This window comes from Anthonomus grandis, chromosome 11 (assembly GCF_022605725.1).
Source record: "Anthonomus grandis grandis chromosome 11, icAntGran1.3, whole genome shotgun sequence".
Taxonomy (NCBI): domain Eukaryota; kingdom Metazoa; phylum Arthropoda; class Insecta; order Coleoptera; family Curculionidae; genus Anthonomus; species Anthonomus grandis.
Window position 1 is genome coordinate 14,975,100 of NC_065556.1, and position 576,716 is coordinate 15,551,815.

The 576,716-nt window shown below is 32.4% G+C and overlaps 2 protein-coding genes, 4 long non-coding RNA genes and 1 other non-coding gene across 11 annotated transcripts; 2 read left to right on the forward strand and 5 right to left on the reverse strand.

Annotated features, from left to right (window-relative positions):
• The first annotated feature begins 264 nt into the window (after positions 1–264).
• Positions 265–232,251, forward strand: LOC126742470 (MICAL-like protein 1). 4 transcript variants are annotated; one of them, XM_050449113.1, is made up of 11 exons: positions 265–413; positions 114,626–114,791; positions 160,807–160,994; positions 184,275–184,366; positions 200,269–202,056; positions 208,196–208,551; positions 222,706–222,901; positions 222,958–223,447; positions 228,753–228,855; positions 231,276–231,401; positions 231,462–232,251. In XM_050449113.1, exons 1-11 carry the CDS (start codon positions 410–412, stop codon positions 231,772–231,774), a joined length of 3,822 nt encoding a protein of 1,273 aa, XP_050305070.1. In that variant the 5' UTR covers positions 265–409; the 3' UTR covers positions 231,775–232,251. The 4 variants fall into 4 exon arrangements, with proteins under 4 accessions (XP_050305070.1, XP_050305071.1, XP_050305072.1 ...); XM_050449114.1 differs by having other exon boundaries at positions 228,756–228,855; XM_050449115.1 differs by lacking the exon at positions 265–413 and adding an exon at positions 67,320–67,600.
• On the reverse strand, positions 71,897–76,428 carry LOC126742471 (uncharacterized). 2 transcript variants are annotated; one of them, XR_007662577.1, is made up of 4 exons: positions 75,458–76,428; positions 74,441–74,996; positions 72,652–74,382; positions 71,897–72,595 (listed from the first exon to the last, which is right to left on the reverse strand). It is a non-coding gene; the product is annotated as an uncharacterized LOC126742471 (long non-coding RNA). The 2 variants fall into 2 exon arrangements; XR_007662576.1 differs by having other exon boundaries at positions 74,441–76,427.
• On the reverse strand, positions 83,432–83,502 carry Trnag-gcc (transfer RNA glycine (anticodon GCC)). The gene has a single exon. It is a non-coding gene; the product is annotated as a tRNA-Gly (tRNA).
• On the forward strand, positions 136,913–138,859 carry LOC126742473 (uncharacterized). Its single transcript, XR_007662578.1, has 2 exons — positions 136,913–137,063; positions 137,717–138,859. It is a non-coding gene; the product is annotated as an uncharacterized LOC126742473 (long non-coding RNA).
• Positions 177,952–179,236, reverse strand: LOC126742474 (uncharacterized). The gene is made up of 2 exons (XR_007662579.1): positions 178,404–179,236; positions 177,952–178,305 (listed from the first exon to the last, which is right to left on the reverse strand). It is a non-coding gene; the product is annotated as an uncharacterized LOC126742474 (long non-coding RNA).
• Positions 232,252–235,794: 3,543 nt separating the features above from the next.
• On the reverse strand, positions 235,795–246,510 carry LOC126742359 (PHD finger-like domain-containing protein 5A). Its single transcript, XM_050449003.1, has 2 exons — positions 246,342–246,510; positions 235,795–236,215 (listed from the first exon to the last, which is right to left on the reverse strand). Exon 2 carries the CDS (start codon positions 236,204–236,206, stop codon positions 235,874–235,876), a length of 333 nt encoding a protein of 110 aa, XP_050304960.1. The 5' UTR covers positions 236,207–236,215; positions 246,342–246,510; the 3' UTR covers positions 235,795–235,873.
• Positions 246,511–438,538: 192,028 nt separating this feature from the next.
• On the reverse strand, positions 438,539–439,072 carry LOC126742169 (uncharacterized). The gene is made up of 3 exons (XR_007662502.1): positions 438,969–439,072; positions 438,827–438,915; positions 438,539–438,770 (listed from the first exon to the last, which is right to left on the reverse strand). It is a non-coding gene; the product is annotated as an uncharacterized LOC126742169 (long non-coding RNA).
• Positions 439,073–576,716: the final 137,644 nt, after the last annotated feature.

Consider the following 576,716-nt stretch of genomic DNA (forward strand, 5'->3'; position numbering starts at 1 on the left):
ATTGCCTTGAACTGCAAGGGAACTGTCCATAACCCTACAGCACCCAAGTTATTTGAAAGCCAGCTTTCAGGAGTGAATATAACAGTCTTGAACTTACCGTGGGAACAAGTTGATAGCGATATTTTTAACAAGATTGGGAAAATTGATGTGATATTGGCTGCCGATGTGGTATATGATAGTGACTTGTTTGAGCATCTAATTGGTGCTTTAAAGCTTATAACAATTAACTGTGAAGTGCAGAGTATTATTTTTGCTTGTACAGAAAGAAATCCTGATACACTGGAAACATTTTTGGATCAAGTTCGTGTTTTTTTCAATATTTGTGAGGAAAAGTGTCCCAGTGGAAGATACTTTTTTTGGTGCCCTGATCCACCTGTAAGAATATTCCAGTTTAAATTGAAGTAGCTTAATGGGTAAGTACATTTGTACATGCTTCCTTTTGTAGTGTGAGTATTGGTGACTTTTATTATATCATATTTGAACCACACAATTCGCACGATAAAATCATATTGATTCTACTACTAGATCAGGAAATTAATAATTTAAAGTATATTCTACAGTATAGTCTATTCTATATAATAAATAACACCGCTAGTCATATTAGAATATTATCAAATTCTTAGCACTTTAGGCATAGTAAAAACAAGTGATAAAGATAAAGTGAATATGAAAATTTAATTTTCGGCTGGCAAATTAGTTTTCTGATAGGCACTAGATTATTCATCTAAGGGATCAAATTTAACGTTCCAGAAATTGGCTTCAGAAAACTGAAGGGAAATAAGATAAATTCCTCCAAATGTCATATTTTTGAGGAAAAGTTCTTATATAATAAATTTCAAATTTAATGATTTTCATTAAAATATTTGTATTTGAATTTATTAAACACTAGTAATTGTCTGCTTATGTAAAATAGGTATATAAAGAATTAACAGTACTTTTTATTCTAAGGAAATAATACATTCTGAGACTATAATTTTGACAATTTGTTTTAAATTAAGAACATAGTTGAGAATATCATAGAGAATCGAAATCTAATATTTATTTATCAATGATAAACCATTTTACAAAAAATAATAAATGAAACTACAAAAACTTATTAACTAGGTAAGTATTTACTAAAGAAGTACCACGGATAGGCTGAAGCTCAAATAAGAATTTAATTTATATTATTATAAAGTTTATTCTATATCATAAATAACACCGCTAGTCATATAAGAACATTATCAAACTATTAGCACTTTAGGCATAGCAGAAATAGGGGATAAAGATAAAATGATATAAACTTAGGGACTAATGGATTCGAAGTTTATACTGGTCGAATAGAAATATTTCCTGAATTAGACTGTACATTCTATCCCAAGCAACACACGACAGTTAAACGTTTATTTTTGATTTTCACCAGGTGTACATTTTTGGTTGAACTTCAACTATAAATGTCGGATAAAATGTCCGCGGGATATACGTTGAGAAATTTAATATTATGTTTATGTTATTGACGTTTCACAAGAAGGCTTATTATATGTTAATAATATAAAATTATTATTTTATAAAAATTAAACATTTAAGTATGGTAAATTGTATACTATTTAAAGGCATTTATAAAATAGGTTTAATAAACAAATTATATTTACCATCCACAAAACGTTGAATATTTAGTTATAGAGAACCAGTATAAAACGTTTAACCTAAACCTTATAAACGAAAAATGGGGTTTTTTCGCATTTTACTCCAAAACTTTCAGGTTAGCTGAAAAAAGTGTAGATACAAAAGTACTTTTATTGCCAATAAGCAAATAAACGGTTTTTCATTAAAACTAAACCCTTACCCCGCTCCCATCCATCCTACACAGCTTACAAGTAAGAAATTCTTCTGCAAAGTCACTGTTTTTCAGAACTTTGACATAAACTTTGAATAAACTTTGAAATATAATTATATTTATAAATATAATATAATTATATTTATAAAAATAAATAATTACGAATTAAAAAAAAATATATTTATTAATAAAAATTAATTATTTATTCAGACAATTGATAAAATGACTTTACTGCCTAATTTACTTCTTAGAATGCATCAAGAACTACTGCATTAAACAAATAACAATTTCTTATACACTTCCCAGAAAATTGAAGTACAATTATATACATATATCATAAATGGGATTAAATAGGGTGGTGTGTAATTAATGTTTTTTTCTGTGATAAATTGGTGAAGGCACCCGAAGGTGCAACGTTTAGTCCTCCCTCTGACCCACTTAAATTATTATAAGAAAATTACCATTTATAGTTATATTTGTATACTTATTTTTCGACGTACAGGAAAAAATTAATTTTCACCAGTGGCGTCCACAAGGGATTTATCGTAAATGTTTCTTTTAATAAAAAAGGTACGCTACTGCATTTTTCTAAACTAAATTTTATTTTGTAAATCCTTATTTAGTTTTGAGCAAATTTGTATTCGTGAGTTATTTTTATTTGTGTATCTTATTTGGTGTAATTATTTTGTTTCATACACGTTAATGCATTTCCTTTTTTTTTTCTAGATTTCCCTGCGTATGGTATTCCATCATTACGCTAGATATTTATACCTGTATGCTACACGGTGATATCGGGGTCATTTCATTAAATATTTCAGGTACAGTAATATTTAATGTAACGCTAGTTATATCTGTGATAGGATCCATCGCATATAACAATATTAAATTCTTATTTGGGATCTTCATTTAACCCAATTCAGCACCGTCTCTAGCGCCGCGGCAGCCGGCGCGCGGCCTGCTTCTTAGGGGCGGAAAAATGCTTGACAAGAATTTCGAGATGTTTGCAGTTGCTGAATAATAAATGAAAAAAAATCTCGAAAAAAAAGTTCTCAATAAATCAAAATTCCCTTTTCCCTATTATTTCTGTAGTAATTATAATTTGATATTTTTTCTTTGCGGCCGAATTGACACGTAGTAATGCCTCCTGATATTGCCGCTCCATGACCGTGCGCTTCGCATCCCGGCCGGCCATAGAGAAATGAATATTAAATGGCAATTTTCTTCAGTGTATTGAGATGATTTCCAAATATGACAACGTTATGGCAGAGCACCTTAGACGCATCTATAGCAATAAAAACTTGAAACGGTTTCCCCACTATTTGGGCCCAATTATTCAAAATGAGATAATCTCGCTAATTTCGGTAGAAATCAATAAAATTATTTTATCTGACATACGGAAAAATACGTATTTTTCAATCATACTGGATGGTACCTCTGATGTTGCGCATAATGAACAATTATCAATCATAATTAGATTTGTGGATGTAATGAATGACTTAAAGAAGATAAGAATAAGAGAAAATTTTTTAGGATTCTGCCAGATTACTGACGTAACAGGCGAAGGGATATCAAATTTTGTGACCGAAAAATTAAAGGAATTAAATTTGGATATTTATAAATTGCGAGGACAAAGCTATGACAACGCAGCCAATATAAAAGGCAAAAATAAAGGAGTGCAGCGCCAAATTTTAAATATAAATCCTTGAGCTTTTTATGTGCCCTGCACTGCACATTCTTTAAACCTTTTGGTAAACGATGCTGCTCGATCGACTTTTGAAACAACAAACTTTTTGATTTAGTCCAAGAACTATATGTATTTTTCTCTTCTTCTACCAACCGTTGGGATATTTTTAAAAAACATTGTAAAGGACTGACACTAAAAGCTTTATCAGATACTAGGTGGTCAAGTAGAATAGATGCCTTGAAACCACTCAGGCACTGTTTTGAAGATGTGTGTAACGTTTTGGTAAGATTTGAGAGATGATGCAAGTAAGGATATGTCTGCGAGGAACCAAGCAAAAAATAATTTAGAAAAAATAATAAGTTACAAATTTATATGCTCGCTGGTAATGTGGTATAAAATACTTGAAAGGGTCAACGTTGTCAGTAAGATTTTGCAAGATCCAGAACAAAATTTGCCCAGAGTTAAAGAATATTTGACAAATCTTTTGGAATTTTTACAAAGTAAAAGATGTGATGAAAAGTTCAACGATCTATTAGATGAAGCAAAGAAAATTGCCCAAGATGTTAAAGCGGAAACAGAATTTCCTGTAACCCGAATTCGAAGAAAACGTCAACCATTTAGTTATGAAGTTGCAGACCAAAATGTCGTCGATCCAACAGACAATTTCAAAATTAATTTATATTTTTATATGCTAGACGTTTCCATTAATTCAATCAAAGACAGATTCGATTTGATGAACAAAGTTAATGAACCATTTTCATTTTTAAACTCTCTATTTGACTTAGAGCTTTATCCGGATCAATTGTTGATGAAATGCTGCCAAGATCTACACCTACTTCTCACGGATGAGGCAAGAGATGAAAAAGACATAAATGGTGACGACTTATTCAGTGAAATCAAAGTGATACGCACTTTCATAAAATCGGAGGCAGGTGTGGATATTCAGTCGTTAATTAAGACTTTTTCCGAAACGAAAGCCAGAAAATATATTTAGTTGCAATAATTTTACAGTTCCCCTTGTTATATAAAGTAACATAATTTATTAATATTTAATATAACTTGTTACTTGCTACTTTTGTGTTTTTCTTTTTACTGGCCATAGACTTATTTTGCGTATATTTCTAATGACGTTGTTAAGTAACTTTTTATAAAATGTTTTTTTAAGCAGGGATGGGGAGGAGGTAGTAAAGCGAGGGGGGGGGGGCTTGGGTTGGGTTGGTCTCCTTGGAGGCTCCAACCCAAATCCACCCTTGTCAGGGGCGGTGTGGACACTACTTGCCCCGGGGCGCCTCATACCCTATAGACGGCACTGACCCAATTCAACTATAAAATATAAAAATTATTGGCTTCATAAAACTTTCGTCGTAATTTTGGAACCTATAAAAATAAACAGTCATGTCAAATTTAAGTTTGGTGGTAAACATCCTATACCTACTAACATTTCAGAATTATCTTTATTAACTACTCAAATGACGTAATTACTTCCTTACAAGAATCACACGTTAAATAATTCTCTTTCTTTGACAGCATTCAAAAATGTTCATCAGGAAAGGCAAAAAACACAGTCGTAACTCATGTGTAAGTTATCGCCCTCTGGCAGGTAATCTCTAACTATTAATGAGTGATTTATCTCCCAATATAAAATAGAATTTACCTCTTATTAAAATGTGATATCTGTCTCTTCAATAACGTAAGACAAACTGCCGCCAATAAATTATTGCTACGATAGTATCGCGCCGTAAGTATATGCAATTTACTTTATTTGAGATGCATAATCAATACATTCGCGGTTATTAATGTTGACAGAGGAATGGGATATGACTGTGGTAATTTCTTCTTTGATGGCCTCATCTCATAAAATCACTAAAATACCTATGGTTGTATTTATTTATGTTTTGATGGATAGACGACCATTATTTATAAACTTCTAGTTAGCTCAAAGTTTTGTGTAAATAACATCTAATATAATAATAATGATAATTGTTTTCGGATTCTGCAGTGTAGAGTTCTATAGTTTAGCTAATTATAATACTAAAAACCTATATTCTGGGGAGAACTGCTGTATGGCTTCTTTCACAAAAAGAGGGAGACACAATTGTTTAATTGTGCCACTGAAGATTACTAGTGGACTGTATTCATTTACTTTTTAATCTGCATGGGAAGGACCACAGTTTGCTTATATGGAGCTGAACCAATTAACTTAATAAATGAAACAAACTTGTACAATAACTTTATCGAAAAGCAAATTTGCTGTACAATTTACAAAGAATTCTTAAATTTACAATAAACATATAACAAGCAATTACAAAGTGTACTTAGAGGTACAGTAGAAATAAAATAAAATTAACCTAGACATATATGCACGGAAATTACAAGTCATTAAGGTTCTGCAACATAGGTATAGATAGGTCAAGAAATTCTGTGAAAGAATAATTAGCAGATCTCAATAAAACTTTTTTAATGACAATATCAAATTTTCGTCTTTTCAAGTTGCGAATCCTTAAAGGCAATAAATTATACATGAGTTTTCCATAGTGGAAAATAGTATTTCTACTTAAAGTGCTCTGAGACTGAGGTACCTGAAGGTTTTGTCTAGAACTTGTTTGGTAATTATGTATATCTTATTTGTTGGAAGGTATTAGAATGGCAGTGACGAAATGTTTCCAACAAAATAAGATCATATAGAGTTAGTATAAAAACAGAGGCTTACAGTGGTCCCTATAGTCTGCACATGATAAGACCCTAACAGCTTTCTTCTGCAGAAGAAACAGAAAATGTAACTTAGTAGCAGTACACTAACCAAAGAACAGGATGCCATACCTTAGGTGAGATTCAAAAAGGGCATGATATACTTCTTTTGTGGTGCCTGGGTTATGAATCTCCATAGCTACTGTTCTTATTGCGTAAATAGCTGATGATAGACTTTTTAATAGCTTGATAATGTGAACATCCACTTTAAGTTTTGGTCAATCATTAGTCCCAGGAACTTATACTCACCCACTCTCTGAACCAAACTATGGTGAATTTGTAGGGATATTCTAGGAGAGAGTGTGTTTGGAAAAACTATAAATTTAGTTTTAGAAGTATTTAAAGCTAACCTGTTTTCATCAAACCAGCATTTTATTATATAACATTTTATATATTGTGCAAGTCCTCGTTAATAACGCTCTTCAGAAGAGATGGATCCTGCCCTGACCAAGATAGAGAAGTGTCGTCTGCAAAAAGGATTAGCTTCCCTTTAAGGTTGAGAGGAGCTAGATCATTAATATATAGGAGGGGACCCAATACAGAACCTTGAGGAACCCCATTCCTAATGATCTTAAATTCAGAGGACATCTCAGTTCCGCAAGGGCCTCTAACGCACACACACATTGCTGCCTGTTCTCGAGATATGATGCAAACCAATCCCTGCAGCCATATATGTTAAGTTTTTCCAAAAGTATTTGATGATTACCACAAACAAATGCTTTGGCAAGGTCGCAATACACTGCTACAGTCAATTGTTGGTCATTAACACTCTCATAAACATGCTCAAGTAATTGGTATATGGCATCTTTAGTGCTTGTGTTGACTCTGAATCCAAATTGTGAAAGTGTTATTATTTTATTCCTATCTGAAAATTCAGTAAGGCGAGTCTTGGCCAAGGTCTTCAGTATTGTAGAAAAAAATTACTATTTATTTATTAGATTCAAGGTTAGGAGAATGGATCAGTTCTTCAGTGGGGCAGGTGTAAGCTGGGGATTTTCTTTGCTGTTTTTACGTATACTTAATGTAAGCTTATTTACACTCACTTTTGCTTCTTAGCAGCTCCGTTAATTTCACTCATGTCTTCCTAACTAGGAACCAAGGTAATTATGCTCTAATCACAATGGATTCAGTACTTTAACCTATTGCGTCAACACACGACAACCGAACTCGTAATTAGAGATACTTATACTCATAAGGGTGGGTTTTTATCTGGGTTCAGTTATAGGGGTAGTTACGGACCTTCACTAGATCACTTTAAGAGTGTAAATATAGAGACGTGCTTTTAAGATTATGGACCTAAACTTGGTCACTAAAATAGAGAGAGAGAGAGAGAGAAAGAGAAAAACCCTTCTTTGGGTATTAGGGGTAATAGGGAAGACTCCGTGAGGAACTTCTCACTGCGAGAGCGATGACACGCGACTGACTCATACACTTTCTCCGATAACTACTTAACTCGACTGTCTCTTGCAACTCTTAGGGCCAGTAATTGGTCATCAAGAGTCTGGAGAGAGCCCTTTATTAAAGTTTAAAAGAGTAAAGGGAATAGGGATAACTCTTGAGCAACTTCTCACCGCGACTACGACTCACGGCCGACTCTCACACTACATCTCGGTGGCAGTGACCCAACCTGACTACAACTGAAATCGTAACAACTAAACTTTGACCGTGTGACTTTTTACCAGCTTGTTTTACTTAATAGGTGTAAAAGTGCTCAATTAGTGCATATCGAAGGGATGTGAAAAAGACCTTAGAGCCTGACAGTTTGATGGGAATTTATGAGTTATACTTATGATCTTAGCGTTTAAAAGTTACCACTTGAAATTAATTGTTTCATTGATTAATAGGTGATTAAATGAAACAATCAATTTCAAGCGGTAACTTTGAATCACATTTAATCTTAGAGATCGGTGATGTTCCTTAAAATTGTGAACATAAACCAAATAAGAATAAATACATCTTGATGACATAAAACGGTATTGTTGGGTTATTTACTAATAACCTATCTAAATAAAAAAATTATCCATATACACTTCTATCCTAAATTTGGCCTCACAAGAGTGCAATAGAATTGAGAGATCAAATTAAATTACAATTCATGGGATGCTACCGTTGAGAATTATTTATTTCAAGATCAGTTATTGTTTCCACTGGAAAAAGTGGATTTCCGTCTATATTATAGTTATAGATCTTTTAATGAAAAGATCATTAGCTTCTATTTTGATCTATTTAGATCCAATTCATATACCTTACACTTACACGAATTTCAGATCATCAGATGATTAGTGGTTGAGTGGGAACCTTTGGCCATACCTGATAAATCCTTAAATTTTGGGTGTTAAGTTTCTCAGGTTGAGTCTCATCAATAACTAATAATTAAGTCATCAATTTTTTATAATTATTTAATTTAATGGATAGACTGGAATGGATCGTCACAGAAAAAGAAAAAAGTCTTAGGATTGGTTAAGATTTTTTCGCAACCTTGAACGATATTTACTTCTAATCAACAAAATATACTTAAATTACAATGACTGAGCTTGAACTGATCTTGTAATCAGTTGGTCATTCTTTTCTTTTCTTTAATAAAGCTTTAATTATGCTAAATATAAAAAACTTCATTGATCATATCTTTTATTTTTGCAAAGCTGAAATTGCTATAAAAAAACTTTCTAATATAAATATTGGAAGATGCAAATTTGCACAGTAACTTTGTGTTTTTAAAAATGAATAAGCCTATTTATTCATACAAGCCTAATGTCAGGATGTTTGGCCTAGGAATTAAGGCACGGTAGGAATCATGATTTAGCCTCTGAGTTAAGGATTTTTTCCCGTAAAATTAACTGTCAGGATAACTGATTTCTAAGATGTCACCAATCGGCAATCCAACCAAGACTTTGCCTTCTCTAGAACTTCTGTCAAGCTTAGGTGTAGTGACTGGATATCCAGGTCATGCCAGAGAATAGTAATATTGTCAGCAAAAAGTGTGAACCTTGTCTTAAAAAACTACTATGTACTTACCGTGCATAAGTAAGTACATTATTAAATTTAAAACATTATACAATGCAGTCTTCACAAATACCTCAATTATCTAGAAAAAAGAGAGATCCGCCTAAAGTTAGATATGTTTAAAGAATATCTATCCTTATAAATTAGTACAATTTCCTTTGACAATTTTAAGGATGCAAATGTACTCCTATTTCTAGAAATATTTATAGTTACACCCAAAACTACTAAGGTATTATAAGAATATTCATAAAGATAAAGGCTCATTATCTCCGGCTGCCATAATATTTTAAATACTTAGTTATTTGGTAGGTCGTCGTTTTCCATGAAATTTATTCTTCGGGCAGCACTGGTTAATATGTAGATTAATCTGTCCATTGTAATCTAGAATATTATCCAAAGAGCCACAAGGGCGCTATTAAAAAAAGAGTTGAGACAGTTGCAAGGTATGGACATCTTGGATAGATTTTTAGAATCTTTGATAGTCGACGACGTCCCGATAGTTTATTGTGCTGTTCGGAATAAAATAATCGTTTTACAGTATCATCATGTTTAACTCTTGTGACCACTTTTATTAGATTTTAGCTTTTAACAAAAATTTACTGATGTTAAAAGTCCTTAATAGAGTAGCGCATGATATGCTAACCGCAGCTTATCAGTCTTGAGAACATTAATTGGTGGTGGGTTGGCATGAATTATTGTAGACGTGCTTACCTTTTAAATTGTGAGCGCCATCCAATTTGGTCACTTTATTTAAAATGCAGTTGTAAGAACCTTTAACTGGCAGATCGGCTTTTACATAAACAAAAAAGGATGTAAAGAATTATAACACATAGTAAAACACAAAATAAGCTTCAATTATTAACAACACTATATTATAAAAAAAGCAAATACTGGTCAATGTTCGTTGTTTAAACTTAAATACACTCACTTAAATAAATCATTGTTGTTAAAATTATAAGATAGTTTCTTGTTAAAAGTACAACCCCTGAAATCAAAACTGTATGCACCAAAGTTATAAAATACCTTTCAGGATAGTGAAATTAAAGGGATTAAGTAAGATATTATTTCAGTATTGATACAATTTACGTTACAGTGCAAATTGCTAAAATGATATAAATTAGCCAATATGACTAGTCCCAAAATCCAAATAACAAATCAGCAATCATGACATTGCTTACACATTCCTTTTATTTGGTTTGACCTGGTAATCCACTGTGCAGATTCAAGGACAACAGCTGACTAATGTCTAATCAATAACGTCATGAAGAAGTAATAAATCCTGATAAAGCTCTAATTTATGATGGGAAATGAAAGCAGCACCTGGGATGGTCTTGGGATGGCCCTGAAGACTTAATACTTCGCTGAAGACCTGGCTTAAGATCTTACTTAAGTTCATGCATAAGATCTGATTTAGGACCCTGCATAAGACCCTGAAATCAACAGGTGAAATTTCAAAAATGGCGTCCTTAAAAACTATGAGAAAACGTTTTACAAAGAATAGGAATCAAGCTTACCTCGAGATGTTAAAGGGTCTTCTATAAAGTGTGATAAAGTAGTCTTTCACATTACATGGCAAGAGTTGCCATGAGGAATCTCAACCTCGAGAAATTGTTAACCTGAAGACCACACCATTTGGAAAGAAAGTCAAAACGGAATTTCTGGGTACTTCTTTGATGGATAATCTCACGTAGGGCAAGTTTTACAAGAATTGACAATACAACGTTGCCTTGCATAGCTTTAAGTTGCAGCAAGTATGGAAATCAATCTAATCCCAACACGAACGTATAAATATACCTGGACTGCTAATGCATATGGCCACGATACCCAAAAATGACCACTGCATGGTGGCCGCCATTTTTATAGTGGTTGTGTCCTTTTGACGTTGGTCACTCTGAAAATTTTTAGTGTTGCCAACAAAAAATATATTAAATAACGGTAATGAAGTTGACGACGCTGACGTTTGACGTGTGAGTATAGCGGCCTAGTTTTTGGCGATTTGTAAATACGTGTATAATGTATCACCATCTTTATTTAAAGGTATCTGGTTGAGTTTCTCAAAACCGAATTATTGTGAATTGTCCGTCTGTGTTGTTTATAACTATATATTTGTGTTCTGTGGTTTATAATAGAATAATATATTGAGTTGTTGACAGAATAATATATTTTTACTATATAAACCCTGTATAATTACGAACCCTCATAAAATCATCTATATTTTAATTCTTATAGATGGTTGTACCTATTAATGTGGAAACACTGTACATGGAAGAAGAGTAAAACTCGTAATTGTAAAAATAGAAAGAAAATAAGTGTTTTTAACTGAATTTGTTATAGGTTAATATAAGTTAATACAAGCAAAAATTTAAATGAATATCATGATTTTCATGGTATTAGGATTTATAAGATTCAAGATTATCAGAATGATAAAACAAATATTTTAAAGTGTCTATCATGTCCATCTATTCTAAGTTGATTGAAACTCATTTTAGGTGAGGATTACTTTTTTTCATAAAGTTTAACGAAATTCTTAAAGAAGTACTAGAAAAATCGCAGATCTAACGCAACTATCTTAAATTCTTACCTATATGTAACTTTCTTTCTAATTTTGCATTTTTGTAAACATAACCTCTTAAAAACTTTAATTGTTTTGTTTCCTTACAGTTGGCACAACTAAAATTTGTCAGTGACCAACATCGAAAGGACACAATCACGCAAAATGGCGGCCCCCTAGTAGTGGTCTTCTACTTTTCATTGAATTGGCAGTCCAGGTATATTTATAAGTTCGTGAATCCCAAAAGGCAACGTATTCAAATTACAGGAAAAATAATGGCAACAACACCCCGTTATCGAAAATGACAATACGTAAAAAGTTGATCCTTGAGCATGCGTACGTGACCAATGACAGAGAGAGGCAGATAGAAAAATCATGTTAGTCAGAGAGAGAGAGAGAAAAACAGCCTGATTCCAATAAATTGCTTAAAATTAAAAGCGAAGAACAGCTAACGCCATCTAGAGTATTTATTTTTTTAAAGGTCATTAACCAACTTTACACTAGATGTCGTGATCAGTACATTTTCATACAATATCAAATTATTACACGAGAGAAGAAACCAAAAAAATAAATAAAAACGCTGCACTCTATTCGCTTATATAAGATAGTACCGCAATTGAAGTGTCTACTTGATAGAAATACATTTAAGGTAAAATGAAAATCCTACAGTCCCCCTCCACTTATTTATTAAAAATCATTCAGTTTTTATAATTCCCGACATATTTCGGACACAACGCTGTCCATCATCAGGGGATAAAAAGTTTAAAATTGATATCAGTTATACCCACCAGCGTTTGAGTCCATGTAAAAAACCTTTATTTATTATTATTATTTTTAATTTTATTTATTTAAATTTTCTTGTTGACAATAGAATGTGTTTAATAATAGAATGTAAATAAATAAAATTAAAAATAATAATAAATAAGTTTTTTTGACTTGGACTAAAATACTGGTGTGTATAACTGATACCAATTATAAACTTTTTATCCCCTGATGATGGACACCGCTGATGTGTCCGATACATGTCGGGAATTATAAAAACTGAACGATGTTTAATAAGTAAATGGAGGGGGACTGGAGGATTTTCATTTCATTGTAATCTACGACTCCACTGCAAGTATGGACTATTTCTTCATTCTTAAGAAATACATTTGTTTTGATTGACTTGACTATTCAAGATAAAAATAAGATGATTGATGAATTATTTATAGTCACTAGTTCGTATTCTGCAATGTAAAAACATCCATGTTCTTTGTAATAAAGATAATGATCATCGTTAAGATTCTCACATAAATTATATACTTTTAACTTATACGCCAACCATAATCTGGATTTAATAAATATAAGAGCACCATAATATGACTTCGAAAGCGTTAAATCGACACCTCTCGATTACACTCATTACCGCAAGAAATGAAGATAAAGCTCATTAGAGAGAACTATAACGCACTATAAAAGAAGTTATTTTATTTTCTTTAGTACGCCCATACTTGTCCAACGAGATAGGCAATTAGTTGCTGTTCCGATAGCCATCAAGTTTCACTTAATCGGCAAAATGTGTCACTGACACGCACGTCCGGTACAATTTCTTTTTTGCCCATAATAACTCGAAAATAGACGACGTTACGGTTTTTACATACTAAACAGTGAAAATCCTTCCCAACAATATACTTTATCCTAAAAGATATCGCTAATGTGCAAACTACAGTTAGCTCGAATTCTCGACATTTTTGCGTGAAAAAGTATGTTGATTATGGGCCTCCAAGAACGGGCGAAATATTTACAAAATCTTTATACTGTAATTATCATGAATATTACCTCTCTAGATGTCATCGAACTCGTTAAAAGTTAATTCGAATATGGCGCTTCGTTTTTCCCACCGCTTTTCAAATTAAAGAAGAGCGCCGCGCGTCACCCGAACCACTTTTGGCTCGCTTGTTTTTTTTTGGAAGGCTTCGGTACATTGTAAATGGAAATCGAAACTTACAGGGTGTTCAAACTAAAATATCGGATAAAAATATTATATAATCTCAGAAACCAGTTGAAAAAAAAACAAATATTCGTAGTCTCAAGTCTAATTAAAACAACAACTAGTCTATTTAAACAAAATAAAAATCAATCTTTTCTTCTGGCGACTATTTTAAGTAGGGATCTTGTTGATGTGGTGCAATAAGTTAACCAATTTTGGCAGTGATAGGAATAGGCACCGCTGGAGAATCCCATTTTGCATTACGAGAAAATTATTTCGTCCATTCTATCCGCCCGAGATGCTGCATCTAGAACACCATCCTGATTTATCTGCATTCATAGGCACTAAGACTTCAAAACCTTCCACAAAAACATTCAAGGTCAGCACGAATGTGTCATGAGCAAAGAGTGTGAGTTGTAAGTCCAGTGGCAGATCATTAATGAATATTTTATTGAAGAAGTCCAGTCTGGAAGTGGAGTGAATGGTTAATAAGGAACATGTTACTTTAAAAGGAAGTATTTTTTTCCACAAAATAAATGCCAATCTTATTTTAAGACTTCTGATCGGAGTCCGATGATAATGAGTTTTCTCATCGAAATGCATGACTCTTAAAGCAGAATTGGTATTTATTTTGTGAAAAAAAAAATTTCTAAGAAAACGTCTTTCTTGTTAATCAATATTTGAAAGAGAAACACAATGTACATTAGTACCATCTTTTGAATAATGCTGTTTATAATATAAGCCTTGGAGACACTTTAGTATTAAATGCTTAAAATGGTGAGTGCCAAATTCACATATAGTTGAAATATGTTAGATGATAAGTGATAATACAAGTGATTTATTATTCAATACTCAAATTCATTAACCAAAATGTGTACGAGTAAAGTCAAAAAAGTTTGTTGTTTTAACAAGCTAAAATAACTACTACACACCTATAATAGTACAACCTAAACACAAGTTGTTATAAAATAAACAAGCTTAACAAGTTTTAAAAACATCAATCATATCAGAGAATAGCAATAATAATATTAGTGATGACAGCTCTAAATTATCTTAATAGATATTCAGTGGCAAGCCCTTAGAATATTAAAAGACTAGAATCAGTAAACAACTTAACTCGAAAAATTCATCCATTATCCCAAAGATGCTGGTCATCCACTTTTATAAAAGGTAAAAACCCAAAATCTACAGCATCACAGCAAGGATCTACAGCATCAGTATCTGTGATGCTATAGATTTTGTGTTTTTACCTTTTATAAAAGTAAACAACTTAGTTTGAGTTCAACATGTGCTCAGGGGCAAGAGGGTGTCTTGCTTACAAACATTGTCACCGATGCTCTGTTGTCAAGTTTACACACATTTTCAAAAGAGAAAATTCTTAGCTATATATTAACACATACAGGATATGAATAAATAGATGCGAAAAAAATCAGGGGCTGATTCTTAGGTAAATTTAAAAAAAAAACTTTAAATTAACATATGTCCTAAAAGGTGTAACTTTTGAGATACCGGGTGATGGTAAAGATTGAAGAAAAATATATGTTTTTTTTATAATACCTGTAAAACCCCTGTAGCTATTTTAATAAAATTTGGTATGCATTTTCTTGTATCAAAAGGCATTTTCTGAGGCTCACTAATTTTTTTATTTGTACCATTGACGTTCGTTTCGTAAGGTTTAAACTAAATATTTTTGATGAAAAATATGGTAAGCCGATATATTCGATTAAAAATAAAATCCATCTACCTAAATGTATTACGTTTATTATTAATGTTTAGATGTGATTCTAATTTTTGTTTTAAACCAAATGAGAGAAAAAAAAATTAAATAATAATAAAAAATTTTAAAAATATCATATAGTTTAATAATATAATATAGTCTATACGTCGCCGCATTTGTCGACGAATCCGAAAAAAAATTCCGAGAGAATTTTTAATTACGGCACATGAATTAATGATTCGATTTCTCAAGTCATCAATATCCAGAACCGGAATCCTGCACACCAAAGTTTTTAAATGACCCCATGTGGTAAAATCTAGTGGATTCGTATCTGGTAACCGAGGTGGCCAAAACTGAAGACCGCCTTGGCCTATCCAACGATTTGAATATGTTTCGTCTAAATAACGACGTGCTAATAAACTAAAATGGACAGGAGCCCCATCGTGCATAAACCGCCTTAGCCGCTTTAGGGGTACCGCCTTAAGAAGTCCTGGAAGTATGTCTTGGAGAAAATGAGTGTATGATTCCCCATTCACTCTCTGTGATAGAAAATGTGGGCCAATAAGGTGGTCTCCAATGATTCCAACACATACATTTAAAGAAAATTGTTGTTGGTGATGAGCTTCAACTATGGCATAGGGATTTTCATCTGCCCAAATGTGGTTATTATGGTAGTTAATGAATTGCCTCTCTGGAAAAATTAGCTTCGTCGGTAAACAGAATCTGCCAAAAACTGAGGGTTTTGCTCATTGACTTCAAATCAAGTGAAATCTCGTGGTAATAGAGCCTGGACTCGTTGTACGTGATATGGATATAATAAGTTATCCTTTAAAATAGTCGATACCGTCATATGATTGACATGTAGCTGTAGACCAATTTTTCTAGTACGGTACTGGTGTCAGGTTGTTCATCAACTAAATTAGGTACTGCTTCTTCTAATTCCGGTATTCTAATATCACGTTGGTGACCACAATCATGCTTTATTGGTTGAAAAGTTCCAGTTTCTCGTACTCTTTGATGAAGGCGTGCATTTAATGGATGATGAGGTGCCGTTCGTTGAGGGTACATTTCAGCATACATTCTAGATGCTTGCAATGAATTTCCGTTAGCAAGACCACAATGCATATCGATCATTTCTGCATTTCAATAATTTGCCATTTTAATGAAATGGATCAAAATTGCACAAAAAAGTTTTTACTTTAAAGGAGGCAAGAACTGACAATCAACCAACAGTCATCAGCAGACATTTAACAGGTTAATACAGATTAATAGGTTAATACAATATTTGAAAGGTTAAGTGAAAAACAAAAAAGGTTAAGTAAACAGGGATGTACCATATTTTTCATCAAAAATATTTACTTTAATCCTTGCACGAACGTCACTGATACCAATTAAAAAAAAATTAGTGAGCTTCAGAAAATGCCTTTTGTTGCATAGAAAATCCATACCAAATATTACTAAAATATCTACAGGCGTTTCACAAATTGGCAGTTTTCACAAAAAACGGTTTTGTAAAAAAGTTGAAATAGATATAACCTGTTATAAGGGCAAAAATAATGTTTAAACAAAAAAAAATAATAATTTTTTATTCCTAAAACAACTTCTAAAAAATCTGTAATGGCAACACCCCAAGCAAAAGTTCAGTGATGCGCGAAATGTTAGCTCGTCAAAAGGATTTGTGTTTACACTCGGCATTTGTGTGTTTTTTCTTTCGTTTTTGTTTAAAAAAGGAAAAAGATCTCATTTGACTGTTTTTGTGAACTGTTATGTAGTAAAAACTTATGTCGTTTGTGCTTCACCATGGAAAAAGCCGATTCAAACCGATCTTTTCACAAGTAAATACCGATACTGTCATAACATCATATTAACTGAGAACCGTCATCATAAGCGTAGAATAGGGAATCATAGAAATAAACCTAAATAAAAACTTGAATGTGAAGTGTGTGTGAAATACAAGAATCTTTAACTTTTTAAATTCAAATATTTTTTTGAAAATACTTATCTAGGCTATAAAGAATAAAAAATAGAAATGTTAAAAATGTGTATCATAAAACATGAATTATTAAAACATCTATAATTATTATAAAGTATTTAATTTTAAAATTGTAAAAGCTGCAAGGACAATTTTCGTGAATAGGAAGGGACCTCCAGAAGTGCTCGAATAAATCATCAAAAAAATTCAATTGACTAAATTTTGTTCGAAAGATAGATGAAGAAATATTTGAATATATCACGAAGACCATAAAATGTCAACTTCAGCAGTAATATTCCGTGGTGGACATAATCAAATACCTTTGTAAAATCACAGATTATTGCTGCGCCCCCACTTCCAGCAGAAATACTAAAATACAGCTCCTCAAAAAAAAAATGAACAGTGCGTCAATAGTGAAGCCGGCCGTGTGAAATAATATTATTTTCCTCCAGAAATGCCATCATTCGCTCTTTCACCAACCCCTTAATCACCTTCAAAATATCACTACCCTTAAAGAGAGCTACCACTTTCGTCAGCTTGAGAGTGTCAGGAAATATCAAATCAAAAATGTCCGATTTTGCCTCTGTACAAACAGCTGATTCTTCATCAGGAGAAAGCAGCAAAATTTTAACTGATTTTAACCTTCTTCTTGATTTTTGGTAATTTATTTCCTCATTTTATTAGAGTTTGTAGGGATGAGGTAAAATGAGGCTGCAATTGGGCTTCCCATATAGTTCAGAAATCATTAAAGTAAGATGAACTTGACAAGATAGAGATTTGTGAATTAGAAGCAATGGAAAAGTAAAATATGTTCAAAGAATTCACACTTAGGATAATTGTTGGATAAGATATATCTTATCAACCGGTCAAATCTCTGAAATATTAAAAGAATTAATAAAGCCACCACACTTACCTGATTTCTCTTAGATAGAGCTGTATTCACAGTTAAGTCTCATATGCTAGAGTTAGGAAAGTTTGTAACTATATAGTAAATACATGAGATAGATGTTATTTTTGTTGGATGCTTTACATGCATAATTATGCAAATTTAAAATATGGTCTCAAGGCGCTGAGTACTTAACTGATCTTTTTCGAAAAATTGATATTAAAATCTCCTGCTAGCAAAATATAAGAATGTAAAGGAATATCCAACAACTGTTGAGATTGAGACAGTTTCACTATTACAATCCAGCGTTCTTTATAAGCAGACCACATACGTATTCAATTTTTGGGAAAATATAACAAATAATTCAAATTCCCTCAACACTATCACTTAAACTATCGCAATTTTAAAAGCAAAAATTAGCACAAAAATTCTTATGCAAAAGGATCGTTGAACAACGATGAATAAAGTTTGGCAGGATAACACATTAATTTTCTTTGAGACTGTTAAAAATGGCACGCGGACTATTAATAGTATATAGGAAAGTGAAAATTCGTTAATTTTGTGTATGTCATACCTTTCTTTGGAGAGCTTGTCTATCATGACCTCTGAGGTGGCAAATAGGACAGATAACTTAATCGACAGAAGGTTGCATTGGTAGAAGTCTTTTAGAATTTTGAACGTAATTTAGTCTCCCTGCAGTCTTTTTTATTCAAGTCTTTTTTATTTAAATTCTTCCTATCCTGACTAGATTCTGGAAAAAGTCGAAACTTTAAGTAGGTATAGTCGTATTTCACAGTGGTGAGGCGCGTAGCGTAGCTTTTGGAAAGAAACGTTGTAAAAAGTTTCTCCGAAACTAGATAAAAAAAGAAATTGGTTAGTTTATTAAGTTTTCTAATAAACTATTGAAGAATTTTCTGTAGCATCATCAATAGTTGACTAAGACTCAATAAGTTTGCCTCACCAATGTTCTAGCAACGTCAATTAAGACTTTCTTTCTTCTTTTTCTTCTTCTTCTTGCATCTTTAGAAGGACTGTATTGCAAAAATCTAAACTCTAAATACCATGCTGGGTTAAATCAACATTATTTGTTTAAGGTTAGAACTGGATTAATTGGATAAATCTCAAGTTTAAGTTGGTTTGGTTCGAGGAAATTTAAATATCTTCATTCATTGGCGGTATTTTTTTGTGGAATCATGGTCTACTCAAACTTCACTGCTAGTGTGCAAACCATGAGTTTTATTACGAGTAAGTTTGTCTTGCCCTTTTTTCTCATATCTCGTCACTTTCTTTGTGGACATTTAATAACCAGCCAGTCATGTCGACAAAAAAAGCGGTTTGGCGCCATTTTGTTCTTAGCTACTGAACTTAAATCAGATCTAATTTGCTTGATTATATTTAGTTATTTTCTGCATTTTTATGTTTTAACTCCGTGGTTACATAATCACTTCAGAAAATTTCTGCCGCACTTTTTGCACGGATAAATCCATCCATATAATATTCTATACAATTTTTCTCAAATTATATGATCATTGGAGAACTCGTTTAATCGGTTCCAATCAATGTACAATTGATAGATAATTAAAGTTGTCTATAATTGCTGTTGTATTTAATCTGAGTTAATTGAAAAGGATTGCTATTTATTAGGTTAGTTCGAGTTTTCTGACTCACAGCTAATCTTGTCATCGGTTGGTTGAAAATAAATGTAAGTTATAATTATATAAATCCTTTTTACTTTCACTTGATTAATCTCCGTCATTATACGTAGTCATAGTAGGTCATTTGAATTCATATAGTTAAAAAATTATTTTTTAATGAGGTTTAAAATTTGAATTACTTTATTTTAATAGCGCCTTTCTCCTCATCAGCAAAACCTTTGATCATAAAATGAAATATATTATATATGCTTTTTTACTCAGCAACTGGAAAATTTTATAGAATAAGAATTCTTATGATATTTCTGAAGGAAATCTGAAGACTTTATGAAACTTTTTTAGGTCCTGCTAATCACTACATATGGTAGACAAAGCAACCTAAACGTTAGCTTGCTATTAAGTAAATTCTTTATTCACATGATGTCACCAGATACCTCAACAGTCACAGACATATTATTTATTATATGCGGGTGATAAGTAGATCCTTGCGTTTTAACAGTATTTACTAGTTGTAATTCAATCTCTACAGCCTAAGAGCTGCATACGCTGATCATGTACTTACGCGGAAGACTATTATGATAATATACAAAGTTAACAAGGAGCAAGTAGATGATCAAAAAAAAAAATCAAATCAAAATAGCTTTATTGTTATGAACAAAAATTTCTTAAAATTAAGAAAAAAAATACAGAATAAAGACAGTAAAAAATAAAAATGTATACATAAAAAGGAGGAAAATCAAAATCTATATATACATACACTGTAGACTCCAGAAAACATTAAGCATCAAACTCTTCAAGGAGGCCTTTTCTGTCAGATACTCTTTAAGCTCATGTCTAAAGCATTTGAGCGTTGCAAGGTCTCTAATGTTGCATGGCAGGTGATTCAATACCTTTAATCTTCGTAAAAAATTGATTTCTGAATAAGAGCGGACGTTGGAATGGGTAGTTGCAGATTGCCCCTTTATCGTGTCACATACCTAGGGTCCTCTGCCATATATTCATGCCGATTCTTGAACATCATGCTAGCAACTTTCAGTATATACACACAGGTGACTGTTAGAATGTTTTCTCGAGCAAATAGAAGGCGGCAGGAATCTCGAGTTGAGATTCCTGCCTTGAGAAACTTGATTACCGCCAATGGACAAATCCTCAAGCTTACCCCTAAATAATAGGATTTGGATCTTATTGAAGTTCAATGACAACCTATTTGAGTCAAACCAGTCCCCTATCCTCTGGAGGTCCATCATCAGGGTCAGATACAAGGACTCACTATTTGATCCATGCCAAAGAATTGTGGTGTCATCGGCAAATAAGGTAATTTTCCCCTTAATGTCCAGATTTGTAAGATCACAAAAGAAAAAGAATTGGACCCAAGATCGATCCCTGTAGTACCCCACAGGCTATTTCGTGATTTTCTGAGATCTCAGAGACCACAAAAACTTGTTATTTGTCTTCTTTAGCAATATTGTGTGAACTACTGTATCCACTACTACTTTTAAATTAATCGCAACAAAAGTTGTATTTGGCTTTGGGAAAACCATTTTTCTGGTATCTCAAAAGTTAGGAGTTTTAGGACATACGTTCATATAAAGTTTTTTACTTAAAATTTACCCAATAATCAGCCCCTGAATTTGTTCGCATCTATTTATTTACACCCTGTAGTGTAAGAAAGTAACATAAGGAGTCTAGGTCTTTTTGGTTTTTGATCTGGCTCGCACTGTAGGACCCACCACATGGAGGAACCCTTACACTTTTCAGGTCCAAGAGAAAAAAGGCCTGCAAAGAACAACTCGCGGCGCCCAAAAACTGATTCGGATCGAAATATCAAGACGAACGGGCCTGACAAGAAAATAACACGTGAAGGACCACAGCGTGGAACGCCGCGGGGTCGTCTGCTTTGCTGTTCCGATCCGATAGAATGAAATATACGTCTGGCCGCGGCGAAGCTCTGATGATGTCGTGAATCGAATGGGTAAATTATTATGGTGGGCCTTTGTGTAAATTATGACGCCCGTTTCGGGGTTTTCTTAAACTGGCGATTTTAGCAAACAATGAGTGGATGAGATAATATGCGGACATTTCTGGATAAAGACTCGGCTTTGTCAACGTATAAACTTATGAGAAGGGTTGAATATTGGACTGAAGTATTGTCTGAAGTTAAAGTTTGGTTGCAAAGCTTAAACTTTCATATTACAAAACTCGTGCCTGTTTTTATTAATGCCTGTTTTTATTAATATAATAATTTTATTTTATAATAATCTTATCTTATTTTCCTGAATATTCCACCTCTACTTCTTGTATCTTTTCTATTTCAGATCTTGGCTGTTATCCCTGCTATTTTGGTTTTGGAAACTACTGCCTTGATCAGATCAGATGTGAAACCATTTTCCCATGTTTCTAATCAAAGATGTGAGATAGTACGCAGTTAAAGAATTGTATTCCTAAATATCTTGAGCCATTTCTGGATTTTACCTGTCTAAAGTCAGGTAAAAGATTATTATTGTTTATTGTGGGGTAGGTGTGAACATCTTCATGAGAGTTGTTTAGATTTTGTTTAATGTGCAACAAGCACTGCATAATATACACACAGTGTAAGGTTAAGATGTTAAGATTTATAAAGAAATTTCGACAGCAAAAAACGGAGATCATACGGATTCATTTTCTTTGTTGGCAAATGTTTTATCAATATGACTTGCATGATCCCATACAAGACTAGCATAAGTTTAAAATAGAATGGAAGTTGCTGTAATATTGCGTTAGAAGTGTATCTCTTGAAGTCACCTGGACCATACAGAAACAGTTGAGGAGTGATCAATCAAAACCACATAAATCCACGATATGAAATTCAGAAATATCTACAAAAAACGTGCCAATAGGGCATCTGTGAATGTATCTCCTGGGACCCACCTCAGTCTTATTTTCCTGTTCCAGTGTTCTGCAAGTCGTTCCAATGCGTCTCTACACTCCTGGAGTAGCGCTGAGCTGGCCCTGGGTTTCTGGATCTCCTCAAAGGCAGCTTGACTATCAGAGTAGATGCAAATCCCCCTTACCTTCAAATATAGCAAACACCTCCGCTTGGAAAATTGTGGTGTGTTTCCGTAGCTGCTTTCTTCTCCTGTACACTTCGGCTCCGGCCGAATTGATGCTTTTCATCAAAGACCCATCTGTGTACCAGGCCTGGAAACCATTTGGCTCTTTAACTTGGTGCGTCGACCATTCTTCTGTTGTTGGAATTTCGGCTTGAAAGCCCTTTTTTAATCTTAGTTTGCCACTCGCTGTAGTGCATCTGGATGTCAGAATTGGTATGTTCTTATACATCTTGGGCAATCGTCATATGGCCTTGTTCTAAGTAAACATTGCGCCACTCTCTGCTATCCTCCATCCAAGACAACAAAGGCAACTACTTTGTGGGCTGCCGCCCTTCACCCTGGGCATCCCGAAACGATAGTCTCCTAGTGTAGCACTGATCTTCTGATCTTCCAACGCCGTTTTGACCTATTTTACCAGGTGAGCCGAAGTATTTTTTTTAAAGAGTATGAAATGTACGACGCAATCAAATGCCTTTGTGAGGTGTACACAAAGACAGTTGTAGGTTGAGTTTCTCAAAATCTTCTAAGATATTACTAGTGAAGTAGTTAGTGGTTGTGGACTTATACATAGTTGTGGATTAATACAGTAAGAGGTTGAATGATGTCCTCAGTCCGAGTGTTAAATTTTACTAGTTTTTTAAGATTAAAAGATCTTGAAAATTTACAAATTTTTAAAGTTTTTATCTCTTTTATTTAAATGATCATTAAATTTCCTGTTACGAAAAGAGCTCTATGTAACTTTTGTTATTACATTAAAGAATCTGTCTAAATCAGCGTCTGGTGTAGGATATACGTACAGTGATGGGTTGCACATTAGATTTCTTTAACCAAATTCCTGCAACTTCACAGTGTTTCTCAACAGAGGGACTCAAAATTGAAAACGTCATAAAGTAAGTTTTTCTGATATAAATACCTACTCCTCGGTATTGATCTCCTTCCAATATAACTGTTATCCACAATTGTTCCTTGAGTTATGAGTTGCATAATCCTATATTTAGGACTTCTCATAATGTGGCCGAGTTATTGGAGTTTTCTCTCTTTCAAATCGCATGAAATTTCTACTTCCTTCTCCATTCTTCTCTTAACCTTGGCATTGTTGTGACTGTAAAAAAAAAACTCAACATTCTAGATTTACAAGAAGATTTTTAGCTGTACTCTACATAGTTTCGCAATCGAGTTGTACGTCTACTCTTGGATCTCGACTACTAAGCAGCTTCTTGATTTTCTCAAAGGGTGCCATTCCTGACTGAAGTAGTAATACAACTTTTTCTAGAAGTTTTGCGTTTCTATCCAGTTCCACTATTGTTTCTTCATACTGATTAAGACCTGTCTGCAATCTGAAATTATGGACGAAAGTCTGCCAACCCCTAGGACACATCCTAGGGGAATGGCAAAAATAAGCTTTAAAATATAGCCGGAAATTTGACGTTACTTCCAAAGCGAAGTCATTCAGATGATAGAACAATAATCCATTTGAAACATAATTCTTTATAAAAACCTTAGAACGAGTCGCACACACACTTCGTAGATGTATTTAGCAAAGACAGATAAATGGAATTTATTTGGGATAAAACGGAATTTTTATAAAAACATTAATAATCTGGGGTGGAGAGCTGCAATGACGAGGATTCCAAGTTGAACATCCAAAATGATGATTGTTTTTGTTCATATTAACTCTTCTCTCAATGATAGCAAAAGGAGATCAAAAGAAATACCTATTAATACAGAGGTGGTAAGTATACAACAGCGATTAAATACTAAGGAGTACCACTTGATTGAGAAGATGCCTTCGACAAGGTAAAAACATTGAGAATCTGATGGACTACTTTCAAGAGATTTGAATAGTATTCTTCATTATTAATTGCTTCTAACATTTTATCAGCATCTTTTTGCAATTATTATTATTTACCATCCATGATTTACTCTTTGGCCTGTATTTGATTGTTTTATCCAGGTTTTAATTCATTAATACTTAATAGTTTTTTCTGTTTCAGATGTATTTGCAGCCTCCAGAATTAGAATTCTAACTTTAGACGTATTCCCATCGACGAAGTAATGTAAATCATCCTGAAATCCACCTTATGCAAAATCGCATTCAATTGTACTATAATATCAATTTTTTGAAGAATATAGATGACTTTTGACACATACATATATTTTGTTTTTCTGAATAGACCACCATGAAAGCCCTTGTGTGCTCGCTGGCTTGTACACCAATTTTACATTATTATCACGTGATGACAAAATCTGATTCTCTTTGTAGATTTTGGAAATGGTTCAGTTGGGTAAATTAACTATTCTATATAGAAAGTGAAAGTGCAATCAGATTTTCAATTAGGACTCTAAGCATTAGAGAATAGGCTGAGATAAAGCACTACAGAGGATTAATTACGTTAAGTCCTGTTAGAAAAATCCTGATAAGTGAAGACTATTAATGTCATAAAAAGTAAAACTTCTAAACTAAATAGGTTGCTCACCTTATATGGTGTTATTCTGGTTATAAATATAATAAGGAGATGACGTCTTTGTCGCCAATGCTTATATTTTTTCTATTTATTTGTGAAGTATAATTATTTTTGAACATTTTATAACCACACCTTCCATCTTAGAAACTTAAATGGCGAACGTGTTAAATTTAAAATAATTATAAGCAAGAAACTTCAATCTTGAAAGTATTTATTATGCAATAGTAAACTTGGACGAAGAAATTTTTTTTCATACGATTTAAGTCAACAAATCGCCACCTAGTCGAGTCAAACCATAATAAAACTCTCTTGAAATCTTGCAATATTTTATGAAGAGATGATCCTAGTCAAGATACCCATTATTATCACATGAAGGTAATCAATCTAGAGGTTACAAAAGGAATTGGGTCAATACAGAGCCATTACTGACAATTGATTCAACGGGTTCATGAGAATAAATGCTTTATGAAGACATTCTGATAACAACCCCTCACAAAATAAGAAAACGAAAATAGATCCTCTTAAATTATAACGATTGGGCTTCCAAAGGCAAATCCTATGATTGTGATCTAAAATGTCTTTGATATTATAGGATACATAGTATTAGCTTAGCTCTAGGGTTGGATGGATTGAAGGATTTCAAAACTTCTATCTATATGTATCTTTGGGGTAAATTAAGAATATTTTCAGAAAATTCTCGATATCCATCCATAGTTGAAAAAGTTGGAAAAAGGCTAAGAGTCTTATGCAACATATTATGTAAAATGTCGAGAATTGTTTGACAGCAGTAATTTATATATTTCTAATTTTCTCTGAAAAATTACTCTTCACCGGCAGAATGCTAGGTTTAAAACTATCGAAGTGGTATAGAGTGGTTGCTCTTAGGACTGACGAATTATTCGCATTTTTCAAATATCATTAATAATGGTCTAGGTCCCTATTTAAATTATAGTCAAAAGGTGTTTAACACAGTAAAACCATTATAATATAGTAGATTATATTATTCTTTTTTCGATTTTAATTTTTTGCTATAGTTTGCATTACAAATGGTCATTTAGGACGGTTTCTTACTCGCACTACGTAGTCTCTGACAAATGGCGGAGCACCTGCTGTAGACTTCAATTACATTTTAATGTAATTAATCCTATAGTGAATATTGGATTAGCGTTATATTTTACTTAATTTTCTTATCTAAAAACATGTTACGTACAACGTTATCATTAACCTCTTTCTCGAAATTCATATTGTATGCACCTAATGCACAAATGCAGTACCTATTAATTATGATATTTTCTATTCAGGTATAGTGCTGTGATACCAAGCCTGCATCCGGCGGAAATATAAAACGTGGAACAAAATATTATTACGTGTTCCAACGTAAGGCTATGCGTGTTTACTTACGCATTTGACCATTAACATGCGTCTTTTTTCATTTTATGAACACATTGCTTGTTTATTAATTTATTTTAATATTTCTTAGGATTCAACTATTCTGAACTTTTAATGTAAGCCTACTTTATATTAAAACATGTATGCTAGACTATTTCGCTTTTTTATAAAAAATCCATTATTGGGACCTAGAATATACTAGCACGAAAAAAATTTTATAATACATAAAATTTTTCTTTGGCATTAACATGTATACATGTACTAGATGAAAGATTGCACTAATATCCAAATATGTTACAGTGCAGAGATGTCTTAGCTGCTATCTTTCCTATTCTTCTTCCTCTTTTTCTCCTTTAAATCTCGGTCGTTTTTACTTCTAAGACTTAATCATTGTTTGTTTGTTTTCTTTATAACCACTCATCAAATGGCTTTTCCATACATCAATAAAATGGTTAACAGGTACAATTGACGGTTGTTATCGACAAACATTGCGCAGCGTTTTGTCAACTATACATTACTGATCATCTTTCTCTAGAATCTCTATGGAGGATTTAGGGAAAGTAAACACGGAAGAGATCTTGGGGTTTCTCTGGAGAGTAACAGTACGTCCATGAGTACCTCTAGGTTCAATCTTGGTCCTCTTTATAATTATCTAGACTAATGTAAGGTGGCGTCATTAAGGGATGACCCTACATACTGTTCTTTAAAGGGACTTCAAACTGATTATGAAGGAGAAATGCGTCAGATTTGTATTCAGAAGTAAGACTAAGGAAGGACTGTTTTTATTGAGAAACACATAGTGATAGTGTTACTAAAACCAATGCAATAGTTTGGGTCTGCAATAGTTTGAGTCTACTACTTTGGATTAACAATTTAATGCACATGCTCCCATGTGATCTGTCAGTTCGACAAAATTTAGAAATTAGATGAAACCACTGATTGTGAGTTACACTTAACTCCGTCTCGGAGAGCCAATGCTCTTAAAACAAAATACATCAATATCAAGTTCAAGTACTTTCGAACGTAAGGACTGCATACTAAGGTGCAGTATAGTATTAAAATTAATGTCATCAGTACGTCCTACTTCTTTTTGTTAAAAAATTGGCATTTCCGATTTAAAAACTTCCTGACAACGGCAGACGGCCAAACTTAGGGGAATTGTGCCTGAGATGGCATACCTGATGAGACGGCATAGAAGCAATTTTACGGATAATACACATCGTCTGACAACAATGTTCATAATTTTCGGTGCACGTGGTCTTACATGCGCTTCTGAGAAAATTTAGTTCGTTTGTTAGTGTAGAACGAGAAGGTAGGCTTAATTTTCCGTTACGGTAAGTAATGACTTTTCTACTTAGAATCGCATATATGTTTGTAACTCTAAGAATTTTTAATTTTGGTGAGTAAATACGTTCGAAAATAAGTGCGACAAAGTTGGAGTGAAGAAAATATGACCCAAGCACTAGAGGCAGTTAGAAATAGACGAATGGGATGGCTTTTAGCTTCTAAGACGTTCAGTGTGCCCCACACTACGCTTAGAAGAAGAGCTAAGAATGATCGAGGAGCCATTAAAGGATACTTAGGAGGACATGTCCCAACTTTCAATGCTGAGTTAGAAAATGAGTTGGTTAGTTATATAAAGGAGTTAGAAGTACGTTTCTTTGGTCTTACAACTGAGGATATTCGCAAGCTTGCGTATGAAATTGCCGAGGCAAAGAAAATTCCCCATAGGTTTTCAAAAGAAAAAAAAGCTGCCGGTTGGGATTGGGATTTCGTGTACGAAATCCTACCATTTCACTGCGTACACCAGAGGCAACATCTGCTGCACGAGCTCGTTCGTTTAATAAAGCACAAATTAAAAAATACTTTGATTATCTTGAGAAAGTATTGGAGGACTATAATATGGATGAATCTGGGTTGTCGACAGTTCCTTCAAGAAATATTAAAATTCTTGCTACAAATGGCAGAAAGCAGGTGGGCATACTGACAAGCGCAGAACGAGGTCAGCATCTCACAATTGCATGCTGCTTTAATGCTGTTGGGACTTACATTCCACCTGTGTTACTCTTTCCTAGAAAAAACATGAAGAATCAGGTGAAGGACCACGGTCCACAGGGAGCTTTAGGTTTAGCACAGGAATGACTGGAGAAAGTTTCCTAAAATATTTAAAACACTTTGTCAAATATGTCAGACCATCTCCTACAAATAAAATTCTTCTCCTGTTAGATGGACAGACACACAGCAGCCACAAAAATTATGCGGCTCTAACATATGCCAAAGAAAACGGCATCATCGTATTTTGCTTTCCAACTTACTGCATCCACCGGGTACAGCCGTTTTTTTTTGGATCACTTACAATATATTATAACCAAGAATTATCCCGTTGGCTTAAATCTCATCCGGGAAGAACGGTTACCCATTTTCAAATCGGTGGTATACTAAGAGAAGCCTACAACAAGGCCGCCACTATAGCAAATGCTGTTAATGCATTCAGTAAGACTGGCATATATCCGTTCAATAAAGACATTTTTCCATACTGGATGTTTCAACCAGCAGACGTTACAAATATTCCAGACAATGAACAAGGAAATACAGAAGATAATACACAAGGGACTGAAAATCCTCAAAAGGAGCTGACATTACACACGCTGCAGGAACCTCAACACAGAAACTCGCAAAAATGTCAATAAAAGATATTTCTCCACTTCCTGTTGCTCCTTCGATATTAAAAAGTAGAAAGCCGAGAAAGGGAGGAAAATATGGCGTGCTTAATACAACACCTGAAATTGAACTTGCCAAAGCAGCGATTGTCGAAAAAGAAGCAGCAATCTTGAGAAAATCGGCTAGAGCAGCAAAAAGAAAATTACCTGTCATTGATAAAAGTGATGAAGAACCTGAAAATTTTCAAGTCGCTGATGACGTCGAAGATGACGTTGCGTGCCTTTATTGCAATGAATTATATTCGCTGTCACGCTCCAACGAAGACTGGATTCGCTGCCAACAATGTGCAAGGTGGTGCCATTCTGAATGCGCTGGAGTTAGCAGAAGGGTAAAAATATTTATATGCGATCTATGCAAATAAAATATGAAGATACCGTTTATATCATGAAAGTATTTTGTGTTTTGTAGTTAAGTTTTCGCTTTGAAAAAATTTGCATTTGGTCTTTTTTTGCCTGTATTTTACACGATATAGGTTTATTTTTACATTACACGGGTATAAATAATATTACCAATAAAGAATTAGGTTTTATAATTTTTAAGGATTTTCATTTATATTGGCTAGGGTGAGATGACATAGTAGTATGCCATCTTACCCTAAGCTGTTGGTGTGAGATGGCATAGCAGCACATTTTTTTAAATATCTAGAAAAAAATATCTATTTGAATTAAAGACATTTTAGCTGGCTATAAGCAAAGAATCTAATATGAAATAAAAGCTAACTTGTTTTTTTTTCAACAATATATTTTAATTTTCCAAAATTATCTCCGTCAACCAAAAAGTATGCCATCTCAGGCACAATTCCCCTACGAATTTAGAGTCCAACCCAACCTTAAATGGCTTACGCGGATCCCGGGATGTAGCCAATTCTTCACATACACAGCCAATAAATCTATGGTAGGCAAGGTGAGCCAGGACATCCTTCACAGAATTATCTTTAGATAAACCAGAGAGGCAGGTCCAGGCGTGATTATTCTTTTTGCTGTGATTTGGTTTCAAATTCGTCAGTTTGGGAGGAGGCACCTTCAGTGCGTTAAGAACATCAGATTGGAATGTATTTAAGTAGTTTCTATGATCCCGAGATTGTCCAGTTAGATTTTATGAAAATTACCATTAATCACTTTTATAGATTTCAGGGATGCAAGCTGAAGAGATGGCGTTGGACATGGCACTGACACATTGGTTTTTTGATGGTAGGTTAGCAAGCAAACCGAACATTTTAACATTCGTATCCTTAAGTATGTCTATGTGACTGGTCAATTCTTGAGTTTGAAGAGTTAGCTTTTGCATAATGAAGTCTTTGAGAGGAGCAAGACACTAGTAGACAGTCGGCAATATCTGCAGTTAATATGGCCAGTTCCAAGGAGGTTCCGGTGATTACAGAGATACTGGCGAGAGGTGCACAGATAATTTGCAAAGACCTTCCAATGTGCTCCTCACTCTTTGGTTCAGAAAGGCAAGTTCCACATCATATCCACCAGTGAGAGTCGAATTATTGTTCTGAGACTTCTCATTGAAGATGTTTGCTTGATTAGACAGTTGCTTTAGAGTATTCATTTCCTGATGGAGGCTATAGTAATGGAAAACGCACATTTGATTACCTGGCTTTTGGTTTCCATAAAAGTATTTTTCAGATTTTTCATTTCTACTCTTAAGTTTGGTATTTGGTAAGTATCCGCAATTGGATCCCTATCCCGCGGATACACAATTAGAACAGAAGAAGCACATACCTCTGGAACGGCTGGGTACTCAGCGAACCTCCAGTTTTAACAAAATCTTGAGATAAAATTTATGACGAAGAAATTAATGCACAGGAATAGCCTATATAATGACTAAACAAAAAATTCGATCAAAGCCATATACGATCGGGAACGCCGTTACATTTTATTAAAGGAAGAAAAAAATGATAAAAGTTATAAAATAGTTTTTTTGCAGTGTCCGATATGCAGAGATTTCTTTTTTTTTTTTTTTTTACTATTCCTTTAATATATTATGAAGCAGGTATTCGAGGAGTGGGAAGCTGGGGTAAAAATCGGGAAGAAGAATGCCGAACTTAAGATTTGCCGATGGAGAAAGAAGTCTGGGAACGCGTCTCATAGGAAATGAAAAGACAAAGAACAACCATGTGTTGACTGGGTACTGGGTTTCTTTAGTTGTTTTAGAATGAGTGCCTGGCACCATCAAGAAGTTAAAAACAATTTTTGAATTTGATACTCGTTTGAAACATGAAAGATTATTTTTTAAACTATGAATTAAAACAAAATATTAAGAAAACAAGTGAATATTCGTAAAAAAAGTTGAGAAATGAAAGTAGGAAAAAATCATACAAATTTTTACAAATAAAAAAATATAATTTGAGTTAACCTAAAATATTTTAATCCTTATTTAAATCTTTTAAAAAATACCATTATAAACCCACACCTTAAGGGTTTTAAGTTTTAATATTACCACAATATACAACTAAAGCATAGCGGTAACAAAAATACCGTTTCTAAAGAGGTCCAACCAAATACTAAAGAAGTCGTATGTGGGTTAATATACGTCCATCTACCAAGCCCATAACTTATAAGTATAACCACGAAAGTGTTATAATGTGACAATGTACACTCGAGTTTAAATCTTTGCAATAAATCTAGAAATTGGTGCGTTTTATGGTTTACAAAAAAAACTAAATTGCTTAGATGTTTTTTTTTTATCTAGAAAAGAAACCTCAAGGCACATTCCGATTATTCACACTTATTTCTTTGCCTCATTGCGGTTTTCAATGATAAATGAAATATTGATTGTGCGGTGGAAATGAAAGTTACCTAGGGTCAGTTTTAAAGTGAAATATACACCTTAAACTTTTCCTTTCTTTATTTTTTTGCTAATCCGTTGATTTAAAATAAAGAACGGATCTAAGCATTTATTCTATAATTATTTTGAAGGGAACATCGAGCTTATCGAGAATGATCAAGTGACTTACGTGCGTCACGGTCATACGCGAATGTAAATTAGCAATTTTGCCATGCAAATTATATTGTTAAAAAATCGTTTATCAAATGTTTATTGTTAAATTGCCGAAATTTGCAAAATGCAAATTTAAGTGTTTTCATCCGAGAGGATAACGATAGCCACGAAAACTAGCCTGGTTGTTTAAATGAATTAAACATTTGACGTTCTATATAAATGTGCTCCTCTTCACATTAACAAAGGAAAACTCTAAAGATGGAAAGCTACAACTATGAGGTAAAGAGACGCGCAATAAACAGGATGTAGACTTTTTAACGAAGATTCATTTGCCATATTTATTCCAGTCGCGTCGCGATTAAGTATCAAAATAAATGTTACAGCCAGGATTTACATAGGTATTAAGAAAATAGCATTAAGACGATCTAAATCTATACAATAAGAAATTCAAATCATAAAAATCATATTGAATAAGCATAATAACAAAGTTAAAGAAGCTGTTGAAAAATGTTTGTTAGTATATTTAACATGTGCGTCGTATTAAATAATTAAAAATAGAATATTATTCGTTACCCTTAACAATATAATTTGTACCCACATAGTAATAATTTATACCTACATACATAGACTTTCAGGGGTGACTTTCAAGAAGTTCCCCCAAATTCTGTTGACGCCTTAGAATTTAAAAATCGTATGCAAAAAAAATAAACAGGAACATATACTTAAAAAAGGAATGGGATAGAAAGAGAAGAGGAGAAGGTTACACTATAATATCAATTTTAAATTCCATTTTTGTATATAATATTACAAAAAACTTTTCGTAATTTTATTATAAAATATTAATTTGCACATTAATATTCATAGTTATTTTTAATTTGTTTAAAAAGAGAAAATTTATGCGTTGAACAAATGACGCCTAAATTTTGCTTTAAATGCGTTTACGAAAAATCTAATATAATATATTTATTTACAAGGTGCACTATTACATACGAAAATGACTTTTTTTAAATTTCTTTGTTGTGAGAGGGAACAGCTAATAAATTTTTTCTTCTTATATTTAAATTGTGTACATCTGTTCCATAGATCACCTTCCTACTAGATATGGTGGAGTTTCCCATTTAAGCACCTTATAAAATAAACAAACAGAATGCAGCAATCGTCGATTTTCCATATTTAGCCATGCTGCGTCCTTCAGCTTATGAGATATGTGCTCTCTGTATATATGTGCTCTGAGATATGTGCTCTATGTATTCTTGTTATGGCAAATATAAGCCTAAGGCAAGAATTTTGGACTTTCTGTATTCTATATGAGTCATGATAATGAAGACAGCCATAGATGGTATCGCAGAAGTTTGTTGGTGATAATACAAGGGAATCGCAAAGCATTTTTTTAATGTTGGCACTTAAAAAGTGTCTGGGAAAAAATAGATCTTAAAGCAGAATATTCAGTTTTCAATTTGAGCGTAATATGCTCTTTAAATGTTATATTTAAATAGTGTTATAAAGCAGTTATTCCCAGAATAACATTTCTTAATTGCTTTATTAGTTTCGCTTGGGAATTACCTGGAAAGCCAGTTTTTTTTTTCTTGAAATACCCAAAAGGCAAATCTTTTAGTACTCGAGTATCACGAGTAACGGCAGAGCTGCAAAAGTGTCTGTAGATATTTTTCTTAAAGTTCTGGAAGCTATAATAATCGGGTAAGAGGTGCTTTGGAAGTGGATTCCAGACTTCTCCATAAAAAGGAATTCCGATATAGCGACGTTCTAGGCATCTGCAGATGCATTTGATATTCATGAGTCGCATTTGTCTGTCGAGAAGATCTTGCGTGTTACAGCTATATACAGAGAGGTGGAATGATATGGGCCAATGCGGAAAAGTATTTACTGAGATGGCATCGATAAAAGAGTCAGGTCTGCCATCTTACTTCTATGTGCCACACTTTTCAATTAGCTATCTCTATATATCTTATAAGACGTATGGCTCTTTTGGATGGAATCAAGCAGCTTCAAAGTGTGTTGGGGTACAGAGCTCCATATGTGAGAGCAATACTCAAGAGATGGGCGAGTTTTGTAAAGCGTTAAAAGCTGTATGCAGCCTTTTCGTTTTAAAGAGAGCCCAAGTTTTTGAGAAGCCACTTTACCTACTTCCGCTACATGATTATGCCTTGGCATATTGCTTCCAACCTCCATACCTAACAAGCGCACTGACGAATACAGCGGTAAATTAAACCCAGACAAACTAAGCTTAAGGCGGTAGAGGCAGCTTTTTTTGTAAATACGGCAGTCTGAGTCTTAGCTGCGTTAAACTCAGATTGGACTCACTCCACTCCAAAATGTTGTTAAGGTCGGCATTAATAGTTGTTAACTGGCAATGCCTATGGCACTGGGAGTCGGCTGAAGTCATCTGATTTAGTCATCTGATGAGGGCGACTCGAAGTAAGACATCAATGTACTGTTATCACCAAAGCTTTCAATTGGATTGGAAGTATTGTCGAGAATGTCGTTGGGGTATAACAGGAAGAGGGCAGGGAACAAGATGCATCCCCCACAACTGCAACCTGGATGGATCTGTTCTTGCGGAAGCTTCCAAGCCAAGCAACGAGAGTTGATGGCAAACAATAAGAATACAGTTTGTTTACGAGGTTTTTATGCCAGATTCTATCGAAGGCCTCTGAAATATCCATAGCTATTGCACGGGATTCACCATATTTTTCGATAGCCAAGACCAAACATGAGTAACATGGGCCATCAGATCGCCAGTAGACCTGTGTTTTCGAAAACGATACTGACGGTCGCTGATGATATTGGTCGACTCCAGGTAATTCTAAATTTGCTGATCTCAATTACTTGGCGATTGCCGGGACTAAAATCGGACGGTAATTGATTGAATCGGCGCAAGTTTCCGATTTCCAGGGAAGAGACCTCTTTTGCGTGAAACAAAAAACAGTTTGCACAATGGTGGTGTCAGCACGATCGTTGACTTTTTTAATACTATTGGCGGGCACAGTGTTCAAGGCTTTGATAACTTTTTCAAGATTTCTGGCATCGAAGAAGCCTTTCTTGGCAAAGTCGTTGGTGTTTTGCCTTGTGGGTGTGCGGTAAAGTTTGACGCGAACATGTGTCCCAGCAAGTCTCCTTTTTCCATTCTAGTCATTACAATGGAACCATCTTTCCTAGTCCATGCTGGAATTTTTGATCTACAAAATCTTGACCAACTGCTTTTACTATACAGACCAAAACGATCTTGATCCATTTTGGCAATTAAGAAGTTTGTTCTTTACTCTTTATGCCTTTTTTTCTGTGCAGGTATGGATCATCTGCTTGCACTTTCTCAAGGCAACAAAGGTGACACGATTTGCAGGATATTTTGGTTTTGGCCCCATTTGTAATAAGCAGCATTTTTGTTATTGACTGCCTTGGTGCAACTTTTATCGAACCACGGTTTGCTGTCTGAAGAGCTTTCAAGGTGTTTGGAATATAAGCCTCCATACCTGCCAAAATCACCTCTGAAATCTCGCTTGGACTCGCTGAAAGATCATTGGTCATGCAGACATCAAGAAGAGAGGAACTGTTTTAAATGTCTCCAGTTGGCTGATCTTTAATGCCAAACTATACGTGGTATTGGTGGATCCTGAGGTTTCTTTTTTAGTCACTTATTGCAGTTATTAATTTGTGATCTGATGATCGTAGTGGTGCATGTACGGTAAGGATCCATCGTAGAAAGAGTTCCAGGAGGCTACCAAAGTCTCCATGTCTATCAGGGATCCTGATTGGCTACCGTATAAACTGCGGTAGGCCGTAATTAATCGCAAAGTTCTCTGCTTGGCGCCCCTTACCGTTCTGTAGACATAACTCATCGAATGCGGCAACCAGTTGACATTGTGGACCCTAAAGTCTCCCGCAATAATAATATTTTCTATGAGCTAAACCTTCTAGATTACAAGTTTCCGAATTACAACTATCTATTACGGGACGGAAAGATAGACTATGAATTTCAGAATACACTGCATCGAAGACTATTCAGTCTACAGAGAAAGAGTACCACAGCTATTCATTCCTAAATAAAAATAATATTACAAAACACCAACGAATACTTCCTTAGTATAGAGATAGTACTTAGTATCCCTTAGTATCCCAAAGACTAAAGATTTGGTATTTGCATTCCGAGACTATGTACTATGGACCAGAAGCTAAGGTAATACCCAAACAAGATATTTTAGACACCAAATGCAGACTACACAAAAAAGAAAAAGACGGTGATGTTTATTGTACCTGGATGTAGTACTTAGTATCCCTTAGTATCCCAAAGACTAAAGATTTGGTATTTGCATTCCGAGACTATGTACTATGGACCAGAAGCTAAGGTAATACCCAAACAAGATATTTCAGACACCAAATGCAGACTACACAAAAAAGAAAAAGACGGTGATGTTTATTGTACCTGGATGCTTAAATATTGCTTTGAGAGTCTCTTTTTAAGGTTGGAAAGTAGTATAATAGACAAATACCTACAAATAGCAAAGAAGTACATGATGACCATCATAATAAAACTACTATACTAAAAACCTGAACAAGGCAATTAACAGTTTTATGACCGTGACATAGTCTTCATAAGATATACCGATGTGAACCTTAATTTTAACCCACCATTGCCTTTAATTACCACTATCGCTGATTGTAAGCCTGAATGACTAATGGTACCAAATGGTACATAATACCTGTGAGCTATATACCAAATATTTAATATTTAGATCACAGGGGAGAGAACGAACTTCAGGACTATCTGCACCACCTCAATAACTGAAAACCGACAAATAAGTTAACGATGAAAACGGAGAAGGATTCGGCACTACCTTTCTTAGATATTAGAATTAGGATCATAAATGGTATCTTTAGAATCTCTCTCTACAGGGTGTTTCAGAACTATGGGATCAAACTTCTAGGGGTTGTTCAGTGCAACAGTAGAATCCATTTGAGTATAGGAATCCACGTTCGGAAATGTGTCACTACGCCACTACGACCCTAAGACGCGTTTAAATTTAGAAAAAATATTAATTACCTAAATAGAATCTGATGCATTTATTTTTACCTTTTGTATATGATCAATTGTTCAAAATGTTTTCCTCCAACCTCAATACACCGATTTAAACGCCGCACACGATTTCACAAGAAAAAATCAAGCGACGTTAAATCGGGTGACCTAGGAGGCCAAAAAACTGCTCCACTTCTGGCAATCCAACGGTGCCCAAACCACTGAGCCAAATACTCGCGTACAGTTCGTAAATAGCTCTTGTACAGCAAAGTGAGCCGGCGCTCCATCGTGCTGAAACCACATTTGCTGTCTAACGTTTAGTGGAACATTTTCAAGGAGTTCTGGGAGAACTTCCTCCAAGAAACACAGATAAATAGGTCCTGTTAGCCGTTCCGGTAGAAGGTATGGCCCAAATTAAATAATCATCAACAATGCCTGCCCATACGTTGACAGACCAACGATTCTGATATTTTCTTGGAAAAATTGCATAAGGATTTTCTTCGTCCCAAACATGGCTATTCCTACTATTAAAAATACCGTCTCTTGTGAAAGAGGCTTCATCGGTCCACAAAACATATCGTAAAAAATTTGGTTGTGCAATGATGTGATCCAGAAGCCATCGACAAAATTGAACTCTAGGATGATAATTGGCTCTAGTCATACCTTGAACTTTCTGGAAGTGGTAAGGATGGAGTTGTTGCTCGTGTAGTACCCGCCAGACAGAAGCGTTACTCCTATTCATATTCTTAGCGATGTCAAGTGTGCTATTTGATGGTTCATCGGCAACTCGCTGAAGCACCTCTTCTTCAAATTCGACCGTTCTTACGGTTCGAGCAACACCAGTATCATGCATCTTGGTCATAAACATGCCTGTCTCAGCGAGTCGCCGATGAACCGCAATAAACTTTTTGTATCCAGGATGCTGTCGTTCGGGATAACGTTCATGATACAACCGCGATGCTGCTCATGCATTGCAGTTTGTTGCTCCGTATGCCGAATGCATATCCTCCAATTCTTGATTGGTAAAGTTTTCCATTAGCAATAAATGTTTAAAAATTGTAAGCTATAAAATGTTTAAACATGACATTGAGAATTGACATTAATAATTAATTTTAAACAATTGTTGTTATGGTATCATGTACAAAAGGTATAAGAATAAGAAAGTATAAGTATATTGTATAAGAAACCAACGTACAATTTACAGTATCATCATCTTCAGTTCAACCATTCTTCTACGAACGAAGAAAGGAATTATCCAAATGTTACACAACGGAACAATAGCCATTTGCAATAACGACTTAAACTTGAAGATATAAAAAGGGAATTTATCCAGATATTTTCAATTAAAATGGTTACCTAAGAAGATTCTTGAATTAATAAATTCATGAAAAGGAAAACAACAATAATTAACAAAGAAGATTGTTGATTAAAAACTGCAACAAATTCCCTCAGTAAAAGTCAATGAATATAGAAAAAAGACGATCATGGAAGTTATCCGGAGATATAGTCATTAGGAGGATTAGTTGAACATGACTGTGCCAACAGCCACAATATCCCATGGTTTCAAAAAGCAATCCTAAAAGTAGCTTCCTAGAACCAGTGTACCAGTGGAACCATCTGTACTTCACTTGCCAGAAATAATTTTTTCTAATATTAAATTTTAGTCATTTATTGTTCAGTTTTAGCCCATGACCTGAAATTTTATCATATGTGTTAGTTTTAAAATAATTTCAAATTTGGCTCTACTTAACGATATGAAATTATTTTGGTATCTGTGTTTTCTATTATTTTATCTATTTCTAAAAAAAATCAAAAGACTTAATACCTCTTTCAGGCATATAAGAACGACTATATTGTATATTAGCAAATTCGTCATTTTCTCCTTAACTTCAACTTTTCAATGATGCAACCACTGCTTTAATTCTTGTTACTGACTTACATAATTCTTATTATTGGTCCATGTTTCCTCAATATTTGTTCAATCTTTCACTAATAGGATTTTTGCTGCATCCTCTGCTTAAAGTCGTTCTTGGATTGAATCATCGACTGCAGTGGGTTCAAATTGAAAATATTTATCTCAATAACGATAAATGAATACTAAATACTTACAACTTTTAAAGTTAATGAAGGTTTTCCGGCTTTTAAAAATTGAGGGATGGTTCCCAGCCATCTGGCATCTTTTACTGGTTTAGTGAAGCTAGGTGAAGAAGAATCCTTCATTTATTGCTCTTTAAATAGACCTTATTAATTATAATGTCGACGCTAAGCAGAACCAACGCAACTTAAGACTAAAATGATAAATAAGAATATTGTAAACTTTTTATACAAAACATTGATTTGCTTTAGAGTTGCATATTAAATTTGCCCGCGTCGTAAATGCCACAGATAAATCTCGTTGCTTATTCAATTAGTTGTGGTTAAAAAAGGCGTTACATAAACGCCGATATTATATAATCGATCGTTTTGATTATATTTTCATAAATTTTACATTATCTGCATTAATGTTTTATTCATAGGACATTGAACTTACGTATGTATCGCAGTGGTTTTTACTTACAAACTTATCTAAGCTGTTTTTAGACAAGTTTATGTAACGTACTGCATAGTGATAATTTAAATTTTATGTACATACGTTCAAAATGCAAAACCGGTCGTAAAGATAATTTATGAGTGGTCCAAAATGGTGTGTGGGAGTTAACAAGTAAATTTGAGCTATTTCCAGTCACTTATTATTCGATATTGGTTTATTAAAATGCGGAAACTGTAAAGCTTGTCAGATCCTGAATATATGTGAAGAAGAAACAGTCAATCTAGATGTCTCGATAATATTAGGCATGTAATGAAGCAGTAAATTATTTTAGCAACATCCTACTTAATTGTACATTAGCATACAAGAGTTTTTGTCTTGCTGTGCAAAACTCAAAAGTTTGACAACTATGCTAATGCCGATAGCACTATAGTGGGTATATATAACATCTAATGACCATAAAGATAGCTGCTGAATTGCTTTCATTTAAGCCTTGTGGCTATAATGAAGGATTTTACTTTACGCGAATATAAGCGACGCAAGACCTAATATACATCGTAGTAAATAGAGCAATTGCCGAGGGAATTTGGTATCCCACCTTTCGTAATTTTAATGCAACAGCGTGTAGTAAGCCATATATCAAGATGGAACAGGGTTTTGATATAGCCTACTTGTTTGCAAGATTTATTTTTTTCAGTGTGTACCTAGTCCAAATAATCATCCTAATGTCATTCCAAATTTTTACGTGAACGATAAATTAGGTATGCATGACAGTCTTAATGTAATAGACACAAGTGCCCTTGCAGTAGGAAAGGCATTCAACTCTCTAGATCTAAACAAGGGAAAAGGCCGTGATGGAATCCCTAACAGAGTTTCAAAGTTCTGCTCCCATACTCTCTATTACTCTTTATATCTCATATTTAACAAGTCCTTATAATCTGGCTATTTTCTTGATATCTGGAAACTCTCATACATCGGACCCATTCATAATAATAGAGAGAGAAACAATGTAAGAATTATAAGCTCATAAGTATTGAATCCGCAATTCCAAAGGTTTTTGAGCAGTGCGTCATATTGATTTTATCAGCCTGTAAGCAATATGGTTTTACGCTTTGACGTTCTGTTGATACGAACTTGTATCTTTTTACTAACTCCATCTTTGAAAACTTTGAAGAAGAGTCATAAAATGCATTCAATATACACCGACTTTAGCAAGGCTTTTGACAAGGTCAGTCATACCTTGTTGCTGAGAAAACTTTCTTATTATGGTCTGTGTTCTGTCTGGTATCCTACTGAGCTGGATAACGTCCTATCTCTCTAACAGATTGAAAAAAGTTGCAAACACTGGCAATCATTTGTCCAATCCTTTGAATGTAATATCTGGGATTCCCCAGGGGTTCCATTTGGGTCGTCTTCAGTTTATAATATTCATAAATGACCTAGACACTTTGCTTACCTGTGGATTCTTAATGAAATGAAAAAAAATATGAAATAAAACTATTTTTTTTCTTCCGAATGATATATCAAAACTGCAAATATTGACATTATTTTTTTCTGTTGCCAGGCTAATGATATGTTTTTGAATTCAGAAAAATGTAAATTTATGAGACTGCGTCTAATAAGTAAGCTGCCAGTACAATATCTAATTAATAATGTAATTCTTGAAGAGATTGGTGTAATGAAGGATTTGGGAGTTTATCTGATCACCTCATTGACCTTCCATTCTCACTTTGAAGAAATGATTAATATAGGGCTAACCATATGCCGGCATTCATTAAGCATGGCTTAGGATATATAAGGATTTTAACAATGTGTTTGCACTTAAAACGTTATATGTCGCCTTTGTTAGGTCTGTATTGCAGTTTGGAAGTGTTATTTGGTGTCCTTACAACCAAATACATATTGAGAAAATTAATAAGTTGAGAATTTTTTGACTGTCTTATCTTGAATTAAATTTTTTAACTGACAGAAGGGAATATTATGATGTGTGTTTGGCATACAAGACTTGGAATAACTATCTAAAGAATCCTGAGTGCCTGGCCACTTTTAAAAAATTCATGTACCAGCTCGCCACACTCGAAATCGTCCAATAGCATCGTAGCAAGTATGATGGAGAGCTTGATTTTCTTAATTTTGTGTCACTGAATAAATTTACATTAGCAGCTAAAAAAAATTGTACTTTTCTTGATTTAAATTTATTATTATTGTAACCCAGATCTAAGCTTAACTCTGTTAAATGTATCTTACGTTAATAAATAAATAAATAAATATACAATAGAGCCACATATGAATTCAGAGTGAGGAATTGGTAGCCTCAGCAGAAAATTTTGTCGGAAATTTTGTTGTACTGATTACCTAATTCTAGTTCATGTTTACATTATTTAAAAACATACTGTTTCTAGAATAAAAAAAGACAACATAGAATTAAAATATTATGAGTCAGTCGACAAGAGTCGCCCTCTATTGAAAAATATGAGCGTGAATTCCAGAAGCAGATTCCTTATTAAAGATGGGACTCAACAATCGCAAATTATGCACATCGGACAATGGAAAAGTTTAGATTAGTGGCAATAACTCGAAGGGCATATCAGACAGAAGAAACCTTTTTGTATAAATTTGCTATTGTATTGCCAGAAACTTATTAAAGAGTGGCACGGTGATGGGTTCAATGTGCAGATAAATACCATTCATCTAAAATTTAAAATTAAGACTATTAGTCTTAGAAACATTGAATGTCAAACAATTTGCGTCACACTAGTCTTTTATTTTCAATAAATTGCTTCTTTTATTAACCTCCATTTGAGCAACATCTGAGTCATTCCAAAAGATAGTAGTATAATCTGCAAATAATGCAAATTCACAACTCTAATTTCGCCAGCAGCACACAGGCAAATACCTTTGATAAGTCACAGAACACTGCTTCCGCAACCTCACCAGTCTACGTGTATAAAGCTGTTCAAGAAAACTAAAGGTAACATCTTCCGTGCTCATAGATTCGTAAAAGCCAGGCTGTTAAAAACTTAACTTGATGAAATTGCATGGCATCAAATACCTCTGTTAATTGAATCAGTGTATTTCTGCAATAAATGTTTTGGTTACCCTCATATAGTTTTAATGAATGGGTGCAGAACTGCTTTTCCAGTTTGATGTTACTTTGCTAAGGATCATGCTGCTAGTAGGGTTTTACTGATCTCAAGTGACATTTCTCCGCTTTCAGACCACAACACAATTATGATGCTGATTTTTCAGGTTCTGCTTTAAATTCCACAATGTCCAGTTGGAGTATTTTTGCATCTGCTTCCTTTTTCTGCTTTTGTTATATTTTTCTAAATCGGGATTATCCCTGTCATCCTGTATGTCACGAGAAACAAGATACTATTTCACTACAAGATATTTACAAGAGCCTAATAAATATGATAGAAGTTCATTCCTATTGGCCAGTTATATAGTGGTATAATCATTTTTTAATAATTATTTATTGTAGTACGACGAGACTCTTTCAATAGGATACCAGTTTAGTTAATCACACTTCGTCGAGTCCGTAGGCCCTTTTTGGCGGTACGTGTATATTTATTCTCACATCATTTAAAATCGAAATTCAAGTTGAGTGCATCACGATGAGGCGACGGCGGCAGAGCGGCCCCCGTACCTTCCAATTTTCATCTACAGGCATCGGCCCGATGGACTGTCCATCAGAGAGACCATCAGGTCGGCTCTTAAAGTGGTACCTAATAACAGACTCGCTTTTACATAAATACTGACTAACAATGCAGGGTCGTGAATGACTCCCGGAGTTTCAGAGGAGCCGCTTTTTGATTGGGTTTTTGGTTGGCTGGTACCAGCGGCGGAACAAAGTTGCCTTCAGCACCAAAAAAAAATCGTTTTTGGAAGTTTTCGGAAAAGAAATTATATAGTTCAAATTTAAATTCATTTATTGCTCTTTTGATTTCATGAAGTAATATAAGGTCGTCGATTTAAGAATAGTACTAAAATTAAGATTAAGTTAAAAAGTTAAGATTAAGTGAAATTAAAATATTTAGAGCTAAGTAAAATAAAAATAAAAAGTAAAAGACACACCACTTAACACTAACTACATAAAGAGACACAGACTTATCAAACTAGGTATATATTAAAAAAAAAAACCCGCTAGCAATTCGGACAGTTAAAACCAAACAGATTAAGTTTATCTGAGTGAGTTATGTATTTCTCTATAGTTATGTATCTCTTGTCTTATTACTTTTAATATTTACATCACAATTCTTTTGAAAGAGATGTTCATGTTTTTTTTTTGCGGAAAGTCCTATGTCACTCTTGGAGTGGTGGTTGCGCGAAGATATTTGTGGGCATTTATCTTGAATCGTTGTAGGTTGTATGCGTCGGGAAATATGTGAGGTGGAAGCCCGTTCCACAAAGAAGATGTCTCCTGTGCTCCAGACTGTCCAGACTCTTTGTCAGTTCTGGTATGTCGATAAGACGAATAGCTCTCCTCTGTATAGAATCCAGCAGATTTAAGCGAGCAATACTCGAGGGAAGGGCGTATTTGAGCCTTATAAAGAGTCAGCAGCTGTTCTGGTGTATACAGTTTTTTCGTTTTGAAAAGCACTCCGAGTTTTTTGGAAGCCGCCCTGGCGACCTCGGCAACGTGGTCATGCCAGGACACACTGTTGATGACCTCGACTCCTAGAAGATGTAAAGATGATTTCATTGGCAATGTTTTCCCTGCCATAACCAGCTCCGGGCCACCAAGGTTAGTCTTCATCGTAAATACTACAGTCTGCGTTTTTTTAGCGTTAAAATTGGCCAAATTGTTATCGCCCCACTCCAAGATTGTTCTAATATCGTTGTTGGTTGAAGCTACTTGTTGCTGCCTAAGATTCTGAGAACTTGCGGCTGTCGTTGGTTTGGCGGACTTAAATGTGGAAATAAGTGTGCTATCGTCCGCAAAGCTGTAGATTGGATTGACAGTGGTTCCTAGCAAATCGTTGATATATATGGAGAAAAGGGTGGGGGATAGAATGCATCCTTGAGGGACTCCAGCGTTAATATTAAATTTGTCGGAGAGGTATCCATCGACGGCTACTTGGATTGTTCGTTGTTCAAGAAAACTTTTGATCCAATTCAATAATGAGTTTTGTATGCCGATTGAGGAGAGCTTGGTTAGTAGTCCCTCATGCCACACTCTGTCAAATGCCTTGGAAATGTCAAGAGCGACTGAGCGGGACTCGCCGTGCTTCTCCATGGCCTCCGTCCACAAGTGTGTGACGTAGGCCAGAAGATCGCCGGTGGATCTAAGCTTTCGGAAGCCGTATTGATGATCGCTGATTAGTCCAGATGATTCCAGATATCTTAACAGTTGTTGGTTGACTGCTTTCTCCATAATCTTCGATATTACTGGAACTAGTACAATCGGGCGGTAATTGGGGGGCATCGTCTTCTTACCCTTTTTGGGTACAGCTTGCACTCGAGCAGTTTTCCAGCTTGTTGGAAATTGGCCCTGCTTATACGATGCCGTGAACAGTCTACATAAGGGATGAGTCAATTCGTCCGCACAACGTTTTAGTATTAGGGCTAGAATTCCATCGGGTCTAGAAGCTTTCTTGGTATCTACGCTTTTAAGAATTTTATTTATCATTCGTTGGGGAAACGAAATTTCTCCCATCGATGAATTCACCCTTGGCAAATATGGCGGTGTTTTGCCTTGCGAGTGCAGAGTAGAATTGGACGCGAAGAGTTTACCCAGTAAGTTGGCTTTTTCCCTTGCTGTTACCGCGATAGAACCATCATCTGCTGTTAGCGGTGGCAAGGCCGACTTAGCAAATCCTTGACTAACGGCTTTCGATCTTGTTCCATTTGGGCAGTTTAGCTGTTTGTTTTTGATCCTGTTGTTGTGACTCTCTTTGCATTCATCAATAATTCGCTTGCAGCTATTTCTGAAGGCTAAAAAGTTCCTCCGATTTTCGATGGAAGGATGTTGACGCCATTTGCGATATGCTGCGTTTTTAGTGTTTACTGCCTTTTTGCAATTCAGGTTGAACCATTTCTTGTTGTTTGATCCGCATTTAGTAGAAAAAAGGGATATAAGCTTCCATTCCTGCCAAGATCGTCTCTGTAATTTGGTTTGCACATTCTGAGATGTTATTGGTTCTAAAGCAGACTTCTTTCCAAGGGAATGAGCGATAAAATTCCCGAAGATGGTTCCACTCTGCTGATTTATAGTGCCATACCTTCCGCGACATCGGAGGATCCTTCGTTTTAACCTCCAACTGGCAAGAGACTGTTATCAATTTGTGGTCCGATGTTCCTAGGGGGGCATGTACTGATACAGTGTACGAGTCAGGGTCTGAAGCCAAGACCAGATCTAGGAGACTCGCGAACTCGCCGTCTCGATCGGGGATTCTGGTAGGTTCCTCCACAAGCTGCGTAAGCCCGCATATGGTGGCAAATAGCTCAGCTTCTCGTCCTTCATCGTCGTTCTTGTTGCAGAAGCGCAGCCAGTTGATATTGTGAACGTTAAAATCACCCATGACGATGATTTCTGCGCTTGGGTAGTCAATTTGCCATTTAATCCAATTAATTTATTTGCCCTTTATTTCCACGGAAATCAGAATTTTGATAAGACGGTCATGATCCATCATATTGAAGGCGTTGCTTGAGGAAAAATATATTCCCAAGGTTATCATACCTGCGTCCAAGGCCTCAGTCAGTGCATCTATATGACTAAACAGTGCAGTTTCAGTCGACCTATTATTTAGGAAAGTATGTTGCGTTGGACTAAAAAATTAGAGTTTATTTAGATATTTAAGAAGTCTATCATGGAATGCTCTTTCAAAGATTTTGGAACAGCTACTGGTCTATAATTACTCATGTTATTTCTATCTCTATATTTTTATATATTGGCACAACCCTAGTTTTTCTTAGTATAGATGGAAATTATCCTTCTTGAAAAGACTGATTAATTAATATACAGATTGGTAGATAAATTAGTAGATTTCTTGGAACTAGTCTTACTAATTATATTGTAAACTTCATACACATCTACTGGTTCTATGACAACATTTTGTTTGTTTTTAGTGAAACTGATTTGTACAGGGTTTTGAATTTTTTCTGGTGTAGAAAGATTACAAACTGATATATAAAATGATAGAATCAATATAGGTTTTTCGAGGCAAAAGTGAAACAGTCAACGGTCTCAAGCCAAAAGTCTCAAGCCTCATGTCTTAGAGGTAAAGTCAACAACACATGCCATAAGATTTGACATTACCTTTGCAGTAGAATATCTCGAGTCCGATCTAATCATATGTAAGCTACTTTTAAGTTTCATATCTCCTCTCATCCGATTACTTACTTACATTCCTTTGTTATTATCTGGTCATCTCATGAATAGTATAAATTTCACGTCAATAGTTGGTCGATACCAGGTGTAAGTAAATGACCTCTTTGACGTATCGAGTCTCAAATGTAATTTTAAATATCATTAAATTAATCCTGTGTTACCGTGAAGTCCGAATTTATAGGCCATTAGTATTGACCAATAGAGGTTGGATGGATTATGGATCCACTAACTATCATAAATTAAAAATTCCTAGTGAATTTTTAATTTATGAAAGTGAGGTAATGTTTTCCCACTCAAGGCAAGAGTAAGAAATTTTATCTTACCAATATTTAATGATAATAAACTATTATCTAACCAGCATTTTATTTTTGAAATTGCAATCTCTGCCCTTTTAATAGTTGTCTCCCATGTTTCCCCTTTAACCAAGACTACAGTATCGTCAGTAAAACAGTATACCTCACCTTCATCCAAAATCGAAAGTATACCATCAATATAAACAATAATAAGAAAGGGACCAAGCACAGTTCCCTGTCGCACACCATATAGTCAACAAAGACTGAATTACGTAAATAATTTTTATCTTTAACCTTTTGTGTAAGTATGACTTTATGAGGTTCTTTGCAATTCCCCTAATTCCCATGTTGTCCAGCCTCTCTAGTAGAATATGATGCGCCATAGTGTCAAAGGCCTTAACGAAATCCAAAAATCAATTTCTCTGTTCTTAATTTACCATTTTCGAGACATTTTTTAAAATGTTTTGCTAAATCGCTTGTTTCAAATTCACTATATAATTTGTATAATTTACTTTTTGGTTAAATTTAGATGTATGTATGGTTGTGTAGAATAGCATTGGTTTGCTAGACTTCGCCATCCATGCACTATTAGTGCAATTAGTGTAAGTAATGGTTATTATGAACGTATTTTGATTCATCTAATACAAGGCCTTATATATTTTATTGTTATATCCAATAGTTAGGCGATAGTTGCAGTGTAAAAACATATTTGGTAAGAAGGTTGATATGTAATTATTCATTGAGGAGGTAGAGAAGGGTTAAATGTTTGAAAAAGAGCAAAAGAGAGTTGGAGACGTCAAATGTCAAACTATGGAAATAGAAATTTAAAGCGTAAGGCTTGCAAAGAAATTTTGAGAAAGTTTAGGAAAATTAAAATTGGATGCACCATATAGCGTCTATCCCTCTTTTCTTTAAATCTTTCTAGGTTTTTTTGATCGACGATAATCAAGTGACAGAGCAACTGCTTCGTGCAACTTTATTTTGAATACTGCCCTGAGATTTACAGACGGGCGGACACAAGAAATGCCTCATTTGGATGCTCCAAGATAAATACGCGACCTGGCGTTCTACTTGAACCGCTTCTTAGGGGTTACTAACACTTGTACTCCTTACTAATAACATACTGAGTTACTATTACCTGCACATACAGTTCTAGAGAAAATTCTCACTAACTGGGAGCTCATTGGAATATTTATCAAAATCATCCATAATTTCAATTCGAATTTCTTGTATTTGGGTTTCAACGCTGTCATCGTCGGCTTAAATTAAAGAATAAATAATTGAGAAATGACTTCCCAGATGGCAAATTTGGTAATCTTTCATGTGTATTTGTATGTAAATATTCAATTGATCAATGTATGTAGGTCACATCGCCAGTATAATTACGTACCGAACTAAAGATTTCCTCCATCATCATCATCATCATCATAAACACGAAATCAAAAATGGTGCCACTCCCTACTGCGCCACTGGCAGGCCCTAACAAGATAAAGGCTTCATAGACGGCACCAACAGGTAATTGGTGGTTTGTGTTGGTTTTTGCGTGTTGTTGGTCTTTTGTTAAGGCTGATTTCCGTATTATGGCATTATTAGCGTTGGCCGGCGATCATAACACATTTATTGTTTACTAGATAGAAATCCATTTTGCGGGCCATGGTCATATAAGTGATGAGGTTCTGTTTATTGGGTGGTCCTAAAGAAATAGAGGAATATGTTAAAATTTTAAGAACCGCGTTGCTGGGGAAAATAGATTTTAATGATAGTAAAAATAGAGGCAACTAAATGGATATACGCTCGATTTCTGACATCAGCTTGCCATCGATCATATTATACCCGATATGATAGATACATTCATGTTTCAGTTACGTTTTTTGACAATGATTTTTAATTATGAATTAACCACTGTTATAAAAATAGGATCAATAGAAAAAACAATATGCTACGTTGCCAACGAGCAAATAGATATATATACTTCTTGCGCTCTCTCATTCTTAAAATTTGTTTTTGAACAATACAAACCAATTTTTAGTAACAAATTTTTATGGTCATTTTTGAATAAAAGATGTTCTCTATTATCTTTAATGTCTGTATTAACTTTAATGCTAAAGTTTACACTGTTATTAAAAACCACGAGAGATACTCATTATTTTATACATTCCAATGCATGTTTAACTGCTTTAACTTCTTGAAAACAATATTTTGTTATTTTAAGGAAGATTTTAAAAACTTGTCTTTTTTATATGTTTCGTTAGTAGTTATTGGCATTACGTCAATCTTTCTTTTCTTTTTGATCTGGTTTTGTATCAGAGGACATGACGAAATCTTAAGTACTATTATCAAATTCATTCATTGAGCCTACAACTTAAGGAAGAAGCTAGATTGTTACTATCGAATGAATTTAAACATCTTTGGAAGTGGAGATTCTAACAAGGAGAGAGTGGCATAGTTTCCACTTATTGCATGGAGATTCGATATTGTACCCAGATGTACAAACGAACCAATGAAGATATAGATGTTGGAATATACCGAGGAAAACTGAACTGAAAAACATTTCTACCATCGGAATATAAAACTAATATCTTCAAAATCTTAAAAGGTCCAAGAAAATATATTCAAAAGGATGTAGTATAAGTACGTGAGATCCTAAAGACAACGTCTGGAAGGAGAAAATACAGATGTTTCTGCTAGCGATTAGATCTACAATCACTATTTTGCAACAAATTTATTAACTAAATACAGTAATATAATAATAATGATAATATATATATTTTTATGTACAGATGAACAAAATTATTTAAAAAATAGAAATGGGTGTCGCCGTTCGACTAAGTCGCTCTTCTACGTAACTACCCCTAGAAAACCAGAACCTATAATAGGTAATTGATTTATTTTCCGCGCACAACCTATTGTGGCTTAGTAAATATTACAATAGGATTCCAACAAAAATATATAATAATAATCATAATAATAGTATGAATACACTATAACAAAAACTTGGAGAATTCGATACAATTTAGTAATTTCTAAGAAGTTGGCGTTTGATCCGTTTTCTAAATCACTACTTAATGAACATTGAATTGATGGGAAAATATTGTAAACCTTCACTGAGTTGAAGGTAAACGATTTCCGAAATAGAGCTGCCTTATGTTAAGATAAGCGACAGACAAATCTAGAGCAAGTGGGGTTGCCATGTAGATCCGCTCATCTAAAAAATTTGCTATACAGATAGAGTGGCTGTTTTTTGTAGCTGAAAGTGAGAGTTATCAAGTTAATCTTAAATCTGTCCTCCAGTCGCAACCATCGACATTCATTATATTTGTCGCTTGACCTGATCATATTTTCTAAGCCAGTATGCAAAGCCAATGCACGCATTCTGAATCATTTGCAAAGTTTCCTTGTCTTTGTTTAGAATTGCGGGCCAATAGACAACATCACAGTAAGAAAGGGAGGAGGCGAGTTTCACAAACTTATTTAGGGTATTCTTGGTAATATATAGATTCTTATAGATTGGACTAGCTTAGTTACATGCGAAGAAAACCTAAGGTTAAAGTCAATCGAGAGACCTACATCTTTTACACATTCCCTAAATTTAAGGGTGGAATTATTTAAGTTAATACGAAAATCATTAGTAGTCTTTAGCTGGTCCAAAAATCAATATTTGTGTTTTATCGTTATTTAACCAAATACACAATATAGGGCAATGCACATGTTTGAAATAACATTAAGGTTTTGATTAATTTGAAGGGCTATATTTATATAGTTATTTTTATGAAGTGCAAAATAAATTTTTGTGTCATCAGCGTATTGATATATAGAGCAATATTTTAAAAAATAGTAAAAAGCAAATGTATATAAGGAAGAAAACAAGGGACTCAAGATACTACCTTGTGAAACGCCCTGTGTAATTATGATATAATTTGATGTAATGCCAATGAGAGTTACACGCTGTGAACGGTTTAAGAAATAGCTTTTGAAAACATGTGTAGATTCATCACCTAAGCCAATAAATTTTAATTTGTTGCATAGTAGGTCCTGCTAAAGGGTGTCAAAACCGTTGCTAAAAGCAAGCAACATCAAGCAGGTGTTAAGACCTTTGTCAGTAGCCCTGAAAATATCATTAGTGACCTTAGCAAGTGCAGGTTTTCGAAAAATCACAGTACGTCTACAACAAATTTTCGAAAACCCGACTGTATAGGGAGTGGTAGAGAATATTTATTTAAATATTCATTTACTTCGAGTTTAACAAATTTTTCTAGAATTTTTGATGCTGTTGATAGAATACTTATAGATCGGTAGTGTGACATTTTGGATTAGAATTATGTTTGCAAGCTTCCACTGCTTATAAAATTAAAATATCAAGGAGTTGAGGAATAACAAGGGTCAGCATTTTTAAACTTATATTATCGGACCCAGTACACCCTGATTTCATACTATAAACGGTTTTCAAGAGCAGCACTAGTGACAGCGCTAGTGACACTACTAGGGTCTAAATAATTCGCATATTTATTGTCAATAATATTGCGAGAGGCATTGATATGGTTATAGGTAGGAATAGAGTTAGTAAAGTAGTTCCTAAAATCAGTGGGTTTGATGTTGTTAAAATCATTTAGTTTTGTTTGAGTTAATATTTAAGTACTTAAAGTCCTTATAGTTGAGATCAGATTTTTCTTCTATTTCGGACAGCCGTTTTTACAAGATTTATAAGATCCTTGTATTCATTAGAACGTAATTCTGATTTAGATATATTTTAGAATCCCTTAATCGCATCAGATTTAAAATGAGCCAAGGCGCAAAGGCTTTTGTTATCCTGATAATAGTAATAGGAGCATGTATTTCAAGTAACCGTAAAATATTAGTATTCACAAAGCTCTACCATATCATCAACTGTATGTAATGTATATATTATCTTTTTCCAATCGAAAGAATTTAAATCCCTGGAAAACAGCTGAAAATCAAAAGTTTCCAAATGTACGAAATTTAGAAGCGGATTTTTCTTTAGTTATTTTTAAGACATCCCTGTAGGTGGAGATGTCGTCCATAGGTATGGTAGCAGTCATCCACCAGGGAACTATTTAACTATGACATCCAATATAGACGCGACGTTATTATGTATTCTGGTATATATTTGGCATTCAAAAGATCTTTAAAATATTTACTTAATACTCTCAAACATCAGCAAAGAATACATCTGGTAAATATATTAACATAAATAAACTTCATGACTTTCTCTCCAAATAGTTTCTCACCAGTAATAGTGGTAATATTTAAAGGCAATATTCGAGACACTTTTATATCTCTGTACACAGAACCCTTTTCAAAAAAGATATTTGCATAAATAGTGTCTCCTCTAGTAGACAGACCTACCCACCATGTGTAGTGAACAAAACTAAGTGTTTTTTTCAAATGATCGACAACTGACACCAGGATCTAATGACATTACTCTATTCAGTCTCTCTAGTCAGCAAAGAATGATGATGTCCAAAATAAAATTCCATAATGTATGATGAATTGCACATATGCATATTATAATACATTTTCAAAGAGGTGATGGATCTTCAGTCACGAAGTCGGCTAATACGGGTAGGCTAGGAAGCACTGTTCAGTCAATAACTATGATCTCTCCAGCTCATCAGAGGGTCTACTTCTAGAATTTAAAATTATTTGCTGGAAGAATTTATCTAGATTTGTGCTTTACATAAAAGGATTTCCGAGGCCTAACTTTATTAAAGTCGATAAAACCTTTTCTTGAATTACTTAATGTGGGATAATTTTTGTTTTTCCATTCCTTAATTAAGTCAATTGCCTTGAAATATCATGCAGATAAGACGTCTCTCAGTTAAAATAAATGGGGTGTCGTCAGCATATTGATAAACAATTCCCCATGAAAATGTTTCTGATAAGTTCTTAACGTATAGCATATACAGAAGGCACTCCAATTTGAAGCCCTAAAGTAATGTTTCTCGCTGGGAGTAATTCGACTTTCCATCATTAGTGACACACACACTATCTGTTTTTTGTTCATCAGCTCCAAAGTAAGGTGTTAGAAACAGATCCCATGAACATCTATGGCATTAATCTTTGCAATCAGAATGGTGTCAATCGCTCTTGGCAAATCAAAATACAGCGACGCCATTACAAGGTTTCTTCTAATAGTGCCTTAAAAAACATGCAAAGACTAAGTAACAAAACACCCAATATTGGTATTATTAATAGTGAACTTAGTTGAACTTTTTGGAATAAAGCCATATTGATGCGCACTAATAAATTATTTCATTTTATAAACTCAAAGATTCGGCTGTAGAGTTATTTCTCGAAAACACTCGGCACTGGATAATAAAGACAAAGATTTATAATTCTTCAACCTAAAGAAGTTGATATATTTAAAGATGATATAGAACATATTATAACGCCGTGAATACCAGCTGTTCTTTCCGGAATGACACAAACACCGCCCGACATCTCTGGAGACGCGTGGTAGGTTTCCAAATATTCCGGAACTAAGCCGCGTGTCTGTTGGGAGGCCAGTCAAGGTTAGTTCGGAATATTCGGATGATTTTGAAAATAGATGGCCGCCGTTGAACAAATTAACGCGGAGCTCCCAAACAAAAGTGTAAAAAGTGTAACATTATGCCTGTAAAATGTATAAATTGTGGAATAGTTATGCATCCTGGTTGTATAAAATACTATAGTGAAATAAAAAAGTGAGTGATTATCTGTTGTGAGAACAAAGATGTTGTTGAAAAAAGTAATCGTGTTTAGTGTATATGTATAAAATAAATCAGTTGGCGGTTTTTGTGCATCGTGTATTTTAACTCATATCTAACGATACATAATAAATTAGATTTTCAAAGTTCTCGAAGAGGTTAAAATAAATGTAGTGAAGATCGGTGTTTTATATTAATCATCCAAGGTCATCCAATAAATATTATTTTCTTGTTTCCTTTATTCATTATAATAATTTTCCGAATGAGCTTTAAGGGCATGAACAATTAATATTTCTTTTTTATGTCGGATCTCTATAGACTCTGATTCTTATCATGTTTGCCACCCTTTCCAATATAATTCAAGTATCTTGAGAGTCCACAATGCAAAAAGGCGGGTATGTTTAGGCGAAACAACATGCTGGACGACTTTTTAACAGCTCTGATATGCTCTGATCTGGCACCATAATAAAAACCTTGAGAACGATAAATTCTGTGTCTCTCTCTATGAGGCAGTGAGAGAACTTATGATATACTTAAATGACCTCTATCAGCAGATCTGGTTGAGACATTATTGGCTTTTTGTACTTTCATTTTTTCATGATTGTAAATAAATGATATTCATTAAAGAGCGAATCTGATAGATATCTTCTATCTTTATGAGTAAATTTAATACTAAGAAAATGGCTCTGGCACTTACACTACCCCACACCGTACAACCATACATTGAAATCGATTCCACTAGTGATTGATAAGTTCTATAGCGTATTTTTGTATGGTGTGTTATTAGCGTATTGTGTCCAAATACGGCTCTCCCCCAGTCACAACCTTCGTACATTGACATTCACTGTGCCCAGATGCCCTTCAGTATTCATGTACTTTGGTATTTAGTTTTGTAATATTACAGTATTTTTATTGGTCACTAAATATGTAAGTTATACAGTTAGAAGATAGAAGATTTTAATCCATGTAAACTTACCAAAAAAACGGCTGCGAACAGGGTCAATCTTCTGCGTATTATCGAACTCCTGGAAAAAAACTATAAGAGCTTGATAGAATGTCATTATCGTGTAGAAACTTATCTAACCTGAATTTTATGCTTTTTCAAGAAGCCTTTGGACGCAACGGGTTCCAGCAATTGATTTCTGTTTTTCTTTATTTACTTTATTATATGTTTTAGAGACCAAAAATTATGATTTTTTTATCAAGGATAAAAGTCAAAACATTATACTCAATATGTAATGCAAATCCCTTCTCGGTATTCCTTCTTACTCACCATTATAAAAAATTCTTTATTAAGTTCTAATTAGATTAAAACCACGTGAGAAACAACTGGAACATCCGAAACCTGTTGAATCTCGTCTCTCACGATCTTCCCTTTGAGACGAGGACCGTTCACATGCCCATTTTCTTTGTTTATTTTGAATGGAGTCCAAAGACTACCTGCTATAAAAGCCCTTTCATGATGTATGTGGTGGACCGGGACCGGCTTAACTCTTGATTTTGTTTGGGGTTCGGGCTGATCTGCACCAAAGGCCAATACAGTCTAAATTATTTTCTAAATAAATGTGAGAATATGGATTGCGTCAGGTCTACCCTTATGAGACTATCCGACTTTTATTTTAACTTTTTGTTAATATTCTGGTCACAAAAATTTAATTCGTATAAAAAATACTATATATATATATACTCGCTTTTATTTTGAATTACCAATAAAGAAAAGCGCTTTATTTCCTATGAAAAATGGGTTAAATTATAGGTAACATACTTAATTAAAATTTTTATTTAAATAATTGTATAAGAAAACTCTTGCTCAACGAGAATAAGAATAATAATCGTATACCGTGATCCTTTACCAAGATCCCATTGATTTGTTCATGAACTTTTATCCAATTCAATTTATTTAATGCAGGCATAAGATGTTTTCCATCTCAACGTTTTTATTGCTTTGTTTTAAATAGTTCAGAGAAACTTAAGTCAAAATAATTAAATATTACCTCTAGATCCTAAAACAAATTCAACGAGCCTAATGAATAATTATTATTCCCCCATTATTGTTATTCCACATGATTACTATGTTAATTGAACTTTATAAGGGAGAACTATGGGCTGAGATAAACAAACAGGTTGCTGAGGTATCGCTATCAATACTATAGAAACTGTATTTCGGCTTAAGTCGGTTTGGTTTCTAGTTCATTTTGAGAAGAATAGAGTTTTAGGCCAATTTAGATATTTAACAATTTAAGCCTAAAGATATCATAGTCAAAGCTGCAGAGGACAATGTACAACTCGCTATAGAAGGCAAGCAGAAGGAGGATGAGCGTCGATACATACCTATAGACATCTCAGTTAGAGGCAGTATATTTTGCCAAAGAAATCCCGCTAGAGTTATAAACATTCATTGTGCATAAAAGATTGAGAATAAACCCATTACAAATATACAGACTGGAGAGCCTGTCAAGCAAAGAAAGGAGTAAACAACCTTCTAAGATATTTCTTCTTAAAGAAACTTGCTTATTATGTTCTATATCGATGTAATGCAATGTTTTGCTATTACTTAGGTTTTATGATAAAGTCATCATTATGTTCATCTTGATTGAAATGGTTTCAGCAAAGGTATTTCAAGTTATAATTTTGACCACTATAGTCACATGGAGATGGTATGTACAAATAGCTCAATATCTCCATAAAAGGAGAAAAATAGTGGCTTGAGGAACGCTGGCTTTATCAAGCTGTCAGTCCTCTAACAGTTTCATCAATTCTTTACTGAAATTCAGGCATTCAGGCACGAATTTCTAAACATGGTAGGGTGGTACAAAAAAATTGTAAAGTTCAAAATAATGCTAATGAATGAAGAAAACAACATAAATATGTTTTTTGCCACAGAAAAGTTTCTAATTAAACTGATGAGATATTTTATTACTTTTAATGCAAGCGATCATGACCTTAGTCATTGTTATTGGCTTATACGCTTAAAATCATATCCTGCCTCTATTAAAATTAAATAAAAAATCCTATGCAATTGAAGTGACGTATTATAAAATTAAATAGCTTATTTTATAATAATATTGTATACATTTTTAAATCCGCTTGCAACAATTTAAAAATGAATGTAATTCCAGATAATTTATTTATTTATTTATTTATTTATACTCTTACAAACACATTTGAAATGTAATTATATGTGAGAGTACTTACTGGCTTGCAAAAAGAAAAAGGAAAACCAATAATAATGATGAAACTAAACCTACACTAAAATTAATAACATTTAATAAAATACATCTACTTACAATTAAAAATCAAAAACAAAAAGAACAGATTCACAAGTAAATGATTAATCAGATAAGGATACAAAATCAGTCTTAATTTGGCGAATACTAATATTAAAGAGATCTATATCATATTTTTGTATATAATTATTACATTCTTGCATCATTCTATTAAATGGCGAACAACTTGAGGGTGAACACTGGAAAAGATTGTTATTTCTTATTCTCAAATTGATTTTAGGATTAAAGAACAGTTCTTATATTTTTAAGTTGTTAGTTATGTAGTAAATAAATAAGACATCATTCATATAACACTCAATCGTACCATTTTAAATTCAATTCGCATACTATTATAGGAGATCATATAAGGATATGCATTATGTGTTCTTAAGTATGTACAGGTATCTTAAAAATCTTTTTTGGACCCTTTCAATCATATTAATATGCACCATTGCTTTAGGTGCCCAGATAACTGAGGCATACTCCAAGATTGGTCTGACCAGTGAGTTGCACAGAATTATTATTGATTTTATTTCTTTAAAATGTTTTGTATTTCTTATTACAAAACCAAGAAGCTTATATGCTTTGTTTACAATAGTTTCATAGTGTTGCTTAAATTTGAGATTTGTTTGAAAACAGACTCCAAGATCCCTAAATTTACTTTTCCTAGTTAACGATAAATTATCAATTTTATAATCAAAATTTATACATTGCATTTTTCTTGTGAAGGTTAGAATTTGACATTTATCTATGTTAATTGACATTTTATTTTCTCTGAACCACTGGGCCACCAAGTTCAAATCAATTTGCAGCTTAAGACAATCAATAAGAGATGTTATGTGCATAAATAATTTAAAATCATCAGCAAACACGAGACATCTAGCATGCTTTATACAGTTTGGCAAATCGTTCAGAAAAATTAGAAATAAGAGAGGCCCAAGGTTACTGCCCTGAGGCACCCCAGATGTTACTATATATATTTTTGACAATTTTTTACCAACTTTAACTTGCTTAGGCCTTCCGGTAAGATAAGATACCATAAACCTACATGATTTCAGCGAGAAACCAAATTTACCCAACATATTCATCAACGTGGTCAACCCGATCAAAGCACAAGCCTTTGCACAATCTGTCCAGACAACATCTAGCTGCTCTTGGCTATCTACTGCATTGGCAGCTGCCTCAGTCAAAGTGCTGAGGTTGGTGACAGTTGAGGCATCTGGTAGAAATCCATGTTGTTGCTGAGAGAATTTATTCATGAAAGAGCTCAAAATATCTTGGTATAAAATGTTTTAAAAAAATTTTGCGAGTGAATTAAGAACGCTAATTGTCTGTAGTTGTCAACCAAAGAATTATCTCCTGATTTGAGGATTGGAGTAACCAAAGCATATTTAAGCACTTCTGGAAATGTGTTTGTTTTTAGACACGAATTAAAAATAGTTTTTAATGGAGTGCACAAGATATCAGAACAACCTTTATAAATGTATGAGGGGATACTATCATTGCCAGTGGCCTTTTTTGATTTTAATCTCTTAATGGCTGCTTGAATTTGCATTTCAGAGATCTTGGAGAATGAAAAGTTGCCACTAGATTTATCAAAGTTAGGTTTTTCAGACTGTTGAAATACTGAGCTAAAATATAATGCAAATGTGTCAGCTATTTCCTGAGCACCGCTAACAGTACACTCCCAATAGCATACCTCAGCCGGAACACCAGGTCTTGAACGCCCAGATAATAATAATTTAAAAAATAATAATAATTTCTTACTGATTTAAAAAGAAAACTTTTTGTTTCATTTGCAATTTCCTTTTATTTTTATGAAGCGTTACTTTCAGTTCGGCAAAATGCTTTCTGTATTCTAAGTTGTCCGTATAGTAGAAACAATTTTTTTCCGTTACAAATAAAACTCAAAGCAGTCATAAAACTTGCATGCTTGTTTTTTTTAATAATATTTCATTAAAGATTATTGAGTAATAATATTTCAAATGAACATAAAATTATTATACTTTGGGACTTTCGTCTCAAATCAAAAATATTATATAATAATACAGTATTAAGTTAGTTTCATACAAAGAACTACACTTTGCCATTATTTAAAATATGAAGATGCAATGTAAAATATCGTACATGATAAACATGTACGTATTTAAAAATCATTTAACTTTAAATGATTGAAAATGGTAGTCGAAATATGAAAGTTCTATTTTGTTACCTTACAACTGAACCATTACGTATTCAAGAAAACCATAATACAAACACACAATAATTTTTCATTGACCGACATCCAGTCAGATCAATGACAGAAATTGACCGCTAAATAATAAGTCCAGTCATGGAAATAATGTTCAAATTTTATTGAAATAACCAGAGGGGCAATGCCTCTTAATTGTCCCTCCTCCTCTATATTTTGAATGCGTTTATATAAAAATTTGAAATCTGGCACACATCATTAGCAACCTAAATTTTGCTCATTTTGCAAAAATAAAATTAAATATAAGGGGGGATCATGCGACATATCGTTGGAAAGGTCCCACTGAATACTTTACGGCCCTAGAATATAAATCATTGCTTCTACCTATAGCAAAATAGCAGCCTTTCAAAATATTTTTTCGCATTTTTATTTTTTTTATTACACTTGTTCAGGTGTAATTTGCTTGTAGATGTGTTGTTGTTTGTAGAGTTTGTATTTTTTGTCAATGTCAAAAAAAACGAAAAAAATTTAAAAAAACCGCACAAACAACAACACACCTACAAACAAATTACACCTGAACAGTTGTAGTAAAGAAAATAAAAATGTGAAAAATAAGATTTTGAAAGGCTGCTATTTTCCTATGGGTAGAAGTAATGACTTAATATTCTAGCAGCTTAAAGCATTCGGTGGGAGCTTTCAAACGATGTATCGCATTACCCCCGTTTCTATTTAATTTTTTTTCTTTTTAACGGTTATTGGAGATGGACGCGGCATCATTTTCATCAATTACTTCAAGCACAGATATAACTAGCTAACGCAATAAAGCTAACTTGCGTTAGCTAGTTATATCTGTGCTTCAAGAAAGAAAATACAATAACAGGGGCGTATACTGCATCATTATTACACCGGTTGATCGACGAAATTACAAAAAAACGTCCACATTTGAAGAGAAAAAAATTCAAATCACACATTCACCACATTTGAAGAGACTTGCTATAATTGTTACAGTGACTTTTTTCTGTTTCTGAATTTGAAAGAAAATGTCTTGGCGGATGACGATTCACTTTAAATGCGGAGGTTATTGAGTAAATATGCTCATTTTGTAGGACTTTCGAATTAAAAAAAAATAAATAAAAAATTAAAAAAAAAGTATTTTTGAACGAGCCTTGCGTAAAACATAATATAAGTATAAATAATAGACTCTTATAAAAACTAAACTGAGGGATAGGCAAACTAAAAAAATAGAACATGTTCCTATTATATTTGTATATAGTTTTGTTGTCTCAAAAGTCATAAAGATGCGCCTTTTCCGAAACAAGATTTAACAAGGTGAGGATTCAATTTTCAATAAAAAGTGTTAAGCATAGTGATCTAATATCTATTTTTCTAAGATAAAAGAGGATTGAATATTATTTTAGGTACACCGACTACAAAATGGAATGCAGTACCTTACGTTTAATTCGATTAGTTAGCAAATCCCCTGAAGGCGTATTTTTGAAACCATTCGAATTTAATTCACATACGAAATTACGGGAATTTATCATGAAAAGTAGGTATCCGTATTTTCGAACGCTTCGTATGCGAACTTTTTCGCATCGGCCAACTCGAGGAGGTTTTTACCATTCGAATGTCAAAGTTCGTATGCGATTTCAAGTTTGATTTTGCGCACTTGTTTTGATTCTAAAGCTTGCTTTGTTTTTTTTAATTTGTGTCAGTTCGTTGAGTGTTTTCGCAGTGTTCTTTGTTATGTTTATTAAAAAAAATTACTATAAAATACATATATATAGAATCATCAAATGGCAAGGTTAAACTAGCTTATGCAAAGGAACGTCGTCGATGCACTCGAAGAGCCTAGAATGCCGGCAGATAGAAGGAATATGATGTAGTGTTCATTTCTTTACCCATTTGAAATGTATTCAGATGCTCAATTTATTAAATTTTATAGTTTATTCAAGCCTTTTACCATGAAATTAATAGACTTACCAGAGTATCACCTCAAGGCTTTATCTAGGTCATCAGCATTTTGTATGTAATTTTTATATAGTGCATAAATTTGTATCTGTCAATGCTGTGTATTTAAAAATATTATTTGTTAATAAAAAAAATTAAAAGTGTTAGGATACATTTAATTCGTCTTGAATATAATATCACTATATTTACAATCTAACTGGGTTATTACCAAACCACTAAACAAAATAATAAATAACAATTTAAATTCCAGAAGAAAAACTATAAGTAGGAATAGAATACTCTCACTAAATTATTTTAAACTATTGGTAAACACCTTGTGTGTTACATTAACAGAAAATCATTCTAATTACACAAAAAATTAATTTATGACCAAAAAATATACACAGAAATAGATTAGTCTCAACACTCAAAAATGTATATAGGAACTTACAATCTCTTTATTTCTTGAAAGAATAAATTTAATAATCATGGTTCTTGCTCAATGTAATTTGCTACAATATAATACAATGTAATATACTAAATATCACAAAACAGTATATTACCATAGTTAATGAGAGAGTAAATGAAATTTTTTTTTAATGATTATTTGTAATAATGGATTTTTAAACTTTGATGTAAAAACAAGTTTACTAGAGCTTTCAGATTCTCGAAAGATAAGACAACATTGATTAAAAATTAAAAAACTTTCTAAAGTGAAAAGAAAAATACATTAAACAAGAATATATATTTATGAGAATTTATCTTTAACTATAAGGTTTTCTACTTAAGCCATTAAACTTTGCGCTATTGATTCTTTAGCTTCCGCATCTCTTTTCAATAGGTTGTTTTGTTTCTTTATTAGTTCGATTAGTTTATGCTTTTCCTGTAAGGTTCTATTTAATTCTTGGCTCCGTGAAGTCACTTTTCTATTAAAGCATAAAGAGAGATCTTGGTAGTTAAATAATCAACTGAGATGAATGTACAATCTGCAGTTAAACATTCAACAGCATTAACAGGATGATTAGCTTGAGGGGATGATAAAGATGAAAAGGCTCATCATTAACAGTTTTTTGATTTAAACTGGCGACAGTAAAGTGGCAAGATAATTCCTGTATATTGGACTCACTATCTATCAAAACCGGTCCAATTGATTGTAAAATCTTTTCATCATCACTTTTAAGGTCTGCCATAGCTGGTCCACCTTTAGTGCCCATTTAATGATCTCTAATTTCGTTTTTTTTTTCTTTGATTTTCACTTTATATCTTGCCAAGTCTAAAATTACTTTAAAATCATATTTAGAAAAGACTTAATCAATATTATTTAAATAAAATATAATAACTGTAATAATAACAACTGAAAAACAAGAACAAACAAATCTTCTGTAGGGTACAAATGCCTTATCGCCACTGTTTTTAGCCTTAAGTGCTCCACGGAGACCCTGCAATCAGATATTTTTATTCACAAGGCTTGTGCAATTTTAACTGAAGAATCTTGGGTGAGTTTGTCCAACTTTAATTTCAGGTACTCTTCCATAAATAAATTGATTTCTTTCTTTTGCCCACTCTACACAAAACCCCAATACTATTTATTTTTTGGGTCCAGCTTACAAAAAGCTGAAAATCCCAAAAAACTAAGAATTAAATACGTTGAAAAACCTCAAAACTTCCTAATGTTTTTAAAGTAAATATCAGGTTAGGTTAACAAATCTTTACCGTCTTCATCGCATTTAAAATGGCCTTAAATAACACTCGACTTTGCTACGTTGTCAGTACATTTTATTTACGTATACGAATGAAATTTCAAACGCCATTAAAAAATACGTTTTTTTAATTCGTGTGCGAAATGTTTTAAAAATACGAGCCCTGCTGCTTGAAGCAAAAAAAAATAAATGAGGGGCAAATTTTAATTTGTGCTGAATATTCCAAGCAACATATTTGAAAGTTTCAACAGCGTTTAAAATTTCAGCTCAATGGGAATATTTTTCAGTTGATGTTCCTGAATTTCAAAAATGAGTTTTTGATTGGTTAAGGAAAATTTGAGCAATATGGCAAATCTTGATCATTTTCAGGTCCATAATCATCTGCAAACGTTCCGGTATTTCCAGAAAAATCAAGATTTAACAAGCCATTGATATGAATAAGGAAGAGTATTGGTCTAATAGAGATCCTTGATGTATGCCATTAGAAATAATTTGTTTATCTTTATAGAGTCCTCTTAGTAATCCATTCAAGTTCGGCCCCATGGAAGCATAGAACATTGAAAGACTAGAATTAGTAAGCAACAACTTTGTTTGAGTTTATTTACAACCATATTCAGCGATTCTCTCTTGTCTTAGTTAAGTTTATACATATTTTCGAAAGAGGAAATTTTCACCTATACAGGGTATCCGGCAAAAGGAGGCCAATCCGCCGGCCACATATAGGGTGGACCAAAATAATTTGACTTTCGTTATGCCATTTTTTAATTGGGCGCTCGGTATTTAATATACAGGGCGTCAAAATGAGAAATATAAAATCGTTTTTTTGATGTAAGTCGAGTTTTTCATGAGGTATTAAATTAAAATTTGGTGTAATTAAATTAAAATTTGCGGTTTTTTGGAACGAGAAATTGAATTTTGTTCACGGATTCGCTGTACCTTGCAGAGGGCGCCACCTGGGGTATATTGCATGTGTTAAAAATACCAAAAGTTTTTTGTACCCATGTATAGTTCTAGTAAATGAACTTGTATGTATGAATCATGTATAATAAAGTTCTAGTAAAAAATTCTATAATAATCTTTTCTTGTAAAAAAAAAATATTCTTAGTAAATGTCGGCCTGAGAATCCGATTACATACCTTAACTTTAAAATCTAGATACATTTTAGGAACTTAACAAAATAAACGTAAATAATTTTTTCTAAATTAATGCTAAATTACTTATTATAATAAAAATCATAGAATAATGATTATTTGTTCTACTAACACTCGACTTACTTCAAAAAAACGATTTTATACTTCTCATTTTGACGCCCCGTATATTGAATACCAAGCGTCCAATTAAAAAATGGTATAACGAAAATTGCATCTTTTTGGTCCACCCTATATGTGGCCGGTGGATTGGCCTCCTTTTTCCGGATACCCTTTATATAAACACATACCGGGTGGTGCGTCGCCGAGCGGAACATAGGAAAACCCATGTAAGTTTTAAGGGGGTCAATTATTAGCTTCCCTGTAGATTTTACAGAAAAAATTTAAGATAACTTTTTGAAGAGACCAATCTGGCAAACCCTCGTGCAAAGTTTCATAAAAATTTAATAAGCAAATCTTGAATTATTCAATTAAATGTAATTGCAAAATTACCAAATTTTCGGTTCAGGTAAAACCAGACACCAGCCACCAGCAAATAATTTGTTATAAGGCTTTGTCAAATCTGACGTACAACCGAATACAAGAAATGTTTTTCTTTTCGTTTTATCAATCTCACAACCATACATTCAAAGTAAGACACGTTAACATTACTTTTTTATCTAAACTTTTATTTAATATAACGATGAAGGTAAACCAATAACAATTATTATTATCGATTATTAAAAAAATAATTTTATCATACTTAGAATTTAATTAAACCAATAGTAGTATCAATATTTTTAATTTATTTTCCCATCAAGCCTATCTGGTCCATTTCCAGCATTAAACCTCTTGTTAGTAAATTCGAGTCCAAGGACATTGCAATAAATAATTGTAAATGTTTAACTCAAAAGATTGAAAATAGATCCGAAAAAAGAGAGAACAGAACTCTAATAAAACTCTTAATATTTTACTAAGTGTGGAAAAATTAAATAAAATAAAATACAATAACTTTTTTTAAAATAATAGAGAATTAGGTACATAAAAACATTAATTAATCAAATGTTCAAACAACCCCCCATTAACAGCTAAGCAATATCCTAACCGATCATAAAATTCATTTCTAACGTTACTAAGTTGATATTCGGAAATTTTATTACATTCTAACGAAATAGCGTTTTTTAACTAGTTGAGATTCTCAAATTTTACACTTTTATAAATGACCCCACAAAAAAAAGTCATTCGGTGAAAGATTAGGTGACCTGGCTGGCCAAAGTATCCGGTACCGCGGACCAATAATATTGCCGTTAAAGGCATTTTCCAAGCACTCTCTAACCATACGGGCATTATGGGCCGGGCAACCATCCATTTGGTACCAGATCATTTGATCTTCCTGAACCACTTCTTCCAAGGCGGGTCCAATTTGATTTTGAAATAGGTCCAAATAGGTTTCAGCTGTTAGGTTATAGTCCATAAAAAAGGGTCCAATGATATGGTGTCCGATAATTCCCACGAATACATTTGTTTTTTGGGGATATTGTGTCCGAGTATGAACAAAGCGATGTTCATTTTCTTGGCTCCAATACCGGCAATTCTGAACATTTGGTTCATTGTTGAGGATAAATGTACATTCATCGGTAAAACAAATATTTAAAAAAAAATTCCTATCATTATTAGTTCTTTCCATCATTTCAAAACAAAATGCCATTCTTCGCTCTTCATCTCCTTCCTGCAGCTCTTGGTGTTTTTCGAATTTATACGAATAATATTTGTTTTTTTTTAAAGTGCGCAATACCGTTGTATGATGTTTATTTACCTCTTGCTCAAGAACCCTCGTATTAACCATCTTGTTTTCCTCCACACTCAGTAGAATATTAAGATCTCTGTTCTCTCTTTCTTCGGCTCTATTTTCGATATCCTGAGTTGAACATTTACAATTATTTATTACGGCACCTTTGGACTCGAACTTATTGACAATACGTTTAATAGTTGAAATTGACGGAATGGGCTTGGTGTGAAAATAAACTGGAACCATTTCAGATAGTGCTCTAAAACTGTTTCCCGCATAATGCCACTTAATTATGGCTATTTTTTCGTCGATTGAATAATTCATACATTTTTTCAAAAATCGACTGTGATTTATTGACCCTTTTCCTCCTTCCTTTTGTCCAATTAGTGATATGTCGTACACTATTGTTAGTACACGGTCGTAGATTATTGCAGTACAAATTAACTCATTTAGATATGTAAAATAAAGCTGAAAAGTTTTATTTTTATTCAGATCGTTAGTTTCAGAAGGTTAGTAATGAACTCTATGAAGTCATTCTTTTCACTTATAGACATGATAGAAAATGAGGAAATTGTCCAATAGTTGCATTGGTCAAACAATGACTTGTTAAATGTTGCCTAGATCTCTTGTTTAGATCAGTTTAATCCGAAGTCAAGAGTTCGTCAAAAGTGACAAATATTAATATTTTTTCCAGAAGTGCCAATCCCACTACTACTTCTAGTACTGCTTCTACTACTACTACTGCTACTTGTTTATAGTATATACTATTGCATTGGTGCAACTCTTGTCGACTAGGTGGCGATCGCACACCGTTGTCTGACATTGCGCTTAACCATCGTTTTATACACAACACGAGTCGACTGTATTCTGTAGGTCCCATACGATTGTCGATCGGTGTTCCAACTCAGTTTGTTTTCATCCTATAGAGAGAACGCGCGTTATTGCCGTCATCGCAAAGTCCAACACACGTGTCCGTATTCCGTAACGCGAGCCATGCGATTTATGTGATAAATTGAATTTGACTTGACAGTAGTTGCTTGTTGATTTGCCTTTTTTTGTTTTTTTTTTGGTTTGGATTAGGTAAGTGTCGATTAAGATAAATGAGGTTTAGTTGTTTAATGAAAATTGATAGTTTATGTGGTGATATGGGCATCAGCTGAGAGTGCATCTTATCTTCCTGGAATTTTTGCTTTGGTGTTTGATCGGTTTGAATTTTATTTATATATGCGTCATAAAAATATGGATTTTTAAAAAATATATAATATTATTCATTGACATTTTCATGACGTTTTCAAACCAGAATTTTTAAGATCCTATTTAGGAATTATCTTTAAGATTCAGTTTGTCAGATTTGAAACTTAAATTTAGTACTACCTATTATAAATTCGGAATTTATGAAATGACTTAAAAAGTCAAAATTTGCGGCAAAATAACACCTATGAAATTATATAAGGAATATTACAAGAATATACTTAAAATATTTACAAAACCACAGGAATATCCTATAGAACTTTGAAACAATCCTACTCATATAGGATCCCATAAAATATCTGCTTCATAATATTCCCAGAATATGTTGAAGTGATATATCGGATTTTTATGGATTGTTCTATTGTTCATATATATTAGGTACCATATCATGAATTTAAATATAAAATTCTGAGTTTTTTGAAGATTTAAGCTTTAAATTTTAATTAAGCTATTTAAACTTTTGCTTCCTAATTAAAATAAAAAAGTTAGTCTGGTCAGAATTGGAAAATGTAATCTTTTGAGTCAAAAGTGCTAAAAAGTCATACTAAAAAACTGTTTTAAATTCTTTTTACTTTCTTTTCTAATTAAAAATTGTAATCAAAAAATTAGAGTACCTATTTTAAATCTTAAAAAAATTTAATATTCATATTTTTTCTTTGCTTTACAAATCTGGTTATCATAAGTAGTTAAAAATTAGGTACAAGATTATTTTCATTTATAAAAGTTTGCTAAAATCTTTAAGAATATTCAAATTTATTTAAAAAATATAAACTTTTCTACAAAATTTTGACTTTTTTTCGTAAAAATTAAAATACATATTGCAGTAGAAATACAAATATGCAGTACAAAATATAAATACAGATTTTTGAAAAAATTGGCTTTTTTATTTTTTTTTGAATTGGCTTCTAATTAAACAATTTTCAAAAAAAAATTATTTATATTAATTTTTTATTTATTTTGCAAATCTTCCTAACTAAAATTAAAGAAAAAAAATACTTAAGTAAAGTTACCAGTTAAATACCTCAAAATTTATAGTAGGTAGGTACTTTATTTAAGAACATTATATGAGTATTCTGTAAAAATAATCCAGGTGTATTTGTATCATAATATTCCCAGAATATCCACCTGTATCTTTCCATATCTTTGCCCAATAGAGTATCAATTTTACAAAAGTATTATTAACAGTTAATATCTATTTTTTTATGAACTAACATAATTTTCAATTATTTTTTTTTAATTAAATGAAACTTATCAATCAATTCTAATGTAATATAAATTATCAATCAAAATCTATTTTTTTTATTGCAAAAGGCCATTATATTCTATAACTTTTTTTATGATCCTTTCTAAAATTTTGTTGCCAAAAAATCATAAATTTAACGAAAAATATAGTGGAAACCGTTAAAGATACAGAAAAATTTTAATATTCAAATATTCTATTTATCTTTTTTTTTGAATTTGGAATATCAACGGAAATACAGGACAAAAAAAAGAGTGTGTTTCATAATATCTAGTTTCTTATAAAAGATACAATAACTAAATTTTCGGGTTGAACTGTACCCCATTTGACTCATACTATATATTTAATGGTTTCCAATATCCTCATGTACATCATTTTAAACTGGTCACCCTCAAAAATCTATAAATGCTATAACAGGATATAATTTTTTAAGTGACGCCTAATTTAAAAGAAAAATCTTAATATCCTTAGTTATGACTGAAATCTCAAGATTTGAATGTTTTCAATAACCTACGCTACTACTTAACTAAAATAATATTTTTTTTAATTATATAAAAATTATTAAAATTTTATAATGTATGTTTCAGTATGGCAAAATTTTCTTTTTTTTTCAATATAATAGTGTAAACTTTTTTAAATCTTCTTTAATTTTTTATATAAATATAAAAGTTCATGCAGCAGTCGTAAATTTTTATCTAGAAAAGTATAAAACTAATAAGTCATTAAATCCGGTTTATCGCGCATTATTTTTATTTTGTAAAGGTATTATTTGAAATATTTCAAATCTTTATTTTTAAAAAAAAATTCCTAAAACTCATTAAACTCGTTTTTTTTATATACAAGGTGTCCCATAACTTGTGGACATAGGGCAACAGCATATGCTTTGGTTGAAAGGATTTGACCAAATTTGTCTAGTCCGAAAATTTATAATAATTTAGATAGAGGAGGATGTAAATGTTTTAATTTTATTTTCATTATTTCCTAATAATTCATATAAAAAGAAACATCAGCACAAAATTTAGTATTAGACGGTTTTTAGTGTTAAGAAATTCGAATTCCTTGTTAATCGTTTTGCGATAATTGAGTTTTGAATTTTCAATGCTTCAATTTTTTATTTTGTTCATTCAATGAATACAATGGAAATAAGTTTTCCAGCAGAGTCATGTGTTTCGTAAAGACATGATTGCTTAATTTACTTAAAATTACAGATAATATTTGCTATAATATGATTACTTAGAAGAATATAGAACAAGAACAAAACTGTAATATCAACCGCAATGGATTTTTTTTCTTAAAACAAATGCTCAAAGTGGTCTCTGTTAATTTCAACACACTTAGCTACCCGTTTATTGAAAGACTGCCTGATATTGTACAATAAGTATGTATTTTGTTGTCATCTAATTCTAACGCATTTTGGATGTTTCCCATAGCTCTTCCCGAGTATTGATTGTGTCTCGATAAACAATTGATGTCACGTATCCCCATATATGGCAAAGTCGAGAGGGTTAAAATCAGAGCTTCGAGGCGGCCATGACCGATCTAGCAGTTGGGATTATTATTATACCATCCTGCATGAAAATCATGCTTGTCCGTAATTGCAATGGGAGATCTTTCAAAAGCTCGATCAACTTATTTCGTATAGAACTAAACATAGTTCGTCGTTTAAATTTGGTAGTAGCTCTCAATATATATGTCTTCAACATCCCAAGCATGTTTATTCTTGAAATTGGAAACTCCTCTTCTAGTCAAAGTCGCTTCGTCACTGAAGAAAATCTGATTTAAGAAAAATAAGTCGGCAGTTTTCTGGTTATGATAGAAACGGGTGAATTCAAATTTTGAACAGGAGTGAAATAGTTAGGATGTAGTTTTTTTTAATGGAATATTTAAGAAATTGTTGATTTACTATGGTGAGCCATACTTCTCGTAGTACCGGATTTTCGACTCATATACACTGAGGTACAAAAAAAGTTGTACACGTTTTTATCACCTCGGTATGTCGCTGACAGCTCCCTCGCAGCCCTCGACTCTAAGATGTACACAAAAATTACCACTGAATTCAAATTTCTTGTCCCCAAAAACCCCCTACTACCAAATCTTGTGCTTATAGGCTACTTTTTGAAGGACTTATTAAACAATAATAAAAATTAAATTCAAACTTCAATGCCCTGTATCAGTTATTATCGGTTTTTGGACTAGAAGAATTTGGACGAATCGTAACATTTTTTAACAATTTTTCAGGACAGTCATTTTAGTTTCAGTTAAAATATCTTACAAAGTTAAAATTCATATTCAACTTTTTTAAATTTAACTTTTAATTGTTTTTTTTTTGGTTAATTTCCTTCTAATTAGAAATATAAATTCCAATTAAATATTATAATAAAAACAATTAGAGAATTGTTTAGACTGACGAATTAATATTTAGTTAATACTTAATATAAATAAAAGTGATGTAAAAGTAATTGTACATTTATATTGCTTGTTTTTTCCATAGTAAACAAATTATTACGTAACTGAAATGTACTTTCATATCCAACGTTGCGCCTTTGAACATCAACTTATTTCTTCTTATCGATCATATTGGCATTTAATTTTTCCATTAGTGAATTAATTTAAATTATTTAAAAAAAAATAAATAAAACTAACAACTTAAAGGCGAAACATTATGTATTTAAAAAAAAGTAAGAAATGCCAGGAAAAATATTAATAATTTTTTTTTCTGGATACCTCTAGAATTTATTAGAATTTTAAAACGTTTACGAGCAAGGGCATATGGGTGTATCTCATTATTATTATGAGATTACCGAGATTCCAGTGGCGGCCCTTGAATTTATAGCAGCGGTTTTAAATGCTTATGACCCAAAACGACCATCATATTCATGTAATTACTTAAGAGCATCCATCAGCACGTGACCAACTCGGATTTCAAAATATAGGCGATTTTTTGGCTCACCCAACATATGGCAACACTCAGCGGAAGGATGAAGGGAAGGGGTCATTTCAAAGCGGCGACCAAACCGATAGGTTCTCGCGTGTCATATAAATCTGGTGAGGATGGCATAGCATGGCGCGGGGAATTATGAAACTTGAATAATGAGACATTACGATTGTCGATTATTGGCAAAATTTTTCTTTGAAATGGGGTGCTCGATCCTATTTCATATAATTTTTTTTTTGCTACAATTATTATTAAACTTTTTGCGAGACTTTTTGTTAATGATGTACGGGGGAGTTTTTAAAAGGCATTTTTAAAAAAATATACATTTTTTATACAAAATCTATGTATAATTGTTTTTTTTATACATCTTTTTTGAACTGTTATACATTTTACCCTAATCTTATTGAAAAAACAATTATATACATACTTATATTTTAAATTTTATTTTAAAAAGTACAGTTTTATATTTGCAAAAATCTATTAATATACCTATTTTAAAATTGAAATGTTGTTATTTTCTCGATGGATTTCTTATTTCCAGTCCTCTACTATATCGCGGGTCGATAATTTCCGGTAATAAACAATTGTAATAGAAACTTTTTAATTTTCCTATCATTTTGTCATTCCAGAATGAGTCCTGCCGCCAAATCTGAAATAATAAATTCGTTATACCAAATATCTTACTACTTAAAACAAAAAGCTTACCTGTTCTACCAGCATCCCCATAGGTGTCCATAAAATAAAATAACAAAAATCTCTTTTTGTGATATGAAGCTGGCCTTGGATTTTATAAAAATAATCATGGTTCTGTTTTAAATGCATCTGTCCATTTTCATCAAGGGTGGCAAACTTGATTATTTTTTTATTGATAGCTTCTGTAGGGCTGATTGCTGAAGCTGTTGATGGGCACTTTACTTCTACTAATCCTCTTGAGCCAACTAGCCCATCAGGGCTAGCAGCCAAAGCACAACATTCGGAATCAATAAAAAGACCACACATTTCAACTTTTAAATTGTAGGTTTCCTCAAATTGTTGAATAGCAAATGGTTCTTTTTCGGTGCCATACTTAGTGTGTTTATTGCCCCGAAACTTGGAATAAAGAATTGCTTTTACTTTATTTTTGCAATTTGTTTTTTCTAGCATTTTGCAAATATTTCCAAAATTTGACGCTGTAAGCCTTAAACTCCTTTCTTGATACCACTTTGGATTTCCTCCTTGTCCTCTGGTACTAATCTCTAAATCCTTAATCTCATTTTCATTTCTTCTAAATTTTCGAGTTCTTCTAAAAATTCCTTTTTTTTTTCTTCAAATAAATTTTCTTCCATGTCTGGCTGTATGCTATTATCTGCCTCCTGATCCCCATAATCTTTATCAGGAAGCGCAATTGATTTATTTCGTTTTTTAAATAGGGTTTTTGGTCTTATTTTAAGAGTATTAATACGTCTTTGTTTAACTCTATTAATAAATTTTTTTGTATGACCAGAAGGACTTTTTTCAGCAATTGATTTAAAAATTTGTTTGTGGTATTCTCCGCTTCCAAGATTATAAGATAGGGCTGCAGCTTCACACCGTATTTGATAAGACCTTCTTTTTGAAAAATTGATGCGCTTTCCGCCAATAAACTTGCATACCACAGAGTTATAATGTTCAGCTACATTATTGTCCATATTTCTTAACAAACTGGAAGCATGCAATATGAGTCTATTTAGACAAACTTCAATGTCTTGCAAAACCCCACATGCCTTCATTTCTTCAATATAATTTTTTTCTCCAAACTTTTTACACATCTAAAATATCCTATGGCTGTACAGTTTAGATGCTCTCCAAATACGTGGGATGGTATATTTTTTAAATCTTTAGTAAGATTTTCTATTTTAATACTAAAGCTTTTATCTTCTTTATTTCTTTGAGTAACAGCCATTGCCACAGCAGTTCTCATCCTTCGTATATTGTTCAAAATATGTTTGCGCAGGTATGGTGAAACCGGATTATTTGTACTGTTGCTTCTTTTTTTACCTAAAATAAATAAAGAACAATTAATAGCTTTTTCAAAAATTAATGCTAATGATAAATAAACTTATTAGATATTTCACGCAATTTGGAGCAAAAATTTCTTAATAAATGATTCCTGCACTCAATTTTCTCCACATGTAAACTTCCATATGGGCGAGCCTCGATCAGTTTTTTATAGACGCTACTGTCACCATCCCCAACAAGTCTTTTATAAATAATATTATACATGTCAATACTTTTTCGAAATCCTTCCACAATTATGTCGGATTCCATACTTGTGGATGTATTTGACCAGTTCTTATAACATGTATGATCTGGAATGACTTCCATGTTTTTGGCACTGGCGTATGCACAAAAGCTGCAGTATTTATTTCGGATGCCAAGAAATAAAAGTTTTCCGGTCCTCTGTCCAATTATACAAGCCTAAAATACAAAAAAATCAAACAAAATTAAGTATTTAACTAAATCATAGTAAACTTACAACTCCTGAAGCAGCATCATAATTAACATTATAAGACCTTTTGCTCCAAGCACCATCAGCCACAACAGTGATACAGGGGCGATTATTTTGGTCTACTTCTCCTAATTCTTTGGCCAATAAACTCTCTTCTTGTGCGGCTTCCTCCATTGCTTTTCAAGCCGTTTCCCTTATCTTTTCTCCCACAAACTCATGGTGCTGCTGATATGTATTTGGAGACATAAAAGGGACATCCAGTATGGCCATAAATTCTTCTGCGGCAGTAAATCCAATACCCGTTGAAATGGTTGCTAAGGCTGCTGCGGCATTTATGTCCATGGATGTTTCAGACTCATCTTGAGTAAACAGATTGAGGTATTTTTCTAAATTGCACATTTTGCACTTTAGTAAAATTGAACTTTTTAAGCCTTTTCTATTTTCCGTCAAAATGTTCATATCTGCAATTGTGCAATTAAATGGAGGGTGTCTGGATAAATTCTGGATTTCTTTAAAAAGCTTCTGAATATCTACGATTCTCCTTCCTTCTATAACGTAGTCAGTTATGGTATCAGGAGATGTTCTAAAAGTAATATTTTGATATAAAAACTAATAAAAAATAAATAATTAAAAAACTCAACTAATTAAAAAATAATAAAAAAAAATATGGCCAAAATGAAAGTTTAGTTTTTATCACGAGTTTAGGTATTAAGCCTTTCATCGAATTTTTTAAAAATAATTTGTTACAAACCATTCCATATTCACTTTTTAAACAAATCATTAAAAAATAAGAAATATGGGCCAATTGGGTACATATTATGTACCGGGTGGGCAAATAAGAATGTTCACCGGCTATATCTCAGGCCCTAATAATCGTATTGCCTTGAAAAAAAAATGTTATAAAAGTGGCCCAAAAGTGGTATTTTTATGTTTACAATGAGACAAAATAATAAAATAATTTTTGGAAATATTTATCTACTGTTTATCTAATTGTTTTTAATAAATCTACTTTTTCAAAAAAAAATTGTTAAAATCCATACTTACTTTTTAGTATTAGTTAGATAATAACTCTTTTGTGTTTCCTTGATTTCCGGCGCGAATAGTAAACCTTGGATTTACCGTCTTTACGTTTTCCCATTTTTTCAAAAAATAACTGCTCTTGCACAATAAAAACAAAAACACTATAACAGTAAAGTTCACAGTTTTCACAAAAATAGCACATGACAGACTTCCATATACAACGGCACATCACAAACTAAAAAGTGTTAGGGTACGTAAAAAGTTACAGTTATTCAGGTACCCAGTCTAAAATTTTCGTTTTTCTCATTATTCTACCTGAATATAATATAACATTATTGTTTAACAATGGGGTAAGGCGGCACCGAGGCGACGCGATGGCGCGGCGACAGTCGCTTGCAGACAGGCTTAAAAATTCAAACAAAAAAAAACAAAATTTACTAAATATCCTACTAATCTAACCTAAGTACCTAATATTATTAATTGTTATTAGTTGCCTACTAATAACAATTATTAATAATATTGCAGCGTACGGCAAATTTGTAAACACATCAACGCTACATCACAAACCAAAAAGGATTGTGGACAAAAGTTCGAAAAATAACTAAAATCAGGTAGTCCAAACTTTTCGTATTTGTTAATATTCAACCTACATAATTTATTACATTACTATATATTAATATTTTTTAACATTGGGGTGACACGGGAACGACGCTCGCCAGTAGATCTTGGATCGATAAAGCATAAAGCAATGCTGCCAAGTATGCCGAGACGTAGTAAATATTCTAAAATTTGATGAAAATTGCCATATTTTGCTATTACACGTTTGCTAGGTTTATTATTAAAAATTTCATAAAATGTTATTAGGGTTAATTTTTTAAAAACGCATTTACTAGAGGCGAACTTATTTATTTTTTTATATTTTTTTTTTATAAAAAAGAAAAATATCAATATTTAAAAAAAAATAATAAACAAATAACTTCGCTTCTTCTGCTAAATATTTAAAAAATACTAGTGAAAATCTCATTAAAATATCTTTTAAAGCAAAAGAGTTATCCATGTAATAGAAATTAGGGGGTGATGAACGCTCTTAACTGGAGACAGCTCTTGTTATGAGACCGTAAAGGTTATATTTTTTTTGTGTATTTCCAGAAACTCCATCAGTTAATCTTACTTGGTACTTAATGAGCTTTAATTACCATAAGTTAACCCCAGTTAAAGCTATTAAGAGGCATTATGCTTAAGTGGGTAATATTTTTGTAAAAAATGTTTTGTAGGCCCTTATTAAAAGCAATAAACGTTTAGACAAATCTCATCTTAGTACTTAAAATAAAATTAATTTCGAAATTCTTGGTGGCCTTTAGAGGCCAAATAGTTACCTTTACAGGCAATTAAAGCACATTAACTGATTACATTTTTAAATCACCTCTATAAGAATTAAATAGGACTGAAGTATTTTATGTAATTAGTTTATACATATAGGAGAAATTGATACCTGAAATTGAAGCTTTTATTTTTTCTTGGCTTTTATTTTAAAACCCGTTTAATAATAAATTGCAAACATTTCAGTTAATTTGCCCATTATTGATATTTTCCGATTCACAGCATTGCGTTTTGCCTTTTTGCTACCATCATCAGTATTTTCCGTATAAATTAATCCGTATATCCGTATATTGTCAAATGTGTAATTTGAATGAATTAAGTATAAAGTAAAGAGTTAGATTAAAGTAAAAAATAAGAGTAGTAAAAGAAAAAAATAAAGCACTGACATCGTTAAGAAGAAATTAAGTCGTAGATAATGGAGAAACAATTTCATTCAATGATTTTCTATTTCCCTGCTATCTGACGATGTTCTTAGATATCATTAAATGTTTCGTTGCTTTTCCACTATCATCATTATTCTTTTTATATATTTCGGTCTTGATAGTTTTAAATTTCTTAAATCTGCACTTTATCTGCAAAATACTCTCTCCGGTCAGATTTTATTAGGCTTGTTTCGATTTTCTGGAAGTATCATAACCTTTTCTATATAGAAACGATCATTAAACCAAGAAATTCAATTTGTATCTTTAATTAAAAATAATTAATATAGTAACGGAAATATTTCTCTTTTCTTCTTATATCACAACTTTGAAAAAGGATGCAATGACGTAAGAACATGACATCTAATTAGTCTCTACTAAATATCTCTTACCTTATTAGAAAAAGCAAATAAAAGACTGAAAAAAAAACCTCTCCTCGATAGTCACGCAGATCATGGTATATTAATTCGCGTGATGGCGAAATAAGCCCCGTACCCATATAAATATAAAGATGATGCAAGGCGTAGAAATACACTGATTTATTCTTAGGTAATAGAGATGTGCGGTTTTAACGTTAGTTAATACTGAATCGGTATTTTACACGCAATAATTGGATTTCATGAATCAAATTACTATCACTCTAGCTTGAAAATGATTTTGGCTTTCCGAAATATGCATAAATACAATAGGGTAATCAGGGGTATTAAAAGTATAACAGAATTAATAGTTATAATTGATACATCACCATTGATGAATTTTTTCAATAAGAACATTTAGTCCTGGCGAAGACTGTAGACACTTCGAGCAAGGATTTTATCACACTTGTTTCTTAACCCTTTATTCTACATTATTACCATGTGCTTAAAATTTATTTAATTAAAACAACATACATTCAGAAATCGAAAAACACTAAATAAAAAAATATATAAATCACTCTATAAACAAGTAAAATAAATAGCCATAAAATACACGCTATTAATCATATCAAACTTCTTTGCTTGGTAATTTAAGAATCATTATCATATGTATGAGATCTCTTCAGATGGATAAAATCATAGCCTTATTTGGTGTAATGTTAATAATATAAGGTAGGAATATTAGCTGCTTTATAACCAAAATACTTTTGAAACGGCGTTTAGTTTTGTTCCACGTTCTATGTAGTTGTAACGAAAGCGTTAGAATAGATTTCAGAAACTTGAAGCATATTTCAGAATTGTTGGACCTGACAGCACATAAAATAAGATATATTTGAATTCTAGAATACTGCACTGAAAATAGTGATGTAAAATTCTCGAGCACGTATTTTAGAAGAAGGTTCTCCGAGCATGAATGATCATAAACGAAAAAAAACGAAAAAATAACGAGAATTTTCATGTTTTTTCTGAAACTACTTAATATTCTCCTAATGCGTAGCAACAAAAAAGAGAAAGAATTATTGTTTTAAAGTAAAAAAAACCTTTACTACATAACATCAAGTCCAGATAGTACAAGAATATTGATAAATAACCAAATATTGACATCTAAAGGGAATTTGAAACCTTATGTAAGAAGTAAACAGTAAATAAACAAATTGCAATCTGCAATAAACCAGATATGTATTTTTAACCTAACCTAGGTACTCTAATCCAGGAGCTATATCAAGGTCAAGCAAAGCCCATCGAAACATTCTGTCCCAACGCTGCTATTTAAACCATGGATACTGTAGGACCAGCTTTCTTCATAATCAGATTAATCAGTTCCTGAATTGTCAAATTCTAATGTTAATAGTGGATCATGGACCTGGTCACCCAGAGAAAGAGCTAGGGAAGTCTGTGTAGACGTGAAAGAGTCCAACCATTGAAGTTTGTTTACTTCGCTTTGTTTTTGGCCCTCTTTGGCTATATATAGGATTAAGGTTACAGGCAATATAGGTTATCATGCCTGCTCTTTTCACAGTCAGGCAATTTCGACACTTAGGGTGGACTAATGCATACCTACCGAATCTTCGCTCAGTGGCTGCTGACGAAGGCGGAAATGTGAAAATGCTCACTGCTAAATTTGTAATAAATGTTTTCCAGCCATATGACTGCAACCACATTATAGGATCTATTTTGCCAACAATACTTAATAAATACGACTTCGCAAATGTTTCGATATTGAAAGAACGATCTATCATGCGTGCACTAACAATTTGTACTGCGCGAACGTTCGCGAGTATTCGCCACAGCACACGAAGAGAACGTTCCCCTCTTTATATCACTACCTCAAAACCGTCGATGTAACGGGAAAATAGATAGATAAACCTATGTTTTCTTCCAAAATTTGAAACCCTCAAATGTTGCTTCCTTAGTGTAAATACTATATTTTTCCTACAAAACCGGAAACACTGGACAAATTGGTTGTTCGTTCCTATTCGTGAACGCTTAAATATTTTTCCTATTTTCTTATTCCCAAATGATGTTTGTTTTGTGATATATTACCATTGATTTAATTTTTGTATTATTCACAACGTTACTCAACACAAGTCAATACATTTTGATCTGTGATTGTCTAGATACAAGCAAAACTGCATAGTATTTCTATAAGGTCTCTAATTAGTCAAGATTAAATCTAGATCTCTCAGTATAAGGTTCAATTGATTTATTCGCACTTACTTGCCATTTGAGATAATTGTTTTTTGTTAGTGAGTTAATCGGAAAATGTCAAGTTTGCCTTTTTTGCACTCCGAAATTTTGAAACAGCTTGGTTCATACCCTTTATATATCATTTTCCCCTTGAATATAAAGTACTTTAATTATTTCAGTTTTCAAAAAATTTGATGAAATGATTATGTATTCACCATGTTTTAATTCTAATGAATTTTATTTTTTGAATGATCTTTGAAATAATTTTATCATGACCATTAGATTCTAAGACCAATTTTTAGGGTTTTTGTATCGACAAATTTTGCTGTATTTATCTATTTCTAATCTAGGCATTTTATTTACACTATTTGTCAATATATTGTATAAAAGTTTTACTTTGATGACTAAGGTTCTCGTGGTGAACCACTTTACTTATCTTTATTGAGATTTTACTGCCTTTATTTTATGCTTGCTACCTTTAATTATAGTCAAAATATTTTTTTTTATCAGCCATTCCACTGTTATCTTCTGTAAGGTCTATATTATCTATATGTAAGGTATAGACTATAGTTACCTACCTTTTTTCCTTGTCTGTTTTCTTTTCTTGGTCCTACAAAAAATCTTTGAACATTGAAAGGCTTAAAGGGGTGCCTGCTTTCAGTTACAATGTAAGACAATAACATTTTTGATAGGAAGAGTAAATATAACATTTTTGACTCCTGAGGACCTGGTAACTTGATCAGCTTCAAAAAAGTTTTAATGCCATTTGTGTTTTCGTGAAATAAGTCTTAAAGCGTACGACTGAAAATTATGTCATCAAGATCATATGTCGATCATGAATTATTTCCATCTCCATTGGTGGATGAAGCAATAGCAACAATATTTAGAATCAAATTTTACTGCCTTTGTTGTATGGCAACATCGCATATAAGAGCCCATCTTCCATGATTGATCCACCTGCTGTTCGTAGATGCGCTTTAAGTGTACACGCCTCTAGCAATGCTGCCACGTTTTGCAAGATTTCCCAATTCTGAATACTTTTTTGAAGTAAAAATTGACATGGTATGGAACAGAAAAGAATTGATAATTAAAATTTTTGTTTATTTTTAGTTGTTTGGTAAATTATCTTATTTACAAAATAAATTGCCTATTTATCCAACTATAATTCTAATAAAATCCAAGTTGGTGTATATGTGTATAGTTACGTTAAAGGCGAAATCTCTCTATTGGAATACACACACCTGTTGATTGGATTAGCGTTTTCATTATTATACCGCATTATTTTGTGCAAGTATATAATCGCTGATTTTAACATCAACATATTTTTTATGATAATGTCGCAATGTTCCTTGCAGCTGCGCTGCTGCAACACATCTCCGTACAAAGGCAATTTCAATTTTTTTTCTACTTCTCTCTATAGGCATGTTATTTTCTGCTAATTTGTCACGTTTTGTTGTTACGGCGATTGTTAAAATGCAAATGGGTATTATTAATTTTATTGGGCCATTAATTTTTCTTTAATTGTTTCGCAACTGGCTTATTTATGGTAATATTTGTTATGGGAAATTTTATTGATTTAACAAAAAAAAATGTCATGAGTTTCATGGTTTTGGAGACATATTTTTTTTCTATAGAAAATTATTTTTATAGACATATGTAAGGTCACCATTGAATTTTTATGTAGAAGTGAAATTAACATTCAGTTATCATTTATGTCTGGTATCCATTGATACCTCAAAAGGCGTCTAGATGACCATCGAATTTTATTTCATTTAAAGAACAAACCTATACAAATATGAGTAGTTTTCAACGTCTGATAATTATGTTTCATATTCCGTTTTCACCAGCCAATACATTCTTAAAAAACAGTATTTGCACTGGTGGTCAAAAAGCAAACTGTGTGACATTTACTTGTACAATTTTCTCTGTAGATTCTGGTTTTAATATTTAAGAACATTAAAAGAATTAATGATCAAAGAGTTAAGGCTTCGATATTCTCTCGACTAAATTTGAAATCCATTTGAAAATAATCAAACGAAGCAACTTAATTTGAATCAAATCGATGGCAATCAAATGTTAGACACGTTTGGAAAAGTTTGGGCATATGTCTGATTGACCAGAGAAGTTTTGACTTTATATCCAAGATATATCAGATGACAATCATGCATTCCCAAATATTTCTCATCTTGAAGTGAGAAGTCGTTACTTCTTTATCCAACTATAATATTTTGCCTAAGGAACAATATGAGTCCAGATAGAAAATAAGTTTAGAGCAACTAACCAAGCTCTTGCAAAACTTTTAAGCTCCTCAAATGAAGAAAAAATCAGCTTCAGCTTCGTTGTTAGATCTGAGAAAAGCTTTTGATTAAGGAAACTATTTGAAACTACCACTAGATTAATGTATAGCAAAAGTTGATGAATATTTAATATATGAGTCACTATATAAAACCGGATGAACTTTTTAGACCTTAATCTGGTAAACTTTAATTTCTGAAGTATAGAAATTAAGTATAATATATATAAAGGTATGTAAAAACCCATTTTAACTGAATCAACTCTCTAGTCTGAAAAACTCAGTGAAATCTCTGGATTATTTCAAGCAAAAAACTTGTATTAAGATAATTAGTAAAGTTTGATAAATCAGGAATTTCTTTTTTTAGCATCTTCATAGCATGAACTGAAATGTAATTAAATTTAATGATATAATTCATTGCCATTTTCCATAAAATAATAATAAGGGTATGACATCCATTTAAGTTATGCATAATAACTAACTTGGATTTTATCAATTTTGACTTATGCAGAAATTATTTACTTCTAATACCCATGAAATAAGAAATAAAAAAAATTTAAATTAAAACGTAAGTAATATTTAATAATGTCTTTTAATATATTAGTTTTGTTTTGTTGTATTTTGTAAAACAAGTTAATTACTGGATAAATGAAATAAAATATGCCGCCAATATCCCTAGAAGAATATTCTTTGTATATTAAGACTGTATATTAAGATTTGCAGTATATTGTAGATATAGTTTTTTTTCTACAAAGCTTTTTAAATTATTTCTAGGGTAAACATCAAAATAATGGTTTTTTGTTGATTGTAAAATGGAAAGAGATTTGCCTTCCAACAATTAAATTATAAGCAATATTCTGCCAATTTTTCTATATTCCAAATATTTTTTTTTAAATATTGGTATAAATATTGATCAAAATGTGCAGGATATTATTGAATTAGAATGGTTTACCGGGAATGAGAATTTACTCTATGCAGGTCAATGGTCAATACTGTTATTTGTGAAAAATGTCAAATATGGTAAAATAAACTAAATAATTGAATCATTTTTCTAATAATAAAGATTTGTGCAAATAATGTCGCTTTTCTTCCTTTGTGCCTGCACAAGTGTGTAAAAAGCTGAAGACAAAATGTCAGTCTATCACCTATTTTTATTAGGCAAATTGAATTTTTGACCCCAAGACAATAAAACCTTCTCTCATATGCAAGAATTAACCAATCAGTGTTGTCAATAGACAATTAAATTATGTTACGGAAAATAGTAAAGTAAGTAATAAAACCACAATAGTAAATATAAAAAATATGCATCGGCCGGGAATCGAACCCGGGCCGCCCGCGTGGCAGGCGAGCATTCTACCACTGAACCACCGATGCTCATGATAAGACTTGTCCGTTGTAGAAAACTAAACGGGCTTACAAAATGCCACTTGAGATATTATAGGCAAAATACAGTTAATTTCACATAATGCATATTAAAATAAATAAAAGAGTCGTAAACTAAAATATTGGGCATAATAACAATACAAATAAAAAACGAAGAAAAGTAATAATTATTAAATAAAATAATTGTGCTCGCGTGGAATTAAAGGGTTCTCATAATTTAATAGCTGAGATTTTTGAACTATCTCTATAAATATCATTAAGCATATTTAACTCATTGAGAAACAAGTCTATAAGATATTTAAAATGAAAATTTAATAAATAAATAGTAGGACCATAAGAACTCCCCACCGCTGAAGTATTTACGAAAACTTTGAATTTTGACACCAAAAATTTACTCGATACCGACTATAAAAATATTCTTTTGGATATAAAAACTTAAATATCTATCTACTAAGAAAATCCGTAGTATATTATTAATATAGTTAAAAAAAATTATCTATGAGCACCAATGAGCTGTCAGTGTTTATACAGATGTATATCCAAGTTGCGCATGCGACGTATAGGACCATGAAGTCAAAAGATCCTTTGCAATAAATCAACGCAGTTCTATTTTTACAACCGAGACTTATGCTATTATTGATAACCTATATAACTCAGCATCCAGTATCCAGATAGTATTTTATATTTACAGACTCAATGTATAACAACAGAATCAAAAATATATGTAGAAATACAAATATTTCTAAAGTAGTACAAAAAATGTGAACTACAATAAAAAATTACATCCGAATATCATTCTGCTGGGTAGAAGGACATTCTGGAATTCAAGGAAATGAAATTGCTGACCATCTAGCTAAAGAAGTTATTAATAAAGACGTATCTATATGACATACTTGCTTGCCTTAAAGAAATCAGTTAACGAAAATGGAGACATTAATTTGTTAAATATAGAACCAATAACTATCATTTTTATACAAAAACCAATAAGCAACTTTCCTTGGAGCCATCAAATAAAAAACTTAAGGAGTTATTATACTACGTTTATTAGACTTATCTGTGGTCAGGGTAATGTAAGATACCTCTTACAAAGATGCAGTCAGTCGAAAATTTGTATTGTTTAATATGCAATAATACCACTACTGCTGAGGATCTAAACCATTAGCTCTTTGGATGTCAGTCAAACTAACGGGCATCCACTTTTTTGAACTAAGAACTGGCTAAATTTAATCTGCTACCACCGAATGCTTAGTTAATATATTGAAGAAAGACAGTAGAATTAATCTTTTATTAATTAATTTTGAACAAATGGCGGAACGAAAGCTTTAACTGAGTTCTCCTATATGTTTTACCTCATGGGGCAATCCTTACTTGCCCGATCGTTCCAGTATTAAATTCTGTGTATATAAATGTTTTTGACGAACAATCCCCTGGCTTGAAAAGTGTGTCCATGTCTAAATTCCCTCAAATAGTGTAATAAGCAGTAGATAACCTACAACATACATATATATAGATTAGGTTAAGGTAGTGGCTGAATGCATTATGTGAATATAAAAAATATACTGTATATTCATCCAAAGTTACCATCCACTATTTTTGTATCCTTTAAAATCCTCAAATTTCTAGTACTATACACAAAATTTATTTAATTAGCCATCCTTATTTAAATCCGCATAATGAATATCGAAATAAACAAAAAAATACTGGTAAAATAGAATATTGGGCATAATAATAAAACAAATGTAGGTAGATCCAAACAGAAATAAATAAAAGTAAATTTATATATAACAAAAAAAATAATATGTAAACATATTCGACGGTCTCTGTGCGTCTAATTTGTTATGTTCTTAAAAATAAAAAAATATTTAGGGTACCATAACCATTTAAGTTATGCCACGTTAACACTGCTTACATATAAAATGACAATTTTCCTTTTTTTACATAAGAGTATTTCCCATTTTTTTAAATTTAAATTAGCAGCAGTATGCAGTTGCGACACTACTAGAAATTAGAAGAGAAACTCACCTGATAAAATCACACCCGTCAAACCCTGTGTTGAGTCCGATAATTTTGGCATATTATTAAAATTAGTAATTATTCATAAAGGTGTGTTATAAAGATAAATTCTGGGCCCACTTTTGTGTATCATAAATAATAATGAATTATCAACTATTACAACTGAATATAGAATCCTATACGCAGATGACACTACTCTTGATTTTTTCCAACATAGGGGAGACTGGAACAGAGAGAAATACGCTTAGTTCTATTACTATTATATTAAGATTTCTAATACCGTCAATTTAGCTCAAGAATATTTTACATGGAACGATTTATATTTTACCTCACTAAAAATATAAATATACCGCTTTTGAACAGTGATAATGCGGTTTGTTGTACATCGTACTCTGAACAAACCTATGGAAACATTTATCAACAAATTATATATTTAACATTCTGGTTCCATCTACCAAAACCTTTGGTTTGTCAACTGCAGCAAAAATATTACCGTCAGTCCGATTAGTTAATTGAAATGACTATACAATGATGCGCAAACTGTTTCTAGGTTAGCCTTAACAATTGTGCTTGTTGATCGAAAAGTGAAATACAGAAAGAGAACGGAAATTATACTTTGTCTATTTTATGAAATCAAAAGATTTAAAAATAAAGATCGAAGATTTTACGACTTTATTATTCTCTCGAATAATCCGAACGAGAATCTGCATATGAGATACAATTGCAAAAAGTTTGTTTCAGTGGAAGTTCGATTGGTAGTAATTTTTCGTCTTTTACCCATTTAATAATTTTGACTGACTGTTGTTCATTGAAAGAGCGCGATCAACGAATTCCTTTGTGTGTGCCGATACTGGTGGAAGCTCTGTCAAATATTTGCCAACGTTTACCAATCATTCCAATATATAAATGTTAGGCCTGTATGCATGCGTATGATTGACCAGACGATTTTTACATTCGGCAACATTTGTAAACATTTAGTGCCTTTGGTAACAACATAATAAACATTTGATTTTTATTGCTACATGTTTATTCATTAAACTCCAGAAGAGAAGTTGCTAAAATTGAACAGTAACAGTAAAGGAGAAGTAAATTTCTTGCTTGATAATTATGCTTTTCACCCAACGCCAGAAATCTCTATATCAAAATTTGTTATTTTTAGGTTTTTATTATTTTTTTGGTCCTAGTAATGTCGTATGCTCCCACCAACAAGTATTTGCAAATACTTGCTAACGTTTATTTATCATATTATATGAAAGTTGCTTTGTCAACTTTGTAAAGGGTGTTTTTTTTAGAGGCGGAGAACTTTCATTTGGCAACACTGTTTTTTATGACAACCGACCTGACAGTTCTGGGTTATTTTTAGATTAGTTTGGTTTGGCAATTTATCATGAACAGACTCACGCGGGAGCAACGTTTCCAAATTGTTCAAATTTATTTTGATTTCTATTCGATAAACACATCGGGCATTACGTGAGTTTTATGGTGCTCATAATCGTCCTTCAGAGAGATTAATTCGAGAAACTAATGATTGTTTTCGTTTTCAATACTTTTACTCTACTCGACAATACGCATCCCGTAAGACGCCGTACAGTGCGCACGAAACAAGCGATAGCTGCTGTGCAGCATAGTGTTGATAATGATCCAAATGTGTCAATTCGTCGTCGTTCTCAATAATTAGTGTGAACGACGTGAACTTATGTCCATACACTTTATGGAAAATTTTGCGCAAAGATCTCGGATTGCGAGCATATAAAATTGAACTTGTCCAGGAGTTGAAACCCCAGGATCATCTTTTGCGCCGTACTTTAGCTGAATGGACGGAAGGAAAGATGTTGATCCAACAAGCAGAATTGCCGAATTTGGGGAGATGAGAATCCACGAGCTATTGGCGAAAAACCGTTACATCCAGAAAAACTAACCGTTTGGTGCGCTTTATGGGCCGGTGGAATCATTGGTCCTTATGTCTTTAGAAATGCTGATGGTCAGAACGTTACAGTAAACGGTGAGCGATACAGAAACATGATAACCAACTTTTTTGTGCCTCAATTGAAAGCCGTTGCAGGTGTTGCAGAAATGTGGTTTCAGCAGGACGGTGCCACGTGCCATACAGCGCGCAAACAATTAATTTACTGCAAGAGACATTCGAGAAACGAATAATTTCAAGGAATGGATCTGTAAACTGGCCAGCTCGTTCGTGCGACTTACCGCCATTAGATTATTTTCTTTGGGGCTATGTTAAGTCGCATGTCTACGCTGATAAACCTGAAACACTTGAGCACTTGGAAGCCAACATACGACGCGTGATTGCCGAAATACAGCCTGCAGTACTGGAAAGAGTGTGTGAAAATTGGACCTCTAGATTACGCCACGTACGCGCCAACTGTGGGGGTCACATGCCCGAAATCATTTTTAAATATTAATGCCAAAAAAAGTTCTTTAATAGAAAAGCAAATTCGTTCATATCAATAAAATATTTTGTGTTTAATTTCAATTTAAAGTTTTCCGCCTCTAAAAAAAACACCCTTTATTTGTTAGGTAATGCCATACCGTCTTGATAATCTTATTTTAGTTTTTTAGCAGCACACAAAAAACGTTTGTAAACCTTTTCGCATGCTCTCAGTATCAAATATTTGCGAATGCTTGAACATTTAGTTAAGTGTGTACATTTGCAAAAATTGTTTGGATTTGGCGGATTCAAATGTTATTGATTTAGATTCAACAAAGAGAATCCTCTGGATCAAAGTTCACTTCGTAGAAGTATGCTTGTGTGCGAGGAGAAATATTACTTAGAAGGCGATATAGAGGAACCAATACATATTGTAAATATTATTTATTTATTCTATTCTATTGTATATAGTATAATTAATTGATTTTGGCTGTTCATACTACTGGGAGGTTTACATGAGCATGTCTTCACATCAATATGAATTGAGTATATAGAACTGATCTGAGCGAAAAACTACCGCAGATAATGAGTCGAGTATTTCACTTGAAAGCTATTACAATATTGTTCTAGTACCTCTTTATCTAATACCCTCCATTGGTTATTTTTAGCTTGAAAATCACTTTTTAATTATCTTTTTGACCCTATGTACCTGACAGACAAAAAAACGCTTGTAAAACATTTCGCATGCTCTAGTCGTGGCGTATAACTTCTCTTGTTGGCTTGACTGATGACCGGCAAGAATAGCAACTTTAATTTGTATAAGATAGTGCGAGGCTAGTTTCGTGACTAGGATATATTTACGTCTGTCCCACGCTATACGATGCACCGTTACGAAAGGGTACTTTAGTTTTATTTAATGAGATAGCGTACCCAGGCAGAATGTCTGCCAAAATGGTCATACGGGAAGCGAGCATATAATTTTAAACATGATACCTGAGCTGGAGCGCCATCGTAAAAAATTGGAAAATGTGTAGGTAGGAAGATTGTGGAAAATATGCAAGACGGTGTCAACTTTTAATTGAGTTCTGTTTTTTTTTTCAAATGTGCGCTTTTAGAATGGCAGAGGCGTAGTGACTTTTTTAGTGCTTGTGAAAGGAAAACAATTCGAGCATCATCTCCAATGATGCATCATCCTTTTGAGTGTCATAAAAACGTTGAAGTATTGCACAATGTCTCTTCTGTTTTAATTCATCGATCATCTGCATGACTAAATAATTGGATCAGAAACTTATATTGCACTCTTGCTTTGAAGTGCACTTTAAAAAGTTCACAAAATATCTAAAAACTTCAATTAAATGCGTGAAACATGATCGAATTTGGCGAATGAATATAATTTCCCTTGCTTTAATTGTGACAAATTCATCAATTATATAATCGAAATGCAACTTGAGTTGCATCATAAATCATTTCGACAGTATGTAATGCAGTTTGCGAAAGAGCCAAATCTGCAGCAGATTTTTTTAGATCTTTGGGTTTAATTAAATTGGGACGATTGGAAGTGTTTCGAAGTTTGCCTTATTATGGATTCTTTCATTCTCACAGAGAAATACCTTTTGATTAATGAAAACACCCTCCAAGTCCTTCATCCTTGAAGTACACCATAGTTCTTTGATGAAATTAATCAATGCATCGGTGAATTTACAGGCTTCCTCTAATGACAAACCTTTGCTCTGTCAGGGTTTATACTCAAAATCCTATCGCATGGCCATGTACGAAATTATTATGATGGCAGTATTAAAGAAATTGCTACAATTCTAGACGTAAGTTTTTATTATGATTGGATTGTTAGAGATAATTCTATAGACACGTTCTTTCACCGAGGCTTCCAGGAATCTAATATCCTCATTTCCTTGAGGATGTATTGAGCATGGTCCTACTATATTTTATTTCAATTTTGTTGCTCACTAATATTTCAGTGATTCAAAATCGTTGAAGGTCAAAGAAGAGCACAGCTGAGCCGGAAATGTTAGAGTTATTGTTACGATAGTTGGATTTCACATATAAGGTTACTTCGTCCCTATTAAAAACAGTAAAACTTCAACAATTAGGCACACCGCTAGAATATTTGAACGTATTATCGAAACAATGTGCCGTAAAATAGTATGGTTGGGGCGCAGTTGAGAGTGTGAACACTTTATATTATCATAAAAATTTGTCACTTATTTTGACAGGCGTAAAGCACTATTATTCCTCTTCAATAAAATATGAAGCATTTTTTTCATAAAATATGATAAGATACTCTATAAAGCAGTCAACATTCAAAGTTTAATGAATGTAGATAACGTATATTTAAGAAAAAGACAACCACATTGCAACGGCGCTCGATCCCATTGTTGATTCCACCGACACAAGTAATCTTTACCAGTGACGTCGTCAAAAAATATTTACAAGATAAATATTTATTATTAATAGATTATGCTTTAAATTATAAACAATATTAGGTACCGTTTATGGACTCTATGCTTTTAACGTACTTCATCACATATCTACTAAAAATCCTTTTTATGGAAATTAAATACTTTATATTTATTGTAGATTCCTTAATAAGGTTTTATTATTCTACGTTTATGACGACGGTTGTCCCTTCATATGATGGTATGACAATATCGTGGACAATTTACTTGTGAAAAGATCGGCTTAAATCGCCTTTTTCCTATGGTGTGGCACAAACGGCACAACTTTTTACTATCGTAACAATTTACAAAAACACGGAAACTGACTCCACCTTTTTCCTTTTCAACCAAAAACTAAAGAAAAAAGACAAAACTTCACAAATACCGAACGTAAACACAAAGCTGTTTGTCAAGATGACAGTTCAAAAGATGACATCTCTTGCCTGCGGTGTTGCCATTTCCAATTTTTTAATCTATTTCTACTTTTTACTTTTAATCTAAAATCTAACATTCAAATTTAAGTTAAATTAATATTAGGATATGTGTTGATATATAGCTGAAAATTTCCTCTTTTGAAAATGCGTGTAAATTTGACAACAGAGAATCGACAAAACATCCCCCTTGCCCCTGTGCACATGTTGAACTCAAACAAAGTTGTTGTTTACTAATTCTAGCCTTTCAATGTTCTAAGGTTCTACAGAACATAGAGGTATACTAAGATCGAACTCGTCAATCAAATATCAATCTTGTTAAACGAAATTTTACATCATTTATCTCTGATATAAATAATTTGCAGATACATGTTTAAAAAATAGAAAATACTCTTTTTTGCAATTCTGAAGCTAAAATCGAATTGAAGTATTTAAGACACAATTATATCTTTTATTGCTGTTGGTATTAAACCATATTAGGCTTAAAGGAAGCCGTAAAGAAACGGTTATTCCTATAACTGGTCATATACAATGCAGCAATATTAAGGCAATTACTGTTACTGAAAATAAAGCAATCGGCGATGCTCAAATACTGAAGCTATTGCAATCCAGTGAAGTATGACGAGGCACGATGGCAATCGTAACGCGTTTTTGGCTTGCGTATAAGATATTTTAAGACCAACTCATGGATGACTACTGACCCAGTTGTTTGCAATGAGCTTTAAGCAAAAGAGCCAGTTATTATTAATTTTATATTTATCGTAAGAGGTTGTAATGTTATTGTTGCGATGAAAAGATTAATTAATATGGTGTTAATCGGTGTCGTGACAGGCCAATTTAAAATAACTGTTCAGATTGTACTGCAAGATGAACGAAATAGGACAATACATTTCATAACACGTTCACTTGAAAGTAAACTATTATTCTTAACTGATCGTGGATCGATTTAGGTTTAGCCCAAGCAATATTAACGATTTATATAACTTGATTTTTATTACAGGCATCTTGGGAACTCTAGCTCATGTGAACAATCTTAATGAATAAATAATTACAGTTTTAAAGGCTCTATTTAAAAATCAATTTTCTTCTTCGATCCTTCCTGCTACTCAAATGGACAATCTGATCTTCTAGGGCTATTCGACTGTCTATTCCTAGTTTGGTATGTACCAATTGGAGCGTTCTGCTTTCTTTTTGAACTCTACTGCCTCTGTGTGTACGTAATTGGAGGAGGATTTGAACTAATTTTAGTCTTTAAAAATTGAGAAGCTGCCAAAGAAAACGCCCAATGGTGAATGACAAGGAGCTTCATAAATTTACTTCCAACTAAAATGACGTAAACAATAACTAATGTTAAAACTGGTCGTTGCATCTCACTCATGGGTATATTAGTATGCAATGTCTAAAAAACGGCGTTTATAAGAAGAGATATCCGAATTTTCAGTAACAACTCCATCTTTATAGATACTGGTACTAATGTTTGGTTTACGATTAATAGTTATTTGCGAAGAGAAGTTATATATCATTATTTTTTTAAATTTTAGTGTAACGCAATAATATATTTTAGTTAGAGATGTCGTGAAAAATGTAACAATTCAGAGTTTGATTAGAATAGTTTTTCACTGAAAATAGTAGATGCTGTTGATGCCGATAAGCATTTGTGGAAAATGGAAATATATAGGAAAATACCACCTTTCTATCAGGTATAAACAGAAGCAGTGCTTTTAATTAATCGCAATGTTAAATAGGACTGGACTTTACGATGCTTCATGATTTCATGGGGAATTCGAAGCAACTCGTGAGAAAACATTATACACAGATCTTTTCATCTTTTGCAAAGTTGTTCATAATCAGAGTCTAAGCAACTATACTACTACTTGCTACTATGCAAGCATTACTTGCAGAAGCAGTATTTGGATTTCGAAATTGTGTATTCGTTGTTGTTCCTGTCTCAGTTCTTGAATATCTGATTCAAAATTTTCCTTACCAGCTTAAATGTTATTTCAACTTCTGCTTGTTGGTTTGTTTCTTTAAAATTGCCGAATATTTGGCCAATATGTGAGAAATATCTAAAAAATGTGTTAAACACCAAATTCACAGTAAAAAATCCTTAATTTATTCAAAATTATTTCATTTTGTATAAATACTGAAGTTGGGATTATCAGACTGGCACTACGTGTCCTTTTGGCTCAATAATTGGTAGCTTGGTTAATTCCTAATTTATTTTTTATGCACTTGACTCCAAGCTTCATTTGACAATATTCTTATTTCTTCCTGAACAAACTTGCTTTTCCAAAATATACACTTAAAACGCGAACTGAGTCTTCATGAATCAAAGTATTCAATATCCGGATGCTACCTTAACATTGTATAATGCTCCAATCTCAATTTATTGTCTATGTGTATCCAAGAAATTTATGCTTTGTGCTAAGCTAAGTCCATGAGTTGCTCTTTAAAATGTTGAACTTTGAAGGTTTTATTACTAACACAGCTATAAGTTAAGTTTAGAGTTGTAAATAACTGGACATTCATCCTTAAATTTCTTGGCTATGGAGATCACGTATTAATTATTGAACTCTAAAATGAAATTACAGCAGACCAGGTTCTACCCTTTCAGCTACATTTCAAGTTTGACGTTCTTCTTTACCCTTTTAGAGCTACGTGAAGCGCTACTATTCTGAAGCTACTCTACCAAAAATTATATGTTCTAAATCATTTTGAAGAAACTGATACTGATGGCGCATTAAATCATTATAGTTCTTTCTTTTCAAAAAAATACTTTTTGATTATCATTTTTTATTATATATGATTGTATTTGTTTTTTTTTTTATACAAATACATAATATACATACATAATATTCAGTGTTTTAAGATTCATATTTTAGTCAATATCGATACTGTTTTAGATTTTTATTTATACCTTTATGTTACCAAATGTGGTTTTTTAGTGTATGTTATTATATGCTTTTCCTGTAAACTGATGTTTAACCATTATTACATAGTCTTAATATTTATTGTAGGTGTGATGATGTAAGGCGAAATGCGTAACCCAACAAATAGACGTTGCATTTATTAGACTTTGAGTTTAATTTTTTCCTTGTTTCATTTGTTGTTGTACAGATGATTGTCTGGCATCCATTAATATGTTCTTCATATTTTAAAAGAAACATTTTAAACATGCTGGCATGTACTTCTATACCTCGGACAACATTCCAAATGTCTCTGAAAATCCTATTATGTAGAGATTGGGACATTGATAACTTGTATCGGGGAATTTATGTTTCTTATCGCACTGCTCTTACTGACTTCTTTTAAAATTTCCTGACATTACAAAACTGCATTTTTTGCCTATTTTATTTTTTTTGTTGTCCTATGCTAAAAATAAAATACTCAGTCTGTATACATTATTAGTTCAAATCAGTAAATATATTTAAAAGCTGTCTGTTAATGGCTGAGAATAAATTAAAAGGAAAGTTCACGGTTGCTTAGATATTTATAATTTAGCAACTTTCTTTGACACATATTAAATCGACATATTCGATGTTTACATTAATACGTGAAACGTAATGTGCGAGGTAATAGATTGTTCGTGATTGTTATTAGATTTGTTGAGGATAACAACGTAATTGTTATTTTGTTGAAAATTTATGATAAAACGTGTCATAACTCACAACTGGTAAAAAAATTGATATTTATGAATACATTTCAATGGTGTCACTGGAGAATAAAATTTTGTCTTATTCCAATTTGGATTTAGTACATTGATTCGAAATTTGAATTTTTTTTCGTTCTCTAATAATTTTGTGACAAAATTGGCACAGTATTTGGGATATAGGGTTGTATGAAGCTAATGTCACCTCTGTTCAGAGTTTTGATGTCACTCCTAAATATTTAGTTTTATCACTACGACTTCATGGTAACGCAGCCGAAAATTCGAATTTCTCCTGTAAAACAACCCCAAAACCCCTAATTTAGTACCACTCTGTCGCTTCATTAAGAAATAACGACATTGACAAATATATGAATGAAAACAAATTAGACATTTAACACCTTGTATCCTGGTATTATTGATGCATACCAGCCGTACCTTGAACGTGTCGTGTCAACTGAACTCATGATTCTGTTTTCGAAAATAATTTTGAAAAATTCATGAATGAATTTGATGGATATTGATCATGGAGATATGAGATCAAGAAGATTCGTTATAATTCCGATCTTGCTTTGCTGCTATATAATGCGAACAGTAGTCTATAATAATATAATTCATTGCTGAAATCATTATCATTTAATTTCTAACCATAACTTTAATCTAGTGGGACTAGAACTTTTTTTACATGTTAACATCTTCAGGGGAAAATTAAAATTGAAATCACTTTAAATTCAAAAGCAATCTTGAAGAGGTAAGTTGTATCATCAATTCAATGAGCAGCATGCATCATTTTCAGTTTTAGATTAGTTTTTCTATTAAATTTTTTCGAAAATTCAAACAAATTAGATAGGGATAACATTTTAGGATAACGATTAAAATGATACAAAAACAAGTTTCAAGGAACATTATTCCAAAAAACGCAAAATTGAAAAAGTTATGAAAAATGATTATGCAAGTAGTAACCTTATGTTGTTATTCGAAAAATTCCTATTACAATATCATTCCAAGAATATACTGTTTGCCAAAAATAACCCGAAAATAAAAAGAGACCAATAGGATCTTCGACTTACAATATGTTTCTAATAATTTTTATGTCAGAAACGCTGGAATATCGTAGAGGAAGTTAAAGTTTTTTAATATAATAATTCCTTTTATGAATAACTGGAAAAAATGCAACAAATAGTTTGTTTTCCAGCTAATGACTTTATAAAACCCCTATCCAATCACACATACACAGGTAAAGCTAATCAGCAACGTGAATTTCTGAGGAATGTTTTTTATCCGTACCTTACTAAAAAGGCTCAGTTTCCTATAATTGAGTTGACAACAAAACTCACTTGACCTGCAAGATATACAGGTTAGTTTACTTTTTGTGTTAAGTGTGAACCAGATGTTATTGAAGTTAAGACAATATAAACCTTTAAATATCCATACAAAAATTCTAAATAAGATGTGTTATGTTGATGTTTATTTAATCAAGTTGTACAATGCATCCGTAAAGTAGCGAATAAATTCAATAAAAATTAAATGGACCATTTCTGAAAAAAATGCCCGAACCCGTCGATTTTAATATTGGGTTTAGGGTTTTCCTATACGGAAATTAAATATACAGGGTGAATAAAAAAAAAGATATGACACCATCAACATGCTTTTTAAATGGAAACCACCATTTTTAACGTAGTGGTTCCATAACCAATTTTGAACGAAAAATGATAACAAAATGTAAAATTAAAGAAATACCTATCTAAATTAAATGTTCGAATTGAGCACCGTTAACAACCTGATAATAACCAAGGCGATTTAAAAATTCTTTTTGAACTTTGTCAATGACATCTGGAGTAATATTTTCAATTTCCTGGCGCATTTATTCTTTTAATATTCTAAACTCGCTGGCTTAGTGACATACACTTTACTTTTTAAGTATCCCCATAAAAAGTAATCGAGGGGAGTTAAATCTGGCAATCTGGGTGGCCATTCAATGAACCCTCGTCTACCTATCCGACGATTTGGAAAACTTCATCTAGATAATCGCGAACGGGCAAAGCGTAGTAAGGCGGGGCTCCATCCTGCTGAAAAAAAGATCACGTTGGTGCATGTCGGGTTCTTCCAAATCCGGATACAAAATTATCAGAGCGGGGATAAGATCATTTTGAAGAAAGTCCAAATACCTCTCACCACTAAGAGTGTCATCAAAAAAGTAAGGTCCTAAAACTTTTCCTTCCACAACACCGCACCACACATTGACTTTTTGAGGGTGTTGTGTATGACATTCTGTGAACCAATGAGAGTTTTCGGTCACCCAGCATCGACAATTCTCTGTCTGTGCACATGGTCGTTTAGAGTAAACGTTGCTTCGTCAGAAAATATTATCCGTTTTACAAAATTATTATTATCATTACATAATTGCTGCATTTGCTCACAAAATTTATTTCGGCGATCAAAATCATCATCCGATAGTTCTTGAAGTCAGAATATTTTATAAGGGTGGAACTTTGCTTTTTTCAATACTTGAAGCACAGTAGATAGCGATAAATTAACATTAGAAGCCGTGCCTGTGATTGTGGCTTTGGGATTATATTGGACCGTTAAGCTCATCTCTTTAGTTATTGAACCCCGACCAGCTTTTTGAGTATCCCGAACGTGCCCGAATTTACGAAACTTTGCTTTAACTCTGCTTACCATGCCTAGGCGACAGATCAGGGTGAGTTGCATTGAACAACTGAACCACCTCCTTTTGAATACGCGACATATCTTCGAAACCAATCATGTCCATTTCATTTTTATTGAATTTATCCACTACTTTACCGATGTACTGTATATAGTTATGACGAGTATGAAATTTGATAGCAACTTATACGAATCAGATATAATCACTTTGGACATGTAATATAGACACACATTTTGATTCGTTGGATTTTGAATGATGTACTTGAAAATGGTGGATAACCTGGGGATGAAAATAACATTCGCCCTACATATAATTGGGACGAGAGTTAAATGCTGATAGTTGGATCCAACTATGAAAGAAGAAAACTGACTTTGTTGGCGTTTTATTTTTCTCAGCTGATTTGTATTTAACTGTACAAGAACTTTGTATCTTTGCTACCCTTAAGAGATACCGAAAACCAAAATGTTTAGAGTGTAATTACATTTAAGGATTGTGTTGCTCTAGATGATGATCATATCTGAAATAAACTAAAAATAATCAAATTTTCAAAACAGAAAATTTCACTTTACCGCCATGTTAAACTTTTTAATTAATACAGATGAAGTGAGTAGGCGAAATTTAGAACTAAAGAAAGACAATACTTGGTGTTAAGTGAAAAATAATGTTACTGGCGTTCCATTAGATGCGTTGGTGTCGATGAGAGATTATGATTTGCTACATCTTTACAAAACTTAATTCATCTCTAAATTCGGAAGAAACCAAAAACAATTTCTGATAAAAATGACCACAAAATTGAATTTTGTTCAAATTATTAACAGATAAAGAAAGACATGAAAATTGAAGAAGGGGGCTGATATAAACAATGTAAGGAATTGAATAATTTAAATTCTATAGGAAAATAAATAGTAACAGGAAGTAAGTGAAAAGCAAAAATATACAAAACCAATATTAATGACAACAATGACTTTACTTCGGCACCTTGCTAATATAGTAATACTGCCAGTTTGAGATAGTGGACGTCCTGCATATTAATTTAAAAACTATTTTCAATTCAGATTCTAGCCGACCTTATTTCCTATCCGGGTATTTATGTTTATTATTGATAATCACATATACGATCGTTACTTTATCATCAAGCATAAACTGTTATTATTTGTCAACAGGTTATAATATATTATGACCAGTTAACCCGATACGGGCTAAACCGTTTACTCATTGCTTTCCAGTTGTCCGGCCACGCCTGCTATAAAATAATTACGTGCCGAATGTTACGTATTTGACACGTATTGCATTGTTCTTTTCAAATCTGAATGTATTGTTTGTGATGTTAAACAAACACGATTTATTTACCTGACTTAATGAAGACCTCTTTAGGTTAATCATCCGTAAAGCCGGAGTCAAATGTCATTCGCAAAGTATAAAGTGACATCTTGTAGATATGGTGGCATGAGAATTCATATCTGGTTTTAAATTGCGAAGCCATCCATCTCGGCCACTTGACTTTGCGAACGGAGGTTACATTCTCACGCAATTCAGTTTTATTTGCGAAATGAAGTCGGACAAGTATGGGTCGAGTTTACCAGATGGATTCTTTTATTATAGAGTATTACTAAGACTTGATAATATAATCCTAATAATATACTTGATGATGTTTTTTAATTGAAGAGCATTTCAACGCAAGTTGCTCCAATCGGGCTGCAGATATAGTTGATTTCATGCAAGTAGTGTTTAAGGTTTATAAGTTTCTTGATAAAATTGTTTTAAATAAATTGGAAGTTATTGATTAGTATCAAGTTACCCTTGTTGGAAATATCTTTATCGTACAAGTGAACCACATGTCAGCAGACTAAATAAGTAATGTTAGCATTTTAATCAGGCTCTTAACTAACTTTAGTTGGACATTTTTCTTACTTCTTAAGTTCTAAATTTGTCCTCTGAGAATATTCACAATATCTCTTCAAGATCAGAGAATATGTTGCTCTAGGATAATTTCTTGTGATGGTATATTAAACGCAAATTAAGTTTTTCAGAAAATTAAGCGTTTGATTTGTGTATAGTTCTCCATCCAAAGAGAAAAATATTTCAGATTTTTTGTTGTATTTTATGGAGTAAATTGACACTTGAGACAATAATTGTATTAATATTTGCCCAACTTGTTAAATTTCGAGTTATTCTTCGAGACTGTTCTAAGAAAGAACTCTAGAAGCCATATTCCATTAGGACGGTTATTTGCTGATAAACGATCTGAAATTTGATGCCTTTGGAAGATAACCTGGGCCTTTTGATTAGGTTTAAAAAACAAAAATTCGAAAAATCCTATAACGTATTTTTACGAACGAAGATTGGCTTCAAGTTATATATATGCGTGAGTTAATTGATCTGGAGTGAAGGGATTGGTAGGCACTGATGGAGAAGAATAAGTCTATTTTCTTCTTTTCTACAATGATTGAGCTTGTGAGATTTATTTTATTTATTTAAATAGTGACGTTATACCTAACAAAATAGTTAAATGAGTATAAATTCGTCACAACAATATATATTTTATTTTAATCAATCTACAGAGTCCTGCAACAATGCCTCAGTCTTCTATAAAGCCTAAAAAGAGGATTAACATTTTCTAAACTCTTAAATTCTTTTTGGGACGTGATACCGCATGTCTGGAAAATAGTTTAATACATTAAATATTATAGAAACTATTGATGAAATTTACCTTCAATTCTTATATGACAATATTACTTGCGAATGTTCCATTAATTACTAGAAACTGAATGTTGTTTCAACAGGACGGAGCTCCTGCACTTTTTTCTCAAAATGTTACTCAACAATTGAATATGACCGTTATAGGAAAATGGATTGGAAGGAATGGCCCTATTATTTGGCCAGCAAGATTGCCTGACTTAGCAAAATTAGATTTTTTCTTATGGGTTTTATAAAAGAAGTTGTTTATAGAAATCCACCTATAACAGCAGTAGCTATGGAGCAGAGAATACGACATCCGTTTGCTCAAATAACTCTACAAATGTTTAATTATTATTGTGAATATTTTTAATATTAATAATATTGACTAAAGATAGCTAAAAATGTGAAATAAAAAATGTTCATTTATTAATTTTTCATTAAATGCATAAAAAATATATAGGGTGTTCCGTTTGAAAAAAGCGAGAAATGAAGCTTTGAAATTCGTAAAATTTGAATAATAACTGCGAAGACCCTGTATAAGAAAGAAACTATTTAAGTCAAAGTAATCCTCCATTCTTCTAGAATACGAATTTCACCTAATATTGACATAAAATTAACATTAAATGACGTTTTATAATTAAATGACCTTTTAATTATTTTTGTAAAAAAAAATATTGCAGTCAAACTGCGCATGAGAAACTAGCCATATTTAGCGCATATACTAAGTAGCCTAAAATGGTCTCAGAAATGAAATAAAGAGGATGGCACACTCTTTAAAAAAAGCCGCACTTTTTTAAAACACCCTGTATTTTTCTAAATATTTTCCAGACATGCGCTATTACGTCCTAAAAAAAATATAAGAGCTTAGAAAATGCTAACCGACGACTGTTGTTGCACTGAAGCAAAACATTTAAGATTTAGTGTGTTTATTGGCTGTTTCCCTCTAACTATTGGACCACAGCTGATGGCCACTAGAGATCGGTAAATACCCTTGAGATCTGAAAGTCAGTTACAGTATGTTGTTAATGGTGCAAACTATTTTATGAAGTAAATTGACACTCAAGAACTCGATTTTGACTGTCTAATTGATCTAATGATAGCAGCTCTCTTATTCCCTCTCTACTAACTAGATTTCAACTCTAATTGAATGTAGGGAATCTCCATCTTCAGTAAGAGAGGACTGACTAAGAGGATAATTATCACAAAAATACATTTCTCCTCTCGTGGTAATCAATTAGGAATTCGAGAATTGGTGAAGCACTATCGTTATCTCTTTAACTTATGACTTTGCCTGTGATTTTATGTTGCATGTTAATGCATAGGTATTTCCACACTCAAGAAAGAAATTGACCAGTTGTGTATAAACGTTGCAAAGAAAGGGGTTCTTAGTGCCTTTAGGATCGTTGCTATAAAAAGGTTAATTAGACAACTTTAGGTTCGAAAATATTTATGACATATAAAGGAGTTAGATCATATGAACTGCAACTTTCATCGTATACACCTTTTGGTATATACTTGGTGTGAGAAAAGAGTTAATTGCTATCATGAATTCCTATATATCTATATGAATTTAGATCACCACAATTTTTTCATCTATCCATCAGCTTTCTTCATTAATAATTTATGTGCACATTATTAGCATAGAATGGAGTATCAAAGGACAAAAGGGGAAATTTGAATTTACTACTACGTTTTGGTATGGGATGTTATTAATATTGGAAGCGACAAATCTTTAATTTCCTACAAGTACAGAAGGAAACAAGACTAACTAATTAACTAAAAAAGAGAAACAACTAATAACCGACACTTTATGAAATTTAAAGGAAAGACTCCCTATACCTAATCATCGACTTGCGTTATGAGATTAGATGAATTTGATACAGCTTTCTACAAGAGGCAGTTTTGGATTACTCGATCCAAAAAGGAGCATCTAGGAATGCTTAATAATACAAGAATAATTTTTTTATAGCTTCTAGTTTGAGGTAAAAAAAAGCTAGAAGTAAAAATGTATACAAAAACCTTAGAACAATGAAAGGCTAGAATTAGTAAACAGTAACTTTGTTTGAGTTCAACATGTGTACAGGGGCAAGGGGATGTTTTGTTTACAAACATTTCGATCTCTGTTGTTAAGTCTACACGCATTTTCAAAAGAGGTAATTTTCAGCTATCTTTCAACATATATAATAATGTTAATTTAACTTATTGATGTTAGATTTTCGATTAAACATAAAAAGTAGAAATAGATATATGTTGTTCTAAGCGTAAAAATACCATCTTCAAAGCAAAAAAAAAATAAAATTCTTATTCCTAAAACCGCTTCTAAAAAATTTGAAATGGCAACACTGCAGGCAAAAGTTGATGTCATCTCGCGAAATGTCATCTTGACAAACGGCTTTGTGTTTAGATTTGGCATTTGTGAAGTTCTGTGTTTTTACTTTGGTTTTTGGTTGAAAAAGGTTGATGAGTCATTTCAATTGTGAATTGTTAAATATTGTTAAAAACTTGTGCCATTTGTGCCGCACCATGGGAAAAAGGCGATTTAAGCCAATCTTTTCATCAGTAAATACCGATATTGTCATAATATCATATCAAAGGATAACCGTCGTCATAAACGTAGAATAATAAAAACTTATTAAGAAATCTATAATAATCATTAAATATTTAATTTTCATAAAAATGCTTTTTATTAGATAAGTACCTTTACTCTAATGAAGTACTTTAAAAAATGCACAGAGTTCATAAACGGTAATATTGTTTATAATTTAAAACATAATCTATTAATAATAAATATTTATCATGCAAATATTTTTTGACTACGTCACTGGTAAAGATTACTTATGTCGGTGGAGTCAACAATGCGATCGAGCGGCGTTGCGATGTTGTCGCTTTTTTCTCTAATTTACGTTATATAGATTCATTTTACTTTGAATGATGACTTCTTTATAGAGTATCTTATCATATTTTATGAAAAAAATGCTTCATATATATTCAAGAGGAATTGTATTGTTTTGCGCCTGCCAAAATAAGTTAACCTGTAAAACCTGTATAACCTGTTTGTACATAAGCATTTGGCATCATTTCATCAGCGATGTTTCAACCAAACCAACTGCCCATACTTGCACGGCAATGCTAATTCTAGCCTTTCCAGAGGCTTCTTTAACCTAACGATGTTTAAAAAAAATGGTAATAAGATGCTGTTTACTGGATATTCCAGTGATATGTGTTCTAAAAATTTTAAACTGACATAAAATATATTAGTAGTTTTATATGCTCCTGTGATGAGGGAATTCCCAATTTTTTTCACTATTTCCAATGAGTAATTATTTATCTGGAATACTGAGTTGATGAATGTACTCGTGTTACTAATACAGTAGACTTGAGTTAATATAATAATTAGGACAACTATCAAATTGTGTGGAGTAATAATTATTGGGTAATAAATAAATGTAATTAGAACAGTTTGTTAAAAAACTTTTAATATAAAGGATGCTGGTAAAGGTATCATGAAAGGCAATTTAAACACTTAAATTTAAAAAAATATCTATATTCATAATAATAATGAATGATTTCTCCAAAAAACTAACATTAATTTTGGGTTTAAACCTTATCATGTCTACTATAATATGTATGTATACTGCTATGACGATATATTCAAGTTCATAAATACAGTTTATTAATTGTAATTTATTTTATCGTATAATTATTTGATAATAAAGAAAATGACTTTGCGATGCTTATGGCAGACCATCTAGGAAATCATCCAGAAATGTTGGAACCTTTTGTAATCCTATTAAATATCTTATAATATTTGATCTGTGATCATGACACCTAATACTGTTTTATATGGTAAACTGTATATAAATATCGTTTGCCGAATCGTTATTATCTGCAAATATTTGAATAAATTTCGTGTGTATAAAAATAGACCCATTATTAAGCACAGTTTTATTATTCGCTTAACAGTCACCAGAACTTTTTTATTACTAAATATGTAAATTATTTTGAGACATGATCATGCATAGTGATTAGATTTTATCTAGAGACTGCCACATTTAATAAAACGTCTAATTTATAGTTGAGTGTATTTTTAATATTTAATATAAATTGTCTATAATATACTTTTTTTCTGTATTTGGAAGTTTCTTATCAATAAAGGTAGTCAAAAATTAAAGGTGGCATTACAAGAGTTACATTATTCATTTATCAACCAGTTAGGTCTCAAAACGGATAATTTTCGTTAAATTAAATATTTAGTTGCTCAACAAAAGCACCAGAGTGGTGTTTTTTTGGTTGGAATTAAATTCTTCTTAAATGTGTATTTAAGAAAAGTTTTCATATCTTTAATTAACTATTAAATTTTAATACTTTTATTAATTCTCTCATCTAAAATCTGTCAATCTTCACAGATCCATAGATATCAACAGGTGTGGCTCAAAAATTACGCTCAACCGTGCAGGTTTTCTTCCTTTTTTCCCCCTTTCTTCATGCTCCTTTCTTTTTCTTTTCATTCCTCTTCCTCTTCGTGAAATATCTAAATTAAAATAGATTAGGAAAATTAAAAAGTAGTCAATTTTAGAAATATTTCAGCATTTTACTTAAAATTAAAGAAGAAACCATATATATATAGATTAAATTTGGTGATTTAATACGTATAAAAATAAACTCATCATTTATCTAATCTTAATGTATTCAGTATATTATTAAATTAAAAAAAAATATTTTATTTACTTCAAAATTATAGAAATGGCAAAATTTGAAGACTTAAACTTAATTCAATCGTGTTTGATATAGTAATTTCTCAGTTAAAACTTTTTTTTTGCCAATATACATTTGAAAAAATCTCATCGAAGGGAAGTTTTTTTCAGTTTTAAATATGGCTCTGCCTTAATTTAAATCCTAAACACCAAGTGGTATGGTTTATTATGTGCGTATGTGGAGTACGCGCAACCTTCTATCATCCAACACTTTCTTACGACAGGACCGTAGTGGGATTTATTAAGATTTTTTTTAAATTCTCAACTTTTAAATCCGTCCAGAAACTTTTAAAAAATTGGTTAATTATTTGAAAGATTTAATTTGGATACTTCATACACCACTTTGTTTTACCAAAAAATAAGTTATATGCAGCTGTTAAAGACTTCTTAAATACTGAGTTGTTAAAATTAAACTTTAAACTATTAAAATTCGTTTTTATTTAAAAAAACTAAACAAACTTGGTTCGTCAGAACCTTAAATAAGTTATAAATTTTTCAAATCATTTCTAACATCTGTAATTATGGAGATCTCACTAGCAAGGTATGACTGTGAACAAGATTTTCCAAATCAACCGTACAACGTAGTAAATACAACAAACCACATATACTATCACAGTAAACCAGTATTATACCAATGAATAAAAATAGACACCAAACAAGTTCCTTTTCCCTTTACGGTTCTGCAATTTCGTCCTTGACAGAATGACACATTAGAAAATGGGTTGGTCGTTTATTCTACACGCTGATTGCGAGAATGGCAAAGCGGTTATTGTACGACGAAGTGGCAAGTCATCAGTTAAAGCAGTAAAGTTCAGGAGGATGATGCTGCAAAGTCTATATTTGGCATACTTATATTTTGGATTTAATATTATTGATGTTAAGGTTCTGATTTAGTTAGAATGAAATTATGTATTTGGATCTAGGAATAAGCATTATATTTATTGAAGGTGTAAAGAGCGTTTTTAGCAGATAAATAATGAATATGAATTGCACATAACTACAAAAACAACTGTTGGCTTTTCTTCTTTTAGGTTTAAAATATTAATCATCTCTTAGTCAGAAGACTGTGTCTTGTTTAGTGTGTCGTTTGTCATGTGGAGAACAATTATGATAGTGGTCAGTCTTGGTTCGGTGGTGACATTATTTAATCCTTTTTAGTTTTTTTTAAGTATAGCCAACTTTAATCATCATTTTATTTTTGAATGTTAATGAATTTTCATCTTCATGCAGCATAAGTAGTTTCTAGAAACTGAAATCCTTAGATTCGAGGCTTTTATGGTTCTTTAAAAGGACTGCCATAGGTCTCTATTTTGAACCTTACAGTAGTAATTACATAATTTCTTAATGTTGTTTATTGTTTAAGGATCTTTCTGTTGAGGGGCTTCTAGGGCTGAAAGAGGACTTGCCTACTTGATCAATACATATATTTCTATAGCACCACTACTACTGAAAATACTTACTTTTATTATAAATACTACGCGCAAAAAAATAATAACAAATGTTCAATTTGGGTCGGAGTGAGGGTTTATTTATGTAGATATTGTCTTCGTAGGAAGCTCACCTACAACAAGCTAAGACCCAAATTGCTCTTCTACTCCCTCCTCCTCCTACTCTCTTCTCAAAAATTAACTCTCCAAAAGAATCAAGATTCGTATCTACCAGACCGACATCCGCCCATCTTTCCTATCACCTCTTTACCCTAAAACTCGAAAACAGAGGTTTTCGCATTATCTTAGGCGTACCATTCTACGTATCTTGTAGGATCTCCAAACGATACATATAAATTGGTGGATATTGTAATTTTATTTTTTGTATTCCGCCTTAGATATTGACCTATAATTTGTATTATTGGTATTATATTTTTTTATATATTATGTATTCTATTCCATTATAAATACAGGGTGTAAATAAATAGATGCGAAAAAATTCAGGGGCTGAATCTTGGGTAAATTTTAAGAAAAAAACTTTATATTAATATATGACCTAAAAGGCGTAACTTTTGAGATACCGGGTGGTAAAGATTGAAGAAAAATATATGTTTTTTTATAATACCTGTTAAACCCTTGTAGATATTTTAATAAAATTTGGTATGCATTTTCTATGCATCAAAAGGCATTTTCTGATGCTCACTGATTTTTTTTATTTGTACCAGTGACGTTCGTGTAAGGTTTAAACTAAATATTTTTGATGAATAATATGGTACACCACTTTTTTAAAAAAAAAATTTTGTTTTTCTAATTCTCATTTATTTCTGAGGTTTTTTAATTCTCAATTTGATCTCTTGACTTTCTTTTGTCCGAGGTTCCGTATTCGATTAAAAAAATAAAATCCAACTACCTAAATGTATTACGTGTTTATTGTGTGTACCATACTGTGTGTCTTAAAAACAACATTAAAATCATTTATAAGAAAATTCGAGCTAGAGGTGGTAATACTCAATGCTGATAACTTTGTTACTTCATTTTTTAAATGATTTTCTTTTGTTGTATTTTTTAGGACTAAAATGTGGATTATAAATTAAACTTAATTAATTAATTGGCTGTATATTAGGATAATTAATGGACGCTTTTAGGTTACTCCTCGTCTTTCCGTGCATGCACTTTTAGGGAATAATAAGAAGTCATTCTTAGTTTTTAAGTAAAGTTTTAGAGTAAGTTTTAAATTTTATCTTAAGGAGAGCGTCTTTATAGTTAATAACTTACGCGTAAGTGGATAGCGAAATGTAAATTTTGGCAGATTTGGAGTGGATACTCCGATTAAGGAGAGAGCTAATTTCTCAAATTCCAGGACCCAGTTCGCTACTGAACTTGTAAATAAAATAAATAAACCTTTTTTATGTATGGCTGATTTTAAAACTTTTTCTTGCGCCCTGGATAATAACTCATAGCAACAAAACATAATAGAATCATTATTGTGATAGAAACTGGCTAATTTTCATCCATTCGTGAATTCGCTTCGCTATAAACAAAAGGATTAATCGATACAAAAATGCATAAAATTACTCTTGCATCAAGCCGTAATTCTTTTGATAGAAAGAAATACCTGCAATTTACCGATACATAAATGTATTAATAGAAGCGGTGATCGCGGGCAATTATTTATAATCGTGCCAAAATGACGACCCAGAATAGAAAGTTGCAGATATTATAGATTACCCGGTTATAATTTAATGCATTTTTCTATGTAATCTTGTAACTTTCTATATAATATATCGGGAATTTCACTTTGATTTTTAATATAGATTGGATTTATAGAACTGGTTGGGTAACTTATTGCCTTGAAAGCCAAATCAATTTTATTCACTTAATTGAATCGTAATACACGATCTAATACGTAAAGAACAGAATCTACTAATACACATTTTAACAGAATACCATACATACATATATAGCAGATATTTATTAACATTTAACATATTATCTGAGAATTTTACTTATTCATATTTACCTACTCAGTCGGATACTAAATTTGTCATTGTCTATTAATTAATTGAGCTATATTTTAACAATGGCGTTTATAAAGTTGTTTGTTGAAATATTCTATTACAGGCATTAATTCTTAAGGTTGCTACTTGAGGGTATTTAACGGTCTTTTAGGTTTAACATAAGAAAAATACTCTCATTGTTAGTCATATCATACATTGATAGTCATAATGATATAGATTTTTTGTTTATTAAAATAATATTACAGAGAACTTGAGGCATGTTTAGGCTACTAAGAATGATTTTAGAGTGCAGTCTTATATGTTAAATACTTATTTGAATTTTCTATCTAGAGTATATTAATTGTATATTAAAAAGTGGTTCAAAAAAAGAAATCATTACATTAAGCAATAACTAATAAAGCATTTAAAAATTTATCATTAAATTTATGCATTTAAATAGAGAATAACGCTTAAGACAGAATAGGAAAAGAAGGAACTTATCTAAACCTTCTTACGGAAGATATTATAATAATGCTTATAATCCAAGATCAGGTAATTGCTATAATCTATTTTACATGTCAGTTTCAAATGATAAATGTAAAAAATCATCTTTGTCCAGAAACATTCTTATGATCTTATTGTATCTGGATGTAAGGCGTTGCAGTGGACACAATTCAATAGAAAAATTTTGCATAAAATATGGGCAAAAAAATATGAAATAAATGAAAAGCAAATATCATAATTATTGACTAGAGAAGTATTGGAAAAACCAGAATGTTATATTATATATATATATATATATATATATATATATATTTAATCTTATATAACGCACCAGATTTAACATGAACATTACGATTTCATTGACATAAATCTACTCTTCTTATTCTAATAATTAAAAACAATATTTTGAAAAATATTAAAATCTTACTTTAAAAATGGTAAAAATATGGAATACTATAATATTGCCATTAATATTTTAGCTCCAAGAATTGCAACACATTTGTTTTTACTACAAAAACCTAAAAAAAAAAACCTAAATCTAAATAAAATAATTAAATCTAAAACACGAAAAGATTTCATGTATACTCTCATGACAATTCTGAATTAATCTAATTATATTCATGCTAAATTATTATTTAAGCGTCTTTTGGGATTGGAGAATCTACAATAATGCTTTCTATTTCTACTTACTCCGAAACTTTTGGAAAGGATATCAACTCAATCCTAGAAATTGTAAATCTACTAAGTTATTAAATATGAACTCATGAAGTTACTTATTCATATTATATGGAAAACTTCCTGTTAAATGAAAAACATATGAAATCGATGAATTTAAAAAAAGCGTTTTCATAAAATATTATTTTTCTGGAAAAATTACAGTTTGATAAAGGCTGAGACAATATAATTATGGTAGTGGTGACTAATTAGTAATATTAGAACTGATCAAAAGTAAATACATTTAGTTTTTTAGATTAGAGCTTAATGAAATAGGGAAATTTAACTTACATATTTTCCGAAAATTTGGAGAACGAGAGCAACATTTTAGATAGTAGAGCTACCATCATAATATTAATATATAGTGGAAAAAATATCGCAGAAAAGTGACAGAATTTTTCTTATGCGTCATGAAGGCTTTATGTGAAATATATAAAATATGAAAAGCATTAAATTTATAATTCGTTTTAATACAAAAGAAGTTACGTTATCATTAAAATTTTAATGTTCAGGAAGTTGTTTAAAGAAAGTATTATAATCCTTTGACGGGTTTAATTTTGTTTCATTGAAAATTAAACGTTCATATCATAAGATCAAAATTAACATTGTACTCTCAATCTAATTTATTTTTTACTGACACATCAAATACATTTTTTATGATGTATTATATAAATACTAGATAGACCTACCAAGTACTTAAATATAATATTATGCTATTACATAAGCCTGGTATTTATTTATCGAAGGCTATTGAAATTAACTTAATAATTAATTGACTTAAGTTTTCATTCGTTTGTGAAGAGACAAAACTCAGCAGTCAAATATTTTAAATTAAGTTGTATTTTTGAAATATTATTTTTTACATTTTAATTTTTAAATAATGTTATTTTCCTCAAAAGAGGTGATTGATATAAGATATATGTATAGAATATTACAACAAGAGACAAGTATAAATTTCCTGCAGATCGAACTTAACCCAACCTCTAGCAAGTAAATCGAAGCCAACTGAAAGCGGACGACACCGACGTGACCTGGACTGAAGTATCTAATGTACATATTAAAGGATGTCGCAACTAAACACCCTAAATTAAATTAGATTAGATAAAGAAAATGAAACAATGGATGACACACAGTAATTCTGGAGCTAATGGACAAACACCTTGAATGCAAAAACAAAAACCCAACGGAATATAGACGGGACTGGATGAGGGAAAAGTGTGAGGAACTGAAAAACTTACAGCGAAAACTATGGTTTCAATCTGCACAAAAAAATAAAGGAAATATGTAGAGCAAATAAGCGACAAGCACTATATATACTGTTTGATAATAACTACTAACAAGCAAAAAATATCTCCAAGGAAATAGTGTAAATAGTTACAAGAAGTGCCATCTACTAGTAATAATAACGAAGGTTCTATTAACCGACTCAAGGACAATAAGAGCCCATGACCAGACAATATTTATGCAGAAGTTTTTAAGTTAATTGATAAAGGAAACTTGGATCTCCTACACCCATTATATCACTCTGGTAAAAGTCCAAGAGAATGTCTAGAGTCTACATTCATTCCCATTTCCAAAAAGCCAAATCCTCGTCAATGCATTGACTTAAGGTTGATTGGTTTATTGAGCAATGCCCTAAGGATCCTTCTCAGAATTGTCCACACTAGAATCCGGGAGAGATGTGAACAGATGATCTGGATGGCACAATTTAGATTCAGGAGAGGCATACGCACTCGTGAAGCACTGTTTAGCCTATACAACTTCTGGGTCAGAAATGCATGGATCAGCAAAAGAGCATTTACATATGGTTTGTTGACTTCGAAAAGGGATTCGACAGAATTCCACATACAGACCTCCCTTGTCAACGTGGGAATCGATGGAAGGGCTATCCAATTAATAAGGAACCTTTATTGGCATCCAATAACAAAAATTAGAACAAAGAATACTACATTGCATATTGTCACTGGTCCTTTTTATTTTTTCTCTGAGGAGCTGTTTATATCCGCACTAAAAAATATTTCAGATGGAATTAATGTAAATGGAGAAACCGTCAGCAGCTTAAGATATGCTGATGATACGGTACTAATGACCGTCCCAGATATTGGGGTTCAGAATATTATTGATACCGTTCAAAGAGCAGGCTCACGCTATATAATGAAGATTCCACTGCAAATCGAGGGCGAATTTCTAGAAACGGTAAATTGTTTTAAATATTTGGGTTCCTGGATTGAAAGCCCCCATAACAAAATAAGGACTAGAATTTGAGCAAGCACGCCAAGGATTTATGTGATATTAGAGACTCCTCTCTGATTCTGATTCTCTCTGACTTGGCTTAGTCTGAGCGGTGTAACGTCTGGTCAATCCTGTTGTACGGCATTGAATCATGAACGTTAAAAGAGTGCATGATGAACAGACTGAAGGCGTTTAGACTTTGGTCGTAGACGAATGCTAAGGATTCCTTCGACAGAGAGAATTACGATCGACGAAATTCAGAAAATAGGTGGTGAGCGAGAGCTACTACATATTAAAATAAGCATATTTATACATGAAAAGTACGAGTTACCCCAACTATTAATTGAGGAAATGTTGGAAGGAAAGAAATCTTGGCTTGGGAAGAAAGCGACTGTTCGTGATGCGAAATATCAGAAACTGGACTGGCGTAAACTTTGAGCAGGTCCTTATAGAACGGCACAAGATAGACACGCATTTGCCGATGTGACCGCCAACCTTCATTGAAGAGATGGCACGAAACGAAGTAGAACCTATAGATAAGCTGCATTTCTTTAGAAATTTTTGGTCTAAAATAATTGAAGCCAAATGAACGTGTATATGATGATTGAAAAACCAATGAATTAATTTTTTTACTACTAAAAAAATTACAAGAGGTATTTATAGGTATGTTGTTGAGTTATCATGGTGTATGGATACATTTTTGGAAATTAAATTTCAGATAAAAAGATTAAGGATGTTTAAAATTACATATTTTATAAAATGTCCTTTTGCTCCAATGAGTCCTTTTCCTCCGATTTTTATTATGTGCAAATTTAACGAACAAATGCTAAAAAAATTACAAAAAAGACATAGATTGTTTACAAAAAAAGAGCTGTAAAAGGAAAATATAAATCCAAGCCATTAGTAGTCCGGACTTACCTTTTTGTCACAGGGCCAAGCTGCCTTATTTTTGAAAAATAATTTTATAAATGTCTCTTAGATTTCTAAGATTGGAGGATTATAGAAACAGGATTTGTAAATATTTTGCGTAATGCTTGGCTTTTTTAAATGGTCCAACTTACACATTATACATCTAACATTAAACTAAACACACCAATAAGAGTTTGTTGTAGAAAAACCGGGTATCATTTCCAAGGTGATTGTTTGCGTTTTGAGTCCGAATCCGAGATCCAAATTTGCTCATAAGGTCAGAATGTCAATTATGGCACTTTTATCTTCAAATGATTTGATCTCTTCTGCTTTTTGCTGATTGTATCATTAATTACCTCTCTTCCTCTTTAAAATAATGGATTAAGATAACACCTACTTTTTTTATTATGTTACTGGCATTTTACGTTATCGGAACATATTCACGAAGACACCAAAAATTATAATATTATAAGTTTTTAAAAAAATTACATGTTTCTGTAAATATGCGAAAACAATTTAAATTTTAATTTTTCGGTTATAGTTTTCTTTGCTTTACCTATAAGAGTTATTTGTTTATTTGTAAATTGTAATGTCAATCACCATATTCTTTACAACTTGAAATAATCTGCATCTATTTAAATAAAAAATGGTTTATGGTTTACATTTTAGAATCTGCTTCATTGAAGTGCTGAAGAATACTTATTCTCACTTTGCTAGAGATGATAAGAATTGAAATAAAAATAGAAGATATTATATTGCTTCCATTTTGATCTGTGATTAAGTTTGTTTATCCCCTCAATCATATAAACGAAAAGACTAGTTATTATTAGAAACTTAATTTTTAGCACCTATTTTGCTATTTAAAATCTGCTTTTCTTTGAGAAAGCAAGGAGTAAGAAGAGCCCATAATAAATATTTAAAGGTATATTTAATACCTTTTTTGGAAGCCTGTTAAATATTGAGGTTAAGGAATATAAACGATGATCTCAAAAAAATAGTCTAATCGGCTCAAATCAGGCGATCTAGCTGGACAGTTTATCTAATAATATACCTGGAAGCTTATTATCTAACCGTTGCGGACAACAGAAATACTATATGTAGTGAAGATCTATCAGTCGTAAAAAATCTCTACCTCCGAGTTAATTTGTAACAGCTGCAGTACTTATAGAATTTTCCAACATACCTAGATCAACTTCGACATTTTAATTTTGATTAATTTACAATTTGCTAATCATTTAGTGGTCCCAAAATGCCTAGAAGAGACTTTTTGTAACACCCTATCTCTTCAGTTATACTTATTTACATCTCTTTAAATAAGAGGGACATTTATTACTAAATCAAACAATCCAAATTCATTCTATTTATCATTTGTTCACAAAACATAACTCTCACCATCTGTCTAGTAGTCTTTTTGTCCTATTGGACTTTTACACATAAGTTAATTTTCCTTTCTAGCAGCCACTTAAAGGTATTATGCCATAACAAGCCATTCTCTTTAAAAACTTAACCATATTCCGGATATTTACCATCTTTTACCACAATCAATTTGTTGAAGAGACGCTTTTTTGTTTGCACCGAAGAAACATGGGATTTAGAAATATTTACATAAACCAGCACCAGCTTTGTTTGTCTATCGCGTTATGCAATGGGCAAATGAGCCTGCAAACATTGACATTATTGAGTAAATATTTAAAAATATAGAAGTTCTAAGTGCATAATGGATTATACACTTAAGATAATTTAATAGACTTAAGAAAATCCCAGTGGCACAATCCATCAATTATTGTCATTTAATATTCGTCAAAATCAATTAATCATGCGTCAAAACTGCAATAAAACCTTAATTTTACTCATTTAAATTCATTGTGTTAATTAATGAACTGGAAGAAGTAGGGTAATAATACCAGGGGAACTAACTGAATTCAAATAAATACTACGATTTAAAGAAATTCTTTCAAGTCTGCTTAAGACGCATCTTCACAGTTCTTTATGGTAATGGTTTTGTTGATGCGGCCAACCCACGTGGTATATTAGTACCACTTAGAAAGTAAACAGCTGACGAGTACTTGAGGTCGTTCAAGAATGCTTGTTGCTTTAGGATTTTGTTTCGATGTCCTCTTGTATAAATTCGCTACAGTGTAATTGAAAGGTATCTACGACCTTGCGCGAATAATGAATTATTTTTGTTATTAGTTTGCCGATTTGAGAAAGGTTTATTGATGTATCCTGATATAGAATTTAGATAAAATAGAATTATGTAATTTTATAAGCAATTTTTGTAATTAGCTTTTTTTGTTTCAGATTCAAATTCAGAAATAACAATGAGTCGAGGCACTAAAGCTTTGGAACTGTGGTGTCGTAAGAAGACAGAAGGATACCCAGGTGTTAAAGTGGAGAACATGACGACCTCTTGGAGGGACGGACTTGCGTTTTGTGCCATAATTCATCACTTTAGGCCAGATTTGATGTAAGTATCTATAAGCAAATATCATTTACTGTTTTTGTTTTATTATTATTAAATGTACACTACTATTGTAGAGTTTTAATGAGATTCCTATACTTTTTTAGTAGCGTTAGTTAAATTCTCCCAAATTCGAGGCTCTCGGAAACGGTAAAAGATTCAAAAAAATTAATTTATTAACCTTGTTTTTTAACCCATTTTTCTTTTTTTTTTCATGAGAGAGGTCTTATGAAAGAACCCGAAATATATGTTGGTAACTGTTTAGTAAAGACAGTCTTCAACTCTCAATTAATAAAATATTTTGCAATTTTTTTTATTTTATTGAAAACTATTCAATAACCCCAAAATAGCTGTATTTAAAACAAAACTTTTTTGGTAAAGAACCAAGATCAATAAGATGGCTACAGGAGTTTTTAACGTATTTAGATTTTTGTAAATCCTTTGACACTATTAACATTTTTCAATCAATTGAAAATATTTCCCATTTAACCCCCTTGTTAAACTTTTGCACAAATAAACCTGCCAAATGTCAACAAATGAATCCTCTGATTCGTCTCTACAATTCATATTTTACCCAACATATCTGTTATATTGACCATATATCAATTATATTGCCAAATAACTCATATTATCAATTTATTCTCCAACTTCCGCATAACGCTGATTTACATTTTTAAGAGGCGAACATAATCGTCTACCCGATCATTTTCTTTAGCAAAAGTGATTGATCGTGAGCTAGTTTCCTTTTGAACTGTTCCGCTAGGGATCGAAATATAATCGATGAGATCATACGCCTGTTAGTGACCGATCAAGCTAAATTACGTAGGCTTGATCTAAATTCATATAATTTGGTCTCCGTAGCATCATAGTATTAAAAGTAAGTAAGTCCAGTTCAGAGATCTATTAGAATCTTTGATGTGCCGCGAATAGTCCATGTGTTGCTTGTATTGTCACATGGCATGCATTTTTAAATCGCAAAATTTTATGTGGAAAGAGTCATAAAGTAATATTCTAAGCTATATTTAATCATTCCATTAAATAAATAAATGTTTTAAATATATTTTTTTAATTTATATATTTGATTCGGAAAATTTGACTACATACGCCCACGTACTATTTTGTTAGACGTCTGACCTCAGCCACTCAAGCGTGAAAAGCTGCACAGGTCCGGCCTTAACATTTAATTGTATTTAAAATTTTATTATTTGGGATTTTTGGGCTTAGTTTCATAAGTTTAAAAAGTCAGGATAGTTGATAGCAAGATAATATTTAATTTAAAGATTAATTAATGGGTTTAATTAAAAATTTTAATTTAATAAGTTTAGTTTTTAGCGCCATCAGTGAGGTATTTATAATAAGTGATGAGAGAATAGGTGGTACAAATTACTTAGGCCCAATTATTCTGTGGATTAAGGAATTAAAGATTTACTTTTGGACACAAAAGAGTAACATGTTTTGGTTTGTCTTTAAATTTTATATATTTACTTTTTTTGGGTAGTGAGATTTATTTTTATTTGGTGGTTATTATTAACGGGGATTTTGTTTCGGCCCTTTATTATTGTTTTTTTTTAAATTTATACATATTATGATCCATTAAGCTGTAAAAGACATAAGTTTTACTTATAAAAAAAACATACTTTGCATCCTGAATGTAATATTTATTAATTTGTTTGCCTCATATTTAGTTGTTGTGCATAATAGGAGAGATTAGATGAAAATTAACAAAAATAAATGCTTATACTAAAAACTAAAAATCTTATACAAAACACTATATTTTAAGTATACTGGTTCCTAAAATTACAGTGAGGATACTAAATACTTTTATAAATTTAACCACTCTTTTAAATCTGACCCAAAGAGTTAATACAAACTCTGTTTTTTTGCCTTTTTTCTTTAGCAGTTTCTTCCATTAAGGAAGGAAACAGTTTCTCTGTTGCCGCTATGGATTCCAACTTCATCTCGCTCTGAAGCATATGGATACTAAAAAAGATTTAAAAAGTATACACGAGTAGCAGAAATAATTTTTAAATTTAATTAATAATAATAAATTTACGAGGTTTTTTTTTAAATAATTACAACTAAGATGTAAAATAGCCTTTTTTGATCCAGTGAATTTTGAAAAAAGACAAAAATGGACATCTTCGAAAGAAAAAAAAATAGGGTAAAACATGGGGTTTTACGTATATTTAAAATGATTTCATACATAAATTATATAAAATTTTGCTATTTAAACATGTATATCATGTGCCAATAAATACTACATAGGCGCACGGACTATTTAGTGCCGCATCTGCGACACATCAAAGATTCTAATAGGTCTCTGAACTGGACTTTACTTCTTAGTTTATAATGTTAATTTTTAGATGTTGCCAATTCTTTATAATTTTAAATTATTTAGCCTCCAGGAAGTCGATCCCTTTATATTTCTACAAACCTTAAGTAGCTTTTGAGAACACCTAGGTGTTAATTAATGAACTGGAAGAAGAAGTAGGGTGATCCAAGTAGAATTAACTAAGCTCAAACTTAATATGATTGAAATAAATTTTTTAAGTCTGCTTAAGATGCATCTTCACAGACCTTGGTAATGGCTTTGTTGATACAGCCAACCCACGTGGTATATTAGTACCACTTAGAACAAACACAGCTGACGAGTAGTTGAGGTCGTTCAAAAATGCTTGTTATTATATCCAAGAGTTTTTGGACTTTTAACAGGAATTAAAGGTTATTGTTTTACTGTTATGTTTCTTAAGCCAATATCTTAAAGATAATATAATATGTTCTTAATGTCCTGCTCTTTATAAATTTAAATACAGGCTGAGTAGATTTTGAAAAATTTACGATTTGGTTTACGAGGCAGTTTAAAAAATAAAGCTTCGCCTTGGACTTTATGGAGATTGACATTTCCAAAATTTCAAATGATAATACATTTGACCTTTTTACATAAACTAAACAGTTTTCTTAATGTCTTGTTGTTTTTTCTATAAATATACAGGGTGTCCCGTGAGGTAAGAAACAAAATTGCATACGTATTGTTTAGGTAATTCGAGAAGAAAATGTCGTATGAACATGGGTTCGCAAATACTTTCTTAACATGATATGATTTTTAAAAGTTAAGAGTGCCGAAAAATAATTTTATTTAACAAAAAAGAAATACCACTTTTAAAATAACTGTTTTTAATAATTGTTTAAATTGTCCACCTTATCGACTTTATACCACCACGTATTTTGTCCATCTTAACATTGTAAGCATATAGTCTAGCCCATTTAGTACTTTAAGCTTTGCCAATATTACTGTGATTATTACTTAGGTCGTTAGCGATATTATTAATTTTACGAAGCATTTCAGTCTTGATATGTGATTTCTCTGCATACACTAAATTTATATGTCCCCACAAGTAATAGCCAAAGGATTTAAATCTAGTAAGCGGGAAGGCCAGGAAACTGCCCCTCTGCGTTCAATCCGACGTTCAGGAAAGATATTATTGAAATATTAAGTAACATTAATCATTCGCTCATAACTACTACTGTGGGTCGGAGTACCGTCATGTCTTGACCATTTCTTATCTTCTTTGAATCGGGATATCCTCTAACCTAACAGGCAGTTCTTCACAAAAAAAACCGAAAGTAAATTGCAGATGTGAAACAACCGTCAAACACATAACACATAAGTTGAAAATTCCGTTTGATTGTTGTGTGGGGTTCCTTAAATTATTGACGCAATCTTGGGTGAATGTAGCCTCATGGATGAGCCAAATGTTATTAACTAAATTACGCAATGAGTTGCAATATTGCAATGAGCCAATTGCGTATGCAGTTCTATACAAGGGCCCAGACCAGTGAGCTGAAGAACTTGAATTGGTTGCAGATAAAATGTGTACAATCAAAAGTTATGCATTCTTCTTCTGCGAACATTAGTTGAGGGTGACCATTCACACTATCCAGTATTACATCTTCTGCAGCTGCTGATGGACGTATGAGATAAGCATTTGGAGATGATAATGTTGCTATCAGTTAATTAAAAACTCTCCCAAATTCTTGTCTATCAGATATTGTTCGATTCGGAAACCGGCAGCGGCTTTCAACCATTAATTATTAAAACTATTCAATTGTTTAATTAAAAAAAAGAGTCATATATTGGTAAGGAAGCATTTGCGGACCTTGGCATCTTCATAGGACATTTTTGACTCCAATTTCCCAAAGAACATGTAGTGAAATTTTGTTCCTGACCTTGCAGGATACCTGAACCGAGGCGATCGTTTTTTTAAAAAGTCTCTGTATTTTTTCAATCTCTTTTTAGCTATTTTGGAGAAATTTAATTTTTTGTAAAGGAATATAATACAAGAATACGTTCTTTACTGAGCTAGAGCTAAGAGATTGATGTCTTTAAACATTTTATTTCAATCATCTTGCATAGTCCAAAAAATATAGTCCATAGTCCAACCTAAAATATAGAACATTTTTTAAATATTCTAAACTAAACTGTTAATGACAAAATTCCATTTATATGGAGGCATTCATTAGTGGAATAGAGACCGATTTCTCTAAAAAATTTATTAAAATCGTTTTGGATTTTTAACATTAATTAGGAAAAGAAATGTTGTTCTAATGTTTTTTTGGTTACTTAGTTAATCTGCGCCCACTTATTCCGAGATGTTCAGGCCACTTCCACGTTCGATAATATGACTTTAAGCGGACATTATTTATTCGTAGACTGCCGGCTAAATAACCTAAAGCATTTAAAGATAAATGTACTGACATCAATTAAACTAGAATATCTCCTATAATTCTTGAATGACGCTTAATTCTCGGTTTAGTGTTAAGTTAATACAATTCTTGTATAATATCTGGAATAATGTTTTAATTTTTTCTCACAATTTTTGAATTTACCATTATTTTAATTAAATTGTATGATGTAAATTTCTCCTTAATTTTAATTAATAATTCTAGCACAATTTTCGATCATTTTTGACTGTCTGTCACTAACTTTTTGTTGAACTCTACTTTTTGTAGCTCAAAGAATTAAACTTTTATTTAGAACAAAATAGAGATATCCAAACATTTAAATTGATTTATTTTAAATTGTTTCACCTCTTCCCTGGCGTAGGGACTATTAAATCTCTAAAAGTTTTATTTTAATCATTTTGGGTACGAATTAGAATAGAAATAATTTCTTAGTATCTTGGACATGGATCTAAGCTCAGGTTAGTTTTTATGGAGCCATTTGCTTATATATCTAAATCCTTAACCATATGTCTATTTGGAAATCGATATTTTCAAAAGGGATATTTGAATTTGAATCATTTTGGATCAGTGGCTCATGAAATATGAACGGTCTGCAAGGCAGCAGACAATTTTTGCTAACCCTGAGTTATCTACACCAAAAAGTACACAAAGAAAACAAAATTAATGACTTGTCCTATTTCATATATACGTGGAAAAGTGTATCCAATACGTTTTGTGAGTACACTTCGCGATTAATTGTCTTTTGTACTATTTTCTTTTTTATTACGACTTTTACCTTCTTTTTCAATAATCAGATCTGCCAATGAATGTCCCTCTTATTGTAAATTAATTTTTTTTTCGTAGTGTAGAACGAGTTTGAAAACATACAGGATGTTAATAAAGAATGTAGACAAGCTTTAACCTTGATTAATTTGAAGACTAAATATTTATATGAACATGGGTCCGCAATGGCTTTGTTTTTAAGCTAGAGTACATCCGCGCATGCAGTATCAGAAAATTGAAGCATCTTTTTAAAAACCTATTAGTTGACTCATATTTTCAATTCCATATTAAAATATATTTAATTTGTGTAATAGTTTAGCTCAGACAAATGTGTTTATTGACCAATCTTGAAGGTGCTAGTGTGTCCTCAAGAACAACTCAAAGACGTCGGGTTGAAGCTGGTTTGAAAGCAAAACGACCTGCAAGGAAACCTTTGCTTTAAAAAAAAATAGGGACAGTAGGTCTAGTACAGTAACTGGACGGCCAAAGGCTGGAGAAAAGTGTTCTTTTCCAACAAATGTGGTGAGAGTGTGAGATGCGTCGACCAAAAAGCAAAAAACGAAAGATCCTCGAAAATGTTATGCTGCCCTATGCAGAATGAGAAATGTCGTTAAAATTCGTGTTCCAACATGACCACGATCCTAAACATACCGCCAAAATTCTAAAGCAATGGTTTACGGAAAACAACATTAATGTTTTGAAGTGGCCACCTCATTCTCCGGACCTTAATCCGATAGAAAATTTGTGGGAAATCGTACACAATCAATTTTCACCAAAAAATATCCGAAATGCGGCACAATTACATGAAGAAGTGGAAAAGGCATGGAAAGAAATTGATGATAATGTTATCAATAATTTAATTGATTCCATGCCTAGACGTTGTGCAGCCGGAATTAAAAACAGTGGTTACTGGAGTAAATATTAATATTTTATATTTTATAGTTTTTATACTAAGAATTTTTACTTTATTGTTGTAAATATACAAAAGTTGCTCTAATTTTGCCGCGGTCATAAGTTTTTTAAAGTATGTTTAGATATTTACATAAGAACTATAACTAATAAACCTGAAATATTGTTAGTGACGAAATAGTCCATACTTGCAGTGGAGTCGTAGGTTAAGTGAAATGAAAATCCTCCAGTCTCCCTCCACTTATTTATTAAACATTTAGTTAGCTTAAAATTCCCTACATGTTTCGGACACAGTGGTGTCCATCATCAGGGGGTACCTACTAAAAGGAAATAGTTACGAACAAAAGACAAATAGACACAGAAAAAAATTAGTATAAGGTACACTTACAAAGGTTTAAATTGGTAACAGGCACATGCCTTAGGGTTTGATTACATATCAAAAACCTTCTATTTATTACTATTGTTTTCAATTTTAATTTTTTTATTATTTATTTTTATTTGTTTACATTCTGTTGTTGACAAGCACTGTAGGTGACATCTATGGGAGAAGTTCTTATAGTGCCATGGTACCTGATGGTGTGTTACTACAATTTTTTTTTCCACAATCTCCCTACAATGTTCATTGAAGAAGAGCAAGAACCGAAATATATGCCGTACAACCATCAAATCTAATTTTGCAAGACATGTTTATACTAGCAACCACAGTTTTAATCCAGCTACTGACTTAAAGCTTTTACATTTCTGCCGGAAAAGCAACAAACTTGATCTGTTGGAAATACTCGAAATAAATAAAGCTACACAAAACAACGACCATTACTGTGTTAATGATTAAGTACATCATTCTTGTATACTCGCTTTTTCAACTCACTGTGTCTTAACTCTTCATAGTCTCTTAATACATCGTTCTTACTTTTTACAATTTCTTTTATATAGTACTTATCCGTTGCTTTCCTTCTCCACAGCGTACGAATCATTATATTAACCGCGCCCTCTAATATATTCTCTATGAACCTTCTGCTTTCCTCTTGCTTTTACCAAAAAAAAAATTAGTAACACACCATCAGGTACCATGGCACTTTTAGAACTTCTCTCATAGATGTCACCTACAGTGCTTATCAACAACAGAATGTAAACAAATAAAAATAAATAATAAAAAAATTAAAATTGAAAACAATAGTAATAAATAGAGGGTTTTTGATATGTAATCAAACCCTGGGGCGTGTGCCTGTTATTAATTTTAAACCTTTGTAAGTGTACCTTATATTATTTTTTTTTCTGTGTCTGTTTGTCTTTTGTTTGTAACTATTTCCCTTTAGTACCCCCTGATGATGGACACCACTGTTTCCGAAACATGGAGGGAATTTTAAGCTAACTAAATGTTTAATAAATAAGTGGAGGATTTTCATTTTACCTGAAATATTGTGTTTGTATTTCTTGTTCAAGGTATTTTCTCCGGAAATAGTTGTGGCTTCAATTTATTAAAGTTTGCCTTTTCTCAGCAAAATAATCAAGAGTTGCTTCAATTTTGTCCGACACTTTATATATTGTTGTTGTTACTTTCATAGGTTATACCAACTGTTCAATCAGTACGTTTCATTATTCTGGACGTACTTAGAACGTTTCTTGCCGTTCTTTAATGATAGTGCTTGTGCTCGAAAACAGAACCCTTAGGGACCCATGTTCATATAAACATTTTGTATTCAAATTTATATTTTTTAAGGATTCGATGGTTAAAGCTTTTCTACATATTTGTTTAACACCGTATATATTAGATTATTGATTATATTCATCTTAAATTAAACAGCAATAATAACAGTTTCCATAAAGGTAAATGGTCCGTGGAGATGATTAAACGCCGTTCCACTGACAAATGAATTATTTGGATATTTTTTTACGTGTATAAGTCATTACATTTTGTCTGCGTTGTTTTTTCCTTCGGAAAAAAAATCACGTTTCTATGTAGCAGGCTATTCTACCTTTAAAACAACAGTCTAAAGACAGTGGTTCGAGGGTGTCGCGATATGCTTTAGTGCAATAATAGTAAATATGCAGCCCCGTTTTGTGACGCCCAGTTAAGTTTTTATGGTAAGCCGATCGCAGATGAGTTGTTTACTACGCTGACCAAAAAAAGCTGTCAACAAAAGCAAAGAAATTTTCAGCCAAGAATATCTCAGTCCTAGAATAGTCTTAAGATTACTGTACTTATTACCGTATGTATGATTCTCAGTACAAAATAATATCAGTTTAGATATTTAAAAAATATAAAGCGAATATGTATAACAATTTTGATATTATTAGCATCTTTTATTTTTATTTGAGAGACCTAATTTATTAAAAAAGATCAATATATTCATAATTTACATAAAATATTATTAAAATTAATATTTTTTCATTACATCTTGACTTTTTAAAGTTTAATCGCCTGTTTTTATTTTCTATTTTTATCTCGCAAAAGTCTTTCCAATTTAAATTTTAAATATAGCCATCGTGAATGTTTTATAGTGTAATTTTTTTGATTCAGAACATGTATATTTTTTAATCTTTGCCAAAAGTACGATGTTTAATAAAAAATTTAAAAATTCATAGAAAAAAAGGCAATAAACCAAAAACCAGCATTTACTGAAACATTGAGAACTACCTGTTGAACAGAAATGTGTCCTACACATTTAGCTACATTTATAGAATATTAGTGCGAAATTTCACTATTGTTTATCGAGTTAGGAAAATGAACTTACATAAAAAATAAATCAAGTTCTCATTTTTTTTGATAGACTTTTTATAAGTATGTATTAAAATCGAGCATTTTTTGAATGCGTGCGGAACAATACCAGTGATCCGCTGTATTTTGACTGCACAAAATCATATGCTAAATAGACTCTCACTGAGCTATATATTGGTATTCCCATACTCGAGTTGCAATTATTGTGATTTACCTTATAATTCTCTTAAAAACATAAGTAATACTGCGACAAGAATTTCTGGACTTATTCAGTGGCGGCTTGCTAATAGGCGCGCAAGGGCGCGCGCCCCCCAGTAATTTCATTAAAAATTACTTATTTTAAATTTCAAACTTATTAATAATATTAAATTATCTAATATAATTAATAATTACTGCACACGAGTTTGAAATTTAAAATAAGTAATTTCGCGCTGTTAGCAAGCCGCCACTGGACTTATTAGTCATCATTATTTCTCTATCATGACTGGCATAAAATAATCCCAAAAATAAATACGGCATTGTCACAAGATTCAACATTGAAAATATAAACAAATTATGGTCAAGGTGGTTATCATTACGGACTATTATATTAAAGATATTGCAAATAAATTCCATTTAGTTGCAACCAATAATAATGTTTAAACATAAGGTGCCTTTAAGTATTATAATTAAAGTGCTTTTCACGGCTAACAACTCGTTAAACGCAGTTGTTATCTTCACAATTCATTAAAAACGCTTGATTTATTACTTTTCTTTTGAGGATTGAAGATTTATTGCTACCGCTATCGTTAAAACTGCAATATTAACTTAACATTATTTGATAATATATATGCATTTTTTTCGGGTATATGTTCCTATGAATTTATCATAATTAACATTTATCTACAACTTTTTAAATAATAAAATATGTAAACACACAGATCAGAAAAACATATTGTCATAAAGGCTTTAATTTATACAATTTAAGTCATGAATATCTTCTGTTCTTGTATACATCCTTGACAATAATTCTTAGAACAATTTCGGCATATAGTCAAAGCAGGCATATTTCACAACATACGTACAAAAAAATTTAATGGTTAATATTTGGTTAATTAAGTTCCTTAATCTTGCAGATAAGTATCAAAGGCGTATCCGTAATCATCCTGTATTCAGGACATTAATTAACATTAAGAAAAGTAATAAATATCGTGCATGTTCGCCCTTGAAGTATCCGAGCTCCGGTAATAAAAGTAAAATGCCAGTTTTAAAAATTGCTAGTAAACGATTAAAATAAAATTGAATTCATTGTACCTGTTTAAGGTAAAACAAGGTGATTTTTTATAGGAAAGAACCTTCGTTAAAATATTATTTTACCATATAAGCAACAAGGTTTCTTGTTGTACTTAAGGAAGAAAAATTAAGATCATACCTGATTTGGATCTACCATGAGCAATATGTTCATTTATATTTATTACCGTTATATTTTCATTGAAAACTGATAGAGTGACAGGTTTTATTTATTTCTTTTATTTAATAAATTCAGCTTTATAGAGTCCAAGCGTCCTAGGAGCATGTAAGGTAATCAAGCTGTTCTGTAAGGTAATCAATCTGTTATGTAAGGTAATCAATCTGTTAAAAACTTTATTAATTAACATGTTGGTATCGTCAAGAAAAAATTTAAACTTAAAAACTTGTCAGCATCCTTAAGTACATAAAATATGTGCAATAAAGAGGAAATTTTTTTAATTAAATAAAAGATTTAATAGTAATAGAGCATAAATAATTCTTAAGTTGTACAACGAACTGTATGGAATGCTTTTTTGACTCTTATAATATATGTAAGACCTTTATTACTTTATAATTATAATTTTCTATTAATACTGGTAGGTTTTAATCCTGTAATTTCAAATTTTAATCTATTTTTATTCCTGATGATAAGGTTTTCTATAGCCAGTTCGTTGTTAGTTGCTATTTTCAAGATATTTAAATTATCACCTTTTTTTATTAATTTCTATCAAAGCTGAAAATGCCAAAATTTACAGGGAAACATAACATACATAAACATAAACAATCGCTATGGTTTCATAATTCTGATAAAAGTAAATAGTATTGCTCAGTTTTAAAGATAGGAAAAGCAAAAGTGGCTTTACATGGAAGTAGCACTTCGCAGACTCAGCATTGACTCAGTCCGTTTTCAACTTCATCACTAAAGTTTGTTATCCGTTACGCTACCCGATGTCACAATTGTGACTTGTTTATTTACTAGTGTTATACGGATCAAAAAATGTTTAATCTAGGTAGAGTGCGACATGATTGTGAATAGTGCATTTTATAGGTGTGCACGCGCAAATCGTTTATTTTGCCGGGAGTGCATTCTTGTCATAACCTGAAAAGTTTCAGATTATTTTCAACAATGGCTCGTACAGGTAAGTTATTATTTATTTATAGAATTTAGGGGAAAAAAGAAGTGCTTAATATTAAATAGTTATATAATAAACTTCAATTAAGTGTATTGTTTTTAGAGATTAAAAATATCTTTAAAATTGTTGATTCCAAGAATGGTTTTGTTATGTATATCACAATTGTGAGCCATGGCAGTTAACGTGGTTTGGTTTTAATTAAGTTGGATACAGTTAATTCTTTGTTACAGGAAGAAGTAAGGAAATTATTGATTTGGACCATCTAAGGGATGACGAGGAGGCATTGTTCCAACTTCTAGACGAAGTTGGGTCGGATTGTAGCACCAAATGAAGCTGATAGCTCTTCAGGTTCAGAAGATGATTTACCCGTCATACATTTCCAGACTCTCCAGTGGAAGCATGGAAACTTTAGAAGCAAGGATTTTCCTGTAAAAGAGGACTATACTCCATCCATCGTAAAAACTCCAAACGATCTTAACGTATCAGAAGCGGAACAAAAAAAGAATAGATTGTGGAGAATACAGCCAGTAATTGATTCGGTTCACAATAGATGTAAAGCCATTGAATGAAAAGAAAAGACAGTTTTTTCTATTGACGAACAAATTATTCCTTTTTTTGGGAAGATGTCCAGTTCGACAATTTGTTAAAAATAAACCAAGACCAGTGGGACTGAAGAATTTCGTTCTTAGGACATTCGACGGACTGGTATTGGATTTTGAAATCTACCAGGGTAGTACCACCCCACTAAAAGATAGAGATTTAGGCTTGGGACCCTCAATAATCTTGCGTCTAGCAGAAACATTACCTCAAAATAGTTACCTGTATTTTGACAGATACTTTTCAACTATTGCTTTGATGAACAAATTGACGAGTTTGAATATAGATGCAACTGCTACAATTATGTCCAACAGAGTGAAAGGGTTTGATTTAAAAAAATACCGTTTAATGAATAGGGGAGAGTCAGAAGAAGTTGTTAGAACCGATAATAAACTTTGCATTACAAAGTGGAAAGATAACAAATCTGTTTTAATGATATCTACAGCTTTTGGAAGATAGCCGGAAACTGAGGTGCAAAGATGGAATAAAACAGAAAAAAAACGTTCAGGCATAGCATGCCCAGCTGTTCTTAAATCATATAACGAAAACATGGGTGGTGTAGATGTTTGCGACCAAATGATGGAATACTATCGATCTTTCTTTCGAACCCGGAAATGGACTCTTAAAGCCATCCTACATTTGTTCGACTTAGCAATAGTAAACAGCTGGATGGAGTATCGAAGGGATTGTTATAGTCAAAACCTTCGAAGCAAAGATATTATGGATCTTTTGGAATTTAGACTTAATCTTGGGAAATATCTGATTGCCGGTACTAAGAAACGGTTATTGGAGGAAACAGAATGCCAAGAAAATATAGAGGAAGAGACTAGCGTTGAAGGAAATTAAATAAAAAAGAGAAGAATGCCTTCCAGTTTGCCCTGTGCAGACAAACGCTTTGATGGTTTTGAACACTGGCCAAAGAATGAAGAAATGAAGAACCCAGTTAAATGCAGGTTAGAAGGGTGCAAAAGTCGGTCCAGAATGCGTTGCCTAAAATGTAATGTTTTTCTTTGTTTAACCAAAGATAAAAACTGTTTCATTTCATTCCATACAAAGTAATAAATTTTGCTTCACAATTGTGCTTTTCCAATGTTGGCTCCCCAGACACACAATTGTGTACTCCCTAAATCCCTCCCTTAACCCTTTCGAATATTTTTTTAAATAATTTTCCGTACCTTTTGATCCAACTTTATCGGCGTAAAATAAATATAAACCCCAAACTCAATTTTTTTTATCTCGGTACTGTAAGGATTATGCGATTTCACATGGTTTATAATGTATGCACGATTTATAATGTATAATTTGTATAAAGATAAATAATAACAGGGTCGGATAAGTCACAGAAATTTTGAGTCTAGAACATAAGGTCTAAGATGAATCTCTAAATATGCACCATTTTCAAAGACTGCTCCTTTGCAATCATGCTAGGTTAAATAGTGAATACTGTGCCATATTACTCGCGATCATCATTGATGATGAAAATCATTTGGAGAATACAAGTTGATATGCTGTAACTGTTGCCAGACTGGGATCCGCGAATGTGCCGATGGGGCCGGAACCCATAGTTGGTATCGCCAAATGCGTTGCGGTCGCATCAATGAAGGGTCTGCTGGACAAGTGGACCCACCGAAGATGAACTGAGTCCCATGGTATGAGACAGGCCAAAGCGCACATAGGTGGGCCCTCTGCCTGTCTCACCAAAAATCTACTACGCCTAAAAAGACGCGAAATTCGGCTAGTGACAGGTCTTTTAACCGGTCACTGGCACTTAAGAAGCCATCTCTATACTATCGGTATTGCGGACAACCCGGAATGCCGATGGTGCTGTGAGGAGGATGAAACCGTTGACCATGTAGTCGGGGAGTGCCCAGCACTCACGCGCGCCAGGTTCAAATACTTGGGTAACACTTTCAGTGTACCGAGCGACTTTAAGTCCTTCAGACCAGAGAACCTTATAGGTTTCTCTAAGGCCGTTGGGCTCTGGTAACCCCCGGTGGGGCATGACGAGTCCATCAGGAGACCTATATGCACAACTGCCTTGGCAGCCCACTGTTTCGTCAATTCCAATTCCAATGCTGTAACTGTTATAGAACTGACTATAGATTTTTTTAATTCTCACTTGGCCTGACTGAGTTTATCACTTGACTGTATTATGCTGTGGCAGTATTTCAATGCTTATTGGATATACACAAACTCACTTGTTTACCGCAAACCATTTCAAATTTTCATCATTATAGCACTAAAAATGCAAATAACTTATCTCTACCGGAGTATACAGAGTGTCCGGAAATTACGCGTCAGGATTTCAGTGGGCGATTCGACATGAACAATTAATGCAACAAACTTCTATATAATTTTTTTTAAACTCAAAATTAAGGAAGATACAAGGTGGTAAAAAATTTTTTTTTTCTTATTTTTCTTTTCTTAACTTTTTTTCTAGTATTTCATTACTTATTACTCATTTTCGCCAAATTTTGCATGCATGTTACTAGTGTTTCTTTCTATTTAGCCTATTAATTTGATGCTAGTCGTCAATGACAAAAGGCTTAAGCTGTGCTTCACTTTAGAAAAATGACTTAGAACTCTTTTGTTTTAATCTTTTTTATAAATTTCGATGTCAAATTAGTAAAGAGCGTCCAAATATTTTTTGAAAAGGTGCTCTTGTTGCATCATTGTAGAATTAACGGTTTCCGAGAAAAACGAATTTAAACATTAACCGTACTTTTAATAATTAAACATTCGTATTTTCAAAATTAACACAGCAAGCCTTGAAAACATACATTGTTAAAGGGTTATTTGCTAAATAAAATAACTATTTTTAATAACACACCTAATTTTAATGTAATACTTTTATAAAACATTTTCGAAATTTTGCCCTTCTATTTCAATACAAATTAATTCTTCTTTGGAAGTTCCAACGAATTCTAGAGAATATGCCTTCCTTCTATTTAATTAGTTCACAATTGTGAATAATCCGTTGTCTCAGCTCTTCACGGTTGTTTACAGGAACCTTGTAAACGAGAGATTTTAGGTAACCCCATAAAAGAAAAAATCCGTGGCGTTTAGATCTGGCTATCTGGGAGGCCATTGCACAAACCCACCGCGTCCAATCTATCTTTCAGGGAAATTTTAATATAAATGCTCTCTCACTACTCCATTGAAATAGGGTGGAGCGCCTTCTTGTAGCAGCCACATTTCACGCCTTATTCAAAGAAGAACATCATCTAGTAGATTGGGCAACTCATTTCTTAAAAAGTTTAAGTAGACCTCACCATTTTGCCTTTGCGAGAAAAAATGTGGCCCTATTAAATGATCGTAGACAATATCGGCCCACACACTGAGGGAAAATTTATTCTGAAAACGTTGTTCTATAACTACATGAGGGTTTTTGCCGCACCAATAATGTTCTTTATGAAGGTTTATTAAACCATCATGTCCAAAGCCAGCTTCATCGGTCAAGAGAATAAAACGTGTGAAATTTTGATTACGATCCTGAAATTATGATTTACGACCATTAGACACCTTCATAAGGTGTCTAATGGTCCTACAAAAATTAAGTCGAGCCACTGGGTCTTTAGGGTTTAAAGCTTGAACTTTTTGATAATGAAAGGGATGTAGGAGTTGCTCTTGTAAAATTTTATAAATTGCACTTTTCGGAATATTTTCCTGAATTGCAATTGATCTTAAAAACGGAGTTTCGTTCTTTGAGTTTGAGTTCTTCGTGGACGGACATCACGTCGACTAATTTTAAATGCTCCACATTCTCCTAGTCTCTGATGGATAGTGCTAAACATTTGCGGTCGTGGTGTTCTTCTATTCGGAAATGCTTCTCTGTACAAACGTTGTGCTCTTACCACATTTCCCTCAGCTGTAGTTCTGCTTTGAAAACACAAATTATTATGATTATTATTATTTTTATTTTCAATCTTAATGATTTTAGAATTATCAAAACTGCAGATAATATTATCTGTCAAAATTTATAATACAATGTCATAATTAATTTCCATAGAAACTAAAGCGTTTCGTTTCCAGACTTGTTTTGTTAATTTTGATAATCAAAATTTGTAGTTAAACGTATGTAAATGTTTAAAGTCGTTTTTCTCGAAAACCGTTAATTCTACGATGATTCAACAGGAGCACCTTTTTAAAAGATATTTTGATGCTCCTTACTAATTTGACATCCCAATTGATAAAAAGATTAAAACAAAAAAATTATTTTTCTAAGGTGAAGGACAGCTTAAGCTTTTTGTCATTGACGACTAGCGTCAAATTCAAAATGTGAATAGGTGAATAATAAGTTTATTCCATTAATTTTTCTTGTAGGTCCCACTGAAATCCTGACGCGTAATTCCGGACACCCTGTATACTGGCAAAATTAAAAAACAGCTATCTACAATAGGGGTTGAATGTTACAAATAAGGAAAAAAAAAACAATAAGAAATACGAATATACATAACGTTATTTGTATTCAGTTTTTACAGTATTGAATAATATTTTAAAATTTTATTACTGACATCTGATATATTTTGTACTCATCTGTGGTCTGGATTAATATATTATGTATTTTTGTTTGATGTGTATTATATTCTTTTTAAAAATGACTCAATCTTGTATTTGATATCTTCAATTTTCATGTTATGAATTATTTCATACTTTGATGAATTTCAACAAATAAGCCGCAGGCGGATGTCGGACGGATAGGGATGATCACGTCAGTTAGCTAATCTGGTGATACCTAAAAATCCCACACAATCAACGCACGTTCCACTGACTCGTTCAAAAGACCGGACGGCAAGTTGCCAAATATACCCATAAGATTTGTTAAGTTTTATAGTTGCCTTTATTTCAATAACACCTGTTTAAAACATAAATTAACCAGACCATAATATAATTTTCGTAACTAATGATGGAACATTCTTGATTAACATTTAAGCCTAATTTTGGTATTTTCACGTTAAATGTAAATATAAAAAATATATTAAACGCGTATTGACCCAATCTAAACCGGAGCATTTCAACTCAGTAATCTGATTTGACAACGTTCAATTGGGTCTCCCTGAACTCCCTTAGGAATGTTTTCCGTTCTATATACTCTTTTCTTTAGTATACATATCTAACTGTATAGTAATGCAAGGTTCGTTTTCTTAATTTCTGTCACACTATGTAGCGGAGTGAAGGTTCTTCTGATTATCAGCTAAGGGTGGTCTCTCCAGATGTTATTAATGAGCACTATTGTAAAACGGCTAGTAACTTTCAAGTAATAATTTCTTTGTAATAATTAATCAGATGAATGAAGTACGAAGAACTTTGCTCACAATAAAAACCTAAGGCAATTCAGAAGGGGAACTTTCTGCAGAACTATTTTTCAATTGACCTGACTGCACATGATCAACTCTACCAGAGACACTTAACGAGACATAGGTGCGGTATTGCTAACATGTCTAACAACGTTTAAAGAGTTCTTTCTTTTCTGTATCTGTCACATTTCTCTCTATCTAAAATCGTAGAAAAAGTTAAAAGGGCCCTGGATATGAGTACCATTCCTTATTGAAGCTAGATTTATAGCCAAATTTAAATTATGGTGGAGTTTTCGCAGTTTTTTGTGAGAGGCTGTTGATAATGTCAACCAAAAGATTCTGTTTTGGTAGCTTTAGGGTTAAGTCTGCCGGGGAGTTTTGTTGGATTGATTTTTCGTGACGGTGTTGGATCGGTGTCAACGATTTTGCTTGGGGTGTAAGTACTCTTGTCAAGTCTAGTATCTTTGCTGACCTATTTTTTTTGTGTAGCGAGAATGCGAGATCAAAGAGATGTCGCTAATTTCCAATTTAAGGTAAGCTTAGCATTTTTGCCGCTTTAATGTGGTAGAACCACTTGCCCTTCGGCAAATAATCTTAGAGGATCTGCATGCTGTAAAAATATATTAACTTTACTAAATAAACTCTATTGTCATAACACGTTTTAGTAATCTTCCAGTTAAGATAGTCAATTTTTGGATATTGTTATAGAAAAGGAGCTGAATCATATCAACCATCTTATCGGGACTGTCATTGTTTGCCAATTAAAGAATTACTGTCATTCTTTAAATTAATTTCATCACACACCATTATCATTTAGATGTTGTGTTGTAAAAATTTATAAATCATCATAACCCGAAAAATGTTTATTTTGAAGATTTTGAGAGTTTCTGTGATTTCAGGAACATCAAATAGTGCCAAGCACAAGGAGTCAGAGACACTCCTATTTATTAAATAGTACACACATCAAAATGGTCTAGGGAACACATACAAATATGTTAATATTTTTAAGAAGATTGGAAAAAAGTTAATTATTGCAATTTTTTTACATTATTCGAATAAAATAACAAAATAATTATTAACTTTTTTTTGTAGATTATAATTTACTCATAATTTAGGGCCCCAATAAAAATAAAGAACAAAATCCCATTTATTACCGTTTATTAAAAAAATTTATAAAAATAAAAATTTACCAAATACAAATTAAACTAGTAGCCAGATGGTCCACCTCTATTATTAATAACACTTTGGCATCGCCTAGGCATACTTAAAACTAAATTATTAATTACTTCTTGGGGCAACTTCTCCCAAACATGTGTCACAGCAAGACGAAGCTCCAGAGCGCTTTGAAAAAAGTCAAATCATCGAAGAAGTTGCCTTTTTAACCAATCCCAAACATGCTTAATTGGATTAAGGTCCGGTGAGGTAGAGGGCCAGGGTACAAGATTGATTTGATTTTCCTCAATAGCGATTCGTACAAGCCGTGCTCGATGTGGTGGGGCATTATCTTGTTGCAACAACGAATTTGGGACCATTTCGCGTTACAATTACAGGCAGTAGTATATTATCCCTATAACTTATTCCAGTTATTGTATTTTCCACAAAAATGAGGTTCGTTTTTCCGTCAAGTCTAATGCCACCCCAAAACATTAGTGATCCACCACGTTGCCTTACTACTTCCCGGGCATGACGCAAACGACTTTCATTTCCTTCCTCTCTCCAGACACGAATTCTACCAAAATCAGGATAAAATGAAAATCGAGACTCATCCGTAAAAAGAACTGTGGCCCATCTTTCTCGATTCCAATTAACATGTTCTTGGCACCACGTTAATCTTGCACCTCAATTTCCTAAAGTTAACCGAGGAACCCTTAGGGGCCTTCTGGCATGAAGTCCTCTCTCATGCAAACGGTTTCTAATAGTTTGACTTGAAACCTCGACGTTATGCACTCGTGAGAGCTGCTGAACCAAAACAGAGGCTGTTACCGTGGGATTTCTTTGAGCTTGCAAAGTTATAAAACGGTCTTGGGCAGGTGTGGTAACTCGCGACGGGCCTTGATGCCGTTCTCTAATATCATTTGTCTCTCTATATCTTGTCCACAAACGGTTAATTATACTGGGAGATGTATCCAAAGCTCTTGCAACGTCTCTTTGACTTGTTCCTGCCTCAAGCATTCCGACTGCTCTTAGCATTTCCTCTCGAGTTAAATGTCGTCTTTCCATTTTTATTGAATAAAAACTAAATCACAATTGTTCGGTTGGAACCACATAAAATGCGATATTGCGTTAGAATTTAAAAAATATAATCTGCGTTATTTCGACAAAATGTGCAAGTAGCAAAAAACGCTGTTCTGGCATGATTTTTTGTACCCAAAGATTTATTTTACTTCGTTGGTATTTTAATATTAAAGGTAGTATCTATTCCGTATAAAAATATAAATATATAAAAATTTATAAGGCGAAAAAAACTATTTTTCTGAGTGTTCCTTAGACCATTTTGATGTGTATATAAAGGATAATTTATATTATTCTTTCGATAATTGTGATATTTACTTTAAATTTTATTATCAGAGTTTCGATCATCACAGTTAAGTGTGACAAAAGCTTCATTTCGTAAAAGAATTAAAAAAAAAATGTTTAAAATAAAAATGAAACCCCTGAAATGGAACGATGTCTTATTTGGAAGAAAACAGCCGCTATTGCCGAAGATATTGACGTCAATGAATAGAAACCATTAGATATCGTGCGCATTCAAACTACATAACAATAATATACACACAACTATTATAATTAAATTAATTTAAGGTAATAAATAGCATACACTCGACATAAATGTCAAATCAGCGTCTGTTGTGTTTACCTTAAACAGACCATAATGCCACTTGTATAATTATGATCCGATAAATCTAACACTCCATAAATCCTAAAATGGAAACATGAGTACCGGGCGCGCTTTTACATAAAACCATAGATTTTCTTTTGTTTGGTTTGTTAATAATTATGGACTAGTGAGATCCATTAAGTTTGGCGTTATTATTATCCAGTTTCGTATTATGGTAATAAAAGGGGCACAACCAACCGACTTATGGCTTATTATTTAAAACCAAGGTCGTACTTAAGTGCCGCTTATGTTTATGGTGTATGAGTTTAAGTCATAACAAAGAGATCTTTTGTTACGGTTTTGAACCTTTCAGTTGATTATCATTATTTGTCAGCGGCGAGGGAAAGTCGTGTTTTCATGTAAGAACATAAACGCTCCTGTATGTTAGAGAATTAAAGATTTTTATTAAGTACTAATTTGGTGCTCTTTCTTTAAAGCGGACTTCACATGGTCAATATTATTGTCAATATTTCGTATTGACAATATATTGTCAATATTTTAATAAAGTCCTCATACGATCAATATTTCTTCCAAAGTTTAGTTTCTCAACAAATTTTCGCCAGAAAACATCATGATGAATCCTCTTGGAAAAGTTTGTGTTGCTATTACGCTGGCCCGCATTGCGAAAATAATGAAGAAAACAAGAAATAAAAAAAGACGTTGGGTAAAAGGTTGGATATTAATGCGGGTAAAATTTACTCATGTACATCTCCTGCATCACATAAAGACAGTAGAACCGAATGAATTCAAAAACTACTTTAGAATGAACTCCGAGACATATCAAGTACTGCTGGATTTGCTTACTCCAAGTATTAAAAAAAAGATACGAATATGCGAAAAGCAAGATCTTTCGAAGATTTGAAATTTTCAACATTGATTTCCCCAACAACAATCAGTGAAATAATTAGGGAAACCTCTGAAGCGATTATCTGTGAAAACATCTTGTCGGACTTGCATTGTCTTATTTATTTATTGTAACACGACGTTTCGGTTGGTAAGTATCTCCAACCGTTATCAAGTGTAAACTGAAAGCAAACTACTATTCTATAGGCTTATATACTAGATGTGTGCAGCGATATGGAAGGGGAGGGAAGGAAGGGAAAGTCATCCGTGAAAAAGAGTTGGAGGGGGGAAGGACACGCGTCTCTCTAGATCCTACACTGTCCTGAGAGTAGAGGCTTCCAGATGTTGGGTATATCGACGCTTGGCTGGCTGAAGATCCTCTGATTCTGTGAAATGAAAGCTGCCTCTACGAACTTCCTCTTCCGCCAGTGCTGTTCCTTGTGCAGAATCTTGGCTTCTGACCAATGGATATTGTGTCCATTATGCCACGCGTGCTCCGCTATCCCGGATTTGAAAACCTCTCCTCTTTGGGTCTACCGGATCCCATGTGAGTGCGGTGACTCATACATAGGTGAAACGAAGCGCCCCCTAGAAATCAGAGCGAAGGAACATCGCAGCTGGACCCAAAGAGGAGAGGTTTCCAAATCCGGGATAGCGGAGCACGCGTGGCATAATGGACACAATATCCATTGGTCAGAAGCCAAGATTCTGCACAAGGAACAGCACTAGCGGAAGAGGAAGTTCGTAGAGGCAGCTTTCATTTCACAGAATCAGAGGATCTTCAGCCAGCCAAGCGTCGATATACCCAACATCTGGAAGCCTCTACTCTCAGGACAGTGTAGGATCTAGAGAGACGCGTGTCCTTCCCCCCTCCAACTCTTTTTCACGGATGACTTTCCCTTCCTTCCCTCCCCTTCCATATCGCTGCACACATCTAGTATATAAGCCTATAGAATAGTAGTTTGCTTTCAGTTTACACTTGATAACGGTTGGAGATACTTACCAACCGAAACGTCGTGTTACAATAAATAAATAAGACAATGCAAGTCCGACAAGATGTTTTCACTGTACCATTGTCTACCACCTTCAGAAACAACGATTATCTGTGTTTTAAAATAATTTATTAAGGTAAGAAAAATATAGTTTACAAAAAAATCTTATTTTCTACTATCTATGAATTAACACATTGAAAAAATAATGTTAGTTTTAAATTTGAAAGGTATTATAAAACTTTTGTAGTGATGAATTCTGAGGGTATCCAGGAGTTTGTTGGGGTGGTTGTTGGTGTGGCGGCTGTGTTTCTAAACATTCTAAAACATACTGATCTTGGGGTTTGGGGTGATTGTAGAGGTGTCGAAGTAGTTGAATACGAATAATGCATGGTAACCTATGGTGGTTGGAGGTAGGTGCCCAACTTTGAGCCGATGTTGAACGTGGTGAAGGGTTATGATTTGAATAATTAATTTTTACAGAGTCTCTGTGTAGAGTTCCCAATTTTGCTTCAAACAATATATCATTTATCGCTTTTTCAGCAAATACTTTTTGATTAGGTTTCAATGCCTTTAACTTTTTTGCCCTAGGTAATATTCTTTATCATGCTCGGAACTCTTATCATCCTGTGACAGATAGTTGCAGGTAAGAGATGATAATTTGGTTTCTTCCGATTCTTTTTTCGTTGGTTTTGCCTTTTTGGGTTTTGGTGTTTCTGCAGGTAGGGGGTTCTGATCTTCTGATTCGATCTGAAAGTTAAATTGGTTTTTATTTAATTTATTTCTTTGCAGATTCCACTAAAAGAAGAGGAGTGGGAACAAGTTGCCTCAGAGTTTAACGAAAAATGGAATTTTTGGAATTGCCTAGGTGCTATAGATGGCAAACATATTAATATTATTAAACCACAGAATGCAGGGTCCAGATATTTTAACTATAAAGGATATCACAGTGTGGTGTTGATGGCCATTTAGATGCCAATTACAATTACTTGATGGTTGACGGACGACAAAACGATAGAATTTCAGATGGTGGCGTGGTCTACAATACAAAATTTTGGGAGTTGCTACAAAATAATATGTTAAATATTCCCGAACCTTCAAAATTTCCAGCTACAGATGTCTACTGTCCTTATGTATTTGTTGAGGATGGTGCCTTTGCTTTGAGTACCAATTTAATGAAACCATATAATCGAGAACACGCGGCAAGATCTCAACGTATTTTTAACTACCGTTTATCCAGAGCCCGAAGAGTAGTGGAAAATGCCTTTGGAATCCTTGTTACGAGATTTGGAATTTTTCAGAAGCCCATAAATTTGTCCCCGGAAAAAGTTGCTACAGTTACATTGGCATATTGCTATCTACATAATTTTTTAATGCGAAAAAAGAAGGAATATTGCACAAATAATGTTTTAATAACAGAAAATTTGAGAACAGGACAATGTGAAGTTGGAACTGAAATGTCAGAAAACGAATTGATTCCACTTCAAAAAGGCACATTTAGAAACTTTTCCAAAAGTGCGAAAGAAGTCAGAGATCATTATCAAAATTACTTCAATAAGGAGGGGCAGATACCTTGGCAGGACAATATAGTTTAGAAACTATAAAAATAGGATTAAGAGCATATGTACAACAAAAAATAAGAATAAAATGATAATACGCTTGTCTCTGATATTGTAGATCTTCTGGTACAGTAAAGCCTCGATAGTCCGGACTAATAAAAACGACGGTGATCCGGATTAACGAAAAATTCGGATTACTGAAACATGATGTCTTTTTACATACATATATGTTTTTTATTAGGGAATATTATATGTGTATAACTAAAAAATTGCCTACAAATATGTGATAAACGAGAAAAACATACAAATTAAAAGGAGAAACTAAATTACATGTTTGCTTTGTAGTAGGTACATAATAAAGCTAATTAAAAAAGTCTGTAATTTTTGCTTGCTTTACTTTTTCTTGGTTTTTCATAAAAGCCATTTCTTTAAGTCTTTAAAGAACAAGAATAACATGCAATGGCACTCGATTTTCTTCAGCCCACTTTAAGCATAAATTGAAGCCCTTCACTGCTTCATAATTTTTGACTCCTTTCTCTCTCCCATGATTGTCGTCATCATCTTCACATTCTTCGCTGCTGCTATAATGCATTTCGTTGCTTTCTATCTCATCTAATACCAAGTTGTCATCATTTTCAATCCAGTTATTCACTTCATTAGGATTTATCTCGTTTTCACTTAGTGTTTGGAGCATAGCCGAAACATCCGTTAAAGCTCGTAGCGAAATCAGATCATCGGCTTCGTATTCTAAATCATTACCAAAAACCGTTCCTTTTGGAATGACTTTTTCCCAACATTTTTGTAAAACCTCTACAGTAAGTTTTGACCATGCATTGCTCAGTAAGTATGTTGCAGTTTTGAGATTTAAGGTCTTTAATACCTGGATAACATTTTCTTCATTTTGTGATAAAATGTGCGCCAAAAGGCTCTTACGGTAAAGCAATTTAGTCAACCTTATGGCATTTTGATCCATGAGTTGCAGCAATGCTGTGCAATTTGGCGGAAGAAAGATTGTTTAGAAATGGCCATCCTCACTTCTCAGTTCTTCTGGCGATCCATGGCTTGAGGCATTGTCAATGATTAAAAGAGCACGTTCAGTTAGATTTTGGCTTCTTAAATACTCTTTTACTTGCCTAATAAACGAATTATAAAACCACTCTTTAAATATTGCAGATGTCATCCAAGCATTGCAGGATTTTTTGTACTCTACGGGTATGGGTACATTTTTAAATGCTCTGGGATTTTTTGCTTTTGCAATGACGAGAATTCTCAATTTGTGAGAACCATCTCCATTTACACATGCCAGGAAAGTAACCCGCTCCTTACTTATTTTTCGTCCCGGTGCTGTCTTTTCTTGAGAACGAACAATTGTTTTTTCCGGTAACATTTTCCAGTACAACGCTGATTCATCAGCATTGTAAACCTGCGTAGGAATTAAATTCAGGTCTTTCATTTTTTGTGCCAACATATTTTTAAAAGGCTCAACAGCAGTTTCGTCATTGGATAATTTCTCACCACACATTTTTAAAGCTCTCAAACCATGTCTTTTTCTGAAATTTGCGATCCAACCTCGACTGGCTGCAAAATTCTCATTTCCATAAACATCGTTGTAGATTTGCTTTGCTTTGGCTGCTAAAATTTCATATAATATGGGAATGTGTCTGGAACGTTGCCTGCAAAACCATTCGAACAATCGCTTTTCCATTCTGGGAAATTCAGGTTTTCTTAGTGTTTTCCTAGCTTGTGGTACGCTATCACAACCGCTAATAAAACTAAAAGTAAAATACAAAACATTAGTAAAAATAAAACGTCTTTATAAACCTTGGCACATACCTTTTAATGCTCAATTTGTTCTTTTTAATATTCGAAATTGTGGATGTGCCTACATCGTATTCACTAGCTAAGGCTTTTCCACTCACGCCACGTTCTAATCTGTTCTGTATATCAAGCTTTTGTTTTAAAGATAATGTTTTAGGCTTTCGTCTTGGAGCCATATTCCCCAGAATTGGTGTAGGAAGGCCAGGAAGCAATAAGTGTCGACTGTAATACCTATGTAACGTTAAAAACTAAACTTTCGCAAACTACCAATCAATTTAAACTTGTCAAAGCCTGCAAAATGGCTGAAAACAGCGCGATCCGGATTATCGCGTACAAGCGAATCCGGACTATAACGTACATAATAGCGGCAAAATTCGTGTTCGGACTACTGAAGCATCCAGAGTAACGCATGTCCGGATTATCAAGGCTCTACTATATCTGATATTGGCTCATAAATGTCGTCAGTGGAACTACCTGTTCTTTGAGCATCTTTGATTTTTTTAAGTTCCGTTCTATAGTTGGTTCTTAATGAGTTAATTTTCTTTTTCACATCCTCAATTTTTGCATCTTTTTTAATTTTTTTATATATTTGCACCAAACGTTTGTAGCACTTATTTTTCTGATCTCTGTCAGTATACTCCTTTAATGAAACATTCCAAAGTATTCGATTTTCTCTATATGTACTTATAAACGTTTTTAAAACTTAGCGTTCATCAATTTCTCTTGGTTTAATTAAATCGATTATTGATTCTGCCGGTGAAACCGGAGACGACGGCGACGGCAAATACGTTGTTTCTTCGTCCATCACCACAGAGCAACTGACGCAAACATTGTCAATATGGCCCTCAGACGATCAAAATATTGACAATAAATTTGGTTAACGCCCACAATATTTTCTAAATTTTGAAAATCCTTCAATATATTGACAATATTCAAATGAACCTCCTCGAATGGTCAATAATATTGATCGTGTGAGATCCGCTTTACGTATTTTTTTTAAAAGATCTGAGCAAGCGTAAATGTAAATATGTGATGCATTATATGATAAGTTTTCTGTTCGTACCAAGATAGGTAACACATTTCATCTTCTTATGAAGAAAACTATAATAAATTAATATCTACACCGCTCCATCATATACATTTAACCTAAACATAAACTGACTTTACAACGCTGGAAAGTTGGATCAAGGATCACTTCAAGGCCAAATCGTTTAGTTGAAAGACTACCCTGATAGGGTACATCAGGAGTGTAATATTAATTGCGTCTAACTCTCACTTTAAGATTTAACGCAGTAAGATCAATATACACAAAAATTGTGTGTTTGGTTTGCGACCAGAGTAGATGGGAATCTTTTAAAGTGGTCTTCTTTTTAGCTGCAGAACTAAAATATTAAAAAACTATCTTCCCATCTTCCAAAATATTGGAATATTACTTTAAAAAGAGGTTGGATGAGCGAAAGAAAAAGAGAATCATTAAATAAGAGCTCTAAATTTGACAAAAATGCCATGCATCAAAAGGCAAAAATAAAATATCTCAAATACTTATTGGAAGATGTTAAATATTTAAGTTTATATATTGATGAAAAAACCTGTAAAGATCTTGAATATTTAGAGAAACCTGATTTTTCCATACATTGGGAAATCTAGAATGATTGTTTCAGGTGGAACTGTGCAATCGTCTAATGCAGAAGAAAATACAATAGCAGACAGATTTAGCCACCCATCACGCCGGTCGTCATTGCCATTTTGCCATTGAATTCGGCACTCAGGCAAATCCCAAAAATTGAATTACTTTATTCGATCAATTAAACCATTAATAAATTATGTTTTAAACAACCTTACAGAATTTGATAAAAGGGCATTCTGATACGGATCTGGACACTGCTTACCATTACGCCATTACATTCAGTACTCTTCTAACAGGACAGAATATTTTGATTAGACCTATGAAAGTTACTGGCTGACTAATTCTATTAGAATACTGGTGGAGAGGATTATATAATACTGTGGAATAAAAATGAGGGATAAGAAATCAACGTAGCATGTTTCGAAGAGGTAAAACGAAACAAGAATCTCATATTTTCTGAAATAAATAATGTTGTAATGGCATTTTTTGAATCACGAAAATAATATGTAATGCCTGGTTGCCAAGGCTTCGAAAGGGTATCTCATTGTTATCATAAGGTCATTTAATTCATTCTACTGTCTTAAAATCTACAACACTTTGACATATAAAGGATCTTCTGCTCTCAGTTTGCAAGCAAACATTTGCTAACATAGAGTTTCAAAAAACGCCAAGGGCCTAATTCTAAGCCTCCTGGTGGTACTTTACCGTAACTCAATAAAAGTTATGTCAGAATCTCATAATACAGACATTTAATAGTTTTGTAGAGATCCCACGCTTCTGCCGACACCTCCCTAGGATTTATTGACCCATCCACTCAGTGCAAGCTTAATTCTGGTAATATTCTGCACTGCTAATTTGATTCAATAGATAAAATAAGTACATGTGCTAATTCAAGTCATCACTTTTATTGGAGGGAAGTTTTTTAAATTTATTAGGCTTAAAAAAGGAAAAGATTAAATATATATTTTTCTTGAGTCCATTCAATTTTTTCTAAATGCATCCTAAGATTTAAAATAATGAATTTAAAATTCGATGATATGATCCAGGTTCTTGTACACTAATATGATTCAGAATTAAATAATTAATAACATTCTTGTCTAAGAAGCCTAAAACTAATTTGATTTCCTAAAATTCAAATCAAAGAATCAATCAAAATTAACTGACAATAATTAATGAATAACAGCCTTTGAAATAGACAATTTTAATAAAAGGAGAAAGGATAATAAGAAAACAATCATTTGTTCCCTAACAAAGTGACTAAACAAGGACAAACCAGTATGCTCAACATAAAACAATTCAATCAGATAAAGAACGGCGTTAAATAATACCTTAGATTAATCCCACTGTGCTTGCGAAACTATTAACATTTCAGTTAATAACCATACAGTAGCTATATAATTTAATTTGAAGGGTATGGTCTATATCAGATGACATGTTAGAAAGTCAAAGTATTTGTCGAGTGAATGACTTGTGTTTCATAATGTCGATCTTACTAAATATTAGTTAAATACTTTAGCTTCGAATTGGTTTTTTAATAAAGAATACTTAAATATAACACCATACACCAGGAAAGGAAATGTGTTCCATATTATACGAGATAAAAACGTGTAAAACAAATGTTTGTTTTCCGGCATTAACGTTTGTTGCAATTAAAGTTAAGAACCAGTTGCATACATTAATTACAGTAAGCAGCTTCTTTTTGGTAGTTCGGCATCGGGTATTAAGAGATCAATGTCTTAATAATTATTATGTTGGATCTCTCGAGACACTGCTCTATTTACATAATAATCTAATCGAACTGAAAATGGGAATTAAATTAACAGCTTGGCGTCGATCGGGTCGAGATTAGATATATAGATTCGAATGAGGTCCAGTTAGCTTTATAAATTTCCTTATGATGATTAACTGTAATCAGTTTCGACTTTTTTTTATTTATCGGGATTATTAATTTGCAGGAATGTTTCATTCTAAAATAACAGGTTGGGTATTTTATAATTAAACTGTTAATATTATTACTGTTATTTATTCATTGAACATTTATCAAAAATGTTAATTGTTGAATATAGTAATTTTTTTAATGTGAAATTTCAGTTATTTTTATGTAGTTATTATTTTACATTTACTAGTGTTACCTGATGTGATCTAGATTTTAGTGGTTTGGGCTCAATTTATTCTAGATCGAAATATTGAATTTTCTAATATTTGGATATTTTACCTTTTTTTTTAAATATTTATGTATCTTATCAAATTTATAATATTTTTGCTTAAATTGTTTGTGTTGGGTTTTAATTTAAATTCACTACTTTTAAAAAAATTTCCATTTTTTTTATGTTTGTTAGTTTGCAGAAAACAAATTCACATCTTCGGCAGTACTGCCGTCCTAAGCCAAAAAGACGCATCTCAAGATTTTAAGTTTTTGAGTTATTGCGATTTATCGGTTTTTTATTACAGCACTCGTATTTATTTAATTTTTTATTTTTTTTTAGTTATTTGTAGTAATGTGTTTGTATAACTTTGAAGTTTTATTTGTTTAGAAAGAGATTTTTAGTTAAAAATGAGATGCGTCTATTGCGCTTAGGATTTTAGTACAAATTTTAGTCAAGAAGGATATTGCATTTTGCTAATATTATTATTAAATATTTACTAATATTACAAAAGAAATGGACAGCTTTATTACATACTTTTTAAACAAATGTTTATTGAAAGTGAATAAGTTTAACATATCAGCTTACAAAAAACTACTAACATTTTAGTTTGTGTCATCGTCTTGGGAAACTGAAAGGTCTTTCCAAAACTGAAGCCTGTTCTTCATTATTGCACCGAGGTTTTTTATTATTAACTCTTTCGTTTTAGATGAAATTCCAAGGACTTTTTGTTGTTTTTTTAGTGGTGGCAGTATTTTATTTTTTGTAATTTTGATAGTAAGAAAATCAAGTGCAACTTTGGAACATCGAAGTCATCTTGGTATGTCATAATATGGAAACCCCTTTGGACAGATACTTGGACTATTTCATTTAGATAAGGCCGGGGGTTAATTCTACTAAGTTTATATTGCGAGGTGTAATTCTCCCAAAGAAAAAAATGCTGTAACTCCATTGGCAGAACTTCAGTTTGCCCTGCGGATTGTTTTACGGCTTGAACAAAATCGTATAGTTTGTTGCCCATCTTTTTCATTGACTGTTCAACTTTGTGATGAAACGAATCCACGGCCATAAATCTATGGCCGGGCTCGAAATATTTTATAACAATTTTATTAGCATTAATTTCATGAGAATTACCAATGTAGAGTAAAAATGAAAATAATGACCAATTTTTATTTTGCGCGGAGCAATTATCAAGCCATAATGTTATTTTCACAGTGTCTCTCTTCAGAAGGAAAAACTGGCAAAATGTGCTTATTAATTCATCTTTACTGCGTTTAAACAAGGCGTCATGCCAAACGGCGGCAAACGTTTTGTCATTCTTTTTTTTTGCCAATTGGTACAAAGCTCTCATTGTAAGCTATTAGTCTCTTTGTGAATATTGCAGTTTTAAATGTTTCCAGTCTTGGCAGCATAATAACTTTTTCAAGGTCTGCGCCGTATATAATCTTACCTGGTTCTTCTGGTTGACTACCAGCATCTCTGTAATTTTCACGCGACTTTGTTGCTCTGTCTATATGTTTTTTCCAACTGTTACAGTTATCACAGGTTTCGTCAAGATTATCTTTTGTGTGACTTTTATCATGTAGAGAAAATTCTTCACAACTTTCACATTCTTCGTGTCCAAGATTTGCTAGCGAAATATTCATTTTCTTAGCTACTACACGGTACTTTTCATAAGAATTTTGTATATTGGGATATTTAATTAGGAAATCCTGATGCATTGCCGCCCAAGTAAGGTCACTAGGAAGGTAAAGACGTTGGGATGGCTCTCTCCGATAGTGTGAGATAGTTGGGTTGTAAGAATTAATATGATTACGAATCACTTTATCGTCTATTTTATTGTGACGTTGCTTCGTGCATCTTAAGTCAGCCACAGGTACTACAGAATTATTAGCATTACGCAATGCTGTACGGATAACTTTATCACTTTGTTTATTAAAGCCGAGAGTTGTCAAAAAAAAGACCTTGCATACATTTTCAGATGTTCCTTTTTCATTTTTAAGCTTATAGTCATAAGTATTATTTCTTTGATAACTGAGATCACGTTTTGAAGTAGTTCTCTGTTTCCCAAGTTTTGATGAAACATGATGTAAAATAAAAGATTTTATGTCTTTATCATTTGAAATTTTCCAAAATTCATTGTTCAAAAATTTTCTTCTTTCTTCTGATATCTTCAACAGACGTTTTTTTAAACAACAATCTTTTCCACAACCTTCTTTAACGCTGTGCTTTTTCGCAAGTGATTTATGCTTAGCTTTTTTTCTGGAACTTACTGATAATTCGAACTTCTTTCTTTTTCGAACTGTTCCCTTTTTAGTATATTGAATGACAGATGCGGTATTATTTACTTCAGTTGCGTCGGTATCTACAAAACCCTCAGAATCCATAACATGTTCGTCTTGAATAGGCTCATGCATCAATTGTGGCTCGGCTGCTTCCGTGATTTGATCACATAATTCAGTCACTGTTTCCAACTCAACATTTTCTACTTCTGACGTAAGGGGGGATAAGTCTGCTTCTTCGAGAGCCTCAAAGTGAACTGGCACAAAAGACCTAGAAATATCGAGAAGAACTGGGCTTTCCGATTGTACGTGTATGACAGGGGCGATTTCTGTTACACAATTTCCAGAGTTTATGTCGTTAATAATATTATGTTCTTCACTGCACTTACTTGCCGTGTCGCTACTATCATTTTCCGAATCAGGGCCAGTCGGATAATTATCTAAATCTTCCGAAGCCTTACGGTTTTAATTTTTTTCCTTGGGTTGGAATGCTTGTTTAGTTTCCTTATTCAGCGCCAACATGACCATTTTTTTTCCTCGAAATCCTTGTGTTCTGTCCATTGAATCTAAAAAGGCAGGGCAGAGTTAGTTTTAAGTATTTTTAATAATAAAAACTATTTCTGGATTTTTTAAAGATGTACACCTTATTAAACGTAAATAGTAAAAAGACGAATAAACACAGACAAAAGTGCTGCTCAGATAAAGACCGAAAATCCGATCTAATTGAATAAACAAAATTAAAAATAATTACTTACCGGTCGAAAGGGTCTTGTAGCCGATATGTCTTCTGTTATAACTTTATAATAGACCCTATATTTAGTTAGTCTCAAAGTTTATTCCTCAATAAAACAAATTTGTTGAAACGATTACTACAATTCACATAAAAGTTAGGTTATAAACAGCCGATAATAGGTTGCTCGTGTGTCTTTAGCACCACTAACTCTTTACAACACAGAAACTGCCATGTAAAAACATAACTAATATGGACGCATCTAAATGCACACTGTACATTACGCGCTTAAAATTACCAAAAATCCTAAGCGAAAAAGGCGCATCTTTGAGAACCGTCATATTCGCTTGGGAAATTGAGAAACGTCGAATCGGAGTAGGATTTTGTATTCTTTTTTAAAATGCGTCTAATTTTGTTACCAATTTTTAGGCACTATGGAGTTAAAATGCGCCTTTTTCGCTTAGGAAATAGGTTAAACATTGTATTTGGGGTCCTTAAGAACCATAATATAAAAATTGAAAAATTTGGCTTAGGACGGCAGAGTAGCATCTACGAGAAAAATTAAAACTGAAGATTAAATCTCATTTTGCCAAAAAAGTAGAAGTTTTTGCTAAACAAAAATGGCTATATTTAGAGATCAAATATTTATAGAGTTAACATAGCATTTCAGAGCTAAAAGCATTCACCCTTTTTATGAGTTTTTCTAAAACGAGTGAATTTAGAAAAACTCAGTTTTAGACTAACTAATTTAGAGTAGCAAGCATGGAGTGATTTTCAAAGAAACATATTTGAGGTTATTAACCATAAATATACTAGCAAGTTTTCTTCACTAAATGAGAAACTAGAAAATGAGAAAGAACTTGACGTTCCTAATAAGAGTCTTAACTTTGCACCAGCTTGAAACTGCAAAAATAAGCTGGAGAAGACTATTCTGTTGAATCATTAATTTAATACTTGCCAGAGTCTTGGAAATATAGAGAGATGAGAGAGATGCTAGAGAAAAGATTCGCAAAACATGATCATTAAATAATTGCTAAAACCTTGTTTCCTCTGTAGATAAATTCAAAAGATAACTGTCGAACCAAACAACTCTAAAATTATATTGTTTACAAAAAATCCATAAACCTGGCCATAAATTAGTTCAAAGTTTTTGGTGGAGCAATTTCAGACATTAAAATAATAATAATTGATTTCAAAAGTCAATACGTTAATTTTAGGTAAAAATTAAATTATTTTCCTTTCCATGTATCTCCTTTGTGTCCAAGCATCCCTATACCAGAAACTTCAAGAGTCTCACACCAAAAGTTTCAACCATAGGACTGACTATATTTACTATTATTATAAGTTTTATTTTTTTTATATTTCTTTCCTAAATTTTAGTTATAAAAATTATGAATCTTTTGTTGACAATGTTGTTAATGAGGTAATAAGGATGCTGCCAGGAGAATTATTACGTTTTATTTTCCAGAAATTGAATAAAGAGAATTGAGATTTATATAATTAGAAGGCCAGGTAGCACTTATGTACAGAAATGTTAATTGTTGAATGTAGCAATTAAAAAAAAATCTGCTCTGAGTGTTTTTTCTTAGTTAAAATGGCGTATAACAACTAAATCTTTCACAAAAACTACATTGTTTTATTATTTTTTAAATTTGAAGTAAATGTAGAAATTAGGTGTAATTTTTCAAATTATAATATTTTTTTCTTGAATTTTTCTGTATGGGTTTTCCTATTCACAATGGTTAGTAAGCAGCAAGTTAATTAAATTATCCTTAATAAAGATTTTTTTGCCAATTTTGATATTTTGAGGCTAATTTGCAAAAATATTACCAATTTTATTCAGTCAGGCTAAGAATGTCTTCATTTTAGCTACATAAATTATAAATCCTTTTTTTTTTAAATGTTGTGAATTAGATAACCAGTGTGGTTATTAAATTTTATCTCTTTTTTGCTGCAGAATTTTATTGCTCGATCGACAAAGAAAAGTATCACATTTTATTTTTGAGAAATTGGATAGAGAAAATTCAGATTTAAACACCATATAGCCTTTATGCACCATTGCGTATTGGAATTACGAAAATATAAAAATGATAATTTATTTTTATTATTGCAGTGGTTAAAATGGTTTTTAAACAACATTTTATTCTAATTTTAGGACAGTGACCCAATCATGGACGTTTCAAATTTATTTATATTGACATAAAAATCTTTGTTTGTTTTTAGAAACTATTGTCACAAGATACAGGGTGAAAAACTTAACAATATCTACATTCAAAAAAATCTATTATAGGAAGGGGAAAACAAAATAATGTACTGGCTGACAGATAAATCATATTTCCCGTGAAAATAGTAATTTAATAATAAGTAATGTTTCGCTTCTTAAAGTAAAAAACGAGAAATACAAAAATATTAAAGTAAAAAACTTATTACTTTAGCCTACACTTTCTTCTTTATGGAAACAATTATTTTGTGAATTTTTTCAGATAATAAACAAAAATAGTACTGGCAAATAATGTTTACGAGTTTCAAGATTATTGCTACGATAGTAATAAGAATGTTTTATTTAATAAACGATAAAGTACTATCCCGAAGGTAGTAGCTTTTTTGTCGTTAAAGATTTGTAGGGTACGATTGAAAAGCATTTTTTAAAAGCTTTCAGATATTGTAACAAGGTACAAGCAGGAGATTCCATTAAGGACTATTCAATTGCGGTGGCCGGAAGGTGTGTCTCAGTCTTTAAGTCGAAATAAGTTAGCTATAACATTATTTTGTTTCCCCGTCTCCGTTAAAGAAATTTTTTTAACTTCATCTAAAACTTCTTCTAAGAGTATATCAGTAAAAGGTAAATATTTTGATTAATTTTCGTACACAAGAGACTATATATTATTTGCCTATACACGTCTGGCAAAATGCTTTAGTAAGTAAAGTGAAACGCTATCGTTCTCGTTATAACTTATGGATTATACTTGATTTTGCCAGCCGTGTAAATATTTTATTATTAATACTATTATGATTATTATTATTAATAAAAATTGTTTTTGCTTACTTGTGAAGAGTTGGTAAGCTTTTTACAATATATGAAGAAATTCATATTTTATTTTTCTGCGTAATTTATCACTAGTTTTCATATTAAATTTAATTTTTGATGTTGGTCATTGCCGCTCATTGAATTTAGTTTGAATTCTCTTCTGTGGCTGAAAGTTTGGACCTTAACTAACTATATCTAAAAAAATCTTCATATTTTTTGTGGTATAAGTTTTCAATAATTTCATTGTATTAGCAGTCAATTGAACATTAGGAATATCTGGTTTAAATTTGTTTGTGGAATTTTTGCTAAAGGTTTTCATCATTAACATCATTTCGACAAAATTTGAAGTTTTAATTTTTAAAAGAAAAAATATACAATTATCGGTTCTTCTCAGTTTAGGATTTTCTCACATAATTTTTTTTTGGGTATTGTTGTCCGTACTGATACACACAAATTTTAAGTTTACTTTGTTACGTAGCTTTCAGTCCCTCAGTGACTTTGTACCACTTTGTGAAAAAAATACTACTTTGTAAGTGTTTTATAAAAAAAATATACCCTAAGTAAGAAAGAAAGAAAGAAAACGTGCTATATTAATAATCTTGTGTACAAGCATCCTACAAGCTAAAAAAACAAAACAAAAATACAATTTCGAAAATTGACAAAACAATGAACAAAATTAAACACAAGAAACAAAACTTTTTGAACATACTTGAATTAAAGATAACTAAATAAAACAATCAATTACTAAATAAAGGTAAACTTGTTGACAAAACTAGAGCAACAAAACATATCCAAGGTTAAAACCTATCGTTAAAAAAGTCATCCAGGTTATAATATGCCTTAGCCAATAGAAGCGTCTTCAATTCTCTTTTAAATTTCTTAACATCCGATATATGTCTAACACATAGAGGATCATGATTGTAAATTTTTTTATTTATGTAAATTAATGAGTTTTTGGTAAGGGAAGACGTAGGAATAGGTAAGGGAACATCATTTACACGACGAGTCAAATGGCCAGTGTCAGAGGGTAGTTTGGGAATTTTGTGAATAAGAGCAGCTGTTTCTAAGATAAAGAGTGAAAAAAGAGTTAGGATTTTTTCAGAAATGAAGAGGGGTTTGCAAGTATCTCTTAACTTAGCAGAACATAGGTATCTAACTGCTTTTTTTTAATAACAAAGACAATGTTAAGTAGCACCTTATTGGTTAAACCCCAAAAAGGCAAGCCATACCGAATATGAGATTCAATAAGTGAAAAGTACACTGAACGTGCAACCACCCCTCCCAGCTCTTGTTTTGCCATTCTTACTGCAAAACATCCAGAAGATAATTTCCCAGCTAAATGTAAAATATGATCTTCAAACCGAAGGCGACCATCAATGATAATTCCTAGGAACTTGCAGCACTCTTTATTTTGCAAGAGGGAATTTTCGTCAAACATCAGACCCTGAACATCGCACTTAAACCCTATAATAGACGTCTTTCTTACATTAAACACGAGTCTGTTGGAAGCACACCACCCTGATAAAATCTGAAGGTCTTCAAGGATACAAGTCTTAATATAATCAGAATTTTTATGGCTCCATAGTATGGTGGTATCACCAGCAAACTGAACCACCTTGCCCTGCAGTTTCAATGAACTCAAGTCATCCACATACAGTAAGAATAACAGTGGTCCCAACACTGAACCCTGGGAAACGCCGCATTTTAGGGATCTAGAAGCAGACAAACGCCCAGGCACTGTAACCTTCTGAGTACGATTTGATTGATAGGACTCAAGCCATCGCAACGCTACGCCCCTAAAACCATATTTATCGAGCTTAGATAACAGTATTCCATGATCCACACAGTCAAATGCTTTGGAGAGATCACAAAACACTGCCGCCGATGACTCTCCAGAATTCAAGGAGATTCACTCTTCCAGAATTCACATAGACGCTCTCCAAAAAGCTAAAAACAGCATCATGAGTCCCTTTACCGGCTTGAAATCCAAACTGATTTGCAGACAAAATGCCATTATGATGTAAAAAGGACAAAATTCTGCTTTTTGCAAGTTTTTCAACTATCTTAGAGAGGGTAGACAAAATAGAAATGGAACGGAAATTACAAGGCTGATCCAAATCTCCACCCTTATGAAGAGGGATAACCACTGCCTCTTTTAACCATAAAGGAAAAATGCCAATATGTAAAGAATTGTTTATGGCAGAAACTAAAGCATATAAGGCTGAATCAGGCAAAAAGAGTAACAACCTCGAAGATATCCCATCAGCTCTAGATGATTTATGGTTTTTTAGGCGTTTGATTTCATTTTTTACTTCGGTAGGATCGACAGGATGAAAGGAAAATGAATGCTCAACCGACACTTGTTGAAGATAGTGTAAGGGATCAATGTTACTACGAATGCCCTTGAGCAAGATATTAGGTATATCACAATAATAGTCGTTTAAAATGTCAGGTCTTAACTCCGGGTCAAATACTTTTCTATGGCTATGTCTAAAATCATTAATAATCGACCAACTTTGCCTATTTGATGACATATTTAAGCGATCCCTATAATAATTAGATTTTGCTGCTTTAATTGTCTTTTTGTACAGACTACGGTATTTCTGATAATATACAAGGATATTTTCATTTGTGGTATATTTGCACAATTTAGTCAAAAAACGGAGGTTTTTAGCTGAAATTCTAAGGCCTCTTGTAGCCCATGGTTTTCGTTTCTTAGTTTTAAGCCTCATTTTAGGAAAGCACTGATTGATCTTATCACACAGAACTTGAAAAAATAAGGTAAGTGGGTCAGAAGCCGTTTCAAGTGCATTCCAATTTACCGAAGCTGTAGCAGCAGAAAAAGCATTGACATTTCTCCTGCTGAAAGTTCTTCCCATATAATGAGATGAAGATAATACAGTATTATATGGCATTTTAGCAAGAATAGCTTCATGGTCGGAAATACCAGATGGGAGTACTGTGCATAAAACGTCATCAAAATTTGTACAGAAATAGTCAATTGTAGTTGCAGATGAAGAAGTTATTCGTGTGGGAGAAAGAACGTGCATTTTCAAGTCGTAAGAATTTAAAATACTTAAAAGTGAAGTACGTGGCAAGGTTTCATCAGTGTAGTTGATATTAAAGTCACCAGCCAATATAACCTTAAAGTGTAGGGACAACTGGGATAAAAGAGAATCAAGTTTGTCCAGAAACATAGCAATATCTCCTGTAGGTGGCCTATAAACACAAAGAAGATATAAATTTAAACGCTTACAAAAAGAAAGAGAGAATTCAAAAACATTCTCTAACAGAAGATTATCATACTTATCAATATTACAAAAAATCGTTTCAATTGTTTGCCTAGCCAAGATCATGGTTCCTCCATGTATAGATTGTTGACGATAAAAATTTGATATAGGAACATAATCAGATATTAAAAAACATTCACTAGGCCTCAACCAGTGCTCAGTCAGAAGTACAATATCAGGAAAATTACATGTGTCCAGCAAAAGATGAAGCTCATCCATCTTGTTTCTTAGGGATTGTATATTAAGAATAAAGATTCTTGAGCTTTTCGAAGACCATATAGTAAGTAACAACACTCTATTTAAACAGATATAGAAAATAGTAATTTCCTAGAAGCATCGGCTTTCATACATAGTCTTTGGATTTTACTGCATTTATCCTTATTAATCCTATTCTATTTTCTCTCGTTCTTTTTAAGTACGATCTGGTTCTTGGTGTTGATTTTATTGTTCTTCTTCTTTGTCATCTCACACTTCTTATTCTTCTCACTACTTCTCTTCTCATTATTCTTTGTTCTTCTCCTGTTTTTTTATCGACTTTATGGGATCTTCATTTTTCTTCTTTCAATCATCTCTCGAGGTTTTTGTTTTATTTTTCTTATTTTCCTTTTGTTCCTCAACCTCTAGCAACTGCATGGCTATCTGTAGAACAGAAGTACATTCATTTCTAATTAGTTTATTTTCGTTATTTAAGTTGTCAAGTCATTTTCAGTTCAGTCATATGGTCTTTTGCTTTTGTTCTCATTTCTGTTAATATTTTTTCAATTTAATTTTCTTATTTACGCTTTGGTTCTCGCTATTCCTCCTAAACTATTTTTGAATAGCAGTTCCACATTTCTCTTTCTTGAAATTGGTTTTGTAAATATATTCTACCTTTTACTACAAATGTAGCAGAACTTGATCCAACTTTACTCTACTGTCAGAAAAATTTCTTTTAATATAAACAACTGGCTTGTAGCTTATCATATGCCATAAAATATATTGAATGGATCTTTTTTTATACTTTGTAAATCTTACTTTTGTGTTCTAAAGCAGCCAGAGCGTAACTATAACGGGCTTAAACTAGGCCAAGCTCCATCTGATAATGCATTGATAAATTCGGGTAATTATAGCCAAAATGTGGCGATATTTCGTTTCACACATTTGTTATAAAGTGATGCAAGCCAATGAGGCACCATAATAAAGAATCATGAATAAAACATTGGTTGAATAAATTGAAGCGGTTTTAGAAATGATCGGAAGCCTTTGTCAGTTTGGGCCGAAATACGCATAATAAGGGAATGATGGCAGTTCGACCATGTTGATGATGTTATTGATGATGCTATTACTGTCCTTAAAAAACAACTTTCAGTTAAATGTTTTCTTCATGGGATCCGTTAAATGTTTTTTCAGTTTAATAAACAATATATATTTATTCTATCAAGTGAAATTCGGTGGGCCTAGGACTATTTAGGTTATTTTACAAATGTATCAATTATATCAACTAGAGCAAAAAGACATAGCTCTAAAATTTCTTTGATTCTATCCAAACATATGGTCGAGTAGTGAGGGATTTGGGTAAGTCAACATCCAGTTGAGATTTTCTTAATTAATTTTTTTAAGCAGACTATGTGCGATCAAATAGCTTTTATCTTCACATTGAGTGAGCATGAGCGATAGAAAAAAACTAAAAATATTGTTTAGACGTAACAACAGATCATGTTACTTCATTGAGTTTGTTAGTTATTAATGAGACTTAGTTGGCTTTATTTAACACATCAGGTATTCTTAATAGGTCTGTTCAACTACGATGCTGTAATTGTTTGATTTTGATTCACTACAAAATTCTAGTTTGAACTTTGCTTAAGAGCATTTCCTACTGGAGATCCTTAAAATATTCTTGAGAAAGAAGAAGAAAAATGAAGTGCATCATAAATTCTGCTATTCATTAAATTTTAGATGAAGCAACTAGTAAAACTAAACAAAGCACAAGTTCTTCTGGGCATGGCTCTAGGAATACATACTGGATTCGCCATAGAATCTGCACTGGTCAGTACTGCAGAAATACAGTTTTTGGATAGCTGTATGAAAACCTCCCAATTGCAGCATTTTGAGGATTTAAAAGGCAAAAAATACGAGTTTCCCAAAATTACTTTTATCACACTCAAGACAAAGTGATGATTGATTTTAAACCTCTTATCACAAAAGGATGTATATCGTTTGTAATGCCTTAAACTGGGTAAGAGCAATACAACTTTTAGATGCTTTATGTAATAATAAAGAAATTGAATACGATACAGACAAGGAAAAATGGAAACACTTTTTCATTTTCACATAAAGTAATCTATTTGAGATTAAAGACTATAAAAGTTCATAATAAGCAGATTCTAGTATTTAATGTGTCTAACTAGGTAAGAACAATTTATATATACAAAGTCATTTTGAATCGCTCATCGGTTTCTTTAAGCTTCCAAGACATAATTCTATTAATAATTCAGTAGTGAAATAAAAATATCAAGAATGTATGCAAGCAAAAAACTAAAAGAATTTAAAGAGGACTCTCATCCCATAATTTTCTGCACTTAGAGCTGACACAAAAAATAAGCACATCGAGTTGCACAAAATTCTTAGAAAAAGCGAGTACTTACGTTTGAAAATATTTAATTTAACCCCTCATTAGGAACATTAAAGCCCTATTCTTATTGAACATACGTGATTACTGACAGGATCCTCACAAGATACAGCTGTGTGCAAAACTCCTCTTTACGTTGTCCACTTAAGGATGCTTTGATCTTAGAAGCGTTTAATTTGCGCCTAAATATTTCAAAGTGACGGCTTAGGGCAGATTGTGGCTTAACAGCAACATATAGTAAGATACACCCTATATTCAATTCTTTCGTTGTCAGAGAAGTTATTGTAAAACAAGCTAATTTTGATAACAATAGATAATCGCTTATCACTATCCATATTTCACAACAAAAAAAGAACAATGAAGTTATAAAGCTAACAAATAAATCAGGAAACAAATAATAGATAGAGAAAAAGTATATAATGTAGAAAGAAAGAGATTCAATTATTAGCGGACTTAAATTTTTGAGAAGCTAGTGTTGGCCATTATTTTGACGATTTAAAAGAAAAAAAGTTAGGCCTTCATTTTGCATTTAACAAATCATCAGAAACTGAAAAGTCGTATTTTTTATAGAAGTGTATTGGTGATATTGTATGCAAATGTTTAAAAAAACTGGTTTGTATGAATAGGAAAAGCCATTATTTCTCGTCTACGAATACTGATATTAATGATATCCGTTTTAAATGAGACTATACCGGTATGGAAATGAAAGCGCTATAACTTATCAATACATCGTTTTTTTCACTTTATTTTCAACAGCGGGCTGTGCATAACTACATTTTCTAACTAGATGGACAGGGTTAGCTGTGTTGCTTTTTAAGGTTTTATAAAAGAAGGTTTGCTATATTTCAATCAATGATTTTTTATTAAAAACAGGCAATCAAGGCCAGTTTTAGTTCTAATTGTCAGATGCACAGAGTAGTATTTTTATCTTTAGGGTCGTGCAACGGCGTAGGAAAAAATAATCAATCAATATATTACAAAACGATGTTTACAATTTACATATTTGTACTAAAGTATAGTTCTACCTAGATACCATATCGGTGTGTGTATAAAAGAAATATTGTATGAAAATAACTTATCTTGAAATAAAATTATGTTATTTAACTAAAATTACAAAAATAAAATTCCAAATGATACTGCTAGCATATAAGAATTTTTAACAAAAAAAAGATGTAAAAAAATATAATAATAAATAAATAAACAAATAAAGACATGATCAATAGAACACTATTTTTATATGGATTATTCAGCAAGTTTTGGAAATTCAGTGTAATAACTAAAATAAACCAAATTTTGCAATAAATGGTTACCTATAGTACTTAATATACTGGTAAACACTTCAGAGGTCTATCTTAAATAATATTGAAATTTGTTTGCTAAACAGATTTGTGTAGTATTTACAATATTCGATGTTGTTTTAAATGTTTTTCTCACATTTACAGGTCATATCTAATTGAAAGACTCAGCTAGTGTAAAATAGCATTTTAGAACATCATTTGGCAAACTATTTCTAATTCGATAAAATGTATAGATAAGTTTACGAAGTTTCACATTTGTACTCTCGATATGTTTATCCCAGTTGATATTCTGATCAAACAAAACGCCCAAATATTTGATATGTTTCACTTTATTAAGGAAATTGGCGCATCCACATATTGCCTGGCTCGATAGATGTGAGTGTATTTTAATTTCATCAATTTGGTATTGTTGAGAGTCGGGAATATTAAAACATATAAAATGATTTCTTCCTTTAGGGATATATCACGGAGAATCTTAGCTCAGCTAAGCATACATGCAAAAGCATACTATACATACTATGTAACCTCCTATGGCCGGGGGTTTCGTTTCTATGCCGGTAGAGGTCGTATTAAACTTTACTTTACTATTATATATCTATAGTAGTACTTACAACACTGCAATTCTTTTTCCATTTAAAATTTTTCCTACCACCGCGCGTAAAGTACTCACTTTACATACTTCCCAGGGTTTGTAAAGTTTCACTTTTTACATACTAGTGCCTAAAAAAGTAATTTGACGTTTATTTGCCATTTAATTGAAAATTTGTTTTTATTACGCACTCATGCTTTAAGTGATTTGGTATATACCAAATTTCCCATTCATAAAAAAGGATAATTTTACACACTTGTACATAAATATCTATTTTTTATCTACTCTAGTTTTCGATATCCCTAAATATGTACTAAAAATTAAAAAAACACGTTTGGATATGTTGCATCCCAGAATACATGTATATTAAATTGTAGCTGAATATAGCAGTCGACGAGCTAATGATGTGCTCTTGCCTATGCCTACAAGTTCACTTATCAAAAGAACTTTTATATTTGATGGTAAAAACTCTTTAATCATCTTCTTGCAGATTTGAAAGGTATAGGTAGCTGGAAACTTTTTAGAAAACGTGTTAAAAAACTCTTAGTTGCGAAGGGCTATTATCAAATAACTGAATTTTTGTCGGATAGATTTTAGTAATTTTTACCTTTTTCTTGCAGGACTTTAGGTATATTCCTTATATTTTTTACACCATATCATTTCGCCTAATTTTTTTTACATTTAATAAAATTGTATATTTCGGGAGTGAATACTATCTGTTTGTGTTATATATATTGATACTCTTGACATTGCATTAGCTTTATATGTTTTGGTTCAGAATCTTGGAGGAGTATTTTTGAAGAATGAGGATGTTGGTTTTACCTGTATAGGTAAACCATATTCATGGAAGCAGAATGCCTTTAGGACGATGGACCATAGCATGGACCTAAATAACCTTTTTACATGTGTATATGTTTTTCTTTTTTACAGCTTTGTCAACAACTTTACTTTTATGACAATAAAGCATATATTGATTGATTGATTGATTGGTAAAAAATTTGGCCAAACTACAGGATCGTCTCGATTTATTACCTTCTTTCAATGCGGTGACGAACCCAGCCTTGTTACAGACTCCATAACATGAATAATATTTATTAATGGAGCTTCTTGGTTTTGAGATTTGCTTTAATTAACATAAGGTCCTTAACGTAGCCGCTTAAAGATAGCAGTAACTATCCCTCTTTAGAAGAGGGGTCAACACAACTATCCTACTAATTTTAAACCCATAGCATTACTGCCTACTTTGGCCAAGATTGTGGAACGGCATGTTAAGGTGAGAATGCTTTGATTTTAAATATACTAATATGCTATCTTTAGTTTTCTAGAACACCTTTACAACAGTCTGAACACTAGTGAGGTTGCGGCAGCTGTGACTTGTCAAAGACATTTGACTGCATGAGAACTGCTCTTAAATGGTTTCATTCTTATCTTTCAGATCGCGGGCAAGCAGTTAAGTTTAATAGTGATACCGCTGAGGAACTTAATATAAATATAAATGTGCCACAGGGATCAGTACTTGGTTCTCGCTTTTCCTCATTTACATGTACGATCTTCCACAATTACAGATATCTGGTAAATGTATATTGTTTACAGATGATACCACTATCCTTTGGAATTGCTTAGATGTGGCTCAAATGGAGGCTAATATAAGATCAGATTTGTTGAAAATAAAAGACTCGTGTGACGCAAATTGTTTGACATTCAATGTTTCTAAAACTAATATTCTTAATTTTAAATATAAAACCAATGGTGTTTACCTGAACAATGAATCCATCACCATGCCACCCTTCAGTTCGTTTTGGGATCTTTCAACAATTCAAATCTATTAAATTGGAATATTGCAAATATATGCGAAAAGGTTTCTTCTGGCTGTTATGCCCTTCGAGTTATTGCCACCAATCTAAACTTTTCAATAATTGTATATTCAGTCTGATCCTCAATATGGAATCAGCTTCTAGGATTCATGCTCAAATTACCTCTTTAATTCAATATTTGTTTTGCAGACAAGGGCCATTAGGTATCTATGTGAAGCTAAGCCTTGTGGCTCTTGTCGCCCTCTGTCCCTAACGGATAATATTGTAACTCTGTACTGTCTATTTATTCTGGAAATAGGTTGTTTAGTTTTAAAAAAATATAAATTAGAATAGGTACAACACTCGACAAAATTACCTGCTGAGACTACCGATTCCTCACTCTCCGTTTATACGTGACTATTGAATATGGAGGTAACAAGTTATTTAATAATCTTCCACTAGAAATGAGAATGAAAAAAACCTACGTACAAAAACAAGGAAATTTCTAGCCAGTAATGGTTACTATAGTTTAAGGGAATTTTTTAATGATGCACTAAAGTATTCTCTATTATTTACATTCTAATCTAGTTTTGTTGTAACCTAATGTAATCTCTTTGCGACTTAGGTATATTATGTTTTGACTTTTTTACAACTTCTATGTTTATATTGACAAGAAAGCATTTTTTCAGTGTGAGTTTGAGTAGTACTTTCTGGATTCAATAAATGTTTATTGTGATGATAGTGGAAAGACAATTGCGTCTTTAAGATTGTTATTGATTGAAAGTTATTAAGTCAGGCTTATTGTTTTTAAATCTTTTTTGTAATTCACTTACTAACTCTAAATTTCTTTACGGCCTGATAAAAATGTTGGCATATATTACAAATTAATTATTTATACATTTGCTGAACTCACAAATTTGGTTAAAAAAAATTATTTACTAACTAGTTTTTATTAAGAATCTTTCGTTAATAGGTAGAATGGCTAACAGATGTCATTTTAGTGACTAGTATTATTTCATTAGAAACAACTATTGCAATAAATATTTCAGCTTTTTGCTAAGTGTAAACCTCTTTAATTCAGTGACAAGTGCAATACATTTTTTTTCTTACTTTCAGTGAATTTGACAAGCTTAACAAGGACGAGATCTACAACAACAACGAACTAGCCTTCAGAGTGGCCGAGGATTACTTAGGCATTCCGGCTTTATTGGAACCTGCTGATATGGTGCAATATGAAGTACCCGATCGTCTATCGATCCTCACATATTTGTCGCAGTTTTATCAGACCTTCGAAAACCAAAGAGGTAAATCAATTTGTCTTGTGAATAATACCGCGATTTTCAGATCACGTTCCCCGAAGTAAATATCGATATCGAAATTCCAATGAATTATAATTTTATTTTTTAAATTCCTCGCAATCATACTCTTGCGATTCGATACCGCGTAATGAAATACTTTGCTCCAGATAAAATCGTTTCACGATCGGACCCCGTTGCATTGTTGCTATTTGCACGTTCCCCTAATGATGTTTAAAAAAGAATTTGATCGTGAGCTCGCCGGGTATTGCAGAAATCATTTTTAAAAGTGGTAATCAGGTGCATTACGTCCCCTATGACAAAATGTGGTTTTATCAGGAAGACGAGGCCACCGTTACGTTCGTTAACAAGAAAAAGCCATTTATTACGAAGATTATCGGACGTTAAACTGTCTTTGGACCACACCTTATCAGAGACACTGCCACTTTCTTTCCTAGAATATCATCAGTTAGTTTTTTACCTTTCGATGTACTGGGTGTAACATCTTTAAAAACTGATGTGATTTACTGATTTTAATTTTTACTTTAAACTTTATAATGGATGGTTTTAAATCAGGAGTATACCTTTATACAGGGTGTTACAAAATATGTAGACAACCTTTAACCATCAAATCATTGGTCATATAAACATGAAAAATTTCTGGCTCAATATGAAAGTAAATTAAAATAGTAATATCCTGTATTTTTTGAAAGAAACGACAACAGTAGAAAACATAGAATAATTGTTTACAATTAATGTTTAAAGTGGACGCCTTTAACTTCAATACATTGACTGACGAAGTCTCCTAAAAATACCCGGCGTATTTCGTATGGTCAGACATGACTCGACAATTCTCTTAAGAGTCTTAACTCCTCCACGCTTTGAAAAGGACTCTTATTATATTGGATATAAATGATTTTAAACGTCCCCAAAAAAAAATTAAATGGATTAATGTTGGGCAATCTAGGCGGTCATGGCTGTGGTTCTCCTCCTCCAATCCTATCCAATCTAGGAATTCTTGCGCAACGACACTAAAGTGTAGTAGAAGCACCGTAATGCATGACGTCGTGTTCTAATGTCTAAGGATTTTTTTTCATTATGTTCAAATTCCAAAAATCGTCGGTATTTTTCGCTGCCAAGTCGAGAGTACCGACGATTAGGGAGGAGAAATTGGGAGCCAATCAAGTGGTCACTAATAATTCCAATTCAAATATTTATTGAAAAGTTGTATTCAGTTATATTTTTAATTAAGGCATGGGAATTTTCTTCAAACCATAACATACATGTTTATTATGGATTTGTAATTTTGTTGTTCGCAAATAACATGCATTATCCCTGAGGAGTATTCGATTAAAAAAATTTAATTCAATTTGACTGTTTTACGTAACCATTGCAAAAAGCAACTTTTAGAGGGAACTCTCGAGGCAAAAGTGCTTGTAAACTTTGTATGTGATAAAGATAAAGTTGCTGATCTTTCAAAATTTGCCATACGGTTAAATAATTTAAGATTTGTTGTGCCCAAATTTTCGGGTACTTCTCCTCTTCAATTGCATTAAGCACAACTTTTTCATTTCAGATGGTTTTTACACCTGCAGGTCTTCCTACAATATGCGTGAATCTCTTACGATCATAATTGAGCGTAAATTCTGATCAAAGTTTGTACGTTAGGCTGCATGCGTTGTGGAAATCGATCATTCGTCATACAATCGATCATACAACCGTCGTGCTCGTCGAGCGTTACCCATTCCGTAAACGAAATGCATATCTGCTGTTTCTTGATTACTGAACTGGGCGATTATGACAATTTGTAATCACCAACACTTAATAAAAGAAAATGCATATCAAATAAAATACGTTCCATTCTTTTACAATTCTTTAAAACAATATCATTATTTGTTTTAGTGCTGATAATATGCTCTAGCTTGAAAACAAAGCCGTTGCGGACCCATGTTCATATGAACATTTTGACTTCAAACTGATAAATTCTTAAAGCTTGTCTCCATACTTTATTTACACCCTGTATACCGAGCTGATACTTTCTTTCCATTACTACTCGTCTCCACATTTATTTCATATTTGATAATGTTTTATTAGTCACCTCGCCTATGTATGCTCGTTCTAAAATAGAATCAGTAAATGGGCGACTGCATCTAAATGTCTTAAAAAGTCTAGTAAACTCTTTTTAGGAGTTAGTAAAGGCAATTTAGAATTACTTTTTATTGATGATTTAACCTATTATCCAACTTGTTTTCACTTTTTATTCGTTTCTTAGGATATCAGTACGATTATGGATTAAAGATTTTATGCTAACCTTGTTGGCCCGTGGTTTGTTTAAGAGGTGCTACTTTACTGTAAAAAAATAGAGCTAAAGAAGACATTCTGGATAAAATAAAATCAATAGGAGCTGGTCAGCAACGAGTCATATTAGATTCACTACAGTAGAAACACTACAATCAAGTTTAGAATCTTTGTAATTGGTTAATATTTTTCAAGAATATGACATCCATCATGATCATAAAGCAGGATAAATTTTCGAGGAATTGCATGATCCATAATATACAGAGAGACAGTTTATCCAGCTATTTTAGGCAAAGAACATTTTGACTAAGATCTGCGTTAATTCTAGAGTTATTGTTATTTCACTTCGAACTGTTTCAAAACACTATATAACAATTTGTTTGATGTGTTATTATATGCAAGAAAAGTTTTAAGCAACTGAGGCAAACTAAAGCATTCCTAATACAATCGAACTAATATTCATAATTAGTTTTGTTCCTCTTGTTACTCTGGATAAAAATAGTTGATAAGATTTTAACTTGAAATTTCTTCTATGGAAACATTCGCAATAATTTATTTAAGAATCATATATAAATATATAAGTATATATACTACACAGATATGATACACTGTTGAGATGGTCCCTCCTAACATACCCGATCTGAAACAGAAGGAAAACCATTATTGGATGAGAAAAGTAAATAATATGGATGTATTCGGAGTGTTGTTCTTCAGATTGGAGAATCCAGGGTTGTTAAAATCTTTACCTTTTTATCTTTACCAGAGTCTCTACACAACTTGGATGTTATTTTCACTCGCCAGAGCTCCAACTTCTTATTTTTAGCACCAAGGCTATTAATGCCACCAGTAAGCGTTAATTAGGACGGACCTCGTAGCAACCATCTTCACTCGGACATGAAAATTGTATGTATCTTACTAATACTTAAACGTACTTCTTGTAGTTCTTGCAATCACACGATATTCAACCGAACTTTCTTTTAATCTTTCGTAGTTATCTTTAATAAACAAAAAAGTCTTTTAGGCTTTCCATGTAACCTCCAAGATTTGTAACCTTATGAAGTTTCGCATACAGCTCTGGCCAACTCAGGTCTTTGGAACATAAATCACCAGTTAAAAACGGAACGTTAATGTTTCTCCTATTTGCGATTATACCAACTATAGTTCGACCAAGAGCCTAGGAAAGGCCCAGAACCGAGAGAATACTGGTCCAAATATACGATTGGAGCGTCCTATTGATCCTGAGTTCTGTCCCGTGCAGTGTTCATTACCCAAGGTTCATTTTCCCTCTCAGCGGCCAACGCAAGTCGAAAATCGGTAAAGCATGCCGTTGTAATCTAACTTAAGACTTTGTCTATATATTATGCCTGGATATTTCGGTACGAGAAAGAATTTAGCCAGTGGTGTATGCAAAGAATTAATATATAGGATAGAATAGGACTCGTTCTGATTGCCTGCAAGTATGCAATTCATGGTTAAGAGATGTTATATACAGGTTATGTATTCAACGATGAAGCACTATAGCGACATAGAGCTTCAGTTTCATTCTCATCACTGCTTTGTCGAGGTATTTCTGGCATAATTGTCCAATGCAGATTTTACCTACATGAGTTTAAGACCGATATAGGAACGTACTGTCAAAATGCTAGGCTGACTTACCAAGTATTAGGTTTGTTGTGAGTGGGGCACCTTGTGTTCCACCACTGCGATTCTAGGTCTATTGTGGCTTATTATCCAGTGTTGCATATCCTTCTGCAAAGAAAATAAATTTCTTCTGACAGTTAAATGTTTCTTCAAAAATAAGCGGCAGTTTTACAACAGTTTCGCTACTGATACTGAACAACGTTTCTCATTAATCCCAATCTAATAACCATGTTCAGTTTTCAATATTTTCAATGCTTTTTCCATGGAACTCTCATAAAACTGAATACACCTGAATATACAGCTCAATGCTATTTATGCCTCTAAAAATCCAATCATCCATTCTCTTTGCTAATCGAGGGTTCTTACATGATGACTGGCTTATCTGATGATGGCTTTTAGTTACAGGACACCTTAATATGTTCTGCTCCCTTCTCGATGATTCCTGCTAAGAACCTGCTAACAACTAATTTGCCTTTTATCTGGTTCATGAGGACCATTGGGTAAAGATTGGGTTAACCCCCCTGAATTTGGCACTATGGCTTCGAACCAGTGTAGTTGGGCCGAAATGACTTTATATAAATCAATACTACAAAGTTCATTATACAGTGCTTTGACGTGCAGGGTTGATACATTTTTGAATATCTTTACGGATTGATGACAGAATACTAAGTTACATAAAGTCATAAGTTGGTTAAATACACACTGTTATCATTGTGTACTTAGCAGTAACACTGTTACCACAACAGTAATCTGCTTCACTGTTACTGTTGTGATAACAGTAACTTATTTGAAATGAAAATTTATTTTTGCCAGTATTCTACTCCTAGATTCTAGATTGATTTTATTTTCTACATGCTCTAATTTGTCATTCAGTTTATTTATATAAAGCGGAATAATAAATCATGTATGATAAACAATGAAAAATGTCAAAGCTACAGATAAGCCAGACCAAATAATACAAATCTAAAAAAAACCTACTGAAAATAATGTGTCTTGTTTCATTTAACTGCAGATTTCATCAGATTCACTCTGTACGATTCTCGGCTAAAAAGGCGCGGCGATTCCCAATCTGTCAACTCGATAATTTAACAGTTTGCAGACGGCTTGGCAGCCGTCGAGCCGCTTTCACTCTTCCCGAGTCCTTCTTTTAACCATTATTATAATAATATAAATATTGCGACGAGGACGGTCGATGACGCCATACACCGAAAGGGAAAGTAGTTCACTAGGTGGGTTGATTTGTTAGGAAGGAGGAGATTTTCGATTATTTATTAATCATTTTAATTAACGGTCTTGAGGGCAAATGTCATAAATCAAGAAAGTCACTGTTTTGCAGTCATCATCAGCTCAAGACTTTGTGTAAAGTATTGTTTGTTTATAATTTAACCAGATATGGAAGGGGGCTTCGCACTGTTTATCTGTTCGTCAATATTTGAAACAAAACGAACAAGTAGTTAATTACATATTTGTTACATGTCTATTAATAAGTAATTACAGAAATTACTTGACACTCTCAAATTATGACTGTTTTATCAGTAGTAAAGTAAATAGCTGAATATTTAAAACTTGAATATACGCCTTAGAACGTCTACAACGGATCTCACTAAGTTATTGGCTTCTCATGAGTTTTAATCGTGCCAAGCATTCAGCTTCCATTCTTTACACAAAGAAAGGGCTGTTGAAGCCTTGAATTGACAAGATTCTATAAATAACGTTATATAAATTGGCACTGGTGATCAAATATTGGGACAAGAAAAGGCTATAGAAAACTTAATAATATTTTACGGAAATTAGCACTATCAAATTTTAAACAATAGATACTATCAATATAAATTAATACATAGTAAGGACTAAAAAAAAATTATAAAGAAAATAATAATCATAAATCTAAACTACTTTTCAGGGACCAGAGAGAAGGTTTTGTTACATATAGTTTTTAAAACACCATCCAGATCCAGTAAAATCATGTATTTTAAATTTGTTTATGGTTGATGCGATCAAATATGAAAAGGACTTCTTAAAAAGTTGTTTTTTATGATTTGGCACTGTTAAAATGTATTGTCGTCGAATATTTAGATTATGAACATCCGTCCGAAATCTAATCTTATTATACAAATAGGGCGGACTTTTAAATTTTATTATTTAATAAAATAAACACACAGAGTGCAAAAGGCGACTTTTAACCATGCTCAGCCACCCCAATTCTTTTAGCTTATAAGAGACAGGTTTTCTTCGTCGTTATCCATATATAAGACGTAAGCAAGATTTTTGCATTTTTTCAATACGGTTTATATCAATGACATCCAAAAAAAAAACCATAGACCAAATCCGCAAAATTAAAATTTGATAGTATAAGAGATTCACATGAGGCTTTAGTCTTAGAAGTCAGTGAATGACGGTGTTCATAAATTAACCCTAGTTTTGAAAATGCTTTTTTTAAGCAGATACTCACATGTTCCTTAAATTTAAGTCGGTTATCTAAGATGAGCCCTAGGTTCCTCGCAGAATCCTTAAAAGATATATAATCGTCCCCTAATTTAATGCTTAGTCTATCCATGAGAATCGTGCGATAATTTGCAGGAAAGAAATAAAACCACGCTTTTGCTGGGATTTATTTTAAGTAAATGAGCATTTGAAACAGTTAATAATTTGTTTAAAGCATAATTGATATCAGCATTTGCATTTATAGAGTTATTAAAAGACTTGTATATTTGCGTGTCATCAGCGTATAGATGATACTGATAAAGATACTATAAAACAAAGGTCCCAATATTGAACCCTGAGGAACGCCTATCGTTAGCCGCTCTAAATCAGAAGATATATCCTCTACAACTACCCTTTGAAATTTATCAGTTAAATATGAAGAAACAAGATTATAAGCTGTTTCCTCAAAACCAACATATTTTAAAATCGCGAGTAGCAACTTGTGATTTGTCATATCGGACGCTTTAGTATAATCTAATAGAACCAACGCAGTTGCTTGGTTTTGATCATGAGCACTGACTATATCATATATTATGTCACAAAGAGCAGTATTGCAGCTAAATCCCGATCTAAAATCAGATTGTTTTTCTGGAAGAATTCTAAAAATATGTTGATTTGAAATTCTATTATTTTTTCGAATACTTTTGAGAGCACAGGCAAAACTGAAATAGATCAAAAATGGCTAAATTCAGTTAGATTAGCTACCTTGGGTAAAGAAAGCACATTTGCAAGCTTCCAAGTCTTGGGAAAATAGGATTTGCTCAAACAGTAGTTCATGATATGGGTCAAGAATGGAATAATAAAAGGACAGCAAAGTAAAATTAATGTTATATTCAAATCAACCATTCCAAAAGCTTTTGATTTTATTTTTAGTATTATATTAGAAACCTGCTCTTTTGTAACATTGTTAAACGAAAATTGATCATACGTTAATTTATTATTAAGTTAAAACTGAATTGTTTCTTGTTTTGGTATAGAAGCATTCTTAGAAAGTTGAGTAAAGTAATCATTAAGTTCGTTCGGTTTTTTAAAGTTATCAGGTATTTGATTAGTTTTGGAACCTAATATATTAAAATTTTTTTAACTCACTCCATTGTTCTTTAGCATTATTATTTTGAAACTTTCTATTTAAATAATTTTTTTTTAATGAGTCTTAGAATTTTAATTTGTTTTTGACGAAATCTATATGTCCTTACAAGTCTGCTGACCGTTGAATAAAAGATATTCTTTTTCAGATTTGATCATATTTGGAAAAACATATATATTCACTGACATAAGAAGTGTGACACCCGGAAGAAATAAGTTTTTTAACGTGATTTTCCAGCAACATAATGACTATATTTAAAGCACGCTATGGCAACGACAACGTTTCATCTTCAACTTTGGTTTACTATTCTTAAAATTTTATCTCTTAGTTTTTGTGAGAATTTGAAAGAATTATGAAGAGAGCTGATCAATACATGTATTTTTAGTTATTGCTCGTCCGTTTACTTGTGTTAAGCATAACAAAATGCCTATCCAGATGTTGGTTTGTCTTATCGTGAAAGTGGCCGCCATGTTAATTGTACTGCAATGAATAATGTGAGTATTCGTACCTTCCAAATATCCGATTCTGGTGTAATATCCTTCGGATATTACACCAGACACTCTGTAATATGTATTTATAATAATCAAGTTAAAAATTAAATATTTGAAAGGTGAATCATCTTGATTGAAACCAACTGAATTTGATTTTATTACAGATTAAAAATTGACAATACAAAGAAATAATAGTATTAAATAAAATAACATTTTCTTACCGGACACCTGGAGTTCAATTAAAACATTACTCCCGATATTGAAAAAGAACTTTTAAGAAAAAAGTTATTGAATAAAATAGCATCCTTAAAACAATCCCAACTCACACGGCACGCTTCCACTATACATTGAAAGGAAAAACAAACTCAAATGATATGACAAATGATGTGATCAGTCAATGTCAACAACATCATTTCTGTCAGCTCCTGTCAATTTTTTCAAGCAAGATGGCCGACATACGATTCCGATTTTCACGATACGTGCTTTATACCTGTGCTCTGACTGCGGATCACTATCGTCAACGTTTGAACTGGAGCAGAGAATGGCAACACTGGGCAGAATGTCTAGATATACACGATGGCCGTAGAAGGATAAGATGCCACCGTGGAAAATGGCGTGACATTGGATTTGCTGTTGAGAAACATATACACAGGACTCTTGGAGTAATGGTTTGGGGGAGCTATTTCCTATGGTAGCTGATCACGCCTTCTCTTTGTTCAAGGCAATATGACTGCTGCACATAATGTTGATGTCCTACAAACCACTTCTCAGCAAGACGACGCACGTCCTAATATTGCTCGACATACTACAGACTTTCTTCAAGAAGCAGGGGAAGCACCCTGGATCACCAGATTTACATCCCATAGAATATGTGAGGGATATAATAGGGAGGAGACTAACCACTTTGCGCCATCCGATAGACTCTGGCACAGCTAATGAATGAAGTTCGAGTTGATTGAAATGAGGAGCCACAACCAGACATCGGTAATCTTATTTTGTCGATGCCTAGACTTAGGCATTATTAATTTTTTTCTTATTACTTGTCTATAAAAATTCTTACAAATGTTACTGTTTCATTCTTGATGCAAGACTACCTCGTTGCCAAAAATGAGTGAAAGAATGATTCCTCCTGGGTGTAACACTTCTTATGTCAGTGAGTAATTAACATTTTCTCTGCATTTCTGGCCTAGATTTTCCTTGATAAGACTTGATAGGCTTCTGTGACTTTCACAATTTTATTTAAAGCCTGTCTATTTGCAGTTGCAGGTTGTCGCAAGGTATTTTTCCTCATATCGTTGGAACAACGATATTCTTCTTCAGTGGATTTCGTGCAATGTAATTATCATCATAAACGTTGAGGGTAAAGAGGGGAGAAACGACGTGATAAGGTTAGAGTCTGCAAGCATCTTTATAATCAAGCCTTGATTCCAGTAAAAATAAAATCTAAAATAAAAATAAATAATTATTGAGCCTGAAGCAAAACTAAAAGAGGCTTGAAGATTGTATCACTTCATATCAGAGCCCTGATTTGAGGCTAGGCTATCGGAATGGTTTGCTATTAATAACCTGTCTCTTATTACAAACTAAATAAAGAAACTATGAGGCTTGGGTATCTAAAATGATAACCAGGATATGAGTTGATAAGTTTTACTTGATCTGGGCAGATTAGGTAAGGATGTTAACTATATGGAAAGTAAGGTACTAAAAATATATATTTTTGACAGCTTTTTGTGCATCAGTCAGTTAATTAGTCTCGTTGCTTAGCTTGAAAGCTTCCTCGTGAACCGATCCATCCAGGTTGTCGCTGATTGGCACATTTCGCAGAGGTTTTTTTTTTCGTCCCTCAGGATCTTGTCCTGATCACGCATCATGCCCCTACCTTCTTCCTGGTATATAACTACGACCTTCTTGACAAGACTTCTAATCCATTTAACAGATTTTCTGATGACAGTACATTGATGTCTTCCTTCAAGTAGCCCAACCAGATGACTTAGGCGTCGCCAGGTTAGGAACTATTAATCCCGACCTTAATATCATGGAGTGGAGTGAGTGCAATCTGATTGAGTTTTTCTCGGCTAATAAGCCTTATTATGTCCGGGTTTACTTTGTCGCTGTTTTCGTCAGTTCGTTTGTTACGAGTGGAAGTTGGAAGCAATACCTAAAGAATCTTGTCTAAAACTTAAGGCTCGCTTTAAAACGAAAAGGCTATATACGCCGCAACAGCTTTTAACGTTTTACACGGCTTAGATTGGTCCATCCTTAAGAGTTGATCTCATATATGGAGCTCTGCACAAAAAACGCTTTGAAGCTGTTTAATTCCATCCAGAAGAGGGCCATTTGTCTTATAGGAGATCCAGAGATAACTAGAATCTTGGATACTTTGGCGAATTCATAATACAAGGAAGGTGCGGACCTTACCTTGTTTGTCGATACCATCTCGGTAAATGCTGTTTCGAACTGCATCATATCATTCTACCTAGAACTATACATGCAAGATCTACTCGACATCTGCAGAAGCCCAGAATGTCGCTATATCGGGGAACCCCCATTGCACTTCTTTCCCGAACATTACAACTTGCAGAACTCTAAGAAAAATATCCAGACACCTTCGCAGCACTGGCAGAACTAAACATTGTTGAATTACCATTAAAAACACTTGTCAACTTTCGTATGAAACTAAGGTAATAAAACGGTTACATGAGCTCTCAAAATATTATTGTAATGCCTTTGACACTATCAAGATAATTTTAATTCTCTAAAAACTAATAAATATATATAACTATAAAAACTATAAAAATCTCTCGAAAAACTACTGAATAACTCCAAAACGGTTGTTCTAACAACAAAACATGTAATGTTCTTATTGGTGAAGAAACTTATCAGCGTTCATATGAAACTAAAATCAATAAAATTTTTATATGAATTTTCATAGCATTATGATTTTTGTAAAGGCTGTAATAATATCGAATAAATATTGTGTATGGTGTCGATGAATGATAATTTTTACACAACATGGCGCTCATAAGACATAGAAGTTGATGATAAATAAAACGCATCATCACTTTTAAGTCACTATCATATAGGAGGATCAAAGTTCAGGGTTCTTTAATTTGCTCTAACAATTAACCTAACGTCGAAAAAAAAATTTGATTTTTCGGAAAATATTAATTTTTGTAATATATAATTCATTATATTTGAATCAACCTATTTTATATCTTTTTTTGTACAATTTTTCAGTTTTAGTATGTGCCATGTAGCTTCTAGTTACGTATCCAAAGGTACGTATTAATTACGTGCAATCTTTAACAATGAACGTACAGACATAAAAAAATTGATATATAAGATGTGTGATGCTCACACACCCTATACATCCGGCATCCATCAGACTGTGAAAGTCTTTAAACACTAATTAGCAATTCTATTTGTCTTAATAGTAGTGCCATTTTCGTTTTGGCATTAAATCAATCGCATTGATTTTACGGCGACAGGAGAAAGTCGCTATCGCCTTTTTATTTCGAACCTATTATTGGTTCTTGTATGTTTTTACGACCGTTTACAAGTGTTTTTAAAGTTTCACTTCATTTTTAAATGCATTTATTCCGACCACGACTTGCATTTTATATGGTGCGTTTTTAGTTGCAATCTTGTTCTGGAATTTATTGCGATTTAATCTGTTCTAAGCAGATTAAAACTCGTAAATAATTGAATTGATAATAATAATTATGTAAGGCGGAAACCGACCCGGGACTACATCCAAATGATTTAAACACAGGAAGTCGAAGAAGAGAGGAAATGCACAAAAACGAAATTAAATTTTACGGCCAGTAAAACGATGTGAAAGTCTTTTTTTGGTTTTTATTAACGTAAATTTCCAAAGAATAATTGTTTTTTGTATTAAATTCCTTTATCGGTTCAATAAGTCATTTAGTAAAACTTGAATAACATATGTTAAGCACACCTTCCATAAAAACGTAGAAATTGAAACAATAGTTTTAACAACTACGTTGCTTAAGGCAAGAAACCGATTTTTTTCCTTTGCTTAGAAAATATACAATTTTACCTATGACCAAACATATAAAGAAACTACCAATAAAATAAGTAGGAAATTCAATTACATATATGAAAACGTAAATGAGAAGTCAATAAATCACATAAAATACGGGATCTTAGGATTGTCAACATATATCTTGTGAGAAAGTGACATTTTTACGCTCATGTGATTTCTGCTTTCGATGGATGCTTCAAGAAAAAAAAATCGCACTTACGTGATACTCGTTACTTGTGTAATGTAAAATTTAAAAAGTGAAGTTTAAAGAATTAAAAATAATGTTTTTAACATATGCAGCAACACAATCATTTATTTTATTTGCAACATGTAAAGAAAAATAGCAGTCAATAAAAGAATTAAAATGAAGACAAACAGTTAAATTTGTTTATCAAGTATTTCAGGCCCATTATGGTCAAACCTTCAAATTTAAACTAAATAAAAAAAAACATCAATCAGTTAGAAAAAAATGAAATTTTACTAATGAAAATATCAACGCTTTTATTTAAAAAAATAAAAAAAGAGATCTCCTAAACTCAAATGGAGGTAAATAACGAATATGATACTTTTTACTGATTTTTTTTATTATTAGTTTAGCCCTTACCCTACCCGATGTCACAATAATTGTGACTTCCTTTTTTACTAGTGTTATAACGATAAAAAAATCTGGGTGGAGAACCGTGCGACATGATTGTGAATAGTGCATTTTATAGGTGTGCACGCGCAAATCGTTTATTTTGCCGGGAATGCATTCTTGTCATAACCTGAAAAGTTTCAGATTATTTTCAACAATGGCTCGTGCAGGTAAGTTATTTATTTATTTATAGAATTTAGGGAAAAAAAAGAAGTGCTTAATATTAAATAGGTATAATAAACTTCAATTAAGTGTATTGTTTTTAGAGATTGATAATATCTTTAAAATTGTTGATTCCAAGAATGGTTTTGTTATGTATATCACAATTGTAGCCCACGGGAGTTAACGTGGTTTGGTTTTGGTCAACTTCTAGACAAAGTTGGGTCGGATTTAGAGTCCGAGGATGAAAAAGATGAGTTTGAAATTCACGAAAAGATCCCAATTGTAGCACCAAATGAAGCTGATAGCTCTTCAGATTCAGAAGATGATTTACCCCTCATACATTTCCAGACTCTCCAGTGGAAGCATGGAAACTTTAGAAGCAAGGATTTTCCTGTAAAAGAGGACTATACTCCATCCATCGTAAAAACTCCAAACGAATATTTTGCTAAATATTTGGATAGTGATTTTTTTGAGTCAGCCGCAAATTTCACTTCCTAGTATTTCTTGCAACAAAATGCAAAAGAAAACAACTTTACCTCTCAAGAAATTAAGAAATTTTTCAGAATGAATACTTTGATGGGATGTATTCATCTTCCAAGCATACATATGTATTGGAATGGAAAATATAAGTTCCCATTAATTGATGGGGTCATGACCCGACAAAGGTTTTACATTATACGTGTAAATTTACATGTCGTTGAAACTCTTAGCGTATCAAAAGAGGAACAAAAACAGAATTGATTTGGTTCGCAATAGATGTAAAGCCAAGGGATTGTTATAGTCAAAACCTTCGAAGCAAAGATATTATGGATCTTTTGGAATTTGGACTTAATTTTGGGGACTATATGATTGCCGGTACTAAGAAGCGTGTATTGGAGGAAACAGAATGCCAAGAAAATATAGAGGAAGAGACTAGCGTTGAAGGAAATGAAATAAAAAAGACAAGAATGCCTTCCAGTTTGCCCTGTGCAGACAAACGCTTTGATGGTTTTGAACACTGGCCAAAGAATGAAAAAATGAAGAACCCAGTTAAATGCAGGTTAGAAGGGTGCAAAAGTCGTTCCAGAATGCGTTGCATAAAATGTAATAAATTTTGTTTCACAATTGTGCTTTTCTAATGTTGGCTCCCTAGACACACAATTGTGCACTCCCTAAATCCCTCCCTTAACTCTTTCGAATATTTTTTAAAATAATTTTCCGTACCTTTTAACCCAACTTTATCGGCGTAAAATAAATATAAACTCCAAACTCAATTTTTTTTTATCTCGGTACTGTAAGGGTTATTCTGAACTTTTTCTTTGGTCAAACTTGCAATAAGAGAGACCGGGTAATCCCAGAAATTCATTACTTTAGTTATATAAAAGCGAATAAAGAAATGAAAAATTGTAAATAAGGATAACTCACTATAAAACATCTATAAATAAAAGCAAAATAATGTGCTAAAATTGTAGCAAAAACTGGATGAATATTAAATACATAGTGCGAGTCTCTTAGTTGGACTAAATTAACTAAATCAAACGAGTTTTTTCGGAAATATGCTCGGACACGTTTAGTTTTAAAAATTGCCCATATTATAATGTAAAAAAAAAATTATACAAGGTATCTCAAGTGTGAGATATGACTTGATTGACTATTTTTTTAAATGGCAGCCCTATTTTTTTAATGACTGTTATTAAAGGGTTTACACACGAGTTACACATGCGTGCGAAATTTAAATTGTTTACTACTTGTCTTTTAAAAGATATTTAACAAACATCTAATTTGAAAAATGAATTCAATTCAATAGTTCTTTTTTAATAAGTGTTCAAAATGTTAGTTCTATGGTTGGAACCTTTGATGTGACACTCAAATTACGAGACAGTTTTACCACCAACCAACACTATATTTTTTTACTCTCGACACGTGCTTTGCCAACGATGTTAGCATCTTCGGGAGAAGATTAAAAGTCAGTTTTAGATTAAAACTCAGTTACTAAGTACAGCATTTTACAAACGGAGAGCAATAAAGTGTAAAACAACTTTGGCTTGAAAACAGTTTAGTCGCACAAATTTGAACCGAATGCGATACTACACTCCTTACTTGTTATTATAACTTATTTATAATTACAATGTCAATGTCAGGTGTTCTTATACTTGACATTTCAAGCATTTATTAATGAACGACTATTGCATTGAATTATTTTTTGAAAAATGGAAAAAATAAAATTTGGCACGCATGTGTAAGTTATTAAACCCTTTAATAATAGTCCTTAAAAAAATAGGGTTGCCGCTTAAAAAAATAATCGACGACAACATATCTCACATTTAAGACATCCTGTTTAAATTTTTATTACATTAAGATAAAGGAAATTTAAAATACTCATCGACGTGTCCGAGCATATTTCCGAAAAAAAGAACACAATTAATTTAATGAATTTATTTTAAATTCGAGACTCGCACTGTATATAGCTAGATATATAATATAATATAGGTATGTTTGTTGTTTATAGAACTAGCCAGCTTCTTTCTTTGTAATAAAAAACACAAAAAAAATTAGAGTTCAAATTTAAAACCAATAATATTTTAAGTCTACCGAGGTAATAGAATTTAGGTATATAATGTAACAAATATACCAATAATATTAGGTCTCTAAAACCAGTTACTTTTAAAGAGATTTAACATCGTTCGTCTATTCTTACACTTGATTCTTCCAGACCCTGTCATCAGGTAAATAACATAGCAATCGTCGTATTTCCTATGTATATCATCAAATGTTGCTAATTCTAAAGACTAGCAAATCTACCAAACAAATATTCCAGTGGTCTCCATGAGATCCCCATCTCAGTAGTTCTAAGCTTCCTAAGTCTGGTAACTGTCCACCAAGTTTAAAACGTGCCAAAGTGGTTCCAATATACAGAAAAGTAAATAATCAAGATTCAAAAAATTTCCAGATCTTCCTTGACGTCGGCTTCAATTTATTTTTAAGATTTTTGAAAGTGTTATCTATACTCGACTAATACAATTTCTGCATGCGTAAACACACATCTGTACCAATAATCAATAATTGGTTTTAGGCATATATACACAACCAAGCTGCCTGTTTTTCAACTCATGTCCTTAATAGAAATAACCTTGATAAAAATGAAGAATTAGCAGACTCTTCTTTGATCTATTCAAGGTTTATCATACAGTCAATCATGGCTTATTACTTTTAATCAGTTAGCAATTTGCTATTATTGAATTTATTGAATTCAGGATTCTTCACTGAACAAGTTATTACAAGAATCCATTTGGCAGTAGTACTATTTCTCTTATATGCGACTGGCCTTGTTTGTACGGATCTCTTAAAATAGATGTTTCCCTGTGATTGCACTTTAGATCAAATCAAAACTAAAACATCAAATTGAACTTAATCTCTATGCAATATAGATTCATTAAACCATACCTAAATAAGAAGGCACTAAGTTCCTTGATACCTGTATTGATGATATTCAATATATTGATATATTGATTCAGACCAGATATTCTCTTTTAAGATAGACGTTCTGTTAAAGAAGCTTTTGTATAATAGCTTAACTAAACCGAATTGGTAAGGGTAAAGACCTTACTTACAGTAAACATCTTGGAACTAATATATTTTTTCATCAGTTTAATGCAACATATTAACCATAATGTTGGGGATCTTCTAAGAAAAACAATTTCTGATAAACTAAAATAAATATACTGAATTTGACCAGTAATTTCCAAATAATGACTATAATTATAAACTATAATTACAAAATGACCTGATTGGACATTTGAAATGCAGAAGTCAAAAACTGATGATGATTGATGACTCATCTCTTCTTAACATAACATAAATAGATCTGTTCATCTAAATTTAATTGCCCTTCTATTTTTAATTTATGAGTGTCTAATAATAGAAATAATAAACAATTTATACACAACTAAGAGTGCGAGTGAATTTTTCTCTTTAAAGTGGCAAATACATCCTTTGAATAGTAACAAGTCTGGTATATGGTTGTTTTTTCACTTAATACTTAGTATATAAAAATAAATCGTAAAATTATCTCTGTCAAGGATGGCTGTACTAAATTTTAAGTCAATGATTTGATTTTGTAGGAAAATTATAAATATACAAGAACATTGACGATAATATAAATGTAAAGTTTTTAATAAGATAAATAACATATATAGGGTTGATGATTTTTATGATCTTTATCAGGTTTTCTTGTTTTCTATTTTGCTCTTCGTATTCTTTCTTAAAATCGCCTTTGATGGTTTTGGATATTATTTCCTATTTCGTATTTCACTTTTTTTGTTTTTGGTCTCGTTCCTCGTATCCTCTTATCTCGTTCTTTTTGTCCATTGACTGGCCGGTCTCCATCTGTTGGTCTCCATTTGCAAGTATTTCAAGTTCACAGAATCCCAAATACATATTTAAGTTATGAAGATTTACAATAAAATAACCTAAATTACGGCTTAAATTGGGACTTTAGGCTAAAAAAAATTTGAGTTTACATCTAATACTATCAAGTGAAACGTAAGTAGGATTCACTTGAGTAAACAAGACTCAAATTAAAATTTCTATTAATTACCTTTACGTCCTAAATACCCATCCTAATCATTTTCCTACGGTATATTTCCGAAATCTCAGAGTGTTGTTAACTATTAATAGTGCTAATCTCCCGAAAGTATGTCAGGTTCAACGCATTAACAGTTTAACTAAGCCAACGGGTCGATTTGCCTAAACCCAAGTGCCGCTCTGAGGTCAGGTTTCGAGATGCTATTTATATACCCAATATTCATTCCAATGCATATTTTTTCAGATTATTATTATTATCGGAACCGTTAGATTAGACATTATCATGATCGGGTGGTCTTTGATCTATTTGACGCATGACTAAACTTGCAGTGATGGCTTTTTCGCAAGATATTTATTATTTCCTGGATTACATTGGGTTTGAATAGCAAAAATAAAATAATGAAATATTTTATTTGCTATTAACTGTTGATTTCTTAACATTACTATATCTACGATTTTTGCAAGTTGGTACCATTTTTTCGCATCTTTAATAGTATGGGCAATACCAAGACGGAAAAACCAAAATTAAGCACAGTGCACCGACCCGTAAATTTAAAATTAAGCCTCATTACTGGGGAACCTGGGATCATTCTTTACTTATTAATAACAATATCAACGCTCAGGAACTAATAATACGTATACAAACTCAAAAAGTCCTTAGAAGTTACAAAGCGACTTGAAGCCATTTCTTCACACACATGCTATTTGTTGGTTACCAATCGACCAACAACTCTAACAATTAAACTGAATGCATTACTTCCAATTACTCTCATGAATAATTTTCAATTATGATTGTTGCTTCACACCTTCAATAGGTTTACTCGACATACAAGGAGTCATAAAACGCCGCCCAAGAAAACACCATTTTCCGTTATGTAAATTCAAATAGGTGACCTTTGCGAGACCCTCAATTTGTTCTCTCGCACTTTTACCTTAAGATCATTAAACTGTAATTATTTCATCATCAATCGTAGCGGTGCAATGGTTTTTTTTCTTTCTCTCTCTCTCTCATCTCAGTTAATTTATGTGCGAATAAACACGTTACGCAACGGATTAGCTTTGCTTCATCTTCTTTTTCTGCTTCTTTCCATATTATGACACTGCTTGCGATTTAAAAGGTGACCTAATTTGGTAAGGGTCCGGAAAAGACCTGAATGATTAAGTTGTAAAATCATGAAATTGTCCCACGGTTATTACGAGCATACCACCGTGACATTGTTAGTTTGAAGAAGGTTCAACAAATTTTGCTTTAGTATTACATAAAATGAAAACTACTGAAGTAAGTTTATTTTTCTCCTCGAGGTTAGTTCATTTCCTTGATTACAATTTATACTAACAAATTCACTTTCTGCTGAATAAGTACTTACCCATTAAAATTTTTCAACTACTTAATATCTCTTACAACACAGTGCTTAGGTATACCCTTTTAACTTCCTTCATCAGATGTTATCTTAGGATTGTGATTGCCCTTTGGAAGCTTTATGCTTGCTTATTCATATAATCTCTTACACCATTTTCACTGCGCATTCGCAATACTGAAATCTCAGTGCCAAGTTACACAGTAACTGACATATATCTTACCATTATTCCACTCTATAAAATACCTAGCTAACAGGCCATTAAACACCATAAATCATCGAGGAGAAAGAAAACATAGATGTAAAATTATAATTATTTTACGTTTCCAAATATCAAAAATAAGTTTTAAGCAACTGAAGCCTATAACGATGCTGCAGGGTTATTCTGAGCTAATATTGGCAAGCTTCTAAAAGTAAGGTGAACAAAATTTCTAAAAGAAAGAAAATAGAATACTGGAATAATCTGATAATGCTGGTGTTGCTAAAAGAAACATGAATGGCTTGTTTATGTATATGCCATATATCTCAGTAGTTAAACTAAGGCTTAAAAATAAATATCTTGAAATGAAAAATAGGGAGTTTTAATTATCGCAGCAAAAAGTACCTGCTAGAAGTAAAGCACATATATATGCCAAAAAATAAATATATTGAAATGAAAAATAAGGAGTGCCAGTTATCACACTAAGTACCTTCGAGAAGTAAATCATGTACATATGTCAAAAGGCAGAAACAAAAAGGTGACATGTTCTAGCCCTTGTTCTATTTGGAAACCTCTAAGAGATCTGTCTGAATCAAATGTTGAAAAATAACGAAAAACTGGAAGTCTCGATCTCAAATATTTTGCCTCAACTTAAAAACTTTACTATATTAAGGTTTCATAAACTGACTGGACAAAAGCCTACCACAATTGTCTTTAAATAATGTATCCTGTGATACTTTGCATGCAGAAATATAAATTTACTTCAGTAATTGGAAATGGAAGCTACGATTTTCTATGGTTGCCAACAGCTCCAATGTTCAAACCTTTGAGATACCTTATTGATATTCTTAAAGAAGTTTTAGCATTTAGCGTCCTTAATTAACAGAACTAAAAGAAACTTACTAAGTTAAACCATTAGGACCTCCTTTTAAAGAATCTGTCGTTATCTGTATTCTAAATAATTTGCTGCATAAATATTGCGCTGTTCAAATAACTATTTTACCTAATAATTTTTAATCTATACAGTTCGATATGTTTCATGCAGATTTATTCAGTTCTTTTAAAAAAATATCCTTTCCCATTAATTTTTTTTACAATTATCCCCTTACGGAACAAAATGTATAGGAACAATAACGAAGACTCAAAAACTAATGTTAAGAAATTGCAGTTATTAAAGATTGCATCTCGATCACACTTGATGCGGATTCTTAGTGTAATCCGTATCAAGCGTGCCTCTGAAATCCATGCTCCTTTTTATCCATATTGTCCTCCAATTCCATGTTCTCCACTTAACTCTTTTCGAGTTTTTCTAGAATGGCATTAATCCTTCATCTCATATAATTCTAGACTGGACAGCGGAACTACCTAGGCGAAATAGACACACTGCGTCTGGATATCTGAAATGAGTTAATTGGAGCTGCGTTTCTTCATTATATTTAAAAAAATGGACAACGAAAAGGAGTTAACAAACCTACATGATCTAAATCCAACCAACAGAGTAATGGTTCCAAAAGAAATATTAAAGAATTGTGACAGCTGCAATTAAAAGAACTTATTATAGGTGCTAAAGAAAGATCTGCTAAAACTGTTTGTCTATTAAAATCACTTATAACTTCTTTGTTTCAGAAATGCATCCTTCCTTTCCCAATAAATCTACATAAGATCTGAGGTACCTTATGATTAAGCAAATAATAATATGTTCTAGATTCTTAGAGATAATAAGAGTCTGTGCTAACCAGAGGATAGCCATGAATTTTCTTGAAATACCCATATTAAAAGAAAACAAGGTTTAATAACTATTTTTGCGATCGTTCATTCGGTTTAACATTTTGTAACACATTTAGTAGGTGAAACTCTGGCCAAGTTATCATCTAATTGATTACGTAGAAGGTCTACGTAATTCTAAGAGTCCGAATTGTATGAAGATGTTTGTACTGGTATCAAAAATGAAAAGAATATAAGAAAGAAGGGAAGATATAAAAAATTATGAAAGATCATGAAGAAGCAGAAATGCTATCACAACTAATAAAGTTATTGTTAAAATGCTAGATGAAAAACGGCAAAAAAGATCTTGGCTCAAGATTTATATCAAGTCAAAATTAATAATTTCAAACAGAAATTAATTTCAATCAATAAATTGAAATAAAAAATGTTTGCAAAAATGATTTAAAAAATATTGACCGATAAGCAAATGCAATGAGTGCTTAACTTTTTATCAGGCCTTTTTCTCATTTGAAATTTTTGGAATAATTTTTGAAATTAAATTTGTTGCCTTTAGGACTAGCATTTAACATGTTTTTTTGTGTGTTTTTTTTATCATTTAAACATTGCTTCCTTACATCATCAAAGAGTTAGTGGGGTATTCGATTGCAAGGATGCTGTAAATAGGAAAGGTGCATTTCAATCAAAGGTTCATAAAATGTAGGAAAATAAAAAAGTTAAAGATACCAGATCTGTCATTGTAAGAAAAGATTTTTAAAGGAAAAAATTGTTTTGGGAATTTTCGATAATTAACAAAAACAGCAAGGACTTGAGATTCCATTTAAATGATTACTGGATAAAAATTATAAAAATTTTATAAGAAACTTTATGCTTCTTGTACAACTCATAAAAAAATGTCAGAGCTTTCAAATAAAAATATGCAGACGTTCTTCGATTCACAGGAACCATGACTGCTTGGAATTTATTCTAAGAGCTAACTGTGAATCAAAAATATTACTTAAACGCACTCACAAGATTCTCTTCAAGAATTACAACCTTTGATAGAAAAATTATTTCTTCACTATCTAGCATAATTATGCGCTAACCATTTGGTTTTGGTTTAAAAAAATCACAAAAAGTCGCCATCCTCCTTATTGGGTACTTTCTGGTTTTGGACAAAAATTAAAAATGCAATAAAATGGGACGGAATTTTTAAATTCTTTTCGTTTTTTTTTGAAAATCTATGCCCGAAATACTAAGGAGCGTTCAGACAGAGTTCTGAAGATATTTTAAAATAAATACTGTTTTCTAGGGTTTATCCTATTATTCATTATTGTAAGTTTCATGACATCTGTTATATCTTTTATGTATAGAAATCAATAATAAGTAGCGTGTAGTTGAATTAGTAATAAAAATTCTGACAAAATTCTTTTTTTAATAATGAATAGGAATTTTGGCAATTCTCATCATTTTGCCACGTACACGCGAGTGACAAATTCTTGTCTACAACCAAAAAAATCTAAAAAAAAAATATTGAATTACTTTATGCGCTTGTGCCTAAAAAATATTAAAAAATACAGGAAGGCCTTGATCTACATTAAACCAGTAAAAAAAATTATAAAATTCAAATATTAGAGTGTAAATTCTACAAAATATTAATATTATAAAAAGAAATTTCACTCAACTACCATTGTAAAAAGAAATAAAAATGTATATTAAATTGAACGAATTTGAACCTGGGGCCTTTTGAAATGAAATCGAATACAATAACATACAAGTATATAAGCTCGTGATGTACGGTATGACCGATACCTTGTGCAATTTTTTCATTCACAATTGAATTAAGGTGAATTACTTATCCCTGATGATTTCGACAATTAATTATAAATTAATTGTCAGATTGAATTAAGTTTTTAAATAGTTATTAACACACTATTAAAAAGGTAAACTTTTTAAACCCTGGAGAGTATACGTCAAGCGTAGGTATACTTTACGCGTGGTGGTACAAAAGTTAGTTTTTCAAATAGATTCTTTAGAAATTAATTATTACATAAAATGAAGTTAAAAAGTTAATTAAGACAATTATTAGATACATCAATCGGTGTCACTCTTCTTCCCATTAGATCACACTACTACCATTTCACTCCATGAACATTATTTGATAGACTAAAGGCCTGATTATCACTTTTATTATTATTTACCAATCGAAATATGATTAATATCAAATGTAAAAATATGTGTGATTAAATAAACTGCGGTCAGTTAACATGTTTTGTATATAAAAATAGTGCAAATCGCACCCAAAAACAGGAAAACCTAATTTCCCTAAAACCAATCCTATCTCAGCCAATTATCTATAGTATTCGATCCATACTATTGTTAAACATTGGTCAACCTTAACAATAATAATCAAAATGGCTTCTCCTACCATGACGTAACGTTCAATGTTTAACTAATTCTAATTATTATTGATTCGCTGCTATTTAAAACCTTTATGCAGTGTGCGTTTGTCTTTATCACGTGCGGACTCTTCGATTTATTGAACTATGTTTAAGTTTTTAAAGTGGTTTCGAGGTACGATCAATAAAAGATTTGGAACTTTGATTGATTTCAATATTTATTGCAGGCAAAACTGGTGCTAGAACAGCCCCAAAGAGACCCCAGTCGACCGCCGATCATGGAATAGTCTCACCTGCATCCACCAGCCCTCCAACAAAGGTAAATATTTTATTTAAATATGCTTTGATGAAACGTTAAGAGAGTTATGGTTTTTTTTCCTTAACCTTTCATCAGTTAAAGCTTTGTTTTCTTTAGTGGTGGTTTATTTTTGTGCAATGTGTTCGTGCTGTTTTCTGTTCAATATCACGTGTCATCGTTTAAGTCTGATATACATTTTATGTTTGGTTTGCCATGTGGATTTTTTTTTATTTTATTTTAAGTTTTTGGTTTATTTTATTTTAAGTTTGCTTCTTATGTGGGGCACCTTGCTTGAAATATTTTTATGTTAAAAATTAATTGTTGGCCCGTTTATGCATGGATGTTAAAATATATCTATCAAACATATTTTTATTTCTTTTGCCCGATCTAATATATGATTAATCTAATTGATAATTTAATTTGTATGAAACCTTATAACGTTTATTATAGATATAATAAAGTTGGTCTTGAATCTATTGCTTAGTTTTGAAAGTTTAATTGCTTAAGATGTATAGTGTTTTTTAGGGTTTAAAAACATGCTAAAGGTAACGGTATTATAGTATGAACTTTTTAGTATACAACTAATAAATATAGTTTTAGATGTAGTTTTAGTTTATTTCATACTCAAGCAATTGACTACTTTAGACGGTTGTGTAATAATATAAATTAGAATTGTGTTAATGAATCTTCAGAACCACAGGATGTCTTTCACAGAGTTTTACTTAGTAAAAAATTAAAAATAATTAAATTTAATCGATGTAGTTTAAAGCAGTGGCTCCATATAAGTTACATGTATCATCTTATAGCTTTCATTTTTTGAGTTATTTGACGACTTTTTTTAGGATGGATTACGATATTGTAATTTACATAAAAAGTTAATTAAATAGGCGAAAAGATCATATTTCGAAAATAATAAGAGAGAATTAGATACGCAGAAAGGGAGCTGGAACGTTTATTAAAAGATCTTAGTAATAAAGTATCTTATGTCAGTGAAGTATATGTTTATATCAATATATTCAATAAATTTAATAGTGAAATTGCCAATACTCTAATGCAGGATAATCCCTTTGATAAAATGATAGCCATGAAGAGCCACTGAGCTACTTACTTACGCAAAAAATGTTTCTCTTCCACTCTATTTCGCTGTTGAGGCATAGGTGCTACTTCTTGCCATTAACGTATGTAATAAAGAATAAAAATTATTATGGAGATAATGAGAAATCGACAAAAATTTTGATGAAACTACCCAATAGCGCTCTTGTTGTGTTGTGCTAAATGAGTTTTTATAGAGGCTCCTTTGGATCTTTCAAATCACCATGTATTGCTTTTCACAAAGGAGGTGAAGCAAATATTACGTCAAATTTTCAGCCAGTACCCTTTTTGACAAAGATTATCAAACAAGTGGTCAAAAAACGAATATGGGATTATCTGACAAGATTCATTAACTTAAACAAGTTGACTTTCACGCAGCAAAGGGAACACATGACGCAATCTTTGACTACCTTAACAGTGTCTATTTTAGACTTAACAGTGATGATGCGATTGTGACAATGTTTTGTGATTTATCCAAGGCGTTTGATTATGTGGATTACGGTATGGTTTTTTGGTATTGCCATTACATCCTTTTTGTTTTAATATTAATAAAGCAAAAGTAAGCTGCAAAATATGAATCATGGTAGTGATCACCCGTTAAGCCAAGTAGAGAATACATTTTTGGAAATCCATATTGATGATAAATAAAGGTTTGAATAACATAATTAAATTCAGTAAAAAATTGTCTCCTTGTCCAGAAAAACTTTCAGCCAAACTAGATACGAAATTTCCAAGCAATTTGCTAATAACCTGCCGTAGAATACGACGAAAGCATCTATACTTAAAGGAAAAATTGATGTTAAAAAAGAATAGAAGAAATAAGAAGAAAAAAGTTCAAGGGAAGTTTGCTAGCTCCTCTCGTTCTTGGTCAAAATGCTTGCCAATCGCCGTTCTTTAGAATGACGTTTTTTTAAGTGATGAGTATAAAATAAAATACCAAATTTTTACGCTTGGGCATGTTTTTTTTGATCTAAAATAGGGTCAATCATTTAAGTGCAGGATAAAGCGAATCAATTTCAATATTAAGATATTATAGAAAATACAATGCATTTGAAGAAGAAGATATGCCATTGCGATGGACATTTCAATAGGACATTGATCTTGCTACTAATAAATCTCCAAGCTAGTAAAAGATGTGCTGAGAGACACGTAAACTACACTTGAATGATTTCCCTAATCTTGCATTCCAATTTAATAAACTTGTTAGCTGGCCATATTTGAATTACCCCGATAACTAACTCATATCAGAAAAATGTTTTTTTTTCCAAAAAATCGAGATTAAAATCATATTTTTCTTTTTTTGGTTATACAGACTCCTAACTCTCCGCCTCCTATCTTTTGAATGCGTAAAAATTTAAAATTTGGCACACACCATAAGGAACCTAAATACTAATTTTTTGATCTCTAGCTAATTTTGAAAACTTCAAAATCGCGGCAGGACGCCATTTTTATAAATAAAATTACATTGAATGACCCCCCTCATACAATACATCGTTTAAAAGCTCCCACTGAATGCTTTATGGCCTAGAATATTAAGTAGAAGTAATTCTATCCATAGCAAAATGGCAGCTTTTCAAAATCCTATTGTTCGCATTTTTATTTTCTTTACTAATTTGTTTGTAGGTGTGTTGTTGTTTGTAGAATTTGAATCGAAATTTGACAGGCGACCTTTACTTACACATGCTCCAAAATGTAGTAGAACCACTGATTCTTGGGATTACTATTGAAGACAATCCTCATGAATCTGAGTTGGAATTAGTTGTTCAACAAGATGGGGTACCGCCTCACTTTAGCAGAAGAGTTAGAGAATATTTGATTAATATTTGCCCTAATCAGTGGATTGGTGGTCGAGGACCTACCGAATGGTCAGCCAGTTCGCCCGATTTTACACCTTTGGACTTTTTTTATGGGGTTAGTTGTAACAGAAGTCTACGTCACCCAGCCAGAATCTATCTTCGATCTACGTCAAAGAATAATTAATGCATGTCGCAATATTGATGTTGCCACATTCCAAAATGTTCGTGAAGAGTTCTCCAGTAGATTATTTTACTGTCTTAGTTAATGGTACACATTTTCAACATCTTTTGTAGTGAAATGTTACCTTAAGTTTAATTATTTTAAATGGAAATAAAAATGTGAAAAATAAGATTTTGAAAGCCTGCCATTTTGCATTTGTTGCATTGTTATTTTCTTTACTACACCTGTTCAGGTGTAATTTGCTTGTAGGTGTATTGTTGTTTGTAGAGTTTGAATTGAAATTTGACAGGCGACTTTTACTTAAACATGTTGGAAAATACAGTAGAACTACTGATCCTTGAGATTATTGAAGACAATCCTCATGAATCTGAGTTGGAAACAGTTTGTCAACAAAATGGGCCACCGCCTCACTTTAGCAGAAGTGTTGACTAATACTTACTCTATTTATCATCTAGAGAATATTCGTTATTATCTTCTTTCTTTATTATCTAGAGAATATTCGACTTATACTTACTCTAATCGGTGGATTGATCGTCGAGGGCCTACCGAATGGCCAGCTAGTTCGCCCGTTTTTACACCTTTGGACTTTTTTTATGGGGTTACTTGTAACAGAAGTCTACGTCACCCCAGCCAGAATCTATCTTCGATCTACGTCAAAGAATAATGCATGTCGCAATGTTGATGTTGCCACTTTCCAAAATGTTCGTGAAGAGTTCTCCAGTAGAATATCTTGAAGTTAATGGTACACATTTTCAACATCTTTTGTAGTGAAATGTTACCTAAAGTTTAAAATTTTTAAATGGAAATAAAAATGTGAAAAATAAGATTTTGAAAGCCTGCCATTTTGCTATGGGCAAAAGTTATTATCCAAATTATCAAGGAATAAAAGGTTTACTATAGGTTTATTATTAATTATTAATTAATTGCAAGAGTTCTTAAATTCCCTTTGATAAACACATAGACCTAAAATTTAACAGGACTATTCTCACTCAAATCTATCTGAAAAATAAATGAACGTGCAAAGCGCAATAATATTAATCACAGCTCCTGAAAACATTTCAGAAAACATATCCGGCTTTACCAATTTCGAGAGAACGCCTTCTTTTTACAAAAACAGAATCCAAAATACGTGTAAATGTCCAGATCAGCAGCCACACTAGGCTAAGAAATTAAGATCTTAAGGACTACCATATAAAAAATCTCGAAGAATATTAGGACACTCTAAGGTATTAATGCAAGCAAAAAGTAAGACTAGTCTAATAAAATGCTGTCAGCTTTAAAAAACAGGAAAAAGCAGTTCGAACGGTAGTTTTTTATGACTCTTAATAATAATCGACTTTAAATATACAGTGTGTCCAAAAAGTCTGAAAAAATACCTTTTGCAGGTAAACCAATTACCTGATTGAAAAACGCTCGGATACGTCAATTTTATTTTGTTTTCTTGCATGTTTTCAGGTTTCTGAAAAATATACCGAGTGCATCAAGAAGGCTGGGCAGCTGTCAACTTTATTATTTTAAATACAACACCCTATTTATTAATGCATTTTTGGAGTCTATGGTAAATTGTAAAAACATTTTATGTATAGCACCCTATACCAATCTTGAACTGTTTTCGACAACAATTGAAAATCAACATTTTTAAAAACTTTACCAGGCCGTTCAATCTAAATGATTTAACTTTGAGAAATACGGGTTGTACTTTCCTATCTTAGTTTTTCATAAGCTATCGTTTAACAATAACTGTAAATTAAACTGGAGCTTAAATTAAAAAAAAAACAATGTCAAGCAAATAACGCTTTTTTACTAAAGATATTGGAAGGACTTAAGTCCTCTATATATCCAGGTTTAGTGACAAATACTCTATTTTTCAATGGTCTCAAAAAAAGGGGAGTCTAAAGAGGAGAGGTCTGGTGACCTAGCTGGCCATATATTCTATGGTATCTCCCTGCCTATCCATCTGTTTGGAAAAGAAAAAATTTAAATAATCACGTTATTTGCTTGACACTTTTAAACTAGAATTTTGTTTTTTTTATTAAGCTTCAGTGAAATCTAAAGTTATTGTTAAACGATGGCTTATGAAAAACTAAGATAGGAAAGTGCAACCTATATTTCTCCAAGTTAAGTCATTTCGATTTTACAGCCTGGTAAAGTTTTTAAAAATGTTGATTTTCAATTGTTAATATTTCGAAAACCGTTCCAGATTGGTACGGGGTGCTATACATGAAATTTGTTTAGAATTTATCATAGAATTAAAAAATGCATTAATAAATGGGGTGTTCTATATAAAATTGTAAAGTTGACAGCTGCTCAGTCTTCTTGACGCACCCTGTATATTTTTCAGAAATCTGAAACAGTGCAAAAAAATAAAGGTGGCTTAACGTGTCCGACCGTTTTCCAACCAGGTAATTCTTTTAGCTGTAAAAGGTATTTTTCCTTTTCGGACACACTGCATCCATTACGATTTAATAAAGGAGGCTTCTTCTCGTTGGAATCATTGCAAATATTCTTGCACTTGTTTTGGAAGAAATATATGCGGCGCTATGCTTTAAAATACGAATTAAGAACCGAAAAAATAACCCAATCAAGCAAAGGATGAATTAGAAAAAAAAGAGATAGTCTAGAATATGTATAAGAGAATTTCAAATTCTACACGAGATGTTGGCTGCCCGAGCTGTTAGACAATAGTAACGGCTTTCTAGATCAGTTATCAGTTTTATGTTTATTGTTATAGAATATACCATTCAGGTTATATTCGGGATAGAATTGCTGCCTGGTTCCTTTCTCAAATAGAGGGGAATACTCTATTTGAGGAAAAGTGTGTTCGCTCTCTCTTAGCGGGAGAGGTGTGGTCGAGATCGTCGAGGTCACAGCTTATATGGCGCTGAACCAATTACAATATTAAATGAAACGAATTTGTACTGCTCTAAATATACTCATTTAATAGCTCCAAAGCGAGGAAAATGGAATAGTTTTTGTCTTTGCTGTCTTTGCCTATGCTTTTTCTAAACTTATTTACACGTACTTGTAAGGGTAGGTTTTTCAGTAGGTCCCAAATTATGGGACATCTATGAATGTTCACTAGCTCACACACAGAATTGTTAAAAGAGCAACCGGTCTTGAGATATTAGGGGTTAAGGACTTGCAATTGGTGACCAAAAGTATAGTGATTCATCTTGAGGTATTAGTAGTAAAGATAATTCGAGTTTAATTTCTTACTTAGTGGACAACAACTCGACTGCGTAGTGCAACTCTTGGATCTTCAATTGGTTGACAAGACTCGCGACTTGACTGACTACATTTTTGCCTTCCGATCTGCAATTGGTCACCAAGAGTCTGGAGAGAAAGTGAGACCTATTTTAGTGTATAAAGGGCAATAGAGTTCGTGCGCAACTCACGACTCACAACCCAATTTACACTCATCATCTCGGTGACAATGACAGAACTTGACTTTAATAGTAACTAAATTCAGCTTCATCAAAAAAGGATCTCTAGCTCCTAGGCTCTGACAGTTTAATGGGAAATTTATGGTTATACTTATGGCGTCATTTTCTAAGAGTTACCAAATGATTGCTTCAATATGTATTCTTCGGTTATTTTCCAATGGATTTAGTGCAGTGCATGAAATGATAGATGGTAAATTTGTGGTAAGAAAGAAGAAGTAAGAGTCTCATATAAAGAGAAACCCACATTCAATCCACCACACTCCAACAAATTTAAGTGAGGAAGCAATAGATTCAGAATGGCACAAACAGCAATAGATATACGAGCATAAAGCTTTGTTGTAGGAAGTGAAAAGGTGGAAGAAGCTACTTCGGCGAGGTATTATGCTACAGTGATAGCGCCTAGGATAGGCCGGTGCTTTTATTTTATTAAGTTTATTTAGAGCTTTAACGCTTTTTCTTCCCCTTTGAAATTATTTAGAGGGTTTATGAATTTTTGTCATCTTTCCCACTAGCCGACTACTTTTGCCTTCGTAGGCGTTAGTCGTGAGGATTGGGTTCTCTTTTGCAAGACATATTGTTCTGCCACTACTGTTATCCATTTATCAGTGTATATTTTTTACGTTAATTTTTCTTGAAGAACTCTACAACCATGAGAAGACTACCGTGTTCTTTTGCTTTAATCTTTGCTTTTTCATCGGCATTGCCAATATAAAAATTCGTTCAAGAATTGATCCAGTGGAGTTCATCATGGAGATTATTCATTGTTCTTGGATTTCTTGATGAAGAGATTTAATACTTATTTGATCATAAATCTATTAATATACTGCTTATATCACTAATAAATCCTAGTCAAATAAAGGGCTCAAAATTTAAAACTAAAAAACCAAAATAGCTGCTGCAAAAGTCATTAAGAAACATATTCATATTTCGTGCCCAAAGAAAAGGTAAACGACACTGTGGATAAGTTGAAGCATTATTAACGTATTGTAAAGCCTTAGAGGTATCAAAACTTATTCCTTTTTTGAACGAACTTGGAACGATTATTTTCCAAATTGCAAATATTTTCATAAATATCAAGCAAACACTTATAACTGCATCTATATAGATCAATTCACTAGCAATATTAAAATAAAGCATTTTCTGAATAACCCTCATGGATATTCGTGTAAATCCTTCCTTTTATAGGCCTCGCAAAGCAGTTGAATGCAATGATCTACATTAACTTCCTACCAATTATGTTTGTCCTCAATATAACTTTTTTTCTGTTATTTGTACAAATTGCTTCATAAAGCTGCAAGAACTAAACCACGGTTTTTATTATATCTTATACCTTTAAATTTATAACGTCCATTAACTTTTATTGCGTTGAGTTCACTAAATATGCAATTTAAAAATAAACAAATATCGTCAAATTAACTTCCATGTATTTCAACAACAGAACATAAACCGACCATACAATAAAATACTTTTCCACGAGTTTTTTCACCTGAAAAAACGAGTCCGCGTTCTCAAATTAATGCCGTGAGTCATTCCGAAAAAACAATGAACAGTGTGGGTATTATTTAAATTATAGAATTTTGTACTACTATTATAGAAGTTCTATGTTCAAAATAGTATTGCTCTTGTGTATTTTTATCGCATTGTTTAAAACTAATTATTGAACTGGTTATTTTTAACTGTTGTAGCTAGAGTAGAATTCATTTTGTCTAGTAGATAAGTTAATATGCATTATATTTTGACTTGTGTTTAGTAAGTGTTTTTTTTTTAAATGTTATGTAATTTGATACTTATTTAGGTAGGTACCGAACTGTTAATTACCTTATTACAAAAAATGGGGTATCAAGAAAAGGAAGAAAATTATTGAATAATGTTTGCCCGCCCATATACATTGCACAAAAATGAACCTGAGCTTTTTCATTTAGCTTTAAGCTGTTTTTGTTAACCCACACTGTTTATTTTCATAGGAAGAGAGCTTGGACATAATGGGACAGTACAAGCCTGAAATATTTTGCTGAAGGTAAAACGTCATCATTTTTTATCCCGTTTCACCCCATTTGTTCATTCACCCTTGCACGTTGCTTTTGCTAATCATTAGTATTGCATTAGAATAAGATATTTTTTCGACATTTTAACTCATAACTAGTAGTTATGGTACTAGAGGGTAAGAAATGGTTGTGAAGGTTGGTAAAGTTTTTTCATTCCAGATATAATTTTTGAGCATTAATACATAACCGAGACAAACTAAATTTTGTTTAAGTTTAATCAATAACTGTTTAACTTTTATATCAAATTAGATAAATGTTTTTGTCAAGTTGTAGGTCTTTTTTTTTCTCATATCTAATTTTTTAAACGAATTAATTGTTGAAAAGTGTTTTTACCAGGCAACATAAGGTCTGTAGAGTAAATAATTCGCGAAAAGCAAAAAATGCTTTTAATCTCTTTATTTGGCCTGTAACAGAAGTTTTTTGAAGTTTGCACCAATTTTTTGTTTGTGATCTATTCAGGGTGTCCCAAAAACTTGTCAATGTTATGACTTTTTTCAATTTTTTGCTGATAACTCCTAAATGGTGCATTTCTGTGAAAATTTTACTCTTTCATAAATAAGTATATAAGATTCTGCATTGAATGGATACCATATACTTAAAGTTTCGTCAAATCATTAGAAAAATATGCCATGACAAAGAACGATGATATTTTCAATTTAAAAAATGATGAATACGTTTTTTTTACTCGTTTTCAGAACATAAAATGTAATATATAAAATAATAATAAAATATTTGGAAATCCTATATTATCATATCGTGTAGCAGATCGTATTTGTAAATTCTGATCAACATTTTTTGTATATTGCATATCATAAAATTTTTAAAACCAAAATATAAAACAAAATGCCGTTAATGTAAGTTTTGATAATAAAAATGTACATAGTTTAACAAAAAATATATATACAGTGAGAGCCAAAAGTCCGGAAGAAATTCATTTAAAATTCAGGGGTATGTTCAAAAAAAAAACGCTCGGACACGTCGATTTTTATTTTTAACTGCGGGTTTTCTTACTATAATTTTATGTATACAGGGTGGTCCAAAAATAAGTTACGACCATCAACTTCAATTTTTGAAATGGAAATAACTATTTTTTATTCTGTATTCTTAAAGAACAGAAAATTCTAGACATATTTCATGTACAATGTCCTATACCTATCTTCATTTGTTTTTGAGTTATTGACAGTTGAAGATCGGCATATTTGCACTTTTAATCGAAGCTTTTTTAAAACCATCTGTTGACACTAGCTAGTAAGTATTAAGAGAGTTGAACTGGCTTAGAATGGATGAGAGGCGTATTTATCACTCAATAGTTTTAGTTTATAAAATAATAGCAAGGAAATGTCCAGAATATTTATACAAAAAAATTAAGTTTCGCACTGAAATACATAACTTAGATCTTCGCGACAAAGGCTCTATAACCATACCACGTCACTCCACGTTTATCTTTGACAGATCTTTTATTTATAATATAGCGAAGCTTTACAACAGGATTCCAAATAATTTGAAACATTTGCCGGAAGTGTCTTTTAAAAGAAAAATTAGGTCTTAAATTAAATATTTGATGTAGTATATTATGATGTTTTATAGTGGCTAATCTAATTGCAATAATGTTTAGGGTGTAGTACTTATTGATATGAAATACTAAACTAACGAATTTACATATAATTTGCTTTTTTTTATATAAATTATGGTACCTATGTAAATTGGTATGTAGTTAGTTTTAGCTTAAGGTATAGGGTTCAGTAGAGTAGCTTTAAGCTAGACTGCGCCGTAATAGACCTTAGCAATAAGTTTATATCTTTGTATTATATGGGAAAATAAAAGTCATTATTATTATTATTATTATTATTATTATTATTATTATTAAGTGTCAACAGGTACTGAGAAATTTACAGTTGAATTTCTAAAAAAAACATTCAAAATATTAATGTATTTAATCAAAAGAATTGTATAAACGTTGAACAAAAAGAAACTATTCTAATCTAGACTGAATTAAATGTTCAAATTGAGCCCCATTAACTTCTTGACAGTAAGCGAGTCTTGATTTGAGTTCTCTTAGAACGTTGCGTATCATTTCTTGAGGTATTCGTTGAATCTCATTTCTTATATTATTTCTCAATTCTTCTAAATTGTTGGGTTTATTTACATACACTCTATGCTTTAAATAACCCCACAAAAAGAAGTCCAAAGGAGTCAAGTCGGGAGACCTAGAAGGCCGCTCCAATTGACCCCTTCGCCCAATCCATCGACCCTGAAATACCTCACTTAAATCTTGGCGCACGGCTCTGCTGAAGTGTGGCGGCGCGTCATCTTGGCGCCATCTGGAACCAAATTGAAGCTTCTGGAATATTGGGATTATTTGCATTTGGAAACATCAAACATAAAGCGGGAATCAGTTCGTTCCTTAAGAATTCCAAATAACGTTAACCTGTTAAGGTACCTTCGAAGAAAAATGGACCTATGACTCTGTCATTGATAATGCCGGCCCAAACATTCACAGATTGAGGATAATGGGTATGAGCTTCAATCACACAATTTGGATTGGAGGAAGACCAGTAACGGCAGTTCTGTCTATTCACTGTTGAGGCAGAAGGTCGACTCGTCAGAAAAAATTATTCTACGAGTAAAAAGACGGTCGTTATGGCAGACATTCATTATAGTTTCGCAAAACTCTAATCGACGATCTGTATCATCTTCGTTAAGTTCGTGGATTAATTTTAATTTATAGGCATGATATTTTGCCTTTTTTCAAAATCCTTCTTAAAGATGTTTTTCCAACATCGTTATCTAGTGCTGCCTGTCTAGTCGGTATAGTCGGTTAGTATGAGGATTTTCTTCAATGGCCAAATAACATTTAACTTCTTTTCCTCGGAAATTGAGGGACGACCCGATCTGGGTCGATCTCTGACGTGACCTAATTCCCTAAATTTTCTTTCTAGTTTGCTAACGGTAGACTGAGATATTGTTTTATCAGGATACTTGGTATTAAACATTTCACAAACCTAGTGTTGGGTCCTAATGCGATCACCACATCCTATCATAATTAGTATTTCTATTCTCTCAGTTTCACTTAACTTATTCATCTTTTCAGGCAATATTAAATTTTGCAATAAACAAGGATAAGACTGCTTGATTCCTGTCACTTCAAAAAATGATGACAACATCATTGCAACAATGGATGAAAAAACACAAAAAACAAGGTTACCTTAGTAAGGGGGTTACATAGTTGCATGAATTATTGTATGTTCAGAAATTTAACCGTAAATTTCTCAGTACCTGTTGACACTAACTAGCTAGTGTCAAAGATGGTTTTAAAAAAGCTTCGATAAAAAGTGCAAACCGCATTTGTCTATGTCTAACCGTTTGGATTTTATAACATGTCAAAAGTGCAAATATGCCGATCTTCAACTGTCAATAACTCAAAAACAAATGAAGATAGGTATAGGACATTGTACATGAAATATGTCTAGAATTTTCTGTTCTTTAAGAATACAGAATAAAAAATAGGTATTTCCATTTCAAAAATTGAAGTTGATGGTTAAAATCGCAGTTAAAAATAAAAATCGACGTGTCCGAGCGTTTTTTTTTGAACATACCCCTTAATTTTAAATGAATTTATGCCGGAATTTTGGCTCTCACTGTATATATATATATATATATATATATATATATATATATATATATATATATATACATACATATACATATAGCGTTAATTGAAATTGCTGTGTTGCGTTTGGAAGTAGAGGCTGAATGAAGCAATTGGTCCGATTTATGGTCCTCATCATCCAAAAGTTCTTTTAATTCCTCGTCAACATCAGGTGTATTGGTGCAGGACGCTCTTCTGCAATTATAGCAGATTGGGAAACATTTCATTCCTTTCTTTCTGTAACCACAAGCATTTTGGCACCCCTTCAAACATTTGAACGCAGTGCTATTAAGCAGTTCTTGTGTGACTTGTTCTGCTGTTGATGGTACTGGGAGCATGCTAAGCTTAGTAAGCTTCCAAACCCATTGAAATGGGTCCTTCAGGTGACGACTCCATGAATGAATAATTGGTAGGTAAGGTCTCATTACATACAATCTAGCAGTTTCTTTAGCTGGAAGTACAGTTGCCAAGTTACTAAAGATGTAGCGAATAGTTTAAACTGTGTTTCATTCGGAGAACAAGATCGAAGAAGTGATCAGGCATACAAAGTCCCAATTACCTTTTCTCCAGCAGCACCAATTTCATTTGGAGTCGCGTCAAGATTTTTGAATATCTCGACAATGTTTTGTATTTCTGCATCTTTGTTAAAATGGTTGATGTTGAATCACATGCGCTAAACGCATGAAGAAATAACATTTTCTTTGACTGTTAGTGACATTTTGAAATGTGTTGGGGAATAGAAGATGGTCTATGTTTTTCCTTTTCTAGCTTCATCAAAAGCAACCTGTCGCTAATTGGAGTAAATGCACTAAGAATTACTAAAAGATTTATGTCTTCTTCTACCACATTCACACATTCGGAATGTGTATAGCATTTTCTATAGCCCTTTTGACAATAGTTGTGTCGGCATCCTCTGCAGCTTGTTCGATAGCGATGTTTTTGTCTCAAAATGTTGAATTAGCATTGAGATTAATCGTTTTATATTTCTCTCATTGAAAGGAAATTTCTTTTTTGATATTGTCAATCACATTGTTTCGTCAAATTCAACGTTCGCTGCAACAAAACTGCAGATTTTGTGCTCTACTCTGTAGGGTCTTCTGGATAGTCATCAAATACTCTGATAGATCGCGTGCTAAAGTTTTTGTTTCTTAAAACATTTTAGATAATCTACATAGATCCTAGTATTTGCTGAGGATCGAGAATTTTTCTCTCGACTCCCACTGTATTCGGTGAAGTAGGAATTCACCGTCAATTACATACAGAGCACTTGCGATAATTGACGGCGTATTGACTTGATCAAACAAGTCATAGAAAACTGATTTACGTGCCCTCTTTTTTTTCTGGAGAATTTCACTTGGCCAAAATTGCTTCCAAAAATGCTTTTGAGCCTGGAATTACCTATGAGCGTGACAGTAAAACAGCATTTCTCTCAAACTCCTCAGATGTGTTTGAAAATTTATTAAGAATATATGAAGAAGATTTCTTTTTAACATCCATGCCATCTATACCACTTGATTTACTTGAAAGTGGATTATGTTTATTGCACGTGGACTTCATGTATTTTCGTTGACAAGTATAAGTAAAAAACTGAAAAAAATTAAATTAAGACACCCTGTATACAGCACAAGCAGAACATTGGTGCAAAGTTCAACAAACTTTTTTTACATGCAAATAAAGGGATTAAAAGCATTTGCAGCTTTCGAAGAATTATTTAGCCTCTTTTTTTGGTTTGTTTTGTGGCCTACTAAGTTTTCTGTGCAATTTAGAACATAAATCAAGTTTTAAAATGTGATTTTTTTAAAAATGTGAAATTTCCTTTGATATTCTCTTTAACAGTGAAATTAATACTATAATCAAATAAAGTAAAATCGTTGGACCTTGGGAAATGTTATTAACAATATTTGAGAATATCTAAGTTCAAATTATTAAGTTGCACTAACACATACGCTACGAAATCAGTCTTTGTTTAGTATTTGGCTAATGAAGCTAAAAATCAGGTTTTGAATACTTTAGAATTTTATCTAAAACTCAAAATATAATTTAAGCTTCAACAGAATACACAGTTAGAGATATAAAAAATTGCAAATCAAATAATTTTAGTTTTAACATTTTAAATAATGTTGTTAAAAGACACAATTCACAATATAAACTCTTATCATCTGCAATACCAAAAATTACAGATAAAATTAGGTTTGTTGTTTGTTCATAATTCTTGATCAAGATCAATAGCTTGTAAATGTTTTTTTGTCCCTTTTTCTTTCGTTTCCAGAGTAAATGATTTCGAGTTATTTCTCACCACTTGTAAAGAGATACAAACATAATTAAATTGTGATTTTTACCAATGTAAGGAGTCATTATTGCAACCGTTCAAGTAAAAGTTATAGCAATAAACAGCTGCTGTCTTATACCAAAATCTTTTTGGTCGATTTGTAGTGTAGTTACCCAACAGACGAGGGTTAATAACTTTTGAATTTCAAACATCTTTGGAATCTCTGCTATCCTTGTGTTTTTTCTATACCTAGTGGCATAGTTGGATCTGATAGTAAACTCTGAGCTCTTAAACGTATCTAGTATAAATGATTGACTAAAGGCACATTTTTAGTGAAACCAAAAAACGTTTGAGTTTTATGATCAGATAAGAATTTCGTTAGTTACTTTGAATATTTACAACAACATCAGGGTTTTTTTCTTAAGGAAGGAAATGATAAAGGAACTTCAGTTTCTGTTGAGTGCACATTATATTTGTGTTATTCTTCGCAAGGTATAAAGAGAAAACAGTTTGCCTAGAACTAATAGAATTACCAAAGGGTGGATATTCTTACGAACTATAGTCACGGATTTATTATTAATTCTAAGTAGATGACACTACGCATGAAAGCTAGTAGCTGTGACATCTTCTGAAATGGTATAGTTCTCGAGATGTAAGGAACGACTTTCAGCGACAACTACAGCATGTCTTTCTACTTTCCATAAAATCTGGGGTTGTTTTTTCTTGGGGTTGGTTGTTCTTAGGAAAATTTTAGATTGTCTTCATCCCAGGACCTCCCTGATATTTCTCTCCATTTTCTTTAGCTCAATTGCACATCTATTTTTATGTAGCTCGCAGGAAAGTCCTGTTTCTACGAACTGAATCTCTCCCTTTAACTTAATACTGCTGTTTCCTATCGCACTGAGTTTCCCTAATCAATGTTCTATCATCTGATCTTGATGGCATGTAAATTAAGTGCTGATATGGTTGCTTGACTATCTGTGTACCAGTTAATGGAATTTGCTTTTAATGGGATAGGTTTTCCATTTACTTAATCAATGCTAATGTCAAATTTACGAGGAGATTCCTTAAACTTGTTTTTCAATATATAATGCCTCAACTTAACAACGAGATCTAAAATGAACGAGCCACTTGCGTCGTTTAGGAAAACTATTAGTAGAAAACCCAATAAATTAAACATAAAAGTACTGGTCTCAAGACTCATTTTAATATGAATTCATTTCTGCCCTCAACTTATGTCCTTGGAATGAAAAATGTCTCAACGTTTGAAGCACACAGACTCACAATGAAAACTTTTCCTTTTTAAAAACATTGTCACTTATCACCATTTCCTCACCTACTTGTACCATTAGTTAACCTCTAACAGTATTTTAAGGATATATATATACGTTTCAATATTTAGAAATACCATTCTTCACCTATTATACCAATCCTATTCTCTTTTCTAGGTCCATATACCAATAGGTAGACCGAGAAGGGAGCCTTGCGCCAAATGCAACCTCCCAGTGTTCATTGCCGAACGCCTTAATGTAGGAAAACTTCTATATCATCGTACCTGTTTCAAATGTGCCCGATGTAATTCACAACTAACTTTAGCCAACTATTACGAAACGGAGAACGGAGAATTTGTCTGTGAATTATGCCCCGACGAAGAAAAACCTATTACCAATACCAAGAAACTCACCCCAGAAACTGTACTGACAAGATCGCTGAGCGACGAAGAAAAAACGGCCAGTTTACGCACCTATGAAACCTCCGCCAGTAATAGATTTGAAACTGCTCTGGAGGCAGGGTTTACTTACGCGGACAGTTCCGAGTTCTCCATGGCAAGATCTCAATTCTTCCAAAGCCAAATGGAAGATTACCCCACCAAACCGCCACAAACCAGTAGTGATAATAGTAGTTTTCCTAGTGTAAAAAGTGACACTGATAAGTTTAGTGATAGTAGTGAGCAGACTCGAAATCGCATTGTTACCAAAGATGATACTTCTCCTATCCCGAGGCCGGGTAGCGTCAGGGCTAGGATGAAGTTATTTGAAAATAATGAAGATAATAAGTCTGATGTAAATAGTAGTGCAAAAAAAGCCAAAGTCGTCGCCATAGATGACTTGGAAGATTTTGACAACATTAGCAGGCAATCTGTTGATGTAAGTAGCAGAAAAGACATTTTTATAGAAACATCGTTTGTAGGCGATAGTAGTATTAAAGTGCACAGTGAAAATAGCGTTATAGAAATAAGTGACGGTAGTGTTGAAGCCATAAATCATTCCGTTAAGCAAAGTAACCTTGATGATAGTTGCATTATTATAGAAGATTCTTTAGAATCCTCTAATAATAAAGATTCCTTAAATAAAGCCGATGACAGTTTATTTTCGGTTCCGGATAGCGTTTCATCTGAAGATCCTGTTACGGCTAACAGAGATTATTGCACAACATATGAGGTCTTATCACAAGAAGATAAGCAAGAATTCAGATCCACTGAAAGTCTTTCATCCGCTCCTATTAACACAGAAATTAGTGAAGCATTGGTACCAGAACGAGATATCCAAGAAGAAAGTGTTTCTTCTCAAGATTCAGGTCCTGTTACTAGAGGATATTATACGGCATTTGAGGTATTATCACCTCAAGAAGATTCCCAGGAATTTAAATCTCCAGAAACCATTTCATCTAAAGATCTTCTTATTGTTGATAATATATTGCCTAAAGAAATTCAAGCAGAGCAATCCCCGGAAAGCATTTCTTTCGAAAGTCCTACCCCTATTGAAAAGGATTCTTTTGCTGTTAGTGTAAGTTCGCTTGAGAAAGAAAATGATGAAAATGTCGATGAATCTCAAAAATTATCTTCACCTATTACTTGTCAATCGAATGAGCCCCAAGAAGAAATTGAGGAAAAATTAGAAATTAACGAAAATGTAGCTGACGAAGATATTATTGAAATACAAAAGATAGAAACAAAAGAGGCTGAAGCCATTTCCGATAAACAGCCAAAGCCGCCAGAGCTAATCAAAAATCAAACGACTTCTTCCTTGTCTGAAGAGGTCTTACCGGACGTGAGGCCAATACCAGCAGCGAGGCCTAAAAAGAAAATGTCTTCTGGAATTAATGAGCCAGTAATTCAAAAAACCCCGGAGAAGTTAACTTTGAATCCGTTCGACGATGACGATGATGATGATGATGACAATGCAGAGGACTCGAAGAATCCATTTGCGGAAGATGCAAATAATGAAATCCAAGAGGTAAGATAACTTTATCTGATTGAAAAATAATTTATTGTTGACAAATCTATCTGTGTGTTACTAAATACAGTACATTGTATCCCATTTTGGCTATAATCAGGGTCTGGCTAAAATCTCCGTATTTATAAATCTCCTGTGTCATTTGTTCCATCAAACTTTTAATGCTGCAAATAAAAGTCAGTTACCTTTCTTTGTTTCTGCGATAAAGGATGAAAATGAAAAGTCAGTTTTAAGAAAAATCTTATTTTAGGCTTTGTATTAGTTACAAAAAAGTAGAACCAACTAAAATGGCTAGGATATATATAATATGAAATCCATATTTGTTGTTAAAAAAGATTATACTCGACAACTTGTCAAATCTCTTTTGTCCTTTTAGGAAAGTAATTTTTGTCGCCCTTTTAGGCATACTTGTGCTTAGTTATAGTAGAACATTTACTTAGAACATTGAAAGACTAGAATTAGCATTGCCATGCCATGGATCTATGTGCAGTTTGTTTGCTTGCATCTCTGATGCAATGATGCCAAATGCTTACGTAGAACTGTCAGTCAAATTGAAGTCAAGATTGAAAGTTAAATAAACGTAGATAACGTATATTAGAGAAAAAGGCAACAACATCGCAACACCGCTCAATAGCATTGTTGATTCCAGCGACACAAGTACCGTAAACCGGGGTTACTTTGTCACTTTTTGAACACACTTTTACTTGTAACTCCGGTATCCTTCGGAATTTGGGTGGCCAAAAATTATGAGTATACCGACGAAATCATCCTCTACAACTTCAACTATGCTAATTTTTTTTTATAAAAAGCGATTTAGCTAAAAAAAATATATTGATGGTGACAAAGTAACCCCGTGGTTGGGGCTATTTTGTCACAAAGTTTTATTAACGTTTAAAACACCTTAAACGACGTTATACTGACAAAGAAACCCCAGATATGGGGCTAAAATATATTGGCGTGTGTCATATAGGTAGGTACCTAATTTTTTTTTAACATCCAAATGGTGAAAAACACGAAAAATAAACAACTTGCTTATAGAAAAGTTGAAAAATATTTATTTCTAGTAAACAAACCAGAAAACAAAACAAGAAAATAGAAAACAAACTCATACATACATTTTGGTATCGGTAGGTAGTAGGCAATTAATGCCTAAATAAACAGGAACTTTGACACAACCTTAATGCTGTAGTAAACATACAAAAAAATTCAACTTAAACTCAACAAAACAAAAAGTGAAAACTTCACTGTGGTTAATCAATACGGCACTAAACGTTAAGGCACTAGACTTTAGTTAGGCACATATTCGTCTTCTTCGTCTGTATGATAGGGATCTTCATCCGAACTATCTTCACATCTATCACAAATGAAATAGGGATCCCTACTATCAATATTACAGATGCCACAAATCCATTTTTGGCATTTGCAGCATTTTATCCATTCAACTCGATATTTGTAGTTTTCCCACAAACACTTACAGATGCCACATTTGTTTGAATCATCTATTCTTCGTATCGATTTTCTTAATGGGAGATTTTTTTCTTTACCGTTAACACCCAACTTTGATTTATTTGTTGCGCTCTTCGAATTTCCTTTAGAGGTGGATGGTTCTGCATCATCATCGACAATATTCATGGCGCTCTCGCCTACTTCTGAGGAGGTGATGGACGAAACGTTTTGCCCTGGTTCTATTTTTTTTTCTCGTTTTCTTTTCTTCTCGGGATTTTGAACTCCCCTATGTTCTTTTAACACCTCAACTAAACTTTCGTCTAATGTTCTCCCAATTTCTTTTTCCTGAACAGCAGTATCGGGAAGTTTTCGTAGAACCTCTTGCGCATTACATGGATATAAGCCGGTGGTGCGAAATCCTGATATTAAATTTTGCGACATCGTCGCTAATGGCCACCCAAAGTCTGTTCAGTAAAATGGGAAATTGTTCTTTTGGAATTGACCCAGGATATCGACTTTCTCTTCGCCAGCTTTCGAGAATATCACGCCATCTCTTCTTCATTGGTCCGAATACCGCCACATCTAATGGTTGCATTAGATGTGTGGCATTGGGAGGAAACGAGCTCATACATATATATCATGTTATTGTGCTGCCTGTACGACACTTGGAGCAAAATATCTGGCCAAGTTGTCTCCTACGAGGTTCACTCTTTTCCCAGGTTCTCTTGTTCTTAGGACATGTCGAAGTAAAATTTCCTTAAACCATATCTCGAATAAGTTAGTCAAACCAGCCACTTGGACTATTTTTGTAAACTGTTCCTGGTGGGCCGCCTTTACACCAGTTTTCATAAATATTATTGGCTTAATATACCACCATGGGCGGCAACAAGACTTCACTGGCGCTACTGCAGACCCTTATACTAATGGCTGTCCTGGAATGATTTTGGACATGTTCGACCCTTTTCGAGTTTCGTGCAACAATGACTTTTCTAGCACCGGGGTCATCAGTGACGTTTGTTTCGTCATAGTTATATATATGATCCCCACTAGAGTCTAACAATGCAGGTTTAATATTTGCAAAAAACTTCAAAACATCCTCTTGGTCCACTGAGGATCGGGATCTTTTGATATTCGAGGCTATTCGAACAGATAAATTGTTTTGTTTGATGAAAGCACTAACCATATCATCCCCAGGGGTGTTTTCTTTTAATACAGGTATAACAATATCCTTTTTGTCAAGGTATTTTTTAATAAGAGCCTTTATATCTGCCTTTGTTAGTGGAAATCCCCATTCTGCCACGACTCAAGGATCTTGATATTAACCCTTCTTCTTCCTTACTGAGGACTGTTGGATGTCCAACAGACTTTGGGTGCCTTCCAAGGCATATTTTATAGACTAGAGTCATGCGTGGGATCCTATAGGTTTGGGCCGCTAGTTTTTTGCTCATACCACTTCGAACGGCCTCCACTGCTTTTTCTAAATTTTCTTCGCCATAGTTGGCATATGGTCGCCTGCCAGGGGTTTTTTCGTAGGTCCTCATGGTTTAGTTAATTACTTGGATCTGTAACAAAAGAACTATCATCATGTTTTAAATTGCAGCCGCACATTTTTCCCTTCATAAAAAAAAACAATGGCGCGCTTCGGACGTGACAAAGTTACCCCTGGGTGACAAAGTAACCCCGGTTTACGGTAATCTTTACCAGTGACGTCGTCAAAAAATATTTATGTGATAAATATTTATTATTAATAGATTATGCTTTAAATTATAAACAATATTACCGTTTATGAACTCTTTATGAGTGTTTTTAACGTACTTTATTAAAGTGAAGGTACTTATCCAATAAAAAACATTTTTATCGAAATAAAATATTTTTATAATTATTATAGATTTCTTAAGTTAAGTTTTTATTATTCTATGTTATATTATTCGATGTTATGACAATATCGGTATTTACTTGTGAAAAACTCGACCTTAATTGCCTTTTTTCTATGGTGCGGCACAAGTTTCGTAATAGTTTACAAAAACACCCAAATGCGTCTTTTTACAATCAATAACTAAAGAAAAAACACAGAACTTCACAAATACCGAATGTAAACACAAAGCCGGTTGTCAAGATGACAATTCGCAAAATGACATCAGCTTTTGCCTGCAGTGTTGCCATTTCAAATTTGTTAGAATCGGTTTTGCGCTTAGAATAACATATATCTATTTCTACTTTTTATTTTTAATCCAAAATCTAACATCAATAAGCTAAATTAACAGTATTATATGTTGATATATAGCTGAAAATTTCCTCTTTTGAAAATGCGTGTAAACTTGACAACAGAGAATCGATGAATATATTTGTAAACAAAACACCCTTCTTGCCCCTGTGAACATGTTGAACTCAAACAAAGTTGTTATTTACTAATTCTAGCCTTTCAATGTTCTATGAATAAGGCACACAAAACAATGGGTTTCATTGTCAGATCTACTAAGAATTTTAATGTGGAGTGTTGTCTGAAATTATTTGACAGTCTGGTATTACCGAAGTTGGAATATGCTTGTATAATTTGCTCCCCTCAATATGAGGTTTGGATTAAAACCATTGAGTACATACAGAGAAAATTTCTTAAGTATATATATTTTTTTTAAATGTGGATGATATTGCCCAAAGCAGGGCTATGACTATTATTTACTTTTACATAAATTTCATAGATTAACTTTGGAAAATCGGTGCATCAGAACTGGTATTACATATCTGTTTAAAATTTCAATCAACAAAATTGGTTGTCATTCAATGCTGCCGTTTGTAAATGTTGCCGTTGTAAATGTTAAATATTCCAGAAAAATAAAGATGTTTCATTTAAGCCACCCTAGAACGAATACTTATAAAAACTCACCCATTTACAAAATGTGCAATCATTTATTTTATTCTTAGCATAAGAAGATAACTTGGTGTTATTCTTCTTTCTGTAGTGTTAGGTTTAATTGTTTTTTAGTGCATTTGAATATACATATTTTTCTTTATATACACTGGTGGCCAAAAGTAGATTAACAAATTCCATTTTTATGGATATATTTTATCTGAAGCAAAGGAAAAACCGGTTGAGCTTATTAGTGTTCAAGAATATAAACAACATAGTTTAAAGAAACAAATTCCATAGATTTTTATTGCTTGCACTTTTTCTCAATATTTTTTTTATCAGATTCCAATAATTTTGTTTGATTGCTAGGTGGCCAAAATTGGATTGACAAACAACATATTTATTTAGTCTCTGAGTTTTATGCGTCGGTTTCTGTTGATTTGACTTTCCTTACTATTAGTTTTCAAAAATATTCACAATACCACGTGGTATAACTTTGTCGATCGATATTAAGATGCGAATAATCGACGATTACCGGAAAGGGATTAAACAGGCGGATATTGCTCGAAAATTTTCTCTTTTGAGGGTAACAGTAAGTCAAATAATAAAAAAAATTAATCTCCGTGGAAGTGTTGTTCCTCTAAAAAAAACTGGCCGACCAAAGAAGACCACTAGTCGTGTTGACAAATTAATTTTGAAAAAAACAAAACTTGACCTTGTGTGGGTTCAGTTAGTTGTCGTACCATTAGAATGAGACTTCAATATAGTGATTTAAAAACAAGACGCCCTGCAAAGAACCCACTGCTAAGTTTAAAAAACATACGGGTGCGATTGAGCTTTGCTCGAGAACATAGTCACTGGACAGTCTCAGAAAAAGGTTATTTTTCGTGATGAATCAAAGTTTAATTTGATTAATTCGGATGGCAGAAGATATGTTAGGCGTCCTGTGAACCAAAGGTATGATCCCAAATATACGGTGTCCACAGTCAAGCATGGAGGTGGTTCCGTGATGGTGTGGGGGTGTTTTTCGGGCTATGGGATGGGTCCACTACACTTGATAGAAGGCACGATGGATCGTTTCATGTATAAAGACATACTGCAGGATGTTATGGTACCTTACGCTGATGAAGTTATGCCACTCAACCACTACTTTCAACATGATAACGATCCGAAACACGCATCCAAGGTCGTTAAGCAATGGTTGACCCAAGAAAAAATTAATGTTATTAAATGGCCATCACAGTCACCGGACCTAAATCCGATCGAGAACATTTGGGATTACATTGATCGTCACATCCGATGTAAAAATTTCAAAAATAAACAAGAACTTTTTGAAGCTTTGAAGGCATGCTGGATATCTATTGACACATCCTGCATTGACAATTTAGTTAGGTCAATGCCCAAAAGGTTGGTGGAAGTGAGAAGAAATAGAGGCTATGCATCGCATTATTGAATAAAACCTTTTAAATTTTCTATACTTATTTTTATTTTAGTAAGCTTTGAATTTGCCAATTTAATTTTGGCCACTTGATAATTGTTTAGTTTTTTAATTTTTTTTATAAAATTCGGTATTACGAATAAATAGTTTAAATATAATTAAACATTACAAATAGACTCCGTTGTTTTTTAATCAGGTACTGTCCCACCTAATTTATCATTTCCTAAACCGTGATATAAACAAATTTAAAAAATAAGTAGTTGTCAATCTACTTTTGGCCACCAGTGTATGTATATTTGTAATTAAGCCTCAGGCTGTTGATTGTATGTATTCTCTCAAATTGAAAATTTCTCAAATTATTATTTAAAATCCATTTATTGAAATCTAAACCTTGATTTTAACAATAGAAGAGAATCACCTCCAGCCAACCAGATAACCAAAAGACCCCGCCAAGACCCAAAAAACGAATCCCCGCTTTAATAAGCACATCCGAACTATGTTGGGCGACCCCAGACCATCTCCAAGGAGTACAACACGAGCGTCACAGCATAAATCCATTTGATGATGATGATGATAGTGAACCAGAAGTTACTTTTGATGAGCCTAAAGAAGAGATTCGAGAAAGGAAAAAAATCGGATTGAGAGAAGAAGACAAACAAAAATTGGCCAGGGAAAGTTTTAATCCATTCGACGATGATGAAGATGAGGAGGAAATTGAGGCTTCTGTACGACCGGTGCCAGTTCCCACTCCTAGAACTACCAAGTAAGTGCTTTATCAATTTTAATGTATTAGCCTTGTTTCCACAACATACACCTTAATTGCTATACACTTGATCTAGTTTAGGTTGCGTGAAAGAACTTGAAAAAAAAGTGATAATTATTATTACCAATTATGTTTTAATACATGTAACGACCCTGCTTTCCCACGCCGCCGATCTTGCAAAACATTATTACTTCTTTGGCGACAGTAGTGAAAAAGAGTGCGAAGCCCACGCTAAAATTTTAGTACGCAAGCATATGAAGGGATAAGAAGGAAAAACTGGTCGTATAGTAGATTAATTTTATAATTAAACCAACTAATTTGTCGAGCTTCCTGATTTTGTGTTCGTTAGTCTGTCTAGGAATTTTAATGTCTATAAAGGTAGTAATGAATTTGAATTATACACAGAGAAAGTCTTATAAGGCGTGAATCAAAGATCAATTATTATTGATTAAATGACATAAATTGTTTTAATCTACATGAAATTAGCAAACAAATTTGTTTTTTGTTTACCTTGTTTGTTTTAGGTTGCTCAAATTGGCTTTGTCTACTAATCTAAAAATCTTAATTTGATCAAGCTTGTCTTTATTCATTAGTAAAGACTGAAATGAGTTCATTGAAAGAGGGCTAGATCAGACCACCTGATTGGTCCTGGTAATCCTTGGTGGGGTATGAATACTTCTTTTCCTTAGGTTTACCACGTCTTGCTTTTGCGCTTAACGTTCTCTTAATAATAAGAACTGACTTAAAAATTGTTTAGATTGTTATTCTTGTATTACCATCAGTTTCATACATATATTCCCTATTCTGTTGACCTCCTCTTTATGCTATGTGTTCTTGTTTTGAAAACTTTATTTTCAAAACCTACTTTTCCTATTTTTTTTATCGCCTTTCCATGTATTTTGGATGATTGACTCAGTGAAGCTATAGTAGTTAATTTCAACCAGAGAGTCGCAAACTTAAACAAACTTTATTTGATACAAGAATAGTGTGAACAAGTTTCGAATAAGTAAAATTTTATACGAATACCAATAAGTAACGTCTCTAAGGGTAGAATCTTAAGAAGGGTTGAATCCCATATGTTTTATTTTCAATCATATTTGTTTACCTATTCGGCTTTAGATATCTCAATTTATGTATGCATTAAGAATGACTATTACAAGATAAGCTACTGGATGGAGATTAATGGAAAAAACTCATAATTCATCCAAGAACTTTATTACAACTTATGTGCGTGTAAATAGTAATAAATTAAACTCCAAGTCACAGGTTTTAAATATATTGAATATAAATATATTGAAACAAGTGTAATCAAACGATTACACGTGTTTAACCTGTACAGAACAACAACACTATATATTAAACGTCCAGGGGCAGGGTAAAAATTAAAAGGTAATACTATAGGGCGGAACCTAGTTATCAAATATTCAAAATAGAAACAAAACAAAATGAGGTTAGGTTTGAAAGCAAAAATATAATATAAAGAATATGTGAAAAATTAAAAATTTCAAATTTAGGAAAGTTTGTCAAATTTAGGAATCGAACCATGTACCTCTGTGTTATAAGTAGGTAGCATGAAGCCTTGCCTTAGATTGGATTAGTGTAGTGCACTTATAGTACACAGTCAAATAATTAAAAATCAAGTGGGATTCAAAATATCGTTCACATAATTGGGCATTAGACTTTTCTTATTTCCAATTTTTCTAGAAGATCCAACTTTTTACTATTTAATACTTTCACTATGGTAGTAGAATATCGTACAGGTAGTAGATGGTTAACAAAAGTTGATATCGTTTCCGTGACGTCAGAGTTTCTATGTTTGTTATACAGGCTTAAGTGTTCCAATACCCCCAATAATATATAGTCTGTAATTTTGGTGTAAATTAGGTTTAATTAATAAGTGTTCATAAAGCTTATTATTTCTGTTTCTTTCTTACAGAATATCTGATGCTGCTTAGTATAGGTGAAACACATGTAATCCTTTGACCTTATATTCAATATATTTGAGAAATTACATATTGATCATTTATTACTATTCAATTTAAGCCAGTCTCTTAAGAAAAAACGTTATATTTCTTCGGGTTGTCTGCGTAGACAGTAGTAAACATTGAAAAAGTTTTAAATACTCACCTTAAGGAATAATTGTAAATTATATTCCCTCCATACAAGAAATAGCTCAATTATACTACCAGGAAGAGAAAACAAATAAATGAGACAAGAATTGAAAATCAACTTAGAAGTACTAGAAATGTAGCACAAAATAAGATGTTGCAAATTATACTCAATAAATGATTAAGTAACTTAATAACTGTTACTGAAGCTAATACATATATACTTTATAATTATTGTACGTAAGTATTCACTAACTGTTCAATCATGCTTAACTCTATTAATGAAGCCTCAAAGTTCTTTACAAAAAACTGGAAATATGAGTAGGTGTTATTTTTCATGGAAATTGTTGAGGTGAACAGCCAAAATGCAGCTATTTATTGCAACAGCATACACTTTAAATTAGAAATCACTTATTAACAGTAGATAAATGTTCTATTTTACTTTTATTATGTCTCTTGCACTAGCCTTTTTTTCATTAAATCATTTCTTTCATTATGAGAGGTTTCTGCTCTGCCCACCTTGAGTAGTTAGGAGTAATATCACTACTCATTAAAACAAGTTCTGGATTCATTGTTTACTGTTTATTCGTTTATAATCATTAGACTGAAATCTTAAGTGGCGATACTACATTATCCTTAATCTATGAAACCCTAAGAGAGAACAACCAGTTATATTTAAATACAAGAATAATTTTAAGTAGTCACTATCTCGCTTTCTTCGTGAGTTTTATTAGTCAAAGCACGTTAAGCTTCTAAAGTTCTTTAAGTTTCTTTAAATAATGGTCACAATGCAACGTCCGCCTTTCAAGATACTTTACTTTGTGTCCTTGTAAATTACATTTTACTACTAGTAAGAAAAAAAATGTAAACTTTCTCAAGATAATGGCCCATTTTCTGACCTTACACTAAGTGCTAAATATTGTAGGAAGTTTAGGGATTCCACGCGATGTCAAAGTTTTATTTATGTAGAAGCTTTGGACGTTTCAACCTTTTCTTTTACTTACTAGTAAGTAAGAGTTCATTAAAAAAGAATCAGTGTCTAAGTACATATGTCAGTTAATAGGGATGCATAAATGTATGATTTGGTTAAATATTCTTGATGGTACTCTTTATTATTTTGAACAAATTTGACAAAACAACCTAATTTATAAATTATTTTAAATTAATTTATACCCAATACATTTTTTTAAATTGTTGGTCATATCATAATAATGATCCTATAAGTGACCAATTTATTAATTATAATAAATAAATTAGACATGCAATCAATACGTATGACTTTCATATAGTATGCCACCGGACTAATTAAATCGTAAACGACACTGAAAATGGTACGGATTAGTCATTTACCCGGCAAACTGGAAATTTAGTCGTCACGAAACTACTTCTTCATTTACATGAAATGGTACTATGGTACCAAAGAACATTGTTTGCGCACGTCGGAAGCCCTTATGGTACCGTTTATTATTTTAATTGTTGCGTGTCACTGAACTCATTTTTATGCCTGAGCGGTACCGCGACGGTGCATATCCTATTCTTGTGTTTTCGTACTTAAAAAAAATTATGTACTTTGTGCGGTAGGTAGTACTTGGAAGTGACGTGCGTTTGCCTTTAACGCGTGAGTGAATTAAATTATTCATGTTTGGTGCGATCAAATTACCGGGTCTATCGCATAGTCATCTGTCTACCTACAAATTAATTAGTTCATATTATAATCAATATTATGCTGAAATATCGGGTTACAAGATCTTCTTCGGCTTCGGCGGTTTATCCCAGGCCTGAGTCATTGTTGGTAAATGATACCGAGTCTGTGGCCAGCAGCAAGGATTCTGCATATTGCTCAGAAATGTAGGTTTCAGTTTTTGTTTTATTTCACAGTCCTATCATATTTCAGGTTTTATTGTTTTAAAATTTTCTTTCAAAAATTCTTTTAAGTTCAAATAGTTTATTTTAGAATAGCAATTTCATTGTTATTTTAAATAGAAGAACTTATACATTTCCACTACATCTAATAATTTTCATTTTTTTTTAATTCTTTTCAATCCCATAGAAACAATGATACACAAAAATATAAGTTTATATCGTATTATATTATGTCAACAATTTTTTTTGTGCATTTTAGTATAAAAATAAATTTTCTAGGACTTTTGTATTTATCATCTTTTTAAAACCGGTTTTAAAACAGAACTACGAGCCTTTTAGGTATAATTGCCGAGTAATCAGATATGTACTGACATCTATAATTCTTAAAAATTCAACGTTAATTCTAATTTAATGGTTGCGATAAATAGCCACAAGACTTTTTTAATGTCACGGCCAAAAACACCTCTTTTTATAAAAAAATATATTTTACCAGGATTTAGAAATACTTCTCTCTAACGTACTTGCATTTAGCACAAGATGTTTTAAAATAGCTTAAGCAGAATCTGATGGTACATACATATGCATGTACTTACAAAATTTCATAAATTCAGATAAGGTTTACTTATAATGACTTTTTCCAATTTTAGCCAATTAGCAGTTCTGTAACAATTTTTAAAGGTATTCAATTTTGGAAGAAATACGTAGTCTTTTCTCACCCAAGTTTAAAAAAATTTTTTTTGGCCTTAAGAACACCAGCGTAAGCAGCTTCTATTTTTTATTCTAGATTTAAGGGTGGGCTAAGTACAGCTACAATGCTTGCTAAAGTAGTCGATGATATTTTTAAAAGCACAGATCAAGGCAACATTACAGTTCGTGCATTGTTTCATTACTCAAAGGCATTTGATAGGTACGATTAATCATGTGATTTTAGTATCCCAGCTTAAATATTTTGGATTTTCGGAAGTCATCTTCTTTGATTGAGGCATATTTATTATAGAAATATTAAAAAATTTGCTAAAAAGATTATGGCCATTGCTTTTTATAATTTACACTTCCGTCTTTATTAAATTTACAGTAATGTCGTTTAAAAAAAATATCATGTCATGGCTTATGCTGATTACGCTCAACTCTATATTGCTTTGCTCCCCTAAAGTTCTTAAAGCAGAAAAAAAACTTATTGGAGATGGACCACACAGGTCATAGGGCACTTGAAAAGAACCATTTTTTACAGTTATCGCATACCATTGTTATTGACAATCGTCCCAAGTTGCTCCTGGTTTCTGGATCCAATAACAGTGGTTTTCAAAAGCATCCTTGTATACAGTTTGGTGATATCCAAGACGTTCAATGCTTTCTGAAATCACTTGCTGGTTGCTGCATATGCATATCACAGGTACTTATATTAAGCTTCACTCTGCTGTGAATTCTATAAACAACAGCTCTATTGACAAGTGCCTTTTTTTACAGTAAATTTTGCCTTTGATCTGTTCTTCATTTTCCTGCTAAATATTCAGTCTATCAGAAAAAAACTGATGATTTATATATTCTCTTAGAAGAATTAAAATTTCCTCATTTAGTTTGCATTACAGAACATTGGCTAAAGCTTGATGAATCAGTTTATTTATCCAAAGGCACTGTTCTTTCTAAATTAAGCACATCTAGTTTTATTCATGGAGGTACACTTTTGTTAGTGAGCAGGGAGGCGGAGGATAGATTTAATTTTATTAGTGTAAATAAATTTGACAAGTTGATTGTTAAACGAGTTTCAGAACTTTCTATAGCTTATTGCATGTTCTAGAACCGACCAGATTAACTAGTATACAGTATTGTGCATAAAAAAAAAATATATATTATATTTGTTTAATTTATTCATACATCAATACATAATAATATAAATTACATGAATGTAGGAATGTAGGAACATACTCATAGGCACCTAGGTAACTTAAAACCTGAATGAGCCTGTTAACAAGATTTTTTATATTACAAAATATCAATAAATCCATCTGATGCTAATTTATATTCACTTAAGACCTAAACTACATATTCGGTTACTTAAACCTAACCTATATAAATTCCAATTTATAATTTTAACTGCTGTTAAATAGTTCTTTAACTTTTTTATTATTTGTATAAATATAATGTCTGCAAGATTTCTTAAATTTTTTTTTATTCGCTATTTTTCTTATATCTTTTGTAACTAAATTAAATATTTTTGGTGCAAAATAATTTATAAAACGCTTATTTAAATTTGTATTACTTTTGGGAGTTTTTAAGTGTTCATTCATCTTATTGCGAGTATTAAAGGTATGTGTTACAGCAATATTCAGTTCAGGATTTTTATGAACAAAGCAACAAACTTCCAAAACATAAAGTGATCGGACATCAAATATATCACATGAGTACAATAAATTGGTTGAATATAGTTTATTTTTCCCAAACATGATTTTTAAAATATAATTTTGTACCACATTTAAGGGTTTCAAAGAAGTTTGGTACAGTCCACCCCATGCAACAATACCGTATCTAATCAATGACTCAACCAATGCCCTATAAACTGCAACCAACAATTTCCGGCTTAAGATTTGTTTTAGAATGTAAAATTTGTGTAAGAGTTTTCGAATATTTTTGGTTAGATTTAAAATGTGGTGATTCCATTTTAGATGCTTATCAATAGTAACACCCAAATATTTAGTGAAGTAAACTTCTTTAATAATATTATCCTGTTGTGTATTGTTTTCTATATCAAGAGAATTAAATGATGGGCGGTTTGCTTCAGTTAATGAAAATGCAATATAGTGAGTTTTTGATATGTTAAGTGATAATTTAAAAGTGTCTAGCCAGTTTTTTATCTTACGTATTCCGATTATTGCACTGTCTTTCACATTTTCCCATGTTGTTCCAGAGAAAATTATTGCCGTATCATCTGCGTATGATATAACAGCACCATCTTTAATTTTTAATTCTGTTAGTGAGTTAATATATGTAATGAACAGTAAAGGTCCTAACACGGTTCCCTGAGGTATTCCTATTTTTATTTCTAATGGTTCACTTAATGTATCCTCAATTTTTAAATATTGCTGCCTTCCAGTTAAATAACTTTGAAAAACCTCCAATACTGGGCCCCTAACTCCATTTGAAGATAAAACATCCAAGAGAAGATCATAGGGCACAGTATCAAAGGCCTTTGCCAAATCCAGAAATACTGTAATACATTTCTTGTTCTTTTCCAGTTTATCTGTTATTTGTTTAGTAAGTTGATATAGGGCATCTGTTGTACTTGACCCACTAAGAAAACCGTATTGTCGTTTCGATATTAAGTTTTTACTTTGCAAAAATGTCATTAACCTATCTTTCAGGCACTTCTCAAAAACTTTAGCAAAATTATTTATTACACTGATTGGTCGATAATTATTTATATTACTTTTTTCTCCGGATTTAAAAATAGGTGACACAATTGATATTTTAAATTGTTCAGGGACTTTTCCCGTAGTGAATATTAAATTAATAATATGGGCGAGGGGGCGAACTAAAAATAAATGTGTCTTTTTTATTAAAGAAGAGGTAAAGTTATCTATCCCTGGAGAGCTATTGTTCTTAAGATTGTTAATCTGTTTAATTATATCATTATTATCAACTGGACTTAAATAAAATGAATTCAACAAGGCTGTATTTACATCTATTTCATTCTGGCTAGTTTTAATTTTGTTATACATTTCCAGTCCAATGTTAGTAAAGTAATTGTTACAATAATCGGCCAAACTCTTGATATTCGTAAAGGGGATGTTAGTTTTATTATTTACAATGGGAAGTATGTTTTTTTTAATTTTTGACTGACCATTAGTCGCTTCTGTTATTAATTTGTAAACTCTTTTAAGATTACTGCCAGCATTTTCAATTTCCGTTTTATAATATGTGTGTTTAGTTTTATTTATTAGTTTATTTAGGTTATTTCTATAATTTTTGTAAATCAGATTATCATTTTCATTAAAAGTTTGCAAAAGTAGTTTTTTCATTTTGTCTCTTTTCTTTATACTGGTTATTATACCATTGGTTATCCAAGGTTTACGTTTTTCATATTCTTTTATGTGAATCGTCTTTGTGTAACTGGCCTGGTCGCGATAGGTTACTAAAATTTTATAAAAACTATCTGTTGCTCTGGCTGAATCCGTTTCAGATAGGACAGTGTTCCAGCTTTCTTCTTGTAAAAGATTATAGAAAATTTGTTCATTTAGTCTATTTATTTTTTTAATTATATGTTTATTTTTATTGCAATTAAATTTTTTTTTAGATATGTTTAACATAACGGGATAGTGATCTGTCACATCAGCATGTAGTAAATATGAGTTGACCTGCATCGTATTATTATTTTTTTTGTTAAAGAAAATGTGATCAAGACATGTACTTGTTTCTGGGGTAATTCTTGTCGGAGAGTTTACACATGATAAAAAGCCGAAGTGATTTAAAAGGGAAAGATATGAGTTTACGCAGTCATCATCCTTGTTTAAAATATTTATGTTAATATCACCCAAAAAAATATTAAATTCACTTTTTTTACATTCTTGTAAATAAATTCCAAGGTCATTCAAAAAAAGGCGTTTATCTGTATTAGGGGTTCTGTAAGTGCAAATCACGCTGATAGTAGTGGCATCTTTTAAATATAGCAACATTCTTGTTTCGCATTTATTTTATCAGTTAAATATCGATTTACCTGCTGTTATTTTTGAATCTCAGAATTAACTTAAAATGGGTCGCTCAAAAACCGTCTCTGGTGATGTAAGAAAAATTATTGTGGAGCATTACGAAAATGGTGTTAGGCAGAGTGACATTGCAAGAAGCTTACGGCTTTACAGGTCAATCGTATCCAGAGTTTGCAAAAAATTTCGCCTTACTAGAACAGCTGCACCGGCGCCCATTCCTGGTAGACCCAGAAAAACAAATTTGAGGATGGATAGGCAGCTGCTACGAATTTCCAAAGAAATCCTTTTTTGTCTTCTTTCCAAATTTTGGCAAAATTAAAAGAGGGTGGAGGAGTAAACCTCAGTTCCAGTACCGTAAGGAGAAGATTACTTGATGCCAACTTACCTGCTCGTCGCCCCGCCAAAAAACCGTTACTCTCAAAGAAGAACGTCAAGGCTCGTTTTCACTTTGCCCAATCTCATGTCCACTGGTCTGTAGCTGATTGGAAAAAAGTCGTATGTAGTGATGAATCTAAATATAATTTATTCAGGACTGATGGAGTGATGTACGTCAGTCGCCCCAGAACTAAGATTAAACAAAAAGTACATTTGCCCCACAGTTAAACATGGAGGGGGAAATATTCTTGTATGGGGATGTTTCTCGGCTCATGGCATGGGAACCAAAGTAAGAATAGTGGGCAAAATGGATCGTTTCATGTACAAAGACATTCTGCAAACACATTTAGTGCCATATATGGATGAAGTCATGCCAGTAACAGCCATATTTCAGCATGACAACGATCCAAAACATGCTTCTCAATTTGTTAAGAGGTGGCTATCCAATGAAAAAATAAATGTAATGGTCTGGCCATCTCAATCGCCAGACCTAAACCCTATAGAGAATTTATGGCATTACATTGACACCAAAATTAGGCACCTAACATGCTCTAATACAAATATTCTCTTTGAAATAGTGGAAAAGGCTTGGAAAGAAGTGAACAATGACTATAATATGAAATTAATTGAGTCCATGCCAAGACGATGTGCAGATGTTATAAAGAAGAAGAGGTACTACACGAAATATTGAATTGATTTTAATTTAGTTGGGTTATATATTTTTTAAAATCAAAACTATTTTTGTTGCTATATTTTTGAATAATAAATTTGCATAAAACAATTTGGTGTTATTTATTATGATACAAAAAATATGATAATATGAAAATATAAACAGGCTCTAACTATTCTTGTAAATAATATATAAACCTTACTTATAAAATAGATACTAAAAGGTATATAACAGGAAAGTTCAATGTTGCTATCTTTTTGCACAATACTGTATATTATACCTGTTCATCGATTTACCGCATACCACATCCTTAGATTATGTGTGTTCTAATACTGAAAGTGTTCATTGTAAGGTAATAAGTGCATCAATTTCTGATAATGATAACCTCGTTTTCTCAACCATCTACCAGATATCGGTATCGATTCTTTTGCAAAAAAAAAACTTTATTAAATTTAAAAATCTGGGTAAGGAAGCTGCTTGGTTCGCTCCGGGTTGTGGGAATCTACTAGAATCCTTCTACTGTCTGTGAACTTTAATTTGGCTTTTCTGATTGTAAACATAAAGAAAAAACACGAAAAAGGCTGGTTGACAAGGAAGATAAGAACTTCTAGGAACTAGGAATATGCAATGTCTACATGATCTAAAAAAAAAGTATTTTGGTGGAAATCTTTTCTTTTTAGCACTATAGGATTTCGAAATATCTTTAAAAAAAGTCATTAAACACGCCAAGAAGATTTACTTTAATAACAAAGTTGCTAATTCTATTAATAGTTTTAATAGAATTAGCATCTCATCATGTTCCATTATCAATGTGATGAGAGGAAAAGACTTATTATCCGCAAGTTTCTTTAAGTTCTCTTCGAATAATTTAAGTGAGTTTTATTGCGGAACTGTTATCTTCTCAGCTCGATCATGGACCAAATCCCCTAGATTATCTGATAGGTAAGAAGGTCCCTAATTCATTCTTCTTGGAGCCAGCTATTCTTGAAATTAAAGAAACCTCTAAAATATCTCTTTATAAAGGGGGTGACTTCTTATACTCCAGCAAACTTTCGTTCAATTTCTCTTCTTCCTTCCGTAGCTAAACCAATATAGCAGCTTGCCAAGAAGAGAGTTCTTACATTCACCACTGGAACTGAAATCCTTTTGAGTTCTTAATTATATAATAATAATAATAATAATAATAATAGGCTTTCAAAGTGGAAAAAACCACATCTGATGCTATTTTCTCTCTTCTAGAAGATGTTTATTTAAGTGTAAATAAAAACCTCCTAAAGCAATAATTTTCTGTGACTTGTCGAAACCGTTTGACTAGGTGTCGAACATGATATGTTGCCTTAAAAGCACGAGGTTTATCTTAAATCCATAACACCTAGCTTTCAATTATTTTAAGTCTTAGTTATGTGATCTTAGGTAGTCAGTATCCTATGGAGAAAAATCTCAGTGTCATTGCAGAACAGTTGTGGAGTGCCTCAGGGCTTCAGCCTTGGCTTCCACCTGATTGTGATCTATATTAAAGATCTTGCCTCTATTCAGATCGATGTAGATATTAGGCTTTTTGCTGATGTTACTTCAACCGTTTGACGTGGAAGTAGTGTTGGGGTACTAGAACGAGTAATTTCTACTGACTTACTTATGACTTGATGTAATAGTAATAAACTGTTAAACTTCAAATGTTCTTTAGCTAACACCATTTTAAACTATAATCAAATATTTTCTGGTGTAATTACTACAGTTCTGGGTCTTACAATTCATATTAATTTTAAAGTTGAGGAACACATCAAGGTTATTTCAGTAAGGCTGTCTTCTAGTTATTATGCCTTGAAAGTGCTGTCTGATCACTTAGAACCCCTTGTACTTAGATCTGTATACTTCTCCGTAGTTGAGTCTCACATTGCTTATGGAATAGCATTTTGGGGTTGTTGTAGTACCACCAGTTTTTCTTCAATATTTATCTTACAGAAACGGGCTCTAAGGTTCATGTTTAAAATGGTTTTTAGCAGTGTTGTAAACCAATTTTTATCTCGTAAGTATTCCAAAGTTTCGTCTCACAAAGTATCTTAACTCTACCATGCTTGTATTGGCTTGAAAGTGTTTGACTAGTCTATAGGAATCATACCAATTCACTTGGCCATACTTGACCATATGCTAAAAGGCAAGTGAATAATATTTGATTAATAATTCCTAGGAGGACTTTGGTGAAAAAGTTTTTGGTTTACTTTGCTACGAAAGCCTTTAATCATCTTCTCGCATTAGGTCTTCGAATACGTGCAAAGGGTTAATATTTGGAGTAAAAGTTTTGCTTTTAAGGAAAGCTTATTATGGCATTGCTGAATTCTTTAATGCTGTGAGGCACACTATAGCATTCTAATGAATATTGTATATTTATTTTCTATTTCTCTTGATTTTGTGTGATTTACATTGTTTTATTACATTCATGTACATTTTGTTTTTTTGTAACTTTGTAAATGAGATTTTTTTGTATTTTTCTAATAAAGCATTTTTTAATTGATAACTTTGATTCACTACCTGAGGCCTCTGACTCTTTAAATGACGAGCTTAGTCTAAGTTAGTTATCTTATTAGTAATTATACTTTTGAATTAATAAAAGTTAAAAATAATTTTTAAAAAACTTGGTCAAAACTAAGCACTTGGAATAATCACTCCAAAACATCTTTTGACAGTCCATATAATCTAAAAAACGTAAATGAAACAACAGACTATTTTGCCAATAAGTCAGGGGGCCATTGCAGTAGATTGAGAGCTTATATAAGACTGGCATAGTAAAGCCACTTCTCAAAGCTCCTCAAATCACCTCATTGGATGACGAATATGCATTTGGGAAATTGCTTGAGCTACTGCTTTCTGATATGGCAAATGAGTTCATTGCTTCCAAGCAGATCCTACCAACCATTTAGTCAGGTTTCACTTCGTTGATTTTTCCACTGAAGCTTGTAACTGGTTTTCTTCATATCTAATTCTCAGGAGGCAAATGTGGAATTAGACGGAGATATTCCTCTTTCACTTCACTAGCTTTCCTCTAACATTTCAACAGGGAGTTTTCCAGGATTGCATACATCTGCTATATGTCTTCCATCCCAAATGCATGATTGCTCTGCATATCTATCATCTGCTAATAAAACTCAGCTTGTGTATTCTTTTAGTCCTAAGGAATCATCCAGGAATTGAACATTTTTCTTAATTGTGTGATTGGGTTGGCCGTAATAAAGCGTCGACCTAATAATTAGATAAGACTGTGTAAGGTCCAAATTTCACCTTTTTAATTTTACTTTCCTTCATATCTGTCTGTTGAACAGGCTCGGACACTTTTATTTGATATTTCTTTAAACTTTCAATCACATGTACCGAAAAAGCTTACTTCTGCTTACATAAAACTGAAATCTTTATATGGATTTAAACATATTCTCCCACAATATACAACGATGGTGCTAGTTAAATCACCTATTTATCCTCAATTAGCACAAAATATGTGCATGCATTGTATAAGTGGGCCAAACAAAAAAAAGCAAGTTTGTGCCATAAACCACTATCCGAAAATGCTTAGGTTTTCTATCTATATATATATTATATTATTCAAATATATATATATATATATATATATATATATATATATATTTAAATTCTTTCTTTACATACCAATAATTTAAGCCATATCAGTTCAACTTTTCATATTCCTGCACAGTCAAGTTTGAACAGTGCTTTGCATATAGAGGTATTAAAATTTTCAATGAATTTTACCAACTTATAGCTAATTCTAGTCAATACTCCTTTAAAACAAATTCACAATCCACAACAAGTTATTAAGCTAGCATTAGGTCAAATTTGTATAGATGTGTTTCGATGTAAAAGTTTTACTTAAATGTTATTATGTAAATTTTCACCTTTTGTAAATGATTCTATATATTTATATTTTTTAGATGTATTTTATTTGACCTGGTGTTATGGAAGGTCGCTACAGGCAAATAACACCCTTTGTATTTTGTATAATTAACTATGTTCTTTGCACCATAAATAATTCAATAACTATGATATAAGACAAGTCGCGCAGAATGCTTGTGCTAATTTGATTTTTGAATTTTAAAAAAATTATCATATCTCTCTATATTGAATGCGCTCCATAGCTTTGTATAAAAAGTACATGGAAATATTATTGAGACAATTCCACCTATAAATTTTTAGCTAATCCTGATCGTAACTTTAAGACCTTGTGCAATATCTTTAAAGCACACTATTCTATACACTCTGTGAACATAAGACCAAGATTTCCATGCCTCGTTTTTGGACAATTTATACTAGGTCCTTTGCCTTTAATGCAATAAGATTTTCCAACTTACTACTAATTTACTAAATTTATATTTATAAACTGTATTCATAACATTTCATAAACTGCTATTTTAACAAAATTCTTCTTTATCAGAGCTAATCGCCCAGAGCCAAAACCACGAGATACCCTTTCAGTTACAAGTAGGGGTAGTCATGGAGGTAGCAGCTCATCATTATCCAGCAACAGCGCCTTTGGTAGTGCTAGAAAGAAAAAACCAGCGCCTCGACCACCAGTGCCATTTATCTACGAGCCGCCTGGTAGCTCCATTGGCAGCGCCAGTTCTAGTGTGGTAAGATTGTGCTTCTTTTTAAAAATTATTTAAAATTAATGACACTTTTTACTCAGGCACACTCACCCAATTTATCCGGAACCATTCGCAGTCATCGTAAATCGAAACGGGCACCTCTTCCACCAAATATGACAGCCTTTTCCACGCCATCTCACCAAGTCATCACGGAACTAAAGGAACGACTTGATGTACTGCCGACACCTCTCGGGATTTCGCCTATCAATGCGGAAAGTACCGAAGAATCTCGTAAAGAGAAGAACGTGAAAGATGAGGAAAATAGAAACCGCCAAAGTCTCTTTGGTACAGACCAAGACTGTAAATTGAACGATAAAAGTACGATAGGAAGATGGAAGCGGCGAAAGGGACAAGCGCCGCCACGGCCAATTCCGGAGAGGAGAATCGTTAAGAGTCTTCCCGTGTCGGAAATCAAAAGGGAGCTGGATTTAATTGAAATTCAGCAGCAGGGATTGGAAAAACAGGGAGTGAGGTTGGAGGAGATTATTAGGGAGAAGTGCGAGGGAACGGATCGGGAAGGAGTAAAAAATGGTGAGTGAATAAGTGAAAAATATACTCATTCCTACTTTAATAAGTCATATTTATGCGCTGTAGTATTAAGCCTTTAAGTTAAGTTAAAATAATGATTATATAAAAAGTAACTTATCCTTGGATGTACAGGGTGGCTAGAATTCGATGCGCATCATTGGGTTTTCGGAAACCGTAAGAGATACAGGGTCGGTGTGGCTGTGATGAGTGAAATGGAGGCAAAGTTGCGCAATTTGATGCTCAATAAAATGACGTTTTGCGTTTTACAAAATTCAGAATACTTCCGAAAAAAACAGAATTTCCAATTTTAGTTTTTATGTTTTCCTGGCTTTATTTGTTAAGATAACTCAAAATGAAAAACACATTATCATAGCCACTTTTTCTTCTCTATAACTCAGTATGATTAAATATTGAATCTGACGTTTCGGCTGCTGGCGACCATCAACTTAATTTTTTTAAATACGTAACTGATTTTTCTTTCGATTTAATTAAATCCTTTCTTACTCACTTAATCACTCTTAAAACACTATATATATGGCCACTTTCATATTTGCTGAGGGTTCGTACAGAAAATTCCATCACCAGAATATTTCATATTTATTTAACCATAATACGGCCTTGAACTACATTTATAGGTGAGAGCATATTAAAAATAAACATAACTTAATCTTTATTTTAAGTGTTCAAAAAGATAACCTTTTGCCTCGTTGCATTTTCTTGCTTTGCTTTGTATTTTTAATACAGCTCGATGAATTGTTTCTCGCAGGAATAGCAGCGACTTCCATTATCAAATTTTGTCGTAATACTTGAAAGTCGAGCGGTGCATTTTTAAATAAATGGTTCTTAAGATATCTTGAAAGAAAATAATCTAGGGGACTAAGATCTGGACTCCTAGCGGGCCATCTCACAAAACCATATCCTAAAATATGGTTATGAAATTGAGTTACCTGTCTTCTACTGTGAGCAGGAGCTCCGTCTTGCTTCCACCATATTTCTTGCAATACTGCGAAGAGTTGATTGTCTAGAGCGTCTAAGACACCATTCCTAATCAAATTTAAATATCGTTTGGAACTTTAGGTCCCATCTTTCACCCAAATAAAAGGTCCAATAATTATATTCCTCCACATACCAACCCATACATTGAATGAAGTTTTCCCTTGAATTCGTACCTGCTGGTTTATTCTTGGATTATCAAAATACTAATAATGTTCATTGTTTCTCATCCGCTAGTTGAGAAGCTGCATTCGTCCGTCCATATTATATTATTAAGAAAATCTACATTTTCATCTATTTTTTCAACTAACCAGTTACAAAACTCCAGGCGCCTTTCATTATCTCCTGAGTGCTTGACTAACGTGTATTTTGAACGCTTTGTAGCCACGAGAATGTAAAGTATTTTGTATACGTTTTCTGGGTTTGTTGAGTTCATGAGCAAACTGTCTAGTTGATTTCCTGGGATTGTTCTCAACCTTAAATAGAAATATATTGTAGAAAAAGATAGAAAAATAAAAGATAAACTAACTTCATTAATGATCTGTTGCTCTTCGTCAGCAGTTATTCGGGATCTATTTCCTTCCTGCTTTATAGAAACTACCATATAGAGACAAATTATTGCCTAAAATAGCGAAACGGCTATAATGAGGCTGCGGTCTTTCCTGATAGAATTCATATACTGTTGAATTGCTATTCGAGAATTTCGATTGCAACTACAATAGATTTTTATCATATCGTGCATTTCGAAAGAAGAAAATACCAATTTGGTATTAAGAAGAGCCAAGAATATTATTGATCCTGTCAAAACTTTGGCAATAAAACCAATATGACGGCACGTTGTCACAGCCACCTTATAAAATACAAAGCAAAGCAGGAAAATAAATCAAAGCAGAAGGTTATCTTTTTGAACACTTATAATAAAGATTAAATTATGTTTTTTTTTTAATACGGGTATCAAAATAGTAGTATGAAAATTGTTTATGTAAGCTGATTTGTTGTCTACTTTTTTGTATCTTATGTCTAATATTCGTGAAAGTTTCTCGTATTACAATAATTTCCGCTGTTAGATATCTATGAGTTGCATCAAACATCACGAAAAAGCAATGAGTTTATTCTTTTTTTTTACCTTTTCACCTAAAAATATTGTTCAGAGCCGTATTATGGTTAAATAAATATGAAATGTTCTTTCTGGTGATGGAATTTTCTGTACGAAACCTCGGCAACTATTAAAGTGAGTATATATAGTGTTTTAAGAGTGATGAAAGGATTTAATTAAATTGAACAAAAAAATCGGGTCCGTATTAAAAAAAATTATGTTGATGAAGGTCGCCAGAAGCCGAAACGTCAGATTCAATATCTAATCACTCCCGAGTTTCACAGCGGAAAAAGCTGGCTATAAAAATGTGTTTTTCATTTTGAGTTATCTTGACAAACAAAGCCAGGAAAGAATAAAAACAAAAATTGAAAATGCCACTTTTTGTCGAATATCTGCGAATTCGCATTCAAGCCACCCTGTACAAGAAATAATTTCATAAAATGAGGTAAAGCGAAGCAAGGCAAAATCTTTACAAGGTTATTAGGTATTTATAAAAAAATTAATGATATATCATTGCCATATGTACAGTTACGATGCTCATTGACCCGTAAAAACAAACATATTCTCTCTCTTCTCTTCTCAGTCTTTTTACTCTCTGAAGGGTGCATACAATTTTAGGTATGTGTTTGGCTTTGTTATTTCCATACGTTTCTAACTTGTGCTAGATGTATTGCCTCATGCATTGAATGCCCCGTCATTTCTTTCAGTCTGTCGGTTAACCTCATTGGAGACCGTCTTCTAGGTCCTTCAACTATTCCCTCGACCACGGGTTTTTCTAGCTATATGATTTGATCTCTCCATATTCTTAAGAGCTTAATTGTTGCTGATCTGGCTATTGCCAGTTTTCTCTTTATTTCATCTGAATATCCTCTATCTTTAGTTATCAACGATCGGAGTTATACATACATACATAATACAAACTTGTCCAGCACATATCTCGCTGCGTTTTTTTTTAATATTGGATGTGTCATTGGCATGATCAATGATCATTACTTTATTTATTATAGTTCCCTTTTATAGTAACTTGTTTTTTGTCTGCTGCAATTATCAAGGTGTTAATTAAAAATAAATGGACATTTACTTCAATGCATTTTTGCGTCGGTAAATAACTTCCAATTTCACATTTTCAATCACTTGCGGATTGAGTAGTCTAATTTCTTATCGAATTCTTTGCTTTAAATCATCAACATTATTTGGTCTATTCACATAAGCTATGGACTTCAAATAGCCCCATAAGAGAAAATCTAATCCGGTGACCTTGATGGCCACTCTTCGTCCAATTCATCTGTTAGGAAAAGCTGCATGAAGAAATTGTCGAACGACGATGGCAAAGTGAGGAGCTGCCTCGTCTTGTTAAAACCATATCTCGTTACTAGGTATGTAAGCCTCTTGTGGATCAGGGAATAAAACAACTAAACCAGGGATAAGTTCAAACTGTACAAAGTTCCAGTAGCGCTCTCCGATAAATATTTCTTAAAATAAAAAAGGATTCAAGGATTCGATTTTTCACAATACCTGCCCACACATTAAGGCGCTATGTGTGGTATTCTTGGGTCCAATGTGGATGTTCAGTTCCCCACTATCTGCAATTTTGCTTATTAACATCTCCATTTAACAGAAAAAATAATATTTCGAATGAAATTTCCATTGTCATTGTCTCTTGTCTTATTGAGTCTCTTTGAGTCAACCCAACCCAACCCAACCCAACTCATTGAGTCTCTTCTCACAAAACTGCACCCGTCGGTCAAAATCGTTTTCCAACATTCATGTATCAGTTGTACTTTATTAACACAAAGTATTTTTACCACTGAGCCTAAATTGTACTAATTTTATGGGAAACATTCAGCGTAGCTTCTAATAGCAGATACTTTTGGAGATTTTTCTTTAACTAAATTTCTTACATGGCCGTGTTCCCTAAATTTTTATTCAATTTTGACAAAATGGACCCAGTAATTGCAGGACGATCAGCATGACTCGCCTTAAATAGATTACATGCTTCTGATTGTGCACGCCCCCGGTCTCCAAAACCAATCATCATGAGTATTTCAATTCGTTTTTTCTCAGATAAATGTGTTTTATTAAATGTTGATGCGTAAAATGACAACTAATATGACAATTATATTCACAAATGCATGACAAACTGTTATCAAGTAGGTTCCAACATTGGAAACTGAAAATAATAAGGACTATTTACTTTCTAAAAAATGACAAAAAATTAAAGTTGGCGTCGTAGTTTCTACTTGATCCGTAACCAAAATTTTAATTGCAAAGGACGCATTTAATCAAATGGACAACAAATTAAACATTAGTTGCATTAAATCTAAAATAATTTTTTATATTTTAATTTCATGTGTTTCGTTACTATGTTACGTCATATTTGGCAAACCATTGACTTATTTTGATAAACTTATTTTTTTATATTTATAAACTTATTTTACTATTATTTTGAAACCATAGACATATTTTGCTATACAAAAAGTATTCAGAATATATCATAGAATTATACAACGTCAATGGTATTAATTTGGCTTTTGAACCAATTATTATTTCGTTCCTACCTTTGTTTTTTGGAGCCATATTCAATCTATTTATCGACTACTGAATAAAATTAACGGTTTTTAAAATGAATAAATGATGTCGTTTTTCATATCAACGACTTGGTGTTTATGCAAATATATTTTTTTAAATTAGAATTGAATGGTTCAATTATCATATTTAACAACCCAACTTACCCAACAACCCAATCGAATAATTTTTTTTTTCTGTACGAATATAACATGCGCCCTTTAAACTAGCTAGAAATACCTTAATTCGATGATGATCTCTTGCAGCATAATAGCTGACTTATACAAATGCGGCCCAATTATTGTTAACCACCCATACTTATTTAGATAAATAATTATGATTACATTGTACCAGTTTAGTACACTGTATCTAAAATGCTATAATAACGATTACCATAACATTTGAACTTAAAATAATTGACGCGATACTCGGAAACAATGATACAGGATTGATTTATTGATATAAACGTATACTTCACCATGGGACTTGCCTTTCCTTGTTAATATGAATATCAAATATGAAGATTATTAATTATTAGGTAATTGATGGGTCGAATTAGTCATTAGATTGTTACTAATTTATGCGGCCTTAACCGCTAACTAATTTTCTTGGGATATGATTTAGAGTCGATTCTTAGTATATTTTTATTTTTAGAAGATGAAGTACCCATCGAAGTAGAGGACCTAATTTTACAACTTTTCGAATTAGTCAACGAAAAAAATGAGCTGTTTAGAAGACAGGCGGAACTCATGTATTTGTAAGTATGATTACTGTGTTTTTAAAATATTTATTTATATATATTCAATTAAGATAAAACCTAAATATCATTAAGTGAAATATTACATGACTGGATAACTTTAAAAAAATTAAGGCCAGGAAATTTCTATTAAGAATGTAAGAACCTAGAAATATAACATAAAAGTATAAAGCCTACAAAAGTTAAGAAGTTATACAAAAAACATAGTAATGCATAGTCCTAAACTATCTACAACAAAAGCCTTGCTCTCCTTCGCCGATAAATGTATAACCAACATATTGCCTTAAATTCAACATTCACTGTGACCTAAGTTAGGGTCACAATAATTTTAAAACTTTTTTAGATATGTCGTCTGCTACTGTATATCATCGCGCGCGCGCAACACTTTTCAAGTTTTTCAATTTAACTAAAATCGCTATAATTGTACCTATATGATGGTATTACTTATAATCATTCATATCATTCTATTAGTACCAGTTATAATTAACTAAAGAATTGGAAACAGCTCTGTATCAGCTTTATATGTATAGACTTCAGGATTTTTTGGAAAATCCATGGATGCTGGTGATCCATGTAGATGTTTGTTAAATAATTAATGCTCACCATTTCATTCGTTTGATCATACGTTACTACTATGACCATAAAAAGGACGTGTTGTTCTGCTAAATCTATTACGAGAAAGCATTCGATCCCTTGCAACACCATAAATTAATACAGCTCCTCAAGAAGCCTGATATAGATCAGAATGAAAGACATGTAATATATTGAAACTTAAAATTAGACAAGGTCAAACACCATACAAATTAAGAGAGGAGATCAGCAGGGGTGTCTACTATCTCCACCCTTATTTAATTTATATTCAGAAGCAATTTTTGCAGCCGTCAAGGGTCCTAACTCACAAAATGTGAAAGTCCTTAGATGCGGCAACAAGGAACGCGAAGTGTTTGAAATCATTAAGAAGAAGAAAATGGCACATCATGCCGAGTGAAAGATACCGATTCTTGTAGTTAATGATCGAGGGCATGATTGAGGGAAGAAGAGGAATCGGAGGAATGAAAATGTCAAAGCTGTGTAACAGCAGACTGGACAGGAATACATGAAATGCAGTGGCTGATATCCACCCCGAGGAACAGAGGTGCGATGAAAAATGTTATCGCAAACATCCATTAATGGAGAATTGGCATTGGAAGAATTGGATATTTTATTATTAAATAAGCTAGAATCTTATGGACTCAATATATTGAAGAGCATTTTAAGCAGGACAATTCCTGTAGGATAATCCAGTTCTACTTATGTCAATGATTTTCCTTAAATTTAACTGTAAGTGTTAAATTCTAAGACTCTAACTCTAAAACTCACACTGGACGAACTTTAAATCAGATTAAGGAGGAAGAGAAAGAGCTCTTAAATGATGTTTCCTGGATCGTTTTGAAAGAGGCCAATATTTAGTTTACAGCTAATTGGTCAGTTTTAAATTAGTTAAAATTTCAGCTATGAGAATTTAGGATGGCATCATTAAATAAATGTCGACAGCTGTCTTGATTCTTTAACCTTTTCCATTATTAAAAATTCATTTTATGATTTACTGGAGAACGACATAAGTCATAATTTGTATCGCTAAACTCTTCAAGCAATCATGTTGATGGTTAATAAATATATCTGGATCTTATTTTAATATAAATGTGTGGATTTTACGTTCATAATTTAGATCTTTTAAGGATAGTTTTTTTTGGATTATTTTAAGAACGCTCCGAAGAACCCCGCAAATTAGTTTTATAAATACGACGCCATACAGAATGGCTTCTTCATTAGTGTACATCTTTCTTTTCAAGATTTTCAGAAAATACTGGTATGTTAGAAATCTTGGGTCAGTGACTTGCATGTTCAATATTCAATCTACTACTTACCATTTGTTAATTGATTGACACAGTGTATTGCGCCAAAGTTTACAGAATATATTCTGTAAACTTTGAGTGCTCTTGCTTTTTGGTTTTTGACAGTACTTTCGTTTAATCTATTAATTGTCATTTTTTGCTTTTATCTCTGCGATGTAAGTTAATTCAATTATTTAATTTTGTAGTGTGTTCTTCATTTTACTTTTCAGACATTCCATAACCGTATTTCCACATATTCTTATTAACATTTTTACACCGATTTGAAATTCATTCAGAAAATTTTAGATAAGATTTAGTATTTTAGGCTTAAAAATAATACAGGGTATATTTCTCGTAGGATAATATGCGAGTCCTAAATGAATATCAAATAACTCCAATTTTTAACATCTTTTGAGCATTTAGCCAGTAAACAAATATTTACTTTCCTGTACAAAAAAAACTTGATAAATTTTATTATAAAATGACATAAGCCTAATTTTTTTAAAAAGCCGTTTTCATTTATTGTACGATTTAATTTATTTACAGACGTCGGCAACAAAGACTGGAAGAAGAATACGCTGACGTCGAATACCAAATCCGATGCCTTTTACTTCAACCAGAATCCAACAAAAGCGATTCCGATAAAGTTCGAGAAGAAATGCTTATTAACAGGTGCATTATTTAAACCTTATTGTATCCAATTTAAAATAATATACGATTTATTTTATATAGACTTGTGGATATCGTGGAACGTCGAAACGAAATAATCGAATGTCTAGAAATGGACAGGAAACGCGAAGCGGAAGAAGACAGCAGCATCAGCAGTCAATTGAACCTCTACTGCGCCAAGAGGGAGAGCGATAAAGACTCGCCAAAAGAAGAGAAAAAAGAGAAGAAAAAAAAGCACAAAAAGCTTAATAAAATCATCCACACATTAAAGCCGAAGAAGGAAAAGGACCATAAGGTTGATGTGGATAAGGACGTGGATGAAAGCGAAGTGCCTGTAGAGAAGGAGAAAAAGAAGAAGTTCCATTTGTTTAAATAGGCCTTGCTAAAATGCACAATAGCTAATGTTAATTAATTGCCTTACTAAGCTGTTCTTACCACATATCAATAAGCGACAATATTTTTAGTAGTTTTGTAAGAGGGCGTTCGTTAAAGGTTCTTTTTAAATTATTGTTTATGTTATGTTCACTTAACGTGTTCGTTGTTTTGTAACCATAAGTTAAATATTGCAAGCAAACAACGAATATAGATCATATCACTGTGCGCTAAACATTTGTTTTAACTTATTTACTAATCAAGACGATAATCCGATTCCACCAAGCAAATTTTAAAGTCTTTAAAAATTTGCCTGGTCGAGTCACTCATAAGAGATTTTTGCACATTCGTATTTAATTTGGGTTACTTTAACGATTTTGCAAATGTTCACAAAAGTGTTATTATTGCATATATTATATTTTTTTACTATTTAGTTATTTTGTGATTTAGTTCTGTTACTGATTAAAATCATTTTTATATACACATGCACTTTTAATTGGAGTTTTTAAATATTACCATGAAAAAATTTTGTTTTTCGAAAGCGCTCTAAAAAAGGTAATAAAAGTCTAATTTGCAATGCGTTTTTATGAATAAAAAGATTATTTAAACGAAGAAATATACTTAAATAGTTATTTATGTAATAAGCGTGTAAAATGATCGTTTTTTTTTATTAATGGGAAATTTGTCAATTCGACAATTGCTATTGAAGAAAACATCAAAAAAATCAAAAAATTTTTTGACAAATTTTAAATTAAATGCCAAATTACTTTCTACCCACTAGTGCGTAAAAAGCATTTTATGCAAGCAAAGTGCTGATGCATATGTGACTGAGTCGACATCTGAGGATGCTAGAGAGAGAGAGTGGAGTTTGATATGAACAAAGTTAGAGCTTGCTTCAGAACGTGGTGGAGGCCAGACCAGAGGATCAAATTAGTAAAGTTTTTCGTGTTGGGAAGATGGGTACAGGAGTGAGACCTACCAAGGCTGTTCTTGCTAATGAACAAGTGGCATTGAAGATTTTGAGGAACAAAGTGTATAGTGACACTGGTGTTAAATTAGATCCTGATCAGACTTTTCTCCAGAGAAAGCAGTTTAAGGAACTAAAGCTTACTCTTTCGAATCGCCTTAATAATGGAGAACATAATCTTGGAATCAACTACATCATCTTTTCCTAAATGGTTTAGTCCTTTACTTAAAGACTTAATTTGTAAAAAGAAGGCTGCACACAGGAAATATACGTCTACTCCCTCGCCTGACTCTTATGCTCGTTTTTTGACCCTTAGATCTCGATGTAAAGTAGAACACGATCGTTGCTTTAGTGAATATATTGGTAAAGTGGAGAAGTCAGTGGTGGATGATAGTCACTACTTTTGGAGGTTTGTCAATGACAAAAGAAAGAGCAATGCATTTCCAAATTCGATGTTTTTGGGCCAGGAAATGGCAGAGTCTAGGGAAGCAATTACTACTGATTTGTTTGCAAAGTTTTTTTGCTACAGTTTACAACTCTACTTATCCCATTCCTGATTCTCTTAAATTTGGTTCCCAGAATATTATTGTTGGACGCTTCACTCTTTCGGAAGTATTTTCTAAGATCCAGAAATTACCTAACAAGTTTATCTGTGGGCCAGGTAATATACCGAATGTCTTTTTAAAGAACTGTATTTATAAAATTAGTAGGCCTCTCCAGATGAACTTTAATATGCCTTTACAGGACTCTACCTTCCCAGAAGCTTGGAAGCACAGTTTCATCATGCCGATATTTAAGGCTGGCAATAGGAGGGATATTGCCAATTATCGTGGAGTATGTATTCAAAACTCATTGGCCAAATTGTTTGATAGTTTGGTATGCGGTCAGCTAACATGGCAATGCATAGGAATCATTAGTGAAAAACAGTCAGGATTCTCTTCTGGGAAATCCACAACCAGCAGTTTGGTTCAATACGAGTGTGATCTGTTGGGGGCTTTGGAGAGGGGGGTTCAGACTGATGCGGTCTATACCGACTTCTCCAAGGCCTTCGACAGGGTGAACTTTGGTCTCTTGCTGGCCAAGTTGGAAAGTGCTGGTTTTCATGACTCCCGCTTAAAATGGCTAAAGAGTTTTCTGATAGGAAGAACTCAGAGTGTGAAGGAGCATGGCTGTACTTCTGCACCTACTAATGTAGTCTCAGGGATCTCATTATGCCCCTCTGCTCTTCAATCTATTTGTGAATGATATTGTTAATGTGATCAATCATAGTTCTGTAAGTATGTTTGCTGATGACCTGAAGCTCTCATGCAGATTAAGCAGGTGAATGATATAGCCAAACTTCAGGAACACCTTGATGCTTTGTGTGAATGGTCAGTGATTAACGGATTGAGGCTCAATATTTCCAAGTGTGGCTACATATCATTTCATAGAGGTTCGAAGAGATTCAATTCTACATATAGTATCCTTGGTAAGTCCTTGCAGTATGTGAATATAGTCAAGGATTTGGGCGTGTGGTTCGATGTACATCTGAGATTTGTTCATCACATCTCTAAATTAACTTTAAAGGGACTAAGAGTGTTAGGTGCTGTAAACAGGTATAGTTCACATCTCTCTCTGCAAGCCTATAGACTCCTTTATGTCTCACTGGACTCCTAGACTCCTCTATGTAGTGTGGTCTCCTCTATATGAGAATTCAAAAGATATGATTGAGAGAGTGCATGATGGATTTTTACGGTGTGCTACATTTAGAATTGGCATTTGCTTTGACGAGTACCGTCGTGAGGACATGAGAGTAAGACTTAACCTGGATACATTGGCTAAAAGGCGTGTGAACGCTGATCTTTGTTTTGTCTTTAAGCTGGTTAATAGCATGATTAATGCTCCTGACCTTCTTTCTAAAGTGGGTCTTAATGTTCCAAATAGAACTCTACGCAATTTTGACCTTTATCATGTTCCTATGCATAGAACTGAATATGGCCGTCATTCTCCTATCGATAGATCTCTGAGTGTCTTAAACGCTCATAACATTGATTTATGTAGCAGTTCACTGTCCGTTTTTAAGAATAGCCTGAGCAGACTATGGCTGTAATGGTGTCAACTCAGTTCTTAGATATAAAATATATATATAATAATATATATATATTTATTTACATTGTATCAACTCACTAGGTTAAGTTATCTATTATGTAATAATCTATTTTGACATTTATTTTGTAAAATGGGAATTCCCGTAAATTTCATTGAAAAAAATATATTTTTCTAATCCATATTATACCCCTACAAAATATACGGTGCAATTGTTTTTTACAATTTAGTCGATACTTTTTGCCAAAAAAAAACAGGTAAGATTTTAAATAGAGCTAATGATTATACTTATCACATGTGAATATTAGACAATCATTTTATCTTTCACTGACTTGCATGTAAGAAGTAAAAGAAAAATATATGCCATATTTGCTTGTGTGAAACTTGACACCTTTTATTTAGAAAAATGTTGTAGTTATGTATCGACATTCAAGCGTCATGTTATACATAAAATCTAAAATAACTCAAAAACGGTTAGATTTGAAACTCAATCAAATTAGACTCAAATGTCATCAGTCAATTTTTATGTAATAACTAAATATTTATAATTAAGTAATATGTTAAAAGTCACCCAATGCATCAAATGGTTTATAAGGATTAATATTTTTCGGGTTTATACCGATTCATTTGCATTAATTTAGTATTCTTTATCGTCATTCACAAGTGTTATTGCATATATTTAATTTTTTTACTTTTAAATTATTTGTTAATTCAGTTCTGACAGATTAAATTAAATTCTTTTTCTTTAGTTGTCTAGAATATTTTCTTTAATAAAAGTAATGAAGAATAACGCGAAAGGTTATTCGTGTGAAGTTAGGAGCTCATATTCTTTTCATAAAGTGATTCTAAGAAAATTAAAACAAATTTTTACTTCCTATCCATAGTCTAAAGTATATTCAAAAAAAACTTTGAATAAATCAGGGTTATGAAGGTAACAAAATGATAGTAAGTGTTGAACTAACAGTCTTGAAATATTTTAAAAGGGCGTTTTAATATTATATTATGAAACACTTACAATAGGACTTAGTTAACCTAAATAAATACAAAAACTCTATCGTCTCTTAAACCCATACTTCTTACGTTCATAGAACAGATCGGTCTTAGAACTACCCAGATTCACAATCTTCGGACATCCGTCACGATCTTTTTCTTGTACAGTACATTCTTTACAGTAATATGCATCTGAAACCCCAGGACCACCACAGATGACACATCTTCCTTGATACGATCCATAATTACATTCGTCACAGATTCTTACTAGCGTGCATGGCCGCACATAAGAATCGCAAATAACACATTTTCCGTCACATTTTTCGCAGAGGCGACCGATAGCTACGCCTGGTTGCTTGCGGCAGAAGATGAGATCTGGATGATGTTTCGCCATTTTGTTTTCCTACAAAAAAAATTGTAATAAATAAGTAAATACAAGTGCCTTTGTTTCATACACAAAGAAATGTTGGTAAATAAGCCAGCAAAAATACAAGATCTACTATAACCTAATTGTGTTCAAAATGAAGCCTCAAATAATATTAATTGTTATTTCCTTATATAGACCGCACAGCTTGAAATATGAATTCAATACGTGGAGGCTGCTCCTTTGAAAATTAAGTGCTTTGATCTTCTATAACAAAATTCTATAACCAACACACTCAAAGATCTTTCTTTGATCACAGAAAACTGCATCATAAGCCGGCTTAGCAGGAGTATAAATTATGTAAGATACTTTTGAAGAAGCCAGAATTTGTATTTTTGTTGATACAAGAAATGCACTAAACAGGTCATGACTCTCAAAGACCCGCGGTATCTGTCCACCTTTGATCTTTTTTTGGACTTATTTTGAATGATAAGGGTGTGAGTGCTCATCTTTATTTAAGGAGTTGAAACACTCCAATATACAGGGTGATTCAAAAGTAAGAATAAAAATAAGAGCTTGCCGTGACGTGTTTGGTAATAATTTTGATCAATTTGATGGTAACAATCTATAAATTGTTAAATAAAATGTGAGTAAAAAGTGTCTTTTTTGTCGATCGTAATGCGAATTAATTTTCATCAATAAACTTACGCAATCAGAAAATTTTCAAAGTCGCTTTTCTCGTAAATGGTACGCTCTATTGAATTGAACTAAGAGTACCTTTTTTACGTATAAGACTCTAAAATTTTATAATTTTCAAACAAAATCACAATAACCTAAAGAGTAAAAGAAAAAGGGATGTTTTACCCTTACCAACCCCCACATGTGACGCACCTGAATAAAATTTAAAAAATTTGAATTTAGAATCTTATTCACAACGAAATGTTTATGCAGTACACCAATTTTCAAAATTTAATTCTAAAGGGTTTTAAAGTTATAGAGAAAAAATTGTCTTCAAGGGGTCCTATTCAAAGGGGCGTAGCTCCCTTAGGAAGCAATTTCGAACCCATAATAATATGAACTTTTTGCCTTATTTTCATACAAGGATTACGCCCCTGAAAGGATGCCGCTTACTTTTGAATCACCCTGTATAGTATTATTTTTTTTTAATGACTTGACTATAGTCATTTCAATGAGAGTGAACCTCTAATATAATATCATTTTAACTTTATTGCTAATCTTTTTTTCCAAAAAAATACAATGTTCTTGAAATTCACTAAAATATTCTATGATCTTCACATATTTGTTTGGACAAAAATATAGCAATCAAATAAAGATAGATTTCTTGTTTAATAACTTCTGAACACCATTGCAGCATTGAGTATTAATTTTGTCTAATTTTAAGTTCTCAGAACAGCTCATTAAGGTTGAGGGCTTTAGGCCTTAAATGCTTACAAAACCACTGTCACTGTTCACTGTCAACAAAAACTAATATGGATTCTATATTTTTGGGGGTCAATATATATTGAGTCTACAAGTAACTGGGAAAAGCATATAAGACATTTTCAGGCAAAAATAATAATGCGCTCCTATTAGGAGACTTTTGATATATTAGCTGTAAATCCAGAGGCATATGGAATCGGAAAGGGCATCCATAAATGATATATAATAATAATAATAATAATAATTGACAGTTTATATTTCCTCATAAGATATTACATATGCTTACTCATAGATATAGATATAGATAAGTTTACAATATAAATACAAATACAAAGAAAAAAATCCATCAGTATGTATTAATACTCTCAGAAGGCGCTGTTAGGACCTATTATACCTAGGGTGTTCAACTTATAATTTAGAACAAAAAATAGCAAACCGTACTGCATAAATAGGTTTGTTATACCTTACAACCATAGCTAACCGAAAAGTAAAAAAAAATTAAATTCCCCTAGTTTAGTCAATAGGAGGCAGGAGAGGAGGAACGAGGAGGACAGGTATATTGAATATATTTCTGTTGTACTCTTATAGTAAAAAAAATACATATATAAATAATTATATTTCCAAACGCACGTCAGATAAACACAGAATGCTGACAAAAAAGAGAGCATATAGATTTAGAAAAATCCTAAATTTTGTATTTATTAATTTTGGACAAAATATTGTAAGAAAATTACTTTTTAAAAATTTCCTTCTTATGTAAAGGTAGAATATATATAATATAATTATAATAATATTATATTATAGACGAAAGATCATGTCTGCGAATATTTATATTGTGAACGTAAGTACGATATCGAAGCTTATTATATAGAGATAAGGTGGTGCTTTAAATTTCATTATTTTGTAAAAAAAACATATGGAGTGCAACTCTCGGCGATTTAACATATTATTAAACCACTTAAGGTCAACTAATTTATGTGATACCCTTTGCCGACGTCTAATTCCACAATTAAACCTTATGCATCAGTTCTGTAATTTTTGAATTCTTGCAGAGTTAGCACAGTCTAAAAATGGTCCATACACTATATCTGCATAATCAAAATAGGATAGAATTAATGAGTTGCATAAAATTTTTTGGTTTCTTTTGACAAATAAGATCTATGTTGGTAAAGTTTTTTTAGCATTGAAAATTCTTACTTAAGACAACTTGTAATGTAATCTGTGAACTTTAGCTCGACGTTTATCATATCCTAGATTTTTAGTTGAGTCATGAAAAGAGATAAGTTCTCCATTAAGAAATAGGTGGACATGATCCAAAACCGCCCTTCCGCTATTATCACTGCAAAATAGCATTGTCATGCTCTTGCTTGGATTTAATTTAAAAGAATGATCTGTTGAGACTCTATTCACTATAGCAAAGTTGGCCTTCATATAAAAATGACCTCTTTCAACATTACTAGCATTAAATGATCGATATAATTGTGTCGTCCGCATAGAGGTGGTTTTTACAGAATTGCAATTTATCCATGAAAGCCGACATAAAAATGCTATATGATACTAAGGACACAGAATGCTACCTAAGTGTCCCTTTACCTTACCCAGACCTTACTATTGCCACCCTAGACTTATCTTCTCCAATTAATCCTCTTTGTTTTCTTTCACTTAAAAAAGATAAAATTAATTTAGTAGCTGTGGCATTAAAACCAAAATAATATAAAAGAGTAGAAGTTTGTGATTTAACATATCAAATGCTTTAGAGTAATCAAGTTGTATTAAAATCATTGCATCACCCTTATCCAAACTGGCGACAACCTCTTCAGTTACTATTATGTAAAACATTTAGGTGTAAGAAGAGGGTTTAACCTTATCTCCCAAATTCTTACTTACTCACGCAAACAGTATCAGGTTGGCTGCTATTAATGGCTCACATAGATTTTCCTTTGCAAGCTTTGTCAAAACATGTGATTACAACTCAGCTCCAACATAAGTTAGCATCATTATTATCAGAAACCCTAAAACATCCTGAGGCAATCTGGAGTAAGAGCCAAAGTTGTTGTCACTGCTCCTTGTCTCACTAAGGAGCACTGAGGAGCATGGTACCCATTTAAGTTGGAATAAAAATTATTGATGTATGATGCTCTGATGGTAAGCACTATTATATTCAGTGTAGGTAACAGAAGACCTTAATGAATTTGGGGAAGGGTTTATTATGCTCTGTGAAAAAATATCTTTAAGGGGCCACATGGAATTGGTACTGCATGATATGAGTCCTTTAACTACCGACAGATACATTAGAGATAATTTGTAAAATCAAAGTCATGTTGTGCTGTCCTATGTATTAGAAACATTTTTTTTTAATACATGCTTCCACTTAGCTAGAATAGTTAGTAAATATAGAGAGTTTAGTAATATTATAGTAATTATAAGAGTTTTAGGTCGGCCAGCATGTGCTCTGAATTTAAATCTGATATAGCACATTTGGAGCCCGCTCAAGGGTGAGATCAGAAAATATACACCCAACTAATATTGAGTAGCTGCTATGGTTATTAACTGCAGAATGGGAAAATCTGCAAAATCAACATTACTTAGGGACATCAATTAGAAGTATGCTACAATGTGATAAGTGCCAAGAGAGACAACTAATATTGTTTATCTAATCTAATATTGTTATTCTCAATTTATATCTAAATTTATAAAGTTTATTAAATAGAACCAGTGTTAATGTTGTATTTTTTACTCATCAAACCAATAAAAATGTATTTAACTACCTGCAAACATAAAGATCAATAAATATATATATTTTTCCTATAGAGTTCAAAAATCATATTGATCTGATATTTATTCATCATCATTGAAGTATAGGTCAGTTGTTTGTTCCCCATCTTACAACCATTACACTGAGCAGCTCAAAAAAGTCAAGAATAAATGTTTGAGAATTGCTGCATTCAAAAGTGGATATCACAAAGACAAATATAACAATCAAGGGGTGATGGGTAATCTATATTTGCCTACACTAGCCAAGAAGAATTCTACTAGATTTATGTTTTCTACATAAAGTAGTAAATGCTACTATAGACTGTCCTTAGTTGTCACTTTTTAAACACAGGATCCCTTCTCAAAATATGAGACATTCTAAAACTTTGGTAATATCATTTCACCACTCTAACTATGGCATAAATGAAACAAATACAAAACTGGTTTACGATAGTGGCCTGCTAGGACAAATAAATCTCTTTGACTCTAAATTTAGTACTTTTAAGCAAAAACTAAAGCAAATTGTGTAAATTGTTTTTTCTACAATCATAGTCTTGTTAGTAATTTGTGGCTGTTAAGTGATTTGCATATCATGCAACATCATAGTAGTTGCATGATATGATATGTGAAGTTTTTATATACAGTGATACTTTTCACTAAAGTGGTATTTTTAAAAAGTTGCTATAGTTAGCCATTACTAGATTCCTGCTGTTTTTGCTTGTAAATTATCTTATTAACTTTATTGATAGTCACTTTAGAAAAACACAATGTAGTTAAGACCAACTCTTTTTAAAAATTGATTCTGTCTTATTTTGAGTAATTAACCCATTTTTTACCAATGATGCGAAAACGCAACAGTCATATTAATTTTTTTTTATAATATAAACAAAAGAAAAAATGAAATATCTAACGTTACTATAGTATTTACTAAGGTTGAATTAAAAAGATTTTTAAAACACTCAATAAATAAACCAGTGTTTTGATTTTTAAATTTTTATTCCAGTTCTAGCAAAATTTAAATGTCTAAACATACTTTCGAATATTATTGTTTATTATTGGTAAGCATAATACAGGCGATATTTGTTTAGCTGAATCATATTGCTAACACATGTGTGTATTTACCTTTTTTTACTGACAACAAAAAAATGTTACAAATTCCAAAATACTTGACTCCAAACTGTAAATGTTGCGAAAACACATCACTGGGAAAATACGTTATCTGTATTTTGGTTGAAATAGCGCTTGAGCTGCCAACAGTATCAGCTAAAGATATTGCGGTTTAGGCTTGTGTGAGTGTGTTTGCGTGTAAGAAAGTTTTTAGTAATATTGAATTTTAATCGGTGCTAAGTGTATGTGTATTTTCAAAAAACATGCCTAAATTTCTTTCGCAAAAAGAGCTGGAGAGTGCTTTATATGAAGTAGTAGATGAATTGGAAGCAGAACATTCCATAGGGGTGGGGAAGTTGTTGTTGATTTATTGTCTATAGTGAATGACCCAATGAAGCATCAGGTATTTTTTGATAATTATTTTTCTTCATTTGAATTATTTTCATATCTAACCGATAAAGGTTATTTTGCAGGCGGAACTATAAGGGAAAACAGAACTCTCTGTCCTTTAGAAGGGACCAAAAGTGTTTCTAAACAAAAACGCGGCTACTACATTTTGGCACATGACACTGTCAGTGGGGTCTCATTAGTTAGATGGAACGATAGTTCAGTGGTCACAGTAATAAGTAACCATTACAATGACAAACCATTATACAGAGCTAAAAGATATGACCGTAAAGCAAAAAAAGACAATCCTATTCAGCAACCTAATGTTATCAAGATGTACAACAAATCATGGGGGGAGTAGATCTCCACGATAACAGGATAGCCAATTATAGAATAGGGATATCTGGAAAAAAGTGGTGGTGGCCTTTGTTCGTTAACACTATAGATAGCACTTTAGTCAATTGTTGGAAGGTTTATAACATTATCAGTGACAAAAATATTAGTCAACTAGAAAGAAAGAAAGAATGAAAATGTGCTATATTACGTAAGAATAATCTTGTGTACAAGCATCCTACAAGCTAAAAAAACAAAACACAAATACAATTTCAAAAATTGACAAAACAATGAACAAAATTAAACACAAGAAGAAAAAAGGAAAAAAAAAGAAAACTTTCCAACATGTCCAAGGTTAAAACCTATCATTAAAAAAGTCATCCAGGTTATAATATGCCTTAGCCAATAAAAGCGACTTTAACTCTCTTTTAAATTTTTTAACATCCGATATATGTCTAACACACAGAGGAACATGATTGTAAATTTTTTTACTTATGTAAATTAATGAGTTTTTGGTAAGGGAAGACATAGGAATAGGTAGGGGAACATCATTTACACGACGAGTCAAATGGCCAGTGTCAGAGGGTAGTTTGGGAATTTTGTGAATAAGAGCAGCTGTTTCTAAGATAAAGAGTGAAAAAAGAGTTAGGATTTTTTCAGAAATGAAGAGGGGTTTGCAAGAATCTCTTAACTTAGCAGAACACAGGTATCTAACTGCTTTTTTTTGAATAACAAAGATAATGTTAAGTAGCCCCTTATTGGTTAAACCCCAAAAAGGCAAGCCATACCGAATATGAGATTCAATAAGTGAAAAGTACACTGAACGTGCAACCACCCCTCCCAGCTCTTGTTTTGCCATTCTTACTGCGAAACATCCAGAAGATTATTTCCCAGCTAAATGTAAAATATGATCTTCAAACCGAAGGCGACCATCAATGGTAATTCCTAGGAACTTGCAGCACTCTTTATTCTGCAAGAGGGAATTTTCGTCAAACATCAGACCCTGAACATCGCACTTAAACCCCATAATAGACGTCTTTCTTACATTAAACACGAGCCTGTTGGAAGCACACCACCCTGATAAAATCTGAAGGTCTTCAAGGATACAAGTCTTAATATAGTCAGAATTTTTATGGCTCCATAGTATGGTGGTATCATCAGCAAACTGAACCACCTTGCCCTGCAGTTTCAATGAACTCAAGTCATCCACATACAGTAAAAATAACAGTGGTCCCAACACTGAACCCTGGGGAACGCCGCATTTTAGGGATCTAGAAGCAGACAAACGCCCAGACACTGAAACCTTCTGAGTACGATTTGATAGATAGGACTCAAGCCATCGCAACGCTACGCCTCTAAAACCATATTTATCGAGCTTAGATAACAGTATTCCATGATCCACACAGTCAAATGCTTTGGATAGATCACAAAACACTGCCGCCAATGACTCTCCAGAATTCAAGGACACATAGACGCTCTCCAAAAAGCTAAAAACAGCATCATGAGTCCCTTTACCGGCTTGAAATCCAAACTGATTTGCAGACAAAATGCCATTATGATGTAAAAAGGACAAAATTCTGCTTTTTGCAAGTTTTTCAATTATCTTAGAGAGGGTAGACAAAATAGAAATGGGACGGAAATTACAAGGCTGATCCAAATCTCCACCTTTATGAAGAGGGATAACCACTGCCTCTTTTAAACATGAAGGAAAAATGCCATTATGTAAAGAATTGTTTATGGCAGAAACTAAAGCATTTAAGGCTGAATCAGGCAAAAAGAGTAACAACCTCGAAGATATCCCATCAGCTCCAGATGATTTATGGTTTTTTAGGCGTTTGATTTCATTTTTTACTTCGGTAAGTTCGACAGGATGAAAGAAAAATGAATGCTCAACCGACACTTGTTGAAGATAGTGTAGGGGATCAATGTTACTACGAATGCCCTTGAGCAAGATATTAGGTATATCACAATAATAGTCGTTTAAAATGTCAGGTCTTAACTCCGGTTCCGATACTTTTCTATGGCAATGTCTAAAATCATTAATAATCAACCAACACTCTCTTTGCCTATTTGATGACATATTTAAGCGATCCCTATAATAATTAGATTTTGCTGCTTTAATTGTCTTTCTGTACAGACTACGGTATTTCTGATGATATACAAGGATATTTTCATTTGTGGTATATTTGCACAATTTAGTCAAAAAATGGAGGTTTTTAGCAGAAATTCTAAGGCCTCTTGTAACCCATGGTTTTCGTTTCTTAGTTTTAAGCCTCATTTTAGGAAAGCACTGATTGATCTTATCACACAGAACTTGAAAAAATAAAGTAAGTGGATCAGAAGCCGTTTCAAGTGCATTCCAATTTACCGAAGCTGTAGCAGCAGAAAAAGCATTGAAATTTCTCCTGCTGAAAATTCTTCCCATATAATGAGATGAAGATGATACAGTATTATATGGCATTTTAGCAACAATAGCTTCATGGTCGGAAATACCAGATGGGAGTACTGTGCATAAAACGTCATCAAAATTTGTACAGAAATAGTCAATTGTAGTTGCAGATGAAGAAGTTATTCGTGTGGGAGAAAGAACGTGCATTTTCAAGTCGTAAGAATTTAAAATACTTCAAAGAGAAGTACATGGCAAGGTTTCATCAGTGTAGTTGATATTAAAGTCACCAGCCAATATAACCTTAGAGTGTAGGGACAACTGGGATAAAATAGAATCAAGTTTGTCCAGAAACATAGACATATCTCCTGTAGGTGGCCTATAAACACAAAGAATATATAAATTAAAACGCTTACAAAAAGAAAGAGAGAATTCAAAAACATTCTCTAACAGAAGATGATCATACTTATCAATATTACAAAAAATCGTTTCAATTGTTTGCCTAGCCAAGATCATGGTTCCTCCATGTATAGATTGTTGACGACAAAAATTTGATATAGGAAGATAATCAGATATTAAAAAACATTCACTAGGCCTCAACCAGTGCTCAGTCAGAAGTACAATATCAGGAAAATTACATGTGTCCAGCAAAAGATGAAGCTCATCCATCTTGTTTCTTAGGGATTGTATATTAAGAATAAAGATTCTTAAGTTTTTCGAAGAGCTAATTTCAATTTTACTAGTAGAATATGAACATGAATGAGATTCAACTTTCGTGGACACGTCTATAAAAAAGAAGAATCCAATTCACGATCAGTTACTAGTTCAGACTCATTAATTTGATGATTCAAAGACAATTTATTCGATGAAATATTAATTTTAAAATATTTGAACATATGTGCATGTAATAATGATGCCAAGTCTGAACCAAAGTTACTGGCGTGATTAGACTCCAAAATCCCACACAAATTAATATTATTCTCATGAAAAGAACGATAAAGGGCCTTATTACTATTATAGATAACATTATGGTTTAAATAAGTATAAGGGCTTGTCATCACTAAAGTGTTTGTATCAACATGATTTTGAATTAAATTTTTTAAAACATCAGATGAAGAACAAATTCCATTTAACATTACTATTAAAAAATCTTCTTTCATAAGACTTTAAATCGTACACTGCTCTTCACCTGATAAAAACTGAATCTTCTGAATCTGCCATTCGTACATCTATTACTACCCCTAGGGCAGTTCTTGAGCAAAAATATGATAATATCGGTCATATTATCACTAAATCTCTCCACTCCAGACGTAGATGCAAAATATGTAGTAGTCAAACGGTATTTTTATGTAAAAAATGCAAAGTGCCCCTCCATACCAATTGTTTTGAGTGTTACCATAAAAAGTAAAATTATGTTTTTTTGTTCATATATTTAGCCAATAATGCGAAAACGCAACATGCCCTTTTTTGAAAGTTTTTGAATGTTACTTTTTTTTCCTGTCATAATCTTCTTTTCTAACCTATTTTAATACATAATAAATATTGCTATTCGAAAAATTGTTGTTTTTTCATGCCCTGGTAAAATATGGGTTAACTTGCTTGAAAAGAAATTATTAAATGGATTTTAAGGCTCTACATTTTTTTAAAAAGAAAGAATTATATTTTTTTTAGTTAAATAGGACTCGACAAAGATTCTAATACCTGTTTACCAACAAATCACTACATATTTGTTGCTACATGAATATTCTAAATGCTTACCTATTAATTATAACTGGAGAACAATAGGGTAGAAATTATGTGGATTACTTTTCAGCTTTTTGAAGTAAGGAAAACTATCAAGCCACAACAAAATCAACACAAAACAATAAAAAATAAGTCTAAAATCAAACCTCAAAAGCCGTCTATTGCCCGACATAAAAAGGTGAGGTTAAATGTCACAACTGTCAATCAATATGTCAATCTAGTAGGTAAATAAAGGTGATCTTATACGAAAGTCGATTTAAAACGGCAACAGCGACTATCGCAAACATATGAAGCCGTCCAAGAAAAGTTTTAAGCAACCTAATACATACGTAATACGTTAATCTAACAATATTCTTTTTATCCTAAACTAAAGCAAATAATTTTCTAGGAAAATAAAATTTGTCTTAAAAAGTCAAATTGTAAGTGTTAGATACTGTACTTAAATATGAACTCTGCCTAGTCAAACGTTGCAAGGAGACAAACTTAGTGTAAGCTAATAGGGCTCAAAACGATTGCCTAAATGGTCCCAAGCCTATATAGTGAGGAAGGAACACACGCAAGAGCTCGGGTCGCACCACTGCTCCGCATAATCTATGAGGAAACAAGGCCGAGCTCTGGATGGAGCCATCCGGAGAGGTAGCAATGTAACAACCAAGATTTTAGACCCTTCCTTGGACTGCCGGTTAGTATAGGAGACCACGCTTGCCTAGCCAGTGTAAGGGGCTGCGCTTTCAACTGGCGACAAATCTCGATGGATTTAGTAGTGTCAGGTAACACCTGTGGTAGGACTTTGCTGCATCCATTTGAGAGATATAGTTGCGGCAGGCGCATACTCTTACAAAGTAAAGTCTTGACTACGTCAACTTGTGAGGGAGCAGACCGGTGGTGCTCCTCTTCAATTCTTCAGATACATCACCCCCATTGCACCAGGTGCAAAACTTGACAACACACATCAATTTGTAGGAAATAAACATCAGTGAGAAAGAGCCCACAAACAAGACAGGGAATCCTAAATTCCCCGAAACCAGGATAGGTTTTTTATCTATTTAGGAGGAGGAACTACTACAACTACTGACCAGACGGGAATTAATGCTACTGAAGCAACGGCTTAAAGAAAAAAAATTAGCAGGCACCACACCACAACTAGTTAGCGAAAAGCTAACTAGGACGAACAGTTTTGCCAGAATCAACTTTCGCTCCTACAAATCCTTTTGTAGCTCCTACAAATCCTTTTGTAACTCCAAGGGCAACATCAAAGACTTGACCAGCGGGCAATACCTGAGGGCTACTAAGGGGACTAAAGGCACGTGCACCAAGAACTCCCTCTCTAAGGAGAGACACCCAATCAGGGAACCTACGAGGGATAAATGACCAACCCTGTTCCGGCTACTATAGCGGAGCAGTCAACAGGACAAGCCAGATCGTTTTTAGGTTGGACAAAAGAGGAGGAAGGGTGAACAACGAGGAGGCTTAAGGCTTCATCTCATCGCTGAGATGAGAAGGATCAAGGCTGAGCTTGGTTTAAAGGTTGGAGGAAGGATCGAGGCTAGGTTTAAAAACTCCAGGGTATCACAGGACATAATAATATAACATAATAATATAACGATGTCCGATTGTACATTGATCCGATTCGAAATCGGTTCGGATAAGGAGGAAGCGCTCCTCAAGAGAAACCTGACGGTTACCGACCGGACCAAATTTAAAGAGGGTCTTGTCCTGTCCATGGTTACTCTCCTCCAAAGAGGAAATAGATAGTACAAAACAGTAAAATTTTTAATTTTTACAAGGCAGCATGTGCTTCCGGGAGAGTTAGCAGCAAGAGATTCCCCTGGAATGATCATCTGGTCCGTCTTAAAAAAGTCGTAAGAAGCTGGCACCACCGCGCTCTTAAGGGAGGTACTCAAGAAAACTGGGATGTATAATTAACAGCTAGAAGGAAATTGGAAAACAAAGTCCGTCGCTGTAAAAGAGACTGCTGGCGCAAGTTCTGTGAAGAGATGGAAGCTCTCTCAGACACAACTCGTCATCTGAAGCTACTGGGCTCTGTCAGGAAAACAGAGATAGGATGCCCAAAGAAAGGTGAACTATGGACCTCAAACAAAGAAGAGACTATTGAGCTTCTCCTAAAAACTCACTTTCCAGGAGAAGAAAATGCGCCTTATGGTGAGGAACCATACCCGGAGCCGAACTCGAGCCTCGCCAAAAATATAGTAACAACCGAAGCTATAGCTTGTGCAGTGAATGAGTTTAGTCCACATAAGGCTGCGGAACCTGATGAAATTATACCCATGATGTTGCAGGTATGCCTCGAAATTACACTCCCTGACGATCGACTGGTGATGGTCACGGGTAAATTCGTGAACGCTGTCTATGAGTGCATGTAAGCCGCGTGCGGAATGTGGAACATTGGTGTCAGGAGATAGAGCTATCGGTCAACCCAGAAAAGATCGAGCTCATTCTCTTTACTAAGAGGCGGAATTTAACAGGCTTTAAACCTCCTACTACGTATCAGACCCGTCTAACTTTGGGGCAGCAGATGAAATACTTAGGAGTTACTTTAGATATTTAGACAGCAAGCACACGTTTATTAAAACTCACGTACAGCAGGTAGTAAATAAAGCAAAGTATAAGATGAGGTCTAAAACCCCATGTTCTCCAGTGGCTTTATACTGCAGTCATACGACTGAGGATCTCATACGTATCCGTGGTATGGTGGCCAGCGGCTTTGAAGATCATGAACGCCCAAAAACTGATTAAACTGCAAAGGCTGGTCTTTTTGGGAATTATTGAAGCCATGAGAACAATACCTACGGCACCTGTAAATGTTTTTCTTGGGCTACCGGAGCTCCCAGGATTGAGAGGGAGACCATAACGATAGCGATGAGTGGAGCAATTGTCATTGCGGGGGGAGATGACGCTTGCGGAAGCGTTAAATAAGCTTATATCGAGAACACAAATAAAGTAAATATTGTAGCGTTTTTACTCTTCGTTTAGGTGGAAATTAAGCCATTTAACGTGCAAAAATACTCAAGTGATTTATTACCCACTATTAGAAGCATTTATTTACATTTGACCTAGCCTCCTAGCGGCGAGGACTCCTGATATATTAGGTATATCACTGTTCCAGAACATTCGCTAATTTTCCACGTCCGCCCAAGATGTCGTGAATTGTGCCCGCTGCTCGCTCCACCGAGATGATTTCCAAATGTAGGAAAACAGCAGGTATATTCTCGGCGATTAAGATCATTGCCTCCTTTCTAAGCTCATTTTGTCCTGAAATGAATCCAAAGATAGTGGATGTTCATCTCGGTAGAAGCTTTTTCTCTTACAACAGGACCTCTTTTAGAAGTAAAAATCCACACTCTTCTCCATAGAACGACTTAGAGGAATATAACAGCACATCAGAACTTGCACGCCTGTAAACTTGACGACCACTTCCAACATGCTGCGAATCATTCTCGAGTTATCGAGTTCGCATTCCAGCTTCAGAATTGTAGGTTTCTCAGGTCTTTAGTAACCAACCTTTTCTTTAGAGAACACAAAGCTCTTAAACATCCTTATAGCCTGGCTTCTAAAGTGACGCCTCTTTGATAACAAAATAAAAAACCTTTCTACCAGTATTTTTATCAGTTATCTTTAGTGCTTGCCTGACTCTGGGGTTAGATCAAGGCAGCTCTTAAATTTTTCTGAACTTTCTCAAGAAAAACTCGGCTATCTCTCTAGAAATTTGCAAATTGCCAGAGCATAGACACCTGGAGCAGCGAACAGGTCTTACTGCTCTTCACAGGTCAGGTCGTATGGACTCTTTCAACCATTAGAATGATGGGTCATGAATTTATCAAATTTTAAATCCGGCTATGATTTCACTCAGCTCAGCGTTATCGTTTCCATAATAAGGAGCTAGTTTGCAAGTTGTAAAGGACATCGTTGATAACTTCCAGAACTTTGCATGACCATCCCAGGATGTTTGAAATTTCGATGACAGACCTTTTCATGCCTTAAATTAAGGTCATAAAGCCAAGTCACCGTAGTTGTACCTTTGGTCTCTGACATTGGCATCATATGCGTCGATTGGTGGCATCTTGGATTGAAATGCAAACTTGACTATACAAGCATTGCATCCGTAGAAGAATGGATGTCATTCATAAATGACATACATTCTTCTACACAGCTCACTGACGTAATCCTGCCCGGCCACATTGTTTCTGGCAAATCAAACTTCAAATGGCATGGCGGACGGAACTATCTTCCGATTACTATTTCAACCGGAGACTCTTCTGTAATTTCATGGATGGCGGATCGATAAGCTAGCTGGAACAAATGAAGAAAGCTATCCCAGTGTCTTTGATGGTACTTTGGCCAAATACGCAAATAGCAGTCCTCGTTTTCATGATTCCAAGCATCTAATTCATCATTGTTCGGTAAAAAATAATTCAAATGTTTGCCCTTGGTCTGAATATAGCTTTAAGGTTACATTAAATCGGTGGATCAATTCCTTTACTAAAGCGTCGGCAAAAGCAGAGGCTTCCTGGTTAGGTAAAGGATATGCCTCAACGCATTTGCTGAAGTAGCATATCGCTACCACAATGTACTTATTCCCTGCTTTTGATTCTAGAAACAGGGCGGCAACAATCGTCTCGGTCTTTCTAAGGGACTTTCCACGTTATACTGGGCGTATATATAACACATTTCCTGCACCAGTTTTATATGTAGCACAATGAATACAAGGGGCTGTTTCTGGTCCAAAGACGCACCCTTAGCGATTGTTTATTGTAAAATTATATATAATAACGAAAAAAAAGCAATTAATTAAACAGTTAAAGAAAAAATGTAAAGTACAAAAGAAGAAATTACTCGACCTACCCTTAGTACTATACTAGTGACGGGTCAAAGAATGTGAAGCAAAGGAAACTCCCTAATTAGTCCTGTTGTATCAGGGGATAAACGTCGGGCGTCGTATTTAGGCGTATTAATTTTACACAATTAATTAGTGCTAGATTGATTTTGCGCTTGTTCGATTGGTACTGGGTCTTTGATACTCAAAGATGTAATGCTGACACACCGGCAAGGAAATTAGGGAGTTCATTGCGCCCAATATGGCTTGACTTTGGGAGAATCTTTGGTAACTTCTTTTAAAGTTTACTTCTTTTCTTCCTTTATTCAGTTTAGGACTCTCTGAACATTGGAATCTTCTTCTTGGTCTTTTATAAGGTCCCTATTTTGCCAAGTATCATCGACTAACGTGGTTTTTTAAAAATATGCATCTTTCTGCTCTACCCGCTGATAATACTTGTAATCCTCTAGGCAGCATTTTTTTATCCGACTTGCTTTGCCACATTTCCAGCATTTTAACTTTTGGTCCTTCCTAATGGTTCGCTCTTTCGATTCTTCAAAGTCGTCTTCTCCGGGAATCTCATGCCACATTCACTAGCCCAGCCTTTGTTTGTGTTGTTGGCACCTTCCAGTTCCAGGGCCCGTGTTAGTGCATCTACTAGCTTAGGTCGATGTTTTAGTAGTAAGCCCTGCATCATTTCACTATAGCGGAGTGCATCCAGGAATGCTTGAACTGCCAAACGTTCTATGATTATTTCCTAGACATCTGAATATACCTATTACTTTAAATGCGCAATAAGAAAAAAATATTTCTTGCAAGGACTTCCCTGGCACCGATTTTTTAATTGTTTGTGACTGGCTATAACATATCTCCAAATACCTCACCAGGTGGTCGTAGACTTCTGCTCTTTGGGGGACATTACACACTGTAAGGGCAGTCGCCTTCTCCCTGGGTGCCCAACCATTTGCTTTTGTAGCCACTTCAAACTGATGCTAATAAATATTCCATGCTATAGTACCATAAAATTGAGGCGATTTGGGCGCCCGCACAGATTGGCACAAACTTCGTTCTCCATGTCCCCCGTGGAAATGCTTCATGGCAGCTCATCGAAAGTGTTACCATCCAATGTCACGATTCTGTTTTGAACTGCCTGGAGCCTGTCATTAAGGAAAGAATCCGCTTTTCCAGTAAAGAAGATTATTCCATAATTTTTTTCTTTTAATTCTTTTAACAAGTTAGCTTTATTAAAAAAAAATTTCTCTCACCTTGCAGAATTTTTTCTTAGCATTTCTCCAAGATCACTTTATAGTAGTGAGTGTGGCAGAGTTTTCTTTTAGTTTTGCAGAATTGTTTAGGAATTTAGCTTCTACGTTGGTGAAATTTTCAAGAAATTCGTTTTTTAAACCTTCTTCTACCATTGTAGAATTTTCCAGCAACTAAGCTTTCAGACCTTGCAACTTTTGACCGATACTGCTTTCAACAGCAAAAATAAAGTTCTCCGGGTCATCGCCTTCCTCAAGTAATGAATGACGTCCACACATTTTAAATGAACGTAGCGTTTTTACTCTTCGTTTTGGTGTGAATTTTTACACTGGATACACTTTACACTGGAGCTATACCATTGTTTCGAAATATTCGTTAACTTTCCACGTGCGCCTCCAGAGTTGTGCCCGCGGCTCGCTCCATCGAGATGATTCCTGAATGCCGGAGAACAGGTATATTCGGAGATCATTACATTATTTCCAATACAGGCAATTATTTCTGAAGGTTGGTTAGATTCTGTATAAATGTCTTAGAAACTATTACTTTCTTCTATAAACTGCCTTAAAAAAGGTAGGTACAAAAACGAGTACTAGGATGAAGCAAATAGAGAGTATTTAAGTGGATTAAACCTGAAAAAACTTACACTACTTCAACTACACACTTTCTTAAGGTACGGAAAAAAGAGCTAAACGAAAAAAAGAAGTAAATCCTGAAAATCTTCCGCAGTTGGAATCTGTTAAAATATGGGAAGGTATTTCTAAGATTCCAGATATCTTAGTTTCCTTAATACTAAATACGGTGTTTCATCTATTATTACACCCATAAGTTGCCGCATAAAGTTTTTGCCCTTATCTCAAATTACGATAGATTACCATCTTAAATACAGAAACTAAAACTTAAAGACATTGCATTGGTATACAAATATTGCTCCAACTTGTAGCAATTTGATTTATATTAAATAGAAACCATAATAATTTGTAATTGTCTAATTTCGAACGCTTATGCTAGAGAAACACGTTAACATCCGTAACGTTCCCACCGCAATTCGACCACATGCCCGTCTGTTAATACAGTTTTCGGATTCCGACAAAGAGGCTTCGTGGGCCGAACGTACGGAAATTGCTTTTAATGCTCTCGATAGCGCGAGTAAATAAATGCTTTAATGTATGAGAGTTAATTTGGCTGATGCTCTATAAAACAGCATTAAGGAGAATTAATTAGTTAAAGAAAAGGGACGAAATATCGAATTATGTGTGCTACTGCATTTTTAACGATCCCTAGCGGTAGCGCTTCATCTTTTGATAAGTAATTATTGTCCCTATGTCCTAATCGACATGACTAGAGCATATAGAAAAGCAAACCAATATAGCTGTTAGGGGAAGTTACCTATGAGGAAGCCAACAAGTTGTCAGATTGGTTGCGGTTGCCTCGTACATCAAATACCTTATTAGAATTATGAAATTTATCTATTGATAAGATTAATTAGGATCTACAGAATAAATCAGACTTGGTAGCTAGGAACTCTCTACCCATAAAATCCAAACAAGACCCAATCGATTCCTGCTTTAAAGACTAATATTCCTATTTGTCAAATATTACTTAAGAATACTTATTGTATCTCTATCTTATTTGTATCTGATGTAACGTGCAGAGGGTAATGCGACCACCGCCGTAGTTCAGGCCTTAGTAAGCTCTTTGTGTGCCTCTGTTGAGGAAGGAGATGAGCTGAGAATAAGCTTGTCATCTAGTTTTTAGCGAATCAACGAGAATAACGACGTGGCCAAGGAGAGATCCTTTGATCTGTCCAAGGAATGGCTGGACGAGAGAACGGGATTAATATAGATTATACATTGTCTCGTGTAGCAGTAGGTATGATGGTTCATTTGAACACTTCACCAGTTTCAAAAGGGAGTTCCCTTCTAGTCAGAGAAAATCTTGATTTATCTGCGGGTAGCTGAGAAGCTCCTTAGATGAATTTATTTGTTTATTTATCAATGAAAAACTCCAGTTACATATTAACAACTTCATTTATCAACAGTCATTTATCTTATAAGATGGCTTAAAAAGTATCACAAAAAAAGTGTAATAGAAAAGTCAAAAGTTTAACCTAGATAGCAAACGAAATATGCATTTCGATAATCAGTGGTAAACAAAATATTAAATATGATAAACTAGAGCAATTCCTTATGTTTTTTGCTTAACCTATTGAATGGACATAAAAGCAAAAAAAATACACACAAAAGTGCATTTTTTGCACTACAGAATTTGGATGGTTGCATCCATAATTGGTCCGATGAAAGGGCACTGGAATTTATACTATGCTGACTTGGAACATGAAAATTAAGAAGGCTCAAAGGTTTATTAGAATTAATCTGCTCATTAGCAGGATTAAGAAAAACATCTGATTGCAATGTCGTTTAGATTTTAGCATTTGAAGACCAAACATTTTACATTATTCAAGATAATTTATATGGGAAATATCATCAATTAACCTAAAGGCTAGCAGCCCGATAAACTCATGCTAATCAGGCACTGGTAACCAGGTGATCACACGATGCTGGTATATTTTATACATGGTCCAACGTAAGAATATTATAAAAACTTAAAAACCACAGGCGAAAACTCTTTTGTATGACGCGAAATTAGATTAAATTACTGGTAAGGCCCGATTGATAAAAAGTGATCATTGAAAGATTGCTGACAATCTAAAATTACATCCAGATCCCTTACTTTTTCCACCCTATTGATATGATTCCCATCATAGGCAAAATCAACAAAGTTCGTAATACAGGAAATTAAAAATTCAAATGCAGACCATTATCTGAAGACCTCTTAGACAAATAATCCAAATTCAACAGTAGGGCTAGTCTTGCTTAGAAAAAATGTTTTAAAAAGTTTAATATCTATAATTGAAAGATGAATAGAATAATTTATATAGCTGATATCATTAGTAAAGAGAAAAAACAACAAGGGGCCATTGTGGGAGTCCTTCGGTAGCCTAGAAGTGATCACAATCTCAGACTCATCCATCGACTCTCACATATTGAGTATTATTTATTTAAGCGAGCCAACTCTGTAAATATATGTCTTCCTAGAGTTAGGGAAATCCAAAATTATTGAGTTTAGTGTAAACTAAATTATAAAACCGTTACAAGAATATTATTTCAATTTTGAGGTGCAAAAAAGTCACTCAACCCTTCATAGTTGGCATTTTTAAAGTCATAATACTGAATAACAAATTTTAAAGGAAATTCTACATTAACTTTACTGCTATACGAAATATGAGGATGACTATTTTCAATAAGGCTATAGCTTTCCTTACAATAAGTTCAGGTACATTCGAGAACACTAAGTCTAAAAATCTGTTTTTTCACAACAAATCAAGTGTGCTGAATAATTGTGTGGAAAATCAATTAGACCTCTTTGATGTGACTAAGCTGCTTCTGGCGTATTATAATAATCTGCCAAAATAAATCTGTGACAGGAATTCATTTTGGCAGATGATTATAATCACATATCTAGGAGAAATATAACAAATATCAAAATTTAAAAAAAAATTGTATCGTTTATCTCAGCACTAACAAATAATTAATCAATAATTTCATAATCAATTTCCACCAAATCGGACTTAAACTCCTTTCTAATCCCATTATGACACCCCCACTTCTCAGTTTTTGACTGCGTTTCTATCCTGCCTATAAATACTAAAATCCTCTATGCCAAATTCACAATCTTTAATCACAATTTAACCAAGCCTCAACTAAAAGGAATACTTTATACCATGGTTGCACAGACTTATTAAGACTAGAGGCCACTCGAGCAAATCATGAACTGATGGCGGGCCGGCCGCCAGAAGTACAGGTAAATAAAGACAACTAAGAATTGATAATAATTTATTCAAATTGAAAAATAATTTCTTAATTTGAAGCGTGGCACTGCATAGTGCTTACACACTTTTTTACATTTGGCTTGTAGCAACTTGTAGCAACACGTAAAACTGCTTTCAAATTTTCATTTCCAAGGCGGTTTCGATTTTTTGTTTTATTATTATTTAGTATTAAAAAAGTTTGTTCACATATATAGGTAGAACCAAATAAGCTGGCACATTTCAGAGCGTTTATGCACAACTCTTTGTACATATTTTTATCAATGCAGCAGTAAAAGTTCAGCAAGTCTCCTTCGTTGAATTTGTTGCGTAAATCTTGGTCGTTTTGAATGTAGATAATTTCTAAGTCTATTGCCTCTGGCGCATTTTCAACTGAAATTGTGAAAGGATTGAATGTCCAACAGAGGTTTCACTTTACTAAACTCCAAAAATCTGTTTTGAAAAGATTGAATCAAAATATCTAGCTTTTCTACATAACTGAAATTAATCGCAGTTTTGTTGAATTTTCAGCCATTTTCTTATAATTCGGAAAATAGTTGTAACTTCCAGAATTCAATTGTGATCTAAAAAGTGTCAGTTTGCATTGTTTGAAAGGGTGATACATGAACATAGAGCTGAGATATCAGTTGATTTTTGCCTTGAAGCCGTGTGTTCAAGACATTCAAATGATTTGTAATGTCAACTAAAAAAGCCAAATCACACAACCAATCAGGATTTTTAAGTTTCGGAATATCCTTTTGCTTTTTCGCCAATTTCTTCTATTAAATTTAGAAATCGTTCCAATGTCAATCCACGACTTAGCCACCTTACTTCTATATAATACAGTAAATCTCCGTATTCGCTTTCGGTGTCATCAAGGATATTGTTTGAATTGTCTGTGATTGAGTCCTCGTGATTTTATGAAATTTACAGTCGACGAGTCTACCACTTTCATGACATTTTGAAATTAAATTTTTTTAGAACAGAGGGCTTCTTGGTGTATAATACAGCGAAATTGCATGTGATCTTCAGCGTTTATGTTTTTTTCTTGCAGATGATTTTTCAGCAAAGTAACTAGCCCGGAATTGACACCAATCATCCAAGGAGCACCGTCAATCGCAACTCCCGATAATTTTGATAAGTCCAAATCAGTTTTTGAACACTCATCCAAAAGCACATTGAGTATATCAACTCCTTTGGTTTGACCTTCAATGGACACATTCCTAATAACTCTTCTAAGACTTCAAAATTTTGAGTAACACCTCGTATGAATATGAGAAGTTGAGCTGCGGAACTAATATCAATGGATTCGTCGAGTGGTAATGAAAAAAATTCAATGAACTTAGTTTTTTCTATTAATTGTTCCGCATTATTACCTGACAAAGACATAATTCGTCTTTATATGGTCATACGATTCAGTTGAATTTTCACAAACTTTTTTTCTGCTTCTGGACACATTTTCTTAGCGGCAATTTCTAAGCATCCTTTTATAAAATCGCCATCACTGAAGAGGCGACTTCGCTTTGCTATGATTTGAGAAATTTCATAACTAACTTCTGTAGCTGTTTCTGAATCTTGAATGGGTTTTGTAAACATAGTTTGCTCATATAAGCTTCCGTTTTAAAGACCACATTTTTTGCTTTCTTAATTCGCCTGTAAACTTGGTAAAAGAAGGATGCTGCGTTTCATAGTGCCTTTTTACATTATATTCCTTTGCAATCGCAACAGAATTCTTGCAAATTAAACAAGCGACTTTGTTATTCGACCATACAAAAAACTATTTCTCCGTCCAAATTTCTTGAAACTGTACTTTTTTTAAGTCCCGGCTTCTCCATGTTGAGTTCTAATTTGTTCTTTTTTAATTTATCAAAAATAATTGATTAAAAAGCATTCCTCAGGAATTTTAATACAGATTTTATATCTGAAATAATGACGTAGCTATTACAGTTAGAGAAATGCTGAAAAAAAATAGTAATTTATTTGTTTTATTTTAATATTTGGCCAACATTAAAGCTAAATTTGATTAAAATCGATTAAATAGGTAGAGAAACACTTATTAATAACAGAGTTTTACTTACGATTTCACAATTCAATTATACACGGCACTTGACGGGTTAACACTGCAAGAGGAAATCTACGTTGATTGTGGATCAAAAATATATGACACCACCGACGAGTTGAGTTAAAATCTAAAATAGAACTATTATCTCCCCAAGACACCATTAAACTGTACTTATTTTCAATCACTTATTAACTTTGCTTTGTATTTTTGCGCTTATTTCTTTCTGTTGAGACTTTACTCAAATTAAAACCGAACTGTCGGAAGCTGCGGTTAGCGTGGGTTTTATACCGCGCATACGACTCTGGAAGCTTCGCGTATCTACCTACGCGAGCAATCGGGAATTCGGAATAGAACTATTGCTATCTCGCTTGCTCACATCGCGCTAGAAAATTCTTGATTTTTTTACTATTTTGAACTTTATATAAAGGCTTAGCATTTTTGGGCGCTAGATTCAAAAAGCGCGCGAGCGAGATTCAGATTACTCTTTAAACAAATTTTTTTTTGGTTTTATCTGTGATAGAATTCAATATTTTTCGAATGTACGAGAGTATTATTTTTGCTGTCGGCGGGCCACCAGTATTCGACCGGCGGTTATACCCCCTACATTATGAAAATAGCAATTTATCAGTTTTTTGACCGACCAGGGCCCTGTAACACAACCACTACAAGTTATACAATTGTAAACATATTTTCTACACTTTAATAATCACGTAATTTTTCCGTAACAGAACAATCTTGTAATTACCTGTGCGGCTCTAGTAATTACGGAAGATTTTTTACATATGTGGACGTATTCTGTAACACAACTTCAGCACTTGTATATTTGTGTTAAATTATTTCCCACAATTGTAAATAATGTTCTACCCATTTATATGAGTGGGTAAATTCGGTAAACGCAGTATTTTAATATCAACCTTCCCAGTGTCAACATTAGTTTTCGTTCTCGGTATGTGGTCAAGTGACTCGGAAAGTGACAATGAAGGTGCCCCCCACAGGGAATACCGATTCAACATAAGAACAGACTTTAATTTTCCTAGCGATGGCGAGTTCAAGGAAAGGTTCCATCTTAGCAGACAGCAATGTCAAAGTCTTGTTCGGGATATTGGAGCCGCGCTAAATAATAACACAATTCGGTGGTATGGATTGAGATATTAATTGCTCTACATTGGCTAGGAAATGGAGGTCAGTATCATGGCGTTTCCGATATGCATGGAGTTTCAAAAATGACTGTGTGCAGATGCGTACATGACACTGTTAATGCGGTAAATGATATAAAATTTGACGAAATCGTGTCATGGCCACATAATACATTGGATATTATTCAAGATTTCATGGCATCGCCGGTTTTCCCGAAGTATGTGGTGCTGTCGATGGAACACTGATAAATATAGATGCTCCGACTATAGACGAGCCAGCCTTTGTAGATCGCCATGGTAAACATTCAATTAATTGCATGGCTGTTTGTGGTCCTGACTTAAAATTTTATTATGTTAGTGCTAACTGGCCCAGTAGCGTTCATGACGCAAGAGTACTTCGTAACAGTAATTTATTTCGAAGAATGGAAAATGGTTGGAGACCCCATCCTAATTCGGTGATTCTGGGAGACTTAGCTTATCCGCTAAAACAATGATTCCACCAACATATGAAAATCCACTAAATCAAGCCCAACAGGATTTCAACAGAGCTCACAAACGAACAAGAAGAGTAATAGAAAATGCGTTTGGGATTTTAAAATAAAAATTTCCTTGTTTGAACTACCTACGCGTGAGCCCTGTTTTTGCTGCAACTGCTTTCAAATGCTGTGCCACTTTATGCAACATTTCAAAAGGTGATAGGGACGCGGATGATTTCATAGTAGACGATGGTGAAGAGTTATCAGACAATGAAGAAAATTATGAACATCTCGATGACAATCCCCCTGTTGGAGCGCAAGCTAGATTAGGCGAACTGATTAATTATTTTAACAGAAACAACAGACTCTAGTAGTAAAATATGTATATAGGGTGCTCTAAAATTTATTAAAAACGTGTTTCATTTCTATACTAAAGTTCAAAAATATACATATCTACAACATAAAGACGAACATATTTATTTCATTTTTTAACAACTTTTATTAACGAAGGATTTAAACTATATCTAAACTGTAGGTACTAGATAAATTATTATAAAGATAAATAGGTCTTGCCGTTTTCTTATTGGAAGTTATTTTGGAACTGCGAGCTAAATTCGGAAAACGGTAACCAGAGGTCCTTTTCTAATTTTAATATTTCCAGCTTCGTTTTATAGTTTTGTAATTTTATATGTTTAATTTGTAGTTTAGGCTTTTTATTTTTATCGTCACTTTCACCCGTGCTTTCGACAACTTTTCTCTTTCCTACAATTGAAAAGTGGAAATTAGAAATGGTTAGATGGATGGATTGGAAATGGATTTGTTATAAAATTTTGCATTTTGCTGTACTTTTTATTTCAAAAGACACATAAAATCCATATACTAGTCTATACGAGTTGATAATAACGAATGACTTACTGGCTTTCCTTGAAGTAGATGGTCCACATTCATGTCCGCTTGGGTGGACAGTCTCATTTGGTACAGGCGTTTCTGTTGACTGAGTCTGGGCTACCTCGAACGACTCAGAGACTCCAAGTCCACAAATAATTGGAGATTCCTTTCCAACATAATCCAAAATCATCTTATCTATTTCCGTTAACATGCCTTTCCCACCATTCCCTGTTTTTTTTTCGCGTTGTTATTTTAAGCTAAAATGCGAAATAGTATATTATGTCATTGTGTATATTTTATCTATAATGGGCTTAGTACCTAATGTCAAAATTACTTATAAATTAATTATGTTGATTGCTCAATAACGAAAGACTCACCATTGCAGATTTCTTCAAATTCTGCCATACAGTATCTCTTACGTAGGTCTAATCCTTCTCTACTGAAACTAAGCATATACTTTGGGCTACTTTACTACTTTTTAAGTGTATTTGAGAAAGTACCAAATAGAATTTCCTTGTTTTCTTTAATTTTTGTCAAAAACTGCATTTTTCTTTCGAAAATAATTTGTTTAGACGACATTTTTACTAACCGAAATCAGCCTTATCACCGTATCGCTTATACGAACGAACAAACTAACAAACAACCCATAACTTTTAATTCTAAACAGCTTAAACTCGTTTTAACAAGTCTGTTATACATATGTACGCGTAGTCCTACAATTGTAAAAAAATTACAATTGTAATTGTTTCTGATGTGTTACTGAATTCATCACGACTTGTAGGTACGGTAAATTAATTATAACTTATAAACTTGTAACAATTGTAGTGTTTGTGTTATATGGCCCAGGAGCATTAATTGTGCCTCTGCGCTGTTATTAAGAGATTTAAGCTTTTTGTATTTTTTTCTGTAATAAAGATTTCCAATGTACTTGATTTTCGATGCAAAATTAAGGTATCTTATTTCATGATAAGTTATGTCAAACGTTTTAGTTTAATCATACGTTATTCATATATGTTCCTTGAACCCAATAGCCTGTTTTCTACCAAAACGCTTCTATAATTTTTATAACAAAACCAAGGGGTTGCATGTGTGAAACAAATTTAAGCAAAGCTTTACAATTTTATACATAATACACAACATAGTTATTATAAAAGCTATGGTAACATAAACAAGTTAAACAGCTGTTGGCAATATAGTAAACTTTATAGTTTTTCGCGTGAACCTGAACAAATAAGAGAGGAATTTAGGTAAAGGATTAGACCCCTTCGAACGTCTAAATAATGTAGAACATCATGAATACCAGTCAGAGACGAAGTTGGAATTGTTGCAGTGTCGGAGTAGAGACCTCTTTATGGGAACGTTGCCTGGCAAAGACCAATGCGCCCTCTTATTACTTGCTTGAATTGAAGGCAAAACGCAATTCGAGTTTCTCCTTTATCGGTGTTTCTTTTTTATATTACTTGTCAGTTGGAAAATTGCACCCGAAAACGGGGGTAATGTTTAAACTGCTTTTTTTATTGCATTGTGGGTTTTTTCTTTATATTACTAGAACATTTTATTGTGGGTAAGCATTGGTTTAATATGACACTTTTAAAATCACAATTTATAATATTCTGAAGTTCAAACCAGAAAAAAAACATATAAGGTTTAACGGAATAAATAAAATTGACAATGATGGCCAAATTATGAAACGTCTGATTATAAATTTAAAAAACCATCAAGTAGCATCAAATAATTTTTATTTCCGTCTAATTTTCTTTCTAGAACTTTTAATCTTTTTTAATGGCTATCATCATCTCACCGTAGAAGAAGAGTATTAAGCTGATGCCAAAGATTACATAGATAGTCGCTAGAGATAAGAGACTTTGACAAGGTACATTTTCGGGCAGTGGTATTAAAAAAGAATGTCTCAATTGAAAGTAGCCACTTGCTTTAGGCAGCGTTTCTGAGGGTAGGGTTAGGCAGAACTGTCGCTCCTGCCATCCTCCGCTCCTTAATTTTTCTTATTAAGGTACCTATTGTTAAGCGAAAAACATAAGTATTAAATAATTCAGCCATTATCTTTTTCGACAGTGACATTTGCTCCATTGCCAATTCCTTTTTCAATGTTTTCCTTCCTGTTTTTAAGTTGCCAATATTAGAGTAAGGGCGACAAATATGGAATACTTTTTTTAAAACTGCAAAATTATAAGAACTGTTTTTATTTTTTTAACACAAAAATATTAAAAGTAATTAAAAAACATGTTATATTAAGCTATTATAACTTGTATTTGTAAAAAATAAAAACGTTTCAAAAATCGTAATAAAAAAGCTGAAATATTAATATTTCCCTTTTTTAAAAATAGGGTCACAAATATGAAATACTTAGAAAACTAAACTAAATACTAAATCTATTGGCAGAAATCGCAAATATAAATGCCAGATACATATGAGGTACATTGCAAATGACACCATGAGTTGCAGGATTTGCACTGTATCCATTGTTTCTTGGATTTTTTGCTTTCCAAAAACTTTCCACCACAAAACAAGCACTCTGGATTATCAGAAATATCCGGAATTTTTTCACCATTTTCGCCAGTACATAATGAATCATCTGAGTCATCATCTGCCACAAAGTCTTCTTCAGAAGAGCTACTTGATTTTTCTGAACTGTATCCGAAATTTTTTGTCTTCGTTTAGCTTGAATTCTTGATGAGATGGCTATTGATGTGCTGGGAGTATCGGAATCAGTCAAGCTTGTTTTACTCTGCCCAATTTGTTTTTTAACTTGAAGTTTTGATGTAGTTGAAACAAATGCTTTTGCAGATGATTCCAATTCTGTTGAAGGTGGCGCAGTTATTACGGTAGTTTTCCCTGCTTTTCGTCCTTGGTTGCTGGTTTTTTTAAAAATGATTGGCACAGGCGAGACCATCTTACAGTTACAATATTTGTTGGTGGCGTCGGATTTTCAGTATCTTGAGGTACTGGAAGAGGGACAACAGCATCAACTTCATCTTTTTCGATAGTTTCGGAGGCAAGAAAGTCAGATTCACGAAAGACACTTGGATTAAGGGGAAAAATTCCGGTGGCTTTAAAACCATTAACAGCAATCTCACCACGCTGAACACTTAAATAAGCCTTGCCGAAAATTTCCATCACATCAAATGCAGTTGTTACTGGTCTGGCATTTTGACGTACCCACGTTCTTATCTCCTCACTATAATGAGCTTTGAATGGTCCCATAAAAGATTTGTCAAGGGGCTGAAGTTTATGTGTTGAATGTGGCGGTAAGCACACAATCGTAACATTATTTTCTCTGGCCATATTAATGACATCAATATTGCGAGTATGCGAGTTATGACCGTCTAATACGAACATAACTAGAGATTCAGGTGTAGGCTTTACTGTCGCTACAAAGTGTTCAAACCATTCTGTAAAAAATTTATTTTGTATCCACCCTGATGGATGACATTCGAACTTTGTCCCAGGTGGAGCGCCCTTTGTAAGCTGCGGGCTTAAGTTTTTTCTGGGGAATGTAACTAAGGGTGGAACAAAATTGCCCCCTGCACTCATACAAAATACTACTGTTATTTATTAGTGAGCCTCGTTCTGCGGAAGTCATGCTACCAATTTGTCGTTTACCTTTACGTGCAATTACTTCTGGTATCTTTGAAGGCACTATAGAGAGACCACTCTCGTTAACGTTGAAAACGCGGTCTGCTGAATAGTTATGTTTTTGATATCATATTCATTCGTTACGATAGTAAAAAATAACTGAACGTTTTCTTTGAAAAAGCCCTTGGCTCTAGCAAAAAATGTGCCTGTAGGTCTTCTAAAGACAATGTATCTGAGTGTCGTCTCATAAACAGCCCAAGCCAGCCTTTTCCAGCTGTTTCTTTGCCAAAAGGATTTGGCAGATTATTTTTAACAGCAAGCTGATATGCCATATTCCTTATGTCGTTTCTGGTTAAACCAAAATACTTACTTTCCATATGAAGTAAGTACCTTATAAGTTTATTTTCTACTCCTTTTGTAAGCACTGTTGGTCGAGCTAGTTTTGTTTCAGCAGAGGTATCTGGATCTTCGTTTTTCTGACAGTGTCTAAAAAGGGTTGTTCTGGGAACATTGTAAGTTTTGGCTGCCTACAGGTACCCCATTTTCTGTTCCTTAACAGCACAAATTGCTTGTATCATATCATTTCTTTCGTAACATTTTCTTTTTCGACTACCCTACGCCATACTGAAATAAAAAAAAATCACATAGTTCTATTTCATTATATGAAAATTGAGGTTTCTAACGCAGTGTACAAGCACAAGATTTAATAGGTTTACAATGGCCTCTCTTCTGTTTATTACTTTTTTTGCTTTTTTAGTTACAATAATTGTTATTGATATATTATTTAGTATAAAAGCAAATTTAGAAATGCTTTTATAGAAACAAAATATCACTATTTTAGTATTCTTAATGGGATACTATATGGAATACTAATCCATATTTGTGGCTCAAAAAATTCTATATTAGTGACCCTCATAACATAATCTTATAATATTCTAAAAAAATATTTCTATATTAAAAAACAAACTTACCTAAAAACTATTGTAAACTATGATGTTTGAACTGTCACAAATGCACAACACACGGAAACAGCAAGATCTGCAAAATTTTATGATGCCGCAAAAAAAACGACTGCCCATGGTGAGCCAACAAAACAAACTAGAGACCGACCGATCGAAAAAAAACCTTAGATGAATGCACTTCGACACTTTCAACGTGCAATTAATAGAGGGCGTTGCTACTTTTTCTGGTTTACAACTATTCCATATTACTGACCTATTACATATTTGTCGCCCTTACTCTATACCGGTATATAAAGAATGCGATTCAACTGATCCGTCAAGCTAATGACCCATATCATTACTTTTAACTTAAGTAACCCCCTCACGAGAGTTAAAATTAGTTTGGCCTTTAACATTACAAAAGCCCACATTGAATTTTACTTATGACAAATATACCTAACTCCCTAAATAAAATTAATGAATACAGTTTTTTATAAATTATCAAAAGCATTCGATTGTATCAGAGAGTACTGCTGTTGAAGGTTTATAAGATTTATTGTTGGTTCCTTGGTGTTAAGTTTGATCGGATTAAATTATATCTTTCTGAGAGAACTTTAGAAACACGAATTATTTTTATTGGATCTCTTAGGCACGACTCTTCCTCCTTTACACTAATGACTTCTCAAATCCTGGATTGGACACCACAACAATAGTCACACGATAATCCTACAAATTTGCAAAACATCGCTGTAGATATAAAGAAGACTTCTTATGATGCTAATCTCAACATTGTCTTTACTTACCGAAAAATAACATTCAGTGAATACTATAAAATTCATATACTATAAAATTCTAGTTATACTTCGTACTATTTTTTATTTAACTTTAATTTAGAATTAAAGCTAATAATTACTGGACTTTAAAGAGATGGTCACTTTTAAATGAGACATTCATGTCTTTGATAGCTCTACCCAAAAATACCATTACAAGGTTATTAAAACGGAAGTCATCCAAGAATTGGATGACATTTCTGATCATTTATCTTTAATAAAAAGTAAACAAATTGCTTAATATTCACACATGCACCTAAGCTAGTATATCCACTACTACAAGCCCTTAAATTCGAAGCTGCTAAAAATATGAACAAGGGTCAAGCTCGTTTCCGGTAAGTAATTTCAGGAGAGGACGATTTTGAGGAAGCGGTTCCAGTACTGGGATTCTAAAATTACGATTTGATACGATTACTCGATATGACTGATTCTAAATAAAATTTTCAATCGTGAGTCTCTTGCGGATTGCCTAGTTCTTAACGATTTGTCGACGACACGCTTGGGTATATCGTATGCATCAGACGATTCGATACCTTTTTTAAACGTATTTGTTTCATTGATTGTTTACCAATAGTCATACCAGGTTTTCATTAGTATATCAAGAAGCTTTCTTAAACACAACAACTAATAGATCTAATTCGACCCTTTTTTCCACCACCTAATGGCTAATAATAGATTGCTAATAATAGAGGCAGAGGGAAGTAGAGTTACCATTAAATGGGCAGTTTTAGTATATCGAGATTTTATGCCACAGATCGTTACCAAAGAAGCATTGGACAAGATTTTAAATTTGGAATTAGCGAAACTACTGCATTAATTTTCCAAATATAAGAGATGAGATACAAATCAATAAATTAACATTTATGGAGAGATCCAATTTCCCTGGTGTTATAGGTTCTATTTATTGCACCCATGTTGCCATATTAAAACCAAAAGTGAAGGAAGACTACAAGTTTTTGTGATTTTCCATGAATTCAATTATTATTTGCCAATGGATAGTGGAGGTTTTAAACGACATTGTTTTATTTTAAAGAAATAATATAGGCATATATTTAAATAAAAAAGCATGGAGGCAAAAATTAACAAAATAAATGAAAATTCTTAGTGTTTATCAATAGGAAAGACAATTGACGTTTCCATCTCTCAAATATTAGGGAAAATAACAAATATATACCAAGAAACCTAAATCTAATTGAATAAAACGAGTTTAGCCGACGATTGAAATTTAGAATCACCCTTCTCGTCACGACTGAGTCGCGATCGAATTTAAAGTCGTGATCGTATCGAGATCGAGTCGTGATTTTAGAATCCCAGCCCAGGATCGGAAGTTAGAGCGCTGAAAATGTGGCAAAGCAAGTTACATAAGAAAATACTGTCCAGAAGGCGCTAGTTCCACACCCGTAAATGTGAAAAACTACAAAGCCCGATGTGAAGCGATTGTCGATCTGTATTTAGCAAGTCCCAGTAAATCTCCTCACTGCAGCATTGTAGCAATAGTGTTTTCGTGGACGCGTATGTAGATGTAGATTTCGCATATGAACAGACACGGGAGATCGGGCAAATGTCAATGGTGACATATAATGTCATAGCAAAAGTCACATTTGAGCATCCTGTGATATTGGCTTAGATTGAGGATAAGGTGATCATAAGTGGACACCAAGGTCCTTTAAACAGGGACTCCTAAGGAAAACGAAGAAGTTGTTTTACTTTCGGAGGAAGCTTTAATACCAGAATGAAGCGAGATCGGTCTGGAGGGCTGCATTGATAGCAAGACCACGGGTGTTGAAATAATCATATTCGAACCATGACGAGGCTGTTGGTTGAGGGATAGCAGTCGGAAAGACCCTTGAATATACCGGAAACAGTATTCCTGTGAGGGTGATGAAATTAGTAATGGTAATGAACTAGTAGGGTGATGAAACCACAAAGACGTTGAGCTGCAGCAACTTCAACCAGAGTCGGATTGACATTTGATGAATTCATGGCTTATCATTCTAATGACCGAAAGAGACCGACTCTTTTGACCATTAGAATGACGATTTGACCTATGCTCTGGCACATTCCGTTGGTAAGGGATTACAAATGTCTGGAGGAATAGCTGAGGCTTTTCGTAAAGAGTTCGGGAAAATTCAACAGCTACGTCGATGTCGGCTTAACCCCAAAGTCGGGCGCGTACTCAAGATAACCGATGAACAGAAAGATTCTGTATCTGGTTACCAAAGAAGCGACACATCAGAAGTCAACCTAAGCCCATGGGACGTTTGAGACCCTTTGTGTTTTCTAAAGGAAGAATTGCTTGCCCAGGATCTAAGAAGATTAAAGGATGGTTCGCAGACTGTTAGGACTGGTCCTCAGGTCAACAGATGAGCAAGTTCTGGTGTGCTGTTAATCTCCTCAACGTCTTTCTCTGTAGAAAACCATTGATTGGTATTTTTACAAGAGGTCCAGATAAAAAAAAAACAAGACAGTTTTACCACTAACCAAAACTCTTTATTTTTACTCTCGACACGTGTTTCGCTAATAATGTTAGCATCTTCGGGAGAGGATTAAAACTGAGTTTTAAAATCGCTCTAGTATCAACAATAATCCTCATTTATTTCGACAAATACATATGCAGCGATATCAAAAACTTAATGTATGGGCTGGTATCTTGGAAGATTATATTGTTCGACCTTTTTTTATTTATACAAATCTTAATGCTAAAAATTACTTGCAAATTCTTCAAGACGCCATCAATCCCAGAATAACTGAATTACTTGAACAAGATAATGAAACCTTCTAGAAAATAAACTGATGTTTCAACAACGTGAGGCACCATGCTGCTGCCATTCGTCATTTCTTGAACTACGTATTTTCTGGACGATCTGACGTAGAATGGCCTGTTAGATCTCCCGACTTTACCCCTTTGGATTTTTTTATGGGGTTATTTAAAAACCAAAAACCAATTTGTCTTTGCGACAAAGCTTCGCTCCCTTGAAGGTCTTAGAAATAGAATTGCTAATGAATTATATTTTTGTTATCCACGGGTATTCATATTTCTTGATTTAACGAATTGATAAAATAAAAAAATTGAGCGATGTAGAGAATAAAATTAACTTTAATTCAAGGTACCAGTCAATCCTATTTCCATTTGAAAAATCACATGGGGGCTCTGGGGGTTAAGGAGAGAACGTCAGAGAAATTCTATTTCTGTCAATAAATGTTCCTCTCAACAATGTTGGGTGTTGGGTCGTTTTTGGTTAAATAATTTATTTTTCAAGATTTTTAGGGTGAACTGTTTTGTCTCGGATACCCTATATATGCCAGCAGATTAGTCTGATTTTCGTAAGAATCATAGCATTATACAGCTTTATTTCAGATATCTGATAAGATTTTTAAGGCTTGAGGTGCAAAATTATGCATATGCCTTATTCTCCTGGACTTTAGTGAAGAGTTGAATATGCTTAATCGCCTCGGAAATGCTGCTTTTCGATTTTTCCAAAATTATCTTAACTGCGGTATATAATGGCTTAAGCTCAGAGGTTAAAATATAAATACATTTAAGTTCCCTTTAATTTTTGGATTACACACATGTCTTTTACCCTTTTAATCCTAACAATATTTCTTTGGCATGTGTTGCTTTCATCAAAAAAAAACAATTTTCTGCGATTAAAAAATTAAGTGTTCCATTTAAAGAAAAAGCAGAATTTTGGTCATATCTTCAGAAAAATGACTTTTTAACAAGGTTTTCCAATTAAACTACTGAACTGAACGTAAAAATGTCACAATTTTAGTACGAATACTTCATTACAGCATGGCATTATAAGATTCCTTTATTTAATATTAAGGAGGATACTATATAAATATAATTAAAATGAGGCACATTGCACACTATAAATTCTATTGATAAATAAATAAATCTAATTTAACAAGACTTTCCCCACAAACAAAAAGTGTGTAAATAACCTGGCCGGTGCAATCCATCAGAAAGCCAACCCGATAAATAAAACCTCAGCAACAAGAGAGATAACTCTTTTTTCTCCAGTTTCATCTCCTTCCTCCTCCTGAGAACCGCTCGAATTCAGTTTTCTACTCGTCTTTGGAGTCAGCCTCTCTCGTAATTTTTGGAGGGATTCTTGTAGTAAGGATGCGTGGAATGGTATCGATCCAGATGGCGCTTGCGCTCCCTTATTCCCGATTGCCGCGGTCGCAGGATCAGGAATATACGAACGAACTTTAGCAGATCATTGACGGCGTCGCGGCACCGACATCTCGCGCCTTGCAGGACTGTTTTTTTATATAATTTACGGTATTATATCCGATGATATTATGATAGGTTTGCGGTAGTAGTGCGGGTCATTTTTACAATTTTTATATTAAATAGTGTTGGTGGTTTTTGGGTTGTTTTTGAGTTCAGGCAAAGGTGCTGCGGCTAATACTGGAGCTGTCACGTTTAACGTAAGTTGTTTCTTTTATTACCCTGTAAAGACTTATTGCATTTAAGATTTTTTTAAGAACTTTTTTGATCGTATATTTTTCAGTCTATTTTGAAAAATATTTAGTAATGTTAAGTACTAAAGATGTTCTTTTAGGAAGTTACAATGTTTACGGAAATTTGTACTAAGGCATATTAGTGATCCACATTTATTTTTTTTAAATCATATCTGAAAATTTAAAGATGTTTAAAATTAAGACATTCAAAAAGTTTTAAGTTATATTCAAAAAAGTGTGCTTTAAATATTCCCGCCATTTTTTACATGATGCTCGACAGTCATTTGGGCGACATTCATTCATAGCAAGATTTTTTATTAAAAATTCAGATTGGAGGGATACAAAGTACATTGACTTTCTGTTCGTCCAATCTCTGAACTTTTATTATTAAGAGGTCTCTTTGAGAAAAATGGACTACTTTTTTGAACATTTTTCATTTTCTCTCTACAAGCCTTTTTTTAAATAATGAAAAACAATTATTAAGAAAAGGAGCTCTCTAAAAGTTCTTCTTTCAATGATTGTATCAATATTTTACTTGTGTTCATATACATTGAATCAATGATAAAAGGAATAAATTCATTAAAAATTCAGCTATTTTTTCTTCTATTATTTTTTGGACACATAAATTAGTATTGTCACTTGCGCGTTTTTTGAAATAAAAAAATTTTTATACAGGGTGCCTTGAGTAGAAACATTGTTTTTTTTTAAATTTGAACATTCTGTTAATTATGGTGTTTTACAATTCAATGATATATTCTAATAAAACTTGTTGTATAGCAGTATAAGTCAATAGTTTGTCAAATATGACGTAATAGACTAACAAATAAAAAACTTAAGAAATAATATAGGCAATATGCATACACCATCAGAGAGTGTCTATATTAAGAATTATACTTCTTATAAAAAGCAAAAATTATTACGTCAGCTATGTCCACGTCTTGCGCTTCAAATGTTAGTTTATATAAGGAATAATATGTTGCGACAAATAAGGAAAATTCTAATGTTAAATGTTAGGAAAACCAAATTGTTATATTGGGTGATCAATCTGTTTATATTAATAATAATAATAAAAACGTTTATAAAGAAAATATCACTACAACTGTCAGCAAAAATAAACGCCTGGATTAAAAGGAAAATTTCAGCTTCGAAATAAAAAGTTAAGAGCTGTTGCAGCCGCGTTTCTAAAATACTAACCTGCAAAAAACACAAGCCACAACCTTAAGGTCATAGGTGTAACACAAATTTGTAAATCTAGGATGCAATACAAGTCCAGACATAGATAATAAAATTTGTATAATAGTAGCAACTAAACCTAAATCTTGCTACTTAATTCACTATAAGCACCATACAAAAATATATAGTTGTATGAACTTAACACAATATAAAGACAAAGCAGTTATAAGCCTTTTCCTTGTATTATTTCGAAAAGCATTTATAGATGGCGGGAGGTCCCGTATATGCTTATTCACACATGTTGCGATATTATAGGAAAAGCTATGTTTAAAAATTTCTTTGCGATGCCGTGGGATGTTCAGAGGATTTCGATGTCTTATATTGACTCCGTTAGTAACAGCCCTACACTTAACTCTGTCTATTAGGTAGGGAGAACATTTTTTTTTAGATTCTTTTGTAAAACACAGTGTAATTTAACTCTCTTCTTTGAGACATATTTAGCCAGTGCAAGTACTTTAATTTGTGTGACGTGAACCTTATGTGGTCGTCGTATTCCAAATATGTTTTTCACTTATGCATTTTGAAGTTTTTGCACACGTTTCTTATCCCTGTGATCAAGACAATGTGAAAGAATCAGGGAATCGCAAAGCATTTTTCTTGTTTCTATATTCAACACATATCTTTGGAAATAAAGGGATTTAAACATTGAATAACCTTTTTGTAACTTTTTTCTTACATGGTCAGAAATTTTCATGTCAATATCCATGTATACACCAAGATTCCTACTGATGTTTTGAAATGAAATTGGTTCATTATTGATGTGCAAACGAATGCGCTTAAGAAGGTTTTGTCTTGTAGTCTTTTAAGGTTTATCTTGAGTGTATTTACTAAATAAGAAAGCGACAGACTTCTTCGCATTTAGCTACAAACGGTACCTACTCCTAAGGATTGGTCATACAGCAATTTTAGGTCTTCATTTAAACAATGGCTGGCATATTCAGGATTAGAAGGATCAAAGGAAAAATTGTCTGGGTGTTGTCAGTGTAAATCTGATGTTTTGAATCTTTTAAACATGTAACAGATTTACACGTATAAATGGAATAAAGAAGGAAACCCAAAATACTTCTCTGTGTACGCCGGATGAAGAATTCCCATCATCTGAATATTTGCCATCCAAACAAACCCTCGGTTTCCTATCAGTGACAAAGCTTTTCATGAGATCCACTGCCTTAGTAGAAAATCCTACAAAACCAAGAATTGACAACAAGATCTCATGATTAAGCGTGTCGAAAGCCTTACAGTAATCCAACATGATCAGCACTGCCAACATGCTTTCGTCCAAAGATCTGAAGATGTTCGGTTATATCATAAAGTGCAGTCACACAGCTATAATTAGAGCGAAAACCAGATTGTTTTATAGAAATTACAGAAGGATTTGACAAGAATAAATTGATCTGCCACTCCAGACACTTTTCAAGAACGTTAGACCAGACTTGCAAAATTGATATTGAGCGAAGGTCACTATAATCCTTAGGATTTTTTACTTTTGCTAATGGGAGAATGTTAGCTTGTTCCCAGAGGGTGGGAAATTCCCCATTAGTATACAAGTATTAATTATACAGGGTGTTTCAGAAATATGGGATCAAACTTCTAGGGGTTATTCATTGTAACAGTAGAAAACATTTGAGTACATGGACACATGTCTGGAAAAGTGTCACTACGGTACTAAGGCCCTAAGACACGTTAAAATTTAGAAAGACGATGAATTGCCTAAATAGGATTTAATGCACTTAATTTTTACCTTTTTTATATAATATCATCACAACAATTGCTCAAAATGTCAATGTCAGTGTTTAAAAAATTTATATCCGCTGATTTTCAACATCAGCAACGTTGGTCTGTCAACGTATGGGCAATCATTGCTGATTATTTTCTGTACAAGTACGTGAGGATTTTGCTCAGCGGTTTGGGCACGGTTGCCAGAGTTGGAGCAGTTTCTAGGCCATCTAGGTCACCCGATTTAACGTCGCTAGATTTTTTCCTGTGGGTACGTTTAGTCTACGAAACTCCAATAGAAGCAGAATAAGGCTTTAATGAACGAATTATAGCAGCATTTGAAATCATTCAACGAGTATAAAATTTTGAGTCAAGTCCGCCGAAATCATGTGCGACCTTTAAAGCGGGGCTGATGATGCAGGTTGGAGGAAGACATTTTGAACAATTATATGAATTGAATGAATGACATTTTGAATAACTATATGATATAATGTAAAAAAGGCAAAAATTAAACTCATTAAATCTTATTTAGGCAATTAATCGTCTTTCTAAATTTTAACGCGTCTTAGGGCCGTAGTACCGTAGTGACACTTTTCCGGACATGGGTCCATATACTCAAATGTTTACTACTGTTACACTGAATAATCCCTATAAGTTTGATCCCATAGTTCTGAACTGAAAATTGGTAATATGCGGTATAATAAATGGCCGGCAAAATATTATAAGTCCCACATTTAAATTATACAACCAGTTGCATTAGACCTGAGCTTACTCAAAATATTCATAATATTAATCTGTGATACCGGAGCAAAATTAAATGAATCCTCTGTTAACCTATTACATCAATTATAATTTAGAAGTTCAAGATCAGTATATTAAAGAATATTCCGTTTTGTGTAAAGTGAGAATTTATATGGTTGACATTTCTAAGGTTTCCAGGAATGAAAGAATTTTTTGATTTACAAAATCCGATTTTGCTCATGATATTCCATTTCTCTTTGATATTACTGTTTCTTAGTTTAAAGTTTAAATAAGCCTTTTTCTCAGTTCTTATAGCTGTGTGGTGTAGTTTCGTAGTTGTTTGTAATATATCCAGTGAACAGATTTTTAGTTTATCGAAATGTTTTTAGGGCTTTATTGCAAAGTTTAATGAAAATACGGATATTATCTTACTTATTGGTGCGTGACGAAGAAATGAACTTTATCGTTTACATCGTAGGTTTAAAAACAATATTATTAAATATCTATCCAACAATAACAGATGGATCAATGTGTCTAATAAATAATTTTTGATTTTTATTTAAAAAGCATCTCTTCATGTCGGCTTCATCTTTGTAACAATGTTACCAGTATGAAGTTAATGTTATGTTTATATGTAATTAAAATGCAACGTCGGCTGATCCAGGAAATTTAATATTAGTTAGCTTAGTTAAATTTAATAGCTAGTTATTAGGTCATGGACAGATTTCCTGAATAGCATGCAGTACAGGTAGATCATTAATTCTATCTATAGTCTAAACCGAAAAAGGTCGTATTAGGTGACACAAGATTGTATTCAGGCTAACTTTGGTCTAAATTTGGTTTAACTATCGGTTCTAAAGTACATTGTAGATTAGATTGTAGATTGAGAAGGGAGTCGTTTCGGCTGATCCGCCGCTCAACACTGCTACCTGTGAGATATTTTGTGCATAACTCTACTTGTCTTAGTTTGTCTCAAAAAGTCTTAGACTTCTGCCGTACAAAGCTATATTTTTGGGAGGTAGTTGTCTCACTTCTTGAGGTGTTGGTTGTACCCCTTCCAGGTACTTGAGCCTCTTGCAGAGTTGGGTCGGGCATTCACAGAGCAGGTGTTCTGGGCTGTTTCTGTGGCATTGCTGCAGAATCTACATTGGTCGTCCTCTATTATACCTATTGCCTTTAGGTGATATTTCACTGGGCAATGACCGGTTAGGAGTCCGACTGCTGTTCTGATGTCTGATCTGTTCATGTCTAAGAGCTGTTCAGCTCTTTTTCTAGAAGCGGTTATAAACTTTTTTGCCTGTCTTAGTCCTGGTGCTCTTCTCCAGTGCGACAGCAATTGTTCTTTTTCCCACCTGTTTAGGTCTTCGGTGATGTGGGTCTTCATTAAACCACAGTATGGCTCTGGACCATAGTATGGTGTTTGAGCCCCTTTTTTTGCAAGGCGATCGGCTTCTTCGTTCCCCTCTATACCCCGGTGGCCAGGTAGCCATATTAGTGTTACTTGATTCTTTGTTGTAAGGCGCTTTAGGGTTTGTTTGCACTCCCAGACTAGCTTTGAATCACATTTAAAAGCTTTCAGGGCCTTTAGAGCAGCTTGGCTGTCTGATAGTATAAATATGTGTTTTCTTTGGAGGCCTTGGTTGATGCACTCTTCTGCACATATGTCTATGGCAAGCACTTCAGCTTGAAAGATGTTAGGGTATTTGCCCAGTGACTTTGAGATCTTAATGTTAGGGCCTGACACGCCCAGTCCTGCTCCTTCTGTTAGTTTGGAACCGTCTGTGTACCATAGCGATGCATTGTCGGCTTTTGATACTTCTTTTTTCTCCCATGATTGGCGATCATCTATGATCACTTCGAATGGAATTTCTAGATCCATCTGGCCGTTATGTGGTCACGTGGTTTGCATTTTCAAGTTTAATTTCTTCGAGGATGCGCAGGTGACCACTTAAATCCCCGGGCTTGAATTTGCCGGTTTGGAAAAGCCTGTGAGCACTGTTAATTGCCTCTTTTTTCACGCTTATGTGAAGTGGAGGCATGTTTAGCAGTGTCTCTAAGGCTGTGGTAGGACATTGCCCCGGTTATTCCTAGACATATCAGCCTTTGGACTTTGTTTAATTTGGTCTGTGCGGTTGTTTGTTTGGTCTTCGGCCACCATACCAGCGAAGCGTATGTGATGATGGGCTTAATGACTGTTTGGTAGATCCAGTATACCATTTTCGGTTTTAGCCCCCATGTCTTGCCAACGAGTTTGCGGCATGTCCAGATTGCCACTATGGCTTTGGAAATGGTCTTGTCTAGATGATTGTTCCAAGTTAGTTTGTGGTCCAAGGTAACCCCCAGGTATTTCACCTCGTTAGAAAATGTTAGCTGAGTTCTATTTAATATAGGTGCTCTGAGTTCTAGCTTCCTTCTTCTGGTAAACGGCACTAAAATTGTTTTTCTAGGATTTAAAGATAGTCCTTCAGATTCGCCCCAGTTTTGTATAGTATTTAGGGCACTTTGCATTCGATTCGATATTACGTACGATATCTCGTGCTTGCCCCTAACTATTACTACCAGGTCATCTGCGTAGCCTAGAACTGTGAATCCGGATCTACTTAATATGTTAAGAATTTTGTTTACTACTAATGTCCACAGTAGAGGTGACAGAACCCCTCCTTGGGGACATCCTTTTACTGTGGTTACTGTTGCTGACGCTCCATTTATTTCTGCTGTGATGGAGCGGTGCTTGAGCATTGATCCTGTCGACTTTACGATGGGGGCCTCCACCCCCCAGTCTTGCAAGGCTTTTGTTATGGACAGGTGTGAGGTATTGTCGAATGCTCCCTCTATGTCAATGAATGCAGTAAGAGCAATTTCTTTGCTTTCGTTTGACTTTTCTATGTCTCTTACGAGGCAGTGCAGTGCACTTATTGTAGATTTGCCTGCTTGGTAGGCAAATTGTCTAGGGTGGAGCGGTGTTCTAGAAAGAGTTACGCTTCTTATGTATTGGTCGATTGCTTTCTCCATTGTTTTTAGAAGAAAGGAGGTTAGACTAATCGGGCGATATGATTTTGCTTCGTTTTCAGGAAGACGCCCCGTTTTTGGTATGAATATTACATTAGCCTCTCTCCAAGCTAGTAGTACGTGTCCTAAAATAAGGCTGGCTTTAAAGATTTTTTGTAGGTGTACTTTTAGTATCTCATAGCTCTTATAGCCTCTTTGTAGCAGAGCTGGGAAAATTCCATCTTTGCCTGGAGATTTGTAGGGCTTAAAGCTTTCGATTGCCCATTTGATTCTGTTAGTTGTGAGGATTTTGCTTGCCAGCAAAATCGGTTCTAAAATAAATTATAGATATCAGAGAAATAAGAGAAAAAAAAACAATGAAATATTGCTTGGACTTAAGTATATAAAAAAATATACTTTATTTAGAATCTATTGTAATCTGGTATATTACGTCAAAATTAAGTGCCATAGAAAGCATTATAATAAAAACACTAAAATGGTGCTATTTTATTTTTTTATACAAACACTATTTCTTGTTTACGTCAAATTTAACTTTGTCGCTTGTTTTATAGCTTCTCTGGAAAAAATTAAAAAAAAAAATATTATTTTGAGAGGGTAAATCAGACAGTTTCTTAAAATGGAATTTTCTTGCTCCAAAGCAGGTCTTACTATATCAGATTCTCTCAATCTTGCACACAAATATTTAAAAATATATTCATATATACTGGTAGTTAAATATATTTGACATTTTAAGCAATCTCATATTTCTAACTTCGCAGCTTAAAATCTAATGTTCAATATGCTAAATGAGCCAAAAGTGACACCACATTTACTCTGTCGTAACGCATCTATAAAAGCTTACGATTCACACGAGTTACATGCCAAAGGTAGTAAAACTTTTGATAACGACTAATTCAATAAAAGTCAGCTAAAAACGTAGCTGCAACCACATTAACTGGCCACTTTGACTTCAGAAGTCTCTAGCTTCATCAAGGGCTAGTAGTTGCGATGCAACCTCGAATGGTTGTTAGGATACCACGTAGTCAGTTAAGATACGAACTTCCATAGTGGCATTGAAATTAATTATAGTCATAAAGTAAACTTAAATAGCCAAACATATACTATAAACTAAAGTAAAGGGCAATTACGATTGCTAGCAACAATTGAGGATTTTAAAATTGATTTGAAAACATATTAGGCAGAAAATCCAGGAAATATTTTGATGACATTGGATAATATTGTATATAATACAACTCGATCTAGAAGGAATAAAGACTCAATTATAGATCTTGTATTAGCCAACTATAAGAATAGTATCAAAGTAAACATCCTAGTTACACAAAAAATTACAGGTAGGTATATTAGAAGTAATGCATGAGAGTTTAAAAAAAGTGGCTTTCCATTTGCAAAAAAAAAGTTTGGGTTAATTTGGACCTCCCCTGTAGGTGAAAAAATACAGAAACTATCTTGAAATGTGAAAAAAAATACACAAAAATCGACGGGTCTCAGGAATTTTACGAGATAAAATTTGATTAGTTTTAACTGAATTTATTCCAGTTAAAGTCACCACACTGTATATAAATGCATTATGTTAAGGATTGCACCGATCATCTTTTGTCCAAGATGACGCTTTTTATTTTTCAACGTCAGACACACTTCAAATAACATTAAATAAAATTATGTGAATAATTGGTGTAGATTAAATGATTTGAAAGTGAATCTTGCGAAAACTAAGAATATGATTATAGCAAGGAGCTTATTTCGAAGACAGCTGTTAATAGACCTTAATATAAAGGTAGATGAAAATGCTATAGAAAGAGTATACAAGATAAAGTATTTGGGTATTTCGCTAGATCAGGATTTGAATTTTACCATCTTCTAAAAGTAATTAAAAACATTGCATTTAAAACATATTATTTATTCATCTTACCTGAGTTCTTTCACCACAAAAACTATATATAATGTTCTAATGTTACCACATTTTACTTATTATTCATTCAAGCATTTTATTTCTTTTAAAACAAAATTAATTTTCTAGCAAATAATGCTAGGAAAACCAAGATTATTATTAAGTAGCACCTATGAAAATATTTGCATGCTACAAAATTTTTAATGGCTGCCAGTCAAATAGGATCTATTACTTAATACGCTCACTTTTATATACCAAATAAGATTGGCCAAGCATTACAGTGCCTGTTGGGCAAAGTCTCATAGAATGCCAAATTACGACATGGTTTTACCCACAGAATAAACGATCGTTTATTCTGTGGTTTTACCCCTAACCAAAACTCTTTATTTTACTCTCGACACGTGTTTTTGCTGAAGATGCTAATATCGTTAGTGAAACATGTCTCGAGAGTACAATAAAGAGTACAACTTTCTCGTAATTTGAGTGTCACACCAACCATTTCCAACCATAGGACTATCATACAATGCCGATATTCACAATTATGATACACCTATTATTATACTCGTGTAATTGACTTTTATGCCACAAGTTACCCAAGAACGTGCTCAAAATTCTTTATTTTTTAATGGGTTAAGGAAATATCATATGTTGCCAACACAAATTAAAGAAGAAAATCAAAATGCTAAATCATTTAAAGTGCCTCTAAAGAACCATTGTTGACAACCCTTGACCTTTACATGTTTTTGTGTGTATAATGTAAGGATTGTAAGGAAATATATATTAGTTTTGTTTTTCGTTTTCGGATGTAATTTTAGTGAAAATGTTTGTTTTTTTTTGCTATACATACATATTATTTTTGACTATCTTGTGTATATTTGATGTAGTAGTTGGGAAATTGTATTAGTTTTTTGACTAAATAAATAACAGATATACGGAGAAAAATTATTTTCAATGATACCTAAAATGTTACATTTAATTTTACTGAATATCGGTTTGCCGTTAGAATCCAACGTCAGCTAGTAGAATTTCAGATTCAGTTTGTTTGATTTGTTGGATATATATTGAGAAAAAATACAGTTGGAGTAAATAACCAAAGGTACAAGTCTTATAAGGAAATATGAGTTGGTGCTTAGGTGCAGAATTTTGTATAAATCTAGTCGTTGAATTATTACTTTTCTATATAAAATTTACATTTGGCAACATTCTAATTAGGAGTTAGTTTTAAATTATTCACGAAGTAGCATACACTTTTTTCCTAAGTATTCTAGAATAAAAAGTTCTTTTTCACACAAAATTAAAAATTAATTCATGGCAAATAAAAAAGTTTCTTTAAAATTAATACGCCATACTAAAATGCTAGAGAGGATCCCTGGCTCTGTATTTCAGCTTGACCAGCTAGAGAAGTCCAAAAAATATCTATTTATTTAATTTTTTATACAACAAAGTCCATAGTAGTGTCAGCAGTTATACTGAAAAATATTGCATTGATTACTCTTTACCATTTGAAATATATTGAAAAAGGATGGATACATATAGATTATAAAAATTTATTCTTTTTTTTATAGATAAACATGCAGGGACGAAAAGTTCTAATAAGCACAACTGTAAACATCCTGTATAGATTTTATTATTTAATTATTTACTTCACACCCTTTTTTTAATTTGCTTATTGTGCGGTTCCAACATAGACACTGATAAGATTAGCAGAAAATCAACAAATCGAATGAGATGGTTCTATCTTCCGTCTATATCGTTCATTTATATTTCATGAGGTGCATTTTCGGTGCTTTTTGATATGTCTATAAAAAATTATCTATAAATATCATCTACGTGAGCATTCTATAGGCGTCAATAAAATATAAAGTGTACACTTTACTAAATTCACAACATTATTCACACTAACCTTATAGATTTCCAATTTACTCTTTGGTTTAATTAGAGCAAGGCCTATAAACTATTAGAAATTATTTGTTTCTCTTGTTAAAAATTTATCTGAAATAAATTATTTATTTTAAAAATTTCACCTGCTTTAACAAATAAGCTTATTTTCGTGTAAGGGGTAGGTATTCTTCGTAAAAGAAAAAAACTTTGTAATCAACTATGAGCAACAGGATCATTTCTAAATGCTACGTCCATAAGCAGCTGCCAAAGATGTCTTCCTGAATCGTGTCGAACGGTCACCATTAACTACTGTTTGCAGAATATCATGTCGCACTGTTTTTTCATCCAAGCTCTGCAGCTCAGTGACCTGGGTTCTCGTATGAAAATCTGCAATTGGCTCGTTGCACGTTGTAATTTAATTAATAACATTTTATGCACTGATAAGGCTACATTCACCCGAGACGATATGAATAATTTAAGAAATTCCCATTCTTGGTAGCTTGAAAATCCCCGTGCAACAATCAAACGGAATTTCCAACACCGTTTTCCGGTTAATGTTTGGTGGGGTTTGTTGGGATAGGTTATCAGTTAGTTTCCTGGCCTCTCCATTCACCGGATTTAAATCCTTTGGATTTGTGGCGACATACGGAAAGTTTAGTTTTTACAGAGAAACTACTTACCAGGGCTGAACTGCTTCGTAAAATTTATATTAAGTTATAATAAGTTAATATATTAAATAGTATTAATTTTTTTTTATTAAATAAAATTATTGTAGTGTAGGGTACAATAGCACTATTAAATTTAAAATAATCATGTTCATAGGACATTTTCGACTCGAATTTACTTAAAGAACACGTAGTGAAATTTTGTCCCTTAGCTCGCGGACTCCCTGTATATCACAGCTGATATCTCTGCACCTTTGAATCAAGACTTGTATAAAAAAAGTGTCTTTCGTGTAACCACAGTACCACGATAGCCCAATTCTGTACGTGTTATTTGTTCTTTGATTTTTTTTTATATAGTGTGTCCAAAAAATCTGGAAAAATACCTTTTCCAGGTAAACAAATTACCTGGATAAAAAACGCTTGGAGACGTCAAATTTCTTTTATTTTTTGCATGTTTTCAGAATCCTGAAAAATATACAGGGTCCTGGATATAGATCCTGGTTTTGGATAAAGCTGGTGGGATTACTCTAAGTATGAGTTAGAGAACCCTGTTTGAGAAAATGTTGTCGCATTTTCTAGTTACAAAAGTAGATACTGGAAATGATTTGGAAAAGAGATTGACAATGTTGTATTCTACATATGTCAAATGAATATTGGTATAAATTAATGTGGATTAGTATTCTGGCCCGAATAAATTATATTGTCTTTGATTCGGTATAACGATAGTTTTATTGTCGGCAGGTTTCTGATGAGTTAAGATACAGGATGATTGGTCAACTTGGAGAAAAGGTTGTTTCGGGACGAAACAAATGCAGGATGGCCGACTGTCAGGCAAAGTAAAATATGGCCCGACACCGACCCACGGTCTTCAAGTGGTAACCCGATATTTATTGAAAGCTAGGTTGGTTATTAATTTCGGTACTTAAGATGGGTTTGATGGAATCATATTGATGTGCTGATGAAAGACTTTTAGTGTTATGATTTTGTTTGGAAACAGGCTGGGCAAATATATTGAGTTTTTAATTTTAATAGACGAGTCCTAAAAAGCACTTCCGTGTATTTTTGAGTCATCCTGATAAAACGTAATAAAATTCCCATTTTATTCGATTAACTTAAAGTCAAAACTCTGCTAGTTGGCGTGCATCTGCGAAAATAAATGTATAAATCATTGCCATTGTTTGTCCTTCAGCTGTCCCGGATCGCATTGTTGTAAAAGTGATTCGGCACAAAACGTTTTATACGTTTACCGCCCTGCCTTCGCTGCAAAACTTGACATTCAATTTTGTTTGCCCGGAAAGGCAGCACAGAGAAATCACGACGGTCGATACGATGTTTGCTTTTCCAAGTGTAAATATTTTGATTCCTCCAGTTACGGTTTATTATTATATAATAAGCCCGCCTCTTGCCTGAGTAAATTTTCTGAAAAAGCCAACGTACACGTCTTGTTTGACTAGCAATCATGCGGTGTCAAGACTTAACTAAATTGACAAAGGCTAAACAAATCAGATGTTTGATTAAGTGAATATTTACATACAATATAGTGCATTATATTAGTTTAGATTTAGATTTACTTTTTAGCAAGTTCAAAAAATTGTGTTAAATCTGTTATTACTATTTTGCTCTACCAGCTCTAATGCGTCTCTGTACTCCTAAACATACACTGAAGAATGTAATATGAGAGTGGGTTGACCAAGAACTGAATGAGTTTTCTTTTTGGATAATTTATACAAAGACAGAAAAAGTTCACCCATCATTTCATCATTTCATTGACTTCAAACAAATTAAGCTTCACTGGACTCAAGAAATCAGGAAAGCAAAATGTGATAAAGTAAACTCAATTAAGTCACACTAACGTTGTGAAAAAATTATATCTCAACTTCCGTTATATAAACTAAATTTCGTTAAGGGTGTTTATTTTTCTTGCGTGTTACTGTATGACAACCGCATCAAGAACTTTTAATAAGGAAAACATTTTTCTTCATTTCCGCCGCACAAATAAAGCTGTTGCGGTTCTTTGTGGCTGCTCGAGTTATATCGATTTGACCATTTATATTTGCGGAAGTTTTTACAGCAATTTTTCATCGTTCCACAAACTATCAGTCTAGCGTATAGTGAAAGGTTCGTTACTCCTTTAGCGGAAAATAAATGAAACAACGAGTCCTTTGCTTCGATATCCTTTTATCTGGCGAGTGGAAAACAGGGTGCAGGCTCCTTGGTTTTTAAATCGTGAAAAATTGAACCGGGCTCGATATAAGATCGACAATAAAATTTGCATTGAAAGCTTACGGCATCATTTTTCTTATCGCTTCTGGCGAATATTTTTCCTGTATTTGCATATTAGATGTTTTTTTTTGGTTTTAAGGGGTGAGCAAAAAAATTATAAATTATTTGTACGTAAATGATTATGGAAGGCTTAAAAGGACGAGTTGGGTTGGGTCCAATTTCCGACCATCTACAGTTTTATCGCCCATCTAAATGTAAATTTTCTGCAAAGTTGCCTCGCTTTAATTTAATCATCTTTTACCTTTGTACACTGTAAGGGCGCGAAATTGCTTGTGGTAAAGATCTAAAAGGTCTAATAAGAATCTTTTTGTTTTCTCTCCAACATCCTTAAATAAGAGAATTAGAAGCACATTTGTAAAGGTTGGATTTAGATAAGCCTCATGGATGGCGAGTATTCTCATGTGAGAAAAGCGGCTGTATACAAACCGCATGGATGTTGAGTATTTTTATTTAAATTAAATAAGCATTACCTACGTTAATATAATTCGTGTAATGGTTTAAAACAATTTAATTTATCGTTCACTTGAACACAATCAATCTAATCTAAGTAGCGAATAAAATAGTGAAGATGGAGAAATGTTAATTATCGTACTTCACATGATATTGCATGCTTAAATATGGGATGTTCTGGTAGCTCATTGTAGTGGGGATGCGCGGGAAAATTGAAACACAAACCGGACAAAACGGTACATGTGGACGTTATACCACAAAGTTATACCATTAAAATTCGTATAACTTTTATAAAACAAGCTTCAGGGATTTGCCAATATATAAGAGGTTCAAATTTCTTTTCGATAATATTAAACCAAATTATGAGGGTGGCAAATCTTTCGTTCAACTTTGTCTAAGATCTACTTCGTCTTAAGAACATCAACCCCAATGGCACATTTATCAGCTTGAATGAGAAAAACCTGTATATCAACGTGACTATTGGACCAACGTAAGTAGATTTGGTTAGATCTACAGAACTCCTCTTTTTACGGCATGTAGATTCCACAGTGAAAGGTCGAAACGGCTGTGTATTAATTGCATCTATATATAATTATTATAATGATAGGTTGCCTTTGGAAGATTTAAGATTTTTACAATATAACATTTTTACGGCTAAATTTCATCATTCTAACTAGATAAAGTACCTCCGACTATGAAAGCAGCAATGCAACATTCGTATCGAGCATATTTTTTACTTAAAATTTGGCTTGGGAACAAGCTCAATACAACACAGTGGTGCTCGAAAGAAGTTGTCAAAAATAATTCCAAAATTCTGATGCCTCACTTCACGTTCATGTAACCTATACCTGATGAGTTGTTAAAAATAATTCGCTGAACTCGCAAAACTAATTGTTCAGGTTATAGGCGCGGATGACGCAAACACGGGCTGAATTGTACTGAATTGTGTAGAAACTGCCAGGATACTGAAGACTGAAGTAATACTTCAGTTGCCTAGTGAAAACGAAGAAAACAAATGGGTCACAGAAGCAAGTTACGATGAACATAAACAACTTGAATCTGATGAGGAAGACATGCTAGATACCGACGATGAGATAGAATATTTAAGAAGAAGTAAAGCGTGTAGTAAGAAGAGGTGATTTAAGGTACATAATCCCTAATTTGTTAGCACAATACTCTGAGATTTTTCTTAATCTGCCTTACATATCATTGTTGACGTCCCTCTAGGGTAGGGAATAGATCAGCCAAAGACTATATTCCTTATAAAAAAATGCTAAGGCAAAATTCCATTGCTGACTTGGGCGAAAGCTTTGGATAAGTCATATAACTGCACAGGAAGCTCAACCAGGATTAACCTGGATATATAATCTATGTAGAAAATTGGAAACAGCATCACTGGAGAGCAATTTTTTTAGAAGGTATACTGAATGTTATTACCGAATCCGGTGGTGGAGATGTAGATTAAAGAATGTCATCAGACAGTGTAGACTAAAGTCAGATCTTGGAGGCTATTTAATATTGCTAGTCCTATATACTAATAAGGCGGATGGGAAAAATATTTGTTAAAATTCTTGAGTTTATAGATCCCAGGTCTATATTAGAGAGGAATTGAACGGCAGGAAGAACTTAGTTTTGTAGCAACTTAAGGTATTTTTCAGCGTTAAAAGTATCATCAATGAAAAATGGCCCAATAATATGGTCGTCTAAAACACCAGCTCAACCATCAACTTTTGAGGGTACTAAGTTCGAAACTGAAAATTTCTGTGTGCGTTTTCCTGAGACCAGTAACGAACAATAAAAAGAAAAGAGGACTCGATGATAACTATTTAAAAAAAAATTCAAATAGCACTTTAAGACCCAACAGTGCAGTATGAAATCACACAGCTAAATGAGCTCTGGTGATTGTGCCATGCCGAAAATATCAAGTCAGGCGATTGTAATCCGCCGCGCCGCTGATCAGCCAAAAAGTAAGCGGGAAGCGGTGTTGCCATTTATAATGCCTATGTGTAGTCTTCTATTCGCCAACCTGTATAGTTTATGTAAAAAAATATGATTACCATTACTGAAGCTTAACTTCGCTATATAATAAGAGTATACTGGATCTTATTACCGAATCCGATGTTGGAGATGTAAAATCCAAGAATGGAAATACAGAGCAGAGTAAGGGCTCGTTACAGTACTTACTACTAATTTACGGCTTTTAGTATACAGCTAAAATACCTAAATCTTCTGGGTTTTCAAAAGAGCCTTTATAGCAAAAATTCGTTAATAAGGTTAACAAAAAGGTTTTTGTTAACCTTATTAACAAAAAAGGTTTTACCACAAACTCAATATTTTAACTGGTGAATCACAACTGGAAAATTTCTTTCTTGGATGCCAAAACATCCATGCATTAACATGTAGCACAAATTCATACGGCCAAGTTAAAGAAGCAACGGCAATTCCTCGATTCTCCAATTCCCCACTAAGAGGGGCAATGCAATACGCTGAATATCGGGCATGTCTATATTCAATTTGGGTTGACTTAAGTCAGTAGTGGAGAATAGAAGAAACGCTATCATTCTGTTTTTAGATTGTCATCTAGAATTGTTATTGCAAGTCAATACTATGACTTTCGCACTTAAGACCTTAGCTGGGCAAGCCAGTATATTGGAGCCATTATTTTTTACAATTTACACTGATATTCTAATGTACTTTCTAAAATGTAATGCCATGGATTACGCTCATAAGACTCAAATATATATCTTGCTTTTTATTGCAATTTAATACAGTGACTTTCGCATACGCACAAGTGCTTTGTTGACCGAGCCAGTATACAGGGTGTCCAAGATAAGGATCCTAAGCATGGGGATCTCGGTACCTGTTGGAGATACAGCTTCGGTTAAATTAGGAAAAAGTTGTGCACTTTGAAGCGTATTTACATGCTGTTGAGAAACTTCAAAAATTTCCATGGCCTGCTGAGATATTTGGAAAAAACGGAAATTTGCCAATATCGATTTTATTTTTTCCTGGCTTTATTTTAAAAGATATCAAAAAACTATTGACACTTTCTCATTGACACTTTTGATGTAGTACGTGATGGCGCTTTTAAATTTTATATCCGACGTTTCGTTTTTGAGAAACCATCATCAACTTTATTTTTTTATATGGCGCGAAAAGAAAGTACACCCTGTATCTGATTCCATTTTTTATTACAAATTCATTTTTTTGTTAGTTAAAAGGAAGAATACAATTTTTCTTTTTTTTTAACATATTATTAAGTAGGCTTTGGAAACAAATGCTTTGTTTTCTTTTTTATCCATCATCAAAACACTAAACTGTAATTTGTCGATCTTGCTCGCAATTCGTGTTAATACTCAACTACGATTCAGTGAACACGTAAGGATATTTACGCAAAGGGCATTTTCTAGGTTGAAAATCACAGAACATATACGTTTCTCTTCACACTAATTTATTAACGTGAATATATCGAAAGCTTTCCATACAGTAATTTATGACTTCTTACTCAAAAAAATAAACATTCATAGATTTAGAGAAATTGCAAAAAGTGTGGTCCGATTATATTAGAGAAAAACAAACCACCTGGTGGTTTGTTTTTCTCTGATTATATGTCCCTGTTAAAATTGCAAAAATAGGAAGTTAATAAAGGACAGAAAACTTTTAATAAATTTGCATAAGTCTATTTATTTATTTAGTCCTCAGTTTACTTTGTCATTTAAACGAATAAACAAACAAACAGATAACCTTCATGTCAACATGATATTTTGCTCAATATTACATGCCTTAGTCCAGGTTATATAATTTGGGTTGTAAAGAATTACGTACACACATTGCCAAATTCGTGTTTGTATCACATTTTCAAGTATAAAAACAAAAATTAATTATAATAATAGACTACTGAAACAAAAGAACAACATTGCTGGTAAATTAATTTGTTAATTAGATTTGGTTATACGTACCTGATATATAAATAGACATATTTATTATATTTTTAGTAGTGGTATAATTACTTTATCAATTACAAAACTCTTCAAATATATCATTTACAGAAGTACATTATAGATTTGTGATAAGATTTGTGATATTTATTTAACTAATTAGAGTAGATAGTGGAGATATTAACTTGATGATGTCATCGATTTTGTAGCTATTATAAAACTTCTGCACTATTCATTTTCACATTCGTTTTAGCATACTATATCCCAAGAATATAAATTAAGTGTTCACGCAGAACTTGATCAACATTTTGTGGATGTGCCAAAAATTTAAATATCTCCACAACATTTATATGGATGATTAATTAGACAATAGACAATAGCATTTTATTGCTTCTAAAGTAGTACAATATATGTTTATAGCAATAGCGTACAGGCGTTGCAAAAAAAAATATAACGTTTACAAAAAAATACAGTTGTAAAATAGGTAATGACGCAGAATTATTTAATATAAAAAACTAAAACAGTGAGGTAAAAAAATTGGCTATAGTTATAAGTTATAGAAACTAATCGCTAACCTATGTATATAATTACATAAACCAAAACTATATTATGTGTATCATAAGAAATTATTGGTTTTAAATCTTTTAGTTTGGAGAAAAATATTTCAACTTGAGCACTAACCCCAATAAATCAATCTCTAATACAAAAAGAAAATTAAATAACTCATTAGTGAAGCTTCTAAGTCGCAGAATATTTAAAAAGTAATGTACAACAGCTTTAACTTTTTGAGGTATTATGTTGTTTAAGAAGCATCAAAAGTTATGCACACTAAATACAACCTCATCAGAAGAAATTAGACCTTGACGAAGAGGAGCACACTCAAAAAATATGTGCTAAAAGGTCTGAGTGCACATATCATCAAAATCTATAGAGTAAGAAAATCCATAAAAAGTAGCCTTAGAAAAGGACAACTGGCAGTCCGTACTTGGAAAAGAAACTTTAAATACTTAAACGAATTTCCCTTGAATTCTAAATAGTTTTTTGGCTTTTGAACATTTCAAAAATCGTTATAAAATAGAGAAAATGCTGAAGCAGATGCCAATTCAAGGTGTTTTTGAATACAGACCTGTTTAAATTTATCCAACAACAAAACCTTATTATTTTTTAGATAGGTGCTCGATATAAATGGCAATCCAAAATCAATTTTTGAAAAAATTAATTCTTTACTTGCTGAATTCAATTAAACGAAGGGTCAGGGTTTTCAAGTTCCAGTTATCTCTTATAGCAGATTTGTGCGTATTTGGAGGCTTTCATAGGTAAAAGTTTGACTAACGACTTAATAGGTAATTTAAAAATAGTTAAAAAAAGATGTGTTACTCCAAATTCTAGATGCACAATGCTGTCAGATGTATTAGCAGGCAAAAAAAAAACAACTTTTTGATAAAACTGACCTGTATACTTCCCAAAACCTCAGTGTAGCGCAAACTCCAAATTGCAACATTATCAAATAAGACACTCACGATAAGTGAATTATATTGTCATCTTTGCCGACCAACTAGTATCGGTAGGCTTGGCCTTAATACCGCGAATTAAATGTTATCGTGACATATTTCTACCACTGTTATCTCTCTTATATTAGGATTTTATATCCCTAGAAATGTTCTTTATTTTAGCGTTTCAAATCTTGTATGTAGAAAAGTCCACTTAGATTAATCTGAAGATCCCTAAGCATACTCTGTAAATGTGAAAGTTCTTAAAGATCATCTTGTAGAAACGTTTCTTGGAGTTACGAAATCTACTTTTAGCAACTAAGGTCCAAGAATCACCGTATTCAAAGTTTTGAAACCTCAATATTTTAATACTCGTATTGGAGTGGTATCAATATTTTAATTCATTCGCTCACTGTTGGACATATTTTAGGCAACATATTAAAATCGTTTGCCTATTTAAAAGGATTTCTGAGGGTGGTGATATATGAAAAAAATTACGTGATCGTGAGAAATCCTGCATCAAATGGCAAACATATTAACGAAACACGTCTATGACTCTTAATAAAACGAATCATTCCTTAAATGTTCCTGGATAGATATTTTAGAGCGTTCCTTATGTTCTACGTGATATTTGGTAATCATTCGTGGTATGTGTTATTCTATGAAGGATATTCCAGTGTGAATCTAGTTCCTAGAATCTAATTCCAGCGTGAGACTAACGCATTGAAAGTAGCGGCATGTTAAATAATTATATCAAATAAGTCGAAGCAAAAATTGTAATTCGACATCTTAGAGACCGCACTTTAGTTATCTAATTTATTACCATCGGCCTCTCTTAAATTTTAATGGTGTTAATATAAACACAGACGATGGATATTTTTTTTGGCTTTCTTGTCTTAAATAGTTAGTGCCTTTAGAACCGTTTTCAATAGAAGATAAAACAATCTGCGTGTTTTATTTCGTACCCATCCTATTATATATTAATATGGCAAAACAAAAAAACATAACCAAAACAAAAAATTGAAGGAAAGAAAAATTAAAAATTTTAAGGATCAAATCAGAAGGGCTAAGAAGAAAAATACAAATCTCAAGAATTTTCAAAAACGTTTCTATTTTTTATTAAAGATGTAAAACAAAAGTATATTTATTAACAAACACGTTAACTTATAATTTCCTACTTATAACACTTATGTCTATATTGCTTTTCATTTTATAAGAGTTTTTAATTTTTAGGAAGAACATATGAAGGCATGAAAACTGTCTTTCATATAATTAATAATTAAATATTTTATTATTACGTGTTCTTTACATAAACAGCCCTCCGTAAATCCTTATTACACTTCAGAAACTGTCACAAAGACGCCTTTATCTACAAGGTAGAAGGATACGAGCGAAGTTAATTAATACAAAAGATTAAAAAAAATATTAAGTTTTTTCAACAATGCAGTTATGTGAGTCAAATGCTTTAGTGAATTCCCTATATACTACATGTTCCTAACTTTTTGTGCGCAGAAAATAGATAAATTCTGAGAGGTTATATGATCTTTTGAGAAAAATATAAATCGACCATGGAAATTAAATTGAATACAGTACATTACAAATAATTTCTTTTGTATTGAGATCAATATGAAAAAGCAAATTTTAACAACAAAAATACTTGCAGTCTAAAAATTGTAAAATCAGAAAGTATAGTAAGAAAGTAATAGAAGATTCTTTTCAGTAGACTAACTTCTAAAGGGGAAAAACGACTCATAATTCATTAATTTCAATTTATTTAGACTGTTTCTAATAACTCATTAGTTTATAAATATTTAGCTAAATATACATTTGAGTTAAACGTGTATAAATAAAAAAATTGTTTTTCAGTAACGCAGGTGTTTAATTTTTAACATGTCTTTCAAAACCTTTAATATTTTTAAAAGTATCCAAAAAAATTCCGCTATTCATGATAAAATTGAATAATATAAACATCAGAAAGGAACATTCACACCAAAAAAAAAACACATACATCTTTGTTTTTTGTATCTTAAATAAATAATACATTGAAAAGAAGAATAACCTATCAGCAGATACCCACTTCAACTTTAAAGTTTCAGTAAGGACGCTTATTGTATACAGGGTGTTTCAGAACTATGGGATCAAACTTCTGGGGGTTGTTCAGTGCAACAGAAGAATCTATTTGAGTATAGGAACCCATGTCCGGAAATGCGTCACTACGCCACTACGGCCCTAAGACGCGTTAAAATTTATAAAAAACATTAATTAGGTACCTAAATAGGATCTGCTGCATTTATTTTTACCTTTTGTACCGGGTGGCCAACTAAGAATGGACGTCGGCGATATCTCACGCCCTAATAGTCGTAGCGCCTTGAAAAAAAAAAAATTGTAATAAAAGTGGCCAAAAAAAAATGCTGGAAATTATTTTGAAGTTCATTGGTCAACCGCAAGAGGACGCCACAGCTTCTTTAAATCTTAAAATTGCATTTTTGCCAAAAAACCTCCAATAATGGACACCTCAAAATATCATATTATTATTCTAGGAAGATTTTCTCACAAAAAAGTTTCTACAAAAATTTCTGTCAGTTGTCAAATAAAGTGGTGGGGGGCGTTTTTAGCTTCAATAAAGAAAACAGCTGAAAATCAGCTATGACTGGACCGATTTTTTTTAAACATATTTTTGTTTTAAGTCTTTTGTTGCCTTATTTTTTCAACCAAAAGAAAAATCAATTTACTTCTCCTAAAATCCGCTAGAGGGCGATGACTTGTGACTAACCCTTTCTGACGGATTATTTCAAAAAACTCAAATGCAACTATATATATTTTTTTACGTCATTAAAAGCGGGGAAGAAAACCAAAGAAAGTGGTGAAAACTACACTTCGATATCACTTGTTAAACTAAACTTATTAAGAAAATAGTGTCCATTCGAAAATAAAAGTGATAAAAATGGCCATAAATCACTATTTGCTTAGACAAGCTGAATAAACTCGTATTAACTAAGTATTTAAAAAAAAAACAAACTCAGTAGTGTTTTAGAAAATCTGAGATATAGAATTGATCGTTATACGTTTATTTATACAGGGTGTTAACTAAATAAAGTTGGCCAAATTGGCCTATTTTGGGAAAACTGTGCATACAGTTTATAGTTGTTCTACAGGAAAGTTTTGAAAATTTGGCACCATACCATACCATAGAAAAGTTAATTAAAGATACAACAATAAAATAATTTGACACTTGTAACAATTTTGATGATACCGGATGTAGATGAAAACTTGCTTATTTTAAATAGAACACTCTATAATATGTTATTTGATATTTAAATTCTACATACAATTTTAAGAAATCTTAGGTGGTATAATAAATAATATGTTATACACATAATTTATTTAGTGCCTCCCCAAATGTTCAAAATGCATTCCATCATTTTCTATGCACTGAATCATCTTTTGTTCGGTAGACAGAACTGCAGTCTCTACCTCAGCAAATGAGAGAGTCTGCATGCAATCCCTAATCCGGCCAATCATATTTTGTAGCGTCGTAGGTCTTGTTGCAAAAACAATTTCTTTAACTCGACCCCATAAATAAAAATCCAGGCACGTTAGGTCTGGTGATCTAGCCGGCCATGGAAAGGTACCGCCCCGTCCTATCCATCTACCAGGGTAGGTAGCATCTAAAAACTCCCGAACATTTCGGGCGAAATGTGCTGGACAGCCATCGTGCTGGAACATCATTCGTTGGCGAATTTCAAGTGGCACATCCTCTAATAAAATTGGCAATTCCTCCCTTAAAAACTGCAAATAATTTGCACCATTTAGTGCGTTGTTAAAAAAAAATGGGCCGATAGTTCGACCTCCTAATATTCCTGCCCAACAATTTAAAGACCAACGGCCTTGATGCTGGACTTCTCGCATCCAGTGCGGATTCGTTGGTGACCAGTAATGAATATTGTGGAGATTCACGCCTCCATTGCTGTGAAATGTAGCTCATCTGTCCACAATATGTTTGAAAGCACCTGAGGATCCTCTGCAATCATACCCAAAAGCCAGTGACAATGGTCTAGCCTTCGGTCAAAATCTTGTGCACTTAATTCTTGATGCAGGACTAAATGATATGGATGAAACCTGGAACAAGATGATGACTGCTGATTCAACAGAATAGACCAATCTGGTGCTTTTCGTGTAAAATTTAATTAATTTTACATTTAAAGCATCAAAAAATGAACTCTCATTGGGAAAATTAAGTCTCATCGCGTATAGTGAAGATTAATATCCAAAAGATCGCTTACCTGTACTCCTTAAGAATATTCTGAACAGTAGTTCGACTTACTCCCAGGTCGTGCGCTATTGTTCTAGTACTTAAGTGAGGATTAAACTCGACGTAGGCTAAAACATTTATTATGTTGTCTTCGGTGCGTCCCCTGCGTTGTCTCCGAAATACGGGCAGCCGAACGTTTCCAGTCGTTCGCAAACGATGTGTGATTCGAAGAAAACATTTTGCAGTAGGATGGCGTCTATCAGGATACTGATGCGCATACACCCTTGCAGCAACTGTGGCATTTCTCATACATTCAAAATAAGTACCTATTATGTCAAACGCCTCTTCGTTTGTGTAAAGCATTGTTAAACAAAGCAATACGAAAAACAGAGATAAAAAGTTAAGGAACAAAAAACTTGAACAAAACACAAAAAACCGAAACAAAACAGGAAAAACTGGAACAATACGAACAACTGGCACAACACGAAAAAGTGAAACAACACGGAAAACTGGAAAAACAAAGTTCACAATACGGCGAACTAACAAGAAAACTATTGGATGTTATTAGCGAGACTTAAAAACGCTTTAACAATCCCAAGAAGAGACGCTAAAATGACATTTAACTGAAATATTTACATATTTTGCTTCCATGGTTACCTGCCACTTTTGTTTCCATAGCCTACTAACTCAACTTTCCTATGCACAGTTTTCCCAAAATAGGCCCATTATGTCAACTTGGTTTAGTTAACACCCTGTATAAATAAACGTATAACGATCAATCCTGTATGTCGGATTTTCTAAAAGAGTACTATGAGTTTGTTTGTTTAAAAAAATACTTATATAAAAGGAGTTTATTCAGTTTGTCTAAGCAAATAGGAGTGTATCGCCATTTTCGTCATTTTTATTTTCGAAGGGACACTTTTTTTATAACTTTTGTTTAAGAAATGATATCGAAGTGCCGTTTTCACCAGTTTCTTTAGTTTTCTTCCCCGCTTTTAATGACGTAAAAAAATACATATAGTTGCATTTGAGGTTTTTGAAATAATCTGTCAGAAAGGGTTAATCACAAGTCAACGTCCTCTAGCAGATTTTAGGAAAAGTAATTTGAATTTTTTTTTTGGTTGAAAAAATAAGGCAACAATAGACTTAAAAAAAAATATGCTTAAAAAAAATCGGTCCAGTCATAGCTGACTTTCAGCTGTTTTCTTTATTCAAGCTAAAAACGCCCCCACCACTTTATTTGACAACTGACAGAAATTTTTGTAAAAACTTTTTTGTGAGAAAATCTTCCCAGAATATTAATATAATATTTTGAGGTGTACGTTATTAAAAGTTTTTTGGCAAAAATGCAATTTTAAAATTTAAAGAAGCTGTGGCGCACTCTAGCGGTTGACCAATAAACTTCAAAATAATTTCCAGCATTTTTTTTTGGCCACTTTTATTACAAAATTTTTTTTTTCAAGGCGCTACGACTATTAGGGCCTGAGATATCGCCGACGTCCATTCTTAGTTGGCCACCCGGTACATGATACTATAACAACAATTGTTTAAAATCAACGCTTATCAATGTCAATTCTCAATGTCATATTTAAAAAATTTATAGCTTACAATTCTTAAACATTTATTGCTAATGGAAAACTTTACCAATCAAGAATTGGCAGATATGCATTTGGCATACGGAGCAACAAACTGCAATGCACAAGCAGCTTCGCGGTTGTATCATGAACGTTATTCCGAATGACAGCATCCTGGATACAAAAAGTTTATTGCGGTTTATCGGCGGCTCGCTGAGACAGGTATGTTTAAGACCAAGATGCATGATACTGGTGTTGCTCGAATTTAAAGAAGAGGTGCTTCAGCGAGTTGCCGATGAACCATCAAATAGCACACGTGACGTCGCTAAGAATATGAATACGAATAACGCTTCTGTCTGGCGGGTACTACACGAGCAACAACTCCATCCTTACCACTTAACCACTTACAGAAAGTTCAAGGTATGACTGCAGCCGATTATCATCCTAGAGTTCAATTTTGTCGATGGGTTTTGGATCACATCATTGCACAACCAAATTTTTTACGATATGTTTTGTGGACTGATGAAGTCCCTTTCACAAGAGACGGTATTTTTAATAGTAGGAATAGCCATGTTTAGGACGAAGAAAATCCTTATGCAAATTTTCCAAGAAAACATCAGCGGTTTGGGCACCGTTGGATTGCCAGAGGTGGAGCAGTTTCTTGCCCTCCTAGGTCACCCGATTTATCGTCGCTCAATTTTTTCTTGTCGGGACATGTAAAGTCTTTAGTCTACGAAAGTCCAGTAGAATCAGAGCTAGACTTAATTGGACAAATAATAGCAGCATTTGAAATCATTCAAAACGAGGATCAAATTTTTAGTGTAGTCCGCCGAAATCATGTGCGGCGTTTAAATCGGTGTATTGAGGTTGGAGGAAGACATTTTGAACAATTGTTGTGATGGTATCATATACAAAAGGTAAAAATAAATCCATCAGATCCTATTTAGGTAATTAATATTTTTTCTAAATTTAAACGCGTCTTAGGGCCGTAGTGGTGTAGTGTAAAACAATTTCCGGAGTAGTAACACATTTCCGGACATGGGTTCCTAATACTCAAATGGATTCTACTGTTGCACTGAACAACCCCTAGAAGTTTGATCCCATAGTTCTGAAACACCCTGTAGATATGCAATGAATAACAGCTGTATATAATTTAAATCACTAATACAGTGCGTCCCAAAAGTTATGTCTAAATTTATTTAAAATTAAGCGATGCGTTTTTTGCCAAAATTGCACGGACCCGTCGATTTTTGTTCATGTTGCGCTTCTTTGCAAGTAAAATTTGTATAGGGATCCCCAAAAATAAATTTCAACCATCACCTTTATTTTTTAAATGAAAAGACTTTTTTCTATTTAATTTTTAAACTTCGCGCCGAATTCTACGCAAGTTTCATGCATTATGCCCAATACCTAAACTCAACAGTTATCGAAAAAACACGGCCGAACATTATTATTGATAGTCGCACCTTGTCTCTGAGAATTTTTATAAACAGAGCAAATTTCCATTCATTCATAATGTTGGCTGGTGACCGTGTATTTTCATAGAAACTGTATAACACTTGTACGTCAAATAGATACTGTCAAGTGTGCGAGCTAATTTGCGGTTTTCACAATCGTGAAATTAACGAGACAAAATAAGAATTACAATAGAAATAAATATAACTATTTCTATTGTATATACTGGAATATCTCTATTATTTAATTTCTATTTTATATAAGTACATGGTTGGGTTTGGTAATAAAATACGTACTTAAAAAGTTGATGCTCAATTATTCGATGTTAATACTAATCGTCCCCCGATATGTCAAAATGTAGTGAGTAGAATAGAGGCTAAACTTAGAGAATTCGGTCATGTTAGAGAGTTACGTAAGTCTGGTCGAGCAGCTCGAGATGAAAATGAACAACTTAACGTTTTGCATTCTTTGAAAGAAAATCCATGCAATCCTCTGCTGAAATCTGAAGTTCACCCAATAGTTAAAAATCACAAATATCACCCATATAAAGTTATTTTAGTGCAAGAGTTATTTGAGGACGATTACGATAAGCCAAATGAGTTTTGTGTAAACGCTTGCAAAACATGTGCAATCCAAATAATAATTTAGTAGCAAATATTATTTTTTCCGATGAAGCCACTCCTTGCATTTCCATGACAAAATTGTCGATATTGAGAAACAGAAAATCCGCATTGAATGATGGAGGTAAACGCCAGTATTCTCAAAAACTAAATTTGTGGTGTGGAATAGTGGGCGGAAAAGTAATAGATCCATTTTTCTTTGAACAGATTTTAACGGGATAAGTTTACCTCGATTTTCTACAGTTTGAATTAGTTCTAGAATTACTAGCCTTATTTCCAAATCCATTGGAGCCAGACTATCCTGATAAGGAACTAATTTCCTAGGAAGACAGTGCTCCTCCGTACTATGTTGCCACTGTGCGTACATTTTTGGAAAAATTCTTTCCCAATTAGTAGATAGCAAGTAGAGGACCCATCGAATGGCCTGCTAGGTCGCCTGATCTAACACCAATGGACTTTTTTTGTGGGAATACCTCAAATTAAAGGTATTTCTTAATAGGCCAAATAATCTAGACGACTTAAAAGAAAGAATTTACAGAGAAGTGGATGCCGTAAGTCGGGAAAATGAATGAAAATATGTAACGAGAGTTTATTGATTGCCTTGGATATTATTAAGCCGTGAATAGCAACAATTTTGAACATTTTAATTAATTTTTGTCCTTTTTTTCATTTGTTACATAAACCGTATTTTTTTCGATAACTGTTGACTCAGGTACAGGACATGATGCCTGAATCATTCGTAGAATTTCGCGCGAAATTTAAAAACGAAATAAGGAAAATGTGCTGTCATTTGAAAAACAGAAATTAACAGTCGAAATTTATTTTTGAGCAACCCTGTATATACAAACTTCACGTACCAAAAAACGCAACTTGAAATAAAAATCTACGGGTCGCACTGTATGTAGCACTAGTATACAGGTTGGGGAGTTAAAGAGTATGCATTGTCTCGCTGATGAGCCGCTGCCTACGGTCGTCTGATAGGTATTTGCTGTTTTTCTTGTTTACAGAATCATAATTATGATATCGGTATACCTCATTTTGCTGTGCGACTGCACTTTGCACTATTGATCTTTAAAGAATTATTCTTTTTTTCTTAAATTATTTAGACTACTCATCAACTACTTCTTTCGAAAGAATTTAAATTATTAAATCTTTTTATGGAGGCCATTCGTCAATATACTTGCAAGTAGATATATTCCTAAAAAAACAATTTTAAATGGTAAGATTGGCCTATTTTTAACAATACGGTCCTGCTCATAATACGGTTATGGTAAAAAAAAACTGTAATAAATACATTTCCTAACCATTTTATTAATGCGACTTGTCGATAATAAATACCCTCCTAGGTTTCCAAATTTGTCCCCAAATGACTTTTTTTTTGGTGTTATATTAAGCAGACGCTTTACAAACACGAATTTAGTAGGTTAACAAATTTAGAGGAGTTGCTAGAGAAAAATGTTATATAAAATTGTTATTAATAATATAATTATTAACTTTTCTATGCAATACTCTATATGTTACTCAGTTTTTGAATTCTTTAGAATATTCTTCATATTTGATATACAATGTCCTATACCAATTTTCAACTATTTTGGAGATGTTTGATGTGATGATAAAATGGTTTCAGATTTATTGCAAAAATCAACATTAAAAGCAAAGAAAATTATTTGGTTACATGAATTCGTCGAACACCCTAAAAACTAATAAGTAATACTGTTTATCTTTTAATTAAACAGCAAAAAAACATTACTATCAATATAGGAGATTTTTGATATGCTCCCCAAGAGTGTCCTGACAACATCCTAATCTTAAATAGAAATTTCTTCTAACGTTACTTAATAATTATATCAGGCTTGACCAAACTAATCGCAACTATTATTCGGCTTTTTAAGGCAGCTTAAATTTTAAAAAATCTAATGATGTCAGATCAGGAATTCGTGCGGGCTATTCCATCGATGCGCGTCTCTCTATCCAATGATTTGAAAATTTTCATTTGAGGTACTGCCGGACATTAATTTTGTAATGGGGTAGTGCTCCATCTTTCTGAGACCCTAGCTGGAACTTGTAGATTGGCTGGATCAGGATATATGTTTGTCAAAGTTGGCCCGAAATTATTTTGGAGCAGTGTTCAATAATTATCACCATTCAAATTGCCATTGATGAACAAGGGACCTATGATATGATACAACAATTCATGCCCAAACATTGACCTTTTCAGGATGTTGTGTATGTTGTTCTCTCATCCAGTAAGGATTTTCTTTCAACCAATAGCGGCAATTTTTTCAATTAGTATGACGATGAAATGTAAAGACTCATTCATCATGTTCTGACTGGATCTCCTTGTGAAGAATCCAAAAGTTGATATTGGCCACTGCTACGTGACATAACCTGTATATTAAAAAAAAAATAGGCAAGTAAAAATATCTATCAACGCTTCTGAGCTGTTTTTTGAGAATACCCCTATTTATTTATTATGGAATTTATTTCATTTGGCTGATAGACACTGAGCTAGACACAAAGCCTGTATCAGAAAAACATTTTAAAAAGGCCTGAACTTTCTCGTAATATTTTGTAACATTTTATTGCAAGTAATACAATTACAATTACCCTATCCAAGTTAGACGCTTACTACTGTACTGAAAAACGACGTAGCAGACAAGTATCAAACTGCACGAAATACATGCGTGCGCAATGCCATATTTTGCCTTTAAGCACATCTCTCTGCGTATCGATTCCCCAACCTGTATACAACTCAAAGAGCAATAGACAAAAATGACTCATAAAGTTTAGTGCTCCATGCTCATATGCTACCATGCTCATACATCCTTGGAGCCATAACGCTTTAGATAATTCTTTGCATTCTAAAGATCATTTCTAAAGATAAAACGATGTTCATTGACCTTACATTCTCGAGTTCCCTGAGCTTCCATTTGTTTTAAGTATCTTGTGCATGCTTAATTATTAAATCTAAAGAGATTTTTCGTATATAAGATGCAAGAGTTAAGATAATCATTATTGTCCGGCAGTTGTAAACAAGTAAAACGGAGCGAGATTTCATTAAAAACGAGGGAAGCTTCTTGAATTTTTAATTTAATAACTTTTTTAATTAAGTTGGTCTTTTGCGTTGCATCAAACTGCCGTTGCAAGCACTTTATTCATATATTTCTTTTAAAATAAAATGAGAAACATAGCGTTTTCTACATGTTCTCATGCTCAATCCCCTATAGAATAATTTCTGGGTTTAACTGTCTTTTTTTTAATATGCCCGGTTTGCTTATTAAAAGTTTTTAATTGGCCTGGTAATCTTGTGTTTTAACTCAAACCATTTATTAAATCACGTACAATGCCATACAAAAATCCTTTTACATAGAGCCATAAAACAATATTTTTCAAATAAGTAAATTGCTAAAAAGTTACTATACCAGGAGCTTTTAAAAGCTATCAACTTGTTGTTTCTTTAAACAAAAACTACTTTAAGCATCTTTTAACTGGTGGATAATTTACCGGAAATTTATCTAAAGGAGAAACTAATTTAAATTGCGGGAAATTTTAAAGAAAAAAAGTATGAAGGGCGTGCGTTCACGGTATAAAATAACAGAGTGAACGCCACGAGATAATGAGTTTGAGTCAACGCCTCTTGCTTGGGGTTAACAGACGTTTTCGCGCCTCTTGACGCTACTCTCGTGAAACTTCTCGCAGTACAAAGGATTTTTTTGTGTTCCTAGTAAGGGCTTTGTCTTTTGTTCAATAGGTAACGAACCATACTTTGATAACGCTATAGTTTCAATAACGACGACGACTTTTATTGACTTTAATTGAGGACAGTCAGAAGCCAAGCAACAATGTGAAATCGTTTATATAGCATCTTTTTTGAATGTCTTTTAGAAATCTTATTAGTTTAGAAAATCATTAATTTTATTGAATTTTAAAATACAGTGAATATTTTGCTGGATTCCCTAGATAAAGTGATCTAGGGAGTCTAAAGGTATTTTATGCGAAGTAAGCATGACTAATGGGGAAAAGTTATGCGTGGGCGAAAGATCTGGCGATGGAAGAATATTGAAATCTTGAACGAATTGTAGTATAACGAATGCAATATGGGATCGAGCAATATAATAATAATAATAATAATAATAATAATAATAATAATAATAATAATAATAATAATAATAATAATAATAATAATAATAATAATAATAATAATAATAATAATAATAATAATAATAATAAATATTTTTTATTTGCACAGAAGAAACAAAAAAAATATTTAAGTTTACAAAATCTAGCAATAAATTTACGCAAATAAAAGGCCTACAAATTCAGAATTCTGCCATGGCAGATTCTGGTCTTTAACATTGTGGCCCCACACTTCATTAAAAAAAATGCTAATTTTAGTAACGCTCATTAACAGTAACGCTTAACTAATAACTGATTAAATACAGCTTTTTCTTTAATCATATCTAATAAACCTACATATAAGAGTTCTAAATTCTAAATTTGACAGTTTAACATCAAGCAAAACGATACACATTGCAAATACCCAAAAAACAGATTAATCTTTTTGTTAAATAACAAAAAATAGAAAAATTATTGCAGACAATAAATAAATAAATAAAATGATCCCAATACCAAAAATTGTAATAAATTACTCAAGAAAACAACCATTCAAAAAGTTAAAAAAGAAGAACTTAATTTATATACCCTGCTGATTCATTAGATGTACAATCATCCTATTACGAAAAGTATTACAAGAAATTGATAATTGGTCCGGATCCAAATTTAAAGAATTTATTTGATAAGCAAAATTGTAAGAAAATGATCGTTTAAATAACTGTGTTTTATATCTCGGAATGAGAATAGTATTTCTTCTTAAATTTAAATGGTGTACATCATTTCTAAAAGTTTTTTTTTGATAGAGATAGGGCGGACTACGATATATTAAAATTTTATAAAAAAATGTTAAAGAATGAGCAATTCTTCGATTATGCATATTAAGCCATCCAAGTTCGAGAAGTTTATGGGAAATGCGGTTTCTCCTGCGAATGCCAAATATTAGTCGAATGCAAGAGTTTTGGAGCTTTTGTAGTCTACCCCTATCCTCATAATCAAGACACCAGCCATACACTACATCACAGTAATTACATTGTGAAAGGACCAATGAATCACATAAAAGCTTTTTAATATCTTTACTTAAATAGTATCTATGCAAATAAATTAATTTCAAAGCAAGATATGCATTTTTAAGAATATTAGATACGTGATGTTTAAAACGAATATTATTATCTACTATAAGGCCCAAACTCTTACATTTGTCAACAACTGGAATTCTTTCGTCCCCCAATTTAATGTTTATACCATTTAAAATATTATTTACATTAGTTCGATTACCTATGAATATTATAGATGACTTCGAAGGATTTAATTTTAATAAATGCTTTGAAAAAACATCATAAATAGCTTGTAAATCTTGATTAATTTTAAACTCAGCCATTTTAAAATCTCCTGGTAAAAATGAATAATATAACTGCGTGTCGTCTGCGTAAAAATGATGGGCACAATGCTTTAATTGAAGATAAAATCTAGACGTGTAAATTATAAAAAACAAGGGTCCTAAAATACTACCCTGAGGCACACCACTTTCAACTTCCAAAGGATCAGATATTTCGTTATCTATTTTAACACGTTGAATCCGATTATTTAAATAAGAGGCAATTAAATTAATAGCAGCATCAGAAAAACCAATATAATGAAACAAAGACTTTAAAATTGAGTGGCTAACGAAATCAAAAGCTTTAGTATAATCCAACAATACCAGAGCAGAAATCTTACCATCATCCCTAGCCCGAATTACGTTATCAATAACGTTCGCCATAGCCGAAGTACAACTATAATTTGTTGTAAATCCAGATTGCTTAGGTGATAAAATATCATCATTATTATTAAGAAAACTACGAATTTGAGAGTCTAGAATGCGTTCGAGAATTTTTGAAAACGTTGGTAAAATACTGATAGACCTAAATTGACTAAAATCTGTTGGATTATGCACTTTCGGCAATGGCAACACAAAGGCTTTTTTCCAGCATTTAGGAAAGTAGTTTTTATTAATACACTCGTTAACAATATGTAAAATAAAGGGTATAATAAAAGGACAGCATAGTTGAATTAACGTAATATTAAGATTATCCACCCCGAATGCTTTAGACTTAATACGTAATATAATTGCAGAAATAGTATTATAATCAGTGGGATGAAAAGAAAACTTATTTAAGGTTGGTAATGCATTCTGATTATAAAAATTAATTAACTCATCACAATTATCAATATTTGTCACTCTTCTACTATCTATAAAATATGAATTAAAATTGTTGGTATTTACAAAAGATTTAGGAATTTGCTTCTGCTTTAAAGGTAATATTTTTCCTAGTTCACGCCACTTGTCCTTGTATGTACAATTCTCAAATTTATCACTATAAAAAGCCCTTTTTTCCGCTCTAATCGCTGTTGTTGTATAGTTTCTAAGCTGTTTGTAATAATTCCATTTAGCTGGCAGTTTAGTTGTTTTAAAATCCTTTAATGCCTTATTTCTTAATTTTTGCAATAGTTTAATATTATCTGTCAGCCACGGAGAATCTTTTTTTTTTCGAACAACTATAGTTTTAATAGAAGCATGCTTGTCGAACAATTCGAGTAAGTTATTGTTTAAAAAATGTGTCTTATCATCTATGGATTCGAATTCATATATTAAATGAAATGGAACAGCCTCCAAATCCTCTTGAAAGTTGTTTAGGTTTATATCTTTTAAGGATCTATAGGATACAATGTGCGGTTGTACAATAGACTCCGTCACATTAAATCCACAAAAAACGCCAAAATGGTCAGAAAATGTAGAGCTTATTATGCCAGATTTCAAAATGCCAACATGATTTGTAAAAATAAGATCTATAATTAAACTAGTGTTGTTGGTCATACGAGTATGCTCGGTTATAAGTTGCTTCAAATCGAAAGTTTCACACAAAGAAATAAGCTGAGTTGCATGACTGTAATTTAATTTAGATATATCAATGTTAAAATCACCTAGACACGTTATATTATTAAAATTTGAAAAAATGTCAATTAGTGTTTCCTCTAAAGTTAAAAAAAAAACTCTGAATATTTCAACTTGGAGGCCTATAGACTATGCCGAAAATGTATGGCTCCTTACTAATAAAAATTTTTACCCATAAACTTTCAAAAAAATCATGACTTTCAGATAAAATAATTTCATATGATAAACCATTCCGGACATAGGCAACAATACCACCACCCCTAAGGTTTTGACGATCATTTCTTATTAATTGATAATTACTGATCTGCATTGCACTACTATCAATATTAAGACTAAGCCAACTTTCGGTGACTGCAATCAGGCTAAAGTCCTTTTTACAATAATCATTCTTAAAATCCTCAAAATGAGCCAGCAGGGATCTAATCTAGTTAATATGTGCTATTTTTAACGACATAAAATATTGCGATTAGTTATAAGTTTTTAGGAACAATATATACTTAGTTGTTGCAGATTTAGGTACTTACTAGTTATGTAAAAAGTTAGTTTAATAATAATAATAAAGAATAAATATAAGGATTATACCTACACCTACACCAAAACCAAAAGAAAAAAAAAACTAGTTTGTCGTAAAGTTAAACAAAAAGAGTTTAGTAAGCCAATCATATATAAAAAAGTACCTGATGTTTCGGACTTGTTCTTAAGTTATTCAGTCCCAACATTGCTTTTAAGGTTGATTAAATCACTTTCCGAGACTACACGATGCACCGAACCATCACTTGTTTTGACATAAACATTGCCACTAGACACCCACGCAAATTTGTTTGTAAAAAGGTTTATTGCTCGGTCTAATAAAGTAAGCCGTAATTTAGTGAGATCCTCCTTAATGTAAACACCGGTGTTTTTTAACATTTTTCTGCTTTTGAGTACCGACAAACGGACATCAGCAGTAGAAAACCGTACAAGCACTGCCGGCGGTTTACGGCCCGGAATTTTTGGCGAAATTCTGTGACATTTTTTTATTTCGCTACCGTTAACCTGCAATTTTAGTTTATTATTTAATATAGACAGTACGGTTTCTCTGACATTTTCATTTCGGTCATGTTTGATGCCGAATATATGGACATTGTTGCTGCGCATTGTTTGTTCTTGATTGTCTAGTAGAGTTCTAAGTTGACAGTTCTCTTCCTCCATCCGACTTAACCCTACTTTAAGGGCTGCGATTTCTTAGTTTTGAGCTTCTAGCTGTTCATCAAATTTTTCTCTTACTAATGCAGCTACTTTCGCAGCTATTTCAGAGAGAAATTTATCGTTAAACACACTAGAAATTATGGATTTTATTTCTCTCACATCTGTGAATATATTGTTGGAATCTAACATTATCCAGCCCAAATTAATATATGGTATAACAAACAATTTTCAGGATTTTGTGTGTCTTGAAATGTTTGAATTGGCCATGGCTTCTTTAACTTTTTCTGTCTTTGGAATTTTTGACATTGCTTGCTAATTAAAGAGTGTTCATTTAATTTACAGTGGATTCAAATTGAATTCATATTCATTGTCGGTTATACTTACTGAGCAATTTTTACATCGTTTCTTTCCGCGGCATCATTTATTTGTATGTCCAAAATTAAGACAGCTAAAACATATCGTAGCTGGACTATACCACGTTTCGACTTCATATCTTAGTTTCTAAATATATTTATATTGAGGTACTTGAAGACTGTCAAAAGTTACAAGAATTTGTTGTTTAGGAACCCTAACCGTTTTATCCTCATCTTTTATAATAGTTTTGTATCTTCTTTGCAGTGATTTTATAGGGATTGAAGACCTAATTGCACTAAATAATTAAATAAAAAAAAATAAATATTAAACATTAACGTCGCGGTACCATAGCGAATAAGTCGTGTTTATGTTTGATGCAAATTATTTGACAAAATTATAGTTTTTTGGCTAATTAATTAGAAGCTCATTGTTGAAGGTGCTTTGTACTTATAAATGTATTTACGGTGATATTATTATACAATCGTGGTAACAGTTTTTTTGGTTCCACTCATTTTGCCTGCTGCTGTGATTGATCTAGTAAAACTAACGAGTCATCTGTCCGCATTGCCAATTGTAGTTATTTATCACATGTTTTGTATATTTTACACTAAATTCCTATGGTCAGGTATAAATATATGGTCAACGACATGTATGGACTTTTAATGTGTTTGTCTAATGCTGGTTTGTGCATTGAGTCAACGAAGTAGCAAAGTAAGGACTTATTAATTTATTTTCGTTGTGATTTTGAGTTTCTTGTCATGGAACTGTGTAGCAGTTGCGACAAAGTAATTAAATTAGGAGCAATTTCCGTTGAATGCAGCTTGTGTCGTTCCTGGTTTCACAAAGGCTGCTCTAATCTTTCCAAAACCGAGTTTGACAAAATCTATGCGACTTTTACAAAGAAAAAAAGAAGAAGAGTCATGAGTAGAAGTGTAGTTCTTGTAGTACGGTTACCAACAGACGGTTGTCAAGTGTTGGTATTCATAATGATAATGAAATCTCTAGTTCTATAAAGACTGTTCAGGAAAATGTAGGAATGGGCGATATTTATTTATTTATTTATTTATTTACACCACTCCACAGAATAAATTCCAATTAATGAGTGGGAAAATTACAACAATAAATTACAAAACATAGGTATCTTAAGAAAATTAAAAAGAATACAATATTATCAATAATTACAAGCAAATGGTATTAAAAGAAATATAGACAAAGTAAATTAAAAGTAAAATAATATCACATCCGCGATATAATATCATAACCTGAGATTTTGTCTAAGAAAAATGCTTCCATTGGTGTTCTGATGAACGGCATTATTGAATTGCATAAACTTATTGTTTCTCAGCAATCAACAATTAATAAACTCGTGGAGGAATTACAGAAACTTCAAACATAAGAACGACCCTGCTCAACCAACAAATGATAAGATTAAGGATAGTAATTCCATTATAATTTCTGAGATAAATGATAGGAATGAGCGCAAAAATAATATTATGATGTTTAAGGTTCAGGAAAGTCATTCTGATGATATGAATAATAGAATTAGTCATGATAAGGAGTTCGTACTTGATGTTCTGTCCAATAAGTTGGGAATAGATCATATTGAGCCCTTTAAGGTCTATAGAATTGGACGTCGTGGAGCCAATAATAGGCCTATAAAAGTGTGCTTTAATAATACCGAGATTGTACAAAAATGTTTGAGAGAGAAAAAGAAATTAGGTGGTAGCGTAATTAGAATATGGTAATTAGAATGGATTTCACCAAATTACAGCGTGATGAAATCCGAGAAGTTTATGGAGAATCGGCAAAAAGAAAGGAAAAAGGTGAAGATTGATAGTGAAGTTTACCAATGGGGTTCCATCAATCTCTAAGAGAATTGTATGAGGTCCAAAAAACGATTAAGTAATTTCTTGGTAATGTATTGTTTTAACTCTGGGGGTATAAGGCCTAAGCTGAAGTATTTGAAGCAAACAATATCCGCATGCAGTTATGAGGTAAATTCGTTGGCTGAAACATGGATGTTTTCGGATATTTTGTCATCTGAATTGGAGTTTACGGCATATAAAGTATTTAGATGTGATAGAAGTGCCATAACAAGTGCTAAGAAAGATGGTGGGGGTGTTTTACTCGCTGTGAGAAAGGAGTTAAAACCGCGATTAATTAAACACTCTTGTTTATCGTTAGAGCAAGTTTTTGTTTCTGTACAACTTAATCTTAAGAATATTGTTTTTGGTGTAGTTTACCTGCCGCCAAAATCTGATATGGGTCAATACAGTGCTTTCTGTGATACAGTACTGGAGATCATTGAGGCCCATCCGAATTGCTTATTTAGTATTGCAGGAGACTTTAACCTACCTGGCTGCACTTGGTTTAATGAAAATCAAAATCTTAAAGTTACCTTTTCGGATGGGTGTTCGAATGTCGCACCAGCTTCACTGTTTGGACAGCTATTTAATTACTTAGATGGTAAATAAATGTTTCAGCTACCAAATCGGGAAGGCACATTTCTTGATCTTTGTATTTCTAATATTAATGGGTCTTCTGGATTGGCGGATAATTTTTTATTGCAGGTGACTGGCTCTCGCCACACTCCGTATGTATATGTCTTTTCAGTACCATATATGTCAAGGTCTCTGAAATATACAGTAAAGTTTTTTGACTTCAAAAATGCTGATTATGTATCGTTAAATAATTTCCTTGCATCTATCGACTGGTCCTTTATAAACAACACTTCCAATAAGAAGTCAAAAGAAGTTGAAAGGATCTCAATTGCAAAGTAATTACTTGGATTTTTCCGGTAACGGCTTCGGCAGTCATGCAATGTGTTGAGCGGTCAGTGTTACCGCGATTATATTTTTCGTACCTAGAATAATCTATTGTTAAATCCTAGATTATTCTGGAAACATGTAAGCAATGTTAAAAAGTCAAATATTATTCCTAAATATATGTTTTTGAATGATGAAACTAGTGATGAGGGTGGTGATACTGTTAATTTATTTGCCAAATATTTGTCAAACCTTTATTCTGATAAAGCATTTCAAATACTTGAATATTACATGACAGGGCTTGTGGATCAATTCGATGTCAAACTTGTAGAGTTATCTTTAGTAGAGGTTTTTGACGAGATTCTTAGCTTACAGAGCAAGACTTCTGCGGGACCGGATGACAGACCCAGCTTGCTACTCGTGAATGTGTATGTACTCTATCGAAGCCTATTTGCACTTTATTCAATCTGTCTTTAAAGTCGGGAGTATTTCCTTCTTTTTGGAAGAATTCGTATATTACGCCGATATTTAAGTCTGGTAATACTAGTGATGTCAGTAATTATTGAGGAGTTTGTATAGAGTCAACCTTGCCTAAACTTTTGGATGCACTTGTAACCAAGCAATTGTCATGGCAATGTAAAAGGCTTATTATTAACAATCAACGTGGTTTTCAAAAAGGTCGTTCCACTGTTACTAACTTTTCGAAATTTCGGATTTTTCGAAGGCGTTCGACAGAGTTAATCATGAGCGTCTACTAGAAAAGCTTTAAGCTTTGGGTTTTGGATTAAATGTTATTTGTTGACTAAGGGACTATCTACTGGGTAGATCGCAATGTATACGGCTTAATAACTTCTTATCTAGCAGGCTTTCTGTGCCATCTGGCGTTCCTCAGGGGTCACATGTGGGTCCGTTGCTTTTTACAATTTTTGTTAATGATATAGGATTATTTGTAAGAAATTATGAATTTCTATTATTCGCTGGTGATTTAAAATTGTTTTTGTCTATTGATTCAAATGTTCAATGTCAATTATTACAGGATGACATAATATAATCTCTCATAATCTCTATGAATGGCGCAACCTTAATGGTTTAGATTTAAATGTTCCAAAGTGTTATTCAATAACTTTTGGAAGAATTCGCAATCTTACATTGTTTGATTATAGTATAGGTTCCACTATTTTAAAAAGGGTAGTGGAAGTTAGGGATCTCGGAGTAATTTTCGATTCTTTCGATAAGTTGACGTTTGTGTCTCATGCTGAAAAGTTAGTTCAGAAAGCGTATAGAAATCTAGGATTTATAACTAGATGCACTCAAGACTTATCACGCTCTCTCTATAAAGTTCTGTACTGTTCGTTAGTCCTTTTTAGTTTGGAGTATGCTAGTTCCGTATGGTCTCCATTTTATGAATCGCATATTGAAAATATTGAGAAAGTCCAAAATAAATTCTTAAGAAATTGTTCTTTAAAGCGTAATAATTCAGACTTGTGTTTTATTTTAAAATAATATCTGGTATGACTCATTGTGATTATCTTTTAAATAGGCTGAATTTTCGGGCGAAAAAATTGACTAGACTAAAAAAACTCTTCTATGTAAATGTTGATAGTAGTTCTTATGGACAACACAATCCTATAACTAGAATGCAACGTTCTTTCAATAGGTATAGTCTTGACTTGCACGTTTCTTTTAGCAGTTTTAGTTCTCTCAAATTAATTAGTGACTCATGACTTTAACAGGTTTCTTTAAATTAATTTGTAACATTGATTTATGTCTTACTATTATCTAGCTTAAGTTGTATTAATATTAGTATCTTTTCTATTATTTTATTTTTGTAAAATTGGTGGATACCGTTAATAAATAAATAAATAGACTTTCTTTCGCATATGAAGTATCTACTTCCCTAATAAGATCTTTTTTTATATTAAAAATAAAGGAATATAAGCAACTAAGTCATTTACTTTAAATATTAGATTAACTACAACTTTGTTTGCACCACCTAAAGCAGATTTACAAGCAATCTGTAACCTGTTACGACCTTCTGGATTAATATTATCATTATATTTCTTGTCCCAAGCAGCATAAATGTGATTGAAATTATTATAGAGCACGCTATATAAGATAATAATAAAACTTTATTATCGTCAAACTTGCTTTTATAAGAATTTATAAATACTTTATAACCTCAAGCTTTTTTTTCATTAAACTCGTTTAATAGTTTTATACAAGATTATAAAATCGATTCCAGTCTATAATAAAGCATTTATAAAATTATTTTATTATTAATTTTAGGTTTTAACTTAGAACATTAAAAAGCGTTTCAATATTTCATTGCTTTAAGGGTAAATTCACATATTACTATAACACAATGCCTTAGTAGAATTTCTTTAGTTTCTAGTTTTCTTTATCAGTGCAGGTAAAATACACATTGGTACAATACAATAATTAAAAAAAAGTATACAAGAAACATAATAATACTATGACAATTTCTTTAAGTGGCAACACTGTGCTAATTCCCTCATTTAGCGGTTTCTCGTGCCTATTGTCACTTGTCAAAAATCATATGTTCCCTGTCTAAACTGTCAGCCGGTTTGTTTATGGTTACCAGGAAATTAAAAACAAACCACAATTTTTTTTAGGGGTGGTAAAAACAATTTTGGACACACACAAAAATAATTATTATATCATGTTATGTTATGCTATGTTATATTACTAACTTATAAGACTATATAAATATAATTATAAAATATAAATATTTCAATCAACACAATTTGTATTGGAGTTGATTGATCACTGAGATTATTTTATCTTACTCATAGAGATTAGTAAAATTAACAAAGTTTACAGGTTCCATAGCTTTTATGAAAGGAAAAGATAAATGGCGAAATTGAAAACAATACCAGGCCTATCATGGCATCGCATCTCAATTTTGATGCCCCTTCGGAATAATAAAGAATTTGGATAAGTAAATTTTGCCTTACATTTATATTATGTACATAAATAAATTAAAAATGTCACAAACTAAATCGTAATACAAGTATGTTTTTCTCTTAAAATTGCATATACATTTAATTTAATTCGCAAAAGCCAACATGACGGAAATAAACCTAAATAAATGTCATTAAAAATGGCGTCATTAGATAAATCTATTTAATTTTATAAGAAACACTAAGTCACTGAAAATAATTTGTCTTATAATTATATGTGTCTATCAGCGCAACAGTGGCCTAAGCCCAAAAGAATGCTTTGAGATAATTGTTTTAAAATTTTAGCGTTAAATTATATTTTTTTTTCGTAGAAGTTATGTAAATTAGAAAAACTTTTTACAATTTTTAATCTATGTTTAATATTTTTTATTTAATGAGCCTATAAGTAATTGATTTTAGTTTTTTCCTTTGAAAAAAATGTGGGTTAGGCCACTGTTGCAATATTAAAATTACGATAATGTGTTAATTAGCCTGATTTATTGCTAGTATATTATTACTAAAAAACAAAAAATAATTAGAATATTTTATTAGAAAGACATAAAATTATAGTAAACATTAAACTAAAAATACAAACAAGCAAAATGTTCAAATATTGCTAGACTTAGACATCTTCTGTTTCTTCTTCCTCCTCTCCTTCGGAAAAAAACCTCTTCTGAAGTATTTTGTGATGTTTTTAAGTTTTTGTAAAAATCGTGATGAACCGGCGGTATGAAAGGAATTAACTTCAGAAGGTCTTTCTTCTTTTTAACGTCTATGTTGCGCCCTTTGGGATACAAGTACCTAAGTTCAATACTCTCCAAAGTTTGTATTAATCTTCTTTTTTCAACACTAAATGATTCGAATACTACATCTTCATTATTGGAGTAGGGTAAACTGTCCAACAGTGAACCATTTTTATTTTTTACTCATTTTTTAAAGAGAATAGAGAAGGTAAAAATTGTGTACCACCTTGTGGGTACAATGAACCATCTACACTGTTCACAGTGAACCAAAAATAAAAAAAAACGAATGAAGTATGATTATGTATTTTTCAATAATTTCAACCAGTTTTAAAGTTTTAAATTCTAAAAATAAGTTAACAAAAATAAGAACTTCTTTTAAAAAACTAAGAACAAAAAACAAAACAAAAAAAACTAACTTTTACAAAAAAATAGGAATTTTAACGAACATCTAATAAACCTAAATTAACATTAAATTTAAAATAGGAATTTTGCCTTGAGGTATTTCCATTAATATGAGGCTTTGGTAAAATAGTTTTTATGTCCGCTAGATCTATATCTGCTATATCTGTAACAAGAGGCATGTAAAACATATTGCCTATAACTTTTCTACGCAAGAACGTTACAGAAAAACTATTTTTATTTTCTTTTAAAATTTTCCCCACATAATAAATAATATTTTTCTTTAATTGAAATTCTACAAGCACAAAGTCATCAGGAAGTGGGGCTCTCTCAAGAGCAAACTTAATACCTGGCAACGCTTCATCTTCTGATGTCTCATTATCACTGTCTAAAACCAACGATGAGCTTGACGATGAACTTTCCATTAGGACTCTCTTTGTCTTCTTCGGAACTATTCGTCTTTTACCTTGTTGCTCCATTTCCAAGAGGTCCTTTTCAGGAGTGTCAGTTGCAATTAGACTCCTTCCCGCTTTGCGTCTTTTCCTTGTATTTTTTCTGGCGGCTGCCACCACAATTTCAACCACCACGGCGGAGTGGTGGTTGAAATTCTTTGGGAGATATAAAAATATTTTCGTTGTTTTGTTGATACGAAGTGGATGGAATAGGAGACTCGATATTTAGGTTTTTCTCGATACCATCTGGTTGATTGGATATAGTAGCTTTTTCTTTTGACATGTCACGTTGTGAAGAGTTTGTGTTTTCTTCAATATCATCTCTGTCATCTGGGTTTCCATTTTCCACCTCTTGGTCCAAAATATATAGGTTTCGATCCCCAGGGTCAGGTCTATCGGTGACGGAGCTAGGCATAAAGTCAACTTCTGAAAAAATGTTACGATCAAACGGGAATATGCCTGTTTTCCGAAATGCATTTGTAATTGTAGGTGGTGTCATAGCTTTCTGATAAGCTATTCCAATAAAAGATGCTAATTCATAAATAGTAACGGGAATCCCAGGATTTCTCAGCATCCAAGAATCAATAGAGGCATTATAATATTCTTTAAACGGCTTCATTATACCAACATCTAATGGTTGGGTTTTCTGCGTTGCATGGGGTGGAAGGGTTAAAATATTAACACCGTTTTCCTTTGCAATATTAATAGCTCTGATTGTCAGGTGCGATTCGTGGTTGTCCATAATCAATATGGATGGATTCTCTTTTGAAGATGAGCTATGCTTGATAAAATGAAGCATCACCTCGCTAAAGAGATCTGAATTCATCCAGCCACTGGACGTTGCCAAGCCCAAAGAGCCTGGTGGAGCTCCATTAAGCATATGCGGTTTAAAATGCACTCTGGGAAATATTAAAGCTGGCGGTAGACTTTGCCCACTTGCACTTACGATACAACATGTAGTAACTAATGTTCCCTTTTCTCCACTGGTTACTTTGGACAAGCATCTTATACCCTTGGGTGCCAAGACTCTTTGAGGTTTTTGCACGGTAGTAGTGGAAGTTTCGTCCAAATTAAAGATTCGCGTCCCATCGGCAAACCGTGGATCTCTTTGCAAAATATTTTAAAGATTATCAAAAAATTTTCCCACATTTGATCGGTTAAAAGAGGTTGCTCTGACTAGACTACAACGCTCTGGGCATCTTAGCGTCAAGGTTGGATGTCTTTGGCGAAGAGAACGCAGCCATTCTATTCTAGCTAACGCCTGTTTTGACCATGAAGCAGGCATTTTTATATTATTTTTTTTGCCATTTGGTAAGCAATCCTACCACAATCTTTATTTGTTACGCCGTAAAAAGCATAAGCACATTCATACATGTATTCCACTAACGACTTTTCTTGCTCCACTGTAAATACTTTGTTAACCTCATAGTTTGGAGTAAGTCGAACATCGTCTCCTAACTGTTGCTGTTTCATGAAGTATCTCCGAAGTGTTGGATAGGGAATAGATTTCCTTCTAGAGGCTTCTCGTAGGCTAATTCCCATATTCTTGAGAGCAAGAGCGTCAGCCATTTGTGCCTCAGTGTGCTTTCCGATTTTACGGTCTCGTTTTTTGCGAGCCATGATGCTAAAGTCAATTTTTTTTTTATAAATATCATTTTATAGATAATACGGTACACAGTGAACCGATTTACTGTGTACACAGTAAACCGATTCACTGTGTACCGGTTCACTGTGTAAATTTGCTACTATCCAATAAAAAAATTAATAACAAAATAGCAATAATGAAAAACAAAAGAATTATTATTTATAAGTTGGCTAAAAAGAATCAACAATAGATGACACTATCAAACATTTCAAAATATTTGAGCAAACACCCCAAAAACATTGGGTAAATGAACAAATGATATTTAGTTTGCTTACCTGAAAACACACAATTGCACGTGGCGCGTTTAAAATAATACTGATCGACGAGAATCGACTAGCATACGTTAGAGATGCTTTAAGCGGTCCCCACCACACACACTAACGACCGTTGGTAAATGTAGTTGCGCCAAATTTGAAAATGGTTCTCTGTGTACTGTGGTTCACTGTTGGACAGTTTACCCTACTTGTAAAATATAGAAAATGGCTCTGATTTTTTATAAAGTAGCCACTGAATTTTAAGCCACTCTACTTTCGATTTAGTTGCTGATATTTTTCGATTAGTTAGATTTTGTTCCAACTTTGCTGTAGAGTAGAACTCACTGCCAGACATTTCTATTACTTTAAAGGGTAATCTTTTTCTGGATGATTCAACGACTTTCCTCCAATCATTTGGAATAAAAATGTCTCAAAAGAATTTTTTTTTGTTTTTCCACCAACCCGAAATCCTGGTCACAAGGTAGAAAGGAGTGCCCACTTACTAAAAATTTATGATTAATTTCATTAACTGTGTTTAGTTCTGAGGGCACAATGTAGCTGCATAAAGCTGCCATCTTAAAATTTCTGTTTTGCCCACCACATTGATCTGAATACATGATTAGTTTTTCAGTGCTGACATAGTTTTTAACAAAATGGAAAATGCATGAACCCAATTCTTGGGGACCTCTGGAAGCAACAGATTCGTCCTATGTGTACATAAACACTTCATTCGTGCCTAAATTATGGATACCGAGGCAGTACGTCCAAAGTTGTCTCTTATAATAACAAATCGCAGTAGATATGACGGGTATTGGTAAAATTTTCATGATGTCGAAAGCTATGGCAGTTACTTCTTCTGGATTTGTTTTTGCAAAATCCCCATCTCTCTTCATACCATCTCTAGCAGAAGTTGCTTTCCGATGATGCAACTCTCGTTCCATTTGAATTTGTTGTTTTTCTGCATCATCCATTGAAAACTTTATTTTGTTTTCAAATAAATCACACTTCTTGCAAGAATCTTTTATCGGGGCGTGGAAACAAAGGTTATTTTTTTTTTAAATTTCTCTAAATATGAACATTGAGACAGGAGTCTGTTTTTCTTGTTTATAAAGTTCATACATCTTTCCAAGACTTAAATCTGAGGCTAAATACTTTCTGTGTGGGTTTTTGCGTCGAGTGTAATGAGACTCATACGCAGGGAATTTTTCAATAAATTGTATTACGCTCTGAACCATTACATCTGGAGTTTTGTTTATAGATGTTCCCTTACACCTTACCCGACTGATTCTGCCATCAGAAACTTGAAGGACTTTTTTAAAAAACAATTTGCAGACTTTTATTTTTTCCCCAGCATCATTACATAAAAAGTAAATACGAGTTTTCGCACGCCTTGAAGCTCCGGGTCTTTCAGTATAAGTTCTTAATTTATTTACAACTTCAACAAGTGCAACAATATAGGCAGATTGTAGATCAAATATTTTAATGCTATAAAATAACATAAAAATAGCTCTTTGGGGCTGTGAATTAATTTTTTCCCAACAGTGACTTTCACAACAGTCTTGTACTTCTAGAAAAAAATTAGCTGGGACTACTCTTTTGGACCTATTAACGTATTCTTGACTGGCATTTCGTTTTTTCTTTGCAATATTACGTTTCCATTTACTTTCATTTCTTATGCGTTTTTTACCTCTACTTTGTTTTTCGGCTTCACTGTCGGACCCCGTAGATTCATTTCGTTGTTCAAATATTTCATTGCCCGTTTTACATAAAAACAAAAAATAAATAATATTTATTTTTTGTTTTCAAATTTTCAGAAACTACGGAGAATAATATTAAAAAACGACTCTTTTGCAAGAACTTAATTGGGCAATCCAAACCACGTGACTTTTTCAGCTATTCAATATGACGGTGATGGTCAAACATTGAAATCGATCCGCATTTTCTGACGAAAGTCAACACATTTTCTTATATCGCAGGTATTTTTAAATAATTTAACAATTTGAACCCTTTGTATGATAAAAATCCGCCAAAATAATCAGTAAAAATTGCAATTCCCAATATTTAAAAATAATTGCAATTAAACATGTAAACAACACACTGTTTGACCATCGCATTGAATTTTGACTTTGACAGATTGTTGGATTGCCTAATTTGAAAATTGTTAAAACCTAACCTCAAAAATATATCCGGTTAAATCGTAACAAATAATATAACGTAAAATGTATACAAAATACTTACTGACAATAACAGATGAAGAACAAGCCATAATCACATCAAGTTACTTCTTTTTAACTTTATACTATAAAGAAAACAGTCTATTTTCACTTTTACGCTGACGCACGAGATTTTTTGTTTACAACAGAATAATAATGCGACAGTGGCCTAACCCACAGACTACAGGGTTAGGCCAGTATTGCACTCAGTTATACGACTAATCAGAAAATGCAACAAGTAACTATAGTTCTGCCATCTATTATCAAAGAGAGAAAGGTGGCTTGGGCCACTGTTGCGTTTAAGATCGCGCTATATGGAACATAAATTAGCATAACACGCAAAATATCAATTTTGTGGGTTAGGCCACTGCTGCGCTGATAGACTCAAATCTTCGTTCACTTAATATAACTTACTACAAAACCTTTATCAAATGATTTTTTATCTGTTTTATAAATATGCTTTAAAACAATTATAAAGCAACTAAATAGTAAATTTTGCTTAGCACAATATAGTTATATAAGATTCTTTTATAAATGATTTATACCCGATTACTTATTGCATTATAACACTATTTTATTAAACTGTTACAGAGTTATCTATAAAACTTTGTTATAAAATAAGGTTGTTTATAAGACAAAATTATTTTAATTAAAGCCGTTAAGTAATATTTTATTGTTCAATACGTTCTTAATATAACTAATATAAAATAATTTTGTTTCGTAGTAGTATGTGTGCTGCTTGGGGACTCGCTCATTTTAAGTGGTTGTAACTTTCCAAAATTTAAGTATTTATGTTCAACATATATGATAAATGGGCCTTCACTATATCTTAGATCAAAATCAATGTTAATAATTTTTTCTGATAATATTTTATCTTGGGAATATCGCCTAATATTATATTTCCTGCACCTGAATTATATGAATTTTGAAAACTTAAATCCTTTAAATAGATACATTTTTATTTTTTTCGGCATATGTGATATCCACTACCTAAATGTTTTGCTTATCGGGGGGTTTTCGCCACCCTCCCTTTAACACTGCCACCCCCAATCATATTAAGATCATGAAGGGGTAAGCAGCGTGATAATTGTTTTTATTTATATTGAAATAGATACTATTGACAGAATTGCTGCTAAATTTAATCCTATTTAAAGAGCCATTATTCTTTATAAATACCGAAGTAATTTTAAACACGATACACTACTAATTCTCTCGAAACAGTTAACTTATCGTCCGGCACCTATCGCAGATAAATCGATACTGAAAAGGAAATTCTAAAAATTGCCTTTTACCTCTTTGATTTCAAACTCTTCTTTCACCTTTGCTCACAAGCAAAAATCGAAATTCGTCTGAAAGCATGATTCTGTCCCATTCTTCCTCTCGGCGTGCTTGAGCATTACACCATTCCATTTTACGGATATTCGATTTCCATTGCCACTGTCCTGCTGTCTTAAGTTACCAACGCCTTTCATGTTATTCCATACGCGTCGATTTAGGCGCTTTAACTCGAAGTTTAGTTCATCCGACAACGCCAGTTCGGCTTACCAAAAATAACCCACTTGGCTCTCTGATACTAGAGTCTCGCGGCGTCATAAATTCGAGGAAGCTAGAGATCTCACCCATTTAAAGTTTGGGAATAGGTTGAGGTCGTTTCGACCTCAATGCTTAATCATTGGCCTTATCGAATCAGACTCGTATACAACGAGCGCTAGCTATCCTAAGGGAAACTTCGGAGGGAACCAGTTACTAGATAGTTCGATTAGTCTTTAGCCCCTATACCCAATTCCGATGATCGATTTGCATGTCAGAATCGCTACGGACCTCCATCAGGGTTTCCCCTGACTTGAAGATTGATTAGTTGGAACAAATCTCGGCCAAATTTTTTTTTATCGATATTGAAATATTTATCTGTTTTCAGATGAAAATACTTTAAAGCAGCTTTCTTCTGGCTCTTCTCTATTTGAGGTCTTAGAGTTCCTTCTCCAAAATTATCTCCCTTTCTCTCATCATCTTCTTCACTAACGAATAATCCTGGACAATTTTTAAGCTTTCTGTTAAGATATTCTGTGACCTATTTTAAATTGAGTTAAATAACCCGTCTTCGAACTGGTATTTTTGTAAGTTGTGAGTAATGAGGTTTTAAGTGCAGAAATAAATGTATTAACTTGCATTAGGTATGTAAGTAACCAGGTGAAAAAAACCATAAAAGAAAAACGATGGTGGTTCTTCTACTAACTAGAATTTAACCCAAATTGGACCTAAAAAACTTGTGTTGCTTGTTATTGCATAAGTATTTCTGCAAGAAAGAGTCAGTATGTGATTATGGAATGATTTGCGATACACTTATATTTTTTTCATAAGAATTGCTCTAGAAATCTAGTGTGTCTTTCAGTATGGAATATCTCCTATGCTTTTCTAGGTTCTTTTACTTCAAAATAAAAATTCGTGTATTATAAAGCAGGCGATTAGATACGGTAGGCTTTGTATAGAAAATAATTTCAAATATTTGAACTTAACTCAAGACGGTGCTAATTTTTTGAAAGAAAAAATATTATTATTTGAAACATTACATAATGAACGTACTATAATTCATTCATTTAGAACATTCAAATAAATTATATAACAATTATTTTGTTAAAAACCGAATTTATGTATTAATTTAGCTTGGGAATAACACATTTTCTTAAATCATAAATTACTCCATATTTTAATCGCCCTACTTAAATATTGTAAGATCTTTAAAATATTTCTTGCATGATTGAGATTATCGCATTATTGAAAAGTGGCTAAAATATGAAATGTTTTATGTAAAATAATTAAACTATCGTATTACTTTTAAAATTTGTATTTTCCAGGCCTTTTATTATTAGAATTATAAATCAATTTTGCCATACTATGCTAATATACGAAAGTTTTGATGCCATATTTAATTTAAGCTAATGACGGCTTTATAATTTTTTTTGAAAAATCTATTTTAATGTGGACTGCTTCTGCCTTTGCCCTACTGCTACTGTAGATGCCACTTTTCTTAAAAACAGTAATCATATGGATCAATATTGGATTTAAATGTCTTATTAGGAAAGATGATCATATTTTGAGTCTTTTTGTCTCAGTTTTTGAAAGCTCTTTTCCATTTAATTTATATTAGTCAGATCCATATTCAAGGATTCTTCAACGAACAAAAACTACAGGCTTAAAGGGAGACTTTAATGGCACCCTAACATACAATTTATTTTTAGGTTACCACCTAAAATAATCTAGAACTATATTCCTGCTTGTTCTATTATTAGTTGAATGCTTTTTTTTGTTGCCAAATTTGCTAGACAGCCTTGATTTTCTTTATTCATATCTTTGATCAAAGAGTGGTGTAGATATAAATAGGTTATAATTTGGTTACACAAACAAACTTTTACACATGCTTATGTTATTCATTGATTTTTAAATTTTTATTTTTTTAAAATTGTTTTCTTCATCGATTAATGTCAACAAGCAAGGCATTCTTATACAAGTTAATAAATATAAAATACAAATACATACATCTAAGTAATACAATAAAACATATGCCTAAAAATTAGTCTAAAATTACTAAAAACTAATAATGCAACTAAAAATAACACACAACACAATGAACAAGGCATAAAACAATTAGATCACAGGAGGTTAGCAAAGTTAAACCAGAGGTACTCCTCAAATGAATAAGAGGAAATTTTAATTAGGTATTCCTTAATCTTGAACTTAAGTCCAGGAAGGAGCATATTCTTAATAGAGACAGGTAACGTATTGAAAACTGTACTCCATAGCCATTACAGAATCTGCGGTATCAAGGAGCTATTATGCCTAATATATTGTGAGTGAATATCAGTATGGGTCATAAATTTTTCAGGATTTTCCCTAACAAATAGAAGATATAAAAGAATATTCGCTTTTTTTTTAATGTAAACGGCAGCGCTATAGTCCATATTAGCATTCACTCTTATACATCTATATTGTAAGAAAAATATTTTAAATATATGATTAGAGCAACTATAATTAAAGAAACAGTACATAATTACAGAGCGTACAAGCCGAAACCGAGGTAGGCAAATTTCGTATTAGGAATATACATCTTGATAACTTGCGATAGTCAGGCCAATCCCGAATCCAGAGTGACACAAAGGAAAGTTACAACTTCATCCAGAGTCTGTTAACAAAGACTACAAACTTAAGACGATAGCTGCAAAGATCATTAACATACATCAGAAAGAGAATAGGCCCAAGTACAGAGTCCTGCGGCATGCCATGTGTCATCAGTAAACTCTGGGGTCTACCACTCTGCAAATAAACATATTTACTTCTGCCTCTTAAATAGAACTGGCGCAAGTTAATACTTAAATTGTTAAATCTATATTAAACGAGTTACCACATTACCAGTCAAATAGGTTAAAGGGTTTTTGGAATCTCCACCTTCCAAAATTTCGTTTCAAGGTAGCATTCGTTCAAGGTAGTCGGAGTATTAACTAATATCTCATTAACTAACCAAGCATTTATTTGACTTACTTTCCCTTTGGTAACATCTCTTTCACATTGTTATTAAAAGCATTATTGAATTTTCATATAGTTAGTTGGGACGGAATGATAGCTTCATTTATAAATATATTATATCCTGCGATACTTAGTGCCATAGATTTGTAAAAATAAAGTAAATTCAAGTATGTTATAGGACGATTGCTGATACGTGCTGCATCACCAATGACGAATGCGCCGTCCTTGAATTAAAAGAAAATTTCCAGGTGATCTGACAGGGAGATACCATAAATACTGACTATATGTGAAGGATATGAAGATTTGAATTCAAATTCAAAACTGAAGAAAAGATCAATAAATCAATTAGACTGTTTTGGTCTAGGTTAAACCTTAGATAAAAATTACCAATGAAAATGTGTTTATCAGTAAACGTTAAGCTGAAAATCAATAGAAAATCTAATAACCTAATTGTCAGAGTTACCAGATGAAAATCGATATATGCTTTATCTTCTGGCCATATCTAATCCTTAAAGCCTTAGAGTCCAACAAGTCCAAGGAACTGTGTGTAACAACTCCCGGAAGTGAAACACCAATAGTTTCATACTTTGTGCATTCATGTGCAAATATACACATCCCTCTATGTTTCCTATATGCCCTACAAAATTTAGAAATCAGATTAAACTCTTATTGTGTCACACATATCTCTATTTTGGATAGTCAGTGCTCATTAAGATAGAGGATTCTCATCCCAGGGTCAATTTTAAGGAACACTTCCCATTCACGTATCTTTACGAACGTAGTTCTAGTATTAAATATTAATTTGAAATATAACATTATAAAACTTAATGTTGGTAGCTGTAACTTATTTTTGTTACAAAATCGGTGCTGTTATTTATAAATCCTCTAAGCATTATCAAAGACTCCAATTTAAAAGGGTTTAATCTAGTCCTTGGATATAGTAAGCTCGACACACTCACAATTTGAAAAAGTCCGAGTGCTAAGGTAGTTACGTCAAAACATTCTTATTGAGTTGGTCTTGGCTAATAAAGGTAGAAAAACCCAGAAGTGATTGAGAGCTTCGCGGTTAGTCCTACTTAATTGTGGATTCTTTAATGAGAGCAGTTTAAATTTAGCAGTTCTACACCAATGCCAACTGGAAATGCCAATTTTTTTTCTTCTTATCGGGTTTGGGTATCTTCTCATTGCATCTTCGATAGTATAATAATAATTCCAACATTTGTACCTTTAAGTATATTAATTGACCGGTTAAGTTTATTGGTTTGAACAGACAGTTTTATTTAATAAAATTCAATTTCCATCTTCACTGCAAGTTACGTTGTCTGCGACATAGACTCACTACTATAATTCTCATTATTTATGTCGTTTAAAAGGCTGCTCACCCTCAGGTACTTCAATAGCAGGTATGGCTTTTTGCTTTAATTTTTTCGTCTGCAGTACTTACTAAGTTTCAGAACTTTCAAAGTATAAGAACAATAAATTCTTTTCATGTCCTGACATTTCAATTTTTTTTTTAATTCTTTAAAAAATAAAGTCTCATAAAAAAATATTTTACTTGTAAGATTGTCAAATCCCTAAATGTTAAAGAACATCTTATGAAATATAAGGTACATTTTTTCTTAATTATACTTATCGATTTAAATAATATTGGCTTTTCATTAAAAATTTTTGCGATGAAAGGATAAGTTAGGGTAGTCCATGACTAAAATGCATACTAATATAGAGCTGCCTTAAGCATCATATCGCATCCTATTAACCAATTTAACAGTAATTTTAAGAGAAAATACTACAACATCCTAGTGTAGATGAACGAAAGGACGACGCTAGGTAATTTAACATTATTGTAGAGTAAACGGTTCCGAAACATGCTTCCTTGCGTATTCAGTTAGCCTTGAATAACTGCGTAAATAATTCTTCTACCTATACTGATATCATTCTAATCATGATTGTCTCAATAAAACCTGTTTCTCGTTCAACAACAAATTTCAAAAAATACATGCCTTATCTTCGGCAAACTAGAACAGAGGAGTCAAATGTTTTAAAACAAATTTCATATTTGCCGTAGACCCAGGATACCAGTGAAATAAAACCTATGACGCTTTACAAATATTTAAAAAAATCAACTTGTAATACATTACTGTTGAATATAGCGCCACCTATATTCAATGGTAAATAAGTAGTAACTGTCTTTTGTATGAAGTGACCATCTTTAAAATTTTCATTCTTTGTGTTGTCTATAAAAATAATGATGATGTCATGTGTAACATCTTTTCAATGAATAAAGAAAAAAAAATTAGAGTTTGTTTGCATAAAAGTGATACAATCTTTTTCAAATTAAAATAATCACTATATTAAAACCTCTGAGTTTTATTTCGACAGTCTACGGAAATCAAATAACAATAGGTTATGGGCCCAGGTCGCGAGTGAAAAGTGATTTAGAGGTCAGTGAACTTCGGGTAAGAGAGTGCTTAAAAACCTAGTTAAAAATCATTAAAACCGAAAAATGTCTGAAAATAATACTACCTTAAAACTAAATGGGGATAGCTGGCCAGTCTGGAAGTTTCAGAAAACTATAATTTTGAAGGGGCGAGGTCTGTATGAGATTGTCATTGGGGCCAAAATAAAACCAACTGCAGAAGGAGATGAGCTGACTAAATGGCTAAAGGAAGACGCGAAAGCATAAAAACTAATAGTAACAAGGATGGAGGAGGGTCCTCTAACTGACTTGTTGTCATGTGAGTCATCCAAAGAGATGTGGGCAAAACTAAAAAACTGTGTATGACAAGGAATCTGTTGTAAGTGTCCATTTACTACAGTAACGGTTTTTCATGTTAGAATTTGATTCCTCCGTAAGTACATTTATTTAAAAAATTGAGGAAATAAAAACAAAGCTAAAGGCCACAGGTGAGACCATATCCGATAAAATGATTATCACAAAAATTTTAATGACTTTGCCCGAGCAATTTAAACATTTTAGGTCTGCATGGGAATCTGTTCCTCTAGAAAATCAAACGTTAGGGGAATTAGCTCTAGATTATTGCTTGAGGAGGAAAGGTGTAAGTCTGTGGAAGCAACTATAGCCCTTGCAGTTAGAATGGGGCATCATAAGAGGCAAAATGGAAGTCAAACTAAGTTGAGGTGCCACATCTGTTCAAAGGTTGGTCATATTGCCAAAAACTGCTATTTTCGACACAAAAAATCCAATACTGGTCAATTGGATAATAAGGAGAAACCCCCAGGTGTAAAGTTTTGTGTTTACTGTCGAAAGCCAGGGAATGCAGTCCAAATATGCTGGATAAAAAAGAACAAGGATATGCATGGACATACAAGTAAGAATATAGGTGAAGAAGAAGGCGACACTAATGCATTTATGGTAAATTCAGGAGATGTCAAGTCGAGTGACTGGTTCAAGAAAATTTTTAAAATGCAAACCTTTAGAATGGTGCAAGTTGGAAATGGTCAGAAATTAGAGGTAAGAGGATATGGAAGAGTAGATTTGTGGACGTATAATGGCAAAAAGTTAATAAAAACCTCTTTATCTAATGTTTTGTATGTACCAAACCTGAAATTTAATTTATTTTCTGCTGGGTGTGATCTTGATAAGGGATATTTTATGTCCTCAGATAATTTAACATGTCAGTTTTTAGACAACCAAGGCAACATAAGAGCCCAGGCAATAAGAAAAAACAAATTATACACTATGTTTTTTACCCAAGATAAAGAAGATGATTCATGTGCCAAAATATGCTCATATAAAGAAAATAACTTAGCAAATGTGAGTAAAGCAAAGAGCATGCAAGTAAAAAAAGAGCTTAAAAGTTTGGCATTGCAAATTAGATCATCAAAATCTCACATATGTTAAAGAGTTTCTAAGTAAAATGAATATAGAATATATAGATGTTGAAAAAGGGTTTATATGTGAAGAATGTCTATTTGGTAAACAACATAGGTCAACTTTTGGCAAAAGTGAGTCACGAGCTGCTGAAACATTGGAGTTGGTTCACTCTGATGTATGCGGACCAATGGAAACTGTTTCTTTGGGAGGGGCTCGTGACTTTATTTTGTTCAAGGATGATTATTCTTCTTATAGAACAATATATTTTTTAAAACAAAAGTCTGAGATACCAGAAGTAATTAAAAACTTTATATCTATGGCTGAAAGGAAAACAGGGTCTAAAATAAAAGTATTAAGGACAGATAATGGCCTTGAGTTTGTAAATAAAGAGGTTACAGATCTTTTAAAATTAAAAGGTATATGCCACCAACGCACAGTATTATATACACCTCAGCAAAATGGTAGGGCTGAGCGTGAAAATCGCACTCTAGTAGAAGCTGCCAGAACCTTAATAAATAGTAATAAAAATTTAAGTAAGATTTTTTGGGCAGAGGCTATTAACTATGTTTCATATACTTTAAATAGAACTGGTTCTAGTCCTCAAAAATATAAAACTGTGGCATAAAAATGAATATAAAATGGAAAATTTTAACATTTTTGGAACTAGAGTTTCAGTATATGTGCCTAAAGAAAAAAGGCTTAAATGGGATCCTAAAAATAAACAAGGATATTTTCTTGGATATGGGGAAAATGTTAAAGGATTTAGGGTCTATATTCCTGAAATTAACAAAGTTCAAACTCAGGTAGATGTGATTTTCTCGCCAGAAAAGGTACCAGAAGAAAGACAAGAGACCAAAGTGTTGAATCTTGAAGAGGCATATGAATCAGAACCAGAGGAGCTGCAACATGAAGAAGAAAATGAATCATTGGTTGAAAATGATGTGTTTAGTGATGCAAACTCCCTGCCTGAAGACCCCGATCCTGACTTAGATGAAAACATAGTGAATGTAAGATATAATTTAAGAAGAAATGTGCAACCTAATCCCAGATATGATGACTACGAATTGGACTTAGACCAAGTGTTGATGGCAGCAACTCATGATGGTGATTACCTGTGTGCTATGAAGAGGCTATGGGCAGTAATGAGGCAAACAAGTGGCAACAGGCTATGGAAGAAGAGATATCTGCTTTGGAGGAAAACAAGACATGGATGATAGTAAGTGAAAGTGAAGTTAAAAAGTCAGTCATTCAGCAAGTGGGTATATAAAAAGAAAAGAAATGAATTGGGTAAAATAACTACATTTAAGGCTAGGTTAGTAGCTAAAGGTTTTCAGCAACTTAATGTGTATAATGCTGATAGTAATAGTCCTGTAGCAAAATTACCATCTGTTAGAATTTTCTTGGCTATTTGCAATTATTTTAATTTTAGAGTACATCAACTAGATGTGTGTAGCGCCTTTTTAAATGTAGATATAGATGATGATGTCTATATTCTGTTACCAAAAGGCTTTAAAGAAAATGAAGGAAAATTTGCAAAGCTAAGAAAATCTCTATATGGCTTAAAAACTTCACCAAAAAGTTGGTTCAACAAATTTAATGACTTAGTGATATCTTTGAAGTTTGAAAGGTCACTAAATGAGTACTGTATTTACATAAAAGTTAGTGATAAGTCAAAAATTTTGATTTTAATTTTTGTTGATGATTTATTGATTTCTGGATCAAATGAAAATGAAATCAAGGAAATTAAAAGTATTTTGAGTCAAAATTTTAAAATGAAAGATTTGAGAGGTATAAAACATTTTCTAGGCATGCTTATTACTCAAGATTTACAAGAAAATAAAATAACCATTAATCAATCCTTGTATCTTAAAAAGGTGTTAAAATCTGTTCGAATGGAAAATTCTAAAGCATTAAATTTTTTGATTTAAACCGTGAAAAGTCAGAAAGTCAAGAACTTGAAAATAGGTGCCGACGAGCCATAGGTTCTTTGATGTATGCTATGTTATGCTCTAGACCAGATCTGTGTATTACAATAAGTATTTTAAGTAGATATCAATCCACTGCAAGTTTACAGCTTTGGCAAGCCATAAAAAGGGTTCTTAGATATGTGCAGAAAACACAAGGTCTTAGTCTAGTTTTTAAGAAAAATAATTTTCAAAATGTGATAGAAGGCTATGCTGATGCAGACTGGGCAGGAGATAGGACTGACAGAAAATCCACTTCAGGATATTTATTTAAAATTTTTGGTAGTACAGTTAGTTGGTGCTCTAAAAAACAAGCATATGTCGCCCTCTCTTCTACCGAGGCAGAATATGTAGCATTAAGTTTAGCTATAAGTGAAGCATGTTGGCTTCGAAATTTGATTTTTCATTTTAAAATTCTGGACAATAATTCTTTAAAAGTAATTATCTTTGAAGATAATCAGTCAGCAATCAAAGTATGTAAAAATCCATAATTTCACAAAAGGCTAAAACACATTGATATTCGTTACCACTTTATTAGGGACAAAGTCAATTTCAAATCACAACAATCAAAGGTTGTATTGTTAAAGTATATACCCACAAAATTGCAGATCGCAGATCTTTTAACAAAACCCTTATCACTGGCTTCGTTTAATGATTTTCTTGTTAAGTGTAATTAAGTGTAATATGTTTTACATGACATTTGTGTAGATGTATAAAAAGTCTTAAAAGTTTGGGAAATTTACCATTGAGGGGGGGGGGTTGAATGTAGCGCCACCTATATTCAATGGTAAATAAGTAGTAACTGTCTTTTGTATGAAGTGACCATCTTTAAAATTTTCATTCTTTGTGTTGTCTATAAAAATAATGATGATGTCATGTGTAACATCTTTCCAATGAATAAAGACAGAAAAGTAAAAGTTTGTTTGTATAAAAGTGATACAATCTTTTTCAAATTAAAATAATCACTATAATAAAACCTCTGAGTTTTATTTCGACGGTCTACAGAAATCAAATAATAATAATTACAATTATATATTTTTTTATTTAAAAATTATAACTATTTTTCAGGAACTCCCTTTCTCGATCGCTCTATAAAATTTTGTTTGATTCTACATTTTGAATTAGTATCACAAAAAAATGTCGAAGTTGGCCTGAAACCTTGGACATAGGGCATCCATCTTGTTAAAATCATGAATTAGTAATATCGGTAGGTTCCAATTTAATCCATAAATAAATTAAGAGTCTACTAGTTTTCCCAGCCTTTGTAAATACAACTTTGTTTTGGTAGTTTTGTAAATGATTCTTATCCATTTGCTTCTTCTTTGTGCATGCAATCGGCAAATGTCTAACGCATCAGCAAATAGTTAGCAGGATATGTACACAATTCTTTAAAATTTAAGGTAATGTGATTGCAAACTAACGACTATAAATTGGCCTGTTCCAAAATAAGCTTTAATAAGTTTAACGTTGTCGAATTACCCCAAATATAATAATTATTGATGTATAAAATGTAATTGCAGGCCAATAAATATCGGATGTTAGTCATCTGGGTTCTATACTATGTAGTCCAGAGGGAAATATTAGACAGAGTTCAGAGTTATTCTTAACTCTCTCGAATATTTCATAATAGAGAGAATTTCATAATATTAGTATTTTATATAAGGTCTCTTTTATACAAACATCATTTCCCAACCGATTTCAACTTAAATTTTATTAGACTTCTGAAAAACTGTTATCAGAAGTTCTCCGACCATGATATATTTTACTTCTGACTTACAATCTGACTAAAATTTGTTGTCTTTAGTGAAATATATCATTAAGAATTTGTAATTTTCTACCATCTTATCTAAATAAATTAACAACTATTAACTATAACAAGGGTGGTATACAAAATTCTACACTCGTAGAGCCGTCGCTTAACGACTCGGGCCACAAACCCTTTAAACTAAGATCAAAAAGCTCTAAACCGATTATATAAACCTTTTAACCTGTTTGTGTTTTTTTAATTAAAAAAAATGCTTTTAGGCTCATTCAATGAACATCAACGTACAGTCAAAAGTCACGTTGTTTCGCTCGTAATTTAAATTTAAATTATGAAAGTATCGTATAAATTTTAATGGGAGGTTTATCATATAATCTGAAGCACCCCGTTTTGTATTATTTAGAAGCGGCGACCAGCGGACCAGAACGTTTATGTAAATGAAGTAAATTAACAGGAAAAGATAAAACCGAAGAGGTCGAATACATGAATAATTACGGTGCGGCTTTGACGAGGTGAAAAATGTTAAAATAATGAAGTTTCGGAACAACAAGGGGATGAAACAAGTCGACTCTGAATACAACGTCCATATCCAGTTTTAATATGTGCGAAATATAATTCTCTTCAAGTTTTTTTTTTATTTCAAAATATTCTAACACGCTGGTTTTCCCACTACGGTGTAATATATTTTAATTAAGTAAAATTCAGTCTTCGACGCCTCGAACAAAGCCGTTTTATAAAGGGATTAGAATCTGGAAGTAAAGCAGACCGCAATACTAATCCTGTTTTATTTGATGGTCATGTTTCTGATGTAATTAAATCCTTTTGAAAAATTTTAACTAAATTTATTTGAAAAATAAAAAGATTTTTTAATCCTATTAAATTAAAGTAAATTAATATCTTGTTAAACACCGTAATTTGTATAAAGGTTGAAACACTACTCAGTAACGTCGAAATATTTTTTATGTACAAGGAAATTTATAAAAAAACTTTTTGAAAAAGATATTCCGTGTGCCTATGAAATTAAAATAATTAAGTTTGTTATATGAGTTTTCAAAATATTAGGATTTTTATAAAACCGTTAATATTATCCATATTTTTTCGACCTATTAAAAAACTGTCTCTTAAATTAAAGTCAGTTAGAAAAACTAAATTTGATACAAATGTTTTATAGCACTACCCTATTTGTAATATTTTAAATTAAAAGACTTTTTATTAGTATTGTTTGCAATATATTATTTTTTAATTCAATAGATGTAGGATAAAAAAAACTAAACACTATTTAACAAGCTATTTTAAAACTTATTTCTTACATTTTAAAATACCGTTCTTACAATAGATGAACATTCTATTATAACTCATTACCAAAATTATTAAGGGAATAGGATTGTGTTTTAAATACAACAGTTTTTTAGTGACCCCAGAGAAACGAAATCGAAGGATGTTAGATCTGGTACTTAATATTGGATCTCTTCTTCTAATCCACTAATCTGCATGTTTCATTTGAATATTGACTCACAGGAAGAACATTGGTGGCGCTCCATCTTGGTGAAAATTTATATAAACATTGGTCCAGTGTTGTTTCATTGAGATACGTTGTGAAGAAGTAATTAGCCTTTATAAGAACTTAAACGCAAAGAAATCCTTTGAACAAAAATTCAAAATATTAAATATTCCATGTTGTGCAAATTGTATTTTAATCCAATAATTATTTTGAGTGCTTTCTATAAGACCTCAACGTAAAATAGAGAGATTGGTAGATTTTTTTTACGCATAACAGAATTTTACTCTTAAAAAGTTTTTTTATTTGTGTGATACGCGAAATTCCTGATAATTGAGGCTCAAAGACGAAATCAACAATCACCGTATCAATTGCAAGTCATCCTCAGATACCTGTAAGGAAATGAAATATTTATAAAATATATATCACATATTATAATTAATATATTAGAATTAATTATTCTATATTTGGAAATAAGGGTAGAAAGAAGTAATTGAGTTTGTTTCCCGAATTCTCCTCAATTAATATAGAATTTTGATCTTTTTTTTAACAAAATGCATAATTTTAAAAAACTTTTCCCTTTAATTTAAGAGACTTTGTATCAAATTAAATTATATTAAAAATTTCAATTTATAAATAATATTAATAATATCCTGCATAATATTAATTATTGATAATTTTCCTTTATGAGCAATTTTTGGTTAAAAGCTTTATCTTGATATTCTTTAATTTGATGGGCCTAAAAGAAAATACAGAATGTCCAAGAGCGGTACTGATGGTTAAGATAGAGCTTAAATTAAATTGGAAAAAAGTTTCATTACTTGAAGCGCATTTATAGGCCTTTAAAAAAGTTAAAGGATTTTTATGGCCTGCTAAGATATTTTGAAAAAGCAAGAATTTCACATCGACTTTATTTTTTTTCACTTTATTTAATAAGGCATCAAAAAACTGTTAACACTTTTTTATTGGCACCTTTAGAGTTTTGCATAATGATTTTTAAAGCTTTTATACTCCACGTTTCGTTTTCAAGAAATCATCAACTTAATTTTTTTATTTGACTTGAAATAAAAAACGCACGCTGTATCTAATTCCATTTTTCATTCCATAATGTAGTCTGAGCATTTAAGCGACGTAGGAATAAAGGCACAATCTCCCAATAGCAATTATATTTTCAAATATCCCAAACAATAACTTTTGAATAGAAGTCTTATCGCTTCGAATCTTGCGAATATATCTATTCTCTTTTTGTTATCTCGCCCTGCGCAATATATTAAAGAATGTGTTGATTGCCTAAGTCATTTCAAAAACATCCGATCAGGTGAATCATGCTCGTTGAAGTTTCAGTGGTGGGTTAGGAAGAGTAGTACGTCACGGCCATCCTGATCTTCTTTCGTCTTCGAAAGATAAAGAGTACCTGGAATTAAAACATTTTTCTTCCTTTTTTTTATAATCTAATTTGCCTAAGAGGGCTACTATTTTGTCAAAGATTGTTAACGATCTTCACTAAGTGCCACTGTTTGGAGAGAGAGTAGTAGTATCTTTGCCTACCTGAGACATTATTTTTCCTAAAGAGTAAAAGGCTTTATTTCCTCTAGTCCAACCACAGCAGTGTAAGGTCTGGATCGTTCTGAGTAAATATCCTCCTTTACTCGATAGCGGTCATTAGGGAAAACCTCGATGACTTTAAAAGGGCTTCTATACTTGGGAAGTAACTTTTTACTTTCATTGTTTGCCGGAAAGCTTGTTACTTTTGTGAGTACGACATCTCCCACTAAATAAAATTTTAGTGGTGTTCGATGTTCATTAAAGGATAAGTTTTGCCTGACTCTGTTTTCTTCGAGATTTTTGACCGCTTGCTTCCGGATCTTTGTGACGTCTATAATCTCTTCGTCCAATACATTGTAAATGTCAGTGTCGGTTCTAAGTGGATAACCGAGTAGTAGCTCGGCGGGTGAGTGTTGAGTTATGCGGTGTTTCGTGCTATTTATTCCTTCTTGAATTTGTAGTATTTTGCTGTCCCAGTCGTCTTTCGTTGTAATAGCAGTTAATGTAGCCAGAGCCTCCATTATGGTCTTGTTCATGCGTTCTACTTAACCATTACCTCGAGGAAGTCCAACAGCTGTTGTGACCAGCTTAATGCCTTTTCTATCGAAATATTCTTTAAATTCTCTTGAAGTGAAGGCAGTACCCGCATCAGTAATAATCCGTATGGGATGTCCAATAACTGAAAAAATTTCTTCCAATTTTCTAAATACATGTTTCGAAGACGTATCAGGGACTGTTTGGCAATATGTGTATTTTGAAAATCCATCCACTGCCACCAATAAGTATTTATTTTTATTTTTACTCTCAACAAGTGGGCCTCGATGGTCTAGATGAATTGTGTTATGAGGTTTCGCATACTTGGGACTTGAGTGAAAATATCCAGGTTTTCTCCACTTGAGACCTTATGATATAAACATTGTAAACATGCACTTATATATTTTTTTACAAATCTATTCATCTTTGGGAACCAATAGAATTTTTTTATTCTTTTTATTTACAAGCAGAGCCAGACTAGAATAAGGAGATTTACGTTCTTGAATAATTTTTGTATCTAAGAGTTCTTTTATAATATTTCTATAAATTTCCTTATCTTTTTTTGCACATCGATATGCGCTATGGATCATTGGTTTTTCAGAAGTTAATTCTATTGAAAGTGTAACCGAATGAGCCTTACCTAAGCTTAAATAACTTACTTAATTAACATTAAATGTTTGGAACATACGCAAGTTGAATTTCTGTAAAAGTTTTTGTAACAATCTTTATTCTTTAGAAGAATATTAGACAACCATGTAGGAATATCCCCTTTATATTTAAAAAAAGTTATTTATTCTATAATACATAATATTTATATTCTCAGTAAAATTTGTACCAATTAAGATATCGAATTTAAATTTCGAGATTTCAATAATATAGTATTTTGTTTCCAGTCCTACGTCATTGATTTTCGTTTGAGCTGCAATTTAATATTTAACAGTGGTGCCAACTCCTAAAAATCCTGACAACACAATAGGGGTTTCTACTGAAAATATTTCTATTTTGAGTTTTTCAACCAAAGATAATTTAATTAGTGAGCAATCACTACCAAAGTCTATAAATGCTTTGCAATTAAATCCGTTAAGACAAATTATTTAAAAAAATAAGCCTAAAGCATTAACATCTGTCATATTAGAAGCTTCGACTGCTGCGCTTATATTATTGTCATTAATGGCTCCGGTAATCAAAGATATTTTATCTGTTTCCGAAAAATTTAATTTTAGTTTGTTGATCTTGGAAAGATGTTTAAAATAAAAATCATATAATGATTGGTTTTCTTTTGGTTTATGATTAACTAAGTCCATTAACAACTTGTAGCAATTTCGATGTGATTTAAAAGTTAATAAAAAGCAATAAAATATTTTTCTCTTTTTTCCCATGAAAACTGAAACCACCCCAATTCACTTTCAATGAAACTATCATACCACATTTTGCCAGTCCCTTGTAATTTGGTTAAAGCTTGAAATGTAGTGGCCGTATCAGACCAATAATCCATCATCATTGATCATTTATATCCCTAAATTTGGGTCAAAATCTGGTATAACGGTAGAAACGGTAATGGTCTCAGCGGGATACGACTTAATAGGAGGAGGTGTGTAACTTACAGTTGATCTGCTTCTTGATTTTTTTGTTTTTGTTTACCAATTTTACTATGGCTCCTGCACTCTTTACTTGATGTTGATGTCGATGAGGGCGATCGATGTCGCCTATCCCTTTTACTATTACGTCCCATTTTTTTAATTTTGCACGAAACACCCTAAATTAGCCTTTTTTTAACACCTCCGGTTCTTTCCAACCACTTCTGATGTAGTCTGAGCGTTTAAGCGATGTAGGAATAAAGCCCCAATCTCCCAATAACAATTATATTTACAAATATCCCAAACAATAACTTTTAAATAGAAGTCTTATCGCTTCGAGTCTTGCGAATATATTTATTCTCTTTTTGTTATCTCGCCCTGCGAAATATATTAAAGAATATGTCGATTACCTGAGTCATTCCAAAAACATCCGATCGGGTGAGTCATGCCGTTGAATACTTAAGTTTCAGTGGTGGGTTAGGAAGGGTAGTACGTCAATGAGTAGGCATTGCAAACAAATAGTAGTACCCATATTCATAAACCAATTCATAATACAATTTAGTATAGTATATATAGTATATTCATAATACAATTTATTTTGCGTAAACAAAGATATCACCTCTATAAATTGATTAGTAAAGGAGTGCGTGAGTTATACACCCTTCACCCTATATATATTGATAACCATGCACTTTATTTTAGCTTTGTAATCACTTTTGCTTTGCCTTATACTTTAATTATTGTTCTCATTTGAGCAGTCAGAGTTAGCAAGAGTTAAGATAAACTTTGCTTAAGCTTTTGTATTTTTTTTATACATAAACTTATATGTTGGCTGTATGCCTAATAAATTGTTTTTTAAAAACAGAAAATCGAATACCCGGTTTTTAATTCGAGTGAAGATTTTAATTTCCTCTTTAAAATAATATGCCCCGGGGAAAATATAATCACTAATATGATATCTTTAATCGCCCAAAATACTCATTACTGGACTCAACGAAATCCGCGAGTTAAAAAAAATATCCAGACATCAAGCTCGTTTTGGGTTGATTATATAATGTGGAGCATTAGTGTGAAATACAAAGCCACAGAATAGTATTTTAATTTATTGCAAAATTGTTTAAAAGGCTGTTATGAAGAAGTACCTCTGATACTGGCCAGTGGTAGTTGATTTCTAGAATACGGTGCTCCTCCATATAATTCTAGACATGTTGGAGAGTATCTTTTGCAGCGATTTCCTGGAACGTTTATGGGATCCTTTAGTAGAATGTTTTGATCAGCGCGATCTCCAGATTTAACTCCTCTGGACTTTTTCATATGGGGTTTTATTAAAAACCGAGTATACCAACATTTTTTTGAATTTAGGCAGCAGCTACGAGATTTTTTAACAAACGCATCTAGCAGTATTATACCAGAGATATTATGTCATACTTTAGGTCTTGCCATTAAAACAGCTTATCGTTGATTGAAAAATAGTTTTAAATACCTATATAACATAACCTTACATAACATAAAGAATGTATTTCATCTAAAACAGGTTATTTTGCAGAACAGATTAGAACAAACAACTTCAGCTCGTCAACTATTGATTTAATTTATTATAACCAGGATAATATTAAAATTAATAGAATATCCCAAAAATTACATTAAGAAATACTAAAATATTTTCTAAATAACAGGGTAACAGCAAATTTGTTTTTGCTTAAAACTGTACACGATATGGATTGTGTAAAGATAGTTCAAAATCTTTGACCAAATGCAATCGGCTTAGACAAGTTAATCAAAACAAGTTATTGTTGATCATTTTTAATACCATATATTGCACATTTAGTTAATCACATAAAGTTAAAAAACATTTACCTAAAAAAGTATTCGGGCTTTAGATAGGGGCATGGCTGTGAGACTTTATTGGCTAAAGTAACAGACACAATTGTTCAATCTTTGAATAGAAATGGAGCATTGGTTCTCATAATGTTAGATTATTCTAAAGCCTTCGACACATTAGATTATTAGATGCTACTTGCTATTTTAATATATATTGGGTTGTCTGATTTGGATCTAATAAGGTCGTATTTAACTAATTGGCTAAAAGGGTTAATATTGCAAACTATGTTTCAGATAAAGAAAAATTAAAGGTTTGTGTTCTGCAAGGAATTGTGGGTCCCCTTTTATATTCCATCTATATCTCTAACATGTACAAGTGTTGTCAGTATTGTAATTATTATATGTATGCGGATGCTACCCAAATAATTTTGATTTTTGATATTCCCAAAATACAGGAAACGAACGTAAATATCAACAGTAATCTTAGGAAGCTGTCAGGAGTATCTAGTAACCTACCACTAAGTTTTTCAACGTCATGTAAATACGCTTTAAAGAACGTAAGTTTTTCCTAATTTAATCCAAGCTGTATCTTTAACAAATCCTATGATAGATAGATAAGAAGATATCTATGCTTACGATCCTTATCTTGGACGCCTTATTTATATGTGACTTTAAATCAAATCTTTGTTTGACCCCTCAAAAAAAATTAAGTATTAAAAAAAGAGAATACATAACAAAGCTTTTTACATTTTCAATTAAAAAACCAATAATTACATTGTCTCGTATTACTTTACCCGCTATATCAATTTCTGAACCTTGGGCAGAATTTAATTAACAAATATCGCAAAAAAATATATTTTTTGGTGCCAAGGGTGGTTAGCTTTATTAGATTTGTGTTTAATTTTCTTCTTAATTTCGTTTCTTTAAAGGTTATTTTGATAACAAAGGTATTTCAAATTGTAATTTTCATTAAAATTACTTTCTATATTGGATCTATAAGTGAAGGCATTATTCTGAAAGGAATTAAAATTAGCATTAATAAAACAAGTAAATTTATAAAACTATACAGCTTTACCATTTTTTGAGCTTAACCATATATAAATCTTCCCTATAATGTAGTTAAATTGCTTATTAACATAACGCATATAAAGTAAAATAAATCCAAATACTTTCAAAGATATCTAATAAAAAATATTTTTTTTTACTACCGTGCGTAAAGTACTCACTTTACACACTTCCCAGGGCCTGTAAAGTTTAATTTCTTACGCATTAGTGCATAATCCTGGGTCTGAAACATCACGTACCTTTAGAAGCTTTTCTCTCTGTATGGAACGTATTAACGTTTCATGCAATAAATTATTCAGAGTAAATTGGATAAGCCTAAAGCCGTGTGTCTCAAACATCATATTTCGACGAGAGCTAACCACCTTTTTCATAAATCACGTTATAAAATTTAACAATCGTGTCAAAAATTGAACAATAAGGGATAATACCTGTGTAAAATATGTAAATGAATGTAGGTTAATAATATTAGTAATTTGTGTAGTGCAGCTCCACGATCTTTTATTCCGACAGAACAAATAATCGGTCTCCCTGCCAATCCACCGTCTTGACAAAGAAGTCTCTGATTTATGACTGTAAAAAACTGTTGTTGCATATATGTAATGAAGATGTTTGCTACTAATCGGCATACCACATCGTTGCTATTACATGAATATTTACTATTCTTTTGATTTGCTTAAACAAGTATAATAAATATCTCATCTCTCTTGTATACGACTGAATGTGCTTATTGTACTTCAGATGAGAGTCTATTTCTATTCCTATGTAATTTGTTTAATTAACAGTTTTAATTCCGACTGGTTTAGTTCTAAATTCAAAATTATTAGTAATTTGGGTATTTGTTGGGAGGCCGGGAACATAGCTAGAACATAGACATAATATACTGTTTTGTCTGTGTTAATAGATAATAGATTTATGTCCAATCAATTTATAATAACGTAATTTTTTATGTTTTGTTCCGCGTCCCGAACAGTGTCATCTGCAAATAACTTAATTTTGCTATTTAGATCAAGTTTAAGCAGGGCACTTATATATAAGTCATATTATTCATGACATTATAAGTCATGAATAATATTGAACAGAATTTAGTACCTTGTGGGATGGTGAAGTTTTTTTTTTTTGCTAAATTCATTTCTTATTTGTATAACTTGTGTTCTTTGGTCTTAGATTTGTATTAATTAACGTGCAGTTTCCTAGATTCTGCTTTCGCAAAGGCTTCCTATGATGCACAGTGTAGAAAGCCTTTGCTTATTTTATTATTACTGCAGCACTGTTTTTATGTGTCAGTTTATTATACCGTTTGTAGATGTGTCTTTGCGAAATCGAAAATGGTTGGGTGACAAGATTGTATTTAAAGATTTTTTGAATACTTTCATCAAGTTTGATATGAAACGTATTGATCGATAATTTTTAACTATATACACGGTGTTCATTTGAAAACTTCCCACCACGGATTTATCGAAAACCACTGTTTAAAAAAAAACGCTGAAATACGTCAAAAGGTTTGTCAAAGAGGACAACTTTCTAACGTAAAATTACTTCGAAGTCTTTTATTTTGAAGTTTGATTTTTTTAAATCGGTCGATTCGTTTTCGAGAAAATTAGAAAAATCTTTGTTTATCTTAATTTGTTCAGATAGGAAACAAAAACATGAAAATATCAGTTTTTATTTCAATAAGTGTTCAAAATGTTGCCCGTTTTTGGCCAAACAATTATATAGCCGATGTTCAATTCCCTGACGCACATTTTCAAAAACATGTTGTATCATGGCAGCTGTCGATGATGCGTTGACGAAGTTCATCCAAACTTTCAGGTTGGGGAGTAAACACAATAGATTTCAAATGACCCCATAGAAAAAAGTCTAACGGCGTTATATCAGGAGATCTAGCAGGCCATTCTATAGGCCCCCTTCGCCCTATCCATTTATCTGAAAACTCGTCGTCTAGCCATTGCCGAACGGGAAGAACATAGTGAGGAGGAGCGCTGTCTTACTGGAAATATATTTCAGCCTCATCAAGTATAGGATTTCCATCATCATCGCATTGGTTTTCAATGGATTCAGTGATAAGCGGATTGATGGTATTTTCCAACATATCCAAATAAATGTTTCCATTTAAATTTCCGTTAATAAAAAATGGCCCAATCACTTTATTTCTTAAAATGCCTGCCCATACGTTAATTTTTTGAGGGTACTGGGTATGCCCCTCTACAAATGCATGAGGATTTTCATTGCTCCAATATCTACAGTTATGTTTATTAACAAATCCATTTAGATAAAATGTGTAATCATCGCTGAAGCAAATATTTTGTACATGAATAGTATTATCATTAATCGCTTCAGTAATTTTTTCACAAAACTCAACTCGCCTATCGAAATCGTCTTCGGTTAACTCTTGCAATATTTTCATTTTGAATGGATGAAATTTATGAAGTTTGAAAATGAAGTATGAAAATAAACTTTCTCAATGCATTTCTGATTATAAGGATACATTAATTTCCGCACCCATGCGGGCCAATCATGGCGCTTTGTCTGTGATTCTTACTTACGTAAAGAAAATGTTTATTTTCAGCAAATGACGGAAAATACTTTTGTTGCATGATCTTATTAATTCTGCTTTTACTAAAATAGAATTTATCTCATTTCAGGCACTTAATGGATAGTTTTGAATTAATTCTCAGGCTCTCTCCGCTCAATTAAAATTTAGTATAAAAAATTGATAATTTTATTAAATAGTCTAAAAAGACACATTTTGTTATTATTTTAATATTGTAACGAAATTCGGGAACACACTTTTATTGTCAACGTCAAAAACACTAACCTAACTCGCTTTGACTGTCGTTTAATTGTTTCCAAGGTAAAAACTGACTAAACAATTAAAACTGAATGATTTGTCACGAAGCGCGTCCTTTTTAAAACCCGATGGAACAGCTTCGAAATATTTAGAATTATCTTCATTGTTTTTGCCCAAAGAGACCAATAATTTTAGGAGAATACTGACAGTCAAAGCAAGCAAGTATACAAATTCTAGAAAATTAAAACTACAGGGATTTACAATAATATAACCTAAATAACCTAAATTGGGGCCAAAATGGGGCTCTCAAACAAGATGAACTACCTAAAAACTAAACACTATAGATGAAAATAATAAACCAAACGTAAGTAGAACCCTAAAGAAACCCTACGAATCAACTTTAACTACACAATACTAATAAAATTGTACAAAAACTAGCAGAATAATGAACGTATTTACATTTTCATAATAATATGATATACCTATTACAATTTTTTTGTCTCGTGTGATCCATCCATCAGATGCAATTGCATACTATGAAAATGAGCCATAATAATGGAAAACATTTTATGTATTTTCTTTCAACGATGAAAAAAGATATTTATCAGGATCTGATATTATTAAATATGAATAAAACAACCAGATTATATTCATAACACTGATGCAGAATATTCAAAATTTATTATATCAACCTTATCTATTAAGCAATCTACTAATTCATAAGATAGTTGCTCAAAGGGTTCTACTTACAAAAGTTGCAAGCAAATACAAATAAATATGAAAGAAAAGTTTATGTTATTTATTTATAACAAAGGCAAAATTAAAATTAAAAAAATATATTTTATAAGTATCCTTCACCATAAGCCAACGAATTACATGAATACAAAATATAGTCAACACCAGTTAGATATAATACCAGAACACTCACAAAAGCAATAATAATAAAATAGTTATATATATTATACAACTATTTTATTATTGCATATATATTATATAACATTTTGTTATAAATCACTTTATTTAGGTTTTTTGTTGGAATAATACTGCTGCTTTTCTATTTTTATTTTTTTACTCATCACCATTTCTTTTTGCTTTACTGTCTGCATAAAATTTCTAAAATCACCCTTAAACTTTTCTAAATCATATTCACCCAATTCACCTCCATAATTACGTTATGAATAATTACGATTTTGTTAGCCTTTTGCTTCTAAATTTATCAGTGTGTCCTATGTCGGTTAAAAAAATCTTACTCTAATCATTCCTGAAAAAATGTCATATAAATCTTTTATTTTAATAATTATTAAGCAAATAAATCTCTACCATCTACCAAAATTTTAACTATTATTCTTGATAGACAAAATCCTTGAATGCGAATGCTTCCTTTAGACTTTAAATTCCATTGCAAACATGTACTGACATATCCTAAAACATGATTAATTATTATAAAATTACCAATTAAAATAATTATAAAACTAACTAGGTACATGTACATCACTTGTATTACAATTATAGTAAATACATTCTTCTCCATTAGTAGATTTATTTATTCGGTGAACAGCATAATCTACCTCTCTGTTTTTTTGAGACCTCAAACTCTGCCAAATTCCTAAAATTTAAAACAGATTTAATATGTATATAATGAATACTATGAAAGTGTCTTATTAAAGAATCATAGGATGTAAACTTCTCTTGGTCCAGCCAAAGGGGGCAAATAATGTGTTTGCTCTCTTTTTCACTCTGTTTTTTATTATGTATATCCCTCATATGCCGATACATTGTTGAAGTAGAAGAAAATTACTTTCCACAATCTTCACATGTTAATTTATTATACCTAAAAAAATATATACTGTTAAATAAAATTTCACAAAGGTACTTAATTTTAAAAGCACTTACCTGTTTATATCCATGTTCACCAAATAAAGGTGTAGTAAATTAATGTAAATATAAAGTGGTGTTTTGAATTTAAAAGGCAACAAGATACTATAAGTAATAATAATTACTCTTGGTCACACAAATTGTAAATAAACAACAAAACGGTTCAAAAACTCTGAGCTGAAAATAATTTTCAGCTACAATTATTGAAAGTGAGGTTAGCAAACCACATCAACAGGGTCCACCGATTATTTGGACGATGCCGACCGACAAAATCCGAAGGCGATCCGTGATTTTATTGGCCCGCATGGGTGCGGAAATTAATGTATTCTCTAATTATATTCGGAGTTATAATCAGAAATATATCCGTAATAATTGTTAACAAATTTTCTACTTTTATGAATGGGCCTGTGTTAATAAACCTGTTCTTTTAAGTAACCCCATAAGAAAAAATCTAATGGGATTAAATCTGGCGACCTAGCAGGCCAAAAAATATCGGAATATCTATGAATTAACCTTCTATTAAAAATATTTTCAAAGTATTGCCTTACTTCCTACCTGGTTTTTATGGATGAAACTTCTCTTTAAGAATTATTGATATTGTCGCAGAGGAACTTTAGGGTTTTCCACTGTGGATATCATTACATTCAACTTCATCTTTTCACTTGTAGTTATTTTTTGACGCTTGTTGCTCAATTTATTATTAACATTACTATATGATTTAAATTTTTTTATAACTCTCATTACTGCTATATGGTGTATATTTTTCCCTGGATGTCTGTTCAATACTTCAGCTGTTTCAATTTAATTTTCACGATGAACTTTTTAATTATTACCAACGATTACCACAATTTCAATTTTTTCTTCCACACTAAACTTCACCGACATGTCAACAAATTTTGATTGACGTTAGCTGTCAAATAATTCTTGCTATTAAGAAATCATTTGTTTGTCAGTGTCCTAGAGTTCACGTAACTACCATTACATTTGCACTATTATTGTAGTTAAAAAAAAAAACAATTTTTTCCATTCGCTTCAATGTAATTGCATGTTTGAACGTAGTTTTTAGTTCTTATCAACTTTTCTTTATAAGAATTTTCGATATTGTCAAAAATAAAGGAACTTTATTCTTGAGCAAAATTCATATTTTCTGATATACCTCGTATACGAATGGAAAAAATTAATATCTGATGATTGCATTTTAGGTTTTGGTCCAAACAAAACTTTTTATAAATATATTTTTTTTAAATACTAAAAAAAAATCCTATTGTGCTTAAGTAGACTCACTGTATACATGAACATTAATATTCTTATTTATTACTTTTAAGTAGACACGGAATAGTGGAAATATCTCTTCTTGTTTATTTTTTTTAGTTTTGTCAACAACCTTTAATGTTATGATAATAAAGAATATTTGATTTTTAAAAAAATCCCCGTCATCCTTCACCCAGTCAACACGTGGTACTTTTCTATCTCTTGGATTGCTTTCCTAGATCTTTGCCTACTCGATGCCGATGATATGGCATCATGGGAGAAACGTCACTATGTATTTAATTACTAATTAAATCAAAAGTTGTGAAAGTTATCGATTAGGGGCACAGGTCACATATTTGACGGTTTCCTGAATGTCCAAATAGTGTTAGCAATTGTCTCGCAGCAGAATCATCAAATTATCAAGCAAGCAGCAAGCAAAAACTAGTTACATACTATCAATGAAATCATCCAAAAGCCAATTATTTTTTATGTTTTAAAGTTTCTTTTTATTCGGTGTGCAATCTTATTCTGTTTTTAGTTTTAGTTAGATATGGGATTAAGTAAAACTCCGAGCCTTTTGAATTTTTCTGTCGGCCAACGTTTTCACCTATATTAGGTCTTCTTCAGGGCGACAGAAATAAGTTAAGACCCTTCGTTGTAAATTATGAAACGGAAAATTAGTACAACTTATAAGATGTCAAATAACGGTATATTTTTATCTAGTTATCTAATTTTTTAGGTTGTAAACATAAAAACCCATAAACAATTATTTGGGTCACTAAAATAACATATTACAACGTTGCCTTTGTTTTGTTTCCTAATCTTGCTAAAAGTTGAAATGTTGGCTTCTTTTTTAAGGTCTTTTTGTCACCATGTCACCTTGTTTTTTATTCCATTTGTTAACCCTATTATGGGTTTATCTGGGTATTCTATTGGCCAGAAAGCAAAAAAACATGAATCGTACTTGCCGACACGTATCTCTCCTTAATATTGACTTCTTCAGGGCTAGGCAACCAGAAAACCATTTTTAATTAATTAACGTTTTTAAATCAATCTTTGAATGAGCCCCGATTCACACTTTTAGGCAGTGTTCGCTTTAAGTAACTTTACTATCCAATTAGCTCTCTCGAAAATGATGAGACATGCGACTTCAGTTAAGTAAGAGCTGCGCATTTTTATGCTCAATAAGCTATTTTTGCAGAAATGTGAGATTTTTCTTGTTTTTATATACAGGGCATAAAGTAGAAAATACCTAAGATTTATTTTATTAAAAACTAGATAACTATTAAAAAGAAAATGGCAGAAATAGAACTAAAATATCTAGACTCGCTTTTCTTAATATTAAAATAAAAATGTTTTTTAAAATGAACAAAAAAAAATCAGGTCCGTACTGAAAAAAAACCTGATGCTATTTTTTGTACGAAACTTTAGTAAAAATACTTGACTTGCATATTATTTTTATAAGAATTTAATAATATTATTTTAAAAGAAATAAAGATTTCCCATCAAATAGAAAAATTAGGTACGTATATAAAAAATTAAATTGGTGACAATATTTAAACTAAAATTTGAAATTATATAAATAAAAAACATATAAATAAAGCAGAAAAAATAATGAGTGGAAAAACTCTTATGCTATGATTAATAATTTTTAATAAAACAAATTCAATGCATTTTTATATTTTTCTCTGTATATCAGAAACAAGCAACTCTCTCTTAGCAACTCTGCAAAAACTGCTTGTTTTGGTTAATTTCTTTTATTATTAGTTTAATATATAAGTTGATTTATATCTTTATCTCATATTGTTAATGTTTTCTTTTTAAATTCTCTTAAAAGGTCTTTTAATATTTTCCTTGCTAATGATTACATTTGATTTTTATTTCTATTTTTACTTCTGTTTTTTAAACATTTCAAAGAAAATCTATCTAAATATGTTCAATATATTTGCCTGAAATCTGATATTTGTATACAAACTTTTTAATACGTATCTGATAGATACACATATAGAAAATATTTATTTAAAATATACAGTGCGTCTCTTATTTGAGTTAAAAACAGTTTTTTTTCGACAAGATGGGGCACCGCCTCACTTTAGCAGAAATGTTAGAGAATATTTGACTATTACTTATTCTAATCGGTGGATTGGTCGTCGAGGGCCTACCAAATGGCCAGCCAGGTCGCCCGATCTTACACCTCTAGACTTTTTTTATGGGGCTACTTGAACCAAAAAGTGTAGGTCACCCAGCCAGAATCTATCTTCGATCTACGTCAAAGAATAATGCGCATATATTGCCATTTTCCAAAATGTTGCTATTGCTGTTTTCCAGATGTTGCCATTTTCCAAAATGTTCGTGAAGAGTTTTCCAATAGATTATTTTACTATCCTGAAGTTAACGGTGCACAATTTCAACATCTTTTGTAGTGAAATAGTTAAATTTCTGTGTTACCTAAAGTTTAATTATGTTAAATGGAAATAAAATTGCGAAAAATAAGATTTTAAAAGGCTGCCATTTTGCTATGGGCTGAAGTAATGACTTAATATTTTAGGACCATAAATCATTCAGTGAGAGCTTTCAAACGATGTCTCGTATGACTCCTCTTTTTATTTAATTTTATTTTTCAAAATGGCGTCCCGCCGCCATTTTTATATAACGCATTCAAAAGATAAGAGGGAGGGGAAGAATTAAGAGCCGCACTGTATGAACTCTGTTGTAATATTTTTGCATTTTTTTAATGAATACGGTAACAGTTTATTAAGATATTTTTAGTTTACTTACCTATATGATTTATAATAAAAGAATGATAAATTGGAAATAAATTTTTATAGCATTCTTAATATTGATTCAAGTTTCCCTATTATTAACTTTAACCTTGTGACCCCAAAGCAACAAATCTAACAATCTGAGAACTGGTTCCATTAACCAATTTAAGGTGGAATACACATAGATCCGAAACCGAAAATAATCTAAAATCGATTAAGGCAAAGGAAAATCGCGTTGCCTGCTTTGCTTTCGTCCAAATAAAATAGAAGTTGTAATGGAAACTTAGAGCATTGATGGAAAAGGTCAAGGTAAGTTTCGATTTAAAGCCGAGACTCATGAAAATCCAGTAAAACTCCTCTCCAACAGTTTAAAGTTAGAAGGTTGAAAATGTTATTAAATTATCTTCGATTACGTGTTTGAACAGTTTAGTAAATTTGTAATCAGGTAAAAAATATTTATTTCAAATTGGTCTTATGTAATGTACTCTTAAAAAATATTTATTGCCATACAATAAATAATATTATATAAAAAAAAAGTAATGTGGCAAAGGCAGACAACGAATTGTGAAAGGCTTATGAAAAGACAAAAAAATTATGGAATTATATGAAAAAATGTATATTAATATTTCAGGATAACATAGGAACCTAATTTCTTCTGATATAACTTCTTTTCTTGAAAAGTCTTTTCATAATGTGATATATCTCACTCTACTGAAATAAACTTGGTGGATCTTGCCTAATAGATTGGACCATATTTATTAATAATATATATTAATAGCTTGGTATAGAAGGTTGGCTTTGGTCTGGATATCGAATATACTATGATTAATGAAACGGACTACATATCACAATGCCTGCTATATTTTCCTGATTTAACTAAAGTCTATTGATACCATGACGTTTTTTACTTTATTAGACAATCCTTGTAAAATTAACCTAAGAAGTAAAGTCTACGACCTCTTGAAATTCTTGTAATAAAATTAAAAGTTAGAATTGCTAATGAAGTTAGTGGATCTTATGCAGTGGAGTATGTTGTTAGACTACAATCACCATTTACATTAAAAGCTTGTTAGAATCGAATAAAAGTTCAATAATATGATGCAATAATAATACGTTCAATAATATGATTCAATAATAAATGCAAATATTGTTTCCGGTAAATTCAATTTTTCTGTTAAATAATTTCAACATTATCCTGGTAAAATGTATGTTTAATGCTTTTCTTATTATTTCGAGATGCATTTCTAATTAACATGCCCAAATAAGAAGTGTAAAGGGTTCTGCAGTAAATATACCTGCAAGTTTTATTCTTTCTTTCCTTATTTGCAATGAAACCAATGTCAGTAAACTCAGAAAAATCTAAATTAAAGACATGTTTGTGATTTAAGTCACTATTAAAATATGATTTATTTAACATTGTTTCCGTTCTTTTTTCGCATCTTCCTCAATTCTCATAAATAATATTTCTGGGTTTTTAAAAAATGCACAACCATTAACTCACAAAACTAATTATATAATACTGTAAAAATACTCTTTTTTTCTACGTCGTTGCATTCTCCATCATGTTCACACTGAAATTAGGTACCAGAGCATCCCATATTTCAGCATGCGTACGATAGACCATGCGCTTATATTTATTATTTAGTTTTATTTTCATACTTAATTTTAGTTGATCACTCGACATATATTATTATAGATAGTTTTTATCTAATTTAAATAAAATTGTACTTAAGATTCATGCGGCTTGGCTGCATTCGATTTCAGACCAGCAATAGAGTATTTCTCATTAACATATAGACGATGTAACGGTTTCAAATTGATCATTATAATACACATATTCCCCGCAAACAATAAAAGAAAATAAGTATTATAAACTATATGGGACCTAACCAAACACATCTTAAAATTTTATTTATTTAATTAAACGCAACAACTTACAATTTGTTTTAAGGTTAGTGGATCGTGCTTAATGGAGTATGCTGTTGGAATACAATAACATTTATTAACATCGTAATAGAAACGGTTGGCTGGTCTATTACGTCAATGTCACTGTAATAATGCTGAAAGAAAAATCTTGGATGCAACTTATGAAAATATTGTAGATACTGTAGTGTTTTAAACCTTCGTTAAGGTGTCAATTAAAACAGTCTATGTACAAAAATAAACAACTTTTTTATTTTACACGGCCACCCAAAACACTTAAAGCTTACTAACGTTTTTTAAAAACCGCACCAATATTCCGACTTGAACTTATCTCCTAGACCATGCTGCAGATGTCGTGCAACGTCTCTAACTCTCAACGTCTCAACGTCTTTAATCTTGTGTAAGACCTAGAGAAAAGTACACGCTATTAAAAAGTTTTCCAGTATCTTTTTTAAGAAAAACGATCAATTTGTTAAATTTTAATTTAAATATTAAAAATAGCACTATATTAAAAAAAATCGTATGAGTAGTAAAGTTTTTTACAAGCATTTTAGTTGTTTTCTTAATTTAAATTAAAAAATTTTAAAACATGTATGATGATAAATTATGACTTAAAACTTTTAAATCTATGTGTATTAACTCAGAAATTATTATTTAAAAAAGTATCATAGATATACAGGGTGATTCTCAACCTATGCGCACAAACTTGGGAAATGATAGCTGATGGGTAATAATAAGTAACAATGAAAAAAAATGTAGTAAAATATTTTTAGTTTTGGAGATATCCATATTTTTTTAAATAAAAAACGTGTATTTTTTAATGTGTTTAATTTAAACTAATTTAAAGAAACTGTTCGAAGTTGTTTTCATTATTTTCGATACAAACTTGAGCTCGTCGAATCCATGAAGACATACATGCACGGGCCAAACCAGGCTGTAGGCGAATTGCGTCACTGGCAGCGTTTATGCGATGTCGTAGCTCTTGCTCAGTATCAACTTCGTTTACATACACCATTGTTTTCATATGACCCCACAAATAAAAGTCTAATGAATTAAGGTCAGACAAGCGAGGGGGCCACCCAACTAGACCATCACGGCCTATCCATCGTCCGGGAAACACACGATCTAAATGTTGTCGCACTGGTCGTGAAAAATGTGGTGGAGCACCATCATGAAGAAACCACATGTTCTGCCTAACGTTGAGATTCACATTTTCAAGGAGCACTGGTAAATTGTTGCGCAAAAATGTTAAATAATGAGCACCAGTCAAACGATTTTCCGGAATAAAAGGTCCGATGAGCATCCCGTTCAGAATTCCAGCCCATATATTTACAGAAAAACATTGTTGAAAGTATGTTCTCCGTGTAATATGCGGATTTTCCAAAGCCCAGTAATGAGTGTTATGAAAGTTGAAAATTCCATTGCGCGTAAAATTTGCCTTATCCGTAACTAAAATGTTCATGGTAAAGTTTGGGCTTAACTGCTGGTGATGTACCACTCACAAAAGTGTACTCGAAGCGGCAAATCTCTTGGAAGTAGGGCTTGTACCTTCTGCACATGGAACGGGTACAGCAACTCGTGCCTTAAAATTTGCCAACTTGTAGATTGCGATATTCCAAATCGTGCTGCAAATGTCCTAGTGCTAATTCCAGGTTGTTCTTCGATAACTTCTAAAATATCCTCCTCCAGATATGTGCCTAGGTCTAATAGCTCCTCCATCTTGTCCAGGCCGCGGCCGCAAATTGCCAGTCTCTCTACCCCGCTGATTAACACCTAAGAAAGCCCCACGTCTCGGGTGATATCTTCGGGGAAATCTTTGGGCATACAGATCAGCTGCTGCCACTGCATTCTGATGCGTTTCTCCGTAAACCAAAACCATGTCGACAAGTTCTTCGTTTGTAAAAATGTGTGTCATTACATTTGACGCTTTTATTTTGTTCGTGTGAAAATAAGGATCGAAAACGATCACAGCCACCAACAAACTAAGTACTGCTAAAGATTCCAAACAACAAATTCCAAACATTATGACTTGTTTCCTATCAGTTATTAATAAACAAAATAAGTTCGTGTGATACACGTTTTGTTGACATTTGTTTAACTTTATTTCGGAAACCAAAAATATGTTACTACATTTTTTCTCATTATTACTCATTATTGATCTGCATCTACCATTTCTATGTAGATTTCTGTATGGTCATTCTATGTAGTTTCTTATATGCGCATAGGTTGAAAATCACCCTGTATATAAATCACTCGTTGAATAGATTTTCTCCTATTGTAAAGTATTTTAGGGCTCAGCCTAAAATCACTAAAATGGTTACATGATATTCCAAAATATTTAGATTTTTGTAAAGCTGGGACGGTATCAAAATTGTTTCAACCCTTTGAAAAAGAATTTAATACCTCGACAAAATGACTAAAAAAGAACTTGAGAAGAAAGGTCTCATTTGGGTGTTTTCGTGAAATGCTACGATGGTAAAAACTTGTGCCGCAGCATGAAATTTTTTCTATTTTATTAAAGGGTATTAAAGCCGATCTTTTTACAAGTAAATATCGATACCTTCATCACACATAACATCACACTATGGGGAAAGTGTCTCCATAAAGGTAGAATAGGGGATCATAGAAATAAAACTAAATAAAACTGATTAAGAAATCTTTGATAATTATAAAATATTTAATTTCCAAAAACATGTTTTTTATTAGATAAGTACCTTTACTCTAAAAAAGTACATATGGTAAACGCATAAAGAGTTCATAAACTTTAATATTGTTTATATTTTAAAGCATGACATATTCTTAATAAATATTCACCATATAAATATTTTTTGATTTTTAATACGGATTTCTTGTGTCGCTGAAATCAATGATGCGCTCGAGCGGCGTTGCGATGTTGCTGCCTTTTTCTCAAATATAAGTAATCTGCATTCATTTTACTTTGAAAACTGACTTCTTTATAGAGTATCTTATCATATTTTAATAGTGGTACTGTTTTGTGCCTATCAAAATAAGTGACGGTTCCACGGCAATGCTAATTTTAGCTTTTCAATGTTATAAGCTTTTATATAACACTAAAATCTATAAAACCGTTAAATGAGTTTTAAAAATATTGAGATTTTTGTAAAGCCTTTGACAGCAACAAATTTTTTTTTAAAAAACCGTTTAATAACACTAAAATGGACGGGTTTATAAGAAAACTTGTGGGGGCATTTTTAGTAAAGAAATCCACCAGCATTCATATGGAACAATAAAAATATTATATGAGTTAAAAAAAATATTTTTATATAAGTCAACTCTTACATAAAAATAACCATAACTTTTTTCAGTCTTATTCAGCTCGTTCTCGGAGATATTCTAGAACCTCAATTTACTATCCAGAAATTTAGCCAGGTGCAGTGCTCACTCAGAATTCCTTAAACTAATCGCTTTAATCTAACTGCCCCGGATCAACCCAGAAAATATAGGATTATTTTTAACCTTCCGGTACTAACGAGGACTTATGTGACATAAATACTAACGTCGGACTCACACTCCGCATATCTTTTTTTCAGTGAAAAATTATCAAAAATCGTGTATTACTATATTAGTCTTGGTGGAAATATATAAACACATCAAATATAAATATATTTACACATTTTGAAAGTAAATTATTGAAATCCAAAAGCCCAGATAATCTTTAATAAAAAATAACAATTTTTAAATTGTAAGAGTCACAGAATCGAAACATATCATTATCAAAAACAAAAACAGAACTTTTAACAAACTTTCAACATAAACAAAAGATGATTACATTTCAAAAAACAAAAATAAAACTTTTAACCTAAACTCTGACTAAAATAATATCGTCAATCTTCGTCACTTTCACCAGCCATACAGTCACTACACATGTAGTTGGCGTGTTCCAAACAAATAGGTTTGTTACAGTATGCACAGCTAAATCTCGTTGGTCTATTTTTCTTTCTATCACAATAAAAGCAGCGTCGTTTTATGTTTGCGGTTTCTGGTTTGGGTAACTCTTCCTGCAGTGGTAAATGTAAAATTTGTCTAAGGCGAAATCTAATGGTACGTGGTATCCGATTATTAGTAGCTCTTCGTCGTATGTGTCCGTCTAGTAACTGCATGCCAAGATTCTCCAGAAATATTCTTCGAGGTGTATCATCCATATATTTTAAATTGCTGTTGAAAATAACGAAGGAGTTTATTCTATCTATATTAAGTTGCATAAAAAATATAACCATTGGCCAGCGACGAGTAGCTCTGGCACAATCATAGGCCGCACACATCTTGTCCACTGTATCAACCCCAACTTTAGTTTGATTGTAATCAACTATTATTTGTAGTTTTCCAGTTTCTTGGTCTATTTTGTCTTCATTATGGTGGATAGTTGACAACATAAGCACATTTTTATTTTTATTGGGAATATACGATACTATGGTTGCTTTGTCTTGAAATGCAAACATGCTTGTCTGGTTGGGTCGTTTAGCAGGTTGGAAAAATTCAAGTGGAAGTTCTCTTTTATTCTTTCTAATAGTACCAAGAATCGTGAGTTTATGATTTGTTGAAAGGGCGTTAGCAACAGCAAAGAAATTGTCCATGGTAATGTTTCTGCTGCTTCCTGAGGTGGGGTGACAAAGACGGAAAAGGAGGGGAACATTATCACTTTGAACTTTATAAGGTCCAATCGGTTGTTGCCCAACATAAATTTCCATCTTCGCAGTGTAAAACAATTTTGCGTCCACTAAAGAATATATTTTGATACCATATCGGTTAGGTTTATTGGGCATATATACTCGAAACCTGCATCTCCCTCGGAATGCCACTAACATTTCATCCACTGTTGTGAGCTCGGAAACACAAAAATATTTAGACAAATTAGAACTGAATGAATCAAAGATCTCCCAAATAGGTGCTAATTTGTCATATTTTTGTCTCTCTATTCTAGTATTTTTATTATCAAAACGAATATACTGCAACAAAAATCTGAATCTTTCCCGGGACATTGTCAAACGAAATATTTCCATGGATGTTCCATTTGTTCTAAATAAGTCGGAGGCATTTACCCGACTATTTTTTGACATCGAACATAATATATTCAGCAATCCTATAAGCGCTTGCAACTCAATAATGTCTGTGGGCCTTGCTGATCGGTTGTTTGGATCTAGGGCGCTTGTCCGTACCTGAGAATTTCCTGGATGCTTTCTCCACTTGGTTTGGCCATCTTTTCCAATGTAATATGCAGCTTTTTCGTGCGCCACTTCTTCCATTATTTCATCTGGAAGATCCAAGATGTTGTTTGGGTTATCAATATCTTGCTCATCATCTGTGTTATGATCTTGAGTCTCTTCATCATCATCCTGCAAACTCGAGTCGTCATCAAATGGCTCCTCATCAGTCGCAACCTCATCGAAGAGTTGGTCAAGATATTGTTGTTCCCTTTCGTAATTCATATTAATCACTGTAAATATTTAGGATTATTAATTTCCAAAAAGCAGAAATTAATTAAAAATTGTTACCTTAAAAAATTAGAATAAACACTAACGTGCGGAGTGAGAGTCCGCATAAGAGCCTAACTCCAACACGAAGCACCCTCTGTTTACCACTTAACACTAAATTGGAGCCCCCAATCGCAACAGGTACTGAGCGGTACAGCCGCCTAGGCGCCTACTCAGAATTCTTCGGAAAATACCGGCCAATTTTCGGCCATGCGGACTCGCAGTCCGCACGTTAGTACCGGAAGGTTAAAACACATTTGTACTTTCATGTCCAACTTATTCTTTAAATCAAAAGTCAACTAAGAAACCTTAAAAATGTCGTGAAATGTTAAATAAACTCGTTAGTCCATTAGCTGGTGAAATCCACATCCTACTATTTTCAAGAGCTGGAAATACCAGAAAAGATTTTAAAAAATACTCATATATAAACTAATACAGTTCCTTAGTTAACTAATTGAAAAATAAATAAATTAAAAGTGAAAAAATAGTCCATGCTTGTAGTGGAGTCGTAGGTTAAGGTAAAATGAAAATCCTGCAGTCTCCATGCACTTATTTATTAAACATTTAGTTATTTAAAATTCCCGACATGTTTCGGACACAGTTGTGTCCATCATATTACCAATTTTAAACCTTTTATCCCCTGATGATGGACACCGCTGTATCCGAAACATGTCGGGAATTTTAAATAACTAAATGTTTAATAAATAAGTGGAGAGAGACTGCGGGATTTTCACTTTACCTTAAATAAATTAAAGATAAGGTAAGTAGGGAAATTAAATTACAATTAAGCGGTTAGTTTAAAGTAAATTAACTTGTCTTCTCTATTGCTACTAGACAAATTACTTAATGTAATGTTAAAATGTCCAACACCACATTTTCTAAAAGTCAAAGAATTCTTTGTTATACTTTCTGAAAGATATACAATGCAAATACGCTTCAGTTTAGAACTTGTAATAATAAAGTAAAAGAAAATACCCGGGTTCTAGGATTACAAATAAAGTAGCTGACAGAATTTAATTTATGTAGATATATAAAAAGTGTTCTGAAATTTTACTATATTTAATAAAATAAGACAAACACTTACAGTAATGTCAAAAAGCTGCAATTTCATTTACAGAGAGGCATTGAACAAATAGAAGACTATTTTTTGTTAATATTTTAAAAACATTTGGATATAACTATTTATATATCGTTATTATTATCAACTTATTGTATAATACCTTGGGCTTAAATGTGTACAAGGTTGGATAAATTAGTTGATGGCAGAAAAAAAACTGTCGAAACTTTTTTTTTGTTACTATTTTTTTCCAAAAGAACTAAGATTTTTACATAAAAAAGTGCTTCTCTCCCACTCTAATATGCGAAGAAATTGTATGTAAATATTTGTTATAGTTATTTAAGGTTTTGAATTTAGGATGATAAAAGTGTAAGACGTGTGTTCAATTTATTCAAAAAAAATTAGTTTACTTAAGTTGAGATTTTACTAGCTTCTAGTTTACCCTGAATTTTGTTGCAATATTAAAAAAAACACTATGTGTATATACTACATCATATATAAAATCTTCAAGGATTAAAAGTGAGATGAGCGAAATCTTCAGGTCATATCTCGGACATTTACCGTCTATGTCGTCCGGAATAAAACCATCAAAACCGCAGCCATTATGACGGAAATTTATAGCCGTAGCTGTAACGTAAAAAGAAATCCGTCCTTGTAAAATAGCTCAAGCGATGCGTCCACTAACTCAAATTACTGTCATTTATTTTATATGCCCTACTTGGCTTCGTATTAGATAGCTCCTTAAGGGATAAACCGTATTTTATACCTTCTTACATTGTTTTATATCTAAATATTTTTTTAGGTGTAATGTGAGACAATAAAATGAATAGAGTGGCAATTACTATTTTAATAGAATAAGTAAATCCGCTTTTTAGAGAAATGGTTAAGCTCTAAATAAAAACCATAAAAGCCAATAGAAATCAGCATAAAGGAGAACGAAGGCTTCATATTACCTTTTAATTTGTTTCGTATTGCTTCATTAGGAATTTTACAAGGTTCTGTTTTGGGATATACGACTTTGACTATTTTTAGTCTATATTATTAATGATCTTCCTTTATAAGATTTTATCAGTATGCCATTAAAAGAAACTTGATAATTAATTATATACCATACGTTGCTTTTCATTAAACAGTTTTAACCATTGGATCTTTAATATTTGCCAAATGATAAATAAAAATAGGATTTTTCTTAAAATGTACAACTTCTTGCTTTTATTAGACTCGGCCACTGCTTTTGGGAATTCAGCTGACACTGCCATAAATTAAGTATTTCTACGACTTCAAGGCATTCTGAAGTAATTTTTGACACCTTTCTTAGATTTTGAAGTATTTTCTTGTATAGTTCAGACTTTTCAACTAATTTTAAATGTTGCTCCAGGTATTTAAAGTGGCTTTAAATTTCTTCGCATTTTTGTTCCAGGCTTTTAAGAACTTCTTTGAATTATTTCCACTTGATGTAATTTTTACGGTCATAAAAGTAAATTTTATTCCAGGCTATTTGTATTTTTCAGGCACTTTAAGTTGATTTTTACATTTTAACTTAGGAGACTTTTTACTCACTCAGACTCTAAAAAAAAAATTATGTTAAGGAATTTTTTTTTGTTTCAGATTTTTGAGAGTAACTTTTTAGGCTTTGACATCATTTTTATGTGTCATGGTTTTTAAGTAATTTTTTCATAATTTCATGCCTTCGAAAATTGTTTGAATGATTTTTATCCATTTCAAGTAATTTTAAGTTATATAAAAATATTTTAGTAGCATGTTAAAAAATAGTTTATAGCTCGTCGAATATATTTTATATGGTTTTAATTTTTTTTTTGATACATAAAATTGCATTTCCTTGTTACATACTATTTTTTTTTTTATTTTGCTTATACGTCCATTGTCATTTTGCCACTTTTTTTGAGTTGAACGAATATACAGGGCGGTTCAGTTTCAAAAGCGGAAACTTAACTGGCAGATAGAAAACTTTAAAATATTACTAGTGTAATGCTAATTACTAGTTGTAATGCAAACTATATTCAAAAAATGCTTCGGTACAAACATACGGGTGTCAAAGTGCTAACTAAAATATTAAAATTTTAATATACAGGATGCTCCCTTTCAAATAGTCAAAAATCCAACAGTATATACTAGAGCCATAAAAAAGTAGTTTGAGATAGGACAATGGTTGTCGGAATTGCCTCGTTTCCAAAATACAGGGGGACATTTTTCAAAGAAATGTTTTTTTCCCTCTGTATTAAAAACGCTTTAAGCGATTTAAATAAATTTTTTAGGTTTTAAATGATTGGTGGTGAGGCAACTTTTTGAGGAATTTCAAGTAATTTGACTTGTCCAGGAACGGACTTGCAGCACGTTAATTTTTTTATAAAAACGGATTTTTTTTAAATATTTTTTTTCGAAATGTTTTGTTTATTTTCGACAAAACACAGTCCTTGCATTTTTGCGGTTCGACACACCGTTTTGATGCAAAAAAATAAAATCCATACCAGAGTTCTTTATTTTATTAGTTTTTTTTTATTTACAAAAATTTTAGGCAGTTTTTCATGGTAATCTCCATAAAATAAATAATAATAATAACAAAGTATCTACATGTTTTTGTTATGTTTAGTGTCGGTGGATACCTACTATCGTATTTGACGGTATGAAAGTCAATTTTTGCAGAAGATCGAGATATCATACCCAATTGCAAATAATGTTGTCAGACAGAATATTAGAGATCAGAGAGAACTCCAGCACGATCGCTATCCACCGCATTTTGCTTGTACTGTAAGGGCTTTCTTAGATCAGAACTACAACAACAGGTGGATTGGTAGAGGTGGTCAAATCCCTTGGCCAGCAAGGTCACCTGATCTGGCACTTCTAGACTTTTTTGTCTGGGGCACAATGAAACAGCTTATCTACACAACACTTGTAATTAACAGAGAAGATCTAGTTGCTCAACAGGTCCAGAAAATGTGTATAAATGCATGGAGGACACTTTCAGCATTTGGTTTAAATTGTTTATTGCGTAAAACGTTCTTTTTAAGTTGTTTATTTTTAGTTAAATTATTTATTTTTTATTGTGATGATATTAAAATTTTCGTTGTGACAAAAAAGTTTTAAAGGATCCTTGGATGGATTTAATTTTTTTGCACGAAAACAGTGGCGTATCTGTTTTTTTATAAAAAAATTAACATACATGTGCTGCAACTCCGTTCCTGGACAGGTCAAATTCCCTGCAATTCCTCAAAAAGCTGCCTCACCACCTATCATTTAAAACCTAAAAGTTTAATTTAAATCGCTATAAGTATTTTTAATACAAAGGAAAAAAAAAATACTTTTTTTAAAAAATCCAACACACTGTATTTTGGAAATGGCGATCTTTCGACCATCGGTGTCCTATCTCATATTTCATCTTTATGGCTCCTGTATATACTCTAGAATTCTTGACCATTTGAAAGGGGACACCCTGTATTTTCAAAACTACTTTAGATATTTAAGAATTAAAAATACATCTTTTTATGTAAAACAATTTTTTTTTACTTAAGCCAGTAGCGAGCGTACGGACACATCTTCGCACAATTTTAATGAAAAAATGAGGCGTCACTGGTCTTCAAAAAAAAACAAAAACTAAAATAAATATTTTCTAAAGTTAGTCACTTTTAACAACAATAAATAAATTAAAGAAAATTAAACGTAAGATTACAAAAATTGCTCAAAATGTAGTCCATCCACTTCAATAAACTTTTGCCAGCTTCTAAATAACGCATGTATTGCAGCTGACACTTTATGAGGATTTTGCCGCAACTCATTGCAAGCTTGCTGAATCCTTAGAATTAAATATTCCTTTGTAAATACAGGATTTGCTTAAACTTTATTTTTAATAGTACCCCATACGTAATAGTCTAGCGGATTAAGATTCGGTGATCTGCGTGGTCATGCCACTGGTCCAATACCATTAACAAATTCACTATTTAAGTCATTTCTCCCAGCCGGCCAATCCATCGTTGTGGCTAATTTGTATTAGTCATTCTCTTACATCTAATACAAAATGCGGAGGAGCTCCATCCAGTTGAATCCAACTCTTATGCCATAAATTAATAGATAAATGATCTGGTTAATCCTGCAGATCTTTATTTTTTATCTTAAGTAATTCTATTAATTAACCTACACTAACCAATTCTAAAAATATAAAATCATAAAATCAAGAAGAACTAGTAGTTTATTCATGTTATATGTTTGTTCATGTTTCATGTTATAAATATCGTCCTCTTTGTTTATTAACACGGGATCAACATACACATTTTTGCTTTATTACCGTCCATCAGGTAGAGGTTGATATTGTTTTGCTTAGTACTTAAGAAACCATAGGCAAAAATATTGCATACCGATTTTTTGAATATTGTTGTTTCTTTGACAAGTAAGTTGATCTTAGGATTGTTTGATTTCTATATTTGTGTCATGTCTTATATTTTTTCGTCCCAATTTGTGACTTTTTTTGTTTCTTGTGACTTATTACGATTTATATTTCAACGATGTTTGTCCAATTCTAAAATACTCCTTCCTGTTCTAATTTAATGTATCTTGTTATAGTGTCTTAAGCTCTGATGGCTTACGGCCGAATACAAGTAGTGTATTTTATTTATTAAGCAAACGCAGCGTACAACTGATACACTTCTTATTATTAATGACCGAGCGATTCCTGATTCTAATGCTACTTGCTATATATGTTATATGTTAAAATACAAAACCACACACGTGTGTTATTTCGCAACGAACCATAGTCAGCAGTTCTAGGAATTGGCAACAATACCATTTCCGTCGATTAGCAAACCGGTGGCCTGATTTCTTTACCATGGGAACCGCTGACGCAGCTCTACATTTGCTACGCCCGATGCTCCTACCATGGGAACCACTGACACCGCTGTACTATTTTGTATAAATACAGCACACATAATAATTTTAAGTTAGTTCTGTAAGATTACTTTTAAGTTGTATATTTAATCTATGTCAATTTGAATTTTGAAGATTTAATAACTATTTTAATTAAATAATAATTATATTATTAAATAAACCGTTTTTAAAAAGCGAAATCGACTTTTAAAGTGATAACATATATATATTTTTGGGTATACCGCAAAATATCCCAAATTTGCAATTTCAATACTTTCATTGTTGTTAACTGATTTAGTGAGTGAGTAATTTAAGTGAGTAATTTAATTATTAATTAGTAATTTAATTATCCCGTGAAAAATACTTTAAAATATTTTAATAATAATTAAACTCTTGAACTAGTACATATTTGATTAAATCTTAAATCCCTTGTTTTTATCTTTAAAATTATTTAAATGAATTTGCAACAACTAAACAAACAACAAATAACGGCTGCAATCTTCCATAATTCTAGAAAATAATTTCGAAACAGGACATTATTTTTTAAAGTGATAAAAAAGAAATGTTTCCATTAACTTTTGTCTAATGTCCGACTATTGTGTTTTGTTCGAATTTTTATTTTTCAATTAGTTCATATTTTTAACTAGTTTTTAATTTTAAGTAGTTACTATTATTGTTATTAAGGTATAATTTTTTAACTTAGTTTTGTTTAAAATTATACATACATTTTTTTAAATTTTTTAATTAAATATTCTTATTGGTTATACGACAAATGACAAAAAACCCTCCGCAATAACGAAAATTAATTTAAGAAAATAAAACCTATTTTAATAGGTAATTTTTAACAATAATATCAACTATATACCCTAATAGATAATCAACTCATAATCTAAAATATAATTTAAAAAATCCGAGCAGTTAAAAAGTTCAAAGAAATTATTCACACTGAATGTAATTGCAATATTTAGTATAAAGCATATTTTTTAATGTAATGTGCATAATGTATATTTTTTTTAATTAAAGGATTTTGTCATTAAACTCATTGTATCTGAAACCTAAAATCGACTTTCGAAATTTCTTGAAAATGCAAAAGAATAATTCCAATTCTTTGAAAATCATATTAAAATAACGTTAAATTCCTAAAATAAAGTAGACAAATTAATGCAGATACCTAAATTATACAAAAAACTATTTTCAATTTCTGGAAGAAAGTTTCTGGAAAAGTCTGGAAAACGCGAGAAGGTTTATTCAATCCCTCGAAGACATAAACATAATTTAGCTCAAAATGACTTCAAATACGTAAAATAAAATTGAAAATTAGTTAAAAAATCTGGAACATTTGAGTTATTAAATAACTTTAAGTTTTTGAGAGGTTTCAAATTTTCGGAAGATATGACCCTTCTACAACTCCCTACCTCACTTAATTGCGCCGCTTATGCCATATTCTAATTGAATTTAAAAAATGCCTAATTAACCAAATTAAAATATTTTCATTTATTGCCGACAACTACTTTTACTATGAAGTATCGTAGGTATACAGTGCGAACGTAAAGGTTGGAATAAATTCATTTAAAATTCAGGGGTATGTTCAAAAAAAAAACGCTCGGACATGTCGATTTTTATTTTTAACTGCGAGTTTTCTTACTATAATTTTATGTATACAGGGTGGCCCAAAAATAAGTTACGGTCATCAACGTATTTTTTTTAAATGTAAACACCTCTTTTTTATTTTAGATTTAGGTTCTACATCAAATTCTAAGTACATTTCATGTACCATGTCCTATATCTAAACTTGACCGTTGACGATTGAACACAATAAAAGGCTATTTTTGGAAGAGTTATTTATATCAAGCAAGAATACATAAAAATATTTTAATTAATTTATTAAGTGTTGAAAATGGCTGCCACGAACCTCTTGGTAATATCCCAGTCGATACTGAAATTCTTGTAAAACGTTATCGATAACAGATGGTTCTATCAATCTTATTTCTTCCGTTATTCTAATTTTTAAGTCTTCAATGTTGTTTGGCCGATTAACATAAACTTTGGACTTAAGACACCCCCACAAAAAAAAATCTAAAGAAGTCAGATCCGGCGATCTGGCCGGCCATTCAATTGCACCCCTCCGACCAATCCAACGTCCAGGGAAAACGGTATCCAGGTACTGGCGCACGGGACGAGTGTAATGGGCTGGAGCTCCATCTTGCTGATACCATAAGGAATTATCTAATATATCCGGGTCTTCTGGATCAGGGTATAAAGTGGCAAGGCATGGAACCAAGTCATTTTCTAAAAACTCTAAACACCTCTCACCATTCAAGTATCCTTTAAAGAAAAAGGGCCCTATAACCCTGTTTTCAATCACCCCCGCCCAAACATTTACTTTTTGAGGGACTTGGCTGTGGCACTCCATCATCCAGTGCGGATTTTCAGTAGCCCAATATCGGCAGTTTTGCCGGTTTACACTACCATGAAGACAAAACGTTACCTCATCAGAAAATACAATTTTTTTTGAAAATTGTGGATTAGCATGGCACAAGTCCATAAGTCTCTCACAAAATAAACGCCTATCTGGGTCATCTTCATTTAGTTCATGAACCAATTGAACTTTGTAAGGGTGCCATTTATTTATACCTAAATACTTAACGACGGATGTCTGGGATATCTGATTTTCTAACGCAATATTGCGAGTCGTTTTATGGCAATCTTCTTCAACTGCCAGCAAAACATTTAGTTGCTTCTCTTCTGATATACTTGACCGACCTTTCGTATAATTATCCCTGACATGACCCAAATCCCGATATTTCTGTTCTATTTTATTGACAGTACTTTGAGATATACGTGGCCTATCAGGATACTTGGCATGATAAATTTCACAGACTTCCATCTGAGTGCGCATCCTGTTTCCATAACCAATCATCATCAAAATCTCTATTCGCTCTCGCTCACTAAGACGTACCATTTTTTGAAATTTTAATTTTATCTTTTGATAAACTTAACACAAGCAAAACTTTGCTTAGGCATCTAAATCAAACTAAATTCACTCAAAATTATTTGATGTCAACAAATTGTGACAAGTTAACAATCAAAAACACCAACCACAAATGTAAATAACCAAACAATAACTGAAAGGTTGCTTGATATAAATAACTCTTCCAAAAATAGCCTTTTATTGTGTTCAATCGTCAACGGTCGAGTTTAGGTATAGGACATGGTACATGAAATGTACTTAGAATTTGATGTAGAACCTAAATCTAAAATAAAAAATAGGTGTTTACATTTTAAAAAATTACGTTGATGACCGTAACTTATTTTTGGGCCACCCTGTATACATAAAATTATAGTAAGAAAACCCGCAGTTAAAAATAAAAATCGACGTGTCCGAGCGTTTTTTTTTTTAACATACCCCTGAATTTTAAATGAATTTATTCCAGCCTTTACGTTCGCACTGTATAATGATTATCAAACCCCGTGTTGTTTGTATAATTACTCCATTAAATGCAACGAGCTCCCCCTGTGCTACCTTGACCTTATACTCTAGACGTAAATTTAAGCACGTGCCACGTTTTATCTATTTTATCTCTATTTATGAAATACCGTGCCGCAAAAATTTCTTTCATGAAAATAATTAACAGGTACGCGTGTATTTCAATGCGGATCCTTTCAACTTACTTGATGGAAGTAGCGTGTGTTTTCGAAATATACGGTTTAGTATTATTAATGATAAGGTAGAAATTTCTAATAAGTGATAATTACTATACAAATCAATCATGTCTTTAATTTTATTATATACAAGGCCATTTTAATTTAATGAGAAATATTTTACACGGTAGTTTTTGAACGAAACTAATGGCATACATTTTGTTTGGATTGAATTTTTAAAGTTAAAGATTATTCTCTAAAAATACAGAAAATAACTTAGTCCGAGAAAAAACAAAAAAGTGGACCATGTGAAACTGTCCAACAGTCGGAAAATTTTTCGCCTTTATAAATAACTTTCCGACATTTATCATAGCTAATAGATTGACATATAATTTAACTATTTTTAATTTTAATTAACGCCGCTCCATCGCATTATTGATTCACCGACACAACTAATCTTTACCAGTGACGTCGTCAAAAAATATTTACATAATAAATATTTATTGTTAATAGATTATACTTTAAATTATAAAAAATATTTTCGTTTAGTATAGTCGTTGGTGCGGCACAAGTTTTTACTATCGTAACAATTCACAAAAACACTGAAATGACTCAAGCTTTTTCCTTTTTCAACCAAAAAGTAAAGAAAAAACACAGAATTTCACCAATGCCGAATGTAAACATAAAGCTGTTTGTCAAGATGACCATTCGCAAAATGGCATCAGCTTTTGCCTGCAGTGTTGCCATCTCAATTTTTTTTAAGAATAAGAATAATAATAATTTTTTTTTTGCTTTGAAGATATTATTTTTATACTTAGAATAATATATCTATATCTACTTTTTATTTTTAATCCAAAATCTAATATTAATAAGTAAAATTACCATTATGATATGTGTTCATATATAGCTGAAAATTTCCTCTTTTGAAAATGCGTGGGAACTTGAAATCAGAGAATCGATGAATATGTTTGTCAACAAAACACCCCCCTTGCCTCTGTGCACATGTTCAAGAGTCCCAACAATTTAATGTTTTTGTGCCATAAGAAATGACAGCGTCGTAGGCTTAGAATTTTATGAAGATACTTTGAAAGGAAAATAACGATAGTTTTATATTCTTAGTTTTAATTTTAAATCTTGCACAATTTTGAAATTGACTACTTAGAAAATTTACCGCTGGCTGATTACAAAAATGTATTCTACTAACACGATAAGAATGGAATGCTCATTAGTCAATAATCAGCTGCAAAATATTTTTACGGTTAATGGATAGCCAACAACGAACTACATCTTTGGCTACCTCGCTCCTCAGATCTGACAGTACTCGATTTTTTACCTGTGGCTAACAGTCAAACATAATGTTTATAATACCACAGCAACCAGCAAGGAAAATTGCATACAGAGCATTGTATCCACACCTGCATTTGAAGAAGTTAAGTCTTCAAATGCAGTTAAGCTTCATAAGTACGAGAAATGTTTACCAGCTTTTGATTTACTAATATAATGTATGTAACTCCTCTTATATTATATTTGAATATTTATTTGATAATAACGTTGATTGAGAAGGGAACCTCGCCTCTTTAATCAACGATAATAACTAGTTTTTCTGGTTGGTAATTTTTCTGCACATTGACTATTGCGGTTCCAAAATTCTTCGGAGTATCTTCTTCCTATCTGCGAAAATAAGCGTTATCGAAAGAAATATTTAAGGGTGACCCTAAAAGTTACCTTTGAATCTCTCTGGTTAGATGTATGGACCTTGTTGAAATTTACTCAATCATGGAATGAACTTTAGGTCATCGTGTCCCATGAGCCATATTTGAACGTACAATTTTTCATTGCTTGGACTGACGGTATCAGAAATAGAGCTTTCTATAAAAGAAAAATCTTACCATATTCTTGAATATCAACTCCAAGCTAAAAATATGAAAAAAAATATATTTTTTACATTTTTAGTATATCTCAAAAACAAAAAAAAAACAGAATTATTTAAGCATCTACCAAATTTAATTTTGTTGTGCGTGATTCAATGCAAAATTACGGTATCCAGGATAGGTTAATAAGGGATAGTTCTCAATGAAAAACATCCCAGGAATATGTCAGTAAAAAAATATTTTATACACGTCATACCAAGACTATCCTGAAAATATAGTGCATTTCATGAAAATCATAAAAAAAAATTATCAAAATCATTCACGGAATATACCGGGTAGTGCGTCGCCGAGCGGAACATAGAAAATCCCATGTAAATTTTAAGAGGGTCAATTATTGGCTTCCCTGTACATTTTACAGAAAAAATGTAAGATAACTTTTTGAAGAGACCAATCTGGCAAATCCTCGTGCAAAATTTTAATAAGCGAATCTTGAATTATTCAATTAAATGTAATTGCAAAATTACCAAATTTTCGGTTCAGGTAAAACCAGACACCAGCCACCAGCAAACAATTTGTTATAAGGCTTTGTCAAATCTGACGTACAGCCAAATACAAGAATTTTTTTTTCGTTTTATCAATCTCACAACCATACATTCAAAGTAAGATACGTTAACATTACTTTTTTATCTAAACTTTTATTTAATATAACGATGAAGTTAAACCAATAACAATTATTAATATCAATTAAAAAAAAAATATATTTATCATACTTAGAATTTAATAGCAGTATCTACAATATTTTTAATTTATTTTCCCATCAAGCCTACCTGGTCCATTTCAACCATTAAACCTATTGTTAGTAAATTCGAGTCCAAAGACTTTGCAATAAATAATTGTAAATGTTTAACTCAGAAGATCGAAAATGGATGTGTGGAAAAATAAAATAAAATACAATAACTTTTTTAAAAATAATAGAGAATTACATAAAAACATTAATTAATCAAATGTTTAAAAAACCCCCATTAACGGCTAAACAATATCCTAACCGATCATAAAATTCATTTCTAACGTTACTAAGTTGATATTGGGAAATTTTATTACATTCTAACGAAATAGCGTTTTTTAACTGGTTTAGATTCTCGAATTTTACACTTTTATAAATGACACTTTTTAAATGACCCCACAAAAAGAAGTCATTCGGTGAAAGATCAGGTGACCTGGTTGGCCAAAGTATCCGGTACAATGGACCAATAATATTGCCGTTAAAAGCATTTTCCAAACACTCTCTAACCATACGGACATTATGGGCCGGGCAACCATCCATTTGGTACCAGATCGTTTGATCTTCCTGAACAACTTCTTCCAAGGCGGATTCAATTTGATTATGAAATAAGTCCAAATATGTTTCAGCTGTTATAGTCCATAAAAAAGGATCCAATGATATGGTGTCCGATAATTCCCACGAATACATTTGTTTTTTGGGGATATTATGTCCGAGTATGAACAAAGCGATGTTCATTTTCTTGGCTCCAATACCGGTAATTCTGAACATTTGGTTCATTGTTGAGGGTAATTAATGTACATTCATCGGTAAAACAAATATTTCTTAAAAAATTCCTATCATTATTTGCTCTTTCAATCATTTCAAAACAAAATGCCCGTTATTTGCTCTTCATCTCCTTCCTGCAGCTCTTGATGTTTTTCGAATTTATACGAATAATATTTGTGTTTTTTTTTAAAGTTCGCAATATCGTTGTATGATGTTTATTTACCTCTTGCCTAAGAACCCTCGTACTAACCATCTTGTTTTCCTCCACACTCCACACTTGGTAGAATATTAAGATCTCTGTTCTCTCTTTCTTCGGCTCTATTTTCGATATCTTGAGTTGAACATTTACAATTATTTATTACGGTATAGTTGAAATGGACGGAAGGGGCTTCGTGGGGAAATAACCTGAAAACATTTCAGATCCTGCTCTAAAACTGTTTCCCGCATAATGCCATTTAATTATGGCTATTTTTTCGTCGATTGAATAATGCATACTTGTTTTCAAATATCGATTGTCACTGATTTATTGACACTTTTCCTCACGTCAGTGACAATATTCATTTTACTGGTGCCCGTTTGGTTTTACCTGAACCGAAAATTTGCTAATTTTGCAATTACATTTATATGAATAATTCATGATTCGCTTATTAAAATTTTTTGAAACATTGCACAAGGGTTTGCCAGATTGGTCTCTTTAAAACGTTATCTTACATTTTTTCTATAACATGTACAGGGAAGCCAATAATTGGCCCCTTTAAAATTTACATAGGTATTCCTCTGTTCCGCTCGGCGACGCACCGACGATATTAAATCATTACAAAATACTGGTGGTAGAAATGTCACTATGAGAAATGCTATTTCTCTTCCTCTCTTTTTCTCATCGAAGCTGTCAAAAGCTTTGAGAGTTAACTAGGCAGAATGTCACTTTTTGCTGGTCATTTTTATTTTAAGTTAACTTCTACTCCCAATTGATTTATAGAACTCTTTAAGATGCAGCGTATTGTGGTTTTGATTTACGATTGTTTTTTTACTGACTCTACAAAAATTACTATATTTCGTTCTATATCATATAATATCTCATTAATGGAAAATGATTAAGAGTAGAACTGGTAACCTATTTAATTTTTCTTTGTAATCAAAAAATTAAGAATTAAAATTGAAAATGTTAACCAGATTCATTGTGAAATAGAATTTTCAACAACAAAAAATCTGTAATAGCATAATTTGCATAGAGTTAGTAATGGTGGCAAAATAGGTTTATAATGAAACAGTTTATTAATTATCCAATTTTTAATTTTTTTAAGTACACCAAAACAATAAAACCTTGACTTGAGACACGCAAAAAGAAACCCAACGAAATTTGGAATGATTTTTTGTTCAGAGGGACTTTGGAGAGAAACTTCTTTTTTTACACTTCTTTAAAAATAACCTTTTTGGTAAAAAATACGATTGTCGAGGAATTTGATTTATCACATTCTAACAATTTGATCAACTTATCTGTTTGAACAATGACTTGTACTGTGTTGACTATTTTCATTTATTAGATATTATAATAATTTCATAAAAGATTTTTAAATTTCATAAGTCATTTTTGACATTAAAACTTAAATATGTCAATAACAGTAAAACCAATAGAACTCAAACATGTAATAATTTATAGGATGTGTCATTTAAAAAAACGATGTTGACACATACTTCTGGTATAAACATGCGCCGCCTTCTTAAAAATATTTTAGCCAAGTTACTCCAATCATCATTATGTCCACTTAATATTAATTTCACAATAATGTTTTAATAAAACTACATAACTTAAAAGACAAAATTGCGTTATACATTTAGTGAAGTAGCGTAGAGTTATATTAATACATTATTTTATGAGTAACCAAATAATGAACCAAACAAGTAACCAAATTAAATTGTGAATAAAAAATATGATTCAATATTCCAAAAACGAGACGACTGAGGAAAAAAGGCGCAAAAATATAAATAAACCTTATAGGAATAACACAACTATAAAAGGCAAGTCCGTAGCAAGAAATTATGTAAAAGAATATATTGAAAGATTTTTTATCAATTCTAACCATAGGAATAGTTTGCTGCAGAAAAAACCTTTTTTTACGACAACGCACCCCCACATTTTCTTATTTTATTTAGGGCAAATCCCTTTTGGCTTGTTTGGGTTTATTACAGCGAAAAGGGGGTCAGGCTTATTGCACATGTATTATCAGGAGGTTGTTGTTTCACATAAAACGTGAAATCTCGTTTTGGTAGGGTAAATATGGGACAACCCCGATTTTAAGGGGTGTATCTTTCGTTGGTTTGCTTAAAAATATTTTCCTAATATTTATTTAGGGTTATTATACAACACGGAGGACGTGCATTAAGCTTAAAATTATAACCTTTCGAGGAAATTCCAACCTTCTCTGGAAATTCCAAACTTTTACCTATCCTGATATCCTTAAATCTTTCGTGCTTATAAATTACAAATTGCTTCGATTCCACCTAATCTGGGGTTAAAATGGAGAGCAATTATTTGCCCTTCTAATCGAGTTTGTATTATCTGGATTTGCAAAAAAGCGTAAAATGTAAAAATGCTACATACTGCTTTTTTTTTAAACCTAAAAGTATATAGTAATATCTAATAACTAATATTTAACGCTGACATAGCAATAAGAGTATATATAAGTAACCGTAACCCATTAAACAACAACATTAATATAGTGTAAAAGCCTAGTTGCTGTTCATATTAATTGTTCCATAGATTTAGATAGGTTTTTGTAACAATAAAGTTTTTTTAAAAGGAACTTCGCCCAGCTGTGTTATTATTTGGCGCTGTGAACAGGATAGTGTGATTCTGCCCTTTATCGATCTTTCGTTGTGCAGAAGTGGTTTTAAAATCTAGTAAGAGTCCCATTCAAAGAGTAAGAAGAAGCAAAAAGTCAGTGACAGTGCGTTTAGTAATCGTGAGTGATCCTGTGGTAGTGGTGCCAGTGAGTGAATCGAGCGATCCTGTAGTACATCTACCGCCAGCACATAGGGCCACACCAAAGAAAACGACGTCATTTGCCGCCCTTCTTCCTCTAGCAGTTGGCGTTCCAGAAAACTATCCAGCGATTCCAGCTTTCCAGCCACACTCTATAGGAAGCCCTTTGTCGTGAGCTGTTATTCAGTTTAGCCTCTATGGATTCATCTTTGTCTATACTGTAAGTAGATTGCTGAATTGCCTTTTAATGTCCAGTCCCTCTAACCGTTTACAACAAATTTTTAATTGATTAAATTCAACTCCTAATTTAAATCATAGCGAAAGTTCTTCAAATTCACAAGAACAATTAGCAGAACGTTTAGAAAATTTAAGTTTAGATTCAGAAGATAATTCTTTAGTAGATAAGACAATTAGACCTGTAATTTATTCAGACATGGAAAACTTAAGATTTCATTCCTCACTTTTACCAACCTTTTCGGGAGAACAAACTCACTTAGAGAGTTTTATTATCTCCATAAATGAATTTTTTTCTCTATACGATAACGATAATGATGATCAGAAAAAACTTGTCATAGCGGCAATAAAGTCTAAGTTTACTGATAGAGCAAGAGATTTTTTACTCTCTAGGCCCGACTTAACATCTTGGCTCTTAATTAATAGGATTCATTAAGACTAAAATTCGGTGATCCAATAACTTACCAAATCTTAATGCAACAACTCCAATATATTAAAATTTATAGGAACGAAAGCATATTACAATTTGTTGATAGGCTCAAAACTTTTGTGCAAAGAATAATAGCAAAAATTAATTGTGAAGTAGATAATAATAGTGCAAAATCAACCCTTGCCAGGCCCTTCAAACCCAAAAACTCCCTAACAACGGATATTACCTAGAAGATGTCTCCCCTGCTCTAGTTGTAAGCTATTATCATACAACATACGTCCCTTTTAACATAACTAATATTAAGTCGACCCTGTATCAATTATCTAAAAACCTACGTAGCACATATTCTTTGATTAATGAGCATAGTAAGATATCACATTCCCAACTGTATTATATATCAAAAGGTTTACAAGACACATATGATAGCTTTGCAAAGTTAAATTTGTATAAAAACAACTCAATACCTAAAAATCGTAATAAACGCGGTTTAATGAACTTCCTGGGAAGTGGCATCAAATTCATAACTGGTAATCTAGACAATAATGACCTGGAGACTATTTCGCAAAATTTGCACATTTTAGAACATCAAATTAACACTATACAGAAAATCAATGACCTTAGTTCTCTTGCAGGAAACATAGTAAACAATTTCGAGAAAAATTTTTTAATTATTAATGAAAACGCAGAAAAATTTAAAACCGAAATACAAAACCTTTATGGCGAAATTAATTTGCTATTATTACTGCAAAGCCAATATACACTTAGTGTAAGTGTTAAGGAGTTCTTAGAAAAATTATTACGAATAATTTCTTTTGCTCATCTAGAGACTCTAGATCTCGAAATATTACGTTTTAAAGAAGTTGAAGAAATTTGGCAATATCTTAAAAAACACTATCCCGAAAATGCTCTATGGCCTCTAAAACACTTATCCGAATTAACACTAGTATGTAAGACTGGCCTCCTAGTTTTAAGCGATTTGGCAATTCTAGCAATCAAAATACCTATTTTTGAACAAAAACTATGTGATTTAAAATATGTATATCCTATACCAAATAACGAAACAAAAATACTTGTTGGTCCTAGTAAATATTACTGTACTAAATTGTGGTATAGCCAATGCTTAGAAATCAGTTCCAATTGGATGTGCTCTGATTCCATTGCTAATAGCTGTTCACCACCAACAAACTGTCGTTACGCTAAAGCACAAAACAACTACCAAATACACACAGTGACTCATAATAAATCCTTACTTTTCTGTACAAAATCCCCAGAAATTGTATACGAGAATTGTTTTTACTTCCAAAAAGTAACCCTACAGGACTGTGCTCTAATTTTCAGCTAATGTGATGTTATCATAAACCAACAAAAATACTCCTTATCCTCAAATAATATTTCTTTTACTATACCCAAAATTAAAAAACTCCAACCGACATATCTATCCCTCAACTTGCAAATTAGACATCTGGAAAATCCTAGAAAAATCCAGGAAGAACTCATGGAAACTTAGCAACCCCAGACGTTTAATGCCCTATGGAATACCGCCCACATTGTACTCGTAATTACTTGTATTATATTTGTATGCATCTTAGGTATAGTAATTTACTTTTGGCAAAAGCAAAAACACCTTAAGGCCATTCCAACAAAGGTTCTAGAAAAATTGATCAACGAGGACGTTGAATGTTCTGAGGGTGGAGGAGTAATATCTAATAACTAATATTTAACGCTGACATAGCAATAAGAGTATATATAAGTAACCGTAAACCCATTAAACAACAACATTAATATAGTGTAAAAGCCTAGTTGCTGTTCATATTAATTGTTCCATAGATTTAAGTACGTTTTTGTAACAATAAAGTTTTTTTAAAAGGAACTTCGCCCAGCTGTGTTCTTATTTCGTGCATACAAATTACAAATTGCTTTGATACCACCTAATCTGGAGTTAAAATGGAGAGTAATTATTTGCCCTTCTAATCGAGTTTGTATTATCTGGATTTGCAAAAAAGCGTAAAATGTAAAAATGCTACATACTGCTTTTTTTTAAACCTAAAAATATATATTTAAGCACTTTTTACGGTACATTTTGTACATAACATCCGAAAAATATTACCATCATTAGTAGCTCCTCTTTTGCTCATCTCCCTTGAAACAAAGTTTCTGGAGAAGGAAAAAAGTAATGTTTGACTTTTGGGGGAAAAATTGAAGGAATAGGCAAATAATCACTTTTATTCTTATCGTGTGCCATTATCTTGCTTCTTTGCTTCCCTTTTCCTGTTGATTACCCTGAAAGTGTTCTATAGTAACTTTATTTTAGCACATTTCGTAAGTTAATAGAATCAGGGATTCAGGATTTGTTTTTTTATCGAACATGAGATATATCAAATTTGGCCGAAAATTGTTTCATTGTAAAGGCTTCACATACTTTAGAATAGTGAATGTATTTTTCGTATTTTCTGGATAAATCCCAACATTCCTAGGCCTTTCTTTGTCGAAAGTGATGTCAGATTTAAAAATTAGTCTTTCAAGTCTCTATATAGTGGTTGATAAGGCATTGACCAAACATGTGGGTAAAACAGGATATTAACTTTGAAAAGAATTCATCGCTTTGCATTTTGCGACATTGCATTTTGTGACCAATTGTTTCAATTACCAAGATCTGCTTGTAAATCGTTCTCCAGTCCAGCAGCAGACTTGTAGAATTTTAGATCGTCTGCGTACAATAGAATTCTTAAGCTTTTAAGCATGTACTAAAGTTGTTAATGAATAAAAGAAATAATTAATATTGAGCCTATATTTGTGATCTTCTTGGGATCTCAGATATTACTTAATAATACCCCGGAGAGGGCACTTTTTATAATCACTTGCATACAGTTACTCAGGTAAGATCTTATTAGTTTCTAGGTATGTTCTGGATATTCCTATGACAAACATTTCGGTAGACGTTGCCGATAAAAGCTATTCGAGCTCTTCATTGAGATATGGTTTAGAAGACTATCGGAAGCTTTAGAAAACTTGGTGTTGAATAAACTTGTATTATCTCCTTCACTGTACATACTAAGAAGTTTTGATAGATAGCATAGATAGGTTCGTTCTTGGGAGAAATATTGCTAAGCGGTGTAGTATATCTTTTAAAAGTCGCAAAAAGTTTGTCTGTTAGAATCCCTTCGAATATTCGAACTTTTAAAATTCGTCGATATCAATAGCTTACTTTTAAGTATCGTAGGTTTTTTGTACATTAGAGGACAAGTTTCTTTATTTGGTTGGGCAATATCAACACATCATCGAACATTACCGGCGCAAAAACATTCGAGTTAAGGTTTTTAGAGTCAGAGTAGGATGCTTGAAAATGGTTTGTAAATGCTTTTGCGATTTCTCCAAGGCCTTCCATTGTTATGCCGCTGTAAGTTATTTAATTAGGCAGATAAGAGTATTTTGTTTAAGCTTTTTGCGTATGACCAGCAAATGTTTAATATTTTCGGAATAAGTAGCTCAGTATAGGTTATACAAAGAGAATACCAAATATCATTAAGTAATTAGAGTGTAGACTGTAAATATTTTTTGTATAACTTGTTTTTTAAACGACAAAAAACAATTTTAAATATCTACTCTTTAGATTTCGTCTAGTGTAGCGTCAGTATACAAAAATATCCGAATGATCTGAAAAATTCAGATCATTTAAGCATCTTACCAAAGTGGATGCAGCTTTAATTGGGTTGCTGAAGTTCAAGGAAACACATTGAGTTGCATTAAAAACTGATCTATATGCTTCTGATTATAGTTAGGAGAAATGTAGATTCATCCAGTTACTAAATTCAGTCTAGAAATATTCGCACCTATGTTCCTAGATATTCATTGGAGAAAAGGGTACCGATTTGAAAAGTTTTAAGGGATGATAGTGTTTCAGAACTAGACCGTAAACTTAACATTTAAAAAATCTGCATTTTGTAACCACTACGAAAACAATACTACCAAATAACTGATCGATTTTCGTGCATCGTCCTCGTACATTCTGGTATATACTGTTTTATTATTTGATTTGGCTATACTTATTGAACAAAAAATGTATCCGTTTTTTTCTTGTCGGATTTGTCTCCATATCATCTTGAAATATTTCATTCGTAATGCTTTTAATTCCTTAGTGTGAACTATTGCTTTTACAAGTGTCGACGATGAAACCTTACATAAGGATTCTCTTATACAATTTACAAGGGAAGCGTCGGTCTCTCTACATTTTTTCAAAGAATCAATTTCACAAAATTAGCATTAATACCAAGTAATGTATGTCTGTTAGTCGCAAAGCTCTTGTTTTGTGGGCACAGCTTCTGCAACTCTAGGTCACTCATCAGTCGTAGAAATTCACCATTGAAGTAATCAGTATAGCCAATAATTACCAGTAATTCTTACTTTCTAAAGATTTTATGCTGATTAATATCTCATTAATGGTTTTATTCGCTTCAGTGATTTGTGAATCTTAATATTGAATTTTTTTAGTTTCTAGCTTTATGTTTTGGTCAGTATTTTATTTTTTTTTGCATTTTATAGTCTTAAATTTAAGATTTGTAAATATTTTTTTTATCCCAATAGAAAATCAGGAGGAGAATATATTCACCATTTTCGTTTTTCAATTCATATTTAATTGAAATGTTCACCTTTTTGGTTTTAGATACCTTGATTTGTGTTTTGTAGCATGACAGTAAGATGGCGCTATAGGAACTAATATTAAGACTAATAACTATATCTTGATCAAAAACTCTATCCGAATGTAAATATATCATAGTATTCTTAATAATTTTTTTTATTCAGTAATGGAGGACAATAATAGCATTTATACCAAAATAACGTCTGAAGATCGAGATAATTTATTGTGCTACTAGACGGTGCATCGTTTAATATAGTAAATTAATATTGAATAAAAAAAGTAAAAGTCAAAAATAAAAAAAAAAGAAACAACGCGCCATGCATAATGCACCTAAATTTTGTTTTTTCAATTCATATTTATTTAAATACTTCACCTTTTTGGCTCTAGGTGCCCTATTTGTTGTTTTGAAGCATAATTGTTAGATAGCGCTATAGATACTTTTTCTAAGACTTATTACGAAATTAAGCTATACCTTTATAAAAACCTGTATCCGAATGCTAATATTTCGTAGCACTCGTAATAGTACAATTTACACTAAAATTACAATTTGGAGACCTTAGTTAATATATCGTTGTGGTACTACACGTTTGAAATTGATGTACTACATGTTGAATTAAAAAAATTGTTTTTCAATTCATATTTATTTTAATAGTTCACCGTTTCGGCTCTAGATTACCTTAATTTCTGTTTTGCAGCATGATTGTTAGATGGCGTCACATGTCTTCTTCTTCTTTCAGCAACCCTTCACAGTCCACTCCTGGACATAGGTCTCCCCTATGTTCTTCCATGTTTCTTTGTTCTGTGCCAGTTGGTGCCATCTGTTGCCCACTTTGTTTTTGACATCATCGAGCCAGCGTAACTGTGGTCTGCCAACGCTGTGTTTATGTATGCGAGGTCTCCATTGAACGATGTGTCTTGACCATCTCAAGTCGTCCTGTCGGGCGACGTGTCCTATCCAGCTCCATTTTAGGTGGGCTATGCGTGTTATGACGTCTTCAACTTTGGTTCTTTGTCTAATACCCTTATTTGTTTACCCCTTACTTTTGCTTACCCCTCTTTGGGTGGTCCTAAGCATGTTAGCTGATTTAACAGTGAGTGTCATGGTTTCCATTCCGTAAGTCATCGCGGGCAGTAAGCAGGCATTGAAGACCTTTCTTTTCAAATTAATTGGAATAGTTTCATTTTTCAAGACGTGTGACAGCTTACCCGTGGCTGCCCATGTCAATCGAACACGTCTGTTTATTTCGGCAGTTTAATTTTCTTTGCCCAATTTGATGTAATGTCCCAAATATACATATTCTTCGACGTTGTCAATAATTCGGTCTTCTATATGTACTTGAATATTGTCAGGTGACATGACTTTTGTTTTATTTAAATTCATGGTTAAACCTTTTGTTTTCGATTCTCTTTGAAGTTCTGCCAACATCTCCTGTGATTCTATTATATTCTGGCTAAAGAGTACTATATCATCCGCAAAGCGTAAATGACTCAGATGTTTGCCGTCGATTTTGATGCCTCTCTCGTTTCAGTCCAGAGTTTTAAAAATGTCTTCCAGTGCCGGTGTAAACAGCTTTGGGGAGATGGTGTCCCCTTGTCTTACTCCTCTTTTTATTTGAATTTTGTTTGTTTCTATCTCTTCTGAGATTTTAACGGTGATTGTCGCATTTTCGTATATGTGTTTGAGAAGCTGCTTGTATCGAGAGTCGATTCTTGCATTGTTCATGGCCTTAAAAATAGCCCACAACTCTACGGAGTCAAAAGCTTTGTTATAGTCAACAAATGCGAGGTGTAGTGGTTCATTGTAATCGTTGCATTTTTCTATTATAGTGCGAACGGATTGTATGTGTTCTATTGTGCTATGACATTTTAGGAAGCTAGCTTGTTCCGGGGGCTGATAAGCATCTAGTTTCGCTGTAAGCCTATTTGTTACTATCTTTGTCAGAAGTTTGTACGGGTAGGGGAGTAAGCTAATAGGTCGATAGTTATCGATTCTCAACCTATCTCCTTTTTTGTACTGTAAAATCACCTGGGCCTTTTGCCATCCTTAGGGTATCACGCCTTCTATCATACATACATATACTCATACATACATCACATGTACTCATTTCCAAAAAAGTGTTTATCAAAAACTGTATCCCGATGCAAATATTTCGTAGTAGTCATAGTAATTTTTCCCTATTTTTTAATAAAAATTATTATTTTTCCTAGAATGCTTTAATAGTTCATGCTTTCATAAATTCATTTATTTTTTAATAAAATAAAAGTATGACTTTCTTTATGCTGCGTAAAAATGAATTTGTCTCAAATGTAAATGTTTCGAATACATTCAATTCGAAATGCACAAAGCGAAATTGCATTTGTTATAAAATGGATTTGGTACAATTTAAAAATTAAATTTTATCCCTGCGTTTCGTTCAGAAAGATTGATCTAGAAACAAAGCGAAATTTAAATAATAAATTCTTCGATGCATTTTAATTTTTAGGGCACATACAGGCACTAAATTTTAAAAGTAACATTAAACGCATTTATTTCGATAGGAATTTTTCAATTAAATTAATTAATTAAAATGTACGGATTTATAGATTTATTTATTTTTGACCCTAAATTATTTGATTTTTAAAATATTAATGTGTATAACCCATAATAATATTACCCCTTAAACCGGCATATTATAGGGATATTCTTTTTTTTATATAGTTCGCATTTTTAGTAGACTTATTTTATATTAATGAATAATATATTTGAGTCATTATTAAAATTAGATTTAAATTTAATTCTGTTTGGAAATATTATTTAAAATATATTAATATCCCATCCAATTTGACCTAAATAAGGGTTATTTATATATATTTATATTTATTTTTATAATAATTATTTATGCATATACAACCGGTGTTAAATATTGTGTGTTCTTTTTGTATAATTATTATAGCATATAAAACATTATTTTTTAAAATATATTTGTTTATCTAGAAATACAAAAAAAAAATTATAAATTTTCAATTAAAAAAATTAATAGTTTAAAGGTGAGATTCAGAGCACCAAATATCTGTTCTTCCATCTAACGTAATTATCTATACTAAGGACTACACAAGTAAGTTTTAAAATAGAAATAATATAAGCTATATGAATTATTAAGAGTCTATTAACTAGAAAAAATCAAACAAAAACAAGTATATTATTTCACCCTTATCAGCAACTTCTTGAAGAGGGTGAGATACATCTCTAAAATCTCAAATGGAAAGGGAAATCAAGTTATACATCATTTTAAAACTGAAAAATGCTTTCCAATGGTACTATGGAAAGCTGCATTTTAGGAAATTATTCTCTGTTTATCAAGAAAAACAATAAATAAAAACACTATTTTGAATTATATATTATTATTTAATTAAAGGTTAAAAATGATTTCCGTTATTTCGAAAACAATAATAAAACAATAAAATTTGAAATTCTTTACGTAAACTTACAAATGTTTTTGTGGATATATAGCACGGCATTCCTAATCTATTCTATGCTGGAGTTGCTCTAGTGACTCTAGGTAGCATTTTAAAGACCACAGATTTTCGGTGACCTCAGAAAAAGAAGTCAAGAGGTATCTGGGGCTCTAGGTGGCCATTCAATAGGACATCTTCTAATCATTGTCTAATGAGAACTACATAAGGAGGTTTTCCAGCTTGTTGGAATTGTAGTAACCATTCTTTTAAAGATAAATGTCTGTATACAGTGTGACCCATTTGTTTTCGGGTCACCCTGATAAAAAGCTTATTTTTGGTGCGATTTTGCTCGGGTTTTTTTAAAATGTTAGGTCCAGAAAAACTGCATCATTATAAAAAAAAAAATTCTGTCATGCCAATTTCAAGGCCTACTAATGTCAGTTTTTAAGGGCCAAATATTAGGAAACCATACTAGGCATTTTTGTAGCAAAAAATTGTTCACACCACTGGATTTGGCATCTCCCAAAACGGCCTTATACCAAATTTCACCAAAAAATATTAAATAATAACAATTTTATGATAAAAAAAAGAAATGCGCTTTACTTCTAAATTGTCTCTAAAAATTATTGAAATATTGAACTCTATTGTGTCTAAAAATTATTGAAATATTGAATTATCACATTTGACATCTAATTGTCAAAAGTGGTAATAGAATGTATTTAGATATATTAGTAATTATGGAAAATTTAAATTTAAGAAAAAAAAATTGAAATTGTTCGTCTTGTTGGTGGTAACACGCGTTCGATGAGAGAAGCTGCCAGAGAATTTAATATTAGGCATCCTGATAGACCAGTAAGTCTAAGTACTGTGCAACGTGTTAATAAAATTTTCAATGAAACAGGATCTGTTTCAAAAAATCTACTTAAAAATAGACATAATGGACGGCGTGGGCTGAGTTTTGCTATTGGCTTCAGGGAAAATATTTAAACAACAGAAACTTTCTAGATGAAATCCCTTTTAGCGATGAAGCCACTTTTACCACAAATGGCGTAGTCTCCAGTCAAAATTGCCGCCACTGGTCCGTGCAGAATCCAGAATTTATAATAAATGCAAGGAGACAGTATTCGCAAAAAATTAACGTTTGGTGTAGAATACTAAGCGACAAAATTATTGGCCCTTTTTTCTTAAACGGTAATTTGAATACAATTGAATTTTTGAATTTTCTTGAGAATGATTTTTCGAACGCATTAGAAGATTTACCCTTAAGATATCACCTTAATTTGAAGTTTCAATTAGATGGTTGTCCTGTCCATAATGCTCGTTTAGTAAGAGACTGGTTAAATCAATATTTTGAAAACTGTTGGATAGGACGAAACAGTCCTTTCGTTGAGTGGCCACCGAGATCCTCTGACTTAACGCCACTCGATTTTTTTCTCTGGGGCTTATTTAAAGAAAAAGTGTACAAATCAAGACCTCAAAATTTAGAAGATCTACAAGTCAGAATAATCCAGGTTTGTTCAGAAATTACTCCAGAGCAAGTCCGTAAAGTTATTTTAAATGTAGGCAAAAGAAATGTAAAATGCATAGAAAACAATGGTGGATTAGTAGAAATTTCAAAAATTTTGTAGCGGTTAATTTTTAATTTTTTTGTTTGTTGTTTTTATTTTATTTGTATTTATTTTTATTAGTTTATTGTTTGTTTTTATTTGTATTTAGTTTGGAATTGTTATTTGCTTGTATTATCTTTATTCAATTTGTTTTTTTCATGGCTATCTACACATTTTTAAATGTAAATAAATGCATAATTTCCCTTTTTATTTTTTGTTATAAAATTGTTACTACTTAAGATTTTTTGGTGAAATTTGGTGTAAGGCTGTTTTGGGAGATGCCGAATCCAGTGGTGTGCACAATTTTTTGCTACAAAAATTCCTAACATGGTTTCCTAAAATTTGGCCCTTAAAAACTGACATTAGTAAGTCTTGGAATTTGCATGGCAGAATTTTTTTTTGTTATAATGATGCAGTTTTTCTGGACCTAACATTTAAAAAAAACCCGAGCAAAATCGCACCAAAAACTTTTTATCAGGGTGACCTGAAAACAAATGGGTCACACTGTATGTTCCTTTGATTTTCTAATGACCGCACTATTATTGGTTCGATAGACCTCTAAAGCAGCTCAGTATACATGTCGCCCTTGTACAAACCTTGTACAAATTTAAATTTCCTTGTACAAAACATAGGGCCGATAATTTGGGTAGATATCTCTTTTTGTTCATGACAAGACCAGTTTCTTCAAATTTGGTTATTAGTTGGCGAATACACTCTGGGCTTACTTTTGACCTGGATGCATTTCATTAAAACGTTGAGCTGACCTTAAGAATCCTGGGAACCATAAATGAAAATAATGTCTACGTGTTCAGATATGCTGTACACCACTGTTAAAGATAAGAAGTACTGCTTTTCGTTTAAAGTGAACGGAAAGTCAACTGGCTCAAATTCTTAAGAGACGGTATATCGGTAGCCATAATTTTGAACATATAATTAAACAATACACAATTTTCATTATAAACAGAATTTTCTAAAATGTGGCTTTCTATAATAACATTGAAAAGGAGTTTTCAAGAACTTCAACATGATGTATCACTCGAACTTTCTTTCTCTCACCCTCTTTAAGGGGTTCCAGATAAGGGTGAGATAATAGGAATATTTTTTTCAGTATTTTCCATTCGTAATATATGGCAATTTTAAATTTTTAAATTGTCATCCTGTGTAGTACACATTAATATAGTACATGTACTATTACCATACCATATTACAACAACAATGATATATAACGGGTAGTAATAAGGTGAACATCTAAGCAAAATGTTATTTCAATGTATAAATAAGGTAGCAATCTTAAATTAATAATTTTTAAAGGTTTTTATTAATATTGCTAAAAGAATTTAAATAACACATATTGAAAATGCGTGAAAAATACTTCTCTTATCCATATTCAACTACTTGACTGCTTTGATCGTATCTGCTGTAAGCTTGTATCAAGTGTATAGGGTTGCGTTTTTTTGAAACCATATATTAATCTAAGGCATATATTTTGATATTTCCTAATTCTTATTAAGTTGTGGTAGGACTAGCATATTACAAAGTATAATATTTGTTGTTCTCTTTAAAACGTAGCGATATCTTTAAATATTTTTAAGATTTAAAAATCCTTTTTGAATACATGCATTTACATGCTTTATGAATCGTAGGTCACTATGTAGAATTAAACCTAAATTTCTATATTGCTTGACGAATTTTATAAATAAATAAATAATTACTTTATATGAAGTAATCACCATACGCATTTGAAATAAAATTGGGTCAAAACAAAGAAAATGTTACAAGAGAGAAAAAAAAACAAACTATAAATTAGACATTGAAATACGCATTGAATAAACTAGAAAGCTGAAGAAATTACTCTCAAACAATTTAGTTCGGTCTGATGACGCTTTATTAGCAAAACATGTAACCTTCGTGATATATAAAAGGATGTTGTGAAACCGAGACTTTTTTTTAAATTTTTGTTTTATTTTTTTTCTCTAGTTATGTAGGTCTGTTTGAGATAATGGACGAGTTCTTTCAATACAGTTCATTTGTTAATACCATATTTTTAATCTGGACTTTTTTAATAGAGTTACTGTTTTTTATTTTGGTCTAGTAGAGCATTGGCTAATTTAGTACACATATACAAATGTGATTTTTCGGTTACAGTAAGTCTATGAGCAATACATTTAAAGTTCATTATTCTACTATTGTAGCTATTCTACTATAGCTGCTTTGATTTTAATTCAAACGAAGATTTAAAAAAAAAGTGATCTTGTTATTATAAACCGCATACATAATCTTATTGCCTAGATCTTTGAAGGATTTATCTTGTTGCAACTTGTTGTTAACTTTGTTGCATTTTTTTAATAATTTCCCAAATTTGTGTTTTAAACTAAATGCATTTTTTGACATGGTAGCCCTCTCCCAAAATACCATTCAAAAACCTATTCAAAATTATATAATATTTTTTTGTTTCATATTTTGCTTATTCTGCCATAGGCTTTTGATAAATCTAGGTGCATCCCAAGAGTAAGTTTGCCCTTTTTCATGTACTAAAGCAAATTTTTGATAAAAGCGTAGATAGCAGAATTTCTTGATTTGCTCTTTGAAAACCTACGCTGACAGTGGCTAAAAAGGCATAAGCTTTACTAATAGAGCACGTCGCATCTTCGAAAATCCTAGAAAACCAGGTAATAGACTTAAAGGTCTCTAATTTTTAAAAAATTCTGTATCCCCCTATTTAAAACAAACTTTAATCAACGCTATTTTTAAACTATCAGGAAATATTCCAAAATTAAATAAATTGTTTATGGTATAACATAAAACATGTTTCACGTGTTCGTGATTGTGTAGCTCTTTAAAATACTATTCGGAATTTCAGAAATCCTATTACTATACTTATTTTTTATTTTCTGTGTTATTATAACTGGTGTTACAGGACTCTGAATAGATTGGGACAAGATTTTCAACTTTGAATTCATAATTAATGCCAGCCACTACCTAAGAACTGGATCAATTATAAGAAATGCCCTGGTACCTATCTTTAAGATAAGTAGCAAATAACGCAATAAATAATAAAAAAAATAAATTCATAATAAAATATATTTTTAGTCAAACACAATTACATACAATTTTAACTACATTCTAAGTTTATCTAATCTGAATAGAGTAGTAAAATAGAAGCATAATTTAAATGGATATGATACATAGTAACATATATTTACAATAGTATCTTATTTTCGTATAGACGAATTTATATATCCTTTTCCACATCTAGAATATATAAGCCTGTAAAATAAAATTAACTTTTAGTGTGCGATGGATAAGGATATTTTTATATATTTACCATCCGAAACGTCATGTTAAATCTTTTAAAAGCTTAGGACAATAAAAGTCAAATGTAAGCTTATAAGCTATTGCATAAGGAAACAATAATATAAGTCATGTATACAGATTGTTCTTGTATGTTGTGTTTTTGCCTCCATATACCCGCATCTCCACCAAACGGGAAGATATAAAGATTTATATAAAACGAATTTGTGGCATCGAATTAAATCTGCATTATATATAAATTAATAATATACTATACTTTTTAAGACTGATACCCGTCATTTTTAACATACAAGCCCTAAATGGGCCTTTTGAGACTTAGGCAGTGCTCCTTCTCTAAGTTTTGAAATCACAACTATAATTTAAACTGACTTATTAAATTAGGTTAGATATATTAAAAGGTTATAATATTTAAGTATACCTTGTATTAAAGTATATCCACATGCTATTTTTTAAGAACCTTATAGCCCATGAATTTCTTAAAGTGTTTCTTTTGTATTTGAACTATAAAATATATTGAACTAATAAATAAATTGTATTGAATACATTTGAATTAAAAAGCTACTTCTTCATTGTCTACAACCTTCCAAAGTATATTTTCCTAGTATTTTTACTAATTGTTGGGATATTTTACACAAGTATTATAGTAATTATACACAGATCCTTATACTTGCACAAACACTTGCAAAAGTATACAGTAATATGTGCTTAGGGTATAACATGAGGAACTCGAAATTTGAGGTATCCTAGAGGCCCCTTTGTATATACATCTTGCGTTTTTAACGCCAAAACCAGTTAGACAGGAAGACGAAAGAATTTGCCGGAATTTATAAAAGTACAGTAATGAATCAAGCTTTTGGGCAAAAAAAACCAATCAAGCTTATAAAAATAGAGAGTCGAACTGTATAAAACATAGAATTAAGGATTAACCGAGCTATACAACTACCAGACAGAAAATAGGAAGCTAGAAGTGTTAAGGCGATCCGCAGCAGACCCCCAAATTCCTATAACCTTATATGTTCAAATAAAAATCTGTATATTTTCATTTGCATTGGAAAAACAGTTGTCGAAAATCGCATTTTTGTTTGAGCCTATCATGTATAAAATATCGAATGTCAAAAATTTCTCAAACAAATGAAATAGGCTTTTTATCTGCCTAGTAGTTTACTTACTTATTTATTAAGTAAATAAATATTAAGTAATTATTTATTATTATTTATTAAGTAGTAAAAGGATAGCCGATATGTGTTGATTTTGTATCAACTTACGCAATGTTTTATGTATATCAATAAAAATATAAGCACAACTAACATGCATATTATAATGACTTATACTTAGAATCTTATTAGTTCAAATATATTATCTTACAGATTATCTTATGATTACTTTTTAAACACTTTAAATGTTCTTCTTCAAATAAACCCTGTTGATTAAAACGATCTGACCAAAGATTGTCGCTTAATTTATCGTCTTTTTAACTAGATACAAGAGTATCATCAGTCAATTTTATTTAACTAATTAAATAAAATTAAATAAATTAACTAATTAAATAAAAATTAATATAAATTTATAAAATTACATACAAGGATAAAGTAGCATCCACTTATTATTGAAATATCCACTCTTATCCTAACAAAGGGTTGTAGATATACACAGAGCTTGCAACAATTGTAAACTAATTCAAAGTGCAACCAAACACAAGACAGAAAATTTATCAAATTACTTTATAATGATTTGATTTACCGACTTATACACAAATTAAAATTTATATTAAATCATCTAGAGTACAGCTTTTAGTTATCTAAATCTTACCCTATTTTCGATATATCTATAAATATTTCCAATGAGAGTTCTCCATACATATATAAATTTATGAAGAACTTAAATGACTATTAGTTAAACCTTGTTGCCAATGTGATATCTAAATGTCTTTTGTTTTAATCTTGTAACTGAATGCCAGAAAACTATAAATTCAGAGAGTCTTTTATAATTTTCTACATATACATAATTAACAAATTGAATAGTTTCTTTAAAGGGTATTTAAAGCAACAAATTAAAAAAAATTAAAGCATAATTTAAATGCAAATAAAGACATACATTTATAACGTTTTTAAGATTGAGCGTTATTATCTGAATTATTTAAACATAATTATTTTTACCTAATTTCAGCGATTTTTAGGTGAAGACAGAAGATCAGCGATATATTTAATTCAAGTTTCGATATTTATGAGTTTGTTTATTAAAACTTTTTTAGATATTCTAGTAGATCTTAATTATTGATATTTGTAATTTTTGATATGTAAAATGTAATAATAATGTAAACCTTATTTTATATAATATTACTTTGATATTTTTATTATTTTAAAATTATTGATTTAACTATTACATTATGGTTTGACATGACATATTAAATCACTTCATAGTCAACACTTGCCAAACCTGGTAGAAAAAAACTATAATAAAAACATTAAATTTTACAGGATTTTTTAATGTAGATACTAATAAATAGGAGCATAACTTAAATGGACATTTTAACATATGCTTATACTTTCCCTCAGAAATTATTAATAGCTTAAATATAATATTTTAAATATTTTAATATATATGCTTTTAACACATTTTGTATAATATTCCCCTGTTAATTTTGTCGACTTAGATCTGACTTATTATTCTTATAACCAAAACGCATTTCACTGAATAGCCCCACTAAATCTAGATTGTCATGAAAACTTACTAGGGGTAAGTACTTATTATGTTCAATTCGTGACACGTTTGTTGATAAATCGTAATTAACTAATTCGAACTGACCAAATAAAAGCACACAACGACTAGTAATAGGGTTTCCAGTAAATTTAGTTGTACATACACAAAATGTCTGTCATTACTTCGTCGAAAACCGATGCGGTTAACGACCTATTGACAAAAGAGTGTCATCAATCAATCGATTTATTCCAATCAACTAGAAACTTCAGTAAATATTTATCGAATCAGAATGCACATATTTCTAAAATGTTCAAGCCTATAGCAATAAAATGTTGCATACACATGGCAGTTATTGCAACAGCTGGTATTATTAAACACAACAAAACTGAAAAGGCATCAAATTACTTTGTACGGAAGCTTTACAAATAATAACATGGCGTGAAAAGCTGACATGCTTAGCAACTTAGCCTTCGCTGTTTTATTTTAATATGAGATAATAGTACATATATAAGGCATTTAATAAGTGGCAGGGGTGCAATTCCATTTAGTAAATTTAATAAAGGGTGAAGAACGCCTGTCATTTCAAAAGAATTAAATGTTGTTTCACTTTATTTCGTAAAACGTTGCTCTGCTCTGCTGGGAAATGATGGGGATGAAAGCAGTTTTAAGAATGTCAGTTACGTTTTGATAAAGACCCATGGGCAATTATTATTTTTTAGGCAATAAATTAGCATTTTCCTTTATTAATGAAAACATAAACATAAAAGCGTCGACCAATAGTAAATTTAAAGTTTATTGATTCATCTAACCATGAACTTTTACACGGACGCTTAAACTAGTGCACTAAATGACACCCTTTTTTTCCACGAAGCGAATATTTCAACAACCCTTTAAACTCGTTTGAATTTCTTTTAAGGGCCTTTATTACCTAGCATGCTTTTCCTTTAAGTTCAAGTTGAGTTCGATTTTCTTCAATAAAAGAACCTAACGTCAAATTTTATTTTTTTACTTGAAAACTGTAAAAAGGTTTGATATAAAGTTTGTTTGTTTAATAACTATAGGAAAATTTCATATGATTTTAAAATATGGTATAAGAATATGTTATCCTATGATGATGATGTTTCATGAAAAACGTCTTTGATTCGAAGATACGGGATAAACAAAATTTGCGAAAACCATATTCGATAGTTGTTGAAATCATTAATGTAAATAAAAGTATGTCCTACGCGAATGAGTTTATCAAGTAAAAAAGATTATCGACGGTAACTTGGAATATCTACTAAGTTACAATCACCAGTATCTGTTGCAGTTGTTTGCATTAAATGACCTTTGACAGTTTGATGTCTCTTTAATGGTTACTGTATCCCTACCATGTATACGAACGCTAAAATGACTGACATGCATCTCATGTATATACTTCCTGATGGAAAATTATTAGAAGCTTAACCGTGAGTTGACCGTAAGTAACGCCTTCATAAAACAGTCATATTGAAACGAAATAGAGAACCAAAAAGATGAATTGCAAGAAGAAAGCTATAAAAAAAACATGGTGAACATAATAGAGGAAAATCAAGGTACTTTTACACGACAAATTTCCAATACTTTAAACGTAAGTCCATAGACAATTTAAAGACAAGAGTAATTTATTGTATCCATACCACATTTAACTTATTAGTATTACTAGACACTACTACCTGCTAATTATCATCCACGTATTGCATTATGTCAATAGCTTTTGCAAACATGAGTTATAATCCCTCAATTCCTGATGCATATTTTTTTACCTATGATGAACCAAATTCTCAAGAAATGCAATTGGGAATTTTCATAACAACCATGAGTGAGCAGATGCAAATTCGCATGAGATATGTGAAAATTGATTTCAACTCAATTCAATCAACTCCTTTCATCAATTCTTTTAATTTGTAATTAGAAGTCCATTCTCCCAGTCAATTCCTCTAATGTAGGGATTATGGTTAACCATTTAATTGAAACGGCATTTTTACCAGCAAGAGTTACCAACGAAGTGTATCCTAATTTTTTGCAAGAAAACCCGGCCCGAATTTCTCATGGATCTAGAATTGATGGCAAAATTTGCAATGTGGTTTACGCACGATCGTGCACCACCACATTTCAGTTTAGTTTCTCGTGAATTTTGATTTAAACCCCCTGGATTATTTCTTATGGGGGTCTCTGAAGTCATTAGTATACGGTACTCCAGTAGAAAATTTAGACGAAGTAAGAAATCGGATAACTGCTGAATGTAACTCAATTAGAAACAAACTTAATGTATTTGAAAGGGTTGAACATTCAGTGACGAGAAGATTTAATGCTTGTATCGAGGCCGGAGGTCATTTCGAGCATTTATTATAGAATAAGTGACTGTACATATTCTTTTTGTTAATAAAATATCGTTACTTACTACGTTAATATCGCAAATTTTGTTCACACTGTATCTTCAAAACAAAGGTTTTTTTTTCAGAATTTATCATAGGACAAAATATTTTTATGATGGGCCAAAAAATAATTCCTTGAATTTTTGTCGCATGTTTAACTAACACCCTATATGAGGAAATGCAATATTTATATACGGAGAAGTGTCAACATTTGCAGATCCACAAAGGCCTGTTGACAGTTCACTGTTGGTAGCTCAACCCAGCCATTAGCCTTATACACCTCTTTTGTAATTTAAAAGTTTCGGTCTACTAATTAATCTACCTTTCAACTAAGCTGAAGTAGTTATGATATGCTACTCATTCACTTTATTTGGACACACATCATTAGAAATTTCTTATTAGGCACACCAACTTATATACCTGCTGGAAGGTTACTGAATATGACCTTCCCATCTCATTCTTGAGCATAGGAATAGGACTAGAAATCTAACTTCATTCAAGAACAAATCTCCAGCAGGATGTTTAATTTGCTCTTCCTTATGATAAAATTTATGAATTGCACTTTTTTCCCAATCAGGCATAATTTATTTGCAATAAACCATTTTTCTACCGACGCAGTGACTTCTTTGATTCCATAAACATCTATTTCGGATGAATGTTATATTGTTAATGTGCTGCTGTCATCTAATCGTATATCAAAATAATAAAATAGGATAGATCCTAGGAGTAATCCTTGAGGAACTTCGTGTCTACCATTTCTGGCGTCAAAATAATACCATTTAAATGGATTGACTGTGTAGATTTCGACAAGTATAAAGATGTTAGTTGAATATTTTCTGCTTAAAACCCATAGCGGAGCAATTTTGAAAGGACATTATGCGAAAAACAATAAAAAACTTTAGCAAAATCTTCCAAAACAGGTTTCACAAGACACGTATTTATTTTTTTAAGATAGATTTAAAAACTTTTGTTAAGCTTCGTAAAAGCATTCAACCTTAGAATTTTTGGCTTTTGAGAGCTCTAGGCGGTAAATGGCTCATTATTCTTCAACAGTCTTAAATGGTATTAGAACAGGATTTTGTTTGTTTCATAAGGTTATAAACTTGAGCCGCCCACGCATGTCTCTTAAATTATCATTAAACTCAATTTGACAATATTTTTTTTAAATTTGTTCAGCTATTTTGGATTTTAATGATAGGGCATTTTCAACTGACCAAATACTTACGTCAATAAAATTCAGAAACTTACTTTCTTTATCAAGTGATTGAAAAAAATTAATAAAATGCATTGTTCCATTCGTTGTGTGTATTGATTTAGCGATTCGTCTTTTGCAGCTACAACTTGCTGAATTTCGATACCTGAGAACTAAATTTGGAGTACTAAAACTAAGATTCAGGTTCAAATATAGCTTTGCTCCATTTACACGATTTTTACTTTTCATGTAGTTCTTTTTTATTTTTACTATTCATTATCAGCATCAAATGTTCGAATGTTAAGTCAGGCCGAACACACTGATTATAGACCCTTCTCTTTTGACATATGGGATAATTGATCTTAAGATGTAGCTCAGCTTTCGAAAGGTTGCACAGGTCAGACCTATTCTTCTGGCGATTTTACGAGTTTGATTGTCTCCCCTTAGTTAAATTTGGTAATCCAGGTAATTATAAGACCATACTTACTTAATATTCAAGCCTTATACTTTTGATTTTCACTGGTGACTAAATTTGTCTCAGTAAAATGAACTTTGCCTCACTAGTAATTGATTTTCAGCCCAACTTCTTTGGATACTACTTCCAGTTCCTTTAACATCTCTTTTACTTCATTAAAATTGTCTAAAATTAATACTAGGTCATCGGATCACAGTTTTCGATCTTAGTACGCCTAAAAATATACTCCAAAAGGTTAGTAAATAATTTGGAAGGGATGACATCACCTTGCTGCACATTTTGCTTCATATGAAGAATCTTGAAGTCCTATGATAGCATTCGCCTTTTTGAAACTTTGCTTGATAAGTTTGGTGTACGGTGATCATCTCCACAATCCGACAGCTTGGAACATACTAAGATGGGCTACTGTATCCAAAACTTTTTCTTAATTTACGAAAGAGTCCCAAAAGCTAATTGTACTCTACGCACGTCTTGTAAATACAAATTTTCGCTGTGTGAAGGTGATTATTGGTGCCATAGCTCTTAATTCATTTGAATCATTAAGATCAAGTTAGGGTTGTAACCCCTTGTTAATGATTCTCATGAAGGGTTTAAAAATCTGCGAAAGTAAGCAGACTGGCTTAAAATTTTGAATTTGGCAATATTATGATGGCCATATTCCATTTTTCAAATATTGTAGTATTTTTCAGAAACGCATTGTATAGCTTGCACACTACTTTTAGTAGTGCTGTTGCTCCTATTTTATTATACTTAATGCTAACTACACCGTCTTCTGGTGATTTGTTTTTCTTCATGTCCCTTAACCTGCTATTAAGTTCACTTAGTTATCTGGGATATTCTTGGTTTTATATTTAGGAAATGTTTGTTTCTGCCCTCCGATGCTATCGTTTTCTTGTCGAGATCCACATGAATTCTCTTGCAATTTTCGGAATTTCTTGTTTTCTAGTCATGGTTAGTCCAATCTTACTATCTCTAATCTTGCATATTTGTTTTTTGCCTTTGGATCACTTTTTCCTTTTAGTCTTTCATTATCTTGTTCTTCTTTATTACCTTGGTTATTTGGTAGTGTTATATAGCCTTAAAACTTATTCGAATTGCTTTGGATATCTCTTTTTTAATTTCTCTTAGCTATATGGCATTTTCTGAGTGCTTTTGCTCTAAACTTTTTAAATCTTTAGAATTATAAGCGATGTATTGATCTTTAGTTAGTGAATAAAAAGAAACTGTTACAGATTTGTGCTCAGATAGGATAATACCTATTGATCTGATCTCTTAATTTTATTATTAAAAGTTTTCTCGCAAAGGTTTTTCGATACTAGACATATCACAGAATCTACATCAATAAATATATGCATAACTGAATCGAATACGATAATATATATTTTTAAATAGTTATTTATGTATATATGTATATATATATATTTTTAAAATAGTTATAAGTGTGTAAAAATGATCCTTTTTTATGAATATTTTTTTTTAAAATGAAGTTGCATGAGCCGTAGGCGAATGCGACAATTCCTATGAAAAAATACGCACTAGTGTGTAAAAAGACTTTTTTACTAGTGCAAGTGAAACTACACACTCTAGGAAGTGTGTAAGGTAAGTACTTTACACACGTATTAGAAAATAGTTATTTATGTAACAAATGTGTAAAATTATGCTTTTTTTATAAATGGGAAACTTGTCAATTCCTGTGAATAAAAAAGGGGATTTTACACACGTGTTACATGTCAAATAAACATTTAATTACTTTTTACGCACTAGTGAGTAAACGTCAAATGAAAAAAGTCTTTTTAGTACTTAAAATGTGACACTTTATAAACCCTGGGAGGCCTGTAAAGTGAGTACATTACGCATGGAAGTATGGCAGTAGAAGAAATCTTTTATCACACATGTGAAGCAATTTTTTATATGGTTTTAAAACTGCCACGGCATGATGTGGGTTCCTTTATTTTGACAGAAAATCTAAAAATAATGTTAACTTTCCGGAGCTCGTGCGCGGACTCTCACTCCGCAACTATTTTATTTTGTCCTTAATTTCGACAATCGACAACCCGCAGCGCTGTAATATTAAGTATCTTAATCTAAGAAAGATTATTATTATTTGTACACTTTTATAGATGGCGTGCTCCTGGAGTCGAGAGGAGGCTCGTTTGCAAAAGCTCATGCAAGAATGTTTGGAAGATGATGAGGAGCCAAAGAGTGATTTTGAGGACCAAGAAGATGATGAAGAAGAAGACAATTTAGAAAGGCAAGATTTGGATAGTGATACCGAACAAGAAACTTCGGAGACGGAAGCCACTGATAAAGTCGCTAGGGGAAATTACCCTGTGTTTATTGGCAAAGATAGAACTAAGTCGGCCAAACATATGACGAAAATAAATGTGAAAACCAGGGCGGAGAACTTGATAAAGCATCTTCCAGGGTAAAATGACCTGCGAAAGACCTAAAAAGAGAAATTGACATTTGGAAGCTTTTTTTTACAGACGAAGTACTGAATTCGATAGTCGAAAATACAAACAGACATATTGCCATGAGTAGAGGCAATTACCAACGTGAAAGAGATGCAAAAGACGCGGACATATTAGAAATACAAGCACTGATTGGATTGCTTTATTTATCTGGGGTATTAAAATCTAATAGACTTAATATTGAGGAAATATGGACATAGAATGGTACTGGCGTCGAGCTTTTTCGACTAACGATATCCCAATGTCGATTTCGATTTCTGCTAGATCATTTACGTTTTGATGATTTGGCAACTAGAGACGAACGAAAACAGACTAACAAGCTAGCCGCCATCCGGACAGTATTTGATACAGTTGTTAGTAACTTTGATTCAGCCTATACACCTTTTGAATGGCTAACAATAGACGAGAAGCTAGAAGCATTTCGGAGGCGTTGCAACTTTAGGCAGTATATACCTAGCAAACCCAATAAATATGGGCTAAAATATTTGCTATGGTAGACGCCAAGATTTTCTACACCTGCAACATGGAAGTTTACGTTTAGGAGGAAAGCAGCCTGAGTGGGAGTGAATTCTCCCACTGCAGTGGTGCAAAGATTGTGCCAATCAATAAAAGGAACCTGTCGTAATATTACAGTTGACAACTGGTTTACCAGTATGGAGCTACTTAATTCCTTTCAGTCCGATTTCAAGCTAACTTTATTAGGTACAGTTAGAAAAAACAAAAGGGAATTGCCACCTGAATTTTCGAATCCTTTGGGTCGTCCACTTTTATCGTCCATGTTCGCCTTTCGTTATAACTGTACTTTAGTATCATATACACCAAAAAAGAAAAAAAAACGTGCTGCTTTTATCAAGTATGCATTTTGACGATAAAATAGATGCTTCTACTGGAAAACCAGATATGATATTGGACTACAACTCATCTAAAGGAGGTGTTGACTGTGTGGAGAAGCTATGTGCGTCTTATAACTGTGCACGTAATACAAGAAGATGGCCCATGGTTGTGTTCTATTCGTTACTCAATGTATCGGGAATAAACTCTTTTGTTGTTCATTCAATGAATAATAATGAAAGTATACGACGAAGAAAGTTTTTGCGATCTTTGTCATTTTAATTAGTGGAGGGCTATATTCGCCGTCGAATGACGCAAACTATTCCTAAGGCTACGCAGTTGAGAATAAAAGAACTTTTCTGACTGGAAACACCTACATCTGAGCCCCTACCAGCAGGACAACGTGGACGTTGCTCATACTGCGATACAAAAAAAAATAGACCTTCTCGTTTTTTTTGTGTTGAATGCCACAAATGTGTTTGTTTAGAGCATTCACTTGTTATTTGTCATGAATGCCGCTCAGAATGAAACGCATTTTTATTTTTAATTTCTAGAAAGTTTTTATGTGTTGTTAAATGTTTATTTTAATTTTTTTGTAGCAATAAGTTTTGTTAAAATGCCAAAATCAATGTATTCGATGAATAAAATCTTAAAATAAATAAAAATTGACTTTTATTGCCAATAATTTTTAGAAATATGGACATTTGAAGACTGCGGACTCTGAGTCCGCATGCGAGCGTCCTTTTCAAAATACTTAGCGCGAGCTCCGGAAGGTTAAATAAAAATTACATGAAAAAAACAAAAAACTAAAAACTAAAATATCCAGAAGAGTTCTCTTAAATTTTAAATATTGAATCTTTGATTAGTTAATATAATGATCGTTAACAAAAGAAATGCATTTTAATTTCTCTTTCATAAAAGGATAATTGTGCCGCCAGCCTTTGTCAGTAAAGAATATCTGTTATATAGCGAATATCTAAAGGATGCTAAATTAATTGACATGGCACTGTTTTCTATTAAAACAAATTTAACATTTGTATTGATTTATTCCCAAACTCAGGAGAATTACAGTAATCTATAGAGTAGGAACTAGATAAATTATATAGAAGGAACTATACAGGCTGTCTGTGAAAGATTTGGAAATCCCGAAAGGTTCATTGTTTGCGACATACAAGGAGCCAAAGTTACAATTTTATTTTCTATTTTTTCTTATTATTTAAGAACCAGTTCAGTCATGGGTGGGGCCGGCATTTTGTTATGCATGATGTTGCGCAACTTTTTACTAATTTATCCAACTCAACCAACCCTGTATCTCTAAAAGTTACCCAGTTCCCGATGTTGACCCAAAAATTTAGGATACCCTGTGCATACGTATTATATTACATTTTTACTATTTATGTAAAAATAAAATAGCATTTACATAAATCATAAGATATCATATAATATTAAGTATCATAAAAGAACAAGTCCCAGTTGCAGGCCTTTGATGAACCGTTTTCAATGTTTATCAGTGAGTTAAATAACAAGCTTCTTTTAAAAAACATTTATTGAAATAAGGTTAACTAGGACTACAAACGTATGGTGAACAATAATCCCGAACAGCGAGCTTTGACACGGAACTAATGCTAATCCTAACCTAACGACGCGACGATCGTATATATAGAGACAATTTTCATAGTCAGCTATAATGATTATTCTAGGGATGTGACCCCTCCACCTTCAGATTTTTCAACGTCCTTGTTGATGATCTGCCAAACCGTCTTTATTGGAAGCTGTATTTCTTCCACTGGTATAGCGTTAAGGTACACACACAAAGAAAGCAGGTTAGCCAGCGCCTAATTTCGGCGCTGAATACCGGCGCCGGTTTTCCCGCTTGTACGTTCATAAAGAAAGCTGGTTAACTGCTAGTATAAAGCCGAAAGTGAACGTAAGATGTCCAGCTCATCCTCCGATGACGAATTTGTGCTTTTGGAAAACGTTTTTCTCCAAATACAAAGACGAAGGCAAGGAGTTCATCCCCTAAATAAGGAGCGAAAAGTTTATGGAGAATATGATCTCCTATTTCTGACTTTGAAACAACATGAAGAACGGTTTTTTTCGTATATGAGAATGACATTAAATACATTTAATTATGTGTTGGGAAAACCTGAGCAACGTCTATCAAAAACATGGTGCAACTGGCACAAACAGCCAATTCTCCCCGAAGAAAGACTGGTGATTACTATTAGGTGAGTAAAAATTCATTTTTTATCAAATTAAATATAATTAATTGAACAAAAGTATAATTCTGAGAAAAAGTTTTAATGGATTTAATTAGATACCCTGTTTATCTAAAGTTCAAGCAAATCGGTCGATAATTCTTGCTCCACAGCTGTGTCATGGATTGTAGTTGTATAATTTGCATGTAGAGCAAATGGATGCGTGATCCATAATATGCATATTCTTCGACAATACAATACATAAGGAAGCAAACTTTAAAAAAAAACAGATGTGATCATCATCCTCCTTCTCCATCACTCGTGGTCGCTTAGCCTTTTCTTGTAAATATTCCAATTTTTGTTTCTCAATTTTTATCATTTGTTCATTCCAACTTTCAGTTTCCTGTTTTCTTTTAATTGATTTTGTTTTTTTGTTTAATGCTTCTTGGCATTCTGTTTTGTTTCCACCATTGTTTGCTTCGGCTTCATTTATTTCATTTGTTTTCACACGAATGAAAATATGGCCATTTTAATACGTAACTGGAGGGTGCTGCATCCCCTGACGAGGTTTTGGAATTTTTCTTAACTCCACTGCAAACTGGTCACGCAAATACTTATATCAATACCATTTTTTTCGTAACACATTTTCTGAAAAAAAAATTGCTTAAAATTTTGTGTTGGAATTGAATAACGTTTATTATTTCAGATATTTAGCTACAGGGTGTTCATTTAAGTCTCTGGAATTTTCTTTTCGAATGGGAGCCTCGACTGTAGGGAATATTATAGGCGAAACTGTAGTAGTAATATGGTAAGAGTTACAGCCCGAACATATGCCTATTCCAATAAAAGACACTTTCAAAAAAATCTCTGAAGAGTTTTACAATATATGGAACTTTCCCCACGTAATAGGTGTTATTGATGAACATGAAACATGTCCGAGTTATTTGTCCAAAAAATTCTGAATCTAGTTTTTCAACTATAAAGATATTTCTTTGTTGTACTTCAAGGGATTTCAGATGCCAATTACAAACTGATTGCTATAGACGTAGGTGGTTATGGAAAGCAAAGTGACGGCGGCACTTTCCAGTCCTCAGATTTCTATAAACTAGTAACTACCAAGGAAATTGAAATACCTGAACCCTCTTATCTTCCAGGGACAAATACGAGGGCACCATATGTTTTTATAGGTTATGAAGCCTATCCACTTTTAGATTTTTTACTGAAACCTTACGGCGGAAAAAATTTGGCTCTGGATCATGAGTGCTTTAACAGCAGACTCTCCAGAGCTCTAAAAACAATCGAATGCACTTTTGGGATACTAACTGCAAAATGGCGTATCTTGTCCAAACCCATCGAAACGGATATACCAGTTGCTGACAATATTATTAAATGTATTTGTATTCTACATAACACGATTCTTAATAGAGGTTTTGAGAGACACCTAACTAATATAGAAATTGCGTTAAGAAATCATGAAAATCATGGTGCTGGAAGACCGCCAAATACAGCTAAAACAATTAGAGATATATTTACCCACTTTTTCTCTAGTAATCCACTAAGTTATCCTAATTAAAAAATGTAATCATATCCGTAATTTCTTCTTGTCTGGTTTGTGTATTTAAGTAATTATAGAGGTATCTATACTTACAGTATTGTAGTTTTTATTAAATAATGGAAATAAACAGGCTTTTATTATTAATAATAAAAACTTACCGTTGATCCCCATTTTAGCTGCTATCTCATTCCACAAACTTTGGGTCACGTTCCTATTGCTGTGAGACTTTAGCCGTTTGTTCTACAGCGCAGGTCTTGTACATACAGCAGATATCAAAATTTCGACATCCATTATTATAAAATAAATCAAAAACTCTACTAAAACTCCACGTCTGACTCCGATAACAAGCGACCAAGAATTAAAAATTCATTCCGGTAAAATAGTCGGTGCCGATTCACGCTTGCAACAAGCTCCGGCCGGCTTTTTCTATGTGCGGGCAAATTTAAAAGTACACTTAATTATATTGTGTGTGTACACTTATACATATACTAGATACTAATATCATACATACAACTAAAACTATAATATAGTCAGTCTCTTTTTGCGAGATTTCATCAAAATTAACAGGTTCTAAAAGATCATCTTGAAAATCCAAGTAGCATCCAATGCAGGGTTTTCCAAATGTTTCAATTGTAAATGAATAGAAAAATTAGATAGTTGCAATCTAGTTTTCCTACTATATTTCGTTTTCCTACTATATTTGTATATTTTCTTTATTTCATTTACTGTTAAAATCTCTAAATCAAGTGTTTTGAAATGTGCAAAAGAAAAAATTCTTGATAATTTCTCTAAAAAATTATTTAACGATGTTATTTGGATGTATTGATCTTGAATGGACAATATTAGATTTATTAATTTTTGATAATTCGCTTTGTATTGTTTTTGGATTTTCATTGATAGTTCTTATATTTTCTTGAATATATTCATGATGTTTCCTGCAAATGAACTCAGGTCATTAATTTTTTGCATGGCGTTAAGTTGATTATGCTTCAAAATTTCTACATTCTGCGTAATAGTTTGCAAATCGTCATTGTCAAGGTTTCCTGTGACGAATTTGATGCCAGTACCAAGGAGGTTCAATAATCCTCGCTTCGCACGGTCACTTTTATACACATTAAATTTAGCATAATTATCAAAAGTGTTATTTAAAACTTTGTATAAATGGAAAAATTGTGTTTTCGTGAAATTATTATTTTGATTATTCACCATATTATGTTCTAATATTAATACATTACTAAGAAAATGGGATAAGGTGTACTTAATACTAGATATGTTAAATGGTATATATGTAGTGTGGTAATTAACAATAAGGGACGAAGCCACTTCTTCAATTTAATATTCTTTATTGGGTAGATTGAAGACCTGAAGGGCCTGGTATGGGCTCGTTACTGTTTGAAGGATCAGGATCAGGAGTAGTGGTGACATGGTTTGATCCACATAGTCTATACTGCATCAATTTTCCTCAAATGGTACCATTCTTATGCCTGGATAACGTCGAACTGGTCTAGATAGGATCTGGTTTAAAACACAGCTACGGTTATGTTTTACCTATGTCCGCAGAACTGCAATCTCTATATTTAGTTTTAAAAAAATTCTGTCTATTTTCCACTAAAAATGTTGAAACACCTTTCCAGTTAAATGTTTTTGGTAGCGCATGAAGAATTAAAATTCACTTTCGTACAACGGAACTTCCGATCAAGGACGAAATTGCGCTATCCTGTTCGCAGCGTCAGTTAGTTACATAACAAGATCGACGGAGCTTCTTTTAAAAAACATTTATTGAAATAAGGTTAACTAGGACTACAAACGTATGGTGAACAATGATCCCGATCAGCGAGCTTTGACACGGAACTAATGATAGTCTTAACCTAACGACGATCGTATACAGGGTGTTTTTTATATATTGCGATAAAATTCAGGAAGGTGTTCTTTGAACAAAAATTCGCAAAAAAAGTTCCTATAGGTCCTAAACCTTTTAGATTTTGAGCTACAGGGTGGTAAAGATTTAACAAAAAAATGATTTTTTTTCGATAACTTAAATACCCCTGTAGATATTTATCCAAAGATTGGTATGCAGGGTCTGTGTATCCAGAGCCATTTACCAACATACTTTTAACATTTTTATGTTCTCCAGTGGCGTGTGTGCGGGTTTTCCGCTGAATACTTTTATAAGGAAAAATGGTACGCCACTGGTTTTTCTTGTATTAAAAAATATTACTAAATTTCCCGTTTTATTTGCAACATTTTTGATCCCTTGGACTTTGTCCGTTAGATGCACGGTTTTCGCACAAAAAATTAAAAACCATTGCTTTATTACCTTTGCTACATTAGTTTATTGCAATTTTAATAATAAATAATAACATTTTTATTAATTAATTTAGTACAAAAGCCAGCCCAATTTTATGAAATTGTAATTGAGAATTTAAAACTTTTGCTTCTACAATCTTTAATTTAAAATACAAGTTTTTAAGTGATAAAAAAATATTTCATTTATTATTATTTATTTAAGTAATATTATTATTTTTACAAAAGTTGTTTAAATTGTGCTCCTCCAACACCAGTACAAGCATCTAATCGACGTCGCATTGATTGGCGGATACGTTCGAAAATTCCTGGTGTCTGCCGAATTGTCACAAGATTTTATAATGCGATTACGCAATTCCTCCACATTATCAATCGGATTTCTATAAACCAGTGATTTAAGGTGGCCTCACAAAAAAAAATCCAGCGGATTTAAGTCGGGGAACCGTGGGGGCCAAGGGTGAATACTTCCCCGACCTATCCAACGATTTGGATACGTAATATCCAAATACTGCCGAGCCACTAAACTAAAATGGGCTAAAGCACCGTCATGTAAAAAAAACATTTGCTGTCTCAGCTGAATGGGGACATCTTCTAGCATCGCTGGTAATTAATTTTCAAGAAATTCTTGATACACTTGTCCAGTCAACCTTGCTGGTAAAAAAAATGAACCGATGAAAAAGTTTTCAATAATGCCGACCCATACATTAAGTGAAAACTGGTGCTGATGACGGTTTTCTGCCACAGCATGTGGGTTCTTATAATGCCATATGTGGTTATTGTGGAAGTTCATATTTGCGTCCCTGGAGAAATTAGCCTCATCGGTGAAAAGTATTTTTCTTATAAACGGTGCATGTTGCCTTATGCGTTCTTGCATTCAATGACACCAAGCCGTTCTTTTCGAAAAATCGCCTGGCAAAAGTGCCTGCACCCGCTAAATATGATACGGGTATAAAAGGTTTCTTTTAAGAATATTTCAAACTGTAAAGTTACTAATGTGTACCGTCTGAGCAAATTTTCTAGTATTGTGGTGGGATCTTCCTTGAATTTATTGAGCACCTGTTCTTCAATTTGAGGAGTAACTGTTCGGGGATGTCAGTTTTCAGCGGTGAGTTTTTTAACGGTTTCACTTAGACGTTGGTGTAAACGCGTAAACATGGAGTGATGAGGAATAACATTATTCGGGTAACGTTGAGCATAAATACGCCAGGCTTCTCGCGCGTTTCAGTTATCCAGTCCATAAATAAAGTGCATATCGCACATTCCATTATTTCTGTAATTATTAGCCATTTTTTTAACAAATTAATCTTGTCAACTGGCGGACAGTGACTATGATTTAAAATTTAAGAAAAAACTTACTTTTTATAACGATCATAGAAAAAATAAATTTTAGCGATCAGGCAAAGTAGAAAATTGTTTTTTAATTTTTTGTGCGAAAACCGTGCATCTAACGGACAAAGTCCAAGAGATCAAAAATGTTGCAAATAAAACGGGGAATTTAAAAATATTTTTTATATAAGAAAAACCAGTGGCGTACCATTTTTCTTTATAAAAGTATTTAGCGGAAAACCCGCACACACGCCACTGGAGAACATAAAAATGTTAAAAGTATGTTGGTAAATGGCTCTGGATACACAGACCCTGCATACCAATCTTTGGATAAATATCTACAGGGATATTTAAGTTATTGAAAGAAAAATCATTTTTTTGTTAAAACTTTACCACCCTGTAGCTCAAAATCTAAAAGGTTTAGGACCTATGTTTGTAGGAACTTTTTGGCGAATTTTTGTCCAAAGAACACGTTCCTGAATTTTGTCGCAATATATAAAAAACACCCTGTATATAGAGACAATTTACATAGTCAGCTATAATGACTATTCTAGGGATGTGACTAGTGGATAACAATAGGCAAAACTCGTAAATTGACCCTAAACCGGGTGGCACTACTTGCACTGAACGAAAAGAAAGAATTTCACATTGAAATTAATACGTAACTAAGGTAGTGGCATAAAATATTGGTGGGTCACCGGCTACCTCTTTTGCATACCTAATGAGGTTTTATTACTCTATACATTTCTGAAATAGAGTATAACAGTTGATGGAGTTGACCCGTATAATGAATAAATCAAATCTATTTAAAAACTCGAGAAATATTTGAGGGTGACTGTCCTCAAATATTTAATAATATAATTCAGAACATTTTTGTCCTCAAATATTTCTCCCTGTGCACGTCAAAATTAAAATTCGCATAATTTACTCTTTGAAAGGTTTTACTATCAAAAACCACAAAGTGCTTTAATCAGCTTGAAAAAAAAAGTTAAGCTCCAAAATTCGTGTGTAAAATAACAGAGAATCGTTTATTTTAACTTCCAGGGCCTCGTTAACAAAATTTACGTTGGCCGGGTACTTACCTGAAATTTTGAACTATTTTACCAGATGGCGTAGTTTTTTGTCCGGCCAGGCAGTTTTCGCAGTTTAAGCACGTTCCTTCAATCCTTTATTTTCACGCTTCGAGAAAATAAAATGGTCGTGATAATATAAATTGTGGAAAAGTGCTTCGGCAAAGATAAGAAGTTGTTTTTGTTACCGCAACGCTTTACGCAGATGGTTCTTATGTCGAGAGAAGAATTAATATTTATTTTTTAGAAAATGGTTTTATTTGCTGAATTTGCAGGGGAAATTTTACCTAAAAATATTATTCTCAAGTATTAAAAAAGAAAGATAATACGGAACGCTTAAAACCTAAAGGATTCGGATATTTTGATTCCTATTGAAAATATTACTAATACAGCAATATATTATTAAATTAAATTTAGTTTTATAAATGTCTTATAAGATGGGGTAGTTGGTGGCCATGATTGCCTTCCACCTTAATAATTTTCCAACAGATAACGTAGCTAGCGTGTTTGAGTAAAATGGTTTAGTTTCGAGGAAGATCACCGTTTTCTACACAATTATTTCACACTGAACACAATAGCTTAAGACTACTAGGAAGATTTATTTACACTATATTTTATTTATTTATTGCCTACTATTTTTTTCGACTAAATAAAAGTCTCGTCAATATTCAAAATTAAACTGAATCCCTAGCGACCATATTTTTATATATTAAATAGATCACTATTCTGGAACATTCGCCAACCTTCAGCGTTTTCCCGAGTTATCGCGATGTGTGCTCCTTCCATCCTTGTCATATCTTTGGGTCTAGGCGATGGGTAAGATGATTTTGAATTCCTAAGAACAGCTAGGAGTGGCCGGGCTATTAGGGTAATTACAAGAATTAATATAAATATATAAGGTGTCTGCGAAAGGTTGAGAAATCCCGAAACTCAAGATACTACAGACCAAAATATGTGAATTGACCCAAACCAAAGAAATCAACACCAACCTTTAGTCCAAAAAAATAGTTTTCTAGTATGAGAAACAAGTGTCCGCTATTTTTTGTGGCCAAACTTCTAGATTAATTTTGGCACCACTCTGTCGGTAAATAACTTATCATATTTTTTTGTGCTACACTATATACAACCACTGACCGAAAAATCTTATTTTCTCGTATTTCCGCAACAAAACAGGTCCATTTGTTAGAAGCGTCTAAAGCTAATATTTTTATGATGATAAAACCCTCCTATAACATAATAATCAACTTGTTTTGGACAATATTTAAGTAGTGTTGCTATGGTTGCTAATCTTTAACATAATTTAATTTAATAATAATAATATCAGAGGTATTAATATAAACACCATGGACTGTTTGAATATTCTGATATGCATTTAATGCACGGATTGACAAGATGTAATGCTTTAAAAGCACGAATATTGGAAGCTAACAGATTCTCTGATAGGCACCTGCCTATATCAAAGATTTACCAACGTATCCATCAGCTGTTACGTGAAACTGGTAAGAAACTATTATTACCTTATTTTGAATCAAGTTTTGAGTAGTAATAACGATTTAGATTTTAGAAAGTTTTGCTCTAAATGTGGGGCGCCATAGTGGAGCTTCCAGAACGGTACGGACAGCTGAAGTTGAAGGATATTTTAGATGCTGTCGTTGAAAATTCTACAGTTTGGTTTAGGAATGTAGCTCGAGAATTTTATGTTTCCAAATATACAGTAAATATGACTTTACAAGAGCAACTGTTCGATCCGTACCACCTGCAAAAAATACATGGTTGAAGCACAAATGATTAACTCGCAACGGTAGGATTTTATACATGACTCTTAAAAAAGTTTAACCACGACAATGGATTTAGTTGATTATTTGATTAGTTGGATTTAGTTGGTTATAAAATTTAGGGGCAACGAAAATGTTTTTGCTAAAACAAGGGCAAAAAAAATTTTTATAATAAGCGAGGCTACGGAAATTGCAGTTATTGGATATTTCGAAGCTTATCGTGAGAATTCAATACCAGATATTCTCAAGGACTGTACTCTTAGTTATGACACTATTCAAAGGATTTTAAAAAAGTACAAATTTATTCCGTATAAGTACCCACCAATTGAAACGCTTTTGGCAGGGGAGCCAGAGAGAAGAGTTGTTTTTTTAATGGTATCTTAACTTCTGTCGCTAAAATGTAAATAATTTTCGATACATTTTATTGAAAGATGACTCAAATTTCTTAAATTCTAGAATGTTTGATAGAAAACACCACCATTAATGGTCAAGAGAAAATCTTTCGTTAGTACATTCAAGAGGTCCACAAGTCCGTTTTAGTTTCAACGTTTGGTGCGGTATAATTGGTTCAAGAATTGTTGGCTCGTTTTTTTATGAAGGCACTCTAACTGGTGAAAGATGTGTAGAATTCATAACGAAAATTTCGACTAATTTCTTAGACGAATTGGATCTTATAAGTAAACATCATCTGCATTTTCAGCAAGATGGCGCACCTGCCTACTACAGAGGTACTTATCATTTTCTAAGTCCTACTTTTGATGATTAGCGGGTAGGAACATATGGCCCCATCCAGTGGCCTCCCAGATCGCCAAATCTAACCCCACTTGATTACTTCTTGTGGGGTTACTTAAAGAACCAAATTTACAAGCGAAGGTACGATAATGTCGACGCTTTAAAGACTGTAGTTAAGGAAAAGATAATCCAAATAGATGGTAGAACCATACTTTGGTATACCATACATGGTAGGACAGTTCGAGCACTTGAAAAACGTGCCCAAAAATATATTGAAAAACAAGGTGGTGTTTTCGACTTTGTTTATTTAAAAAAAAAATGTTATTTTATTTTGTAAGATTATAAGTTGATGCTAAAAATAAAGTTTGTTGATACAATTTAAATGTTTTCGTTTGGGTGTCATAACTGCATTAATTTGTACTCAATAAGAAAGACCATTGTAAACTTTTTTATTTAAAATTTGATGTTTTAACTAAAAAATACAATATATACAGAGGTTTTCATTTAAAAAAAGATAGATCTTACTAAACAACTTAAAAATACGATTTTTAGCGTTAAAAATGCTACTAGTAATGAAAAAACTATAAGACTAGATAATATTTGAATAGCTTCACTATAGCTTTATTCTAGTTTGTGGCCACTAGAATAGATTCTTATAATTTGGGTATAACTTGGCATAAAGTAAGCCTAAGAATTTGGATCAAAATCATATTCTGCTTTTCATAATCAAAAATTAGATTCGATTATTTATTTAGGACTTTCTACCTGATTTCAAAGAAAAAACTTTTGAAGCAAATAGTTCTAATGAAACATATTAAATTATTTTATATAAATAAACAATAAAGGATAACTGGCAAATGCTAATAACTAAATAAATCAAGAAATTCTTACTACAGACTTCAGTTTTTTTTTCGGAAATCCTCTATCGAATTAATCTAAAACCGGAACGTGGCTTCCGTGCTTGCAAGTCGTCAAGTCAATTAGCCCAGGATCAGCTAAGTGATAAACAGGGCTTAAAGTCGTGTAAACCGAGTTAATGTCACATATCGCTTGTACCGCCGTTATGCATTCGGTTACTGGGGCATGGATTTATAGGCTGAGAAACTTAATTTTTAGAGGTGTTTTGTTATTTTGTTATATGGTTATAGATTGGTGAAAAATATTTGATAGTAAATAGTTAGATATGGGTAAAAATAATTAATAATTAAATGATCCATCCATTAGTTTTATATCCTTTTTTAAACCTAAATATCTTCAAGTAAGGTTCTATTACTAAGGAGAGATTTGGGACAGCTCACTGTTGCTGCTGTCCTAATAGAAATTGCTATAGGTCGGGTAATAAATACCTATAGTTAACCTATTAAAACTAGACCTCTACAAGCATGTGGAAGATGAATTGTCATTAAAGATATCATGAAAAGTTAAAGAAAAATTTTAACAAAACTTACTTTGACTGCTTCGTTCTAAATAATTTTATATTAATTCTAGATCTGTTTTTTTTCTTAAGAGATTTGGAATTGACATTATTAAAATGTATTGTTGTAAAGCTGACAAGGGTTATGATTTTAACGTTATACAATATTTTATGTTAGGAATCCAAATAATCAAGTAATTTGAAGATAGAGATCATTCTCCGTATATGAAGCTTAAAGTCAAATACAATGCGCTTTAAAAAATCATTTTTTATATTATTATAAAACACTTACATATATACCAATTACTACTTATTGGCTACCAATATTTAATATTCTTAATGATCATAGTCAGGCCGAATTATTATTTTGGAGCGTAAATAGTAAAACCGTATATTCATTTTCTGTTTTAGTTATGTGTTCTACCCAATTTTGCCATACATTACTTTCGAATTCTGCAATAGCTTGGTGTATGTTGTCAAAGCCTATCGCCCTTAATGGTGCTGAAGTGTTGCACTTTCGAAACTGTTTTTGAATTTACCCCAAACTAATTCAATCGGATTAAAGACACAATAATATAGAGGCAATCTTAAAACAATATGCCCATAACATGAGTCGTAATAAAAACATTTTATTCATTGCGTACTTGTTTCTGGAAAGCGTTAAAAAAACTAGAAGTGTGCGGTCAGGTATGGGCGCAGAAGACTTGTATAAGCCAAATCTCTGGTATTTTAATTTATTAATGTTTTTCACTGACCAGGAGACACCGCGACGGGATGGGATGGATACTATAAAATATGAAAGTCCAGTGGTAGATGTAAGTATAAATTTATTTAATTTAAATTTAATAGAAAGCAACAACTTTATAATGCTTTATGAGTGTGATTTTATTATACGTGATCTAATGAATCATATTATTTTGACAGTTTACTTGACCCTCGCCATTAAGATATCCCACATATAACTCTCTAACTGCATTAGCTTCTTGTGCAATATTTCGATTGTGTCCACGGTGTAGTCCGCTTAAAATACCAGGTTCAAATCGCAGCTTTGTATGAACTTCTGATTGTGTCCAATCTTCTTCGTCTAAGGACTCGGAGGGAGTATACTAATCAGAGCATTTTTTTAGCAAATAGTTATGTAAAACAATGCACGTCAATATGACTAAATCTATACTGTTTAATTTTAAATTAATTTCTGTATGAAGGATTCTAAATCGGGCAGCCATTATACCAAAAACATTCTCGATGATTCTGCGTGCCCTAGACAGACGATAGTTGAACATTTTTCTTTCTCTTGTTAAATCTCGCGAGCCAAATGGTTTCAGTAAATTTTTACGCAGTAAAAATGCTTCATCTCCGATAAAAACCCAAGGAATCTAAGTGGAAAATTTTTTTGCAGGTGAAGGAATAAATAATCGCTGTTCTTCTTTAACAAGTTTTTTATAAAATTTAGTGTTTTCAATTACACCTCCATCCGAAACACGACCATTTGTGCCCATATGATAATAAATTATTTCGTATTTCGCATTAGCAATGGCCATTAAAACTAGGCTATTGTATCCCTTATAATTCCAGTAAAAAGAACCAGCATCTTGCGGGTGGCGATATTCGAATGTGTTGACCGTCAATGCTACCTAAACAATTGAGAAACTGCCATTTTTCTTAAAATTCCCTACCATTTCTTCTCCATTCCTCTTCGCTGCTTGGAAACTGGAAGAAACAAGAATGATAAATTAAAATACCTATGCTTTATAAATAATTTTTTTAACATAAGTATTTGATGTAAATCTTTATAGTATGAAATAAGTTGATGATCTGAATTATTTTTTTTAGGACGACAGCCAATCTACCGAACATGAAAAAAATTTAAACGACCATTCTTCATCCGACACAGCACTACGTCCTCCATCGGCCACCCCATCCATATCAACATCAAATTCCAGAATTAGTGTCAAAATAAAACTTCAAAAGAATTTGGATCGCAGCGATGAAGTTTTAAATATTTTAGCAAGTAAACTTCAAAATCAAGGAAAATATGCAGCTTTCGGCCAACATGTAGGCCAAGAACTTCAAGAACTGCCTTCTGAGATGGCCATATATTGCAAAAAGGTGATTAATGAAGCAATCTTCCATGCACAAATGGGAAAATTAAACCAGACCTCAAAAATCGTAACCCAGATCGAAACAGATAGATCAACAGCAACTCCTGATATACACACTTTTCAATATAATCAGGAGGTTAGTCGGCCAAGTAACACTGAAGTTTTAAGATTGACACCAGAAGGATCCGTGAGACCCTTACAATGCTTTGGGGGATTAAATCCAATATTTCATGGAATAGACACTTTTCAGTATGATCATGAAAGAGTTAGATCGCGCATTGGAACTTATGAAACTGCAACATCGCTAGGGGAAGCAACCAATGACCTCCCACAATCCGTTGGAAAATATTATTCAAGATACAACGTTGAAGATAATAATTAAATTAAGTATAATTAGGTTTAATACGTTATACTATTTTTAATATAATACTTTACCTTTAAATATTCATTTTTTAATCCTTCGTAAATAGCTGTGCATGTATCCGGTATAATTTCACCAAGTACTTGACGAGATATTGCACATGAAAACTTCAAGTCGGCATAGCTTCTGCCTGTTGCTAAAAAGCGTAGAGTTGCGCTGAGCCTCTCATGTGGTGATATTGCTTTTCTCATAACAGTATCCATCCTTTTGATTTGAGGCGTTACTATCTGGAGCAATTCCATATAAGTTTCTTCGTCCATACGTAACTAATTGAACCAATCCTCAGGTTCTAATCGAAGCTCATTTAGTAAATGTAGGTGTGATATTTCCTGTCGCTTAAGTAACCACTCTTTTGACCACTTGGAACGTTTTCTCTTATTTACTTTTTTCTTTTTTGCTATAATAGCAATAGCAGCCGCACACAATAAAAGATCGTCAGTCATGTTGATTTTGGACGTTTAAATTGATCAACAAAACGAACAAGACTAATAGTTAGTGGTCAAATGAGGAATTCAGTCTTGCCGTATAACTTAAGTTTGCGCAAGCAAGTTGATGTGTATGACGGGGCGTCTATCCCGGCCTTTAGAGGCAATTTTTTTTGCGGCGGCATGGGCATTGATCAGCTATTGAGGACTGATGCCGACGCACACCTGCACATAATTGCTTCTTAGAAAGGAAACTCCCATAAGAGCCAATAGAACACTGAACGCCGATTGACTGTTGCGCCCTCTGAATGTCGAGGAGTAGTACTAAGCGGAAGTGAAAATAGGTTTGTGACGCCATATTAGCGGGCAATTTAAAATTTGATTATGGCGACAAATTTGAATTTCCCTCTACTATACCGTGCGCTTAAAATTAGTGAAAAATGTGTGGCTCTTTCGAAAATTCTAGTAGGCAGATTGAAAAGTTTAAAATCGGGTGTTTTTTTGTCTCTATATTAAAAAAAGTCCGTGATGTTTCACTATTTCTATTTGCGTACTATAATTTCTGAAGCACCCATACCTTTCCGACTAGATACATAGGTCTGTGTTTCAGAAGTTAAACAAGAAATATTCACAAAATGTATTACTAAATTATAAGAAGAGATTGTAGCAAGAAATTCACGAGTTTTAGAATAATAATTAACAGTTGTACACTCTTGTTAAAACAATATATAAAATATAAAAATTCTTCCAAATTTCATAATGTATAAACTTGTAACTTGGTTTATTTAGGAGCTTTGTTGTACGAAGAGCAAGGTTTGCAAAATAGAATTTATACAGTGTGTGGCAAAAGGTTATAATAAATGTTCAAATGCAATAATTTTTTTTCTTAATTAAAAGTAATAATTAATAAGTAAGAGACTATAAGTAAATATGTTAAAAGTAAAATTTACAGGAGTTACAATTTTTTCACCATTCAAGACTCCCAGATTTGTATAGCATCCAAAATTGTTCATGAATTAAAACTTCTGAAATTGCTCTTCCCTCAGGTTTGGCATCGCATTTTGAGTAAGTTTTGACATTGTGGCTGTCAAAAAGTCTTTACAGAAACAAGAAGAATTATTCTGCTCTGTATTAAGCTTTACTGGGTAATTTATTTTGGAATCCAACGTCTAGAAATATAAATCATAATTTGCAATATTCAGTTTTAAAATCATTAAAGAAATAAATAAAATCTTTCCCCATTTTGTCATATTGTCAGTCTAGGATTCTATTATATTACTAAAGACCTGGGTGAAGTTTTTAACTTTCAGTCTATCAGCATATTCTGTTGTCAGCTGCTGCTCTATGTGATTAAAAGTGGTTAAATATCTACAATCGTAATCTAAAAAAATTTTATTAATTTCAAATGTATCATACAAAATATCATTTGGCCACACAACAGAGGTATCAGTCAAAGACACACATTACTAAGTTAAGTAAATTTTTTTACTATGATAAAGCTAAATTAATAATTAAAGAGGTTAGTTTAACTTAAGCAGTCTGTCATTACTTAAGCTTACACCGGTGGTGTTACTTGTTCCGGAGACTATTCTAACTTACCTGGTATTAAGCCTGGGAAATTAATCGAAGATATGGCATCTGGTTTAAGGTTCCTTCTTGAATTGGACTTGAATGAATGTGGACTAATTTAATTTTCACAAGCATATAATTGTTTATTACTGAGGTTTTTATAGTTTCAAGTCTTAAGAATCTTATGCCTAGTATTAAATATATTGGCTTGTGAAAAAACCAGGCAATGTGTTTTTTTGCTGAAAAACTGGGCAAAATATAAGAACAGATAAATTTTGTTAAGATTTTTCCCAAAATTTGATAAATGAAACTTAATTTTTCGGCAAAAGTAAAAGAAAAAGCTGTGAAGTTAAAGAACTATGAAAAATAGCTGGGATTCATATGACATCATTTGATGCTTGACAGTCTGTCTAGTCGCGATAGCGGTAGCTTAAGTAGTTTTGCATTCTTGACGCCATCTAAATGTCGAAGAGTAGAAGCTTTTTAGTGTTCCGTAAATTGCCTAAGCTTTCAAGGCCCTGCACCTGCATCGGGCGGTCTCTTTGCAAATCTGGAGCGGCATAGTATGCTGCCGGTGTACCGCGATCTCGAGATAATTTTTTTTCAATATTTAAGCGTACGCGATAGTGTTTTCTAAATTGATAAAAGTGACGTAATACTAAACAAAATAAGTAACTGACTTATATAGTGTTGTTAGTTCTGTATTTACGTCTTTCTTCCACTTAAGAAAATCTTTGCGATAACTGACCAACCAGTCATGATTTTTTGTATTGAGAAATAAAATTTAAAAAAAAAGTAACATAAGCTAATATTTATTTATTAGTTCATTTTGTTTATATGTTATGACGTTGCTTTGTCGTGTAATTGATTATGTTGGCAACCAATTTTATTATTTTTTAATTGCACTGTACCAATTGAAGACTGCTTGTAAGTGATCCCTATCAAAAAGAGTCACTCCTCAGCCATATTCATAGTATTTAAGTTTTCTTCAAAAAGTATAATAACTAAGGTGTCAAACGTTTTTGATAGTCTCGGAGGATTATGGCTAATTTTTACTGAACTTTACTTTTATCTACAGAATTTAAAAATTTATTTTCCGCAGATTTATATTATATTCCGCAAATCAGAATTTATATTCCGCAAATCAGTTGTGCTACAATTGTATATAGCCGGACAATATGTATTGTTTTGGAAAAAGTATTATATTATAAAAATATTGACAATTAGACAAAATTGGCAAAATAATTATCGGTTTCAAATAGCAAGTTTCTGTGGGGTTGGAAATTTTAAAAATGGGTATAATATTTACTCTTTTGTAAGCAATTGGAAAAAAACTTCATATAAACGATAGATTTATTATAAATTAGTTTTTTTCTTTATATAAATGCTAGCAGTTTGACTATGACTTCCTTTTAATATTTTAAAAGTCTTCTTTAACACTTCTTTAAGATACAGATCATTGCAGTACTCTTAATAAAAAGTAAAAAAAAAACATTTTTAAGGAATGATTGGTATTCTTATATACATTTTATAACATGTGGCATGTGGATTTTATATAACTTACCTTTTATATTGTAAATATACTCAAAGAAACTTTATTTCTACTTTTTATAACAATATTTCCGCCTCAGCAAAGATTAATGTCTCGAAATGGCTTCCTTACAACATTTATACATCACGCCGGCAGATTCTTTCAAACTTTTCTAGAGAGACGCTCGTAAACTTCAACTCTTCTTGAAAAACTACTGGATAAAGTCGCGTTATATTGCCGGAAGTAAGGAGACCTTCTCTAATGGATTAGAAAAATCTGGTGATTGCTTTTTCTCCATAATGTAAACATGCACTCTATCAGCATGATGAGCATATAAGTAAATACAATTTTCGTAAAATAGTAAACACATCCAAGTGTATTCGTTTCCAGATGATGGGAAAGCATTTTCAGGTAGGTTCATTTTCCTGGAAATGCATTTACGGTGGCGGCTGATTGAGTGTTATTTTCCCGATATGAAATACAAAATTTATAGTAATGACACCGCTGAACCGGAAAATAATCTGCTATTTCGCTGATTAATGATTGCTTTATTGTAAGCTATTCGATTTTCTCTCTATAAAAAGAATCTTTTAAAGATTATTGTGATGTTTGTCCGCTTTAAATAGTCGTTTTAAATAATCCGAAAAAAATATTAAAAAACCTATACCTACAATAAATAATATAAGAGATATTTGGTGAGCTATCTAAAATAAAAAACATATTCATTTTATCTTAAGTTAAAAATTAATATGCAGCGTGTTTTAATTTCTTTTAAAATACTTTAATTTAGACTAAATATTCAAGATCAATTTAATTAATCGTAAAAGTATTTGAAACCTTCGTAAAAAACGTAAAAGTATATACATATTAACTTCATTATTAAATTGCAAGGTCATTTAAAGGTCAATGTTATATTTTACTAAGAACTCCTGTTTCTAACATTGATATCGAAGAGAGTTGTCAACTTTAAATCTGTGTTATATTTTGTGATGTTTTTTACTTTTTTATTAAAATCTTAGTAAGATATTTGATGTGGGTTAAATATTTGAAAAGCTCTTAAGGACTTAAAGAGAAGACTTCCAAGAAAAGCAAGCAAATATTCTAAATACAATTAATAATTAAGTAGTATATTTTGACATACAATATGGTAAAAGTGTATGCGGTGATATATCTAGCCATATTAAAGCGTTGGAGATTATTCAAAAATTGTATACGGAAAAAAATTAATTATATATATTAAGCATTATTTTTAATATTAGGGAAACTTATATCATAATATAAGGAATAAAAAAAATCTCAAATCAATCACAAACATGCCAATAAATCTATTACAATTTCCTCTTCCTAAATAAATTTATTTAATTATTTATATATACTTAAAACATATGTTTAGAGCTGGTTTTTATATATTTAAAAAGAAATCCTAGTAGTTCTTGAGATATAAAAAAAAACGAATTTTTTGAAAACAAAAAAACATTTTCTACTGAGTTTATTACAAAAGATATTTGAAAATAAATGACACTTTCTCATAGCTACTTTTTTTCCTCTTTAAGATGCCGTTATTAAATTATACAGGGTGTCCCAAAATTAGTGGACGAAACGCGAACCCTGTATTCTTTGGTCAAAAATAACCTCACTTATTCCTATAAACATATATCGGCAAACGCCCCCCAAGGGACCTACACCCCTTTTAAAGAGGGCACCTGAAGATGGTTTTTTCCACTTATTTTCGAAACGGGTAAATATAAAAATTTTAAATTTTAGTATTCTCCCAATTTTGATATGCTGAATTTAGTTGTCATTTCATAATTTTCATTATTTAGTCAGGTGCGTATCATTTAGGGGGTGAGCCTAAAAAAATACCTAAAAAAAAACTGTGTGCAAAGTTTTTGTTTTTTTTTCTTTAAATTTTAAAAATCTGAAGCTTTTTACGTAAAAAAGTACCTTTTGGTCAATAACTCTACGAGTTACCATTTTCGAGAAAAACGCATTTAAAAAAAAACGCTGCATAGTATTATTTTCACTACCAATTTTTATGAAAACTTAGTAGCAGGCTTTGGAAAAAATTGACACACTGCATAATGACATTAACATTTGTTGTAATTGATTAGTTGTCATTTTGCATTCAAATTGTTAATATCTTTTTAACTATGGAAGACTTTTCGACCCGTGAAAAAGTAGATATTCATTTTATGTATGGGATTTGCAATGAAAACGCACATGCCACTGCACGAGAGTATCGGCGGAGGTTTCCTGCAAGAAGGCTCCCACATTGGAAAGTTCTTGTTAGAATTCATAGAAATTTACTTGAATATGGATCCTTCGAACGTGCTCGAGGGCAAGGAAGACCAATTGCAAATGATGGTTATGGGGAAGTACTGAAGAAAACCCTCAAATATCATTGAGAACCTTAGAAGAGATAACCAATATCCCAAAGTCACATGTAAGTAAAATTAAATATGATAAATAAATAATTAAGTACCTAATTTGTTATCCAAAAAATTAAATTTAAAGTACTTATAACTGAAAATTGAGATTGGTATAAATAGTCTTGTTATTAATTATTATCGTCGGATCGCATTAAATTCATTTAAAAATACTCTAATTACTATTATTATTATTATTTACTTTATTTACTTGGATAAGTCTTATCACAAACGTCAAACACCTCAAAACAAATCCTTTTGACGACTAACTGGAATGTTTAGTGGCTTACTAAGGTTTAGGCTTATTTCCTGTGCAATTTAAAATATTTAAAAATAATTTCAGATTAGAAGAATGACTAAGATGTTAGGATACCATCCTTTCCACTGATAAAAGGGTTCAGGAGTTAGAAGAAGAAGATTTTCCAGCTTGAGTAGACTTTTGTCATTGGATTTTAAATCACCCAAATCTTCGTCAAAAAATTTTGTGGTCAGATGAGGCAAATTTTTCTAGGAGTAAGGGCTTTAACAGCCGTAATACTCATTTTTGAACCATCGAAAATCCGAGAGTAGTTCGACGAACTAACTTTCAGCATAGATTTTCCTTTAACGTATGGGCGGGTTTGATAGGAGATAAATTGATAGGCCCAATTATTTTGCCACACAGGTTAACTGGTCGTCATTATTAAAATTTTCTTCAGAACAATCTCAGAGATTTACTGGACGATGTTCCCATAGAAACTCGGCTGGAAATGATTTTTTAGCACGATGGGGCACCAGCTCACTACAGCCGACAGGTGAGAAACTGGCTGGACAATAATTTTACAGGCAGATGGATAGGCCGAGGTGGTCCAATAAACTGGCCTGCACGATCGCCCGACCTTAATCCTCTGGATTATTATTTTTGGAGTAATATGTGCAATATTATTTATGCCACCGAAATTGATACTCCAGAAGAGCTTCAGAGGCGAATTCTCGCAGCTGCAGGCCAAATAAGAGAAAACCGATTCGAAATTCTTAGATCGACCCAAAACATTTAAAAAAGATCCAGGTTATGCATTCAGGAAAACGGAAACTTGTTTTAACAATTGCCTCAAATAAATTAGTATTTTTATCTGTTTGCAATTTTATTTGTCAATTTACTTTTGAAGCGTGCTGTTGAGTTTTAATAAAAATTGTTACAAATAATACTATACAGCGTTATTTTGAATGCATTTTTCTCCAAAATGGTAATTCCTAGCGTTATTGACTAAGAGGTACTTTTTTACGTAAAAAGCTTTAAATTTTTAAAATTTAAAGAAAAAAAAATAAAAACCCGGCAAACAATTTTTTTTAAGTATTTTTTTAGGCTCACCCCCTAAATGATACGCACCTGACTAAATAATGAAAATTATGAAATGACAACTAAATTCAGCATATCAAAATTGGGAGAATACCAAAATTTAAAATTTTTATATTTACCCGTTTCGAAAATAAGTGGAAAAAACCATCTTTAGGTGCCCCCTTTAAAAGGGGCGTAGCTCCTTTGGGGCACCCTGTAGATCCAACGTTTTGTCTTCGACCAACCATCATCAACTTTTTTGTCAAATATGAAGCTGGTTCTTTGATATTAAATATTAAAAGTGATCTTAATTCCGAATTAAACGGTGTATCACAAGTTGTGGTTCAATCATGTTTTAAGCATTATTAAATATCTTCGATATCTTAGAAGAAAGCAGCCTTTGGAAACAAAATGGTCGTCATAGAGATATGCTTTTTTCATGTTTTCATGCCTAAAATGTTTTGAATAATAATATTATTAAAGAGAATCCATCTAAGGGTTACTCAATATAACTAATTTAATGCTGGCTAATAAATCAATTCAACAACGTAAACAAATGATAATAATAACATGAGTACAAACAGTAACAATAAATAACCAATGCAAAGCAAATAAAAAAGTACAAATTAAAAGAATCTACATCGGTAGTAGATGTTCAATAAGATTCCTTCCTTTTCTAAGTACAAATAGCATCTCCTTATCGTAGATTCCAACACATCATTGAGCATCATTGGTGTTATATTCTCAAAAGCCTCGAACAACAATCTTCGAAAATCTCTTTCGGTTTCAAAATTGTTTTTGCAAAGATAATTTTTAACCTATCCCCAAAGAAACTTGGACCCAAAGAAAGAAATCTAAGGGAGTAATGTCAGAGGAACGTGCTGGCCATGGCGTTCTGGAATACTCGTATGTGCTGCAGCGGGACTCTGTGTCATATGAATTAATTTCACTGATTGACTTCCACACGACCTAAACTCTATGCTCCAATAATGTCGCCAAAACGCGACTCGCTTGATTACGTGGAAGCGATAAGTCGAGACGTCTGGTTTTAGGTTAGGTATATGTGGCTAAACTACACTAAAGACCTAACAAAAATAAATAAAATTAAAAGAAATCTAAATTTCGATATACTTATCATGGCTTGGGCCTAAAACCCTTCTGGTAGGTTCCTGTAGCATAAGAACTTAGTGCTCCAAAAAATTGTTGGAATTGCCACAGGGTTATTTCATTGTTCGATATGGAGCAAAATACCATTTGATAATAATTGTGCAATTTCATTGTTGATTCCAAATAGCTCTTTAAACCGTGTGTCCTCGATAAAGAAATTATCATTTTTTCCCTCATCTGACGTCATCTCTAATTTGCTGCTCCTAAGTCTTCCTATCGCTCCTTCTCTTCAGACTCTAATATATTAGCTACATTAATGGGCAACATATCGCCAAAGTCACAAGAAACTCGACGAAAAATACAATATAAAAATAACCATTGCCAAAAATATGCAAACAAGGTGGTCTCTCGATACAAGCAAAAACAATTGTCAAAATAATAAAGTATGGTAAAAACTTATTACTAGTAAGGTAAACCTACCTAAAGTATACAATCCGGAAGAGTTTAAATTTGTTACCACATATAGTATAGCCAATAATAGTAAAAAGTTGAATTAGTTTATAAAGAAAACAGTTAAATACTAAAAAAACTCCAAAAAAATTTTTTGTGTTGATATGATATCTAATGAAAAACAACACTAAAGTAGTGGAAGTATGAAGTAGTATAAAAAGTAAACTTGCCCTAGAAATTACCAAATTCCTAATCGAATATAATATGTTGCTGTTGCCAAGGAATTTTGATAGCGACCATTGAAAGCAAGGGTTTGATATTTACTTAGCATGAAGTCCCGCTGCTGATATGTTTTCTTGAAAATCAGATTGATAGATATTTCCTCACTACTCTGGCATTATAAACAGATGCTCCATCTTATTAAAACTAATTTTTACAAACGCAAATTTTCTAAAGCTTCTTCTAAATCGTTTTACAGTAATTCAAGCTAACGCTCAAAATTCAAGTTATAGTGGTAAATGTAAGGGCCTAATATTTTTCTGCCCATAATACCAACCTACATATTGAATCTAAAAAGCACCTGGTGTCGTACTTTTACTAAGCGATGATTTTTTGTGACCCGAGAATGGTGATTTCTTCTATTGAAAATACAAATTTTCGTTACCATGCTCTTATCAGACCAGATGATATGGTTAGAAAAATCTTCATTATTTTCTAATAAACTCAGCAGAAAATGTTGATTTTTTTTTCGAAAATTTGTTTTTTTTTCTAATATCTCTAAATTCTTCCCATTTAACCAACTTTCTATCTCTTATGGTTGCGGAGATCTTAGTACTGGCCCTCCTTATCTTGGGTATCTTTTATATATATTTTTATTTCTTAACTTTGTAATATTCTTTGTTTTAGGAAATATTCAAAATAAAATAATTCACTGCTTCTACTTCTGTTCTGATTAGGTTTAAATTGTCAGCCAGAACTTAATTCTGTATCTTAAAAAGGAACAAATAAATGCTTCTGAATTTATCGACTATCTTTAAAATAGCTCATAGAAGTAAACAGATTATTCACCAATAAAATGATAAAAATTGCTTTAAAATGAGAATAACAGCACACACTCTGGTATAGTGATAAGTGATAATCACCTTCCCTTACTCTTTCCTACCCTTAGCCTAGCTGTTCTCTCTAAACTGTAAGCAAAACATAGCATTGTCAAATATTAGCATTGTCAACAAAAGACCAAAGTATTAGTTGACATGGCGGTATAAAGTATAAAAGCACGAGACTTAAACGAAAACAAAGTTCTTGGATAAAAAATTAATGTTACAGTTAACGCGAAAGCATTTTCTTAAAAACTGCAATCTCAAATTAATTTGGTAAATTTACATATTTGGAAGATTGCGTCCTGTCTAGAGATCTAATTGAATACATATGATGAATATTAATCGTGTATAAGATAAAACAAATTGCTTCTATTAAATATTTAATAAATAAATAGTTTGATGATTAAATTAACTTACCTCTATGACAAGATTTACGTTAATTGATTCTTTTTTACAGTTTTCACCGATGGACATCTTTTTATTTCTACTTTACCCGTATTAAAACTTAAGAGCAGCTTTTGTAAAACATTAGAGTTGAAGTAATAGCTGAGATATGTCACTAAGTAAAAATCGGAAAAATAAGTCTTTTTAATGGTAAAGTATGATATAATGTATTTTATAACAAATAGTGCTGTTATACATTTTTTCGAATATTCAAGTTAGTCTTAGTTGATGATTTAGTTGTAATTACATTAATTAAGTCACCAAGAAAAATATGCCATTGCTGTCTTCCTTTTTCTATCCTAATCTTTTAAAAATAATGCCATCAAAATATTTTATTTTATTTTAACCTAGATCTAACTTTGCTTCCTAAATCTTTTGCCCCTTATGTGTAGAATAAAATTTATATAGATAATTATCATTATGATTGATACCTTAAATTTTATTGAAACTATATTATCATACTATAGAGGAATATAGTTGAGACTACCTCTAAATATGTTATAACTATTTGGGATCTAAATGGAATTTACAATAATTTTTCTAATAGGAGCTTTACATCTTAAGGTCAATTTATATATTCTAATCGAATAAAGGCATTTCTGTCTTCAAGTTATTTTAATAGACAAAATAGAGACAGCAGTCGAAAAACTACCGGTCGGTCAGAATTAACATTTATTTTAATAGTTTTTGTATCCTAGAGCTTTGAGTGAGGAATTTTAAACTAGGGAATAGTAATAATATGAGACGAGAGAAGTTAGTGGCTATAAAGAAAACTTTTTACCTATCAGATAATTTAGGCAAAACTCAATCTAATACCTATTACATCTGCTACAAGATCTTAAAGTTCTTGCTCTAATATGCCGAGTCAAATAACTTACGATATCTTTATATCCTCGCTAGTATCATCAAATAAACACTGGTATTTAAACTATCTCCAGCCACCTACCCATCTAGTATATTTGCATCATTAACCTGCTGTGATTACTATATTTTTTTATTGTACAATTTGAAAGCCAGAAAGAAATAATAAAAAGAAGCCTTGTTAAGGAAATGTTAAGCCACGTTAAAGAACTCTGCTGTGTAAAATAAGCCTGTCATAGTCAGATTGAAAATTCAAAAAAATGCTATACGTCTTTGCCATATTAAGGCAAGGTTAACTCTAGCAAGTTACCCTACTGCTTAATTTTTGAATTATCAGGATCTGATAATGTGACATCACTGGAGAGCTCTTGAGAATCGTTTCTGCATCATACAGCAGGTAAAGCAAGCAACAAACAAACTAAAGATATGTATTTGAATTTTAGCAGGTCATTTATATACAGAAAGAATAACATTGAATTGAAAGAAAAGAGTCCTGTAGTGCTTCACACTCTAGAAGATGCTTGCTAGAAGACACATAGCTCTCAAACCATTAAGTGTAACATCACTAATAAATATCTCCTGCGGATTGCTTAAAGAAGCTCGAACAAAATTAATTAAAATAAAGAATATTTGCCTTAAGGAGAAATGATAAGTCTCTATCCATTTAGATAATATAGGTAAAACAAATCCTGTTTCAATTAATATCATTCTGGGATTAACTGTAGTTCAAGACTGACCAAAACTACAGGTTTGGTCAAAATCTCAAACTTGTACTACGGTAAAACGTTAATTGGTAATACGTGTTTCGCTTCTAAAGGAATCATCAGACTTGATCAACAGTTTCTTAAAATTACATTAGTAAGATTTAAGAATGTAAATGTAACTTGTAGTTTTTACATTAACTTAATTGAACAGATAAAACCATTAGTCCACTGTCTACTGATATCAGATACCTTTTGAATTATTATATATATTTCTTTTTAACAAAATAGTACCTCTTTAACAGTACTGATGATCACTGGGTTAAAGTGTTAATAATAATAATTGTTAATAATAATTAGTGGCACAGTTTACATTTTCTAATGCAGTACCATGATTTATATGGATCTATGGTAGCCTAGAACTAGCCATGTATCCATTTTGAAAAAACAGAGCATAAAATTGGGTACTGTGTATTATTTCTAAGACTTTATTTAATACTGAAGCGTTTTTCCCGTTCATTAGGTGTGAATTAAAATTATTGATCTATGAAAACAGCATCACATATAACTACTAGAGTACGTAGTGCGGTATACCACTTGTCTTCCGGAATGACGGAGAATCAATACAAGTTAGTTACAATACTAATAAAGATATCATCTAAAGAGATAAGGCAAAGTAGGGAGGTCTTGTTGCGTGGATGATAATTCTACTGTTAATTATCTCACAAGTAAAATAATACGGATTTTCTTCTTTCCTTTAGTATTTTGTTGCTTATATTATTTTTCAAGTAGTTACCAAGTAAAGACCCTATTCTGTCTAGTCCTAGTATAGAAATGCAGAGAGGAAATTTCTTCAATGCTTCTAAGAAACCAGCAGAACTAAATCATAGATCTATCTGAAAATTTAGTATGTGGATCTTTTATGCTTACATGGTGGTCCAGTTTAAACGTCATTAATAATTTTTTTTCATTATGATAGAGAATTTAAAAAGAAATAGACTTTAATAAAAAAAAATTCTCATAAATGTTTAATAACAGGGATACAGGGTGTTAAAGTTAATAATATTTGTTTATTTATCAAAACTTTTAAACTACCAGCTCAATTTTAATTAAATTTCGCATGCAAGTTATTATAGTAAATTGTCAATTACTAATAAAGCCAATTTTCAAAAAATTGCCAGTGGCGTAACAGAGAGAGACTTGGTCCTTTTTTGCCTCAAATCTGCGAGGTGATAAAATATTTTTTTCTAAGAAGTCAACTGTTAGATTCTTCATTTAATTTGGAAAAAAAAGATACTCGTGCAGAATTATGACTTAAGGCATTGTTTTTAAAATATCTTAATTTAATTGTTTGGAAATACCTGCTAAAATGTTGCAAAAATTTATAAAAAAAAAGGAAATCGGGCTTGGATTTATAAAAAAGTTGAATATAAATAATGATCAAAAGAATTTTTCATTTGACAGGTAATTTAAGATTCAAGCCTAATTTTCTTTTTTTTTTCAAAATTTTTGAAGCATTTTAACTGGCGTTTCTGTACAATTAAACTAAGATATTTTAAAAAGCTGCCTAAAATCGAAATTTTGTAAGAACAACTTTTTTTTCCAAATTATATGATAAAATTTAACAGTTAACTTCTTATAAAAAATATGTTAGCGCCTCGCAGATTTGAGGCAAAAAAGGACCTCCGTATGTTACGCCACTGGCAGTTTTTTAAAAATTGGCTTCATCAGTAATTGATAATTCACTACAATAACTTGCATGCGAAATATAATTAAAATTGAGCTGGTAGTTTAAAAGTTATGATAAATAAACCAATAATTATTATTAACTTTAACACCTTGTATCTTAGTTATCAAACATTTCTGAGAAAATTTTTATAATGAAAGTCTATTTCTTTTTAAATTCTCTATCACGTATTAAAATTAATGACTTTTAAAGTGGACCACCCTGTATATAACTGTTCTATCTATGTGTTTCAATTATATAACTGTTCTCAATTGATAAATATTAAGACGATTCGATTTACTTACCTTTGTGGGGAGATTTACCTTTATTACTTTCGTACACAGGTATTTTAAATGATCTCAAAATCATTTTCCGGGACGTGTTTTTTTTTCTAGTACTTAGCCACATAATTTCGAGAAGCAAAAAGGGTAATAGATATTCAGCGGGCGATAACGAGAAGCATTCCGGAATATAGCAGCCAGGTTAAAAATACATTTTTAGACACAACCCAAGGAAATTGCTTTCGTGCTTAAATTTTGCATAAATATTATCCGTTAACTGGATGTGGTAAAATTGGGGACAAGGTAAGATTTCGCCGATAAAATTTTAAAGTAAAGATAATAAAAGTTCACTTTCACCTTTAGATTTTCAAAAGAAATATTTTGAATAAAAGAATTTGAATAAAGAGTAAAATATTAGACTTATTTATTTTTTTAACTCAACTTTAGTAAATATAGCTCTTAGCTTCAACTAGCATCTCAACAGTCAAATCTACTACTAGGTTTTTAAGGAAAAAAAAATCTACAAGGAATAAAATTTGTTAGAAATAAAAAACTAATTTTCTGCTTCAAACTTTAGACACCCTGTATTTTAAGAACTAAACAATTCCGAATTTAACCTCCTGTTATATATTTAATAAACATTCTACATAAATAATAAAATTAAAAATCATGAAGAAATGAAATCTAGAACAGTCACACTTTCAATTTATATTTCAGGTGAAAACTAAGTTAGATACAGAAGCGAGGTTACAATTAAAGGAAAAGCATTTTCTTAGAAAGCACAATTTCAAGTTAATTGGGATCATTTTTATATTTGGATGGATTTAATAATAGGGTTGCATCCTGTATAGAAATCTAATTTAATAGAGATGATCAATATCAATTAGGAATGAGATAAGAAATATTCCCTTATTATATATTTAATTAATTAATAGTTAGATGATTAAATTAGCTTACTTTTATGACAAATGTCACCTTAATTGCTTCTTTTTTCTAGCTTTTACCGATACGCATCTTCTTCTTTTCACCTTATCTATATAAAAACTTCCGATAGCAAAAAAAAATAGCAGCATTTACGAAATTTAGAGATGAAGTAAAAGCCTAAGATATGTCACTAGATCGAAATAATCCGAATAAGTCTTTTTAACGGTTAGGTAAGAAATAATGGATTTTATAACAGACTATTGCATTTTTTAAAAAATATTCATATTAGTCTTGGATTGAATTATATATCACATCAGGCCACCATGAAACTTGTATTAACGATATCATATACTACTTGATTTTTGTTGGTAAGTAGAATCCGTTGATTTGTACTTTATAAATTTTGTTAAAGAATTGCATTTAGCATTGAATAATAATAATAATAAAGGTCTTTTTATTTAGGAAAAAAAATACAATTGTACGAAGGGTAGCTCGGCCGATTATCTTACTAGTAACTTGTAAACGGGCTTAGATGTAATAATTGCTTCCAAAGAGCCTTCAATATCGAGATAAGTAAGATTAATCTAGTAAATGATAATTTGTAGCAATCACAGCAATATAATAGTTACTTAAGGCTAATTCATTTAAAATAATAAAAATATTTCATCAAAATATACAATGTCTTAGAAACAAAATCGATATTCTGGAAGTGCATCTTCTGCAATTCAACGCAGACGTTGTGTGTCTATCCGCCCACTGGATTGCAAAACAGCAACTTGAAGCAAGTCCGCCAAATTTGTGGTGTAGATAACTGTTGTAGATCTAACTGTCGTAGAACTGTTGTAGGTAACTGGTGTAGATCTCTCCATAATGGATATCATTTAAGAATTTTTTGTATTTATCGGTCTCCATCTTTGGATGTAGATTTGTTTCTCTCTAAGCTTCAGAAATTCTTAGAATCAAATGCTAAAAAATTAAAAAATTGTGTTATGCAATGACTTAAATATTAATTTTTTAGAGCAATCTATATACAGAAATGCACATTTAAATATAATTCCATCTAATGGTATTACGTGCCGTATTGACGTTCCTAGAAGATATGCGACAGGTAGGGCTTCCGCTATAGATTACATTTGTAGTAACGCTGATAAGTATATAAAAGTAAATTTTATTGGTTTATCTGACCATTCTTCTCAAATATTGGATCAATACCGCTTTTTCCTTAAAGAAATTTTTGCATGGAAAAAATACGAAAAAACCTTGGCTTAGTCAAGACATACGTATAACTTGTAATTAAGGCGAACAATAATTTCTTTACCAATTATTATAAAAAATATAAGACAGGATGCACACAATCTGCTATTTAATAGGACAACAAATTAAAGCAAAATAATCTGGAATTATATTCTTAATATTATTTCAAATTTTTCTTTTGTCTTGTTAAGTGATAAAATTATTACTAATACTGAGGATATGTGGTGTTTTTAATAGTTCTTTTGTAAATGCTTCTCAACATCTATACTTAAACCAATACTGACAATCGATTTTATTTACAACCAATAATACAACTATGTTTTTCTCACCAGGAAATACATTTGATGTTTTAAAGATAATACGTTTATTGAAAAAATCACATGCCTTTGGCTTAAATAGTATTACCATTAATATTAAATTTGCGTCAGAGTAAATAACCAAACAACTGATTTATTTAATAAATATGTCTTCTTAGTCGAGCACCTTCTCGGGAATTTTTAAGACAGCACGAGTCATTCCCTTGCTTAAAAAGGGGATTGCATGTCGTTTGACAATTATTACCCTATTTCTCTATTAAGTTCAGTCTCAAAGATTCTTGAGAGCGCTGTTTTTGAGCAAATAAATTATTTTTTGAGATCATGTAGGGTTCTTACTGTTTGTCAGTACGGTTTTACTAAGGGCAAAGGTACTGGCTCTGCGGTAATGCAATTTCTAGAACAACTTTATAAATACCTAGATTCTAACATATGTATTGTATTGGCATTTTTATGGACTTGAAAAAGCCTTTTGATTTAATTGATCATTCACTTCTACATTTGAAACGCAATTATTATAGCCTTAGAGGTTGGTATCTGGTTAAAGTCTTACCTTAGTAATAGATATTAAATTGTTAAGATTAAGGGTCAGAGATCAACTTGCCTTCCTGTAAAAACTGGTGTGCGTCGAGCCCGACTCTGCGCCGAGCCCTTTCTTATACTAAGTTTTTGTAAATGTTTTACCTACAATTGTGAATAATCCAGCAGATTTGGTTAAGTTTGTCAATGATAATAGTTATATTTGTGATAATAATTTTATGAGTGAAGTAATATTAAAAACGCATTTCAGGGTTGGTTTCGAACATTGCAAATAAATAAAAGTTTTTTAGTTAGAACTCAAAATAGAAGAAAAAACTGTCGCTCAAGTAACAGAAGCTAAACTATGAGGATTTCATATTGACTCTGCTCACATAGATAACTTGAATTCTAAACTTGTTGCAGTTTGTTTTGCTATTTTTTTACTTAGAGGCCTTTCTAACGAAAATACTGTTTTGTTGTATGACTTTGGTCACTTTGTTTCGCGGGTATAATATGGGATTATTTTTTGGGAGTATCTAATTCTAATATGACTCCAGTGTTTCGCATGCAAAAGAAAGCCTTGTAAAATACTGCTGGTGTAAGTATGGGGCATTCTTCATTCTCGGCTTCTGGGCCGAAATCTATTTAAAAAATATAATACTCAATCTTCCTGTCCTGTACCGGGTGGTGCGTCGCCGAGCGGAACATAGGAATCGATTATTTGAGAAACCTCGTAAGTCCAAAAAATACAATATCGGGAAAACTGGATATAACGTCCTACAAGAAGTTACAATAAATTTAAAGTTGTTTCAATACTAATTTAATGAGGAATTTAGTGTTAAAAAATTAAAGATAACATAATAGCACACCAAAAAAAATATTTTTTAGCTGAAAAAAAAATTTGAAATTTGGAAACATACGGGATTTCTCAAATGAATGCCAATTTTCAGAGTAAGATTAAGGTAAACTAGTATAATAAATACAGCCTAAAAAATTTCATGATTAAATCATGTATTTATTACTACGTAATCTACAGAGTATCCCACCGAGTCAATTCCCCATAAAAGTTTTGTATTTCTTCGTCTTGAGGTATGTACTGCATCAAGCTCCTAACGTCATTCAGTTTGGTCACATTGATAGGAACAAGGCCATTATAAAGTGTCTCTTGGGGCAAACTAATCCTCGTTGATGCCAATAATTTCAATGAAAATGAATGAGATTTCAATCCATCAATGAAATCTCGAGCTACAACGACTCCGTCTTCACAATATTCAAATTGATTGAATTTAGAGATAGTGAACGATTGCTTTAGTTCTTTGGGTAATTTTCTTTGATATGACTCATTAGAGAGCACATTCTTCTTAAAGAACTTTGGCCACCATTTTTAAAAAGTTAAGACCTCATGAGTTTGTAAACGTTTAACAGTGAATTTTCCACGAATTGAACAGGAATTTGCAATTAATGATACATATTTCTTCATTGTGTAGATTCGATCAGTTCGTCCAATTTTCCGTTTAATGACACTAAAGTCTCTGTCACATGGCAAGAAAGAGTGACCTCTGACAGGAAAATATTGAAAAAGGTGTTGAAACCTACCAGTTGATTGCAAAGCATCATCAGTCCAACAACAGCGTGGTTTTTATTCTGGCCCCAGGCTCCGTCTGAGAATACATACAATTCTTTAACAGATTGGTTAATTTCAGTATTAATATAATCCAGCAACATGGAACATACTTCATCGGGTTCTGTTTTTGCCTCTCCTTCATGAAGATGTAAAATCTAGAAGTATCATTGCGCAACTCATGAATATTAAAAACATCTACTGTTAGCTGTCGTAAATAAAATGATTCCTGTACTGGAATTACAGGAAGTTGCAAATTTTGCATAAAGTCCATGCAAATACCCAGAACAGTTTGATCTTCTGAACATTTTTTCTGAATCTCTGAAATTTTGGAGCAAAATTTTTTTGCACGGCGATTATGCATCATCTTTTCAGCAATCGCTACCCGTTTAGCATTTTCGTTTAAGGTAGGACTCTTAATTTTAACTGACAGCTCCTCGTAAGTACAACATGTGTCGACTTGCCGTTGTTAAAACTGTAAATCAAAATTTTCATTGAATATTTTCATATAAAATTTGTATTTGACCCTATTTTTTAAATCTGGGTACTTTTCTATAAAAAGATTCCACATAATTTTAACATTTAAACGAGGGTTAAGGTAAAGCACTTCACGGGTGGTATAATGCCCAATTTTTGTAGGAAATGAGGAAATATGTTCGTGGATTTTTTGCACAATTTCTCCAGGCATTACATTTCCGGGAGTGTTTTTGCCTCTCTTATCTTTGGGAGCACTGCCAGCAGCCGAAAGTTTACACATTCTTCGAATTCTATCATCGGTGACACCATAGGCACTAAAAAATACTTTTTTACAAACATTGATTCTAGTCTTTCCGGAACATTTACCAAATACCTAAAAAAATGTTTTGTCGGATTACCTTTTAGTATTATCTCATAAATAAGGTACCTAAATGATGAATTTCTCTGAGGTGCTTCTTCATTTCTTTTGCCACGTCGTCTTTTTATATCACAGATATCTATGTTGTTTTGGAGTAAAATATCTTGTTCATCCTTGTTTTGCAATCAAATTATTCCATTGTACACGATTTTAGCATCTTGCATTGTAAGCAAGTTCGGTATACATTTTTTTTGCAGCTATAACAAAAACATTATTGCCGTAGAACATAAAACAAAAAAAAAACATATTAATACATACTTGCACGGATATAAATGGGGAGTCGGTTGAACAACATGGCCCCTATAGTTTGTGTATTCCTCATTTTTCACTCTCGATTTCTTTATTTTTTCACACTGGTACTCTACTTGTTTCACACCCTTCCTTCTTTTTTTCGGATTCGTTGCAACACTTTCGTCGATATCACTATCACTAGACATTTTTATTTAGTAGATTTTTTAAAAGGTAAAGTGATTATAAGTTTATAAAAAATAATAAACGCAAGCCGGCCTGTTTACTTTTATAATACTGACCACTGCTTGACGTTTTCGATAGAAGCAACTGCGTAGGTGGGGATATCGCGCGCGCATTCATTTGAGAAACACCATAACCCCTGCGCTTAAGGGGTTTCTCAAATGAATAGCAGTCCATATTTATTTGGAACGTTAGTTATATGGAAACAAGCGGGGTTTCTCTGTGAATCGATGCGTCTAGACCCTCAAGTTATAATAATGCTAAAATGTCATTTTCGCCAAAATATGGACTTACGGGGTTTCTCAAATGACCGATTCAATTAGGAAATTCCATGTAAATTTTAAGGAGGTCAATTATTGGCTTCCCTGTACATTTTACAGAAAAAATTTAAGATAACTTTTTGAAGAGAGCAATCTGGCAAACCCTTGTTCAAAGTTTCACAAAATTTTAATAAGCGAATCTTGAATTAGTCAATTAAATGTAATTGCAAAATTACCAAATTTTTGGTTCAGGTAAAACCAGACACCAGCCACCAGCAAACAATTTGTTATAAGGCTTTGTCAAATCTGACGTACAGCCGAATACAAGCAATGTTTTTTTTTTCGTTTTATCAATCTCACAAACATACATTCAAAGTAAGACACGTTAGCATTACTTTTTTATCTAAACTTTTATTTAATATAACGATGAAGTTAAACCAATAACAATTATTAATATCGATTATTAAAAAAAAAATTTTATCATTCAATAGAGAATTACATAGAAACATCAATTAATCAAACGTTCAAACAACCCTCCATTAACAGCAAACAATATCCTAACCGATCATAAAATTTATTTCTAACGTTACTAAGTTGATATTGGGAAATTTTATTACATTCTAATGAAATAGCGTATTGTAACTGGTTTAGATTTTCAAATTTTACACTTTTATAAATGAAACTTTTTAAAGGACCCCACAAAAAGAAGTCATTCGGTGAAAGATCAGGCGACCTGGCTGGCCAAAGTATCCGGTACCGTGGACCAATAATATTGCCGTTAAAAGCATTTTCTAAGCACTCTCTAACCATACGGGCATTATGGGCCGGGCAACCATCCCATTTGGTACCAGATCATTTGATCTTCCTGAACAACTTCTTCCAAGGCGGGTCCAATTTAATTTTGAATTAAGTCCAAATAGTTTTCAGCTGTTAGGTTATAGTCCATAAAAAAGGGTCCAATAATGATATGGTGTCCGGTAATTCCCACGAATACATATTTGTCTTTAAGGGATATTGTGTCCGAGTATGAACAAAGCGATGTTCATTTTCTTGGCTCCAATACCGGCAATTCTGAACATTTGGTTCATTGTTGAGGGTAAATGTACATTCATCGGTAAAACAAATATTTCTTAAAAAAATCCTTATTTGCTCTTTCCATCGTTTCAAAACAAAATGCCATTCTTCGCTCTTTATCTCCTTCCTGCAGCTCTTGATGTTTTTCGAATTTATACGAATAATATTTGTGTTTTTTTTTAAAGTGCACAATACCATTGTATGATGTTTATTGGGCAAGAGGTATCTTGCATAAGAAGCCTCGTAGTAACCATCTTGTTTTCCTCCGTTTTAAGGTAGAATATTAAGAACTCTGTTTTCTCTTTCTTTGGCTCTATTTTCGATATCCTGAGTTGAACATTTACAATTATTTATTACGGTACCTTTGGACTCGAACTTATTGACAGTACGTTTAATAGTTGAAATAAATAGAATGGGCTTGGTGGGGAAATAAACTGAAAACATTTCAGATACTGCTCTAAAACTGTTTTCCGCATAATGCCACTTAATTATGGCTATTTTTTCGTCGATTGAATAATTCATACGTGTTTTTAAATATGTCACTGATTTATTAACACTTTTCCTCACGTCAGTGACAATATTCATTTTACTGGTGCCCGTTTGGTTTTACCTGAATCGGAAATTTGCTAATTTTGCACTTACATTTAATTGAATAATTCAAGATTCGCTTATTAAAATTTTTTGAAACTTTGCACAAGGGTTTGCCAGATTGGTCTCTTCAAAAAGCTATCTTCATATTTTTTCTATAAAATGTACAGGGAAGCCAATAATTGACCCCCTTAAAATTTACATGGGTTTTCCTAAGTTCCGCTCGGCGACGCACCACCCGGTATACTATATAAATGTATATATACACACAACCAAATTTATATCGAATCATCCAGTAATTTCGCAAAATGAAATTTATTTTAAAAAATAGTCATTGAGGATTAAAGGGCACTTTTTCAAAACCAAGTTTATTAAAAAAAAATAATAAAACTGATTACAATTTTCACAATAATAGAACAAAAAACAAAAAGTGTAGATTTCTATAAAAATGATTTTTCTGAATATGATAATTTAACAAGAAAGTTTATTTAAAATTAAATGTTAATAATCAGTATTGCCACCTCTAGCATCGATGCAAGCACGAATTCGACGAGGCATGCTATTTATCAAATTGTCAATGCCTTCTTGGGGAACATTTGTCCATTCCTCTAAAACCGCTTGAATAAGTTGCTCAGTGTTACCAGGAGCATTCTGGCGAGCTCTAATCTTTCTTTTTATCTTATCCCATAAGTGCTCTATAGGATTAAGATCCGGTGAGCAAGAAGGCCACTCTAAAACGGCAATACCTTCCATTTCTAAGAAACATTTTGCAACTCTGCTGGTATGTTGAGGGGCATTATCTTGCATAAATAAAAAAAAATTGCCAAAACCACCTCGCCAGAGCCTAACTACAGGTTGCAATACCAAATCTACATACCTTTGACCTGTTAGGGTTTGTCGAATTGGAATTAAAGGAGTTCTTTCACCAATCATAATTCCACCCCAAAACATTACAGTACCTCCTTTGTATTTCGGGATAGGTTTGGCAGCACGAAGTCTAAGCTTGTCTCCCTCTACCTCTTAAAATGCGAATCCGCCGGTCATCGGATCGTAGTCCTATTCTGGTTTCATCCGAACATAAGACATTTTTCCAATTTTCAATATCCCAATTTTCATGCTCCAAACACCAATTTAAACGGTCAATTTTATGTTGCCTTGAAAGTTCTGGAACCCTTAACTGTCTTCTGCTAAATAATTCCCGAGCGCGAAGTCTTCTTCTAATAGTTTCGACAGAAACACTCACACCCGTAGCTTGTAAAAGTTGCCTTTGAAGCTCTGGATGAGATGTTGTGGGATTTCTTCTTGCTATTTGAGCTAAAAAGCGATCCTGCCCTTCAGTAGTTGCTCTTTCACGACTTCTCCTTGGTCTGTTTTTTAAGGTTCCCAATTCCAGAAATGAAATGATATATATGAAATGATATATATTGAATATGTTTTTAAAACAACACCTTATGTAACCCCCACCGTTCTAGCTATCTGCCTTTGTGACATGCCTTGTTCTGCCAGAGCAATAATTCTTCCCCTCTGAACTTCCGATAGCCCAATGTATGGCATTCTTGTTTAGTTTTCAAAAATAAATAAATTATAAATTTGATGCGACTTGCAAGTGAAACAGTAAAATCGACACTGCTAGGTAAAACATTATTATTTATTATTAATCTGCCTGTCCTTGAGAGTAAATACTTGTACTTTTTTATTGCTTGCAACAAAAAATAACTTACTAAAATATTTCGTATTAATACAAGGTGATTCCATATAAGTTTGGTTGTGTGTATATATATATATTTTTTTTTTCTCCCTTCCCTTTTGGCATTTTCCATACCATGTTCTGTATTGGTAAAAAGTAAAAGATCGCATTTCAAGGACATATCTATGTTTTATGTTTTAGGACAAAATTTTGATTGAATTGTAGTTATTAGAGAAGGAGACCGAGAAACACTATTGTTCATATTATTATTTAGTAACCCTAATTTCAAAATTGGATTTTTTTTCCAGATTTCTAGAAAAAAAACTCCAGTTAATAAAGACAAATTAAATAATCTAAATAATGATAATGAACATGTATACTATTTTAGATTACTATTTGGAATGCCATCTGGCCCCGCCAATAAATAATTAGACACACTAAAAACTTCATATTTTTGGGCATATTATCAGATATTCTTTTTGATTTATGAACTTTTTGAGGATTACTAGTTAGATCGTCATTTATTGTACCAAGATGATTTCCTTTAAATTATTGATTTAATCTTTCACATTGTGCTCTTAGAATCCTAAATTGCTGATAATTAGGTTCACTATGCGATAATTTATATTCAAGTGCATTTTCAGGTAATGTTGATTTTTTTTTAAAAGAGAAAGCTAGATGTTTCTTGCTATTGTTAGAATTAAAAAAAATTGATGAATGAAAAGTGATACCACTACATTAATGTTGTTAATATAAAAACCTATCGCAATTTTTGTAGAATAGGTATAAAATGGCTAATAGTTTCTATTTTTAAAGTAAAAATAAAATTGCTTTATTCAAGTACAACTACGAATATAAGAAGAGTGACTAATGGTGTCACAAGAAAGTGATTCTATAGACTTTAATCCCTTTACTGAGTTTTTCTTTTGGAATTTCAACATTTCTCTCAGTTTGTAAATTATATTTAAATATATTATGTGTTGATTTTAATGAAATAACGAACGGTTTTATTATGAAGGTCTTTATATGGCTTAAAACCTAAAGTTTATGAAAAGATTTATTCAAATCCTATTTCATGTGGGTTCTGTTGGTAAGTCTCAATGCATACGTAAACCATGTCATTTAAATTTTATAAAATGTAAACGGAGCGGGTTTTATTCTTCAAATGTCAGCCTGTTAAAACGAGTCATTAAAATTTAAATATCGTGGAACACAGGGTTGGAAATTTCATGTATAACTTATAAAGTTCTCTATATTATATTATGTTTTAAGCAATAGCATTTATCGTATAGAAAATTAATTAAAAATTATTATTTTAATAATTTTCTACGCACAATCTAAACTGATTCACTAAATTGTCAAGTGGTTTCCAAACTCGTTATCGATTGAATTAATTAAGTGATTGATACTTGATGTAAACTTAACTCGCTTAAATTTTTCGCGATGATTGGATGTAATTAGGTTAATGTGATTTAATTTGTGATTTTTTGTTTCAGATTACAACGACGTAAAAATTACTATAAGGTAAGCTACATAATACAGAAATAGAATTAAATATTTTATTACCACTTAACAAGTAATTCAGCATTTTATCGCACAAAATTAAAAAAACGTAAATAGAAATGATTAAAATAAAATAGCAATTTTATTTTATATACATCAAAATAATGTAGGGAACAAAGGAAAAAAGCTATTTTATTTTCAGAAAAAACAAATTGTTTCCAAGATAAATTGTGATGTTTATTATATGTTGGACATTCTTTTAAACATATCTCATCACATTCGTCATATTAACTTATTCTTGTAATTAATAAAAATAATTAGTTTCAATTCTTTAAGGCGTATTTAGTAAACTGAAAAATGTATTTAGTACAATGGTGCCAGTGTAGTGCGAATTTGTTTTCATTGTGTATGTAACAAAGTCAAAATGCAAAGGGAACATCTTGATCGTAAAACACAGTTATGACTGTTGGTATGATACAGGCATAGATATAAATTTAGTCAAGATCACTAAAGGAAGCTTGTGGCTTGGATTTACAAAGACTGGAGATTTGAGAGAACGACATACTAGTCCAACAATAGCAACAGAACCTCCATATTACTATTAAATAGCTAAGAAGTGAGCTTGAAAATGTTCATGGCGTTAGTATCACTGCTAAAACAATTACGTGGAATTCGCGCAAGACCATTGGGATGGATTAACCCATTAACGCCGAGATTTTTTTTTTATTATTTTTTTAATTGTTTTGTAGAAAATAAAGGTAAACGATCTTAGATTGACCTTTTTAATTTTTTTTTTTGGACTTTGAAAGTTGAAAAAAAACGCTGATACCCTTAGAATATTGAAATGCCTTTCAATGTTCTAAGCTGATACCATATGGTATCCATCGGCGTTGAAGACTTTTTTATTGCAAAAATTTTAAACTGCATAATACAAATAAAATATGTCAAAATAAATTTATTTAATGTGATAAGTGGCAAAACAATTGACACACAAGCCGACATTACACTTTCGGCACATTGTTCTACCGAATGATTTGCATCCTACCCCAGCACATCTTCGCCGGTTACATGAAACCACAAAATGATCAATCCTATCAAATCGGATTTATCTGTATGTACATTCTTTGAGAAAGAGCTTCTTCCAACAACCTTGGCAATTGTTTTGTACCTGGTCAAATATACATGGACGATTTCTCTTCTAAAATTAAGTGCTGATATCTTTTCATTTTTGCATCTAAGGTACTAGGCATTATGCAGTGCTACATCTATCAGCCAAGTAAAAATTGGCCAATACCATTTCTTACCACGAATTACAATTCGGTACGTCGCAATACCCTGATCCATAAGATCGGTACCACCCATATTATCCTCCTGGGACCCGGACATGTTTTTGTTAAGTTAGGGTTGTCAGGCTTTTAAATATAATAAAAAATACATAAATAAACATTGTTTGCTAATAACTTTTTTTTTCTTACTTTGACAGATACATGACGTCCATTAAAATGGACATTGGGTCTTAACCTAAACAAAAATTCCTAATATATGTATTTTTTTTTCAATAACATTTCAGTCTAAACCTATGAAAACGCAGAAAATAAATGTAAACCTAAATTTATTCGCTATGGAACTCCATGAAACAGTTTCTGTTGCCAGTAATGCACACAAATGTGTTGCATGTATTACAAAAAAACTTGTTTTTTTTTGGCACAAGAGTCATTTTTAGATCTAACTGAATTTTTTAAGTCTGTGGCAATTTCTGGAAAGTGTTGTTTCCCTTTTCTTTCGGTGCCTAATGACGATGACGGTGAATCTACAAAGATATTTCCCTCAGGATTTCTTCTAGTACCTACACCTCGGATGTTTTCTTGGGATTCACTCCTGAGGGTTGGGAGTATTTGTCAAAAGTTGAGTGGCAATTTCGACTTTAAAATCTAAATATTGTTGTATTTTGCGTGGAGGGATTTTAAACATTCTTTTATCTCCTCGATAAAAAAACCATGAGTTAGCCATTGCTAGATCAAAGAAATGGAAAATGACCCTTACAGTCAATTTTTTTGATCTGGCTCGAATTCTATAATAGCTAATCATTCGGTCTATCAAGTCTATTCCTCCCATACAATCGTTGTATTTAGCAACAATGTAAGGTCTTTTAACCTGAATGTATTTAGAGTCTTTCTTAGACCACCTTTTACACTCATCGCTAGGTTGAATTCCTAGAGCAGTAGATGCCAAAAGTACAGATTTCAGATCATACCATTGTACAACTACTATTTCGCCATCTTGTCTTACAATTTGTTCCGAACTGCCTTTATCTATCTTGGCCATCATTTTTTCCGAAGTTAAATTTGCTGCCGCTGGTACACGAGATTTCGTAATGGTTCCAGTACAATATTTCTCTTGTTGACGAAGATATTCGAAAAGTGGTATTGTCGTGAAATATCAATCGCAGTACACATGACTTCCAGGAAATAATGTCCTTCCAAAGCGAACAACAGCAGAAGGTCCAACACCAAGTCGTTTTACAGAATCATCTGGAAAAGTATCTTTTCCTTGATATAATTCAAAGTCTACGACAAGACCATCAGGAGCAGCAACAACAAAATTTTCAAGCCCTCTGAATTTGGCTTTTCTCTAACGAACTGCTTCATCTTACAAGTCCCTGTAAATGGGATCCTCTGCTCATCTACAGCAGCCACTTTCTCTCTAGGTAGCTGCACACAGGTAGCAACACCCCTGCCAGACTGCTTTTATACTAGGACGTACTTTCCAAAATTTGTCAGACCTGCGTACCTCTTCAACGATGCTGCCATCAATGACGATTTAAATGTTACTTCTTATAGCAAAAAATCTATCTCGAGTCATTGTATCTGCAATAGCTGAAACTTTAGTGGTTTTTGCCCAGTACATTCTGATTTTGGGATATTTTAGACAGGACATCAAACAAACTATTCCAAAAAAATGTTTAATCTCATTAAGAGTCAATTTAAGAGATACTCCTTTAAGTTCAACGTACCTTGCATTTGTGCAATCACACACTTTTTGAAATAACTCATCTTCAAAGTACATGGCTAAATGCGATTTTGCAGTCCAATCATATCGGAGCTCTGCACTGCATTCACTAGAGGGGCCTTCAAAATTTGGAGGTGCAAAAGTATCATCTCTTCTCCAAGACTTTCGCTTTAAAGGATCCACAGATTGCTTGGCCATTTTTAAGTTTTCTCTCAGGACACTAAGAGGAATTCTATCTTCTTCTTTTTTCTCCTCACTGCTGCTTACTAGTTCTTCATTAATTATTTCTTCTTCTCTCCCTATTAAATTATCCATAGTTTGAATTTCTTCTTCATTATCAGACATTTCAATGTCAGAGTCATCATTTCCAATGATTTTTTAGTATTTGCTCCAATTTTTCGTCATCTTCCCCTGGCCGAAGCACCCTTTGATTGCCAAAAATTCCTAAAATAAATTTTATGAGTTAATTTAAAATGTGCATGAGATAGACACAATGTCCATTTAAATGGACGCGAATAACTTAGGGTAATACAAAACTTATTTAATTTTTTTATTATTGTAATGTTATTTAAATTTGTCTATTAAATATTTGCAAATAAAAAATTTCACAAAAATCATTACAAAATTTAAAAAAATAGGCTACATACCATCATAATGAGAACCACGTGCAGCCGCCATCACAACAGAAAACAAACAACTGATTCCCAGCACATGTGCACAATTAAAGTCGACCGAATCGGACTGGGCGGTAGCACCGAAGTGTCCAACGTAGTGGATGCGAGGTCTAAGCTGCTTAAATAATAAATTAACGAAACTGGAAACATAAAACTGACAAGTCCATTTAAATGGACGCTAGGTCCCAGGAGGTTATGGTTGTAGGCAGCGATACAGTGAGGACGAGAAATCATGATGTGCCTTTTTTCTTTTTGGCAGTATCTTTTTACTGCTCCTTCGGGCTGAACACCGGCACTCGTTGATGCTATAGTAACGACAGCATTATCCATCCATCGTACAAATAGAACACCATCATTTCTCTCAATAATCTGTCCATAAAAACCCCTATTATTTTTTTTTTTAATTTTGTTTTTTGGTCAACGGACATGGTTTTGGAATTCGGTTTTCTCGAATCGTTCCAATTGCGCCATAACCTAAATTTTGAAGAAAAGCTAATAAATTTACACCGGTGAATAGATTATCAATGTGAATTATATATGGCAAGTTTGGCTGTGGTAATTCTTTCAACATCAAAATCATAGGCGCTGCACATTTACCAACTAATTTGCTGATGTCCGCTTATTTTCGAGGATCATTGCCTTGATAAAGATCAAAATCAACCAGATATCCATCTTTAGTATTTAGAGCCCATGCTTTGTAACCAAGGCGGATAGGTTTGCCACGGATGAATTGCTTACATCCGTGGCGCCCATAATATTTGATCATTGATTCATCGTAAGATAAATTTTGAGTAGGTTGAAAATTGGACAAAATTTTTTCTCTCAAGTCATCCATCAGAGGGCGTAATTTCCAAGCCTTGTCTGATTGATTTATTTTAGTGTTATCGGCCATGTGGATAAATCTTTGAATTTTTAAAAACCTATCCCTTCTCATTGAGTCTGCCACCAGTTTGTTATGCATGTCGCCTTTCGCATAACCGTTTCGAAGGTAAGGGATTGTATCCAGTAAGAATTAAAATTCCAATTAAACAGCGGATTTCGTTTGATGTTATATCTGGATCAGGTTCATTTTTAAAATGGGCATAAAGTTGGGTTTGTTTAGTAAGGTATTGGTAAATGTTTTCATTAAAAAATAACTCAAAGAGATTAACAGGTGACATGTCTTTGTACTTAGAATAGTCCGGTTCCGGAAATTGTCTGGGCATTGGTTGAATATCACCAGGTATCCATTATGCAGCTTCTTTTGTTAAAAGTTGATTTGCAATCCACTCCGATTCGGGATTTGATTCAATTAATTTTGAAGTTATTATTGGCTCCCGCACTTGCTCAGCGCCCTAGAAAAATATTGAATATTATAAAAAATATCATAATTATTTTAAAAAATGCTTACGTTATCATCAGATTCATTACAGCTACTCGATTCTCCAACCCTGTCATTATTTACTAACTTTATTTCGGCTGGAGCGCACAACTGACGGCCTAGAAAATTGGAATAACGAGAAACAGAATTGAGAGTGATAACCTAGTTTTACCATTGAGGTTGCATATTAATCCTCCTTCCTCCTCATCCGCAGAATCCTCATCTGAGTCTACGTTGGGGTCAGGAGGTTCCACAAATATTTCATCTACATTTTGTAGCAGTTCGTCATCTTCTTCAAGCATATCCAATGCTTGGGAAAGCGAAAAACCTCTTCAAAAACATTAAAAAAACATAAAAAGAAAAAGCGTAAAACATGACACTGCTAGGTCCACAAACGCCTACGGATACCATATAGTATCAGTGACTTTTGACCTATAATAGTGACGTCATGTGAGTTTCAAGAAAATTTATTTACATTCAAGGGTATTTGGTCACTTATATTTCAATAAATAATAATAATAAATTCATTGAAAATTACACAGAATTAACTAAAAAGATACTTACGCCCATCGGGGTTCCATGATTTACGTGCAGCATCAACACGCGTGACTTTAAATTTATCTACCGCCAAAAAAACTTCACAAGACGAACAGCCGCCCACGATAGTTGAAAGTCAACTGTCAACTGTGTTGCCAGGTCAAAATCACCGCAAGCGGTAGATTTATCAAGAAAAAAGCGGTAGATTTGAAAATAAAACAGTAGATTTTTTTTGTATTTAAAATTAGAAATAAGTTAAAATACAAAACGTTAAACACATCGTTTTTTATTGTAAAAGCTAATATATACAAAAATATGGTTAAGATCAACAGAAGTCTTATTACCAAAATAAATATCCAACTGAAGTTCATTATAGTTGCCATCGCCTAAAACTTTATGAGTGGTAATACTATTTTAACATTTACACTTTGTATAATATGTCAATTAAGAAATGTTAAAAATAAATTGACATAATTTAATACATAGTTAAATCCATCAGCATATTGCTCACCTTGAACATTTATCGAAAATTATGTTATCGAAGTTATTGACGCTTTAGAAAAATCCGAATGTTTCAACATTGTTTGCAACATGCATTATTCCAGGTTTATAAATTCCTCTGTGCCTTCAAAAATATATTTAGGGTTTATGAATGTCATGTTTTTAGTATTATGTCATCAAAATCATATCTTTTAGCAACTTGTAATGCTGCCTCAATGTAAAAATCCAGACAACGTACGCGAAGAATGTGACATTTTTCTGCAAACAAATTTTCATTTAAAGTGTATTGTATTGTCTTTACTCTCAAATATAAATTTTTAATTGGATTTTATGCAGAGAATGGCTATCTAAAACATATTTTTTAATGAAAGAGTGTAAAAGGGTTTTGTAAATATTGCATATTCGAGAATGAAGATTATTATACTACATTTTTTTATTTAAATTGTTAAATAGCGGTAATATATGCTCTAAAATAACAAAAAAGCCAAAGTTAGCGGATCTTGTAAAGTATTTAAAATGGTTTCTGCTGATTGTAATTTGTCAGTTGTAACTGCGTCGACAAAATAAAGTTTTAGAGTATTGTATTGCTTTATTATTCTGCTTCCAGAGACAACCAGCGCGTTTGTGCCGGCCGCAGTATTTTATGATTTTTAAAGAATTTCTACCCTTTTGGGACTATTACAAATATAATTATAGTCCTATGGTTGGAACCTTTAGTGTGCCACTCAAATTACGAAACAGTTTTACTTAAACAGTTTTTGGAAAGTTTCTGAAAGATCCTAACATTGTTAGCGAAACACTTCCCGAGAGCAAAAATAAAGAGTTTTGGTTAGTGATAGAACTCTTTCGTAATTTAAATATAATTGTAGATATCCCTCAAACAATTCTCAACAGCTCTTGGTAATTTTAAACATGCGTTAGATGCAGATAAAACAAACTTAATCGGATCTTCATCAGAACTAAAATTATACATGCATCTATTAATATTATAATAATTTTTAAAATTTGTTTTTCTTTTGACAATATTCTATGTACCTCATTGCTACCTATTATAATATAAGCTCACTTAAAACGTAAATTATATATAAATTAAACATATATTTAATTTGGTAGTTATAAGAGCCAAATTAAAAAAATGCTGCAAATCTTGCCAAAAAAAGACCGACAATTTGTCTATTGACGTACTGACTATTATTTGTCATGCCCAAAAATGAGGGTATTCAGCACCTGACTTTTTTTTAAGATACGGGGGATTCACCGAAGCGAAAATCTCGAGTACGTAACCAAGAGAGACGTTAAAAGAACTTGAGGTGTGGCTGCTGCCGCTTAGATGTCGCTCCATGTTTCAAGTTCGCAATGAATTGTAATTATTCCTATTAATTATTATTTTGTGATGTTTTCCTTTTTTTTTGTAAATTAATTTAAAAATTGAATGTAGGAGTAAAAGTTTTAACGGTAGATATTAATAGCTTTGCGGTAGAGCGATGGTTACCGCTCAAGTTCCAGCATGAAAACGGTAGATCTACCGCAAAAACGGTAGTCTGTCAAGTCATCCCTAATCCGCCAGGCGCACGATCTTCTGACATCGACCTTGACTACAATGTGCTGGAGAGGAGACGCATGTTTTGTGATACCATACGGTAGCCGTAGGCGCTAATGGGTTATAGAACATCGAAATTGTCAATAGCATAAATGGAAATGAATTCTATATGCTTATTGCAGTTATATGCTAATCTAACCTGAAGGACTAAAATTTGTTTTATTTATTACTGGACTTCTTTTTTAATAATATATGATCTAGAGAGGTTTCAGGATCAAATCTTGTTGTTGAATTTATAAAAGATATAAAGACAAATTGGGCCATACAAGCAGGATTTTTTACAATTATATTTACTAATTCTATTGTTTTTTTTATTTCCTTACTACTTAAGTTACCTAAATTAATTAACCTGGTTAAAATACTACAAAGAATTAATGTTTTTTTTTGACCCAGTCATGCACCCTTTAGTTTAATTCTACCTGTAAAATTCAAGTCATATATCAAACCGGAAAAACCAAATTACCGTAGCAGCGTAGCAACATCCCGCTAATTTTATCACGCAGTGAAGATCTTCCGGGCCGAGATAAAACATTTATTGTAATGGAGGGTATCTGTCACCTTCCCCTGAGTATATTCACGACAGTCGGCAGTAATATTTCTTGAGGAGGCCCTGGGATGTGGCTTATAATTAGGTCATGCCACAAAACTGGATTACGGGAACTGTGTCAACCAGATTATATCTAATAATGTCTTAGGACACGTGGGTAGGACGACAATAAGTAACATTTTTCTTTTAATTTTATTTAATTCTATAATGAATAAGATGTAGAAGTATGAAGAAACACATACAGGTGGTACAAGAGGGAATAAACTTAAATTATGATAGTTTCCTTAAACGATAATTTATTTTGCGGTTTGTTTTAGGATCAAAGGTGCTGCGGTGAATCCTTTAAAGGGGCATCTTTGATAAATAAATTACAATAAATAAACAGAATATTAGTAGAGCCAATTATAAGAAAATAAAATAGTTGCCTCTCAAATTTAAATTCTTATTTGAGATATAAGGAAAATCGTTGGAACGTCACTCACCAAGAACCATATTAAAAACATCGATGACTTATCGAAAACTGCCAATAGCTACTCAAGAATCAAATTCTATATTACAAAGTATTAATATTTTGAAGCCAAATAATAATTACGGTAATTATTTATAATTATCAAATTTTTGGTAATTTTATTAAGGGTAGCATTTAAACGTTACCTAGGTCTTTAAATACAGGGTTCAATGAGTTCTGGAATTTGATTAAGCAAAATAGTTTTTATATTATAATTATTTCAGAAACGGGGTCTTACACACATAAAAATAATTCCTTAAAATAAGGAAAAGGGGTCTTTTGTATATTTGATTTTAATTTAATGAAGTGGGTAATTGACATAAGTCATTTTCCTCAAAACAATTTCTTACATTTAATTATTTAAATAGTTTAATTTCTTTAAAATATTTTATAGAAATAAAAAAATAGCATTATTCCAATATGAAGTCTTTAAATTATGAATATATGCGAACATAGTAAATTATGAACGCGTAATATACTCGCGTTCATAATTTACCCCAAAGTAGAGGACTTAGTCCCAAGACACAGAATCTTTAAAATAAGAGACCAGGTACTTGGTCTACAGAACTGGCATAACGCGTCTGATGCCGTTCTTCTCTGATTACTCCGAAATCTGATACACTTAATCCACTACCATTTTGCGTTATTCTTGTGTAAAGTGGGTTTTTTGATTTTGACTGTGCCAAACCAGTTTGAAGAGTTTTTTAATAATTTAGCAATGGATGGTCTGTTGAAAACTTGTGCCATGGATGAAAATATTACTAAAACATTCAGAGGTAATTAAACAATTCTGTTAAATCATATTACTGTTTGATAATAATGGCGGCACTAAGTTTTTATGACCCAAATCATTTTTATTGTACAACTTGAGTACTACCTATACAGGGGGGACGAGTGATACCTTATTTTAAAAGTATTTTTATGTGGATTATAACCCTAAAGTTTTAAATCGTTACTATTTGCCTAGTCGATACAGCGGCTAATAAAAGTTACAAAAAAATGTTAAAAAGTATAATTTTAAATAAAGGGCTTAAAGATGAAATCAATCAAGTAAATGTTCAAAATGTTGGCCTTCGACTTCCATACAATAGTACAGGTTTTGTTCAAACCTTTCCCGTACATTTTGCAAAATTTCTGGGGTGATTTGACGACATTCATCAATTATTCTTTGTCGCAAATGGTCTAGCGATGTTGGCTGACTAGCATACATTTTAGTTTTTAAATAGCTCCATAAAAAAAAAATCTAACGGGCTTAAGTCCGGGGAACGAGGAGGCCATTTAATAGCTCCTCTTCTTCCAATCCATTGTCCTGGAAACGTTTGGTCCAAATATTGACGAAACCTTGCAGCATAGTGGGGTGGCGCCCCATCTTGCTGAAATACTAGACGATTTTCCAAGTACTCGTTGTTATTTTCTAGTATCTCCACTAATGCTGGATGAATTGTATTTTCTAATAACTCCAGGTACATCTCTCCTATTAAATTGCCAAGTAAAAAAAGGGGCCTACGATATATTTACCAAAAATGCCAGCCCAAACATTTAATTTTTTAGGATGTTGTGTATGCACCTCACGAAATATTCTGGGATTTGAATCAACCCAATAGCGACAGTTGTGACGATTCACAGTACCGTTTAGGAGGAAGGAGCATTCGTCAGAAAAACATACATTAAATAGAAAGTGTGGATCATTGGCGGCTTGTTCAGATATAGTTTCACAAAATTGTACTCGCCTACCAAAATCGTCTTCGTTTAGTTCTTGTACGAGATGCATTTTGTACGGATGAAACTTGTTTTTTTTAATATCTTCTGAATGCTGCTTCTCTTAATACCAGACACGGTTGATAACTTCCTTGTGCTCAGTGTAGGATCTTGCACAATATGGCCTAAAATAGCTACTTCTAAAGCTTCATTCACCACTGGATTATCCTATTCGCGCTTTTTATTAGCCACAGACCCAGTTTCCCTAAATTTTTGAACCAATTCCAAAATGTACTTGCGATGGACCTGTCGATTAGGGTGTTGTAGTGTGTTAAAGAGCTGGACAGTTCTATTAGCATTTTCATTGTTCGCAAAGAAAAGAGAAATTATTTCAACTCTTTCAGCAAGTGAATAAACCATTATCACACTCAATGTTGTAACTAACTAACTTTAAAGAGCTATTTGTTTGACACACTATGATCTGACAGCAGTAATTGACAACCACTATTAAACTTCAAAATGTTGCTATAATAACAGTCTGAACAATAACCAAGAGTTCCCTTGCAGAATTGGCATAGATACCTATGGGTATTAGAAAAAAAAAAGGAAAGTACGGTTCACAATGTAGGAGAATAATTTTTTTTGTATTTATTTAACTGCTAAATTTACAAGCATTTTTTTACATAAAAAATGTTGACATGTTTTTGTAACTTTTATTAGCCCCTGTATCGAATAGTAACTTAGGGTTATAATCCATATAAAAATACCTTTAAAATAAGGTATCGCTCGACCTCCCGTTCCATTTAAAATTTTGGGGGCCCTTGTCACCCCGCTAGGGCTTTGCCCTCAGGGGGGCGAAACTAGCAAAAAAACTAGCAAAAAAAAATACTAGGTCACATATTATTTTTTTGTCAAATTAATACTCAATAGGTGATTAAATCAACTTGGAGAAATCATTTTAGAAAATAAAATGGAATTAGACACATTATCAAGTTTGCATGGAAGAGCAGACTTGTTGAAAAAATAAATTCCACAAGTTGGCAAACGTTTACAATTTGAAATGCACTGAAAAAACTGGATCTCAGATAAAGTAGGTAAAAGTGTTAAATTTAGGCATATTCCATTTGGAAATAATAAATAATATATTATTAGGAGATACAGGATACAACAACAATTACTATAACATCCCAAAGCCTGAGTGATTTTGCATTTGAAGAGGACACACAAAAAAAGCTACCTGTAACTAAGGAATCAAATAATGAATCCAAGGTGGAAAATACAATTTTAACACCTTTGCTGCTGAACGAAAATATGCCTTTACACATTATTATTCTTGATTTGTCATTCTTCAAAGAACCTTTACCCAATTTTGACCTAAAAAGCCTTTTAACCACATTCCCATGAGGAAAAAGTATGTTAAAATACTATGAAACCAACAAAACGTTAGACAAATGCCACAGAAATAGACTAGTCAAAAGTATTGTTCAGCATACGAGTATATACAACTTTATTGTTTAAAAGTAAGAAATTTTATTCATTATTAAAATCTTCCTAGTACAGTTAATTAAATAACTTAAGAAAAAGAGAGGGTTCCCTTTTATAAAACTTCTTAAATAAAGGCTTTCTAAGAGGCTTTAGAAAACTGTAAAAATATTTTAAATAAAACGATAATTGATGTAACACTACAATTTAAAGTAAAATACAATTTTAGAGCATCACAATGGGATAATTTTTTAAAATAAAATTATTAAAAATAAATTTTCAAAAATTCGGAAAATAATTTCTATGCTACAATACCTTCAATAAATAACAAGTTTATTTTTTAAATTTATATATAAGATAGCGAGGGTCAAAAAGCAGAACCTTGTAAGTAACATTTTGGAAATTTTTCAGGAGAGCAATAAAACTGTTTAATTTTTGTAATAAGCGACAAGTAATGATTTTTTTCACACATTTATTTATTTAGCAGGAACATAATGACATCAGTCTAGAAAAAAATAATAATTTTCTTTTTTTTTATAAAATAAACTACATTTACGAGGTACTGTGTCTAAATAATACAGATACGAGGATTTGCATTTTTAAAAAACTACGAAAAAAACACAAATAAATTTTGTGTACTTACTACAGAAAATAAAATAAGCGAATATTCAATATTTTCTGCAAAGGAGTATTAAACATTATAAACATTGGTGTACTAATACCCTAAACCTATTTCCTAACATAATTAAGTACCTACTAACATTTTAATAATATCATCACATTATCAGGTACTTCAAAAAGTTTGTGATCTGGTCTTTTTCTAAATTTAAAAACAACATCTTTTTTTAAAAGTATTTTTTATGTAGCAACCTAATACAAATAAAATTAAATTAAAAAAATGAAAAATAAAAGCTGACAAAACTTTTCTGGGCAAAATATTTTTATTTATAAGGCAACTGTTCATAAAAACTCCGACAATCTCTAGGAATTGTAGCCCTAATGCTCTGTAAATTATCATAGTTTTTTTTCGTAATTGGAAGAGGCAATTAGTAAAGAGGCGGAAATATTACATTGTTAAAGTCATGAAATTTGCCCATTACAATATTGTAACGCTCTAATATTGATCACAATAGCCCTATCATTATTCATTCTTGAAGGCCGAATCGACACATACTTTAAAAAATCTTTAGGACCGTAGTTTTTGAAAAACTCATAGCCCATATTCTTTACTAAATAGGGATTTTTATTACGTGCTTGCTTAGTGATTTTTAAATAATCACTTGGTAAATAGATTTCTTTGTTTTTAAAGCAGGTTTCAATAGCACTATAGACAGAGTCACACTCCATATGAGTGTGACCCTTTTCCAAAAACTTTTGCGTAATTGAAACATCATGTCTGTGATAAATAAAGAAGAGCATTAGCGAGCACACTATTCCTATTTTGCGCCGTACAGCCATCAGAACAAATAATGATAGGTCTTGGGTTAAAAGTTGCTCTTGTAAGTAGTCTACTAAAAAGGAAGCATAAACAGATGCTTGCCCATCGGCAACAAACGGCTTGGTTGTTGACTAAATTATTAATCGTGAAGTTATGGCAACACAATTTCTGTTTATAGTACAACGTGCTAGCTGGTATTTGCAGAGATCGCCTTCTCCTTATCTATTTCCTTTTCACGTCTTGCTGAATTTTTTTTCTCAATGTGTTCCTTATATTCTTCCGCTTCTATATTTTCGTTCCTATACTTAAAACAGATATCACATTGGTCCTTTCTAGGTCGGAATATTGAGATTTTCATTTCGTCGGCAAGTTTAGTCATTATAATAATTGACATTGGATTTTGCCCCTTTTCTTGGCATTGCCGCATGTAGACACGGTATAAATCGGACCATGACTGAAAAGACTGTTCCAAGTACATTTTGTTGCGATCTTTTCGACAGTAATGTGAAGGAAGCTTGTTTAAATTTTGAAGACACTCGGTAAGAAAGTTTCTGTTATTTTTAAAAATCTTGTCGTTTTTCTCTCCTGCTTATATCGGATTGGTTGCTACTAGCCATGCCATTTTCAGAATTTATCGGCCAGGATCGTACGGACCATTCTCCGAGATTAAGGGTATTCAAGTACATTTTCTTACAAACAGTAATGTAAATAGTAATAATTTAGTGTTTGGGATCTACGAGATGAATCGATTTGTTTCGACGACCTCTTTTTATCGCATACTTTGACAGTTTTCCAACAAACACTTTTCGCTGCTCCCAAGTCATATCTTCCCAGAACTTCTTGAATAACTTTTCTCGATCCTCGTTTGAAATAAGAAAACATTTTTTTGTAGCATCCTTTCTTTTTTCTTTGTTTAAACACTTACACCTTTCTTTTATCTTCCTTTCCTGGCGATATTTGTTTTGAAACGTATTTTTCTGATTTTTGTGCTTAGTAAATCCCATGTAGCTTTTGCCTATCAGCCTTAGTTTTTTATTAATAGGCTTTTTATTGTATCCTTTTCGCTTTCTATTTTCATGTTCACCTACAGGTTGTTCTTCTAAATCGCAATCTTCTTCTGAAAGTTGTCCTTCATTTGAATTGTCTTCGACCATTTCTTCAGATGAATCGGGGTCATCGGGCTCCATAGTGGCGTCATAGTCAGGATCAGACAATGTGTTTTCTTCGGATACGTCATCAGTAAATTAATTTGTAACGCTTTCACCCAAACTGGCTTCCATGGAGTTTGTTTTAAGGATGGGATCTGATATCATAGCTTCTTTGATTTCCATATTTGCCATTTGATCGGGAGAGGTACTGAGAATTACTGGCTCTGAATAGCTTTCGCATACGACCTTCGCATTATTGATTAGTTCAGAAATATCCTCAGGGCTTAGAATTTGGTCCAACTCAAGCTCGAGTAAAGACTCATTGTTAAAATCACTTATATTTGACAAGTTCAGGTCATTTTCTTGTCCTAGGCATTTAGTTACTGTATTTAATTTATTTGAGTTTAGATTTTTAGCCATTGCTACCATTTTTCTTGCTCGGCTAGACATCATAATTGTATTAGTAGTGTTAAGCAGCAACTCGTAACCGGTAATACAATTTAAATTTTAAAAGATGCAGGACCTCGTAAGTGTTACTTGGAAAAATATGTGGTTTAGTTAAAGATAAATTATATTTATTATATAATAAATAAAACACAAACTACTAACAACAACTTTAAAACAACTATTTTCAAAGTGATATAAAATTTTAGCTATTTTAAACATCTTACCGGCCAAAAACACAAAGCACTTCCACGAACAACAACAGTAATGGTCGCTAACCATCTATTCTACGCGTAATGGTATATTACAACTAATTTAGCCAAAAATGTTACTTACGAGGTCCTGCGTTTTGACCCTCGATATGTATATCTATTATAATAATTATTTTTGTATTAACTTAATTATCTTAAGATATTTGAAATTATTATTAATCAGTTGTTGAGACGTTGCGTTGTCATAAATATGCAAAATTTATATTTATTTTTTCAAATAAAGTTATATTTTTCAAAAATGTGTGTATTTATGATTAATTTATCCTCATGAATAGTACGATATCTACAATATTTTAAAGAAATTTAGAATTTGAATCAGACAGATAATTTATTATACAACTAAGTCATTAACAATAATTAGGACGAATCGCCTTGCAAAACAAATTAACCCAATAACCAAAAGGCAGGCCTTTTGGTTATTGGGTTAATTTGTAGATTTTGGATGAAAATTTTTGCTGGTCTGTATGGGATTGTAGTTATTTTATTTAGTATACGAGTATATGTATTCATAATCGAGTATATATCGTAATATATATTCGATATATAGCTGGTGTTGTATAATTCTTCATTTTTTGTTTGATAAAAACGATGTGCGATTTTAAACTTAGTTATAATAAGTTCAAATTGAGTAGGTGTTTAATAGCATTGACTTTTTTGTTGCATTGTTTTTGAAAGCATACTTTTGGTACTGATTAATTTCCTTTTTTTTCTGTTCCTTTTTCCCTTTCCAAGCTATCCCTCTAAACTTTATATTGTTAATTTTTTTTTTTTTTTGTTATGTTTTTTTGTGCGCATATCAATGCAAGATCTCTGCTAAATAATTTTCCTATTTTTCAAAATCATATAAATAATTTACATTATGATGTGATTGGTGTTTCGGAGACATGGTTACATACCGATATTAACGACGAAGTTGTACATATACCTAACTATAGTATTGTCAGACAGGATCGATTGGGCAGAGGTGGTGGCGTCGCAGTGTTTATTAAAAATATTTTTGAATTTCGCATAATAATTAGTAAGTCGAATATGTATTTAGAACAAATTTGGATTGAAGTAAAGCTAAATAATAAAAAGATTCTTATTGGTAATATATATCGCCCTCCTAAAGGTGACCTTAATTTGTTTTACTCAAATTTAGATAATATTTTAGAGAGAACTTTTATGCTGTTTATGATTGTATATTTTTGCTGGGAGATTTTAACATTAATGTTTTGGGTCTGAATTCGAACTTACCTTTGCTTGAAATAACTGAGGTTTATGGTTTGAAGCAATTGATCATTGATCCTACAAGAGTGTCAGATATAACAATGTCTCTGATAGACCTAATTTTCTCTAATCATGAGTCTATCCAAGATTGCGGCGTTAGGGATGTGGGTGTGTCTGATCACATGCTTGTTTATTGTACTGCCAATTTGGAGGTTCCAGAACCGCAGACTTTTAATTTTGTATATAGAAATTTAAATGATATAAATTACGAGCAATTGCGGGCCGATTTAGTCGAATTGATTCCCTGGCATACTATGTATGATATGAGAGATATAGACTCCAAAGTTGACTTTTTCACGGAGTCATTACAAAATATTATGGATATGCATGCTCCCTTAATTAAAGTTAAAAATAAAAATAAACCTTACAGTCCATGGATTACGGCTAATATTAGATTAATGCAAAGACTTCGCAATAAGGCATTAAATAAATTTAGAATCACTAAAGAGAGAGAGGACTGGAACATCTATAAGCAGTATAGAAATATAACAACAAGCGCAATAAGAGCAGAGGAAAAAGCTTACCTTGAATATAAGTTTAGTACTTATTAAATAAAGAAGTTTGGCAAGAATTGAAAAAAATTGGTGTTTCACAGAAAAATAAAAAACAACTTCCAATTTTTCTACAGAATGTTGAAGAACTTAATACTTTTTTTACGAATGGCAATAATAATAACAATATTGTTGATGCTAATTATGTTAAATATTTTAAAGAACATAGAGTTGTCGCAAATGAATTTAAATTTAACCTAATAACTCAAGACTTAATCGTAAACATTTTAAAAACTATAAAAAGCAAAGCATTTGGGGTCGATAACTTAAACATAACTCTTATCTTACTTTGTTGCCCTGCTATTATTAATCCATTATGTCATTTAATAAATATTTGTTTAGAGGAAAACTACTTTCCAAAAAAATGGAAGCAAGCCAATATTATTCCTATACCAAAAATAAAAAATCCAACTGAATTTGGCAATCTTCGATCAGTCTCCGTTCCTTCTGTTTTTTCTAAAGTAATTGAGAAAATTATGGAGCAACAGTATTGGACTATTTAAAGAATAATAATTTGATTCCTGAATATCAATCTGGCTTCCGTAAAGGGTATAGCTGTGCCACCGCGTTGGCTCAAGTGTCTGATGATATATTTAGAGCCCTTGATAATAGTCAAGCAACCATATTAATTTTACTAGATTTTACTAAAGCTTTCGATATGGTTAATCATCAGATACTTTTATCAATTTTGCATTATGTGGGATTTTGTGAGTCGGCTGTAACTTTAATATCTTCTTTTTTGTCAGATCGTAAACAGCGGGTGATTTTGAATGATAATGAATTGGGGTTTCTAGACGTAGTCAGCGGTGTTCCGCAGGGTAGCATTTTGGGCCCATTACTCTACACACTTTACACATCTCAGATAACAAAGAAGATAACATATTGTAAACATCATAACTACGCGGACGACACCCAGACCTATTTCTCTTTTAAAGATACTGATGTTTGGCAGGCTAATATAAAAATTAATGAAGACCTTAACAATTTATTTATAGAAACGCAAAAGTTACTTTTAAAAGTTAATCCCAATAAGTCCACAGCCATTCTTTTTTGTAGTGATAATAAACGAACAAATATTTTAAATAACTTGCAACTTTACATTAATAATGATAACATAACTTTTAAAAATTCTGCTAAGAATCTTGGACTTTTAATGGATTACAAACTAAGATTTAAGGATCATGTTACTCTTAAAATGAAAAGTGGGTACTCCGCACTGAAAATGATTTATTCGCAAAGGGATTACCTGAATTTGCCTATAAGAAAAATGCTTTGTGAAACATTGGTACTATCCCAATTAAATTTTTGTGACACCATCTATGGCCCTTGCCTTGATTCTTCTGACTCATATAGAATACAAAAACTTCAGAATTCCTGTCTTAGGTTTGTATATAGCATAAGAAGGAGAGAACATATTTCACATAAGCTAAAGGTTGCGGGGTGGTTAAATATGTACAATCGTAGAGTGTTGCATCTTATTTGCTTCTTTTTCAAAATTCTTAAGTCAAGGATTCCTTCATATTTACATCGAAAAGTTAGATATCGGACTGACGTGCACAACTTGAATATTAGAAGAAAACAATTATTAACTATTCCTTCACACAATAAAGAATTTTTTAAGAAATCGTTTTCTTACTTAATAGCACACTATACTAACAAATATTGTATAAATGATTTTACCATGTCAGAAAAAACTTTTAAGATGAAAACTAAACTAATTCTAATAAATCAATAACAAATTACTCACTTAGAATGATAAAAAATTGTTTTTTATTTTTATTTTTAAATTATAAAATCGAATTATTTATATGTGCCAACCTTTTCCTTGTCCAATTCCAGTTCCTTTTCCTATTCTCTCCTTATCTCATCAGTATGCTTTTTATTCGTGTTGTATTAACTGTCTCCTTTTTTTCTTTAACTGGGAAAATGCTTTTGTTTATTATTTATAAGTGTCATTTATAATTATTAAATATATATAAGGCCTCAACAGAATTCAGGGAATCTCGCAGGTGTTGTTCTTTGAAAGTCTGAAAACATGGCCTATTAGTCACCTTCTGGAATTTTATTTGTATTTGTATAAAATTTAAGTTCTATAGATATTTTTTAATTGTTTCAATACACATTAAATGTGCTCTTTGTAAAGAACGAGCGATTCAAGATGTGATATGCATTTGGTTTATAACAGAATTGTAATTTTTTATTTTTCTGGTGAATAATAAAAGTCTTATTATTATTATTATTATTATTAAAAGACCTGCTTAAGAATGGAGTTGATAGACCCCTGCACCAAATGCATTGTGGAGCAGCTTATTTCTAAGACGAACCGTCTAAATTATTGTTAACTACTCCGATATTTGATTGTAATTCTAGAATTCCTTAAATCAAAAAGTTTTTGGACCACATATGAAAAAACTGCAAACTTACATAAAAGATTTATAGTTTTAAATCAAGCACAACATACTCTTAAAGCAATTAAATATATTCTTACTTTAAAACCTAAATAATAATTAATCCAAGAACTTAAGTTCTTTTTATTGAATCTTTTTAGTAATAATGTTAAATACTAAAGTCCTTTATTTAAGATCAGTTTTAAATAACTTTAATAATTCCGTATTTTGTAATATGGTATCCGCATCTTAAAGAAAGAATATATTTACCTTAATCGAATAAACTTAGTCTTTACAATAATAACATTTTATACTTGATAAACTAAAAGTGTCTCTTAAGACGATTATTTGGAGATTTTCAAATAATAGTTTACTTATCTTTCTATAAAAAAAGTAGGAGGGAGGAATAGATAGGAGGAAAAGTAGGGAGTAGTTGAGCCATGACTTTAAAGGATTATTTTATAAGGAAGTAAACAGGTGTACATTAAGGAATTTCTTTTTTAAATGTAGAGAGAGACAGCTCTAAGAAGTTTTTGATTTATGGATATCGGTTTCTTAGAAAGGACAGACTATAGGGTAGAGGTGGTAGAGTGGCGGTTTATGTTAAGAAAGGAACAGTTAGCTTGATTTATTATTTCAAAAACTCAAGTTGAGAATAAAACTTATGCCTTGGAGAATTCAACCTGCACTTAATTTTAATTAAGAAAGAATAATCAAACTTTTCAATTCTAAATTTACATTATTAACTAACATATCAGCATATCAGAGACTTTCCTTCTGATTTTATTTTTATAGAATCTTTGATAAGCTAATATAAATTTAGACAGTTAAAAATATCACACATAAGTTTGCTATAATCTCAAGAATTTTTAGTTATACAGTTTATATTAAAACGCCAGTACGCACAAGTACTAATTACAATTTACAATGAGGATTGGTAGATAACACCTGCATAATATTTAAATGATTGTACTTTATGGTTACCATCTCATTATTTTGAGTAGTAACATCTATAACACTAGTAAGAAAATTACTTTTATCATAGATGCCTACCCAACCTTCATTTTTTTTCCTGTTCTCTCAATAGAGATCGTAGTCTTTAACTAAGAAGTTCTCTGATTTGACAAGACTACTTAACAATCATGCTTCAAATATAGTAATATTATCATACACTGATTTTTTGATAAATACTTTTACATCAAAGAATTTATTGCAGATAAATCAGGATAAGCTATGATCAAGTTAGTTGAGAAATTTACTTTGCATGGGCTTCTTCTAAAAATATATTTGTCTTGCTACCGGTACTTAGGCAACAATATTGGGAATCTTCTATATTGGATTTCTGGGACTACATGAAAACATAACAACCATCAAGCCAAAAGGTTTTAGCAAGATACTTTGCCTCAACTTTAAATGAGATACCCAGCTTAAAACAGGTACTTAAGATTCTTGATATTTGAAGTCATCGACTTTAATTACATCGACACCATGATGTGTTGGAGCACCATCATGCTGGAAATATATTCCTCGTAAATTAACATGATGCTCTAGCAGTAAACCAGGCAGAAGATTTTATAACAGGGCGAATAAACAGCACTATTTAAGTGTTAGAGACCGACTAAGGAATTATTAATAATGGCCACACCAAACATTGAGTGCAAATTTTTGTTGAGAATGACGCTAGGTAATAGAGAATGGATGTTAGATGACGCAGACATGGGAATTTTATGTATTAAAAACAGCATCTTGCATAAATTGAGCCTTATCAGTGAACAAAATTCGAGAAAGCATCCTTCTCTGTGCGCTTGTATCCATTGCGAAAAAGCGACTGTAGATACCTGGTCTCCCTTTTGTAACCTTTGTACCCGTTGGATAAGATACAGATATGCATTTCCTTTATGAAGCATACGTCATACATGTAATGATGATAATCGAAATGAGCACCTATTCTTCTTACACTTGTTTTAGGATTTTCACGGACACTGTCCAAAACTGTATTTAATAGCATTTTATCTACATTATATCCATTTGCTGATGAGATTTTTTGCTTGGGTGCTTTCAATATAAATTTGCATAATGCTGATAATAAACTCACACATTTTTTTGAAAATTATAACCTTTTTTAGATCATTGAGGCACAAACTCGAGTGAATTTTTACAAGACTTGCATGTATTCCCGTAGACTGATATTTGATACTTAAATAGAATCAAGAACAAAATAAAATGTTTTAAGAAACTTGTTTTAGCAATATTTAATAGACACGCGCTCATTAACGAATCTCGTTTAACTAGACCAAGAACTCCATGGCTAAGTGCAAATATAGGTGTATTTGTGAGAATAGGGTAACCTCCAAACAATTGAAAAATTATACTTTAGCTGCTATTAGAATAGAAAAAAAACTATTTAAATGTAGTATTTTTAAGTAAAATAATAATAACTGATCACTTGTAAAATCCTTATGATATAATGAGAATAATTTCTTATTATTACTGCTCTGATAGAGTTAAATATTATAATAATGATATATTTCAATATGACTTAAACTTTTCTTTTAGCTTCCAAATGTAGACCAAATAGGTAAAATGTTAAAGAACGTAAAAAGTAAAATATTGTAAGGTACAGGCATTTTATGACGATACACAATTATATTTCTGTTTTGGTTCTGAAAACTTAAAAACTATAAGTGATTTATCCAGGTTGCATAATTTACTTCTAAACGCATCTAAGACTGATGATTTTTGGAAAAATAAATAAAGTAAAAAATAATATTCATGTCCACATAAATAATACAAAACTAGAATTTATTTAAACTGCATAGAATCTAGGGGTTTTATTGGATAATCAGCTAAGATTTAGAGAACTAAGATTGCAAAATGCTTGTGACCGGTTTGTGTTTGGTAAAAAAAAATTGATCTTCTTATAAGGAAATAAATTGGCTTAAAATGGATGAACGTCGAATACTTTTGCACTTTTCTTACAAAAAATAATAATGATCCTAAGTCTCCTATGACAATTAGGGAAAGGCTATTGTTTCGTAACTCATAATGTTAATATTAGGACACTAACAAAACTAATGATGCGCCGCCATCAGAGTGCCCTATTTTAATGTAGTTTTTTATATAACGCTGTATATTTTTATAATAAGAACCCTTTGGAACTTTTGAACCTTGATACAATCAAATTTAGAGTTATGCTTAAATTTCGTTTTTATTATTTGTCAACATACTGAATTTTAATCAGTAACACCATTTCTTTTTTTATCATATTTATTTAAATTTATTGGCATAATTACTCAAAAAAAATTAATTAATGCATCATAATTAAAAAAGAAAATATTACAGAAGTTTTAGTTAGTTATTAGATATTTAATATGATCTAGTTTTACGTACATATTACTAATGTATGTACATGTCTATGTCAAAATTTGAGTTCAAATAGTTTTCTACGACTACGAAATTTAAAATTTTCGAGAGACTTTAATCTTAGACTTAAAGACTTAAATCGTATCTTGTATTGTCTGGAATGCTTTATTTACGTACAGGTTGTTCCAGTTCATGTGGGACATCTCTCGGATTCAGGTAGAACATCGAAAAATAATACCGAACGTTCCTATAAAAAAAATTCCTACAGGCCTTCTTTACGAAGATACAGCCTCCTAAAGGACGCTGCTGGAAATTGGTTTTTCATAAATTACTTTTAAACTACCCGGTAGAATTTAATAAAAATTTTAGGTGATGAACACTATTAGGGACCTCTTAAAATGACATCCTTAAAATACATTTACCTTGTTTACTTTACCAGGGGCGGACTAGGTTGTACACTTTAATGCGTATATTTTTAACACCCTGTATGTTAAAGTTTAAAAAAAATAAATTTGGGTACTTTGAACTCTAGGCTAAAAAAAGGTATTCTTTTTCATTATCGATAAAATGAACCGTTTTGGAGAACAAAAAATAAACCAGCCAATGTTTTTATTTTTTTTTAAATGAGATAAGTACGCTAGTTATTTAAAGAACAGAGAAATTTCGATGTAAGTCATTTAATTTAAAATAATACATGTTCTGTAATTAATGAAAATAAAATCAAAAGTGTAGTATCAGATGCTACCGCTCAGCGATCTTTTAGCTTTTGCAACAGTTTATTGAAGAAAAGATTAGAAACTTTTCTGAAGAAAAAATTCTTTTTTCTTAGAAGACTTAAATTGTGTATCTTCTTATAAGGCTAAAAATGACAATGTAAATAAAATTGATTTTTCAAAATCAGACGTTACGCATCAGGTATCATAAAGCTTTTACAGTAGTAAAGCTTGTTGGTAACATATATTTTTTTTCTGAAGAAAGAGTCCTGGAAGACTTAATTTTATTTTTACTACGTTATAAATGCAACTCCCATAAACCAAGAAATTTTTCAATTTTATTAAATTATAATCTTCAAACCTTTAATACCTATTAAATCAGTTAAATTATAGCAACGTTGTGAATTTTAATGCTTATTAATGACCCTCTATCATAGCCAGTTTTGTGATCCTATAAACTTTCTTTTTTCCTAAGGGCACTATATTGAATTATATTAGACGTAAATAATTGCTTTAATTATAGTTTCAATATTAGGTCTTAATCTAGCAAAGCTATAAAATAGGATTTTTATAGTAAGAGCGTTATTGAGTAGGAGCAACAAATCTTCATTACAAATCCTAATATTTTTGAACCTTTTAAACCAATTTTGTCAATATGTGTGACAAGAGTAAGCTACCGCTATGCTATTGAAGCATTTCTTTACTTAAAGACGCGTGCGCGCATTCACGGCGTTGCCACGTAACATCTTAAGTCAGTTGTGCTACTAATTATATTCTTGATTGACAAATTGCTGCTATTTGATTTTTTTTTAATTAATTTAAAACTTAAAAACATAATCGATAAAAAGTCTTGAGCAAGCATGTGGAAATTAAAAAAAAAACATCCGAAAAACTATATACGATATGCGTATCGTATACGGATAATTCATAAGTTGCAACTTATTAAATATTCTGTAAAAAATGATCAGCAATCTAGCGATCAAGCAAAATGTCAGATCTTTGAATAGCTTTTCGCATCTAGAAAACTCCCGATAGACGGTAACTGGTCTTTGCTTATAAGTTCAATTGGAAACCAAACTGGGAGTTCTTTGGGCATTTTCTGGATTTCAACTATCTTTTGAAAGTACAAATAAATCAATTGCAATACAGATAATTTAATAAAAAAATTATTTATCGATATATCAAGAGACTTATTCAAAAGTAAAAAATCTCAATAAAATCATTAAAATCTTCAGTCAACACTAAAATCTGATAAATAATTCTAGAGGTGTGCCTCAGGGAAGTATCTTAGAACCTTCATTATTCTTAGTATATACTTTTTGATTTTCCTACTCGTATCAAAAATTGTAAGTCGCATCAGTACGCGGCTGATCTGCAGATTTACCATTCGTTTAAGTTTGATAATATTTCTCACGCTTATCTCTAACTTATAAATCATGACTTAAATAATATTTTTAAAATTTCAAGAGCACATAGTCTCACTTTAAATACTTCAAAAACTAAAATGCCTATTTTTGGAAAAAATAAGGAAGCCATTGAGACTAATCACAACTTTAATATTGAGTTGAATGGGAACTGTCTTGACTACTCAATGTATGCAAAAAATTTAGGAATATACCTTGTTAATGATCTTCGTTTTGAGTATCATTGTATCAAATCTCCTCCAGTCATCTTTAGCCAAACTCACTTAACCTAATTCTTTCTTATATCTTCTTCTAAATAATTTCTCACTTAACCATGGCAATATTGTTTGTTGGACTGCACTGAAATCTGTAAAGCAACTTTGCAAAGGCTATAGAACTCTTGCCTACGGCATTGCTACTCTCGCTAAAAGTTTAATCACATAACACCCTTATTGCGAGAATCTGGTTGGCTTAATTTAAAGGAAAGGTATAAACTGTATATGGCTGAAGTGACCACTTCCAACCAAGTTATCTACATTTTAAATTAGTCAAGGGAAGTGATAGACATCAGCGTGTTATCCGAACCAGAGAGTTTTATACGGTTCCAAAACATAGGACTGCCATGTTTCGACGATCCTTTAGGTATAATGCTGTGAAACTTTTTAATTCTATACCTTCTGAGATCAAATCTGCTCCATCTTTAAGTTAAATTTAAATTTATTTATTTATTTGGTAACCATATAGGGATACAATAGGCTACAAGTCCAAAAAGGTATCCACAAAATTATCTTAACTAACTTAAATATACTATTTTATTAAGAATAATATAAAGACTTAATGCTTTATATTCAAATTATTTTGAAGTAAATACATCAAAATAATTTGAATATAAAAGACTTAAAAAAAAATTTTTAAGCTAAATTTTTACATTAGCCTCATAAACTTTCAAAGACAATATTTCGCAACATGTTAAAAACGTCTAATGAACGGCAGTACAAATTATAACTTTTTGTTATTCTACATAGTGGAGAGTTCTGACCATAATATGTCTTTCTGAATGGAATAAAAAAAATACTCACTTGATCTGATGTTGACTTGAGGAATGTTAAATTTAAAAAGTGACAAAATAGGAGGACTGTTCAGCTGATAATTCATTACTTCATATAAAAACGAAACATCAAACGTTTGTCGAGAAGTGAAATCATGCCATAATGCTCTCGAATTGAATTGACATCTTGATATGAACTGAAGAGGGTTTTCAAAGAAAGAAATCTTAAAAGTTTGTTTTGGATGCTCTGCAATCGATCAATGTAAATTCCATACCTAGGGTTCCATATAATGCCTCCAAAGTTCAATTTGCCAAGAATAAATGTATTAAATAAACATTTAATAGCTCGAGAACTAGAAATTTTTTCACATTTATGAAAAATATAACCAACAATCTAGAGGATTCTGTTATTATTAGATCAATATGAATGTCAAACATTAGTTAGAAGTCCAAAGTACTTCCCAAATCGCATACGTAGTTCATTTTAGGTAAGCAAATATCATTAAATTTATATTGATAATTTATTTAGTTTTTATTTCTTGAAAAGGTTATACTTTGACATTTTTTATGTTAAGAAAGAGACTATTTTTATCACAGTAGGTTCGTAGTCGATCCAGATCACTTTAGATTTTAAGGCAGTTGGCGATGTTAAATATCGTAAGGTAGATTTTAAGATCATAGGCGTATAATAGAAATTTAGTGTAACGTGAACAAGATTTTATACTATTAATGTATGCAATAAAAAAGGGTCCTAAATGGGAGCCCTGTGGAACACCAGATGATGGAATAAAAGACTCAAACCAAAATCCTTGAAATAAGACGTACATGGATCTTTTTTAATATAAGATTCCACCCATCTCAAGTCGCTGCCACCCACACCGATGTCTGCGAGGAGCCAGGAGAATATTATGGCTAATCTTGTCAAATGCTTTACTGAAGTCAGGGTACATGGCATCGACCTGGGACCGGTTATCCATATGCCTATATAGATACTCTATGGAAACAAAAAGGTTAGTGTCAATAGATCTTCCCTTGTAAAATCCATGCTGCTCTACACCAATAATATTTTTTGAAAGATTGAAAACGTAGTCGTAAATTAACTTTTCAAAAAGCTTAGTCACTATAGATGGTTTGTATATTAGGACAATCATTGAAGTTTTCCATTGAGCTGGGAATGTTATACTTTTGGAAGGTCGCCTGTACTGTGCTCTCAATACTCTCAATACTCTCAATACTCCATGTATTATGATAATATCTTTGGTTTTTTTAAGTCAGTGACTAGGTTGAATAGCTATGCTTGACCTCGCCAGGCTCAACTAGTAGTTTTTATACATTTTTGTGATAATAAAAAAAACAGTTATTATTATTATTGTTTTTCTGTTTTAGCTCGCTGATAGCGGTGTGGTCAATTTCATCGGCCTGAAGGCAAGATGAATTTTGCTATGGTAGATTTAGGAACTTTCGAACAATCTTGCATGTATTCAGTATAACAGATTTCTGTATAGTGACAATCGTCCAGAAGGAAAGACACAATGCGTTAAGGTTTTTGGACAGTGTTAAAGGGACAATTCCAGTGGATGAAATCACTAGAGGGATTATATATACATTATCTTGCCTCCATTGTTGTTTTATTTCGTAAGCTAGATCTGCGTATTAAGCAAAATTAGTGTATGTCGTTTCTAGGACATTATTGGTATTTGACACTGCTATGTCAATTAGAAAGGTTTTCTTTTGGGCTTTGTTTATTAGGATTATATCTGGTCTGTTTGAAGTCAGCGTCCTATCGGTCAAAACAGTTCTGTTCCAGTAGAGGCAAAAGTCGTCATTTTCAAGTACAGTTTCTGGTTTGTACTGGTAATAGGGGCAGGTTTCGCCAATTAGGTGATAAAGTTTTGCCAGTTCTTGATGAATAATTTTTGCCACACAGTTATGTCGGTGCAGATATTCGGCAGCTGATAAAGATGTGCATCCTGATGTTATATGTTGAATTGTCTCCGGTACGTGCAGGCATTTTCTACATCTATCGTCGATTACTTTCTCATCTTTAGTAATATACTTAAGGTAATTTCTTGTAGCAATCACTTGGTCTTGTATAGCCATCATAAAACCTTCAGTTTCAGGAAATAGATCTCCACGAGTCAACCAGTAGTTCAACGTTTCATAATCGACATGTTCGGCATTAAGTTCGTGAGGATGTTTTCCATGTATTGCCTTCTGCTTCCATGTGTTAACTTTAATGGCTGTGTGCTCTGATCTTGTTACAGTAATGTGTTCTGCTATACCTGCACGGGGATTCAAGGGTGAGTATCTGTTATCAGCTAGCACCACTGCTATGAAGAGAAGAGGTTTCCCTCTAAGAAATAAGTAGAAGAAGTATTTCTGAAGATCTGCTACTTGTTTTTTGAAGATCTGCTACTTGTTTTTTGAAGAGAAAAGAAATATCAGTTAGTCCTCTGTCACCCTTGGATCTGGGAAGAGCAAGTCTTTCGATGGCTGACTAAGGGTGGTGTGCTCGAAACTTCGTGAGGGTTGTTCTGGTCTTCCTCTCAATCTCCTCTATATCAGTCTTTATCCACCTAATGACTCCAAAAAAATACGTTAAGACAGGGATAGCGTAGGTATTAACCGCTTTAATCATGTTCTTACCATTCAGTTTAGTTTTTAAAATTTACTTAAGACGATTGATATATTCCCTTTGGAGGTTCTGCTTCATTTTCTTGTGCTCTGTAAGGGCTGACTAATGTACGCCCAAGTACTTATAAGTTTCCCCTTCTTTCATAGCCCGAATGAGACTACCATCTTGTAATTCAAAGTTGTTGGTGTTGTGTTTACCTTTGATAACTGTTTGAGTTTTGCATTTATCGATACCAAAGCTCATTTTAATGTCGTGGGAAAATATTTCAATTGTTCGCAGCAATGAGTTGACATGCGTTGATGTCCCAGCATAGATTTTGATATCATCCATGTACATTAGATGTGTAATATTATAATTAAATTATAATAATAATAATAATAATAATTATTATTATTATTATAATAATTATAATTATATTATAATAATAATAATTATTATTATTATTATGATTTTTGCCTTGCGGCACTCCCCTTTTACGGGGAACATTCACTTATCCCAGATATCTAAGATATCAAAAGGATTAAGCTCTGAGGGGACCCTTTCCAGGTTGTCGGGCCCTGGATGGTGTTCGGTCTTCTGTACCCATGAACTTTCTGACGACCCGTGCTGTCTCCAGTAGTACCGCTTTTTGCATGTTTTTGTAGTGGTGCTAACTTAGTCCCAGTTGTTTGGGGTTCTCTACAAGAGTTTTTGGTATAAGTCCAGTTGACGAGATTATTATCGGAATTGTTTGAACATGCTCCATCTCCCATTGCCGTCTGATTTGCCCTTCAAGATCTCGATATTTGATGATCTTTTCGTTGTATTTTCCTTGGAGGTTATTGTTATTAGGTATAGCAACGTCAATCAGCGTGGTTCTCCTTAGTCGCTTCAGCCTCTACGAGACAATTGTTTAAAATAATACATAGCGATGATCTTGTGTTGATATCAGATCGAGAAGGCTTGTATGGAAAGTTAGGTATAAGTTAAGTTATGGAAATTACGTGTTTTTGATATAACCTGTACACTGCGTGTTTTATGTTCTTCCTCAGCATTATGGACCACTTGTAGAGCTTCTACTAGTTTTTCCTTATTCACTAGTATTGTTCAATTAGGTTCACTAATATTCTTCAATTAGGATTTCTAGCTGCCAGTTAGCGTTTGTTGTTTGTTACTGTTTCCTGCACTAACTTAATGTTGAAGTTCAGATTTATAAAATTCTTTTTATGACCGTTTTTTGCATTTATAGTAAAATTCGACTTAACTAACCTTCTCTTCATGCTTCAATTCGATTTGATGACCTTCATGCATCATCTGTTTCTCAGGCTGCAGAAGGATAGAAATGATAGAATTACCATTTAACTTCTTTCTTATGCACTAGTACTAGTTCTTCTTTAACTGGGCTTTACGGTTCAACTGTCAGGTGGTCCCAATGTTGCTTAATGGTCTTTGTTTTTTCCCAGGGGGTAATCGATCGCCATGATTCGGTGACTTCTTAACAGATAAATAGTATACGTCTTAATGCATATGTCTTTTTATAGCTGTCTGCTACACACCGTACTTCATGATGGAGTTCTGCTTCATGAACTTCTTTTTCATGGCCGTCGTCTACGTGATAATGAACTACCAACCTTGATTAACTTCCTAATAATGCTTTTATATTTGATATATTTTATCTAATTCCCAAATAGGCTACTATGTAATGAGTAAATGAACAATAAGCTACAAAAAAATAAAACACGTTTTATTACAAAATGACCATACTAAATAAAACTAGACTCTTTGTCCAAAAAGAGACTATAAATACTTTCGAAATCCTGACCATACATGGCTAATACATACACTGCAGCAACAGCGGCATAAACTTTCTGGAATTTCTGCCGCACACCGAGTCTTATTAAAAGCGTTACAAAATTGCGACCGTGCACTATTCAGAACTTTTCTTTCTGGGTCAACGCTAATCGCATAACGAAACGTTAAATTTATTATAAAGTGCAGATGCAATAAAAAAATCTTGTTGAAGCGGGATAGTCGGGCACGTCAGGGAACAGTTTTAATTTTTTATTAGGGAAAGTTCGATGGGTCACGACTGAATGATTCAGTTTCGTGTTGATTTTCGGTTGTTTCACGGTTTGTCGAATCCATAGAGGATTTTTTTGTTCCATTATAAATGAAAGTTAACTTTGAAGGTGGTGTCAAACTGGGGGAATATTATGAGGGTGCAGTACGTGCACGTGTTATAAAAGGAATAAATAATGCAAAATTGTTTGTTATTTGAATTTGTTATGAAAAATGTTGTACACCCTATGAGTAAGTGTTAAAGAAGTTGAAGAAACAAAAAAAGAAATAAGACAACAAACAACCAGAAGAATATAAAAAAGTTACTACAAACAGAAGACCATAATAATAAATACTACCAAAAAAGTTTGAAAAAAGGTTTGTTTCATTGAACAGGAACAGTAAAATTAAAAGCAGTTTTCAAAATACTAAAAAAACTTTTGAAACGAATGGATTTGCTGAGGTCGAAGAAATATAACAAGGAATAAGAAAATCGTCAACAAAACAAGAGGTTTAAAAATAAAAAGAGTATATTAAGATTCTAAAAGATGCCTGAAATAAATTGAATTAAATGCAAGGTAAAAAAAAATACAAAAAAGTGAATCTTAAAGTAGTGTTCAAAAAAAAAATAATAAGAGCTTCAGAAAAAAAGATTTTTGATATAACTTAGTGGACAGTATCAGACCTATTAAATTATAGAGAACAATACGCGAATTTACAAAATAAAAAATACATAATGCAAAACTGTTACGAGAGTTAAATTTGTGTAAAGGTTTTAATGTATTTCCTAAACTAACTGTTTAAAAACATAATATAAGTTAGTATTCATAAGTTTAATACAGAGGAATTGAAAAACGGAAATCGAGAAGAGAAACAGCAAAAAGTAAAGCAACCAATGAAGGACAAGATTCCAACAAAGAAATTAGTCTCAAGGATATCGATAAAGTAATTATAGAATCGAGATCCGTTTGATTATGAAAGTTTGGTGTGAATTTTAAATATGAGTTATGAGAAGGTTCTGCAGATAATTTTTTAGAGTAATTTTATAATAGAAACGATCATGAGATTGTCAGTACATGAGATATTGCGAAACCTCCTTATAACAATTTCATTAGGTCTAACTAAAATCCAGGAAACATTAATTAAATAAAAGTCATAAACAAAAGTCAAAATAAAATTAATTTAAATAAAAGTCAAAGAAAAAAATTAATTTTTACCAATAGCGTCGGTAAGAAATTTATCGTAAATATTATTTAATAAAAAAAACATGACTGCATTTTTCTAAAATAAATGTTATTTTCCAAGTCCTTATTTAGTTTTGAGCAAATTTGTATTCTTGAGTTTCTGTACTTATTTCTGTATATATCTTATTAATTAATTATTATTTCATACACGTTAATACATTTTCAATTTTTTGGTGTACGATATTCCATTACTATAAGATATATATACGTGTGTATGAAAAATATATCGTATACATACTATACAGTGGCATATAGGTGATATCAGGATTATTTTATCACATATTTGAGGTATAGCAATCGAGTGTAAAGACTAGCTATGTAAATTGCATGTCAATTTTTTTAAATGCCAAAATTCTCTCCCTTACGTAAACAGAATTAAAATATGATATACGTATATCCTACAGCTTAATAAATATACCAATAATTTTAATTTAAAAATTGTATTTTTGAGCCTAGGTATTGAAAAGTTGTCTAGAAAAAAAACTGACATTTTTTCAAAAATTTACTTGAAAACCTTAATTGGTTGTGTATGAGAAAAGTATTAATACAAAAACTATAGAAATTTATATTATCTATAATTTTCTGAAAAAGTATTTTTTTCCTAGGCAAATGTTTAAAAAAAAACATTTTTTATTAACCCTACTCTTACCCCCCAAAAAACTTACCAGTAAGAAATTGATTTGAAAAATTATTGTTCTCCAAGATAATACGCATGTGTCAACCTGGTTTTGTCGTTAACATCTAATTAAAAACACAATTTGTTTATAATTTTATATAATTTTATATATGTATATTAACAAATATTTAATACAAAAACAACAAGTGGGTGGAGGGGTAAGGGTTTTGTTGATGAACAACAATGTCTTTGGAAAAAATATATATTCAATATTTAATTTAATAACACTGTTTATTTGAATTTGATATACGTTTATGTATGAATTTTTAGTATAAAAACAGCGTTATTGGACTGGATAATATGGACAAAAACCAGTAATTTTTCAGAAGAATTTCATCAAATTTGAGGTATAGCAATCGAGCTTAAAAACTGTAAATCCCGTGTCAATTTTGTTAAATGCCTAAATTTTCTCCCTTTTGTAAACAGAATCGTATATGATATACGTATATTCTAGAGTTTAATAATATCTACCTTGACCATACAGCTGATAAATATACCAAAACTGAAAATTTACTAAAAGGTCGTTAAATAAATTTATATTTAACGATATTAATACAAGGTGTCCAAAAAGGGTATCAGCAATGTGATGTTTGCATAAACCAACTACACAATATTTCTATGATTATTTATTTATCGCAAATTAATGTACAATCAATGGAAAATGTATGAACTAAAAACAATGTTGTCTAAATGGTGTCCAATGCGCTGTATGCACTCTTCAAATCGAGAACGAAGATTATTGATAACCCGTCCACACATTTCCCTTGATATTAATCTTACTTGCTCCTGGATATTTTGCTTTAATTGATTTGTATCAGCTGGATTATTCTCATAGACCTTACTTTCGAGGTAACTCCATAAGAAATAATCAAGTGGAGACAGGTCCGGGCTCCTAGGAGGCCAGTTAATATTGCTTCTTCTTGAAATGACTTTATTGGGGAATAATTGTTGAACAGCTCCAATTGCCCGATTTGACGTATGGCATGTCGCATCATCTTGCTGAAACCAGGTTTCTAAGTTAAAACCTTGAAACTGTCGGAGAGATAGTGCAAGAAAATCTTGTAACATTGCACAATACCGCTCGGTATTAACGGTAAGTGCCCGTCCATTTTGATCTTCAAAAAAATACGGCCCAATTATGCCATCAGCAGACATAGCAGCCCATACGACCACTTTGGGGCAATGCAGTGGACGTTCGTGTTTTCTGCGAGGATTAACGTCAGACCAGTACCTGCAATTTTGCTTATTTACGTGGCCATTTACATAAAAATTAGCCTCATCACTGAATAAATTGTTATTGAAATCGACGATGATGGAACGATTTCCATCATTTCATTGACAAATTCTAACCGTGTATTGTAATCTCTCGGTTTTAATTTCTGCACTAACTGTATCTTATATATAAAATGTTATGTAAAGATGATCTTTTGAGAGTAGTCGTCTGACTTCGCTTCCGTACAGATAATGTTGGATTCTCTCTGACTGATTGACGTACTTGTTCGATGTTTTCTGGACTTGTTACGATTCGTGGGCGGCCTGGATTATGAATTTTCACTGTGGATCCAGTAGCTTCAAACATTCTGATCCATTTTCTAATAACATCAGGGCTAGGTGATAATTGAATATCATGTAATTAGTAATGAGCGCGACATAGACGGCGTGCTGTCACGATTGAATTATTGTTTTGGTAAAATGCACGTACACAAAAAGCGCGTTGCTCTCCGGTAAACGGCTCCATCACAGAACACAAATATATAGAGAAGTGGTGGTTACATACAAACTGATAGAAATTCTTCTGACAAATCAGCTAGCGTCCTCTCGCTTGACAACGGAAACTGTAGTAACTAACTTGACAGTTTGACGTGCCTAATTGGACCAATCAAAATGGTAGAAAGGCGTGGCCAAATTAAGGCGGGAAATCAAATTTTATTTAATCTGACAATCTTATCATTTAATCCTAATATCTAAAGTAAACGCTTAATCAAAAAGGTTACTCATAGAGAAAAAGGTCTTTTTGATTAAGTGTTAGCATCAGATATTGATCTGAATAAAAATAAAAGTTTTCAGCTTTATTTTACATATCTAAATGAGTTAATTTACTGCAATAATATACGACAGTGTACTAACAAGAGTGTACGACATATCACTAATTGGACAAATGGAAATATAACAATGTTTTTCTTTACTACATTTATTATTTAATTTTCCTGAAAAAAATATTACTTAAATTAATATACATTATATACAATAATTTATTATAACAGACTTTATAAAAATTAGAATTAATCTAAAAATGTTTTAAAGTATTTTGTTAGCACTGAACTACCCTAATTTTAAACAGATTAGAAAAGGCTGTCAACAATTTTGGACTATTTTCTCATCGTACATCTAAAGGCAATCCCATTAGATTAATAATATCCTCATTTTATTAACACATAGATTCAATAGAGGATGAATTATCCGTATTTAATATGTACTTGTATCTGTTTGCTAAAGAAAAATTAAACAGAATTTAAAATTATTTAAATTATAATTTAAATATTAATTTTTAAAATTAATTAAAAATTCTATAGCAGAGTATTATCGAAAGAAACAATATACCAATCTATAAACTAAATGAAGTCTTTGAAAATGAAAACAACTTTTTAGTATAAGCATATATCATTCACATAGTATATATTTGTTGGTTTCTTATAATACTAACAATATATCTTGGAACTATAATATTAACAAAAACTTAATTCAAGGGCAGATGTTTACATAAAATAAAAGGAAACTCTTGTAAAGTTATTGTCTTGTTATAAAAAAACATTAATTCTGATCCATTCCGGGTGCTCAGGTCTCTTAGTCTCTATACCTATGTCTCGTCTCAGTGAACACAGGAAGTGGTATGATATGAGCATGAAATAAAATAAAGAAAATAGGCAGTGCAAACCTTAGAAATCAATTTACTAAGTGATTCATGTGAAAAAAAGACAAAATAAATGTTTAAATAAATATGTATTGTAGTGTAATGCCAGCCGTATCAGCATTATTAAAATTTGTGGCGAACTGATCAGAAGAAATTCTATAGCTCAAAGTCTTAATAAAATTTACATTGCATATCACTCTCCATGTTTTTCTTGTAATAGGAACTGAAGGAAATTAAAAAAATCTTTTATTACTATGTTTCTTAAAATCATTTAAAATATACATAGGTAATCTTACATCAAGGAAATTGTCAGGAACATTTTAAATCAATTTTTAATTGTTGAATATAAAATGAAAGGCCAGACATTTTGCAATATGTATTTATAATAATCAAGTTAAAAATTAAATACTTGAAAAGTGAAACTTCTTCATTGAAATCAACTGAACATGATTTTATTAAAGACTAAAGATTGACAATATAAAAAAACAATAGTAATAAATAAAATCAGATTCTTCAGTGTGAAGATCAGTGTCTTACCAGAAACCTGGAATTTCTTGCTGCAAATCAATTAAAACATTACTCCCAATATTAAAACAGAACTTTTTAGAAAAAAAGAATTTAAAATAACATTCTTAAAACAAATAGCAAATTTAACCCACGCTTGCATTGCATTCATTGAAATGAAAAACAAACTCAAATGTTATGACAATGACAAATTATGTTCTATCAGTCAATGTCAACAACTGTCTGTCAGCTCCCTGTCAGTTTTGCCAAGCAAGATGGCCGAGATACGATTCCGATTTTCACCATACAAGTTTCATCCATGTGGGCTCCATTGCAACTGAAATTCCTTGAACCAGTTTACATTTTGACTCCCACCGTAAGTGGCAGCGTTGCCACGTCTGAGATTAAATGTACAAATAAAGTTCTGATATCTTATTTGGACACCTTGTATATGATATGTTGCTTGGGGGATGTTCTTCAGTAAAGTTCAGAAGTTGAAGCATGCTGCCTTTATGTTAGTAAGATGGTAACCCCTTCACAAAGAATTAACTTATTCGAAAATCGTTTAACTTTATTAAATAAACACTAACTGAGTAATACTATACACCACGCATTTAGTTTGATTAGTCAACTATCAAATATTAGCTAAAACCAAAAAAAAAATGAAATAGTGAAATTTTGGTGGACTACCATGAATTTTATTATTATTCTTCTGTATGAAATCTCTACAAAAAAAAGAGATTTTTTTTAAAAACATCTCTCAGGCTCGTTGCTCAGATGTTCTAAGCACTCTAAGAATATTTAAAAGCCAGCTAGAGAAATAAACTGCTCCAACTTCGACAGTGATAACTTTTACCTCACCTAGACAAGGAGCAGGACAAAACAGGATATTCTCCACAAAACCACTACTCTTAAAACTGACTAATAATTCTTTGAACACATTTCTCTTTAAATTCTCTGCATGACCATCGTAATTAACCAAACATCGTAAACAATCTATAGATTGACTCGCCAAACGACAAACGTCTGCTGAGTAGCTGTGTTTTTTAATATTCTGTTCATATATTCAATATTCGGTTTATAGACACTTCTGCCAGATGACTTTAGAACAAGAGAAGAAAAGGTTAATATTATTGGATAACTTAAGGCTGGGCAAAGTTCTAGCTATAAGTATTAAAGTCATTGATACAACTAAAACGATGCATGTTATTTGGGCATATTTGGGTTATTTGAAGCTCTTATCTCCTTTAGTCGCTTTTTGAAAAAAAAAAATTAAGTTCAAGGTGGGTGCTGTCTCTAGAGATTTGTCGTTATTAAGTTAACATGTGTTCCTTGAGAACTAAGTTTTAGATATTTTTTAAAAATTTGTTTAACACTGCACCAAAGTACGGTGTAAACAATGTAAAGAGTTGAGAAGCTCAGAAGACAAATAAGATGGTTATAGCTATTTCTTAGAGCTCGTTGTCTTTGATGTTTGGAAAATGACAACCCCTATATGGATGAAGATGAGCATGAAAAACCTCATCTACTATACATATTGACATATCTGTCTCAAATATACACTTATGGTTTTAAGTCTAATTTTATCCTTTCTTTTGTGAAAAAATATGATATTTTCAAATATATATTTATATTTTCGTAAAGTCATGGAGAAATGATGCATTTAATACCTGACAGTCTAAATTTCTCATCTGTAGTTTACGGTTGCGTACTCACTATGAGGCGTCATCATCGTAAAACTCGTCCTAAATGAAAAAAATTAAGTTTTCTTTCCTTGTAATTTTATGTATATTATGCTCTTATTATAACGATAATTTATTACTCTATAAAAACTCAACTTCTTAGGAAATACCAGGAGATATAAACAATAAGCCCTAAAATAATATTGCTAAGATTTCATGTATAAAATATTTCAAGATATATGGCCTTGAGACGTAAAATTTTTATAGACAGGTTCCATAAGCATAATAAAATTAAAAAAAAAAATAGATATAAGGTTTATACCATTATATTGTCCATAAATATTTCCAAAATAAAGATTTAAAAGAGAAATAACTTTCGCTGAACATATCGATATTAAAGAGCTAGGGTAATTTATTTTTAGGTAATTTTTTTTTTTTTTTTTTTTTTTTTTTTTGGGTCGGTGGAGAAATTCTTTATGAACACTGGTTACGCGGCGCCGCCGCCAGTAGTGTGGGACTCAGTGTCGAGTTTGTCTCGTCCTATACCCACTAAAACTCCACCGCTGGGTGGTGCCTTGTGGCTCCCTACACTGCGGTCTGCTAAGAAGCAGTCCTATTGTGTCCCATATGTTTAGTCCCACAGGTTCAATTCTGTAGCTTCAAGGAAGTCCAGGATTGTGCCCAGTGGTAGATTTCTTATACCCTCTGGTGCGGGTTTCTCTTCCCCCAGGAATGTTGCCCTGGTTTGATTAAATGCTTCACAGAAGCACAGTATGTGAAGAGTTGTTTCGTCCTCCTCATTGCATCCCCTACATAGCGAGGTAACTGATTTCCCTAGCGTATGCAGGTGTTTCCTGCTGGGTGCATGGCCTGTAAGTAGCCCTGCGACCTTTCGCAGTTGTTGTCTGGAGAGGCCCAGTATGTTCTCACCCTTCTTGAAGGGTGGGCTGCCTATAAGTTGTTTGGATTGTTCCATCTTTGGCAGCTGCTCCCAGTAGAATTTGTTCTGGTTTGTTAGCCAGTTGCCGATTTCCCTCTTCCAGGTCTTATCGCTGACATAACATGTTGGTTCAGGGCCTACCAGGCTGTTGCTGGCTCCCTGGGTTGCAAGTTGGATAGCTCTTCTTGCAGCCTTATTGTTGCCCATATTCTCTGCTAGGATTATCTCTGGCCTATTTTGCGCTTCGGCGAGGTTCCTGAGATCCTCCCAGCAGCTTTGCACAGTCCTTGACTTACTTAGTCTCGAACTGTTGTAGTGCAAGTGTCGCAGCCTGGTCTCCTGTGAAAATTGCGAAGGTTTTGCCTCTTGGCAGCCCTTCTCTCATCAGTTGGACACAGGTTTGAATTCCTATTATGCTTGCCTGTAAATTTGTTGTTTCGAGGCCCAGGTTTAGCATAAGTTGTCTGCCCTGTTGTTCGTCCTCCACCATGCCCACAGCTACCCCGATCTTGGATCGTTTGGTTGCCGTGTGCCATACTGAGTAACCTCTTTGCCTGAGCCTGTTCGCTTCTGCGTCCAGTGGTCCCCTTTTTTCTTTGATGGTAAAAGGTTTGTCTAGGTATGTGACCTTGGTTCTGTCTGTTCTTAGGGCCAGGCGCCCAAGGTCCTGTATCTTGTCAAATAGGGCATTGTGCCCATCTTTCGATAGGATTGTTGCGCCATTTGACAGCAGTCTTTTCGCCCCCGTTATAGCTTCAGCCCGTACCACTAAGTGTAGCGGGCTTAGTCCTATCAGGTTCTCTAGGGCAGCAGTCGGCGTTGTTGACATCGCTCCTGTTATGCCCAGACATGCTATTCATTGTGTTTTGTTGAGTATCTGTATTACAGTCCTCTTTTCTGCCGCATGCCACCATATAGGTGCTGCGTATGTAATGATGGGTCTAACCATTGTCGTGTACATCCAATGTACCATTTTTGGTGATAGTCCCCATGATCTACCGAACATTCTCTTGCAGTACATAAGAGTTTTCGTGGCTTTATTTGTAGCTTGGATTACATGTTTCTTGAAGCTGAGTTTTTTATCCAGGGTTATACCTAGATATTTGACCTCGTCTTCAAGTCGCAGATTTTCTCCATATCTATATCCATTTTTAGGTAATACCTTTCCAATTTATTTTCTTTGCGTATATACCATATTTTTATAATGCTGTAGCACTATTACCTAAAATGGGTATATTCAAATGCAAAAGAAAATATTTTGATCCATTTATAAAAAAAAATTATTGATGATATTCTAAGATAGAGCTATACAGGGTGTCCTATTTGCCATGCGTGACTATTACTATTTCCGAAACTATAGGAGATACAAGGGCGGTTAAATTAGAAAAAAAATGTTAATTTTGATGCTTATTATAAATTCTTTTACAACGTTGCAAAATGTTTATTAGTTTGTGAATTACAGGGTGATTTATAAGAAACGCCAAATTTTATTTTAATTGTTATTTCCTAAACTATTGATTTTAGAAACTAATTTTTTTTATGACGTTTAATACCTTGACAACGGCTATTAACTTCTCTTTTTTAAATACAGAGCTGCATTTTTTATAACTTATTTTAAAAGCATTTTCTATTTCCTTTAAACTGATGTATCTCATTCATACGTTTTCAAACGTTTCGACGCATTAATAGCTATCATCAGGAATTTTTGCTTAATGTGGGACTCCTTTTTTCTAAATTGTAAATTAATTACTTATTAATACAGTAAAATCTTTTTGGTTGTTATTTAAGAAGATATATAAACGCTATAATAATAATATAAAAGTAATAATATTAATAATATTATTCCATTTTAGACACAAAATGTACCTTAATTTTAAATAACCTTTAAAGAGTTTAAAATTTGTTTAGCTGTCATCAATTTATTTATTCAATAATCAACTGCTGAATAACATTATTGCTTCTAAATGTTAAACATCAATATTAAAAGCAGGTAATTAAAAAAATATTTTGCCACAATGGTCGGACTAACTCTATAATAAATTTATTTTTAATAAACAATAAAATAATGAATCAAAATAGATCCAGAACTTATTTAAAGTAAATAAAGACTATTAAATAATATATGCATAATTATAAAATAATCTGTCAATAATCTAAATGTTTGAAATGACCACCATTATTGCATTATGCGCATTTTCGCGCATCGGTTACAATTTTATGTCAGGATGTTGCTAAATGAATTTTAAATTTTTTTGCATGCTTCTCTTATTTTTAAACTTACGTCGTTTAATAATTCCATATGGAATTATTAAACGATAAATAAAAAATAAAATCCATGGGTGTTATATCAGGCGATCTTGCGGGCTAATTTATAGGACCGGTATTACTAATCCAACAAATATTAACATGAATAAAAACGGGTGCGAAAGCTTGATAACTTTTGTAACAATGACAACGCAGGCTTCAACTACTGCTTTAACATTTAGATTAGGGTTCATTGATAAGCTTAAGCTTTTAATTAATTAAATTTTAAATCACGAGGAAAAGAATAAACATTTAAAAGTATTTTAGTTTTTAGAAAATAAAAAAATCCGTACTAAGGAACAATTCCAAATTAAAGGTGAAGTTTTGTAGAGCACAAAAAAATATAAAACTTGTAAACTGTAACTAAAAGTAAGTTTCTAAGACCAATAGTTTTGGAAATAATAATTAAAATCAAATTTGGCGTTTTTTATAAATCACCCTGTAATTCACAAACTAATAAACATTTTGCAATGCTGTAAAAAGATTTAGAATAAGCATCAAAATTGGCAACTTTTTTCTAATTTAGCAAATAGAACACCCTGTATACTCCTATTTCATTGGAGTCTTTTTTTTATATGTACCCTTATAATTACTACTACTATACACTTTTTAAATATTGCGATAAAATTAAGGGGTGTATTCCTTAAAACAAATCATGCAAAAAAGTTACCACATACAATAAATGTCTTAAACATCTTAGATTATACATTACAGGCTAATAAAGTTAAATAAAAAAAAAAATTTTTGATAAATTTAATATCCCCGTAGATATTTTTCTGAAAATTAGATGCAGCAGTTTCTAAGCTAGCGTTTTTCCTATGTACAAATTAAATTTTTACATTGACATTGGCGTTCATGCACTCTTCAATCGGAATATTTTTTTAAAGAGATGGGTAGGCCACTCGTTTTTCTTATCATAAACAATATTTTTGAATTTCTTATGTTTCTTATAACATATCTGGTCTAAAAATTAGATAATAATAAAATAATATGAATAGTTTTTTATATTATTTTAATAATTATTTTTTAGCCTCTAATTAGTCTAGCACCAAAATTTAATAATTTGTAATGCATAACAACTGCAATATGCACTTTGTCAGGTAAGCAACAAATTTTACTACAAAGGTCTTAGTAACGTAACGTTGGAATATTAAAAAGATTTATTAAAGTTTCAAAAAAATGTCGCTAAGCAAGAATGTATGATGTTTTGTATATTCTTCCTAGAGATATATCTGGTCAAGATATGCATTTGTAGCAATCATTAAAAATAACAATAAGCAAACGCCACCTTCTTTATAAGATTAAGTCCTTAGTAGTCATGTATCATTTATTTTTCATTTAACATGTATATCATAACATATATTTATATTCTAAATTGTTGTTTATAAAGCAAAATACATTTAATATTTTTTGTAAAAATTTTATTGGGTATCGTAAAATCTGAATAATCTCTCAATATATTTCTTGAGGCATTATAAAATGTAAGTGCTAGAAATATAATAAAACTTGTCGTAAAAATGTTTTATTACATAGGAAGGATATTTTGATATTCTTTTATAAAACAGCATTTGGGATATACTAGAATTTCCCGTATTGAATAGGTACTAAGAATAAAAAAAAAATTATCTATAGGGTGTACCAGAGATAAAACTCTCCTCCACTCTTGTTGCTTTTTTTGTTGATAAACCTTTCTAAATGCATTATCCATCCGTTCTCAATGCTTGAAATTTATGTTGCAAAATGTTGTGCTATTACCTTAAATAGGTAAAACCTTATTTATTTTAAAGCAAAACGCAGATTTTCATAGGAAAATTTAATTGAAACATATACTTTTTTGTAAAATTTTTACGTAAATAATATTTATATCCTTTAAATGCAAAGAGAGTTTTTTCTTAGCAAGAAATGTCAAGAATTCCCTTTGCTTTCTAATAAGTGAATACTAATAGCCCTTTTTTATAAAAGAATTTTTCTTTCAAACGAAACTAATGTATCAATTCAAAAATATAGCAACAAGATACAAATTGCATCCTCTATATACCCTTGCAAACTATACAACCATATTTTATTTTATTTTTTATGTGCGTAATAATATAAATGCTACATGAAAAACAACACGAAGACTCCGATTCCTATGTTTGTCCAACTTTATCTAATCTGGAAATAAGGTACTAAAACATCCCATATTTTAGCACACGATCTCATGTTAAGAAAGAGAATGATCATTATTCTGTGTATTTTTGTAGTCCGCGGACTTATGTTCTGATTTATCCATAATATATTTACTATTTCTCTTACTTACCTTCCTTGCTTATATTGATTGCACAAAGAAAGGACGACTATGCTTAACCGATTCAACAATATACTGCACACCTTGTCCTTTTCTTCCCTCTAGTCAGAAGTGAGAAACTAAGAAAAACTATTGTTCTATTTTTAACTTGTGACTTGTATCTGTTACTCGATTCAATAGATTAATTGCCGTACAAGACCTGAGTTGTTTAAACATGTATAATACTGTTGAACTACTATAGGAAGTTATACAAATAATAATCAAAAGATATTTTATTGTTCCAACAAAATATTACAATTACAAATTAAAAAATATAAAATATTTGATACCAGAAATCTTAATTTTTAGCCTCACTCCAAAAAAAGGGGCTGTTTTATATTAAAAATATTTTAAAAACCCTATTAATATAATATATACGATATGCTAGTAATACATATTATCGTATTTCCTAAAATAATTTAATTTCTTCTACTTAAAGATCTCAAATTAAAGAGAAACATTTAATTTAGATAAACTAAATAAATTAATGAAACTCAAAGCTAATGAAACTTGTATTTATTCTGCTAAAAAAGTTGCTGTCTCGTCTTGCTTTTAAAAGTTGGCAAAGATATATTAAATTTATAAATTTCAAACTTAGTAATTGTAAAGTTTACTGAATAAAATACAATAAATATAAAGTAAATTAACAATAATAAATATAAAGTATTTTACTCAGTAAACTTTGGTAAATGTAGCTTCTTTTTGTTTAGAAAAAATTCTTCTTCGGATAGTAAAGTGTGTTCATACTAGTGCCTCCCACAGCTTAATTTTGTTTTTTATAAGTAGTGTTCATAAACTTTAGCGCAGAGTAAGATTTCTTAATGCAAGAGGTTATGTTTCAACTAAATTTAAGGTTGATATTTATAAACCACCTTCTTCAATGCTGAAATATAGCCACCAAGTCTGAGAGTCAATTCAGTTTATTTATTATAATGTACCCTGCATTACAAACTAACGTAGCTAGGGACTTCTGGGATTTAATTGTAAAAAGTGATTCTGATGTCAGACAAAGTAATCTTTAACATATATAGAAGTTTTTTTGTTATTAATAAATGCTGAATCGAAAATGATTTTTTTCCTATCATTCTACTAAATAAATACCAATAGCCCTTTTTTGTTAAAGGATTTTTCTATCGAATGAAATTTATTTCTTAACTCAAAAAGATAGCAACAATAATCATAATGGCTTATGATTATGCTACAGAACATAATTCATGTTCAATAATTTAATCTAGACATCATTATCAGTTTTTCGTTAACGTTTGAATGAACAATCAATTAAGCCACCTTTAAGATTAATCAACCAGTCAGTTATATTATCATTTTCTATAAGAGAAATTGCATCCTCTACTAGAAAACTTACCCTTGCAAACTACCCCAGCATATTTAGCTTTAACGCGAATTAACCTAAATACCATAATGAATCAGAAAAGTAGCAATCTTTATATTTGCCGCCTCCATCTAATTTGCAGATTAGGTACTAGGGTATCCCATATTTTAAAACAAGATTTTTTCTTGGCACTGGTTAAACTAACTGACCAGCTTCTTTGGAGCAAGATCTCATGTTAATTACGAGAACTACCATTATTCTGTCTACGTTTGCATAGATTGTATTTTTATGTTTCCATTTATTCGGATATTATTTACTATACAATTTCTTTCTTAGTTTATATTGATTGCACTTAGGTATATAGTTATTACTTACATAACTTTGTACCATAACACGAATTGCATTAATGAAGCTTAAGCCTAATCGATTTCAATTTAAACGATACTTATACAATTAAACGATAACTATGCGGTTTGGTTGGCTGCAACCGCTTTTATCAAACCAGAGTACTCGTTATCCATTCATTTTAACTTTCACATCTGGTAGAGTAATTTTGGCTTTTAGATTGGTTAATCTTAGAACCTTATTTTTCATAGGACCTTATGTATTTAGGGTTAATTTAAATTACTTTTAAAGAAAGATTTTATTCATAATTTTTATAGAGGATAAACATAATAAATAGCAAATTAAAAAGATAATATATTAAAAAAAATAGTATAAAGGAAAGCTGCATTTGACAGCAGAAAACGAAATTCTTTTCCTAAAATAAGTTTCCCTGTCCCAATAAGTGACGAGTTATATTTTTATTTTGGTAAGTTTATTGAAGAAAATGCAAGAGATAAAGAGTTCTTAAATAAAACTGACTGTTTTGCTATAAAGGTAGTTAAGAAATATTGTAGGTGTAAGCTATTTTATCCCGTTTTACTAATTATAAAAAGAAATGAAAGGTTGCAAAAATTGTGTTAAAATAATCGGTTAAATATCAGTTAGTATCATCGAGTCACAGATGATATTAAGTTCTGTTCTCTTGGAATTCTCGAAGGCATTTTACACGTACCAACAGATATTGCTTAAACGAGCTATGGGAAACTAGGATTAATAAACAGGATTATAAAGACTTGTCTTACAACAAGATTAGTATTTACATTAAGATTATTATCACTTGATTAGTATATTTACTTCGACAGGTAAGCGATCTAATTGTTTGTAGATGTATTTTTCCCAAATCCAAATAGGTGACAAGATATTGTATTAGGAGCAAAGCTAACTAGTCAATTTTATAAAGCTTTTTGGACCACTTTTGCCTATGAGATTATAAAATTACAATATTGAAGATTATAATTGGTGATTTTCAACCATATTTTTTTTGTCTTTTTTAAAAATAAATTTTGCAGTTACTGATATAATCGAGGACAATATCCATTGGAAAATATTCAATTTATTACGTGTTTAATTAAATGAGCTATTTCTATATGCTTGTTTTACGGTTTCTATGTTCTAACCTGGTGTTGCATCAAGAATTATAAGTGATTTTGTTATGTGATTTATTAAAGTATTTGTTGTTGGTCAAACGTAGATCGAATTTGGTAGATAGTTATCAGTGAAATTTTCGGTTACTATACTTTTTTTTAATATTACATTAGCGATTTTTTCTCCAGCCATCTTGTATTGATTGTTAAATATATTTAAAATTGCTTTAGGATATGTTACTATTTCCTCGTGCTAATTTTTTAGTTCTGTTGGTATTCGATTATTAGATCCTTGACATTTATAGTTGTATTCATTTACTGTTTACCATGTCTTTATGTCGCCATTTTTGTTGTTGATATTTTTGTGATATTTCTATAGTGTTGGGCCTTTATTTCTTTTATAAGTTGATTTCGATGTTTTTTACATTATCTGTAATATTGTAGATTTGATTTTGTTAATATGACTAGCACAATTTGTCTTTGTCTGTATTACCTGTATTTTGGTTTAACTTTAATGTTTCGTTTTTTTTTGTCAGTGCTTCAGTAAAATGGTTAATATTTTGTGATTTTAGTTTGATATTATATTTATTTTTCACTATTTTTGTTTTAAATGTGTTGTAGCTAATTTATGGCTTGATAGAAGTTTTTATTCTCTTAATAAATTGAATTGAATTGTCGAAACAGTGGGCTGCCAAGGAAGTTGTGCATATAGGCCTACTGATGAACCCGTCATGCCCCACCGGGGGTTACCAGAGCCCAACAGCTTTAGAGAAACCGATAAGGCTCTCTGGTCTGAAGGACTTAAAGTCACTCGGTACACTGAAAGTGTTACCCAAGTATTTCAACCTGGCGCGCGTGAGTGCTGGGCACTCCCCGACTACATGGTCAATGGTTTCATCCTCCTCACAGTACCATCGGAATTCCGGGTTGTCCGCAATACCGATATGAAGGTATGAAGAATGGTTGATAAACCATCAAAAACCATCACAAACCAAATGGTTGGTATCACCAACGCATTTGGTGATACCAACTATGGGTTTCGGCCCCATCGGCACATTCGCGGATCCCAGTCTGGCAAGAGAGTCCGCTTCCTCATTACCTGCATGGTCTGCGTGGCGAGGTACCCAGACATGCTGGACCCTGCAGTTTTTTCAAGACTTTTATGCACTCTAGTACAAACTTGGAGCTTACCTTTGCGGCCGTGATAGCCTTAATGGCAGCTCTGCTATCCGAGCATATTGATACGACTGTATTGCGGTGTCCGCAGCTTAGGATTTTTTGTCCGTATTTTAATACAGCGAATACTTCAGCCTGGAAGACAGTGGCGGGCTCCCCCAGCGAGTATGCCCTACTGGTATGTGGGATCCCACCACAAAGCTCTGATCCAGCTCTGTTATTCATTCTGGAGCCATCTGTGTACTAGATAGTCCCCCTATTTAGCAATGCAGGTCTGTTGGAATGCTGCCACTTCTCTCTACCTGCAATGTGCGTCACGAATCCTCGCAGTTCACAATCACTGGAGCCATGCAGTCACTGCCCATCAGAAGGAGAGGACATTCCTGTATGGCCCGTGACCAAATTTTTGCGTGACCGGTCTCGCCAGCACGTAGTTTGCCGAGGATGTATAGCCTGTACGCAGTCCTCTTTGCCTCGACTTGCACAACCAGGTCCAGAGGCTCTAGTTGGCGCCGTTCGCATGGAACCCGTTATGCTAACACATGCAAGACGTTGGACTCTGTCCAGTTGAGCACGAATTTTCGTTTTCTCCGTACATGGCCACCAAACGATAGCCTCGTATGTAAGAACAGGTCTCACAATGCGCGAGTAGATCCAGTGGAGGATCTTAGGAGACAGACCCCAGGTATTGCCGAAAGCCCACCTGCAGGTCCATAGCACGCAGGAGGCCTTCTTCATTTTGGTGTTTGTATGATCGTACCAGGAGAGTTTGGGATCTAACTTGATTCCCAGAAATCGAACTGTCCTGGAGTTATGCATATAACAGGGGCCGTGCCAAAGTTACGTCTCCTCGTGAATAGTAGGACCTCTGCTTTTTTGGGGTTAATCCTGAGAGCCCCCGAGAGGCAACATATGTCCACCATACCCAGGGCTCTCATTATAGGGGCCCGCATTGAGACGGCGTCTTTCCCCGGGCAAAGGATTACCAGATCATCAGCTGTGTGTATAGGCCAGCATTGTTTAAAAGATTTATCAGGCTGTCGACCACAAGCCACCATAAGGTAGGCGACAATACTCATTGCAGGCAGCCTCTAGCCGTCAACATTTCGACAATCTCGTTGTTGAGCTGGGTAGATACATGACGTTTCGAGAGCATGGCCTCTATCCAGCTAATCAAACAGGGTTCTGAGCCGCGGCTCTTGAGTGCTTGGCAGATTAATGCGAAAGGGTGTTGTCGAATGCTCCTTCACTGTCTAGCACGCACCCAGTGGCCTTGCCACTACCCAGAGCACCCTCCACCTTCCTCACGAGGTGGTGTAGGGCCAGGTCCGTGGATTTGCCCGCCTGATAGGCGTATTGGTTTTATTCTCTTAGTTTATATTTTCTATGGCCATTTGCAGTTTAATTGGGTAATGATGGAATATTTTGGAGTGAAGGACTAACGAAATAATTTTTTTGTAATCGATGTAGTTTTTACGAAAATAAGATCAATGTATATTTTAAAATCGTTAACTGCGCAAGTAAACATAGTTATTGCTTATTTCCATGTTTTTAAGGATGTTATAATTTATCTCCTGTTATTATTTTAATGCCTTTCTATGTGTGTTTTATCAGGTATATGTTTAGTTCTTGTATAAAAAAAATATTTTTAATAAATACGCTCCCCATCATTTTAATTATATTTCCCTTTACTCTATAGAGAGGATTGATTCTCTATATTAAATACAGCGGATTTTGTAAACTCCCAGTTTCTGTACTAATTATTATATCTAAGTTCTCTGTTATACTAAGTAACTTATAACTGGTGATACATTATGATAATTTTATAAGCTGCTGGTATTTGTGTGAACTACAAAGAAGTCTTTACTTTCTTCTAATTGTTCTTTTGCTTTCTTCTAAAGTGTTTGGCTTAAAAAAAAACAAAATCGGCAAGACGTCTACCTATATTTAACATACAAACTATTAACCTTAGTCACATTCAATTTTATATCTTAAATGTTTTTAAAATATAAAATAAGATCTATTCTTGTAAGTCAGTGAATGAGATACCGATCAATGAATGATATACCTATATTAAATTGTTTTACTGAATGAATGGTGCAAAAAATAACACAATGCATATACAGATCAGTTGGATTCTGATCCTGTACGCATGCGTTTCTTAGAGTCAGTGTCAGAGATTTCTCTCAAATCAGATTGAGATGCTGTAGGCTTATCTGTTTCACTCTCATCAGAGCTTTCTTGAGCTACAAGTTCCTCGATTGTAAATAGCTTTTTATTTTTATGTTTTGTCCTTGCTGACAACTAAGATCTACAAATGTGGATATATTGTTTCCTTTCAGTTTAAAATAATTTTTTACTATTTATTGTTTCGTAAGGTAAGATACTAGTATAATCTTAATTGGCAAGTTTTCTGAACTTTCTTCTTTTTCGAATAAATAAACATCAATAAAACCTGCTGATGTCCCAATTTGTTTTAGAAAAATTCTCCGCAAAACCTAATCAAATTGCTGGAGCTGTTATACTTTGGATTACAAATCAAAATATTATTTTTCCGTTTTTTTTTCGAGGTAATTATACCGTTTTTCTAATGCTTTTTCAGTCTGCATTACATTTTTTAAATCATGTTTTAAATTTTTATTCGACAAGGCAATGACTTCAGATAGCTTATTGTATAGTTCTTCGTTCGATAGTACAAACACTATCTTTTTCTTTAAAAATTTTCTGTGCACTACAACTATTGAAATTGGGTTTATTCTAGAACATTTATAGTATTGTAACGACATTCACACATATTTTCTCATATATTATTAAAGAACTCGTGCGCCTCATCGCTCTGCATGTGAACTAGTCAGTTAAGAAAGTTCGTAATTAGGGATCAATTATTTTGGTCAATCCGTTCTCTAATAAATATCCTTAAAGTTTAATTTCATAAAAAAGCTGATAAGTTTCTTTGCCGAAACAGTTTTTAGGTATGCTCTTTAATTTTTTTGTGTAAATACAGCCATTCATGTAAATTCGCAGTCTTCTATTGATTCGGACTGGAAAAAATTAACTAACTAAAAAGGACTCAAATAAATAAATTTAATCCTAAATAATATATAAATAAATTTAAAGCTAAAGCTAAGTAACTTTTTCAAGCTAAATACATTAATTTATCATAACGATAACGAGGATAGGAGCCCCGAACCCAAACTCAAAAAAAAGCTATAAAACAAATTAAAAAAAAAAATAACCCTATATAAATTTGGGCCTAAAAATAAAACTAAACAAATAGTTCTTATAAATAAAATTCTCGCATACTCAGATAAAAAAATTATTGCATACCCACCTCTTCTATATTCAACATTGAATCCTGAAACTAACTCAGACTCTCCTTCAACAAAATCAAAAGGAGACCGATTAGTTTCAGCTAAAGAAGAACTGTCAAAGGCTTAAGAAAAATGTAAATATATTGTTTGTAACTAATTTTTTGGCTTTAGTTTTAAATGAGCTTATATTCTGAAAAAGTAATGCAACAATTATTTTATATACTTTCTATAAGACCTCCATGAGAAAATAGAAAAAAAGTTTCGACTTTATAACATAATTTAATTATACACGACTGCATTCTATTAGTAATAGTAGAATGCAGTCGTTCGTTTTAAATTACTATATTATAAACACCTATGAAAGGACACTGGCATTCTCTCTGACTAACTTTTATTAAAGAAACGTTACTCTACCGGCTCCCTATTGCTTATTTTAGGAATAAAGTCGAAATAAATCTCATTTTAATACCCAACGGTACAATATTCAGAAACCAAATAAATTAAAAAGAACTTATACCTTTCGACATACCAATAAGATCCTAACAGCTAAATTTCCATATGAAATTGCTGAAAATCAAGCGAGACGTAGTAAATTTTTCTTCATAAATTCATTTCCTGGTAATTTTTGTTGCGCTCGAATCACGCGAACGACCAATTTAATATGTATTAAAACTACTCAAACACCTCGTGCATTTTCCGTAGCGATTTAAACGTAACCCACAGGAAGTAAAACGGCTGCCAAAATATTCCCGGGGCACGCGTATAAAATTTAAGGACCGGTATCCATCCGTTCGATTTTGCATTGCACGACGGAAGTTTTTCCTCGGTGGATTAAAGTTTTCGAGGGACTTAGTCTAGTTGTCCGGAAGTTTAAATTTGCAAGTCAATGAATATATCGATGGGTAATATACTGTAATAACTCTGCAAAAGTTTACACATATCTTAATGGAAGCTTAATTGTTTTATGAGGAGGATATTAAGTTTCGAGTCTTCCGGGAGCTTAATTTGATTTCGATTTAGAAATAAAGTTTGTATCTTATCTGTCCACGAAAAAAAATTAATTAATGAAGTTATTCAGGGTTTCTTTCGCTTTGCTGTTAAGTTTTTACGTTGCTGTGACATTAAACGTGTCAAGCATTTTATTTAATTATCTATTTTAAATCCTTTAAAAACTATATTTTTTAATGCCTATTACGAAATATTTCCATTTTGATATAGTGCTTGTCACGTAAAATAGCGTAATTCCGCGCCCAGAAAAATGGCCTAATTAAAGTTTTCGATTAGATCTATTCTTTTATGACAATTAAATTTTCTAATTACACTAATCTACTCAATTGTATTAAGATGGCGAAAATCATCTAATTGAAAAACACATTACTGTCAACACATAATTTATTTATTTATTTATTTATTTATTTATTTACACCACTCCACAGAATAAATTCCAATTAATGAGTGGGAAAATTACAACAATAAATTACAAAACATAGGTATCTTAAGAAAATCAAAAAGAATACAATATTATCAATAATTACAAGCAAATGGTATTGAAAGAAATATAGACAAAGTAAATTAAAAGTAAAACATCTAGGAAAAGTGTACCCTTTTAATTTCCGACAAACTGCAATTAAAGATGTCACACTGATCCAGAACAGAGTCATGTATGTTACATGCTCTGCGCAGAGGAGAAAATTTACAAATGTTGGTTCTAGGTCTTGATAGGTAAAAAGTTGATGTATTCCTTGCTGATATGCGAGGCACATGAAAATTTAGTTGCTGCAATAGATCTGGTGAATCAATAATATTATTTACCAACTTAAATAAAAATTGCAAATCAGCGGATTTTCGCCGATCCTCCAGTAAAGCAAACGAAAATCTTTCCAATAAACGCTGATGTGGGAAACCAATTTCTGGGTACACTCCGTCACTCTTGTACCAAAGATATTTGAGAAATTTTCGTTGAATATTTTCAAGTTCATGAATATGATTTGTATAATATGGTGACCAAACTTGGGATGCATATTCCAATATTGATCTGACATAAGAAAAGTACAGGATTTTTAGACTAAGAACATTATTAAAATTTTGCGAGTTCCTGATGATATATCCCAACATTCTATAACTGCGCTTGACAATATCTAAAATATGCGGTTGAAAAGAGAAAGAGCTGTCAAAGATCACCCCTAAATCTCTAAATTCAGTTGATCTAGGCAGAATAACATCATCTATGGTATAGTTGTAAGTAATGAAGTTTTTCGTTAAGCCAAATGAGACAACATTACATTTAGCCGCATTAAGGGGTAGATTATTATTTTTACACCATGTATTCAAAAGACTTAAATTATTTTGTAGCTGCTCACAATCCAAAATAGAGTCAATTCTAATATATAGTTTATTGTCATCTGCGTACAGCAGGCTATTAACATCAAGTTGGTCAGATATTGTATTAATGAATGAGTTGAAAAGAAGTGGTCCCAGAATTGAGCCCTGTGGGACTCCGGAAGTGGCAACTATCTGCACCGAACTACGACCAAAACATTCCACGTGTTGTGGTCGCTCGGTAAGATAGGACTGTAAAAGATTTGACAAAGAAGAAGAAAATCCATAATATAGGTCGAAATTATTAATGAGAATGTTGTGGTCTAGTCGGTCAAATGCTTTTGAAAAGTCTGTATAAATAACATCGACTTGAGAGTTTGCATTTATTGATTCGGTGATATATTCTGTAAGAGAAATCAAATTTGTAGTGGTAGATCTACCTTTCATGAATCCATGTTGTCGAGTATTTATAAGACTCCCCATTTTAGGATATAAAGCAGAATGAAGTGCGCGCTCAAAACATTTGGAGAAGTTATTTATTATTGTGATAGGCCGGTAATTTTCAACCATGTTTTTGTCATTCTTTTTATGTATGGGAACAATTTTAGACGACTTCCAAAGATCAGGAAAACATTGTTGTTTAAGGGCCAAGTTAAAAAGAACTGTTAATGGTTTTGCAAAAACATGTCTACAGTCTGATAAAAGAAATGCGGGTATTTTGTCAGGTCCAACTATCGGTGTGGGTTTTATAGTTTTTAAAGCACTTAATACCTCGTTTTCAGTAAATCTAGTTATGGTTATGCACTCCGGGTACGGTGTTTGAATATTATTAGAGTTAGAGGCTTGAGGTGAACTAAAAGTCGTGTATGAGCTCCGAAAGAAAGCTGCAAATGCATCAGTAATACTCTGCGGATCCGATAACAAAGTTCCTTGTTGATCAAACATATTTTGGGGCAGGGAGTTATTTTTTTGTGAACTCCGAATTAACTTCCAAAAGTTATTAGGCTGCGAGTTTAAATCATTCTCAAGTCTCGCACAGTATTGTTTGTATTACAGCTCAACATTTCTTTTTATTTTAGAACGCAATTCTCGAAAATTTATTAAATCTTGTTGAAAATGAAAGCGTCTAAATTTTATCCAAAATTTATGTTTTTGTTTTATGTCTCTTACTATTTCAAAAGAAAACCAGGGCGGGTAGGTACGAGCTCTTTTTGCAGTTTTCGGAACATACATATCAAGACAAGAATAAATCTTCAGATAGAAAATGTTCATAGCAGTATTAACATTTTTAACCGCTTCCAAATCACTCCAATCAACTCTAAGAAAACTGTCATATAACAATCTGAGGTCAGCTTTTTTAAAGTTATAAAAAATATTATCTATTTTACAGTTATTAAACTTTTTGTCAGGGGTATAATTGAACCTTATAAATAACGAAGGATGGATAGCTTCCTCGTCAACCAAGAAGTCGTAGCATCGCTCCACAGTACAGAATTGAGGCTCTGATGTAATGACCAGATCCAATAATTTACCTTGAGAATTTTTAATAAAATTTACCTGATTCCAGTCAAAAAAGTTTAAAGTATAAATAATCTGGTTTAATCTGTTGGATGATAATGAATTTTCCGAATAATTAATATACTCAGGTATATTAAAGTCTCCTAGCAAAATTATTTTTGAGTTGAAAAGATAGGTTAAAGAAGATAAGTATTCAAAAATATTTTCATATATATCAGCATTAAGTCCGGGTGGTATGTATATTAAAATAACATATACATAAGAGTGCTCAAATATAATTTTTATACCTATGATTTCAATAATATTTTTAAGGTTATAAGAAAGCGCCAAGTTTAACTTTACCACCGAAAATGACTGCTTTACTGCTAATGCCACCCCCCCGCCCCTCTTCTCGGACATCTCTGCATAGTTTCTATCGCAGCGGTAGACAGAGTACGCATTCGGAAAAAGTTCCGAGCTATAAATCCCATCATTCAGCCAAGTCTCGGCCAAAGCAATAACGTCAAAATTGCATGTTAAAAGAGAATTGTAAAGTACTTTTGTTTTCGAGCGAAGTCCTCTAACGTTTTGATAACAGATGCGAAGGTCATTGCAACGACCATGCTGCCGAGACTCGACTAAATGCGAGCCGCAGGAACCACGAGAGAGAGGGCAGGCGGTTTCACCTTGCAGGTTGGGGGAAACCAATAAAGTTGGTTGCTACAGAGTGGACCCAAAAATATCGGACTTGAATTTGCTATTAGATTGTTTGTATGCATAGCAAGCAAAATGGTCCCAAGCAGCGTGATTGATTTCAATATTCAATTTATATTTATTTTTTAAAGACTCGCAATTAGCACACTTATAATTTTTTTTATCTGCTGCTTTTAATGTGCACATTCTAACTTCATGTGCGCCTGCGCAAAGAGGACAAACGACGTTACCTTGGCAAAACTTCACTGAATGACCAAGAACATTGCATCTAAAACAGCGTGTTATTGACGTGGAGTCATAAATGTTGCAATTGTCAAGACCTACAACAATTCTTTTTTGATCAATTAGCTTTTTAAAAGTAAAAGTATCTAAACGTAAAGTAGCCTGAAATATAGTTTCATTTTTTTTTGTAGGCCAGACCTTAAGTACACTCATCCTAGATGCACCACTAAACAACAATTTATTTTGAGATTTATAAATTGCAATAATCAAATAGTTCAATTGAGTTTATTTTGTTTACGGTTAACGATAATATTCTATTAGGGTAATAAAATAGGAACGATAAAAGTCTATTGATTATAACTAGGAAAAGAAGAACGATTATGGTTGCCTAAAACTTCGATTGCAGCTATAGAACCACTGCTTTAAATTGTTACCACAAATAATCTGCGTATCCCATAATGCACCTAGGCAGTGTTGTCAATATAGAATCTTTGCTAAGACGACATTACGTAATTACAGTTAGTTATCTATGAGAGAATTCCTAAGGGAATAAATTGGCGATTAAAAATTTAAAAAAGCGGCACCACTGTAGAAAATGGGTATGCAGAAGGGGGAATGGTCCCGCACTAACTCCGTAAGATTCTGTTTCTCGAAATATAAGTTTGTTTTTTATGGCGACATATTAGGTAAAATTAAGATATAGTTAAATTAAGATAAGTATAATAATTTTATAGCTTATAGGATTTACTATATTAATAGCTGTGCTAGTGCTGGAGACAAGGTGCGGTTACCGATTGAATCAGATTATTTCATTGGCGCCTATTTACCCTAAGTTTTTGATTTGGTAAATCGATCATTCTTCAACCGTTAACAAAGTTTTTTCTTGGTGCGTAGTAAATATGAAAGTATTTATTATCGCCCGTGTTTTGGAATCAGAAAGTGTGATACCATCTTAAAGTCATGCCTGTAAATATGAAAGTCACTAAATCTTTAAAGGTTGTAAATAAATAATGTCTTCAGTTTTCACTTTTACATAGTGCCGCCGTCTAAAAGGTAAAGTATTTAAATATGATATTAATATTCGTACAAGAAGCACAGATTAAATATAACCAGATACGAAACTAAAGCGAAATCGCCGATTTCAAACCATTTTTAAGTCACGTCGAGAAGACGCTGGCCTTTTGTCGCATAGTACGAGGGTCAGTATACAAGTTATTTGTTAGATTGGCTATATTTTACACTGTAAAATACGTAAACCGCAGTTTAAGTAACAAAGTACAAACAACAAAACAAAAATTAGAATATTGAACCATTTTTTTGATGAAATAAATATTTTATTTTATAGAATTTATGTTTATAGAGGATTCAGTAATTAAAATTTAAAAGTAGTTTATTTACCAAATGTATTAATCTCTAAGGCTGTATGACAAATTATATTATAAATGTAGAAATGTAGCATACCAAAATGATAAATTGGACAGTTTCGCAATTTTCTCACATAATATTTTAAATTATACAAAAAAAAGTCAACAGAAAAAAAATGAGAGGCGCAAGTTCATTTAATAAAAACTCTAATATTTTTCCTGCTAAACAAGTGCTGACAAATCAATCTCATTATATATTGTGAAAAAACAATATATAATTATATATATCCAGACATGCATACATATTAAACAAACGCCTATGAATTAAAGTCTGAGCTTGCTTGCCAAAGCATACTCCTAACATGTTTGAAAGCCTCTTATTGAAAATGGTTTTACCACATTAGAAAAATTAATCCACATATTAGAAGCAATAAAAAAAAATTATGTTTTGTAATTTGCCGGGTGGAAATTGCGGGTGGGTATGTTCAAAAAAAGGTTAAACAATTTATTAGGTAATGGTTTTTTTATCAACTATTCTGAACATAAATATATATAAGTGAAAAAGGGTAATACTTATTACTCCAGGACAGTTCAATTTTTGGGAATCAAGTTAGATCCCAAACTCTCCTGGCACGATCATGCAGACACCAGAATGAAGAAGGCCACCTGCGCGCTATGGGCCTGCAGGCGGGCTTTCGGCAATACCTGGGGTCTGTCTCCTAAGATCCTCTACTAGATCTATTCGCGCATTGTGAGATCTCTTCTCACATACGGGGCTATCGTTTGGTGGCCATGTACGGAGAAAGCGAAAATTCGTGCTCAACTGGAGAGAGTCCAACGTCTTACATGTCTCAGCATAACGGGTTCCATGCGGACGGCGCCAACTAGAGCGCTTGAGACTTTGCTGAGCCTTCCGCCTCTGGACCTCGTTGTGCAATCCGAGGCAATGAGGACTGCGTACACTGTTTTTCATTTTGGATGAGACTGCAGGGTATCTCTGTCATTTTTTAAGATAGAGCTTTGCGGTTTTCGCGACCCTGTTTCACTTTTTTGTAAAACTTTTAAAGCCACAAACAGAAATATTCTAACTACTTTTGTTCCTGAAATACAGGGTGAAAACGAAATGTTCACTTTTGGAGATGTTATTATTTCTCAGGCCCTGTATAAGATAGAATAAAAATGAAAACTGCTTATAACAGATATTTTTACATAAAAGTCAGTGGTGTATTTAATTTTTTTTTCTAATGCACTGTTTTTAAGATTGGGCACAAACTTGGTATTTTTTAAATGGAACACCCTGTATATTTTAACGTCAAATTTTTGCATTTTTTTTTCTGAATACATTGATGTATCACAACCTATTCTTTAGTAAATTTTAGCTTCAAAAATCAAAAAAATCCATATTTATTTTTGTTTTTAATAGTAGGCCATGAATTCTTACACACATGTATTTAATTATTTTTTTTTAAAACGCCATGTGATTTAAACCTGTTTATTTAACTATATTTTAAACATTAACTTAAAATATTAATATAAACATAAAAATGTTAAAAACAATAAAATATATCGGATCAGGTTTAACATTAAAAACTAATTAGTAATTACAAGAATCAAATTAGAAAATTAATTACAAAAACCAAAAAAAAAAACAACAAATATAAATTTAATAAAACTGTTCAAACTGCTGTCCATTTTGTCTTATACAAAAACCACATACAGTCTGTATTCGTCTTAAGGCATTTAAAATTATAAAGGGTTGCCTTTGTAAGTTTATGAATGCTTCTTCAGTTGTCGCTCGGATTTCATTTATATTATTATGCCGATTTGCATAAATTTTATTTTTTAAGTACGACCATACAAAAAAGTCCAAAACACTTAAGTCCGGTGACCTCGGGGGCCATCTGATTGGCTCGTGTGTGCCAATCCAACGTCTATCAAAATAGGCACTTAAATATTCTCTAACTACCCTTGAATTATGAGCGGGCGCTCCATCTTGCTGGAAATATATTTGATGTCGCTGGGCTAAAGGTATGTCCTCCAGTAACTCTGGCAAATTATTTTGCAATATATTTAGATATCGTTGGGTAGTTAAGCTACCCTCAAAAATTGTATATACAATTTTAGTGCCCAATACAAAACAGGAAACACTAAAACCAAATCGGCCTTGTTGCTGTCGTTCAAAAGTAATATGTTGGTTTTCTTGATACCAATGTCTGGTATTTTGCCTATTAAATATGCCACTACTGCTTATATAGGATTCGTCAGACCATATTACCTTTTTTACAAAATCCGGATCTTCATTAGTTTTGGTTAAAAACCAATTAGAAAATTCCAGTCGTTTAAACGGATCGTCAGGACGCAATTCTTGAATAATATTTATCTTATACGGTTTAAATTTATGCTTTTTTAAAATTTTTTGCACTTTTGTTTTGGAAACTCCTATTTCTTCCTCTATCTTTCTACAGGAAATTTGGGGTCTTGCTTCCACACACGCTAAAACATTAATTTCGCCAGCTTCATTTCTATCAACATGGGGTTGCCTAGGTTTTGAATAGCAGCCATAATTTAAAAGATTAGATTTTAATCGGAATACCGTAGCCCGAGATGGCTGACGTCTTTCTGGAAACCTAATAAGATCTTTTTTATTTTTTGAATTTTGTAACAAAATAAAATAAGCTAGAGCTTTACCTATTTAAATATAGTTGCTGCGCCGCTTCGACATTTTCGTTAGAAAGGTTTAAACATTTTATAATATCATACTTTTCAAAATGTTGGAATTCCATATTTTCACCGTCAGCCATCATTATTGATATGTATTGAGTCTGTTTGTGACTTAGTTCCATGAATGCAATAAACAAAACATTTTTTTATGCATGTGTCAAAGAATTCATGGCCTACTATTAAAAAAATAAACATAAATATAGATTTTTCTAATTCTTTGAGCTAAAATTTATCAAAGATTGTTGATTGATTCAGAGGTTGTGATACATCAATGTATTCAGAAAAAGAAATGCAAAAATTTGACGTTAAAATATACAGGGTGTTCCATTTAAAAAATACCAAGTTTGTGCCCAATCTTAAAAACAGTGCATTGGGAAAAAAAATTAAATACGCCACTGACTTTTATGTAAAAATATCTATTATAAGCAGTTTTCATTTTTATTCTATCTTATACAGGGCCTGAGAAATAATAACATCTCCAAAAGTGAACATTTTCGTTTTCGCTTTGTATTTCAGGAACAAAAGTAGTTAGAATATTTCTGTTTCTGGCCATAGGAATGTCCTCTCCTTCTAATGGGCTATACTGCATGGCTCCAGTGACTGTGGACTGCGAGGGATTCGTGACGCACATTGCAGGCAGAGAGGAGTGGCAGCATTCCAACAGACCTGCATTGCCAAATAGGGGGACCATCTGGTACACAGATGGCTCCAGAATGAATAACAGAGCTGGATCAGGGCTTATTGGTGGGATCCCACAAACCAGTAGGGCATACTCGCTGGGGGAGCACGCCACTGTCTTTCAGGCCGAAGTATTCGCTGTATTAAAATGCGGACAGAAAATCCTAAGCTGCGGACGCCGCAATACAGGCGTATCAATATGCTCGGACAGCAGAGCTGCCATTAAGGCTATCACGGCCGCAAAGGTAAGCTCCAAGCTTATACTAGAGTGCATCAAAGTCCTGAAAAAACTGGTACAGGTTGGATGCAGGGTCCAGTTCGTCTGGATACCTGGCCACGCAGGCCATGCAGGTAATGAGGAAGCGGACTCTCTTGCCAGACTGGGATCCGCGAATGTGCCGATGGAGCCGGAACCCATAGTTGGTATCGCAAAATGCGTTGCGGTCGCGTCAATGAAGGGTCTGCTGGACAAGTGGACCCACCGAAGATGGACTGAGTCCCTGGTATGAGACAGGCCAAAGCGCACATAGGTGGGCCCTCTGCCTGTCTCACCAAAAATCTACTACGCCTAAAAAGACGTGAAATTCGGCTAGTGACTGGTCTTTTAACCGGCCACTGGCACTTAAGAAGCCATCTCCATACTATCGGTATTGCGGACAACCCGGAATGCCGATGGTGCTGTGAGGGGGATGAAACTGTTGACCATGTAGTCGGGGAGTACCCAGCACTCACGCGCGCCAGGTTCAAATACTTGGGTAACACTTTCAGTGTACCGAGCGACTTTAAGTCCTTCAGATCAGAGAGCCTTATCGGTTTCTCTAAGGCCGTTGCGCTCTGGTAACCCCCGGTGGGGCATGACGAGTCCCTCAGGAGACCTAAATGCACAACTGCCTTGGCAGCCCACTGATTTGTCAATTCAATTCAATTCAAGGGTAATAAGATTGCGATATGGGATGTTAAAAGAACATATTATTATCACGCAAGCATTTTTAACTTTTTTGACTTTTTTTTATATTGTCACTAGGGTAATAAATATTTTTAAGTGCTGTTATTCTATTATCAAAATGCGTTGTACTTTTAATTGAATTGTCGATTATAGGACTCAAATTGTTGATTTCGGGTATTAAAGGGGATATTAACATTGTCGATTTGATTATTAGTAATTATCATAAAGAAAGTCCTTTTTGTTTGTTTTGCTCTTCTATAATAGCTCGAAATTTAACTGCATTTAGTTTTAAGTTATTTTTGTAATGTTCTTAAGATCTAAATTAGGATTCGATTGACACTCTTTAAAACCTGCGCAGTCTATTGGTAAATGTAACTGTGAGTTATTTGTATATTAGGAAATTGTTAAAATAACCTTACTGCATTCTGAGAAAAACCATAAAAGTATAATTTTGCCAAGAGGATTCGTTCTTACTAAGCATGCTAACGTGCTAATATTTTTTCAAAATTCTGACTGACAAGTTGGTATTATTTGCATTTTCTTTGCAAAAAAAAAGATATTTATTAATAATGAAGTTCTCTCTGATATTGAATTGCTTATCTAAAGTCATTCGTTTTTTGAGGATATGGTTTCTTAGGCAATGGCTTAATAATCCTTTGTTTAAAGCTAGATAGGAAAACTCCCTGCAAAAGATAAGTGAAGTTTTTTTACGAATGCAAATGTTGTCACATAAGCAGCAGGCAATTATAGTAATCTCATGAGTAAAAAAAAGGTGCTTGCACATTAAAAGCATTCAAACATTTTTTTTACTATCAAAAAGTACGCACTAGTGCATAATGTAATCTACTACTTATTAGGATCAAACATACGTCAAGTTTACTGTATCAAAAATTGCCGATCCAAAAGCCTGCAGTAAGCACCCTTATTCGTTTTGCAAGATAATTAAAAAAAATATTTATATAATTGTATTTGAAAAATTATGACATGACATCTTAATATTTTTTTTATTTCATTAATTATATTATTCTGCTTTATATTTTGACACTTTAGCAAAAAAATTGTACTTTTACAAAGTATGATATTTTTTATATATCACTATAATACTACATACTAATACACATAGTACCTACATAGTAATACAAATATTTTTAGGATATAGGTGCTCGCAATCTATTTCATAAGACAACTTGTGCCAGGTATATGCTTTGGAGCAAGCAGCGCAAAGTCAAAGAATCAAGGCCGAAAATCGCTAAATCACCGCTCTTTCGCATCTGATTATATTTAGTTTGTACAAGAACTATAGTGTATAATATTATCATTATTGTAAGGTTCCTAATCACTAATCACTAATCCTTCCACTTTAGCGCATGTGGTTTTAAGAAATATAAAAAATAGCGAAATCTAATATAAAAAAAACAATTATCTATCAGGATTTCATATTTACTCAGGAACGTTTCGTTTTTAGAATAAATTAACTGCTGACAAGACTTTAGTCGTAAGTGTTTGAGTAATGTATTTTAACAAAACAATAAGAAAAACTAATGTACAAAATGTTCAGTTAATTTTTAGAATATTTTTATAGTTATCATTTTTATTAAATTATATTTAATAAATTCTATAAGGAATTTCAAATAACTCTACCACAGCCCAGACTTGTCTTAACGGAGGTTTAATTGTTTTACGAGAAGGATATTAAGTTTTTCAAGTCTTTTAAAAACTCAATTTAATTTCATATTAATTATAAAGTTTGGGTCTTACTTCTTATCTGTTAAAAAAAAAACACTTTAGTTATTGAGTATATAATACTTCTAATGGAAGGTACGGACTGGGATTCATTACGTGAGGGTGGATTATCAGAAAGGATGTTGGTAGACGTGTCACTAATTTCGAGCCTACGAACGAAAGAATCATGGTCCGACAATTGAATATGTATTGTACTTACCACTGATTACAGTGAGGAGGAAGTAGAAGAATTTTATTCTCAGATTACACATCTTATAAGCAAACTCGCTAACCAAGAAATCCTTATCTTAATAAGTGACTTAAGTTCCAAAATAGGCAAGGAAAGAGAAATCAAACATATTACAAACATAGGACCTCACGGCCATAGCGTTAGAAATGTAAGATGAAAAACTCTTGGTGTATTTGGATCCGAACAGGACTTGGTAATAGCAAACACTTTTTATGAGTAAAGTCAGACAGAAGTCTATATACTTAGACTTCTCCGAGAGACGACAGAGAAGATCATATTATCCGAAACCAGATTCAATCGACTTCTGGAAGAATATAGGACAAAAAAAAGTTTATGCAAAAAACAAAATAACCAAAATATAATCTTAGAAAATATAAGGCCGATACAGTAAGGAACCAAGTAAAAAAGGGAGGACATAAACGACAAATGCGGATTGCAGAGGAGACTGATAATGCAGAAAAATCAATAATGCTCCTTGCTGAAACAACAACTAATGTCAAAGAATGTTGATGAATGATGGAGTGAAACATAAATAATTGATGATAGAAGAGATTCTGTTACTCATGAAAGAGCGGAGAAAAATGCCAAGAAATAGAAGTTCTGAAAAGCAAATGTGATGAGTTCAATATACATAGAAAAGCAAAAGAAATTACAAAAAAGTTAAATATGCGAAAACTTGTAATTGATGCAGAAGAGCTGATTGTGGATAAAGAAGACCTTAAAGAAGGAAGAAGTATATATGTCTATTGATAAGAGAAGAGACTCATCTCCCATTTAGGCTGAGTTCGGACCTAATATCATGATAGAAAAAGTTGAAGTTGCCAATAATACTCTAAGAAAATGAAAGGCTCTAGGGCAGAAATGGAGTATATTCGGAATTCTTAAGACTTCGTGACGGCGAGTTCATCACATTTCTAACTGGCATTATATTAACATCTACAATACTAGGAACATTTTAAAAGAATAGCTTATAATGGCTAAACTTATAATATTACCAAAGAAACGGGGAGGCAAATGATGTAGTAACTACAGAACAATTAGTTTATGAGTCACATGCTCAAGCTGTTCCTTAAAAATATTCATCGAAGAGTCGGCGAGGAAAGAGTGTCACATACATAATTTGGATTTATGAAGGGCATGGACACAAGACTTTTCTGTCTACAAGTATTGTTTCAACGCTATAGGAATAGGAGCTGTCATAGTTTTTCCTGTTTTATAGATTACGCGAAGGCCATCGATTTGATAGACCTCTTGATGAAGATAGCGACAGATGAGGTAGGGATCATCCAATACGTTTACTGGAATAAATTAGCTACTATTAAAATTTATATGAAAGAGCAAACCAACACAGTAAACATTCTTCCAGAAGTTAGACAGGGCTGTATCCTGTCACTATTTATATTTAATCTCTACTTAGAGGAAATCTTTAAAGAGGCCCTTGAAAATACCGATATAGGAATTTTGCTGAATGCAAAACGAATAAACAAAAGCTTGTAAGTAGATAATACTGTGGTTTTCACGACTTACAAAAAGCAACTATAGCTTAGAAATTACCACTGGTAAAATCCAATTCATGTTAATCAATAGAGAAACTGGTGTAAGAAACGGCTTAACCATCATCAACACATCAATACATAGAGTAGCACAGTTCACCCATCTGGGAATGCTTATCTATCTTTAATGATCAATGATAATTGAGACCACTCACAGGAAATCGGGTGTAGAATAAAAAAAGCAGGAGTCGCGTTTAACCAAAGGGCTAATGTTGAAAAGCCACAGCTTTATTTTCTTGTTTCTTTTTTTAGGGAATCGACTTATAGACATTAACCGAGGCAAGACCGGTAAGATCCAAAGCCTTCAAAATGTGGTCTTAGAGGAGGCTGCTGACAATACCATGTGTGAACAGAGTAATCCACAAAGCAGTGAGGAAGAGAATCATTGGACTTGGAAGTATGGAACACTATCAAGAAGAGAAAGCATGAGTACCTCAGATATATTATAAGGAACAAAAGCAAATATCACTTTTTAAAGTTCGTTTTCAAAGTGACCCCTTATGATAGAATGTCACCAGGAAGAAGGAGAATATTGTGGCTTAAAAACTTAAAAACTCTTTAGATTAGATTCTCACAAACTACTGCTGAACTATTTAAATCAGCTGTGAAGAAGTTCATCATATCCAGGATGATTATCAGTATTCAGAATGAATAGACATTTGAAGAAAAAGGAAAATTAATTATACTGGCAATGTATTCTTCTGGATTCTTTGAAAAATATACTTTTTTTATGACTATTATACCATATATGTATTTCAAAATATATTTATTCTGTAATAAGTTTAAGAATATTCCTTTTCACCCATGTTTCGAGATGAATAACTGTTATGCCAGCTAAAAGTCATGCCTCAAAACATGAAATAAGGTTACGGGATCTTAAAAAGTTTCAAATAATTATTGTTTTTCATTTTCACTTTCATCCCGTAGGGACATCTAACTGAGTGACGCTTTTAAACTTAAATTAAGATCTCTGAACCTAAATAATAAATTATTAAAACATGAATTGAAAATAAATTAAAACAATAGTAAGTACATTATTGTAGAAGAAGTATATTAGGATTAATTTTAAGATTAAGATTTATTTTACAATTTTCAGCGGAAAAAACGTTTAAGCTAGCTATAGGCATTTTTTACTTCTGAGAATGTAAATTTTTAAAAGCAACTAAGGCTGTTCCAACTAAACTTCTGTTGCATCAGTTTTGTCATTTGTTTGCCTCATATGTATACTACTAGAGACGAGGGTTCCTTTTCTTCATTTCGACCCAGTTATACTACTCTATAGCGGGATGAGCGTTCTTTAATTGGTTATGGTCGTCGATGTCTTGCAGGTTGCATCTATTGGGCACACTTATCTATTGGGAAATTATACTCAATCAGGAATGTTTCTTTAAGTGGTGTAGATAAGCAATGGTTCAACATTTGAAATAAAACGCCGCGCAGTTGGGTTTAGAGGATTACATTTACTAACTAGTTCGAAAAAGTTGCTCTCCATGTTACAGAAAATATCAAATGACACCTTTAATAAGGAATAATTTGCCATCGCATAAATTTAAAGTAGTGATCAGTTAATTTGATGAACATACTATTAAATATTGAGCTTCATTTAGCCTTGATTTCCGGCCGCTATTGATTAAATTGACTGCTGGTAAATGTCCTTAACGCTGAGTGGCTTTTAATTATTCATAAATTTTATTATATATTGTAACATATAAATAAAGAGAAATTATTAAAAAAGTTCTAGAGATATTTAATTTTATGACTATTTTTTTATACTTATTTCTGTTATTAGAAAACGCCAATAATTTATATCTAAGGAAAAATAATTATTTTTACTGTTTTTTCTTAAATATAAACCTACAGCCTGTACCCATTTGTAATAAAATAAAAGCCTTTAATTGACATCAAAAATTTTAAATCCGGACCTCTACAACTAAACACAACTGCATCGAAAGTTCAAATACTAGTCCGGTAAAAATTTTTATAAGTGGTGATTTATTACATTTATTTAATTATTGTCAACAGTCCAGTTTTTTTAAGGAGACTGTTAAAAGTTTTATAGATTCGTTGGGTATTGTTCCTTAAAATAATATATTTGTAAATATTATATGGACTGCACATAAAAAACCTTAAACATCCGGACTACGCCGCTCTAATAAAAAAATAGATTATTAGTCACGGAAACTAAATACAGTTTTGATATCCTTAAATTCCTTTACACTTGATTTCACATTTACCATTTGGTTATTTCTTTCAAGCATTAAAACCTTATCCAAGCGTATAGTTCATTATATGTGCCCTTCTACTGCACGTGTATTGCATTGTATTAAGATATTATTATTGGCAATTGGGATCGTTCTATAATCAGTTGCATCCAGGTATTCAATTCAGCATAAACGTTGGCCATGTATAAATCCACTAAAAGACCTGAGGGAAAATCTTAGATAATGATTTCTGACCTGACCCTGATCACAGAGTTCCGTATATAACATGACAATTTACCAAAGTTTATATAACGCAAATTATATAGATTATCGCCGAATATAAGATATACTACTCACAAAAAATTATATTTTAACTAAAATGCTTATATCACTTTACTATAATAGTACGTTATTCTCATCATTATCTAGCATCATATTATGATAGTCTAATCAAGGCGTCCTTAATTTATTCAGGTAATTTTAAATGGCCTTAATCATAGTGAGATAGCGAGGTCGCGCATAATGGGAAACGGAATTATGGTCGTAATGGAGCCAGATATTTGGGCGGATTCGCATGCACACGTAATAATATTGAAATCAGACATTTAGACTGGGGGGTGTGTTCCTGCAGAAATTTATGATGACTGTTCGTTTGACCGGTGGTTATCGCCTTTAATAAACATTTGTGTTTATCCATTTTATCGTCTGGATAAGGCAATTAATGTCAAATATATTATATGCCCTATACATAAAGAGTTAAAGTGCTATAAATTTCTAATATAGCCCTGGAAACTTCTATAGTTTTAAATATTCTTAGGATTGGTAGATTAATATAAGTCAACTCAATTCACTCAACTTTATATATTGTACTATTTTTTGGATAAGCTTGTATGTAATAATTCTGAGCAAAGAAAAAAAGTAGAAGAAAGGCCAGTGCTGCAGTATTTTCAACAACGGCCTTTGACTATGTGAGCCGCGGAATTGAATATTTATAAAATTCTGAATTTTGCCGAATGGAGAACAAATGAACATCATCTGGTACGAAACAGAAACTGTGGTTTTAACCGATTACATGAACAAGTTACAAAAATCAGCAGTACCTATGGCTTTAAAAGATGTTAGCACTAATTTAGGAATTAATATTAGTAAGACCAAATTCATGGTAATCAATAGAAAAAGTAGTGGAAGATACGGCTTAGCGATCAACAACACACCAATGTAACACAGTTCACCTATCTGGAAACCATAATCGATGATAATCATGACCACTTACAGTTCGAGTTCAACCAAATGGCTATTCAAATTAATAGGAGAAAGGCCACTGCTGCAGTACTCTCTGACTTATCCAAGGTCTTTAATTGTGTGAGTCGCGGAATACTAATTTTGTTGTGGTAGGTAGTAGTGATGTAGAAATAGAAAGTCAAGCTTGCAATGTACATATTTATTTGTCTAAAATATCACGTTTTGGTTGGTAAATATATCAATTATGTACCAGTCAAAGTCATCGAAGTAGAAATTAACTGAAAAAACTTTGAATAAACCTTAAAGTTCATAGTTACATCCACACTCAGCTAGCGTATGGTAGGATATACAGGATATAAACCCTTTGAATTTTTATTTTTCCCAGTCTTTCGTGCTCCTTGCGTCAAAATTGAGCTTCAGACCAACGATTTACTCCTGATCTGGAAACGTTAATTTTTAATGTCAATTGGCTCTTATAGATATAGTTCACACTTTATTTACAGGGTATCTGGTAAATGCTGTTATTAGTTCTTAAATTATTCAATTTTAAGGATAATTTGAAGTTGTATTTCTGGCAATTTCCTCCAAAATTGTTCACTCGTGCTCTTTGCACCAAATTTAAATTTTAGAAGAACGAATATTGTAGTTGTTTGTCCAGGCATGTTTAGTTCGTGCTGATTTAAAAACATTAATTTTTTCTACTCATTGGTTCTTATTAATAAAGATCGTTTAATCTCACCTATATAGAAGCCCAAAGCGCTCATAGTGAAGCCCATTTAAAGTGTGTTTGGTAGATGCTTAGGGTCTTCTGAACGTTTTATAATATTATTTGATTTTAAAGGTAATTTTAGGTTTTATTCGTGGAATTTTGTCTAATTTTGTCTGAGATACATTTATATGTAGAATCGTGAGTAGAAGTGAACAATCCTTTGCTTGACTGTTTATTAGTTTTCTTTTGCCTTGATTTTTGGATCATCTATTGGATCTTCTTGGATATTCTTTGCAGTAAGAGAATCTCTGACTAAATTTTTCAATTTTTATCTTCAGGGCTTTCTCTTTATGGTAAGTGTCGATAGCTGTCTTATAAGTCATAATAATTGAAAGTGTTCTTCCAGAAGAATAGTTTGACTCAAAATGGAGATACTGCCCACTTGATTCCATATAAACAAATTTTCTCAAGGTAGTATCGAAGAAAATACCCTTTTCCAGCTCCATGCATCTTCATGAACTTAATCATTGGCTTCCAGTTACTGAACTAAAAATAAAACACTCATTCTTAATAAGAGGAAGTGCGAAATTTAAATGAAACGTCGACTAGTAATTCCTATATCATTTGTAAAACTTACAAAAATATCGAAAGACTCCGCGCTTAGTAGGAAAACAAATTTTAAAGTCATTAAAAGCCTTATATTTTCCATTGCAACTTATGACGCCGAAACATGGTTGCTAAAAATACCCGACAGAAGATTGACTGTTCTATTATATTTGACCATCTGTCATGAAAAACCGATAATGTAGAGGGTTTATTATAGAGAAAGATCACCAACAAGATGAAAAGACCAGAAACCTTTAGTCTCTGCAGTCTGCAGGCCGTTTAGTACAGAGCAGTTTGAAGAGCACACATCATAGTGCCACCATATATTTTCATGGGTCAAAGGACGGGAAAATAGAGATATATGTAAATGAATTAAATCAGAATTAAACTATATTTGCAAGAGTAATAGTACATAAAAATGTTTTTAATGGGATTAGAAATAATAAAGAAAATACAAAATAAACATGTCTGATATTCCTAAATTTTAGCAAAGTATTCAGTAGTATCGATCCTTAAATGCTGCTGGCAAAATTATACTTCTATGGTCTTGCTCAAAATGCAAAAAGATTATTCGACAATTTTTAAAGAACAGGGCTGGCTGTATTTCTATATGCAACTTTACAACAGCACAGAAGTTTCGTTATATGCGAACATTAAAAGGTGTGCCGCGAAGGTCGATATTTTCTCCTTTGTTATTTTCTATTTACGTCGCAGATATGAATAGTCATTTTTAGTATTTTACCTTACAGCAATATGCAGATCACTCACACTTATATTTACCAATAAACTGCGCAGGCTATAATAAATGCCAATGGAAACTTAATTTAGATCTAATAAACATTTTCCAATATCCAAAGATCATAACTTAAAACTAAAGGCAGTTAAATCTAAAGCTATCATTTTAAAACAAAACAAACGAAAAAGAGATTTTTTACGACAGTATCAAAATTCAAATTGACAATATAAGCATATCCTTAATAAAAAAATACTTTATCATAATATTAATATACTTTAAGTTAAAAAATACTTTACCCCAAAAAACGAAATACTATTATTTAGCTCTTTTAAGACAAAAAGTTAAAAAGGCATGCCTTGTAACCCTCTTGTAATATTCCATACAGCAAGCATAGTAAATTATTTAATTCCACTTGAAAATATCCAATATGTCCAAAATTGTTAACTTTTCAAAATTCCATTAGATCCCTCGGCAAATTACAAAGAAAAATTATATCATTCATCCGGTCCAGATGTTAGCGATCATTAATCCTATCATAGTTTTATTGACGGTTCTCCGACACAGCTCTGCAGATGTTACTCTAAATCATTGTCAGAGGTTTTTTAGCCACGAGATACGACAGCGTCCCAGTCATCTTCTGCCAAATATTTTGCTTTACATGGCGAATTTATGAAATTTAATATTTTTGTATATTGCGCATCACATGAACGAGGTATTTAAGCTTAGACCGATTCACTATCTTAAGCACTTCTGTTTCTTTCTCATGCGCCGCAGGACTTTGACGTTGGTGACATGTTCCACCCAAGATATCTTTATTATTCTCCTGTAAATCACGTCCCGAAGGCTTCGATCTTTATTTCAGTAACTTTTATCAGGTTTAGTAGCAGTCGAGTCCAGGCCTCGACTCTGTATAGCTGCACTGGGAGACCGTAGCTTCTCCCTATCCGCCTCTTGTATAGTAAGGGTCTCATTCTGGTAAATGTAAAGTGCGTAATTCCGATTCGGGACCTGATCTCAGCGTGGTCCTGTTGCGAGTTAAAGGTAGTTTCGAGGTACACGAATCTGTCGACTCTATTGATATCTTTAGGCTTCAGCGAATTTTTCCTTAGAGTATAAATTGAAAAGAGTTGGCAAGAGCACACAGCCTTCCTGACTTTTTACTTCTGATCGATCAGTTGATCTGCGAACTTACGAATGCTGGTGTTATTCAAAATTGATGATTATTTGAACAGCTTTATTTTCTATACCCATTCTTCGCAGGGCGGTGATTAATTCGATATTGACAATGGTCAAATGCTTTGGTGTAGTCGAGGATCACAACTTGCATACTGAAAACGGCCTCACATGTAACTAGGGAATTGCGGATCCAAACTGTGTTTGTTCGATGTTTTCTTCGCATTTTTTGCAAATTCTATCGTGGGTAATTTTTTAATTTAACAGTTTTTAGGTGCTTGAGCCATAAGAATAAGACATAAGACTGATAATATAGAACTTTTCGCACGTGGTTTCGTCGTTAACGCTAGAAACGTTAATAGCAGCCACTGTTCTGGAATGTGACCTGAACTATAAATGGCATTGAGCAGCTCAGTAAGCTTCTTCGTGTTCTCTGCACTCAGTCATCGCTAAGTTCCCGTCTTTATCCATTAGAGATTTGTGGTTCTTCGCTTGCACTTATCAGTGACTTCTCGGATCCTCCAGTGAATATTGAATGGTCGTGTTTGACTTATTTTACATTTTTCCTGCATCCATGTCCCTTTGGCCTTCCTTACTTCCTTCTTGACTTTACTATTGATTTTTTTGTATTTCTTCATTAATCTTCTTCGGTCCATCATTTGCAGATTATCATCACTCATCCAATACCTATTCTTCGTTTTTGTTCTCAACATATAACATTTCTAGTATAGTAACAACTTTTTCAACAACAGGCTTTCAGAAAGGTACTAAGTAGGTACTAACTAGGTACTAAGAGTTCTATGACGAGTGTTGTAGTCATGTATTTCTTGATGGACTACGAGAGACTAATTTTTTTTTCATATAGAATGTTCTCCAGGATGTATACTAATGGCAGAGTAAAAACAACTCAACCAAACAAACTCTTCCCTCAAAAGTCTCTCAAAAGCAGCCTTGTAATCCTCTTTATAGCTTAGCCCAGCCAAGATCCTAATGTCCTTCCTTTGATGTGCAAAGATCTTCTTGGCATCGGCTGCATGTCCCCATGCTAGTATTGCATAGGCTGCATATGAGAATATAGAGACATTTGCAGTCTTAAGAACTGAAGATAGAGAAACTATAATATTAAGAGTACTAAGTAGATATAGGCTCTCGATGAGTTAAGAAGACAGTTAGTCAATGTGTGGGCTTTATTGGAAAAGTTGGTTCAGATGGATCTCCAGAAACTTTATAGTCTTTGCCGACTCTATCTGGCTCAGTTCCCTCATAGTAGATAAGAAGCCCATTGCTGCAAAACCACTGTTGCACCCTCTTCTGCGCTGCGACCTCCAAAGAAACAAGCAGAGGTTCTGCACGTAACGACACGGTGATATCATCAGCAAAAATAATACCTTTTGCAACAGTCAATAGGTGGTAGATCATAATTAAAAATTAAAAACAGTATAAAGCCTAGAATTGATCGCTGTGTTACATCAATTGTAATGCCACCTCCTGCCGATGACACGCTAGGGAAGTAACTTGTCTGCTTAACAGATAGGATTTTATTATCTGAAGACTAAGTAGGTCAAAATTATAGACTTTCAGCTTTTGTAGCAGGATGCCATGGTCAACGCAGTTGAGAGTTTTGCTAAGGTCACAGTAAAGAACTCTCTCTATTGATTAAAAGCCCTTAAGAATTTTCGTGATCAAATTAAGCATACCAAGGACTCTACTTCTCTCATTGCTAAAACCAAATTTGCACTCACTAAACAGATCAACAATCTGCTTAGCCAGGCAGTTTTCCAGAATCTTTGAGACAATCGTCATTAAGGACATTGGTCGATAGTTTTCAGGCATGTTTGAGTTAGTTTTTTTTAAATATTGAAATAACAAGAGCTTCCTTTAATTGGGAGCTTATTAGGCTGATCAGTAGAAAAGAGAGATCTAATTTTTATAAAACTTAACATTTTGTTGTCTAGCCTCACAATGTCCATGCTGTTTTTTTTTTAAGTCGGAAATTATGTCATGAACCTTAATAATAAAAATATCAGAGCATAAACAGGCGTAGTTTTTGTTAGTATTAGTATCAGTATTGGACTTGGCAACTGTGAAATAATTCTGTTGCTCACCTCCAAGAAAACTATTGAACCTCTTTGCCGGTTTTACCTTTTTTTACACAAGTACTTATAACTTGCCACATAGTTTTGCTAAGACTGTTTAAGGACTGCATAAAATGGTTATTATTTTGGATTTTAGCAGTCATGATTACGTTATTATGCTGACCTCTATATGACGTATTGAACCAGGGCATTTCTAAAACGGGCATCATAATCAATTGTTCGGTTAACTTTACAGTAAACTCCTTCAGTATAATTATAAGTTTAGAAGACTTTAACTCGACAATAGGATGAGCATCTTTGACAATAGCCCAAGATACCTTAGATCATATACTGTGTAGACTAAAAAGACCCTGGGTAATTAGCCCGGAAATTTTTCTTGTGTGTATAGTACTATAGTTAAAATGAAAAAATAAGTTAACAAACTGACTACATTTGAGGAATCATTATTACTAAGGCGAGCACCTAAATGCTAGGTCTAACAAATATGTTATGAAGACATGCATCTTCCCTAGTAGCATCATACAATAACTGTTGCAAATTAAAGGTGCCCAAGCTATTAAACACTGATGCAGCCCTGCCACCAGTAGTCCCAAAGTGCACAATAAAATCACCCGTCAGCAGTATATTTTTTGAAGTGTTTAGGACTTATTACGTTAATGACTCAGTGTTCTCGGAAAAAAATCCCGGGACTGTCCAATTTGCTATTGCGGTTGGCTACATTTATATATTTATTATCTACTTGTTTTCTTACGGCTTTGTAGGTTGACACGTGGAAAATACATTGTTTTGAATTTGAATTTAATAACTTATAAGCCTTCTTTAAAGAGTTTTACTGCAATAAATCAACCTACATTTAGCACTATTTACTTACGTCATATAGAATCAATCAATCATTGCTAACTTAAAAGGGGTGTGACCGAAAACGTCGCCGTCGCCATTACTCGATATTTTACAGTCTATTAGCTTTTGTTACTTTAAACCAGTAAAAGGCAAAATTTATTAGCTCTAAAGGTGGCTTTTCATGTTTACCAATAAAAGCTCCAGACTATAAAACTATTAATCGATGAGTGCTTTAAAAGCATCGGAAGGAGCGCACCTCCGGGCTCGTTTATACGCTTATTCGCTTGATTTATAGTTTAAAAGATCGCCCGCGTTCAAATTGGCGAGATTTTCTCGTGCTACTACGGCCGAAACGTTATTACACTCCCGGATTCTATTCTCTAAAGGATAATGAGGCGAGCTGACACAGTTTCAAATAATGTAATGTCGAGTGTACGCTACTATGCCACTGATGCCTCGGTCTATCAGGAATTATAGCTGTGTCTGGTGTAATAGCGTCGTTATTTAAAGGTCTTTGTATAAGGTGTATTATAACGGCTTGTGTGTTATCTCATCTTCCTTGGGAAAATTGTTACATTGATCGGTGATAAAATTACTAGAGGAGAATCAGCTTATTACAGCAAAATATACTGTCAAACATAATTATGTTGATATTGTTATTTGATGCATTTGCCTAATAAGATGATACAACTTATTTTTTTAGGAAAAGCGGATTTTTCAAGAGGTTCAGTAGATATGAAGGGGGATTATTTTTATTTTTGACGTGTTAAAATGCACATTAAAAAGCGGTGCCCTCAGATCAAGGACCTTAAAGTAGAATTGTTGCCAGTTAAGGGTGATACTGTTTCTTTTAAGAGAGCATCAAGGGTAATTGTAAGGATAATTTTTTAAGGCCAGATAGCTGGCCTAGTGAGTTATCTTGTAAAATTTTTTGTTAAATAATAATCGCAATATAAATATTCGTCAAAATCAAATTAGTCAAACCATAGTTTAGTGCAGAATGGCCCCGCTGGGTCGGGTGTTTGCGTGTATTATTCTAATACCAGTCAGCATAAGTCGGTCCCTTGGGGGTAAAAAAAAGGCATTTAATAAATTCCAGGGACATTCCTTTACATCTTATCAAATCTCTGGGACGTCCCAGGGACGTGCTTTTGGAATAGTAGGGTCCACGAATAGGATCATCTAAGTTGTTTTCATAGATGTCCTTTGGATAGTACTAGAAACGTGCAAAGGACTCTTTGGCTGTCCAGATGAATTATATAGAACAACAATATGTAGGTTTTTCTGATATTTATAGGATAAAAAAGGTATGATAGAAAAACTCTACAAACGGGTATATTTTAGAAAAAATCAATTTTATTTTAATATTATACAGTGAAGATTTTAACTTTTTACAAATAAGCCTTTCAGGGGCGTGGAGCAACCACGACGTAATCTCAATCTCAACATCTTTTCGTGTAACTTGTGTAATTTTTGGGTTAAGCATTATTACTTCTAAAACAAAAAATTAATACTTGCACGGATATCAGTATTTATTTTTGGAATTGTTTTACTGAAAGGTTTTGCATCTTTAAACATATTAAATATAATTCAGATACTAACCTTCTTACAGCACTATACGGTGGCACCTTAGAATAAAGCTAAAGCCGCCAATTTAAAATCACTTTTGCTTACAGCCGCGACCAAAAAAACACCTATATAGCGACGAAATCAAAACTCGCAAAACAAAAGTCAGTTATTTATTACAAAAAATTAGTTGCCGCTAGGCATCAAACTTTTTAAACCTAAAAGGAAAATAAAGGATGCAGAACACGTCACAAAAGCGCAATGAATTGAACGCCCCATCCTCAATGTGCATTGCAATAACCGAGAGACGACAACAGCGACCCCTCGGCTTAATAAGGCGATAAATTTGAATCTTATTCTATAGTAGCATGTGACTAAAATTAGTTGAGAATGTACTGTTCTTAGGGAAACTACTGGGAATAGTGAAAATGTTAAGACAGTAAGTGCTTATTGCGGCGGGTAGTATGAGAACTAAAATAAAAAGTTTTCAGTAGGAACTTAGTTGCTGTTGCTATCATATTTTATGATTGCCGAGGCGTCTGGTTATTCAGATAATAGTGTTATCCCACCTGTTGAATTAAATTTTTGCTTTTTACAATCTATTTCCGTTTTACAATAAACAATTAAAGCTTTGTTGTTGGTTGCATTTATATTCCAACTTCATCATCACTTCAAGCATATTTAAGCTATTGTGAATCCATTAAATATGTATATAGTAAATATTCAGATAGTTTGTTTGTCTTGACAAGTCATTATAATTTACCACATGCTAGATAGGAGAATAATGATTGTTTATGAATAATGATGATGTTGTCTTGGTTTAGTGGTTGGTCATTGTCTGGAGAATGACAGGGGTCTTAATTTTTACTGGCCAACTGCTTTAGCTTCTATAATTTTTTATTTTCAGGTAAATCGAAACTTAAATATCAATGGTGTTACCTTAGATTCAGTATTTAGTAGCTTAGATTTAATTAGTGTTAAACGTGCAATTAGTTTTGACCTTTGTTGTGTAGAAAATTATGATGATATGATATATGAGGAATATTTTTATGATTTTGATAAGCGAGATTACATGGTTATTAACGATTGTCTTGCTGGGACAGACTGGGGTCAATTGTTTTTGGGAGAGACTTTGGGAGGTTGATGTCATGGTTTCAATAGCCAACAACAGGATTATGATGAATTTGTATTGTTGCAAAATCAATGCGAGCACTTAAGAAATTTGTGCTATCAACAATACATTAATAAACCAGAAATGAATCTCGCTAGCAATCTGACTTCTTCTTGATATATTTAAAATAAAACGCCTGTTTTAGCCTCCAGAATTACATTCAATGACAAGATTAGCATAAATATCTCGAATCTTGTGGATGTTTGCAGTATACTTTTCATTCGTCTACTCAAATGAGCAGGTCAATGACATACCATCCTTTAAGTTTGATAATATGATTTGTCTGAGCACTTTAACTCTGTTAACGCAGGATGTTTATGTGGTTATTACTTCTTCTAAGAATACGCTGTATGCTGGATCACATGGGAATTCGGCATTATTCCTAAAGTAATGTGTTTGTGTTCTTATGAGTCTGAGTTGCCAAAGTTGCTTGACTTTATTAAATCCTAAGCAATTTAGATTTATCTAGATCTATCGATGCTAATTTGATGCTCTATATCAACTATCTGTCTAGCCATTTGGAGAAGGGACGTCAAGGGTTGACTTGATATATACAGATTTTTTCCAAAGCCTTTGACCGGGTTAATCATTAGGTGTTGTGAGTCCTTTTATTTAGTGGATCTCGGGTTTCATCAGTGGTAGAACCTCGATTGTTAATCTTGGAGGCACATGTTCCACTGAAATTTTGGTGCGATCAGGGGTACCATAGGGCTCCCACTCGGGCTCTGTTTTGTTTTACATCGTTTTGACTGATTTGGTTTGGACACTCAAAAATGTGGTAATGTTTGCTGGTGATGTGACGCTGTTTAGGTTTATAACATCTCTATATGATGTTATACTCCTGCCAGAAGATCTTAATTTGTTTTTGATATAACCCACCTAAATAAAATTTCCCTTAATAGCAATAAGTCGCATAAGAATCCTTTGTCTAAGCAAAGAAACCCTATTGTCTTTCTTTATAAATTAAATATTGTAGAGCAATTGGTGTCATAACAGAGGTTTCTGACTTGGGAATATTTATTGTTCTACTGCTGATTTGTCTTTGCTTAGTTTTATACTAATTTATTGCTCTTTTGTTAGGACCATTTTAGAGTATGGCTCAACCATGTCGTGAATGAAGGGCATATAACTGCTAAATTAAATAGATCGAAAAGACTCAAAATAAATTTTAAGGGGTGGCTTCTTTCAGATGTGGTTACAGGAGACAGGAGTATTACATCAGTAGACAAGGGTCAGGGTAACTCGACTTACGTTTTATGCATAAGGTATTAAATGCTGCTATGAAATGTCCCGAATTAATGTCTCTTTTTACATTTAGGGTGCCTTGCACACTAAATAGACAATCACAAATATTTTTCATGCCATTAAACCAATATATGGTATTAATGAGCCAACTATACGAATGGTTCGGAGCGCTAATGGCCTATGGAGGTGATAAGAATTTTTGACTCTAAAATTACGTCTTTTAAAAAGCAGTTAAAAAATATATATTATAAAGTCTTTAATTAATTTATCTACACCATTTTTTTATTTATGGATAAAATCTTTGGTACTACCACTTTGTGATATGTTTTTTTTCTTGTGTTATGATAAAGTAATTATTTAGTACTTGGCAGATATATGTTTTTCCTTTTACATCTGTATATACAGGGTGGCTCTAAAGGATCTGAACAAAATCCTAGGACATACTTCTAAGGTCAAAATAAGCCAATTTAAAGTAACTTACTTTGAAACAATTTGCTTTGTTTCTTAGTTATAGGGTGTTATATTGAAAAAATAAAAATCGATTTTATTTTGCGACATATCACTTTGAAAACTGACACCTAGGGGTTTCATTGTATGAGAAACACGAAAATGGGCATCTTTTTACTATGACCGATAGGCGGCACTCCGTACTGCACTGTTGATGTGTAAAATGGCAATAACTTTTTTGCAAGTGTAGTCTTTATTTTTTTTCTAAAGGAAACAAGTTCTCTTAGGCTTTTGAGTAAAAAAGACTCTCAAGGAATAAAATTCTTTGTGTTGTTACTTTCAGCGTAGTTTGCAGAAAGTTTTTTTTGAATTTTATGAGAAACAATAATTTATTTTAAGTAATTCTAATTATTGAAAACTTTTAACAATTGTTCAAAATAACCTTCGTCAACATGAATACATATATTAACACGGCGTAAAAAGTTAAAAAGTACTATTTGCATTAACTCCTCGTCTGCTGCATTTTGAATCCTTGTCCATAATTTTTTTTCTGCATTAATTGCTCTAGAGTATACCATCGTTAGTTCAAGTCTAATGGAGTTTAATCTAATGGAGTCAAGTCCGGTCAGCGTGGTGGCCAATTTACAGGAGCCTCATTTCCTCCATCATCTTTCCAATCCATCTTTTCAGATATTGTTGATGCAAATAATTCCGATTTAAAGTGAAATGTTTTATACAGACCTTTTAGAGACACCCGTTATGTATATTTTTTTAACGGTTTGTACTAAAATTAAAAAGATAAATAAGCTTATAAATTGGTACTTGAAGAAAATCGGTAAGAGATCCTGATCTTGATTTAAAATTTCCTTTTAAGCAATATTTTATCAAGGCCATTAATAAAACTTTAAATACTGCTGATACGCCATAACTAAGCACGCTATTATACATGACAGACATTTAGCGTCGAAACCGAAGGGCAAATTGCTATTACTTTAACGGGAAAAGATTACAACTAAAATTAAATTTTATCTATTAAGCAGAATCTAAAAAATATGCTGGAATATTTTAGCATTCTTTCGACGTCCTAGTTAATATTGTCTTAGAGCAACAACAGCAACATAAGCTCGATTTTTGCATATGTAACTTTGTGATATTGAATCATCTTGATTTTGAGATGCACACGCGCCCTCACGGCATTATCATGTAACATCTTCAGTCACTTGTATTATTAATGCAATGTATGTTAGACAAATTTTAGCTCTATTCAAAATATTTTTTGAAAAAAATTTATGGTCAATAATTTTTTTTTTGTTGGCATGTGGCATTTAACCATGCAGCCAGTTATAATTTTTATATTTTATTTAATTTGCAATTATTAACGTATCGCATATTTCTAACTACTCTGATAATTGATTTAACAATATTCTTTATCCTTTACACAAATTATGCGATTCATTTTGACGGAAGGTTATAAAAAAATGTGCGAAAGCTAGCGTTTGATCGGTTGCCAGTGAACAAATCGAAAACGTGGCATATGTCGCTTGCCAGCGATCTATTTATTTTTCCACGCCCGCTGTTGTTTGGTTTTAGAATGGTTTTTATTTGTTACACGTCGCTTGCTGCTTCCGACTTTTCACGCGATTTTTTATTTAGGTTCTAAGTTGTTAAAAAATAAACTAATAGCAGTAATTTGTATCAATGACTGACTGAAGATAATACGTGTTAATACTATTAGGTTAGAAAGCGCCACTAATAATGATTAATGATATCACATTAGCTACAAACTTACAAAATCAACTGACAAGCTCAAAGCTGCACTTTAAATAAATTATTTATTAATCCTGAAAAATGTCACTATATAGTTTTTTTAAATAAATCACCGCAATACAGAACAAATGTGATGTTTATCTTGATGGAACTAAATTAAGGTATGTGGATTGTATTAGGGATTTCGATGTAACCTTGGATTCCAGGCTGTTTGATTTACATCAAAAGAATTGTGTTCACAGAGTGATTAAAAACGTAGTATTCATATCTCAAATAACTACCGGTTTCGGTAAAAGTAAATCACTAATTTTATTATATGTATAATTCGTTGGCAAGATTGATCCTTGAGTATGCAGCAGTTGTTTGGAGTCCGATGTTTTACAAATATATTGATCATTCTGTTTAAAAAACTAATTAATTAATAAAAGCTATTACATTTTGCGTAATAGAAAAACTTTTAATATTTCCAGGTACTCTTTCAACTATTTACCAAACTCTCCAAGATGTGTTATATATTTGAACTTGCAAATTCCACGGCAGATTTATTCTTAGTATTAATGAATTTAGGAAACATTTAAGGCATCCTGATGATTAGTTCTTGTTAACTTAACTCCTCCTTTTTTCTTCTTCTTCTTCCTTATTTACAATGGACTCCCGTCGAATGTCGACGGCCGCCCAATCTTGCTGTTTATTATGGGCCTACAGTTTAATGTGAGTTGCTAACCACAAGTGTCTTGTATTAATAAAAAAAAACATAAACAACCATGCCCATGCCAGGATTTGAAACCACTCGATCGTATCGTGACCACTTTGCCCACGGTACTACATACTGGGGTCGGAAATTCTTTTCCTTTTTTCGGTAAATATAGTATGATCATAGATAGGTTCCTACTTCTTAGTACTTTGCTTTTCATACATTTTGTACGTACATACTTTCATAATAAATGTTATTCTAAGAATTTAAATTTATTCAAGTACTATAAATTCCTGTTTACTTGTTTATTGATTTGTTTTAATCTCTGCTTTTTGTTTTTTGGGTAGTTAACTGTATTTGCTGTAAAACTTTTGTAATAAATTCATAAATTAATAAATAAATAAGAAGAACAGCAGGTAATTCATGGCTGACCTTTATTCACTTATTCAGGTGTTTCTCAATGAACGAATCAATCAATATATGTTTTGTGGTCATAAAAATAACTTTGTTGGGAAAGCTGTAAAAAGAGAAAATATGTATACGTAAATACTTTTAAAAGTAGTTTCCACCATCCTAAAGGTGCTCCTGCACCCATCAATTTTCTCTGTTATCCAGAAATACTCCTCCAAGACCCTAAACCAAAACTGCCGAAATAAACAATTCTATTCAATGTAACTGAAGCAAAAACACACATAAACGAATGGCACAAACAAATTAGGTGACTAAAATCTAACTAACAAAAATTAAATTAAATCATATGCAAAAGGCTATTTGCAACTAAAAGCTGTGTGTAACATGTTTTATAAAAAGTTTCAATACAACTACCTATAACTTTTAAATCTGCTATAAGATGAATAAAAAGTTTCTTTACCATCAAATCGAAATGTTCTTTTGATTAATAGACAAGACCACACCATTAGCTCATTGACTGCTATATTCTTCTATATTTAAGAGTTATTACCAGCTGTCAAGAAACTCTTAGATTTCCATTACACATAGATCAGTTGGCTCTCTTTTGCAAGATAAAAACACTATTAAATAAGTAATGTAGGCATTGAATTCCTGAATCACAAACCATACTTTCAATAGGATCCAATTAAAGAAAAATAAACATTTCTTGGCATTTCAAAATCAACCTCTCTTGCTACGATCTGAAGAACAAGAACATAATAATTTGCCAATATTTTTTACCACAATTGTGTGATATACCTTTCAAATTTTAGTTTATTGTCAATAAATATTCTTACGAATTTATTTTCGTCAAGTGGTGCAGAATCTGTTTTTTTCAAAAAACGTATCCGAGTGTTATTTATAATTTAATATAAAGCTAATACACTGCAACTAAATGTGAAAAATAATATCTGGTCAATGCCCGTCTTGACTTTGGTGACCGTCACTTATTCGTTTTGAGAAATTTTTAATTACATTTTCCTACAATTGCGGCCCAGTTTCGCTAATAATACATTTAATTTGGTTCTTCAACTGTGGAATTGTTGTTGGGTTATTAGCAAGAAATAAAAATCCCGTAATCACAAGGAAACAAAAATCACAAAGCGTTAAATCGCACGATCTTGTGGGTCAGTTGTAGTTTTCATTTCGTGAAATGATATGACTGGGAAACTTTCCTTGCTTTGTTCAGGTGTTGAACAGCATTGCGTATAGTGTAATATGTAGCATCATCCTGTAGTTACTACAAACATTTCATATCTATACCATCCAATTAAAGCCATAAAAATTCAGTCAGCTTGTTACAATTGTTTCGCTGTTTACGCTAACTGCATTTTGTGCCTCGTCCTCGAAGAAGTACTTTCTAATTACTCCACATATCCAAAGTCTGCATTAATGAGTGTTAATGGATGCATTTTCTTATCATAAATAACTTAAAGATTTTCTTCGCCTCCAAACAAAATATAGCACTTTTGTTTATTCACAAAACCATTAAGGTGGAAGTGTGTATCATGGGTAAACCGAATTTTCTTTAATAAGTCGACATATGCTCCAATGGCTTTCATTCTTGAGTTATTTGAATCTTTTAAGCATGGAAATGAAGAACTTTTATGAGAATTCGATGGGCAGTGCTCTTTGAAATGTGTAACTACTGCGCATAATGATGGATTACATATTTGTAGTGGGTTTTAACGATAATGTTTCATTGCTGTTGACGTATGCTAACGATAATATGACATTGCTTTTGTATCATTTCAAAAATGTATGTATCAACCGTAAACTGAATAAATTTTACGGATAATCCAAAATTGGCCTTGTCATTAATATAAATAAGGAATAGAACTGGTCCAAGAACCGAACTCTCTGGAACAAGGTGAGTCACATGCTGCTTCCCTAAAGAGGCATCATTCATAGAAACACTTTGCACTCTATTATTATTATCCAAAGCACTGAAGATTATAATAAGTGGACTAAGTTAGGGCTGGAAGTCAAGGTGAAAGCTAAGATTTGCTCTCTCCAAAAATTATGGGTACAGGCCCAGAATGAGATTGAACGAATGTAATATTCGTTAGTTAAATGGTTATAATAAAGAAGGTATTACCATGATTTGGACAGGAATGAACTTTGGTGCTTATGCTTATCTCAATTTCTTTAATAAATAGCTTCAAATACTTTTACATTATTTACGAACGGACTTTAATATAATAGAACCTAAATTAGATATTCAACATTTCGAAGAGCTATTAGAACTAAGACTAAATCTACCGGAAATCCTTAAACAATTATCTGAAGCATTTGCGGAAGAACAGACTAGTATTTATAAAGCCTTCTGAGATATCTGAAAGTATATACCCAAGTTTAAAGCAAATAGAAAAAGCATTAAATAAATCTGAATAATTATGATATAATTTTATAGAAAACTATATTAAAACTAAGTGACGTTTTCTAATTAACGCCTTCTGATTACCACTTTTTATCGACCAACGTCATGTTTATAAAATTATAAAGGGTCTAGTTTTTTTTCACATATTGCAAGTTAGTAATCACATAGTATTATCAAGACACATGCTAGTACGTGTATTTTGTTAATAATGCTTTGCTTAAACTGAAATATATTCCCTATCTTACTTAAATCTTAAAAAAATAGAGCACTGCATTTTTTTAACAAAGTAACCATTGCACGCCACTGGTATAAATAAAAGCACAGCTAACTGATATTTAAGTTACCTAAATAGATCAGTGGTGCAGTTATCAAAATTTTGCGTCTTGGCCGGATCCCACCATACAACCACTACAAGAGCACAAATATGGTTTTATCATCATCCTCTCTTAGTGTCTGCCACCGCTTTCGGTCTGTGCGTGCTGTATCCAGTCTCCCCGAATTCTCTTAATATCCTCCATCCATCTTGTTGGTGGTCTGCTTCTGTCCCTATAGGCTTGGTTGTTTGTGCGAAATGGCTAACCCAGTTCCACTTCAAAGTTGCAACTCTCTTAATGATATCAGTCACACCCATCCTATGTCGTAAAATCACATTGTATCTTAGAGACAGTCCCAATATTAACCGCGTCTGAGCAACTTGTGTGCCGTATATTTTGGTAAGTGTTAACGTTTCTACACCTCCAGTTTAGTACTGGCAGAATACTGATTTTATATTTTCCGTTTGAGACATATCGGAAAGTTGGATTTGTAAAAATATTTTTGCTTTCCAAATGCCGCTTATTCTACTTTTCAGCTTGTGAATTTCTATACTAATCCCTATACAAGACAACCTGCTCAATACTTTTTCCATCCACTGAGATATTCTCGCTCACGACAAGATTGGTCATACACTGCGTCTTCGTAATCTTTATTTTTAAGCCTACTTCTTTGCACGCAACATAGTCTGTGCCTGGTCAATACTGTCAACAGTTATGACAATCAAATCACGAAACCGTTTTACCAATAACCAAAACTCTTTATTTTATTCTCTCTTATTGAAAAGTTTTAATCTTCTGCCAAGGATTCTACCATTGTTAGCGGCACACGTGTTGAAATTAAAATATAAGTTTTGAGTTTTCGTTAGTGGTAAGGCTGTTTTGTGATTTAAGTGTCACACAAAAGGTGCTAATCAAAGAACCAGTCATCAGCGAATATCAAGAAGCTTAATAGCTCTTCATGGACATCTATGCCCATTTCTGCCCAGTTTACTCTCCTAAAGGAATATTCTAATACGGCGATAAACAGTTTCGGAGATATTGCGTCGCCCTGATCTCCTCTTTCAATTTAAATTTATTTGGGTCTGCATATAATCTGTAAATAACCTTACATATACAGTTGACCGCTTGTATACGTTTTTCAATAAGGAAGTATAGTCGGTCTTGTACAATTCTGCAGTATATATTTTTGATATTTCAATCATAATAACTCTAAACACAGAACTAAACATACAGATACATTAGAAACTAGGTGACTACCATACTGCTTAGTGATAGTGATTTAAGCCTGTAAAACAGAACGAATGAAACCTTCTTTATTTGGTGGTGCTGCTCATTATACTTCAATCTTAATAGAACTAAGATCTGGTCAAACTGCTGGCCATGGAATTAAATTTGGCGTTTTTGCTTCGAAGGTTGGGTATAGGCAGCTTGTATTATCCTGCTAAAAGATAAAAAGCATGAGTTGTTTTAAGAAGAAAACCACCTAAAATATCTCAATACTTTGCACTATTACCAGTGCATCCAGAAAGGCGTACAAAGTTGAGATATTGCTCTCCACACCATTATTTTAGTAGGAAATTTGGGAGTTTGAACGGTAAGTTTTCTTTTGGCGGTATTTTGAAATGCTTTACACTAATCTGTAAACAATTCTCGTGAGATATAAAAATTTTTCATCGCTTTTGTAGAGGTGTTATGGAAGAGATCTTGTTTGGTTTCCTCGATACGTTTGTCTTTTTAGTGCCACGCAGACAGTTTCTAAGACCACACATTTATTCTTCTAATTACTAAATCTACTAGCCAGTTTTGAAAACCCTAATTCAATTGTACGAGTTTTTTCATTTTTCAAATAGTCTTTCTATACAAATATTCGACCCTTTTTCTTGTTTCTACTTGCGACATTATTTCAAAGGACTCGCGCCTGTTTACAATCAATACTATTTTAAACAAGACTATCGGCACAATCTACTTCATGCATTACTTTTGTCTTAAAAACTTATATTAAGGATATATATTAAAAAAAAATTAGATACTTTCGAGACGGATTATATATCGGTGATCAATATTACAGTCCGCCAGCGCTAGCAATAGCTTGTGTTGATCTACGAAGCCAAAGGATTCTTCGAAATGTATGCCGGGACAAGTGACTTAGTATACACGATGCATTGTTCTATTAGAGTCCTAATAAGTTGAAGATGGTTTGTTACATACATTCTCAACCTGGACAACTTTGCCTTTTTTTTTATTATGAAACCTACTCCTCTATCCGTCGAGTCGATGTCTCCTTTTTGATGGAAAATTTATGCCTAGGTCGTAACTTTACTGTTATTCTCCTTTTTTTTTAACTTTGCTTAATCCTAAAATTTTCTAGTGTTTGTGTTTAAGCTCTTTTTCCAGTTTGCGATTTATACCTTGGTAAATCTCCAGAATATAACCTCCAAAGTAATTTCTTACCAATGGAAAATAAAATTAACAATCATTTACCAATTTGGCCACAAAAGTCACCACGAACTAAGATAAATTGCTTACAGATTGATACTACATACATTAACTAAACTTCTTTCTAAAATTTTTAAAAACTTTAAACTTTGATAAAATCCGTGAAACATATCGAGTAACATAACATAAGACTCAGTTTCACCAAGGAATATGCGCAGGTCTGCACGCCATGTTCGATGGAATAGTCGACACTGCCAAGTGTTGGGATTCATAATATGAAATACTAGACATTTTAAAAGATTAACACTATTATAAGAAATGTCAGATCGCCATAATGCTATTGATTTTCTCTGACGAACTAAAAAATCTTCGGGAAGAAAAAATTACTTTATATTTTATGATGTATGTAATAATTATGCCTGAGATGCACATTTCGTAAAAGTCTAGTAAGTAAGTAAAAAAACTTCCGAAATAAATGTAAGCGTCCTACAAATACGTATGACAGCTTATACGTCCCAAACGGAAGGCATGTAATTTTCAACATAAATGTTGTTATACTATTTAGAAATCTGGTATAAGAAAATAGGTGTTCGAATAGAGTCGTCCGATGTCCAGGAGGGAAAATAATATTTTTGTGCCTTAGTTCTGACTTATGAAAGTTATATCTAACTCGGGCTTTTTGATACAGATATGAAAGAAGTTTCTTGAATATTATTTTGTAATACAGAACTAAACTATTAAGTAACGTTCATCCAGCCTCTTTTCTCTGCGTTTTGCATTTACTCCTTTGTCATATTTTCTTATTCTACCAATTAAACGAACATAACAGTTTTGTATTAATAATCTTTTTTTTCCATCTTTACCAAACATGGCCCACAAACTGAATAACTAAAATCAAAATGCGAAAGCACCAGCGAGTCGCTGAGGATTTTTTTTAATTTGTTATTTAGAAGAAGTTTTTTGGCTGTAAATAAGTTTGAGGTGTACTAGGCTTTTTTTATACAATGTTGTATGTGCTCAGAGATTCTTATTCAATTAATAAGCCCAAGTTTATAAAGATATTGTGATATAGTAAAATTTTTCCATTTACCTGCAAGTTAAAGAAATGTGATAATCTTTTCCTAACAGTTTTCGGTCCGAAGTAAGGCTTGAATTTTTTTTTGGATTTAATTCCAGATAATGGTTTACAGAAGTGTTAAGTAATAATTGAAGATCATTACTAATTTGGTTATTTGCTTAGACCATGTTTTTAGATTTGAATGAAAAATAAATTTCTGTATCGTCTGTATACTGATGCACTGTGACAAATTCGGACCATTTACCCTGACCGCCAGCCAAATAATTACTATTAAGCCGAATGACACTGTTACTGAATCCAATATATGATATAATAGCCGGCAGCAACTCATGATTTATTTTATCGATGGTGTTCGAGTAGTCGAGGAGGACTAAACCAGTTTTCTCGATCGAAGGCTTCAAGAATACCATCAGGGCAGTTTTGTAACTGTGAGCCTTTTAAAACCCATACTGAATAGCAGGGAGAAGACTGTTCTTTTGTATATGCAGATTTACTTGTCCCTCAAAAATCCCCTTTAAAACCTTCTACAGAGTCGGCAGAATGCTAATAGCTTAAATGATTAAAAGAAATATGTGAACTAGGCACAATAATTTTAATTTCGTCTTCTGCAGCAAGACATTTTAAACAATCCCATTTACAGTCACTTTTACATTATTTACACACAGCAAATTAAACATTACTAAGATCAGAATAGACCACCTAAGTAAAACCACTTTTTACAGCTACTAAATTTTCTTAACTCCGAACTCCCGTCATTCTCGAGTCCGTCTCCGCATTATCACATTACAATTTTATACTCGTGCTTTATTGTATAAAATACCAAAAAACTTTCGTAACATCTGTTTACTTTTAGCGGATATTAAAGAATCCGATGTAAAGTTTTCACGGATTTTTATTCAGTATTTATTACTGAATACACTATTATTTACAGAGCTCAATAAACAAGTATCTTCACGGGATGGTATCGGACGGACATAGTAATGTGTTGCTGAAAAAACTAGTGTAAAATTTGGGTATTTTTAAAATTAAACTTACGTGAGTATTGACAATGCAATTTATTCAGCGAGCTCCACCATGTATACAGCAAGAGATTGAGAGTACCATGAAACAAAAATGTTTACGATTTACTGTACTGACCCATCTAATAAAGATTAAGTTTACTCACCGGGGATCCTCGGTCCCCTTGATTCAGTCATGCCAACAACCATTAATATAGTTACTTTATGTTTGCTTATAATTTACATATATATCTTCTTTCTTCGACGACGAGCTAGTGTCCCCTAAAATAGTTAAGGCTACCCTAGACGCTCCACTGCCGCTAAGCAGTAAGCATCTCAACACTCGGAAACTAAGATAACATATACCGAGATCTTAGAATCCAAATCTGTCAATCGAGAAGACAAGTGAGGGCCCTCTATAACTCACAAGACCAACTCGAAGGAACTGCGCGCTCAGAGGGCATCCCTGTCGATTGCTACACAATCGACCACAACCTGGTAATACTTCGCTAAACAGCGACAAACTCTGGTATACCATAAAACTCTAGCCATGGACTTATACAACAATAATATAAAATATTACTCACATGTCGACATGATTAACCGGTGCACAAAATAATCACAACCATTCTAATATCCACCTAGTGGACAAACACCACCACACCTGGTCAACTATGACCACTCTATATACATGGCTCTTTATAAGCCGAAGTGCTAGCACTCACTGACTCTTTTACTTCTCTTGGGTCTCTCTCAATCTCTGCTTATATTATTATTTATGTTTAGGGTATAGATTTTCAAGAATGTAAGATAATTCTCGGGCGGTTGAGACACTTATAAATGAATACAGGGTGTTTATAAAATATACGTTTATTAAATATAATAAATTACTTTAGGATATTTTACACTAGATTATCTAATTCTTTCCTCACATTAAACCTAACCTCAACTTTATACGATTCCCGCATAACTTTAATATCTACGATGAGCACTGTTTTACAGAAAACTTCCAATTTTAATATTCACATTTACTGTTTCAGCAATAATTTAAAATGATTATTATTAATTAACGTCGCTTCTTCCGAATGAAATAAAATTCAAAGCAGGAGAGCCTTTTAAAGAGCGAACTTTCGGGAGTAAAGTGCCTTGTCGAGAACCTCTTAAAGAAATTAAAATACATTAAAATTTAAAAACGCGATTATTCTTACGATTAATGTCCTTATCGTTCAGAAACACTTTAACTCTCTAACCTTTTTGGATTTAAAATGATATGCGGGCATAAAACCTCGTTAAACAAAGGGTAACAAGAAATTAACCTGAAGTGGCTATGTCCTAAGAACATTAGATTTTATCGGTATATTTAATGTTTAGTTTGCCGTAATAAATAGGAATTTTTACAACATCTCCATTAAACCTGTAACTTAAGTGCGGTTTTTACTTAATATTAGAAAAAGGAACTACTATGCTAAAGCACGTTTTCAATGCACCATTTCTGCAGTTTTATCGCCTTTTAGGAGCACAGCCACTATTTCATAAGACTATTAAATTATATGACACCATTGCTCTTTGGGAAGTGGGAGGGAGCGAGATAGAGCCATGCGGCAACACCGAGTTATTAATTAATCCACTGGGAGAGAGTGAAGGATTACTCTTTATTGTACCCTCAGGACACGTTTTTATCAAAGTGGGGTTAATAAAGCGTATATTCGACTTCTTCATATTTGGACGATTCGTCAATTCTCATGGAGGATTAATGTTTTTTTTTATTGTGTATTTATTTAATTTTTTTCTTAATGTTATTTTATGGTAATATAAATAAAAATGTAGGTTTCATCATTTATTAAGCAACAGTTTCTTAATTAGTTAGCCCTTCCCTCGAGTATTGCTCGCATGTCTGGAGCTCTGCACACAAGCATAGTTTAAAGCTGCTAGATTCTATACAAAAGAGAGCTATTCGTCTTATCGACAATCCAGAACTGACAAAGAGTCTGGATAGTCTGGAGCACAGGATAAAGGTGGCTGATCTCTGTTTATTTTACCGTTATTATCACGGTAAGTGCTCCTCTGAGCTGGCAGGCCTCATTCCACCCAGGGCTATTCCGGCAAGAAGGACGCGTCTAGCAGTTGCGGCTCATCAACATCGAGTCCACCTGCCTACCCCAAGGACGTCGCTGTATCGGGACTCATTCATTTGGAGAACATCTTCTTTGTGGAACGGGCTCCCACCTCACATATTTCCCGACGCGTACAACCTACAGCGATTCAAGATAAATGTCCACAAATATCTTCGCGCAAGCACCACTCCAAGAGTGACATAGAACTTTCCTCTTGTGCTTGTGTTTACCATAAAAAATATATATATAAAATAGCTGGTTGAAGAATCATCTCCTTGATATTATATTTGTATAACCCAATTTTCTTCTCTATTTGAAAATTATTTATTGTATTATTCTCCTAAAACATGTCAAATCCGCCGAGGCTCTGTTAATGTTTGATCCATTTTCGTCGTTAAACAAGGCAAACCGGGTATTGCATTATGTTTTGCTTCCATTGAGCGCAATCGAACGTTTTGCAGCGGCACAATTCCGCCGGATAATTTCCCCGGAGCCTCACTGTATTTCTTTGCACGTTCCCCTAAATTTATTATTAATCCTACATCTATGAAAATTGATTGGGAATTGATATTTTAGTATTGGAGGTTTAGCTAGGATTATTTCGGAATCGTATGCAGCATATTATGTGAAATTCGTTCTAAGCTCTTAGAATAATGAGATCAAAAGCTTAGACGTTTAAAGCCATGAAATGCATCTAGAGTATTGATAAATATATTATATATACTCTTAGCTAGCTTTACTACAGATGCTTTTATATCCTCTATACATATCTGGGTGAGAGACTCGGGCTGTAAGGTATGGGCCCTCAAGTAGCAAAATGACGTCTAAAGACATTAACTAACGTTATTTTTGTGTTACATGTGTCTTATAATATTAAATTGAGTAACCATTTTATTTAGAAATTATCTATAAAAAAAATTAGAAAGTATGTAATTCTTCTGCATAACTTAAATGTCTATGATTAACACATTCTTATCTGCAATTTCAATTTAAGTATCCACAAAGCTTTACTTAAAACTAGCAATTTATAAATCTTATCTAATTTACTCTATATTAAAAAGGGTAACGGCCATTATGTATGTAGAAAAGAGAATTAGATTGGAGGAGGCAGAGGAATGGACTCCATGAATAAAACGATTGGTATGGACGATCGCTAAGTAATTGTCCGTGATAGTTCTATTAACATTTGCTCGGACGGTTCTAAATTTAAGACTGGTTTGATAAGGATTCTTTAAAGACCTAAAGACCTAAGACATAATACAAGCATTTGTATTCTTCAAACATACATATAATATTTAATGCATTGAAATAATTTATGTTATTTCTTTTTAATACTGACATCTCTGGTAAATCAGTCGCCCTGGTTTTGCTCTCTTTTGTGTCGGGATTCCGTGTTTGGATCTGGCGCGCGTTTGGAAATATAAATTTTTATATGTATATTTTTCTCTACTATAAGAGTCTACAACAGAAATATAGTTAATATACCTGTACCCCTCGTTCCTCCTTTCCTGCCTCCTATTAGTAAATAATAAGTAAGCTAGGATAATTTAGATTTCTTTTCTTTTCGGTTAGTTATGGATGTAGGGTATGCATGCTACTCGTACAGTTTATAATGCGGTTCGCGATATTTTTTTTTAAATTATAAGTGTAATATTCAAGGTCTTAACAGCTCCTTCTTCTGAGGGCAGCTGAAACATGACCTTTATTTCCTCTTTGCAGTTACATGTTGAATTAATATACACTGATGGATTTCTTTTTCTTTGTATTTATATTGTAAACTTATTTATATCTATGAGTGAGCATATGTAATATCTTATGAGGAAATATAAACTGTCTATTATTATTATTATTATTATTATTATTATTATTATATATGAATACCACTAATCACTGTTGCTGACAAAACGGTATCTATTTAGAGATATGATGTATACTCAGAGATTGCTATAAGCAGTTCTGACTAGACCACGCCTTACGTCTAAGCCAATGCAGCAATGCTAGCGAACCATTGTGGAAACTTCCTGCAAAGAAAAGCGGAGAATTTAGCTGGATTCAGGAACCAAACGATAGCAAGAATCATTGACAATTTTATGATCAAGAGGGTCGTCTTTCTTTAACCACTATGATATAGCTTTTCGTGAGCCTGACTATAATGAATATCAGAGAGCTAACCAAAACACTGTCATACGGTGAGATGATACTCATGGCTGCAATTGGTTTGACGAGCTCCTTAGCTATTTCATCCCTCATAATGGACCAAAATACCTAATCAAAAAAATGGACGGCAACCTGGCTAATGCCTTACTAAGTTAACTTATTTAATCTACTTTTAAAATTATCCAATATGTTTAAAAAAACGGTTTACTGTTATATAGTTTTCCCTTGACAATGGTTTAACAACCAAAACACTTCGGGATTTTTAAAATAAAGATTGTGAAGTAAACAGGACCATTCATCTATTATTTTGCTTTATTATTATAATAAAATGAAAGAGAAATCTAATCTACCATAAAAATAAAACAAATTTATGAGTCATTTATTCGCTGCCGTAATTCAGCAATATTATTTATTGGTCTTGCATAAACTTTTTCTTTTATGCAACCCCAGTAAAAAAAATCGAAGGGGTTTAGGTCTGGAGAACTATGAGGCCACAAAATTGGACCAGGTCGGCCAATTCATCTGTTAGGGTAAGTTTGATTTGAATATCGATGAACTTCATAAGCAACCATCATTTTGGAAGCATAATATTCGGCAACTGGGCAAAGGAACATTTAAAAAAAAAATTGGTAGATAGTTTTGACAAAAACCTAATTAAGCCTGCCAGTTCAAATTTTCTAGTTATTCGAATAGGCCATTTAAACGTCCGTTCTAGATACCGGTCCACAAGTTTACTTTAAATTGGTACTACAACCTTTCTTCTCGAATAAAGTGGAGATTTTCCAACGCATAAGTAAGCAAGTTGTGCATGTTCATAAAGCCATCCTTTTTGAATGTAGGTACTTTTATCCGATCACAGTATATTATCTAAAAAATTCGGATCTTCTTGATTTTTTTCCAACATTCTGCAGCAAAATTGTAGGCGTGGTTCGTAATCTCAAGGCAGTAGGCTTTGCACCTGTTGAACATGATGTTGAACATATGGATGATATTGAAATCGCCTAGTAATGTCTACTACCGATTTCGGTATGCCTGTTCTTCTTTCAATTGCTCGTACCAAAGTAGTCGCATCATTTTCAATTTCTTCTAAAACTTGGTCAACATAATCAATACGAGGTCTTCCCTCTCTTCCCTCTCGAACAGGTTTATAAGGCATCTTGCCTTCGGAATATTAGCAATGAACATTTATCACACGATAGCCAGCATTTCGGGCCAAATTTGGATATCTTTCTTGATAAAGACTTGATGCGGCTAGAGCATCTCCTCTGCATTCACCATAAATAATAAGCATGTTTGCATAGGTACTCTTGGGCGCTATACGGCAAGGGTATAATAAATGATTAACCAATAAAAAAAAAACAGCTGAAAGAACAGTCCACGGGAAAATGAACTTAAAAACAAATCCAAAGCAAAAGGTAACAGGAACGGTAGGATACAAGCAAAAAAGTAGTTAGTTCACAGAATACTGTAAACAAACTAAATTCCAAAAATGTTTGTTGTTTATTGCTATGGCGCTAAGAATTACCTTCGCTTTTAACTTTTTAATTTTTAAGTTAAATAAAAACATTTTTAACATAACTTAAACAGTAAACCGTTTTTTAAAACATATTGGGTGATTTTAAAAGCAGATTACATGAGCCAAGTTTATAAGGTATTAGCCAGGTTGCCGTACAATTTTTTGGTCCAGTATGAGGGGTCAAAGTTGAGGTGTTAAAAATAAAAATAAATATTACATCATTTTAGAATAGATATTCTATTAAATGTTTTGGCTATTTAGTTTAACACGTTAATTGCCACAATACAATTTTTTTTATCTTATGAGCCAAAAGCTATTTTTTATTTGTTTCACTTCCAAAATAATAAAAATGATGACCCACAATTAATTACTTGTCAATACCTGTCAAAAATTGTGTTTTTAAACATGAATCAAGTGTGTCTCATAAGGCCTGGCTGACGAAAATTGCACAGTAGGCCACGTGAATCATACTTGATTCAAAACAAAACTAGCCTATTCTTGTTGTTTATGGTCATTTATGTGTGATTAGTCAAACAGTTAAGAACTAAAAACTTGTGTTTTGAAAAAAATTTGTTTTGATATTTGTTTATTAGCGGTCTTTATTATTGACTAAGGTAAGATTTTAACGCAAATCTTGTTTTCCAAGCTAATTTTAGATTTTTTTTTGAAAAGATGGATAGTTATAATAAAGAACAGCAGCGTCTTCAAAAGCTGATGAACGAGATATTTTCTGATGAAGAGCCCGATCCTTTCGGAGAATCCTCAGATGAATATGAACCTGATAGTTCGCCTTCATCATCTTCATGTAGTTCGGAAAATAGCAACGAGCCAGTTAGATAGTTCAGATGATGAGGAACTTGTTCCAAGATTGATGTCTCAAGAAGTGACTGGACAATACCTAAAGAACTTTCCAGTCGATATTCCTGAAAGTGGTATTGTAAATCACTTATTTCAACACATTGATAAGCCTCCTATTTTTTTTTCAAGCTGATGGGGGATGGAAATGTTGTAAGTAACATTGTGACGGAAACTAATCGTTTCGCTGCGCAGAAAAAAGAATCAACACTTTAAAAATGGTCCCGTATAAATAAATGGAAATATACTAATCCTGAGGAGATTATAACTTTTATCGGTCTTCAAATTTGGATCGGCTTACTTCGCGCACCTAAATTGGCAGACTATTGGTCCAAAAAGAAAATTTAGGTAAACCAAATTTCAAATGTGGTGTCACGCAATAGGTTTGAGTTGTTGTTGGCAAATTGACATTTTCAAGATAATGAAAATGCTGATAGTTCTAATAGATTATACAAACTTGGATCCCTTTTGGACCAGCTGAAAGGGAATTTTCAAAAGTTCTATATTCCCAAAGAGCAAATATGCGTTGACGAAACGCTTGTCCCTTTTCGTGGAAGGCTGGCTTTCATGCAGAACATACATCAAGAATAAACGCCATAGGTTCGGCGTGAAGTTATACAAAGTATGTCTTGAAGGAGGATATACTTATGATCTGAAAAGTATATTGTGGCAAGGAAAAAATAGATGGATCAAGCGTGCCAACTAACGTTGTTATGAACGTTTGCGATCCACTTTTGGATTGTGGGCTGTGCATTTACGTAGATAACTACTACACAAGTATGGAGCTGGCTCACAAGTTACTAGAAAGAAAAACTCATTTAGTAGGTACGCTTAGAAAAAATCGTAAAAATAATCCAAAAGATCTTATAAAAAAAAAAGCTAAAGAAAGGCGAAGCATATTGTCAAGAGAGTATTACAGGAGTTGTAATTACAAAATGGCAAGACAAACGGGATGTCCTTACTTTATCTCCCAAGCATACTGGTCAAATGATCAAAGTACCAACACGGCGTAATGGGGATATAGAGAAGCCAGATGTCGTTGCTGACTATAATACATGTAAAGCTTTTATCGATTTATCTGACCAAATCAAAGCATATTTCTCAGCTTTGAGAAAGGGAATTAAATGGTACCGAAAAATTGCAGTGGAATTGCTTTTGGAAGCGACTATGGGAAATGCTTACATATTATTTAGGGTAGTAACTGGACAGAAAATGATAATAAAAGCACTTGGAGAAGAAGTTGCTACATCCCTTTTACATCTTTCCCAAGAAAACCAAAATGAGCGAAGAGATTCACAAGTAAACGCAAATCGAGTGAAATATATTTTGGAAGACGTCGGTACTGCTAACCGGCGAAGATGCTGCTTTTGTTATTCCAAAATATCCCAAGAAAAGGGCAGGTCTGTGGCAGCTAAAAATTCTGCACAAACTAGATGGAAGTGCATCCAGTGCGATAAGTACTACTGCGTGACTTGTTTCACCGAGTGTCATGTCTGCTCAAAAGAATAATTATTTTTATGCTTTTAAAAACTGTGTACCTTGTATACCTAATCTATACTTTGAGCTTCTAGAATGTCTAAATTTTGTTTTTGTTCGACAAAAATTAAAAAAACCTTGCAGTTAACGCCATTTATACAAAAATTTCGTGTGCTAATCATTACATTTTATACGCCAGGCCACGCTTTTTAAATTACCATTGATTTATATGGCTACTGAGAATCACCGGCGAGCTACAGGCATAATTACAATAGCTTTTCTGTGAATCACGGCTGATTCACGTGGCATAAACTAATATGCTACCTGTGAGACACACTTGATTCACGTGGCAGTTAACGTGTTAATGTATGTCTTTGATCAGTAAAATGGCTATTCAGAATTGCAAAACTAAAAAAAATCTGAAAAATATCTAGTTTAAGGCGTGGTAATCGAAAATCTGATCCAAAAGTAGAATTTTGGTGACTTCTAGTAAATATCTCGAAGGCCAATATCTCACAGACCATCGATTTTTTACAAAGGTCATTCTATGTTTTTCTGGGTGCTTATGAGTTACTCCATCAGCCCCTTCAATATTATCGTTGACTTTCCAGACACCCTGTATATAAATACAAAAAGCTTTAAAAATTTCTTTAAAAGGAGTTGTGTCAAACCATGGAGCATATGTTCTGCATCAATCTAAAGGCTTTATTCTGCACTGCTTGAATACTCTAAGACTAGCAATTTTTTTTAAGGCCAGATCCAACTATCATCTCAGGTGAAAAAGATGTACAAACATAAGCGAAAACGTGTACACGTTATGGATCTTCAACGTACCTCTTTTAAAAAGCTTGTTCCGAACGTAGAATATTTGAATGAGTAAAGATATGATATTTTTTTCTTAAAGACAGCAGGATGTGCTAGCTTCTGTTCTAGATAAGTTGATCAGTTGCGTTTTCTTAAGATTTATCAACAATTTCTACTTGTCTATCTAGCTCCAGAATCCGTGAAGGTAAGTTTGTAGATGGAAGGATATCCAGGTTTTTTTGTTGGTAGTGGCGGTAATGTCATATTAAAAGGCATATTTATTGTTATTATTATATTTATTGAAAACGCGAGTAGACAGGAATAAAAAAAATATGCAGATTTCATTTTCAATAAACGAATCTGTATAAGATGGTCAGGCTGCAGCCCTATGTAACAAAAATGCGTTAGTTTTTATACACAGGCATCTTAAGATCGTTCTCATTCATCATATAGAGTTTTGTCTGTTTCATCCTAAAGTAAGATCACATGGTCTACACCATTAAATCTCATTACTGAAATATTTAAAACTACGTTTTTTTAATTCTTTAACACTACAGTAGTGTTTTTTTAAACTAGCGTATTTCAATGTAAGATCTTTAAATACAGGTTTCGATGAACTAGTTAATTACATTCATTATAATACAGAGTGTTTCAAAATTCACTACATATATTTTAAGGGCGTATTCGTGAGGTCAAAATAAGACTTTTTTTTCCTATAAACATGGATCCTAAAATGCACCCCCTTCAAGCTACAGCCATCGCAAGAAGTGTAAAAAAAATCGATTTTTTAAAACTGTGTTTACAGTTTTGCATTAAATTTAACGAAATTTGGAATACTTCCATTATTTTAGGTGGTCTATTTACTTTTTATCTTAGAAAAGGCGTAAAACTAATTTTAAGGGGTAAACTGAGGGGGTGCACACTTTTGACGGCCAAAATTTTATGTACGCATACATTTTTTTAAAAATTAAGCTACACCAGAATATGGGCCATACAAAAATCTAAATTTTATGTCTACTGCATTTTTTTGATAATACGAATAGTTTTTGAGAAAATCACCGATTAATAAAAGGCTACCAATAACATAATAATTAAAATTTAAACAGATATTATTCAGTAGTAGGATGTGACTATTTGTTTTAGGATATTTTTTAAGCGGCACGATATTTAACAATAAATAGGTAGACTAGTTTTGCTATTGTTGAAACTTTGTTATTGAGGTTTTTTCAATAAATTGATGAACAATTATTTACATTAAAGAATGACGGTTTATAAAAATACAAAAATTGGTTAAAAAATTATTTAACATTTATTAACATAATAATTTATTATTTTTTAAATAAACAATAAATTTCTGAGAAACAAATATTTTTTTTAATAAAAAGTGCTCGAAATGCGCACCCCCCGCTGCAATACAAGCCTCCATTCGTCTTCTCATAGATTGTCTTACTCGCTCTAAAATTCCGGGAGTATTTCTTATTGTTTCAAAGGCATCAATAATTCTTTGCCTTAGGACCTCGAGCGAAGGCACTTGACCAAGATTATAGACGAGGCTTTTTACATATCCCCAGAAAAAAAATCCGGAGGATTGCAGTCCGGGGAGCGTGGAGGCCATGGCATTGGGCCTGCTCTACCAATCCATCTCTCAGAAAACACAAAGTTCAAATAGTCACGCACTGTTATACGAAAATGAGGGGGGGCACCGTCATGCATAAACCACATGTTCGCTCGCACATTTAAAGGTACATTGTCTAGTAAACCATTTAAATGGTGCTGTAGAAAGTCTAAATAAGTGTCGCCAACTATAAAATTCTAGGAAAAAAGAAAGGACCAATTAACTCATCTCCCACTAAACCTGCCCATACATTAAGGCTAAAGTGCTCCTGGTGGTGAGATTGCCTAATTTCGTGCGGATTCTCTGCTGCCCAAACATGCACATTGTGAAAATTCACCATCCCTTCCCGCCAAAAATGAGCTTCGTCTGTGAATAGAATACTTGATAAAAAATTATTATCTCTCGCGCATCTCTGAAGTAACCACCTTGCAAACTGTAAGCGCCTTGGGAAATCTTAAGGTAGCAAAGCTTGAACTGTTTGAATATGGTATGGATACTATATATGGTATGGAGCTATTTTCGTGCAAAACCCGCCAGACAGTTGCATGAGAAACATCCAAATTCCGAGCTATTTGTCGGGTGCTTGGGCCAGGATGGCATAGGATGGCATTCAAAATTTGCTCCTCTGTCACTGGGTTTCGTGCTTGTTGCAGTCTGCCTGCATTGTTCCTGGGGGTCCGAAAACTACCGTATTCCCTAAGATGCCGATGTGACTCTGATTATGTTCGTACATTCGAGAGTCGGCGATTAGGAAACCTTAACTGATACAATCTTTGAGCTTCATACGCGTTACCATCAGCAAGACCATAAACAAAATGGATGTCTGCAAGATGTTCAAATGAATAACGTTCATTTTCTATTTTAGCAATGTTAGCGTTTAGAAATAAAACATGGGAATAAAAACTACACTCTAAATCTAAAACGGGAAGTGAACTACTGGAATTAAACAACGTCAACAATGACAGTAAATTTATTTTACACCAAAAATGTCAAGCAAATTAAAAAATGTCTAAAACAAATACTCACAGCCTACTACTAAAACCTCAAAAATAAAAATGTCAACAATTGCGAAACACAGCCTTCTTCCTAAATTTTTTCTTTGATTTTTAATTTACGATATTGCTATCCTTTTATTCACCGGCGATTTTCTCAAAAACTAATAATCGTATAAAAAACATGCAAGAGACCAAAAATTTAAATTTTTATATGGTCTATTTTTTGGTATAGCTTAATTAAAAAAAAAATGTATGTATATAAAATTTTGGCCGTCAAAAGTGTGCACCCCCTCAGTTTACCCCTTAAAATTAGTTTTACGCCTTTTTTAAGATAAAGAGTAAATAATAGACCGCCTAAAATAACGGGGGTATTCTAAATTTCGTTAAATTTGATGCAAAACTGTAGACACAGTTTTAAAAAATCGATTTTTTTTACACTTCTTGCGATGGCTGTAGCTTGAAGGGGGTGCATTTTAGGACCCATGTTTATAGGAAAAAAAGTCTTATTTTGACCTCAGGAATATGCCCTTAAAATATATGTGGTGAATTTTAAAACACCCTGTATATTTAAAATATTGGCTCTATCTGAAACTTGACATACATCAACTCAATGTACTAGTGCTTTCAAAATATGTAGATATGATTTTTAGAGAGGATAGAGAGGTTGGTAGAGCTGGAGAGGTGGTTATTTATATTATACAATTTATATATTATACTTAGTTAATCTCGATATTTATTTAAATAATTGCAAATTTATCGGCCTAAATTTTAGGTTGGATAAAAAAAAATACTCTGTTTCTATCTATATATAGACCACTTTTTACTGCTACTGACCTTTCTTTACACTTTTTTAAAAATTAGTTATCATTTATAGTTTATTTCTATTATATAGTGATTATTCCTGAGGACTTAAATATACATTTTCTACGGCCAACAAATATATTTAAAAAAAATATTTATTATAATAGTTACTCAATGCATTTAATCTTAAAAATCAAAATATTACAAAACTAACTTGAAATGTTTTTTATAATAAATCAAATACCTTTTATATTTTATCACTACTAGCAAATACAGGGTGCGGTATAACTGTCTCCCTATTTTAAAGCTTCCCTCGTAATGCCGTGCGGCGTCGCAGAATAGTGAGGGTACCGCCAGTAAGAGCCGTTTGGGAAACAGTTTTGTTTAAACATGTTTTAGTCTGAAGCATCATGTGGATCAACGCACAGCGCGCATTCGCCGTGGAAGTGTACCTCCGCGAAAATCCGTCAGTTATTGCTGCGCAACGAGCATTCCGGATAATGTTCCAAATTCCGCGAAATAAATGAGTCCCGGACCAAAAATCAAACTGACAGAAACTGGATCTGTTATCAAAAAAGAAGGTCGACGGCCACGGACAGCTCGGACACCCGAAAACATCGAGACTATGAGACTTTCGGTATTGGGCCACTGATAATCCGAAAGAGATACACGAGAAGCCTCTACATAGTAAGAAAGTGACAGTTTGGTGTGCCGTGTCTGAAATGAAGATAATCGGCCCTTACTTCTTTGAAGATGAAAATCACGCTGTTACTGTCAATTCGGAACGCTATATAGCGATGATTCACAATTTTTTCGCCCCAGGCTTTGCAGGACTTAATGTGCAAGATGCCTGGTTTCAACAAGAGGGGGCAACAGCTCACACATCTCGAGCTTCAATGCAAGTATTGAGAGAAATGTTCCCCGGACGTTTGCTCTCCCTGAGAGGCAATATTTCTTGGCCTGCACTCTCGTCCAACCTAACGCCCTGCGACTTCTTTCTGTAGGGTTACCTAAAAGCTGAAGTCTTCAAACATCGTTCAATGACTATTAGACAACTAAGGGATGTAATCCGCCTGAAAATTCGCAGAATATCCCAAGAAAAGCTTGCAAGAGTTATGCGAAACTTCAGAAGTCGCTTGCACTAGTGCTTCGATAATGGTGGACGGCACTTGCCAGATATTCTCTTCAAAACCATATAAGACAAAAATGTTTTAGTTGTACTTTTAAAATAAAAAAATAAAATCTTTGTATTTCAAATAACATTTCTTTTATTAGGCCTTAAAAACAGGGAGACAATTATGCCGCACCCTGTACTTAAAAATTATTAATAATGATTCTATTCTTATGATTCTATTCTCTGCAGCAATTATTGATCATTGCCTTATTGATAAATCTAGGTATATCAAGTTTCAATAGGCCGCATTTCAACAACTATGGGATTTGATCTATTTATCCATTAATATTATTATTAGACTTGACATATTTTATTCAAACATTAAGTTTATAATTAACAGATATGCCCCAGTCAATTTTTTTTTTAAATCAATTTTTGCCTTGGATAACTTAAAATTAATAATTAAATTGAGGGATGAGAAACATAAAACAGAAAATCTCTTTCATTATTATCGAGTTTAAAGAAGCTTTATAAAGCATGTCACAATACGCGAAAAAATCTCGTATTTTAAAAAGCTATCAACTGGTAAAATCTTTTGATCCACTGCCAAGAAGTTAAATCTTCTACATAACACAGATTCTGAAATATCTCATAACTTGGCTGATTTTGAATTGCTTAATAAATATTTTACAAGTTGAAGCCACTAAAGTGATATTACATTAACGAAGCAGATATTGTTTTAAAATAGTAATACTTTTTTAATAGTTTATCTGATACATTAAATTTTAAATGACTTAATGAGTCTGATTTAATAACGGATTGAATTTTATGTTCACCATTTTGTTTTAAACATCTGTTAAATATCAGTAAATCCTGTATACTTCAGAATAACTTTCCTCAAATTTTGGAAAAAGTTAGTATTACATTTTTACCCGAAATATTTACTCCTACGAAACCCAAAGATTTAAGGCCTATAAGTATTTTGCCTGTGATTCTTAAAATTTTGGAAAACCATATTTATAGTCCAAAAGAAAGTAACTGGTTTAAGCGTTCTTGACTTTAGCAAAGCTTTTAATACTATTAGTCATACTATGTTACTTCCTAAATTTCACTTTTATGGTTTTTCAAATTATTCTATTTCTTTTTTAAAATCATACCTTAATAATAGGTATCACTGTGAAGCAACAGGACAACATCCTTACATTTCAAAATCTAGCTATGTTTTAATGAAAACTGGTATTCCACATAGATCTATTTTCGGGCCTTTGCTATTTTCTTTACAAAAATATAATGTATTCTAAACTTCAACAGTACGTCGACGATTCCCAGGTGTATACAACTTTTTTGTCCGCTTTTATCTTTTTTCCTAAAATTATTTCAGTTAAATGCCTCTAAGTCACGTATTCTCTTTCTCGACTCAAATAAAAAAAATGATTTAATCGAAGAAGAAAAAATGTGGGTCTTATGTTTGACAATAAAATAACAATTGCTTCTTAAATTAATAAAAAACTAAGTCCTATTGCCTATTAGCCACTAAAGTAATTATGCAAATTTAAGACGCATCTTATAATCATAACGCCAGGAATTGTCTTAATTTTAGAACTCCTCAACACAGTATATCAGTTTACCAACGTTCGTTTTGCTTTGTCGCAGCACAAATGTGGAATATTTTGTTAGAATCTGTCAAAGAACATTCGTTTTATAGCTCTAAGAAGTATATTAAAATAATGTTATTGTAAGAACAATCTGTTTGATGATTTATTCTCTATTTGGGGATAGTTTGGAATATACCAACTAACTTACTTAACCAACTTACCAACTAACTATAAATTTACCATTAAAAAAAACTTATGTCTAGTATTAACTTATGCACTAATTTTAAACGGTTTTAATATTAATTCTTTTCTCTCCTTACTTAGCGTTTTGCGGTCAGTCGATGCCTGTATTGCCTACCCTTACATATTATTATTATATTATATATATTTATATTTTCTTCTTTCTTTAAAATTATACTTGTTTCTTTTTTATCTGAATTGTTGTATTGCATATTTTTCCCAAGTAGTCATTTCAAGGATGTATCACACGTAACTCCTCTCCAAGGCGTTACTGTAGAACGGTTTTCTTATAATCGAGATGCACTCCTATATTATGTCGAATATTGTGATCTGTAATTTTTTTTGGCAAATAAACATTTTTTCTTTCTTTCCTTCATCATAATTTCATTTTATTGCAGGGTCATCACCACTGATGTATGTCATCAATTATATTGCCAAACTTTATTATAATAATTAAGGTATAATGGAACTAATTTATATTTGCCCCAATAAGCGATTGAGTTGCGTGTTTCATATAAATAATTTGAAATCTATAATGCTTACAAAAATAAAACAGGAATTACAATTAAATCTGTAGGAACTTTTGTTTTAAAACACTAATTGCTTTTGTAAATTGGTATTTTTAGTCTGGGAAGCTGCGATTTAATTACTGTTTTAATTAATAAACATGAGTTAGCATTTTCGCTGATACTTTAACTAAAATTTATAACAACGGATAGTATTTTTTGGAAATATATATGCATAACTTAAATGGCTAGCAGACCCATATTTCTACTAACGAAATTTAAAATAGATTATGTGCAACACATTATTGGATTTAACTTTTAAAAAATGCAAATTTTTTGTCGAAAATCCAATCGTTTAGTATTTTCCTCGCAAACAGGAAAGAACATTGACAATAAAATTCAAAAACTATTTTTATTCCAATTTCTGACTTTAAAGAAAGTTGCAGGGAAAATAAATGATACTTTTCTTGGCCATGGTGAAACGACGTTTTATCTTTTGGCGACCTATCTGTAATATTTTACTAATTTAACATTTTACTCTCTCCTTAGTCTGGAAATGTAGGATTTTCTATATACTTACTTCTTTGTAAAAACTTTGACAATATTAAGAGTTTTTCAAATAATTTTAAAAGTACTTTATATTTTAAAAATTTGCTGCTGTATTTACAAGGAGTTATTATTATATTCATACTTGCAAGGCACCTTTTTGGTAAAAAACTAGTCAGCTTTTATATGAAGGTAAATTTAGTAAAAATAGTTAAATACGTTTTTAGTATATTTAGATTTTTGGGAGTAACGTTTGTATTTATAAGAAAGTCATAAGAATGTTTTTGATAAACAGACAAGAACGATTATATGAATTTTTAAAATATTCATATTTTTTGAAAATCTGGTAGTAGCTTGTGTTTTAATATTTATACTTATTTATCGGTCAATATTAAATAAAACAATAATTACAATATAAAACAGTATTTACCTTTAAGTGTTTTTAATACGCAAGTGCAAAATATTTTGAAAACAATAATTAGCGGGACTATTTTATAACTATATAGGCATCAAATTATGTATCTTTGATCTAATTTAGCCACACAAATAGTCCTTCTCAAATTGTTTCTTTAAACTCTTATAAACCTTCATTTTCTATATTATATAATTGGACAAAGAATTATTTATAATCTTTCGATGGTAGATGATTAGCAACTGAACCTTTTAAAACACTTTCAGGCATAACATAAATGGCCATTTAACACATCTTCTCATAAGGAAGTCAATTGGTATATTCTAATAAAATAATTGTGAATTTATCCGTTCTCATAATTCCTTTGAATGCAAAATCTATACATAAAGTTTTATAAATATAATATGCGCTATTAAAACTAATAATTCTGGACAATTTAATAATAAATTCCACTTCTACTTCCCTACGTTCTACATCCTGCATTTTTTTCTAATTTGGGACATATTAGCCTTTTGTCCACAATGGGTAAATCTTGGAAGAGCTTATTTACTAGCAAGTAATTAGAGTTCTTGGATCGAAATAGTCTTATCTCTGTTCAATATTATGATTATTGAAAATTTCATAGTATAGCTGTAACTAGAGCCAAAATTAAGGTTTTAGAGGATATTGTAAAAGCGTAGGATAGGGCTATTAGATTTAAGTATTTGATACGATTAATTATAGAATGTTGTGTGCAAAGCTCTCTTATTTATTTTTACATGCTACTGCACCTTTTTTTTTATAGCTACTTGGACAATTGATCTCATACACATAACATTAATAATAACTTATTGCCTTTTTCACCGCTTTCGCAGGAAATTCTTTGTTCTTGCACCGCAGTAATTCAATTTATATACAAGTGACGTTAAGCAATTAATTAAAACATTGCATATGTACCAATTTGCAGGTGACACTTAAATCTATGTTAGCTTAAAAAAACCAGAAATACCTTCAGCAGTGGAAAAACTAAATGCTAATTTAATTTTTCCATACACTAATTGTCTAAGTAAAGGATTAAAAATAAATTTCAACCCAAACTTAGATACAATTAAAAATACAGAACAGATCCAACAAAAATATATACAGTTAAACTAGTATTAATCTTAGTTTAAATAATCTTGTTTTACCAATCGTTAATGAGTACAAAAATGTAGATAATCTTTTTGATGAAAACCTTAGGTAGGTTTTCAAAATTGTTTAAGGTGGTACAGTGGCTCTTTCTTAACGCAGCCAAATACGGTCTCCATAAAGTGCAAAATGCTTATGTACAATTTATATGTGGAATAAGTATAAGAAAGCATATTAGTCCAAAAGTAAGTGGTTAATAATTCAATTTTTTTTCCTGGCCTGTATGGCAAAGCGCTATTTAGATAATGCTTTTCCTAAATATTTCTTTGAAAATCTTAGCACTCATAGTAGTTTTGTTTTTATGACAAACACGGTTCAATAACTTATTAAACATTCCTAAGCATAGAACAGAATTTTTCCAACGTTTATTTTCCTACTTGTTTCTTACTTAGATTGACCAACACCGATATTTTTCATGAACTATCCAGTTCCTATTTCCTAACATTTAAAAAAAAACATAAATAATATTTAAATAGCACAATTAACCCTTTATTTAAAATTGTTTACATAATTTATAGTTTTTTCACTTTGGTTATTATACAGGGTGACTAAACGAAAACGAAACAGCGGTCATGTCAGGCTCGTAAAGATTTTAATAGAAAAACGCTCAGACACGTCAATTTAGATTGCCAGGGAAAACATTTTCAAAGTATAATAAGACCCCTATCTGTCAAATTTACTTTACAACTATATCTAGCTTGAAGGATTTTACTTCAGTGGTTCTCAAAGTATTGACTATTTTAACATTTAATACAGTTTTTTGGACCGCAATTCTTTGTCAAACTATTAATTAGTAACAACCATACATGAAAACTAGTCTAACAAAAGCTGAAAATGGCCACCGTTAACCTCCATGCAAAAAATTTAATTTTCAAATCGACGGCGCACATTTTGTAGCAAGTCTGTTGTTATCTGTTGGTATTCAAATGTTCATTTCGAGCAATTCTTTTATTGAAGCTGATTGTGTAGTATAACTTTTACTCTTTAGGTGACCCTACAAAAAAAATCCAATACTTCTCATTTAAATAATTGCGGATAGCTGTTCCAGAATGAGGCAAGAGGGGGTGCACCATCTTGCTCTTAGAACATTTTTTTAAAATAAATTTGATAAGATATCGAATATATTGAAGTCAATATACGTTAAATAAATGAAAATAAAGTACAAAGAAACGAGAAAACGGTAATGGCATCGCAACGCTGCTCGATCGCATTGTTGATGTCACGGATACAAGCACTCTTTACCAGTGACGTCGTCAACAAATATTTACCTGATAAATTTTTATTAATTATTAAAGAGTTTGACTATAAGTAATATTACCATTTATGAACTATTTTTGTGTTTTTTTTTTAACGGACTTCATTAGAGGAAGGTCCTAATAAAAGGCAGCATTTTTGTCAAAGCATTTTTATGGAAATTAAATATTTTATTAATATAATATTATAGATTTCTTAATAAATCATGTTTTAAGACACAAATTTTTAACATTTTGCAAAATTTTATTGTTATTGTGATATTGGACAAAACTCAGTTTTACATCACTTACTTATATCACATAATATATACTTCTATGGTGCTGACTTTTTCAAAGAGACAGTATTGCTTCAGCGGAAAAAGTTAAAACTACAAGGATGTTCAAATTGTGAAGGAGTTGCAGGTTTTTTGTAGGTTATAAGATTTTTATTATGAGTATTTAGCCTGTATAATGGTTTTGAGACATTTAATAGTGACCTATGTAATACCTAATACCAATTATTATATCATATTAATTTATACTAAAAAACAAAGCTTACCTAAGAATAAAGACTATGTACAATAGATTAGATAGTTTATTAGTAGTAATATACAAACAAGTACTTTTACAAGTCAAATAAAATATGTAGTATGTTGCCCAACATTTTTCGAAAATCATGTTATTATTTCTTAAGTATTTTAATAATGACTTGAGATCTAATTCAATTTCTTTGGCGCAAATTTGTTTGTTGCAATCTTCGAATTTTAATTTTCTTTATTTTTTTTTCTATAATTTGGTGACAAGTGATTTAGCTTTTAAAACGGTGGAATCATCAGTGCTTAGGTCCTCAGGATATCATTCTGATTTTACCCTAGAATAATATACATAAAAATATAGTATTACCAAAATTAAAAAAATGTATTATGATAATCCAATTGATCAATAAAATGTATGTTATTATAAAGAATTTTTGTAATATCATACATTTAATTAATATTAAATATTTTAATATTAAACAAATATAACACAATAAAATACTATATCACTTTTAAATAAGATATACAGAATAGGATAATACATGGCAAAAAACTAGTAGTCTATTTTGAGTGTATTTTTACCTTTTCCTTGGCAGAGTCAGGGAATGTATACCAGTTAAACAAAAACGGCTTTGATGAGAAATAGTAATTGTTGACCTAGACCCCACGATTACTGTAGAGCTATTAATCTCAGATGCAGTTATTGTTGATGATGAAATTATCAGATCTGTAATTATACAAAATTTGGTGTCAAAAATATTAATCTATTTTAATTATCCATACTTATCTATATTAGCTTCACTGTTTGTACTATATACCATTTTGGAAGCTAAAGAAGTTTTTGCACTCTTCAGGAAAGCTGCCCCTGCAGCTTTGAAGGATAAATCACTTGGTAAATTAACTGAATTATCCGCTGCTGTGTTTTTAACCAGTGCATCAGAAATCCTAGTAAAAATATAGTAGTAATAGTATAAAATAGTTTTACACACTTACCTAATTTAATTAGTATTAGTTATAAATAAAGCTTATATGAGTAACACTAATCCTTTTTATGATGATTTTTTTATACTAGAAAAATATATTTAAAAAAAATTATCTTTGAGGTAGAGCTGATTTGTTTTATAGTCTAGCTACTGATAATATTATCTTCCTTATATAAGAAATCACTTCTAAGTATGTGATCTGAACAAACAAATATGACCTGCTTAATTGTATTGATTTCCATTAATAAAATCCATCGTTCCCTTTGGGCATATATTAGGCAGTCTATAATAAGTATTTGATATTTAATCAAAAAGCAAAAAAATTACAGTAATGAATTAATATGTGGTGCCAATTACTATATATATTATTGTAAGTTGCAATATGGTAAAACAAAAAAAAATTATCGACCAAATTTTAGGGAAAGACAAAATTAACTTTATACATAGATATCAATATCAAAATAAATTTCAAAATTCTTTAAAGGCAATAAAAAATTAGTAATTTCATCTACCTACCTAATGTCTATATTAAAAAAAACATAACTATACATAGATAGGTACATGGATATTAGGTATGCCTTCTTTCTGCCAAAACAACAACAAAAAACCTAAAATCCTGCAAAAAAACCAGGGACAAAATTCTAATTTTATATTTTTTATAGCCTATTGATAGATGAATATGTTCAAAAAAATATTTAGATTTAAAAATATAAATATTTTGGTATTTTACGCACACTTTCACAATCAAGTTTTAATAAGATCCCCTATTCTACGTTTATGATGATGGTTATGATGTGATGTTTTGAAAGTATCGGTACTTACTTGTGAAAAGATCGGCTTGAATCACCTTTTTATCATGATGCGGCACAAACGACACAAGTTTTTCCCATCCTAGCAATTTAAAAAAACACTAAAATGTGGCCTTTTTCCTTTTGAAACCGAAAATTAAAGAAAATACACGAATCCCGAAAATAAACAAAAAGCCGTTTGACAGATGACACTACGCGTATGGCTCAGGCGCTTAAGCTCCGGTGTTTCGCTTCAAATTTTTTAGAAGCAGTTTTAGGGATAAAAATGTTAATAATTTTGTTTTTTTTGCTTAAGGATATTATATTTATTCTTAAAATAGGTTAATTGTAGTATTTATACTTTTTATTTTAAATTTTCCTATAAAATACAACACAAATAAATTAAATTAACGTTATAATGGTTGTTAAAATATAGCTAAAAATTTCCTCCGTTGGAAATTTGCGTCGACTTGACAACAGAGAATCGGAAAATATGTTTGTAAACAAAACACCCCTCTTGCTCCTGTGCACATGGTGGACTCAAACAAAGTTGTTGTTTACTAATTCTAGCCTTTCAATGTTCTAAGATCTTGCTGAAACATCACCTCGCCAACAACGTATTGATTGTTATTGTCATTTTCAATATTGTTCGGTATTGCCAGATCAATAGCTTCTTGTAATAACCTGAGGTACATATTCCCATCAAGACTATCGGGTATAAAAAATGGTCCAATAATATAATCGCCATAAATGCTACTAACCAAACGTGTAATTTTTGGGAGTACGTGCTTCGTAATAAATGTGTGTATTGTGGTCCTATCAAAAACGGCAATTATGAGGGTTTACAGTGCGATTTAAGAAAACCGAGCATTCACTATTTCACTAGTTATTTAACAGAACTCCAAGCGCCGATCCTCATCGTCTTTATTTATTTTAAGTACCAGCTTTATTTTATAGAGGAAGAAATCATGAGTTTTTAGAATCTCTTGTATACTTCCTCAATTGATCCAGATACAGAAGCTAACTGTTAAGTGCTTAGTGTAGAATTCATACTAAGATGTCGCAAAATCGTATCCTCTACAGCTTTGTTCCTTATCGGTTTCTCAACATACCTTTTTTTATTGGCCACCGAAACTATTTCCCTGAAATATGTAACTTGTTCTATGACATACTTTCTTTGCACGTTTCTGTTTTTTTCACGTTCATTGAAAAATTTCGCTATTCGAAATGCGTTTTGATTGTTAGCAAAAAGTAACTCCACTATCTCTATTTTCTCTTGTAGGGTATAAACCATTTTGACTATTACTTGGTCTAACACGATAAACTAAAAATCAATGATCCGATTTCACTCTGACTAATTTGAACTGACTTCTTAGTGACATTAATATTCATTGTTTATTTGTATTTTGACATTTTTATTTTTTTCTCTCCTAAACATTGATTTGAACAAAATCTGTATTTTTGCATGGAAGTTAATGTTAATAAATTATTATTTATAACAATACAAAGAGTGCGATTATTTTCCAAAAAACTGTATTAAATGTTAAAATAGTCAGAAGTTTGAGAACCGCTGAAGTAAAATCCTTTAAACTAGGTATAGTTGTGAAGATAATCGAAACACCTTTTAAACAAGGCATAATTCGACTCACTATTCCATTTAAAATTTTTAAGGTTCCTCCCTGGCTACGGGGTGACAGATGGGGGTGGTATTATACTCTAAAAAATTTTTCCCCTGGTAAACTCAATTGACGTGTCCAAGCGTTTTCTTTTTAAAATCTTTACGACATGGCCGTCGTTTCGTCTTTGTTTAGCCACCCTGTATTTAATTAGTTAGTAATATAGTTTTAATTATTTAGACATTTTATTTAATTTTTAATGCTTTGTTAGTATTTGTAGTAACTTTATATAATGTACTTGCTTATATGCTCGATTAATAATAGCTCCGCAAAACTTCATTGAGCAAAGACCTTTATTATTATTATTAATATTTTTAATAAAACCTCAACCGGTATTTCGGTTTCGATTAAACATTTCTCTTAAATTACCATATAACAAACCATAAAATTAAAAATTGTTTAATAAAAATGAATAAAAATAAAAAAAATAAATTTAATAAAATTGTTTGTAATAATAACTAAAATTATTATTACCAACCATAAAACATTTTATCTGACTAAAACTTATGCCTGTTGCTATACAAAACCCTAATGGAATTCTCAGAACAAAATAATAATTATTCTAAGTGTATACTTTAGCGCCTTCTCTTTCAGCCAAAATCCAACCAAGGAGACAATATGAGTTTTATTTAAATCTGTTACATCGGCGGGTTGAATTCAGCAAGCATTAGCGACTTAAGCGTTGGCGCGCCAAAAAGGGTGTAAAGCTTTTAGAGTGCCATACGAAGCAACTTCTGGAATAATTTATCATCATGTTTTTCGAAAATCCTCTTCTATTTGTTGAGCTCAACTTTGGTAATATTATAAATTGTTTTTATTCAAATCGCTCGCTATTGAACTGGTATATTTAACATAGGAGTATTATATGTGCCGAAACTGGAGAACAATCACTTCATACGCAGTTAATTAACTTAATGTTATGTGATGATAATACAAGGCAAGTCGACAATTCACCGAGGAATAAAACAACATACGTACTAGGTTGTCTCTGAAATTAGCTTATGCATATCTTTGTCCCTTTAGGAATACCTAACATTTATCTGTTTCATGTACATGCATCATGACAACTTAATCATTTCCTAATCTCAAAGTGCCCTACATATAATTAATAATAGAATCGCGTAAAATATTTTAGGGCATAACCTAAATGGCTACGTGTTACATGTTCTTATATAAATAAGTAAGTAAATATATTTTGCTTAATAAATATGTGCTGTTATTACACTTGTCATTTAGAAGGTCAATGCAAATTCTTGCAGAGACTGCAGAGCACATCGTCTAGTCTTTTAAGCCATATCTCAGTATCAAAGTTTTATGGTTTTCGAGATATTCGATATTAAAGGAAAATAAAAACATTTTTTGCCTTTATTTTTTAATTTTACTACAATAGAATATCACATCTAAATTAAATAAAAAAAAACATTTTAATTTTATGAATGACATTTTAAATAAGTTTTACTTGTTTAGGTATTTAGATGGCTATAAAAAACTGAGAATTTTTGTCAAAATAGAAATAAAATTTTAATCATAAAAATAAATAAAACGAAATGAACTATTTAAACATACTTCATTGATGTTCAAAATGAGAACCGTTGTTTATAATACATTATCGAGTTCTACGTCTTATGTCAGTAATTATTATATCTAATAAGGAGCCCTACTCATAACAAATCTATATCCAATAACCTGTCTTTATTCATCACCTGAAAAACCTTTCGAATTTTTCTTACTAAATAGTCTCTTAGTAAGATTTATTTAGCATAAACTAAATTTGTAGCTTACGCCCAGGCATAGAAATCTAATAGTATTAAGTCCGAGGGTCTTGTATACCACGGAATTGATCTACATCTGTCCAGTCATATTAAACGAATATTTCAAACATTATCTTAAGTCTCGACAAAGAATGGAAAAGAATTTGGTTGTTATTTGACATTTTTGGGCTCAAATGGCAGCTCATAAATTAACGGAAAATGTATACTGGTAAGACACTCGTTTCTTCCAGAAAATTTTTAAAATTTAAAAATCTGTAATGCCTTTCTTTAAAAAATTAAATTCATCTATTCATAGAATGCTTTTTAGTAACTAAATATTGATATTTACCTAAAATCATTATTTAAGAACGACAAAACTGGCTTACAGTTGCAAATTAGTAGCAACTTGCCTAGTTGTAGTAAGATCATCGACAAACGATTGCAGGATCAGATTTTCTTCAGAAGGATGCCGACCTGGATTAACGCCAGCGTATTATTATGGTTGAAACTTTAAGTCTCGTATATGCGTCGGTAAATATTGTAAAACAATCTGATCTTCTCCCAGGAAATTACTCTTGTTACAGTCATCGTGCTTCTAGTCCATTACCATCTGCTCTGCTGAACATATAAATGATATTTGCTTACTTTTCGTCAGTGAAAGTTCCTATTTGATAAACTAATCAATTCAGGACTTCAGAAAAAGCTATAGCTTGATTTGGTACAACACGGAACTCATTTGGGAAGAATTTCAATTTTACATTTGTTATTGGACTGAAGTTCATAAAATTATTATTCATACAACAAACTATTTTATTAATTTGTAAACAAATTAAACTTTTTCAAAATGTGTGCATGTAGAACTCCATGATCTATATTAGTGATTACAGAAAACAAACGCAAAAAAAACACTTTAAATACGTTTTCCATCTGAGTGAATTCATAAAAAAAATTGAGTATGATTTCCCTATTGCTTATTTTGACTGTCTCCTACTAATTTTCAATATTTGGTCTTCTTATAACTTATTTAATTCTAACTAAATCTATTTCCTTTTTCTATTGGTCCCTATCTTATTTTTTTATAAAGTCTTCCTTTCACTTTTTTTTGCTCAATTTCTAAGACTTAAAGATATTCTATATGAGTATCTTCCTATTTAAAAGTGTCTCTCACTTTCTGTAGCTCTTCCAAATCTCTATTTCTACATTACATTTCATAATAAATTAATAGCCATCTGACGTCACATTTATTAAACGTGTACGTTTCTAAACTAAGCTAAAATTTAATAAGTACCACTTTTATTATTACTGATTGTTTGATTATTTAAAACAATTTTTTTTATTTCTAAAGACTATAGAGTATTCAAACTAATACTTTAAAATAAGTTAAAATTCTTTCAATCATTTCCTATAATCCTAGAATGCTACTAAGCTTATTACATTATTGAAGCTATAGAATATAAAATATTTTAAAGCATAACTTAAATGGCCATGTCGTACATGTTCTTGAATAAGTAATTCAAACAGCATTTTTCATACCAAATTATAAAACGTTTAAAAAGAATCTTGAATTGTATAGTAAATGAGCAAATATTTAAGAAAAACGTAAATAATGAATAAAATACCCAGTTAGGCTAATGGATTTTACTTCTCCTGTTTTCTGTTAAAATCCCTAAAAATTTCAATATATTTTAAATAATTTTGATTTTTCTTCTTTTAATTTTACTTTATCCTACTTCTTTTTTTTATGCAATGCTTGCCTGAATGGCCTATTAATTTTTTTACTGGCTAAATATTTCTTCAACTCCCATGTCTTTTTCTTATTTTTTTCCTCCCTCCTTTGTTTCATTTCTTATTCTTCTTCGTTAGGATTATATTATTTTCCTATTACATAAATCGATGTTAAATGTATCTGATTTTTTGTTTTTTTTTTCAATACATCTATTTCTACTTATTTTTTTATGAAAATTTAATAGCAAAATAATGTAATATCTATTGATATTACTATTGTAAATAAGAACCAAGTTTCATGTTTATGATTTTTGAATATCTTATTATTTTAAGAAACTTCATAGTTTTTAAAATTACAGAATAAAAGCAAAAGAAACTTGACATAGAGTGTAAAATAGTCCAATTTTCTTAAATAGGCTAAAGAAAATAGAAGGAAGTAACAAAATATTAAAAATAAATTATAAATTTTTTTTTGATTAAAAATAATTAGACAACTAAACCAGTAAAAAAAAATAAAATTTGAAACTTAATATTTACAATGCTTTCAAAATTTTAAAAGATAATTTTAATAGAAATAATTTAACTGGCTTTGTTCTCTACATTTATATTTTTTTATGAATAGTGTAGCATCAAAACCAACACTAAAAATATTAACTATGAAATAAAACACACAAAGGTCGTCATACCATAAATGACAACGAGACACTTGTTCGCATAACGAGTATGCCAGTTAGTATTTTTATTAAAGTATTTTATTCACCTAAATCAAAAAAAAATTAAAACTATATATAAGGAATAAAACACATATTAATATAAACACAAATCATTGAATTTGATATACATAAAATCTGCTTTAGTAATTCTTTTCGTATAACATAAATAAATAAATAATATTTATCCGGCGAGATCAGCAAATAACTTTTAATAAATATAGCTTTAACAAGTACACACTTGTAGTGATAATTTTTTAATAGTTTTAGAATAATATTCACATAAAATTAACAAACCCATATAACGAAATAATATTAAGTATAATAATAGATTAACATTTTCCTAAATCCTTAAAATGAAATTTATTTATCTATAAAATCTTTCAATGGCCCTGGGGCATAAAGTATATTTATGAAAATACATAAAAAACAAATAATCTATTAAATTTTCTTTTTCTACTAAACTTTTTGTACTTTTGTAACAAATCGAACTCATTAAATTTGTATTTGACCAAATCTGTTTATCTAGTATTTTTTAAAGAAACATCATTACTCGTTGCAATCATTTTTGAATAATTTAAAAGCGTTCCGCATACAACAACTATTAAAAGAATAGACTGGGCATTTATGTGGTCTTTAATGTATTAGATTAAACAAAAACTAATGTAGGTTTTGTATTATCTGAATAATTTATAGGTCAGTTAATTATAAAATTAAAGATTGTTTTATTTATGAATTTTATTAGCTAAAAAAACAATAACAATAAATTTGGGGATGTTCACTGAAGTGTATTATGTGAATGTGTTATTACTGCAAGACCGGTAACATTGGGTTTTTTTTCACTCTATATACTGTTATTTATTCGCTATTCGCCCAGCTCTACTTGGCTTTATTGGCGCGAGGCGCAAGGACGAAAGACGATCGTGCCGTACGCAACAATTTAACTGAATCTGAAAATTTAGTTGCGAAGGAGTTCATCTACGAAACTGCAAGGCATCATCCAAAATAAAAAGAAAGAAAGAAAGAAAACGTGCTATATTACGTAAGACAACAAAATCTTGTGTACAAGCATCCTAAAAACTAAAAAATTCCAAATTCACTTTAAATTTCAAACAAACATAACATCTAAAACATTTTACCATAAAATTTACACACATAATTAATTATGACAAAACAGATTGAAAAAATAAAAAAAAGCATCTTTTTGATAAATTTGATTAAAAAATAAGTAAAGCTGTCAATAAAACAGAATTTAGAGGAAGTAAATTAAAATATTTAACAGAAAACAAACTAAAACACTAAAATGATGTCAGAGCACAGGTCAAAAGGTATCATTAAAAAAATCGTCAAGGCTATAATATGCCTTGGATAATAAAAGTGATATTAATTCCTTTTTGAATTTCTTAACTTCTAAAATTTGTCTGATACATAGAGGAACATGGTTGTAAATTTTTTGCTAAGGTATATAAGTGAGTTCTTGGTGAGGGAGGATGTAGGGATTGGTAAGGGAAAATCGTTAACCTGGCGAGTCATATGACCAGTGTTAGAGGAAGGTTTAGGACATTTATGAATAAGAGTAGCTGTTTCTAAGATAAAAAGAGAAAAAAGAATTAGGATTTTTTGAGATACAAAGAGAGGTTTACAAGAATCTTTTAACCCAGCGGAACATAGGTATCTAAATGCCTTTTTTTTAATCGCAAAAATTATGTTTAATAATCCCTTGTTGCTTAAACCCCAAAAAGGCAAGCCTTAACGAAGATGGGACTCAATAAGAGAAAAGTACACTGAACGTGCAACTACCCCTCCCAGCTCATGCCCCGCCATTCTTACTGCAAAGCATCCAGAAAATAATTTTGATGCAAGATTTAGGATATGATCTTCGAAGCGAAGGCGATTATCAATGGTAATACCAAGGAACTTACAGCTTTATTTGTTTTGCAAGGGGGAGTTTTCACTAAACATAAGGCCCTGAACGTCACACTTAAATCCCATATTAAAGGTTTTGCCCACATTAAATACAAGCGTGTTTGCAGCACACCACTTCGATAAAATCTTAAGATCCTTAAAAACCTGGGCTCTAACATTATCAGAATCTCTATGATTCCATAAAATGGTGGTATCATCAGCAAACTGAACCACTTTGCCCTGCAGTTTTAATGAACCCAAATCATTCACATAGAGCAAAAATAATAGTAGTCCTAACACTGAACCCTGAGGTACTCCAGTTTTAAGGGATCTGGAATCGGATAAACATCCAGATACTGCAACTCTTTGGGTACGATTAGACAGATAGGATTCCAGCCATTGCAATGCCACACCTCTAAAGCCATAATTATTGAGCTTAGACAGCAGTATTCCATAATCTACACAATCAAATGCCTTGAATAAATCGCAAAACACTGCCGCCGCGGACTCTCCAGAATTTAAGAACACATAGACACTCTTCAAAAAGCCGAAAACAGCGTCATGAGTCCCATTTCCCGTTTGAAATCGAAACTGATTTGCAGACAAAATGCAATTATGTTGCAAAAAAGATAAAATTCTGATTTTTGTAAGTTTTTCAACTATCTTGGAGAGGGTAGATAATATAGAAATTGGACGGAAATTACAAGGCTCACTCAAATCTTCACCCTTATAAAGAGGGATAACCACTGCCTCCTTCAAACATGCTGGAAAGATGCCATTATGAAAGGAATTCTTTATGGCAGAAGCTAAGGCATTCAATGCTGAGTTAGGCAAAAGTAGTAGTAATTTTGATGATATCCCATCAGCTCCAGCTGATTTATGATTTTTTAAGCTTCTAATTGCATCTCTAACGTCAGTAAGGCTAACAGGATAAAAGAAAAAAAAATTTGAACTGACACTTGTTGAATATAATGCAAAGGATCAATATTAGTATTCGCATCCTTGAGCAATAAATGAGGAATATTACAGTAATAATCATTTAAACTATTTGGTCTTACTTCTGGTTCTGAAACTTTCTTGTGAGAATGCGTGAAGTCATTTATAATTGACCAACATTCTCTCTGCCTATTTGAGGACATATTCAAGCGGTCACTATAATATTTAACCTTTGCTGCTTTTATCGTCTTTCTGTATAGACTACGATATTTCTGATGATAAAGAATAATGTTTGCATTAGTTGTAAACTTGCACAACTTAGCCAAAAAACGAAGGTTTTTAGCTGAAGTTCGGAGGCCTGCTGTGATCCATGGTTTTCTATTTTTCATTTTAAGCCTCTTTTTAGGAAAACACTGATTGATCTTGTCACATAGCACATGAAATAACAAAGTAAACGGGTCAGGAGCCACTTCAACTGCATTCTAATTAACCAAAGCTGTAGTAGAAGAAAAAGTATTAAAATTTGCTCGGCTGAAAATTCTTCCTATATAACGAGATGAAGGAAATACAGTGTTGCATGGAATCCTAGCGAGAATGGCTTCATGGTCAGAAATACCAGATGAGAGTACTCTACATGACACATCATTTAAATTTGTACACAAATAATCAATAGTAGTTGCAGATGAGGATGTTATACGTGTGGGTGAAAGAACATGCATCTTCAAGTCATAAGATTCCAATATACTTAAAAGGGATGTATGATATGATGGCAAGCTTACATCAGTGAAGTTAATATTAAAGTCACCAGCCAATATAACTATGGAGTGTAGAGACAATTGGGATAATAGAGAATCAAGTTTGTCCAGGAACATACCAATATCTCCTGTGGGTGGTCTATAAACACAAAGAACATATAAATTAAATCGCTTACAAAAACAAAGGGAAAATTTAAAAACCTTCTCCAACAGAAAGCTATCATACTTATTAATTTTACAGAAAAAAGCTTCAATTATTTGTTTAACTAAAATAGCTGTTCCTCCATGTATGGAGTGTTGCCAACAAAAAATTGATATAGGAATATAATCAGCTATTAAGAAACATTCGTTAGGCTTTAACCAGTGCTCAGTTAGTAATACAATATCAGGAAAATCACATGAATCAAGTAAAAGATGAAGCTCGTCCATTTTATTTCTTAGAGACTGTATATTTAGAATAAAACTACTGAAACTTTTCGCATGCTTATTTTCAATGTTATTTATAGAATGTGAGTGAGCTTCATTTTCTGTGTATTTATCTATAAAAAAGAATCCCTATCACAGTCAGTATCTAGAAGTCCAGGTTGATTACTTGGTTTTATTGTGGACACATTTTTTGATAAAATGCTACTTTTAAAATTTTTAAAAATATAGATATACAGTAATGACACCAAATCTGATCCAGAGTTGCTGGCATGATTAGATTCTAAAATTCTATTTAGATTAATATTATTTGCATGAAAAATTCTATAGAGAGCCTTATTACTATTATAAATTACATTATGGTTTGGATACATGTAAGGGCTTGTCATCACTAAACTATTGCTGTGTAAATGTATAATTTTATTTAAAATATCAAATGATGAGCAAATACCATTTAACATTAAAATCAACATATCATTTTCTGTAAATTCATTAACCATAGATGATGCAGTATAAATCAGTTCATTGTTTGTACTTCCTGGCTTCAGGAAATACTGGACTTTGTAGTTAGCTTCAAACTTCAGACGCAATTTCTTCAGAAATACTCTACTATAATTTCCACCCACAAAAAAAAAGCTTAGGTCGATTATCAACAGGTGAATTTGGCCTACATGGCAACTGTGTTGGAGAATTTATATTAACAAATTTAGATAAGTTTTGCTGTTCCTTTAATGCACAAATATCGGAATACCAAGTATCTTTTTCAACTTCCAACATCTTTATAGACTGGATCAGATTCTTATTCATCTTAGTTAAATCATTAACTTTCATTTGTAACATATTTATTTGCGTCTTATAGGTTGCAGATTCATTTTCCAATGTTTTTATTGTTACAATTAAATTTTTATTTAAGGTATTTAACTCATTGATTTCTATCTTGAAATTTATTTTTTCCTCTTCACATACTTTTAATAGTGACAGTAACTGACATTCTTTAGTTTTTAAATTTGTTAATTCAATTTTATGTTCATCATTAAGTTTGTGTAGATTATCTAGGGAGGAGGAAAACTTCTTTTCGGCCTCTGACACTTCATCTTCAAACACCAAACTGTTTCTTCTCATTCTTTTTATTCTCATTTTCATTAAAATTTATTTGACATTTTTCTGAGCATAAAATTTTGTAGCCTCCCATTTTTATGGCATCAGAATTTCTATCCAAATAACTTGGATGGAATATAGACATACAAAAGATGCAGCAATAATTTGAAAACTTCTTTTTTTGACAGCATTTGAAATTACGATTCATTTTAATAAATTAAGGAATATATAAATACGGTTAGACAGGAATTGCTAGCCAAACAGGAACTTGAGCCTGAGCGTCACCAGGAACACGCGTAAAACAAAGACACTAGCACGTTCTAAGGTTGAAGTTCTATGGTTTCAAGTTAAGGTCAATGCCAGCAAAACAAGTCTAGTTAGTTAAAACAGGAAATATTTATAAAACAAAAAAATATTGACCTGTTAATTAGGAGCACTTGTACGGAAATATAGCACGTCGATGTGGTTGTAAAAAAATCTAAATAAATCAAAACAAAACAAACAAAACTGAGTACCGGCGTAGCCTCCTACGAACTTAAACACGACCGTCACGTATGACTTCTAAACTGATACTGAATATTCTTCAGAAGTAGCTCTTATTATGGAAGCACTTGCACAGTACAAAATTAGAGGTGGTAATCTTTTTGCTAAGGAAATCGTTATTTCCAGCGAAAAATCTATGTCTGGGCATGTTTGGTAGGCAGGAATTTGCTCCGGTTTTAAAATAAGTAGATTGGCTGTAGACATTTTAAATTTACCATCGTCAACAGCCGCAACCGAAAGAACGTTTAATACTTATGGATTTATTCATCGGCAAAGAAGAAACAGGCTTACCGTGGAAAGAGCCGGAAAACTAACCTATATTGCCCATAATTATAATTTACCAAACGAAGATCATTCAAGAAGAGAAAAAGATACTGAGGATTCTGAGGAAGAAATTGAAAAAGAAGATCTCGGTTTCGAAAGTATAGACTTGACTAAATTAACCAAGGAGAAAGAAGAATCAGATGAAGAGGTTGGGGATGATACCATTATCCACTCTATTACGGAGTTCATTCTGACTCGTTTTTTTTGTGTTTTCTAATGTTTTTACAGTTTTGAATTAAAAAAACTAGTATTAGTTAAAAAGCTGTTTTTTTAAATAAATTACCAATATTACCGTAATATTACCGGTAATATTACCGATTTTTAAATTACCGGTAATTTTGCATCTATACCCACGAGCTCTCTATTGCTATGTAACATTGACCTTAATACCATTTCCAATATTAGGTTCTTTGCTAATCATCATATATTTTTGTATGCTGATATTGAGTCTTAAGCCAAGCAAGTCTTATAAGATTAATTACATTTTCAACTTTTCAAACGTTATGTTAAAAGCAATGAATCCAGCATAAGATGCAAGGACTTTTCATGATTTAGTAAATAATATTTAGTGCTAAATTAACGAGATAATTTTACAATTTTATTTTATTTTTATATTATTTTTTAATTTTTATACCTTGAAGCATATTTATTTTGTGTAATAATTGGCCAATATATTATATTTTAAATTTAATTTTTTTTTACTAAGTATTTTGTTATAACAAATATTATATCAAGAAATGTTATTATTATTACATTATAGGAGATCAACTTATAAGAAAACTATTAAAATATCTATATTTTGGTAGCTAAATTTTACTTTAATGTTCTTACTTTCACCGCTTAACACTTATATTTGCAGTAATAGCATAATTTGTAGTACAAATTTAAAGGCTTAAAGTCAACCATCTTTTTTTGAAAGAGCAGTATTTTGATTCCTTTTCACTTGATCTTTAAACATCCAAGTTGCTGGACAGAGTCTTCAGAGCCTCAATCATTTTCTTATTAAATAAGAGGATAAAATTATTTCATATCTATTGTAACTAATTTTGTATCTAGCTGGAAAATATGATAAGGAATATGTGAATGAATACGTGATTGGCAACTCTTTTCTTGATGCTGAGTTTTTTCATGGTTATGATAGACGAGTTCAACACCTTTATTTTTTTGAATTTCGTGTTTGCGACCCAATATCTTCAATATTGCGGAGGGTTGTTGGTGGGGTCAGAAATAAAACAGAAACCTGTTTACCTAAATGTCGACGTTTCGACTTATATTAAGTCATCCTCAGGACACTGAAATGGATTCAAGTAATTACAGAGATAAAACAAAGTAATTTCAAGTACATAAAAAACACTATTAAAATGAATGTTCTTTAAGTTACAAAAATTAAAACAACAAAAAACAAAAACCACGACACAGTTTAAAATTACATTCAGGTACAATCCGTAAAAAAAAATTTTTTATAAAAAAAAACAGTATAAAATTAATTTTTTTTTTTTTTTTTTATATACATTACACCTCCTACCTAAGTCTAGGTTTCTTAAGTTATAATTAAAACGCATTTATAATAGGAGCGTAGAATTATTTTTAACATGGGTTTAATTTGTAGGTGTTATTGTGGGCGAACTAGAATCAACAATAAGCCAAGAAACAAATGTTTTTATTCTTCCGAGCGTTTATTTATTTAATTTTTATAATTCAGTGTTAACCCTTACAGTCTACTGAATGTGGCAAATAGAAAATTGTCTTCTCCTCTTCAGAAGAGGTAGAAAATTTTGTAAGGCCTTCCATCAGATTTTAGCATGGTCACCATAGTCTGTACGTAGTCGTCATAGCCTGGAATTGCACCACAAAATCCAGGGCTGGAAAATGTAGCGGAGTCTCAAGGGCTCTAAGGGCTATTCGCAAAGATCTTGTAATGCTTAGGCATGCGAGGCGTTCAGATTTACTGAATATTGCTAAATGCGTAGTTTTTAAGGTCAAAGCAATAGATCGTGTTTTCGTTCATTATTTATAAGAAATTGCATAGAGGCGAAATTTTGCAACGTCGCACGTGTACGAGTGCCTGCGACAGAGCACCGCCCCGGCCGGCCCGAAGACGGGATTAGGAAACATCTGACTTTCGTGCGAGCTGCGTTATTTGGCGACAAAATGTCCCAAAATGTTACGCGAGAATCCAGACATTTTTAAAATATTTATTCTAATGTGGGTTTTACAGACATGACAATGTGTAAAACCCGCATAGAATTGTAATCTTAAAATGTTTAATATGCTGTGTTTTGCAATACTTAAAATTAAAGCGTTATTCTAATAAAAAATAAAATATCTGATAAAAATATAATAAAAATTCAGAAATAAAACTCTAATAAACAAACTTAACAACATATCATTTTTTAAATAAAAGGCTCAAATAAATCACCTTTTTTCGCTAAACAAAAACTTAACCTATCGTAAAAAGCTATTTCGCACCTCCAAAAGAGTTTAAGGTAAAATGGAATTGGCACCTTCGACAATTTTATTTCGCAACTCCTCTAAATTTGTTGGCTTACTAAGTTCATGCTTGTAAATGGTCTTCTTAAGGTAACCCCATACATAAAAGTCATTTGGAGACAAATCTGGAGATCTAGGAGGCCATTTAATATCGCCAGTCCCATTAATAAGACGGTTAGGAAAAGTATTAAATTTGTTAAAAATTCTTTTACTCTAGCCGCGTTATGAGCAGGACAGCCATCTTGCTGAAAATAAATCAATCCCAGGTCTACATCAGGTAGGATTTGAATGGCAGGAAGAACTTGGTTTTGCAGCAACTCAAGGTACTTTTGGGCGTTTAAAGTGCCATCAATAAAAAATGGCCCTATAACATTGTCGCCCATAATACCTGCCCAAACATTCAATTTCTGAGGATACTAAGCACGAAACTGAAAACTTCTGTGCTCGTTTTCCTGAGACCAATAACGAACAATGGAAGGATTGTGTTTGCCATGTAATGGAAAAGAAGATTCATCAGAAAATAATGCCTTTTCCATCATGGTTTCACAAAATTTCATTCTTCGTCACTGGTCTTCAGAAAATTTTTTCCAGATACGAGCAACAGTTTTATTGCTCATTTCCAGTTCCTTTCCAACACTTCTAGTGGACCGTGTCGAATCAAGTTCTAGGATACTGCAAACCACTTCTTCACGCCGTTCTATATCCTGGACCACTTCAATAGGTGGTTCTTGACGTTTTGTGTGGCATTTTTTACCATCTTGAAGACAAAAAGATGTCTCAAAATTTGTAACCACATTTAAAACCGTTTTTGCACAAGGAATCGGTCTATTCTCAAATGTCACTGAAAACAAATCTCTACATTGTACTGCCGAATTGCCTCCATAAAACCATTTAATTAGTTGAACTCTTTCAGAAGGGGTATAAACAGCCATAGTGAAAAAAACACGAAAATAACGCTAAAAAATTATTAATGCAACGTGCAGTAACAGAGCAAAGTGAGGTTCAAAAAATAAAAACGAAAAATTCCGCCGCCTGCAAGCCGCAACCAAGCGGTGTTGCCATTATTCTGGGAAATACGTAGCTCACGATAACATTATCTGTATAAAAAGTTCTACTATTTTAAGCTTAAGGTGTTTTTAAATGTCAAGCAAATTTAATTCCCATCGAATTTGAAAATTATAATGAATAGACGCTTAATAAATATATAAAACCACGTATAAAAACTTTACTATACGTCCTTAAGTATAAGGGCAATTTAATTAAAAGCCTGCTCCACATAAAGCTATTTCCTATATAAAAAGTGCTGACCTAAATGCCTCAAAGCTCATTCAATACCTAGAAAATAATATATGAGCCTCTTACGTGCATGATTTATAAATTAATGTATGTCATTTCCTAAAATACCATAGACATGCGAGTCCAAATATAGACAAAAATAATAATCTGGGTCGTCCTTTTATTTTATGCGTGACAAAAAATTTAATCCTTTTATGTTAATTATTTATATCCTAAACAAATCTAAATCAAAAGTGGAATTTAAGTTTAAAAGTTCCAAATAAAATCCCTTGTTATAAAGTAATACATAAAGACGTTGATACTAATAAATCCAAGAGCTTGGGCCACTTTCTAAGAACTTTCTGAAAAAGAGAGGAAGTAGGGAAGGATAACTTTATTTGTTTTTGCCCAGTAAAAGTTGGGATTTGGATAATTCCTCCTCATTTTTTAAGTTTAAGGGAACGCCTTCTACAAATCTTATTATCAGAGGCGCAGTTGTTCTGAAAGAAAATTAACACTAAGTGTAATTTATGCAAAAGAAAAAATTGTATTACTAAAATTGGGTAAATTAAGAAATTTCTGTTTTGTGAAAATTTAAAGAAAAATATATTTTCGGGAAGAGGTTTTAAATTGAATTTATTTATTTAATTTTTTTTGTTTAATTTTATTATTCTTATACTTCTTTCCTTGAGTTGAAAACAATAGAGTTATGAACATATTTTACTCTAGCTAATATTGGATTTAAAATGTAAAATAAAATATTTAAACAGATTTTTGAAAAATATATTAAAATAATTGAAGACAGAAATTTTGGGATGTATCCCAGAAACAAAAAAGAAGATACAAAAAAAAATATATAAAAAAGGAACAAAAATAACTTTTATTTAGAAATATTTAACATTCTTGAAACATATTGAAAATTATTTTAAATACCTGGAATGTATTAAAAATGTATGCAGTACTATGAAAGACGCTAAAAATGATAATAAAACACCTTGAAGATATTAAAATCTGAAATTTGTAGCAGCGTCAGCTGAATTTATAATCAAAAGCTGAGTTTAAGAAACATAAAAATTTGTACATATTAAAGAAAATCTAATTTTTATTAATATATAGAAAATTGTAAAAATTTTAATAATTTCTTTAGTGGTTAAATTAAATTCAACAGATCTATTTAGAAACAAATGAAAGAAATACATTTTTGTAAGCTTGGCCCAGTGCAAACATAATGAGTACGACTAAGATACGACTTCAGCGAAAAGAAATGATAACCCCAGAAAATTTAAGATTCGTCTACCTATTGTTGGATTTTGGCATAAGATATAGTATTTCTTATATCAGCGATATATAGTGAAAATAATAAGCCTTTTAGGTATAGTAACAGCTATAGTAACGGAAATAAATTTAGGTTTCAAGTACAAAGGGTAAGAATCAATAGCATTAAAATCTGCTGGTGAGGTCAAATCATAATAAGGCAATTGACTTATTAGAAAAAATCAAAAAGTATAATTTTGCTTGCAGCATATCATGATTTAAAGTATCAAATGCCTTACTGATTCTTTAAATTTCTGATTCTTGTGGGTATAGTTATTATTGAGAAACTTATTTCTTTTACATTGTCATTTGGTAGTAGTGAATGAAATGAAACAACTTAACTTCAATAAATCCAAGCTTCTATGTTTTGCAAGTAAAAAAAATAGAATAGAAGTTAATATTAACATAGGAGGGGTTATACTTCCTTTCGTAGCTTTCGCGAAAAATTTGGGTTTACATATGGACAAAGATCTTCGTTTTAGCAGTTAAACAAAAAAGGGCCCTTTTGGCCCAAAAATTAATTTTAATCCAGAGACACTTAATTTTAAATTAAAAAAGCTACTCTGTGAATCCCTTGTTCTTAGTCATTATGCTTACTGTGATCTTATATATTCGCCTTATTTGCGGTTATTAGAACAACAAAGAATTTAAAAAATGCAAAACTCTTGCTGTAAGTTAATATATGGCATCAAAAAGGGAAACCACTTATCGCATAAAATATCAGAAACAAATTGGCTGAATATTTCAAACAGATGGAATTTTCATCTTACCAATTTTGTTCATAAAATTATCACCGGCACTTCTAAGACCTCTTCTATAAAAATAAACTCAAGACTAGATTTATTACAAGAAACAAAGTTCATCATTTAAATGTAAGAAGCAAGGAATCACTTACTATGCCCAAATTAAAAACTGCTCTATTTAAAACGTCATTTATATTTAATGCTATTAAACTCTACAATCATATTCCTAACCAGTTTAAAATTCTAAATATTAATAAATTCAAATTTAAATTTTGTTCTTTCTTCTGTCAAGCGCAATTATAACTAAATATGTTCAATCACATTAAAGTCTTCAAGTTGAAAAATTATGTGTTATTGCACCAATGATCTGTCTATTTTTATTCTGAGTTTGCTGCACGCCTCCTTCCCTTTACCTGTGCAAGGAACTTTAGCATTTAACCCTGAACTACTGCTAACACATTTTTATTACATATGTACTACTGATGGGTCCTTAGGACCCATAATAATAAAATTGCCATAAAATCAGTAAGAAAAAACGTCAAAAATCTATTTCTTAATCTAATTTCTTCATTCAAAAATTTAAAATTAGTTGGGTATATTACAGTACATAAACCGAAAAAAACCTAAAATTATTTTTCAGAACACTTAGGGCACAATTTCTTGCAGCATTGATTGCAAATGGGCAACTTACATATGTCACACTGGATAGCAGTTTTCCTATCCTTGTTGGTGGGGCATATGGCACACCTTTTTCTTTTACTTTTTTCAGGAGGTACTTGAGGCTGCTCAGAAACTGGATTCACAATCCCCAAAAGTTCAGCAATGAGGATTCGTACATTTGAGTGCACCTTCTTGTTGGCCATTCTGAGTCGCAAATGTTCATCTATAAATTGCTTCCCAAGAGTTTTGATAAATGAGTATCGTTTTATTTCTTTACCTTTTGATGCAAATTGGTACAATACTCGAGAATTTACACCTGCAATGTTCAATATAGCAAAAAAATTGCTATTGGCCAACGGTTAGTTCTTCTGGATACTAAATACAACGCACATTTCGCATCTAATGCGTCAACTCCAAATTTTGTTTCATTTTAAAAATGAATTATCTCCGGCTTTTTGTTTGTTTCGTTGACAGAATTGTCATGATGCATGCTAGAAAGTAATATAACGCTTTTACTTTTTTTTTTGGCACATAGCTCACTATAGTGGTTAAAGAAGTAAATCCAAACGGTGATGAATGAATTGCACGTTTTCGGTTCGGTAAAAATTCAGGTGGTACAGATTTTTTCGTAAGGTTCCTACGTACGTCAAACTGTTTTTCTTGAGTTCGTCGACGAGTTCCACTGAACTGTACCAGTTGTCCCCGGTGATGTTCCTGTTGGTGCCTTTAACACACTCCACAAGCCTAAGAACCACTCTTGTTGGATTTGATAATGTAGGCTTTTTTGCACCATCAACTATTATTTCGGAACCGGCATAAATTTCTGCATCTACGAGATAATGCGTTTCAGCGTCAGCCAAAACCTGCACTTTAATTCCATATTTGGCAGGTTTTGTTCGGAATATACATCCGAAATCCACACCTTCCTCGAAACGGTACAAGCATTTCGTCTACAGTTAGGTAAATTCCCGGTGAATAACATTACTTTGATCAAGCTACAAACTCATCAATTAATTCCGACACAGCGGCCAACTTATCAGTTTTTACTTTTTCTTTTCGGGTTTCTACATTGTCAAATCTGAGACAGCTCAATAAAAACGAAAATCTGGCCAGACATAGTAGCACGAAAAATAGGTCTTCTTATCCCATCTGTTGCCCACATAGAACGGACGTCTTCATGATTAGATTTAAAGATGGACTGAAGATACAACAACCCAAAAAACGCCTTGATTTCACATATGTTTCTATAGTCTTCCATAAATTCCCAGAAGTCTTCAGACTCTTAAAATATTTCTTAACGCATCTTCTGGCAATGCCCTAGAACTGAACGCCATTGCGTTGCATTTACTGAAAGATAGTAAAAAAACACACTTTATATCTATTAACTTATACCTTATGGCCACTAGTACCTATTCTTGTGAAATAGATAAAAATACCTTGCAAAAAATAACAACGAATTAGATACTTTCAAACCAATAAGCAGTTATTAACTTGTCGCGTATTTACTACTGATGGGTCCTCAGGACCCACTAAACACTGCCTTCGAACCTCGCCGACACGAGCGAATACTGAAGCTGTGCTTCAGTATTAAGCACAGCTTAACTAAACTCCTGGACAAAATTATCGCACCACTAATTATTTTGTCAAGAAAATTTAAATAAAAATAAATATCAGCTAAAACAGTTATAATATCTTTTCTCGTATAAAAAGCAGAACTGGACAAAAGCTATGTTTATGCTTTATCATGGAACATGCTGCTCGTGAGGAGTGAGAATACATCCGCAGGAAAGTTTTCATAATTTGATACGAGGAATGCTGCGAAGACTTCAAGCGGTCATTGCAGCTAGAGGTGGCAATACACGTTATTAAGAATTCATTATGGGTCTATTGTTTTATTTTTGTATCAAAATTGAAGTTAGTGAAAATCGATGCTTTTCCTTGTATTGAATTTAGTTACTTAAATCTCGTTTTTTTAAATAGAATATAATTGTTTTTGTTAATTAATAATGCATAGTTAACAATGCTTATAAGTTTGCTTATTTTTTTATCTTTATTAAAAAAAAATCTCTAAAAATCAAGTGGTGTGATAATTTTGTCCAGGAGTTTACTTTTGTAGTTAAGCTGTGACTGAAGTATGAATCTATGCCGGCGAAATCACGCGTATGGTATTGCGGAGGAGTACCGAGACAGCGAGTATCCAATGTTGCCAAACTTAAAAAATATAGGGTATATTAAAAAAATATACCCTATTTAAAAATGGTCCTGAGGACCCATCAGTAGTAGCTACGGGTTAATTCCGGTAATATACTCCTTTTTGTATCTTTATTCTTTTATGCTATCTATTTTTAATGGTTGAGTAGGAGTGGCCCTAGGGCTAAACTTCGCCATTATTTTCTATGTATGATTAACTATGTATGTATTTGTTTTTTTGGATTTAAATTAAGAAAAATTATTATTATTATTATAATTTTATCTTGTTTTGCTTTAGATAATTTTTTATTTTACCTCTGTTTTTAGGTTGATATGGATTAATTTAAATTTAGATGTTGTGCAACTAAAGAGTATGCTTATTTTAATTGTTTTTGAAGGTGGTAGAGAATGGTACAGTGAAAACATCTTGTCGAACTTGCATTGTCTTATTTATTTAATGTAACACGACGTTTCGGTTGGTAAGTATCTCCAACCGTTATCAAGTGTAAACTGACAGCAAACTACTATTCTATAGGCTTATATACTAGATGTGTGCAGCGATGTGGAAAGGAAAGTCATCCGTGAAAAGAGTTGGGGGGAGGACACGCCTCTCTCTAGATCCTACACTGTCCTGAGAGTAGAGGCTTCCAGATGTTGGGTACATCGAAACAATGCAAGTTCGACAAGATGTTTATTTTAATTGTATTCGGTAATTGTAAAAATACCAACACTAAAGTCTTAAAAAATGTTCTAGAAAAAACAGCGTCGTGTAACTGAAAACTTTAAAGAAGAGGTTATCTTAGCACGAAAATAATTAATTGACTCTTTAAAAACTAAAACGCAAGAAGTATTATTAAGATCATATTTGTTAGGTGCAAATTGAAAAAATTAAGGAGTGGTGTGATGCAAATAATTTTTGCTCTAATTCCTCAAAAACAAATGTGTTGAGTTTTAAGTAATGTATGAATAATGTTGTGTTGGGAACATTCTAGCAAATTTTTGACTATATCACCAAGATATGTAATAAAATTTCATTTGGTTGCAATGCTCTCAGAGTAATTTTTTATAGTTTAGACTCTGACACAGCATAAAGTGCTCATGCAAATCAAATAATGCTCTTGTGGAGTTTCTGAGTTATGGCATATCCTTTAGAGATCTGTGCTCAATTGAGGTTTGACTCACTATTTATACTTCAAAAAAGAGCAATTCGCTTTCTATATAGAATAGGATAACGTGACTCTGATGCAATAATGTCAAATGCTTATGTAGAAATGGCAAAAAACACACTTTATAATATCATGAAAATTTGTCACTTATTTTGACAGGCGTATAACAATACTATTCCTCTTAAATGAAATATAAATATGTTTTTTTCATAAAATACGATAAGATGCTCTATAAAGAAAAAATACAGAACTTCACAAATGCCGAATGTAAATACAAAGCCTTTTGTCAAGATGACATTTCACAAATGACATCAACTTTTGCCTGCGGTGTTGCGATTTCAAATTTTTAGAAGCGGTTTTAGGAACAAAAATATTAATATTTTTTTTTTTACTTTGAAGATATTATTTTTGCGCTTAGAATAACATTAATCTTTTTCTACTTATTATTTTTAATTCAAAATCTAACATCAATAAGTTAAATTAACAAGATTATGCGTGTTGATGAACAGCTGAAAACTTCTTCTTTTTAAAAATGCGTGTAAACTTGACAACAGAGACTCAATGAATATGTTTGTAAACAAAACACCCCCTTTGCCCCTATGCACATGTTGAACTTAAAACAACAAAGTTGTTGTTTACTAACTTTAGCCTTTTAATGTTCTAAGATTTTATTATGATTATTTTAGCTCATAGCAAGGCTTTGTCAACAACTCGGTTTGTGATAGTAAAGCTATTTTTTTAACTTAAATTTAAAAAATCCTTTTAATTGTTTTAAGGGAAATATTTGTATAAAAATAATTTAATAGAATGATAATTCAATTTAATTTTTTTTTGTGAATAAGGGTTCCAGGCCAAAAGGTTAATAATTTCACAAGATTTCCAAAAAATACAGCCTTTAATGGAATGTTCTTTTTATTCTTCTATTGATTTATAAGATCAAAAACATAACGTTGTGTATCTGAAATAGTCAAACAGTTTGCCATAAATCCTACTTTATCAATATAGATTATGACCTGAATATGTAAATAAAAACACAAATTACATAAATTTCATTTTTCTAAAACACAACTATTTCAAAACTTTGGTGATGATTATTCCGACAGAAGAATTGAATTTTATGAATTTGTGACAGCAAGAATTACTGCAGAACTTTGGCTCAACAAAATTATTTGTTTTATTAATGTACGCACTTTCTACTTAAATGTGCACATAAATAAAAAACTGGAATGAGAACCCACCAGTATTTTATACATACGACACCTTCCCATAAAGTTAATGCTTGGGACGATATATTGGAAGATGTAATTTGATTAATCCATTATTTATAGAAAAACAAATTAATAAGGAAATGTATGCTGAGATGCAAGAAAGATGTAAAAAAACCGCTAGTCTAAAATCTGATAGTGAATTAGTGTTAAGAATAATTTTAAGAGTTGTAGTAAAGTTTTTGAACTGGCAACAGTGTAATTAGGTAAAAACGCAGCTTTAGTTTGTTCTGTTGACATATGTCATTTTTCTGCTAAAAATGATATACTTCGTACTTCATACTTGTCAGAACGTTTCCTTTTTTAGTTGATTAAATTCTTTATGTTAAGTTTCTACCAAAAAGTCGTGTTTTTCATTAAAAAACCCTTAATTCCTAATTAAAAACGTAAAAACCAACAGGTTATGGGCCCAGGCCGCCCAGGGTGCTATAGGACAGTACAGTAGTGTTCGCGTAAAAACGTAAAAACGGTCGTAAGTTTTTTGAGGTTATGTGTAGGAAACAGGGGCTCCAAAGGAACACCAGAAAAAAAAAAAGGAAGTAAAAAAGGCAGTAAGGGTCTGGTCGGGTTAAGGACCGGTAGTAATATTAAAGAAACTAAGGTTAGTTTCAGTTTTTAAGATTTTATCTCAAACATGTCTTCGGTAATCGAGGAAAATCACATTGAAAAATTGGCAAATGAAACTTCATACCAAATATGGAAATTTCAAATAGTAGTTACATTTGAAGCTCATGATCTTTATGAAATTGTTAAAGGAGATGTTACATATGAAGGTTTAACTAAGGATCAGGAGAAAAAGGAGTGGAATAAAAAGGATGCTAGGGCTCAAAAGTTGATTATTTCTACTATAGATAAAAAGTATATAACTCACATTATGGATTGTGAAAAGTCAAAAGACATGTTTGATAAAATCAGAAACCTATTTGAGAAAAGTAAATTGTCTATTGCTTCAACAGTTTTACAGCTTTTCATATGTAAGGGGCTCTGATATGAGTGCGAATATCAGTAAAATTGAAAGTCTTGCTCATAAGTTAAAATCTCTTGATCAAAAGATTGATGACAATATGGTTATTTCTAAAATTTTGTCTACTTTACCTCAAGAGTATTTACATGTCATACATCATACATGTCATATCATACATATTACTACGGTCATTTCTTGACATCGTGGGAGTCTGCAAGTGCTGAAGAGAAAACTTGAAAAATTAACAGGAAAAATTAACAGGAAGGTTATTAACCGAGGAGGCTAGACATAGAAATACTAAAGAAACTGAGAGTCAGGTTGCCTTTGATTCCTCGGTGAAGACAAAATTACTGGACAGGAAGGGCATACAATCTAAAATATTAACAACTCGTGACCTAAAATGTTTAAAATGTGGCCTTCCAGGTCATTTTGCCAGAGATTGTGGCAGTTTCCACAATAATCGAAATACAAGGAGTAGCAGGGAATGTCAAGGTATAAATTATAGTGTTTTTAGGTCTGAAGCAAACTTGGAAGCAAGGAAAAATGCTGAGTTTTGTAAAATATGTAAGAAAACTAACCATTCAGAGAGGGATTGTTATTTTAGAGACAGGGATAAATCAGTTAACAAAAAAGTTGCTTTTATGGTTGAGCAGCAAAGTCAAAGTAATAGTAAAAACTTCATCGTGTATTCTGGATGTACCTCGCATATGGTAAATGATGAGGAAGTGTTTGTAGAGTTACATAGGTCCAGATCATGTATTCAGGTTGCAAAAAAAGGAGAGAATATGATGACAGAAGGAAAGGGGATGATTGAAGGAAGTACCTGTATTCTAAATGATGTATTACTTGTTCCAGACCTGCGAAAGAACCTGTTATCTGTTAATGCTATAACAGCCGATAATGGCGAAGTACTTTTTACAAAGGAGAAGGTAATAATTAAAAAGGATAATGTTGACATTTTGACAGGGGTTAAGAGTAAAAGTGGACTCTACATTGTGGACTTAAACAGAAATGAAAATAGTTTTTAAGCAGAGAACAACAAGGACAAGGCAGAAAATTGGCATAGAAAACTTGGACACTTGGCAGTTAATAACATTAAAAAACTGCTTCACATGTCAACAGGCATAAAATTGAAGAGAAGTGACTGTGAACTGGACTATGTTTGTGAAGTGTCTTTGCAGGCTAAGCAGACAAGATGTCCTTTTGCTACAACCAGATACAAAGCTAAAAGGTGCTTAGAGATTTTGCATACTGACATATGTGGGCCAGTAGGACCAGACACTTGGGATGGTAAGTGTTATGTCTTGACTGTATTAGACGATTTCGCTCATTTTTGTAAAGTGTATTTGCTTAGATATAAGAATGAAGCGGTTGAGTATCTTAAAGAGTTTATAAGTGAGGCTGAGGCATTACATAAGGTTAAGGTGTCTAAAATTCGTTGTGACAATGGGAATGAATATGCTAATTTAAACTTTAAGAGATATTGTACTAATACGGGTATAGTTCTAGATTTTACAATTCCTCATTCACCGCAGTTAAATGGTAAAGCAGAAAGGTTAAATCGTAGTTTACTCGATAAGGCAAGGGCTTTAATCTTTGACTCAAATTTAGGAAAAGAATTTTGGGGTGAAGCCATTTATGTAGCTGCATATTTGCTTAATAGAAGTCCTAGAGAAGGCTATAACAAAACTCCAATAGAATGTTGGACTGGAAGAGAACCAGATTTGTCAAGACTTCAAATATTTGGTTTGACTGCATATGCTAAGATTTTAGGGTATACTCATAAACTCGATAGCCGAAGCAAGAAATATGTTTTTGTGTGATATGATTTAAACGGATATCGTTTATGGGATGATAAAACTAGGAAAATATCTATACATAGAGATGTTGTGTTTGCAGAATTAAAAAAAGGCTGTAGCCAGGATAAAACCTCTCAAATTCCAATACAATTTGAGGGCAACCAAGAGGACAATATGTTTGAGATAAATAATGAAATGTCACATCTACTGAGAGTGATGGATAATGATATCGAGCAGTCAGAAAATGACACAACTCACAACGAACCCTAATCATAACACGAATGAGACAGAACTGAAAAAGGAACTTGTAAACGTAGGAGAAGGCCGAAAAAATATTTACCAGCAAACAAGAAGTGGGAGAATAATAAAGCCACCTGAAAAATTAAGAGTTTATGATTTAGAAAGAGAAAGTGATGACCAGGTTTTCCTCACTTACCAAAAAGCTATAAATAAAGATGAAAAAGAACAATGGTTTAAAGCCATACAAGACGAGAAGGATTCTTTAGATAAGAACAAAGTTTGGATGTATATAAATCAAGAGAATGCTAATGACAAAAGGGTTTTAACAAGTAGATGGGTTTTTCGTGTGAAAGGCAATGGAAAATATAAAGCCAGGCTTGTCATCAGGGGGTGTCAGTAAATATTCAGCCCAGTTGTAAATTTTAGTAGTATAAGAGTCCTATTTGCATTAGCTGTCAAATATTCCATAAATATTATATCATTTGACATTAAAACAGCCTTTTTGTATGAAAACTTGAGTGAAGACGTTTATATGCATATACCAGATGGGTATAAAAATAAAAAAACTAAAGGAAAAATTTGCAAATTAGAAAAATCGCTATATGGATTAAAACAAGCTCCTTTGAAATGGAATGAGAGGTTTACAGATTTTTTAAAGTCTTATAGGCTTTTACCTCTGAAAAGTGAGCAGTGTATATTCAAAAACCCTAAGGAAAGTTTATTTTAAGCCATTTACGTGGACGATGGACTAATAATAAGCAAAAACAAAACTGAACTGACAAACTTATTAAATAGCTTGCAAGAGGAATTTGAAATGACAGTGTCTCAAAATCCAAAAAAATTTTTGGGAGTTGAAATTTTTAAGGATGATAGTGGTATTAAGTTTGGACAAAAGTCCTATATAGAATCTGTTCTTGAAAAATTTGGTATACAAAATTCCAAGTCATCAAGCACACCAATGTCCAGTGTATTACAAACAATTGAGAAAAATGATAATAAATATCAAAAGTATCCCTATCGAGAAGCAGTGGGAGGTTTGTTATATTTAACTAATAAAACAAGACCAGACATATCATATGCAGTGAATTTTTGCAGTAGAAGAATGGAGGATCCAAGTGATTAAGATGTTAGACATGTCAAACGAATTTTTAGATAGTTAATCTCCAACATGAATGATAAAATTGGGTATAATAACATCCAAGAGACTAATAAATTAGTAGCATATCGCGATTCAGATTACGCAGGAGATCTCGAGACACGAAAAAGTACCACAGGGTATATAGTATTTTACTGTGGAGGACCGATAATATGGGCTTCTAGAAAACAACCGATAGTGTCCTTATCCAGTATTGAATCTGAATATATTGCTGCTGCAGAGTGTGTGAAAGAACTTTTGTTTATAAAAACTATAATAGAAGAACTTACAAGTGAGAAAGTGACGGTAGACTTAAATGTGGACAATCAAAGTGCGATTACAATCATTAAAAATGGACAGTTCAACAGGCGAAGTAAACACATTGATGTAAGATTTCATTTCATAAATGAAAAGGTACATGAAGCACTTATAAACATAAAGTATTTTGCAACAGAATTTCAATTAGCAGACATTTTGACAAAAGCATTAGGGACAATAAAATTTCAAGAGTTAAAGTATAAAGTAATGTGCCTATAATGTGTAACTGTATATTATCGTTAAGGTTAGTTTAGTTAGCTGTACTAGGTGTGAAACAGCTAATTTAAAAAAAATTGTAATAAATAATCTTTTGAGGTAACTTTAATCTTAAAATTGAAGAAGGTGTTAAGAATAATTTTAAGAGTTGTAGTAAAGTTTTTGAACTGGCAACAGTGTAGTTTAGTTTGTTTTGTTGACAAATGTCTTTTTTCGCTAAAAATTATATACTTCGTACTTCATACTTGTTAGAACGTTTCCCTTTTTTAGTTGATTAAATTCTTTATGTTAAGTTTCTACCAAAAAGTCGTGTTTTTCATTAAAAAAACCTTAATTCCTAATTAAAAACGTAAAAACCAACAATTAGAACATCAAAAAGACACAAATTTTTTACTAGGATGGTGCACCTTCTCATTGTGCAGCTCAAGTTAGGCATTGCTAAAAAATTTGATTAAATGTAGAAAATTTGATAAAACCAAATGGGAGCATCTCCCTGATCAACGGACCTATCGCCTCTTGATTTCTTGCTCTAGAAACCACGTAAAACTATATAACCATTGAAAGTTTTCAAATTGACTCCTATGTGGCTACCCTAAGCCTATATATAGGGAAGGCTATATTGATTTAGCATTTTTGGTTTTTTTCCTTATGTAAAAAAAATATTTTAAGATTTATATAAAAATAAAATTGCGGTCGTCAATAAAATAGTATATGCTTTTTCAAGAAGGAAAATGATGTAACATCCCTACAATATTTTATACCTATATGTATATAAAAGTACGTATATTGGATTTAAATATATATTTGGAAAAGCTTTTAGGTTGGCACAATGGTATACCACTCAAAAAATATTGTTTTACATTCTGATTTTATTTTCCATTATAATGGGTAATATTTCCTCCGAAATAGTTTATTTTTAGCAAAACTTCCTTAAAAAAAATATCTTATTCTCATAACAAATATGATACACTAAAAACTTGGGCATCTTATATTTTTATACATAATTTATTAACATAAAAATTTGACCTAAATACTGTTTCCACAAACAAAAGGTTATTCAAAAAAATTAATTTATCAAACAAATAGGATTAATTAGTCTTAATTAGCCGCTTACAATTCTCTTTATAAAGCATTTTAACCATCCTTATCAAGATAAAAAAACCCTGCTTAATTATTAACGCCGCCTGCGACTTACTGACCCTGAAAAAATCTTTTCACGAGGTTGAAGCGATACCTTAACAATTCGCCCTTTCAAAAAAGTCCCTAGTAAGAAAAAATTTCGGTCGAATTACACACAAAAAAAATCCTTGAAGCAAACGTCGAAGGAAAAAGGGTCTTGAAACTATAGACTTACTTTATATTCCATCAAAATCACTTGACATGTTCTTGCTGTAAATGCTCTCGGTGGAGTCCTTAAAGGATGCCGAGTCGAGACTGCAGGAGAGGTCAAGTTTAACCGTTTGACCTTGACTCTGCTTAACCCACTTAAATACAGTGACGGTTTTTTTTCATTTCTTTGTCATTTTTTTCCCAATAAACGTTTTTTGTATATTGCATACTGCTTCTTGTATTACGTCAAAGATCTACTCATATAAATAAAATAGTATGGAAATAATTAATTCGAAGAACACAAATGGAGAAAAAACCTGTAGAAGTTAGAATAGTATTTGCTTTGAACATAAAGTTTAAGGAAAATATTACGATTTTTATCACAAAAAGATATTTTAATTAAACACTAGTTCCTATGACAATAAAAGCTTAAATCATGGATTAACAAAAAAAAACACCTCTAGTTGCTGTTAACACAGGTTAACAATAAAAGGTTACCCTTTGTTGTTCAAAACGTTGGGCGTAATTTCTAAAATAATGTTTTATGTAGACTCCAAATAGGTCCATAACGTCAGGGTTTAGAGAAATTTAAGATTGGGTTTGAGGTTTTTCTACGTGAAAATTAAATATACAGGGTGACTCAAAAAAAAAAGATACGATTACTGATTACTAATTTATTTGGTCATTTAGTACTACATATACAATAGAATAAGACAAGTCAGGAGAAAGAAACTGATAATCCTAAGTAAAACTATTAAAAAAAGCTTAATTACACACATCTAAAACTTAGAAACTATAATAACTACAAAACTACCAACAAACAGTATAAACAAAGTACAGACACTGACTAGGCAGGAGTTATTTTTAAATATGTTGGAGTTCTCTATTCGTTTTTATGAAGCAGGCAGTTGATTAAATAGGCTAATTCGTTCATAAAAGGGGGTCTTTTTAAAATGAACAAAGTTACATTTTGGCAAATAAAGACCATAATTACATCTATTTATTAAAATTACTTACTTTGGAGAAATGTTCTTGATTTTTAAATATGTATAACAATAATTTAAATATATAAATTCCAGGCATTGTCAAAATATTATATTTTTTAAATATTTCACAGGAGCTCTCATTATATTTCAAATTAAAAATCAGTCTCACAAATTTTTTCTGAAATACAAATACCCTTTGTGCCTCTGATCTATTACCCTAAACAGCAACATGTGAGGTCAAGAGAGGGTACACTATACCATAGTATACAGTCAGTAGACCCTTCATTCCTAGATGCCTTTTAAGAGTAAACAATTAAAAATACACTCTATATAATTTGCTGCATATCTCGTCAACTTGAGAAAGAAAAGATAAGTGTTGGTCTATTATGCATCCCAAAAACTTAACTGACGATTCGCAGACAATTGAAACAGTATCCAAAACCATAGAAAAACTCTGAGCCTCCAACACATTCTTTGAGAAACTTATGCATGTAGTTTTTTCCAAATTTATTATAAGGTGATTTCCCTCATACATGAACAATTTAACATCGCCAATGAATTCTGAGAGATCGTTAACATATAGTTGGATAAGCAACGGCCCCAAAGTGCCACCCTGTAGAGTTCCAAGTTTGCAGTTATACTGACTTGAGAAATCATCATCCACTTTTATAACTAAGGATCTGTCGGTCATATATGAATGATATAACCCAATTCAATACTCTACCCCGCACTCCTAATCTCTCTAATTTACGCTTAATAAAAATCGGATGTCATCAATATGTTTTTTAAATAGGAATCACAATTTTGTAATGCAGAATCGGAAAGAACGCATTTTTTTACAAAGAATATGCTACAAATGAATAGTCGTTACATAAGCATTTTGGTAATAAAATGTAAGGCTAAAGAAATACCTATCTAAATTAAATGGTATTTTGTTTTTTAGTTATTGTTGTTGTCAGTGCTAAAAAGTGAATATATTTTGGAGCAATTATTTGAAGTATTTTTGCATTTGCAAGTGGTGTTTATTCTTTTTGAGAGGCAAAAGCAGTTACTTTAAGAGCTAACGGAAAATGATTTTGATTGTTGAAATTAATTTTGTGAGCAAATGCAGCAGCGATGTAATGAATAACAATAATTTTTGTAAAACGGATAATATTTTCTGACGAAGCAACGTTTACTCTAAACGGCCATGTGAACAGACAGAATTGTCGATACTGGGCGACCGAAAATCCTCATTAGTTCACAGAATGTCATACACAACACCCTCAAAAAGTCAATGTGTGGTGCGGCTTACTGGAAGGAAGAGTTTTAAGACCTTACTTTTTTCATGACGCTGTGACTGGTGAGAGCTATTTGGACTTTCTTCAAAATAATCTTATCGCCGCTCTGATCTGAAGAACTTTGTATTCGGATTTGGAAGAACTCAACATGTACCAACGTGATCTTTTTTTTTCAGCAAGATGGAGCCCCCCCATACTATGCCTTACCCGTTTGCAATTAGCTAGATGAAGTTTTTCCAAATAGTTGGATAGGTAGACGAGGGTTCATTGAATGGCCACCCAGATTCCTAGATTTAACTCCCCTCGATTACTTTTTATGAAGATAAAGTAAAGTGTATGTAACTAAACCAGCCAGTTTAGAAAATTTAAAAGAACAAGTTAGGAAATTAGAAATATTACTCTAGATGTTATTGACAGTGTTTAAAAGAAAATTTTAAATCGCCTTGGTTATTGTCAGGTTGTTAACGGTGCTAAATTCGAACATTTAATTTAGATAAGTATTTCTTTAATTTTACATTTAATCATCATTTTTCGTTCAAAATTGCAAAAATGGTGCTTTCCACTTAAAAACCATATTGATGACGTCATATTTTTTTGAGTCACCCTGTATATTTCCACGTAGAAAAACCCTAAACCAAGTATTAAAATTGACGGGTTCGGGCATTTTTTTCAGAAATGGTCCATTTAATTTTTTTTGAATTTATCCGCTACTTTACGGATGCACTGTATGGTTGTACAGGGTGGCCCAAAATCATCGGGATCTCGGAAACCGTAAGAGATACAAAGTCGGTTAAATTATGGCAAAGTTGCAAAATTTATTACTTAACAAAATGCCGTTTTAAAATTTAAAAAAATTTGAATAGTTCCGAAAAATACCGAAATCTGGAAATTTTTTTTTATTTTTTTATGACGTTATTTAAAATCATATAATAAAATAAATAACACTTTGTTAATGGCACTTTTTCTCCTTTACAAGATGACGTTTTCAGAATTAAAATACGACGTTTCGTTTTTGAGATACCATCATCAACTTTTTTTTTTTCAAACACGGCCCTGGGTTTCTATTCCCTTATTTTGTTCAAATACATTTTTATAAAACCTATAACGTATCATACTTTTTTATTTTTAACCGATTTAATAGCAAAAACTGAGAATATCCATAATTAAATTTTTTTTTAATACGGATCTGTTTTTATTTTTTCTTCTTTTAATATATTTATTATAAGTTCCGACTTATTATTAATAAAAACTAATCCACCCCATCATTTAATTTAAAAAAATACCTATGAAATATCATCAATATTATCATCAAATTTAATATTAAAAACTCACATTTTTTACGAAACAGTTAAAATTACCGATTATATAAATAACTAAATAAACTATACTTTAAACATAACATAACTATAACTATACTTCTTTTAAACATCTTTTAAAAAAAACTACTGTAACAAAAAGTAAAGAAATATGTTAGTAAATATGACGTACTTTTTGTCGAATCCTGCCACCCAAAAAGCCAAATAACAATTAAACTTTTAACACTAATTAAATTTTGATTGTATTAAAAAAAATACATGAAATGCTCAAATAATCCTACTTCAACTTCGATCATTTTTGAATCCGCTGGCGCAGATTACTCGTGACTGCCCGTTGAATCATTCTT

Bases quoted from the DNA above. Each gene is read 5' to 3' on its own strand.
- LOC126742470 (XM_050449113.1), top strand. The intron at 114,792-160,806 runs GTAAGTATCTAT...TCTTACTTTCAG, and splicing joins CACTTTAGGCCAGATTTGAT to TGAATTTGACAAGCTTAACA. The intron at 184,367-200,268 runs GTAAATATTTTA...TCTCTTTTCTAG, and splicing joins CCACCAGCCCTCCAACAAAG to GTCCATATACCAATAGGTAG.
- LOC126742359 (XM_050449003.1), bottom strand. From the start codon at position 236,206: ATGGCGAAACATCATCCAGATCTCATCTTCTGCCGCAAGCAACCAGGC.